A 432,776-nucleotide genomic window follows, 5' to 3' on the forward strand; every position below is an offset into this window, starting at 1 on the left:
TCGTTTATATCCTTGTTGATTACAAGAATTTTCGTAAAACGACAGCGGACGACACCTATATATAAATTAAAACTAATTTAATTCATAATTTATATAATTGCTATTATAAATATATCGTAATAGATCAAAAATAAAATAGAAATAAAAAGTTACATAGTTAAACATTAGCATAAATTTGTTATGCTTATTTTGATACAATTTGACTTACTTGATATAACATCGTAAAGCTTTAACTTTTCAAATGCTTTTTTCTTGTGGGCTCCATGGAAGCTATAATTCGAAGCTAATGCATTGCTCATTATTTCCTGCATTAGTTTTACTACAGTACTTTTTACGTCATTTTGTACAAAAATACCCAAGTCCTTAATCTACAAGAATATAAAAAAAAATTATGAGGTGCACAGTTAATATAATTTAATTTTGAAAATCATCATAGTCATATAGAAGAGATCAAGTCATCTAAAAATTATTAAAATAAAACTGTGATGCTATTGCTATGAGTACTTGAAACCTTATTAAAAAAACTAATCAAAGAAGACCGCAATAAGAAAACAATTTTATAACTGAAATATTTTTTGCAGTAGTCTAGTTTATCTGTGCAAAAATTATTTCATTTTCAACTTGTCATAAGATTCAGATTGTACTGAAAAACCAAATTGACTTTATAATCAATCTTTTGTAAAATGGTTCTTTCGGATTTGAGTTGAATTTTCAATTTGAAGCTTTATGTACAGAAGATATACTTACTAAATTGTTTTTATAAAGTATGTCAGTTGATAAACGTCGTTCTTCTTTTATTAAATCAGCTTCTGATAATAAAGGATAAGCCTTCAAAATTTGACTTGTAGTTTTTTCAATATCTTTGTCCGTCGTTTCTGTTGTCATCAATTTTATTATATTACGCATTTCATCGATTAATGTATTTACTTTCAAATCAATGTTAGCCATTACTCGTAAAACTGTTTTGTTGCAATGTTCATCTATAAAAACAATAAAAATATAGTTTAAAAAAGATGATATAATTACAAATATTTTTTTTAGTAGATTTGTTTGTTCCTTACGATCATGCGTCAAACTTGACTGTTGAGTTAGTGACAAATCGTTAGATTGCTCATTTATAGATGAAATTTGATTTTTTCTTATTTTTGTATGAGATTTTAATGTATTTCGATCAGATTTTTCGGTCTCACTATCATTACCGCTGGGGCCTACGTCGTCGCAGTTAATCGATGGAAAAGGGTCAATAACTGGAGATGACTTTTTAGTTGTTTTGTTTTTTTCAATATCAGAATCAGTATTAATATCTGACATTAATAAAGCCTGTGAACACTTTTCTTTTCCACGTTTAAAAGTTTCTAAAAAAAGAAAATAATAACGATAATTAAGGTTAATATTCATGAGTTTTTTACAAATGCATAGAATTTTGAAAAATATAAGAAATTATCGTACTCGTCGAAACCAATATTTTTTTGACGCTGTACAAACTCCAATTTTCGGCCGTATTTTCTTGATTCTCAACAGCCCTTAATGTTCTTGATTTACTTTTATACGGAGGCCAATAACAACGAGTTTTGCGAGGTGTCAACCATTTTTCAGGAGCAAGACTGACGCCATCCTCAAATTCAATAACCGCATATCTATCAGATGGCATCTTGATGAGAGCTTAAAATTTGATACATTCAGAATTAATTTTCAAAAATAAATATTTTGGTAAATGATGTGGTAAATAACTGTGTATACGGTAAATCACCTAATAGGGCAGTTAAAACTCCAATTTGCTATGCATTTCAATCTTTTACAGCTAACTCATATATTGTACATCCCATCCTCGTGCTTTTTTATAAGCAGTATGTAGTACTTGCATTTCGACAAGATCTTGTGATTCACGCCTACTGCTTCCTACTCATCACTTGCGTATTAACGAGTCGCCGGACACGCGTAACTAAGAAGCGTGACACTTTGTCTCATGAACGTCCGTATGTAAAAAGACGTCTTCCTACATATGGATGCTCGTGAAATAAAGTGCCATGCTTCTTAGTTACATCCGTCAATTCAATAACATGCAAGCAATTAATAGGAAGCAGTAGGTGTGAATCACTAGATCTGGCCGAAATGTGCAAGTAAATCTCAGCACTGGCTTATAAGTCTCGTTAAATCTTAATTATCAGAATGTAGAAATGGAAAAACGACAAATCCTGATTTGTGTGGGAGTTTTACACATTTGTTGACAATATCACTGAGTGGTCGTAAGGATAATCTCTCGCTGCGTGTATATTGAACTTTATATATATCCAGCAATGATGATGGGCATGGAATCTTGAAAAAATCTTCCTTGGAAGTGAGCTGTCGGCCTATTATCATCAATTCTTGGGTTTCACGACAAGAAGCTATATTTTGAATCTCAAATATGTCACCATTTTTCAGAATACAGCAATTATCAGCATTTCCAGTAGTTTTAATGGTAAAATTTGATGATTTTATAACTTTATACTGTGGATTAATGCAGTTCTCAGGCAGAGGACCTTTGACATGAAGAGAAGTTGCAACAAGTTTTAAATCATCGTTTGTGCTTTTATTGTAATTTAAACATGCAGTTTTTATTTCTCCATAGCGTCGAGCTATTTGCTGCAGTGGTTTCTCTGGTTTACGTATCATATTTTTCAGTATTTGCATGAAATTCTCAAATTTAAATGCACTAAACTTCTCTATAGATCCATGTAATTTTGCATCTTCTACGAGGTGGATAATACCATGAACGTTGTGCGTTACATGATGCACGCCGTATATTTTAGCGAATGACTTGATAAAATGTTTAGCAAGACTTTCTGCGTAGTTCAGTTTATTCGGATGCCGTTCCACGTCGCATAATATTCTGATTAAAACATGAAGCGTCATGAAGTGTTCGTACATCGCTTTTGGCAAGATCTTTCTTAAAACAATTGGCCCCGTATAAAGAAGAAATTGTCGAAATTCAGTAGCTTTCCACAGCTTCAAAAACTCTAAAGTTTGAGGTCTTCGACCAAATTCTTTTGAAATAAATGGTTTCATATCATTTTCAAGCCGTTTCGAGATTTTAAGAATTTGTAGACGGCCGAGTCTATACGTGTTCTCGCCGTGAATCCATAATGTTAACATTTTTTTAACAACACCTAACAGTATTAGGTGCATGTAATCTAAAGTTACATTAGATACCAATCCCAGTCCTGGTATAGAATCGAGAATCGTTCTCTTTTCGTGGTACTTCTTATCACGATAATCTAAAAAATCTCGATCCGTTCGTCTTTCGGCATTTAATTTGGGAAAACATCTGCGATTTTTTTTTGTTTTCCCTTTTGTTATACATTTTGTGCAACTATTAAATCCGGAAAACCCTTTTACGCATAAAATAAACGATTTTGCAGGAGCATCGCAAACGATAAATTGAATCGAAAATTTGTACAGTTTTTCTCCAATAATAATGCCATTTTTGCATAACTCAATAGCTTCTTGAACAAATTGGTCTAAATAAATGTTAGCATCTTGAGGTTTTTGGTGTCCGTAATATACTCCAATCATGAAAACTTCTTTATAGGGTATAATATTTCCCAAAATAGGCCAAAGCGCTGCCGTAGAAGAATTAAATAAGGGGACTCCATCAATATTTATAGCAATAGCTATTTCGTCAATAGTCAAATTTTCAATTCTATTACAAGAGTCCCGAATACTTGAAGCAAGCCCGAAATGGTGGTACTCTCCAGGAAAAACTTCTCGAATATTGGTTTGTTTTGCAGTCTGCAATAAAGTACGAGGGTCACATGGTAATACTGTGGATAAGCTTGGGACTGATTTTAATATAGTAAGCAATTTTTTCAAGCTGTTATGCGAAATTTTTTCAGTAACAGCCCATTCTCCCAGTTTTGCCTTAATATAATCCATATTTTGAGAACTGTCCACCAATGCTTCATCTATCACAGGGACTTCAACAATGGAAGTTACGTTTCGATCAATATCAATATTGTCGTCGCTGCTTGGATAAGTGTCTATTGAAAAAAAATTATTTCTAGCTTGCATAGAAGTATAGTCTTCATCCGACAAAGTTTTAGTATCAGGCGAATTATTTGCATTTATTTCAATGCTTTCTGGTAATGAGTTGAAAGTTAAATTTTGCGTAAGAAACAAATCACTTGGTGTATTTGCAAGTTCAATCGATGAATTAGTTGATTCAATCGATGAATTAGTAGGTTCAATGGATGCATTATTAAGTTCAGTGGATTTATCAATCGGTTCAGATTTATGTTCCCACTGTCGAACAATTTCAACGACACGCCGACGTCTTTGTCGGTCACAAATTTCAAAATTACTTTTCCGTTTACGTGATTCCATCTATAAAAAATTTTTTTTTGTAAATGTAACAATTTAAGCCAAATTACACTGTCCGACAAAAAAAGCATTTTCCTTTTTTAGGGATTGTAACATATTTTTAAATAAATTTGTTGAACGTGCTGAATCCAAATCTAGTGTAACAACCGAAGGTTGGCAGCAGTCGGGAGAAAAATAGCTCAGCTCATCAAGATTTTGAGAAATTTTAGGTTAAAAGTATAAAAAAACTACTATTTTTACCATCTTCAAGTAGCTGTATCTCGGTAACTTGACGTAATAAAAGGGTGTTTGACCGCTCAAATTAAGGATTAAACCTTTACGCTTTTAAAGATTAAGCACAAAGATAATATGCATAATTTATGAAAAAAATGCAACTTAGAAAAAAAATTACGTTAAATTAATAAAAAATGCTATTTTTGTTACATTAATTTATCGAAGCCAATACCTACATACAGAGTGTTAAAAAAGTCCGGAAACGGTCAAATATCTCGAAAATGAAGCATTTTAGAGAAAAATGTTTCAAATAAAAGTTGTTTGGTTTAAAGAGAGCTATAAAATGGTGTCATTGGTTTGACCTTGAATAGTCACTGGTGTAAAGAAAACAAACATTTGTTAAAAAAAAAGAATTTGCAACAAATAATCACGAATTTTTTCTTTAAAAATCTTTTTTTAAATCTTTTCTTACACAACTATGTGTTTTTTTTACACCGGTTGATTTGTTTCATTATTCTGTGCATAAAAGTATTAGAGTAAGATTATTGAAAAATGAATATTTTCTGAAATATTTTGTATTTTATGTAAAAATATTGTAACTTTTAAGCCTCATAACTCAAAAATAATTAATCCAAATATACTTTATTATAGTGTTTTGGAAAGCTTTTAAGATGAGCTACAAGAATATGCAAAAATATAGTGTTCCACTTAAAAAATTCAAGGTGACCATGTAACCTTCCAGCGACTATTCAATGGCACCATTTTATAGCTCCCTTTAAACCAAACAACTTTTATTTGAAACATTTTTTTCTAAAATGCTTTATTTTCAAGATATTCAGCCGTTTCCGGATTTTTCTAACACCCTTTATATCAGTTGAGATAGACAAAAAACGTAACTATTAAATCGTTGGCAGCAATAGAAGATTTTTCACACAAAAATAATAATTGAAAATTAATTGTTGTTAATAAACTATATTTTATTGTTTTTTTAATAATTTAAAAAATTACATTAAAGTTACATTAAAATTACATGTAAATAAAATGCATTCACCTGAACATTTCCTTAAACAGTTGCCACCATATCTCATTTTATGAACTTTTAGTTGATTTTTATGAAATGTGAAATAGTTTATATCAAAACTACATTATTTAATTTTTTTAGCTTATAACAATTTCAATTTTTAGGATATATATTGCAATTTAGGCATGTACAATCTAAAGATAAGCAAAAGATGCCCTAGGAACAATAGGAAGTCCTCGGAACGTCCTTCGAACATCTCCAGGCATATGTGTGTTGTATTAAAAATTATGTATATACAAAAATTTTTAACTTGCTTCATAAAAAATATTAAAATCATTTATGAAATCTAGATAACAAAATTTTTCCAAATCAAGTTCTCTTTATCGTGCTAATTTTTTAATAAACTAGATGTATATATGTATACATCATTGTATGTATACATATATACATGTATACATCAGTTTATCAAAAAATTAGCACAATAATGAGAACTTGATTCAGAAAGATTTTGTTATATAGATTTTATAAATAATTTTAATATTTTTTATGAATATTTTTTAATTAAAAAATTAGCACGATAATGAGAACTTGATTCCTTCTCACATTTTCAAAAATGTTCAAATAAGTAGAAAGAATGCTCTTTACATTTTACAAGATTCAAGTTGTTAGAAATTTTCTAAAGCTCATGTTACATATTTTAATTAATTTTTAAATATATTTTCACTTTTTGTATTTACTTGATTTTATTTTTATAATTTTTTTTCTTATAAAGAAGATTTTGTTATATAGATTTTATAGATAATTTTAATATTTCTTATGAAGCAAATTAAACAATTTTTTTATATACATAATTTTTAATACAACACGCATATGCCTGGAGACGTTTGGAAGACATTCCGAGGACGTTCTATTGTTCCTAGAGCATCTTCTGCTTATCTATCTTTTAATTGCACATGTATAAATTGCAATATGTTCTAAAAATTGTAATTGTTATAAGCTGAAAAAAAATTAAATAATGTAGTTTTGATATAAACTATTTCACATTTCACACAAATCAATTAAAAATTCATACAATGAGATATGGTGGGAACTGTTTAAAAAAATGTTCAGTTGAAAGCATTTTATTTACATGTAATTTTAATGTAATTTTTTAAAATTATAAAAAAAAATGTTTATTAACAATAATTAATATATACATATATACTGTGGTATGTATATGCGTAACAAATTTTATGTAAATTTTATGTTAACAATGTTAATATCGAACAGCATGCATACGTTTTTCGACGTTCGGAAAACGTTTTAAGTCCTATCATCTCAAAAACTCTTCAAAATATTTTCTAACCATCTTTTCGATGTGCATAATGCTTAATATGCGACACGTTCCAAAAATTAAAATTGTTATAACTTAAAAAGATGAGATGGCAAGTTTAGAATTCAGAAGTTTATCATACATATATATCTTCAAGATATCTTTCGGATACACATGCTGTATGAGAAAAAGATTATTTCTATTAAAATTACAAGATTTTAACTTACTTTTACAAAAAGAAATAGATTTGTTAATATAAAGGGTGTCTTGTAATTGGTGAAAAACCTATTAATGGCAGATTCTCGAAATCATTTGAAGACGATTTTTCTTCAACGAAAATGTTGAGCGACGTCATCATTTTTTATGAGTTTCCAATCTTTGTCATCAAATGTTTGTAATTAAGCTTTAAATTATATAGTAAATTCTATCTGAAATTAATTGAAGAATGTAGTTTTGTGAATATTTTGACTCCAAAAAGTTAATTTTGCGAAAAACACCTTTCTTTATTCGCTTATAAATCTGAAATTAATATCTTGACATTTTTCTTTGCAGAGAAAAAATTGTCTCCAAATGATGTCAGGAATCTATCATTAATAGGTTTTTCACAAATTACATTGTACATTAATAGTATATGATACATCATTTGACATTCTATGTTAAATGAAATACAAAAATATACAAACATAATTTAAAAAATATCGATTTTTGAAATAATCTATAAACTTTGTCATATTCGAGTAAAATAAATCTTAAATATATTTTTAATAATTTTTCTTCTTGACATATATATACATAACTTTATAAAAAAATTAATATTTTGTTAATATTAATATTTAACATAGAATATTTCATTATTTCATATTTGACATAGAATATTTCATATATACATGGAGAAAATTTTATAGTAAAAATTACTATAATATATGTAGTTGCAAAGAACAACAAGATCATTTTTAAAGTAGTATGTAAAGCTGAAAAATTGTATAAATTAACGTAATTTTTACAGTTTTATAAAGCACTTTATTTTAAAAATAGTTCTCATAGTTCTCAATTACTGTACACTATAATAATTTTTATTATATAATAAAAAAATATTGCTAACGAAAGGTTAAGAAAAACTATTATTTAAAAGAATTATTTAAAAGAATGATATTAAACTGAGTAATCACTTTTCTTGGCAATAGAGCAATTTTTTTCTGTAAATAGTCTAAAAATAAAAAGTAGATTTTAATTTTTTCTTAATTATACATACCTCGATTCTTTGTATGACTAACAACGTCGCTAATATATCGATGAGCAGAGACACTTTTTATATTTCTCGTCTTTCTCACTAATCGTCGATATTACGATATTAAACTAAGAAAATTCCAATATTTTACGCTCTTAGGTTATGCTCACACGTGACACGAGGATATTTCCTATAAAAGAATAAAATAATTAAGCAAATAAAGCAACTAGATTTTCGTTGGCCGTACGAAAATTAATTAATTTAGTGATTGTGACTGGCCCGTAAAGACGCATTTTTTCCATAATACCAAATCTCAATTCAATATGTCTGCTATGTGATAAAGGACAAACACGTGGCACAGAATATTTTCATGGTTTTCAATTATTAAATAGAGTTACGCATCTAATACACAAAAATATCTTTACATGTATGATATAATTGACAATTATATGTATTATTTAGGGTTACGTTCCAAAACGTATTCTCCAAGAAAACTTTATGCAATGCAAGTAACGTATATTACTGCGTAAAATTTTCCTCGTTGAGTTGTGGAACGTAAACTTAGTGAGAAAAGACGTAGCGAAAATATATATATTTTTACAATGACTTACCTCAATTCAACCATTCAACGTGTAATAAGCAACGAAGTACTGTATCACTCGGTTTATTCGTAATGTAGTACAGCGGAACGCAACGATTACGGGATAGCGCACAGAAAAACGCGGGAAGACGGACAATCGGTTATACACGTCCGGTCTCGGAAACTTCTCGACGGAATCTCTCGAACAACGACCGCCGCCCGACGACCGCGCCGCTCCCAACCAATCAGGTTGCGCGAATAGTCGGTACTAGACATATAGCCAATAGCCGACAGGCAATCGCCGCGCACGCCGCTACTACGGAAACTTCAGGTCAAACGAGAAAGGCGGAAAACACAAACTATTGCGTATCTTACACTAACGTCGTTCGACTCACAAAATCTGTTGTACGTCCACCATCTACTCGTAAAAACAAGTAAACACCAGAACGGAAGATGAACAACACACTGCTAGAAGAAAGGTGGGGAATGAAAGGAGAGAGAAGTGGCTGGCCTGCTGGCTGTCCGTTAGCCGTCGGCGCACGGTGCCGGCGCCGCGCGCCGGCGCCAGCGCACACTATGGCCGGTATTCATAATCAGATCTTATTTCAAGACCGTCTTAAGTAATATCTTAAGATGCTAATATGGCTCTGTGATTGGTTAATGACATCTTAAGATTGTACTTAAGATGCTCTTAAATATAAGAACTGACTATGAATACCGGCCTATGGATGCGTTTGGGGAGACGCTATTAGTGCTAAACAGCGTCGCTCTATCTTTGTTCAACTTTTAGTGAGTGACGAAGATGGAATGATGCTATCAGCGTTAATAGCATTCTCCAAACGCAACCTACGGCAAATGCTCGTATCCATGTTATCTTGGCGCCAGCGTTCCCAGATTCGAAAAGGGCGTTTATCGCATGTGTAGCCAAATTATCATATTTGAATAAAAATTATCGTATTTAAAAGTATTTTTTGACTAAAAGAAATATTAATAAAACAATTATTTACTATTTTTTTCTTAGATATATAAATTTGTGTAATATTAGTCGTACCAATTTCATCCCATTCACTTCAAAATAATATAAATAATAATAAATAAAAATAGATGAGAGGTGAGAGAACAAGGATTTCAATTCGACAACTAAATCGAGTCAAAAAGATGACATCACTAAAAATGTTTCTTTTATAAAATATAAAATATTATATTTAATATTTATTATATGTTCTATTATTTTATATATATATATATATATATATATATATATATATATTATAGATAGACTAGAGTATTTGTATTAGATTAGTTCCCAGACAACATTATGTCGTCTTACAGACGTTTAAAAGACATCCTAATTACTATGACGTCTTTAAGATGTCTTATGTCCCGATTTAAGATATCTTTAGGACAAATGTCTCAAAGACATTTGAGACACCTCTTAATAAAGACGTCTTAATTATAATTAATTTTGGACGTTGTATGTATATATAATATAAATAATATATAAAATGTTTTAAGCTACTAGATACACCTACTCTTAATGGCACATTTTTTAGAATAATTTAAGAAGAAAAGTTTAACATAAAAATGTCGATAAGATTATATAATTAGTTTTTAAATAAGAAGAGTATATTTAATTAATAAAAGGTTATTCAGATTTTGCACACTCATCAACTATGGCAAAATAACAATAAATGATATGAAAAGTGTATTTCTATATATTGTATATCTACACAGCAAAATTAATCCCGGGATTATCTTGTTGTTGTCCAATATCTGTCTCGGCAGGATAAGACGTCTTATGGCAGTCCATAAGAGGTATCAGTAAGGCCTTGATCTACTCAAGATTAATATAGGATGGTTTGAAGATATTTTGTCATAAACAGTGCATAGGCGAGCAATGTATATCCTCTATAAGACATCCCATAGATGTATCCATCGACAAATTCGAAAGCAAAATCATACATATCTCATACACATTTTGTTTTTTTTTCCTTTCACATATTTTTTAGATGTCTTATGACTGTCTATAAGTGATATCAGTAAGACCTTGATCTACTCAAGCTTCATGTAGGATGATTTGAGGATATTTTGTCACAACAGTGCTTAGACGAGCAATGCGCACTCTCTATAGAACATCCCATAGATGTACCCACCGACAAATTCAGAAGCAAAATCATATCTCATAGACGTTTTGTTACTTTGTTTGGTGAAAATGCAGATTACGAGACTGAGCTGCAATATCGATGATCTTGACATATAATATATTGTCTTATAGTTTTAGAAGTGTAGCCACACACACACACACACACACACACGCGCGCGCGCACGCACGTACGCACGCACGCACGCACGCACGCACGCACGCACTAAAACTTTCAGAAAAGTTAGTTATTACCATGCTGATCAAAAGTCACGATGGACACAGAGTCCAGTTTTTGAGATTGTATGGTTAAAAGTCGGATTTAAGAAAAAAAAACATTTTTCCGACTTTTAACCATACGTATCTCAAAAACTGGCCATTTCTGGACTACGTGTCCATTATGACTTTTGATCAACATAAGAACTAACTTTTCTGAAAGTTTCAGACGATTTAACCAAAATTTAATTTATTTCCATAAGGATGTGTGCGGGCTCTTTTGTCGATGGATACATCTATGGGATGTCTTTTAGAGAATGCGCTTTGCTTGTTTATGTACTGTTATGGCAGGATATTTTTAAATCATCCTATATTAACCTTGAATAGATCAAGATCTTACTGATATCTCCTATAGACAGCCATAAAACGTCTAAAAAAGTATGTGAAAGAGAAAGAGTAACAAGACGTCTATGAGATATGACTTTGCTTTCGAATTTGTCAATGGATACATCTATGGGATGTCTTATAGAAGATGCGCTTTACTCGTCTATGCACTGTTATGGCAGGATATCCTTAAATCATCCTATATTAACCTTGAATAGATCAAGATCTTACTGATATCTCCTATAGACAGCCACAAGACGTCTAAAAAAATATGTGAAAGAGAAAGGGTAACGAGACGTCTATGAGATATGATTTTGCTTTCGAATTTGTCAATGGATACATCTATAGGATGTCTTATAGAAGATGCGCTTTGCTCGTCTATGCACTGTTATGGCAGGATATCCTTAAATCATCCTATATTAACCTTGAATAGATCAAGATCTTACTGATATCTCCTATAGACAGCCACAAGACGTCTAACAAAGTATGTGAAAAGGAAGGGGTAACGAGACGTCTATGAGATATAATTTTGCATCCGAATCTGTCGATGGGTACATCTATGGGATGTCTTTTAGAGAATGCGCTTTGCTCGTCTATGCACTGTTATGGCAGGATATCCTTAAATCATCCTATATTAACCTTGAATAGATCAAGATCTTACTGATATCTCCTATAGACAGCCGTAAGACGTCTAACAAAGTATGTGAAAAAGAAGGGGTAACGAGACGTCTATGAGATATAATTTTGCATCCGAATCTGTCGATGGGTACATCTATGGGATGTCTTTTAGAGAATGCGCTTTGCTCGTCTATGCACTGTTATGGCAGGATATCCTTAAATCATCCTATATTAACCTTGAATAGATCAAGATCTTACTGATATCTCCTATAGACAGCCACAAGACGTCTAAAAAAATATGTGAAAGAGAAAGGGTAACGAGACGTCTATGAGATATGATTTTGCTTTCGAATTTGTCAATGGATACATCTATGGGATGTCTTATAGAAGATGCGCTTTGCTCGTCTATGCACTGTTATGGCAGGATATCCTCAAACTATCCTATATTAATCTTGAGTAGATCAAGATCTTACTGATAGCTCTTATGGACAGCCATAAGACGTCTTATCCTGCCGAGACGGAAATGGGACAATATCAGGATGATCCCGGGATCAATTTTGCTGTGTGGGGATTAAAAAAGGCAGATAAAAAATAAACTATATAAAACCATTTACGGCACAAATATGGATTATCCGTTTCTATAATGTAATGTTGTTGCCGCGCATTTATATTCGCGCATAAACGCAGGAGAGAGAGAGAGAGTTCTGCTTTCGGGATGAGGGTTATATCGATTAATAACCGGGGCGCGCACCGAGTACAGATGGTCTTTAATTTACAATGGTTATCGAACTACCTTACGTACCCGAGTAAATTATCGCTATGTACTTTCTCGTCGTCTAGAAAACGGAACGGCCGTGAATACGAGCGCAGTAAGGATACGCGTTCGGGCCGCAAAAGGTTGTAAAAGATACCGCCCGCATTAACTTGCAGAACCATATTCTCGAGAATAATTAATATTAAAGCGAGTACTATCGCACCGACGGCTAAACCTCGAAACCATGTTTCTAACGGGTGCGTTACATTTCGGATTCTTTGTTCCTCTTTGAATCTTCGAGTTGCCACGAATACGTATATGTACATGAAACGTATTGCAGAATTTATGGTAGAATTTAAGCTTATCAATTGAAACATCTCTCAATACCGTCAGGAATAAATCTTTTTCTTAAAGCTTATCGTAAAAATAAAACCTCGATCTAATTATATAGTAATTAATTTGAAACTGATGAAATCTTATGTAATAACCGAATATGGTTTTATTTTATACGTATCTCGTTCTAATTTATAAATTATTATAATATTTCAACTTTATTGAACGCATTCATTCTTTAATGCTTTTGCAGTTAAATTGTTCTTATGCATTATAATAAAAACTAGAGGTGATTATTTATAAGACTTTTTAATTTTTATAATCTTAATGATACTATTTTGGTAATTAAATCAAAAATCCATCAAAGCAAAAATTTTTTTAAATTAAGAGTGACCATGCTTTACAATTTCTTTATAATTTCAAAATTAAACTCACAGAAAATCTTCAAGTTTTGTTCATAATCGAAGAACTGTGGATTATTTCAAAATTTATATAATAATAAATTTCTTTGCTTTGACGTGTCTATTGTGAACGAAAGTTTGTGTAGCCAGTCCGAGACACCCGGTAGAGATATCCTCGATGCGTATAACGCCAGTCATGAAATCCGGAAGCGTTCGAAAATTAATGCGGGGTCCGAAAGAGCGAGTTTGCGGAGCCGTGCGTGGCTGCCGTGCTCACAGGCTCTCGCCGCAGGTATTAGCATAGGAGATTAATTTATCGGTCTCCGGCGGGAATGTGGGTTTAAACAAACGTACGTACGTACGTACGTACATATGTACGTACGAGGGTTTCGAAATAGGCCCCATGGCCCGGTTTGTCTGGAGTCATATACACTGTAAACTAGGCGCGCTCCGGCTCTCCGTCGATTAAATTATATACGGCGAGCGTGCTTAGATCGACGAGCGTCCGTGCATACGTAGTCGCTGCTTGAATTGTTGGATACGATGAAAATACGTTCTGTAAAGTGACATATATCAACCCGTGAGTATTCGCGTTACAAACACACGTTGAGCCAAGGTTTACTTATTTTTGATGCCATCAGTAATCGTACAAAAGAGGATTTGTATATCTTCGCAATCTCTTATTTATTCTTAGTCACTCTTATTAGTTTAACGAGTAAAATTCTATTAATGGATGGAACAGAATGGATATTACCGTTTTCTATAGTAAAACGATACTGATAATAATTTACGCTACGGTTTGCATATATATTTAATGTTTAAGCAATTTAGTAGTTAAAACGGGAAGGGAATAAGTTGCTTTTGCACAGAGAAAAGTGCCGCCAAGTGAAAAATATACATTATTAATAGACTATAAGGGAGGTTAGGTAATTATACCAATTATCGATGTTATACGTCCGCATCGCGAATTGATCGTAACTTATAAATATGAAATCGCTTCGTTAAAAAAAAAGAAGAGAGAGAGAATAGGCGCTGTTCATTACTTGCATAAAACAATGTACTGCCTCTATAAATGATAAGTAGAAGATCCTTCTTGAAATACAATTTAAAATTCCTTGCAACGACATATCGAGGCAGCAACTTTGAAAGACGAATTAACATCAATCGAACATAATTTAGCCTTTTGATTAAATAATTGGAATGACTAATAGTAATTTTTTTCTGCGCGGCATAGAAAAAAATTACTGTTTTCTCTCTCTCTCCTTGCGACTTCCTTCGTAATAACATTAAAGCGTTTGCTTTGCAAAAGACTTATTAACATTATTTGAAGGTAATTTAATCACATTTTTATGCATAGGGAAATATGTTACATGATCTGGAATTATTTCTGATTATATCGAAATTTGGACTTATATAATTTGTATAGTTAGTGGTAAACTTGTTTTTATACAAAGAAAATTAACGAGCACAATAAAGAGACATCTTAGGATATGTTTAGGGATACATATAGACAGGGATAATTTGAAACTTCTGGAAAATAGAATTGGAAAATAAATTGAAGAGTCGAAGTTTCGTTTTCTTTATTTTTTCCAAAATTATTTGAAATTGATAAGTTACGCGTATTGCAATAAAATAAACAGAAAAACAATCTTTGTTATCTATCTTTCTTTTTTCTTTTATTTAATTATTTCTATATAATTTAAATCACAGACATTGCAATATATTTTGTACGCGCGTACGCAGTACGTTGTCTAAGACATTTTTTTCAAATATGAAATTTATCAATTAAGATGATTATAGCTCTCTGTGAAATGTTTACTTATATTAAATCGTGATCTAATATAATCTAATTGATCAATTGACCGTTGCGGTAAAATATTTCAGCGACATTCATCAATTCCATAAGACGCGTCAATTAGTCTGGCGATAATTAGGGACAGCCTTGTATATAATAATTTCCACGCAAACTACAGCAAAATGGTTTTTGCCACGCGTCGCTCCCTCAAACAATTTTGTACTGTTTATGCTCGTTCATGCTGAACGTCGCACACGCCGCTAACTTTATTGCATCGCGGGTGCATCTACCATGTCTACGCGTGCTTTCCGCTCGATGCGGTTTCTTCTTCCGATTGATTGATCGTCGAGGATGGTCAATCGGTTTTTCTTCGTCCTTCTCTTGATCCGTCCTGGATCATGGCAACCGATGATTGTTTCGCGGAAAAAGTTGCACCGCTTAGTTTCCATAATGATCGTCTCGGCTCGAACACGATCGGTCGATTAATATCGCGTTTCTTGCCATGTTGAAAGAGAGTACGTCGCAAGATGATTTTCCTTGCGGTCTCCTTGGTAACAGATGATTTTGTGTCGCGATGGAAACGAGGAGGGACGTTTCAATCGGAAATAATAAATAATTACGCTTGTTGATTTTATTTAGTAAGTTTCCATTACCGCATGGCACATTCGCAATCGCATTGTCATACTTTCACCTTTTTTATTGCTTTAAAAGGAGAACGTTCTAATGATAATATCTAAGAAGTTAAAAAAATTTAATGTACATTTAAAGTTGTTATTGTATACTTTTACTCAGAAAAGTATTCGTTTATATACTATATATATCGTAGTATTAATTTTGGCAATGATAGCCACTGTAAATCCGGGCTTTAGCTCTGAGATTGGCGCCGTATATGCACCGTATGCAACCGCACCCATGCACAACGAACCGTCGCAAGTCGCGTACGCGCATAATACGCAATATCGCATGATGCGTAATCGTGCATGAAACGCATAATACCGTGGCGCGGCACGTGACGGCGTTACGGTTAAGCGACATCGCAGTCATAATTAATCGGATACGCTAAAGTGATCGGCAACCGGTGTCTTACTACCCTCCGGCTTAGTTCGTCGCCCGAAAAGTCCCATCACTATCGATCGCATCTTGAGCGTCACTCAGATGCGATACGATATATACATTTTCAAATGTCAGTTTTGTGAGTTTTAATTATTAAGATATTTAATATGTAGTTTGAAAAAATTTTACAATGAAAGATAATAGCATTTAAAAAAGCTTTGAGAAAAGGAACCCTCTTTCAAGGCATAATGACTTTTGTTCGTCAAACGGCGTTCGTTATATTTTAAGTTCACCGGATACAGTAGTCGTCGAAATAAAGATATGTCTAAAGGTATACAGGATAGTTCATTAGCGATGCGTCGCGTAATAGCTATACAAGAGGAATACAATCCTCCGAGCGCGCGGCACATTTGCAGCGCTGCACTTACGAGTTATAACGGGCCATCGTATCACACCCGGAGTAAAAGTCAGCTGCAATTTCGACCCGCCAAGAGCGCCGTTGGTCCGTTTTGGTCAGCCAACGCGTAACGGCCAATAACAATCAATTTGCATGGATATAAGGCCCGGCAGGGACAGTCCTCTCGCGCGACACGCAAATAAAAACCGTCGTCGAGAGAGTCCCACGTCCTCCTGCCCACGTGAAGCTAACGAGCTTCTCGTATTAATTTTCGCGCGCAGTTGACCCACATGCACGACGACGACGACGACGATGACGACTATGACAACGATGAATGCGCGCCCCTCGGTTGACTTTCCGGGTTTTACGGATGACCGTGATGACGATCCCTTCAAGACGACGACGACGACGACCTTGAAATATTTGCCGGCTTAAAACGCCTTTAAAACCGGTATCTAAACATCGCCGTTGTAAACGTGTCGGCTTCTATTTGAATAGCTTCAAGTGTTAGCACTGTCAGAATGTGCTCTCGGAGTGCCGTCAGGACTACGAATGTCCTTATGAGAGAGAAATTTTCTTCGCTTGCGCTCGAGGGTTTTAAGCTAGGTTAGCGGTAATTTTATTGATTCGAAAGTTGTTTAAGCCACATAGGTTTTAAATTTTTAGAAGTAATTGTAAGCATTTAATTAAATAATATAAATTGTATCGATTATTCGAATAGAATTAATAGAATTAATAACTCTGTAAACTTAAGTGTTGCACCGTGTAATTTCAAAGGTATATTAAAAGATATATCAAAAGTATAGTTAGTAAACGATAATTGTAACTTTATATTGCTATAGATATAGATAGTTTAAAAGAGAAATAATATCTTTTCATTATTTGGCTTATACTATTTGCTCATAAAAATACAAGAAGTTTCAACAAAGTTTTATAAAACTTTAAATTTTGCTAAATTTTATACGCATCATTTATATTGTAAGAGATAACTTGTTATGATAATGTGCGTGAATGTAAAATATTTAAGTCCACTTTTCCTTGTTATCCATTAAAATATTTATCTTCTGAGTAGTTTTGTAGAAACATAATTTTTCTATGTTAATCCTTCTATTTAAAAGAGAGAAACTGCATTTTTCATGTTGCTTATTTATGCTTGGAGTACTTTACTTTGCATATATAACCAATGAAAAGAGGTCATCCTTTTAAAAAAGTGCGTTATTCCATTTGTCGTCATATGAGCTGATTTAGAAAAAATATTTTCCTAACCTATTTGTATAGTATTTCACTTATCCTTGAGATAATTACCGCGCAGTCGTTGTTTATCAACTTTGAGTTATTCAGCGTCTTTATAGCCATTAAAGAAGTTTCGATCTTCGTAAGTGATATTTTATTTCTCTGACTATTGATATACATATATCGTAAATTTTGTGGTCGGCTTGCACCGACTGCGGATGCTGTTGCATCCGCATAATAAATTGACCATTGAGGAGGGGTAAGAAAATTAATTGCACCTGTCATCATTGTAACGTGCGACGACGCGATATCCATATGCAATCAACTCTGAATAAATGAAATGCACACTAATTTTGACATTGATCTTAATTTTCGCATTGTCACGCTTTCGGAAATCTATCAGTCTTCCGCCAAGAAATTGCGGAATTCAGGCTCTACTACACCGCGCGATGATCAAAAGATGAATTTGATCAAATTTTAAGGTGGCAAAATCGAGATATGAGCGAGAAGCTGCGATTTATAATCTTTTTATTCAAATTGATTTTTATTCTTTTAAAATCTAGCTTTTTTTTTTACTGAAAAAGACATTTTTTACGAAGCATTTCTTTATATAAAATCATGAAAAAAATTTGTTTTGCTATTTTTATATCACATTTTAAATATCCATATTTTTTACGATATGCATATTTTTCAAAATGTTAATGCAAAGTTGCAAAGAAATGGACGATTTTTGTGGGACGAGGAAGTGTGTATGGACTTTGAACTAACTAGTCAGTGATCTTGTCGTATTAACGATAAGAGATCCGCGCGTGCAAAATACGCTCTGCATTTATTTTCACCCGTATCATTCAATGGGGTACAGTGCCCGTCGTTCGCTTCTTAAATCTTTAATCAATGAAATTACGTTCTTGTTGCATATACGATTTGTTGAAAAATACTGAATTTTGTTTAGCAGATATTTGTTTGATTTAACTTTTTTAACATTAAAATCGCAATTTTATAAATTATGTAAATATGATTTTTAACATAATTAATTAGTTGATATTAAAAGACAAAATGCGATTGAGGAGTTGAACTATTATTACTTAACAAAATATTATACTTGCAGTCTTATTGAAGCTTTATATGTCAAATTCTTTTAATTTTTAACATCAGATAAGTCTGCGAATATTGAGATAGCTAATGAAACTTTTATCCATTTTCTTGAATAGACTTGAATAGACTAGAAAAAATATCCCTCGTACTATACTTTATCACGCTAAAAAAATCGTGCTAATAAAAAAGAAGCAAATCGTTTGTTTCCACCGATTTATTCGGACGCACTTTTGTAGTCGATTTACATGGCCTCGTTCTGTATTCCTACCGCGTATCCATTACGCGTAAACGTAATAAATTCTTCCAAACTTAATTCTCGACCGCCTGAAATACTCATGATAAATTTATATCCAAGTGATATAAAGTTATTATAAAAATTGTTATCATTTCAGTGGTATTTAGGATAAAATAATTCAGTTATTATTATTCTCTTCGATAAAAGTAGAGGTTTCCTAATATAATATAATACTAAATCAATTTTATACCAAGTTTTATTATAGGCACTTACTTGATATAAAGCAATTTGTTATTTTTTTTAGCGTGCTTAGACTAGCATTTATATGGCGCAAGTCAAAGAGGTGTACATAAAAAATACTAGTACACTGAGAAGAAAAATTGGTTGTACGGACTAAATTTCTATAGTTGTTTGATTCAATGATTGATTCAATGATTATTAAGCTGTAGTAAAAAAGGTATAATTCATTCATGTGAACCATCAAATTTTTTAAATCAAGAATTAATTAAACCAATTAATATTTAGTTGACCGTATCGGACTAAATATTTTAGTTAGATGAAACACATTTTGCATTTTTCAACAAATTTGTTTGTCTCCAGGGTAGTAGACGAAGCCTTAGTTTAACGCCGTTTGAACATTCTTGCTTCGACCGTCAAGTCGCTCGTAAAACTATAGCGGATAAGCGTTGCAATATGTTCAGCGCAGGTTTGATCCAGAAATTTGCCTCTCATAATTTCGTCCGAACCTCAAGAGCAATTATTTGATCGGCGAACATGCGCTCTCTGGCTCGCGAAACTCGCTCGTGATAGGCTAATTAAGCGTGTCGAAGAGCGGTTAACGATCGTGCAAATTCATACGAGGTCGATTCGTATGCAAGGCGATATTTATCGTACGGCCGGATAGGAGGCGGCAACTGCGGCTGCCGGGTATTCCGAGTCGCACGTAAATCTCACGACTGCATGGTATCTTTCTTCGTCGAGGAGGACTTAACCCGACCGTGCCGATACCGAAGCCCGCCCTTCACCGAACAACTGCAAAATTCCTCTCGTGTACAACCTTCGTCACGCTTCAGGGACGAGCATATTCTCGTCGAAATCATTTTTGCCTGACGCTGTCCCATTTCGTAAAAATCTCGAGCTCGTGCATACACGAGTGCGGAGAGGAAAGTGTATGTGCAATTTACATTCTGACATATTTGGCACAAATATTTAAATTTTTGATGGTATAAAGAGCAGTATTTATATATAAAATTGTTTATTAATTTTTTCTTAATATTAAATTTATTATGAAATGCGTTTTAAATAAAATTACTGCAGGGTTTTTAGAGTCAATAACAATCTGAGAGACAAGCTATTTTTATATTAGTATCTCTGAAGTTTAATTCGCAAAAATGTTGTTATTCTCTGGATATAATATATTTATATATCTATATGTAATATTTTTTTATAATTAATTTTCGTCGAAAATAGATTACCAAAACTGATTTATAATTAGTTGTTTTTTAAATGTTTTGTGCCTGCTGGTAATTATATCTTGTTTTCTTCATTGAATTCATTATTTTTGTCGTCAACAAAACACGTACTTTATGCGACGATGTTGAGTAACATTAATGCAACATTGTCTTAATCCTTCTTGCTTTCTTCGGGTGGTCATAAATTAAAATGCGCAGGCTGTTTTAAAACTTGTACTTGAACGTCCAGCCAGTGGCGACTTTTGTTGTTTGTCCGGTACGAATTCATGTCCGGTATGCGTTGTCGAGGGAAAAATTGTGCAATCCACAGCTCAAAGATTTTATCTTATCTTTATGAATTTAAATTTTGTTGTACTTTATTTTGAAACGCAGCATGTTTTTTATGCAATAGGTATTCGAAAGTAGAAAGGGCAGAGGGAAAGGTGAGAAATTATCGCTTATTTTCTTACAAAATCTTTAAAAAGCAACATTTCTTGCGATATATTGTCTTCATTTCTCTTTATTCTCTCTCTTTCTCTTTCATTTATCTTGGAATAAGCATAAGTTAATGCGTGAGTTGATTAAAAATTCGCAATATACAGTGGCGATTCTCGTTATTTGTCTGGTGCTCGCTAGTGAACGTCCATCGTCTGGCGGAATGACAGATCAAGGCTACGCCACACCGTTATTACGGCGCCTAAATGCGAGGGATTATTGGTAATCATTATGATCGAGCGGCGTAACGTAATATAATGGGAGGGGATTATGCTGTATAGCGTTTTGTCGTCTATGATATTAAGTGCAATGTACATACCGTCGCGTGTCTCTTCTTCTAAATATTTTATTTACATTTTGTATTTATTATTTGAGAAATTATTTGATTTCAAAGAAAAATAACGAAATTTAAATATATTAGAATAATTAATTTTAACATTATATTTGCACACTTTTTTTAGTTACAAAAATAAATGGTTTATTAATTTGTTTCTCTGAATAATACTAAAAGTAAATTTAAATAATCTACTTTTTACAACTGAGATATAAATAATATATGTGCTGTGGAATTTTATACTATATATAAAGCAAATTTTAATTGTAAATTTTATTTGATTATCGTAAATCTATAAAGTTAAATCTAAAAGTATTTTTTATGAAATATTTTCTGTTAAAAAGAGAGATAGTGAGTTAAATTTAAAATTTACTGATAAAAAATTAGATTTAATTAAAGTTAAATTTGAATTAAAAATGCCACGTTTCGTATAATGAATGTAATAATCTTGTTATATTATTTCGCAGAATTATCAGTAATTTACACCATGTTTTTGCGAGAATTCAATTAATTAACATGTTGCACTAATTGCATGAGCGCTTTCGTCGAGTGCCTCGCGTTTTCGGGATACCTGAAATCGTGTGTTGCCCGTACACGCGCGAATTTCGGGGCAGCGCCGTTTAATCGTGCGGCGTTATCGAGTTATGCGGCGATTGCGATCTACATTCCGGGTTTATTTGGTGGTTTAAGAACGCACGTTGTAATTAACAACGTCCCCCGAGCTTGTCCCCGGGAAATTTTATGGACACGATCGGTGTAATTGATATAAACCCGACGCGAACCGCGCACGGTAAACTCACCGACGTACGCGGCGAATATCCGCGTTTATTCTGCCCGGCGTTGCATACATGCAGGGGAGGAGGACACGGTAGAGAAAGAAAGAAGAGGGAACGCGAGAGTCACGCTTTTTATCGCGCCGAACGTCGGGTCGATTAATTTTTGTAATCTTGCGCTTTGAAATCTGGGCGCAGCCTTGATTTATTTCGGTCGAGATCGTATGCCATGCCCGCGTATATCGTGTAAGCGTCCCCTCCGTCTCTTTTCTCCGTTTTCGTTTGCGTCTTCCTTTCTTCTCCTCTTCCCCTCCTCTCCATCATCTTCCCTCGCCCCATCCGCCGTCCTCCACCTTGCCGTGCCACACGGGCGCGTATAAATATAAATCGTACATAATTGATTCAAAGACCGATGTGGGCGAATCTCCGCCGATCAGTAGAAAGCCGTTATTCATACGGTGACGGCTCGCAGGCTGCGAGCGACGCGACGACTATAGTCGCGCGAGCAATGAAAGCATAAATACAGGGCTATTTGCGGAGCGGCGTGTGTGCGTATACGTGTGCGTCGATACGCGTCGCCCGGTAAGTGGCTTATAAATGTATATCGCTTATCAGTTTTAGAAATCGGCTGTGAATCTGTCAACGCCGTAATTTGTATACGTGCCCCTGGCTGCGCGCGGATGGCTCGAAGATCGAGGATCGTCGCGAGAGAAAGGCCTTCATCATCGATCAAATCGGTAACATAACGCGAATCATTTCGAGTAGCGCGAGAGCAGTAGCGCTCTCAATTTTATAATTTTACATCATTTCCGAGTCATATCTCTTACACGTATATTTTATCTATTCCGACAAAGTTTGCTCCGACAGAACAAGCTAGTTTCTTTTCTTTTAATTTCTTTTTCGTGTAATGACAACATTTCGTTGTTCATCACGTAATACGACTGCATTGCTTATAACCATTATTTGTAATTTTAGACATTTAAATTATTTATCTCTCTGAGAGAGAGAGAGAGAGAGAGAGAGAGAGAGAGAGAGAGAGAGAGAGAGAGAGAGAGAGAGAGAGAGAGAGAGAGATGGGAATCAGAGGATGGCTCGCGAGTATTAATAAAAACTGCGTCCTTCTTTTTCTTCGTCTCGCTTCTTCATCGTCCCTTTCACCCTTCTCTGGGTGGGTACCTGAAGGTATCGCGCGGTTCAATCGTGCCGTTTCCTTCGCTTTTATCCAGTGAGAAAGGCGAAGAGTCAACTCGGTAGGCCGAGACTATCGCTCACTTTGGCCACGCTGCGGTAGCTGGCAGTTCTGGCAGTAAGTAATTAAGTGCCAGGTATACTTACGCACAGTTCCGCTGCGTATCCGTATAAATGAATAATTCAAATTATGTATGTACGTATACATATATAGTTTACGTTATATATGTGTGAATAACACATAATTAAATAATAATATAAAAATATTATAATGTATAGGTACACACCAGGCGTTAATGGATGTTGATAAGAAAAGCGTGCAAATAGCCGTTATTCTTACGTTTGTAGCTATGTTTATAAACTGAAGACTATACATATATATATATATATATATATATGTATATATATACTGAACATTAAATTCTTTAAACGGGGTAGTCTAGACTAGAGACCCTATAATAAGAGTCTCCATAAGGCGATTTTGTCAAAAAACTGCGAGAGAGAAGGATATGCATTCATTATCGTTTTCTCTTTCTTTGTCTCTTTTCTATATTTCTTTCTGTTTCTTTTGCTTTTGACAAAACTGGCGGGCCGATTAAAACGGGCTGTTTTATGGCCAGACTCTAATTCGAGGGTCTCTAGTAATAGATCTTGTGAGCGAATTTATTATATGCTAGCCGAATGTACAGAGGTGTAGGAGCCCTAAGTTCTGGAATTATTTGCATTCACCTTTGTGGAAAGTGTTCATCCACGAGTTTAAATAAATTTGACTCTTTTCTGTTGTGGTTTGTACTGTATGTAATTTATAGAAACAAGTGACTCTCTCTTTCTCTCTCTCTCTCTCTCTCTCTCTCTCTCTCTCTCTCTCTCTCTGCGTGCGACGTGTTTTGTATTACGTTACAACGATAGTCGTTACTGGCGTAACGAATTGCAACACGTCAAGAAGGAGGAGCGAAAGTTGTGAACTTCTGAGAAGTAATAGTTTATAATACAAAATCTAAATACATAGATTGTGTTAAGAAAACACATGTAAAACAGACATTTAAGACAATTATACATCTATTTATAATTCATACATCAAAAGTCTAAAACATACAATCAGAAAAACTAATCGTTAATTTTTTTAATATCACGATATCGAAATTTAATATTTTACACGAGTAGTAGAGGACGATTGTATGTAATGACAGTACTTTCTTTTTTTCTCTAATAATACATATTCGAAGCAGTATTCCATTTTATTAATTTCAAGATTAAAATTTTTCAGGACCGGGTGGATTTCTTTATTGCTTTAACGGAGACGATATTTTGGGCGGTAAAATATTTCAGGCCTCGTATTCTTCGAGTTGTCCGATTCAAGATAACAAGGTTCTTTTAATCTCGGGTTTTTTACCGGGCCGTGCGCCAAATTCCTTGGTAGCCGGACTCCGCGAGTGCGAATCTCACCTCGATGCGATCCATCATTTTGCTTTAATGCGGTAAGCGAACGCCTTATTGTAATGCCGACGGGCAGATTCAGTGAGTCCAGTGCACGCGTGCGGCAAACCTTGCGAGCGGTTCACACGATTGCGGGTTGTGCGAAAATCGTGTTTATTCATTACGATACATGTCGCTGTTAAATGATAAATGTCATGCGGAACAGAATCTTTTCGAGAAATTCTTAAGAGAAAGATCAACAATCTTTTATACTTTAACAAAACTTGAAATTTAAAGACACTTTAGCATATTATTTTTGGCGTATCTCACTCATTGTTTTCTATCCCATGAAAAAAAAGAAAACAAAAGAATTAATAGTGAAATATATATTATTTTACAATTAAGTTGATAATCCACAAATATATATAATCTGTGTAAAATATATTCGTACGATCGTGTAAGATATAGCAAGAAGAATAATATTTCAAATAAGGAAGATTATAAGTCTCTTAAGCGCAATTCAACTGCTATTAATCTTTCACATACCAATTGTCAAGCTCGAATTTATCTTTCTAACAATACGCGATGCTTTTCATAATATTACGACTTACGAGTCATATCTCATCGCGGAAATTTTACCGCGAAGGCTGCTGGCGCGCAGGCAGGTAGACGCGCACCTGCCCCGACAGTTAGCACCGGCGGCCGTGCACACGCCGTCGCTCCATACAACCGACTCTCTAATTGCGTTCCCGAGTACTCCCGCGGCACGACTTCCCGAAGACGTAGCGTGTTGCTAACGCGTGTTTACCCGAGGCAGGCTGGAGGGATAGGAGGCCGCGCGTTATACCGCGCCGACAATAAGTGTAGCGCGTGCTCTGCTCCCGCGGCCGCTTCCGCGTCGCGCGCGCGCGGCCGACTCGTTTCGTTTTTCGATCGTCGCTAGGCAAATATTTGACTCGTCAAACTTTGCGACTCGCTGACGCGACGGAAAAATATATGGGAACGCACGCGCGCGTGTTACCGTTACCTCTCACGGTTTGGTTGAGAAAAAAACTTTGGTTAAGAAACTTAACGTTGGTTAAGGAAAAGAAAGACCGCGATGTGTGTTAGCTCTTTCGACAGTTTTATCCGAATTTTGTTCAGAATTACAACATGATTTTTCATTTTTTTTAGACAAAAGAAATTATTTCTCTTTAAAAATTTATAATATTATAGGTTAATTAAAGTTAGTTAATTGTAACTAGACAAATTAGAAAAAAAATACATTTTTAGAAAATGTAGAATAGTGTATGTTATTTAAGTATTTTTTCTAGCATTATCTACCGCTCGACCGCTAAGAAACTTTGTTAATTTAAGACTTATGCCTAGATATTGAAAGAAATGAAATTATTACGCAAATTTCTCTCTCTCTCTCTCTCTCTCTCTCTCTCTCTCTCTCTCTCTGTCTTTTTCTCTTGGAACTTCTTTATGAATAAATTACCGCGTTGTGTTTTTGTCGGCCGCACAATTCTGCTCGTGGGAGACATTGTTACCTGAGTGAGTAACGAGTGACATGTTTCATAACTGTACGTTATGCTAGTCGCCTAACTGCTTGTCCACCCGAGAGACCCTACCCCTACCTAATGTCTGTAGATCTAATGTACCGACAATGTGAATATATTCAGGAAAGATATCCACTTTGCCGCTTCGTCTTCTCTGCGGTCCGCCGAGGAATGAGCTTGGTACTCATGGGATAATAAGTCCGTGCGAGTTTCATCTTGGACCGCGATTTCCATGGCGGGCTATTACAAAACGTCGTCCTTCGTACGACAGCGCGATGTCACCAGAACTGTACGTTCGCTTAATGACTGTTACTTAATGATTGCCGAAACTTATACGGATTGTCGATTTAATATTCGAAAAAAAATAAAAAATAAAATAATTGAGTCTTATCTTCTCTCATACATTATCTATAGCATTACGACTTACGTGTCATACATTTTTAAAATGTTGAGAACACCATCATTAGGAATTTGACAATTTATCGATGATTATATATTAACGTGACAGAAAATTATGTAAAATGGTGAGTTTGCTTTCCTATTAGGTACAGCCAAGCTTGTAGTTTCTAAACTTATGCATCGTTTGTTCAAATACGTTCTTCAAAATCTGCAAAGTCCTTAAACAAAAAGACCAAATAGAACCAACCGGCACATACTATACCTGAATACTTCGCGTTAATGCGCGATCCGGCCTCCGGAGCCGACAGTCACGCTTTAACGTTCCAGAAACCAACTGCGGTAGGAAGTCAAGCCTAAAAACTGGTCGATAAAATTCCACGGTGGATCCGCGATTTATAATTAATTTAATTTTGCCGCAAGAGCGCCGGCATTTAACCTTTTTGCCGTGATTTCGTTAGGAACGGACGTATCGACTCCGGGCTCCCCAGACTTCGCGGGCCCGACCGCCGGCCAGCCGATTTGCTCGGCTTTCATGACCCTCTCTTTCCGCTCTCGGCAGGGCAGGAGAGGGCGGGGTTGATCCTTATAAAACGATCCGACGGCCACGCCCGCTCATCAAGACTTCTTCTCGTCTTCCGAGCCTTTTGTTTCCCCGTACGCCGTTAGTTACTCAAATTAGCCGCAGAAACGAGCTCGTTCTGGATCTGAGCAGCCTTTTCGTGGCGATCGCGTGTCTCGCATCTCGGCTTCCTCGACAACCTAATAACACTCGTAAAATACCGCGCTAGTGTGACGAACGAGTCGATATACTTGGCTCTGCGGAAATCTTACTTAGTTGCTCTACGAGTCTCGGAAACGTCTTGAATGTATTATGTTATAGAGAAGTGGTGCACGTTTGAGACATTTTGTCATAAATAATTTATAAAATAATACATAAATAATTTAGAGAATAACGTAATACTCTTTGACTTTCGATAACTCTATTCGATTCGACTATCAAACTCATTGGTAAAAATATTGTACTTAATATCCACTATTAAAAAATACCGATATTGATAAAATTGACAATGATATAACTTTATCCGCTTTAATTACTTGAGGTAACACAGTACACGAAGAAAGATCCTTATTTCTTCTTGTGCACTATAGGCAATACGCGAATCTGTCTGTATCTGTCGCTGTAAATCTCAGTGGCTACGTGCAACAAAGCAGCTCGCTCGTTAAATCGGTCGTTAAGACGTATTAAACGCCCTGTGATAAGATATAATATCTCGCGCAACGTTTAATTAATCGCGGCGCATTATCTCCCAATAAATATTATTTATAAGTAGTCGTCGAAAGAGAGCGTCGATCCGCGCGCGCATATGGTCATATTATAGAACTCGCCTTCTCCCGGGCGCGTCTCGTCCAGAGCCTGTCGATGTGCGCATTGTGACGAGCGGCTATCCTAACTGTATAGTTAGCCGTCGCCTCTATTCCCGTCGTGGCTGCGGCGGTTTAGCCACGGTCGTTAGCCAGTCGATACAGCGTAATTCACTGCCGGGGTAACGCCCAGCTCGCCGGACATTCGTCAAGAACGGACGTAGCGCGCAATCCGATAATACATCCCTTAATGATCGGTGAATGAATCGGTAATTATTCCCCCCTCTTTCTCCCCCCTGCCTCCCATCTGTCCCCATCTCGCGCGAGAGAGAGAGATGAGAGCCTTCTAGACGGACAGTCTGCATAATCATTCCGGGCTCCGGGGCCACGGCCGACACCTGGCGATATTTTTTACGATTATCGCTGCAGCTCATTGTCCACCGTGATTATCGGTCGGCTCGGTCCGGCTCGGCGCGTCCGCCCCGCTAGCGATTTCTATACTACTAATTAACGGCGCACCGGTGAAAAATTCAATTCTCCCGTGCCCGATCGCGAGAGAGATTGAGAGCCTGTCGATCGTTCGTGTTTACGCTCGATATGCTCCTTCCACGTAATATATCGTGGTTTTATCAAGTGGTTGAATAAGTAACGAAAATGATTCCCGAGGTATACAATTAATTTATTGCCGAGGTCACGAAAGAATCGTAATCATCAATTACAATATTTCCCGGAACGCTTCTCAAGCTTTTATTAAAGAAGTCGAAAGGTTTTAATGTCTTTTTTTTTAATGCTGATGAGATCACGGCGATTACATTGTTGAATTCTGTAGATTAGCGCACAAAAAACCAAATCTCTGTGCCAAGGGGGCAGACTGGTTTTTGTATTCGTGGTTGTTAGCCAGCAGGAAATCACTGGAATTATACACGCGGCGGTGTGCCCTTTTCTTTTCTCTCGGCGAGGAAGATCTGCCGCGGCGAGATCTGGTGCTTTCGTCTGGCGCGATCAACGAGGCGCTCCGAAGTCCGCCTTATTAAATTGGTCCATTAAATCGCGAATTTCCGACTCTTTCTCTGTCTCTCTCTCTCTTTCACACACACACACACACACACACACACACACACACACACACACACACACGCACGCACGCACGCACGCACGCACGCACCCACGCACGCACGCACGCACGCACGCACGCACGCACGCACGCACGCACGCACGCACGCACACACGCACACGCACACACACACACACACACACACAGAGCATGTAAATCTCGTATTTATTTTCAGAAAAATATATATTTTCTTCTATTTTGTTAGACTTTATCAACGCATAAATTAATGTTATTATAACATTCATGTAATATTATTGTTGAAAATTATATTAAACTATATATTTATATGTATTAATATTTATATGTGAAAAGAAATTCTATAAACAGGTAGTTTTATCGTTTAATTGAATTCATTCTCATGCATGAAGAGTTAGTTTTTATATAAATTCGAAGCTCGGTTCGCATTGTATCGAGCGAAAGTGTACCCAGGCGATGTTTCTCACACAATATATCTCACATTCTTGGTACGGCCGATGTTTATGAAGGCGCCTAGAGCGAGGATTGTTAGTGGCTGAAGGGAAATTGGTGAAATTATGTATATACGCGGGGTCGAAGCTAACTTCTCTATCTCCTCTCGCGCAACGAAAGAGAGAGACTTCCTTGTACCCGGCTCTCTCGGTGGATCCCACGAGAAATACGTGACAGTATGACAAGAGGCACGACACGGTGCTTATTAAACCTTCCCCCGATCTCACACGAAGTGGTTGACCAGCCCGCGGAATTTCCCTCCGTGACCTTCTTTGACCGGCAAACGTTGTCGGGGGGCCGGGTGCGTTGCGTGTCGGACAGAAATACGGACAGTGCCGCGTCAGACAAAGGTCGTAAAATGCATCGGCGATCGATCGAGGACATCGCTCCCACTCGTGCATCACGTATATATATGTGGGCTTCGATCGTAGACGAACGATTTCACCTGTCCGATTATGGATATGTCGTCGCATCGCGCTGCATGTCTCTTTTTTTTTGTTGCATTTAACGTGACGTTGCACTTTACATGTGCCAGTCCAGCTTTATATATGCGTCAGGATAATTGAAAATTCAATTGAACGTAAGCTCAACACCTGCGCTTGAGATGTCTGTGTGACGGTTCGCATAAAATATCAAATACACATAGTATAGGTAAAATTATTAAAATGTCGATACTTTTCAAAACTCGGGAAATCGACGCGCGCGAACGTAGAAACATATTTGAAAATATTTCGCTGCGGGAGAGAGAGTTAATTATTACGTGTATTTTTCTCTCGAGAGCGCACATCAGGGAGAATTCCTACCTTGTTAAACTTCAGTATCTCAGGTGGACACCTCCGCACGTAGCTTATAGAAGCCTACGGCTCCTCATATATCTCGCGATACTCGCTTCTGGTACTTGTACTCGGCAGCGGTACCATCAGCGGGAGCTCGGTTTGCAGGCAACGTGTCGTACGTTTCTCGAAGTCGTTTCGCGGAAACTCCGTCCTAAACTCCCCTCGTGCCGCTACGTTTCTCGCTCGCGTTGCTCACTTCGAGAGATTGTACGTCGGCATGGATAGTATTCTAATCCACAACCGCGTAGGAACTCTGTATCCTTGTCCCCGGTACTCAATAGCGCGATGTCCATCCGCATTATATCACGAGAGCCGGCTAACACAGTCGTCTCTCTTATGATCTCGGATTCGGGACGTTCTCTCGCCTTTCACGTGCAATTAGCGATAGCTTGAGATAACAAGACCAAATTGCGTCGTATCCAACCAACGGAGTGTGTCACTATATGGCTCGTGCAACGCATATGTAACCTAAGCCAAATAATTTAATTTATCTAACAATGGATTTAATAATTTAATTTATTTATCTCTAGTTACTATTTATCTATTATTATATAATCTAGGATTAATGCATTTTAGAGATCTTATATATCTCACTTTTATGGAGTTAGAAATGTGTTTGTGTGCATAATTTTAAACTTAAAGTTAAGATAATCGTTTTTGTGTGTTCTCGGCTTCTATCAAGGTTGTACTCCTCTTTGATAATAAGGTAGACATGAAGGAAACTTGACGCGCATTTTTTTCGTAGTTATCTACATATGAGTGTTAATTTTCTTTTGGTAACGCTCGCAATACCCGCATTGCAAACGGCCGGCCACGTGCGTCGCCACGTACGCTTATCGGACAGGTGTCGTATATTCTCCGCGGTGGCAGAATCCAGGGTTCTTTATTATCGTGGGACTCGCCGAGCGGAAAGGGCCTGTTCGCTACGGTATTACTCGCCGTAGATCCTCGTATACGTCCACTGCACCGCGGCTCCGTAGCTGCTTTATTTAGTATCTGCCGAGCGATCGCTCGCGTTAATCGTGCTCGCATTATGTTCCTCGTACACATCGAACACGCTGGAACACGTCTTTAAAGTGCGATACGTCGAATTTATGCAATTGTTCTGTCATTTTTACAGATAACGTGCTTAATGATAATTATGCGTTTAAGATTCGTCGAGTTCAGCTTTATCTTATTTATTTCGTCTAAATGTGATGTGAATAAATATGCGAGAAATATGAATGCAAATCCGAGTCGTGTAATTATAAGCTGTAAAAAAGTTGGCTGTACATAAATATCTTAATTTTTATAAATAATTTTTGGAATTTTTGAACTTCTAATTAAATAAGCAGCTTTGCTTATAAATGTTCTCTTTAACTCATTTTCTATTGAAATATACATTGAAGTGATTCTTTTATATCGAGATTACCCGCATTGCCCGTTAATTTCGATCCGATTTAGTAGACATTACTAAAGCATTTTGAATCAGAAATTAACAATGGGACAAGGACACAATTAGACTTTCATCCAACTATATAATTGTAAGAGTCGGACTATGATTACTACATCTTTGATGAATTTGAATTTTAAATCGAATGTCATATATATAGCATACGATATATATTAATACATATATCCTCGTAACTAATTTCTTTCGATTTGCCCGTCGTTTGTTAAACAGTGTACTCGTTGCGTTATTTATGAGAAAAATGATAAACGTACTTATATCAATTACAGCGCGCGCAGAAATCAACCTGGCGCGCTGCGTAAACACATTAATTTTAATAAGCGTGAAATTTAAGGGCTTAGAATGTCTAACGCCTGATGCGTATATTGATCATCACGTAGAATTGCGCGCATGGCATCGCATATACGCAACACACGTTATTTACGGGGGAAGACATTCGATGTAACACACACGTTGATTGGGTACCGCGCTACGATAAAAATTGACGGGAAGCATGACGTTGCGAAAAAATAATTTTCGCGACCACACGCGAGGCACCACGTCCGTCGGTCGGTCGAAATCGATCTCGCCGAGAGAGCTTCGGAATGATTATAATTTCTCTCGCATATTAAAGCCCGTACTTACGCGTACCGTTAGTTAGTAATGCCTCACGCGCGGCGCTAGGGTTTTGAGAATTTTTTCGACGAAACATTGACGCTTAGATTACTGCAATCAGCTGTAACCTATCAGTGGCTTGCGCGCAAGAGAGTGACGCGACTGCGGTATTAAGTCGCGGGAACAATGTCTTTCTTTCGTGCAAAAGTGCGGTGATATTTTGAGAAGTCGATGAGTAAGTCATTTAAGAAAGGCTTTTCATGTAATTCTAGTGTTAGTTTTGATAACAAGCACTATAATTATAAGAAAAATACTTGTAAAATTTATTATTTTTTGAAACAATTGAGACCATATAGGATTTTATAACCGGCCCAGTACTAAGCCATTACTGTTTTCCAGAGTTGGTAGACTGGCACAGTACTGGTAACCGTACCGAAACAATACTGGTGCAACCATGGATGATAACTCCGGTCCAATACTGGCAGACAGTACTGGCCCAGCCGTTGTCTACTTGTACTGCCCCAGTATAGGATTTACTATTGGCTCAGTACTGCGCCAGTACTGGTTGTCAGATTTCAGTCTGGTTGATAATTAATTAAGAAACGAGTTTTTGTTTATTTAATTATTATCAGTTTTCAAAAATAAGGTTTTATATTAACGTTAACATCAATCCAAAAGTGTGTCACATTTTATTGTAAAAGTGGACTCCACGATACAACTGATATAAGTTGTGCAGTTCCGTCATTTATACATCGTTCTTATAACATCGTTGGTCGTATTTTAAATAAGAGAAACGGATCCTATCAAATGCCATCTATTGGATGATTCGGACATTTGCATAGTCATTTGCTAGTGATGGTTCAGTACTGTCTGACAGAATATTGGCCGATGTACGGGTGCCAACCATTGGCCAACCGTAGGGCTTTGTCACAACGCCTGGCTATTCTATAAGTAGGCAGTCAGTTATTTACCACTGTTGGTCGAGTACTGGCTGACAGAACTCTGGCCGACAGTTGGCTGCCCTACGTTGGCCAAGCGTTGGCCTTCATCACAACGCCTGCCTATCTTGTATAGGTAGGCAGTCAGTTATTTGCCACTGTTGGTCGAGTACTGGCTGACAGAACTCTGACCGACAGTTGGCTGTTCTACGTTGGCCAAGCGTTGGCCTTTGTTGTAACGCCTGACTATTCAACAACCAGTAAATTGCCAATGATGGACCAGTATTGGCTGACAGATTCTTGGCCAATGGTTGAACGCCCTAGCTCCGGCCAAGCCTTGGCTACCTTGTCACTACGGGCAATTCCTACATGGTAATTAACTTGAAGTTTTATTAGACTTTAATAATCATTAAAGAGATCTGTAAAAATTATTGATTTTCATGCATGATTTATTTTTAGAAAGAATCGCACGCATTCTTCGACGTCATAATCGTGACGTCTATCCGTGACCGTTGAATTATCGGCAAATTGTTGTTTTCAACGCCACCGAGGTTGTGCGCGAGACGCGCTATTCAGATCCGAATAAATGCATAAGCAATCGTCGGTCGGGTAAGCATAGGCGCGGTCCAAGCGCAGTATCGAACCGGTTTGCGGCGGTTTGGTTAATTTCCCTGTGACACAGCTGCGCGAAAATCAATCTCCGTCCCGATCGACCGTTTCCAAATAGCGTTTCCTTTCCGCATACGATTACGTGACACCGTGCAGTATTCATGCATTCATTGCAACGGTCATGTCTTCGTTCGACTTGGCGTTTAAATCGCGTTCTCTTTCGCTATGCGCGATAACGTACGCGCGGAATTATTCAAAATTGCGAGCACGAAAGTTTTGCGATTTAATTCTGTGTTAAATGATTTAATTTTGCCCGCGCGTGTATAAATTTCTAAATTATATTTTATATAATTATATTTTGTTCAAAAAAATTATATTAGATTAGATAAAACAGTGTAGAAATACAAATAGAAAATTCTTTATATATTCTTTCATATTTGATTATTGAAACAAATACAAAATTATTTATGGCGCGCAAAATATCTGATTTGTACTACTCGTCGTTTGGCTCAATAATTATTTAGGTCCAAATATAAAATGATTAAGTACAAAATATCGGATAGCGAGTTGCAATTCAATGCAGCGATTTAAGAATTAATAGATATAGTCATGGAGAGGGAAAAGAATAATTGATAGACATGTGGATGCGCGCGTAGTATTCTTTTGGTAAAATCGATAAACGTGTTCGGTGACTCGTATAGGGTATATATGTTAGATAGAAGTGACGACTTGTGCCACTTTCACGCGACGATAGAAACTATCGAGTCGCTAAATTAGTTGACCCGTCTGAGTTTGTAGTATCGGTTTCAAGTAAATCTAGTACCTATTAAATCTAGGCTTGATTATTAATTCCAGTACGCAGCAATAATGTGTCTCGCACTATTTCGAAATTGTTCTTGTTATCGATAGCTCCGCTTTGTCGAAACTGAATGTATATATCTATCTGAAACCGTGTGTACGTATCAAAACGATTCTTTCATAAAATCATATTGATAAACGGAAATATAATGATCAAATATACAAAAGAATATTAAGAATATCTAGAACTAGTGAAATAATTAAAGTGTATAATAAGTTTCAAGGAATAGTGGCTAGCATGAAACTTTTCGTGTCCGTAATACTCGATCTTGAGACGGTATCATATAGATTCGAAATCGCAGCAATTGAATCTGATCGTTTAGAGATCTATTGGTATACATCAATCAGATGCAATTACTGCTCCACCGTTATGCAATCGTTGGATTTGCTCAACGCAGTTTGCGTTAGCTACAGTCACATATTTCATCACAGAGCGCACATTTTGTAGTGTAATTGAAGAAAGGCAAGGTTCACTGTAACAGCAATCTTACCCGCTATTTTAAGAAGTTGAGAGAATCAATTTTAAAATTGGGACAATCAATTCCAAGATTAATTGTTTAGAACGCTCCGTTTTAGATTAATGTTTTTAAATTAAAGTACCGTTGCGCTCGAATAGGTACCTTTAAGTTGACATCGGTGTGTCACGTAAGTCGGCACGTCACGTAAAATCGTGCGCGGGCCATAACATCGTAAACAGGCCCTTGTGCATAATTATTCGAAAACGAGAGTACCGCGAGCGATCCCGTCACCGGACGGAGTGGACCGCAATCGGTACACGCCGGGGCTACACCTTAAAGAAGTTGGAGAAACGACCCGGTCGTGGTTTATGTCGGCGAAACGCGCCCGATCCCCGTCGCCGATTTAAGTAAATTGCATGCAAATGTACGAACTGCCGCGGTCGCCGCGCGCCCGAGAATAAGGTCGGTCATTAGGTATAGCCTTTCTCATCGAGATAAATAACAATAATTGAGTTGCTAGTGGATTAACCCGAATAGACACGTATCAGTGCCGGAATGTATGAAGTATAATACGAGCCGCCGCCGCGCTTGCTACGCGGAAACGTCTGCCTCGCAGTACTTTGATCAACGTCGTACGTTGAAGGTCGCGTGCCTCCTTCGTATAAGAGAGGCCGACTGTAGAATCGTGATTGACAACGTTAGAATGTGGGGCGTAGTTATCTTACAGCGAGAGCAAACAAAGTGTTGGAGTTAGGTCCATATGAGCGTAAGCGTCTCCCGATGGCGTTGCCTTTTTCTCAGCATCCAAAGAAATCAGAAACGAGAAACGCGAAATTATAATTTTCAGAGGACGAATTGTTACTATTGGAATTTATTTTTTAAGATTTATTAGAGGGTTTTCTTATTTTGTTTTTTTTTGTTATAAAGAAAAGTAAGTGATTATCTCATCGAGTTATTTTGAGCGCATATGTTTTTTATATGATATGAAATCCTCTTCTAAAATTTCTTTTTGATCATAAAGGGGTCTATATTGCTTAGCGTTGGTTATTACAAATCTAATACTGTTATAAGTGTTTATTCGCCTAGAATAGAGGAAATCATAACTAATTATAATGTGTGGCAACGAATATGCCGATTGATTAAGATTCTTTAGCTATCTTATCGTTTAATTAAGTGAGGAATTTCTCTCAGCATTACCGAGAGAATATTCGATACCTAATGATTTTTATGTAGTAATAATTTTATTTGTTATTTTTTAATAGTATACATGAATATAGTGCGATATTGAACAAAAATTCCGAAAAAAAAATTTTTTTTTAGAGATCTTGATATAAGACATAAGACAGTTATAAATTTCAATTTTATCCAACATAATATGGGAATATTTTTAACTTATTAAATGCTAAGTTTACAGTTTTATTCAAGTCATAATGTGTCGAACCGCGATTATGCATTTTTAATAAACCCACCGGTAATAGGATCCTCGACGATCCTCGCGAGCATTCTCGTTGTACGTGGCGGATGAAGCGTGAGATTATCACGTAGCTTGCACCGTGAAATTAAAAACCGTATATTAATTTGTTAATCTATTTACGATTATATGTAGTGCATAATAAGCAAATTCAATATTAATATTAGCCGAGGCAATAGACGGAGATAATCACTAATATGAGCAATACGATATATGTGAGTTTTTTTGCACCAACGATTGACAACTAATACGGTACTTTCATCCGACTATCTTTCTTTCTCTTCAATCTTTCCATTTTCCTATCGTACTTTCTTTGCGATTGTTCTCTAATTATTTTCCAAAGCGCGTTGATTTTTTTCATAGAAGATACTCTTCCAGTGAAGACCCATAAAGTGTTTTCATCTTTTCTTTCAAAGAGTTCTCCAATAAATTTGGATTTGCTCGATTCTTTCCAATGAGAGATTTAATAAACAGGATTACTATATGAGGATCAAAAAGTAATATCTACTCTAATTATAAGTAGTGCAAACGATGAAATGTCTGATGAAATGTTCAATTAAACTTTAATTTAATTAGAATTATTGCAACCTTGTGAAGATGTGATATCTTGTATAGAGAAGCGCATGAGTCTCTAAAAGATATGAAAAAGCGATTAAATTCTAACGATTTATATTAAACATCTCTCATTCAAAGGAATTGTATACGAATCGTTATTTAGAGAATCTGATTATCGGATTCTTATTACCCAGAATCGAGTTAGGGTACACGGTATTAACGACACGGGCGGCGTTAATTTAACTTAATCCCTATACTTTATCGCGCGTTTCTCCGATGGTTTACGCGCCGCTGCGGAGTGTCTCGCTATTTCGTATACACGACGTTCCACATTCTCTGAGAATCGCGCAACCGGTAGAGAACGGACATACACGCGCTAAGGTATATACGAAGGCGACAGGCAGGCGTGTCCTTGAACATCCTCGGAGCCGCGAGTTGCGGCAGTCGCGGTTGTGCCAATTGCAGCCGGGATGCACCAGCACGGATGTGGTGCCGAGAAAGAAAAAATGCGAGATGGAGAGGGAAATTGTGATTATGTCCGCGCGCCAATCCTGTTCCGACGAACACTGTCTCGTCGTCGACGACTACGAGTTTCCACACCTCCTCGGCAATCGAGCAATCGTTATTTTTAATTAAGGGAGATACGCCGTGTATCGGCGTGTCGTCGTGATATAGCGCGCGGCGCGGAAATCTGTCTCCGAGGATACCTCGAGAATAGCTCGCCGAATACTCGAGGAGAGGACACCCGAGAGCGATGTGTGTCGGGCGCGCATTAATCGCGAACGGTATTAACAGCGTTGTCCCTGGCAATCGATGATTGCTCTTATATGATCGGCTGTGTCGATTTATTTCGACGCGACGATTTTCCTTCAAAGCTCATTCTCTGCGGATTTCATGCCCACTTTTGCGCTGCGTTAAATATTGCTTTGCGAGAGAAAAGACATTTCGCGCTATCGTCGTTTTTCCGTTGCATATCTCCAAACGATTTCATTCCATCGATTATCATTGTTTATCGGCATTGATTCGAGAGCGGTTTGCTCATTTATCGCACCTTCCCGATTTGAGTAAAAAAAAGCGTGATGTACGAAGCGGTGAACCATCAGCTAATTCCATATTGCTGCATTTTGGGGATTTACTTGTAACATTCGATTGAACATTATTGTATAATAATTAGGGTGTTAAAATAGGATTACGACAATTGTTACATTGAAATTGAAATAATATTTTGGTAAATGCTATTTCGTAGTAAAGCTAAATACGTTAACAGTTTGTATCAAATAATTTATTTATTGCTAATGATAAGTGAAAGGCATGAAGTTAAATGCAGTTGATGAAAGTATCAAAATTGAATATAATCCCTAGTGCTTTCAGGCAATCGAGAAAATTAGTATGCAGCGAGCCTCGAATCGATGTAGGATATTTCTAATTTAAAATCCGATTCAATTTCCAATTTCAATCACGCATACGTTGCTGGTATTATCATCTCCGTATTCCGATTCTTGATTACCGTTAGCTAATTATTGCGAAATTTTTAATGGCATTAGTTGATTTACAGCATAGATCTTTGCGACTGTAGCAAAATGGTGCTTGGTCACTTCTCGAGAAGTTCGAAGCGGGAGAAGGACGATGACGAAGTAATAAAGCAATCCAGGCAAGGCGATGCCGCTCCTCCTGCCTGATTAGACCTTGTATCATCTCATGAAAACCGGCGTCTACCTTTACGTCCACCTGCCGCCGTGTCTTTTGCCTATAATCCGACTATATTGTCAAATAATATCTATGTTCTATCATCTGCATTTCCTCATTTCTCTTTATGCAGTGTAAAAAAATAAACATAAGAAGTGTAATATAAGTCGTATTCGGTATTTTTAGAGCAATGCATTGCCGTATCTCCTGCCCATAGAGAGAGAATTGAGGAAGTTGAAGTCTAATTCTTGTATACTTTCGCTCGTTATTTGTCTGAATCTCGAATTCCCACTTTCAACTTATTCGTCTCGCAGCATTCTCAATTCGCGTCCTGTGAATGTTTTTGCAAACATTAGTCGATTTACAAACGATTTCTGTGGACTATAATTATCGGTTTATTAAAGTCCGCGGGTAACGTCGCGTTTTTACCGCACGGTAATTATCGCGACACGCGGTATTCCCCGTAGGTTGCCAGAGTAAGAGTTTTCATAATAACCATGAGATTCGAAATATATCGAGAGTAGCCGACATATAATAACATCAGGCATTCAATTTGTTTTCACATATTGTTTATGAAATAACACAACGGCGATCACAATTATCTTAATTTTTGAACAGTAGAGGCTGATGAAAGAATTGGGACAATTAAAATGTATGGTTTTGTATTTTTATTAATTCCTATAATCAAATTTATAGAAATTAGATTTACTGAAACTTAATATTTATAATTATAAATATCTTATAAATATCTTTACAAAAGATTTTGATAATATATATATTAGGAAAGGTTTATTATACATGCCTATATATATGTAATGATTTATTCGAAATAGTTTTTCACAGCATGATTATTAGCGCGAAAAGTAGATAAAGTCATTAAGGCAGGTGGTACATAAAGGCATAGTTGAATGAGCCGAAACAACATAATCGCCCGTATGCGTGAAGTGCACGCTTCCTGGATGCGTTTTAATAATTACGCAGCGTGGCGCGCACGGTAGGTGGATGAAAAATATAAAGTTAACTAGGCGAGCGTGCGGCGCGGCATCATTTAAGATCATCGTCGTGATTTACGGTGGGAAGAGGAGATCCTGCCTTAAACGAGAACGCGTTTTTTTTTTTTTTTTTTAAGATGCGCGAGACAATGGCTGTCTAGCGCTCGGTGGGCGTACGCGGGTAAGCCGCGACCTCGATCGCGCAGCCCCAGTTTTTTTGCCGGTCTACCGTTCCCATGCCGCAATGTCCAATGTTGTAAAAATACCGTTACTACATCCTATAAATTACTTAAGGTTCTCACAGCTCGCGCCCCGCCGCGGCCGCCCTCGCCTCCTCTGCCTTCGAGATAGCCGGCGAAATTATCGGACCTCCTCGCGCAGAAAATCGATATAATCTCGAATCCGCGTTCGCGATTTCTGCGCCTCTATATTACTTATATCAAGAATAATTGGGAAGTTCGGTGGAGAAGAAATGCAAATCCGAAATATTACAAACACGTTAAGATCAACTGAGCATTTTATCGTATATAGTCGAGAAATATTTATATATTATGGAAAATATTTTTGCACTTATTATGAATTTATAAATTGTAATGTTATCATTAAATTATATTACGATATCATAATCTCTAAAATGCTATAAATTTTTGGAAAAAAAAACCCGACTATTATATATGCATTTTTTAAGAAAAAATCTTTTATGAATATTTGAAAAAAGTAAAATATCCTTTTCATGTTTCTTCGAACAAACAGGAATTGACGGAAACACATTTGCGAATTTCTCAATTATCTTGATTGCAGTAACTGCGCGTTTATGCTTATCTCGCCGGCGTAAATTTTCCGGTTACCTTGCATGTACAAGTAAAGATACACCTTGTAACATTCGGTAAATACGTCGACATTTTTACATTCTGTAATAAAAACGTAAGAAAGTATCGCTCGTGTATATCGACATTCTTTAAAGCCGAACTGGCCGTAACATCGTGTACTTACGTGCCGATAAGTATCGCGAATGAAACGAGTGTCTCCGTACGAGAGCTTTTAAGGCGCGTGTGTCGCTTTAAGGCGCAGGAGTAATTTAAAAGTCTACCTCGCGAGAGAGACCGGCTACCGAGAAGCACGCAGCATCCACGATCGATTCGTTCGCGTGATACGCGTCTTATATGCAAATACACGCGCAGATTCGGCGCGTTTATCTTACGGTTTATGTTCGATAAAAAAAAAAATAATGAGCGCATACGACTTGTACGTCAAATCGCGATTAATAATTTGCAATTTGAAAACAGACAAATGGAGATTATTCGAGAGTTAATTCTGGTTATACTGCGAACGTGTACGTTGCGGTGCATACATGAAAACTTATATAAGATAAGTTGTTTTTGAAATGGAGACCCCCGGAATATACATTCGTATTCTCTTTATAGTAAATTATGGACGTATTTTATTTGAAAAGGATCTACTCCGAATTGATTTAAGAATACTCGTATATTTTAATATTATACGTAAAAAAAAATACATATTAATAAATAATTGCGACATCAAAAGCTGATAAAATCAGTTTCGCGTATTATTTAGCTTATCTTCTAGAATACATCTTGTAATAATTCCTGTTTCAATACGAGGCAGTGTAGCAACTAAATGTCATAATCTCGTAACACTGAAACACAATGGCACAGCCACCTGAGCCACCATCTAACATTGATGTGGTATTTAAAATCTCATTAAAGATTCCGTTTTTCCTGGATGACTGATTTGCACAATCATTTAGACTTATTGTTAGTGAACCCGCGGACACTCATATATATTTATATCATTCTACATCGAAATACACACATTTTTGCGAGTATAGTGCAATAAACATTTGAAGAAAAGTACAATTAAACTTAAGAATAATTGGAAGATCAGGACTAACTTTAGAAGCAGGATAGCGAAAGCTCATTTCTTATTATCTTTTAATTAAGAAGAACAATTTAGTAAATCTTAAGAATCACATCAGCACTCGTCGCTATAATATACAATGTACAATGAATCTTGTATTTTATTCTATACCAACAACTCTCGCGGCTCGTATCTAATTTAACGAGACGAGAACATTTCATCTTTTTCTGGCGGTAATTTCGAGAGCGAGTTGAATTAGAGACGATGTAAAAGATGTTGGATACGCGACGGTGATGCACGCGTCTCTTTAACCGGCTTATGGATCCGCGGAACATCGCGCGGGACGAAATTGCCGCGGCGGTCGTCGTTGCGGAGAAAGAAAAAAGAGCGATGAAGCGCATTGCAGGTGGGGAGAGAAGACGGGCTGGCGCATCAGCCAGAGCGAGTAATCTGATCGGCTGGAACATTTGTATGGAATGTCGAGCAAGTGAGCGTCGCGCACGGCGCGTTCCACGACTCGGCTCGTCGGTTAGGTGTACACCGAGCAACGATCCGCTTCATTAACGCTGCGACGATCCGAAGATAAAGCGGGGTACAGGTCGGGGTGGAGTCGGTCGAACATCGTCGACGAGAGACGCACTTCGTGTGCTTATACTGAATTCTGGGGAAAGAATGGGAGAATATTCATGAACAAGCGGGAGATACATTAGCTTGAGATAGCAATCTTTCGGCTCACCAATAATTAATTATTATTATTATCTTAAAAAATCACGAAAATACATGTCTAAATTGAACTTATAAGAAATAATTGTAGTATATTGCGAATATGCTGAAAAATTAAGAATAGTTTGTGACGTGTGCAATATCCAAATCTTATAGTAGCCAATTTTGTAATAAAAATTATGTATTGATAATAACTGTAGTAAACAAATTTGTGTTGATTGCACTCATAGCACTCTGATTTCTCTTTTCTATTTTTGTAATATTTTTATACAATAGATAAAAATTTGGAAAAAAAAGGACATAATTATTGTAGGATTTATAGAATAAGCTTGATGATAATTTATTGCTATATGAAATCTTCTTGTTATCAATGATAACATTTTCCTGCTGCTTTGGCATTCTCTTGAGATCTTTTATCTCCTAGCGGTTGACAGTTTCTCTGAAATAAATCAGTATACTCCTTCGACTATATAGTCAACTAGTCGATGATTATTGATGGGGGTATATTACGCTCTCGACGAGGCGGCGACAATTTTAAATGCGCGAAAGCTCATGTAACTCCTCCCATCAAGGACGTAAGGAAGGTAGAACAAGCGACAACCTGTGCTTTGCTTACAAGCAAGAGAGCCGAACTTGTCGTCGTAATTTAACCGTCTCGGCCGTCTTCAACGCTCTGAGTACCGCAGAAGGTATATGGCACGCCTACGTGTAACGCAGGTTTTATCGCGCTTCTCGCATTCGGCCATCGCCGAACGATCCGCTTTCGTTTCCGAAACGAGCCGAATATCTACGTTGGCGATTATTAATACTCCGTTCGCTCCGATTTTACATATCGTGGCAGGGTGTCACACGTTTTTATGGCTTGCGATCCACGTGGTCCTCGTGGCCCTCGAAAATATCGTGTTTGCAACGAGCATTTCTTGTTGAGAAACACGTATATAAATATTTTATGCCTGTAATAAGATGTGTGCGAATAAATATTCTATGTTAGTAACAGCTTTCGCTGATGTAGGGTAACGATATACATTTATTATACAGCTCATTGCATATTTCCGAAAGATTACATGTGAAGGATATTGAAATAACTATTATGTATATTTCGGAGTAGATTATGCAAACTGGATTTTTCAAAGCTGAAGAAAAATGGGAAGGTCACAAAGACAAATGCAACTTAAAAAGAGGAAATAAACAAACAAAATTGAGAAATGACGCAGGGAACTAGTAGGTAATCTACATACGTTGTCACACGATATGATATACAATCTTCATACATGATTCATAAAAAATCTGTCTCGAACTTCTTTTTAGTCGTATAATTAAATAATACATATCGCTCATTTGCTACAATAATGACATAACTCAAAAATTGTTTTTTTTGAACTGTTTGCCAAAAAAGGATGGAAATTCCAAATACACCCGAATGAAGAGCTAATATATAGCTAGATATTTTTGTTTCTGTACAATCAGTTATTGCACTAAAATCGCATTTAAAAGTATAATATCTATTAAAAATTTTAATGATTCAAAACATTCAAACTTATTTTTTGGTAAATTTTGTTTTCTGAGTTATGTCATTGTTGCAGCAAATGACCGATGCACTACTATATGTTTTTGTCATCCTTGCGGCTAAATAAAATATCGAAAAGAAAACGCGCGATACGTTAATTCTTCTAGATATTTAATTCACGTATTTTCTGCAGACCCAGCAGCGGGCGATTATCGAGAGGTATCTCCGCTGTAAGAAACGTCGCGTGGGTATTTCAAGCAAATTTCGCGGGGCGACGAGTGCGCAGGAGTGACGCGTATCCTTAAACGGTCCGCGGCCATATATCCTGCGTTTACGCGACATCGGAATCCCTCGCTTTTATCGAATTACCTACGACACATTGCGGCTAATGAGAGCAATCGCGCGCGAGTCGCGCCTTTGCCGTCGTCACCGCCGCCGCTATCTCATCGCGTATTTACGTACAGGTATATAAAGATATATACGTCCGTGTACATAACAACGCGCGCGTACATGTCGAGCTTGCATCGCGCCGCCCAGCACCTCGTCACAAATTGCTTGGCACGCTTTTTCCCCGCCTGCGAACGAACGTCCCCGAAGGATTGCAGCTTCAACCGCTTCAACAGCTCCTAAACACACCGCGCGAATAAGAAGGCGAAACCGCGATTACATACAGAAGCGGCCGCCTGATGGGATTTCGTATCGCGGGAGGAGAACGCGGTCTTTCGACAGTCCCGCATCCATCGGCGCGTCTGATTTATATTTCTCCGCTTCTCTCGTATTTATTTCGTGGTATTTATTTCAGGCGCAACCTGACGTCGTATATACAGATGCGATTATAAAACCGTGTGATATATAGGAAAAATTTATATTTCCGAGAAACGACGTTTTGAATTTTTAATTCATAGTGTTTAGCATATATAGATTTTTCAATATTCGATCGTACAGCTCCGACACATCTCAATAAATAACGCGGGCGCGCGCGTTTTTTTCAAGGATATCTTGTCCGCTGAAAAAACGTGCAGAGCTATCGGTTAATCGTTTGTGTCAAGACTGTCAAGACTTTTTATCTGTAGACTTTTTATCGATTCAAAACAAATTTTTCTTTAAAAGAGCATGGCGGGATTTTTCTTTAAAAGTGTATATAGTAAAGAGGACCGACACATGTATGAGTTCGCGATAACACCTTCGTTTTCTGTGTGGATTCTTTTGTACCTGCATGTCATTCAGCCCGTGTCGGCAGCTTCGGCTCTTTTTGCGACGATTGATTTATGACTGTAATGGGATCATTTATTTCCTTGCGTGGCACGGCCTTTGGTAGCCATCGTACGGTGTATCCCTTTAGCATACTTGAGCGTGTTTTATTCTAGTCGTGCGCGAAAGAACGAGATTTAAGTGGCATTCTAAATTGCAACGAAATCCTACTAATTCTTCACGACATTACGTAAATTTTTTGAACGTTCTTCGTTAACGAAAACTGAAGTTAATATACTAAAATTCGAGCTAATGGTCATCCAGTTTTAAATGTTTCAAACTATATCTTTATCACTGTGTTATCATGTTATTTATTTAATAATCTTTAATTTATTTTATATAATAATATAAATATTTATAATGAATGAATTGAATAGTAAGTTGTCCGCGATATTTTTCTTTGTGTGTAAAATTTTGTACGAGGAAATTGTCGATAAATCAAGGCTTAAAAAAATTCGTACTTTGGCAAAACTTTTAAAGTATAAACTTCTAATCGCTTACTGATTGTTGATACGCTTCTTTCTTGGTCTGTAGTTCTTCATGTGAGAGCAAAAAGATGTGAAAGGGGGTTAATCATCCTATATTCACGATTTCTCCCGCGTTTATCAAATAAATCAGCTGATATCGTCGTCGTTCACAAAATTATATATAATAATCTACATAGAGCATTGATTCGTTTAACTGCATGATTTGTCAGCAGTGTACAATTACATCGTTTGCAAATTAATAATATATGGTTTATGACATCCGGGGCGTATAATAAAGTGTCTCTTATTATAGCTTTCGAATTTTCTTACATCATGCACATCGTTTTCTCTATCCTATACTCTTCATTTATTGATTGAAAGAGACTCAAAGAAGATTGAAAACCAGTTTGATTTAAAAAAATTTAACGAATTTTGGAAAATTTAACTTCTCTGCATTCATGACTTAATAGTCTCAGATTATGCAGATGACGTACATACATTTATTTATTTGTTGATCACATAATAATGCATCGATATTGATCTATTATTGCTAATCTTACGTAAGCTCAGTTAAATTAAAATATATTACATACTTTTCTTGCATACATTTGCGACTAAATTGTATTTACTTTTGATCTATATAATATTGATGTTAACTTTTTGCGTGAATCTTATGTAAGACTCGACGCGAGTGCGAAATGGACTTGTAAGAAATTTATTAAATTGGAAAAGATATATGATAGACATTTGTTTATCTTCACCGTTCTTACTCGAACGAGTTTTGTCGCGCCCAATTGTGCACGGATTTTTAAGGCATACAAGATTGACGTTAATTGATCGCAGCACTTTACGTAAGGTACATACACGTTCGGCTTTAGCGCAAACATTTGTAAAAGGCTAAAAAACCGAAAAGCTTGCCGCATTAGAGAGTATATTACAGATCATTATTTGCATGTTTTCACAGCTTTATTTGGATAATCGCGCGCAATGCGCGCAATTACGCCTGCGAGCACAAAACTATTTTTTCAGCCACGCTTCAGAATCGACGTTAATTTATCGCGCGGCTTATGTAAGATGCACTCGCGTTGCACACAGCGAACGCGGCGCAGAATCGCAATTTGCGTATTAAGAAGGAAAGTATACGAGAGCGTGCCCGCCTTATTATTCCTTATCTCGAGCCGGACCCTGTCTCTTTTTTTCTCTTTTCTATAGTCACACACGTTACGCGCTCTGACACGCGTGTATTAAAGCGTGCGCGCAGCACCCGAGGCGGATACCCTGCTTCACGCCGACAATTACGCAATCCATCGCAATTAACAGCATTAGCCGGCTGCCTTAGATCTAATCGGAGCCGCGTCGCTCCCATTGCGGTAATTACCGTGGCCGGTGCTTAATATTTCACGTGGTAATGACGACCGATGGCAACCCCAAGCCAGTCGGTCGAACCCCATTCAACCCTCCATATAGTCACTATATTCCCCGTGTCTTTTTTTTTTTATTGTTTTGCACGTGCGTTACGCTCGTCATTACAGGTACTGCGCTGCTCTAAGGAAAAACCTTACGACGGTACGATGCTTCTACAGTCTGAATAATTTCGCGGACGATGGGAAATTTAAGCTTCGCGGAGGGGCTGTTGAGCGTCGCGTATACCGTACACGCGAACCTGCGATCTGATTCGAAAAGATGGTTCTTATCGATTTAGGAATTAATTTTTTCTTTATCAGTGAAATGCAAATAAAAAACTTGTTTATTTTTTATATTTTATTTTACATTTTGTGTTGTATCTTCTATAGAAAGATATATGCATACATTTATTTATTATGCTTATTACGTTTTTGATAATTTATTGAATATATATACACATTCTCCATTTTTTAATGGTTTATTTTCTAAAAACAGCACGCAACGTGCGCTCCGATAGATGAAGCGCGTGTTTTTGCTCGCTTCACGAACCACACCGTCGTGGTTCTACGCTTTTCTGACTTTTCATTTCCTTTCCGCGAGACGGAGAAAAGAATCCAATATACTATGTTAGGACTTGTCACGATGAGGATTCGAACGTCACGGATCATTTCGACAACAGGCGGCTCTCGAAACGATCCGTGACGTCTGATTTTTTTCCCCGGCGAGCCGTCACTTCTCTTCCCCTCCTCCGGGTCGGCCACGCGTGACGACACTCACCACCGCGACCGGGCGTCATTACCGGGCTTAGGCTCTCTCTTCTTGCGACATTTATTGCCGAGCTCGGATACGTATACCACGAGACCTATTCGAACCGTTCGCGTCGCGGCGCGATAGCGACTACGGGGCCGTAACTCCGGCCGCGGTTTCCGCGGTGGCACGTCGCGTCGTCGGTGCTCAACGAGCCTTCGCGAGGCTTTCTCGGAAGACTCGGATGGACCCTCTCAGGACGGTCATTGTCAACAGTCGCGGTACGGAGGCTCATTGCACTTAACGTCTACGGACAAACGTTTTTGCCACCTCCGTTGGCGGGTAGGCCACACCACACACGCACCACGGTCACGGTGGGGATTTATGTTAACGCGTTAATAATGATTGGTTTTTTGTGTTCGCGCGGCGCGTTTTCTCGCTCGCGGCTCGTCGCCGCTCGGCGCTCACCAGCGCGTCGCCGTTCGCGACGTTCGCGTTCGTTCGTTCGTTCGTTCGTTCGTTCGTTCGTTCGCTTGTCGCTCCGGCCGGCCGGAGCTGTAATTCCGTCCGCTTTATTGGCGCGATCTTCGGGGCCAAACGGCGCTTTATCGCCGATTAATGGTACGCAACGGGCATACCGTGTATGCACGGCGCGCATTATGGCGATAAACGGGACGCCTCGGCGCGGCCGTTAAGACGCCCGCTCTCTCGCGCGATGCCGTTAACGTCCGTTATTTATTCCGCCGCCCTGAGTATGTTATCTCACACCGTTGGACCGATTTATTTACTGACACGCGTTTGCTACGGTTCATCCAGTATGCATTTTGTGCACTTTCGCCGGGGCGATACGTTGCCAACGTTGTTTTTTGTGTGGAGGTACGTAAAGAGTCTCGTGGCTTCTTTATAACGTTTTACTGCCTGTCGGCGATAAAATATTTCTTTTTTATTTAGGCTTTATAACGCGCGCGTTCCTTTATAACCGCGGTACCATCAGATTTTTCGACGAGTTTATTCGTCTTTCTCGCAAGTATTTTGTATTACGCACGGCATCTCTATCACCGTATATACGCATTGTTTTTAAATTAAAATGAAGATAAGATGCGAGCGATGCAAGTGCGAGCGCATGTTGCCACCAAATCGATCATGACGATCATGTCAACGAAACTTGGCGAACTTGGGGAACTCGTGCAAACGACACGGATGCGTATCCGCAAACTGGTCTTAAGTTGAAGGTGCGCACGGTGTTAAGTACCGTTAACGAGTATCAGCGTGATCGGTGAAGTTGTTATGTCCTCGATATCCTGATGCGCGTTCCTTTTCCACGACTTGGGTCGCCCGTCTTTGTCTTACCGCTGCGTTTTCTATGCCTTCGGCTCTTCTCTCGCTCTCTCAATATCTGCCTACGCTCGCGCGTTTGAGCGTGTTGCGCTCTTTCCTCCTTAGGAAGGACGACCTTCCGTGCGTGTGGACGGACATTGAATCGCCACCTGAAGTCCAACTCCGTCTGTCGACGCATCGAGTGCGTTTATATCCGCATGGTATGTGCGTCGGCGCGCACGTCAGACGACCGGCTGTGCCGTCCCGTTCGCTCGTTTGGTCCCCGAGAACGAACAGATCTGCATTCCTCATCCTCGCGTATCGGAAATCCCACAGTGCCTGCGATGCTGAAGCGCGGGATCGTGCAGATTTAACGAGGTCTCTGTATGTTGAAAAATGTCGATGCTCGGTAGTAAGTTATAGTTGTAAAAAATTGCATCGCAGCCCAGAGCGATTTTAGAAAAGTATTAATTTAAACTATATATACATATTTTGAAGATGTAAGAGCACACGAAAAATTTCATGTTAATTATTATGTTTTATTTCTTTATTTTATATTATTCAAGTTTTTTTTGCAAAAGGTACATTTATTTACACACACACACACACACACACATTTATATATGAGTATTAAATAAATAATAAATGAAGATATTTAAAAGAATGTATAAACAACGAGTATATTCGAAATAGTTCGTCATTCAAGGTACATACCCGCCTTTACGTGAAAATGTCACGCTAATCCCTCTTTTCTTCATCTACGGCACTTTTTCCGTTCGTTCATTCATCAAGCGGAAAGACGGTCGAAACTCGGACTTTGATTCCGAATTCAACGGTTGCGGTTGAAAAAGTACTTCGACCTTAATGCGGAAGCGAGAGCGTCTAGAGAAATTACTCTCCCGGTGCGGGCTTGGACTGGTATTGAATTTTTTACATTGACGAAAAAGCGGGGGAAATATATCCTCGAACGATATGAACTTCTGTGTGTAATCTGTATAATTTACTTCTATATTATATCTTCTATATACGAACCTTTTTGAATCTTTTAATTATTGCTTAATGATTATTATCGAGTGTGTCGCAAGTGTTTAGCATATTATTGCATTTACAGGCGTATGTAAGTTGCAGGAAAAATAAGAGGCAAGGCGTAAATAATATTAACAGTTAACGCTATTATTTAAAATAAATGGACGTGTCATCTCTTATGTAATGCGATAACTATCATGTCTTTATACTCTTATTTCCCTCGACCATTTATGCATCGTTTCTCAGTTACGAGGTTAGAGATCGCTGTAACAACGAGAGTACCTATCAACCGAAGTATTTTAAGTCGCTCTCAAGGGCGATTAGTCGTGACACACGCGGTCCGCGAGAGACACTCAAGATAAGTCAAGCCGCGACAAGTTCCCTGCGACAAGCTCCGGTCGGTACCGGAAGCGGGAACAAGCGGTCGGAGTGGTCGGAGGGTGCGTTGTCGTCCACTGCAGCCATGCGGGACAGGCAACAACGGTGGTTGCGGCCATTGTGACGCTGCCGGGCCTAGAGCCCGACTTTTACGACGCGTAACAAATGCGACGCGCGCGCATACATTAGCCCGTATTAATACCCCCGCTTGGATTTATTAATGCCCATATTATATTCATGCGTCGCTACGAGCCGCTTAGCGGCATGGCGTGCTCTCCGCCCCGAATGATATATCCAGCGTCTCGGTCGCTCTATTGTTCGGAGAAACCGACCAACGGGAATTCGCTCCGCCGCTCTTTCGGCTCAATCTGTTAAAAGCCTCGGTAATAATCGGCACAGTAATATGGCATAAATATAGAAATGTAACTTTTAGCGTGTATACTTAACACGTAATTCACTTGGTTGCATTTTACGCGAAATCAGCCATTTACCGCCAGTACCGGTTACTCCATGGAGCATTACAGCATTAAAGTATACCTATACTATATGTGAACCTATAGGGCCGATAATGCCTCGCGAAAACGCAGCGACACCCGGTAATCTCCTCCCGGCGTTCTTCGATAAATCGATTTAGAATCGCCGGCAGTCGCGCGGTCGGGTATTATAGATACTATACAACGTCGACGTGTTTATACCACCGGCTCGTCGCGCTACGTGTGCGGTTGTAATTGCGGCGAGTAACGCTGCAAATGCATACATAATGCGCTACCGAGCTGTCGCGGAGCATCATTACCGCCGCGAATCGGATGATTTATGCCGCCGCGCCACGGGTACTCGCGCTTCGCATCATCTGCGCTCCCGGCTCGCTCGCTCGCTCACAGGTGACTTAATTGTTTCATCGGGACGTTCACACGGCGCGACGATAAGTTCTTTGGAAGCGATGGAGCGAGAGAAGCGAGGGTCGCGGATGCGCCGATGTCAGGGTTAACTAACTTTATGCGATGCGCTGTCTCTTCTTAAATTATACGCTTTTAACTCTTTCAGGAGAGTCTGTCTTTGTGAGGAAGATTAAGGAAATTAAACAATCTATAATATGTATATTTTTATTATTTATACACGCAAAGTATCAGTTATATGTTAGATTCTTTCGAATTATCGCACGAATGTCTATTATACGATGCAATTTTTTTTTTAAGGGAAGCATTGCAGTCAAGATCGAATCGCAATAGCGAGCAATAGCGATAAAATCGTGAAATAGAAGCATTGATAGCGGATGATATATATCGGGCCGCTGAAACATGCGTTGCATTACCATTACAATGGTTTACAATGCTATATCGGTGAAGATCTCAGACGGGGTACGCAGGTATATCGGTGCGTTAATCTTAGAAGCCGCTGTTGGCCTTGTCTCTTCTGAAAATGTTGCTACTTGTTGATAACGTACATTCACTGGCTACGCAATTGCTCGCTAGCGTCATATTTTAGAATTTGAAATTTTTACTACGACTATTACTTCCATCTTATTTAATAGGAACCTCCTATTTCGCGTGCATAAATAACATGTCCCAGAAAATCGTCATTAAGCGAAAGTCGTGAAAACCACTTCCAACTCATTATATGCATGGATGCATTGTCCCATCGCAATTTCCGCACCACGGCTGCTATATTTACTTTATCGGTTTTAACATACGTTAAGATCAAATCGGGTCTGACGTTCTCGATAGTCCGCTCGATACCTTCTGTTGGTCCTTACAACCACACGACGACTGCGGTCGCCTCCGCATGCGGCGGGGCGTTGCGGGTTGCAGAGCGTTGTGTCGTGACGACACCTAACACGGCCACCTATCCATGCATTATGCATCTAATGTTAGTTACATGAGGTATACGGAGGCGCTAGACTCATCTTCCCAGGGCCCCGAGAGTTTATAAGGTCGGACGGCCGACGTGTCTACCTGTCGTCAAAGCTTAGGTCGTCCTTTTGCCATCTCACCTGCGGGGCGGTTTTAATGCCGAGGCCGAAGGACTGCCGGCGACATAACGCGCGACACTTTGACGCGACCGTTTCCGTTTCGCCGTCGTGGGCAACCTTGAATTTCATTCTCGCTCGTTTAGAACCGACGTTTTAGTACCTTGAAAGTGGCGTTTCTTATTAGCAGTGAAAGCTCGAAGAGAGTATAAGCAGGATTTTTTGCTTCCTTTACTTTTTTCTTTACTTGTAATCTTTATAACTTGTTAGATAATTTTGTGTTTATGTTAAATCGTAAAACAGTCGTAATATATAGTAATCACGATCGTGTTTTTCGTTAACTTTTCCTTTGTATTCAGTTACATAATTTTATATGAAAGTATATGTAATATTGCCATGCAAAGGAGTAAATGTTTGAACTGTTCAACATAGCGATGCAAAATCTGTGGTTTTTATATACTACGAAATCAGAGCGTGGGTATAGTTTTTGTTTAGCGGCGGGTCTTTGAAGTCGATCTGTATTTTTCGCAATAGCGTGATTCTGTCTAGTTACGTATTGACGAGCTTTAATTGGTTTTCATTAGTGATAATTAACCGAGTTAACGCGGCAGCTAATGCAATCGTTACGGCAAGTACACGTGGGATTGGTACATCACGATACATACTTTTCATTTCTAATTTACATAGGGTAACACTTTATCGTGAACTGGTTTATCGTGGAAAAAAAGTCCAATTGGGATCTTTTGTAGAAACGATGTTATATATACGATTATTTTGTGGATAAATGTTTTACGTTTTTTAAGCGAGAGTATAAAACTATTTTAGCACTGCAAGATACCTCGCAATTATTGCCTAACTCGACATAATATCCTCGCTTTGCAATAATGAGTGAAAGAATTCTGAAGTCATCCGGGTGTGTCTTCGCGGCAATGCAGCGCGGCCTGAATGCGCGCTGAATGTGCGTTGCTATATAGGTTCGGTTTTTGTCGAACTCATACGAGTCGAAGTTGTTCAAGTATTACGTGGGATTCCACGCTATCGCACAGCACGAGCGAATAGACAGGTAATTCTCGCCAAGCGCTGAACGCTCGCTCTGATAGAGAGTTGCGTTACTCGCAACTCTTTTGCGATCCGCTGACAATAATTACGCGACGAAAAAATAAATTTGTTAGTGTCGCTTCTTATGGTGCTCAACCTATCTGCTTTTTGGTTTAATCTCTTCAATTTTCGCATACCTTTAAGGTTTTAGTACGATATAACGTCACATTTGTGCAGATATATGGAACAAAATATATCTGATCATTATTTAGCGTAAGCGTACTTTTCTGACTGCAGCGTTAATTAAAGGGTGTTTGTTTAATGTTCGCTCAAATTTATATTGCACTCGCAGCTCTTTGGCGGACATCTAATTCAAACCGGATTCTTATCGAAACCGTCATTATCACCAAAGTGATAATGCGTGGCAAAGTGGTGCCGGCACATGCTAAATTTAGTACGCATAGCGGTATCCGAGAATGGAAATCTCTTTAACTGGCGTTCTCGCTTTAATCACCGCTGAGGGAGTCCGCGAGATTAATTACCGGTATCTCTTATTCGAACGCAGGTTGATTAGATTCGACCCAAAAGACCACGTGGCGAAACGCGCCGCGCCGCGCCCCGCCGCGACTTCTCGCTCGAAGACCCGCAGAAAAGAGTGGGGATAAGTAATTTGCATATTAATCCGTATAATTAACTGGCGCTAACTAATCGCGCGCGTTTAATTAGTGTTCTACGCGCTAGCTTGTACGATAAAGTGCAATAATGATGTCTGACGCGCGCGCGGGAATACCTTCATCGCGCTTTCGAATTTTCTTCCCCCGAGTCGTTCTTTCGACGATATCGCCGTATCTGCATGGGGGAAACTTCAGAAGAAGAGAGTACAAGAATAAATATTGATTAGTCAACAAAAAGTTCAACTATATAAATCTCTTTTTAGATCGCTCATTAAATGAAATTAACTTTACGTTAATTAATGGGCTTTATGCAGATCGCCGATATAGCCCGATACTTCCGAGAATAGCTTACATAGCCGCGAATGTTATATCGATCGCTTTGTGGAGCTTTCTACACCGGCGTCGTTAGAATTGAAGGCGCATATCGCCTCTTTTGTTGTCTTGCATTTACTTTACTTTCACCGCTATTATGTACCGAATATGAGCCAAACTGCTGGCCGACTCGTGCAAAGTGACGGCGCGGCGTTCCCGCCGTTGCATAAAGGTGCCGTTGATGCTGTACCACGCGCGGATCTCCCGACGTCTGTACCCATCGGCGGGACAGCCGGCTACGCGAAGCCAGAAATATTGTTACTAGCTGGTTACGCAAATCGCGCGAGAGTTTCGCTGCGAGAGAAGAACATACAGCGAGTGGAAAATACATTTATACGACGGGAACGGCGAGGAGCGCACGAGAGAATGGACTAATAAAGATTGAACGGAGCAGGCGATGTTAATAAAGGCCCGTCGGTTCCCCGGATGTTACCGCATGGTATTTCAACGACGCGACGTATCGTATCATTATCGTTGAGGTACCACGGCGCTACCACCATCCGCGTCGTATCCAATCGTAGATCAGGCAGTATGCGAATAATATATACGGTGGGTTTACGAGATACTTTCGCGTGCTCTTTATTACACGATCGGTAACAGCATGTTAAAAATTCTTTTTATAAGCTGACGATTCATATCGAATGAAATATGAAATGCTTTTCAGAATAAATAGCTTGCAATTAACTGCCACGTTTAGTTAAGTTGTCAAGCACGAACTCAATTTCCCAGTTTGCTTGAAACTTTACGAATGTTTTGAGAGAAGCTGACTCCGGTGAAAGTATAAATTTAAATATTTTTTTTTTAGGAAAATAATTTTGGTAAATTATATTATCGCAAAACAAAACGATACAATAGAATATTTAAATATTTTTCTCAATGCGTTTGAAAAATTGTATTACTTCGGGAATGTAAATTTGATTGTTGCGGATGAAATCACTTTTAATACGCGCGTAAAACGAGTCTTCGGCGATTTCTTACAATTAGTTGGATCGTAAGATCGACGTTGTGTCGATAGATCGTAGATTGTGCAACGTAACTTAAATGGAGAAATGCGTGCACGTGTATCGCTGTATCGCGCGAAGGTGCAAGAAAATTTTAAAGGTCGCATCCACGCCTCCTCGACACCTCGCTCGTTCCTCGGCGCCGACTTCTGCGAGGATCATAACTAACCAACCTGTCGGTGCGCTGTCGTTGTATATGAAACTCGAAGTCGCGCTTCGCCGATAGACGCCGATCGGTGGGTGCATCGCGACGGTATGCACCGGGCGGCAGCCTCGTGAATATACTTATCGCGCGCGCTGCTCGAACAGAGGACACTGTCGGCCCGCGTCGAAAGCCCCCGGCGAACCAGCAAAAGTATATTTTCCGACCAGAATTTCTTACGTTACGGGGATTTTTGTGCGTCCCGCATGAAATGCATTTGAATTCATAGAGAAAGAGAGAGAGAATACGTTTTATGGCATAAAACACGGCTCTCGATATAACGTTTGAGAGCTTTGTTGTGTGAAATATTGCCAGCAGTATACAATCCTATAATTGATGCAGAAATTTTATACTGTGAAGAAAGCTTTTATTTGTCGAGGATTTTTAATAAGCAGATTTATTAAATCAGCAACGTACAAGCTTATTACTCGTAATATGTGTGTCGCTGCTCTTATTTCTCTGGATATTTATAATATAACAACAATTTAATTTTTGATTAACTAATCTCACAATTGTACCTTCAATCAGAAATTATCGGATTAGAATTCGATTAGGGAATAACCTGATGAGCTGTTTAAAATCTTAGCAGAGGTTTTAAGGGAGAACGTGATGTGAGAACAAATAAACTCGACGACTCGCGCTGCATATCGATGAAATCGAGAGCATTTTCTCGATATCAATATATCTCAGAGCTTAGAATAACGGAAATAATTACTCGAAATGGTCACAAGATAATTACTCCGTTACGTGTCGAAGTTACTCGAAATTTTGCTGATTTACTTACTTCATCTATATTCAAATTACGGTCTAAATTTCGACTCGCAATACCCTTGAAATAATCTAATCGGGCATCTCGAGAGTTTTTTGTTTCACGCGTTTCTGAATTTTCTCAACAAATTTCTCGCGTATCTCGCATACCGTTAATGGCGGTCTCGTCAGAAATTCCTTAACGTGCGCCTAAAGATATCCGGCACGTTTGACGCCCATCAAGTTGCCCGTACGTAGCCGTCATACGATTAAATCGCGCCGTAACTGCATTCTTTGTCGCGCGTTATTGTGCATTATGGTCGCGCCAGACGCGCGCATTAAACCGGGACGTGTATTTAAAAGCGCACGAAATGGCACGGCTATCATTGCGTGCGTAATTACATACGGAGACGTCAGCGTATACCGGCGGATTCCGGCGATTCCGGTATCTGGCTTCTTCGCATACCGCGCGAAATGTTAATCATAATGTGTCAAGGTGTGGCCGGTTTCGAACGAACGAAAATTAATATCTCTGTCTACGATGCAGTTATATATAATGGTGACCAAAAAGACAATCTTACGCAATGCACATATACGATGTGGAGATGCGTCGTGCAAATCGAGAGATCCGTTAGATCGACCGGAACAATGCCGGGATTGACTTCTAATATAAGCTTGCTTACCATAAGCACCGCTGGCTCTCGTGCGTAAGCGTACTCGAGTCTACAGCCTCTTTGAATCTCTAAATTTTCATATATTAAGTGTACGTGGAAATGTAGATATTAATCATAGAGGTATAATTTCTGAATGAATACGAAGTTTTTTATCCTGAATAAAAATTTAAAGAGAAAACCTCGCAATATTATTGAAGGCTATGCGTCGCGGAGAAATATACGCGATGAAAATACTAATTTATTCCCGCGGAGAATAAGTATTCCGCTACGTTGTTCTCGTATATACGATCGTAAAAATGGCAGGATCGTCTGCCCATGGGTTTTGTTCGCCGGTTCATTGATAATGTTAATACAACGCATTATCTATGATGAGAGAAATGCCGTCCGCGTAATCGAACGCAAGGATAATGACGTGGAAAATTCGAGATAAATGACTACGAGCTATACGGCCTCTTGTCTGCATTATAGGTCCCGCGCGTCGTAGAAGATTGAAGATTGGCGATCACGCGACGTGCGGCGTGGAAATTTACATGACACGGGAATTTGCGTGAGGCGTTAACATTGTCAAGTCATTTTTGCAATCTTATATAGATAATCGCAAAGACACGGCCAGCGCGAAGGTGTATAGAGAGGAAAATTCAAAATATATTCCGTATATGACAAAGTAAATCTTTAATTTCACCGGATTGCTATCTATTTGCCCAGTTCAAAAATATGACTGTTTCGTTTTGCGCGAAGACGCTCGAAGTATAGTTAACAATTATTTGTTCGAGGTTTTTTCGCGCAAAATCGGTTCAATTATGGAACGGATTACGAGTATGATGTTCAATATCAAAGGCTAATCGAGGCTGTGGGAACAGTACGGGCGGGGCGATTACGGACCCCTGCACGTCCGTACGATTTTTCTTCGCGTATCATTGCGCAAGAGCCATAAAGTCATACGGAAGACGGCGCTAGCTCGCACCGATTTCATCGGTCGTCGTATTTCAGTCAGTTTTAAAACAGTCGTAAAACAGCGTCGCACCGCCGCGGTGCGGCCGCGCCGCGCGCCGCCGCGCTCGAATATGCACCGCACGCCTATGCGGCACACGGTGCGATGCGTGCCCTTTCGCAATTAACATACCCGTTTGTCATCTTTCGGCCATCGCCGCGATCCCGGCGAGAGTGCACGTCATCAGTCTCCCCGATTGTATCAATTTGTCATGCGTCGGCAAGAATAATTAGAGTCCGCTCTCTTTGATACTTCCCACCGCTTGATCTAATGATCCGTATTAATGGCGCCCGCACGCGCACGACATTTTTCACGGCGTAAATTTGTCCGTCGAGATCGGCGAGATTGCGTAATGCCTCTTCTTGTGTAATGTGCGCCTTTTCAGACATATGTCTTTTTTTGACGACTATTACAAACGACGTAAAAGACGATAGAAATATACGAGAAACAACTGCCTACCTTTCAATTATAAAGTATTATGCAAATGAATCTGGTCTATCGATGCTTTTTTTGCCCATTAAATTTATATATTTTTGTTATCAATGATTTACAACTTCAAAACGCAGGCCCTCTTTTAATTGATTATTTTTTACATGGATTATATATATAAATTATAAAACATTCGGCGCATGCAATTAAAGATGCACTTGAATATTTAACAAGATTAGCAAAACAAATCCTTCAGTCAGATATACAACTGTAGAAATTCACATTAATGTAACGTACGTTACGTAACATTTCGTGCGCGAGATTTATACCGAGGCAGATAGCAGATACAGATCTTTATCTTCGATCTTCCAATCGTCGTCCATTCGAGGGAGATTTAACGTCGCTACGAGAGACAAGTCACTCGAGCAATAGTCTTGTTTCTCGCCGTTGCGTATACGCTGCATCTCGACGCGTACGCGATCCCGCTTTGACATACGCAGTCCCAGCGAGTAATTAAATTGATTGAACGCTCGCGGGCTCCTCTCTCTCTCTCTCTCTCTCTCTCTCTCTCTCTCTCTCTTTCTCATTTGCCGCTGAACCAACAAGTATAGGACCTCGTGCACCGAGTATATGCGGGCAGGCGACACAAAAGGCCGCCATCGCCGATGCTGATGAGCCCTCTTCGTTATCCGGTGACCCGTAAATCTCCGGAACCGCGTCTCTGACTGCGCGGTTTTCCGCCTTTTCAGACTTCACCGCTGTCCTATTCCTACGCTCTCGATCACTTTGTTCCATCTCCCTCCTCGTCTCCTTTTCCAGCCCGTCGACGCCGGTGCATGGACGCGCGGTCGGGCTAGCTCACAATAGAGAATATCGTTTTATTGCCCGATCCTGGAATTGCGCTCCTCTCTCACCACGCGCTCGTAAAATCAGGGAAGGACGATTGCGCTCGCTCGTAACGGAGAGAACTGATTACGAGCCGAGTTTAACGTATTGGAGGCGCAGACGCAAAGTCGGCAACTGCCGCCCGTATAAGCGACATCACCGAGCCGACTTCACCGAGAGTTAAGTTTCCTCTGACGGCAGAAATCTTGAAGCATTTGCGTAGAATCTATTACCAAATTGATTTCTAAATAAGTATCACTTTGGTGGAGTTTTATAAAGATGTTTGACACAATTCTCTCTATATATATAATGATATTTAATTTATGATATTCAAAATAAAGAGTTACTGATTTAATCAATATAGCATAATACTAATTTTAAAAACTAATTTTTATTATTACTCAATAACATGATGTGTAGATAATAGAGTTTCTTGCAATACAATTTATGTAAAACACTTTAAAGTATTTTAAATGTAAATACAATCGAGTACTCTCGCAACCCGTCGCGTCGCGTAAAAGAGTCACGGTCGGTCTCGCTCCGCGTGTCGTACTTGGCGCGAGACACTACCGTGTCTCTTGATAAATGTAATACAATATACGTAAATGTTTTTAAAATTCTTACAAGTTTTTTTTTTTATTAAAAAATTTAATTTTTATTAATAAAAAATGTAATGTTGAAATGCAACTTTTTCTGAAAATTTTGTAATGTGTAAAATTTTAATATGTAGAATTTAAAAAAGTATGTCATTTTCTGTGATCTTTGAAAAAGACGTCACAGTTGAGCCAATTTTAATTCATGACTACATCATATGGATTTTCACATAAATATTGAAAGTTCTAATTGTTGGTATCAGTTTTGCACGACTCTTTTATATAAGTTCTCAAGAATTTAGCCCGTCAAATCTCTGCAACTCTTTTTCGACCTTAATCAGATTCATGACAATCTCATGGGTACACGAAACACGGAAAATTCAATGCGGCATCTTAATAATGACCCTGCATTTTACGGCTAATAAACTATATCGAATCGTGACGCGAGAATGCACATTTTCGGACGCAACTTCGGTGTTAATGTAATGCCGAATTTCGGCAATAACGCCCGCGCTTTCTCTTTCGCGCATTTTTGGATGGTAAGCTTTGTCGGAAGGTTTAAGATGGTTCAAAGGTCGAGACGGTTAAATTATTGAAAAACGAAAAGAGAAACCATCTCTTTTTTTCTCCTCTTCTTTTTCGGGAAAGCGAGATCTTTAGGTCATTCTCAATATTTCCAAACGAGGTAATCACAATTATTTTTACGAAGGCAGCATATGGTGATTTTCAATAAGTTTATGTTGGAAACGCGGAAACTTTAAGTAAATTTTGCTTTTTCTTTTTTTTCTTTTTCTTTCTCTTTCTCTTCTGTCTCTTCGTGAACTTCCCCCGGAAGCACGAGAGGACGGGGCCATGCTAATTAACCCCTTCCGGACGAGTCACGAGTCGTAACGCACAGTACTCGTCGTGACGCTTGCAATTACAGCGAGGCTGCATACGATAGAATACGTATTATCAGTCTGATTTATTGAATGATGAAACGAAATTCTAATATATGGATATTAACGCACGAAGTATGTATATATTCGCATCGTCGCATATACGAGACTTACGCCGCCGCTCATAACGTCCATCAGAGATATATCATTTCACAGAGAGAATTCATGCCCATAGAATCCTGTTATTCATCGAAGCATCTAAAGAATGAATTATGCTTCTGAAAATGTGAAGGCTTCGAATAATCTCATTATCATTAAATAGCTATTTTTTTTTACGACAGCTCAAAGGCGTTAGTTTAAAAATTGCGGTGTCAGAATTCTTAACCTTCATTTTTATTATATATTTTATGAATTTCAAGTAAAAAACAAGCACGGATCACACACACACACACACACACACACACACACACACACACACACACACACATACATACATACATACATACACACACACACACATACACACACACACACACACACACACACACACACACACACACACACACACACACACACACACACCGGATAATCCTAGATTTGTGAAACAGTAATTATTCATCAAATAGTATATTACATTACAAGGGCCGAAAGTTGAATTTTCGGCCCTGCGCGTCATGATGCCCCGAGGCGAAGCCGAGGGCATCATGACGAGCAGGACCGAGATTTCAACTTTTGGCCCGCGTAGTGTATACGATTTTTCTTCATAGCCGGTCGAAAGTACGTTATTAATTTTACTTTTTTTAACTTTAAATGTTAATAAGCATGTTTTTGATGCCTGCCCCCGACATTTGCGGCACGAGCGAAGCGAGTGCTGCTGGTCGGGGGGGCAGGCATCAAATACATTCCAAGAGTCGTCTTGTCATATTTTGTAAAAATAAATTAATTCTATTAGCTTTCAAGTTAAGAAAATTACCTATGTTAACATTGTCTCTTGAATTTAATGTGCTTTTCAAAATTGACCAAACACTTCATAAAGTTGACGGCTTAAATTTTTTAGATAGGTCCTTAAAATATACAACCAAATTATTTCCTTAACAGTTTGACAGTGAAGTTTTGTGTTCTATCTGCCACTTTTTATACGTGTCGTAAACAAGATTGTATCGATCAACAGACTTCTTTGGCAACGTATCTGTATTTATTATCAATCGCGCTTCTGCATCGAAATTTCGTATAACTTCTTCCTCGTCTACGGATTCATCAGATGACATATTGACAGAACAATATTGATGACTATTTTTAAGGTTAAAGGGCGTTACGGTTTAAAGTTATAGAGAGCGCGCGTGTACTTTTCACAGGGAGTAAATGTTAAACTTTCGTCCTTGCTATTAGGGACGAAAGTACGTACTTTCGACCGAGGTATGAAGAAAAAGTTATTAATTAAAATATCTAAAAATCTTGTAATTCGATCTGTATATTTAGTAATATAATATACAAACGCAAATGAAGACACACAAATATAGACTCCTTTTTAACAGTGATCTCTGTAGGGTTTATAATTCCATTGCCACAGAATTAAAAATTATGGATCGCCGTGGAAATGGATCTACGATTTCTTAACAAGATGCCGATCTCGGCTTCGTTAGAATATACTTGAAGAAGAACGGGAACGGTGCTGAAAAAAGAAGCGGGCCTCATTTTTGCCAGCGCGACGTGGTGGAAACGCGGCGCGAGCACGCACGCGCGGCAGCGTCGTCGCTATATATTTGCCATGAGTCCCATCGGTCGGCGACGGTTAAGGCCAGGGTAATTGCATTGTCGCGCTTGTCCTTTCAAACGCCAATCACCGGCGACAAAACGTTCGTCGTGCCGTCGCGCCGCGGCGAATCGCGCTCGTAGCCGGACGGCGCCGATCGTCGCCGACCGTCGCTTTTAAGCTCTCGATCTCGCCGACGACGGCGCGCGATTCCTCGCGTTACCTTTTCGATTCATGTCCGTCTTCTTGAGAAAGCTCGATTTCCGTTGCCGAGTGCGTTGCCGCCACGTAGTGCAGTTATTATATTGATCAAAACGCGATGCCAACGTTGATAATTTAGGGATGTATATAAACTGTGAGAAAAATATAAGGATTTATAAAACTCAACTTATAAAACGTCCAAGGAATGATATTACCGTTCTTGGTAAATACTAATAGCAGGAAATCCAATAATTCATTTATTTCATGCAATTCTATTGTCGCAGAAGGCGATCTATTGCACGCGAAAAATCAAGGTGAATCTAAGGCAAATTGGAAACACATCATTTTTAAGAATTTATGCTGAAGATTCTAAGAAAAAAAAATGTATGTGAAACAGGTGACATTTTAATTTCTGCTGATTTTTCTATGGAAAACTTTTGCACTTTATAACCAATGGAAATATTAAAATATTTAAATGAGTAATAGTCGTGTCGAAAGAAGCGTCGATACATTTTTCAGCGCGTTTTTTCTTGCCTTTGTCTCGGATCGTTTATTCGATTCGAGTAATAGAGTTTCCCTCGATGCATAATCATCTTTGCAATCGATACTCGGCTACGACTGCAGGGAGAAAGAGACGGCGCATAACGGCCATAAGAAGTTCACGTGGGCGGCGAGTAAGTTGCATGCAGGTTATTTAAGTACTTAAATCGACGCTGTTATTGTCCAAGGTGCTAATAGATCTAATAGATAGACCGGCTTCCTCTTCCTAGCGTTAATAAATCATTCAGAGACTTCCACCTGGCTGCCTGCTGTCTTCTCCGAGATGAGGCACCGACGCATTCAAATTGCATCTCACGCAATTCGCGGAGATGGTTCAAGATCTCGATAGTGAATTATATTTTATACAGCTGATTGATAATCTTGAAATAATGTTTAATTGTGATATATATTTCTGAGCAATTATATTTGCATCATCAGCAATAAAACGTAGCTCACGTTTGTATTTTTTCTGTAATTATAACGTTATCGAAACTTGTTATATATTATGGAAGTAACAATTCATTTTTTAGTGGCTATAAAACTTGATCTTTACGTTTTTTTCAGAGCAAATCTATTGATCCCCGTCTCGCAGAAATGTTCGAACTGGTCCGCGGCGCTTTCACCCATCGGTTGATGTGGCTGGGCCAGTTCCGTGTGAAATAAATAATTCATTTTTCAAAGACGCGCCGGGGCATCGCTAGCGATGAATAGTTGTAGGTTCGTTTAACTTCCTCCTTTCGACGCGCGGAGAAAGTCATTGTTGTTTGTGGATTCAAGTCGAAGTCGAAGTAAACGTCTCGCGCGGTTCGCATCAGACAGTATATATACCGTGGTGGCGCCTTTGTCAGGCTAAGAGACATTGTTGCACCCAAAGCGATGGGTGTGCATCGCTTTATGCGGCCATATAATGCCGAAAACTCCATCGCGTGTGCTGCTTGGCGCACTAAAAGATGTAAGGTACCCGTCCGGGGCCCATAATTACGCCGAGCAAAAATTAAGTTCAAGATCAGTTGAGAATGGCCATAAAGTCTAAATGTGGTCGACGGACTCGCGAATTTTTGAGCAAATATATTGCGAATCTTTCTTTTCAACCTTTGCCATAAATATTCTTAATCATAGAGCTTAACCCTTTATTTAAGGTAGCATGGGTATATTATAATAATCAGTCTCTTGAACTTTTGTTCTCGGAAATAATTTTAGTTCAAGTTTTAGGTGGCATACTGCGTATTTCTAATCATTTATCGTCAAACTAATAATACAAACTATGTACAAACTGTGAAATATTTATATTTCCGTTACTCTTATAATTTATAAAAGCATCGGGTTTACGCGAATAAATACTCGTACACAAATATTAAAAAAAAAAAATACATAGATTTGCCATAAATCGCGGGCGCTGTATACATCGAGTTCACCTTTAGACCGGCTGGGGGTTAACATTTATTACGCGACGCATCGCAAACGTCGTAATTATCGCGCACGCTCGCGATCCCGGCGATATACCATCCCGGTTGTTTGCCATAATCGCGCGAGAGTGTGCGCCTATTAACGCTTCCAACAGCCGGCTATTTAAATTCTACGCGGACGGAGCGCGCAAATGCGCTTTATACCTCTCGGTGCAATCACGCGCGCGACTCCGAAGCCGTTAAAATAAACGTAACGAGCATTTCGACCTTTACTAGCCGACTAACGCGCGCATCTCGGTACTCGGGTATAAAAGCGGGGCCGCCCAATGATCCGGTACATCACAGCGCTTAAACGTCGCTGGAGCCTCGTCGAACTCATCCGCGTGCATGTCCTCGTAAACGGGGTGTCACAATTCGCCTGTGGCCGCGCAGCGCGCGGCGTCTCTCGCTCGCGCAAGAGTACACGCTCATTCCGCGCACTACGCCGCCGCCGCTCGCCTGAGATCACGTCCGTGCGATCTCGTCCGTCGCTCTCCGACCGCTCCCCGCCCTCCCTTGTAATTATTCGTCTCTCGCACGGCCGCAACAGGCGGAAAACGCGGCGCGATCGTAAAGATTTTATCCACGTACGCGATTCTCTCCGCCTCCTTCCACCGCACCGCGCCGATCGCTCCACACCCCGCGGAGCGGAGAAAATTATCCCGCCAGCTGGGAAATGCCGACGGGCGATTTTACGGCCGATCATTGAGCGCACACGCCCAGTTAATTTCGGAACTTATTTTAACGCGCCGCTTTTGATTTTCTGCAGATTGGGATGCATCGCAAGTAGACCACCCGCTTGGACGGGGAAATACAATTGTCGAGTGGTTTAATCAGAGAAAGTGATCAACGCTCGCGCACAATAAAAGACAGTTATTATCTTCAGAGAATTATAAAAATTGATATTTGATTATTTCATTTCTTTTAAACGTTGATATTTTAAACATTGTTTTTATTTAAAATTTTAAGGTGAAGTGTGAATCGTGTTGATATGTGCCATCTTGTTTTAAGCTTTCTGCTTTCGGCCGTCACGCATTTATCTGATAATCGAGTTTCTTCACTACCTTATCACTACTCCGTTAATTTGATCGCACCGGGGGGGGGAATCGATCGACATTTCCGGAGAAATCAAAAGGAGAAAGCCCCATCGTTGACTTGAGCGAAGAGTGCATCACACTGATGTGGGCGAGGGCGACGCGACGAGATCGAGCTGTTATCCGTTCGTATTTAACGCGTGATCGATCGATTGGCATCGCAATTTGCTCCGACGTTATTTCGAACACGGTTCGTTCAGCGCGATCAAAGGAAATTGGTGCCTAACGACGCTCACATGTACTTACATCGACTCTGACACCGTACATCGTGTTTTACTTGCACGATTCGCTCAACTACATTCTTGAGACATAGCGCGATAAAAATATATTCGTGCTAATTAAAAAATGTATTCAATCTTTATTAGCTTCAGCCTACGCCAAGTAAACTTGGTTTACGATAAATAGTTTAACGTCCATTTCTATCAATGTAGATTGACTTTAATCTCGATTTAACTTATCTTCTATCTTTTTTTAATTCTTAGAACTAGAAAAAGATGAAAAGCAAGTTAAATCGAGATTAATCTACATTGGTAGAAATTGACATAACTCACTCATATCATTTTATACCAATTCATGCACTCGTACTTAATCCTATTTACTCTTCCTATACTCTAGTTTTTTTTCTCTTTCTATAAATGTTTCAACATCTTTCCTTTAACTCTATATAATTTATATTTCTCTATTATTTCTTTCTAATTTTATAAACCAATGTCTCAAAGAAAACTCCTACGCGCGCGAGTTGTTCTACAATTCCGCGAACACGTGCCGTTGCTCTCGCCTCTTTTGCGCAACTGTATACTCTCCTGATGCCTAATTCTACGTACGTAACAGCATGTGCAGTTGCTCGCGCGCGTACGTGCGGCCTATAGGCGTCGTTTCCGACGTCTAGTTTCGCGAACGTGTGTGGCTCTTTCTCCCTCCGCGCCGCGCCGTTCTCGCTGTCCGGAAGACCCGGCGTGAAACTTTCACCGTTGCATTGGTAAGAAAAGCGAGGCGCGTCACGGGGAAAATTGCGGTCTCTCTCGTATTCGACAGGTTTATGCGCGCGTTCGCCTTTTATAATGCACGGCGATCTACGTTTCCGCGCCTTCTCCCGCGAAAGAACGGACTGTCCCTCTTTGTCTGTCCGCCCGGCCGCGTTTTTTCCCGTCGTTAAACAGAAGCGCATTTTCGCTCTGGTAACGATGAGGAGGACATAATCGTTCGGCGAGGCTCCAATTAGCGTCGCGGTTATCTTCGTGCGAGAGGAGCCGGGCTATCTCTCAATTTCCTGGTTCCATTCGTGACCCGGGTACCGAGTGCCGCGAATGATGCAGCGCCCGTTCGCGCCAGACGAAGACCGTCGCCATATCCTATACCGACTCTCCCATCGTGAAAATTAACGAGCCCATCAAATGCTCGTCGTTTGATTCTTGGCCGGAATATAAATCGCGGACGGTGGAAAAGAAACCGTTCCCGAAGTGAGAGCTCGGTGCATGTGTGTGCGCTTCGACATTAACTTCGCGGCATTAACTTCACGGTCACTCTTGTAACTTCACGCGTTCGTAAATTGTTTGAAAAGAAATTGCACGAATTATTCTTTAAATCGATTTCATGAATCATCTTTATTATCTGGATTTTGTTGGCATTTTCGAAACGTAACCAGCGTCCTCGATGTCGTTGTTTATTGAATTCGTATCGGGCAGAAAAAGTTGGCGCGTTACGAGAGGGGCGCAAGGAGAGCGCAACATGAATCCGCACAGGCCACAGTTATTTTAACGAATGTAATTATCCGATTTCGGGGCCGATCCTCCGGCCGACTTATAACTATACGAAACGATCGGCCGCGCCCGCACAGTCGGAGGCAGCGCGCTGGCGGTTTCTCGGCCCCCGCCTCTTCTCCCAGCGTGATCGTGTCGCGGGCCTACTATTAGTCCGATGAAATATGTCATCATTATGTGCGCCTTATTGCGTTAACCGTAGCCTCATGATTTATACGGTAGGTCCTGGGGGCTCACTTCCGTCCCTCTCTCGATTCTTTTTTCCTTTTTACCTGCAAATCGCCTCGCAGTCGTTCCGTTTTGATATAATACGCCATTGCGGATATTATAATATTTGCAACATCGTTTTGGAGAACTCATAATTGGGCTCTATTTAGTCCTCGCGATGCCGAACGCCTATGGGCGATCGGTATACGCAATCAGAAATTAATGGTATTATCTTGCGTCATATGATCTCATCTTCGATATTTCCAAGCATTATGTGCGTATATGTTAAAAGCTCATATTTATGATACAAAAAATATTTCTATTATTCATCTTTATTATTACGAGGTTCTTCGCGCGCGCGCGTAATATGCTTTATCAAGTTTTTATAATTTATATTTAGTTTAAAAAAAATTAATAGTTATTGTTAACTTTATAGCAAATTTTTAGAATAAACTGTACCTTTTGATGCTTTTTGCAAAGCAATAATAACTATATATAGAAAGATGTCAACTTTCGACTATAGTCTTATTTCATCGACACGTAAGACATTTCGAGGATGAAAATTGGGAAACAAGGATCCGCGCGACCAGTCACGCGACTTACTTACCAACATGGAGACCGAACTTATGCGCCGTGCGGAGAACGTGCAGGCAAATAGCGGTAGCGTTCGTTTAGCGACACATCGAAGATATTGGTATAATATGTAGATCTGAAACGTGTACGTGGGTCGCTATAGTAATGCCCTCGTAAATCACCGGAGGCTCCATTGTTTCTCTTTATTGAACGACTCGGCGCACGGTAGCCCGCCTTCGCATTCCACATTTCTGTTTTGATATTACCCGGATATAAATCTCTTTGTTGCCCCAACCGCCCCGCTGAGAAACTTCTTGTATCGATACTTATAAATCGCGGCCCGACACCGTGCGCCGCCGTTTGGAAGGCAGGTGCGAGGTGCGCCTAACGTTTAGGTGGCTCGCACATACATTTTCACGTTCGCATAATTTACACGGTGCTGTTTAATTCTTATACTTCGCCTCTTTTTCGCTCGCTTTCTTTTTCTCATTGTGCCCCTCTTTGTAACGAATCGTATTTTTACCGTGATTTTATTGTCTTCTTTGTACGAGCAAATATCCCAGAACCAACGTCATTCTTTATCAATTTATACGGCTAATTTTATAGTTACTTTTTTAGTTATACATTGAGACGAAAAGGAAATAATTAATTGAAAGCAAGATCAATCGATCAAGTTTGATATTATATTTTACGTAGAAAGTATGAAAGTAAAAATGTCTACAATTTGCTTTTATCATTTAACATTTATTGTCCATGTTTATTTATTAGAGAAGAAATTGTTTTTTCGGGGAAGTTGAATGACGATCCTACCGTACATTTGTTGTTCATGGTATAGGAATCTTTAGGAAAAAATATGGGAGGAGGTATAACATCGCCGCGTAAAATACCGTCTTATGTACAAGGGGCAATTAAACGAAGACTATTAGCGTCCAGTATCCGACTTTATGTACTCGAGCGCGAAGAAACGGTGTCCGCCTTAAGACACGCCGCTTATGAGTCATAACTGTTAATTTTGCAACACCCGAGACGTATTTTAATGTGATTTTAATGTAATTACGTGTTTACACTCGGCGAGGCGAATAGTAATTTGGTGCACAATCGGGCCTCGCGACCGACTTTCTAGCCGCGTTGCAATATAATTGCAGTATAGCGCGCGGTAAGCGCGGTTATGTACAATTAATGTTGCCACCAAAATGCACCGGTGCAAAAATCACGATTGTCACACCGGACATGTGTAACTCCATGATTTCCCAAGCCTTTCATACATAAATAGATGAAGTACGCCAAAATTATGTACTCTAATCATGTTACAACATTATATTAAAAAGTCGTACAAAACTAATGGAAAAAGAAACAGATTAAAGAGAAGTACATTACGCAATCGGACTGTTACGCGTGAAGTGTTAAATATTTACTAAATTAATATAATTTATCTCCGTGTATAGCGAAGCATGTAATTAACTTTTTGCGACGATGTGAGATTGATTCGGCTAACTTAATCGCATTCGCCTTTTCAATCAAGTGAGCAAGTTACAATCGCAAATACAGACGCGGCGCCGTAGACGCGATTGAACGCGATTAATGATACGAATTAACTTATAAATAATCCACCAATATCTGACGTTACGTAAAAGCCCCTTTAGTCGAGCTATACCGAACGTTAATGGAGAAGGGACGCAAATGGACTCGCTCACAGGTTTTGCATAAGTTTCGCACTCCCCTTGATGATTTCATACATTATTTCTGGAGTTCCCTCCTCTTCGTCCAGCTTGCGCGAAAAACCGTAATCGGGTAGATGGGAGAGGTGGAGAGATATCTTTCTCTTCTTACCGCGTTGCAAATCACTTTCATAGTTCCGGTTTTATGACCGAAAGTTATAATTTACGGTGCGCCCGATTGGCGTAATTCACACACTGCGCGCGAAAGGGATTACGCGGCGACGCGCGTTGGAAACACGCTTGCCAGAATGCTCGAGCTTTCGAAGCTCTAATCTATTAACGATCGGAAGACGGCGTGGGAACTAGCGGGAACGAGCGCGATGTGCGTGTGCCATATGCGTGTGCAATATGCGTGATTCTCGACGCTAATCGGGACATAAATCAGCTGATAATACAAATATAAAGGAAGATTGGCACGCGGTAAATTAAATAAAAAATTCCTTTTTTTCGTCTCTCCGATGACTCTTAAGTGGAGTCTAATTTGCATATAATTGTCGATTCCAGTGTTAATTGTATACTTGCGTTTGTATAGCACATGTTTTTTGTCCTATTAATGTGTTTTAATCGTTTTGCGTTTGAAAGAAATCTTATTATCTGCTTAACAATCTCCTATCCATCGCGCTATTAGAACAGTTGTCGCAATTTGCCTCGGATCTTTCCGCGAGTTAATTAGAATTTTTTTATCGTTACTAAGCGAAGAACTTTACGAAGAGCGTGACGTGAGTGGCGAATATTTCAGAGCTGGTTTTAGGTGTGGGCGACATGGATTCGTGTCACGAATATCATAAATACATGCAGAAAGGGCCATATCTTTTAATGTAAATAAAATCATCATTTATTTCAAGGGTTGGTCGTATAAATCAAATTCTTAAGCGCGATAAATTGAATCCTACGCAAGGTTCGCTGTACACGCGAGAGAAATCTTTTTAATATCTTATTAATCAGCGTAATAACAGATATAAAATAACAAGCTTTAAATAATGGCAACTTAAATTTTTATATACATGATAAAAAGTAAAAAGAATTTCACGTTCTATGAACCTTTCATTTAAATTCAAATGAGAATGTAGGTAAATCTTATTTAAGCTGAAATCTTTTTCCCATTCAGGTTTATATAAGGTACGAGTATAATTTAGAGTAATGTGTCTTTTCTAATAAGATTTTCAAGATTAGGTTTATATCATCAGCAAGATATACGGCTTAAGCGTGACGTTTCCGTCGTTACTCGTCTTAAATAAAGTACATCATAGAAACGTGTGCTACGTCCACGTGCTGAACGCGCAGACCTCCGAGAATGTATTTAGCTCGTATCCCTTTTTGGGTGCAGAACACTGCGGAACTGGCTTCGCGATGTTTCACGTTTCTATCAACGAGTTTATACGGCGGCGCCCACGCAAATCCAAATAACGACATTGTAATACGAGCGACGTGCCGCGTAAGTGGTATGTCGGATCTCGTATTAAACTATATATACAACGGGGGGTCGTCGTACCAGGGCCGGGATACGTGAACTGCTCTTACGCGTTCTCATTACCATCGCGGAAGCGCAAATCCGTCGCCGCGCCGTTCCCGCGAACTTTCGTTCTCAACGAGACTGGACCAGTGCGCGGTTTTTTTCCGCGCGGTGCTCGTTTCAATAAGTTCGGCGTGTCCAAAGGCGCCGCCGATTTCAATTTCCGAGACGCAATCACGCGGCATTACGGAAAATAGGAGAAATCTAGCGAAAGTAATGCCCGAAGTAGTGCGCTCCGCGCGCTCGTTGTAATAATGCAATATGTAATAATAAGGAGACGATAATGACGCATCATGCGTTTTGCGGGCGTGTTTGCGGTGCGATATAACGTATGCTATACGCAATCCATTTTTGCCCCTTTAGCTACGCCTCTAAATCACATAGACTCCTAACTTTATGACGAAGAAACGAGTTAATTTGTCTTGTGCAGGAACGGGTCTCTCGTAAATCTAGCATGGTTGTGTTTGCGGGATAATAATAATAATAATAATAAAATTAATAAGAAAGTAATCTGTATAATGTAATAATGATAATAATGCCTTCGTGAAATAAAACAAAAGAAAATGCGAGAGAGATTGTTCCTTGAAATGGAGGGATATCTTTTAAAGTAGAGAATAATAAAAAATGTTAAAAAAATCTTTATTATATAAAAACAACGGGTATTCCGATCTTAGCTGAGAAAATATTAAGGCTCTCCGTATAGATCGCGCTATGAAAAAGCAGCCAATTAACGTGCCAGCCGTTGCGCAAGCCAAACTCGAAGACGTAAAACTGCGCGAATAACGCGATCGCGGTGTTCCCACCGTCGATCACCTCGCGCTCGAATCTGTATCTCGTGATTGTTTCATTGTCGCATTGAACGCGGGTGGTCTCGCCTTTCGCGAGAGCGAGCGCTGCGGCCGAGGTGCACCATAATATGCATCGTCGCCTTCGCTCGTCGCGGGTGTCGTCGCTGTTTGTCGTACATACGGTTGAGATGGCAAGAAACGATGGCGCAATTATTCCTCGCCGTTGCTTTTAACTCACTCTGTCTGTCTCTCTCTCTCTTTCTCTCTTTCTTGAGTCTCTCTCCTTCCCTCCCTTTCTTGCTCTTTCCTCGGCTCGTGTATGTCACGAGCCGAGCGGTAATTGTTTCAACGTTTTAATAACCGCGCTCGCGTGTGCGCCGACTCCCCGAAAGACACCCGTCGCCTTCACGTAAATACGGCGAAACACCGTTCCGGATTGTATCAACCGCCATTACGCCAGATACTATCGCAACTCGTATGTACTCGGTATGTACACGGCAGACTAACATTCTGCAGTTTGAGTTAGTTTCATCGTTTTATTTCAACAAGTTTATCCCACAGCTATATTCTTTTATGTCGCAACCGCTGTTTGATTAACAGCAATAAACATTTATATCAATATATATATTTATTGAAGCAGCGTATTTGTAATAGATCATACATAATTTAACACTTTTAAAACTTGTGCCAAAGACATTAAGTCTGCAGTACAATATTTATTGAAATTTAATTAATTAAGCAGCGTTCCAGAACAAACATTGTCAAAGCAGTACAATGAGAATTTGCGTTGATACTATACGGAAATGTGGTTTTAATTATTCTGGCGCACACACTGTGTGGTAGGCCCGAGGGAAGGAGATAGAGAGAGTTATCTCTCTCTCTCTCTCTCTCTCTCTCTCTCTCTCTCTCTCTCTCTCTCTCTCTCTCTCTCTCTCTCTCAGAATCTCTGTTTTGTTCCGAATGACTATCCGCATAATTGATCCATTAGCGTTGTCCTGCCATTTCGTGCCGCGAGGCTTGAATCGTGTCGCAGAGCACTATTCTAAATTGTATATTGCCGCACTGATTTATCTTGCTGTACGTGGGAGAAGAAATATTATTCCAGGTATTCTAAAACATTATTCGCCATCTCCATTGTTCTTTTAATAGACATAGAAATTATGTATTTTATTAGAATAATTTTATTTAGAGGTATATTCCCTTTTTTACTTGTATCTTTACACTTTTATAATTTTTAATTTTGGCAACTGATTTACGTCAATTGATTATTCGTCATATTCATTGTTTTTTTAATATAGACACAAAAATTATGTATTTTATTAGATTTTACTCATAGGTATATATTTTTCCTTTATTTTTACACTTTTATAAAATACATCCAACTATATTTATTATTGTCTTAGTATTTTTTAATTTTATATAAAAAAATATATAACATCAGTCACTTTCTTTATATTAATAATGACTTACTTCTGCAGAAGCAAGAGGTATTTTATCGCGTACTTATCATGAGAAACGATTGTTAATTTGACAATTGATTTACATCCTGCAATATGTTTACCGTTAATAAGTACCGCGTCGTCGCACCTGGTGTGTACGGACTTCCATTCAAGGAAGTCGAAATTAAAGGCTGGACGGACACGAGAGTATTAACGGGTTTTGATCATCGCGATATTCGGTGGATGTAATTGCAATGTGAGTCGATTTGCGGCTAGTCGTTTGACGAGAGAAAGCGCGCGTAAATTTGCGGTTGCTATATACTTCATTCATATGAAGTACGTTGAAACGAAACCCGGTGCCCACATTCGCTTGTATGTCGTATCATACTTTATTTGAAGTTACGCATACGGTAATCTTCGGCAGATGATTACGTGATCCGTGATGATTATTACTCGTTGCATCTTGAAAGAAGATCAAAAGTGTTTAGATTCTTTCAGTTTTATTAAGATCCTCAGCTTGATCCTTGAGATAACGAATTAAATATGAAAATCCTTAATTTTTTCGGTTCGGTCTCTTATGTATTTTTTGTGTGCACTTAGAAGTTGCTCTATGCTAAAGGAGAAATGAGACAAATCATTAAAAAAAAAATCGCTCCAGGAACGTTCCAAACTTCAACTAGCTTTCGTGGAATATTAAATAAATTGCAACGTGCCTTTTTCATGATTTGTGCGCGTGTTTAAGTCTACCCACGACCTATGCCGCGACTATTTCGCCCTCGCCCCCTTTTGGTCCCTTTCTTTCCCTCTCGCTAATTTTCTGCAAAGAGCAATTTTGTTTCCAAGGCGGCCATTACGATTGCTATAATAGCGCTCATCAGACCCCGCCGCCTATCACCTTTACCTTCATCTTGTCTAATTACAGGTCGCGTTTATTGTTTCAGGAGGAGAGCGAGCTCTCGAGCAAGCGGTGGGCCAGCGCGCCCCGCCGCCCGGACAGCCCCTGCGTTCTGGGGGCACCGACGTCTAGGGAGGTAAGTCAAAGCTGATTTTATCCCGAATCCAGTTCCGACGTTCCTCTGAAACATCGAAATTAGACACATTCGCCGGCTGATGCAAGCATAATTCTTTTTATATTACATCACGATACTTATTTACGCGTGCTGATTTCCATTTTTATAATATTCTCATTTTTCTTCTAGTATTGTTATTCTTAAAATTAATGGCTAAAAATTATTGGCTTTATTTCTAAAGTCTTTGGCAATTAAATTTCGTATTTTAGTATAAGTGTATATTGCATTTACCAAAAGATTATCAGGTTAATACAGGTTCACAAAACTTACATAAAAGAATTAATTATGTACATACATAGATATGTAGATTTTTTAGTATGCGATGTTAAGTCCGATCGATCAAGATCCCCATAGATTCGAAACAGTCTGATGACGATTGATTGAGCATTTTTTCTCGATACATCACGCGCCGTATGGCAAATATATCCGAGAACAGAGGGACTCTCGCGCGTACAGTTACCCGCGAGGTACACGTCATTCTCGCGCGATCAGGTGTCGTTGCTCTTAACGGACGTTAAAATTTCCGCGCGATTATTCATGCCGATAAAATCTCGCCTCGGTCGGACGGTGCACGTATATAATAACGAGTGCTTCGTCGCTCCGAGCGCTTCGCGAAGCACCTCGTGGACCGTCGTAGGATGCCGGTCGTACGACTTATTCGCGAATACATGGCGCCACCCACAGGCTCTCTATGATGGGTGTGACTCGCGTTGGCATTCGCGATGTACATTACGCCGCACGAGGGAACAGGAACGTGTGTATTGCCGCCACCTCTCGCGAGTACGCTTGTAGATACTCATTTCCCTTTACGTTCTAACGACGCAATCGGCGGCTCACAAATGCGCGAATCCTGCGATTTGAATTGTCTCTGAAAGGCTACTGATCGAAAGCCTTATCTGAAATGTCTATTATCTGTAATTTATGAGAGGAATGAAAAACTGTACAAATATTTATATACTATAAATTGTATAATTTTTATGGCAATGACGCGTAATAAGATTGTTGCGTTAGAAAATTAGATGCCTATTATAAAATGAGACGATCACGCTTTTTGTTTTAATGCAATTTTGTACATTTAAAGTTCTAAAAATATTTCCTATTAACTAAAAGTTTTTTATTTCTTAGAACTCACGCGTATCTTAAATGTAATACTTACTTACTTAAATACTCGTAATCGCTATCAATAATTTGACTTGAAAACGAGTGTAAGTTTTCGATCGGCGGTGTTTTTTCACGGTATTTTACTCCGCATAGCGTGTGTGCTCGTATAAATTTGTATATAATTCCAATTACACGGATATTAGGCGACCGCCGCGATCTGGTTTCGATTCTATTCCCAACTACCGCAAGTGTTCGCGTATAGCTCGTCGTTAGGCCAACGTGTAGTACGTATATACGCGCCACCGTTCTATGAAGCAATACGCCAGCCGTGGTAATAAAACGCTTTCTCGCTCGTGTCCGTGACATGAAATATCGTGGATCCTTTCACGAAACGAAAATAGAGAATCGCTGGCACGCTCTGGGGAACGTATTCGAGATCCTCCAGTCGCGTTTCGCGCGATCCACAGCTGTCATAGTCGCTAAGAGATGGCGATACGCCATTGAAGGACATGGTCGACGAACGTCGTGATCGTCGCATCAAGTCCTTATTCAATGCATATAGATTTCAAATTGGAAGCTACGGGTGTCTCAGAATTGTGTATAGATGGTTACAGTAATTTTATACGGTTAATTTGAAGGTAACAAAAAAGTGGTGTGAAAGTTAGAGCTATATACAATTTGTTGTCATGAATTAAACAGATATAGAAATATTTTGAACTTATGTATAAATATGTGTATTAGAATATTAGATGAATGATCTCTTTGTTGATCTCATTAATACAAAAACTGAAGAGTTATTGTGAAAAACCAACGTAAAGAGTATACACGAGGGAAGGGGCGAAAATTTTAATCCCGCGCCTCTGGGGCCGCGCAAATGTCCGGAGCCGATCTCGCGACGCGTACCATCTGTTACGACAATATTTCCGGTGTCGATGCGCCTCGCGGCTGGCACGCGTCAAATCACGCGCGAGCAACGTGAAATCACAATTTGATGGCGCGTTTTTGCAAGTCCGGTCGCGATTGGTCACGGAATCCCGTACTTTAGAAAGCATTTACTCGACTTACAATTATTCGTTGACTATAATAACAACACGTCATCTCGTAGCACATAATTTTGCGCGACGTGCGATAAAAAAAAAACGTTGTTTTACGTTACCTTTATCATACTTATTATTCTGCTCGTCGGAGGATGGCGAATTGGCCGGATCCTCGTGTTAGTGTGTCTCCAGGGAGAATCGCGCGACCGGCTGCTGGCCGATGCATCTCTCGCAGGACGACGAAGAGGAGGGAGGGACGGACGGGACATTAGTGCCTGGGTGCATTCGCGCGCGGCACCGGTTGCATCGGGTACGGTTCAATTCCGTTACGCGGACGTAAGCCGCCGCGGGCTTCCCACGCCAATTAAACATGACTCATTAACGGGCAGGGGAACAGTCGGTAGCCCGGGATCGATGCCTGGCCGAGAGAGTCGGCGGGCGCAGAGCCGGGGAGAGAGAGCCCTTCCTATAACTCTCCGTCTCGCGGCGGTGCAATCGGAACTAATCTCGATACCGGTCCTTCTCTTCCACCGGCTGCTGTTCGCGATACGATATTACGACGGGGATAAACCGGTAACCGCGCAAGAGCGCGGCCACGTCGCGTCGCGTCGTGTCGCGCCGCTGCAAAATATTTATTGTCAGGGGCGCGAGCTCGCATGTGCGATCATTCCACGAATCCCTTCCGACTCGTACGGAACGCGATCGCCACTCTGACGTCTAAATTTTAACCCGCTCTTCGCTCTTTGTCGGAATGTAGCTTGTACCGCAACGAATAACGCAATAAGTCGCGCGCGTGTTTAACGTATTAACGTAACTATATACGCCGATCGCGATTTTTATATATCGCGTGGAAAACGAAACCATTTCAAGCGACTATATTCTGAGATTTTACTTTTTAATTATAATATTATATTATTTATATTAGCATTCTTATTCTTTCAATGACTGACGATGTTTGTCTGCGTTTCGAAACCAATGTGATTTTTATGGGAATGTCGAGTGCTTGGTATTAAATCTAAGAGAGAGAAAATCTAATATTTGCCGGTGACACTCGGCTATAAAATTAAACAGCATGAAATGGTATGAATCGTAAATAAATTATACTACCAAGAGTCCGATGGTTGGCGAATGTTTAAAAGCCGCGCTTACGCCGTGGCTGTTTAACCGTCAATGGTGAATGAAATGTCTATTTAATCGGTGAATAAAAAGCGCGTGGTTTTTCCGTGAAATCGATAGTCATCGCCGTAGTGCATTCTCGCTTGTGCGCGGCTTTGGCTATTCGCTGTCAACTGCAACAAAGTAACGGGACGCGCACTACTAACAATGCCTTTACTGCTATTCTCTCCTGTAGCTCTGTGCGCGCGGGTTAGCATTAAGACCTGCTTCATGCGAAACAGATTTTTATCATCAGATAGCGCAATGCGAAACAGGTACAGTAGATCTTAAATTATTTTCGATCGGGCGATATACGGCTGATTAATGCGGCCGCCAGTAATCGCGAATTGTTTGTCACAGACTTTGACACGCGCGGTTGTATCTCCGCGCCGCGCGAAGTAAACGTATTTATATTTATTCAGGCTAAACATCAGTAATAGATGCAATAAGCGTTTATTATGCTGCAGAATAGTTTATAGAATTATATGTCTATAGAGCTTTAAAGATCCTCGAGATCTCGCGATTAAATCGAGATCTCTCAGGCGCTTCCTATAATCACTTATATCTCAATTATAGGGACACTTTTAAATAACTGCTCTTAATTAATATAAATCTTTTATTTATAGAGCGTCAAGTATTTATTTAAAGTTTTTTATTTAAGGGGAACTGTCACTTTCTATTTCTACACATTAAAAATCAGTGGAAATTGAGAAATTTCCAATGATTTTTAATGTGTAGTAATAGCAACAGAGATAAAATCTGAAAAATCGAAAGAGGGCTTACATTGTGCCAAGTGACAGAACGGGAATAGTCTAAAATCCGCGATTATTTAAAGAGAGGATTAAATTAAGTAGGTAGGCACGATGTTTGTGGCGACTAAACACGCCGTATATCTCGGCGTTACTCTCGCCTCGTTTCTCCTCCATCCAGCACTTACCGGAGAAGAAAATTCCGCGCGCGACCCGTGAAACGGGCCTAACGGACCCGATATTCTTCCCACAGCAGTCGCAGCGGCGCGATGTTCCGCGAGAACTTGGAAGGAAGACGCGAGAAGACACGACGACCGGCCAACCGACCGCGACGAGGGTGGAGGAAGACCCCGGGAGGGAGGAGGAGTAAATTATTGCCCGTGCATTCGGCGATCGCTTCCGATAGTCGTGGATTCCTTCGCGAGCCTCGTGCTCGTCGCCTGCCTTTGGCAGCCGTGGAATCTTCTGTCGTTTCGCCGCGGCTCTCCTCGCTTCTTCTCATCCTCGTCGTCGTCGTCCTCGTCGACGGCGGCGCGGCGGCGATGCAGAAGCGACCGCGGGGGTGCCCGTTAAAGGTAAACCTGAAAGGCGAACCTTCGGCAAAGAGTTCCGGAGCTGACGGCGCAGCCGAGATCGGACCCGATCCGGAGGAGTCTTCTCGCGGGATAATAGCCGCGGATAGCCGCGAAAGTTACGAGTCGTCGGACGGCTAATGTTGGCGTCTATCACTCAGAGCGGCGCTAATGGCATCGGCGGGCACCCTAATGGTGAAGGCCTCGCGGTTCCGGCCAAGTCCGATATCTCCGACGCGTCTCTGTTTCTCCGTAACAGAAGTTATCCAGTATCACGTTTCACGGAGAGCTTTATTTACGGACGATCGGCGTCGTAATAACGATTCTTGATAATTTGAAATCAGCATTCGCTAAAAAATTAATTTTCCTCCGTAATATTGTACGATTTAATTATACAAGAGAAACTCGGTGATAAGGATTTATAAATAATCTGCGTTCTAAGTCTGAGTTAAAAGACATTTTAAAAATTCGGTCAGTTTTTTTTCTAGGTACGCTAGCAACGCTATATGATTTTATTTGCCGTGAATCAAGCTTATTCGAGGCTCATTACCTATGGTAATAGTTTTCGCATTTTATGGAAATTCGAATCCGCCACCTGTGCTCCTCGCGACGCCGGTACATGCACGGTTACTTCGCGCGCGTTACGAGGTAATCGAAGTTATACGGACTTTACGTTGCGTTTGACCCACTATCCAACGTTGTTGCATCGATGAATCTCGTGGCCCGTTGAAACGAAGAAACTGGGACGCTCGGAAGTAGGATTAGTCGTAATCATCGTCTCATCGTCGTCGTCGTTGTCGTTGTCGTTGTCGTCGACGGTTCGCGTGCGCCGGGTCCGAGATTTATGACACCTCGCGCCGGCTGGCGACCGGCTGCGATTTCTCATTGTTAGAAACCCGGAATCTCCTGCACCCACATTATCTGTCCGATTTCTAATTTCCAATTTCACATGGCCGGGCCGCGGCGATGTGGGTAACTAGGCAAATAGCGACCTACACGGGACGCATCGCCGCCGCTTATCGATTATCTATCGGCCATCACTTCGCCGTTTCAGTTTATCGTATATATATATATATATATACACCATCGCCGTGTACGTATTTCTCCGTGGAATTGAAATGAGTGATCCGCGACTCTCCGTTTAGTCGCGATGATTCCTCCGTGGGCGAGAAGAAACGGCGGGAAAAGAGCCGCGTTTGAGGCCAAACGTGGGCAGGTCCGAAGTCCGACTCTCTCGGTGGACATCGCGCCGAGACGACGACGCTTTCAGACGTCGCCAGGCGGGTCTTTCTCCTCTTGACAAAAGAGAATGTCGTCATCGGACGTTCCTACGGGCATGTCCCCTGGCATTGCGACGCGTTTCCAATTCATTAGAGATATTTCGAGCGACGTGCCGCAAAGAGAGGCGCGTAAAGGCGCGCCGGTGCATTTGAATATTGGTGCAACAGAAACTACCAGGTAGCTTTCCATCTAGGCTGCTTCGAACTAGAAAATTCTCGACTACGTGAAACGAATGCGAAGTGGGTGAGAGACGAAATTTTTAACGAGAGAAAAAACTGCATTACATTTGAGGAATGTCGCGAATGTAAAAGTTTGTCGAACAATATATATGTACAGTTGTCCGTATGAATAATTTTTCAAGAATTTTCTATGACGAACCGTGTATCTCTGTTCTCTTGCATTCAGTTAATAACAGTTGAAGTGATAAATGTTTAACGCAAACGAAAATAAAACTTATTCGATTATTCTATTTTCTATTCATTTTTAATAAGGAAACTCCAAATAGAAATTTATTACTTGCCATTTATTAAAGCTCCTATTGCAAATTTACAATTTTCCGATCGACCCGTCAATTCTGTGCCGGTGAGTCGAGATGCAATCGACACGAGGCAGGAATTCGTATGTCTCTCCTATATGAAGGAGAGACGTTTTGTCACGAGAGATAGGCTGGGGCACGAGCCTGGCGTTTCGTATAGTGGACACTCCCGGATCTCTTTCTCTCCGTCTCTCCGTCTATCCGTAGAAAGGTGTCGTCACCGCCGGTTCCACGCTCCTTCGGCTCCGCGTGCTCTTCTCCGAATTACGTAACTCCGAGTGCGGCGTACACGCGTGTGTGTGAGTAAGCGCGTGTGCGTGTGCGCGCCTTTTACGTGGCGCGCACAGGCAGGGTACCGCGCCTTCGTCACGAAGAACGAATAAACGGATGGACAGAGCGCGCGCGGCGCGGCGCGTTCTAAATCGACGGACTTGGTGCATTACGTCGGTGCATAACCGTCGGTGTAACCCGTGCATCTGCCGGGCTGGCCATTCAGGCCTTTGTCTCCCGCTAACGTGGGCGTTACGGAATATCTATTGTCGGTTTGCGCGCATCCACGCTCGAGGGGGGAAGGCGTGTGCATCGTGCGCGCATCATATGCACGCTCGTGCGGCGGACGATCTTGCGGCTTCGCCGTCGCCGCGCCGCGCCGCGCCGTCATAACGGGAACGACGGCGCGGTGCGTGCGAAAACGTTATGCAAAACTGCATTGCGCAATTTGCCCCGCGCGGCGATGCGCCTCACAAATCGACCCGTTCGATCCGATTGCCTATTCTGCGCGAGCAGGCAGACAGCTCTCGGCAACTCTTTAAACTCGTCGCCTTTCTGCTTCTTGACAGTTTCTGACGAACGCCAAGTCCCCGCGCCGGCGCGCGATCCATCGAATAGGATTGGCGATGCCAATCCTTCGCCCGTGACGTGTGGAAACAATGTCTTCATATTTTCTTTATCTTTTTGTGCGTGCGTGCACATGTGATGATTTCAGATTAATATTCTTACAAAATTAGCGTGGTTTTTTTTTTAAACATGATATTAAATTCTTATTATATATAAGAAATCTATGACTGCGCTTCTCTATCTCCCAATTTGCACAGAAATGTGAAATGAATGGAAGTCAAGAGCGAGGCCGAAAGAGAGAGAATCTAGAAGTAGAATTTACTATGCGAGATCGCAATCTCGTTCCTTTGGCGTTTCGAACAAATTTTATTACACGTAGTTTAACGTCGTCACTTTTTCGAGCGGATGGATTTGTACGTGATACTACACGCGGTATGTAGCTCTCGGAAGAGATGTATGAGGATCCAACGTGGCCGCGCGATGTTAGATCGTTCGCGGATCAAAGGGGAGTGCACTTAACCAGCTGCATTATTTGCAGCCTAAGGATGACTGCAATGATAAATGCGTGCGCGGAGAAAGAAGACCGGGTAGAAATCTTTTGACGCGCTGCGCTTACGATCGCATACATACGTGGTACGTGGCGCACTGGAATGTATCAGAATACATGAATACCTATTTAAGCGAAACGTTGATTGTAAAGAATACGCAGTGCAAACGGGATTTTAATGTACGGTAGCAGCCATACGTCTTTTCAATTTGCATGCATCGGAAATGTGTTTTGTGCCATTGCTAATTCGTCATCCATTACAGTTTTAACTGCGGTTTCAAAAGATATCTTGTCGTCTCGGTAAAGATCTTGAGTAATTTCACCTTAAATTCAGCATTTTTTCTAATGCCAAAAATGTTCATTTTCTCATCAAAATTTTAATGCAATACAAGGAATTTTTTTTTTTATTAGAATTTCATGTATTTCTTAAGGTGTAATTAAAAAATTTAATAACTAATCTAAAGATTAGTTATAAAATAATTTAATGAAAATAATCTAAAGATAATTTTTTGGTGGTCCCTTTTTAAGAATGTTAGTCGAGGTTTCGGGTCAGAAACGAAAGCACACGGATGGTAAAATCGAGATCGAGCACGATTCAGGAGCCAGACATGATCGCAGCGACACGATCGTGCTCTTCTGAGAAGCGCGATCGTGTCGCTTAACGAAATACGGCTTTCCTCGGTGGAGGCATGCCCGCGGCACGTTTTCGCCAATGGCATTTTAATCGAAGAGCTCGAAACTCGTGTCTCCACCTTCACCGTGTCGTTCTCCCCCTGTCCGCCTTCCTATAACTTCGCGCGCCTTCTTCGTGGTCATCCCGACGAGCGACGCGGCTCTCGCGGCTTTGCTCTACGAATTTACATGTCGCGCCGCAAATGCGCATCGCATGACGCGCGAGGTGTGGCTGCAGATGCGCGCGCGTGGAATTGCTCTCGCATTAATACACATCGGACCGCAGGCGTTCGCGTCTTCTTACATAGTACGAGCTCATCACTTTAACGGGTGTCGATACCTCTACTCAGCATACAGCGAACACTGGATTAACACTAACAATAATGCTCAATTAAATGTTACTTGTTTAGAAATTCTTTTTTCATCTTGGAAAAATTATTTTATTCGTACCCATATGTCGTTGGCCCGCGTTAGCTTTCTGGTGAGATATCTCGGCTTGAAAATATTTTCAATGTGAATTTGCCAGAATATGACTTCTCGCTGAAACACATATTTACCGTAAGCACACCCTAACTCACCGTTTGCGGTATTGTAACCTCGGGAGGTTTCACACGGGAGAGCGATGATTTCAGCTCTTCCTCGCTTCCTTCACGCCAATTGTCGTGTTCTTACCTTCTTTTTCCACTGCGCCGGACTTATCTTTTTGTTCTACTCCCGTATATGTACATCTTTTTCCACTGACGTGTTCTTACAGCTTTTTTCCACCGGTAAACCGGCGCGAATCGAGAAGAACTTCTGAAGTCGTTAGAGCATGGGTTTTCACGACTTGTAAAGTTCTGTAAAATTCAAGGTATTCCTTAATTACTGCCACATGTTCTGACTGTAAATTTTTTACACTAGACCTACCAAAGCAATTAAATTTAAAATGACTGATTTATCAATTTTTATCAAATTGCTAAAAATAGAATGAATTTTCTTAAATTTTCCATTGACTTTTGTTGCAATATGTAAATGATTGAATTTATCAATTTACTTCTCCCTTTAACTTTCCCTTTTTCAAAGATATGCTGCAAAACAACAACTGCAAATTAAAAAGCTTGAGGAATGGAGACACCCCAGAAGTATAGATAAAAAAAGCTTCAATTAATTTTAAATGGACTTTGCGCTGACATAATTTCAACATACTTGCAGTTTTTTTTTTGCCAAAACGTTTCTGACGTTGACAGATTAAGTACGTCTAAAATAAACGTGACATTACGTGAAATTTCCATTAAGAAGAAACAGTTCGATACTGAATTAGTCGAAAAGTTCCGCAAGAAGCGATGACAGTTCTGGGACGCGCCATACGTCAGCTCGCGTCTCAAAGTCTGTCGGATAACTCGAATTTCTCTATAAGCGTTCGTAATAGAACGTTACCGAGTATGGATCTTTTCTACGCGCGGAATGCGAGACGGAGAAGGATGCCACAGTGAATTGCTATTTCCACACATGCTCCCAAAATGCATATGCAGATGGGCGTGCGGAATCCGATTCGCATCTCTCGCTTTCTCTCTCTCTCTCTCTCTCTCTCTCTCTCTCTCTTTCTCTCTCTCGGGTGAGGATAACTCGATACGAAGCCCGCATCGGAACGAGGTGCGTGATATACAATTCGATTTCCCTGTCGCGAGGGGAATCGCTTTGTCGAGACCTCGCTCGATGGCTGTCGGTGCGCGCGCTCGGAGGCATATTATTCCTCTCGACGATTCACACGCGGTCCACCGATTCTCTCGTTCGACAGATAATCTCGCGTATACGCGCACGATCGTTCGCCGCGGTGTGTTGGCGATCCTAAGCTCACAATCAGCTCGCGCCTACTTTCTTCGACAATCGCCGCCGCGACCGTGTCGCCGCGGATCTCTATGCAGAAGACGCGCGGCGTCCTTCGAGACACCGCATCAGGTGGACGCGAAGTCGGCCTCTATACGCTCACCTCACCTCGGCCGCGGTCTCTTCGTCTCTTTTTTTTTCTCGGGCGTTTCAGTCGCCTTTTTTGTGTTTACCTTCGCGCCGTTTATGGATCGCGATAAATCGCCGCGACAAGCCGCGCCACGAAGAACGCTTAGATTTTTCCTACACGTAATTCTATGCGCGATGTATATACATACTCGCGAAGCGTGCAAAAAATTATTAAGTACATCAAGGCTGGGATTACCGAGAAGAAGTCTTCCGCGTGAGCGTCGCGCGCTACCGGCGACTAGCGGCGGAAGATTAGTGCAGGTATTTCACAGCGGCGCGACGCGTCTCGCGGTACGATAAAGTGCCGCTTTTAAGGAGCGACAGCGAAGTTGCTGATAATTCGATATAATTGATAGAACGCCTTGAAAGATAATGCGAAATACCAAAGCTATACGGTAATGTAATCTCGCGTACATGACGCCATAGCTTCTGATGACGAGTTTCTGTGAAAAGGAGTAGCGTGATTTAGATCTGGCGCGTGTAAGGTTGATATAGAGAACTCGATGTAGCGAATTCATCAGGCCGCGAGTCGAGTCGCGGCTCGTCAATCCTATTCGTAGAAATCCACCACCGCACCGCGCGCATCACCCCGGCTCGCCGTTGTCTTCAGAGGCACCGCCGTTGGAAGCGGCGGCGCGACGTTGAGAGCGTGTAACATTTCCGGAAGTCCCGACTCATTCCCGAGTCCCGAGTACCCCATCAGCACGCTCGTTACCTCTATAGGAGGAAGAGGAAGGTACCGCATAATACTCGGTACCTCCCTTTTTTACGCGGAGATCTGTCGAGTCAGTCGTTCGGAGCCTGCAGGCTTTAACAGTCGTAACATCTGCCGTCGTTGCCGCCGTGTTGAGTATCTGCGGCACCGGTAGAATACTCGACGAGAGCGTGTGTGTCATCTTCTCGCGTAGCCGCGAAGCTTTTATTGCGCTTCATTACAAAATCGCGCGGCAGGTTCCCCGGGAGGCCTTAAGTGAATTCCTCCGGCTAGTAAATCGCGTATCACAAATATGAACCCGCGCTCCTCGAGGTAAACGTTCCCCCCGGCGCGGCTGCCGCGCGTAATAAAATTACGTACGTACGGAGATTACCTCGACACCATCGAAAAGTCGTTTCTTCGCGAAATGTTCTCAAGATCGTTGCGATTTAACTCGCACAAGTAAGATTCGTTGCACTCCACGAGACGCTGGGAACGACGGCAATCGTATAATATTCCGACTCAATGATTTTTTTTTTTTTCACGGAAACGATGACGATCTTAGATACTTATCACAATTTATCGCAGCTAATTATACAATATGTATCTTATCATAATATTACTCATTAGATCGTGCGTTATAACATATACTACTAACTGCTAAAGGATATTTTTCACAAAAGAACAGCTAGATATTCGTGCCTTTCGGGAGCCGGCCGACCTTCGTTTCAGTGACGACGATGATTCGCCTCTCTGCGAAAGTACTTCTCCCTTCCACGCGCGTCGTCCTGCCATTTTTCCGTTTTCGAAAGTAGACCTCGTCCAACACGCCGCAGAATAGAACGCGTTAGCTTGCCGAGGCCGTGATTTATTATCCGTCGTCTGCCGCCGGGCTGCTCGGCCGGGCTGCTCGGCCGGGCTGCCCCCCCTCCGCCCCGTGTCGTAAACACACGTTGCAACCATCGTGCCGTTCAGTTAAACAGCTGGTAGACTATAGGAACACCTTATTCCGCGGCGCATTCTCTCGCTGTCTCGCCGGAACTTGCATTCGGATACACCGGCCCTCCTTTGTTTACGCTTGAAATGGACCTACGCGGAAATTCAATTAATCATACGTTGCAAAAAGCCGTTTTTTTCTTTCTGAGGTAACATCGGACGCAACTCTTGAAAATTTTCGTTTTGGTTTGTCCTTTGGTTCTTTTTTTATACAGTGTGATTAAAAAGACAACGTATTTTAAATTTATATTTATTTTCTCGCCTTATATTAAATCTGAATGAAATTGATAAATAATTCTACTTAAAATGTTTGTGCCTTTTTTGAAAGCCTGTTAAACGTGTTCTTTCTTTAATATTTTCACGCTGATTTTTTTTTACTCCCGTCAAAGAATCCTGAAAATTTATTAACTTGGAAGTTTCGGAAAGTCACCATCCACCCCTGACTTCGCCGGTCCCGATACGCTTTTCGACTCCTTGCCCGAACATCCTTCGATCGATCGATTAATCACCAGAAAAAAAGCATGCGGCTTGTAATTAAACACAATCGGCCGATTAAGGCTGCACGCAGGAGACGCGGATGGGTTTCTGTGTTTATTCGTGGAGGCCGCCGAGTCCCGGGAAGCCTGCAATTACTTCGGTCGTCACGGCGGGCCCCTATATACGGCCGATCCTCAAATTACGTGATTGACAGCCCGAACGTTCGTCAGATCTGGCCAGGATAAGGTCCCCTTCGAAAAGTCCTGGAGAGAAGCGCGATATAGCTCTGCTCGTTCTGACGTCGTCTTAACCTGGCGTTTCTGTCCGAAATCAATCGCGCGGACGGCCTGCTAAATATTTGTTCGCTCCTTCGACGTCCGAAATTAACAGCCGTTGGCTGTTTCTTCCCGTGTCAAATGTCAGTTCGATCAGACATCGATACAGAAATTGTATGCTCCCGGCGAATAACGCTTCGGCTATTAGTAATTAATGATAGTCGCGAATTTGAAAGTGTTTCTGACCTTCAGACCTGCAAAATTTTTTGATGCTATATATATATATATATATATATATATGTATGGGCAGATCCATTACTTTTCGACCAAAGGTTGCGGGGGTGGGTCACCGATTTTGATGCCGATTTTTTTCTCGAAAGTAAACTAGAAAAGGAGATGATTTTGAAAATTTGAGCCCGATTCAATCAAATCCGGCCGCTGGAGAATTTTTTGAATTTTGAAAAAAGTCGATTTTTCAGTCATTTTCAAAAATTTATATCTCAGCTTCTATATAACTTAGAGACTCGTTTGAGGCCGCATTCTTTTCTGTAAACCCTTTACTTTTGAGGAAAAAATTTGTCATTGGTTTACACTCAAGTCCGGCTTCACGGCGAGCTGCTAACTAAACCACTGTTTTAGAGAAATTTTGCCTATTTCTGAAATGCTGTCATATCTACAGTTTTCGAAGTAGAGGGTTGATCAACAGCTGATATTTTTTTTAGGTATACTCTGAAGAAATCTACCCACTTTTTGCTTGATTGCTTTTATTTCGTTAAGTTATGGCCATCTAAAGCCGATCGATTTTCGAAAAATCGCCATTTTCAGATAGCCAGAACTTTTTTCTTTCAACTCGAAATTCTTTGAAATTTTTAGGGAATATATTTTATTATATCCTTAAACAACTCTGAAAATTTCAATTTTTGGAATAGAAGTGGTTTCCGAGTTATGAAGTTTTTAAAATGTTAACTTTTTGATTTAATATGACATTTTTTGTGGTTTTATCATCAATTTTGTAAATTTAATGTAAATAATTGATATTTTTCGGAAAATATATATTTGAAAATAAAGAGCAAAACGGATTGTTTGAGAAAATTGAGGGAAAAAATTGAAAATCAAACGAACTTACCTGTAAGTGACGTTCGATTGTAATTATATGAGAGTCTCGTTCTCCGGGATTACACATAGGTAGTACCGCTACTTCCGCTAGGCTGAGTCACAAGGTTTAGAGAGTATAGAGTAAAGCTTTCTATGGTACGCGCCTGCGCACCTTGACGGCCGTTACATCTTCATAATTTTCAGAGCTATATAGACACTTGTCGACAAGAAAGGGGAAAAATTCGTGATTGGGAGGGTTTTTAAGGGTGGGTTGTAATCCCTTCGAACGAGACTCTCATATAATTACAATCGAACGTCACTTACAGGTAAGTTCGTTTGATTTTCAATTATATTTCAAGTCTCGTTCTCCGGGATTACACATAGGTAGATGTTTAGAGTTACAAATTTAACTTTGAAGAATTTTTTCACTTTCTTTTTTTTTTTTTTTTTTTTTTTTATTTAGTAAAAGGAGAATTAAAAAAAAAATAAACAATATGACAAAGAAAAATACACACATATATATACGTATATGTGTTTTAACGATCTCCTAAAACTGTTGAAGCAAACGCACCTCGATCAGAAGAAATCGGTCTTTTGTAGAATCTGGCGAAGACCTCTGATTGTCCTGACCAACTGGCTGTTTTACGTATTATATTTATATCTATTCCTTTTCGATCAGCTGCCGAAGTCGCAGCGTGTCGTGTACTGTGAGCTGTGAATCGTGTGTCAATTCCAGCTTGTCTAAGGCACTCTTTTATCCATCTACTGACGGATTGTGAGTTTGCCGCCTGATGAGGTTTATTTATAGTAATAAATAAATTTTTCTCACTTTTCCTCAAGTCTTTGGTTGCTGCCAAGTAACGAATAATGGCTCTTGCCACACATGCCTTTGATCTCTCTTTGAAGAAAGGCAAAAAGAACTTTGGTTGATCCACTCCTACTTTCGAAGTTTTAATTGCCTCAGTTATTGTTATCTGGACTCCTTCTTGTGAGATAGAAATATTGTTGATTTTTATTAACGCCAAAGTCTGAACTCTATGTGCGGTTGCCAATGCCATTAGAATTACTAGTTTGTAAGTCAATTGTTTTAAATCCAGGGTCTCGAGAGGTTCTAACTCTTCTGCCCATCTCAAAACTACTTCAATATTCCAAATCGAGTCATATTTCGCTTTTGTAGGTCGTAATTTGAATACACCTTTGAAGAAACGAGTCATTATTGGATTGTTCGAGGAATCATCGAGACTGATGAGTGATATTGCTGATCTCTCGGTGTTGAGAGTACCGTAAGAGGCTCCATTGTCAAAACGTTGAGATAAATACTGTAACACAGCTTCAATACCCGCCTGGAAAGGATCCAATCTGAATTTTTTGCAAAAATTCCACCAGTTTTTTAAACCAGAATTATATTGACGTAATGTTGAGTCTGTTAAGGATGAAATCAAAATGTTGATGGCATTTTCAGACAGGTTCTTCTTTCTGTATGCTATCCGCATAATTTTCCTGCAACCAGGGAAAGATGACTTGCCAGGGGGTGTTTCAAGGACCTGCAGGGAGATAATAAGAGATCAGGTGATGGTGAAAAAATTTCTGGTTTATCCATAAGCATAGACATAAATACAGGATACCAAGGCTGGGAAGGCCAATTTGGTACAACTAAAATACCACACGCCTTATCATTTCTTATTTTCTGTAATACTTTTAGTATTACGGAAAAGGGCGGAAAGGCATAAAATTCCAAATTTTTCCAATCCAGTGTAAACGCATCAATGGTCCATGCCTCTGGATCTCTTTTCCAAGAACAGAATTTATTTATCTTGGTGTTACTTCTTGAGGCAAATAAATCAATCTCTGGGTAACCCCATCTGTTCACGATTTTTTTGAATGCAAAATTTGCCAAATCCCATTCTGTATCAATGTTTGTTCTTCTCGATTCCCTATCAGCGTCTGTATTCTCTTGTGAAGGTATATAAGAGGCGACTATCCAGATTTCCCTTTCTTCACACCACTGCCAAATATTTCTAGCTAAACGATTTAATGTAGGATACTGAATGCCCCCCATTCGATTTATATAAGCTAAAGCAGTTGTATTGTCCACTCTGAGCAAGATCTCACATTTACGACAATTGGAAGCAAAACATTTTAAAGCATAGAAAGCTGCAATTAACTCCAGGTGGTTGATATGTAGCTTTCGTTCTGACGCTGTCCAAAAACCATTAGTATGAGAATAGTTACAACTAGCTCCCCAGCCTGTAAGAGAGGCGTCTGAAAAAATTTCCTTTTCGAATTTAAGATGCCTTATCGGTTGTTTTGCAATAGGGATATTCTTCTTCCACCATTTCAAGTCTAAATGTGAGCTATTTGATATCGACATGGTTTTTTCAAAATCTTGATCTTGCACAATTAAAGCCATAAATTTTTCTCTTTCTAATACCTTAGTATAGAGTAAACCATAAGGAACCGCTGGGCAAGCAGCTATCAATAGTCCTATTAAACTCGCAAAATCGCGTATTTTACAAGACTTCTTATGTAAGAAAATTTCTATTAGACTTACTAATTTTTTCCTTTTTTCTTGGGTTAGCTCTAAGGTCATTTGACTCGAATTAATAATAAATCCTAAAAATTTACATTGTGTCGTCGGAATATTCATACTCTTTTCTTTATTGATCAAAAAACCTAAAGATTCGAGCACTCTTTTAGTGATTGTTACGTTTTTCATGCAAGATTCGTAAGTTGATCCTATACAAAAAATATCGTCTAGATACCTTGTTGAAATTAAACCCTGTTCTCTTAATATATTATCCACGGGTTTCATTACTTTGGTAAAAACAAATGGACTGGTACATAAACCAAAAGGGAGGCATGTGAATTCGTAAAGCGTACCTTTGAAAATAAAGCGTAAAAATTTTCTGCTATTTTTATCCATATTTACTAAAAAATAAGCCTCTCTCAGATCTAATGTACACATAAACGAATTTTTTGAGATAAGCTTTGTTGCTGTTCTTAAGTCTTCAAGTTTAAAATGAGACGTTTTAATAAATTTGTTTAAATCTTTTAAGTTTAAAATAAAACGTTTTGAACCATTGGGTTTTGGAACTAAAAAATATGGCGAAATAAATTGACCTTGAATTGGTTTACATTCTTTTATAGCCCCACTAGCTTTTAATTTAAAAATTGCCTTCTCTAAGTCTTTTTCTTCCTCTTTAGAAAAATTATTACCAGTAAAAACTCTATTTTGATAAACAGGATGATTAAAGATTATTTTATATCCTTTAATACACTCAAGAACAAATTTGTCGCGTGTAATCGCCGCCCAGGCTTGGTAAAAATTTTTTAAACGTCCAGCAGTATATCTTACGTCTTCAACTATTGTTGTTTTTCTTGCTGGGTCGGTTGAGTCTTGGCTTGAGGAGTCTGTTTTGGTTTGTTGTACTGTTGGTTCTTCGAGAACTTCGAGGACGTCTGTGACGTCCTGTAGCCCTGGTTCGACGTTCCCGGTCTCGAGTAAGGGCTTCTCCAGTTTAAATTACGTCCTGTGTACTTGGAATTAGGTTTTTTGGAGACAGTTGAAGATACAGGGGCCTTCTGGACTTTAATTTCTTTTCCAAGTTTTTCCATAGATTTTGCAGACTTAATTACTTCTCCTAGTTTATCTCCGTAGAGAAATTCACCCGGGGTGGTTTTTTGAAGCAAATCCTTGACTTGTTTAGTCAACGCGGGAGCAATAAAAGCTTTCCTGGCTGATGAAATTTGGAAATGAAGTTGAGTTAACAACTTCCCAGTGTCAGCTAGTCGCTCCAATAACTTCATCCTATCAATAGGCTCCTCCTCATCCTTCAGAATCATCGTAATTGCTTCTCCTAAGGCTGCGAGTGCTGTCCCAGCAAAATTTTGTTCCTGAATAAACAGATTATCTCGTTTAGTGCCAGCTTCGTTCAACGTAGCTGCGACTACATCGTTTAAGGCAGGAGCTTCCAAGGAAAGATTTCCTTTTCTGGAATATTTGGCCAAAACCTCCGTTTTTGTTTCTTTGGTCAAACCTTCTTTCACCCATTTTGACCATCTGGACACCAAATCTGGATGAAGATCAATGTCTTTCTGTTTTCCACTTTCTGGGTCTTCCCCAAGAACTTTTTTAGTCTCTTCATCCAACTGTTTCGTCTCAACGACCGTGTTGTTAACCTCATCTGACGTCTTACCCGAAAGTGTCGAAATTACTTCCATAACCTCACTTTCAGTGTCTGGGGCCTGAGCCGTTGATTTGGACTGATCACACGGTACTTGTCCATTAGCATCGTCGTCCTTAGACGAAAACATGCTTTTTAAATCGTCATTGGATGCGTCATGTACAGAGAGGTTATCGACCTGTCTGTTATTTAGACGATTTTCATTATTCGACTTGAGGGCTGAATCGTCTGAAAACAGACATAGATTCAAGTAAAGCACTGGTTGTTATTGCCTCCTTCGTGCAAAAGTCACCAGCCATAAAGCGCAAACGTGTCTCATTCATTACGAGAACACGAAGCCAATACCTCAAGGAAAAATAATATCAAAGAAAAAGAAACAGATTTACCTGAATCGGACACGTCGACGGACTGTTTTCGTTTGATTTTCTTTTCTAACCTCCTCAATTTTTTGAGGATTTTCTCGTCTGACTCCTTGTCTCTACTTCTCTTCTTTCCTTTCCCCATCTTTTAGAGAAATTGGAAACACTTTTCCAAGAAAAATTGTTGACAAGGGCGAAAAACTCTCTTTCGATGTGTCTCTGTCGAGCACAAGAAACGTTATGAAGATGTAACGGCCGTCAAGGTGCGCAGGCGCGTACCATAGAAAGCTTTACTCTATACTCTCTAAACCTTGTGACTCAGCCTAGCGGAAGTAGCGGTACTACCTATGTGTAATCCCGGAGAACGAGACTTGAAATATAATTAATATTTTTTATTTTGATTTATTTGTTTAAAATTGTTCAAAGTTTATAGTACTAACGTTAATACTGTTATTTTTAATGTTATTTTGTTGTTATTTGAAAATTTGTATTCAACATATTATTAAAAAAAATAAACAAATATTTACTTTTAAAAAATTTTAAACAAACTCGCTGTGAAGCCGGACTTGAGTGTAAGCCAATGACCAATTTTTTCCCTTAAAAGTAGAGAGTTTACAGAAAAGAATGCGGCCTCAAACGAGTCTCTAAGTTATATAGAAGCTGAGATATAAATTTTTGAAAAATTTGACTGAAAAATCGACTTTTTTCAAAATTCTAAAAATTCTCCAGCGGCCGGATTTGATCGAATCGGGCACAAATTTTCAGGATTATCTCCTTTTCTAGTGTACTTTCGAGGAAAAAATCGGCATCAAAATCGGTGACCCACCCCCGCAACTTTTGGTCGAAAAAGTAATGGATCTGCTTATATATATAAAACTCGCCGTACAATTCTGCTCCATAATTTATATAAAATATTTTCTTATCGCATATAAAAATCATATAATTTAAAAAACAACGTATATATTAAAAAAAAATGTTTTTTCTTATTTAAAAAGAAATGTATTTTGAGCAGTTGAAATAGCTTCGCGAGAGGAGGATTCTTTCGATGAACAATAACCAGGATGAACCGCGGTGCGAAATTTACATGCGAATGCATAGTACCTAGAATTTATTGCCGATACGAATGATCGATCGAGCCGTGTAATCTTCCCGTTCTTTCTGCCTGGCTACCTCCCGCGCTCGTTTTAATCGTGCAGCCGATCGCACGCTATCATTGGGATCTGAGCGATCGTGGCAATGACCCGCTGACCGTAATGATCACGTAACGATCGACCACCGCGGAGCTGAGAGATGAGGTAACAAAGGGAATATATCTGGTATCCTGGCACTTCGTGCGACCATACGTACGTAACGTACCTACTGACTGATTCCACGGGAATCGTGGATACCGGCGAATAACGGGGCGACGGGTATTTCCGCAGATGCTATCTCTCATGTGAAATAGTTGTGCTTTGGCGTTGCGCGCGAGCGCGAGGAAATCCCGCATAAAATTCTCATCGTCGGATCCAACCGCCGACGCACGACGCACGTCATCCAAATAAATGTGATTTGATCGGTTTCGAATGGCCCTCCTCCATGTTTCTCCCTTTCTCTTATATTGCCTGGATTACAGTGAGAAATAATTTAAGCATTCAAATTTTTAAAAATTTGCATAAATTATATTCGCATGCTCTTACCATGAGAAAGTTAAAAACGTAGAATGATGTATACTATAATAAAAAGGAATAGAATAAATTAAAATAATAAATATCTTGTGGATAAAAAAGAAAATTTATTCTATAATAATATCGTTATAAAATACATTCCTCATTTTAAGAGTAGATATATATTTCTTAGTTTTTTTTATTAAGTTTAGAATTAAGGTTTTACTTTTACATATCTCGACGCTAATACATTGAAGAGCGTCTGAGCTAAAATATATATTCACCGCACGAGAATTCTACACAATGTATACCATTCGTCAATTTAAAACCAGATACATTGTGCATAACAATTAAACACCTGTTGATTACAATTAATAAGATAAGATCATGGATACGACCTCGCGCATGCGAAGAAAATTAGCACCATTGTACAGCAGTCGGGAATTTTCACAAGGCTTTCTGTGAAATTTAATAAAACTCGTTCGCAAGTAATGCCATAAATTACAGTACAATGGACGACCCTGTCGATTATTGCGAGTTTGAAATGCCTCGCTACGCCTGCTAACGATCCGTGATGATATTATTATTATTATTTCCATGCACATTGTGCGTTTTCTAGTGGTGTTCCACGCGGGGATTTACGATCGTCGTTTCCGGTATGGCAGCACTCCGAAAAGTATCATCCTTTTACCGGTGTATATATCGCGGTAGCCTGCGTGCGCGCGGCCGGTGAACGTCGTTGTTGCACGTTGATAATTCAGACGACCGGTTTAACGTTACTTCGTCATGCTTTTCCGTTATACCCTTCCTAATGGAGAGGATTTTTCCGCCTCGCAATCGCGACGACGACTCGCAGTTACTTGTTTTGACACTCCCGCGAGACCAGGATGTACACGTGAGTTATTACGAGGCCTAGTACGAGGCGAGTTATTAAAGCTCGTCAGTGAAATCAATTATTCCGTTAGATATGGATAATTATAGCGTTTCGTATCTGTATATGGCGTTGGAGATAGCACTACGCGTTAAGTGCGCCTCTCATAAGAATAAATATATCCGTCAAGTATAGGATATAATCGTAATACTCTACCAAACATAGATCTTCCTTTAAAACGCTTGCGTGGTTTATCGGTAAGCGTAAAGCGTTTCCTTCTGCTGCTAAAATAATGCATTAATAATACGCTCTGAAAAATTCTGGTATGCAACGAGAAACGCTGAAAACCACTCGTAAAAATTTCAGCTTTCCACTATTATGCTTCTTACGCGCTGAAACGTTTTTCAGGATGTATCATTAGCTTATTAAAGCGTATCGTCTAGATATTTGTAAATTACCAATGTATAAATTTTTCCACTTGTTTTTGCTTGTAACATATTTTTCTGTCATTAATTTGTGCTTCTTTTTTTAATCTTCGTGTGTATCAAGAAAAACGCTTCAATATTGATATTAAGAGGCTTTAAAGGAAAAGAGATTTTACTAATCGAATCTAACATTCCTTTCTGCCTGTAACATGCTTCAAGGCGTGTCTTACCATGAAACAAGATACTTTATACCCACGGTGAGTTCAAACGGTTAATATACTCGATTAATGTATTCCACAGATAAATTGTGCAGAGAGAGAGAGAGAGAGAGAGAGAGAGAGAGAGAGAGAGAGAGAGAGAGAGAGAGAGAAAATTCGGTCGTTATAAAACTGCGGAGGATATATGGCGCATCCTCAAAATACAATCGCGCCTAGCTTTCTCCACGATGCAAAAAAAAAATAGAAATAAATACGGTCAGAGTGGACCTCAACGATGATTGGGATTTCTCGGGCGGATTTTGTTCGGCATGCCACGGGATGGGAGGGCATCATTATTTCTGCCGGTCTGCGCGGCGTCAGCAACGCCGCGCAACAATTTCTAAATCTCTAAATTACCGGCGCGGACGTTTACTATCGGAAGAAAGGCACTTAATTTGTACGAGGAAGTGCTGTGTTACAAAAGAGGGAGAGAGAAAGAACCGTTCGTTCGTTAAAACGTTCCTCAAGTGGCGTTGCGTGCGTCATAAATAAGGGGGAACGGTGGATGAGCGATAACCAAGCGATACAGGGGCGCGCGGTTCCCCGTTCCTCGTAATGAAGGTTCCCCCCCCCCTCTCTCTCTCTCTCCTCGCCTCCCCCGCGTTGCTTGATTTAGTTGACGAATGTTTTTTTTCTTCGCGCGATCTCGTGATGTGGACCATAGCCGTTGGGCATAATTAAATAAAGATTTACGCGTTCAGTCGTGACTAACGAATCGTAACCGGGTCGGCGCACGTCGTGTAACGCGTATCAAGGACAATTTTCAGGCGCTTTATCTCGGCGGAGTGTTGACGTGCCGAGTGAATGTTATAATTACAAAAGAGCTCGTTTGCGACGATCGGACTCGGGGGCCCGGAATAGGACGCGAGCCAGCCCCATTATTGTAGGTGTCGATTCGCGTGAGACGCTATAATTTTATTATGTTGCTCCGTCTATACTTAAAATTTGAGAAAGCACTAGCATATTACTATGCCATAATAACGGCACGCTAACGGTGCGCAAAGTTCCGCGTAATCTTCTTATTGATATAAGGTATTATTAGGTATTATTGTCTTTTAAATTTACTTTGACCATTATATCATATCCTGCTCTGAAGTTTGCCTATAGAGTTAGAAAAGACGTTGAAATATTTTTAGAAAGACAAAACTTTTTTCGTCATTGATCGACTTGTTCTTGGAATTATTTTAATGATATAAATTTTAAGGTGTGCAGTAGAACGCTTAATTTCGTTTCGAGACCTCGCAAAGTGTCATGGACGTTACGTTACAAATGAACTCCGAGCATGGTCGGAAGATTGAACGACCGATAAAAGAGTCGCGTCTTGTAATAACGGCGTCGCGTAAAGGTAATCCGTTTATGAAAACCAAACGACTCGGCGTACATGCCACGCATATGCGCACGCGCGTTGCACCGACTAAAGACTCGCTTTGGGTCGCCCGCAGCAAGTACGCGGCAATACATTATTAGCTCCTTATGCACCCTACATGCGTAGCATGTTGCAACAGTGTCCCGGCTACCGTGTACATGCGCGAGGAATAATATTAGGAATGAGTTGATATATATATATATATATACGCGCGTGCATACGCGGCGGCGTCGTCGCATTATCCGCGACGGTGATTATTGCCCTCACGACAACTTCCGTGGCGAGCATAAACACCAACTTGCCGACGTCGGCCGTGGCTCATTTGAATAAACAGCCGCGATTATTATTACACGATCCGCAACCTTGTATTATGGGCTTTGCATCGCCAATCGTCGCGATCGGACTTGCTAGATCGCGGGGGAACGCGCGAGCGTGATCGCGAGCGTCTCTCTCGCTCATTTCTCCGCGTTCTGGCTCGTTATCGAATTAGCGGTGGCAACCTACGATTGTAATTACGATATAATTTCAATCGACTCTCGCGCGAAAGAGAAAGACACACCGAAGTAATTATTCGCGAATATAAATTTGGACGTTCAGTGACGTTTTTCTTTTTTCTCTACATTTTGATCGTTGGTATATCTCTGGTGGTCGAAAGCGCGAGGCGGCCGTTTCGAAGGCAAAACGGCATTCCAATGACGGCAGCTTTTACTCCGCGATTTGACCGACTGTGAGATCCGCGGAAGTAGTGCAAGTCATGCATCTAGGAAGCCACGCCGACGCTCGGCGGCTCCCTACCGATGTAGCCGAGTTGCACTGCGCGTAGTGTAATATCATTATATCGTTCGCCGGGCGTACCTCCTTATACCCGTCCAGGTTAATCAATTATTACAGGCTCTCCCGTGAGTTGCTTGCCGGTAGCGATCGACCGTGGCTACCTAGCTTCGGCTATTATTCAGTCTGATCTCGAGAGGAGTTAGCTGAGGGATCGATGAGGGTAAACCGGTGGATTCCCGTCTTCCCCATTTCGTCTGATGCGACTTAAACACGCAAAACGCAATCGATGCGTAGGTTGAATTATGTGAAAATGGACTAAATGGACTAATAAAAAAAGACTAAAAATTTAATAAATCACAGTAAAGAGCATAGAGAGCCGCAATTGGGTGTTAACATTGAAAACGTGTATTTGTTGACACCCGGTTGCGGCTTTGTGCTCCTTTACTTTCTTCAATTAATTTATTGATTATCTGAGCCTTTGATAACTATAACATTTTAAATTTGGTCACAAAAAATGTTTAAATAACAAGACACACATAAAAATATGATAGTTTTGGTTATTGCTACGCAATTTTACAATTTTATTGTTATACAATTAAACAAAGGAGAAGTAGATAATTGTTTTTCTTTTATAAAATAATATTTCTCAAATTCCTATATAGGAATGGTCTTACGAAATTCGCGTTCTATGCGTTTTTTGAAATTACTACGTTTGATTTGTTTGAAACATGAATCACAGACGGGGAACGGAAATATTTCGAAACACAATGCTCACTCGTCTGTCGAGCCTAAGAAGCCATTCCGTACAAGTAACGTGACGCGGAAATTTGCAGTCCATGGATACGCGCGGAGAGTTGACGGCCCGCGCGGCCGTATAAGAGTCGCGCGAGTCTTTAAGCGCGTCGCCACCGCACAACGTAAGGTAGCACAATATAACGAGCCGATAGTTCTTACGCTAGTCGCGCCGGTCGCGTCGTCCCTCGCATCGTCGTTTTCAGCTCTGTCCCACCTGCCACCACGGTCGCGTCCGCTCCTCCTTTACGAGGTGACTACCTCGCTCCTTCGAGCCGCTCAAATGTCATTTCCAGTGCGTCGGCACACGCTCATTGTTCGCTCGGTGTAGCGGGACGCGCTTCCTTATAGAGGACCCCGGGAACTCTCTCTCTCTCTCTCTCTCTCTCTCCCTCGTCGACACCGACGCCGACGGTGAAAAACGGCGCCGCGCGGCCGTTTTAATCGACTCTTCTTAGGAGACGGCTTAGCGTCTGTACACCCGCGGCGCTCGTATCTATATTCCGCTATTAGTGACCGATGCCGCGGTGCACGTCCTCGAAAAAAGTGGCGCTTTTCCACGTTCGTCGCGAGCCACCACCGGGCTGACTCCTCCGCCGTCTTCTTCTTCTCGCGTCTTTTGGTCTCGGGGGAGACTCGCACCCCCCCCCCTGATCATCGTTATCTCCTCGTCGGCATCGGTTTTCTTTATCCATCCTCCCCCACCTGTCCTCGTGCGGTAAGCGACATTTTTGCTTAATCAAACAGGTTCTGGACGGTGCAGCGCGCTTGTGAACCACCGCGCACCGCCACGCTCACGACTTCCTGCAAGCGCATGGCACCGGCATGGCACCCGCCGGCCGCGGCCGTACGGTACGTTCGAATGTCAACGTAGAGAAGAGCCTCACGAAGTCGTTCCTCCGTGTAGCCGTACCTGTTTTTCGACCTCCCGCTAGACGCTCGCTCTCTGTGCAAGGTGTTCACGCGATTTTTTTTCTCTTTTCATCTTGGAGCTTCAAGCTGGGATGGTGCGCGCGATATTGCAAGTCGTGGTTACTGCAAGTCATACGTTACTTTGTTTAATATCTGATTATTTTTAGAAGATTTAACCTTTGTAGTTTTCGTTTAAAAGATTTATCCTATATTATTTGTATTTTTGAAATTTTATGCGAACCTTATGTCGCGACTCTGGATTGTAATAATCACGTTTTAGATAAGAAAACGGTGTGAAGGTTCTCGAGTTGTTTTTTTTACGCGTCGTTACTTTAGAGAAAATCGCATATTTGCCGGAAGGTCCGCGTTCTTGCACGTCAGACGGACATTCCGATTCCGGCATTATATTAGATTCGAGATAGCCGATGCAATAACGGTACGGTACATGACGAGTGTATCATCCTAGTTGCTCGCGCAGCTGCCGGTATTGACGATCGAGCGGATAATCAATAATAACGAGTAGCGAGATGGAGGCAGCCGAGCCGGCTACAAATTGTAAATTCTCCATGAAATTAGGCGGCGTGTCGGCTCTGCTTTCTCCTCTCCGAGGAATCGGGCGCACGTCCAGATACATATATTGACGTACGAAATCGTCTTTAAGTATGCCAGTTGTGCTTAATTCGCCGAATACAGTCTCTCATCGAACCTTAGAGAGAAAAGTCTTTAATAATAATTTTGTAGAAATTTTTCTGAGACCGTGTCATTTAATATATCTTGCGATAAAGGTTGTTAATTATCATCAGATTTTGAAATAAAGACGATATTATAATAACATTATGTCCGGAGGATGTTCAATGTATATATTAATTTAGCAAGATTTTTATATATAGGGTTTGTAAACCTATTAGTTTATTTGGATTATTATTCAAATAATTGCAATTTAGCAATTACTTTTAGAATTGAGGCTCGATTTAGCTATTACAAATAAGTAATAAAGATCTTAAGTTAATTCTTGTGTGCAAAGTTTTAATTTTATTTTTAAATCTGTCGCACATAATCATGTATACTTATATAAGAGAGCGCATAAAGGTCATCGGAAATTTCTTACGTCCTAATATATAACTGAGATGATTAATTAACATATATCGCGTTAATAGAAAATGATTGGAAAATGTGTGTAATCATGCGTAAAACAAACGCCAATAGTATCAATCTAAATTAATTAAGTTAAATTATACATCGGCTAATATATTACGTGCATGTTCAACAGGTGTGCACGGGCTGAACCTTAATAAAATGAAACACCTGCGGAACCCCGTAAAACACGTATAATCAGCCGGCGTCAATTTTTACCCGCCTGATGATGCGCGCGAGTCTAATATCCTCCGTCGTGTGTAATCTATCGTGGAAGCGCAAAAGAGAAGAGAGTCGCTAGATATTCATGTATGATGATGACGATGGCCCGAGCGACAGCTGAACCATAAGACCACGCCAATAAATCAAGTCGGAATTGGAAATCCATCAGAGGCATTCTCGCCCGACGGCTTTGGGGGAGCAATTGGGGAAGTCGCCTCTGTTCTCTGTCGCATGTATCGTCGTAATAGCGTGACGTATTACGTCTCCCGGGGAACACGATGATGGGGAACAGTTACCGCGACACTCGCGAGATAGATTTTTTTTTGTTCGTCTCGAAGTAACGCGCGAAAAGAAAAGGATTGAACCTCTGCGTAAGGGAGTGAAAAATTGATTGGATATTATACCGTGCTGCCATCGTCCGCGAGGCTTGATCGATAATCCGCTCGTTGTTACTTATTTAATAAAAGGCTCTTAATACATTTGCGAGTTGAGAAACGAGGCTCGTTTCGTAATAAATAGTTGTAGATAGCAGATTTACGACGCTATCGCGAATACACCGGCGCTGTTGGGTGATTTCGTAAAAAAAGAGACGGAGAGTCGAAATGAAAGCAGCACGTTGCCGAGTCGAAATATAATCGAATCTAATCAAACGCATTCAGCTATTTTTTCTTTTTCTTTTTTTCGTTTTGAGTGATACATCAAACCGCGCCTGCGATGGAGGCCTTCCGAATTCCGAAACTTGTCGCGATCGCTAAAAATTAATTTTGCATAGATTGCGATTGAGGAAAGGGAACGGCCGCGAGTCACGCAGAAATGTAATTTCTTTCCGCGGTGGATGAAATAGCTGCAATTCACCATTTAATTACGCATAATTGCAGAATTCATGTCGTAATCAATATAAACAACGTTGATAATTTCCTATACAACAATGCTCTTACATCTGGCGAGCATAAGCGTAATTATAATTAATGCGTTTCATTACCGATGCGTCAACATAATCGAAGTTCATTAAAACAGGCGAATAATCACGAACGCACGAACAGAAACGAAATAAAACGCCTTGTAACTCGAATTACAAATCGCTTCGCGAGAGTTAATCGTCGATACTCGACGGGAACAATGATCTCGTTAAGCGCCGACAACAACGGCGGTTACGTCCGCCGGTTATTATTGATGTTACGATTAATAACAGGACGTATAAGTTCCTGATTAATTGCTCGAATAAAACGCACCGCGGTAGTCGCGGATATATGGGTATTAGGCGTTCCTGAGTTACGATATAATTATCGTCAGCCGGGAACCTAACCGCTTCGCTTTATTCGTCGGAGAATTGCAGTGCAAAACGCGTCGACACACCGTGTAATCGTTAATCGGGAAAACAAAACGTGATGGTCTAAATTCAAAACAAAACTAGAATGTCGAGGTACACAATTTTGTTTCGTGCGATGGCACTCACTTACTAAATTAATTATACCTATTTATTAAGCGTGAGAAAATTAAGGATTTTCTAAAAAATATATATACTCTATAAAATTATTACATTATTTGATTTAAGTAACTTAAACTAAGGGCTATCTAATGAATGCTTTCGCAATTTTCTTATCGCTACTGACAGTTAAAAAAATATATATATTAACACATCAGTTAAATAATGTTACACTATCTGCGGTCAACAATATCATCAAAAAAGCTAGACGTTCTAGAATTAAAGAAGATGGATGATTCCACGGAGAAGAATAAATTCTGATGGTGCCACGTCCAAGACGTGATGAAATCTTAATTACTTCCGATATATCGTCAAAGTAGCATTATGTAAACCGCTGGGAGGATTCGAGGATCACTCAGCATTACCTGAAGTAGTAGACGACGTCTGGACAAGCGGAATAATCGTCGAAAATCGAGCGGCGGGTATCGTTTATCGACGCGCCGACGCGGACCGCTGTTTCGCCGTATCGAAACGGACGCGCTAAGTTTCTGAAACGATAATGACGCGGAACCGGTTTTTTTTCCGGTTCACTTGCGAACCGGAGGCGAACGAGAAAAGAAGAGGGCACGGGGGCGAGAAGGCACAGGAGAAGGATAATGAAGGACGACACGCGGCGCTTCACTTCTCTTCGCGCTTCTCGACTGAACTGGTCGCGATTAAAGGGCGGCAATATTTTCGCGGCGACGCTCGTTAACATCAATAAACCATCGGTGTACCGTTAATGAACCAATAATTAGTCGGCGTGTTCTGCTGTCTGGGAGCAAATTAACTCGGCAGCTTGTGTGCCATCGCACCGCAGGGAGAAATCTCGCGAATTCCGCGCGGTAGCCGCGATCGTTTCGCGAGCGTATCGATGGTACTCTCTTGGTGCGCGAGGCGCATTATGCTTATGAAGTATCCCTGTGCGCGTGACTCATTTCCCTAAAAGCCACCACCTCGGGCGCAGGTATACGAGAGCCTCGCGCGCACACTATATCGCCGTACGATCGATCGCGGTGCGTTTTCCGCTCGTCTGCTTTAAGTAAATATCAATTCTTGCGATTCGTTTTTCTACTTACTATATATTTTTATTTTATATCATAATAATTGTTATACTTTTATAAATTATATTATAATAGATATATTATATTAGCTTCCAAAACGTTAGAGGAAATAATGCTTATTACATGGTTTTAATTTTATAATCATTACTCTTTATACAACATCAGAAAGTTTGTCATTAAACATTAAGAATTTAATTGATTAATATTGAAAGAGTTCACATTCCATCGTTTCGCTGCCGTGTTCTTTTTGAATGCGTGTTATACGTTTTCTCGAGACACGATTCTTTTTTTTGTGCCTTTCTCTCTCTCTCTCTCTCTCTCTCTCTCTCTCTCTCTCTCTCTCTTCTCATAGACGTATCTGGTATGCCAAGAGGGCTTTTGGCGTATGAAAGAGCTCGTGTGCACGCCCAAGCGCATCTCTCTCGAGAAAGAGAGTCCAAGAGCCATGCCTATTCATACGTCCGCGCGTCATAATGCGTTGCCCGCGCGTGTGGGTGAGAGAACTCGCGTAGAAATATTTCGTTCGGCCGCTTCCTGCTCGTAGTGCTCGTTTAATCAATGACATCTTTGAGCGTCAAGATGCGCGTCGAGCGTGTGGCGTAGCGTGCGCGCGAAGAAACGTCGGCGTGACGTGCCCCGGCGCGAAAAACCACGCCGATCTCGAGATTCAGAGCGAAGACCTTCGAAAAAATGTGGCACGCCTCGTTCTTTCGATTATTATTTATCGATTTCGAAACTCCGCAATGCTCTTGTGTTCCGTCCCTCGCGATCATTAGCCGCGATAAATTGCAGCGACTACGTTTCGGGGGATACGCAATTTTCGAATTATAAATCATTTGGAACAGGATCCCGGTTAATTCAACCCGTTGCTGCTGAAGTTTGTTACACCAAGTTCAACATAAATCACAATGAGTTTCAATTTATGACATCCAGAGGCTTGTAGACACACGCTGTATTAAAAGTATCTCGTTACGTAACAAAGTATTGACATACAATATCCGATCTCGATTCATAAATGATTAAGTATAATCCAATATTATCGCCCATCTTGCTAGTAAATTACGAAGTTAATTTGTTATTAATTAAATAGCATTAATAACTAATAATTTCGTATGTTATTACGTATATTAAACTGTTCGTTATTTAATCGCCATATATCGCGCGCCAATCCGTAAAATTTATGGCATTCTCTTTATGGATAATGACGTTTTCTTGTTCCATTCATTTATATCTCTAGCTATCTGCAATAGAAGCTGTGTGGAAATCTTTCGCGAAAGAATTATTTTCTCCGTACGATGGTACATGTCGATGAGTAAAATGGTACAATCCATGATACATGACACACACACATTGGGGCGATATTGTTAAATTTATCTTATCACTTTAGGGACCTCGATAGCGTCCGTTACAGTTTTTATATCTTCACCAAGCAGACGCAATTAATCAGGCATCTAGCTGTAATTTTTTTTCCACGCGTTACGACTTTCACCAATATACATGGCGCAATTGCATTGCGGTATGTACATCGCGCGTGCACGAACATCCGAAGGCATCTTTATTGCATGCTATATTCACACTACGCGTAATATCTCAGCGTGCGAACGACGCGTATAATCAATGACATTACGAGGAGCGCGATAAGCCCGCGAATTCCATGAGTGGCGACACGAAAGGAGAAAGGGCAGAAGCAGGAAGAGAAATAACGAAGAGCTGTCGAGGAGGAAGATTGTAATCAGTGGCGGATTGAAAGGGAAGGCGACAATCTCTCCAATCGCAGCTTGCAGTAAATTTATTAATATTTTAATAGATCGTGTGTTGTATGCTCCTAATATTCCAAAAATTTTGTACATTTTAGCTTGGTGCGTGCATGATACAAAAATTAAATTTGTTTTACCGCGAGATTAAAGTTGCCATGTATCTCAAAAAGCGTGTCTCTTTTCAGAGACATTTTTATAAGCAAGTGGTGCAAACAAAAAAAATTCAAAGTAAACATTTAATAAATAATCATAATATTTTTTCACCAATTGATCGCTCCTAATATGACGATATTAATCTAAAGTTTCGGAAGATTTAATTAATTATTGGGGATCCAACTTTTATGCTAAAAACTAGTTCCTTTATTTTGTCTATTAATACGGCATGAAACTTTTTCCCTGCAAAAGGTTCTTTGTTCTTTCTTTTCACTTTGTATAAGTTTCGTGTTATGATTACGGATTTTCTGGAGCTTTTGTTTTTACGGCCCCGTTCCCTGGTAAATCCGGTAGATCCGTCCCTGGCAGGCAGAGGCGCAAAGTCGAAGAGACAACAGGGAGTGTCCGCTGCTGCATGATAAATCCGCCGCGGCTTAATTCGCATCAGCTGTAACATCGTCCGGAATTCTTTCCCGCGACTGATGCGCTCGAGCGCTCTCGGGCTCCCCTTCGTCCGTCTTTCTTTCCTCCTCGTCCGGCCCCACGCCTCCTTCTCGCTGCGCTTCTTCTTACCGCTGCACTTCGCCTTTATGGGACTCGGCATCAACGGACCGCGATGATGTCACGGGGCGTGTCTCGCACCGTGAAACGTGCGCGGAATTCTTTTCGTCGGCCGAGTGCATTCGTAGATGCGAGAAACGCGCGAGCGGCAGATATGCGCCCTTGCGAAGAGCGCGCTCGTTACGTCTCGCTTTTCGAGTAATTAGCTGGATTAAATGGTGCGATAATTTGCGCTTTAAACCGTTTATTATCGTTCTTGAGATTTTCGTGAGATATAAGGAATCTTACCTCGGTATTTTTTTTTTTTTTTTTATTCAGAATGAAATGACTTTGAATTTACATTTTTATTACAACTAAAGTATGCCTTGACAAATATATCTTTAGCAATTTGATAAATACGTAGAGATATTATAAATTATTGTTGAGTTTGTCAAATTTATTGCTCGGAAAGTGAATATTTTCAAACGTAGATAGGTAAGCTTTCAGATCAGTTTCCTTCTTTATTTCTTCCTGCTAGGTGTAGTCTGTAAATGTATTACTTGCTCTATATTTCCTACTAAATTATATCTCTAAATATATTCATAAATATCAAAACCAGGCAGCGCGTGCAGACCGAGGAGAACTTATGTGTTCTTCACGAGATAACTTTGGCCACGGGAGATAATATAATACATAATCCACTGTGTGGGTCGATCCGATTATAGCATATGATGTGCGTGTATTCTACCTAAGATTGGTCCACGACCACCGACGAAGTTTCATGATCGTGCTAATTAAATCCAATTAAGTCTGATTGGTGGAAGATTCTTGATTTTCATAAATGTCGTTCCAAAGAGACAAAAAAAAAGATAGAGAGAGAGAGAGAAAGAGAGAGTAAGAGCAAATTAAAAATGGAGACGGAAAATAATGTACAGGTGGCCGAAAAGACACGGAAAGCGATCTGAGAAGAAAAATTGTGAATGATCCGATCGTGATGGAAATGTCAAGTCGCGGCGTCTCAAATTAACGCTTCCTCTGGCAGAGAGTCGGGTGATTTTCTCTTTTTCTACCTATTTAGTCCGTTTGTATTCGTCGCTAACGAGGTCTGCCATTGCCAAATAAAGATTCCCGGTCTCTTCGGGCTTGCTGTCATAAACCGTTTCCCCCTGCCGAATCGAATTAAGCTGTCGAAACGGCGACGCATCATCTTCCACCTGATTGACAGTTTCGTTAATCGCGGTATCCTTCTCGATGTGAACGCGATAATTCGTCGAAATTAAGGAGTTCGCATTGCGGGCCTCTTTAATTGGAACGGTCATTTGGCGAATCCGCACGCACGTCGCGTTACGCGGAATGTTTCTTTTTTTTCCTCTCTCTTTCTCTTTTCATTCGCGCAAAATGTTGTTATTCCGCACTACGCGGAAGCGATGAAACGTTGAAGAACTCGGACGCGAGCAAAAAATATATGGCGCATGAAAGGGGACGTGTATAAAGCGAAAAATATATGGGCACGTGAAAGGGGACGTTCCACCTTTCGCGGTGGAGAGGTTGCCCTCGGAGTCACGGATGCGCGACGGGTAAACAAGTATAATGTCGCGCGCTCCCAAAGGTAGATGCACCCGGTGCGCGACCGGTTAATTTGGCCAGCCTCGATTAGCCGCGGGCGCAGTACCGAGCGAGTGGATTTTATCCGCGTACAATCGCGAGACGATAACGAACTGGCCGAGAAGACTGTATTCGGCAACCGAGAGAGACATATGTGCTCGCCGTGATATATATGAACGCGAAAAACACACGTGCGCTGTTAAAAAAAAAAAAAAAAAAAAACAACCGAGAGGTACAGCCAGCGAATTCCAGATGACGGATTCTGAGCGGAGATGGCGAAGAAATGACTTTCTCATAAAAATAAAAGAAAAAAACGATGTCTTATTCGAGCGAAGATGGAACTGATGTTACAGTGGATTATCCTCCGAAGCATTATTGTTTACAAAACTTAACGAATCGCTTGGGAGTTGCATTTGCGGGTTTACGGGCGCAAAACTTCGCGGTTTGTTCACGCTTGGCTCGATGCGAGCGTAACGATATAATTGTCGCTCCCTCGGCGAGTTGCGAAATCTCGTGATGCATAGGAGCGCGCAAGAAACGGGGAACGAGCAAAAACGGTGTCGGGAGTCGGGAGCGTTGTGGAGCGGACACGCTCGATATACTGCCGCGGCGCGGCGCGGCGCGGACTAATCTACTAATTCAAAAATCGCCCTCATCTAAACACCCAATTTCCGGATCTCGCTCCGGATAATGTCTACATCGGCAACTTCACCTAATCTCACGCGCGCGAGGGGCGCGCCGCGCGCTATTCGCGATAAAAAGAAACCGTGTATAATATGTAATGGGCCTATCTCCGTAATAACTCCGCAGTTACCTCGGTCACGGTAGATCTTGCCGATAATTTCAAAGACACAGCCGCACATATGCCCGGCACCGCCTATGTGTACATATTCCTCGATCCCGCGAGGAGGAGCGAGATATATTCGAGGTGCCGCGCCGCGCCGTCGCGCTCGCGCGAACCCAACGCGCGCCACTTCGGGCAAAGAAAACGTTAACATTTAGAATAATCCTTTCGTAACGTCATACTTTGATGCATAAGCTTCGCCATTACGCGTTACAGAAACGACGTAATTAACGTCGCTGTCCGCCAAGAGTTTATTACTCGACGATCTAATGGGGCGCGAGAGTGTGCAGGCACCGGAAAGAGATTAACGTCGTCGTTGATCTGATTCGTTGAAAGACACGTCCGACAAGGTGTGACAAAATAGAGAATAATGCAGAAAAATTTGCCACGGGAACAAGAGTAATGAGAAGTGGAAATGTGGAAAAGCTAATGCGGTGGACGTTCGCTAATCGATTATAGTTGAAAATATATAACGTGATCTTAGAAATCCAAAGAGTAAAATAAGTCAAGAATTTTTTAAATATGTATTAATTTTGTCTAATTCGTTAAATGATGCTATTTGCCTTTCTCCAAGCTTATATTTAATCATGGATCTCTTTACGATTAAAATATTATCATTTTTATGTTATTATCTAACATTTTCTGCCTCTCTTTTTTTTTGCTGCACTGCTATTACTGCCTCGCCGGAAAATTCCACAAAAGCATCGATTTGAAACTATTTACGAAGACGTTGCGTTACGATGTGGCGTCGCCGACACGCCGCGGCATTGATTTCTGCCCAGTGCTCTGAATGTCAACGTGAAGAAATTCAAGCAAGCGCGGGTAAACGGTGCCCTATACCAGATGGTGTCGGACTCGTAGGGGCGGTGGTTATTCGCATAGCCGAGTGAGCGGCAAGAAGGGTCCTGTGGGAGTCTGCGCCTTGAAGTTCATGTTGCGCATTACCTGTTAAGGGGGTGCCTTGGCACCCCGGTCCTGTCAGATTGAGCTGATCTAATAATCTGAGTAGATTACGCTCGCTGCAGGACTAACCCTGCTACCTGGGGAACAGCTCAGGTACAATAGCGAGTCATAAGTGCGTTACGGGAAACCGTGTCTGCCAGTAGCCAGAGGTGGCGCCTATACCGGGAGTGCGTAATCTTCGGGTATGTATCTCTGTAATGGGCAAATCCACGGTGGCGTGTTCCGTTACTGCTGTGCAGGGAAGTATACTGATAACGTTAGTCGCACTCCGACTAACCGCCCCCCCCCCAGACTCACCGGTGCGGTCGTAACTATGACTCTCTTAACAGTAGCCAAATGCCTCGTCATCTAATTAGTGACGCGCATGAATGGATTAACGAGATTCCCACTGTCCCTATCTACTATCTAGCGAAACCACTGATCGCGGATTATTTTTATCCCGAAACATTTGTAGTAATTAAATTAATTCTGCCGGGACTCGCCTGGGTCGGAGATTGCTCAACGAATGATTGATGAACGTTACGCTCATTACGGGCCGCTACTGTGAGAACATACGTAATACATAGGTACGAATATGCCCCGTCTATATTACGCTTATGTACGTATTTAGACGTAAACGTACGTGCCCGCGCGTAAACGTATACGATATATAAAACATATATGTGTGTACGCGTCTCTTTCGCGGTGCGCAGACTGGGATCATTATAGGAACGGTTTACCCGGTCTTTCATTAGTCATCGACGATTTAATGCGTCGTTTGATTTCATCCATTGAGGGACTGCAGCCGATCGCGATATTTGTTTCGTTTTTTTTTCGCGCGCATCGGGCGTATCTCGCGCGTATCCCGGCCTCGACGGGATCCGGCTCTGCCCTTCCACGCGACGCGACGGCCAGGCGCGCATTCCCTCTCGTTAAAGTTTATTAGTTTATAATTATTTATTGCCCGACGGATGTCGCGGTTTACGACGGATTATTGCCGCGTGCGTATATTAGATTTAATTAGAATCGCCGCGTGTCGTAAAGGCGACCAGGCCGCCATCGCGCCGCTTCGTGCGTCTTCAAAACCTGCGTGACACGCATATAATAACCGTCCTCGTGGCTTTTACTGCCCGCCCGAAAAATACGCTTGTCCCGCTGTAGTTACAGACGTCGCTGCTCATCTCGCGGCTCATGAATAACAAGCGCACGTATCGCGGTTTCCAGAAACCAGAACTCCGCGATGGGACGGGGACCGTGTTTTGCGTGCCGAGTGCCTGCGCCTTCGGAATCGACGGAATCGCGATTTCGGTGTGTCGCAAGAAGCGACTATGGCGCGCGGCGCGGCGTGTTTCGTATTTACTGTCGGGCGTACTTTATTTCGTCATTTGCAACGCGATATATTTTGTTAAACGCTTGCCATCGCCATTTCGAAATATTAAACTATTTAATTGTGCAAATGAGGAGATCACGCGCTCAGTCAGAAACATTGGAATGTTTTCACACCAGTTTGATTTTTTAACAAATGACAAACTATATGCAATAGGAAAAACATATGTGTACGCTAAATTTTGAATTAAAATTATGTTAAATCAAAATGTTTTTAATTTTTTTTTAATTATAGTTGTACATTATTCTCATATAATATTTTATTATTCCATTTAGATGTCTATGAAAATACAGAAAATGAAAAATGATGAATTATGATAACGATAAAAGGCGGGACTGTTTTTTATATTCTAGTTTTACAATACGTTTTTGCGAGGACGAATTGTATATAAAATTCTCTAATATTTTCTCATTGGTCGCACAGTTTTACAGTGATTTGAATAGCTCTGCTAAATGCGCTGGGTAAACTCCGTTATAAATTATTGTGGGTAGCGCAACGGAGAGTCGTTTTGTGTGTGCGCGCGCGCGCGGATGTGTTACGTGTAATTTGTTAATCGCGCCGTGGTGTTACAGTTACACTCACCGCCAGTGTAACCACCGGCCGCGGTCGAAGTTGCGCTATTAGCGTCGTATCGTGTTTCACGACACGAACCATTTGTTTGATCCTATGACGGGTACGGCGCGGACAGAAGAGAGGCCGAGGTTTTCATTGTCGATGTGTGCACGAGCATTCCCACGTTTCATCGAGAGGTTGTTGTCGGGGAAACAATCGCGCGCGAAACCGGTCGCCGTGCGCTGTAAATCCGATCTTCTGCACGATTGTTTCGGAAATCCGATATCGAACGCGGAACGCAGCGATCGATCACGGCCGCTACAAAACGATCCTCTTTTGATGCAATTAGGCGTCGTGTCGTATCGCGTTGCGGTACGAATATTTAGTTAGCGTTATAGTGACAGACGTAGGGGAATGCATTGTGTGCAATAACTGCGTTATTTTTCGCGACAGAGAAGCGGAACAAATATTATGTTTCACGCTAACGGTTTTGTACAATCATTGCAATTCGCCATTATTTTATTTTTTTTCTTTTTTCTTGATACTTTGTCTTCATTATTTTTGTCTCTTTCTTCCTTCATTTATATTTTAATAAGACTTCGAGAGATTAATTTGTACGACTGTTCTTGATTTTTTATTAATTTATTTTATGTAAATGTAATAAATATGCATATTAATTCACACTGAATCTTTAATAAATACTAAATACAAATACATAATTCGTATTGGTAATTTTCTCTCACGACGCTGCATAGCACATCCGCTCTATAGATATTAATGGTCGAAAGTACCGTTTTTGTCAATCGTCTCGTTTTCGATACCAATGACGTTCGCATCCAATTTGATCGCAATCTATGAGAATTGGTTCCTTCGCGTGATTGACTATTAATTCCGTTGGTCATTAGACGATCGGAGGTGTGTCACAGGGAAATTAGATAGCGCGGGGTATACAAGCGACCGACAGGCTTAGGCCGAGTCGAATCTCTCGTGGGAACTGGTCGTGATTAGCCCACGTCACTACCGACGCTAATTATGCTAATTGCGCTTAAGCACTTTGGCCTGCTATCAGCATCGGCTATTGAAACCGCGGCTGAGTAAGTCACGTACAAAGGCTATGGCCCTTTGTCCGTTTGTTCGTTTCGCCTATATCGATATCGCGGCTTTCGAAAAATTATTATTTACGGGGCATCGGGGCATTAACTCGACAATCTCGGGTATGACAATCGCCGATGTTGCGTGGGTGACGAAATTATACTTGCCGCATCTAAGTCTCGTCAAATCGAATTCCCCACAGCCGCAGCGGTAACATCCGCAAAATTACCACGTTATGTAAACGGCGTATTATACTAATATTCATTTACGTCAGCGCAACAACGGCCTCGAAATACATGTGAATTAACTCGGAACGGTGTAAGGTGAAGTCTCGAGATTGCTTTTTTGCACCTTTTCTCCAATATCTGATGGAAGGAAGAGAGGGACACCTACGCGAACGAGTCGTGGTAGAGATCCTTTAAGATCTCCGTTGACCTTATGCAATCGCGATGAACACTACACACCTTTATATTAAATATTATAACAATTTCGCTAGGAATTGAGGAGAACTCCTACGATTTTACAATCGAAAATTATCCAGAAAATGCCTTATAGAATAATGCAAAGCATTATTCTATAGTTTTACGAATAAAATATTTATGTTATGTTATCATGATTTATAAAGTTTATTATATATTTCTTTATATTGAATTTAATTGAAACAAATAATTTAAATGATACACCACATTTTTATTTCAATTAAATATTTATTAACACTGAAACTATCGAATATTAACCTATACATATTTCTACCGAAGGGTTCAAGATGAAAAAAAGAGGAAAAGAGAAAACAAATTTATAAAATTGATTATTTGCATATTTCAATAAAAGTCGGAGAAAATTTCAAAAATTGTGATGTTTTAAAAATGAATAATAATTATTTAAAAAAATGTCAAACAGATCATTTTGATCTCCTGTTCTAGCGTTAATTTAATAGTGCTTCTTTTACATTTCAAGATCAACAAATTCCTCTTTGCGGCTTGCAAACATTCTTGTACAGCCTGAAAGGCACCTGATAGATCTCAAGTACTACGCCCAATGGGTAGGAACGCTTCTGTTAATGGTATATAGTTGCCATGCCACTGACGAGCACGTTTCCTTCTGTCGCAGGCGGCGGGACCGCCGGTGCAGCTGGAACCAGTGGACCTGTCCGTGAAAACTCCCGTGGTGTTGCAGGTGCCACGGTACAGTCCGGCGGCGATAATTAACGCCGTCGCAAGAAGAGTACCGTCGCCCTCGACGACGCCCACGCCGCCGCCGATGCCGCCGCTCTGCGTATCTACCGGTGAGTAGACTAAATTTATGTGCGGCCGCCTAACGTGCACGGTTGGAATTTAAATCGAATCTTGCGACAGTAAACACGATCGCGGCACCAGGCCCCGGGGGCACCAGCTTGAAAGAATGCATTTGCACTTGTTCGCGGACTTGCGTTTGCAGCACGGGCGCCTTCAAACAGCGCTCTTGTTCACGGACTTGCGTCCCGATTGCCATTTCCGCGATATGTGCGTGTATATAGGATGCGTCAGAGATCGTAGGCGATGAATTCCTGTTCCTCGATAAGCTTAGAGTCGGTTTCACGGTTTATTGCTGGTTCCATGAAAATTCCGTATGCTCGTAACTGGATAGAAAGATCTCAAGTTTTGATTATTCAAGTATATAGTTTCCTGTTCTCCCGATTTAAATTCACTCGTGACTTAACGTCCTCGATATCTTCTGATTAACGTTCGCTCGATTAATAACTAAGTGCGAAGGCGTACACTTGCTCGGCACTTCGAGAGAGACGCGTTTAAAATTCCACGGACCATCGCGCGAGACAGCGGAATTCTATATTATGAACTGCACGCAAACGAAACTACTCGTCCTGCAGCTTGTCGCGCTTCGCCCGACTATGTGTGTCTTACGCACACGCACGTTATTGTCTGGCTTAAGCCGTGTTTACACGATTCACTTTCAACGCTCACTCAGCACGGATACAAAACGAGTTTTTCTTTATCATTAGAAACTAGGCCATGCAGTTCCATCCACTGCAATTACATGGAGCCCATAAATTTCTCAGGATATATATTTTTCCGTTTAATTTTTATTATTTATTTTTAATGTAATGCAGTACAATTTAGTGCATATCAATAATTTTTCGAGAGATCCAAACTGACTAGATCTGGATGAGCGTTTCCTCGCTTTTCACCTCGAAGCCAGAAAGCATCGACATCGAAGCCAGAAACGAACCGTATAATTTCGCCTTTATACGTGGCCGCGTACAGGTGCGGCGCACCAGCACACAGGTGCATGTGCAGCACGCGCGATTCGCGGAGCGGCCTCGCCGCTCGCTTATGGATAAACCATAGAGAGATCCCCGGCGGATTGCGCTGCTTTATGGGTTAATTATGTGGAATTTTTTTCCGCATACCGCATAGCGCGGACGAGCCCACCGTCGATCGACCATTCTATGGAAAATCCACGCGCGCAATAGGCAGCCTCGTATACCACGTATCGGCATGCGTATATACGTTTAAGGAGCGACCTACAGGTAATTCCTCGTTCTTACCACTTGCGCGAGGTAGCAGTCGCGAATACCAGCGAATAAATTACGAATTTGTCCCGAGCGTTAGAACGTTCTGCACCAATCGCTTGCGGTGTAGGTGCTTGTTTTGTTTTCCTTCGACGTTGGATTATGCTTCATAGACTTGAAACACCATTGCGCGTCGTTAAATATTGATATATACATATAATGAGAGTTAAATGTATTTGTGTTACGAAATTTCTCTTGGATAAAAATTCGGATTTAAAATTTGGCGACTTCGGCGTTGTGAATATTTTTATATTTTATATATTATGATACATTTTTACGAGAGAGATTTATTGTCGGTTTTGTAAAATAGACTAGTACTCGTTATACATCGATTACTTTCTATTTCTTATTGTATAGGATACAGAAATTGCCATATGTATGGAAATATCGTACTTTCACTCATAAGCATTAAAGTTCAAACAAAAAAAATGACGTTATTCACAAAGTTAGAATATATTGACAATTTTATAAGAAGCTGAGATGCAAAATAAGAATTAAAGAGAATTTTGACGAGTGAAAGTCGAAAAGCAGATGAAATAAGTTTTTTATTTTCTAGCTAAATTGTTATATTAAGTACCAGAAAGTTTTTTTCGTCAAATTATCCTCAATTTTAATCTCAATAAAGTATCTGCAGAAAGAAAAAAAATGTGACACGCGTGTATGGGATATTTTACACGGGAAGTGAAAAGAACGGTCGACCGTGAACGTACCTTTTCGAGGAATTACCCTGATTTGCGCTCCAGCGTAATTACGCGATACGAAATAATAATCCAAGGTGCGTAGACAGATGTTCGATTCGCCTTGAGATCTCAAGGTCGATGCGTTCACCGTTCACCGGCGATTCCCCAATTAAAAAGCAACGTGGAGCGGTATGTAGTCTTGTTGGCGGCTGCCAACGGACGGAGCTGCAGTGCGAGTGAAGGCAAAAAGAAAAAAAGAGAGAAGTCCGCTGAAATAGTCTTAAAACGCTGTAATCGCCTCGATAAAGAGGCGAACCGCGAGCAAAAAAAAAACCAACTTCGGCGCTCAGCGGCTTTAGCTCGCGAGCAATGGCCAAGCGCGCTCGCGAGATCGTTCACGCAGGTATAACGTGCGCGCCACGCCTCTTTTTTATCGCGTACCTATAAAAGAAACAAAGAGGAAAGAAGCGATCGACGGACGCTGGCGAAAACGACGCGGCGAACGGGAAAGAAATGCGGCGCCTAGACGCGCGACCGGCTGGAGTGTTCGTAACTCCTCAACGTTCACTTCCATTTCTGGATTAATGATCACGCACACCTGCGCAAAGTAGAATCCGAATACGATTGGGGTCGCAACCCGTAGTCCTCGCCTGCGGGCCTCGCGTCGCCGTGGTCGGTGATCGCGTGGTTTAACCGGCGTGTGTAGCTCGGTAGGAGATATTTTTATCGCGCGTTTATACGCATCTATGGCCTCCTCGCGCGTAATCGCTTCGTCCCGTCCGCGTCGTGACCGATACCTCGCGCGAGCGGCGAAAATCTCTCTCCGCGCGCGCGCGCGAAATCGCCTTTCCGGATTCCGTGATTTACGCCGTTGGAAAGCCGGTCGGCCGCGCGTTAATCCTTTCGCACCTAATGGGTGTTACGCGGTCCGTAAGGAAAATAAACTGACAAACGTTTTGTAAAGCGTTCACGCGCGTATGTACGCTCGCGCGGATTACGTAAATTCGATTGCGGCTTATTAAAAAAAGTAACCGGCGTGAAAGCATTCGTATATATACGCGCGGGATATATCTCGGAGGCTCGGATACTCTCTCCGACCATTAATAACAGACGCGGGGAACGGGATTGTACAAGAGGAGTTCGGCACTCCTAAGCGAATACAACACGCGAATCTGTGAAATGATTCCTCGATCGAGACACACTTTCTTTTAGAATCGTGGCTTATCGATATACTTTATTATAAATTCCACGTGTCGCAAAAAATTTAATTATACATTTTTTTATCTGAAACAATCGGATATAAGTAAAAGAGATTTCGTAACGCCTCAGGTCGTTATTTGCGGGGAATCCGACGTCTCGTCGGGTTAAGGACCTTCATCGCTGGGCCGGAACCTATCTTTACGTCGCCATGCGTAAAAACGGAGGCCTCGCTCTCGTGGCGATGTATCCGCGGCACGTGACATTCCCCGCCGAGATAGAGGAGGCGATTCTTGATGTCGTTGGCGAGGCGCATGCGCCGATATATATGCGGCTGAGAGTGGTCGATGGTCGGGCAGGTCGGGATATGATACATCCATTCGGATATGGTCCCGGGCATCGACGTTCTATTGTTTTCCAGTAAACTCCGCGTCGGTGATCTCCCGCGGCGTTGCGTTGTAACGCAGAACGGATGTTGGAGATCGCCGGTAACCGTCCGGTCGGTTGCCCGGCCCTTTCCTCGACTTCCAAGCGGCTGGCTCGCGTCCGCGGTCATAACTCGCCGCCCGGTCGTGGCTATCGGAAAATTCCGATCGTGCGTGAACGCCATATACGCACCGCGAACACGAGTCCCGGCCGCATGTACTATCGCCGCCAAATCCGATCGGTGTTCGACAGCGTATTTCGCGAGTCCGAACAAAGTCGGACCAGCTGGCAGAATTGATCGACGTTATATTACGGATATTTTACCGTGCAAATAAAATTATTGGCCTCTGTCAGAATCAGAAATATTGGCGTATCTATCAATGCTAATTAACACGCTTGTGCTGTCTGTCATCTAATTATCACTTTTATCGAGTCTTTTATAATTTGTCAAAAATTACTGTGCTTAATTAATTTAAAGTTATGTAATTGGCAACGTTAATTTATTATTGTGTTATTTCGCCATACACATTGCGGATTCTTTGTTGTCTCAATTTTTACGAGCGCTAAGGTTTGATAAATTAAGGTGTTCATGCTTACAAGTTCGTTAAGCAAAGAGTGCCCGCGGTTATACAGTTACGCCAGCCGATGAGAGAGTCGAGTTTTACAACGTTTTAATTGTGTTAACACAAAACTGTCATGCGCCATCGACGTCGGAGGTCTCCATTTGTCCGGGTCGGTGAATAATTAGACAATCTGTGGGCGAACGAGCCTGGAATTAAGCGCCGTATACAATGTCGTGCGACGACGGTCCCCGCGCACGAATTAACAGGTGGGCTGTTAATTCCAGTCGTTAAAAAGCGCGTGGATCTCGCTTTTCGGAGAAAGTCGTCGCCGCGCCGCGCGGAGAGCTTTTCGTGCAATTCACATCCGGGTGGAGCAACGGCAATTGCAACGCGCGCGCACCAGCCATCACCGTTTCTTTCCCGGTTTTAAACGGAGGAGAGATGACGGATAGCGGGGCCCGTCCCGTTGGGAGTCGGTTTAAGCCGACGCTCCCAGAGTTTGATTGTCTTTGATTAATTACTCATGCTGTTTCTTGGCCAACGGAAGCCGACGGGTAGCAATCTAGATAATACGTAACTGTATTAACGGTCCGACGTAATCTTTTTGTTTGTTAAAGCGAGAAATGTTCGGCGGCGGTGGTAAGGGGAGGGGGGACGCGATCGAATGAAAGAGACCGTTCGATCGGTGTGTCATCCTGTTGCCCCAGAATGGTCCTGTTTTTACGCTCGATCTGCCGTGCAATCGAACATCATTAAGTATAATGTCATTCTTGTGATTTATTATGCATTCGTGTTTTACACGTAAGGCACTTAAGAATTATTCAAGTCCAGTTTTGTAATATTGATTTAAATTAACGAGACATTTCCATTGCATAATAATTTTTTTATAACTCTTGATTGATAAAATCGATAAAATCGATTTGTGATGAATACTTCAAGTAGAATTTTTTTATGACATGCAGATGACATGCGAAACGCGTAATTTTATTCGATACTCTATACGCGATGTGACTATCCGCTCCTGATTACGATCTGGTTGATATTTGCCGAGGGTGTACTTATTCTGCGATAAACACTGTAATTAACGACACTCTGAGGTTAAGCGTTATTTGATTACGCGGATTAACTGTTTATTGAATAACGGCGTCGTTAGACGCCCACGTGCGAACGACACCCGCTTATTCGGATAATAATGATACAGCCTTTCGCGACCGATTGGAAGATAAACGAGAAGACGTATTACGGGCAAACAAATCGCACGCATGCCACAGCCCGTGGAGCGACAAACAGGTCGCATACACACACACACACACACACACACCGACGTTATCGTAATAAATTATTCTTATCAGAAACCGGGTGCAAGTTAGAGGCGTGTTTCGCGCTGTCCGAGATAAATCCTAGTTGAATGATAAAACGATCGAGCCGCTATTACAGGGAATGGGAACAGCCGTATCATGTCGCTGGACATCATGGGTAATTCATGCTGACGTGCGAATGTTATGGTCCAGTGTGTCGCATATTATTTAAAACCGATCGAAACGTTTCACAGAAATTGTAAAGTAACAAGTTAATAACGATATCGATAACGCATTAATCACACAAATGAAAATGTAGCAATAAGCTTTAAAGAGAAAGGGAGATCACTTTTTTCTTTTTACACGCTTGAAAATTAGAATGATTTACGTAACGACGTACATATATCTCTTATATATTATTTCTTTTTATATCATAAATTATATGGAAATTAGCGGCAGCATTGCGGATGCAGAGATTATTATTTTAGCTTCGGTAATCACCTGCGATACGAGACAGGTGCGCGGCTTAGCAATCGACGACGATCGAGATAAATCCCCCCCGTTGAATGATAAAACGATGATCGAGAACGGTAGTCGGACTGGTAGTAAGACCAGTAGCGATAGGCGGTGGTCATATCGCGCTCGGAGCATTGGGCGATAGGATCTTAGATGTTCGCGCTCTTGTGTGCGCGCGTTCCATATATGAATACTTACACGCGCAGACACTACGAACCGGCGGTGCATACATTGCACGCGTAAACGTGTGCGTATACGCATGTTTCTGCGCGAAGAAATATACTTTTCGTTAACTCTGTCCATATAAAACGTGCGTAAAATGTATAAAATGTCCGTGAAATATGCTGTGCTATAGAGTCATTATTTTACTGGTAGTTAACATTTATTATTTTTATTAAACACACATTTTTATTAAGCTGTAAAATTAGATACGCAGAAAGAGAAATTGATTGAATCGTCTGTTTTCTTTATGATTAATATGAAATTTAAAAATAAGATTTAGGGTGAGATAAATCAATTTATATATATATTGGATTTTGTTAGTAACTTGGAGAGAAATCAAAATGGCGATTTTTTTTATATATACATTATTCATTTTTCAGCGAGGAGACGTATAAACTATTTTCGTAACATCTGATGTCGGTTTGTCACAAATCTAAAAATAACAATTACGTGCTCCGTTCATTTTCGTTTTATCGCCGACGGCAGAAGCGTAGCAGTAATTAAACCAATTACGCGCGTCGCCGACCTCTCATTAGTTGGTCTATTTCAATTAATATTCGTTACGGATCGAACAATGCCATATCACCCAGTTTGTCAGCTCCGCCTATAATGTGTAATCGATCGATCTTCCGGAGAAAGAGGGATGAGGTCAGCCTCGGTGAGGACGAGAAGGTTCGAATGAGGCGCGGTGAAATGGACTGATCGAACGACGGCAGAGCAGATTCGACTCGCGGTTTGACTCGGAGAACCGGCGCGCGGCGCGAGGGAAATCTTTAAACTCGTTTACGCTTTTATGTAACGCCGGGGCATTACGTTGCGCCATCTTTTCGTCACGGTGTAAACCGTTGCTTCTTCGTGTCCCAACTGCTCCTCCTCTTGATTCTTTACAAATTCTTATGCCCGACAAGTTGTGTAAGGCAGATATAGAGGCACATCTGATTGGAGGAAGAATATGTCTCAATGTTTGAACTCGTTGAAGACAATTTTGTATACGAAATGAATTATAACAGTTTGAGCTTATATATCAATCACGCGACATCGTAAATGATTTTTCCTTAGAAAAGTTCGTTATTTTTCTACTAATGAATTATGAATTAATAATCGTACAAAAGCCATAAACATTTTTCAACGCCATCAAATATAAATTTATTATCTCTAAAATCGTAGGCTGGAAGATGAGTAAAAGAAAACACACGTTTAACATTTTTTTGGCCGGATAAGAATCTCCGAGATTAGTTCCAGATTCCCAAGAAGCTTACTGTCCATCATACATCGTTTATTTGTCACCGTAATATTTACGTTCAACTTGTTCTTTAAATTAAGCGAACAAAAAGTTCAAAATTAAACACGATAAATGTTCGGCGAGAATTTTTCGAGTCATCGAATAGCAGATCCCTCGAATAGAGACGTCGTTAATAAAAAAATCACAAATTTACCGATCGGTTGACGTCGAAGACTTCGACTCAGAAAGTAAATATGCAAGCGACCGAGAATGTGCTCTTATCGTGAATACGTAATGACATCACTGTCTGAATATTCCGATACCACGAAAGGTATAGCTCAATATCGACTCTGCGCCTCAGGAACCGCCCGCTGTTTTCGTTGCGTTGTGATTATCTTGGAAGGCGCGGATGAGAGTTTTTATTTTTTTTTCTCCTTGAAGAAATATACAGCTCGTACGTTTTTAACTTTTAACGCGCGTAGACGAACTAATAACTCTATTATATTTCTGTGACGTGTACGCATCCTTTTTTTGCCGTAGCATTAATTCGCCGAGAACGACGCGCCGGATAAAACACTATTCACTGCGGCGGCATACTTTCGAAAAAAATTATGGATGATCGGACGGTCGAATTTCGGTTAAATTGGACCGTCGGATAGAGAGCTTAATGCCGCTGATGGGATAATGTGGCCCGCGAAGTGTCAGTATCCTTGACGTGCCCCCGGATCTAGAAAGTCTCATCATGGTTGATTAGCAAAATTGAAACGTGCTCATTGCCGTTACGCATCGTCCACATGTCCGATCTGAAAGCAAGAAATAAACGATAAATTGATATAAATCGGCAATGCGAAATTTCTCTCCAAAAATTTACCACGTTCGGCTCTTTTCTCTAAACGATTTAAACATGTATTGTTCAGTTATTCGCGCTTTCATAATTAAGACGTACTTAAATATTTGCCAAGGTAAAAACTGGGACTACTTGTTTAAAATTAGCAGTCTCTTATCTAGTCTAGACTAGTAACATTTCTTTGTTTTCTATCGATTTAGCGTTGCAAATGGAAGACATTAAAATGGCACTTGCATTTGCAACGCTAAATCGATAGAAAACAAAGAAATGTTACTAGTCTAGACTATAGATAAGAGACTGCTATTTTTAAACAAGTAGTCCCAGTTTTTACCTTGGCAAATATTTAAGTACGTCTTAATCATACTTCGAATTAGTCATACTACTTTTTTTTTGTTTCAGTATTATAACGTATCATGTGTCATGTGTCTAGAGAAGGGTTCCTTTTTTGCAGCTCGCGTAAATATTGTTTAACTATTTTAGCAACAAGATGTTTTGCATATTTTTCTTGTGCGACCACTGCATAAACGTCTAAGTTTCAAAATTGATCTATGATCGATCGAGGAGATCGCGTGTCGCGATCATCCTTCTTGACGCGGAACGATTCATCGTTTCTTTTTTTCTCGCTGCTGCGTACAATGACGCGGCACGGCGGCGGTGTTGCCTTGACATTATGTCTCCTAGCATCTCGATCGACACGACCGGCTTCTATCTTGCTCGGTTAGAGAAGCGATAGTCAGCTGACATTTCATGGATCGGAGCCAATCGCTTCGCATCGTTGAACCTTCCAGATTGAATCAGGTGTATGTTGTATTATCGCGCCGTATCATCTCCGCGGAGTATACTGACCGTGTCCTCCTTGCGATAGGAATCTCGCGATTTTCATAATTTCGCGAAATCAGCTGTGAGAGGACAAAGGATCGTCGAGCGTCAAGCGCTCTCGCGCAGATTAGCAACGCGATAAACAACTCGGAGTAACGTAACTAAATGCTGGTCAATATCTACGTCTCTCATCGACTCCGAGAAAAATCGTAACTAATCGAGGCCAGGCTGCAATAAATATTCACCGTATTCCGTAGCTGTGCATTTATATATAATTAACACGGCCATTAAGCACATAATTCCGCGCGGTCCGGACTTGAAAAATCATAATGGACTTCTTAGGCTTTCTGCGCGTAATAAATTTTTGTTTTTGTACGCGTCAGCGATCGCATAATTAACGTTGTAATTAGCCGTGGAACGTCACGCGTTGGGAAACATAACGAATCGAACTTATGTTAGTGATAAATTTCGATCGCGGCGATCGCTTGCGTCATCGCATTATTAAACGTCGTATAATCTCGCTCCGTGTCGACGTTTAGTTGTTCCGAAGTGTTCTTCCACGCGCGAAAAAAGAAGCGCGAACCGTGCGAACTTTTTTTGATAAATTTATGTGGCAAAGTTCCGCGATTGCGCAACCCGGCGGAATTAACCGTAATTGAATCCTTGATCTCCGCGTCGTTAAGGAATATTCATTGTGAATACGCACATAATAGATCGCTCTGATGCTCGCCCGAAGTAACCGAGCGCCGCGATACGTCGGTCAGCGTGTAATTACGTAATCGGGACTATATAATCAATTCATAATCCCGTTCCTTTGAAAAATCGCGAAACTTCCCAGTCGAAAGGCGCCTACTATAAATTATGAATTTCGCAATTCTACGACTTTATACGTCAACGGAGGAGTCAGCTCGCCCCATTAATCATAGCAGCACGGCAACGAGATATTATGGAATTAGTTAGGTAAAAGAAGGCCATATCGGGATTTGTCTGTACGATGTGTATTATTGTATATAATTCTTCTTTTCGGTACGTTAAAATTTAGTTTAATCCATTTTTAGCAAAAAGTTTCATAACATTTGTGGCTAAAATAAGAAACAATTTTAAATTCAATTTTATTATTTATTAAGATGGTAGCAGGTACATTATCTCGTGTACATCGTTGAAAATATAAAATATAGGAATATACAGTCGTTTAGACTGTATCTTATTCCAATATTAGAAAGTGCAATGCGCGAATGTAAAATTGCCGAACGATTGGCGCATCATCGCTCGAATTCTCCGGTGTATTAATTAAACGTACGCGAATCCACACGCCAGATCTGGTTTTGACCCGGTTCCCTTTCGATTTTTTTCCGGTGCCCGCCGCCCGGCGGATGATCGATACCCGGGCCGCCGTCACGCACGCACGTTAGCGGCAATTAAGCGCGTATACTAATTGGCCGCGTTAAGGTATGTACGCCTCGTCTAAGTGGGGTGCTCTCCTCCGACATGGCGGGGGCGTGAGAAGTGCCTTCGCCCTGTGACCCCTGCGGCCTCCTGGGTACCCTGGTACTACTATACTCCGTAGAGGTACTCACCGTGGCCGCATCATGCGCTCGCCACGATAGAACGAGTGCCTCGCGGTGCGACGGTGAGATGGGCGGCGAGGGGAACACCTCGGACTTGGCTCTATAGCCCGAGCGAGAGCGCGGCCTTCCCATCCGTCGAGATGTATACTGTATACGGGGCCCGTTCGAATTTTGACACGTTCGACGTTTTGCTCGATCTTCGACCCCTCGCTCTCAAATCCACCGTAGTCCGATAGCTTGGCTTGTGGGAACGCGCGGCCTTCCTTTCTTTATTCGGGCTCTCTCTCTCTCTCTCTCTCTCTCTCTCTCTCTCTTTCTCTCTCTGTCTCACCTATCGCACGCGTGTCGGGACTTCGATGACGAAGGTGTCTTGAAGTCACGAGATGCGAAGTTGATCGGGGTAATCCGAGCAAACACAGCAATAATTCTCGATGATAGAAACTCATGGTTACTTAAGGTAGTTATGTATGACTCTGAATAATTTTGCATTTCCGTTTCCGCGTTTATCGTTGATAAATATTTCTCACCTTCGCAATTACTTGGAGTCTAGTATTAGGGTCGAGTACCTTCAATATATATTTAGGCGTTCAATTTACGTAATTCTCACATGGCGTTGATACGATGTCGACCAATAATGAAAAAGATAATACGTAAAAGTGGACATCGCGATTTGGACCACATTTAAGAAATACCAAGTCGACTCTTTTCGCGCCTCGTGACATTTATCTTCGACCGCGAAATACCGGTGATATCAGCGAGAAGCGATTTCGGAGCAGCGGGATCTATACGACCGACTCGCCCCAGTAACTTGTGATCCATTCCGCGTGTTTCACAGTCAATTAACCTCCGAGTCCTTCCCTCGAACCACGAAACCCGCGGATACCGGACGTATGCCGACTCTCCGTCTCTTCTCCCGGTGCTTACCCTCCTCCCACACCCTCCCTTTTCTCCTCTTCGACGGTTGCTCCGTCGACCCTCTCACATCCCATCCGTCTCTCCCGGTCGACCGCGGACTTTCCGGACTTTCAGGCTCGACCTCGGGGCCCCGCGAGATGCGGTAGGAGAGTTAACCTTTCAGGAATGACTATTTCATGGCCACTTCCTGGGTTCAATGCTCCCGCGATTTCTATGCAGGTAGGGTAAGTCGTATATACACACGTAAGCATCACGTACACATGTACACTTGTGCGCTCGCGCCCGTACGTAGGTAGGGAGGACACGCGCGCGCGAGCGGCGCGAGAGAAGCGTAAACCCACACACATACGAAGGCTGAATCCTGACGAGCCAGAACCGTTCTCTCGTACCTGGGGCCTTATGTTCTGCGTGTACGCCGTATAGCGCGCCGCGGAACGGCCCCGCGCGGTGGCGACGATATAGTGGGGAGGGCACAGGACCCAAGGGATCTAACGCATTCGAGTAGAGAGCTTGTGTGTGCTTGCATAATATTAGACCTTATGCAACCTGCCCTTCCCACACTTATCACTGCCTTTCTCTTCCCTCCTTTCTTCTTCCTCTTCGTCTTCCACCCGTCTTCGATCTTCTTCCTTTTCTTCTTCTGCTTCTTTTTCTCCTTCCTCCTTCGTCTCTTTGTCGAGAGAGAGAGAAGTGGAAAGGGTTCTCCTTCGTTGTCGATCCCCACCCTCGTCCAGATGCCCGAACGGTGCCTCGCGGTGTCCCTTGGCAGCATGCAGGCCTCAGGGTAGGGTGACTCTAGTTTGTTTCGCAGGCCAGGATGCAGACGGAGACGAAAGGAAGAGGAGATTCTCCGTAGAAGAGTGAGAAGTGGACGAAGTGGGTGCCAGGACGTCGGAAAAAAAGAGAAAGAAATAGAGAGAGGAAGGAAAAGAGAGGATTCTCTCGTGGGACCGTCTCTCATGGGGTGGATAGGGTGGGTGGTTGGGCGAATGGGTGGGTGGGGGGGGGGGCTGGCGCTCGTGGTGAGCCCCTCTCGGGTAAGTCAGCGGGGGTCAGAACGGAGATGCTCCGCGATCGTGTCGGGCGGGGCTGCCCGCTCACGACTTGAACTATCACACGCCCCCACTAGCACCAGCATCCACCTTCCAGCCTTCTCGGCCTCGGACCGTTTTCTCGTCTGGACGATACGTCCCGGCTGTCTACCTCCTCCGTTGCCAGCGCTTAATCCGATAAATAATGCTGTCGGCTCAAGGTTGCGCGTCACCGCGGCATTACCGACGATTTCGCCGGGCGCGGCGCCCGGCGCGCGGCGCGGCGTCTCGCGGCTTTTCGTGTTTCGCGTTTCGCAGACTGGACCGACAGATTTCGATCAGGTTTTTGCTGGTGACGCACCATTATTAATAGGCAGGCACGATATTTCGACTGATGCGTAAAAATGCAAACTTTTTAGAAAAATGCTATGCAGATGGGTTTGTAGGAAAGGATGTGAATGTTATTATTAAATTTTTTTTTTTTTATTGATAAAAATATATATACTAGAATATGTTTTGTGCTATTTATGTTAACAAGAAATTAGTTCCGCAATCTCTGTCTAAAGAAGCGAGATTAGCACTAATTTTCTGTAATAAGAAAAAAGATAGATTATTTACAGCGAGAAGATAAACGTCAATTTTCTAATATATTCCGGCCGTGATTACCATGTTTTCTGACGTGAAGATTTCTCCATGTTGCAATCCAAGATATCCTGTATGCTGACTCATTCGATTAAATTCCTACACGATGCATATTAATTCGTTATTCAAGCAGCATCTTAATCGTTCCAATCTAACGCCCCGTTGTACCGGATTAACAGCCTCCGCGATCAGCTATTAAATTTGGAACTCGCGTAGAAACTCGCGTCGTAAAGATATATAAAGAGGCTCGCGCGGCGCGTAACGAAAAGTTACGTCTTTTCTCTACATTACATTCGACGGTTCAGAATGACGACCGTTAACCGATTTAACCGGTCGTCATTCTAGTCCAGGTCGCCGTCGTGCTTAAAAGATCCCCCTTGGATGCAAACGTCGAGAGGTCGGTCGAGAGGTGCGACTAAAGCGCGGGCGTTAAACTGGCGTGTAATGACGTTGCGTGTGGAAACACGTCGATTCCCGACGGGACGGGAAGTGAATCGAATAACGTGCCCGTACGTTATTTGATTCGACGAGCGATACGTTACACCGCGCGTCGTAACGTGCGCGTATGCGTGCCGTGCGTGCGTGCACGCGTGTGCATCGTCGTCGACCGAGAGGGCCGCGTGGCGCGCCAGCCGGCGGAAGAAAAATATACGTACGCTCTTACACGGTGTATATCATAAATTAGCTATCGTAATAAACGTATTATCGGACTGCATTACGGACGTGCGTTTTGAGAAACGTGGCGGACAAGACGGAGCGCCCCTGACCGTTTTGTGCGCTAGCGCACCTGCCTGCACGCATGCATTATGTACGTAAGGTGTACAAGACGCGGAAGATTATCCGATTCCGCAAGGAGCCGGTCCTTCACGACAGTAAAACAGGTAAACCGACGCAGCGACGAACGAAGAAACGATTCTTTTTTTTATATTTTTTTTATTTATGTGAGAGTTAACATTTAGCAAAAGTAAATCAATTTACTAATTTTGTATAAAGGCAAGTTTTTAAGTTAAGAAATTTTATTTAGTATATTATTTTTCAATGGATACATAATTATTATTTTGCATTTCTAACTTGATATCATCTATTTGCCTGATGATTGTTACATCTCGTCAACTATAATGAAGTTTAATTGCTACAGCGAAATTCAACAATGCTGATATAACTGTATTTGTTTAGTTAATGTGTAGTCAAGTGGTAAACGCAAAGGAGAAGAATATGCTAATATTTTTTTATTTGTTCTTCATGCAAGTGATATCCGTCCGTCACATCTGTCGATTTCATCGATTGTTTTGTCGATCTGAAAATCGCCCCGCCGCCCTCGCGCCGACGGCGAGTTTTCATGGCCCCGAAGGCAGCGGCGGCGCCTGACCTACTGGCGGTAGCCGGTCATCGCAACCGATTGCAACAGCTCGCAAGTAGATAAACTGCCGCGCGGAGGATCGCTCAAACTCCGAAGTCGACGGCCTATGTTCGACCGTGCTCGGTCCACGGCTTGGAACGTCGGGGCCATCTTCCGTTTCGACTTCTTCCACTTCGGTATCATTACAGATCCGATTCGAACTCGTGTAGGAATGCTTCCTTCCACCGCGTGGTAGCCAAGAGACCCCGTCTCTCTTCCTTCGACTCTTCGTCCCCTCGAGCGTAACGATGCACCTGAACAACGCACCTGTAACAGAGAGAATGCCTCGTCGATTCCGTTCGATCTCGAGCGATTTCTCGGGGTCGCGCACTTCATCTGCGATTCCATCAGCAGCGCCGCGAACAGTATTTGGAATACCTTGCTGTTGCGCGCGCGTGAGAATAACAGCGGCGACGATAGATACTTCCCGAATGTGCCGGGGTATATACTCCGCGGGAGGATTAAGGTGATTCGGAGTGTTTTATACGGCGTTTCTGAAAGCAACTTTAAATGATAATATCCTCAAAACGCTTTCTCAAAATGTCGATAGTTTTTATGCAACTCTCTGTCTTTTATTGACGTCATTAATGAGAGAGTATTAAACGTTTCTTCATTATTTCAAGGTTCGTAAATTGCTACTCGAAAATTAATTTATAACGAAATACGAGAAATGGAAAGTACCAATTTGCGGTGAAGATCCAATCAAGCGTCTGTAACTCTATTCGTGCGCACCACGATTTCAACAGAATAAATATTTGTAGAGATATGCGTAAACGCAGCTTAACTACTCGTCTTTCTCGGTAACGTAAGGCATTAAATCAGGATGAAATGGCGATGCGAAGGGAAAAGGTTAATTATATATTTCAACATCGTAGGTGAGCAAAAGGTAATTATAGGAGAATTCATTACACCGTTTCGGTGAATTTGCCAGAGGTATTCGTACAGCATCCTCATCTACCGTAAAATTTCAAGAAAAAACGAACTAAAAATCACGTTGTTTTATTAAATTATATATTTTGTCGAATATATATATATAATACAAATTTAATATTGAATATATATTTTATGAATGAGCTCTTCTTTAAAATACGTGAAATAATATGAAAAGTTTTAACGTAGAAAAATATTCAAAGATTCATTTACTTCTATAAAGTCTGTCTGCGTCAATATTCCACAACGTCAAATATTGAATCGAATTGAAATATCCGCGGATATATGATATCAAGCATTTTAACGAAGAGCATAATCAATTTTGCTTTTACCTTACCACAATCATTTTCTGGTTGGTAATTTTTCCACCGACAAATAGATGAATTATTTCTTCATCATAATGAGAAGCGGTGAAAAAAAGAAGGAAATAAGAGAAAAATTCCGGAGACAAAGAAAAAGGGAGAAATAGAAAGAGAGAGACGGAGAAAAGCAAAAGATCCGATTCGTGATGCGGCTGTTACTAATAGATTTATGTAATTCCGCACAACATATATTTATAGCTCGACCGATGTTATCAACATAAATCTCAATCAGCCGGGCCGACGATTCCGCGGGCTTTTGATCGACTCCGCCGTGCAGGATCGCCGCGTGCTCCCTTAACGACTTGTCAGAATCTATATTTATCGCGCTTAGAGCGTATATGATTGGCGCCGCCGTTGCCGCCGCCGTCGCCGCGCCGCCGCCGAGTTAACAAAACTGCCCGCGCGGCATCGGTCATTAGCGTAAATCAGCGACACAACGTTGCGAAACGCCCGCGCGATTTTTCGATTCGCGAGTCATTACGCTCGTGCTCTCGTTGCGCCCTTAACGAAGCCGCGCGACGGAGAATTAAGTTATTAACGTCGTGGCCGGAAAGGCATCCCGCTTTTGCTTCCCGATGAAACTCTTCGAGATGAATTACGAATGAGGAGGAAGCGAGACGTAATTTCGGATGGCGTTGAGAAAACGCGGTACGTACTATTTGTCATGAAGACGAATTATATAGACAACTTTTCTAATATCCTCGGAAGAATTTCGCGACGATAACTTTTTCACATTAACTATATAAATTCCGTAATAAGAAAACAAACTTATCACATGACGTACATTTATTTTGTAACAGAAATGTGACACAGTTGGATGAATATTGTAAGATACTCGGATCTTTTATTTATTCTTTATTGTACGTATCATTTTCGATTGAATTAGAGCATTTTGTGTGGCTCAATTTTCATGAATTTTTAATCGCTGATACACCGTTCGCGTACAATGCAGCTATAACTTATAGTCCGCGATCGCAACAGTCTGATACATTATTGGACGCACCGTCATGTATCAGGCTTATTTCGTGCCATCATCATTACCCTTACTTCTGTCGCTCTAACTCTCCTATATAAGTACTATGTTTTGCGCGATGCGGTCCGTGAGGAAGACGACGTTTCTCCCTGCGGAGACGGCTATTATGTCTTCGATCGATCGGTGATGTAATCGCTTCCAAATGCGTCGTTTACGTGCACTCGCGACCGTCGCGATCGATCGTTACAAATGTCTCTCCGGGTGCATGTAGAGGCGCGGTGTTCGCCGAAGGACGGCATTTCTCCGACGACGCGCACACGCGAAATGTCCCGGAAGTAATCCGGTATTCCCTTTGAGAATACCTTATATCGCGGTAATTGCACGCGAATGAAAAACACAGTGCGACGATTAATGTATCAGGAAACTGAAGTATCGTAAACATGACTCTACGCGACTTTAATAAGTTTCCTCGAGATTACTTCGCGGTCGGTTTTGGCGCAACTAGCTTCTCTTATTCGACGTCTTTCTAAACGGGCGTCTCGAACGAGATCCCTCCGGTCACGCGAGAGAGTATAGACGAGTTTTTCTTTTCTCAGGTCCGCACGTTAAAAGGGTTAACGAGTCGCGAGACGCAATATATACGAAAGTGAACGCGACACAGGGCAGAGCGGAATGTATACGAATATACATGCACACGCCGTGCATGATTTACGACTTCCTTCTGTATTAACCGTCTCGTTCCTCCGGTGGGACCTACGGGCGGCCGCGTCGAGGGGAACCGGACCGGACGGGAAGGTCTGACCCCGGGCGGGCGTATATACCTGGTTTGCATATTCGCCACTGCACAACCCGCGGTGGCGGTTATACATCATGCATCCGCAACGCGGTCCTGGCGAGTCGCGGCGACGCGCAAGTGCAACGGTGCACCCACACGGTGCATCCATCCGTGTCGTGCCGACACGCGTGGTGCTGCGCACACGGACATGGGCGCGATGTAAGAGTGTGTGTTTGTGTGGAGGGTGAAGGGATGCACCATACCTGCAGCCGATTCCTCGTAGAGAATCTCTCTTTCTCTTTCTCTCTCTTTCTCTCTCCCTATCGTTTTGTCTCGTCCCGCCGCGTTGTCTTTCATCCCCCCCTTCCCCCTCCCCGCAGTATCGACGATCCCCGCAGAAGGGATTCACGATCCGACGATAGTTCAGGCGAATTTGCATCTCTGGAATCCGCGACGTGGGTAGCGGCAACCCCCTGCGACCGCGTGTGGCAACCTTCTCCTCCACCTCCTTCGCTTCCCTCCTCAAGACCATTCCACTGGTGCTTTCGCCGTCACAGGTACGAATTCCACGTGGTCCTCCGTACTCTTACGAAGGCTACTGTCTACGTACCGAGAGAGAGATGTGCCTGTCGATTCCGGAGACGTATAATAATCGAGAAGGTATAATAACCCTCGCGCGAGTTCCGATTGTGAATGTAACCTTTGTTGACCAGCGTGATGGTTAGCAAGTAAACACACCGATGTTCTTTATCGAACGTATATAATAATCAGTGTTGAATGTTTACGCGAGAAGTAACGTACAAAATAATAGTCCTCGTGTAGAGCAGGTAAATCTTTTATCTATTATAATCGCGGTATGGGCGATAGACAGTCTGCGCGGAGATTATATTCGACTCGAAAAGATTAAATCTTACTAAAATCGCGATTATTATTTTCTGACTTATTTACTTTGTCATTATATTCAATTTCTACGTCGCACTGTGTCAACACGTGATGCATTTATTTTTAAATAATTTGCAGTGTGTTTAAATCCAAATAGTTATCGTCATTAATTTGTTCTAATATAAATATGAATAATAACGAATAATTTGCAGTGTGTTTAAATCCAAATAGTTATCGTCATTAATTTGTTCTAATATAAATATGAATAATAACGTGTTCGTTATTATTCATATTTATATTAGGACAAATTAATGACGATAACTATTTGGATTTAAAGAAACTGCAAATTATTTAAAAAACGAGTGTGGACAAACAGTTACATTTAATTTACGAAATCTGTTGGTGCTACGATTTTCACGATTGTCGCGGAAAAATCTGAAGGCGCGTCACGTCACTCGGTTTTATTTCCGAGAATATCCTTGATCAGATCGATCTCACAGCTGGTCGCGATCGCAGAACATATTTATCGTCAACATTAGCATTATTTAGACACAAGGAACCCGCCGGCGAAGTGTATCCTTCGATCTTACGCCGCGAAACGGGCAGCTTCCCTTCTTCGAGACGCGCATTGATCTCGCACACGTTGGACAAGGCATCGACGTTAATGCACGTCGAATATGGCGATATGAGATCGTCAATGCGATCCTTTATAAGGGATATTTGTAGCCGGCCTCGCAAATGAAGCAGATCCTTATACTGTGCGTTATCTCTTCAAAGATCTTGTCGCTGTCGGTGATGCAATTTTGTGTTCTTAAAAAAAAAAAACTGTGAAATGTCTTTCCGCCGTACGAGAAATTAAATTAACATCGGTATATGCGCCAGAGACATTTTCATTTAATTAATACAATAATAAACGTATACCATTATAAGTTATAATATTAAATTCTTTGGATATTGAAGCATTTCTGTGTTAAATACGCTTTCCTCGATACGCTGCGCACCAATTACTAATTTCTATGTAGCATTAAAATGTATAAAATTATATTGTTATTTAATTAAGTACTTCATCATTCAATTAGATAATGTAAATTATAATGTAATTTCAAGATGTGACTCCAATTTTTATAGCATTCATATAGGAGAGTGGTTTATCATAAACATAACTTATCGCCTAAGAGATGCCTAAAACGAAACGCTTGTATTCGGGTGAGAATCGCGCGGGCTCTCGGTTAACGTCTTGCACGTTATCGTCGCCGATCGCAGATATGGTGCCTTCTTCGCTGTTCCAGGAGGTCACAGAACTAATAGACCACCTTCTTCGTGCGCGATCGCCGTACACTACGGGCCTCTTAGCGCCTCTCTCGCGACCACCATCTACATACGACCACGATCCCGAGTTTCCCATAGATGCATTCTCCCGCACCTCCGCTGCGGGATCACGGGCCTCTCGTTATCCTCCCTTCTTCCGCCTTATCTTCACATGTGCGATTAACACACCATGTGGGTCCTTGGGATGGACAACCTCGATTCATACACATCGCAAAATCGTTTAATTTTTACTTTGATTTCTATCAATAAGTCTTGATATTCTTTGGTATTTTCAAGTGTGTCTACCGTTCGACAAAAATTTACCTTCATGACCGTTTACTCGATTTCCGTTGAACAATATTAATTTGATATTTTTTTTTAAATATATGTGTATAGCTGAAAGTGCGACAGTTCTGTCTAAAAATTATGTATCTCACCTAATTTCATTTTAACGGTATCGTAGAATGTGCCGGTATATAGGAATGTGCGGTTAGTGCCGCATCGGTCGATTAAGAGCACGCATTTCACCCGCATCACGGTATACGGCGCATATAGAAAGTACGCTGCGTCATCGTTCCCGGTGTTAAAAGGGTTAATCGGTTCCTGTTCCGACTATCGCGCGACCGCGCCACTACGCGAAAGGACAAAGCCTGAACGCATCGATAATATCCATGTACCTGCGCGGCTAATAGAAAATCGAGGTAGTGACGCGCGAATAACCTTTAGCGAGGGCGTAACGAATCGCTTTAGATGGTTATTATTACGAGGTCTTCGGAATTATCACCCGTGGTGTGTGGCAAAATTTACGGGGGTATGGACACTTCCCACGAAGCGTGACGTACGTGTTTTGTGTACAGACATAGTGTAAACATGCATGTTTGAAATAGGTAAGCCTATAGCTAATTTAATCAGGGGGTATTGATAGCGTAAAATTATCCGTACATATATACGTATGTTGTGCGAGTATCTATTTTGTTATTTTTGTCCTGGACGGGACATAATTTCTATAAGCGCAACGAACACCACAATTAGAGAATGCTGATAGAATATTAATCATAAGTATAAATATTAATAATAATTATGAGTATTAATATTGACAGTGAAATAATTTTCTATGAATTGATATGCGTTTCCTGCAATATCGGTTCGATTTTATACAGATTCATGGATCATCAACTAAAATTATACACGTATTATACACGTATTACCATCAATTGCTTTGACCTCGGGGGGGCTTTTAAGCTGCTCGAATTAACATTAATGCACGCTGCATAATCGTGTTTTATTACCTCGAGAATTTGTGTAATCTATAAGTTCGCTACCAAAGCAACACTTTCGCTGCCATAGTTTATTGAGCAATTGACGCTAATGAATCAATCAGAGTATCTCGGTCAGGTCGTAAAATGCCATTGTCATTAGGACAGTTACATAATACATTATTGTGGACATTAAGCGCACAATAAATTTGTCTTATTTATGATAAACGAATAAATATCTTCTGTTTTTTTCTGTCAGTGTTAAAAATTCTTTCGCTAATTTTTAAAAATCACGTTTGCCGATATCGCACGAGAGATGATTTCTCGAGACAAAATTGGAATATTCTAAACTGATGTATACAAATGATTGAAAGGCCATAAGTTTAAGCGTCGGGGAATACGCGGGCACGAGTGAATCACCTGTTTAGGTTATGGGAAAACGCATTTGCCCGCGCGCGCATTTTCCCGAAGTGTCCAGGTTTATCCGCAAGAACTCGGCAGATTTACTGGTCACTCCGCAGCGGCGGACTCTAATTTTACGCGTGCAAAAATAATGGCCGCCTGGCTATACGCGGCGCAAAAACGCTCAGGTGCGGTTACGGCACTCGATAAGCACGCGCTGCGTTTCCCTGGCGCGCGATCTGACCGCGGCCGCGCGGGAAAAAGCACGATAAGTGGAGGCGATAAATCGCCGAAGCGAACAGCCCAGCTCGTTGAGCCGGCGCGTACCGTTTATTACCATGGAAAGTAGCAAAAATGTTGCTATCGGTTTGGAAAACGTTAAACCCGAACGGTCGACGCAGGTGTGTGGATTAGAAAATACGTCGTGAGGTAGGCGATGTGAATAATCCAAATTCAACTGAGAAAGAGAAACTACATATTGTTAGCAATATTGGTACGCCCAACGCACCACAAACACTGAATGTTTTAAATGCTCATTGTTCACCATATTCCATTTGATGTGAGGTAAGTTTAATACCGCTTTTGATCGCTTTGCTATATACGCGGCGGGCCATGATGCTACACTAACCCGGTGGAACGTTGTAAAATTAATTTACGCTTGTCGTGCTCAGCCAGTAGTAAAACGCAGTATCGTTTCCTTCCTCTCCATTTCTCTCCGCTCGGTTGACCGTGCCGTGCATTAAGCGCCTGGAGAGAGTGAAACGATACGAGAGCGAGGTCTCAGACGAGCATCGTGAGTGCGTTGCAATGCAATTTCCACACATCTCTCTTTTAGTTTACTGTCTAATATGTTATTTGTTGTACTAACTATTTTCCAGACAGCGTATCCTAAAAATTTGAAAACGAACAAAATTAAATTTTCAATTTTCCTATTATTTTTCTTATTATGTTTTCTATCAGTTGAGTTTCGCATTTCACGCGGATTACTCATTAATAGACTTGTCAAATTAACGAGCAGAAGCAAAAATCGGTTACTGCGGTTTCGCTGCACGGAAAAAAAAGACTTGGTTGAGATAACCAAAAAAATGGTCGCCTCGACCAAGTGCCTTGATTATATATAAGACAGCTGATATCTTGGTTACATATACCAACGGCACTTGGTTAGACTGCCGTAGTTGGAGCAACCATGGTACTTGGTTAGACCATCCAAAAGAAATTGGTAACCTCCACGCGTTACTTGGTTGCTCTAACCTATTGTTTTGGTTGACTTTACCAAGTTAGTTGGTTGATGGAACCAACTGTCATGACTGATGCAACTAACGGCCGTAGTTAATTTAACTATCTTTATTGGTGTAATATTAATAGATCGAAGCACTAGAAAATTATACATTTTTATATTAGATATTTTTTGTAGCTCAGTTTATCGGATAAACTGAGCTACAAAAAATATTTCACATAAAAATGTATAATTTTCTAGTTAATTGCGGTTCTGTGTTGCCGATGACGATGACGACGACGACGAAGATTCGCGCGGTCGGTGCACTTGTGTCAAAAGTCTTCGATTGCGGCAAAGTAACCGGCGATCGCGGGAAGGTGACCACGACGATGATGATGACGGTGACGATGACGGCGCGCTGGGAAACGTCGCACGCTCATAATTCACCTCCGTGCAATCCGCGGCTATCAAGCCGCGAGTTCCCCTACTTCTCCCCTCGCGGCCTCGTCCATCCTTTCGCGGTCGGGACGGCGGCGTACGCGTACGTGGCGCGTATCCGTGTCCAATATTTATGAAGTCGACCGAAGCGGAGCGTAGCCAGACCTAAGCCAAGTCGAGCGAAGCCGCGCCACGCCGCGTCGCGACGTGACGCGCGCAGTGCCGCGCCGCCCCGGGTCGCCGATCAGTCGCCGATGTGACCGAGCGCGCGGAAAAAGTCGATGAGCCTCTCGGGGCTCGCAAGCGTCGCCTGACCGATACCCGCACACGACGCCGATGAGAAAAATCGAAGACTTTTGACACAACGCAACGACAGGTCGAACGACATCACGTCCGCACGTCAGCACGTTCAGGCTTCGACTGCAGTGCAGCCATGGCGGCCATGGCCACATGTCTTAATTCACCAAGAACTTGGTTAAACTAGCTACGGTTATTGGTTGTAAGAACTAATTTCTGGGTGATCAATCAGAATACATTTTCTTGGTTACCTCAACCAATTGCGTTGGTTATAAGCACCAATAGTTCTTACCAAATTTGAATTGTCAAACTAACTCAGTGTACATGGTTACGGCAACCAAGTCAATGGTTGTAGTTACCAATATATATGTAACCAAGAAAAACTTGGTAAATTCAACCAAGCCTTTTTTCCGTGTGTATTTGGAATTAATATGATTTTGCGCGAGATAATCTCATTCGCGCTGCTTTATACGCGGGATTAGTTTGCGTCTGATAAGAGAAGATAGATCCTAGGTGAGCATCTACGAGGTGCTTATACGCCTCGTGGGAGTCGAGTCATCGCGCGATCGCGTGTGGAAGAACGCGCCGGCAATGCGGCTGCTCGGTCGCCGCGCCAGTCGCGTGATAATTCGCGACGACCACCGACGAAGTTTTCACGATCGATCGTCGAAAAATTCGCGGCTTCTTCGGCAGTGACCCTCTTCGAAAGGCCATTGCACCTGGCGTTGCATACGACGGAAAATCAAAATAAAATCGAAATTAGGGAGTTTCTATATTTACGTATCGATTGGGAATATCGGCTGAATTGGGAATATTACAGTATCAATCCTCTCAATTTCGAATAATTTTTAATTTTGTCGGACAGAAAAAAAATCCTAATATTTATTGAAGCAATTTTTTGAAATTAAAGTACGAGTTTTGCATTTTTTACATGATTAAATATTATATATAGGCATTAAAACAATCATATTGTCAAGATTAAAAGAAACAATTCTGATAAGTGACATAATAATGAGGAATAATACAAAATTTTTTTTTATTTAATATTTTCTAAAATTATATATATTATTTCTTTAATATATATAATTATTTTTTTTCCGATATACATTCATAAAACAGACGCACTTCGTAAGCTATATGCAGAGTGAAGAATTCAATGTTATCTTCAGCGCGAAAAATTGTTCGCGACGGCGCAGTGGCTCTCGGCTCTCGTAGGTAACCGCGACTGGGGCCATTGGCCTTCTGCACCGTAAAAAACGCAGAACGATAGATAGCAAAACGAACGATAGATAGGGATAAGGACACCGAGAGAAGAGGGATAAATTACCGGTGATAGAATAGAACGTACTCGGCGCGAGGTAAGAAGTCGGCAGAGGGGACGTGGGGAAGGGTCGAACCCGTGAGAAGGTGGGAGAAACCGCGACTGTCGGGATGGGGCACGGGAGGGAGAGAAGTGGAAGGAGACTCCTTTCGACCTCTGCCAGAGACCCCACGGTGAACCCCGCCCGAGGCGAGGGGTCAGTCACCTATTCCTCTCTCTCCACGCGGCCTTTTACCGCGGCACAACAGGCTAATTACGCCTGATTACGTACCCGTTTTCAGACGTGTACGCGTATATGTTCCTGGCCGTGCCAGGATCTCTCTCTCTTTCTCTCTCTCTCTTTCTCTGTCTCTCCCTCTTTCTCTCTTTCTCATTCTCCCCTTTTCTCCCTCTCTTTTTCTCTTTTTATTTTCCGCGGTTTGTCGCGTCTTCGAAGAAACCTGGTGGGACACTTTGGCCTACCCCAGTCGTACCTTTAGCAGCCTGACGCATCTCGTAACAGGGGAATTGACACTTTTACGAAAGCATCGTGCTACGGCTTGGCCTGTCATTATACGCGAACATGGCGCGTGCGTCGTACCTCAGGCCAGAAACGACCTGTCCCCTCTGCAGCACGCCGCGCCGGCGACGAGATCGATAACGAGAGGGAGAGGTAAGAGAAGGCGGCGAGGAGGAGAAGACGGACGGAGTGCTAAATCGTTTCGTCGATGCACGCCCGGTTGAGGAAGGTTACGTTCTTCGCCGCGTCGTCAATGAAATTTTTTGCGTTAGCCGTTTACAGGACGAAATATTTCGGGTTCAAGGAAAATCGACTATCAATTTTTTTTATCTTTAAATCCTCCGCGATATATAGATCGTTTATCTTTAGACTATAGTTTTTTTTATTATAATGTATTATACTATAGAGAAAGAGATAAAAACAGCTCTGTTACAGATGCAATTAATTGATATATTGAAGCAGCTGCTTGTATATATAACATCACAAAGAATCCCCGAGTTTACTTTTGAATTACTTACAAATTCTCGAATGGTTTTAATTCAGTTTATGAGGTGATTGCTACTAACGGGCATAATTTTGTTAAGTATACCTTTTAAAGGTATACCTTTTAAAGTTGTTCTCTTTACCGCACAACAAACCATATACCTGTAATAAATGCGTTATACGGAAATTGCGGGAGATTCGAAACCGTTGTTAACGTTACGCGGAGTATCCTCTCAACGACGTAATAACTCGATATCGAACGCCGAGTGAGCCTGGCTTCGGGCGATAATAATTTTCACGCTATCTTTCTGGTCGCGGATCGCACCTTATAGCGCGTCCGTTCGCGTATTTCGTATAATATTTATGTCAAACGCGTCCACTCGATTACGACACTTGGATCAGAGGCAACAATAAGTCGAGAGACTCTTTTCAGATCACGGTGATGATTTTCTTGTTCCCCCCCGATACGATCCAAGACGATCTCCACTCTCCTTCTCTCTCTTCCCTCCTCTCTCTCTTTCTCTTTGCGAATTACCATCGTGAGAAACGGAGGAGCCCGACGCCTGGCCATCGTGAGCTGCCCACCGAGCGCGATTGCACCGCCGTAGATCACCTTTATTTGCATCTGCACGACGTACCGTTGCATCCGGAGCGGCTACCTGAGTCCGCCGCCTGATAATTATTGTCTACACGGAAGGCGCGGAGTGCCCTCCGACGCGGCCGAACGATGAAGACGTCGTTCCCAGCTTATAGCGCACGGTGGCTCGCGTCCCGTTTTCGCGCGTAACGACGTAAATTTCCGCGTTAATCCGCCCGATCAAAACGCTTGTCGTTTCAGCGAAGATCCACTTTAAGATTGCCGAATCCTCTCGCCACATAACGAAATAGTTTCGTCGCTGTGATCCGCGACGTTCCGAAACGCGTACTCATTCCTATTCTCTATATGAGAGATGTTGGAACGCGATTTCTGAATTCGTATGCTGATCATCTGTAAAATCGTTTATTTTCGACAAGATACAGAAAATTATTTCTACTTGTGTTATTTATTTTTCAACTGGAAGAGATCTTTCATCAAATACAATTATGTGATTGATATTTATCTGTTCTTTCTACCGCCGTAAGGAAGTTTGAAACTGGGTATACGAAGTTATATAACATTACACTATATAGTCAATGCTTTAAAGAAATGTGTTAGTCCGTCACGGGAATTGGAACGTCGTGACGCGTATATAAGGAACATCTTAATTAAATTATGATTGTAAACAGATTTATATCTGAGAAGATCTCCATTTTTAATCCGCTTATCCTGCCAAGTGATTCAACGGCGGTTCCGCGTTTTTATGCCGGTTGTAAAAAACTTATGCAATTATAATAAGTTCCGCTCGCGTTACATAATTAATATACAGTGACGCGAGCGTATATACCTCGTTGTGCCTCACAATCGAATCGTTACGCATTATTTCGCGCGCGCTTGCTGGGAAATTGCGAAATCCTTATAGGCTTCGTGCCTCGTTTTTTACGTGCATGGCCGATAACGCGCGCGCTGAGACCGCAAGGTAATAAATTTCCGTAAAGCGCAATAAAACGGGAGGATCAGGCGGTACGCGAGAGGGCAGTCCGTCGAAACGTCGAAACGAGGGAAGAATCGTATAGACGTTTCTCGCCGAGTGCCACATTCGTATTGTAAACGGAGATGCAAAACCGCATTTTGGCACGTAACGTAATCATTACGAAGCCGCGCCGTCGATTCACTTGAAGAGAAATGACGTTATTAATGGATATTCCTGGAACATAGATAGACCCTCATTCCCCAATGATTACCCGTCATTTATTCGTAATCGTCGTGGAAAGCTTTGTCAGTGCCCGATAACGTGCGCGTTTATTTCTAAAGGTATTGCCTTCAGCCATATTCTACATAGGATACCTACTTGTTGCGGTTAAGCATTGATGAACCGTCGTCATTTTTATTTCAATTTTTTAGTACAAACAATAATTATGCAGCACGCTTGAAATCGAAATTTCTCCCAGATTAATTTCTTTTCTTACGATAAAAGCCAATTTGTCGTCCTTGCACATATTTATATACCGTTATGTGCTTATCGATCGTAAGTTTGCAATTATATCTGGTGCTCCCTCGTGAATCTGCTTACAATTATGTGACGGTGCGTTTGTAATTATTAGTAGAATCGCGATAACAGAGCGCGAGGGAATTGTTCCACGACCCCCGAATGAGTCGGTCAATTTCGAATCTCGCTGAGTCAAGTCAAAAGCCGAGCGTGAATCGCGCGCTGCAAACTCCATTCTTCGTTGCGCGCCAGAGTTCCGTTTTCAGAAGCCGCGGCAACGGCCGGCAGGATGCGCGTCGTTGCGCCTTATAAAGAGGCGCGCTAAGCTTATCTGCGCTCGTCGGTCGGTCGCGTCGCGCTCTTTTACCCCGAACCCGGACAGGCCGGGTCCGGGGGGCTCTCTTGTGCCGGAGGAAAGCCTTGACGCGCCTGGCCGATTAGCATACGCCCGGGTACTCAGCGTGTCGTCCCCCTCGTTCCCTTGCACTTGCGCCGGGAACGCACCGGCGAGCACACGCTCTGGCTGTATAAGGCCGTATAATTCAATGCGCGCCGGCGTCTCCTTTCGCCGGGCGAAACGCAAAACGCGCGCGGCTGTCATCGCTAACCAGATCGTTATCCGGCGCTGCGCGCGGACGTTCCTCGCCGATCCCGCGCGCGCGCGCGGGACCGGGACGACTTCGGGCTCGGAATCCTGACCGGCTGAAAAACTGATATCGATCTCGCCTTTGTGTGTGCCACGACGTCACGCATTTGCATGCGTGATCGTGCGCCGCGAGAGTCGTCGTCTCGCGACGAATCTCTTCGAATCTGCCATGCTTATAAGATCCCGCGGTCGTTTCGGATAATGCAACGTGGACGCAGCATCATAATAACGAGAATCGCGGTTGAGCGGTTTAGATCCGCGGAAGATATATATATGCTGTTGTCGGTGATCTCATTAACGAGATTGTGAAAACTGATATTACTATTGCCGGTGTCATAATTAATGCCCCTACTGCATTTGTACGCGATGTGGCAGAATGTAACATAATGCAGTCGATTTATGTCTATGTCAGTACTTTTATACAGATAAATTTATAGTAAGCGGTATCTAATAATTGATTGTAGTTATGTGAATTGATTGATCGAATAGATTTTGATAAATGGTATGGCAAAGCTATTGGGGAAAAAACGTTGCCTCAAAGTATACACACTTTCAGGAATCTCGGAAAAATATTCGGGCTGTATTGAAGCTATATTAAAAATGCACAGGATAATTAAGGATTTAAAAAAAGGATTTAAAAAATCAGTATTTGACTTCTTTAATTATTAAGCGAAAAATCTTAATTATATATTTATAATTACTATTAACTAAATATTACTATAAAAACATCTTGGAAAATTATAAGAAATTTTTGAATGCATTTTGTTTTTATTATCGCTTTACCATTATTTTCTATTATCTCTTTCAAATGCTTATTGTTGTCAGATTTTTTCTTTCTCCCTTATATCAATTTATTCATAAACGCAACACAATCGACCAACGTTGCGTCATATTATCACGACGCGGCACCTAGGCAAGTATCGATGAAAAAAGTGCTAAGGAGCGAAACCATTCGTCTTCGTACGATAGCCATCGTTTCTGCGACCTGATTTCAGATAGATCGATTTATTATCATCGATCGAACGTAATAGCGCTCGATCGATGTAGAAACACACCACCGTCGTCCAAGCGTGGTAACAACGGCATATACACGCGAGTTTTCACGATGCGCGTCACGCGCGTCTGATCGACGCGGGGTTTTTCTACTGCGGCGGCGTTTCGCATCGGGGACCAAAAAGCTGTGACTAATTTTTTCGCAATGGGGTACACCCGTTACTTCTCGTAATTACAAATGCGAGAGTAGGCAAAAGGCAAAATTTTACTTGTAATCGAGTAATCGTTTTACATTATCGTTGTAATACAATGTGAATTTCATTGCCGGACCCCCGCAGGAATGCGATGCGAAATTACAAGCTGCAGTACCAATTTTTGACGGGAAAAACGTTGGAGAGTTGATGACCCCCAGTCGGCGCATGACGTACCACGTTTCACGGCGGATTTATCTAGGATCTGGACACGCGGTCGGATCTGCGGGCACCTCGGCTAGCGCATCGCGCAAGCAACAACCAGCGACGATAAATATTGCGGCGTGAATGCATGTTAATGAGCGCCGCGCCGGGCATAAGGCCACGTACCGTATGTACGTATGTACATACGTACGGGAGAGAGTGTACGCACGCATGTTCGCGCCACGACGATGTTGTTCTCTTCCGGCGTCTCTGATTAGATATACGAAGACGACGAGGATTCACCTTGCGTGCCGTTCCGATCTCTCCTTTCTGTTTGCCCGTCGCTTTTTCGGCACGCTCGTTAACGCATCCACGAGCTTTCTCAACCGCGAGAATTTTTTGTACGTTGTGTCAAGATCAATTGATGAACGTGACATGCGAGTTTTATACATTCGTCATAATTAGGACATCGCAATTATTGATAATTATTGAGAATCATTATTGAGTCATACGGGAAATTTATTTTACTTTAAATGAAGATTAATTTCATTAATCTACTTATAAATTGAAATTAATGTAACAACTATAAATATTTGCATTTTCAAATATTTTTACGTGTTCTAAAGAACTAGAAATATGACAAAGAAGGTCGATGATTATAATTATGTCATCGTGAAATATATATATTACCGGAATATTATATAATAAATATTCAAGATTGTGCTAACTATATCGAATTCAATTTTTGATCATGGTTTTATTCCATCGCATACCAGACGGTAAAATACGTAATCCACGACCGGGCTGTACCATTAAAGCAGCCTCGAGCCGCACTTTGCTTTTATCGTGATAATAAAGTCATTATTATCATTATTATTATTATCATATTTTGTCCGCCTCCCTTCACGGGCAAATACGACGACCGGATTTTGTGCGCGCTGTGAAAATCTGGCCGCGTGCGGGAAAGTGCGTTATTTTTGCGCAAAAAATGCGAGCGAGAAAACTAAGACGAAACCGAAAAGAGGAAGAGCAGGAGAAGCGAGCGAGTGAATCTCGCGCGCCGCAATCGCCGGGCATGTAATAGGACGGAAGCGTAATTACGGGGTTCACGGCGCGACCGACAGCGCGGCGGCGTGGCGTCTTGCGCGGTAGTCGCGTCATTACGTACTACCGTCGTGGAGAGCAATTGTTCCCGCTACCTTAGCGCGTGCTCACGCCGCTAAATAATAATATCAGCGACTATGTGCGCGGGCACATATGGAGGCGAGGGCGCGAAGGCATCCGCCTAGCGCGAGCGCGTCGCGTCGTTGCGCCCGAGAGCGAGATGCGAGACGAGACGAGAGACGAGACGATGCGACGCGATGCGACTGATGCCTGTAATCGCCATCCGGTGCCTTTGCAATTAACGCCGCGTGAGCGAACGCCCGGAGCGACGAGACGAGGTTGGGAAGCGTTGGAACACCAACCCCTTCCCTTTATTACGACTTGCCCTCTTCGTCGCAAATCAATTCTCGCATTGTCTTTTACGAGACGCGCGATACAAAAGCAGGATGTGAGAGATAAAAAATGTGATATTATTTGAATAGATGCGGAGCATGGAAAGTAAATGAAGCAGTTTGGTAGGCGGGGCGATCGATAGAGCGAGCGAAACTCAACTTCCAGTCTCCTGTCAGATCGCTTCTACAATATCGAATGCCGATAGATCATGCTAATATGAAACGCGAGAAATAATGAAACTGTACGCGAGCTAATCGACGAAATAACGATATAGGTATTCTTGTGCAACCGTGAAAAAGAAGCTCAATTATAGATACTTTCACACACACACACTTTTTCTGCTTTTCTCAACTGACAGAAAATAATTATTGCTATTAAATATTACATGCAATCGGTACGGATTTATAGTGAGATGATATTTTAGCTATTCCGTGCGTAGATTATGGCCAGCCGAACAAGAGAAGAATCGGTAAAAATCGCGCGATTCTTGCACGATCCCCAAATGTCACCGGAGATTTATCGCGCGGCCGCGCCTTTCTCGGCACTGCCAAGGGCATTATCCCATAAGGTTCTAAGCCGGTAATTGCATTCGCGCCCACCGTGAGCTCGACATGTGCATATCTGCGCACAATATCGTCGTTGGATATACTCAACGGCGGCGTCGGCGGCGGCAGTGGCGGCGGCGGCGGCGGCCGTTGAAGGTCGGCCGTGCGGGAAAAATCAAAGGATCGAATCTGGATCGGGATAGGAAAATAATCGTTAGCGTTCGCCCGAGTCGGCGCGAGGCGCCGACAAAAGGTAACCGACAAGGTAACCAGCGAGGCGCACCTGCGCACACATGTAACATTCACTCTCCGCGACTCCGCGTTTTGCATTTCGGGATAATGTCGAGGGGATACGCGATCTCGCGCAGTTGCGCAAGAATGTCTTTTTCCCCGCACGGCTCGTTCTCGTTCTAATTTGTACGCGAAAGCCGTTGCCAAATTTGCGACTTCCTCGTTAGTCGCGTATATACGTGCCCGCCTAATCGACTCGATCGACGTCTTCTCGGTAGATCGGTTCGAAAATAGCTGCAAATAGATGCGGACACGCTTGCATAATCGGCCGGCTGAAACACGATCGCTCACACGCAAGCAAATCAATCGATTTCAGCAGGAACTGCTATGCACACGGCACACTCCGTATACTTGTATCTGGATCTACTTCGATAAAAGAGTTATGTCTAGAATAATAAATTACTAATTAACGGGAATGTATGTTATATATAGGCCTGTATTTATAGTCGCTGCTCCGCTGAAAAACCCACAGCAGACCAGTCTTGAGACATGATACGATTTAATGAATAGATCTTGAGAGTTAATTTGATATTTGTTACATCATATTTGCAACCGAGTAACTTATTGTTAGATGAAGTTTATCTTGAAATATAGCCTGTTTTGTTTCCTATGATTCAATCGATTGACTTGAGAGAAGATTATATACGTACATTAGTCTTTGAATTTTATAACATTTTTTCCGGAGATGATTTGAGAAGAGAAAAAGGATTACTTCGTGAAAAATTTGATTCAGAGTTCAAAAACGGATTTTTAAAACATTAATAATTAGAATTCTGAAATACTATTTTTTATTATGATATATTTATATATTCTGAAAAAGAGAGAGAGAGAGAGAGAGAGAGATATGATAATTTTATTGTATTTTATATCTATTAATTTAATAAGGTAAGCGTATGTGCTCATATGTGAAATTACTTTGCTTTCCCAAATTCAATAAGCACATGTCAACAATGTGAACATATTGTACTATCGATATTATTATAATTTAATATCATAAACATATAAAATAATATGTTTATTTGAGACATAAAGTTTAATTTTGTCTTAAGTAATCAAAGAAGTATTTATATAATTTTATTATCATTTTTCTTCTAATTTTTTATCTCTTGAGAATAATAGAATTAATTTTAATGAATTAAGAAAAAGAGATAATTAAATCCCGATATTTTTACGGCATTTTAATTTGAATTTTTCAATCTTTACTAAAATTATAATGCTTAATTTAATGAATTATACAATTTCAATTCTTTGGAGGTAATTTAAAAGTAATGAATAATAATTTAATTTACACAAATGGTTTTCTTTAAAACGAAAATAAATTTTATTTCTTAGATAACAATTCTTTTTAAATAATGTAAAATTGATGTCAACCGTTCAATTGTCAAAGAAAAAAAATTATTTGGGATTCAAGCAATACGAAATCAGAAGACAAGTCGTGTAATACAATAATGGTTCGCTTGTCGAAATCAATTTAAAATACAAGGAATCGAATCTTCTGTATAGATATTTCGTATAGCACATTGTATATTATTTCATAGCGCTAAGTATTTTCGTTATAGAAGCGGAACGGGCTGGCGTGTTCGGCCTTGTATTTGGTAGCCTACATCGCGCGCTGACTTATTCTACACAAGGTCGCCGCGCGTCTTATCATTCGTGCTTCGACAGTCGAGTCGGTAAGTAACGCTCCCGCGTATCGCCGTATTATTCGTCGAAACGCGACCGCATCGAGTACGAAGAAACGATAAACGCAATCATTTTCTACGAACAATTAGCTTGACCATCAGCCCGTTCAGGTTAATTGACTCTCACGATTGACGACTATAAATCTATCGGCTTTATCGGTTTTATCGAAGCAAATATCTCGTGCAATTTATTCGCTTGAGAATTGTAGTGACAGGGGGTGGTGGGAATAGCAAAGTATTTTTATATGTGCGCGCGAGCAGTAATGATTTCTTTAAATAAGATTTAAATTCGAGCGAATCTTAGATGTACCTAAAGTACCTCGATTTTACGCAATATTATTTTTAATTGTACGACTTCGAGTGATTGTGTTTTAATTAGTCATTAACTCGACTTTGGTAGTCCTTTCGTGAGAATAAGTATTAGATAGGTATACCTAAATTTGATATATATATTAAATATACAGTAATAAGGGGCATGTGTACGAAAAATCAGGTGAGGTTACCGGACACTTTACAAGAAATAAATCATTCTAAATGTGCGTTTGCGGAGCGTGCTATTGTCATTCTATCCTTGTTTACATATCTAATGAACGAGAAAGATAGAATGATGCAAATCGCTACGGCCGAGGTTTTCAACGAATAATACATGTGTACTTAACGATCAGATGAATACATTATTCATGTCTTAAAATATTCCCTGAAGTTTCCGGATTTCGTATGTACCTTGAACATGACGGCTTGCCGAATGTTTTGCTCATATATATGAGGTTAAATAAGTAGTGGATCCACGCGCATATTGCTTTACTCCGTGGCTGCGTTCGGAAACGTCACCTGAGCTCACACGAGCGCACTCCCCTCCCTTCTCCTTCTATCTCAGCAAGTTAGAAGGAGAAGGGAGCACACACACCCGAACCCGAGTGACGCTTCCGAACGCATTATTAAAATCGAGTCCAACCGCACTACTATATATTGTGATATTTTTTTAACTTGACTAGCTGTGTCGGCGAAAGGACTACCTTCACATTCTAATATTGTACGGTGTTGAACGTCAACGTCATTTTTTGATTTTTCGGGCATGAACGGAACGTCGCGTGCGTGTAAAACGGATCGACTTCGTACTTTTTTATCGCGTTATTTTCGCGATCGTGTTTCGATGGGATTCTGTCATGATGTGAAACACTAAAAAGCGCGTCGCGTGCGATTGATATCGGGAGTGTCGTGCAAAATACAGGCAATTATTCTACTGCGACAATTGTAATTAATCGTGTTCTTGCGAATGTGTTGTGTTATACGAGAGTACAACGAACGAATCTGAAAGGAGAAAAGCTGAGTGGCATATCAGGCTACGACGGAGCAACCATAAAGTGAATATTTTTTATTACTATTTTTTTCATTCTATTACCTGCAGAAGTAGCTGTTCATAATTGTTTTATGTGTAAGCAATGATTACATTTGTTTCGAAAAAAAAAACCGAAATTACGTTGGAGCTACATTGAACTATAAAATAGAAATACGTAAATTAGCAATTTTTAGAATAATTAATATCTAAAGGAATTAATCATTACTTATAACTTGATTTTATATTATTTGAACCAAATGCATTTAACAACATGTGATAATTATATCATCGCATATATTGTGAACAATAATCATACAATACTTTAATGACGTCGAATTTCACGAGAGTAATCATTCGCTTTATTTAAAAAAGAAGTTAATTACCCTATTTTATCGAGAAGAAAGGATTATCAATTCTAAATTGATCAACTATCAGCGATATTTGGCATCGATAGGAAACAATAGACGGCGTTGTGCGGTACGTCACGTATACGTATATATCGCGAGGTGATCGACGACCGCATCTTGTTCATCGCGTCGATCTGATGCATCATTGCATCGCGCTGCACCTGACACTCGCCCGCGATTGTATCGCCGCATCGTCCTCTCGCTGGCGACGGGTAGCGGGACGAAATGTTGCGAAATCCTCAGCGAAGCGACTTTACAGGACGAATGGATACGTTGAACGGCGAAACGAGAGAGGTTGAGTTCTTAGCGCGACTCGTGCATTCGCGAAAGGGAGTTCGCTAACGTCAAAGTATTTACACAGTTAGACGCCGCGTTTGCCTGATCTAAACGCGGAGATTGCGTAATTATAAATTATATAATAAAATTTTCGCGAAAACTGTGTCGTATTTAAATACGCACTTTTATCTATTTAATTAGTACATTATTAGTAATCTCGTTATTTTTAATTACGGAGAAATTCCTCTCGACGGAGATATTCCTATATGTGAAAGAGTTAACAATGCCTGCTAATACTCTATTATGGCAAGTTACAACTGATAGCTTGCAATCGATGGAGAATGCCAGATAAAGCGGCATTGTTTCGATAAATTTGTCTAATGCGGGAATGGGAATGCCTGGACAGACCTCAACCTCAATAGAACGAGACCGTAGATTTGCAATGTGCGGCACGGCGATACGCACCAAATATATAAAGCGGGATTTAATTAAGCATGGCAACAGTATCCGCGGCAATTAAGCAATCCTGTCGTAATTGCTTAATCGAGCCTTAATTACACGTATACGGGTAACCGTTCATGCTTAGACAATTTGATACGTGATATCTGCCCGGAGATATTTCAATATTGCTCGCGACAGCAATAAAGATTACGTCGGTCGATATGAAAACATGCAGAACACAAGCGCATTAGCATTTCAAGTCGAGCGGACAACTACGCCTGTAACATTTTGCGGAATCGAGACGGAATGAAAACGTGCCGAGCGCAGCAACGTATAAATCATTCGGGGTATACGGCAAATGTTTCATGTATCGATAATTACGAATCTACACCGAGAGATCCGATACGCCCGCCAAGATTGAGCCCCGCTTTTTACTCGCGCGATATCGTTCGAAAAGTTTTAATCGGACACGCGATTATAAATTGCCCGACGTATAGGAAATAATACATTCATCGCACAAACGAGGAAACCTCGTGGCTGCGTTAAGAACAGGATTGATGAGGTGCGATTTGATTTTGTAATTTTCAACGGCGAGATAAGACTTATTATTCAGCGAGGCGCGAGAGTTGCGGCTCCGCGAGTCGTTCCCGATTCGTGCGCGTTACTTCCGAGGCACCTTTTGCTCGAATCCGCAATTTGTGTGAGCGTCCCTGCCCTACGGGAATCTTTCCCGATGAACTGAGAATCTTTTTCATATTAAGATGCACGCCCCTGCCTTCCGTGGAAACGCAGGTCCATTTCACACGTTTGACACGTTACCAAATATTACCTATACCTTATAATCGTAGTCCGCTAATTCTCGAATAAGACGTGTCATGTTTTGCATAAGCCGCGCGCCGCAGCTTCCCCGTCGTGATTTTTCGACGTGACGGAATTGTAATTTGTACGTTTGTACGATCACGTGCCGCAGAAAGTAGCTAATGTACACGTGACGGAGAAAATTATCCGGCGAAATCCAATAATCAATACCGCGATGGCCCGTTTAATCTTTTAAACATCGTAACGTAAACTACGATGTAAAACGATGATTACATCGTCGCCGTGCGTGTGTACATGTTACATGTATTTTTTCCTCCTTCGACGACGGATAGCGGCACTCGCGCTAACCGGCGAATAAGGTACGACGGCGAGATCGAAGCGAGACCCGGCTCTATTGTCGAGCGTTTTAAAGCGATCATCGAGGCGTTACGTAATGGCGATCGGCATTGTTGACGGCGAAGCGCAATAACTTACGACAGACTTTCGAGCGCACGAGACTTCGCGCGCTTTTCAGCGTCGCTCCAGTTTAATTACGATGCCTTTCTCAATGGAGTATACAACGTTGCGTTTTCCGGTTCGTCGGAACAATCATATCGAGGTCGTATCTCTCGATGAGGCTCGCGAAATATCAGGATTCTCGTTTGTCATGGAAAATTACGACGTTGACAAGCGCAAGATCTGTAGAATTGTTTTCACTGGCCTCGCTACTGTCCGTCGATCGCTGGCTGTTGGCAGAGATTAATAAGTTAATCGAGATCTGATATATGTTTTTCTTCAATCTTTAAACATAATAAAATACTAATAAAGATTATTTAGTATCCTACTGGATTTTAAAAATTTAATTATCTGTTCTTGCAAAATATTTAAAGGATACTATAATAAATAATAAAATCCAGGATCTTTTAGATTAATAATTTAAAACCTATAGCTAATTATCTGTTTCTGCAATTTATAAAGCATACTAAATAATAAAATGCAGATTCTTTTATATTAATAATTTTCATTTAAAGCCTAGTTAATTATTTGTTTCTGTATATATAGTTTATAAAACATATTTAATAATAAAATCCAGAATTTTTTCGATTAAAAATTATCTTATCACTTTTAAAGCCTATATAGCTAATTTTTGTTGACTAATATCTTTCTAAGCTTTAGATTTCAGACATTTTATTTTGAAATTGCAATTATCATATCGTGTACAAAATAATATGTATTATCAAGGCATTGATTTCCGCAACTCGTGGCTTTTGTTTCTTACGCCATCTTTACAGGCTCGAACAATTTCTCCCTCGCGAACGCACGTATTTCGTGAAACACGATCGCGCCTTTTCGTGAGTGGCGGCGTGCCCCTAAAAAAGCAAATATATATGTATACGCGAAGCTACTAACCGACTGGGGGAATAAAACGGGTTAATGAACCTCGAGCTTCGGTTTGGAGGTGCCGGTCAGCGCGCCATTTCTCCTCGCCATCCGTTTCTCGTGTCCGTGAATTTTGCAATTTTTTTCACCATCTCGTGGATCGGTAATTGTTTCTGTTCGGGCCGACCGCTGCACAATAGCGCTCGCTTGCACTTAATTAGGAACGAGGGGGTTGCGCGGGGGCGCGGTGAGAGGGGTCAATAAATCACGGAGCGTAACCTTTTCTGCATGCGCGAGTCGGCGCGCAATTAACTGTGCTAATTAAGGACTACCTGCCGATACTTTGTCGAGTTAATTCGAATGCCGACGCTGCCGCTTTCGAGTGTGCGCGGGAAATCGCGCGGCGGCGCGGCGGCAATCCCCATTGTTTCGATCAAACTTCTGCCCGAACCTGGAATTATTTAATTACATCCGACCAGAGTGTAACGCTGCAGATTCGCGTTACACTAGAGTTATAATAGACTCCAGAAAATAATTTTCTTTCAATTTATGTTCTCCGGATTCCGCGCTCGCCCGAATAGAAATCCGTTTTATACAATTACATAATCACTTTCACGTTGATTTTTATTTTTGTAGCTTGATATTTATTTTGTTTATTATTATTTTATATTATAATTGTTCAGATCTCAGATTTTTAAATGACTATGTTATTTCGAATATTTAACTCGAGTCTTGTGATGAACTTTGATTACAATAAATGATTTTGTGTATCAGTTTGCGTGATGTATTTTATTTTAAGGATTTTAAATTCGGATCTGTTATATAAGTTTGCTTTATTTATTTATTTTAGATTGATTTTATTTATTAGACTACAGTGCTCGAACAGCATAAAGCTTTTCGATGTGGGCGAACGTTCTAAATTGCATTACGTACGACACTTACGTAAGTCGGCGGATTGGATAGTGCACCGGGGGATCGACGTCGTAACGTTTCTCCGAACGATATTACACGCGGCTTGGTCCGATCACCCTTTATGTTTCTTAATTCCGATTAGCTTGCTCCACTACATAATCGTAAATCCGGCGACAGCCGCGAGAATCTGAGAGGAGCCGTTCGTCGTAAAGTCGGGCTTCCTACGCGCAAGGGAATTAACACGTGGAACATGCACGGTCACCTATGACAAATTTTATTCCCCGGCACGTTCTAATCGTTTGGAATTATGCGGTTTGTGTGGCGCGGTTTAGTGTACGACAAGACGGCATAATATGCCTTGATGCGCGTGATCGATGACGCGCGTTCCGCGGCGCGTAATTATCGTCCGCCTCAAAATGTGCGCTTTGTTGACGCGCATTAGATCGCACTTAAAGGAACATCAACGGAGAGAGAAAGTTCATCCGATTTAAGGACCGAGGCACCGAACGACCGGCCGTAACGCAAGTCGTTTGCTAATGTCGTTAGCCGCCGCTCTACGAGTAAATTATTGTCTATCGAAGTAATTAATAGACGCGTTTGCACATTTATCGCAATATGCGTTTAATTACTGTGTTATCTCCAATCTGTCTCAGCAGATTCAAAGGAATTTTATTCTCGCTATATAAGTGAAAACGCATATTTCATCTTTTCTCGACGGTTTACTTATTCTTAATTTACGTACGTCACGGAGATTTCTATAAATAGTCTAGTTGAGAATTAATAGAACGAAACAAGAAAATATATTTGTGCCGTTCTTAAAGATCTTCGTTCATACAATTCTCGCAAACATTACTGCATCGTTCAGTTACAGTTTAGTTAGACCGATCCATTCTTGAAGTGTTTGATTTATTTACGAATATGTCATTTTATTCAGTTATACATGTCAACGCTTTTACGAGTATCATTTATCGCAACATGTGTTTATTCTTAGTTAGTTTAGTTTACTTAGACCGATCCACTGACCTCGCTCTCGAAGTGTTTGATTTATTTACGAATATGTCATTTTACTCAGCTACATGTCAACGCTTTTACGAGTATCTTCCTCAATCATCTCCATTTAGTTAATTTCGAGAGATAAGATTCGAGAACAAACCTCTCGCGCGGTTTGCGAGATAAACTGGTCCGAGACACGCAGAATCCATTAGGAACTGTTGCGCGCCGCGGAATGCACTTTGTCTCGGTTAACGCTGTCAACCCCCGGTTGAAAGGATCCCGTCATCTGTCGCGCGTCGAGATCGTCGGCGGTATTCTGCCATTAGATAATATAACCGTTGTCCCAGAAGAGTCTAGTTAGCCGTATCGCGGTCGCATCGATCACGCCCCTCGTAAGTCCAGCTACGATCACAGCATAATTCAAAGCCCCCGCGAACGTTTAATCATCGGGAATCACGACCCGGCTGGATCTCACTCTCGCAATCTCTTTCTTCTTATTTTCCCTCCTCCGTCTTCTCTCTCTCTCTCTCTCTCTCTCTCTCTCTCTCTCTCTCTCTCTCTCTCTCTCTCTCTCTCTCTTTCCCTCTCTCTCCCGTCCCGTCCGTCGTGTCCGCATTGGTATACGCGCTCTCTAAAGCTTTAGGGAGCTTTCCAGCAAGTGACACAAGTCGACACAGGTATCGTTTTGTCTTTGTTACTCATTGCCATCAAAAAAGAAAGATAGAACGACGTTTGTGTCGACTCGTGTCACTTGTTGGAAAGCTCCCTTATAGTGAGCCGGTGCAGTCACATCGACTGCAGGACGGGAAGAGAGAGAGAGAGAAAGAGGACGAGGAGTCCTCTCCTCTAATGTATTCTAATGGTATGCCGCCCCGACAATAAGGCACAACTCATCCGGTATCCTCCTACACCTATGGCATCTTCTCTCCCATGGAGGGCCCCGTAGCCACAATGCTATCTCGTCGCATCCTATATTCCACTTCCATTTCTCTCCTACGGCTCTCTTCCACGACCGACGCCGCGAACGTGACGAGGTTCGTCGCGGTGCATTAACGCGCCGCGGCCGCTTTCGAGAGGCGCGTTAACACGGAGTTCGCGGGGCTTGATGGTACGAAGGTCGTCGACGAGGTCGTGCTCCGGAACGGAAATTCTTCGTGCCGCGAGTCAGGTCTAGACTAAAAATCGCACCTGCGAGCGCGGAACGATTATAGCAGTGAACTCACCATATATAGCTTTCGATGATAATAATATAATTAACAATTTTATTATAGAGTTTATGAAAATATGATGATTATATTAAATTCATTGTTAGAAAATATTACTAATAATTGTATAAATAACATGGAACTCTCTCGAACGAAATTAACAAGAAAATATTATGTTATCGTATATCTATTTCTCTGTCAGAATTAGTCTAATTGTATACTCTAAGCATCGAGCGAATTACGGAATATCAAGATAAGATAAGCGACAATATGAATGATCGACGAGATTCGATTGAATCGAGGTGCGAAGGCTCGAAACAAGCTCGCAGTTTTGCTTACGCGAGTATATAAGTATATCGTCAAATATCGAAAACTTGCGTCACCGTTGATTCTCGGCCACGGAATTACTTAACTCGTATAGAGATTTATGACTCGCGATCGACGCGTGCAGCTTCTCGAAAGGGGAAGGGAAGGAGAAGGAGAGAGGAAAGAGCGCAAAAAAGATCCGAAGCAGCCTATATGCTTCTGCGTTTCGTAAATGGCTCGACGCCCCAACCTTTGAAAGTGATTGGGATATGCACGTGCCGCTCTTCTTCCTAGTCCCTCCTACCTACCTACGTGAATTAAATGCAGCCGCGAGAGATAAAACGATATACGTGGCAGCCTTGCGAAACGCGACAAGCTGTCTCGCGGGGAGGAAAGTGGGGAAGTCCGCGCGGAGGACGGGCGGTGGGGTAGAGATGCATCGCGCGCGAGAGCGCATGCATCTCGGGGTTGGCGGTACGAAGGGAGAAGAACGAGGAGAAGGAGGAGGAGGGGGAGGAGAAAAACGTCTGAAGCGGGAAGACCGCACACGTAACACAGGGCGACGACGCGAGGGTCGGAGTTCAACGCGGACTGGAACCAGAAACGTAAAACCTGAGGGCGATCGTCGACGAGTTCCTCGCTGCAACGACGCTGCATTCCGAAGGATGCTAAATGTGCATTTCCCGAATAGCGAGTCCTATACCTTTCCGTTAATCAGGCAAACGAACGAAAACAAAATCTACGATAATGATTCATTTTCCGCTTGTAATTTAATATATCAATTATCTAATTGCGTCAAATTTGAGAGATTCGCCGTTGTTATTACGAAACACTTGACGCGCGATAATTAATTTCATTGTTCACGTAAATGTAACACGTTTGGTATAACTGCATAAATACTATCGTTAGGGGGTCTCATTGTTCCTCGTCGAAATAGTTCGTGGCGAGTCAGCGGCAATATTGTCCGACAAAGCGTCTGTTCTATGTCCACGAACGGACGTTTAATCATCGTGCTTCGTCATCGGCTTCGACAATACGGGCCGCGATCGTAAACGCCGTGAATAGTACCGCGTAACACGGATTCGAGACCGAACGCGACGCGCAGCGGGTGGGAATCGTTCTCCATTCGGTTGTGCGCCGTTTCCTCATCTCGGCCGCGGCGCGGCGGCGACGAGGTTCCCCTAGTCGTTACCCAAGTTTTTCCCTTCACGAAGACGAAGGAGATGTGCCTTCGCTTCGACCTTGCGAAGCTCACAACAGCGCGCCATTGACGCGTCATTATTTCGAACGGCCGCGTTCGAACGCGACCCGCGTGCTCTCGGCGAGAGGAGGGAAAAGGATAGTTTTTTTTCATCCGTGCGCCGCTTCGGGGCCACGATAAACCGTTTATTGTGCCGCTGATTGAACTCTGAACTTATGCTCGGTATATACGCACCATCGCGTCTTTGTGACCGGCGCGCGTCCGATAACCCTTACAAACGCCCGTAAAAATCATCCGTTCGCTCCGAGCTCTCTCCGCCATGCGAGAATTTCAATGGTACACGTTAGGGGTTTCTGTCTTTTTTTTTTTTTTTATTCGTCGCCTCTCTCTTTCTCTCTATGTCCCATTCGAGACGGTCGCATGCAGGACCGCAATGCGGGCGCAAAGATTGGATATATCTATATGAGGAGTGAGTTGCGCGAAGGGAGGGATACACCTCTTCCCTTGAACGTGTGGAAAGAAAAAGTTCACCTGCAGTCCGGTAGTACCCGCATTGCGGTAAATCGTCGCGATAGTCATCCGCTTTAACCAGCCTTAACGCCGTCGGCAGCGTTAACATTGTCGTTTTTTTTTTCGTTATTGAACGTACTAGCGATTCGTTGTATTTTTGCCTCCATCTCTCGAGAATCGCCCGTCCGATATCCAGTTCGATTATTCTGATTATAATATATATTGATTTTTAAATAATCATAGTGTGTGTTTCACATGCAATGAATAATTAGCATTTTTCTGTAAGAGAAGTTACGAAATTTTAATTCTATTCAGAGCACAATATACTTTAACGAGATAGATCGTTTCTATATTGTCGTCTTATACATCGAAATGTAATATTGTCGATAATTTGGATCCCATAAAATCCGCATAGCTTCTCGTCACCTCATTCGAATTTTAATGACGTAAAGACACGCTGCAGACGTAATTAACTGTGCATCGTTGTCGAGATTCTCCGCGATTGTTGATCGTCGTGCCGCCACTAAATTCCACGCGCCGCGCGCCGCGTCGAATAATTCGATGTCGAAAGAGCGAATACGGTGGATAAGCTCGGGTTTCTCGGGGTCTCTCTCCGAGAGACGTGAGTTAATCTGCGAGCTGCACCGTGTCTCGAAGAGATGCACGACAGTGTCTCGATCCTCCCGACGAACGAGGCGCGAGCCGCAGCCGTGAAGAAATCGAAATGAATTACGCATCTATCGCGCAAAAGCCGCTTTTCCCGCCGTCGCGGTCGTCCGCGGTCGACGGCGCGGCGCGGCAAGCGCGCGCGCGTGCATCTTCTCCTCCATGACCTATACTATGGTAATTCGGCCCGTACGACCTCCCGGCTGACCTTTAATAATAACGCCGCCGCGAGTGAAAAGGCGGCATGTCGTGGAGGTGGTTCCGCGACCGCGGGAGTGGCAACGCGGCCAGGTGAGTCTCTCTCTCTCTCTCTCTCAGGTGAGCCACACAGGTGAACCAGGAACTCTACCTGCCTGCCTCCTCCGCTCATGCCCGTACCGCGAGATGTGTGGCCTCCTCCCGCGCGCGTCTCGACGATCGGAGAAACCCGTCGAGACTCCTTACAACCGTAAGTTGCTAGAAGCTGCGTCGTATATCGCGGATAATTATTGATGGATAAAAACCCATCGGGTTAAATTTGACATTTTTGTGGGCTATCACGAGAAACAAACATAGATTGCACGTGTAATATTGAATATGAGAGAAGAAAAGAAGCGCGGTCATTAAAGTTATTTCATTTATGCATATTTTACATAGATTGTAAATGTGTATATCTCCAGTATTAAAATATATATCTAGAATATCTTTAAATGCGTTGATTAATTTACTGTGATAGAACAAGATTAGACAGAAACTACAAATTGAGGCAACGAAGCTGCATAAACGATTACAAGACCAGCTCATTGAATGTTTTCCTCCTTTACGTATATGTTTTCTCTATCGAATTTTTGCTATACGAGACGTCCTCGGGTCATATTGCCGGCTGGCACGCGTTCGATTCGCTTGGTTGCGAAACAACCGAGAAGACTTGTTCCAATCCACCTCGGTGACCCTTCGTCGACACGGTCGTTCGACGAATCGATTGCTGCGAGTATCCGGTATACACGGCCTATCCGGTATGGGAGAACTTGCACGGGGAATACCGATTTCTGTACCCCGAGGCATATTTTTTGGAACTCGAATGTAATCGTCTGTCGATCTCTATCAGAGAGATCTCTGTATCCCGCATATCATTCTTCGGATATTTTATTTTTTTATATAATGCAGAGTGCATTAACATAGCAATATACAAAACCTGATCTTATACTGTATAATAATGCTAGCATTATTTTTTCAGAAATATCAGCTCAGATATATTTTTAGAAAATTCCATAGAGAGTTTATTTTATTACATATTTTTAATATTAACTATATTTTATATATTATAAAAATATATTAGGGAGGGAATATATTTTATATGTAAAAAACATATATTATTATATATGTATTTATTACTTTGTATTTCCTATTGCAATTCTTATTCATATATCGATATTATTAATATTAACTCTAATATTTTTGAAAACGATTTTAGGAGGAAATCTGTTTCGTTCCTTAAGTATATCTGCATCGATTTTACCTCGTAAAGTCAGGTCCGTTCGTTAAAAGAGGTGACCAGATATATCACAGCCGGTGAAGCAATCACGTTGTTTAGGCTGCCGTTAGGGAAGTGACACCGACCGATATCTAAACGCGGTTACATGCCCGCTCACATATCGTAGTTGTACACCCGCCTACTCGTGCATATCCACGTGCAACTCACGAACGCATTAAATGCCGCGGATCGAGGAACGTTTATGTAAAGAAAGCGTTTAGGTAAAAGTGAATTTGCATAGATCGCTCTTGATGATTATGAATGAGTAAAGCGAAATGAGCATGCAGAAATAGAGAAAGCTCGGCTTCATTGTTTGACGCGAATGATCAGTTTCGGAAAGACATGATTAATTCATTTTTAACATATCTACACTTTAATTGGTGCATTAAAAGAACCTGAATTTTTCATTGATATGTATCGATGAAAGATTAACGATCTTTTTTTTTAACACGCACGATTCTTCCGCGATTAACTATTGAAAGTGTGTCATGCAAATTCGTCTTAGCGCACATTTCCGGATTTCCCTCCGACAGAAGCGGCGGGTGGAATCGACGAGCTGCTCCGATGTGCTCGCTGCCGAGAAGGCGGCCGCTCGCGGTAAGCACAGAGGAGAAAAGACCTCTCCGGGGTCCGCGTGCCGCGCGACACGGGGGTCTCTCTCTTTCTCTCTCTCTCCTCTCTCTTTCTATCTTTCTCTCTCGCGTTTATACGATCTGGCACACTTTGTGCCACACTCGGGGCACACGTATGCCGTAGCATCGCGCACGAGCTCGAAATTTACGGCACGCGAGCGCACCGCTGGCACGGATGCACGGCTGAGGCCGCGCCGGGCCGCGCCGGGCCGCTCCTCTCTTCTGCATCGTCGTCGCTCGCACATCTTCTAGATTGTGCAACCACCCGTCTCCTATACGTGCAGAAAGAGAGATCAAGAAAGGATGGCGACGTCGACCGGTGAACGTGGGGAGAAGCGACGAAGAGGAAATGATGTGTACCAGCTGCACCCAGCTCATTCCAACTGCCGAGCGCAATACGTGCTCGCCGCCCCGCGCCCCGCGTGTATTTCTTTGTTGCCTATTTTTAGATCCGCGTTGCGTCCCGTCGAATCTCGTCGATCCGAGATGGTTTTTTTTGGCGGGAAAGTCGAGCAGGGGGTTTGACGAATGTGACGAGTGAGCTTCTCGTATCGACAGAGTAAACGTTTCTGTTGCTCCTTCATCGTTCATTTTCTGACAGAATTTATATATATATAGGGGAGAGAAAATATAAAAGAAAGAAAATTGAAAATGAAACGAAAGGAAAGTTGATTGATAATATAGATTCTTTGTTACTTATTTATTTTTAACAGAAATTATTTTAACTTTAACAGTTATTTAAAACTCTTTCGAATGCTGGATATATTTTAAAGGATTTTTTAAATTTTAAATATTAGGATTAGGTATTTGTAATTATTGTAAGGAATGTATATTTGAGTAAAATATTTTCTTGCTCAAAAAAAGTAATTTCTGATGTCTTTTATATGTTAATTGGAAGCATTGTCTCGAAATTGTTTCGAAATCGAAACAATCGGCATCTTCAGTCGTTTAACTCTTTATTATAAAGTGAAATGTATATACCACATCATTTATGCTGTTTAATTCATCTCATAAAAATCCGAACAAGTTCTTTTGTTAAGGAATTTTATTTTCGCCCATATCAGCTCTCGATTCGATCGGCACGACGCGACGTTACAAGACGTTCCCCCTATGAGATGCATCGATTTTTACATTCCGTCGGCTGAGACTTTCACCGGAATACGTGCGCGCCGATGCCGGTGCCGGTGGTGCGCGGTGTAGAGAGCGTTAAAATGCGCGGCAAATCCTACTCCCCTACACTCGTCGTCCCCCAGCCCGTGCCCCGTGCCCACCGCACGCGAGCGAGTGGGTGACGTGGGTGTACCGCTAACGGCGGCCGCGGCGGCGACGGCGGCGGCGGCCCCCGAAGATCGCGTAGCTCGTGCGCGAGACGTTATTCCATAATTGGCCCTCATCTCCGAAGAACACAATCCGATCGTTACCTATTCGTTATCCGCGATCTCGCTTGTACTATCCGTAGTTGGCGGCGTGCCCTCTCGACGACGACGACGACGACGACGACGACGAGACACGCGCTCGGTGACATCCTCTCGCATAACGAAGTAAGGGGATGTAGAGAGAAAGAGAGAGAGAGAGAGAGAGAAGGGGGAATAGAAGAACGTGCGGATCGAAGACGGTGGGAGAGGCCGATTCTCGCGGTGCCTTGTATGCAGAATTTAGTATTCCTCCTGCGTCGCAAATGTTAAGCTCATGCTACTAACCCATGCGCACGGACTCCTCTGCACGGGTTCCTACGCCTTCCGGAGGATAATCCTTGTTGCTCGATTTTTCTACCCTCTCGCGTGCCGACCAATATTATGGAAAGTACAGGATGGTATAACGATCGACAAGATGCGTATTTGTACCGAGTTGCGCGCCGTGAATTTCAAATAATCATGCCGGTGCTTGACGATGATATATATCGACATTCGATACGCTTGTCGAGGAGACCGTGTACGTCACATCTATCGGATTCAACGTCGCGGGTATAAAATATCGCTTTTCTGTTAGAGAATTAAAAAAAAAACGATATGAACACGCAATGTTGTTTATCGCGCGATAATCGCGTTGTACGTTTTGTACACGCTCGTATTTAATAATAATATTGTAATAATGCAACTGTTCGAAGGTACAATGTGATTAGAATTTCAATTCAAATTCATTAAATGAAATGAATGCAGACGATACATCGTTAAAAAATTTTGGAATTAATCAAATTTAATCATTGATAGTCCACTTGTGTATAGAAATAAAATGAAACCATCGCAATTTTGTGATTCGAAGAGCACGGAAATCACCGACTTATATATATAAATTCACCCTTCTCATATATCAGTGTTTTTTAAGCCAGTTATCTTTTTCTTATGAAAAATTGAGATAAAGAGAAAAAATTGTTTGGTCTATCGTGGCCGCGCAAGTTTATTTGTGTGTGGCAATAATAAATATTATTATTGCCAGGTATAATTGTTCGACGTGTAATTACCACGTGGCATCGTTAGCAGACTCCAGACTCGCCGCGATACGATTTGCGCGATTTATTGTTTGATCTCGGTATCTCGGTCGTCTATCGGAATCGTTGGACTTGCGCTTCCTGCGTAAGCCCCAGTGGAGCAGCAGCGAGAGCAGCCAGGGCCCTTAGGATACACGAATACTAGCGGCAGCCGAAGCGCGCGGTCCGCGGGCATTTATCATCGAGACAGGACAGTGGGGAATCGCTGCAATTGCGAACGTAAAAATCGCTACGCCTAGGGGGTTGCGCGTAGCACACGCGCTATTTGTCACCCCGCGCTCTCTTATCTGCGGCTCGTATCTCTCTCTTATCGTCTCGTGGCCGCGCGACACAGTCGACGGCCACTTTTGCCTCGGATGCCGGTCCGCGATCTTATCGCGCCTCCACTCTCCGGTCACCTCCTTCCGTTTTATATAACCGCGAACTTATCCTTCCCGGAATAAATTCAATGCTTCAATAGTTATCGCGCGCCGACAAAGTAATGCCGCGCCGCGCCTCGCATTTAGCGTCGACACGCCTCCCACCGCGACGCGACGCCACGCCGTGGGTTTTTCTCCCTCGCGGGACACGAGAACGAGATTTAGGAACGCTGTTGCTAGCTTCTTTGCCGCGATTCTAACATGTTCTATGTCTTCTTGCGCGCCGCTGTGTTTCCGAAGAACGCATCGAGAGACAAGTGAAACACCGCGCGCCGAAAAGTGCATGGACTGCGAGATGTGCGATATCGAGCTAACGAGAAAAATTAGCGATATAATAGTGTAATATTTCCAATTAGTCACAAGAGGAAGAACTCTTAAACTGCAGACTCCACTCCGCTCTTTAAGAAAAGTAAATACTTGAGTATTGCAGCAACAATTTCTTCGTTATCTGATAAAAACTGGTCAATTTCCTTTATATTAATATCATATGCATGATTGCAACTTATGTTAAAAAAAAAAACAATGAAATTCGAATATTGCTTAATGCTGAAAAAAGCATAAGATCGAACCCCTTTGCATAAAACATTCCCTAATTTTGACCCTCCGTAGTCACACCGGGTCAATTTGACCCGAGCCTCAACTTTGCTCGTAAATATCTTGCGCGTAACTTGAAAATTGGCGGGCATGACGCCCTCTAGCTGTAGTTCAAAAAACAAAAAAAAATTTTTTAAAACAAATTTTTCGCGAATTTTTTTTATATGTTAAAAATTTCTGAGGCTCTTCTTTTTTTATAGCAATCAATTTAGCAATATCGCAAGTGCATTCGAGAATTTTTTCAACACAATCGGTGGATAAATGAAATGGTCAAATGGCGCACGGTCAAAGTTCGTCTCGGGTCAAAATGACCCAGAGTGACTTCCTTGTTTGAAAAAATAGGTGTGACTACGGAGGGTTAAATGCAAAAAAAATACGGAATTTAAGACGTTCTTTATAACGAAAATTGTAATAAGTAAAAAACAGTAGTATATAATTTTTTGGAGAATCATTTTATTAAGAATTGGATATGGAATAACATCATTTTATACTTGAAAACAATATTTATAAAGCAGATGTCTGAAGAAAGGACACACGTAATAAAAATTGACGTCGTGAAGAAGACAATTTAGGTCCAACATCTTTTACAGTGATTCAAGAATGATGTAGATTTCCTTCGGGAGGGTTTCTACCTTCTGCGTTCCATTTCTATAGCAACCTTTACAAATGTCGATTAAGCTTCGTCAGTTTGAGATAGAAGGCTGGCATTTCCTGTATGGCGATGCTGTTTAAGCTTAACCCAGATGCAGTTTAGATGCTCAGCTCGCGAGCGCGCGCGCGCGCTTTCATATTCCGCTCGCGATGGGTTTAGAGAGGGAATAATATAGGAAAGGGCGGGAAAATGAGTGAGGTGCGGGCGGTATTTTGCGGGCGCGCGTTTGCTTCGCGAGTTTCTCTCCTCCGCCTCCGTCCATCTCTCTCTTTGTTTCGCACACACGTGCGCACGCATAACAGCGTTTACCTTTTTTTTTTACCTCGACTCACCCGCGAGCGATGCACCGCGTGACACGCAAGACGGATGGTCTCGCGTGTGTTGTATATTTGCGTTCGACCGGCCGAGGATGCATGTTCTACGCGCGCGGATTTCCCCGCTTCCAATCCTCCGGAAAACGATCTCTGACCTTCGTCGCTGTTTTTCACACGGAAAATCGAGCCAGACGGAAATTAATTGATATCGCGAATGCCCACCGGCAGACACGAGAGAGATTGATTTGAGACGCGCTTGAATAGTCGCCGGAGAGAATAAGAGGTAACTTGCGTGCTCATTGTTAACCGCCTCTTATTTTAAACATAGCTGTGTCATGGACTTGCGGAAGAATATATGTCAAGGTATTGCTGATGAATCATCTCGCGTCTCATTTTCAATTACGGTATCTCGCTAAATTAACGGTAAGATGATATTTACTCAACGGAGAATTAGATTTTTTTTTTTCTAAACATTAGATAATTCGAGATATAAGAAAATAGTTTGAATTAAACTGAGAGTCGTTTTTTCGGAAAGCACGAAGGTACATAATGACAATTGGAACGTCAATTGGAATGTCAATCGGTATATATTGTATTAAAAATAGATTAGCAGTTATCGCGAATACGAAACAGACAGATTACATCCAAAGGCCGGTATATATAGTCAGATCTTATTTCAAGACCGTCTTAAGTAATATCTTAAGATGCTAATACGACTCTGTGATTGGTTAATGACATCTTGAGATTGTACTTAAGACGGTCTTAAATATAAGAACCGACTATGAATACCGGCCTAAGTTTCTGAAACTCTTCGGAGTCTTTCGAAAATTCGCGAGAAACTCGCGCAGCCGTGGGCGCTTGCCGTAAATGGCAATAAACGCGTGTATATAAAATTTCGTACTGCTATACCCCGCGGGGCGCCAATTATACACGTGACTGCCGTTTCGCAACGGCGGCAATGAAGCTCTAATGACGATCGTTGTCAACCGTCGCGTCGTTCTTGTCCAAGACCGTAAAATCCGCGAAATCTTTCGGATTCCGAGGCGCATCGGGCGTGTATACGCTGCCGGCCCCGGTTATTTTCGAGGCGCGCACGTATAAGGCGCGCGCGCGCGCGCGCGCATCGTAACATAGTTCCGTAATCGGCGCCAGAAATTACGCGACGAGGAGGTACTACTACGCTCGGATGCAAAAGGCGGGTCGCGCTTGAATACATTACGCGAAGCTGGAATAAAAACCGGTCTGACTGGCAAAAAAACGCACTTGTGAAGTTGCGATACTGCGATCGCAAATGCAAAGCGGCACGCCGCGCCGGCTGACGTGCGATGAGGAACGATACTGACGGATATGTAACTACTTAACGTGTGTGGCACTTGTACTGATTTCGCAACGATACATTAGCATGTGCCAAAGTTTCTTGATTCTTATCTCAATCATTCTTATATTCAATCAATTCTTATTCAAATCTCACTCTTCGCCTAGATCATTGATTTTATTCCGGACATCCAGCGTGAAAAGAATCTAAACTCTGCACATTGTAAGCTGTAAAGTAGAAATGAAAGGATTTAAAGCAGCGCGCATTCTTTTTATTATCTTCCATGGTAAAAATAATAGGACTTGAAGATATTTGAAAATTGATACCTTTTCATACAATTTTTATTAAAATTAATTTTTTTATATGTAATTATATAAGTACACAAATTTTAATACTTTATCGAATATTTTAATTAGGTACGTGCCAATTTAAATTAACTTTTACATACTTTATTTGTGTGGTGCGTGCTGTCCATTTAAACTCGAATGAATTTAATTAAAAATCCTTTCGCGTATACCTACTTTCTCGGTCTTCCGCGAAGCTTCATCCCGGGTGTTCGAAGAGTTATACTGTTGTAGCCATCGATTTTTATTGATTCTTCATCGTTGCGAGATCGTATCATCGCGCCGGGACCTTTCTCTTTAAAATTTTTCAACGCGAGATCGATCGCGAAGAGGCCCAGCAGCCGTCTTCTCGTTTCGCGCGTTTCGCATTTTATTCGAGATGATCAACGATTTCTGGAAAAACATCTAGAACCACGGGAACTACGGAAGACGATAACGGTAGATATGGCTTACGGTGAAAGGTCGTCGTATAGGGACGCCGCGGCTTTACGTCAATTACATTGATATAGTGTTCTCTGCGCTCGCCGTTCTTATCGATACACCTTCGCTACTGCCTTCCCCACTTCTTCGTCAGTATACGAGATTTTCCTATACCGACGTTTACTGCATTCGCGACGTTAACTGTTCTGTTACATTTGCGAAAGATCAGGCGCTGACTAAAAACATTAAATAATTACTTTTCAGTGTTTCTATTGCAATAACGCAAGAATTTCTTTAGTCAATTATGAAAAAGAAAATAATTGTTCAATATATCTTCTCGCTTGTCGTGTAGGTTCAAGAAACACTTTGCGAATGTGACAAGTTGATAAGTGGTATTTCGAGTCGTATGTATGTTCTTGCGGTATCTGGCTCCCATAATTTATAAATCAATCGAATCGATGGTGTGTCCGATACGATGCGTATCGCCCAAGGGTTAACCCCTTATTCAAAATACTGACGTTCATCCGTTGATGATTAATTCGTTTCATTACCGAACTTGTAACCTGTCTGCATTATCTAATCTTGTTATCGATGGAAGCATTCTACGGTAAAATACTTTCCGACATTGCTGATAAAAGAAATTCTTCGAAGCTCACTTCGATATTCCTATTGCGTCGTGATCCCGAAAATCAGGCCGCAAGTATAGATAAACAATTAATTGTTTATATAAAATTAGTTTAATCTTAAGAAATACTCGGAAATACTTTGTTAAATTTTAATATTAATTATAAGAGACGTGAGCAATTGTAACTATAATCATATAAATTCATATCTTTTTAAGATTTCCTTGGTTTTTCGATTCGTTGAAATCTCAAATTAGTTTGCCGCAAATTGTTTTCGTACGTCACTTCTGTCATATGTCCAGAGGAAAAAAATTTCAATCTTGCGCGCGTGCGGGATGAGGCGTGTACGCACGCACGCACGCACGCACGCACGGCACGTATGGCACAGCGCGTATATAATCGGGCTCGCGAGCATTAGCCACGGTGTGCGCAAGAAGCGAGGTTGACGCTGCATGGCGCCTCCATGCATCATATTCTTGCGTCGATAACTCGCCGCGGTGTTTGCTCTGGGTGCCATGCAAGAAGAGAGCATCTCACGCTACCGACCGACAGGCCGCGACGCAAGAAAACTTGATTAATAACGGAATAATAATATGTTTCTCCACCCCGCGACACAATGTCGTAAATATGCAACGGCCCCGGCTGCCGCTGCTGGCCGTTCTTGCGCCGGGAGGTCTTCTCCTTCTTCCTCTCCGCCATTCGGCTCGATATATTACGTGTACACGTGTAATATTAGTCGATCGGCTTCTTATTAACGCGCAAGAAGGTATCGCACTCGCGTGTAACACGGCTACCGCAGACTCGTTAAATTTATGTAGCATTTGCGCATTAGTACTCGATATTTGAGGACTTAATATCGGAACTGATAATATATGATAAATGCACTCGATTTGTCTAAAGCAATAAAATAAAATTTAACATTTAATGTGTCTAGGGTGTAAAGGGTTTAAGCACCATTTTTTTCGATGAACGTAAAAAAATATATAGATATGTGTATATTTTTACACATACATTTATTGAAAAAATTTGATACGTTCTATCGATATAGATACGTACATAAAAATTTTATTCCGATACGGATTGTTGAAATTGTAATTCAATTTTGATCGACCAACATAACGATATTGTATCGATTGAATGATGAATCTGTCCGCTCGCCGAGAGAAAAAATTCCTGTTGTGACGGAGCTACCGTTTCATCGAATCCCTACATTTCTCGCGGGTAATTACGGCGAATACAATGGCCAATAGATTCTCGATCGATTCTCCGAAGCGCGATCCTTACTGACTCCCGTGGCATCCCGCAACGCTCTCTAAATACGTCGAAACGCGCGTGCCGATGCGCGAATCCGTAAAGGTCGTCGCCCAGGTGTGATTTATCGCCGCCTTTTCGTCCCTTCACGCCCGCGAATTCCCCGCAAACGTATACCGATTAAGCATGCTCGTTAAAGGTGGCGGATTCGCGTCACGCATTCGACCGGCGATTACGCCGTGACGCAATTTCACGCGCGGCTCATTAGCGACGTAATTAATTCGAGACGCGAAACGCCCGGAGCTCCGTGGCGTCCACGGTATCCTCCGCGGTTAGTATTCCACGTTTGGGTAGCGAAGCGTAAAACGATGCGACGGCAACAGTAACGTGATGTGATATTATGCAAGCACTGTCGGTCCATAATTCAACGTGTTACAGAACACTTGCGCATTGTGTTCCATATACACGTATGTCGAAAGAAAAAATTATTTATCTACGATTTATATATCATCTTATCGTATCGAATTATCCTAAGAATATACAAGCTAGCTTTTTTATTTAAATTGATAAAAAAAAATAGCAGGACAGATATATCTTCCCGTTACTTTCTGCGTTTGACACTGTCTTATTTTTTCTTACGCGCTAACCAACGAATGGATGAGCGGCTATTTTGAGCGGGATTTTTTTCAGGGGGGGGGGTGCAACTCTTGCGCCGTCGAGGAATTATGATGCATCGCATGAGCCGAGGCCGCTCCCCGCGCGACTTCTTGCTCGCGTCGTGGTCTCCTCCGGGTTCGGGCTCTCCCATAAGTCATCCTAGGTGTTCCTTCGGTAATGACCTGCTCGTCCCCCTACCCGTCTCCCATCATTCTCTTCCCGGCTAGTCGCGGCTTCTCGTTTTACTCATCACGAGAGGCGGCTCTCGGCATCAACCCGGTAGCCGGGCCGTACCGTCGCGAATCGGCATCTCGTCGGCGCGCGGTGGGCCTCCCGCATCCGTTCGTTCTTGGTCGCCGCGTCCTTCCCTCCGCTTCGACGGTGGCGTAATTATCGCCGCGAGGTAGTGGCTCTATCACTCGCAGTCGTCGTTTTGGTGTAAGAAGAGCTCCTCTTGGGCGGTGCTTTTACGTACACGCGATGACAGAACGACCGCTGTCACACGAAGCCGGATGTTACCTGCGAGCAAGACGTCATTTCGTTGGAAATCGGTGTTGGAAAGAGTTTATATGTAAGATTTATTGAGTAACACCGTTGTTGAGTTATATCATTTCACTTCGGCAACGTAAAAGAAGTGTATTTGCGGGCTTGGCTTTAACGTGCGGTAATTACGTACTGCGAAGAGACGATAAAAACGATGTTTAATTAGAAGATGATAAGATTGCTATGTATGTTCTGAGAGACAATATGTTTAGCGCAAATGCGTTGTAGTTATCGGCTCATTCGCCGTTGATCGGTGACTGAAGAAATTAACGTTACAATTCGCACGAAGGTCGTACGATAATGCGACGTGTACATCTCTGGACAGGCTGGAATGCCGGCGGTTTAACGGGACGCTGCGACAGTCGCGCAAGATGCGACTTTTATTGGCAGGCTTAAGGAAGATCGGGAAACTCTGTGGAATGTTAGCGACTTGTTCCTATATACGATTACGGAGACAAGTCTTTATCCCGATGGGAACGGTGATCACATTTAGAAAGAATTCACGTGGACTTTTTACCATCGAAACAAATTTATTTTAAAACTCACAAAAAATAGTTTTAAACAAATAATTAGGCGCGATTCCTTTTAATTGACTTGAAGAATCATTACGCGTAAAGTACAGTGCTGCTCTTAAGATATGAGGCTGTCACTGGATTCTGAGATCATCGTCGGATATCGCGAGGAAGATACACCCTGATCATAGTAAATACACTCCGCTCCTTTAGGAAAGCGGTGACATGATAGCGCGTGAACACGCGATTGATATATATGTACGTACAATTTCCTACCCGCAGTTATGAGCATCAAGTGGCGCGGTAATGCGCTTTCTCATTAAGATATTAAGAAATATTGAAACTCGTAACATTAGTGACAACGCGGCTGCTCACGCGATGCTTGGCCACCAAGAATGGTTTTTTTTTCCGCGACAAATTACCCGTCTAATTTGGCGCTGCGTAAATCACTGCTCGAGATGAAATCTCATTCGAGTAAGTCACGGGACTTAATTTAAAAATACACAGCGATTAAAAATTTCCTCTTCACGAGAGAAAACGTTATTTCTCGTCGCTTTACCTTTCGTCCCAAGCAAATCGGCGTGGCTCCTTCACGGTCTCCCCTTCGCTTTTTCTATGAAAACGCCGAAGAATCGCGCCGGGAGAGGCCGAGGTAATAACGGAGTCAGCGGAGGAGGCGAGGAGAGGCCCCTCCACACCACCCCCACCCAGGCAGAGGAGAGAGGCTATTTTACCGCTAGTCCAAGGCAAGATAGGATGACCTACTTCAGCAGGCTCCTCCTAAGTAGAGGGGCATCCACTGCGGTGTTGATTTCTAATCGGAAAAGTTGTGGCGGCCGACCGGCCAATCCGCGTCTGTCCCGGCCCGGCCGTGCTCGTTTTGCATCGGTCGCGTTGTAAAAAACCAGGGAATACCCGGCCAATCGGCGGAGACGATCCGCGGCTGCAACCCGCGGCATTTGCATACGACGAAACGAACGACCGCCCGTGAGATTACCGTTGACGTTATTGTCGATGCCCATTGTTTTTCGGCGCGAGCGACGGACAGATATTGATCCCTTCCGAGTGATAGTCAGAAATAAATACGCGCAATTTGCCTGTACGCCGTCACGGGACGTAATCGTGAATTCGTGATTATAGATGCACGGCGTTTTATTCTGATCCACGCGATAAAGTCTTCTTAGATTGACGCTAGAGATTGGTAGGGATAAAGCTTACGTCTGTGAGAGAGAATATCCCGATCAACAATGATCGAGATGACGGCATAGCGCGGTTTATTGTATTGATCCTAAGCATGATGGCATCTTTAAGAATGCAACTCGAGTTGCCTCTCTTTTTCTAAAAATTGCTCTTTACAGGTATCTTTACAGACGTGTACCTCTCTTTATAATATTAGGTTATACTTGTGAAACAAACCAATACGTCCGAATCAAAAAGGTTTGCTTTTCAATTAGAAGTAATTGCATCCATATAAAAATATATCAATACAAACAGAATTCATTATTAATTTTACGTAAAGTTTCTTGATAATGAAAATTGTGAAGAATGCACTGCCGTTAAGGACCCAGGTAGAACAGCAAGTTACAATAAAGTCAAAATGATGGCAAAATGATGATTTTTTGTCATTTTATCATTATTTTGACATCTTTTGACTTTATTGTGAATTTCTGTTCTATAACTTGGAAAAAGATTGCTATTCTGACATTGCGTTACTTATTAGCGTTGTTATTATAATTTTCATTTTCCGAAGTTTAGCGGTGAGCTTCTCGCTGACGCATCGTCAGGCAGCAATATGGTTAATCTCGTTTTCGTGCTGGTGCATCGCCTTCGATCCCCGACGCGGGGAGCGTGTACGATGTCCGCCAAAGTAACAATTAAGAGATCGCGGCCCGCCGCGGAGCGATCCCTTGGACAGGTTCGTGGGAAACGGTGCACCCGATGCCCAAGAGCGTAGAACGGCTCCTCCGGCTTCGGCATCGCACGGCTAAACGTTGTACATCGTTAAAGACGCGTCATTAAGGTTAAACGCTCGTGGAGGCAGACTCCGGCGTCTACGTTCTCGCGTCCAGAGCGGAGCGGAGGGATTCCCGGAGTACCTAGGAGCGAATAACGAATTCACGTTGGACGGGAGCTACGAGGGAGAGATTCGCATCTCTCGTCGCGAGATATACCGGTTGGCGGATCCGGCGGACCGGTACCGTTCCCGACTTTGACCTCTGCTTTTCTGCGCGAGTCATCATTTCCTCGTTATTGGGTCTGTCCTTTTTTTTTTTTGAAAAGCGGCACGTTCGTCGCTGAAGCGTAGCTTATGCGATGTTCGCTAATGCCTAACAAATTGCCGCATTAATGGCTAAGCAAGGACTTGGCATATTTTAGCGAGCAATCGGGTGAGCTCACTCCTTCCATGTTGTTCCTTTATTAAATCGAAATGTTCTAATTTTGCCGTGTTACGCAATCTCCGCATACAATTCGCGCAAAATCTATTTTAGGTTTTATCCAGCTGTCTTCATAATTTCCTCTTGGTTAAAGCCAAGCTCGTTACTCTCGAAATGATACGTTAATCTTCCCCCCGCGCGACTGTACATACTTGAATAGCATACGGAAAGGAACGTCTCTTCACCGTCACATAAATCTCAGTTTTTTAGAGCCCGCGGGCCGTGGGTTGTCGCAACCTTTGCAATATTTACATCGTTATCTGCTTATAACATTAAATCCCGATCGAGACGCAATATTCAGCAACAACCCGTGTGACAGATTCACGAAGTGGAAATAAAAAGCGCGCGTGTGGAAACAGCTTGCAGTTTGTTCATAAAGTCACTCGCAAATCATCCTTCTAACGAGTCAGCTGACATAAAGTGAGAGATTGTATTCTCGGAATATTCTAAGAATATTTCTGGGGGGAATATTTTCGTTCTCCATACAATATTCCGAAGACCTATTCTCTGACAGATATTGTCATTTTGGAGGATTGAAACCGTATCACGCGCGCGAATATTAATTTAATCTTACAAATTAATATAATACCCTTGAATTAAATTTGTAATTTAAGAATCAATGAAAATTCGCGTTCTTTTATACTGAAATATATTCACGCGAGTTTGAATCTTTCGTTATCCATTTCGAGATAGTGATGAAGAAGAATAAGTTTTTCATTTAAGCAACCTATATGCGATTTATATTCAGAGCTGATTAATTAGCTCGATGACAAGCCCGACATGCTGATATATTTGTCAAGTTTGATCAACGTCTAATTATACGCGAAGCGGATCGAGCCAAATTAACGATCTTCTGATCGCGTAGTCTTAGCGATAATAATTTTGCCGGCAAATCTCTTGCGCAAATCGGAGTATCATACTCGCCGAACTATCCGTTCTCAGCGATATTCCCCCGCCCCCACCGCCTCCCTTTTCTCTCCCGTTCTGGAATATCTCGATCAAGGCGTTTCGGAAGGATAAATAGATAGGGTACCTTCATGACGGGAAATGTCGAGGCCCCTCTCGGGGCTGGGAATGAGTTTGCCGGTTTCCTCCCACAAGCTACGGTCAGCGGTCCCGCTCCTTTCCTTTCCGTCCCTTCGATCGGCCCGCTGTCAGGGTGCTCGCGACCATTGTATTACCTACGGCGGATCCTGTTGTTGCCGCAAATCCGTTGCCTTCTAGCGTCACGAACTCGGCCGCGGCAGTATAAGAGATGCCCACCGCCGCCGACACGAGCGAGAAGCTACCCGCCACCCGCCCAGCATTTCAATTCGCACGGCCAATGCACGTCGGCGGGTTATATTTCTGGAAACGCTCGCGAAGGTGTTGCGCTCAGAGGCGCACAACGATTTTTCGAGGCACGTTTTTTACTGACAATTTTATAAACGAAGTGTTGTTTAGGAAACACCAGAACCAAACACCAGATTTGATTATCTGAAATTTATTATATAACATTTTCTAGGCGTTCTTTTAATTCGTAATATCTATAATTCTATGTTATAGATATATTTGTGAACTTTTGTTATAAACATTTGTGGACATTACACAAAGATCGAAGAAGCTTCGTGCATCCAACCGTGGAATAAATCAATGGAATAATATTTTTCTGTGTTTTGTATAAAATTATAAATATAATATGATATTTGTAATAGAATTATAATGTTATATAAGGTATGGAGAAATATTTTTCTATTGATTTATTCCATTCGGTTGAACGCTCGAAGCATCTTCGAACTCTGTATATAAGTCCACAAACGTTTGCACGTGCTTCGATTATACTTGTATAGGAATCTCAGACATAAAGGTTGCCCAACAACGGTAACCTTATCGAAAATTTCACGGACTATTTCAAATTGCTTGTTGTATATGACCCGCGATTGTTATTATCTCTCGGAGATGGGATCGCGTCACGCATTCGCGAACTCTCCTTTGAAGACACTTACCGAAATTATCCCAAGTCATCGGCCGGGGCGTCTCGCCGCGAAACTCGCCTCGTCACTTTCGCTGCACGTTAACGTGCGGCAGCGCGCGATAAGATCTCGCGTCCCGAATCCATCCGTCCGTTATGCCGTTAGCTCTAATTTTTTTCGGGATCGCCCGGAGAGCGTCCGCGGCAATTATCTTTTCGGGCTAATCCTAATCCCCGCGCATCGGTAGATCCCGTCGAGCGCGTTACCCCACGTAACACGCTATAGGTTACCAAATAGCCGAGAAACGCGTGGAGAGAGAAAGAGAGAGAGAGAGAGAGAGAGAGAGAGAGAGAGAGAGAGAGAGAGAGAGAGAGAGAGAGAGAGAAAGAGACTAATGAGCAGTCACTGTCACTAACCGAGCTACACGATAGCGTTCTGACATTTGTTGCGAGCGAGGCGTCTTAATGAGACTGGCGCGCGGACTGGAAACGTTTGATGAGACCCACCGACGGTTGCGGGATGGACGGCGCAATGATAAGCGGCCCAGATAAAGTCGCCGTGCCGTACGGAGAGACCGGTCGGAGGCGAGGCGCGAGTCTCTGCACGACGGGCGTGCAAAAGCACGGGTATCATCGTGAATAGGGAGCAATCAGATATCATTAGCGTTTTTATATAAGGCCGCGGTGTGCCTCGCGGTGGTTCCGCAAGGCCGCCAGCTACGGTTCCCACGCTCGCAGGTGAACCGATTTCTACGACGGGATCGCCGCCGCCTAATCGCTGGATACATTTAATTCCCCCTCGTTAGGGCATTAACGAGCGAGAGGTGAAAGATGATTTTCGCCAATGAATTATTGCTTCCCATCGCCGCCTTCGTTTTTCATCGCGCGTTGCGTTCGAGACACGATTGGCGTTGTGTCGGCACCGGTTTCTTATTTCCTTCGTATTATTTTATCGATCGTAAGGAGTAGCGACTAAAAGTGCGACGGGCAGAAAAGGATCATTTTGCCTCTTAATTCAGATAAGCCAATTTTTCGAAACTTTGGTTTCAATGATCACAATACATTTTGTAAGATGAGGTAGAGAGCCGTATCAGAAAGTGTGATTTTTCACGTAGGGAAAAAATACTTTTAAGTTCATTTATGAGTGACAAAAAAAAAAGAAAAGTTTTAATATTTATTTATTATTGTTGCAGAATTTCTTATATGTACGATTGCATTATCTTTATTCTGTACTTCGTAGCTTTCGCTGTGACATGATCTTACTTTAGCTTGCAATAAGAACAATCATGTCTCATCATCTCTCTTGTAAAATTACGATGATTTTTTACGGCCTCTTCTACCGGTATACTATCAATTTGCAGTCTTATCGTGTATTTTATATTTTATGCGTAGGCATAAATAGTCCGGGTGTCACTTAGTTATTCTCAAAGTCCTCTGACCGTTTCAGCGGCACGTCCTTTTTATACGCAAATTACATTTTTTTTTTAATCTAACGACGTGGCGAAAATCGACGTGGCGCGCGACATTACGGCGGGAGAGGCATGAATTATTGACAAAAACGCATAATCGTATATTTACGGCTGCTGAGAGGCGTAAAAGCAATTCGCGCGCGCGCGCCTATTATCTCGTCTTAACAGGCATTTTCTGAAATATTGCTGAATGACGGCGCGTCGGTAATCGACGATAGCGACCGCGGTTATGGAGATTGGCGTCTGACGCGATTATATCTTGCTTGAAATTATCCTGTCGCCTCAAACACACTCGACGCGCTGCCACGCGTATATATCCGCAGCGTCGCCGATCGTCGTTTAGCGTTTCGCGAGGGATCGTTCGACACAAAACAGAATCCGCAGCAACGGACACTTTATGTCACACGTGACGTGCAACCGCTTGGGTGACAGACTCGGCCGTGTTTCATTAGCGTTAAATTTAAACGTAGGTCGGCTCTGCGTGAAAATTGCAAGTAAAAATCATTTGGAAAAAATCACCTTTCCAAAATTTTTACCTACAAAATAGAAATAGACATCAAAAGAATGAAAAATGTGAAATATTTTACATTAATTTAATGGAACGTGTCTCTCTGTGTTTGTGCGGTTGCTGATATTATTTATTAGTTGAATGCTTAATAACTAAAGATTGCAATTTAGAAAATGGCCGATAATTTTATTAGCTGGAATTAGCCCGGATCGTACACACAAGTCTCAGCTTTCGAAATCGTTCGCGATCATAAAAGTGAAACGGCTGTATGACATTTCATCTCGTTAGGAGTCATTGGATCTAATTGTCGATTAACGCGCGTATTCGGGTTAGTTTATCCTACAGATATCCGAGAGAGGATGATATGAATATATCCGGTACAGCGGGAAAAGAATCCGCGTTAAGATTTTATGACATATCGTCGATTTTACTGCCGCGCCGTTTTAAAGTCGTCGATGAGCGTCAGCCGGCTTTCAAACTATCTGCGGATACTAATAAACCTGGGAGATATTACACTATTATCGTCTCTTGCTCGTATTCTTATTGCGATTCGTATGTATTATCGTGTTACGACGAGCCGGCGCGAATACCGGTTCGCGACTATAGTTAACCGATACGCGCGCTCGCCGTTATTTGCCCATTAGGTCCGATCTTATCGATCGGAATCGTCTGGAACTAGATCCCCACGACTCCGGAATCATTTACCTGCAGCAATGAAAACCTAATTACGCGATTACCGCCGCGATCTCTCCGTCTCTTTTTATCTTTATCTCTATGTGTCTATATACTTTTGACATTGTTACAACGTCTTTTACAGTAAACATTACACTTTTGGACTTTATATTAAATGTAATTGTTGATTGAAATGATTGAATCGATAGATACCTTTAAAAAGTGTCTCATATCTTTCATCAATAATTGAAAAGGAATTTATATTAAGTTTAATTGTTACGATTGAATCGATAGAAACTTCACAAAGCGTCCCATATCTCTTAGTAATTGAAATCTATCTCAGTTATTATTTGAAATACTCTTTTCTCTCTTTTTCTTAGATTAGATAATTTATTTTCTCTTTATTTTGCTCGCATTCGCTGCCATATGATATATTTTTCAATGACATTTAAACATGGTTTTACTTTGCTTCTATCTTGCCTAATTTTAATGTTTTGTTTTTTCTTACATTATTTTCTTCCGCAAGAGATCTCCAACAAGAGACACAAGAATACAATAAATTTCCTTGTCTCTGTCTCTCTTTTCTTCTCGCAGCCGAACGCGATTGTATTTCGCACCTCGGTCAATGTTTCTGATCGGAGCCTCTCGGCACGTATACGGTAATCGTACGGCACAGCTATAACGAGTTTCAAATGAGATTCCGATGTTTTGTCCCGGTCGTAGGGTATCGCGTTTAACGGCGATAAGGGGGAAATTCCCGCGGCGGAGCCGGTCACGACGCTATTCGAGAGGCAGAGAAAACAGACGCTGCGACGAGAAAAATTACGCGCGCGCGTACGAAAGATTGGAAGAATCTATAGGGGAGAAGGAGAGAGAGAAAGAGAGAAGGGGAGAGACGGAGAGACGGAGAAGAGAGATGAGCATATATGCACGCGGTGCGCGTTACCGCGGAGCCGTTTTCTCTAATTCTCCGTGATTGATGGCGATTGGCGGATTTTTGTCCCGCCCGGCTAGGCGGCAGGTGATTACCGCAGGTAGACAGGCCTGCGGCTTGCAGGTATATCTTACCTGGGCACATATCTGCGGAATACGTCGCGCGCGAGCGACGATGCGAGCGAACCCGGACGCGATCGTTATAACGAGAAGGAGAGAAGACGGGGCAGGGAGATATTCGATAATAGCCACCGATTGTGTCAAATATCCTCCCCGCGCGCCGTGGCTCGTGGCTCGGGAACCGCGCGCGATTGAGTCGTTGATGTGGAAACGTGCAACGGGCAAACGAAGAAAAAGGAGTAAACGAGAGAAGGCGAGGGGAGATAGCGGTGGGTATATAGACGGTATACGCGAGCGAGCGTGTAATCGGCGTTTAATTTCACGCACGAGCCGTGACATGTCATTACGACGCGATGGCGTATACGTGACTCTGGATGCATCAACTTCTTCGGGGGTTGGTATGTTGTCCGTTTCTATGCCGATGGATTTTATCGCGGCGCCTTGTATATATTCACAATTACGGAGGATATATAGTCTTCAAGCTGCTGCGTGCAATGTATGATCATCTTCCTTAAAACTATTACCCAATATGTCATCGTCGCGTTTTCCACTTTCCAGAACAGTTTTGTTCAAAAATCGAGTTTTTGAACTTCCGCATTACTATTCGTACAACAAACGAGAATTAGCGATCTTAATTTTGTAGAAAATTACAGAGAATATAAAGAGAATATAGAATTATAGAGGAAATTTTTCGACCATTGACGCTTTTACCATCAGTATAGGTTTAGTATACGGATGAGTTCTTCTATTGATTCGATTTGTTGCTACTTAGCGATAATTAAACTACGCTTCTAATCCTGTTCGAGGTCACGATTGAGTCTTGAAATTTGACCTGAAATGGCATCCAATACGCCATCATCGATTGTCTACGGTGATTTGCTTGCGCGCGTCTCGTTTGCGCTCGCAAAAATCTAACGAGATCACCGATGGGCTCTTCAATGGTTCGCTTCGTCGGGCCCGTGTGGTCGTAATTCCATCCGCTTCATCCAACCTATCCGTATCCGCGTCGGAAAATAAAAGCGGTAACCGCCGCGCCGCGCGACGGCGAACGCGCGGCTCTCGTTCGCGTAGTTGGCCCCTGCGCTCCTTATTTCGCCCGCTCGTGCACGATAAGTCGCTCTTAATTGCGCTGATATACGATTCACCCGTAGACTTCGGGGCGCTATTTCATTCGGCGCCGTTAACGTTACGCAGCGGTGCGATGCGAGACGAGACGAAACGTACGGTGGGACGGTACAATGCGATACGATGCGATGCGATGCGATGCGATGCGATGCGATGCGATTCGATTCGATGCGATGCGATGTGATGCGACGCGATGCGATGCGATGCGATGCGATGCGATGCGATTCGATGCGATTCGATTCGATGCGATGCGATGTGATGCGACGCGATGCGATGCGATGCGATTCGATTCGATGCGATGCGATGCGATGCGCGATGCCATGCCGGGCCGTAAATTACCTCTAATCATTCTCTCTCGCGCGCGCGCGTGCAGGGCCTTTAGTTCGTCTCCGATGCGCGGAGAGAACATTGGGGGAATGAAAGTTGAAATTTCACGCTATCGCCAATATTGGAATCGCGCGTCTATAGGAATTTAATCGGTCATTCGACAACTTTAACGACTGACCGATCGATCGATTGATCGTTAAATTCGAACGGACGAGACGAGTTGTCTTCGTCTCGCAATTTTCCCGCGGACGTACTCGCTGTGAGTCGACGACTGCAAATTGTATCAAATTGCACACAAGTTTCGCAACATTCGACGATACAGCGCCAGCGGAGCAACAACCTCCGAAAAATAATTTATTAATTTTTTTACGAGCTATATATCGGTTGCAAATATCATGAAACGCCATCAAAGGACGTGAGCAAATTTAGAAACTGATGCTGGGGTCACTTAACATCTGTCAATCTATCACAGATTATTCATCGCTGTATTCGGGCGGTCTACATCTACATGATCCGGGTATGAAATATTCACTGCAGCTATTTGTAATTCATTGAATGACCGTCGTACGTTTTAGTCGTGCATAATTATTCAGCGTATCGATGTTTGTTCATTATCTCTGGTGCAGAGAAGAAATAACGACTATCGTTATTGATCGCGTTACCGTATTGATGACTTAATCGCGGGCGGCGCATGATATTTATCTTTAGATGATAGGACTCTACTTAGTAATTAAAATAATTATAGTCGCGTATTATCAGGTATTTAATTGCATCCCCAAATAAATACAGATAATCGATACCTCACAATTGTATCGGCTTATTCCTGTGAATGTAACAAGGAACGAAGTAAAATAAACAGAATAAATAAAGTCAATAATTTTTAATTATATCGCACGTGATAGTGAGAATTATACAAATATAGATATATTTATATAATTATTTGATTTTAAGAAAGGGTAAATATAAAAGATAGTGAAACTGTGCATATATATTTATACAATTTAAATAATTTAGTACTAATTAAATATTAATAGATAAATTAATCCAAATATATTTATTAATACCTGTGCAGTTAGTATGTCTATAGGTAGCTGAATGTAAAGTCCTGGACGTGAGAGAGTTTGAGAAATGAATCTCATGTTCAATATTAATGAATAAACATATAAAAATATACGAGAGAGTACGCACACCGTTGGCTCGGTAAATTTACAACTGTCTGCGCTTCGGCGATATTTTATTGTCTATAAAAAATTGTCAAGAATTGATAGAAAATTCACATCGTAACGACCACGAGAATAGCGTGTTACTCGTATCGTACAAATTACATTTTTTCAAAAATGAAGTTGCTGCTTTGTATAATTTCGGTTCTGCCAAAGAAAAATTAAATACTCTGATATTACACAATAGTCCGTTGGTTGAAACTCGCTTTAATTAAGGAAGTCTTTTTCGAAGGCGGGTCGCGTATTAAATCAGCCGCGCTTGCGAAGAGACTCGGGGAACGACGCTTATGAACTTCTAAAACGCCGCGGTCGTTTAAAAAAATGTAAAAAAAGCGCGATGAGACGAGAGAGAGGCGCAGGGGAGGAACCGACACATTATCAAGATGACGCTGCGAAATATAGTTGCGCGATGCTGACGGTGCTAGCGGGACCTCAACGACAGCTGCGGTAGTCATAATCCGTCTATTTCTCGAGCTAGCTTTTGTGAAGCCGCATATCGAGCAGTGATTTTGATTTCCTGATGCGCTCTCGGTATGTCCATCGGTGTCGAGAACGAAAGCTCAACGGAAAGATGCCTTGACTGATTGAAGTCTGCAACCGGAATATTTCTATAATAAACACTAAATATAAATTTAATTATAAAATAATTTAATTTTCTATTAAGATAAATTTTCTAGAGTCTCTTCTTCCAGAAAAGTTACATAGAATATCTGAAAAATCGAAGCAAAATCAGATCGTTGATCATCTTCGGAAGTTTAGCCTGTGATACAATAACTCTGAACCATTCTGCATGTTTTAGAAGATCGTAAACGATAATAAAAGAAATATTAAAGCTGTTGTCGAACCGCCGCGTTAAGTTGAAAATATTTGAGCGCATAATAAATGCCTGCGGAAAAATCGCGCTTTTCTTGCACGTAGTACAGTATGGCGCGCCATTAATTGGCATTCTTGGGAAAATGCGCCATCGATGCGAAGAACGCACGCTTCTCTCTCGTTCATTACGCATTCAATGCGAAGTCTTTTAAGCTTTAAAGAGTGCCCGACGGTGCGAGAGGCGGGACGCGTCTTGTGCGCCCGTAAATGACTTTTATATCCGATTTAATTGCGGGTGGGACGCGCTACTTTTTCCATCGGTCTTTCCTACGCAGGCCACCATCTTCCCCGTGAGTGCTTTCTCTCTTTCTCTCGCGTGCCTGTGGCCCCGTTGATTTTCTGCTGTCCATTCGCGTGCATGTAACGATGTACGCCATGAAGAACAAGCCAGTCTTCGCAAACTTTGTTAGCGCGACGCGCGACCTGGCGCAAAAAACTAGCCGCGCCGCACGTTTTCTCCGCATGAAATATTCGCGACGTACGCGGTGGACGCGATCCATCGTTTAATATTCTGCTCCGCGAGTATTCTGTATAGAAGTGAAACTGAACTATACCTGTGGGTGAAACTAGAGAAACTTAAGTTTGAGAGGAGAATAAATAATGAAGAGCAAAAGAAAAGATAAGGAGACCGCGAGGAATAAGAATAGTTTTTTCTATAGATATATATTGAGCGATTTTTTTTTAATTATAGGAGAAAGCTCGACTCTCGAGAAATGACAAATATATTTTTTTAACGTCTTTTTTTTGCGCGTGATATGTTTCTAGCAATCCAAAATATTATTTCTCGGCTAGAAAAAACATCATACGCCGCTATATCCTGTTTGGATTTATTCGCGAAGGAGCTAGAAATTTGCACGGAGTAATGAGACACCTGACGCTTCTCGTTTCCCGTCAGACATCTCGGGGAGAAAGCCGCTAATCGTTAATATATCTTGCAGCAAAAATAATTGATGAATTTGTTGGCGCAAATCGGCGACTCACATATGGCGATAAGTTTTCTCCGCATTCGCGCGTCGTTAATATTACCGGATGATGCGTGCCATAAATTGTCCCGACTTTTGTGAGTAATTTTTTCATTTTCGGCTCTTTAGCATTTAAAAGAAATGTAATTCTACGACTTATTCTTGCTGTATGGAATGAAATACTATTTTGGCGTTATACGTGACGTGTGATGTGAGGAAGAGAAGCTATTAGCGAGGTAGAGAAAGGCTATTAGAAACGATTATTAAATGTTCAGGCGCTTAATACCGTAAGAGCTCATTTTTCACACATTTCTAGACGTCGTACATTTTTTAATCAACGTCGTCTCACGTAAATTGCCGTAGCGCCGCTCTCGGGTGATGAAGAATCTTATATACCGATCCCACGCGGAGAGGAGAGACGCTGACGGCTACCTGTCGTCCGCAATGTACCTTGCGGAGCGAAACCGGACGGTCAATACGGGGCGTACAAGCGAAGACCCGAGGGCGAAGTCGCCGCGCGTCGTGCAGCAGCCGTGTACCGGGGCCGGTCGGTCCGATCGCTGATATCTCAAATAGACACGTTAACGTAGGCTCTCTGCTATGAGCCTAAGGGCGTCCATGAGGATCGGCCGACGTTCTCCGGTACTTTGCAGTACCCTGTAAGCCACGTCCGGGGCCCTGTTTCGTCTCTCCTTCTCTTTCTCTCTTTCCCTGCGCTGCCTCCGTTGCACTTGGACCGTCGTCGTGGCGCGCCTCGCCGGTGGTTGTGTGCTTGCAGCGCGGCCGTTGCTGCAAGCCGACCTACCGTTATCCGGTTAACGAGCTACCACCGCTATATACACCGGCCGCGCTCGACCGGGCATTGCGCATGCACGAAATGTATACGTGGGAACCGGAATTGGTGAGCGGTATAGAGTAAGTGAGCCTAGGGACCCTGAGGAGAGCCGCGCATCCTCCCGCCGCCGCTGAGAAAGGACGAAGGTCTTTCTCGCCGATCGCGACGGCGGCTCCACTACCTACTCCTGCAGATTGCGAAAGGTAGCTGATTCACCGCGCGGGTCATTAGACCGCCCTGCGGACCACCCTGTCGTGACTGATCATCGATCAGTCCTTTACCTTACTTTAATGCTCACTCTGTGGATGTTAATAAATCCACAAGAGCGATGATTTTTTTTTATTATTGTGCAAAAATTTTACGATTGGAATTCGCGATGACCTACTGTGTTTTATTGGTGATAAGGTGCCAATTTGAATTTTCTAATTTATATTTCTTTTTCATAATACTTAACATATTAAATACGATTCTCAATTTTTAATGTAATATTTCAGGCATATTTTATGTTAGACGATAAAACTTAGAACCAATTACATTTAGCATTCAGTTTTTAATATAAAGTTCTTTTTAAATAAAAGGCGTGTAATTTCGAATGCTGGGAGAAAGAATGGAAATCGATATTTTCTTATATAATTATTTATCTTGCGTTGATGATCGAAGACACGTCGCGTCGTCTGGGAATGTAACAAGCGCCCAAATTTCTGCACGACTCGTTACGCGGTTATTATCATATTGAGATTTGTTATCTCACGCGAGAACACAAGAACTCCTAAGATCATAAAGTTTATAAGCTTATCAACGATGGCAACATTGTTTGTGCGATTATAACGTGGACTTCGTGGCAAATGAGATATAAACGTGGGAACTGGACTTGGTAATGGACGGTGCCTCGAAGAGAGGTACATCACCGAGACCGCCGCGCCGGTTGAGAAAGAACGTCTCTGTTTCTCTCTCTCTCTCTCTCTCTCCCCCTCTCGTGTTGTGGATTAAGTTTCAATGAGGTTACTATTAATGCGCGGACTTACATTCTGTCGCGAATCGCCTCGATCGGAATTAAAGCGATTTTGTACAATTCATTGTCCCTTACTTCTCACGCACGTTATTCATTATTATTATTATTTTCTGTTTCAGGTAAGTCTCCAGATGATGAAACGTTATTACCTCTACCGTTTCAACGCGCGCGGTAAGTCACACGATCTCGCGTATTTTACTTTGCTTTCGATGAAACAAGCGAGGTTCTTTCGCCACGAAGAAAGCCATCACGCTCACCTTCGTATCGGAAAAATCTGTCGACCATCAGGGTCGAACCTGTGTAGGGAAACGAGCTACGTGTTCCTGGAAGATTTAACATCGCGTACTGTCAGATCGCGATAACGCATCTCGCGACCTTGCATGCGCGTCAGCAACGTGTACGTTCCAATCCGTAGATTATTGATAGAAAAATAACTAAGAGAAACCTCGTTGTCTTAAGCTCAATCTTGCCGTATATAAATCGTTGGACTCCGAATGCAAATTCATAGATTCGGGAGCATTCAAAAATTCGGACTGTTAAGTGAAATATAAAATTGAAAGTAGGATTTTTTTCTTACGAGAACAAAGCTCATCAGAAATACGAAATAGAAAACTGAAAATTTTTGGTCATGCCAATCTGAATTTCGCTTTTGTGTTAATAGTAAAAAAAAGAAAACGATTTTCTCAAACGCTTATTTCTCAAGTGAAGATTTTTCTGTGATTTCTTCTGTCAAGATAATCTCGTTTCCTTCTGTTTATTTCTCCTGCACCCCGACTTTACACGCGGGATATACGCCAATCTGTGCATCTCGCTTCGTTCCCGCGGATTGGCGAGCAGCGACGGTGTGGCATTATATGTTTCGCGATTCCTGTCCGTTCTGCTCTTGGCGTCGTGTACGACGCGGCCGCCGCCGGGCCGGTGTGCGTCAGCGTCTAACTCGCTGTGCATCTGATAGTGACCGCGACTCACGCCCGTAGATTGCATGCAGATTCAGAATGCCGATTTAGTTTTCTCATAGACGGATTGAATCGTCACAGAATCATTATAGATCGACGCGCAAATATACTTACATCTTAAATAATTATTCACATTTGGTATTTGAGACAGAAACATTATTTGAAACATAATTTATATCATGTAAACAAAATTTATATCATTAACATATATTCGATAATCTGAAAATAATTTTCAACGCATTGGGCCAACAATGAACGATTCTGTTATAAAGGGAATTGATTATATTTTCTTTTACTTATATAATTATATTCCGCGACACATATATATATTGATTATTGCTATTGCGACGATCAGCCCGCACGTAACAAGCATGAAAATATTCACGATTGAGGAAGCAGACACTGTCATAGTTTGCGAAGAATTTCACGTGAGAATGTCAAGACTTTTCGCTGAAAATGTGGCCGCGTAGAAGACGCAATTTCCGCATTATCACTCATTACGTTCCGACCTTCTCCGTATGCCGAACGCCGATTGCCCGGTCGAATCGCCGGGGCCGATCGGGGAAAATCATTGTTGAACAACCGGGCGGAAACGTTGCAATTACCGAGGGGCAACATCGGGATGATTACACCTTGTGTTCAGCGATGTATCAACGAATTACACGCTGCGCGTGTTTGTTTGTCGAATTATTTGGCGAACATTAATCCAATAATCAGGTGTCTTTTCTTATTTAATTTCTCAATTCTCCGTATCCGCTTTGCCCTTTCGCGAAACTCCGAAGCGGAAACGTGAAAATTCATTCTTTTAATTCGTCTGCAGCGTTGCAACAAGCTTGAAACGTTAATTTTGAAAATTAAACGCAAGAAAAGTAATATCTCATTGTTATTATGCAATAATATGTTTTACATAATTATTTCGGAATTATAAATCACGAAGTGCATTAACGATATTCAATTTTATTTCCAAAGTTACCGTGCATTGCTTGTAGTTCTCCGGATCGATGAATATCCTTTGCGTAAACGTCATCGGGACGATTCCCCGGGTTTTACGTCAGCGATTAACGATAATGCAACACTCGAGTCAGTCGTCGTCACGAAGGAGCGACGCCGCACGTCACACGATCCCGTTAACGTCATAATAATTCACGTCGACAAAGAGTCGTTCGACGTTTTTACGCGACGTGGAAGAAATCCGAGAGATTCCTCGGTTGTCTCCGCGAGACGCGTCTTGTAAGCGATCATCGACTCGCGGTACGCGAGTCTAGCTAGTATCTCTCGTCGATCGGGTACGGCGTGATAGATCGCTTCGTGAATCGCCGGGGCTCGTCCGCTCTCTACCGGTGCAACCTGCTTACGTGAGACGACATGTCCGATATTATTTTCCTATTTATAATGCCGGTCGCGCGCTGTGTCGCGATTAGTATCTTCGTTCCCCGATGTTTCTGCCCCGCGGAGAGCGAGATGATAAGCATCGAATATCTGCGACTAAAGATGTTTCACTTAACGATATTTAATTCCCGCATCCAAGTTCTTTTCGGTCAAATGCTGGGGAAGGTACATCTTATTAAAATGGAAATAATAGATATAATTTTGTTTTGTATTTTTTATATTACATGAAAAGTCCGCTTTTTTTTTAATTGATTAAAAAAAACAACCTTCGTTAACTCGAGTAATTAATAAGGTCGAAAGTTACTTAGCGGTATATTTTGGTCTTCCGATTACTTTTTATCTCTCGGATAAAATGTTTTCGCGAAGGTATATACAAGTTTAACTTGTGGTAAAAGCGTTATCGCTTAATTCCTTTTTAGCGTTTACTTTCGTTGGCTGAAAATCGCGCAGAAAATTTGCAACAACGTATGACGAAGTTTACAACCTTTGACCTCCCTTCCTCGTGCGTAAGCGTTAATACATTGTGCATTTCGCGTGGTCGTGTTGCGCGGTAATTGCGGATGTGTCCTGCGAGCCAGTGCCTCGGGGATGACACCCATACTTATGTCTTTCCCTTTATATATTTCAAGTTTATTTCAAGGAAGCCGTTCTATTTGAGGACTTCTTTCGCGTCCAATCGACGATTGGCTTCTCTGCTAAAATCGCGTGAAGAACTCTGTTCTTTCGCTCGTCATTATCATGATGGGGATAAAATTATCAATTAACTCTTGCAAGATTACTGAATTTCTATATTTTATTTGATTACATGCTTTGAAAATGCAGTGAAATCCAGAAGTAGAAGAAGCTCTCTAATAAAATGAAAAGAAATTTTTCCAAAAATATAAAACTAAAAAAAGATATTCCATCTTTTAAGATGGCGATTAAATAGACGATTTTATTCTTCTCTTTTTTTCAATTGGCGCAGCTTTTTAAAAAGAATAATTAAAAGTGTATTATCTAAATAATTTAAATGACACTTTCTTCCATTTATATTTCGATCGCTTTATATGGAATTCTTGTTAGGATGGATTCTATACGATCGTTAACGTATAATCTCCGCTCCGCTACATCCTGACGGCAATGTTTCTTGCCGGAAATCTACGATCAACAAATGAATAACAAGCACAGGAGGAACATGAAAAATCGGCGCGGCGCGGCGAGAAAACGAGGCAGATTCTCGCGCACATATAGGTATCGATGAAAGAGAGCGATCCCAGGAGCCGGCGATATAATCCCTCGCTGGTATCACCGGCCGGGACCATGCTTCGCGCCGGCGAAATAACGGTCAAGATCAACTTACTCTCCTTCTCCGGGCTGGGATTCGAGGGTTCCGATTCCGCGATACTGACAAACCTATTCCGATTGCCTTATAGCGAGTAAAACAAATGGCAATATATTGGCGGCGGTTAGGCGGAGGGATCTCTTCGTCAGGTTCCCATAGAAAACCGAGGGAGGGGGAGCGAGGGAACGGGACGGAGTTGTAGGATGCAGAGGAGGAAGAAGGAGCAGCGAGAGCAGAAGCGGAATCTCCGGACCAGGTTTGCAACACGCTCTCCCACGCGGTGGTGGCTTGTACGATCGCGGGGCCCGCTACGGCTTCAACGGCGAATCGACATCTCCGGAGATGCCGATATGCCCGTGGTCGAGCACGGTGCTACAATTATCAGTTATCGGCATTCGAGCGATCTAACACGTCGGCGAACTGATGGCGATGCCGATGCGAAGCGCGCTCAACGAGTCGCCCACGCTTTGTCAGTTGAACCTTCCGCGGCCCAATCCGACCCTCAAACCGAAAGATTTACCTCTCGACGCGTTATAATTGATTTTTTCGCATTGTGAACGGAAATTGTTACGTCGCAAGTTTGAGTTCTATTAATTAAATCATTTATTTTGAAAGTGACTGTTAAAAATCTAACTATATTTTTAAAACGGCCAGGTCAGTCGGTCTTCTATTGCTGAAGACATTCATGAAAGGGAACAGGATGATTAGTATTAAATGATTCTCTATACATGAGGGATAAAGAATAAAAATTTTAATTAATTCAATATAATAATAAAAGCATAGTCATTTATTTGCATGTCTGTTATTATTATTTTTTGTATACTTAAGATGTTATATTGGAAAAGTTTCGTCTTCTATACAATTTAAGTCTATTTTCTTAGCCAAAGCTTCTTTAAACTTTTACAAAGACGTCGCGTAAAATCGCAAAAGAGTGAGCCGCCGAATTAACTAGTCACTCTATTCAATGGAACTCTCCAAATGCTACAATTTGAATCCTCAAAAAATAAACCAGTGCCACTGCGTCTATTAAGTCGGTAACAAAGGAAATCGTTCAGAAATTACTTTTTGTCTTGTTATATAACAAAAGAAGAGAAGTATAAAATAGCATGATAATTATTTGCGCCGAAATACAAAGTGCGAATAAGTTATCAAGCTGTTATTCTAAAAATATTCAATGCATCAGCTGGGCAATTTCACGTTTATAATTAAAACGTATATTTAAATTCTGAAATTTGCACATATACATATCGCTTGCAACCTATATCATCGTACCATCTCCGTTTCTTATATAAGTAGATTTTAGGAAACTGGCATTATATAAAAGAGCGAAAATTTGTATCGTTACGTTTAAAAATATTATTACATATTTTTTTTACATTTTTCCGTATATAATATATTTTCAAATTCGTTTTCTGCCTTTTTTCTCGCTGCGAGCTTATAAATAAAAGAATACGGTAATATACATATTGTTCGCTGGTTGAAACGCGCGGAATACATTATCGAATCCGAGAAATCTCGTCAAATCTAAAAACCTGTAGTCAGCCGTTCGCCGAAATCAAAAAGCGCGGTTCCAGCTCGATACGAACGTCGGTTCGTGTCTGCGCGTATCGGCGCGGCATGGACGGCTAACGGGGATTTATGGTGCCCAGATGGTGCGGCTACTGAAGTAGCTGCGCTCGTAGGGAAGCCTCCGGGCGATCGGTCGCGAGCTCTGTGAGCGAAGGGTTGAGGAAGGCGCGCAGCGGCGCGGGCGCGCGGAGATGCAGAGAAAGAGAGGAGAGAGAGAGAGAGAGAGAGACGAAGCGAGTGTATGCACGAAGATGTTATCTATTCGCTGGGGCGGAACATCGAGGGTGGTGGCTCGCAGCGCGGTAGTTTATACTTACTCGCACTTACTTTACTAGCTGCTATAGTCCGTACGAGATACCGCGATAACATCTGACGTATGGGGGTCGGCCGCGTTATAAAGACGTGACGATGCGCGATAACGAGGCATAAGGAACGACGGATTATTAATTTCGCGTCGCCGGCTGTTCTATACGCGTTCTTCGCGTTCGCGCTTGCGACGCGACGCGTCTGCTGTCCGCTATTTTCCGTCGAGCGGTATACTTGTTGTCGACGACGACGACACGTTGCGTTTATGTGTCGTGACTTGTAAAAGCCGTCAGCCGTCGCCAACAGGAAAATCGCTCCTGTAAAAGAATTTCAGTATTGGAAATTGTGTGCGTGTACGATAACGAATAAGATTTAGTCTCTTATTTAAGTGATATAAAAAATTTTAAGTGATACATGATGTAAGAAATAATATAATAGGTTTTTCCAACATGGACATCATTAATTTAAAAATGCATTTATTATTAACGATTTATTAAGAACTTCGGTGGTTTTTTTCGGAATCAGTTAAATATGTTTCATGTTCCACATGAAGCTGCGCGAATTGTTACGGCAAAATTTTCATCACCTCGCGTCACTTAACGCGACATTGACGTTTACTAAACGTTCCATAGCAAAAAGTCTCTATTATCCGTCTCTAAGGTAAATTATGAAACTGAGTATATAAGAGCCGCGCGCCGACGTCGTTAAAAGTGGAGCACGCGAATGAGAACAAGGTGTTGTCCGTGTGTCCGCGACATAGCGAATAAATCTCGCCCGGTTTCTGTCACCGTTGTGGTTGTGGCGCACAATAGCGAGGGAATAAAGTCGCACAAGCGCGGCTTTCCCCATGCAATCCCGGCTCATCGAGTGCCGTCGCCCGCTAGTTACCCAACCATATTGCCACCATCGGTCCGCTCGCCATAAACATCGATTTCGATCGGTTGTCGTAACGCGCGGCACGTCCGACTCCGTGACAGATCGCAAAGTGCATCTAAACTACTTGCTGCAAATCGGTGCATATCCCCGTGTGTCATATGCCATTGCACGGACGACGCGGACAGATTCTCGACCGTGCCGTTGACACATGCCGTTTGAGAAAACAGGGTATTTGTGTCGTTTCGAGGTGTTTTGCATATGCAAATGCAATTTAGAGCACCGGACGCAGTAGATATTATTATCAAAAGAAGTGTTTAGGACTGAATCAATGTTCCAGCCATCGCGCATTTCTAAAACTGTATACATCTAGAATTGTGTGAGTGAAAAGAATCAAGCAGAATTTATTACTAATAGTAACGGGTATAAATAGCAGTGGTAAAATAAATAGTAGATTATAAAAAGAGAGAGAGAAGGAGGAGTAAGAGTCACTTCCCGCTTTTATCGCTAAATGCTCTTCCTTCAAGCGCAAGCCTATGATATGGGCACGTTCGACAGCGATCGAATAAAAATACGCTGTAAACATTCGCGATCCCGCAGCGCGCTATGATAATATGAGACGGTAAAAATCGCACACGCGCCGTCCTTTCGATTTCCGCAAGCTCGCGGTGCCACGCGATTTCTGAGCACCGCACTAGAACGCCAGTTTAGTCTTTCGGAGACAACAGAATACGCGATGGTTGACAGCGCAAAAATAATGAATTATGCGCCGTTGGTCCCGCGATACGTTCGCCGGTGCCACACGTTGCACGCGCGCTGCACCTCGAGATTAATCCGTCGTGGCTTCCATTCTCTTTCCGTCGATTCTCAACCCATGCACGGCGCGGACGCTTGATAGATCTACGTTGTGCCGGGTGACGTTTGAGTTATGCACTGATTCGGATGAAATAAGAACCGTCACGCCAGTCATTGGATAATGGCGCGGAATTTGGAAGTATAAAGAAACGACGGAGTTTTGTTTGTATATGACCGTTATTAACAAACTTAAATTAGAAGTTATTAATGCAGTTATTTTAATTGTTATGATAATAATACAGGTTGTTATTATTATTATAGTTGTTTCAAGTTACAGTTACTTTAATAAATCTAAAACTTACTTAATACTATAGATGCGTGATTTTGGCGCAAATTGACGCTTAAAAATGTTGGAAATGTCGTAAACGTCGTGCCATATATAATGCTGCGTCAAAGGACGGACGTCGCATCGGACAAGAATTCTCGTCGAGATTGAAACACAAATCATACGTCATGCCCAGTCCGATTTCCGCGAACGTTCCCGACTTTCTCGGCACGCGGTGGGCTTGTGTGCTATAGATAGGGGGAAGGAACGACGGAGGGAAAAAGCACGGAAAATGTAGGCGAGTCAATCACGAGATTGCATACCGGTGCGCGTCGCGCAGGCGGCGTCTACTTTTTCATCTTCTCGAGATCAGAGAGCGCTCCGGAGCACTCCGGCACTCCTGTTTACGAGAGAACGCGCGCGCGCGCGGTGTGTCGCGTTTGCGCGTGTATTAGAAATAAAAAATTAGAGCAAATTGTGCGCGCGGCATACGTCGTACAATAACACGCCTCGTGACGATGAAACCCGCGGCGCGCTAAATGTTAATACGACCGCAGACTATCGAGCACGCCGAGCCCTTACCAAGCATTCATAAATAAATGTCAATGAATCGCCCGATGCTTCGCCGTTATATCAAGTATTAATGGTGTTTCTTTTACAAATATGACGTCTGCTCCTCCTTCTAGGGGTAATGAAAGATTAACGTTGAAAATGACAGGTCTTTTCGCGAACTAGATTTCGATCGTGTGAATAGATATCTTATATTTCGATCGATTTTTTGAATGGACAGCACTTGAGTTTTAAATCTTATTTAATTCTGTAATCTTCAGTCTTTAAACTTTCTGTGTTTGATATGAATACAAAAGTGTCGTTGGAATATCTTGATAATAATCTCAGACTAAACTTTCGCTGAAAGGAAACTACATCCAAGTTAATCAAGAGAGACTATATTAATACAACACGTACGGTGAAAACATTCTGCTGCTATTGTAGCGGGATTACTTGCAAAAATCATTTGGGAAATCATGGTTAGATTGTTGCAAGTCAGTAGCGTAAAAACTTTTTATTGTAGACACGGGAATTGTTAAAGATGATATCATAACGAGTGTAAGTTAAACAATTATAACAATCTAATTTAAGACATACATTCGGGAAGGAGTTGCATATATTTATGCAGAATATAGAGAGTGAAATACTTTATTACTCAATATAAAACTGGATCGAATAATTATTTTTGTGTTAAATATAAAAATAATTTTTTAACTTTTTGTTCAGCTTTATATAATATAACAATATATATATATCGCACGAAATTACTTAAAAATATTATTTAACATATTAACTGTCAATATTCCATACTTTGCTACGTTTTCTGTCTTTCTGTGTCAACCGTCGAGCTTCCAGTGGGCTCGATCCGCCGCCTGTTCGATGACGTCATCGGAGATTCTTGAGCCTTGTATGTATATTGCGTTTTGCCTTTATTAAAATGGAGGCGATAACATCGGTGCATCGGCGTTTAATTCTCTTTTCTCCGCAGGGCTGCACCGCGCGCGTGTTCGAGAATTATTTGAAAGGTACCGTTCGGGTAGGCCTGGTATGCGCGGCGTACGCGCGCTCTTTCTTTCCCGCACGCGTGCATTCCGGTCGTGCCGCGATCGATTTATTAATTTATTTATTCTCAGCACGAACACACTCCGTCGCTGCGCTGGTGAGGCGAGCAACTTTTTTTCTAGGCTTCCCGCGGATAGGCCGCGCGGATACGTATAGGTACGACCGGGTAGAACAATTGCGAAAGAAAGGCGAATTCCTGAAAGGCGCCTTACGGAGCTGCATAATGTTGCGTGTCAATAAACAAGCACGAACGCGTCAGGAAAATATCCGAATAACACGAGACAGCACAATGTATCATTTTTTATTTCTGCGTTTTGTCCTTACACGAGTGATACGATTTAACCAGAAAGACACGCAGGAGACGTGGTTTCCAAATTATATATGTTCGTATTATTTCTCAGTTGGAATAGAATGAAACGTGTATTCCGACAGAACGTGTTAATTCGTCGGAAACCTTGACTTGACCTTTTTATTTATTTTATTCTGTAGAATGTTACTTAATATATTTAACCACGTGAGCACAAAACGTCAAGTTGTAAATAAGATCCTGCAACAGGCAGGACCCGCAACGCATACACGACGTACAAAACCCAGGGGACGTCAGGAAAGTCCGGCGAGAGGCGCGAGAAGAGAGCCTCTTTCGAAGTCGTCCCGCCGTCAAACGCGAAACGGGGAAGATTAGTTTTCTTTCTGGTACCCGATGGCCCGTGGTGGTACTTAATCCACGCACGTGTGTAACCCGTAAACGAGCGTGACGCATTCACCTTGACCCCCGACGTAAGATATTATACCTATCTACCTATATGGTCTCGGTCGCGAGGGGGGGGAATTCACGCGAAACGAAGCTTTGATTTATACGAAAGTCCTGGTGGTGCGGCTGGCGAGAGGATGCTGAGATTGCGAAGGTCCCGGCGAAGGTATCGGCCGCGCGTCGCATCTGGCGAAGTTGGTCCCCCGTAAAAAAACGCGACGTCGACGGTGGTGGCGGCGTCGGTGTATATACGAGCGAGCAAGACTGACGCAACGCGTGTGCGTGCGTGTACACGCGTGCGCACGTAATCAGGCACCCGACGCGGAGTCTACCTGTTACCTCGTCCTGAACGCCGCGGGCTCGTTGTTGGCGCGTCCGACGCGCGCGATGACGCGCCTATGTTTGTTCTATCCGAAGGCGCGCCCCGCGCGCACCTCGTTTCACTTCCGAGGAGGGAACGCGTCTGAAATCGTTCCATCCCGAAAGGTTTTTTTTTCACCCTCCAAGCTCGATTTTTTTTCCTCTTTTTTTTTGTTTTTTTTTCTCTCTCTCTCTCTCTCTTTTCCTTTCCTTTCTCCTTTTTCCTTTCGTCGTGCAGGACGTCTCGCGGCTGTGCGGCATTCGCGCTGACATGCAAATACGCCGCGGCGCGCAGCACCTGGAGTGGATAATGACGCGTGCATATAGACGCTGTCAGTCCGGCTGCCCATCGTTTTCCGTTCGTTTAGTCACGGCTCGTCGGCGCGAAACTATTTTCAACTGTCGTCGCGCCGCGCCGCGCCGCCGAGGTAGACGAGTCAGGTTGGTCGGTGTTAAAGGCCGGCACGATGAAAAGAAAAGAAAAAAAAAAGAAAAAATTCGCGGTAATTTTGTCCTGACGCGCGTGAATCTCTCGGATGGACGCGCGTGTACCTCGCGCGAGAAAAGTACCCGGAATCTGCGATGAATTCGCTCGTACCTGCTTGATTATGCATGCGAGAGTGGGTCCTTAACTCCTCCGAGATGGGACAAGAGGGCGAATTGAAATGAAGGGCGAAATCGAGGAAAAAAGGCAGGGCGTGTCAGTATAGCGATTGCGTTAATAGTTATTTGTGCAACAAGTGCAACAAGAGACTCCTAGAGATATCATTGCCACCTTTGACTAGAGAGGATATACGGCCTTAGAGGCGTTCAGCATAATCCCACGGATGGTAGCTTCGCACCACCGGCCGCTCGACCGAGTGCGTGAACCAAATGTCCGAACCTGCGGTTCCTCTCGTACTGAGCAGGATTACTATCGCAATGACTGGTCATCAGTAGGGTAAAAGGTAAAACTAGCCTTTGGCTCGTGCGTCAACTCCGCACCCGGGAATTTTCATCTTTACGCACGACTTGCACACCCTATTTTATGTTGCAGGTGCGTGGAAAGTGGTCTATCGCGCACGCGTAGCGTACGCAATGGGCCACTTTCCATGCACGTGTTACATAAAGATTAATATATAATTGCTCGGGCGCAATTCGATCCTCATGCGTTTTCCGAGCGTTGTCATTTAGCGTCGTACATCAGCGCGCGCAATGTTTCTTCTATCCTCTTCTCAAGATTCATGTTTTATGAATCGTGTGTCGATGGGGCATCTCGTTCGTCGAAGCTATTCAATGTTACAGATACGGACAAGTTGTCAGGGCGACAATGTCGATCTGTCGACGTAGTGAATTCATCGAGGTGTCATTGAATGTCCTGTTAGTGGACGCGTTAGGAACGCGAAACATTTGTAGAATTAAATGTTATGACCAATCTTATTCGCAAAAAGTTAACTTTCTTTCTTAATTTACATTATGCACTTTATAACTAAATGGATTTTTACTAAACAAATGCTATGTGTACAAGGATCCGCAGGAACTTGACAAGTAGTGCATGCAGTAAAAACCCAATTTAGTAAGATATATATATATATACCTATATGAACATTTAATAGGATATATCTATATAAGGATCTAAAAGTTTCTTTGATCGTATAAATGTTTAGCGATCGGAAACAAACTGCCGGTCTAATCACCGATTGACTACTTGGTATCCTTCGAAGTGCCCGGCGTGTGAGAGCGTGTGAGAATTATACTAACTATAGGAAGCTCCATGATTTGACGATAGAAAAATCGAACAACAGTTGTTTCGTAGAGAAAGCTTCAACGGTTGTTTTCGTCTTTGAAGGAACGGTTTGATTGTAACTTTCAATCTATTTGCTGAACAATTCTTTGATAAATTAATTCGCTTTTTTGAATTTTAAACTGTAATGTCACTTGTTGCTGTATTATAATTAATATAACTAAAATAGCTTGCTATGCTAACTGAAATTATTTTTGAATATTGAGTTGAAAAAGTTTTAGATTCTGCAGATCCATGTTTTTAGCACGAGCATGCATGTCCTTCATACGATGTCGGTGAAATATCCTTCTCGCAAGATCGTATCGTAAATCGCTTAGGACCGTGAGGCGATCAAGCAGAAAATTTACGCGGCTATAAAACGTCAGTACGAGGGCAAACATCTGGACTCTACCTTGGCTGTCCAAAATTTGATGCCGAAATTTCTCACGATTCTGCTTCGAGTACGCGTTATAAAAAATGCACAAATGTGCTTCGATCATTACACGTCCATTTTGAAAACGCTCGTGTGTATTTTTTAAATGGAGAAACTCACATATTTTTCTCTACACGCTCATAAGCTCGTTATCTTCAAATTTTATTTGATAATAGCTTCAGGCATTTATTTAATGACGTGAGTTTATTTCACGAAATTATTTCCCAAAAGATTTACAATCTTATATATATAAATTTTAGTACATTAAATTGATTTAGATTACGGCAGAAAAATTACATGTAATGTACGTTTGTACAATGCCTTATTGTTTTGCAGCATCCGGCGGACACACAATCGTTATCGGTCGTTCGTAACAAACGCCGAGTTTTATTTATCGGTGTTTTATAGACGGTATAACGACGCGACTGGTGGCAGGACGAGCCACGATTCTTGCCTTCGTCCCTTTAGACGAGATACGAGCCTTAATGTGTCCCGAGTGTCCAACGAGGCCCTTAAACGCGTTCGCGTTTTCTCGGTGTCTTGCCTCTGACCGATCGCGACCATGACTTGCTACGAGAATATAAATGATACTTGGCTACGCGGTGGGTCGAACGATCTCACTCTCAAAGAAAGATCTCTCCTCACGCTTCGTGTTATGCAACTTTTATTGAATTATGTGAATAGTATATTCTTTGATATTAAAATTATTCGTAAATAGTTGAAATTGTTAAACAATTTCAAATTCGAACATCTTCTTTTTATCTTCAATTTTCAATCCTTAACTGGGATGTAGAGTCTCTGGGGCTTCTGCCGTTTATTTTATAATTTTGGCCAATTACGTTTTTATTTCTAGAAAAGCAAATAAACTTGATTTTGTGCAAAATTAATAAAAATATAAGAAAATATAGCAGCAAATATACGTAAAGTAAAGAAAAATCATTTTTATTTCATGTCTGAAAGCAGAAGTTCTTTCACCTTTATTAATATATAACGTCTTAAGGATTAAATATTTAAGTTTATCGAAAACATACGTAATGATTTCAATTATCATTTCGTAATGTAGTAATATCTATTATACAGACACGATACAATTTGGGGATGCATATGAAGATATTATGCACGGTGGAGCGCGTTCGATAATCGAACTGCAGCAAGATCGTCTTTGTCCCATCCGTATCGCTTTATCCTATCGGGTAAGATTTACGGACGATCGCGGTATCGCGGCTAATATGCCGGAAGAGATGTGGGGACCGTGTGCGCGATTTCGAGATTGCTTATCAACACGCATCGCGCGTAACCGGTAGCAGGTAGAATCGCCGATCCAGCCGTACCAATGCACACTCTCTTTATTGTTCGGCGATTGTCACGCAGGTAGATCTGTATCTTCGCGCCAACGTGCGGCTGCGCGCGATTGTGATCTCCAGCAGCCTACAGCGCGTCTAACGAAGCTCGAGACTCCCGATATGCGTTGTCCAGTTAACTTCCAGGCGGTTACATGCTGCACATAGCCGAATAAACGTTCCCGGTTATGATGTTCTTATACAAGATCGTAAAACCTTGTAAAAGATATTGACTTGTTGCGCGAATTGCGCATAAGAAGTTGAACAGTCGGTCCGTAAAATAGATTTTATCTATTTTACGGTAAAATATCGAGATCGTACTTGAGCTTTTTGTGTCATTTTGCCTGCGAGATCTTCTAATTAATTGTTTATTTCAGTGCCGTTAAATGTAATAATAATATGTATGTGACATTTGATACATCGCGATCGGACTGGAAAGTATACGAATGTAAGCAATCATGCTTTCGCGCTTCGCTGTAATTGCGTATTGTGCGGCGATTGACAGGAACGTATACGCGACGTTTTAATATCGCGGCCCACGTCATAGCACAGTAAATGCGGGCCTGATCTACCATAGCATTTCCTTATCGGCAAATCGGCGGCTAATCATCATCAATCACCCTATCGGCAGTGTGTGCGTGGTCCATATTGACGGGCACGCATGTATAGCGTCGAGTTAAATGGGTATGCCAACACCGTTTACGATCTTGCCGTTTACGCGAAATCGTTATTGTGCTCATTTCAATAGAATTAATTGGCCATTATCATGCGAATATTTATTTCGAATAGAATTAATTATCGCTCGAAGTCCACGCTCACTCGTATTTATCGAGTGTCGGAAAACTAATTACTTCACCGTCGTATGAAATAACTAAGGATATGTTGTATGATAAAAATACGCACCAGTCTGCTAAAATTATTATTTGATGTTGATTTCGTTCATAAGTCGATTAAATTACTTTCGAAGGGTTTGACTTTAGTACTTCCATAATACAATCAGAGTGCATCAAGTACTCTATTCCATTAGATATTACGATTCGTAATACGGCTTTGTCTTTACGACGATCTCGACGATGACGTGAGTTTTTTCCGACACAATGCACTAACGATTTCTCGAGGCGTAGATTCGCTCCTCGGCCGTATGAATATTCCTTTCGGCGACAAGTTTCTTTCGAGCGGGCGCGTCCAGCTGCACCGTTCGTCTTCGTCATCGGACCTCGAAGACCTGCTGCCGTAGTAGTGTATCCTGATGACCGTTGCTGCGTGCCCCGTCATTAGCCGTACGTGCTACCGGCATACCGGTTTTTCCGCGCGACCTTCCATGCCTTCGCCCCTGCCTCCTCCATCACCTGGATCCCCTTAGCGTATCCCTTGTCGAGCTGTCACCGGTAAGAAAGAATTTTGTCCTTCTCTATGCATAGGAGACATACCGTCGTCGACTTGTCCAGCTTCGCCAGACAGATGGACGTTGCTTGTAAATTAGAAACACGGACTTCACGACGACGCGACTGCATAAACGTAGGCTGGAGAATTAGAAGGACGACGCGTGACAATCTCGATTGACATTAGGTATTCAGATTCAGAACGATGAAACACAGCTGATAATGAGTGGAAAGCCGTGAAATCTTTAGGTTTATTATACATTTTACTTCTTAATATCTGAATTATTTACGATGGACAAAAATGCGAACACGCGTATGTTAGATTTTATAGCATTCGCCGTCTGTCGGGGAAATCGAGGATTCTTGGACATTTCGTATCGCAAACTAGTGCAACTTGGGATATTATTTACGGTTGGAGAGTTTCCTTATCCCGGTAAATTTTGATTAATACGCAATCGTATGAGTTATCGCGTCGACAGATAGAGCGATATCAGCTGGCATCGCCATTGAGAATCGATGGAGCTGCGCAGGTGCGATAAGGATCCTCTCGCACGGCAGCTCCCATCGGTGGCCTCTAATTGCTGCGAGACCCGTGAATTAGCATCGGCAATAAACTCAGCCAGTCATGCTGCGTCGACAGTCGGACGTAAAGGTGACTGTAAAGGTTCATTAGTCACTGAGCACTGTGTAACTCAGGTATATATTGCTGCTCCCCGGGTACTACCAGCTAGCCCATTCGTTCCCGTGTCACGTGAAGGATATACACGCCTCCCCGTTCGGGAGGCGCACTACCGATTCGTTCGTTCTCTTCGCGAGCATCGCGATTCTCCGGGGGATAATCAAGAGCAGACTCTCCTTTATGCCCCTTGCCGCTTGCTTCACGCCTTAACTTTTTTCTTGAAGAAATTTAATTCAGCGCGCAGCAATCACCCCCCCCCCTCCTTATTTCAATTCGTTGGATATGAACGAATTTTAAGGATTGATTCTATTTTGCTTATGGCATTGCATTTATTCGACGTAATTACGAGAATTCTTGTTATTTCGATTATTTTTAGATTTTTTAATTTATTTTTAATTGTATATTGCTATCTCGGCAACGCAATTTTTTCACGTATAATTTCAGTTATTTTCTTTCTTATCCAATATGGCATTGCTATCAGGTATAATTCACGGTTGTAATACCGCACATTTATTTTAATACATACAGATTTAACTCGATATCTTGATATAGATCTTGCTTTCTGCAATTTTCAACGCGTGTAGCATATATAGGGAGTATGCTCGAGCGTAGCGACGCATAGAAGTGGTTCCGCGCAATCGTCGGATTGTCTACTTTGTCAGACCGCTGCCATCGCCGTGTCGTCTCGTTCGTTACGGTTACTACCGGGGAGATCTATATCGCGCTCGTCACGGCCTGGACATTATTGCGTCCGGCGTTACTCTTCAGATGCACGCATCTTCAGCGCCTTACAGCTCGACGTACACGCCTTCGCGCAAAAAGATGCTCCGCTTAATTGTCGCCGACGCGATTCGTTAGCGAGCGAATCCCTCGTTAGTTAAGCTGCTAATTCGATTCCGTTTATTTTTCATAACAAGATTAAGCCGCGGTAATCTGTATCATCCTCTTTATTCTTCGAAGCCGTCATTAAAATGAGACACACACACACACACACACAATCATGTATGTTTTATACAATAAAGAAAATGTACAAAAATGAAAAAAATAGTTTACACACGTGCACGTAAAAATGTGTGTCGTAAAACAACCGAAATTTAAATAAATCCGAATGTCCGGGTGTTTTATAAACTGATCGATGATTCTAAGAATGACATAGCGAAGCGAGCCGCGCCGATCGGGCAACGATGGGAAATATTCGAATGGCACTCGGCGGTTTCGCCACGTTGGAAAACTCGATCGAGATTTCTCCCGTTTGACCGCACGCACGTACGCACGCATGTACGCGCGCACGCATGATTTCGCGAGAGTCGCGCGGTAACGTGCGCAATCGCAATTTGTCACGTTATAAGATATATAAAGGGCCTTATTACGGTCATCCTTCATGTGTCACCGCGGTCGTGCTAATAAGACGTTATTAGTAGCGAAAGAGACCTTTTTTTCGTCGCCGTGGTCGATCGTGGGACGGTTATTATCGATGGCGCACAATTCTTCCTCGACATTCCACGACCTGATGCCGAAGACGTCGTTGATGGATGCCGAAGCTCGCGTGAGCCCAAAGCGAGGCGAGCCTCATCGCTTTCCGTGTAATTACGAAAGATTCATTTTACGAAAATCGTCGGGTTTGTCTACAAAACGCCGATTGCGCGCGATAAGTGCAATAACTCTGTCCAATAAAAATCCATTTAGAAAACGGAACGATATACTCGAGCCGTCTATCCGCGTCGTGTGTAACGTATACATACAGTCCGCAAGTGTGCAATGCTTTCTTGAAGTATGGATGTTCGCCCGATATATCGACACTGACATCTTAAGAAAATATCTTGTTTGGCACAGTTAATTTCCAAAGCTGAAACTTAATAAGACAAGAATTTGATATGCGGTTTATTTCTCATGTTAGCATATATTATTATGTGAAATACTTTTGGCTTGGAGAGCTATTAAAATAAAATTTAAAGATAACATTGATTACACTGACTGATATCATATATGAAAGGTAATATTATTTTTTATGGCTACATTGCAAAAGGGTTGGTAATAACAAGACAATAATTCGTTTGAACAGGCTTTAACGCAACGCGCTTCGGCTATAGTCTCAGCCGCGGCGATAAATCCAGGCGCGATAAAAGATTAGCGCCCACAATGAAGAGCGCGATAATAAATCCCGGCTTTAATTATCGGCGCGGCGAACTTTTCCGCGTGTTTCAGCGCGACGCCGGTGATAAATATCTGTCCGGTGCACTCTGTCGCAATCGCATCTCGCATCCGCGGCTCGTTAAGATCGTTCGCTCGCGCGCGCAAGCGCGGATATAAGATTATCGAAAAAGAGACGTCGCAGCGCGCCTTGTATCTTGATAATCTAATAGTCGATTTACCCTAATGGACTTACCACCGCATATTAAGTACCAAGGCCATAAGTCTTTGCGCGCGCTGCACACTTGGCCGAGCCTCGCGCGTTTCAGCCGAGATCCTGTGTGAAATCTCGTCAAGGAAACTCCTTGCCGCCTGCCGATCGCTTTAAATTTTCACATGCTTTACCTAGTACTTTATATCCTTATAAGTATACACGAGACAACGTTGGCAAGAGGTAAACATATTATACAAATGGCTTTCACTATATACGTATTTCATTCCTCACGTACTGATTACGACGTTTTTCAAGTACCTGATAGATGGTAGATTTTATCACATAATAAAGTTACACGCGTATAAATTACGATAGATTTTAAATATTTTTAGCCAGATATGTATTTAACTACTTATACAAATTTTTAAATTTTATTTTTGTTATTTTATTAAAAGACGACTGTTTATGACAGAATTTTGTGTCGTGCAACACAAGGTGAAAATATAATTATCAAGCTTGTGATATATAATTAAGCTAACTTTTTACATATTAAAAGTTCCTAAAAATTCTGCCTTCGCCTCCGAGTCTTAATTAAGACAGTTTGTGACCAAAAAGACGATTACGACAGAATACGACAGAATACGCATACTTCGTTGTAATAACCGTCATTATCGGTCATCACGCCGTAGCCAAATGTATTGGGCACGAAAATTGATATTGCGAGGTGCGCGCGCAATTTGCGCTCGGGTGCGATGGAAGCAGAATGTGCAGAGACAGTATACGAGGAAGAAAAAGGATAAAAACGTCCGCGAGGGGAACAGGTGAAAAGCTTACGCGCGGCCCATAAATTACATTGTATTTGTTATTCTCGTTGTTTTTGAAATTAGCATTTATAGCATGAATATACATGTGTATACATTTACATGTGAGTTGATTTCTTCGAAATTTTTCAAGGTTTATAAAGCTTAAGAAACATTCGAAATTGTACGGATTGTTACATCTTACAGATGTTTCGAATCGTGTGCGTAGTTTGAAAACTTTTGTAATATATATCTATTTATTCACGATATGTACATATTGAAGTAAATTGATGCGGAGAAAATCTTACAAGTTTCTTTAAGTTTTTATTTAATAATGTTAATATATGTTTGTGGAAGGCAACGGGAAACCACCACACTATTTATATTCCCACGAGAGTTATGAATGATGTAAAAAGTTCATAACCACGACCACTCTGTCAAGAGTGTACGACTAAAGAAGAGATATGTTTGCAAAATGCCATGCAAAGCAAACTTTTGCGAGCCTTCTTCATTTTACTTTATCGGTCTATTTTTATTTATTTTAAAAGCCCGCTAAATTTAATTATAAACGCGATTATAAACGCAATTTTTTGGTTCGTGGTCCACTGTAATGCGCGTAGTTGCTTTCCATTAAATCGACACGTACAGAATGTGTAGCTCGTTCCGACCAACCCGCGCCGTGGTAAATGGACGCAATTACCGATTTCTCGCTACCGTTAATACATCATAAAATATGTAATATCGAGGCGAGTCGCGATCGAGTCTTCGGAATATTACATTGCCCCATCGCCGGGAATTCTGGATGGATGCCGTGTTTGTGCATAATATAACGCGCATCTCGCGACTTGCGTAATAGCGCAAACTTGCGTATTCGTACAAGTTTTGGAATACTAACGTATTATTGCATTATAAAACATCACCTGAATATATATCTTATATAATGCTGTAATGTGTGTGTGTGTGTGTGTGTGTGTGTGGTGTGTGTATCAATAAAAGATTGCACTGAGATACTTGTTGCGCAAGGTTCTTTCGCAAGGATCACAATATATCTCGCTAGTTACTGGTTAATAACGATTCTCATAAATCGGCGGTTGTGTGCACGCGAGCTATCGAATTCCAATAAACTACGATTGATAAACGACGACGCTACCGGAGCCGCGTGGGTCTATACTAATTACTAATCCCGGCACGACAAAATGATTCAAATTACTCGCGGCCGGAGTGGCCGCCATTAGCGACTAATTATCCTTCGATCACGGTGGTGCCTCGCGGCAGGATATACGGGAAAATTTACGTTGCGAGTTACCCATGTTCTCCCGATAATTGCAGGGCGGCCGCGTCCTGCAGCTGCTCTCATTGTATACCGGTGTACGAGCTGCACCGCCGCTCGTGCAAACGCGAAAGAAAAATATATAAAGGTAAATTTACCAATGTCGAGACACTTAAGACCTATATGTCTGGACACCTTTATCATTTTACTTTTTAAATAAGTATAACGCGAATTAAAATCAATGATACAAATATGATACAAGAAAAATATTTTTATCTTTGATTCTTTGATTTTAATTCGCGTTATAACTTATTTAAGGACTAAAATGATAAAAATGTTCAAACATATAGGTACGTGTCCAGGTACATTTATCTTACTGTATCCTCGTGAGTCTGCAATACGTCATCGTTGATATCGCAACGAAACTCTTTAGCTTGTAGATCAATATAACGACGCGCCGATTTACTCTTATTTATCACGTTGAGCTATTATTTAGAAATTACCTCTACCTAGGAATTATTTGAATCTATTCAGTTTATTCAGCGATTGTGTGTGCTGGGGACTTAGAAATATAGATTACATCACACGTGGATGTCGATTTACAAAAGGAGGTGCGAGCACACCGCCGAAGAATCGTATAGATGCGATGGGTGGTCTACATTCGGTCCGTAATGTCCTGACGCAATATCGAACTGCCGTGAGCTAAACGCGCGCAAGAAAGCTATATACGATTATATTTTAGCCATTTCAATTGAGAAGCGCGCATTATGCAAGGCATCAAGAAGAAGGATGGCCTTCGCCATAACGCGAGTAAGATTGGCTTGAGCAAGATTCATAGAAGATTAATCCTCTACCGCCGTGCTTCTTTTTATCCCGGCGCGCATCCAGAGAGGCCACAGAGAGAGGTAGCGAAAGAAAACAATACACAGAACCGGTTCGCTTTCTTCGGCATGACTAAAGTATGGGTATATACTCGTACGCTACTAAACATCATATGCATCACATGCTACTTGGTTACCCATTTTCTCATTCATGCGAGACGCTTCATCACCCGTTCGTCATTTCTGTGCTGCTAATATATTCTCCGAGTTTATAAGCCTCGCAGTTTTCCCACGACGGAAATTCGATAAAGAATTTAACTGGCAGAGGACACAATGAAAGTAGTTAACAAATTATGCATCGCGAGTGTGAACAACCCGTTATTTTATTAATAATTATAAGAATTTACATAAGAATTTAATTTGAGACATAATTGCCAATACTTTGAACGTCAGAAATTAAAACTTGCGATGAACGAGTTACAGTTATTTTTGACAAGTTGGAGGGAGGGAAAGAATTGGATATCACTTTTGTAAAGCGCTGACGAAAAGAAGAGACAGGATTGAGGAAGAAATGTCATCGCGCGAACAAGTGGATGACCAGCGTATAAGGCGGTGGCGTATACGCTGATGTAAATGTAAATGAACGCGATCGCCGCTCTGTAAGACCACGGCTGTCATCGAGAGAGCGCTCATTTACCGTCTCTGCATGCGCCCTGTGCACCCTTCTCTCAGTCTTCCTTACCCAAATCTTTCAAGAGAAAGCCCTAACTATGTCACTCATCGCGACCGATCTCTTTCTACTTCGAAGCAAAGTGATTATTTTTCATTGACCTTAACGTCAATCAAAAACGACATTTTTATGCGGACAACATTTTCTGAGATTGTGCAAGTTTTGAACAAGTCCGATTCTTTATTCGAAGCAAACACGATCATCCGGATCCCATTTCGCGAATAGCTCTCTATTTTCATAGTAATATCTGTTTATCTTCTTTGTTAGCCTTTCAATTCCCAAAATTTGCTATCGGATCGGTGATCATAAAAAATATATTTTTGAAAGTAATATTTTTTTACGTAAAATTTTCATAAGTGGCCCATTTGTTTTTTCTTGCTGTAAGTATATTTGATTTTATGTTCCGTAATTAAATTCAGCTTCGCATCTGGAAGAAATTCCTTCGAATTGTTAATGTCATCCGAACATATGTATGTCGTAACTATTCGAGGTTCAAAAGACTCTTGTTGATGGGTCAATTAATTAGGCGTTTATGGGAGCAGTGGCTATTTGAATAAAGTTGAACGATTAAGCTTTGATATACATCGGAGGAGAAAGTCTATACCTGTCTAGAGGATTATTACGATCAAGACGTTGCGCATTCTCGATTAAATAAGGTGGAGCAATCCGCAGGAATTGTTAACAATGAGACGCGAGGGGATCTAAGCTGTCGAGCTCGTAATTAATCCGACGTTCAGCGTACGAGTTTGCGCGTCGTAATTGCGGCGTGGAACACACGAGCTATCGCGCCCGCAAAGTTGCAATTTACTTATCATAATTGGAGAGTATTTGCGAGCGTATAATAAAATGTGCAACCGCGTAGCGTGAGCGATCGTTGTAGCGTAAGTGCGAGGCGCAAGTGTCTAACGCACGGCTTCGTGAACGTTATATAAACTGTATTGCGTTGCAATCAGACTATCGGTACATTTTGACGAGTCGCCTTCTTGGACGTGAAAATATTTGCGAGACAATACCTTAAATATGCTTTTTGTAACAAATTTTATCCCTTATAATCCATGGAAGAAACAAAAGTTCTTCATAAATTATATGAAGATCCTGTCCATGCTTTAAGTTATAATTATAATAATATAATAATATAATATAATAACAATAATTTAAATTATAATATAATATATAATAATAAAATGCATTTTATTAGAAGATGTTATGACCTTTTTTTTAGTCTCGTATGCACTTAAATAAAATCGATTGATTCCAGAATATCTGCGCAGTTTTGACACAATGGAACACGGCAGGTTCCAAATTAGTGTACGGGGAATGTGACCGATCGATGCGCGAATAATCCGTGCGCGTATAGCGTCCAAATCGCGCGCGTGCACGCGCGCGGCCGAAGGTATCGAAAGATTTCAGCCGAGAAGTTATGAGAGAAAACGCGACGTGAAACGAAACCGCCGATACACACGCGTATACCATGTCTCCGTTGTACACAACGCCGGTAAGAGGTTCTGAAAACGTCCGATCACGATGCACGATAGCCCGATGCGTGCGGAACATTAAAAGCCGGTTTTACGGTTATTGCCCGACGCCGCGGACATTCTTTTTTTTCCTCTTTCTCTCTCTCTCTCTCTCTTTCTCCCTCTCCCCCCTCTTTCCCGTCTCTTCGCGCAGCGGAGACGCGACCGCGGGGGTCAGAGTGTCACACGGTAGCGGGGGCTGTACCCCCGCGAAACTATTAATTTATTGATTAAAGCTTCACTTAACGCACCGCGACCTCCCTAAGACCGTATCTTTATAGTTATCTCACCTAGGCACGCATAGGTGCGAGATGTATAATATATAATACGCGCGTCAGGAAACCGCGATCATAACAGTCTCGCAACTTTTCAGAATTAAAATTTTGAAACGTCTCGTCGAGCTTTTACCTCGATTTCACAGCGCCTCGTCCAGGAGAAGGATCATAATTATCTCCAGTTATTATCGCGCGCGCGCGCGTGTGTGTTTGTTATTATCCGCTTGGTTTTGGCTTATGTCCGATTCGTCGTGCAAGTATGCGCACTTCGGGATAGTGAGAGATGCACTCTTTATCGCATCTGTCTTTGTCCGTCGTCATCGTTGTCCGCGACTTATTCACCAGCCCAATTGTCCGCGATACTTTCTCGCGCATTTTCCTGCACCGCGGGAAACTGCATATTTTTCACCGTTCGCTCGCGCGTACCGTTAACGAGGCAGGGGAGTACTCGGGGATTTAATTTTACGATCGTTCTTGAAAGCGCGTTCTTGGTCATTGATTTTATCCGCAATTCGATGCGAAACTCGATACTCTCGGACGCGCCTTCTTAGATTACTCCTAGATTACGTCTTTAAGCGGAGACACGATAATACGGGATAACTCAGGACACCTGCGCCTTTCTCGCAAAGATTCAAAGATTCCAGAAAAGAGGACATATATAACTCTTAACGTGATTGTGGAAAAGAGAACAAGCTTATTCAATCATCTCCTCTTTATGATTGTTATATTACAAATCACAATATACTTCTGCATCACATATTTTTACACTGGCGACCGAGATTGCCAATTAGAGCACGTGTCGGTAGTAATTTTAGCGCGATTCAGCGTTATGTAGCGGCAGTAAACGTGTGTGCCCGCGCCGAGAGGGAAGGAACGTGTCGAGGTAGAGAAGGCGCGTTTATAAAACGACGTTTTTCCGCGGCACTCACGGCTCCATATGGCGGGATCTAGTTTTTGCCCGATATACTCGCGAGGTGAGCTCGAATATGGCAGAGACCCACATTTTTGCCCGCTGTTCTGGGCAATTTCATTTGTGTACACGCCGGCGAACATTGTAAAAGGGATCGTGCGCACCGGCACGGCGTGGCGTGGCGTGGCGCGCGATGCCGATCCAAATTGGTACAAGGCTGCGTGAGCATTTTACTCACTCTCGGCCATGGTAAAAGTATATCGAAGTCAAGTATCGTTCCGTGCTGTACGTACATATGTAGCTCCGGTTATTATTATTCGATTATTTTTCAAATCGGAGCGAGAACTTCTCGCCATCGGCCATCGTTTTTTCACTGGGATGATTTTAAGCCAAACCAATAGTTCTGGTATCGCGTGTTGAGTGACAAGGAATTGTATACGAGAGATTTATTATTATTTGCGAATCAAATTAAAGACTAATTTTAAGATGAATATGTGTGTGAATGAGAGTTTCTAATTTCAATTTTAATTTTTCATTCAGATTACTAATTGTAGGAATAGATACTTCGTCGTGAATCACAAACCGGAATTTCGAGCGCATACGCGAATCGATCTATTGTCCATTTCTATATAGCAACGCAGGTTAATTTTAATCCTGGTTTAACTTACCTGTTATCTCTTTCTTAGTTCTAAAAGTTAGAAAAAGATAGAAAGTAAGTTAAACCAAGATTAAAGGTAATCTACATTGATGGAAATGGACACATGTCTGTTTTCCGTGTTTTTCTGTAAAGCGCATCCGTATTACGCTCGATATCGCGCAACGTATAATCACGCGTGTTACCGGACGCGTTGCCATTAGCATAATTATGTCGCGGTATAGTGCAGCATGATTATGCGTGTCATTGTAACGAGCTGGAAACTGGAGTGGCTTTTTCAAAGAGCGCCGTATAGCCGCGAAATGTTGCGAGACACCGTCATTATACAAGTGTCTTTTTTGCGCGTCGCGCGCGATTATGCCATTACGCATGGTTTTGGTAACGATGTCATCTCGAGTATGACACGCGGGCCGTGTTGAAACATTTTAGCCTTAATAGATTTAAATACGTTGATATTCATTGCGTTATTGCTGCGGATTGCGTTTCCGATGTCATTTCTACATCGTCCATTACTTATTTTCGAAGAGGTCGAATACTGACGCAACGCGGCTAAATTAGATTTCAATTAGATTTCGTAAATTTTTTCGACATTCTTAAAAAAAAATTGCCTATAAAATTGACACAGTCAAATTAATATAATGAATAAATGAGTAGAATACGTTAAATATTATTGTAACAAAATAAATATTTATATAATAGCGTTACTCACATGTAAAATATAAAAACAATTCTAAATGAAAATTTTTCTTAGAAATACGCGTGTAAATTGAAGATTTTTCAATCCTCGTAAAAAGTGTTGAAAAGCACACGACGAAAAATTAAGACGAGCTGCAATAAATCTCCGAATCCTTTTTAACGCCCTTATAAAGAGCTTTCTCAACATGACGGCCCGTATCTCGATGATACACGGAGCCGCAATCCCGGCGCGGGATACAAGACGACGGGTTAACGTTAATCTAATTAATCTTTACGAGTGTAATTAGCGCGCGACCATCCTCTGCTTGTGAGATCGACGTGAAACTTGCGTCGGCCAAGTAAATGACGGTCCCTTTATCTTCACGAGTAGCAAGTACACGAGTATCCCATCGCGCGAGGCAATTTGGCGGCAGTCACTGATCGCTCTGCCTTATTCATCTTCCCGGATTTTCTGCCGTTGAACGCATTAGCGGTCGCAATTTTGGGTGCTCCATGACCGAGAGTAAGTACTTAAATATAAGTCTTCTCTTCTCTGATACGTAAGTTTTATCCCCCCTTTTTGTGTTTTTAATTTGAAAAAGTTATCTTGCTCGAAAAAAGACAGGGATTAAATACTGTTTAATGACCATTTCAAATTACAAATTAATAATTGCTCTCATTAACTGATAAATATTTCTTACTGAAATCGAAACGATAAATCGTGCGATGCGTTTTAACTATTTATCTTTTTTATCCTTATTATATGCAATATATATAATAACTACCGCGTTTATAGAAAAAAAAGTTAAATAGCTAGCATTTTAAAGAAAGATGAAAAACTTAGTATCGTATATCAATATTAAATCATGCAAATAAAGAGATAAAATCAAATTTCTCGCGTCAGTGCGATTAGTATATAATCCGTAATCTCAGAAAAGATTTCTAGATACAATACTATTAGGATCGAAATAGGGCCAATCATATTTAGTATTGAAAGAAGAATATTTTAATTTTAAATAAAGGAATTCTTAAATCCAGAATAATTCTGAGAAAATTAGAGGGATAGCATCAAGATTATTTTATTCTAGATTTAAGAATTCTTCTATTTAAGATTAAAATATTATTCTTTCAATACTAAATATGATTGGCCTTATTTCGATCCTAATAGTATTTGTATCTAGAAATCTTTTCTGAGAGGGCGCGAATGCCATGCGACAGAAATAATGCTTTAAATTACTACAAGTCACTAAGTTTAGTCAAGTGAACTTATCGGGAATTGATGAGTTCTGTCGCAAACGCGGGAAGATAATTTCCAGGAGCGTGCAAAAACGACTTGATGTCACCGCGGGATTTCTGGTTTTATTGGGTCTTCGATCGTTCGATGTGAGAAAAGACGGCGATAAACTCTCGCCGCGCGCGCACTTTCGTCGCCGTTCGGCGTTAATGCGAGTATCCTTGATTTTTTAATGCATTCCGATTATTCTTCCTTCTTTTTTTTCCAAGGTGTCTCCTTCGTTTCGCGCATCAGCGAACGGAATTGTGTAAAGAAAAAGAGTGACACCGGAATTTGCGTCCATTGAATTACCTTTATTGCCATTCAGCACACGCGAGTGTTCGGAATGATAATTTGAACGAAAGCAGATTTCAAGAAACGTTCGTTTCTCCATCGGGAAAAAAGGGAGAGACGATTTCGAGAAATGTATACATATGTATGAATTTAACACCTGCGTATAATATCGTGAAACGATATAATTAATATTAATGTAATTTGAATCATTTAATGGTAATTTTATTTTCGCGAACGTTGCTATAAAAAAGCATCAAGTTGTATAATACTTGTATAGGGGAAATAATCCTCTTACTCATAGTTTACAATTTATGTCTGTAAGAGCTATACATCAATGTTAATTAACACTATGAAATATTGATGAGTATTGTTTATACGTTATCTGTTTCTGCTGTCGACCGCAGTATATTGACATTTTTGAGAAGGCGCTCATCCGAAGTTCCAACATTAGTAACGCTCGGACGGAAACTACATCGTCCGAGAATACCTCATGGTTATTGCGACGCCATTGTTTGCACGAAAATAAACGAGCAGCAAATCTCAGGAGCGGGAAGGAACACGCGGTGTGTGTATCGGCATTCGCGCCTCGGCATCGGCGAGCGGTAGCGCGGCGGCGCGGGCGCAGCGGCGCGACGACGATCGGTTTTCTCACGGTGTCCGGCGCGCCACCGACGAGGACGAGGACGTGGAGAGGACGTCCATATGGTTGGTAGAGGGTGATTTCACCGAGATGGATTGGATGCCTCTCGCGCGACTCGCGAGATCGCCTTCGCCACGGCACGAGGGTTGACTGATTTGTGTGCGCATGGTTCCCCGTCGCCTTGACTTTACTTAAACGGGAATAAACGACACCGCTCCGCGGTTATCCGCTCGTACGACCGTCTCTCCCTCGCCTTCCATACTTATCTTTCTATTCCTTCTTCTCTCGTGGATACTGAGAAACGGAAGGCCGAGGGAGATAGAGAGAAGAACCGAGATAGCGCGGCGGTGCGGTGCAGGTGTAGAAAGGCGTCGTCGCGGCTCGCCGATTGCGGAATAATCGGACGGTGTGGGAGCCGATACGTGCGACGATACGATAGAGCCACGGCAATGGGAAACCCCGTAGTTAGTAGAGAGAGAGAGAGAGAGAGAGACAAAAAGAGAAAGAGATAGATATCGAATTTTTCGACGGGGCGTAAATCCAGTTTTAAGGTCGCGCGCATGACTGTGATGTTCGCAATCGTGAAAGGGTTGAAAGGGTTCGAGAGAGAACGGTTTCGACGAACCGGGTGAGATATAACTCATATAACCGGGAACGCGCACGAACGCGAAATAGAAAGAAGAAGAGCACGTTACATAAAAGCTTGACGCTATATGTACGTTCTGCGTTACGATACGTTTCAGAATGTGGTTTTGAAATGCACCGACGAGGGTAATTCCGCGCCGCAGTAATGAAAATCGCGGGGAAAAGGGTGATGTAATGAAACGAGGTGCAAAATGAAAGAATTGTAGTTCCGTCGTTAGCGCTACTTGCATGCGGTATTTCTCATTTAACGTTGCGCCTTGGGTGAGAAACCAGCTTGGAACTTTGGGTGAAAACCATTTGTGATAATATTAATATTGAAAGCAAGAAAGCGATTGCGTAAATAATAATGTTAATAATGTACGAAATTCGAGATGGAAATGACTAATTTCAGATTAGATCGTCGCACGACGTATGTACAGTAACGGTGAACGGTTGAGTAGTAGCGAGACCAACTTGCGCGTTCTTTAATTATTGTACGAAGGTGTTTGTTCGGTTAGCTTTGTCCGCTGACTTCATCGTTGCGGCGGCGTTATACCTTTATCCGTTTCCCCGCGAATGCCACGCTTCGGAATTAATGACTCAACCCACGCGAGTCAAGGAACAATTATTATAAACGTAAAAGGAAACCGTCCTGCGCAGGTGTAACGATGTCGTGTGACTCATCCCAAAAGGACGTTTCTATTTGATTGAGTTTCATTGTTCCAACGATTATGCCGCATATACAGAGACCTCGCAGTTAATCCTATTTGTGTGTGTAAACTATACTATTGATTATTCTACGGAGAAATATTTTCGCCTAATATTAATCAGAATTCACACTTAAATAATTTTAACTTGTATGAAAGCTTTTATCGCATTTTCACATTAAGCTTCTTTAAAGAAAAAGAATCTTCTCGTGCATCAGCTGAAGGTAATAGAAAACTATCCCTTTCGATCGAGTTTTAATCCTACCGACACAAACTTAACGATCGCTCGCAGCCAATTAATACTACTTGAATAAAGATGGGTGATTCAATGGTGGTGTCCGGTTTCATTCGGATCTTCCTTGACCGTAAACGGCAATTCCACTGTCGGCCCTTTGCTCTTCCGTCCTCCGTGGGACACGCGAGCCACGGGTGGATCGTAAAAATCGCGGAACGTGGGCGCCCCGGCCTCGAGACCGGGGCTGATCATTCCTCGGCTGATTTTTTCCGGATAGCTAAATGGAAGAACGGTGTTGACCGACCGACCGCGCGGCGCGGTGTATAGCCTCGCGTGTGTACGCGGCGGTGCAACGTCGGATGCAACATCGCTGCAACGACAAAGGAACGACGGCTTCCGCCGTGGTTCTTATCGCTCTTACGTATTCCAAGCCGATCCGTTAGATCTCTTTCACGGATGTACTGCTCCTTTGGCCTTTGGCTTCTACGTCCGTCTCCTCCTCCTCCTGCTCCTCCTCTTCCTCCTCCTCCTCCTGCTCCTCCTCTTTACCTGTTCTGCCTTCGTTCTTCTTCTACTCGATCGGGACTGAATACCTTCTTAGGTTTGTCCCACCCACGAGACACCCACCTCGGAATATAACTTTTAAGCCCCCCGGCCGATGACCAGTTATTGTTCGTTGTTCGTTAGAAAGCGAGAGATGTGTGTAAGGTGAATTAAAATTTTCTCTGTGAACTCGGGGATATTTTTGGCATAGCAGCGCGGTAAGTTCCTGGGAAAGTAGTTTCAATTACGTCACAAAATCGATAGAACGCGATGTTTACATTTAATTCATCGGAACATCACAATGAAGCTATATTATTCTGAAAGAAACCTGTAAACATTATTCCTTCTTGTGTATTTTTCACGAATATTTGCTTTATATTTTTGTCACCAAAAATGAATTTGGTGTAGAAATCAATCTTTGGAAACACAGTAAAATTTCGATAATTCAAATGCGAGTTGCACAATGTCAAATTAATCAAATTAATTTTTTGTCCGTACCAAACTTTTCCTCAATGACGATTACACACTCGATTAGAGACTCGAATGTTGCTATATTTTTCTTTATTGAAATGCTATATCGTAGTACATTACAATGGCTGGAAATCCGTAATTTACATTCAGGTACAAGAAATTGCTTCGCGAGTCATCGAATTGGCTATCTATATGCTAAACGGCAGCACGCGCATGCACCAAATAGGAAAACATACCGCGAGAATCGCGCGATAACGCACTCTACGTGCCTCTATCCATCAGTTCGATTATCTCGGAAAGCGAGACGGCCGTGTTGGAAGTACGCGCGGAAAACTCGTTCCTAATTGCGTCCGTCCGATCGTGGCTAATAGCTCCGCGGTGCGGTTCTCGCGCGAAGGAAGGTAATGCGCGAAGGGGTCCTCGACAATAGGCAATAAGTAACGCACGTGGCGGTTCGATCGCATCTCGCCGCGCCTTCCACGGCCACGCGCTAACGAGACCATTTCCAACGTCGCGATGTTTTCTGACCGCAACCGCCGTTGTCGTGCCGTCCTCCCCCGTGTTGCATCCCCCTGGCCCCCGTGAAATTCACGTTACGTCCCGACGCACGTCGCCGTACGTCATCATCGTTGCGTACGCTTCGGTGAGGAGCAAGCAGGATGTCTTTAAACACACCTGCGTTTCTCAGCGATTTCATCTTTTGTTAACGCGAGCTCGCGGCAGAGCGCACGCGATCGGTATCGCGCCTGAGAAAACGAGATGATGGTTTGACGGTGGTGTTGGTGGTGTAAAGGAAAGACAAAAAAGGGAAAAGGAGATGATCGTTTGTTGACAAGGGAGACGACAGTGATTAATGGTTCTTTCTTCTTGTTATGCCTTTAATACACGATGGCGCAAACAGTTGAACTCTTAGCCAGTCTTAGGGCCATTCTACAATACGTCATAAGTCATAAACGATGGCAACTGCTAGTTGAAAAGTGTTATTTCCGATTGCGCTTGTCAGTGGCGGTTGTCAAAAGAGAGTTAGTGAACTTTTAAATTTTTTGGCGACAGCGACTGGCAATCGGCAATCAGAAATAACACTTTTCAACTAGCAGTTGCCATCGTTTGCGACGTATTGTAGAATGGCCCTTATACTTACTCTGGAAGACCGTATGTCTTTGCGTTTTTTAAATAAAATCATAAAACGCATCTTTGTTTGATACATTCTTTCTATAACGAATTTTATTATAGAATAAAAATAGAATTAGGTTTTTTTTAAAGCTCTAGGTTTCATTAAAGAAAAGTATAAACGCAGCATAAACGAGAACAAATTTTCTAGATTTGATAGGGAGAATGAAAAACTGTTTCTGCGTGACGTGGTGGAGATTAATTTGATGTAATTGATCCTCCAAGTTTCGCAGGAAGAATATGAAATATGGTCGCATTGTAAAATATTTTATACACAGAGAATCGTCTTAAAACGCAATTACGAGTGAGGAAACCGGACGCCTACGGAGGTATACGAAGCGATACTACAAAGAGATCGGAGGATTTCTTCTTCGGGGGAGGAGGTTTCGTATAGGAGAGGGGCTTGAAAATCGTAATTTAATATAGCCATTAATTGCTGCGGCTACGTTACGCTTCGCCGCGCGCAGATGCGGTATCATTTTCCCGGTCGATTCGTCGCCGTCGCCGTCGTCGTCGCCGTCGTTGTCCGGATCCGCTGCAATGCCTGCAATAGCGATATAATGCGCCTTTCTACCACCGCGCAGCACCGATACGGATCTTAAGGAGACCGTAATTATGAAAACAGCTGCCTGACGTACACGTCACAATCCGATTGCAAACGCTGACTCTACTCCCCGATCTCGTGATTTTCCGTCTCCATCTTTTTTGCGTGCTCTCTCTCTCTTTCCCCATCTATCTATCTATCTATTTATCTCTATTTCTCTGTCTTTTCTTTCTCTTCGTCCCAGCTTGCCTCCTCCCTTTTCCCGCTGCACATACCTTGAACCGACGTATACATTTATCCCGTTGTTCTCTCTCTCTCTTTCTCTTCCTCGCTCCTCCCTGGCTTATGATTAACGGCGCTGATGCACCTGCATCGCGCTGCGCCTACTGGATTCAATTCTCGCGGCGAATTATTTTCGCAAAGTTCTTCTGCGGCGGCTCGTTTAAGAAAGGAACAATTAAATCGGCCGGCGAAATTATTATAAGAGATGATCTCGCAAAAAATATGCAGTTCCCAAATTTGTTTATGTTTCCATCCGCGCTTTATTGTTATTTTTATTTATTTTTATGTGCCGGAACATTCTCTCTGTCTATTAAAATCAATTCTTTCAAATGGGCCATACGTTTCTGCAGAATAAAATTGATGCACGTATATATCACGTATAGAATTGATAATAATTCACTGCAATCTTATTGTTATTTATTTCCTGCTTCAGCCGTTCGCTTTTCCCGTTGAAGATTTATTATTTCACCTGTCATTAATCAGAAGTGCATTAATATATGAATTTTAAAACATCTCGAGACGTGCTTGATTATTATTCGCGCGACGGAGGATTAGGATGGCCGTTCATTTCGTGTATAATTAAATCTTCCCGCGCGCGCATTATACACACGCATGTGGTACCAAGGGTTCGCTTCTGGAATTTAAATCGAAATAACGGAATCTTAGGATTCTTCGTTAACAAGATTTTGCCATTGCGCTTAGCCCCGGCTAAATCGCGGACTCACGGAGACGTATGCGTAAGCATGCATGTAATGAAGATGTTTTCCCGGCGACCGGATAAGATTGTGTGGTATATTAATATTAATGGCGTCGGAGTTAACGAACTGTGTAATCGACATTCCGAGCAATATCCACGCTCATAGAATGTTAATATTCCGCGACCTGGGTGACCAATGTTACCGTAGATGATCAGCGTTTATACACGCCTGCATTCATACACCTCGTACTTCGGATGCGTCTACGACAATTTGTTTGCACGTCGCAAATTTAAACTACAACACAACAGTAACGCAAACATATTATTATTCTCAATAATATAATATAATCAATAACATAATCTCGGTAATATAATATAATCATATATTTTCTTAAAATATACCATTTTTATTTTAAGATATTCTTTTTTCGTAACATAAAAAGCTCGTTTAAACTTTCGATTGAATTAACAATTATATTAATATTACGTAACTGTACATTTTCTTCGTCATCGATTTATTTTAATTGTAGTTTGTAGTTTGTGATATCCTTTCTTAAACTGAATGATATAGATATGCGCCGAGGTTTGATTCACGACTTAGCTAATTTATTCACATATACTCTATATCAATTCGCAAGTAAAGTGAAGATATCTTACTCACAGGTACATGTTCTCAATATATTTTTCCACGTCCGATACAATTTTGCAGTTAAACTCGAGAAATTCGATATGTGTCCGTAAGATCGGATTCTAACGTGAGTAAAGTCCTCGGGGTAAACTTATCGGTTTCAATGATATGTAATCCTTGTACGGTATCGTTTTCCAATTACAGAGAGAAATATTTTTTTCCTTCCGTCTTCCATTTTTCTTCGGGCGTCACTACGTCTTTATACTAGGACGAACGATTTAAACGAAAGAGACAGACAATCACGCGATTAGAAATTGATTTGATTTCTTACGATATCTTATCACGTTTCTAAAAGTCAGTTTCTCAATTGATTAAAGCGCCAAACGGGCAGGAACCGTCGTCCAGCTGTAATTATTGCTTCCTCGTTTTCCTTTTCGTAACGAGACTCGCGGCTGTCCCAGGTAGAATTTGAACGAGCAGGACGAACCCGCGGTAAGAGAGAGAAATCCCCGTGAAATCCCACACGGCGTTTCGCATGCGGCCTATCTCCATCAACGGCGTCTTGCATTTCGTGCTTGGAAGTGCTGGCACGCGCGACGTATAGTGCCCAGGGTGTATAAATACGATCTCGCATGCGACCTCCTTCATTATGCCTGGTCTCGCGCTGCAAATCGTTCCGGTTTACATTTCAAAACTCGCGTGGATACATCCAATCGAGTGTTTATTAACAAGCGTTAAGCCCTCCCACGACGCGGCTGTTATTGTGGTCCATTAAACCGCGTTTTCGCTTATTATTCCTATTGCGCCCTACTCATTGTCAGTACGCGTCGTTCCATGGTGCCAGCTCAAGAATATCGACCGTAAGAAACAGTTACTTACCATAACGTATCTTAATAAATTATAACTATTAATATCTTTGCCGAAATTTAGCCAGCTGCGATTTTATTTAATGGTTCATTTTTTTCTTAATACGCACACCTGATCGAAAAGAAAATCTCTCGATGACGATAAGCGATACTTTTAGCAAGAATCGATGCGAGTTTGTCGTCGCCTATATTTGTGCTGCCGTTTATACTTCACGTTGGTTTATGCAGAAATAAATACGACATCGCAAAAATTAATTGTCGATCAGGGGCTCGCAAGTGTTCCGTAGACTGATTAAGTAATCTGCAATTGCAACAAATAACACGCGATGCGCTTGGATGGCCGCGCTAACCGCAACAAGGAGGCTTAAGGAGCGAGTCGCGTGATCCTGACATGAGCCGCGGCACGCGGAGAAGAAGCTGCATGCAGCGTTCGGATGTGCCCGGGTGTAAATGGCCTTTACGCCAATCGTCCCGTTGCAAATTATTCTAGATCGCGTATTAAGATTACGCGATGCACGGTATAATTTCGATGAGCTTATAAATCAAGCAATTCCGACTCGTCCTGGAATTATAGGCCGCCGAATCATCGACTTCGTTCGCCGCAATCATCTCGGAAATGTATGATCCCCCGGTTCGGTAATAGCCGCATTTTTCTTCGCCGCGTGGATAAATGCACGTGACGCGGGCGTGCATTATTTTACGGGCGTGAGCACTCGGGAAAACGAGGGAGAGAGAAAGAGAGAGAGAGAGAGAGAGAGGGGGGGGAGAGAATTACTTGAGGCACAAACAGACTGATGATGATTGGACAATTTCATACGCGGTGGCTGGCGTGGTACCGTCCTTCGTCGGTAATCACTCTATTTATCATTTGCTGCGTTTCTCGCCTTATTTAATGGCAGCGGTAGCCCACCTGGCACGGAATGTGGATCCTGGCAAAATATTGCCGCGCCGCTGCCTCGATAGATCAGCAGCCGCTCTCTCCCTGCACCCCCTCTCTCTCTCTCTCTCGAATAATCCGCGCAGATATTCGCGCTTCTATCAATCGCGCCACGGAGTTTATGCGCGATACAACTGCAGGAATACCCGCGGGTGGAATGCGAGTTACGAAGGCGCCGCGCCGGTGCATTTACGATCGGTCTTCGTAAAGTGAAAGCGTTAAACGGCAATCTCCGTCCGGCGAATTCGGCAACTGATCCGACATGATCGAACAAGGACGACGAAGGAAATAAATAATTTGTTTACTCGCTTTTACGTCTCTTAATTCGGTTAATTGTTAGTTCGCAATTTTCATCGAAATTTCTCCTTTACCGATCTCCTTCGAAGCGTTCGAAAAAATCATAAGTGTGGCGCGAAGGTGCGCTCCTCCCGTCGAACCCGGCAGTTCCTCGCGCGGGCGGAGATCCCAAGCGAGATTCGCATTCGTTGTTTCGCGCGCAGATGGAATTTTTCCATCTGCTTCTCGCGAGGCCACTATAGCTTCGTGGAAACGTTGGCGAGGGGCGAGCCCGAGAGGCACATCCTCCGAGCGGTAAGCAGCTACGCCCCCCAATAATCATAAAGTACACGAGTACGCATCTACACGGGAGTTACGTAAAAATCGCGCTGGAGGTACGCTTCGCCATTCATAACCAGTTGCGCGGCATTCATTATCGGACGGTTACACTGGAATTAAAATTTCTTGCGATTCCTGCCTGTGCCCCCTTCCCCCTCCCCCTTCGTAAGTGCAACGCGAGTTTCTTGCTACGCGCACGGTACACATCGTGGGCCTCCGGGTAGCCCCTTCGATTTCAAAGCGCTGCTGGCCGCATCACACCAGCTCAACCCTTTGACCTCGACCGCGGCGGCCGGCTTCCCTCCCGCCCTTATAGGGTTCTCTCTACCGACAGATATACTCGCGTGCGGGATTCACGAGCCGAGGCCCAGCCACGCGGCTGACGCAAGCGATTTCTGCAATCTCGAATTTCCTGCCGCGCCGGGGAATATATCGACTGTTCGTTAATTAAATTATCGGCAAGCGGAAGTTTTCTTCGGTAAATACGTATAACGTACAGGCCAGGCGGCAAGGCGTTATCGCGCTGCTCGCGATGTTGAGGATGGACTTCGAGGAATTATCAGCGTAAATTATTCGTTCGCGTTTATTCAACGTCTTTTACGTTTTCGCTGTTGTTTCTGAGACTTTGGACAAGCAAAATGAATGACTAATTGAGCTTTTTATCCTGCATCCAAATCTTTCTTCTTCGATATTTTTGAAAACTCGCGCGCGAGACACGTTTTTCGTGTGATCCAACGCGGGAAAATCTTACGGCTTGTATAATCACGGGAAACCTCGAATACGACGGTTGATGTACGTTACAATGATTCGCAATTTGTTCAGCGAGCGGCTTGCCTCGTGTTCGCTATCAAACCGTTTGCGGATCTCGACGTCGTACATCGGCGACGCACGCGGCTTTTCACGGCGCCGCGCCGGCAAAGAAGAAGCGCGCGCGCGCACGACGCCGATCAGCATCGAGATGGCAAACGATAATTTCTCAGTGTCGTCGCATCTTATTTACGACGTGCCGGTAATGGAAGAAACGTGCGACGACTGGCGAATATCGACGCGATCGAATCAAACGAGGGGAGGGGGGAGAGAAAGAAAGTACACGGGGGGACACGCGGGACTGCTGACAGAAAGAAGAGAACCGTTTTCACGCACCTCCTCGACCGATCACGCGAATCGGACGCGGCGAACTTTTCGCTCGGTCGGAGCGTTTTTTCGAAACGTTTCTCTCATTCCGCGGTTAACCCGATGACCGTTGGCTGCTGCTTCCTTTCGTGACATTTATACGCTTGACGAGACTTTCGCCGAGCTAAATTGCAATCAATTGATGTCGGTGGCCCAGATTAACGTTAAAGACTATAGGTTGCACCGACATGGGTTAACTAATTCTTTTGCTTTTATTATTACAGTAACATACAGAGCGTCATCTTTATGAAAAGATTAATTAACAGATTAATGGATGCAACTTAATTTAAAACATTTCTTAATTTAAACATTCAAATTTATTTTATGTAAATAAAAAATTATTATCAAAATTACATTTTTATTAAATAATTTTTCGTAGTTTTTATCTTTTGATATTTGTAAGCAAAATGAGAACAGGTAGTCCTACGACACGTTACGTACATTTTCTCTAACATTTTTGCTCCCGTGGCGACTTATATCGTAATGCATCTAGCTATACAAAACTCATCGGTGCCGATGCGTTTTCGCTCGTGGGATCGCTTTAAATCTCGCGTCTCGCCGCCGCGCGGATGCGCGAAAGAAGAGCGCGGCGGCATTTCTGCGCCTTTATCAAGGAAGGCGAGCACAAATTTACAAGCTCGACGCGCTGTTCAACGAGAGATAGTCAAGGGGCATCGGCGGCGGCGGTGGCGGCGGCGGATCGGGGGCGGGTCGAGAAGCGCAAGACGGTAGCTTAAGTCCAAGCAGGTCTTACAACGCGGAATAAGAACGTGGTGGCGGATCCGCTATCAGATCGGTTCTTCTCTCTCTCTCTCTCTCTCTCTCTCTCTCTCTCTCTCTCTCTCTCTCTCTCTCTCTCTCTCTCTCTCTCTCTCTCTCTCTCTCTCTTTCTCTCTCTCTCCCTCTCTCTCTCTCTCTCTCTCTCCCCCCCCATCGCGTCGTGGCCGATCTCGCGGACACGGACAACCCTCCGTTCGCTCTCCGGCTTCTCGGCTTGCGCTCGCCTCGCAAACCAGCAGCGGCAGTGCAGTAAGCGGCAGCCAAGGCGCTTGTTATCAGTGACGCTACATCTTATTTTACGCGCGCTTCACCGCGCTCGACATTTCTATGCGGCAGCTATGACGTCGGCTCGGAAGAAGAGAACGAAGGGCACCCCGTGACTGCTGCTGTTAGACGCAAATTGACCGCGGCCGCCGCAACCCCATATGGATGCGGCAGTTGATGCATACGGGGGCCCGGGGCCCGGGGCGCTTCGCCGCCTGTGGGAATCTCGCAGGCGGCGCGAGCTTTTAACGATCGATCGTAGGAGAGGATCTGGCCGCGGTTGCCGCGCTTCGCACGGCCGCATCTCGCGCATTTCCGACGCGTTGCCGCGCATATACATCGCACGTGAAAATCCCTGGGCGAAGGACACGCGCGATTGTAGGGAATCGATGTTAATAGCGATGTTAACGATTGTGTCGTTGCACCTATTAAAACTCCCACTGTTACTTCTATTTTACGATGCTGATTAACGCTCGAGTTCATATTACGTGGGATTTAACTATTTTTACTTGATTTTTGTAGTTCTTTCTTAGAAACATAATAAGCGGTAAAAAAGAGGTGAAACATAATTTTGTTTAATATGCATTGTATATTATTATTGTATTATTATAAAATATGTAAATTATTAATTGCACCATTTTTAAGATGAGTATAAGTGGTCCAGTTTTTGAGATATTAGGGAGTTTTTGCAATGCCATCTTTCAGATACCGTAACCGTATCTGAAAGACGGTATTGCACAAACTCTCTATTAAACGAAACAAAAACAACTTGAAACAATATTATTTTCAATATGCACTGTATATTACTGTATTGTTATAAATTATGTAGATTATTGTACTATTTTCAAGATGAGTAAGTGGTCCAATTTTGGAGATATTAAACAGAATGAAAACAGCTTAATTGATAATTATTGCGAAAGGTGCAAGTTATAATGAGAAAGATATTATAAAATTCACGCATATGCGCTAATAATGATGCAACAATTAACAAATAATGAATATAATTCTAAAAACGCTAGGTGTATTTTATTGAATTATATTGTTAATTTTATTATGTAAAAATTGTTAACGTTGCATAATAATGAATATTTCCGCGCTCTTTCCGCATTGTCTTCGTTTCTCGGAAAAGCGAAAAGCGATAAAATCCATCAAGAGTCCGACAGCTCTTTTATTAGCGATTTGTTAGCGGCCACCTGCGAATTAATAACGGATGAAGATGTGCTGAGTGTCTAAGCGTGTACCCGGTGTACCCGTTGACAGCCATTACTCGCATCATTTACCACAGATTACGCGCCGCTCGTTGGACCACCTAGAATATGGATCGCCGACATTATCGATTATCTCTATGCGATCGATTAACCGGATCACCACTCTACCGTCGACTTGCCATTTCGTTTTATCGCTAAACGGGATCTCGCGCGTCGTGCAGATCGCGCGTCTCGTTGGCTTTTACCGTGCTATCTTTCGAAACGCCTGACTTTTGAAAAATGAAAGATAACGTCTATGAGATAACGCGCTTTGCATGGAAGCGCGAGGTATAATTTCTATTGAAGCTAAAACAAACATTGTGTCTTTGCAAATATATATTGATTGTGATAAAATGTTTATTATACATTGAATATGTATAATTAATAATCAATCTAATTTTAATTAGTAAGTTTGTAAGGAAAAAATCTTGTATGTTTGATTTGTTATAAGTCGAAGAAGAAGCTAAAATAATACATTAAATTTTTATTTTTTATTTTAGATATTTTCAAATATTATATTCAATATTATTAGTCCAATTTTTTGACATAATGAGATACATGCTAATTAATTCTGTAAAAATGTATAACTTATTTTGAAAATAATGTCAGCAATATAAATACTTCCGTGTTTATATATATCAATAATCTTTTTTAATAACGTCTGTATCATATATCGCCTTTTCCAAAGACAGTTCTGTATGCAGTTTGAGTTCTCAATTAATTTTTTAAACATTGTTAGCATTTCCATTTAACCTGTGGATAGAGGACAGGAATCTAAAGAGAAACAGTTTGTATCTGAAACTATTCCGTGTTCTTATGCAAATGACTACACGGAAAAAGACTTGTCAGGTAGAAGCGAGCGAGGCTCTCATATAGGATACTCAGCGCGTTTGAAGCTTACAACGCGAGCAATGCGGCGGTAACGTTTGATCGATTAGGATCAGTTATTCATTTATGTAGTTTTACTCTCAATTAGCGCCTTCGCAACAAATCCGAGATTCGAATCGGAACCCAACGCTCTCATTCTCGGAAAATACATTCCGCACCGTTCGCTCGTTACGATCCGCCACCGACGTTAATTCATTTCTCGGATATGTATATATAATTGGACCAACGGGCCGCTTTTTGCCGCGCCGATGTGATATGCCGCGAAAAGGAATTGAATTTGCATTATTACGAAGATTCTGCACGTATCACGTATAACGTAACATAACGACAACCATTTCTCATATTGGCTCACGTGATTTTTTTCGCGGAGTTTTTTGCAAGTTTAATGTTTTTGCGAAGGAAATATAAAATTTGAAAAAATATATTCCTCCTTTCGGTTGCGTCACTCTTTCGGAGCACAACTTTAATTAGATCCTCGATGGATGGATGGTTATTACAGAACGTATACTATTTTCAGCTCTCTCACATCATCGTTTGCGTCATAGCTTTCGCACGATCTCTTATCGCGAATTTTACCCCGTTTCTGACGTGCGCGCTATTTGCGACGCTCGTTAATGAGATAGCAATTTTACGATATTACGTTGTGTGTTTACCGACTATCTCGATCGCCGATGAATATTATTAAATGCGCTTAAATTATTAAGGCAGGCTCGCTCCTTAAAGTGACGCTTGGACTTCATTATGACGCGGAGAGAGTGTATAATTTTTGAACAACAAAATAATTGCGTCATACTTTCACGTACTACCCGACATTTAATGCATTGAATCGCGGAGTTTATACGTTTCGCAAACGTGACTCGCGCTCCGTATATAACGTGAACGTTTCCTGTAAAAAAAAATCCCTTAACGACTCCTTTTCGTTAAATTATCTGTTTTTATCTTTCGCGGCGAATTCTCGGATTCTCTCTTCCGGCTCCGATTATTATCGCGATCGTTCGCCTCATACGAACGGAACGTTGCGAGCGGAATTTCTGCTTTAATTGATAATTGCGTGATTACCAAAAATACGCAATTTATGAATATGCATGGCACTAAGAACTCGCCGAATATCGCGTCGTCAACATATTCACATCGAATATTAGCCGGTAGCACGTCTACCTGATCTTCGCGGATCTCGATCAGTTTTCAGGGTCCGGTTTTCTGGACACTTTGAACGCATTTTGATCATGACACGATGGCGAATTTATCGCAAACGGCTGTTCGTGAAATTTGTACGTTCCCATTCCGAGAGCGGTTATGGTAAAATAATTTGTTTGCGGCAAAGTAATATACACGTTGAATTTTGCGGCCGAACTCCGCGTAAAGCGTATCCATGCTGACCGCAAATTACGACGATTTCGGGCGTTTACGCCCATTTATAGCACCCGAAGAGGTCGCTCACGAAATGTCTGAGAATGAGGAACGCTTATTCTTTTTTATATTTTATGCGACACTCGCACAACCGACAAAAATTATTCTCACAATTCTAATAAAATCAAAGCTGGATTTTAACTTAACATTAATTGTAGCTGAAGGTGTTGAACTTTTATTTTTCGATTTTATTAAGATTTCAACACTATTGGATAAACTTAAAAGAGTATAGTTTGTAATATCTCTTTATTAAAAAATTTACATTTGTTTCTTGTTTATTAAAGATATTTAACAATGAAATAAAAGACGAGACGCGAATAATTGAAAAATATACAATTGGCATTTCTTCGATGAATAATTTAAGAAGTGGATCTTAAGATTTATCGGCCCCCGCAATAATACGTTCCAGTACACGCGGAACGATGATTCATCGTCGCGACATCGACGATTTATTCGCGGCACGTTATGCGATCGCCGTCGCCGCGACTTCGCAACAACGTTGGATATCCGAAGGTTTCGTCGCGACACGATTGATAGTTAACATTTCAGACGGATTAGGATTAGAAGGGATGAGGCGTCCGTGTTTGGTGTTCGGTTCGCTGCTCATTATTTAACGCCAACGGCGGCGAGGCGCAATTAATAACGGCGATGCGCGCCGCAGCGTCGTCGCCTCGTCTCGCCTCGCCTCGCCTCGCCTCGCCTCGCCACGCCTGATTTACGGAATATCCCTTGCGCATTCCTAGCGACGCCTGGCCTAATAATCGCCGCGTGATTAACGGCCGTACGGTCGTTTCTGATAGCGCCCGTGACCGGGACGCGCCGAGATTCGAGGGGACCGCGCGGATGATCGCGCTCGCGGCATGTGCGCCGGACAAATTTACAGCGCCACGAGTTATCGGATGCGAGCATTCCTGCGGGCGTTGCGCGGTAGAAAGGCGAAATCCCGCGAGGAATTCGTCCTCTCCTCTTTCTCTCGTTCTCATCGAAAAAAATGCCGTTTTCGAATTTCGATGTTATCCGTTTCCCGAGAAAGCGTGCCCGGCAGCAGAGCTGAAATTATTCTCGATAATAATGATCACTTCGCGCAGTCGTAACGAGCAACGGTGCACGCTGAAATATTATTACACGCATTTTCTGAAAGCCTCTCTCTCTCTCTTTTTCTCTCTCTCTCTTTCTCGAAGCGAAAAATAAAATGCGACGACAAGTGGAATGGATCGTTACGCTTGTTATGATCGTTATGATCATTGGTAGCCCTCGGGATATTTTTTTTTTACGTCAATTCGATGAATTGCGGGACATTCTGTTCAATTAGCTCGATTCAAGCGACTAATGAATGTGGAATATGAAAAATGTAATAAATGCATATTATTATATTATGACACATTGAAAGAGTCAGAGCGGTAACGAAGGTGAGCCGAACAACAGGATCCTCCGGTTTCTCGGGAGGCGTGCGTTCCTCGCGAGAAAGTAGCGCGTCGCGTCGAGTTCGCGCCGATAAGCGGGCGTTGTTTATCGCGCTCCGGTATCCTCGCCGCGTCCCCGCACTTCCGCTTCGGTGAGAGAAGTATAACGCTCGCGGCTCGCGTGCCGCCCCGTTATTAGAGCGCATGCATCATCGTAACATTAATTGAATCAGCGCCGGAAATCGCGCCGCGCGGTCGATACGAGAGATAAACGTCTGTGTTTAGCTCTTCTCGGACAAACCGTGCGCGCGCGATAATCTTTATCGCACATGGCTCGCGCTAATGCCATGCATAATTCGGCGCATAGCGTGCGTGAATTGAAACATTCGCGCGGCGATAATCAACAGCGACGCCTTAATGAGGCGCGTATTTCGCTATATAAATTGCGCCCGGCGCAGCAGCGTCGTGAATCATCAGAATGCATTTCGAGAAACACCTCGCGCGTTTGACGTGATTTGGGAGAAAATTGATGCACACCTCGCGTGTTTCGCCGCGCGTATTAAAATTCATATCGCCGCGATTCACGCGCGTATCGCGTTATACATCGTGAGAGTGTGAAACCGCCGTAATATGTGCTGATTTTTATCGCTGCGTTACGTGAATATATTACGATTCACCGATGGATGCGATTTAGATTGAAGAATCGTAAGCGGATCGCCGACAAAAAAGTAGATTGTTTTAATTACATTTTATTTTTAATTTACTCTTAATCAAAGCCACTATCATCGATTCTTGCGTGAACGCGACAATTTTTGTTTGTTATTTATGAAATGCGACCGATTTGGAACCTTCTGAGAAATGACAATGAAATAAGAAATCTTTCTTCGAAGCAAATAACTTGGAAGAGATGCAAATGTATGGCACAATTATGCATTGAAGGTATATTAGGTCGCATAGTGTACCGAACAATTGCAACGGGATTATGCTATCGTGCAAAATCTGCCAATATTATCGTCTCGCGTTACCTCGCATTTTGCCGGCAAACGATTAACCCCCACGCTATAACGGAGATCTATCAAGCACAAAATTGATTTGCAACGCGCCGGCCGTAAAAACTCAATGATGAAGATGATGTATGATCGCTTTGAACAAGTTATCGTATCATCGTGGTCCATTTACTATCTTTATATCCGAATAATATTTCGACTTAGCGTATGGTTGACTGACTGATTGTCAAAGTCAAAGAGAGATCCAAATTTTTCGATAAGTGCTTCTACGTTAAATTTATGCCGTGTGTGTCTGCTGGTTCTGTGCTCTTGCAAAACCGACTATTGCGATAAAAATAATTTAGTATACGCATTTAGGGGAAGGATCTTTTAACGTCTAATATTTTAATTAATTATTAATATTTTAATTTATTATTTTATTATCATTATTTTAATTGATTGTTAATCCTGCCTGGCTGAGAATTCAAATGGATGGCCATATATGTATGAGATATCGTTATTTAAATCTAAAAGCGACTTTTGATATGAAATTTGTGACAAAATAAAAGTAACTGTATTCTCAAACTCGAGAAAACTGCAGGCTATGGGACGGAATTACGTGTCTCCGGAAATTCCGCAAACGCTTGCGGCTCGCGTCAGAAAACGATTTTACGCCCACGCGAGGATGCAGATCCATTAACCTGAGAGGGAGAACGATCGGGTCTCTATACTATTAAGTACCGTTATATCCGCGGTGTCTTCGAACCCGCGAAAAATCTAGTTGAATTAACCACGCGGAGAGCCGCGGTGACTTTTAAAAGCTATGATTACTACGAGCCGGTTCAAACACGAATGGATTTTTCAATCCGCCTTTCTTGATCCGGGCATAAATATGTACAGCTCAGACGCACGCGACGAAACGCGATATAGAGCTTTTACGTAAAGTGTATTCACAATATGAGCTTAGAATATTATAATTATTGTCGAGAGGTTCGATCGCGCGAGTGTTTATTAAAAAGCAAAGGCCGGATATTATCAATTTTGTTAAGATCGCTTCGTACGGTTGGTAATTAGTTAAATATTTTTGTTATATTTATATTTTTATACGCCATATAGCTCTATGAAAGCCAATGTATTTTTTGGCGACGGTTCGAAGATCGAAGTGCCGCGTGCTTAGATCTGTCACGAGATTATCCGATTTAATTTACCGACGTGATGTCGTTTGCTAATTGCGCGCGCGGTGCTGCTCGTAACCATTGCCGGCGATTTTACATACGAGCCTTGAAAGCAACTGTAAAAGCGACGATATTCATCCAATCTGACCCCAACCTCGTCCAGCTTGCGTAGATGCGTGCATGCCGACTGGGTTAACTCTCTGACCCTTGCAAACCATCTGCGTCCGGCGACGTTACTCGAAACATTTGCTAACCAGCCTCGTGTACCTCCGATTTTCTCTTTCACCTTATCTCTTCCTGTCTCTTGACTGTTTCGGTCAGCAATTTTCTAGTTAATCATAATGAATCATTTTGGTAATGCCACTCAACTGCTTGCTATGAATCTTCCATATATAAATCTAGTTTTTGATAGGTTAAATTTATGGTAATTAAATATTACCATAAATAATATTATTTTATACTCTCTAAATTTCTTGGAGTGGGAATACTGCCACTGAAGTGAGATTTCACTCTTTTGGAGTAAGATTTCACTCTTTTTGGAGTGAGATCTCACTGGAGTGGCAGTATTCTCACTCCAAGAAATTTAGAGAGTATATTAGAAATGTTATACTTTAAATTTTGATTGCTCTTTAATTGTCATGTTTGCTTAGTACAATATTATCCTTGTATGTCTAATAAAAAGTTAATGTACATCTATTAAAATCCATCTAATTAATTGATGTTGATATTGTTGATAATAATAGCATCTAAACAATTAAAATCAATTTGTTACGCGCGCATCGATTTTTATTTTATAACCTACGCGAATTCTGTAGTGGCATTCCGCTGCTCGTGGTTTTTTCCCCGAGGGGTCCATCCGTTTCCTAAGTAATTAAGAAATAATCGGTCTTCTCCCGAAGATATCCGGGCGAGCGTGTACACTCAACTAAGACGCGCGTGCATTTCGTAATTATATTCTGCGACTTTTCAACGCCGCGGCAAATTGCGATTGGCCGTTCATCAACGTTCCCCTGGACGGGGCCTGGCAGCACGACGGAGCTAACTACGGATACTTTTCCACCTTTATCCTCGATAAGCGTGCTCCGTGCTCGCGCCTTGGCCGCGGAGCGATTATGGTTTTCAACGTTCAGCGCCGCGGCCCGTAACGTTTCTCACGTTTGCGTAAGACGATGAATCTTTCAACGCTCGTCGAACAAGACGTGAAAAAGGCATCCCGCCGTGCCAACGGCGAAGCCGCGTGTGTAATGAAACAAGAGGAGATATGGATTAATTCAAGGATATAAAATTATGCATCGAAGACATGGCTTTCGATTTATAATATAGCGGCGGCAAACAATAGTAGCGGGATAAAATGTAAAAGAAGACACGTAAGGTTAAAATTCTCTTTTTAAATAAAATGCATTAAAAGATTGCGTTTTATTTTACGAGAGACTTTCAGATGTGTCTACTGTCTCATTAATCACACAATGATTACTCCTGCAGTTGTTAAAGTCGCGATTGGTGAGAGACTTTAGAAAGAACGTTTGTTCTGAAAGAGATGCACGATGCACTTAAAGTTTTTATTTCATTCTGATATACTTGGAGCGTAATTACGACTTCATTAACGTTAATAGTCTTTAAATAGGTTTACGCGACCTTTTTCTAGCGGCCGCCTCAATTAATATAAGGAATGCAAGCGGAGAACTGACAGGCGGTAGGAAATTATCATGGATACAATTGTGAAGAAACGTTCCGTTGCGCGTTAAAGAATGCGAAAGGATGGTAGATGGAAAGGAGATAAAACGGCTGGTAGCCGCAACACAGGCTACACGGTATCGACACCCCGATACTTTATGGGACATAACTTGTTTATCAAACATCACATCGAAAAATGGACAATAAGTACTCGAGCTAAAAATAGTCTGTATTCTTTCGGCATCTTAAGAATAATCGTCTGATCTCGAGCCTTTGTTTACATTGCAAAATATTTATATCGAATCGATATAGAGATTCCACTCCGTATAGAACACTATTTTAGCGAAATTCAGACATCTGTCGAGAAAATCTAGTTACGATTCAACGTGACACTAGATTAAGAAGCGAACTATAAGAGTTGAAGAAACAACGAAGTCGTCCTTATGTTCGAGAGAAGGTGGCGCGATTAATTAGAAGCGACGTGCGACGTCTCGTTTTCATTTCGAGTTTCACGTTCAATTCACGAGCGCAGCTGGTGATTTTCCTCGAAAAGATCCGGCGTTTGTACAACCACGATATCGATGTCGATATCGATATCGTCGACGCGCGGCCACCGGGAGTCCCGCTGCTCCCTCGTCGTTGCACTTATTCGCTCTCTCGGCTTGCGTAATCCACCTCGAGGGACTCACGGTGTACCCAACGTACCGGCTATCTTACGGCATTAGTGCTTCACTTATCTTACGTTACGTATCACGGCGAGAGGAGGCTGGGGCACGAGGTCGCGCGCTAAACAACTCGCACGTGTACTCGCGACGATTAATATGCAGTACGGTATACGTGATATCTTCCACACGTTCGTCCTAACACGTGTCCCGTCCCGTTGAAAAGAAAAAGCCAGCCGCTTTTTACGCTCGGACGAAATTTATCAGCGTCGCGAGCACGTCCGCAATCGATCATCGCGCTTACATGTTCGGCGCGACGGTGGATATCATCGTGATGCAAATAATACACTTTCTCTGTAGATATAGATGTAATCCCGACGATTACGAAAGTTATAGCTAAACGCGAGGGAATTGAATTAATCACGTACTTTATTTTATGTATCGTCTTGCGAGGTGAAACACTCTTAAAATTTTATCATTACAGGAAAAAGATTAACACGGTCAAAATAGGAAAATTTCGGACGTATTTATTCTCGTTAAATTATTAAAGGTATTTTGAAATATGCATGAATATGTTCAGATTTCATTATTACTTATTGTTAGAGTAATTTTACAGATATGCATGTAGATGCTTGTAATTTGAAAAGCGATTTCATAATTTTTAAGTTAAACCGCGAGTCGATTTTCTTCTATTTTTTGAATAAGCGAAAATAAATTATTTCTCTTTTCTATATTTAGACTTGAAAATATATATTTCGCGTCAAGATACACCAACTGCGGGTGTCATATAGCATTCCTCTCCACGTATCCTTTCGAACATTGGCAAAATACACGACACACCATCCGATATCGTTATCCCCGATCGTCGTGCTGCTCATAGCTTTTTTTCTCGTATTTTTCGAGGCACGCACGCCTCTTGACTTACGAGCCGACCCGGTTTCTCGGACTTTTCCAAAGTTATGCCCCCGCCTTCAGAAGGACACTCCCATGCGATATTCGGCAGGGTTTCCTTGAATTGTAACGTCACTTTGGGCGATCATAAATCATAACACGCGCAGTTCGTATAAATACCGTGTATTAATTCAGCATTAAAGCTTAAATTATTGGACCGCATGGCAGCGGCACGACGCCTACGGTGGTGATGGGCTGATTTAAAAGAAGTCCGAAGGAACTTCGCGGCGATAGAAAGCGACGACGTAAACCATCTCTGAAGTTTGGGAGATTTGCCTTAAGGGGATGGGAAGTATCGTGAAGATGTTGAGCTCTCATTATTCTTTACAAGTAAAATTTATGTTTATCCGTTAGCGATTTTTGTTAGACGCACACACACACGCACACACACACACACACACACACACACACACACACACACACACACACACACACACACAGAATATATTTATCCATTATCCGCTATAAGGCAACCGTTTGACTTCCTTGTTCCGATTTGGCGGATTGAGAATGATTCGTTAATTGAGCGAATCGCGGTTCTCTATCACGGAGGAACGTCAGAAGGGAAATAAATCCGTGGAAATGGACTTTTCGACGAAGAAACGGCCTTAATTGACGCGGCTTTCTACGGAATCCGCGGGATAGACGCTGTCTGCGGGACGCGCTAATTGATCGAAACAATTGCCGAGACGTAATTGATGTCTTATCAGTGACACATTGTCGTTACCGCAGCGGAGAATTATCTCGACCAGCGCGTCGGGAAATAAACGCTTGATAAAATATTTTTGCGAAACGTGGCATATTTGAACCTAATGGACTGACAGAAGTCATCTCGTCGCATTGTTTTTGCGGCTCTTATTTCGCTCGTAGCTTTATTGGAAATACTTCACCAAATGTATCTCTCTCAAGTTGTATTTTTCAAATTATTTTGTTAAAAATGATTCCTTCTCTCTTTCGTAAGAATAACAAGCTAGACAGCTTTAAATAATATTCGCATAATATGCATTTCAATTGTAATCCACTGCAAATGTCAAATTCTTGAAATTGATATCACATCCAAAGCTGAGATTACGATATCTATGTATATTGCCGACATTTCTCGTTTACATTAAAAAAGTCAAGCTAAATCATCCGTAAATTTTATCTTGGCGCCGAGGATTATTTGCATTCCATGCAAATGGACATATAACGGTGTGACTTCATTAGTATATACATTTCAGTATGGTAAAAAAATATTTCCATCTCACTTGCGTCAGCCAATGATAAATATTATACCGAAATGTGCGTGAAATGTTACGTTTGTTATCTATTACTGCGGATATTGCTCGTTCGGAGTGCCGCAAACGCCCAAAACCGAGAAAAGAATGTGTACGCAATGGTCTGTTTTACAGTGGACTTTTTTTTTACCGACACACTTTTTAAAAACCTATAATCTGATTTTGCCATTAACCGTAATGCCAGTAGTGTCAGTATTGATTATCCTTGGACCCGAGAAATACCTCGAGTCCAAAGATAATCGATATTGACAATACTGGTATTACAGTTAACATCCAGGCAGGTAAAAACGGTCTTACGATACTCACCAGCTGGCATGCGCGAATGAAATTTCGCGTTCATTTGCATACGCGTGTAATCGCGATTGAATGTCGCGTCTGGCTTGCGATTCTCTCTTTAATTGGGTGTGTGACGTGTGCCCCGCAGTTACGGGAACGACGAGGGGCCAACGTATATCTTTGTCTGGGCGTGGACCGCGATGAGAGTCTCTCGCGTGTATTTCATTGTCCACTCGGTGTGGGTGTCAACGCCCCCGTCAAACGTTTCGCCCTCGCATGCGCCCCGCGAGAAGAACGGACAGGAGTTTACTTTCCAGTTCGAACGTTATAATTAGATGCGATTCGAGGCTCGTATAAATATATATAATCTCGCGTTGCGCCTTATTTACGACTGCGGCGGTGAAGAGACCTGCTTTGGGAATGAAGCGAGAGCGTGACTGAAATTCTTCGCTCGCACGGTAATTTCGCAAAATTTTGCTTTTGTGGATGTTTTTGGTCAATATTTCGGATGTACGAGATAATTGAAGAGTTCACCGTAATCACATCAGGCTTCAAATGTTATTTTAAGTATTAGTTTAAAACGATTTAATTTTTTAATTATATATTATGTATTTTATATATATTTTTTATATTCTTTTTTAGACGCACTACCGTCCAAAAGTTTAGAAGCACTGCTCTTTTAAGAAAAACAAAACAGCGGTGCTAAGTTTTTGTTTGAAAATATATATGAAATAATAAAATAAATGTAAAAATAACAATTATTATATTTTACTCAAACCATGAAAACTTGTTCTTTCTTCATATATCATAACAGAACAGAACAATAGCATAGCATGTTCACTTGATAAAATTCTTTAAATGAAATATTTCCTTGGAAAATGATTAGAAACAAATAATATACTATTGAATAGTTAAAATAGACAGTAAAGTTTCTCATATGACATTTTCTTTGAAAATATTAGCACTACTGTTTGTTTTTCTTAAAAAAAGAAGTAGTGCTTTCTTTATAAAATTCTTTACGTTATGTGGTACACAATTCTTTTACACCCAAGTTTAATATAGCCGCAAACAAGCCTCTGCGCATTCACATTTCTATTCGAGTTTGTCCTCGCGGCTAACAGATGATCGATCGTGAATTTTACAGCCTCGCATATTTACATATGCAAATACGTCTATATCTGTTGTTCTCCACCCGCTCTCTCTTTATATATATACATATATCTCTTTCCGCGTACAAATCCCACGCCGTATCTGCAAAGGCCACTCTCGCGCTGATGAATAATACTTAATGGCTAATAACTTAACGTCCGATCGATCAACGCCTTCCCCTGCGGCGTGACACATGCACCTGCGGCAAACGTTTGCAAGTCAGCCGAGTCGGCCGCGGCCGGCGCGATCGCGATCGATTCCTTTTGGAATTCCGCGGTAAAGGATGAATCTCTCTTTCTCTCTCTCCTTCTGCGGTGGCATACTTCTTTATGATCGCCGCGACATCACGATCGATCGACGTAAAAAAGAATGACGAGGTATACCGCGATCGTTTGTTATTATTATAGGGCATTGTATTGCCTGCAACTTCACCACCGGCAGTTTTGTCCGCAGTTTCGTCAGCGAAATGTTAGTGTTCGTCGTTCGTCACGGAACGTTTCGCATTATCCTGTAAATCTCGTGAAAGCGATATTGAGCAGTATTATATATCTGAAAATGTTAATATAAAGTTTAACAAGAGTTTATATTTATTGGTTTAAGAAATATTCAAGAAAATCATACTGAATATTTTTTTGCAAATAATATAACTTATCATGTAATCATCTAGAGAACTAAATTATATTTTATTTTTTTTATACAAAAGCCGTTAAATAAATAAATATTTCTTTCCTTTTGGAATAAACGGATATACCGCTAACGCTAAAAGGATACACGATGTATTAATACTAATAGTAGGAACAAATGACACAATGACAAAATAATTAGATATTTTTTTCCCATAATAATCAGAAGGATGATTGTAATAACGTCAGATGTTTTGACATTAGGATACGATAATGAGTGTCGACAAGTTTTAATTATCGTGTTAACGTCCGTGTATATAATGTATCAAATAATTCTCGGAGCCGGGAGAAACGGAGACTCACGTGGAAATAATTTGGATGATGCCTGCGTGTAATATATCCGTAAGACGCCACGTTAAACTTCACGATTTTTCCGTGAGGTATGCGCGTCGCTGTATCGCACGATAATTAAGTTAATTACCTTCGTAGTGACTTAGCGCGTCGTACGAGCTAGTCGGTCGAACGAAGCATATAAACTGCGCGCATCGACGCGATTCATGTATACTTATCGCGACTTTCTTGGAGAGTACAGGCTGCGAAACGACAGCCGATGATGGATGCCGTCATGTTCCCTAATCGAAGCTCTTAGCCGTTAAAACGTGCTGAAGTTAATGAAGAACCGTTCGGGGACCGTTCAGCCAACTTGGACAACGCGCTATCGCCGTCCACCTCTCTTTCATCGTTTTCCTTTCCGCGTATAGACGAGAGGATATAAAGCGTACTTTATGGGCCGTGCCCCCTCGGGTGAACATCGGGTATTAATTATTAATTCGCGATCGCGTTAAATAAACATTAACTTCTAATTCTACAGCTCTCGGCCAACGGCGCAGTAAAAGTGCGATTAAACTCTCTGCGTTACGTTACATCGTAACTGGCGCTGCTTTCGTCATTTTCCTTTTTTACAGTTCCCTCCGTAACCAATCATCCGGCAGATCTCTCGCAAAATCGGTCACGATTTTAGCGTTAAGCGACGTAATCCCGTCGGGCGTTCGCGGGGCTCGGCCAAGATTCGCCGGGGAGAAAACATTCTCACGGGAACCCGCCGTTTTCGCGAATATCTCCGAGTTTCGTATCCTGACAGGCCTCATAAAACACGGCATGATAAATATAGTAGCGGGTTATCAAGCCGCGTGCGCGCCGGGGGAATTTGCTAAACACATCACCCGAGAGTTTTTCTCCCGCGGCGAACTAAACGATGATAAGCTGCGCGAGTTAGAGGTGTTCTTAAATCATCCTAAACGCGCGTTATGATGGAACCTCGTGCGGCGATTTCAAGCGCGTTTCGAGTTACCCCTCTCGTTACCCGAAACCAAACGAAAATCACCGTTATTGACGCCGTCGTCGCTTTTACGACACGTAAATCGCTTCCAGGAGTGCGACAGCCATTCTTGCCTGCAGTTCTTGCCTATAATGTGTGAAGCGCGGGCTAAATAACACGCAAAATCAATATAAATCACTAGCACCTGAGACGAGTGCGTGACATTTACGTTGTCGTGTCCGACTTTAATTTACCGCTCGTCGGCCAACGTGTCGCGTTTCGTTGTGATATATCGCAAGACATTTCTTTGTGGTCAGCTATACGAACGTTGAATTCAATTGCGCCCCATGCGCACGTAACAAAAGCTGCGCGAAAATCGTGCGGGCGCGCGACCAAGTTTCTCGTCGGGGCCTTCCCCTTCGACCGCGGACGATGATGAAGTTATCCGAGAACTCCATAATTTATTTTTTTTTCAACGGGGAGCTGCGTCTCCTGTCGTAAATATCTCCTGGGTAAAAAAAAAAAGATGTCGCGATAAAGTTTCTCTCTGCCGATACACTCGTATTGCCCCACGTTCGTCTGCCGGTCGGAATATTTCGTCGAGTCGGCGATTTATGCGGTGGGGCGCGCGAATCAATTATCATAATTAATAGCCGGATTATAAAGCTGGCGCGCAGTCGCGGGGCTCTTACAAGAACCGGGGCCGTTCACCGTCCTCCGGCTGGCGAATAACAAATCTCTATTGATCGTTCCGGACGCCGGACTATTGGCTCCGGCTTAATTAATCGATCCGGTATTAATCGGTACGAGTATACGTTGCCGTAGCCGCCGCCGTAGCCGCCGCGCCGTAAAGTGCAATTATGCCGGCGCTCTGCCCTGGCACTGATAATGAAGAATTCCATGGGCGATTTTCGAGGGAATAATCTCTCTCCTGCCGATGGATTGGATTAAATCGTCGCAGATTGTAGAGTAAAGTCTTCTTAATGAGGCTTAAGTGGTCGTACCGTCACGTTCAAGCCAATCTTTCCGATGAAAAAGAAGATTGAATTATGAATTTACATTTTTATTCTCTGAGAACGTTTAATGAAATCGTTTCCTTTGAGAATATCGCTTCTTTTAATCGCGCGCCGAAAGTTTTTCGGCAGCGTGATATTAAACAAATTAATATTTATAAAGTCAATATACATAAGGTAAAAGTCCCCTTTATGGAACACTTTTGTAGAGGTTATAGATTATTGATTGAATAACATTATTATAAGAGTTCATATATAAATATTTTGAGTTTTGATCGATAGGCTGGTGTTCAAAGATGAAATTAAACTTTGGAAAATTAAAATTCATTAAAAATTCGAATTATTATAAATAAAATACTAAAGCAAGAACCTGTACGTCTGTTGGAACACTATTTTTATAGCTTGTCCCCCCGTTCCATAATCGATGTCCCCTTTTTGGAACGCTCAAATATTTCTCGTTATAAATGATTAACTCGCACAAAAACATCACAAAATAACTTTTTAGCATGCGAAATGATTTTTAATAGTTTAATAATAATAATAATAGTAATAATAACCTTTAAAAGTTAAATAAATAGATATAATAAATTAGCGTTTTTAGCTTTTATTTTAAAATTCTAAAATATTACAGTTTACAACTCGCAATAAAATATTTCTCACAACATATACTTAACAAATGAGCATATTTATCATAAATAATGTAAGTAATAATACTTTTAATAATACTTGTGATCAAACATTCTTTGTTAGATTTCATTTTTAATCTTTTTTTGAATCGCTTTCATTTCTTCTTGTAACTTTCGCTTCTCTTCTGCTAATTTTTTCTTTTGCTCTTGTAGTAACTTTCTTTTTTCACTCTTTTCCTGCTTAATTTTTTTCTGCTGTTCCTTCTCCATCTGAACTTTCCACCATTCTTCAGAGGTTCCAACTGAAGGTAATTTATGTTTTCCAGTAGCTTCTAATTTAATTCTCTTTTTCTTGGGCAAGTATTCAGTAGGCAATGTAAAAGCTTTAGCAAAGCTTTTGTTCTGATCAGCGTTATTATCTGAAAAATATGTAAATATAAATATAAATTTATTACACTTTACTTAAAATCAAATCGAAATAACCAACCTGAATTTGAAAGAGATTCATTGTTTTCTTTACTGATTTCACAATGTCCTGATTCTTTGCTTAAGATTTTAGAATGACATTGAACATTTTCTTGTAAGGCTTCTTTGGACCTGTCACCTGTAGGCCTGGTGATTACTTCCTCGTCAACCAGCTTTTCACAATGTTCTGATCCTTCGCTTAATATGCTAGAAAGACATTCAACATCTTTTGGCAAGGATTCTTTGGAATTGCTACTCGCAGACCTGGTGGCTACTTCCTCAACAACCATCTTTTCACAATGATCTGATCCTTCGCTTAACATTTTAGGAAGACATTCAACCTTTTTTTGCAAGGCTTCTTTGGGCATGTCACCCGTAAGCCTGGTAGTTACTTCCTCATTGACCATCTTTTCACAGTGATTTGATCCTTCGCTGATCACTTCATAAACATTTTGTATGATTTCTGGCAAATTTTCTGAAATATAATAAATTTATGAATAGAAAATAAGTCAGATAAAGACATAAATAGGTTGAAATTTAATTGTACAAACCTTGTTCAGATTTTTCATTGCTTAAGTTTTCATGTGTCAAATTTTTTAAGTTTGCGAGTGAGAATACATCTGATACGCTATTATCATCTGATACGCTATTACGCTGTGATCTTGCCTATGATTACTAAAATTTGTAGGTTAGTTTTGCATTTTGACTCCAAAGTAAAGATTGATATATACGTATGCATACTTACTTGTGTTCGTGATAAAAATGCCACTTAATTATCGTATTAAAAGCCTTTATATAACGATTGAACTAACACAAACTTTTTTAAAACAGATTGTAATGCGACAAATGATTGTTTGCAACATGCGTTTCATAAAACGGTACATGCCTTAGAGGCTAGGTACGTGGACTTGGAACACCTCTCCGAATCGTTCCATAAATACGGACTACAACTAATTTCATGTATCCGTTATGGAACAGTAGTTTATTTTATAAAAAACTGTTTCATGTAAAAAAACACATGAAATAATTCGATTCTATGAACCAAGAGCTACAAGTTAAGCTATTTCCGGATATTCAAAACCATTTAAATGTATAAAAATAGTTGAAACTCTTAATGAGTAAGAAATCAGCTCCTACGATTAGAATGATCACCGATTCGCACGGTTTTCGAGACAGACACAATCAAGTATTTTTTGTTAATACTAATTATTACAAAACAATATTATTGCACATTTTTTTAAAGCAATAATACTTGTAAATATTGATAAAATTTTTATATTCATCAAAGCTCATCATAATTATTTTTTATTTTAATTTATTTAATACTGTTCCATGTGAGGGACACGATTACCCAGGTGTTCCATAAAGGGGTTACAAGACAATTTCCATAAAAAGAGAGGGGATAGGGTTGGCACGAACGAAAATCCCTAGGTAACTCAAATTAATCTTTCGTGAATTTGTAACCCTGAATAAGTAGTAATATGTTGGTTAGGCCGACACCATAAGCGCGTGTTTTGACATATGCGTGCTCGCCGTATATGAAAAAATAATAAATATTTTATAAACATCTTTTTTAGATAGGCTACATGTGTGTCGTTGAAATAAATGTAATAAAAAATCGTACAATAACAAGGTGAGAAAATTTGTATTATAAAAATAAATAAAAAGATGTATAGATGTGTGGATAAATTATACAGTAAGATAATAAGAAATTAATACTGGTGCTGTACAAAATTAACAAATTACTGTTGCTCTGTAATTTTATTATTCTTGTAACAACATTAATGAGCAATAATAATTAATCACTGGCCAATGTATTACAATCAGTATTTATTTTCTATAAGAATATTACGTACATAAACAATATGAAATTCACAGTGACATATCTAGGTAAATGCAATTCACTGTTAATTGCAGCTTCGACGTTCTTCAAATTGGAACAAATTTGTCAATATTGTCAAATGTATAGCTTAAAACCTGTGCGAAATGATGCTAGCATGAAAAGGAGGATGGAAAGGAGCAAAATGAAGAACAGACAAATGTCAGATAAGTAGCTAAACCCATATCGATGTATATTATTTACATATGTTTCGAAGATGCATAAATACAATATGAGCTCAAAATTAACATGTTTTGCTCTCTGGGTGTATGTGCGCACTATAATTTTTTATGTTGGATCAAATCTTTCCTTCGATTAATTTTTTTTGTTCCAGCTCTGGCATATAATGCTTTCCAAAACTTGTAGGATTAATTCACAACAGAAACAATCCAGCCAGCAAGGCAGAATCTTCCAGGAGATACATAGACGCGTATCGAGCCACGTCGATCCCGTCTAAAGCAGTCACTTTCGCAGGACTTAGATTGGAATGAGGTTGAACAGCGAACAAGCCATCAGGTTGCATCCAACTGAGAAATATGTGGAACCAGAGATGACCAGAAATCTGTGTGCATGATTTATTTCGGTCTATCACCTTATTTAAACATTTTCGTCCCGATACTCGTTGAAATGTGATGTTATGCTGTTTAAAAGCTGCCAATTAATTTTAACGCGAGTCCGTATAAATACGAATCTTCTATATTGCTTTCAACACAATTAACTTCAGCTAGCACAGAGACATTTTTGAGTGACAAATACGAAATACATAAGAGACCGAACCGATACACCCTGCGGAATTATTTCTGCTTTAGAAATGGAACAAATCATTTTTAGCATAGCCAAAATACTTAGTCGTCCGGGGGTAGGTTTTTTTGAGTATAAAGGTGTCTTCTGCAGGGTGTATCGGTTCGGTCTCTTATGTATTTCGTATTTGTCACTCAGAAATGTCTGTGTGCCAAAGGAGAAATGGGACAAATCATTTTTAAAAAATCGCTCCAGGAACGTTCCAAACTTCAACTAGCTTTAACTTCTAATATTTATAAATATGTATATGCGTGCACAAGCCTTTGATACTATGGGTGCGTTCGGGAAGACGCTATTAGTGCTATTTGCTTATTTTATCCTTGTTTTACATCTGATGAGCGATAAAGATAGAATGATGCAATAGCGCTAATAGCGCGCTTCCCAAACGCAACCTATATGGAATATTAAAGTAACAATAGAATGTATTACTATATATTTATTTTTGTTTTTTCCAACAAGTTTACTCAGTCTATTCAACATTAATAATAAATCAACATTTTCTATATCTTTTTCTAATTCTTGCCAAATGTTTTTTAGTGTGTTTTTTTTTCTTTTACGTTTCTACGCTCCACTCTCGCCCAGAATTTCGGTTGCTTTAAATAACTGTGTATAGTTTTTTGATGCTCCGTAAGGTACGCTGTAAATAATATTTAATATTGAGAAGTATTATGATTATATTCTGCAACAAAATATTTGCAATAAGGCGTTTACAACGTACATAAAAATTCCACAATTGTCGAATGTTTTTGTAATTGTGCTTTTAGTTCTCGGTTGTGTCTTTCTGAAATGTTATTTGTTTTATGTGTTTCATTAAATATACAGAACGAATTGGGCTTAAAGTCATTGATCCACGTTTCCTTGTAATAAGAGAAAAATGGTTGCAACATCTTGCAATCCTCAAAAATAACATTTTCTATTAGGTGGAAGCCTTCTACTATTAATTCTTTGGGTAAATATGCCAAACATATTAATAATTTTGTTGCCGGCCAACCTAATTCTTTTTCTCTGCCTTTCAAAATTCCGCGTTTATCAGCATTTTGCACCAATGCCTACAATGCGAAACAAATATGAAAAACATTGAATGCGCATTGTATACACATTAATGTATATGTATATTGTTATTATATTTTTTATTACCTGACTGTAATGGAAAAAGCAGCCAATTATTTTTACGTAGGGAAAAACAATTTTTAATGCCTTGTGTTCGGCTTTCTCAAAATCACATATTGCTGTATCTGGTTCAATTTTTATAATATTTACAATAGTTCTTAAAATGTCTACATAATTTTCAGTTTTTCGTCCTTCCATTATTGCATACACAATTGGAAATGTCTGAAATTTGAAAATAATTATTTTATTTATAGATTTAGATAATATATGTAGAATGCCTTTTGCAATTTAATACATTAATTAAATCATGAACTAGTAAATTATTTGTTTTGCTTACTCTATCATTGTGTCTCATTACAATAGTCCATAATTGACAGTTGGTATTTTTCAATTGTGGTACTGTCGCAAATGTACCATCAACAAAGATAGTAACTTTTTTCTTATTAACATTCATAAGTTTTTCCGTTAATACTTGATCAATAAAAACAATAGCTTTCGTATTGTTATTTTTTATGACGAATTCTACAACTAAGGAGGCGTCTGCCGCATCTAGCTTAAGTAATTGCCTCCAGTTATCTTTTTGCAAACAACAATGCAAATTATTTAAATCTTGTGGAATCTGTCCAATATGTCTTTCTTTATGTCGTTGAATAGATCTTTCTATGTTTCCAATAGTCGTTCCGTGCAGCAAATGATCGTATCTATGTACATTAGTTACTTGTGTTTATAACAGCATTTACTATCTACTAAGTCTACTTCAACGCTTCTTACTCACTTTGTAAGTATTCTTTTTTTAATCATTCTTGTTGTTTCATACGATGGGGAAGCTTCGATTTCTTTTTTCAGTTCGCCCAATTCAGGTACAGACTTTTCATGCCGTTCATGTCTCCCACTTGTAATAAATTCATTATTTTTTATTGTTAATCGCGCTGTACATTTTACGTTTTTGTTTTTTCCGGAAACTGCATTCGTAATATCTGCGAGAAAATTCATAATTAAATGCAACAAATACAAAGATGCGTTCTGAAACTCAACCGGACAATTCTGTCCATTGTATGTACGTACTTCGTATCTCCGTTGGAGCTGTTATAATGGTAATTATATCCTTCGTGTAACAGTTTTGGCATTTGAAGCCTTGCTGTATTATATTTTCGCCTTTCTGCCATATTAAACAATACAGCAACAACAAACACAATCTAATTGACACTTGTGCCTAGGAAAGATTGCACACAACAATGGAGAAAAACAAAAGCATTCTTAAAACAGCAGGCATATTTTTTCCCGCCTGCATATAAATTACTACGAGAATTTGTAACGACTATTGGGAACATATATTGTATTTGTTGCATTTAATTATGAATATTTTTCTCGCAGATATTACAAATGCAGTTTCCGGAAAAACAAAGACGTAAAATTAACAATAAAAAATAATGAATTTCTTACAAGTGAGAGACATGAACGGCATGAAATGTCTGTACCTGAATTGGGCGAACTGAAAAAAGAAATCGAAGCTTCCCCATCGTATGAAACAACAAGAATAATTAAAAAAAAGAATACTTAAAAAATGAGTAAGAAGCAATGAAGTAGACTTAATAGATAGTAAATGCTGTTATATACACAAGTAACTAATGTACATATTAGATCATTTAGTGCACGGAACGACTATTGAGAACATAGAAAGATCTATTCAACGACATAAAGAAAGACATATTGGACAGATTCCACAAGATTTAAATAATTTGCATTGTTGTTTGCAAAAAGATAACTGGAGGCAATTACTTAAGCTAGATGCGGCAGACGCCTCCTTAGTTGTAGAATTCGTCATAAAAAATAACAATACGAAAGCTATTGTTTTTATTGATCAAGTATTAACGGAAAAACTTATGAATGTTAATAAGAAAAAAGTTACTATCTTTGTTGATGGTACATTTGCGACAGTACCACAATTGAAAAATACCAACTGTCAATTATGGACTATTGTAATGAGACACAATGATAGAGTAAGCAAAACAAATAATTTACTAGTTCATGATTTAATTAATGTATTAAATTGCAAAAGGCATTCTACATATATTATCTAAATCTATAAATAAAATAATTATTTTCAAATTTCAGACATTTCCAATTGTGTATGCAATAATGGAAGGACGAAAAACTGAAAATTATGTAGACATTTTAAGAACTATTGTAAATATTATAAAAATTGAACCAGATACAGCAATATGTGATTTTGAGAAAGCCGAACACAAGGCATTAAAAATTGTTTTTCCCTACGTAAAAATAATTGGCTGCTTTTTCCATTACAGTCAGGTAATAAAAAATATAATAACAATATACATATACATTAATGTGTATACAATGCGCATTCAATGTTTTTCATATTTGTTTCGCATTGTAGGCATTGGTGCAAAATGCTGATAAACGCGGAATTTTGAAAGGCAGAGAAAAAGAATTAGGTTGGCCGGCAACAAAATTATTAATATGTTTGGCATATTTACCCAAAGAATTAATAGTAGAAGGCTTCCACCTAATAGAAAATGTTATTTTTGAGGATTGCAAGATGTTGCAACCATTTTTCTCTTATTACAAGGAAACGTGGATCAATGACTTTAAGCCCAATTCGTTCTGTATATTTAATGAAACACATAAAACAAATAACATTTCAGAAAGACACAACCGAGAACTAAAAGCACAATTACAAAAACATTCGACAATTGTGGAATTTTTATGTACGTTGTAAACGCCTTATTGCAAATATTTTGTTGCAGAATATAATCATAATACTTCTCAATATTAAATATTATTTACAGCGTACCTTACGGAGCATCAAAAAACTATACACAGTTATTTAAAGCAACCGAAATTCTGGGCGAGAGTGGAGCGTAGAAACGTAAAAGAAAAAGAAAACACACTAAAAAACATTTAGCAAGAATTAGAAAGAGATATAGAAAATGTTGATTTATTATTAATGTTGAATAGACTGAGTAAACTTGTCGGAAAAAAGAAATAAATATATAGTAATACATTCTATTGTTACTTTAATATTCCATATAGGTTGCGTTTGGGAAGCGCGCTATTAGCGCTATTGCATCATTCTATCTTTATCGCTCATCAGATGTAAAACAAGGATAAAATAAGCAAATAGCACTAATAGCGTCTTCCCGAACGCACCCATAGTATCAAAGGCTTGTGCACGCATATACATATTTATAAATATTAGAAGTTAAAGCTAGTTGAAGTTTGGAACGTTCCTGGAGCGATTTTTTAAAAATGATTTGTCCCATTTCTCCTTTGGCACACAGACATTTCTGAGTGACAAATACGAAATACATAAGAGACCGAACCGATACACCCTGCAGAAGACACCTCTATACTCAAAAAAAACCTACCCCCGGACGACTAAGTATTTGGCTATGCTAAAAATGATTTGTTCCATTTCTGAAGCAGAAATAATTCCGCAGGTGTGTATCGGTTTGGTCTCTTATGTATTTCGTATTTGTCACTCAAAAATGTCTCTGTGCCCTCAAAAAAATGAGACAAATTATTTAAAAAAAATCGCTTCAAGAACGTTCCAAACTTCAACTAGCTGAAGTTAATTGTGTTGAAAGCAATATAGAAGATTCGTATTTATACGGACTTGCGTTAAAATTAATTGGCAGCTTTTAACAGCATAACATCACATTTAACGAGTATCGGGACGAAAATGTTTAATAAGGTGTGTGATAGACCGAAATAAATCATGCACACAGATTTCTGGTCATCTCTGGTTCCACATATTTCTCAGTTGGATGCAACCTGATGGCTTGTTCGCTGTTCAACCTCATTCCAATCTAAGTCCTGCGAAAGTGACTGCTTTAGACGGGATCGACGTGGCTCGATACGCGTCTATGTATCTCCTGGAAGATTCTGCCTTGCTGGCTGGATTGTTTCTGTTGTGAATTAATCCTACAAGTTTTGGAAAGCATTATATGCCAGAGCTGGAACAAAAAAAATTAATCGAAGGAAAGATTTGATCCAACATAAAAAATTATAGTGCGCACATACACCCAGAGAGCAAAACATGTTAATTTTGAGCTCATATTGTATTTATGCATCTTCGAAACATATGTAAATAATATACATCGATATGGGTTTAGCTACTTATCTGACATTTGTCTGTTCTTCATTTTGCTCCTTTCCATCCTCCTTTTCATGCTAGCATCATTTCGCACAGGTTTTAAGCTATACATTTGACAATATTGACAAATTTGTTCCAATTTGAAGAACGTCGAAGCTGCAATTAACAGTGAATTGCATTTACCTAGATATGTCACTGTGAATTTCATATTGTTTATGTACGTAATATTCTTATAGAAAATAAATACTGATTGTAATACATTGGCCAGTGATTAATTATTATTGCTCATTAATGTTGTTACAAGAATAATAAAATTACAGAGCAACAGTAATTTGTTAATTTTGTACAGCACCAGTATTAATTTCTTATTATCTTACTGTATAATTTATCCACACATCTATACATCTTTTTATTTATTTTTATAATACAAATTTTCTCACCTTGTTATTGTACGATTTTTTATTACATTTATTTCAACGACACACATGTAGCCTATCTAAAAAGATGTTTATAAAATATTTATTATTTTTTCATATACGGCGAGCACGCATATGTCAAAACACGCGCTTATGGTGTCGGCCTAACCAACATATTACTACTTATTCAGGGTTACAAATTCACGAAAGATTAATTTGAGTTACCTAGGGATTTTCGTTCGTGCCAACCCTATCCCCTCTCTTTTTATGGAAATTGTCTTGTAACCCATAAAGGGGACTTTTACCTTATATGAGATTTTTTTCTACAAAATGTATTAAAATAAATGAGAAATGAAAGGAAAACGGGGGAAGAGGGGATGAAATAGCGGTTGCTTGGTTTCTTTTTAAATAGAACTTGTTTATGCAATATGCGAACATCGATAACGTGACGTCATATAGCCATCGTAATTTAGCCGAGCATTAGTACAGTGGCATTTGCAAGTCAGGTGGTAGCGTATATTAACTTCGATTACCTTGTGCTCTTTTCTTTCGTGAATCGGGTGAATAATTGCCCGTACTTTACCGCACTGTCCGACGCATAATTGCATAACGCGCCGTTGCAAAGCCACACACGTACGTTCGAAGGGAGGAAAGAAAAAGGGTACACGTTTGTGCGCGCGTACACGTACCAACGATAAATTTACATAGCGATGTAATCGCCAAAGAACAAGTGACCGAACAAGAAGATTCTCTATCTTGCGATGGTAGGCAGTAAGGAAACACCTCGCCGGTTGAAACGATACGCTCGAGCCTAACGAGCCGAGGGGAGCGTGATGCAGATATGATTGCAATCATCGATATAGATATAACCACCGGGCAATAATCGCGGATGAATCCGACAATGCATTTTACAGAGTTTAACAGTCAATTAAGGCCCGCAATACGAACGAGCCAAATGCGATTACGATCGCGAAAGTGATTATGATTCGCGTCGTTAGTTCCCCTTAATGAAAGCGGGCATTAATTGTCGAAATCATTAGTTCGTGGAACCCCGCTGGATGAAGCATTGTATATAAACTCCTTTATCTGGTTTTTATTTACCGATAATAATTGCGGAGCAATTATGAATTATGTAGATGTATTCGAGATTTGTATATGTTTAACTGAATTATGAAGAGAATATAGATTGAGATATGTGTGTTTTATGTTGCAGGTAAGTGTATTCGCACAGGCGGAATACATCGCTCACGCGAGGATGCGATACGTATCGGTGAGTCACCCTATATGATTTAATAAAACATCGATGATCATAGAAGTTCGGTGTCAATATATATTGCGTTCGGCTCCGATGTGTTTATCTCAAGCAATTATCGTATTTAAATTAATTCTATGAACATAACCTGTCGGAGTTGTAAATAACGTTAATTATAAATTATGCGCGTGCTTAAAATAAGCATGACAGGTAACGCAGGAATAATAGACATAAAATCACACGTAAATAACATATAATAATGAAAAATTGTTCTAAGCAATTTATAGTTCCGATTAAGCTCTACAAGAAAGCTCTAATAGCATCATAACATAGAAGAGAGTTTAAATTATACTTTTTACATTTATCCCCATTTCCGATGAAATTCATTGCATCTCGAACGAGAACCATCTCCCATGAACTAGCCGCCCTTATTTAGCGAGCTTTCGTGTGGAGGCGTTATTAGCTGGCACGAGAGTTCCTGTTTTCGCATTGCTGAACCCACTGACACGATTGATCGCAATTACCAGACGTTCGCCATTATATCTGTAGAAGTTTGGTGTTCAAATGTGCGTGACAACTACGGGAAGATATACTGAACTATACTTTGTGGACATTTTAACGTGATTATTTTATGGGAAAAAACGGTTCGTAATTGAAACTTACCTGTAAATTATTTTGCACAAAGCACTTAAATTATATACACAAATATCCAAAACTATTTAATAAGATAAATGATCTCGGCGCTGTCCGGAAGTTTACTTAGTCTGCATCGTGTTTCTTTTTCGTACAACTTGTATAATTTTGCTAGACTTATATAATATGGTCTATGGAGCAATTGGATTGTTTTTATTAATTCTAAAACAGCATCAGCTCGATACGTTTTATCTCTAAAAATATACTTTCACGTTTTAATAAAGTCTCGGCCGCGAAGATAAATGTGTTTACGACGTAGGGTACGGTGAAACTGGCACGTTCAAAGCGAGCACGTGGATCTCGCGAGGGGGAACACCGTGTTTCGAACGCAGAGTCGTGGATTCGACGACTCATTAGTGCTAACGCTCGACGAATGACCGTTCCACCTGTCCACTTCGCATGCAATTAGCCTTCCATTTAGGTAGACACGGTCCTCGAAACAACGACCACGGCTATTTCAGTATACGGCGGCGTATGTCGAGACAGATGGAAAGGCCTCTCGATCAGGCGGCGGCACTCAATTTGGAGCACTCCATGCGCTCCAACGGCGAACCTTTCCGCGGTTCTCTATAAATGATCGTTGCGGCATTTGAATGCTGCCCGCGATCGTTATGCATAGAAAGCGCACGCGATTACGGCCCGTTTACTTAATTGCCGAACGAGCGGATGACGTTGAACCGCGCGATCGGAGAATGACGTAACTCAAGAGGGGACCCACGACTAATATATAGCAATTCCGTTAACTTCACGTTGTGTGTGACTAGACACGCTCAATATTTACTTTTATCGCTGATATAAGAATTACAGTCAATCCTTATTTCGCCGAAGTTCCTTGTTTTCTCGCACGAATCCTCGGCTTTAAATGTCTTATTCGAATTTATATCTTAGAATCTTTAATTTTTATGTCAAGTTGTAGCGACGAAGGAATCGATGCTAATCTCTGCCGGAGGATATAGATAACGTTTAACGTTCGGATACGCGCGATGTACAAGCACGAACTCGCTGGTCGCTGGTGAAATCGCCTTCCAACATTATTTACGGTCTCAATGATGTAGCAATTAAAATTACACGATTCAAAGTATCTCTGACGATCGCGGAGTCTACCGTCGTTATCGAGCAGGTGTGACTAAGATCGGCGCGCGGCGCGGCGGCGAGTATTAGCGCGGGCTCTCCCGAGTCTTATGAAGCCGTTGTAAGCTCGCCGCGGGGGTCCCATCGGCGAGGCGTGTTACTTGCCAGCGTGAATTACGCGCGGTTTTGCATTTACACTGAAAACCGAAGGAGATCGGGGCCGGGAAACTGATATTTATCGCGCGCGCGCGCGCGCGGGCGCCGCACGCGCAACCGCAAACGGAGATTCGTCGGCGATGCATGCCGCAACGTCGTGCATCCCGAACGACGTCTCAATCGAACACACCCCGACGTATACACCGCGCCCGGCATTTGCACGCCTGATGAAGTTTTTTTTTTTTCGTTGCCTCCGCGCGCACGCCTTATACGACGGGATTGTATAATAAATACGACCACGATGGCGCCATCGCCCCGGCTTATGAAATACGCCCGAGCGCGGCCGCGCGGACTCCGTGTCTGTGCGCGGGTCTTGAGAAAATCCCAGCACCCGGCGAGATCGATCGCTTTTTTCTTTCGTGGCACACGGTGCAAATAAAATTTAAATGGCGAAGGTAGCGAGAGGAGTAATTACATAGAGTTAATGTAAATGACAGATTTACAAGCATCCGCGATATCGTGTTGGCGTACACACCGGGAAATATTGCGTGTCTGCTCTCGGCTAAATTGATGGCAAATACGCCCGTGTAATCCATTTAAGCGAATAACAAACATGCGCTTAATTCTCAGTAATTCTATCGCTAATTATCGTTCTTGTGTGTTTCCCATTAAATCGGAACGTGTAATAAGATGTTAAGTGAATATCTTAAAGTGAAAGTGGATTAGAAGTTATTTTCTTTCGCAATCTTTTAGCGTATTATTTTTAATGTTTTTATTAAAGACTTTGTCATATCAGCAATTTTCTCGATAAGTTCTGGTAAAATGAACTTTACATCCCGAGGCACATCCTTCGTCTCTATATCCGCTTGCTCTTTCTAATAATTATAACTACCCCGCGCGCGCGCGCGCCATATATGTGCTACATATTTCATGCCAGTCTGTCCGTGCCTTGAAATAGCGCATTTCCTGGTCTGCATATCGACGCTCGTCCATCAGGCCCGAGCGCGATTTGATCAACAAATTGGTACAAATCTCCGTCAGGGCCGCGCTACGGCTGACCCCGACTCGATCATCGATCGATGCCAGTTTGAGATGCCGGGCCGCGTATAGGCCCGGTATCGCGGCGTAATTAATGCTCGCGCATCAATTCACGCTAAGAGGGTCCATGAATCCGATGCGATCCTGGAGGCTCATCAGGGTGCGATCGCTATAGGTTCAAGACTCCGGTGCGCTGCACGGTGCGGAAAAAGCTGTCTAAATCACGTAGGGGGGGAGAGGGAGTCTTTTCCGACCGCGCGCGGGCCCGTGGCCCGTTTGCTCGGCCGACTCAACGTTTGTCCGAGGTGGTTCTCGCACGTGCGTTTACGCGCGCGAACCACGGCGCGGCGGCGAGATTGGGATCTCGAGTCCGTAAGCGGGGAGAAATTAATAGCTCGGTATTAATTCTCACTGATTCTACCACGAAATGACTGGTTGCTTGATTCCATCAATCTGCGCGAGTAATAACAGGCGTGCCTCCACCTCGCCTCTCTCTGATGGTGCGTCCGTGATGGTAACGCGCGTGCGGGACGGAGTACCGGTACGTCCGTCTTACGAGCTACGAGTAATACCTAACTCGGTATCCTTGGTAAATATGGGCTGGAAGTACGCGAGTGGAAGATGGTTCTGTTGCGAAGTCTATAGGAATACTGTAAGTCTGGCGAAAAGACTGCCGCAAATTTTCAATAAATTCTATTCTCTATATGTGGCGCGAAGACACGCGTAAACGTCTAAAAATGACACATTTGACTGAAGCTCGTTTTACATGTTTTGTTGCGTGTTAAAAATTAACGCGTTTAATTGTTTTAAATTAAAAATTAATACGCTGAACCGTTGTAAAATGACGTGATTTAAAACGGCAAGAAATCTGTAAGAAGAGCTTCAGTTAAAATAACACACTTGCAGTGATCGTAGGTAATTTTGCCTAATATGCTTAATACAAAAGGACCGAGACGCGAATCCTAGCTTCTCTAAAATGAGAAAGTCGACATCCAACGTTTCAAGTTTATATAATCAACGACGCATGATCGCGTTGACATCACACGATCGTCGAAGCGACAGCCCTCAACATCTGCGGGTCGACCGACCTGTCGAAGATTTGACTTATCCGCGCTTCCTCTCGTTCGCGAAACGCGGAGAGAATGTCGGGAGTAATGTTCGAGCAAGCGAGCCGGGAAGATCTATGCCTAGGATGCCTCGGTAGGGTTTCAAGCGAAATCTCCGGCTCGCGATTGTCGTTTAAGCCGCCTCTGCGGCGTCTGTCGGCGGCAACCGGTACGAGATGCGCTCTCGTACAGGTAGGCGCGCCGCTAAGCGCACAAAGCAACGTCGTTGCGAGCGGCCGTGTTACTCCCGGAGCATGCTGCTTTTATAATGGAATAGTTCGTGGCGAGAGCGATTTATCGCGACTATTTCCATGTCGCCCGCTCGCCCGGATACCGCCTCGGTCCCCCGCTCGGTTCACCCACCGCGCGCGGTCAGCGTTGCCGGTATATTCTTCTCGGCGAGGTCGCCGCCGTTTTCCCTCCACCGCGCTGGCAAAGAGCAGCGTGCAACCCTAGACTATACGTTTTAAAGTTCACCGCTAACAGACTTGCGGGTTGAACGGTTATTGAACGAGCTGTTTATTTTGAGAATGAATGTTATTACGACGAATTTAGAAAACTTTAATCTACGATATCGATCTGCAAAATTATTAAAAATTCTCTTTTTTTTAATTATTGCGTTGAATGTTTTCTTTTTGTCTCAGCACTTGTTTAGTTATTCGAATTTAAGAGATACTCTCTTCGATAATATTTCGATCTTGAGATGAGCTCGTCGTGCTGTTTAATTTGCGATTTCAATATTCGACGGGCGATCATTCACGAATCCTTGTCGATTCCTCGTAGCAAAGGTCGAGCTGCATCCTCTCCCTGTCGAGGAGATCGAGAGCGCGGCGTGTATATCGGTGAAGGTGTACTTGAGGAGAGTGGGTCGAGGCATGGATGAGGAGTCGTTGAAGGAAAGGTGAGCCTAAGCGAGCTCACCGAGGTCGCGGCCGTGCATATTCCGATCCTAACGACGACGCCTCCTCCGCTCCGCTCGTCCGCGCGGCAGATCTCTCGGGGAGGCTCGCTGTTGCTCGTAAATTGCGCGCGGCTACCGACCCGCTTTCTCGTTTACTCCCGATGCGGCCCCGCGCGCGATGTGTATGTAGATTGCCGGCCGATTTTTCCGGCCGGGGTCGCGCGATCTCGCGCCGTTAAATCGATATAAAGCGACTCGGCCGCGCGTGTGTCGTAAGAGATCGCGGAAAACGTGTCTCGAGATCCAGACGGACGAGCAGCTCGTCGAGACTCCGCGGCGCCGTGGTATTCCGATAATTATATATTGGTTCGTTCCACATTTGCGGACTTAACTCGCGATCGTTAGCGGCGAAAATTCTAATGCTCCTAATGTGAGGGATTTATCGAATGCCGCATCGCTAATGAACACACACACCCACATTCGTTCCTCTTACATAATTTTTTAAAGAGGAAATAAAAAAGATAACTTATATATATTTTAGAAGCATATAGCATATCTAATTTTCTATTTCAATATGCTACTAATTACTTTTAGAATCATATATTCAACTTATCACATTACATTTATTACAATAATCGCGTGAGAACAATTAACCCTCGCAGGTCACACTTATTTTTTACATACGCGTAAGCCACACTGAGGTCGGAGGACTTCAGTCATTTTTTGCTCATAAGTTTTAAAAAAATCATCATATTTTAAATGCCTCTTTTTTCAGGTCTCTGAGAATTACGACGGTAATCTCAGAATTTATAAATAAAAATTATTACCAAAAAATATTCATTAAAAAATATAAATAATAGTTCCAACCAAAATATCGTTGGGATCCCTGAGACCCCAGTGTGGCTTTCGAGGGTTAATAACGATTAGTAATAACTTTTTTGTAGATGCAAAAAAACGGACAGTAGAATATTATTAAATTTTAAAATCTTATTTATGCAATAAATTTTATTATATACATGGACGAATAATTTATTTCCACAATTTGCACAAGCATAATCAAGTGACCGCATACAGTATCAGCCATGTGTGAAGGTATTAATAATACCCGGCTTATTTTCCGCAGCGGATATAACAAATGTAACCTCGATAACGCGATGGCACGAGCATCGGTATATTAACGCGCGCGCGGTATTAAACGGCCCTTAATTAGTCGAAATTGACCGCCGCGATTACCGGCACGTATTTTAATGATAAAATCGTCTTGTTTGCGGTCTTTATCGGGTAGCCGAGACGGTCCGCGGATAAACGAATGTTTCTCCGATAAATTGGCATTTACATGCGTCGTTGATAAGGTAACTCGACCGGTCGGCGGCGACCACTTTGATAATACTCCTTACGCGATCGCTTACGCGACGTCGAGACTGCTCGCGCAAATTCTTGTTAAAAACGATTTTACATATTATTACCGGGATGATAGTGTTATTTTCACAATCAGTATCGGACAATAACTCGTGAAAAAGCCCGCTAGGATTATTAATATATCTAAATATATCCATATACAGATTTATTAAATTACTTATTTATTAACAGATAACGATGAGTTATTTGAAGGTAAAAATATCATGAAATCTTGTTATTTAAAAAATTATACACTTTATACCATATTATTATATATTTAAAAAAATTGAAGAACACACACACAATTTGCTCTAAATAAGTACGATTATTATAGATATGAAAAACCAAGACCTGTTTGCCGTTTCCTTCTCACTCATTTCTCACACAATTTCTATCATGTATTTAGTAGAATCGAAAAATCTCTGGCGAGCCTAACTGCTGTGCCGTAACCGTAGTACGTACACACACTACGCGCGTGTGTTTCTTTGCGGTGAGCACACGCGGGGGATGTCTGTTTGATTTTAATTAACATTAATTTGCATAATAGCAGAGGTTAGAGCCCGGCAGCAAGACGCAGCGAACGGGCCTTCTCCTCGACGCGGCGCGGCGCGGCGCAGCGTTGCGTCACCGGCTTCTCCTCTCTCGCGAGTCCTTTTGCCGCTAATACGATACGACCAGACTGCTGCTCACAGATCCGTGATCCCAATCGCGAAACACGCACTGCCTTGCCTTGCATCGAGACCTACTGACTCGTATTGCTTTGCGTGCGGGATATTAATCAGCTCCAGACGTGCGATCACCTGCCGAATATTGGTCGAATATAATTATTCTAATTTAATAGATATAATGACGATATAATTCGAAAGAAAAATATTATGAGATCTTGTTATTTATCCAACATTTTACAATATTTTTATACAATGTTATTGTATAAAATTTATATTTATACTCATTAGCACATTGTTATGTTATTAATCTGAAGAATATAGAACGGTAATTACATTTCAATTACATTCCTGGTGAGGAAATGTGTGTCTCGAATGCTGTCGAATTGACGTTCAAGAAACATATCTTCAATGTCATTGAATTATTCGCGACGTGGAAGAAGCTGGTTCTGAAGTATTTTTGACTAAACCTCAAGGCTTTATGTATTTGAATATCGATGCGCTATAGAATCCCGTCGACCCGTCGTTTATTTTCTAATTTGCAAACTGACTTGCACACACGACGGCCGCACGTGCGTGTGCTCCGTCGTGCACCTCGCGCGTCTGCATCCACCGCTGCTCCTGCTCGATAATCACGGGCGACTCGATTTTGCAAGCGCGAAGACTACTTTTACCATCGATCGTCTCGTTACACACGTACACGCCGGCAAGTACTTTACTTTCAAATCGAACGGCTCTCACGTGAGAATTCGCATAATACATCGCGCCGGACACCTCGCGCGATCGTCGTTCGCGTTGGATTCGGTCGATCGACGCCCGTTCGACCTGACAGACACTCTTCTCTCTGAATATGCATGAGAGGCGGACGCACGCGGGTCGTGCGCGAGCAGCGCGAGTTTGCGTGTCGTTGTTTCGCAATTTCTAATTGGTCCGCCGGGAGATACGCATTAACCGCTTGTCTTAAAAGTCGGCACGGAATAACGTCTCCGCGAGGTGAAGCTTATCGCCTCTGCGAACGCACGTGCACACGTTTCGCATATTCCGCAACGGCTTGAAAACGCTCGACGTTGAAAGATAAATTTTACGTATTCTGGAATAAGATGGAGACGCATGTGACAGGCGATTGTAATTCCAATTTTTATGTTTATACATTCGCGAAAGACGTATATAGAAAATAATTTATGCGAATTAATTTAACTATTTATATGCAAATCACACAATTCCTCGTTCCGAAAACTCAATGTATTTCACTCATCGCGCTGTTAAATATCGAGGGTGAAATTTAAACCGATACCTTGAGTTAAATAACAATTTGTTATTTTTAATATGTATCAAAATTTATTATTTTAACTTTATTGGTTTAGTTAAATTAACATTGTTCTAAATTAATGACATATTGAGCAGAAGAGCAGTGGCGACCTTAAGAATTGGTTAAATATGACTCAAATTGAGTATCATTTGACACTATGAATTTAACAGTGTGTAAATCGCGTAAGTGTTACGTATAATGTACTTGAATACGGTCCATGCCGATTAAACTCAAAGCAATAATCGAGCAGTTAAGTTCTTGCCACGTGAAAATCTTCACACAGTCGATAGCATCCGCTCCAGTTTTCGTATACAACTTTTCTAATTGGCGTGTCACGTCGCGGTCGCGTCGGTCGTATCGGGCGCATCGCGTGTGTCCGACTGTAATCGTCCGTATATTCGCTGGACAGCGCTCGTTCACGCGCGTAGGCTCGCGCGGCTGATTAAAACGCAATTAGTAGCCGGGGCTCTGTATAAAGTCGGGCTCCGAGCGCGCAGCGCTTCGTGTTACGCGATGGAGATTTTTTCGTGGCCGTTGCAGTTCGCGCGGCTAATTGCGCCTCTCGCGATTCTCGCTATATGGCGTGACGGGACCTATTATCCGTTTCCCTTATCTGCGATCGTCTAACTCTCTTTATGTATTAGGCCCCCCCCTTATCCGCGCGACTTTATCGCTCGCATCATCATCGTGTAGTAATGAGGATAAGTAATCGCTCTCCGACGTAGTCGGCAGGGTGTATAACGTTGTAACGTATTAATAACAGTAATTGCCTGCCCTTAATAACCGTAATTGCGTCTCTTATGCTGATGACACCCAGCAGTTGTGTGATCTTATCTTAATCCGGGGCGATACGGAAAACTTAGTCTTTAAGCATAATGTCGTGATACGCTCTCGCCGCTCGTCCTCGTTTATTAAAAGGCTAGACGCGCGTTATACGGAAAGATTGCTTAATTGAAAACAGATTATATCGTAAGAGATTGCATTGCACCTTTAAGCGCGCCTTATTTTATTACAAATAGGAATTGAATTGTGATTTCGTTTGTCAAAGATAAATTGATATTCAATTAGAATATAGTCCTCCAAATTTAATTGTATAGTCGAGCATTAAAGCACGCTTTGTTCTTTCTCGACGTTCACCGTAATAAAAGTCAATCGGCAGCGAAAGGTGCTCGTTCTCGACGATCTCGCGCTTTTATCGCGCCTTTGCGCGAATGACCACAATGTGCAATTCAGGAAGGTACCGTTTCGTATTTCTATATATCATTCTACGACAGCGGGCGATGCACGTTCGCCTGTTTTGAAACGGCTCTCAGGGCCGCGCGACGACGGCGGCGATGGCGTTACGATGGGTTTTCTGCATATCAACGAGCTATTGGCAAATCGCAACCGAAGGAACGAGAGAGAGAGAGAGAGAGAGAGAGAGAGAGAGAGAGAAATGGAGTGGGAGAGGGAAGCGGACCGATTCGATCCGATCCAGAGCGTTTGCCGATCGCTGCTGTTGTTTCAGATAAAAATGTAGCCGGCGGCGGAGCCTCTCGCGTTCTCTTTCTTGCGAGATTACCTTTCACGAGGTGTCTGGTCGGAACTCGCAAATATTGAAAAGAGACGTATCGAAGGGAACTCCAGCACGGGCTCGTCATTATATTCCTGCGTTTTACGTAACGCATTAGATATCACGTAAAAATATACTACAAGACGATATTGCGTAAGGTAGAGCGAGATATTGTAATCTGGTGCGTTTAAAAGGATTTTCTACGGTTATCGAGTACTCTCTTGAAGCGAATCTTTCATCAGGACCATCATCGAGATGTATGTTTTGTCGATTGTTATAATTTAGATTTTCTTAGCATTTCGTAAAATTGATATCGATCTGTTTCAAGATTATCGCACGTGAGAGTGTCCCGATTAAGAATCACTACTGAGAATGCTCCACTTTCCATCTCTTTTTAGCGATCTTCAGGTATAGACGGGGTTTGAATATAATCATCACGCATATGAGTGTAGAGATGGAATAATACCCAATTCTTTTTCGTATACGCCGTTGTAAATCCCGGTATGGATAATGATTTTTTTTTGCACTTACGTCGGACAGGCTTAATGTAGGATGAAAAATAGAAACATGAAAGAAAGATCACGGAAAAATGAAAGGACTGAAGATTAAGTTATCAGCGTATTCACGAACGATGCTTTCGCTTTGCGTAACGATGTAAGCGTCTCGATTTAGCCGCGCCGCGCTAGAAACTTTTTCTTGCGATTCTATACGCGGACTTCTTCCGCAATCATACTTTTCTTCGATACAATCGCATTTGTCACGATTGTAAACTGTCTTCCTCGGTTGATGGATTGAAAGCGCGCTTGACTAGAAAATGGAAGGCTACTTTGCCGGTGTAAGTATCGGCATATTATATAATTGTGAAAGGATTACAACCTATTAAATTTTTTATTTTTATAACAGTTTACGTAGATTCTCTTCATGTGCAACGTGTATTAACGATGTCTCGTGTTGTTAATGAGCGTTAAAATAGATTCCGATGTTAATTTTGTGTAGTAAAAATTAAGCCTGCTATATTTCTTCTCTCTACTATTATTTTAATTCGTTACAAATTCTGTTATCGGGCCGTTTCTGTACGAAATCGTTTTCGTTCGTCACGATCGCGCAAATTGTCTTCTCCGGTAGAGATCTATTAACGGATGCGGGACTGACGAATCCTAATTTGAAGTCGTCGAGATGTAATAAGACGACGCGAATGCGAGCGTTTTTTCGATGGCTAATCCGACTTTTCTTTTCATATTTTTTGAACATATCCATTGTTATGACTGGAATATGGAGGCATGCAAGAATTTTGTTCAAACCAGTACATCCAAGACCAGAGTGCATCGCACCTACAAACAAATTTTTTTATTATTAGCGATAACATAAAATATTATTAAATAAAACAGAAAAATTTGTTATAATTAATTGCAAGCAAAGACTCATATCTTACCAAGGACAGCTTGAAGATTCACATTTGTGTAACAGTGGCCATCTAAGTCAACTTTCTTGCCAGTGTTAACCTTATTTTGAATTCCACATTTATATGAGAAAAGTATTGAGAAAAGTCCTTTGCGCACTTCATTATTTATATCATCTAAACTCAAAACTTCTTTGCAAGCACAGCAGTGTAGTGTTTGCCCCATACTTTTGAGGTTAACAATATGATTCCCCTCATCATCGCTTTCTTGCCTGGTACTTTTATTGGTTTTGCTTTTTCTGGCTGCTATATTATACGCTATTTTCCACAGCTTTTTTCACTCGTTCAGCCTTTTTCTTTGAAACGAACCTTTCACGTTTTGAACGCGGTTTTCCAGACATTTGTTCTAAACGTTAATTTACGCAGCGTTGCCAAATCTGAAATTTTTTACACGCGTGCGCGGAGAGAGTACATGGACAGGCCACGTCTATGTGTGCGTGTACAGTTGCTCTAGAAAATCCAATCTTTAAAGTGGAGAAGGGGAATACGCGGAGAACCGTAAGCGCGCGTCTATACTTTTTGCTGATATTTCAGCACGACAACCCCCTTAAGTTGCGAGCGTGGATTAATTCGCCACTTTGCGGCGCGCGGGCATAAAAGTGACGATCGCGATAACGGCGGTAATAAACGGCGCGCGATATTATATCCGCGGAAGCATCGCGCGCGTTCGACGCCTGAAACGTGAAATTTAACGAACGCGGTTCGCGCCATTTACGCCTGAAGAAACGCGCGCGACGTGATTTATTGCATTTTGTGGCGGGCCTTCCTATATATCGCGTGGGCCCCGCGTGCGCGCTCTCCATAGATACGAGAGTTTTGCTTACAATGAAATATCTGCCGGTAATGACGCGCCGCGCGATTTTTTTCCTCCGCGATTATTCCCTCCGCGCGACGCGCGGAGGCGATTTAATAAATTCTCATATACGTGCGGTATAAGTGCAGGAGCTTTGAAATTACCATTAATTATGATAATTTTATAGCCGCTTACGTGAGGTACATTTTTCTTTCGCTTGTCAGACAGAAGTCAGGGGAAAGTCTTTCTCATTTACAACGGGAACGAAATTTCTCATTCTGGACGTAAGATGATTACCTATTATAAACCCACGTTCTAAATTGCTCTATTAGTATAGTAATTTTACATATTTTTTTAGTCACACATATACATATAAAAATCCTTGATGAATCTTTGAAGTATCTTCTTTATAAACTTTAGAATCCACTTTCTTTCTTATAGCAATAGGAAAATATCAGCTTATTAAAAAGATCGTTGCAATTTATGATCAAAATAATATAATAAGTATCGTTATTCGAGATGATAGTATTACTTATTGTAAAACGTATTAAATATTGTAACACGGCAGACTTTTGGATTTTTCACAGTAATGTCTTATCGTTGAATAATTAATAAATGAGCACTGTTTTAACGGAATTTTTCGGACTGCAAGATCTCGGCGCCGTCTAATCTAATTAATTAATTTAATGAGATCGCAGTCGTAGCAGACAGGAGGATTCAGTTGTTACGAAACATGTAGACGTTTATGCATGTTTCGTGAAGCTGTGCAATGATGATCGAACGGCTCTATATCTAGAGAGACAAGATAAATTATAAGATTTAGAGAATAAAAACTATTATGCATTTTTTCTCTCTCTCCCTCTCTTTCTCTTCTGAAACATTCAGAATTAAATTCATTAGCAAGGTATGGTTTCTCATCGTAATCGAGATTTAACCCGATCTTAAGTTTTTCCGCAAAATTCGCCATACGGAAAGTTTGTGACTTTTCTTTCTCGCATTTTCTGTTAGTTCCTAACGCGCGATTTCTCAGGCTTTCGGCCGGGGCGATGTAAATCAATGAAGCGAATTACGCAACGCGTGCGTGTACGTACGTTAGTGTGCACCGGTCTCTTTCTCTCTTTCTCTCGTTCGCCGGATGGAATAAAAGAAACTGGGCTGATTTGTAGATCGTTCGCGTGCGGTGCGTTGTAAAGCGCGCGCAGATTGAAATCAGAGATGCGACCGAGATTACGTGGCGTAAGCACGGCGCGTAACGTGGAGGATGCAATGAAAGGGATACTGTTGTGGAGCAATGCCGTGAGCCTGGAAAGAATCGCCGGGTCTTTTTTTTACCCCTCCGCCGTCGGGCTGGTCGCGGATTTATGTGCGCACTCCTTGTGCCGGCCCCCCCCCCCTCGATTTAAAGCCGATTTCATTCGCCACCGCGTTCTCGAGACAGATCGGTTAATTTACGGTATTATTTTGCGGTATCTCGCGCGCGCGGACGTCTTATGAGATAATTAATGATTGGTGACTGTAATTCATGGGAACGAGGAAATGAACGGAGAAACGCGCGCGGCGTCAAATGATGTAGTAACTGCGAAAGGTTTTATCAAAGCGATCAAATCTTTCTGTTACATTCTATGAATGGCTTTCTGTACAACTGGAAGAAAAAAAATTTTTCTCCAAAATGACAGAATTATAAAAAATATCTAGCCTTTTTGTATATTGTATTATATTCGTCGAATGTGTTTTTCTAAACGATGTATTATTTCACAATAATCTATATCGTACTTATTTTCAATCTATACAAAAAGCAATTTATTAATACTTTTATTTATTTAACAAGGGAACGTTTAGAACTGTTTCTCACAAAATAACAAACACGTACATATTTTTTTCTATCAGATTTGAAGCATGTTTAGAGGTTGAAACAACCACTCGATATAGAAATTCGATATATTTGATTACGAGTGAATATCTCTGAAACAGTGAAATAGGTAAATGAAAAAATATTTTAGACAAAAAGGTTACGGTATTAATTAAGTGATTAGGGTTTCCAACGTGATATCTGTGATCTCTCGTGTACTTAAATTTTTTTAATATCATATTTTTTAACGTACCGCTACCCTTCAATGTTATTTTTGCAAAAATATAACATTCAAAAAAATCTCGGTTTCAGAGATTTCTCGTACTCAAATATATGGAATTTCTTTCGAGTGATTGTTTCAACCTTTAAATATTCGAAATTGATAAAAACATACGTGTCAGTTATTTTTTATAATTTTATATAATTTTATATATTATTTTATAAATACAGATTGTTTTAGCTATATACAAACTAAAATCTGAAGAGTACAAAAATATTATTACGATTCAAATTTGTTCTTTTAATGTAAGCAAGACCTACAATGACATTAACATCGACTTCTAATTGTAATTAAATGATAGGTACCGTTCACAAAACCTTTAACATATCCTTTTGTCAGTTTTCGCTTATTAGACATGAAATGCAAATCAGTTGCTATGCGTCACATGGCGACAAACTCGTTTAGTTTATCACGCGGCACTACGTATCCAGCAACTTTGTACGACCATTAAAACTTCCGTCCGTTAACAGGTTTGTGAGCGCAATCTGGCATTCTCGTACCCGCAGAAAAAAGCAGTTAGGAGTAAAAAGTTTTGCCGAAGGCTTCACAAACACATGAATTTTACATAATTATTAAAATCTCTCGAGGATGCGGGAAAAAGTATAGCTTGAGCGAGGACTTTGACAATTTATTAACGGAACCTTATGTAACTCGCTTCGTGAATTACGCGACGTGCGCGGCGCCAAGCACGCACCTTATGAAACACGCGAGCGGGCACAATTGTAATTTAGGGGTTCGCAGAAAGCGATACCCTTCGCGCGACGTCATTGACTGGAACATTTTCTTAAAGGCGATACGGCCGTAATTTGCATTAATGAAAGCCGGAGCAACCGCGAAAGCGGTTGGTTGCTCGGCCAGCGCTGTCGATTTCGCAATTGGCTCGACCCGTGACAAATTAACACAACGTTAACGTCGTTCATCCGGTCGTTTCTTCCCATCCCGCGCAGGGTATATAGTAAAACGAAGCGAGAGAGAGGAAAGAGAGGGAATTCCCCCCTCCCTCTAGTCACGATCAGCAGACGATCAGGAACACTTGCAAATATCTCGCGGGCGGCGGGTAACACAAAGTTGCGCGATGCCGTGTTTACGGCCCCGGCCGAATAATAATTGTTAGTCGCCGAATCGCTCGAATCTCTCTCCGTGGCGCTCGCGCGCGAATTATTGACGGCATTAATCAGATACTCAACGCGGGACACTCCGCCGCGGTTTCCGCGGGCGGAGGCGCGTCTCACGAGCGTGTTTCACCGCGCGCAATTATTATGAATAACGTGCCATAAAGTCGCCGCCAGGGCCCGGGTACTTATACAATTATCATAAAGTGCCTAGGTGTTAAAAGGCACTGAAAACCGACGAGCATACGGTATCTCGCTGATTTTTATTAGCTTCGGGTGTGTCGTAAAGTTGCTCAAATTAAGGGGACTTGCATTTTTATATTTCTCTTTTGCATTTTTATATTTAACGAAGTCCAAGAAAATTATTTATTCCGGCGGAGCTCCTAAAATTTTGTAATAATAGACACTCGGTTTCAAAAGAAATCGCATAAACCCATGCACTTGGGCAAGAGTCCTAATTTGATTCTAGAAAACGTCCGAGCAAAGTAATTGTGATTTGTTAACGCGATGTTCCCGCGCCGTTTTTTTTTTTTTATCAGGAGTCGCAGGTGGACTGACTTCATACAATATCGCGTGTTCGGGGCAACAATTTATACAAGGCTTGAACGCCTTTTTGCGCCAAACGGAGGAGAATGCCGTTCTCGGAAAGCGCCGTCTTCCTCGGATCCGAGTCGCGCGTTTCGGCAAAGTGCAACAGATGAGTGTCGCGTGCGGCTCTAATTTATCGTGATTGCTATTGATTCGGATAAGTTTCTGCGGACGCGATATTCCCGGAAACCATGCATCTGGCGCTCGCTCTCTCTCGCAATCAGCCGCGGGCTTGACGTCGCGGTGGTGCGCCGTTGAACTTGTGCGCGTTCCACCTGCCACACGTGCAATCGAAACGGCACACATATATACGTCAGGGAATAAAAGCAGCGACGTCTACCGACCGCGTCCGTGTCCCTCGGGCGTCCGCCGTCAATCCCCGGCTCGTTATCGGCGTTCGCTCGGCCGTGAATTATGCCCGATCGCGAGCACGCGACCTCGCCTACGAGATGAGGCTGGCCTCGGGACATCGCTTCCTCGATTATCTCGCGATTAAATCCATTAACTTCTCGACGACGCGTCGTGAGCGCGCGGATCTTCATGCGGTTCCTCGTTAAAGTGTCGTGACGTCCGCGATGGAGGGATCGAGCGAGCATCCGTGAACCGTTGACGCGGTAAGCTCTAAACGCGAGCAAATTGTGCCAATTAAGACTTCCAGTTAATTAGGGGTCTTCCGTCAAAAGCTGGCTGTTGTGCGGCTTATTGAGGCGAATCGTCGTGAAAACGTTTTTCCACTTTTCGTCAACGAGAAGAAATCTCAAATCTACGATTAAAAGAGCTGATTCAAATTGAATACTGTTGCGCGCATTTTTTCATTTTATTTTTCTGAGATCGAGTAGCTTTAGATTGGATAATGATAACATTTGACAAAGTTGTATTTGCTACGATGACATATGATAATACAAAGAGGCTGATGACTAATTAAAACAATTATTCAGAGTACGCCGACGGGGACGGAAAGTTCCCGCTACGGGGGGACAAAAGGAAGACCGCGAGAAGTTTGTCTGCCGTCGTGAATATATCTTTCCCGTTCGCGCGTCCGCAAATCACCTCCGCGTTTAGAACGGCGTCAGGTGTTCTCGAAAGAGGATCATCCGCATCGGCGATCCGCTTAAACGTATACGGCATTATATCGTACGGCCGCCGCCGGCGAGGATTTACTGGCGGCGCACCGCGGTGAGGAAGCGCCCCGGGCGCCGCATGCGGCCGTCAGTAACGGCGCTTTGTGATATTTATGAATAGTTGTTTAACTTGCACTCCAGCAACGTTTGCGCCGCGTCGCGAACGTTGTATATACGTATTATACGTGGGCACGCACAGCGTGGTCCATTCCCGCTCGTCGTACTTGAATAAAGCGAGAGGCGCGCGGGACCTGATCGCCGTCCGTGTACGTACCAGCGAGCGAAAGATGCTCGGCGTAAGATGCACCTGTACGCGTAAATCCAACGTCGTACTCCCACGCCAGCGTTGAGAATGATGTCGTACTAAACTGTATACAGCTGTCACACGCGGAAGGAAAGGCAGGGACGAGGAGAGAATGCCGAAGCACGTTTACGATTTCATCCCGCTTCTCGTTCTCTTCATTAGTTCGGAAGTGACTCGCATAACCCGGAAGTGCCTGAAACTAATTTGAAGTAAAATGGGAAATTAATTCGCAACTTTTGAAATTAAATTCTTGGAAACTGCGCGCAGAATAGTCACTTTAAACAGTTTGAAATTAATTTAAATTATGGGAATTAATTCGCGATTTGAGATTAATTTCGGGGAACTGTATATGCAGAATAGTCACTTTCAGTAAATTGAACTAAATTCGCTTGGAATGAGTTAATGAGTGTATCTTTTAGATAGTGACGCCTTCGGCTACAATCGTCACACGCTGCTCCAAACGGAACTTCGGAGACCTGACTTCGAGGTAAACTCACCGAGTTCCGCGTGCGGTGCGCATTTCACCGAGAAATTAGAAGCACAAATCTGACGCCTACTCGCGCGTAACCTCGTGTTTTTATCGGGCGGATCGCCGCACTCGTGCCGCGCTCGCATGGACCTCTCGGCCGCTTGCGGCTCGCTGTAACATGCCTTTTCTCGTATCGTTCGCACACTAATCTTCGGGATAATGTATTCCGCGGCTCGAAGATACCGGCGGCCTTACCATACGGCTGCCCGCTCGCGCCGCAACGATGCAGCGATGCGCAGGTTGCGGATGAAGGTCGGGTCGGATTATCGGTTAGCGTGATTTGTTGATGCATCACGTGTAATGAGATCTCTTATTCGTAAACGGGATTTACAAGACCGATGAATACGTATACGCTTTCGTAAATCAAACGGGACCGTCAATTCTTTTAATGCCAATGTCGAGGAGAGAGAAATAATACTGAAAATATACTTTCTCTCTCTCTCTCTCTCTCTCTCTCTCTCTCTCTCTCTCTCTCTCTCTCTCTCTCTCTCTCTCTCTCTCTCTCTCTCTCTCTCTCTCTCTCTCTCTCTCTCTCTCTCTCTCCGGCTTATATCAGATTTTAAAAAGCTTCTTTATAGTTTAGCTTGTATCATTATTTCTCATCGTTTTATTCGCTCGCTCGATGTTTCTCTGATTGCGGCGATGTGTCAGCCAAACTTTTACTTAACTAAACATTACTTCCACGAGAGCGTCCAGAGAAAGGCGTATCGCGATGGTTCTTAAGAAAGTCCTGTCGACGGAGCGCGTCTGAACGTGGTCGACAGTATTGCCGGTAGTACCACGTCAAGCCACGTCGAACGTTAATTAATTATCCCTCACCCAAATCGCACGCCTAGTTAGCTCGCGACGTGACAGAATATCTCGCGGGTACTGCACACTGCACCGTTGCGCAATCTCGCTTCTCCTCCGAAGCCATAAATGGCAACAGGCGGGCGGAAAAGCACCGCGAGATGTGTTTGTTGACATTGCGTTTAATATCGCCGTCGCCGTCGCTGCGATTATGGAGACCAGAAAGATCGAGACTTCGGATCGGTCACGATAGGCCCATTAAGATAGGCCGCGTGAGTCGCAGAAGTTTTCGACCCCCTTTATTCTAAATTTGTACATATTACACGAGCGAAAAGAAGGAAGGCTTGAACGAAAAATTGCGCCAAATGTCAATTCTATAGAAATTAATAATTAATATATCTTCTTATATTTTATTCTTTTTCTTTTTTTGAATTTGAAATTGATTGCGTTAACCGATAACGTTAACCGAACGCTAACTGCGACATCGATCGATATTTCAAAACGTCTAATGAAACATGGAAACAGAACAGAGTACGATTGCGCTATGTGGGACTTATATTCTATTTTTGGACATTATGACCGCGGCAAAATCCATTGCGGGACTTATTTCCCAGTCGAATTGCTATTTACGTACATCGATAACGCTCGTTTTCTGCTACACGACTGCAGGGAATTGCATTTATTTCGTTGCATCAACCACAGTCCAATTTCTCGCGCGTATAAAAGATCGACTTGATAATTTCGCTGAGTGAAGGAGAATGTTACGCGATTTGTATCTTTCTCAGAATATATATTATTTTAGCTATGTATGTGCGTATGTGTGCGTTTCAAACACAATAATTTTTAATAATTGTTACATAAATATTTCATTCTGTATCCTCTTCATTTTCTCGCTTCGTTGTCTTAACAATTGAAAGAGATCAAGGAGAGTACATTTATTAGTTAATTTATGTATTTACAAGTATCCGCGCTATATGACGATTTTTTTTCTGAAGATTGCTTTTTTTGCAGTTACTAATCTTTAATTCGGCATTATTAATTACACAGCACCGCGTTTGTATCTTTTCAAGTTTCGTTTCTATCGACATTATTTCTAAGCACTCGTCTAGTTTGAAGTTAAGACGTCGTTTCTTGATTGATGGGGTTCTATACGTGTATCTTCGGACACTCGCCGTTCGTGGCACGCGGAAAGATAATTGATTAATAGAAGAAAGCGGTATTAACGTCGCGAGTCAGGGGGTTAATATCATTACAGCGTACTCTTTGTGAAAAGTCGTTACCTCTGACAGAAGGGTATACTCGCAAGTAGACCGGGGAAATACATCGTTCCTCTAACGATGCGCGCGTCTTCGGCCTAACGAGCGTTTACCTTGTCCCGGGCTCAGCCTCCTTCCGTGCTCCGAACTTTCACATCGCCCCGGCCGTACCGTATTACAGGTGCAAGGGGTCGGGTGCCATTAGAGTTTTACGCGCTTAATGTGCAAAATCGCCATATCGGGGGCCCCGGCGCCGGCGGGCGCGCGGCGGCGCAAAATACGAGTACGCCGCGCGCGTTGCGAAGTCAGGTCGCGCGCGCACGTAACCCTCGTGATGAATTATACGCCTCGATAAGGTCGTGCGCGTTAATTTATTATCCGTGTAATCGTGGCCCGCGCCGTCCTTTTTCCCGGGTCGCGCGGCAGTCTCTCGCGCCGTGCATGCATCTCGCCTAGGAGAGAGAGAGAGAGAGAGAAAAAAAAGGAAGAAAGTCCGTCTCGCGAGATGGTTGCGGGCGCGAGCGTGGGGTGATGGGAAGAGCTGACCGCGCGCGCGGAAAAATCGCAAATTTATTGACCGCACGCCCGTCGCGTCGTACCGCGGAGAAATCCGTAGGTATACGTGCCGCGCGCGTGCTCTTCTCTGCGCGCCTTCCTCACCGCTTCTTTTTTTTCTTCTTCCTCTTCTTCCCGGTCGAGCACGCAGGCAGGTGAAACACGCCTGCGCTAGTTCCCGCGAAGATTAAACACCTGCGACAACGTGTCACGGGTCTCGGGACTTTGCAGTTTTTCGCAGGCGACAGATTATAAACGGCCGTTTCTCATTTTCATTGTGCAATTGAAAGCCCAGATGAGTTGAATGAAACGTTTGCGAAAGACGCGCCACATCTAAAATCAGAGTGAATATCGCATGAAAATTAAATTGAAAGAAGACTTCATCTTACTGACAATGAGTGTGCGGGTAAATCTATCTGGATGAGATTGCTAGCGCACGTCGATTACTCAATGACATTTTGACTTTATTGAGCGACGTAATGATGTAATTGTGAGATCAAGCCAGATCCCCGCAAAGTCCTAACTATTTTTTTCTCGTAGAAAAAAAAGGAACGTGCGCGATAGTCGAAAGGTTAATCAGCGCTGAAATCAGTTCGTTATACCGCGGATGATATTTATGCGATAACCAATGATATATGTATATATGTATATACTTTGTATGTAGATTCCCGTGACGTAACAATTGAATTTTCAGCGTATGTTATTCCGATACGTCGTTGTCCGTGCAACCTTTTCGCATGAATGGTACACCATCTGGGTATATCGACGGTGAAGCGCAAGCGCGATTATAAACATTATTTGACGTGCAATGAGAGATGCGGATTTCTTTAGCTAAAGATTAACTATCTCGGAGAAATACTTAATGCTTGTGCAATCGTTATATCTTGTGGCTGAAGTGTACAAAGTGTGCTTTCGAATAATCATCATTTTCCTGATTTACGGATATCTCGGGCTGTTCGATAGCAACCTTTTTAAGATTTTAATTTTAAGGCTTGTTTATGAAAATATTTAATACGCCGAAAATTTTAAAAATTACGAAAAAACTATGTGATAAAAAATTATAATTCTATTAAGAAAAATTAATTCCAACATACCTAATAATTTAAAACACGTGAAGTAATAAAAATTCATCTTTCTTATTATTACATTAATTGATTGCATTTGAGTCAACCGCGCGAAGAATTCTCTCAGACCAACATTCTCCCATTCTTTCCTTTCTAATCAGCTGTCACCTGTCTCACCTGACTTCCTAGTTTGGGTGATGGCAGGCAAGGGGTTATCGCGATGCAGTGAACTACGACCGAGACAGACCGAGCCAACGAAGCCGTGAATAAACCGCGCCTAATAGTCATCGATACGCGTAATCGAGCCTCGGGATTGACCTACGGGGTTCCCGCAATCGCCAGTGCCGCGTACAAGGATGGTCAACGTGGCGCGGAAGGAGGAGCGAACCGAGGGGATTTCGCTGTCGTCCGGCGTGTCTCACCTGAAGACGACGATTACGACGGTGAAGGTGCAGGCGTGCGCAGCAGAGGGACGATGCAGCATGCGCGCTGCTGTAACCTATCGCCAGGATGTGCACACGACTCGCTGGTCACAGGCCGACCCGCGCTGCCTCGGCTCGTCTATCACCTGCCGATAGATTTATCAAGTATCGGCACCTCCACGTCCATAATTTATACGCCTTCCCCACGACTCAAGTCGAACGTTACGACAGATCCACGACGTACGTCCGTATAATCGCTGACGTCGGCGGTATTCGCAACAGAGCACTGCGCTTCGTCCCAATGCGGATTTAAAGGCTTTCGAACCGCGCTTTTAGTCCTGGAAACTCGACAGATCTCTCTCAGAGTTTCTCCGTTTTATCCGGATTGCCCGTGAGAAAACGAGACTCAACCATTTTATTGCTTTAGACTGCAACAAAACTGCGGTAAATAAATTTTATTCCTTTTGTTCCTCAATTCGCTAATTATAACGGAAGAGAAAGTGGAAATAACCCATTGTCTTGGGATTTGTTTCATTTTATATGTCAGAAAGTATTTATTTCTACATCTATAACTGTAGTAGGAAGCACGTTTTTGAAATAGTTTGATGCTGAATTTAATCAATGCGAGGTCATGTTACTGCAGGGTGACCTGGGGCCTGGGGTTCATGCCAGATAGTCAAACTAGCTGTTCAAGCTGAATTATTGGTGCGAACTTCGATCGAGTTGAGCACGGCTAACCTGTACGAAAATATTTGCCGTGTTAAAGATTTAAGTATGCTTGTCTGTCTGCCAAACGTTCTGCGATCTCTGTGCGTGATTGTTTCGAAAGCTTCGATTGCGAGTGCATGCACGACACAATGATCACACATAAGCAAAATTGCTGTATTAGCTAATTATAAACGCTTAAGGAAATATATCGCTTCATTCGTCTGCAATTGTAATATTTTAGGAGGGAGAAAATGATTAATATAAATTATTGTAAATATAATACTTATTTCATTAAACGTACATGACCTGGCAACCGCGCCCGCTGAGTTTCACTCCCGGTATACTCACCGAGCCTGATCACAAGGGAGAATCGGCGCATCGAGTGAGACGTTATCATAACTCTCGAGCTGCGCCATCACTTGCATAATTCATTTTTAGCCCGGAAGGTATCAGAGCGGCAGGCTCGTCCTCGCAAAGCACGTGTGCACTGATTGCGCGAGCGGGCCGGTTCCCGAAATTCGCAGGCCTTAATTACAGAGGATCCGCTGTTACAGATTACAGTGGATTATTAAAATTACAGAGAATCACGTTTTTCATTTTTTCGCACTCTCTCTTTACGTCACGCGACCGCGTTTCTTTTATCCCATTATCGACATTATAATTATATATCCCCGTTTTCCGTGACTTGAGATAAAATAAAACGAATATATAGAGGAAGAGGAATATCGGAAAAACGCTGCCGTAAGTTAATAACACTGATATATAAACATCAAACTGGAAATATTATATATATATAAATAATTATTTTTTATTCAAAATTACTGCGATATACAATAATTCGATATTTAAAAAAAAATATCCAAATAAGTGTATCTAATAATATAGTCAATTCTCAAATTGTGAAGCGCTGATTAACAACCGTTCTACTCGCAATGATAATGGCCTGCGGATTTATAATGAGCATAAGTTATAGCGTCCAAAGTTCACAAAGTTCGACGTTCGGGATTTCGACCTTTCGTGACCATATCCGTTTTGATACCATTATTCGTGACTGGTTCTGGGTCCGAGTCAAGACCCGCGACCACGTGGCCGCGGTAACATTTTACGTGTGCGGCGGTGCATTCCGATGTGGCGGTTTTCTCCGGGGGCTCGATTAATCACGGGCGTCGCGTCGGCCCGAGCCGTATTTGTTAATGCTCATAATGTACCTTGATCGCCATTCACCTAATCTTTCCGTCTCGCTAGTTCATGCATCAACCGCGGCGATCCCTCTCCGCGTTATACAGCACACCGCGTATATGCCAGATAATAAGATGTTCATCCATCTTAGCGGATTCCCCAATTAACTGGTGTTTGTCTTGTCCCGTTTCTTCGATCTTACGAGTCTTATGAATCGAGCCGGCTCATCCATCTGCCGCATCGTTGCTCCGCGCGACTGATGGGAGCATCTCCCGGCTCGCTTCCTATACGGTCCATGCGCGACCGCGGCGTGGGTGCGGGACGGTGCCCGCGAGGGACTTCAAAACGGTTAACTCCCGCGCTTTCACCTAGACCATGTACTTCTTGGTCGTTTCATTCAGTTGCCCTTTGCCGTTCTGACGCGCGAGTAACAGCATTGTCTCCCATGAGCTATCTTTGTGTGGCCCTAATTGCACGAATCCTTCTGTACCGCCATCACGCGTTTAATACTAAGCGCGTGTCCTGTCCGATTTTATGAGCTTGTGATTCATCGTACATAAAGATACGTGTAAAAAATATAATATATATGAGTTATATAAATATGAAATTATGCACTTTTTAAAGTAAGATTTTTATTTTTAGAGGCGCGCACGAAAATATATATGACAAAGTGTTTAATATTTATCGTTCTTCATAAAGAAAGTAAAGTTAAATAAAGTTGAATTGATCGCGCGATGATAATATATCGCGTTTGCTGTGATTTTTATTAATGTTACGCGATACTTTTATATCTCACGAGAGTCGCGCGCGGATAAAAAAGTATTACATTAACGATTGCAAAAACTCATTTGCATGCATATGCGTTACTTTTGATGGCGCGCGATATTTACGACACGTATGAAAAAAAAAAAAAAGGAACGGGACGCATTCGAGGGACATGATAACGAAGTTGCAATTTATCGCGGAGCAGTAGCGGGCACTGTCGTAAAAGTTCCGAGATTAATGCAACGCGCATATAAATCGATTATCTTCCGCGCATATCTTAATCTGAATACCATCGCACTTTCATATTTTATACGAGCGGTCGATTCTCACTGTGCTCTTTCGATACCTTCTGGGTTATTAATGAATTATGTACTTTTCATGACATGACACATACGTCGTTTGTCCCGCATTAATCGAAATCGGCAATACATTGGTGAGGTCCGAATAATTCTTCACGAAGAATTTTTTTTTTTATTTGAATGTTGAGATTCTAAACATTATTGTGAATGAATAACCAATCACATTGTCGCTTGCCTCGCGTAATATACGTACATGTTAGTGAGATTTATATGTATAAGAACCGTGAAATTCCACGAAATTGGCAACTACATTTCCACATTTACTTTCGCCATACTGGCGCAATTATATACGCCTTTGTCAATTAGCGTGCACGCGGCCGCGCTTAATTATGATAAAGACACACGTCAACGTGTTGCTCAAAGAGATAATTCTTCATTCTGCGTTTGCGTCACGCGAGTCGCGCGACACGGTCTGAAGCCGTAAATACGACGAAAGATTAATTTTAATTATTTCATAGAATGGTACTATCTCTCTGTTGTGCAAGCTGAGCGTATTTTGTCGCGCGTGAAATTGGATTCCGTTTTGTAGAAACATTACATCACACACATTGCGCAGGCATAATGTGATCTTCGCCTTCTCTCTGTACAATTTTTGAATTTAACTAGAATTTTTATCTCTCAAATATTTTAGAAGAGTTTACCGTCTCATTAAGATAATCCTCTGAATCTTTTTGTTTCTTTATTCTTACTTATTTTAATGGGCCATGCGGAACAAAAAATTGTTATGTATGTCATTAAAACACACAGTATATAAATACGTTATATAAAATGTTATATGTTTGATATATATAATATATAAAAATACCAGAAGCTGAATGCTTTTTCCTTAATGTGTTTTTTATAAGACACTAGCATGCCCCGCCGGGCTTCGCCCCGGCCGTTTTTTTTTTTTTTTTTTTTTAGTTATTCTGCTATTCGGGGCGGAGACGAATCCAACAAATCATAGATCATTAAAATCTGTCCAGCCGTTCTTGAGTTATAAGTGCTGTAACTAACCCGACTTTGTTTTATGTATATAGATTGCAGCTATGGTAGAATATAATTCACTTTGTTATGCAGATTGTATTATAAGTTGTGCAGTGATTATGCTGAATAAGAACATTTTGTGGCTCTTAAGAGAAGCGCTACACGAAGTTACTCGTCTGAACGGACCTGTACAGACAAGACACTTTGTACGGACACAGAGAAACGTTGTAGACTCATATACAGACGAGCAGACTGCACCATTACAAAGTGACCCGTCTTTACGGTCTGTACGCGCTTATCTCTGTGTCCCTACAAAGTGTCTTGTCTGCGCCCTAAAAGTTATTGTAAATTAACTTGTACCGCTCTTTTAATTTTGTTCATATTGCAGAAAAAGAAAGAAAGAAAAAAATCTGTTTATAATGAATAAATATAGTTTACATAGTGTAAGAGTAAGTTATATGTTCTATTAGTGTAAATATTAAAATTTATACAATAAGTCAGTTGACTACGTCAGTGCTAAAGAGCAGAACATGCGCGTGTCACGTGTCACAACGTCGTCTGTAGCAGTCTGCAGCTAAGTGAGGTGTAGCCGTGTAGCGTTGTAGCGAATGACGCGATGAAGAGATGGAGCCAAAGAAAGATATAACGTGAGAATGCTGAGAGGGAAAATGAAAGGAAAATTCGCGAAAATAAAGGTTGTCAATGCGCGAGAGAATAATTATGCCGCTACCATACAGTGCGGAGAAAAGACATGTGCAAGTGAGGTTAGAAACTTCGCGCGATTTTGACGCTCGGAAGATCATTCGTCCTAACCTCTCGTACGTCATATTAAAACTACAATATCTTTTATAACTAATCGTCAACACCAAGTTTTCTTCTTATCATTAGAAAGATTATTATTTTAACTACAATTCCTTAGTTTTTTGTTTACCTGGCTCGCAAACTTGCCTTAACTCACTCGGCCGGTGCTTGTTTCGGCGCAAGTCATTGACGACCACGAGCACAAGTTTGTTCTGCCGGCCAAACGGATTAAGATTACATCGCTTTCGCATTTACATTCGCATGCTTTCGCATGCTTGTTTTCTAAGTAAAGATATCTTATCTATTAAACGTTTTTATTTATATATATATATATATATATATATATAATAATATACGGACGCATTTATTACAAGCATATTTGTAATAATACATATTTATATATATGACTAAGGTTACACGTCACCATTAATCGGGTTTAGTAACAACTGCAGTTATAACTATCGGCGTAAAATACCGTGTAAACGTTAGTTAAATCCGATTTTATAACACCAGTTGTTATTAGTCTACACCCGTCGACGAAGAGATGCAGACTTATAAAGCGGGTTGTAAGGAAACGTGTAAACGCTGGATGAGTTAAACCCGATTAATGGTGGACGTGTAAACTTAGTCTATATGTCACAGCCATCGGTCTCTCATAATTACTTTGATATCTAATATATCTCTTATGATTTTTCTGTTTTTATCATAACTATACAATCTAAATGAAAGCATCAACTTTGACTAACCTACCATGCATCTCGCAGGTTTCTTTTTTTTTCTATAAGATAAAATGAACAGACATCGGCGTGAAAGTTCAGCGATCGTCCGTGGAATCCCTCTCGAGCTGCAAACGCGCCTCTATGGACGGACTTACGGCACTTTGCGTGAATAACGTTTAGGCGTTATCGCGCGCGTTATCTTCACACCTGATGGATAACCGGTGCTTTACACAACGAGCCGCCATCGATAAATTTTCTAAACGTCGTAGTGGCCCCCGTGACACGCGAGGGGAGACGAGAGAGATAATACTCGACGATTAATCGACCCGAGTGCATGCAGCCGCCCGCGCTAATCTGCGCGCCCGCCGCGCGTACGCGGGCCCGGAAACTTAATTGAAAACACATAAAGCCTAACGAGTTCCGCGACGCGGGTGGCATGTCCACCCACCTTCCATCCTGTGCACGCGCGCACGCGAGCACTCGCGCATATTTCCGCGCGGCTAATGCGCCCACCCGCTGGATTATACGCGATAATAGATGTTTGCCGCGCACGGAGCGCGGAGTAAACGGAAATCGTCGATCGTTTACTCCGTAAATGTGACACAGACGCGTTTGTAATCATCTTGCTCGTACTTCGACGACGAAAAACGAACTAGCGTCTTACGAATCGCTATATAGGAATCGAATACGTTCAATCTCGTATACCTATATAAACGTTTTTTTTTTCATTCTTAAAGCTTTTTTATCGCTGCTGCTAGTTTTAACATTTCCGTTCCTATTATATTCTTATATATATATATATATCCATTACGTTAGAGTATTTATCTAAATGCGCGCACACAAGTTATCGTCGCGGATTAGGTATGACGCGATTCAAAAGTCACGGGATAAAGCTTGCATCGCATCGTTGCGAACGCAGGATCCTACAACGAGTGACTACCTCTGGCTCCGGCGGGTCACGAGGCAAGCGCTTTATCTTCAACGCCCGCGCGCCGCGGCTAACGCGAGATCGATTCTCTCAGCCGATTCAGGCACCCCGCCTCCTCTTTTTCTTGGCGGATTAGCGGGGGCCTCTTTTATTCGCCACCGGACACGCGAGGCGCTATAAACCTCCACGAACTCCCACTTATCTCTCTCAATCAAACCCCCCTCCCCTGGCTTCGCGATCTTTAAGCAGCGCGAGGCATTAATGTCGGACGATTATCCCTCAATTTGGCAGATTTTAAAAAATCCACGGTGCACACTCTGCTCATAAATCGACGGATTAACCCCGGCGTTTAACATTATCAATTACCCCCTGACGTTCTCTCTCTCCCTCGCGCGCGCGCGGCGGCCGCGAAAGCCTCGAATACCTGTGCGCGAAGACAGAAGTGAAAGAAGGATGAAGAAGATCGAGGGTAAAGGACCGCGCGAGTGGGAGCGAACAGAGAGGGAAGACGAAGCGGACAGAAAAGGCGAAACATATGTTAAGACCGCGCGTATTATTACTGGTAATGCTTAGGATTAACCCTGCCGCGTGGGCGAAGCGATGATATATAGCGAACGCGAGAGGGATGATCTCACCATTGGCATTGGTATGATATAATCGAGCAGCAGCGGAAGAAGATGTTTACAAAACGCGCTCCGAGATTTATTTAATAAATAACAATTTTGGGGACAGTAGCGAAAATCCTGCGGCAGGAGAATTCTCGAAGGATATAAAATATCGTAATTTGATATAATTTACATAATTTAGAAATTAAGGAAGGACGATTTCTAAATGTACACGCAAATGTATGTGGCTATAATATCTATTTAACTGTAATATTATTAATATTAAATTGATTTAAACTACACCGTCGTTATATAGAATTCGTGTCAGCTGCATAGCTCGGATGTATAGTCATATATTTAATGAAAATTAATCAGATATTTTAAATTGATAAATTAAATTATTTCCTTCCTTGCATATATGTTATAATGTGGGAAGAGATAACATATTATTAATCTGGAGTTACTCGAACAAGACTGTCTAATACGCGAATTCTATCTTAATCGTCAACTTCTTACCGGAAGCGAACCCCTTTTTAGAAGCATAATTAAGCGACCGCGTCACGCGTCAATCGCACGCATTATTATATTGCAACGTCACAAATTATATATTATGATTAGACGGGAAAAAGGAAACGAGATGGAAAAAGAATTAGCGGTGAAACGCGAGACATTGACAGGCGAAGCTCTGTCAGATTTGTTATCCTATCCTAGTAGTGACGACTGCGTGCTCCATTAGATAGCGAAGATAGGGTCTCAGCTAGAACCATGAGAAGAGTTAATGGCCATAACGAGACGTCCGGAACGAGACCTCGGAGGAGAGAAAAAGTGTCCGAAGCAGCGGCTAATTAAGCGAAGCCGCCCCGACCGGCGCACGGAAATTGCGGCTAATAATACCGCCGTTATTGCGCTATTATATGTCGTGGCCTGACCGACTGAATTCATAATGATGATTCCTCGATATGATTCCTCGAAGACGCTTGGCCTCCTCCAGACCGCTCACGAGATTTCTGCTTCAACAAAAATGGATAATTGATGAAATCGGCCATACGCATATCGGGAACGAATTTTATTAGTTATCATTATTGATAAATATCATTTTCTCTATTAATTATTAAACAATACAATTATTTCAATTTTGCGTACATTGAACGAATGAAAAGAACTTTTTGATTATAAGAATAATATGAATAAGAACTTGGATTTGTGCAACCAAAATTACGTGATGTTATATGTAATCGCATGTTTACACGAACAAATCATCATTCCGTAATAAAATAAGTTTACAAATTACAATTTTACGTCAATTACGAAGAACGACTTTTATGATCGAACGAAAGGCGCGAGTGGTCAAAATATTATCGGCAGGACGATCGATAGCAGTCTCGTAAAGCCGACCGCATCTTTTCGTTCGATCCCGCGAATGTATTGCCTTGCTAATGCAAGTACTAATTAGTAACAGTAATGTCACGGACATTTAATATGCTTGTCATGCAAATCGCAAAACGTGCTGGCAAGATGCCCGATTCAGTGCTGACCGGTCGCGTCGTCGCCGGGTCAAAGGTCGTCAAAACTCTCTAAACAGCGAAGTAAATTGCAATGCTACGCCATGTAACACGGCAATAAACTGCTAATGTTTGAAAGGTGTAGAAATTTACGTGCGCGGAAACGATTCGCGAGATGTATATACTCACGAAATTTCGCGGAAAACCCGCGCAACCGTAGCGATTATAAAGTTGAGTTCAAGCTTCGAGTCAGATCCGCGGTCCCGATTTCTCGTATACGCGGTTCTATAAAAAGAGATTATAAAGCGATTTGTAGCACATCGCGGTCGCGGTGGGATTGGGGCTCTCGGGAGGGGAGGACTTGGAGCGCAAAGGAACGCTCGCGCTTTCTTCACTCCGTTGATTTATTCGCGAGAGGTTGCATGAGCTGCACCGTGCTCGCCTGACATCGACCTTCGATCCTCGATCGCTGATGGATCGAGGGCACGGTACCGTGACGTGCCACGGCACGTTCGCGCAAACACGGCAAACATGCAGATATCGCGTATGAAGAAAAGAAATTGCATACGTCGATCGTTGCTCCCATTTATTCCGCTTGTATTCAGCATCCTCTCGGAACGTCGTGATTTTACTTTTGAATAGCAGTTGTAGCTATTACCCGGAACACGGCACGCTCTCTGCAAAGTGCGAGAGATTCCGCGTAACTATGTAAAATATACCGTAATCGGTTAGGCGGCAGGTGATACCGGGTGTTCTCAGAAATAGGTTTCCAATCTGCGAGGACGGCTTCTCCCCCCCTTCCTTCAAATCGGAATATCCCTTCGTGTAATCCGGTCCCCTTAGAAAATGAATATTAACATCGCTATCGCGTATGCAGTGAATTATGTTATAGAATCCCGTTTGAATTGATCACACACATGAATTTCCGCAGCTGTGAGTTCTCAAATCGATAATATTATTTATAAATATTAAGATGCGATCTCCGTTCAGCGATTTAAACTTAAGTGATTTATGCCGAAGCAAAGTACAATTATTTAAGTTCTATTTACGTTCCACGTATTTCACGTTTTATCCGTCTTGCGCTCTGATCATCGTGTTTTATTACGGATAGGCATCATAGGCAGCAATTGCTGGTGCCTCACCTTTTGCGTGTACATTTTTCTCATTCATGCTCCGTGTAATTATCCAATTTATCATAAAGCAATCTTGTGTGTGCGCGCGCGCAATAAAGTTATTATTGTTATTATTACATTTTTTTTAACAGCAAAGAAGCAAGCAGAGGGATAAATGGAGGAAATGTGTTTCTTTTGCAGCGTCCCCATCTCTGCCACCGTTGGGCGAAACAGCATGGGACAGAGATCACGGTCGTGATCGAAGCCGGGAGAGGAACCGGGAGCGCGAGCGCGAGAGGGTGCGGGAGAGGAGCGGCGAGAACGAGAGGGAACGAGAGCCCGCGATCAGGGAGAGAGAAAGGGAACGCGATCGCGACAGGGACAGGCAGCGGGACCGGGAGAGGGACCGGGAGAGGGACGTGTCGGTCTGCATGATGGAGCCGCCCGACTCCGTCTTCATCTCCCCTTCCGCGGCCCTTCTCGCGTTGCAGAGGATAAAGGACGCTTCTCTGTAAGTATTATTATTCACCTGTTGCGTCCCCTGCTCCCCTCCCCCCCTCCTCACTTAAGACAGGCATGTCTGCGTTGCGTAAAGACGACGAGGGAACGCCGAGGAGAATAGGCGTTAAAGGCTCATGGATGTAGCGTGATTAAGACGAGCGCGTGATAAAAGTGAATGATTAATTGATAATTGATATTACCGCCGGCATAACACGATCTGCATGCTAAACAAGTCTGCATCGTGGATGCGGTCGATGTGGATAATGCGAGAATAATTTAATGTCCCGCTAGTGTCTCTAGTAATTCTGATCGAAGGGATTTTCTCCTGCGAATCGTCAATCATCTAACGTGAAAACCCGAACGAGAATTCGCACGTGGTAGAATGTAGAATCTGTAGGTAGAAGAAATCAAAATTGTATGATTGCTTTTCGAAATGAAGACGTGAAGACGGAATAAGTGCGCGATAACGCAAGAAACGTTGCGCGCGTATACGCGTGCGTATACAAACTTATTAACAATATTACTGCGGAATACAAAGACCGACTTTATTATCGCTTTACAGTCGGTTGAGAGGTTGAGAGCGGCAGGATATCGCGAGTGCACTCATTCACGGTGCCGATGCTTACAGCCGTATATATTTCATCGAATGCATAAGCATGTCCCAGGGTTAATAGGACGAGATCGTGCACCCGCTGTAAATCTCGTTTAATTTGCTCTCGCCGCGCACCCGCGCGCGCGACTGTCGTTTCCATTGTGCGCCCGGGCCCTCTCCCGCGATCCATCTGAACGTTATATAGAAACCGTGCCCCGACATATACACACTAGGAAACATAGTCATCTCGTGACACCCGGCGCACGCTAACAAACCTCATTTTACACGTCCCGTCACGATTTCTTTCGAGCACGCGCCTAAGTAATTTCGACTCGCTCCTTTCGCCCAATTAGCGTGACGCCGATCCATTATAAGCTCTTTGTAAATCAGTGTTTCTATACGGCCGTGCCGCGCACGAGCTCCATTGGCCCCTATCCTTGGATCTTTCAATCGGCGGTTTCAAATCCGTTGGAAAAATCGATCGTTATCTAAAAAACGCGCACGAGAATCATTTTAATTCTACATTTATAAATTTTCAAGCATTTAACAACTATATCTGGTAGGCAATAATTGTACGGCTCTTTCTTAACTGTATGGAATTTTATATGGTCATTTCTGTCTTAATCCACGCATGACGAAGAAATAATTATAAATTATCTCCGCCGATGTAAATTGCAGCTTGTCTTTTATGTGTACATCTTTTTATTCCTTTGTGTATACCTTGAGCATATCTCAAGTATAGACATGAGTATACGAGGACTCGTATGTCAGTATTCTGTGTAGAGAATGCGCGATGAATTCGCCGCATAGAAAAAATATACATGTATTAAATCGTTCGATAAGCAGTGTCGTATTTATTTTATTTATATCAAATTAGGCAGACGGTAGTGCGGAACAAAGTGTCAATTACATTTTACATTAGATTAAATTAATAAATGAAATAAATTTTATTCTTCAAAATCTATTTCAAAATGCGACATTACTTATCGAATGATCTGATACATTTAAAAACAAATCTCTCTTGTCTATCAGATCATCGGATTTACGATGCCCAGTTGATTAGTGGTTTTCTTCTATTATGTCGTGTTGACTTTTTAAGCTTTAAATACACAATTCATTGGGCTATCCTATATAAATGACACAGTATAAAAGATAACTTGATTTATTCTTTAGCTCAAAACCGAGAGATTTATCACTAGAGAATTGAAAATTTAAGATTAAGATAGGAAGAAACTGTAAATAATAATGGAAAGTATATTTTGGATTAAGATTAAAATGTCAAATTTTTTGTTTTACTTCAAAAATATCTCTATTAAATCACGTTACTTAAGGGATGATCTAGTAATATATGTATATACATGTGAGTGATATCACATTTGATAAAACGAGTTTCATTAACTTCTGCTTGCAGCGAAAACTGTCTACAGATTACAACTCTGTGCCACATACCCGTTTTTACTTCGTTTCGTTATAGGTTTTCGTTTAAAACGCACATTGCGATGCGCGTTTTTGCCACACATTTCTGGCTCGCGACGCGCGGTCTTCTTGCCGCTAACGCGAGGGTTAACGGACTGGGACGTGTACAGCAAGATCGTTATAGAAAAGTATGTTAGGAGGCAATATATACAGTTGTTAGTTCATATTGACGTACAGCGAATAATTAATTTTCCATGGCGTTTATGTGTCGACAGAGAGAGAAACACGAATAAACAAAGACACACTGGCTGGTGCTTTCCGAGGGATTGAGGTAGACGCGAGCCGGATTATCGCGACTGGAAACGGATTTATGTCAGTTCGCGCCAACACGCCGTTCTAGTTTATAGCGCGAATGGTATACGGAGGAGAGCCCTCACATAGCTTCGATGAAATACAGCGCGGTTAAGAACGCGTCAGTGGTACCGACGTCATTTTATCGAGCCAGCGAAACTCGAATTCTCCGGGTTGCAGCCCGGATCGCACGTCGCAGATCGGTATCGCTCTGTAATTTATCGTCTCGATGAATTTTATATAAAATATCGCCGTCAAATAAAATAACTTCACGTCAACGAGTCATCGTATCGATAACAAAATTATAATGATTAAATAAAAGAAGCGAATATAAAGGCATATAGAAAATTTTGATGCAAATAACGTTCTAAAATAATATAATCTCCAAGAGTCGAATTTATTGTGATCGTGGAAAAACTTCGAAATTTCGGACACTTGTGTAATTCTTTCAGATTATCTCTCGTCAGCGCGTGTTTACCTCCTTTCTTACTTCATAAATAATTTGAGGGTGATATTTTGCGCTGCGCCAAATTGACCGGTACTAATACGGCACGTCGTAAAAAAAGGCAAGCCTATCTATATTGTTGCCACGTACGAGTTTCGTGGAAAAACAAGTCTTACCAGAATTCACTGCGTCAAGTTGAGATTGATCGAGCCGGTCCGATACGCCTTTCTTGTTTTCATCGATCGGTCCAGTGCCGTTCGGCCGATTGCGCGCTTTCGACGAATCGACTTCACTTTTTCGAATATTTATCGAGAAAGGTACTCCGCATTACAAATGACCCGTCGGAAATTGGTACACTCATCTGAATGTATAAAAGCAGCTATCTGGGAAAGTAATTTACACCGACTTGGATTAAGCAAAGAGAAACGCAAAATTATATGTTGATTTAGACCTCCACTGTTGGAGTAAATAATTTTATGTCTTGTGAAATTATCATTTTTAAACAAGTCAATTTTAAGTGTTCTTCTTTTTTGAGTGTTTCTCAATAAATATTTATTTTTAATCATTTGGCGTGGATACCTAAATCTTTGATATTTCTTTTAAAATTGTTCTTTTATGAATTCATTTTGACGGAGATATCAGACAAATAAACCTACAAAAAAAGTATCAGATTTTAATATAAAAATTGAATATTAAATTAGAATAAAACTTGCAACTGGGAAAATATTAAAAATTAACTACCATAGCCGCCAGGTATACATGATTGGAAAAAGTAAGAGTGAGAGATCATCTGTCGCGCAATCGAGTCTACTCGCGGCGCAAAACGACCGATGATGAAGACGTCTCGTCCATATAGGAATTGATATTGGTAGCGACTGGTGGCTGGAACGGCGAATTTTTTGTCGCTCGTTTCCTCATCGTAATCAACGTCTGGGATGTATGGTGTATAGTTACGAGCGTGCGCGTCGGGCGGCAATCAGGCGCAAAAAGGCACGCGATCCCATCAGGATTGATCCTTTCATAATTCGTAGTGCGTTGCGTTACCGTTGCCGTTTTATGTGAATCGCGTTTGATTTCTTCTTGACGGGATATTACTTCTCCTCGCGGGTCGTTTCATTTCGAACGACATTGCCTGCCTTTGATATACAGTCAAAAACTAGTCACTGAGTGAGTTCTTCGCTCGTGTGAAGAGAAAGGCTAATACAAGATTTACATAAATGTCGTTAAACATTGATAAATTCCCCGGAAGTATATTAATAATTGTAATTAAAATGTCGCCATGAAGAAATCGCTTATCTTCTCTTTTCTTCTCTTTAGATCTCATTTTATTTTCTAAATTTGTGAATACTGAATTATGCTTTACTTACATCGATTTTACAAGATCCATCTCTCAATTAAAATAAATAAATAAATAAATAAAATATATATACATGTATATATATATATTATATATCGTGTCGAATGTAGTTTTAGGGCAACTTTTTAACGGCATGAGATATTTTTATTTGAATTTATTCACGTCATGTTTAATCTTTTGTGGGTTTAACTCTCTGATTACAGCGTATTTCACAAACGTCCAGCGCTAGCGGCGGGTATCGGTTTGGGCGGTAGAGGAAACGCCGGCGTTGGCGGAAACGGCGGCAGTTTAGGCGTCGACGGCGAATGCGGCGACGCGCTGAAGAGACGCAAAGTTCACAGATGCGACGTCGCCGGTTGCGACAAAGTTTACACGAAGAGCTCGCACCTAAAGGCGCACAAGAGAACTCATACCGGTAAGTTGGTGTTAATTGCCCGGGTATACAGCGCTTTCTCGATCTGGAACCGACTGTGTTACAATGATGACTCGTGTCTGCAGTTTTGCTATAAATAAATTATATCTATATTTTTTATATCGTATATTATCGCGTCAATTTTAATATTCTTCGATAAAGTAATACGGCATCTTTCTCATATTATTTTGCCTCTATTTTTGTTTTTATCGTCCCCAGTGTTATAATTACTGAAATATATTTCGGAAGATAACAGGAACTCTCTATTGATCAGGGATTCACAGACGATGCCACTGGAGTTGCAAGTAAAATAAGCTAGTTAAATTACGTAGCATCGTTGTGTCATAAATCTCTCCGTTCCAGTACACAGTTAAAAAAACTATAGACAACTATTGGAACTACAGTTGGGAAAGCTAATCAAGATGAAATCAATCAATCGATTCGAAGAAACAAACGCGTTACGTTCTCGATGATCGCTATGTGCGATCATGACTCACGTGTGTGCGTCAGCGATCGTTGGAACGATCGCGTGCCTCGTCACTTTAACATCGGTTCCCTCTCTCCCTTCACATACGCGGCTTACGCTGGTTTGCGCTATTGTTTCTAAGTTATTGACATATACAAATAACGCGATAAGTCTACGCAGAATAGTCGAACTCTACGAGCGTAGTATATTTGAAAAGAAAAAGCGGACAAGAAAGAGTTTAATTACGGGGACAGGGCCTCGTCATTACCGCGTGCAATTACGTATATAAGCTATAGGATCTCGGCGAAGCAGCATGATGCTTTCGAAGTGAGCGGACGTGGAAATCTCTTCTTCTGCTCGCGCACTAGAAGAAACTTCGCTTATGTGTAGATTGGGAATCATTATCCCTCCACCTTCCCACGTTAAATCGGCGCGAAGTTCGCAGCTTCACCATCAAATCGTCGTTCTGCGCCGATAATAATGATGTTCGCAAGTTGAGCGTACGGTAGTTGACGACTTGTCGTCCAGCTGTGTCAAGTACTCGATGGGCGAATCATTAGAGTCATCGGGACATTTCTTTAGTATCTACGAGAACCGAGAGTGCGGTAAACGCCCGGTAGCCGCTCGCTGCGCGAGATTTACGAGCTCCGAGAAATTGCTGACCGATTACGATAAAAGGGCAATTCTGAAAATCAATTCTTCGCGCGAATTCAACTCGACTGTACAGGAAATTCCCGATTCTTTTGTCGAATCGATTAATGGACGGTCGTCGGTTCGATCGCGCGTTATAGTTCGTCGTGTTTCGCGAATTTATACATCAGCAACACTTAACGATCTCTTGCATATTGCACACAGTACAACAGGATAAGATGCACACATCGGCACGGCCGCGGCGTGGCGCCGTGCTATCCTCCGCCAGGACTTTTCGCGCGCGTGATCCGTGGCCCGGCGGGGTCAGGGGTCGCCGGCATTCGCACGCTATAGGATTCACGACCGTGGAGCCTCGCGGAAATTCGATACCGTTCCGCGACGTCGCCCGCGTCGCCGAGGAGGTGCCTCTGTCCAGAGCGCGGAGGATGAAGTGGGAGAGGGGGAGGGGGGAGAAGAAAAAGGTTCGCCCTTTTACCCGCTCTCGTGTACGCGGCACCCTCGCGTATACATACAACCCCGGCCATTTATTACCGCGTCACGAGAGAGAACTTTGGAGGAGGTCGCGCCGTTCCGCGCCTTCTGTTCCGTTCCGTTCCTGATCGCGCGCGTGCATATACACGACATGGCGCGGCGCGGCGCGGCGGTGGTGGTTGGCTTCAGGAATTTCCGGTGGATAGGTACCTTCGTGAAGGCATCGCCGCCGTCTGGCGAGGGGCACAGGCGGCGAGGAGAGAGGGCGTGGTCGTGAGAACCAGGATCTTTTGTCTGGTCCATGGTTCAAGCGAGACGCGGCGCGATCGCGGTGCTCAACCCGGAGACGCTCGCTCATGGAAAGCCCCGGGGCTCTCGTTTCCTATTATCGGGTCGGTCTCCAACTTTGTACACATCTTTGAGAAATTCGGAAACAAATGAAAATGAAATATTCATCATTTTAAGTCGAAAATATCGTTTGATTTTATTTTAATGAAATTATATAAGATATATTTTACTTTCACACAATTGATCTTTTGACTAAAAATGTTTGTAGAAATCGTAGTTTTAAAATTCCATTATTTCTAAATTAATTTTTATATTATCCATCCCGTTTCATTTTAGTATAAAGTAAAGATTGATCACGTTTAGCGCTAACTCGCTAAGCGTGCCAGAGGATACGAATTAAGGAGCTGCTGGAGCCATCATTTTTTCACCCTACCGCACGAAAATTTCGCGTGCCATCTTCCCGCTTCAGTTTCTCGCCGTTGCTCCGATTCCGCGGAGATGAGAAACTCGATCGCTTCGCAAAGACATCGGAACATGCTTCGCGCATTAGGACGCCATTATGGTGGACGGTTTTACGAAATCCCCGGTGCGCGGTATAATCGGCTGGTAAACGAAAGGCCATTACTTGACATACAACCCGGACCCCGTTGTGTATGTCGTATATTCACCTAAAGCTTCGACTATAATAATTGTTTCAACGACTGGCGTGCAACGCCCGTTTGTAGTGGCGAATCGCGCCGTCTATCCGTCATTCTAACACCGCGGCATATCGTACGGCACCGTCCTCGAGATATCCTTACTTACCGAGGTGGATATAACGCCGGGGATACCGCCTGGATGTGGGAAATGCCAATTCATTGATTACCGTAATTTCTACCATTCCGCGGCATAACTCGTTCGCAAATCGCGCGATCATGATCGTCGTTGCGAAGCCGGCGGGAGTGACCGTAAAATTGTCCCGGCTCGAGGAATATAATGGGCCTGGTTCTCAAAGGCTCGTGATTTCAGAAGACTTTGCGCACCAAATAATTCATGGGTCTTATACGTTATACTTTTTATCGCTACTTTTGTCCAATATGTGAAATGTTCATTTGACATGATAGTTTAATATAGTCGCACGTGCTATGACATATTATTAATTCAGTTAAATTACGAGTTTTAATTATAATGTAGAACCTTTATAAAGGCGGATCGAAGGGCAAAGAGTGTTATCAGCAATATTAATTGCTTCAGCGAGAGTCGTAACTGAACGTTGTTCATATTACGCGCCTCATTGACGACGTAACGGAATAATAAAGAGAGCCTAATATTACTTTTAATATCGACGAATAGCAGCGTATACCATTACGCACGCTGTTGCGTGTAACGAGAGTTGCATTGCGGGTAGAGAATCATAGTTCATTATGAGCGCACGGTAAATCGCCCTTGCACGATTATATGGTGAGAGATGTTTCCTACGCCCATTAGCGTATACATAAAATTCCTTATCTACTTGTGAGAAATCGCGTAGCAACATGTGTATCTACGGGGTAATCTCTAATTATCGCATTTCCCTCGGCTGAGGATGACTCCGCCGTGAGTTAAGAAATGCCTCTGCCGCCGCTTCTTTTAAATGCATCGTTATTTTTTTACGCCGCGGAGTTTTCCGCGAGCCACGATTTTGATTGACTCGAAGGAATTTTTAACGAGGCGTAATTAAATGGGAGCGACATAAATTTAAGTTTATTTACAATTTACTTTATATATATAAGCTCTGTTACCGCCAAGCGTGGGAAATGCTCGAGCAACACGCTCAAATTCTGCATTCAGGCGGATATACTGATAGCGCATTCTGTCTAGTTATTTCTAAACCTCAATAAAAAAAAAAAAAAATTATAATAGAAGCATTTTTATTCGGTTTCTTACGATTATTATGTAGGATATATTATTTATCAATTACATATCGACTGACTATCACAGTTAGTCCTACCTAACCAAAATTTAATCAAAATGCCGTTTCGGGGCATATATTATTATTATTATTTATTCCATTGATTCCATTGTATTTTGCACTATCGAGTTTATTGCTATGTCATAATCGAATTAAGCTTTTTCATAACAACGAAAAGGATTTAATTGATCGAAGAGGATAAATGATCGAAGCTGAGAATCACTGTGCGTAACTGTCGGAATATAGGCTCGGTGTCAGCCGACTGGCGTGACCCTTGATAGACAGGAGGAGGTTTGGTGAGACCTCGTGTATTAATTAAGGCGAATTAGCCTTGACATAAGCCGGACAACCGTCGGCCGATCAGTTCCGTCTTATATCGAAAGATACGCCGATGATCGCAGGCAGTCCGCTCTGTGGATTTCTCTACAAAGTGGTAGTGCCTCGAGTACCCTGTTATTAACAATGCACGTATGCGCACTAATGCCGAAGGCTGCGATTACCTTCGCTAGGTTAACGATTTCCTGACGAGCATGCTCCTCCGCGCATTGTTCTCGTTGGTCGTTGCAAATCGTCTCGTTGCTCTTTTTTTTGCAAATAATTTCCCATAAGCTTAGCCGCGGTATGTTTAACCGGGCTCACTATCATGCCCGATACTTCGGCTTGATTCGGTGGTGTACGAATTTAGAAGGGATGATTTCACGAATTACGTTGATTATGAAATATGAAATATCGTATCAATTAACGTGGTTGATTTTAGACTATCCATTAATCAAAAAGTTCGAGATGTATACAAAGTAAATTTACAATGTAAATACTTTAGAATTTAATATACTAATTAGAAAGAAAAAGAGAAAATAAAATTTTATTTAAGATAAATCTAAAAAATCTACTAAATAAACAAACTTATATGCAATATGTAATTGTATCTTCTTTCTTTTGTATTTTCGATTATTCATTATCTACTTTGAAAAAAAAATCAATTTTTATGGCATTAAACTTTAAAGAAAAGGATTCGCGTTATTACATGTCGATGAGACAAATTCAATTGTGTGCCTAAAAACGGGACGAATTATTCGAGGCGTGTGTAATTTCAAGATGCGTAGGAGACACTCGGCGTCTCATTACAACCTCGAACTGACATCACGTGAACGTTGCATCCACGAACGGACACGCTTCACCTTTTTTCTCCTAGCGTCCTAGTCGAGAGAGCTGTTAGTTCGCTCCTCATTACCAGCACGCATCGTGTCGCTCAACCATGCGTCCTAGCACCAACTTTCTCACACGCTGCGATGTGATAATTATTATATGCCTCGTGCTGTGAATGTCTCGAAGTCGTACAGCTTCGTTAACCGATGGTTAACGGCGAATCTGCAAAACGCATTGTATGTACAAGCTGCTTCTATAATTTATGTGTTCAACGATGTCGTAACACGGCAAATATTATACGCGATACGACATAAATAGCTCAGTTTTCTACACGAACAAGATTTAATGCGATTTATATAAAACATTGGGCTATGTTCGCATTATTGTGTATGCCGATGTTAATAACATCTTGTTTGTACATCACGTTACAGTATGATACCGATGTGTTAGAAGTTATGCTCTGCGTGACTCTGACAGACGTGTCTCAAGATGAATGAACTCGTTTCTCTATCTACGAAGTATAACAAAGGACGCGGCATGCTATTATGCAAAAGTTAAACAATGTCTTTGCTCGTTTTCCTGTAGGCGTGACAAATGAATTGTAATGCATTTGCATTAAAAAAATATATATCGCGACGAGATTGATATCGCGATCATATTTCATTAGATACGCTACAAGATGTAAGAATATAATGCAAATAAAATTGAGGATATAATATATATCTGAAAGAAACGAGATGAGAAATAAAATATAAGGCAATCTTAGTGCAATCTTAATACAAGTTTGTGTGATTTTTGAATATACGAGAGACTAAGTATTTGTTCTTCATTTCTTAAATTATTCCTTTTTTCGTTTTTTATTTTATTCGATCTATCCTCCCCTGATCTTCGCCGTGCACGAATGTAGGGGAGATCCTATATATACAAACGATTGTATGTAACAAACGCGATTATTAAACATTTATCATTCCTGTACGAATTTGTCTGCAGCTTATATATATAACGTTTTAAGACGAGTTTTAAGACGTCTTAACCGGACGAATTAGCATTTAATAATCGCGTTTGTTACATTCATCCCGTGTTACTTTTGTCCCTGGTCTCTGGTCTCCCTTACACGCGCCGCCGCGCCCGTGAGAGTGATGCCGCGAACCGTCGCCGGCCAATCTCGCGATTGAGTAACCGCACTGAGAAGAAAGGGAGAACGAACGCGCGGGGGTAGGTAACGCGACGTTAATCTACGGCGCAATAAACGCGCGGGGCCGCGCGGAAAAATGCGATCGAAATGCATTAATAACGGGAGAACTAATGCGACCCTCGTCCATTGCCCATCGGCCGATATTACGTGCGCGCGGCTCGTAAATGGACTAATTACTCACGATTACGTAACGACCGTGAGTGCGCGGGCACCTTCCTTCACAACGTCATTAGTTGTTTTCCCGCGACGCGTTGCGCAATAATATTCGCCCGATGGGCGTCGAGACGTTTAAGACGGCCGATTTAGATCTACCGCTCAGAAATATATATATATAGAGAGAAATCACCTTCGATCATCCCGCACGGCCCACTAAAGTTCGATCCTTTCCAATCGCGGATCGAGAGATCGGGGAAAACAGCCTGCCGTTCCGCCTAGGTCGCGCGCGTCTCTAATTACCCTGACTTTCAGGCCTGCCTCGTTAATTACCATTTAGTAATTAGACTCGCGGTTCCGTCGAAAAGGTGACGTTAATATTCCGCGGAATGACTGGTTTTCTTTCTGCATCTTAGCCGCGGTACCACGGTTGTCACGGACAATGGGCGAACGCCAGCTGTAAAACGATGACAATTCATTTTCCGCGAGATACGCGAGAGCGCGCGGTTATTCTATTATTTTACAGGGTGGTCAGCACAATGGGATAAATCGCGGCGAAAGATAGAACGCGTTTTTTCGTAGAAAAGAAATGGCTCTTCACCTCGGCGTATCGGGCCGTTCCATCTAATACGCGCGCGAAGTCGCCGCCTCGTCGAGGATATACCGAAAGCGCGATTCCTCGTTAAAATGATCTCACGGGTGTTCTTCCTCTCCCTCCCCCCTTTCGTGCACCACGGTAATTAAAACGTCCGATTTATAAAGATTAATCGTCCGTAATGCGTAATAATAAATGTGCGTTAACTCGGGCCTCGTCTTGCGGCCCGGTCGGAGCGGAGGGCCGCTCCGCGACTCGGCGCGGCGATGGCTCACGCCCCACGACGCGATAATTGTTCCGGCCGTGCCTTAACACCGGCCATTTGCAAGGGCAAATACCAAATTAAGGGATAAGCATCGATCTCGCTTCCCTCCTCGCCCGGCCAATCCACGCGGTAATAACACTCCTCGTCTTGACCCGCTTGTGACTTACGACCTGCAGCTAGCCGAGGCTCGAATCCGCGCGGCGATTCGCGGACGGACGCGCAGATATATCGATCAAACCGCGACGGTTTCCGCACGAGATCGGACCTTAGAGAGACGGGCACGTCGTCGCCTCCGTCGCTCGGCCGAGCTATTACCCCGAGTCGAACCGGGCCGTAGATTTAATGGGATCGCGAACCGGCGGCCACCTGATCGTAACGTTCGATTCCGCCAGTCCGTCTTCGTCTCGCGCTGCACGAAGCAAGGATGAACTTGATGGCGATTACGTCATCGACTTACGACCGAGCCGTATCTATGATACATCTGGAGCAATTCCTCACTCCGGCTTTCGACCTCGTCTCTTCCTGTTCCGTGGGATCGCGCTACGTATAAAATGGTTTTTTTATTTTTTTTTTTCACAGCATGATATGGCGTAGACGCGATCGAAGTGATTTTAATGGTTAACAAATAATTTTAAAAAATTGACTGTCAAAACTAAGAAAAATTACTTTGTTAAGAGAATGTACATTAAGGTAGTTCGATGATGAACAACTTTTGCCAAAAGTGATAGGTTTTATTTTTTATATCGAAAAAAGGAACTCCCCTGAATCGATTAAGCCCAGAAAAAAGATAATTCACCGTCCCGTTCTCAAGATATTTAATTTTAAAATTAGGTGATTTTAATGATTTTCACATTGGTCTAATAGGAAAAGAGGTTATTTTCCTATGAATAACACGAGTTTGCGAAAAATCTTTTGCCAAAAATGTCTGAACAATATATATCGATGGAAAGAGGACACTGTGCGAAGAAGCTTATATAGTTGAAGGTGAACACGATCCACCGTACAGTTTTTTTTAAATTAATAATTAAAGTTGAAAACTAGTCAAGCGACGCGTTAACACACGCTTTATTTAATCTATTTCAGGCAAAATATTATTCTACAACGTAAAAATTATTTACTAAATAATCTCTTTACGTCGTTACGAAGCTTTGCGATGCGTTATTCTATTTTTTTATAATCATAAAAATAAAAAAATTATAAACATTGTTTTGACTTCGGCCTTTCATCATCGAACTACCTTAAATCGATTCTTGCCTGACAATCGGGTTTTGTCGAAATTTAAGTTACTGCTCGATAAATACTTATTTAATATGTTTTATTTTCTATATATATATATATATATAGAAAATAAAATATATATATATATATATATATATATTATATATATAAATAAATAAATATATATATCATTCAAATATTTTTTTCATAGTTATTTATGTTAAATTTTAAACGTTTTTATATTCCACTATACGATCTAATTTATTAATAATAAATAAGTGACTGCTAGCAATAAATATATATTTTAAGATAAATGTTAAATTTATTACGTTATTATCTACAGTAAAAACTCTAACATTAATATCTAATACATCGGATTTTTTATCGTTGAAACATCACAATAAACAAAGTTTGCATAAATAAATTTTCACATTTTTTGCGCAAAGAATATTAACATTTTTTGAATATACTTGTATTTTATTCATAGTTAAATGGGGCGAAATCTTTATGTTGTGTTGGAAAATAATACAAATACAATAAATATATTTTGCCAAACTTATTTTATGAATTTTGTATTTCAAAAAGTACATACGATCAAACCCCGACGATGCTGACCATTACAAATACCACAAATATACTTTCATGGCTCCGGCACTTCGTACGACTCGAGCAATTTGTTGCTTTGGGCGTCGACTTCTTTTTGACAAGGCCATGCACGAGGTCTTTATATAGAGTCCCTCATACTTGACCTTGATATTGAACTGTGCTTTCTTTTTCTGGCTCCACCTGTCTTCTTTCTCACATGTATAATTAAAGATTGGACCTATCGCGCCGACCGACGAAGGCACGTTTGAACGATTGATGCACGTTTAAACAGTTTAAAAAATAACGACACAATGCATTCTATCGTCTTTTTTTATCTTTCAAAGAAATGAGTCGGTCATGTCATGTGGAAAGTTTAGATTAGGATTCAAACTCAAGAAGGGTAAAAAAGGGAAGAGTATATTGGTGAGGGAAAAGGGACTTAGAAAGTTGACCGATAATGAGATCGGAACTTCAACGGTTTTTTTTTACTCTGATTGTTTGACGAAACGTAGATCGGTTTGAAAAAATGAAGAATCTAATATGTATACTGTAAGAATTCTGTAGCTGCCTATAGAGTTAGGTTAGTGCAATATTATCCTAATATGTAACGAGGTATATTAAAGATCGATCATTTATATTTTCTTTACTATTTGTATTTACATATTACACCTCATCGATGGAGAAGTTAAAGCGTAAAACTTTGATGTGCAGCATATATATGCGTTAGTATGACAATTAAATCACTGCAGAGAAGCAGAAATCCCTTCAAAGTTCCATGTATTATCTTTTGGACACGACATCTTTGCGCACGCCCATGAGCCCTTAAGGCAAATACAAATATTGCACGCAATTGCATAATCTTCACACAATGCAATTGTAGAAAATGTTTTTTATGATTACATGCACTGTATGTACGCATCATTCAGAAACATTGCAATCGCGATATTGGCTTTCGTAATATGTAAACAGATAAAGACATACATGTTTCTTGAATTAAAACGGCTGACGCGATGATGGCGATTGTCAATATCAGAAGAGTGAGTTTGTACGACATTTTAACAATTATTTCTGCACTTCGTTATGCGATGCAAAATTAATCAAGTTTTTTGACCAGTGCTGGCAAACGGACGGCAGCTTTTATATCAAACTTGTATTACGTAATATGATATGTGCATTATGATCATTACGCGATGATTAACGATATGATAATGCTAGATATCATTTTATATCAAGCTATTAAAAAATACTGAAATCAATATATCGATCGGATCAAAGTTTTTGGTATAAACAACTCTGCTTATCTCGATCCTAAATTAGTTTAAATAAAAATACGTAACATCTCAGGGTCAGAAACAAATATTTTTAGAAATGTATATAATATATGTAAATACCATATACGCACATATATGTAAAATTTACAGGATTTCTATGATAGAAAATAAAAAGATATTTATATATATATGTCTCTTTTATTATTATTATTATATTAAAAAATTATGTTGCATTGAGAGAAACTTATCGTTAGAAGGATTGAAACGTTAGCATATCCTTTAGCGTGACAATTACTTTTAGCGAAAATATCTTCATTTACATAGACATGGTGGTGGTTTAATGCTTATCCCACCACACACCATGTCTGTGCATGCCCATCCAGGATAAGCTGTATCGCATAAACATCTGTTACATCCGTCAAAATAAGTAAAACCGTCTTTACATCTTGGCAGGGCAGCTGTAAAAAACAGATATTTTAACAATATACATGTATATTGTGTGTATATATATATATATATATATATTCGCGCATAGTAATCGGCACATTGGCGAATTCTTACGGCTTTATTAGTTGCTTAGTTGATTAATTGACTATCGCTCGAGATTTCTCGCCAAATCCATACTTATTTGTATGCGATTAAATGCACTGTATGTATGCATCGTTCAGAAATATACAATCTCGCGATATTGGCATTCGTATTATAATATTTAAACAGATAAAGACTTACATGTTTCTTGAATTAAAACGGCTGACGCGATAATGGCGATTGTCAATATCAGAAGAGTGAGTTTGTACGACATTTTAACAATTATTTCCGCACTTCGTTATATGCAATGCAAAGTTTAATAGAAGGTTTTTTGACCGATGTTGGCAAACGGACGGCAGCTTTTATATCAAACTTGTATTACGCAATAATGATATGTGCATTACGATGATTACGATATGATAATGCTAGATATCATTTTATATCAAGCTATTAAAAATGCCGAAATCAATATATCGATCGGATCAAGGTTTTTTTTGTAAACAACTTTACTTACCCCGATCCAAAATTAGTTTAAATAAAAATAGATACGTGATATCTCAAGGCGAGAAACAAATATTTTCAAGAATATATAATACATATAAATGTCATATATACACGCACATGTATGTAAAATTTTGCAGGACTTCTATGGTAAGAAATAAAAACAAATTTATATGTTTCTTTTTTTATTATTTTTGTTTGAAAATTTATGGATTAAGTTTATCTGTGGAAGGATTGAAACGGAAGCACATATCCGTGTTAGCATATCCTTTAGTCCAACAACTACTTGAAGCGAAAATATCTTCATTCACAAAGACACGGAGGTGGTTTAAGGGATATGCCACCACACCATCTTTCCGTGCACCCCCATGTAGCTGTAACTACATCGCAAAAACATGTATTACATCCGTCAAAATAAGTAAAACCAGGTTCACATCTTAACTGGGCAGCTGTAAAAAAACAGATATTTTGACAATACACATATATGTATGTATATTCGCGCGTAGTAATCGGCATATCGGCGAATTTCTGACGACTTTATTAGTTAATTAGTTGACTATCGCTTGAGATTTCTCGCGAAATCCATACTTATTTGTATATGATTATATACATCACAATCGCGCTATTGGCATTCGTAATATGTAAACAGATAAAGACTTACATGTTTCTTGAATTAAAACGACTGACACGATGATAGCGATCGTAAGTAAAAGAATAAATTTGCACGACATTTTAATAATTATATTCATGCACTTTGTTATACGCAATGCAAAGTTTAATAGAAGTTTTTTTGACCGATGCTGGCAAACGGACGGCAGCTTTTATATCAAACAGGCATTGCATAATATGATATGTGCATTATCATCATTACGATGATTAATGATAAGATAATGCTAGATATCATTTTATATCAAGCTATTAAAAATGCCGAAATCAATATATCGATCGGGTCAAGGTTTTTTGTATAATAAACAACTTTACTTATCGATCAAAAGTTAGTTTAAATAAAAGTACGTGATATTTCAGGGCGAGAAATAAAAATATTTTCAAGAATATATAATACATAGAAATGTCATATATACACGCACATGTTAGGTAAAATTTTACAGGATTTCTAAGGAAATACAAACAAATTTATATATATATTTCTTTTTTCATTATTTTTGTTTGAAAATTTACGTTGCATTGAAGTTTATCTGTTGAAGGATTGAATAAACGGAAGCATATATCCGTTAGCACATATCCTTTAATCTGACAACTATTTTTGTCAACGGAAGCGAAAATATCTTTATTTACAAAGACACGGACGTGGTTTAAGGGTTATGCCACCACACCATCTTGTTGTGCAGATCCATGTAGCTTCAGTTACATGGCAAGAACACACATTACATCCGTCAAAATAACCAAAACCATGTTCACATTTTAACTGGGCAACTGTAAAAAACAGATATTTTGATTATATATATATATATATATATATATATATATATATATATGCTTTGTTGGATCAAAGACCTATTAGAAACAGAATTTGTAAAAAGGAAATAAAGACTTACTTGATGCTCCTTGAATTAAAACGATCGACGTCATCATGACGATCATCAACATTAAGACGGTGTATTTACGTGACATTTCACTGATTGTCTAATACTCTATGCACTTCGTTACGTAACGAAAAATTCGAATCGGGTGTAATTCTTCTACTGAGGCAAGTCAAATATGACGAGAGATTTTATACTATGTGTTACACACGATGTATGATCTGTGATAAATTGTGATACAAGCGTATTTATTGATAAGAAGATTAAGATTGATATTTAATCAAATTAAAAATTGTATTTTCCATGAATTAAAATGGATCGTAAAATGTTATACACATTTCTATATACTTAAAGTTAGTGTAACAATTAAAAGAATAGAATGTTTTAAGATAAGAAAGCAATAAAGTAATAAGTACTATATTACGTATATTTTTTTCATGTGTGATAGCTGAACCGTGTACCTTCGGTAGTACATGACATTTCGATGATTATTTAACATATTTTATAGTTTGATATAAAACTCGACGCTGTTTTTACACGTTGGAAATGTATAACTTCTAACTTTAATGTCAGATTTTCTTCGCGCGATATGATTAGGATATAAGTCTCGCAAATGTTGTTTGTCTTGTTAACAGTATGCAGCACATAGAAAACTCATATACATGGATGTAAAATTTATGGTATATATGTATTTCTGAAATAGGAAACATAAATATGAAATTTACGTCGTCGTAAAGCGTTTAAAGATATGGATTTTCGTTATGCCTCGAGTTTATATGCGGGCAACAAATGTCTTTCTTAATATGCAGGCATGATGATTGGGAAATTTTTTTAACGACCTCGGCTTCGAGAAACGTAATTTCTTTTTTCTTCAAGCAACAAGGATATTAACACGTTCTTTAATATTTATCCATATATATCCTATCATCAAGATATTCTCATAGTCTTGTTTATCTGTTGCAGGCGAGAAGCCGTACCAGTGCACGTGGGAAGGCTGCACGTGGAAATTCGCACGATCGGACGAGCTGACGCGGCACTATCGCAAACACACGGGCCAAAAGCCGTTCAAGTGCCATCTCTGTCAGCGATCGTTTTCGCGGAGCGACCACCTGTCGCTCCACATGAAGAGGCACTGATGCTGAGGACCGTCTAGAGAACCGCGCGACGCGAAGGAGAGAAAGCTGCCCGTCGCCGATCGCGACGGGAGGAAATGGAGGAAAGCTTTGGAGAACGGTCCTCGGTAATCGGCTGGGTGATCGCCGAGCCGATCCTAGACGAGAAACGACGATGATATTTCTTACATTTGGGACCTGAAGAGCCGCGCCGCGCGCCGGCCCGTTCTGAACCTTACCAGTCGGGAACCGGTCGGGCGGGCGAGGCAGCAACCTAGGAAAAAGAGAAAATTAATCGGCGAAGCAAAACAAATTGCGTTCATTAGATTTAGCGCTTAAATCGCGAGCTATGTAAGTAATCGCAACACCGATCGGCTTCGATCGGCTGATTTTTTCGGTGCTGTCTCTCGCAAGCCGCCTTTCGACGGGATCTCCCCGAAAAAGAGTGATCGTATAGCTGCGGTAATTGGGCTGCCGGTGTCGGAATTACGAGCGTTGAATAATCGCAAGAGGAGATGATCATGATGTTTTTTATCAATTGCGTCGGGCTTTAAGCGAAGGCGTGTGTTTGCCGCTTCACGATGACATTTGGGAGGAAGGAATGATCCCCGCTCGCGCGATCGAGATCGCCTACAGATTCGGCACGACGAGACGTATCGTTATAATATATCCGTTCTCTTCTGTGTTTCTAGCCAATTTTTACTCGTTCGATTTTCCAGTTTTTTTTTTTTTTTTTTTTTATAAATATATACATTTAATTAAGGCCAGCTCAACTAGTCTAGAGCACCATATATCGTATGTATCGCGAAGAAGAGAGCCAGTAATAATTAATTAATTAATTAATTGATTAAGGTAAGTAAAATGGTTAGCATGTAAGTTAAAGAATATATCGAACTCCGGTGACGGAGCTTGGGACTTAGCATGCTCAGTTAAATAAACTACAATCGTGATCGTTAGACACTACGTAAAGCATTGATAGAGCAATTTTTCGATTATGCACAAAGAATTTCGCGTTTAGAGACGGACAATCATTAACGTTCTATTAACGTAGTAATGAAGCGGGATATACAAACGTCGGCAGTACCAGAAGCCAGTATTACGCAACAAGCAATATCACCGATGGCTTTATTATATGCTTTCCACACACACAAAATCTCTCTCTTTTTAGTCAACAAAAAGGAGGAGCCTTCTTTTCGATCGTAATTCGCAAGTCGTCAAATTTGGAATTCGCGCGCGTAAAGGTGCCAAAGTAGAAGGTGCAATCACGAAATAATCGTTAATACCGCGTGCTTTGCGAACAAAAAGAAGCATAATCGAGTAAATTATTCTTTTCTATCGCGCCTTGAGATTTTCGATCCCAAACGCATTTGGCGTGAATGCATGTATACGTTTCACGCAAACGATAGTGACGATGCGTTATTTCGCATCTTACACGTAGGCATCCTGAAAACAGCTCAACAGCTCAATAATATCCGCGGGGCGCCGGAATATACTATGCTCAAACACCCTGTGTTGATGACTGTCGAAAGAACGATTCACTTTTCGTATATATATTTATATCGTTCTTTATCGACTTTCTGATTAGAAATAATGATTACATCAGCATGCCTTGAATTGGCGATTTCGGGATCACTAGTTCAAAAGTGCAATTTAGGCCGTATATTTTAAAATTTATTTATTATTGGATTAATTAGTAAATAGACATTAGATTATATAATCTTTGTAGTTTCGATTTAATGGAGCATAAAAATGCTGATAGAATTAATTGTACAATGTGATGATGGACAGCGTGTATTTATTTAGTCGAAAGGAAAAATTGGCTGTTGGAAATTATTATAGATACCGGAGTCGCTTATTCAGCGTGTCAAACGATCGGACTCGTAAACGGGCACGAAAATTTCAATGCGCTCGCTTGATATCGTAAATACATCGTGTACATAATCTCTCTAGAAATCGTTGCGGAACATACGCTGCGTAGGTGGCAGATGTAGCATTAGCCTGTTTCTTTAAACCGGCGTTTTACGCCGCCGCATGAGCGCGGCTGAAGTTGGTTGGGACACCTATCATGAAGCCAGTTTTGAGACAACGGAAACAAGATGCCAGTATATGCTAGAGCCAGTTTATATCATTAAAGTGAAAACCTCCGCGTGTAAGATTAATGCGAGGGTCGATAAATTAACATTTGTTACGTGTTGTACTCTGATAGGGGATAGTGCCTTCTAATGTTAAGGAAGGGGGACGCTGCGTTAGGCCTTAAGTATTACTGTTAGTGCCTTAAGTCACGCGAATCTTCGTGCTTGTACACCTTTCATAATCCGATCCTATATACGAATCCTCGCCCGGAGGACCAGTTCGGCGCGCTTTACGGTATCTTTTCCGCAGAAGTTACAAATCGGACGTCACGTCTCGGCTCACACGAAGCTCTATTTAACGTGTACGCGAGCTACTGGAGATTGAATACGGGAATAAAAACTCTATGTCGGGCGATTGAGGAATGAGATATCATACTCGTATCGGTATAGGATTTTTAATTGTCTATAGAATATCGAGAAACATGAGGGATTCGGTATATTGGCACGTATCGACATATCTTATATTCCTGGCGGAAAGAGCGTCGACCTTTCTCTTTTCTTTTTTTTTTTTAATTTTGATCGAAATGTTACGATTGGTCCTGCTTGTTCGAATAATTTAACATGTTACTTTTTCTCGTAAAACTTTTACATTTAGGATGTAATTACTCAGCTTTCAATGTGCCTCCTCACGTTTCTGTGTAGATCACATTGCATGCAAAATTGTGAAATTCTCATTATCTCACACAATCCTCAACATGATCAATAAATTTGATTATCAGATCGGATAGATAATAGTTCAACGTTCTATTGCTTTTTTGCATAATTTACTATGCTGCGGTAGGGTCTTTATAGGCAGAACTGACAATAGTCACGTTTTCAATATATACAAACTATTTTCATACATTATATTATCATAAAATTCGCTAATGAGGGAAGTATCCAAGATACAAGGAACTATCTTGAAAACCGCCGTTTAAGAAAAGCGCTGAACGCCATATGAACGGTGAAAATGTGTATTGACTTTATAACGTCTTTATTATTCATTTTCGCTCATCCGTATATTTGTGCTGGCGTATGTCATCGCACTTTGCCCTTCGTCACCTTTCATCCAAATTTCAAATTGCTGTGTGTCTGAATATTCATATTAACGGAATATCTAAATCCCTTTTGCGATATTCAGGAAAATTAATTAAAAATATTGGACGTCTTAATCCAAACTATCTAGGACTTGAATAATTGAGGCTCCAATCTTCGTAATCTTTCGTTGAGATTGTCGTTCAATGTTGAAGTTATCCAATTCGATTATTAGTTTTTTGTGATCGATATTGTTGGTTATATGATATTATATTCAATTTAATTCCCTTAGAGATAAGCCAATTTATGCAATTTTAATCGCTTTTTTATTCTGATTATTAAGTTTCTTCTTTTGGAGATTCTTTACATGCATAATAATAAATGTCTTTCAAAATTTAGAGAACGTAGTCAATAATAATTAGTTAGAGATATAGTTACAGATAATAAAAAATGCCTATATGTTCAACATGAAAAAAAAAAGTTTATTCGATAGGTACGTATAACGTTTTCGTAGAATATTTGCTCACGTGCTTTCGTTCGGCCAGAAAAGCGTTTTTATGTTTGCATGCGGCACGTGGCATCGTTCGTTATTGCTATAGGTTTAAGAAATGCTCGAAACGCACGAAACAGGTAGCTATTGCGCGCGTTAAATGCCGTCCTTTTTACGGAAAGACAGAAACGAGTCATTGAACATTCCTGCTGCAATTAGCGCGAGGGGTTCACTGAAGTTTATCGCGCGCGGAATTTTCTAGTGTCGTTAGGGATTTTGATGATATTCCGGAAAAAAGAAAGGAAGGACTACGGATTTACATTCCCCGGAGCACACACGTTCCTATGTCGAAAAGTGCGTGCAAGAAATTTCTTCAAGAAAATTCAATGCTTTACGCGTATTCGAGTGTCCCTCCTTTTCTATTTCTCTCTCTATCTCTATCTCTGTCTCTCTCTCTCTTTCTCTCTCTATACATATATGTATATCAGCGCTTATTTTTCATGTTAATGCACGACTATTCAATTCTCCGTAGAAGGCGAACCGTGAATGGATAAAGAAGTAGGTAAACGAGCTTCATATCTGAATTTTTTTTGAGGGGGCCCCGCCCAGGAAAATTAACATTTCAAGTGCCTTAACAGACGTCAACTGACAGCTAACTAATCGGGATTACGCAGTCGTGGGTTCTAAGTCGCCGCGAGTCATCGCCAAGTCTCGGACGCGGGTCATTTATATTTGGCACACTTCGGCGAGTCTCTGGTTCGAAAAATGAATAAAACAAATATGCAGCCGATTTGCATACACGACACGCGCAGAGTAGAATCCCGTCGATTACGATCTTAATGGTAACTCCGGAAGAGGCGCTGCTATACTACGCTTCGATGATATTCCTCACGTTTCTGTAGTTGAGTGATATCTCCGAGCTCGGCCGCTCAACCGATAAATCTCAACCGAAATTCAGATTTATTTCGAGGAAGCCGATAGTACGAAGGACTGAGGAATGAAATCGGTATTTCATGAAGAAGCTTCGTATTATCTCTACGAGATATCGCATTCCAAGCAGCTTCTCGGAAAGATATGACCGGTCCATGAGAAAGATAAGTATTGCTTTAAGAGTCTAGACGGCATGTTATTTTAGAAGGGGATTACTATTTGTCAGTTTTGAGGTTTCACGTTTTCCAGTATTATTTTCCCGACATCACGCGTCGTTTGTATTCAACGAGGAACGACTGTGTCGAGTGCTAAACGCGCTAAAAGCATAATGCTTCAGATCACTTTACGAATATTTATTTATATTTTTCCAGTATCATTTTTATCTCTCGAACTTGCGCGCATGGATAAGTCATTGAGAAAATCACGATTTTCTTTTATATATTTTTTTTGAACGGATATTAACTGCATGTATTTTTTTCCAATTATCATATGATGCGCATAGTTTGGTGCTTTCATATCCACATACACACACATACACGCACGAGCATAATAGAATGCGATATATGCATGAAATAAATAGTACAAGACAGATGTTTGATAAATTAAAATAATTCGCGATTCGAAAATATGAGTCGGAGGTAATCGTAAAATGATTAATCGCAACTATTCCTGGCACTTATGTCCGGCATTAATTTACATCAACGAGATCGCATAATTCCCTTAACTAGCGAGCACACTTCATCATATATTAGGCTATCAGTTTATCTATCCATTTTCCAAGCGGCAACTCTTGCTTTCGCCTTTCTCTCGGCGACTTTCTTTCTCTCGTCCAGATACCAGAATGCCGCGGTACGTGTCTCGATGGGCGCGCGACCAAGAAATATTCTTTATTTTTATAATTACCGAAAGTACTAAGAGCGAAATACGAACGTCATATGACGATAATCTCTACGACAGGTTACAACGCGAAACACGTCGCTGTGTTTGTAGGTTTCGACACGGACTTTCACGCGGAATTTGACGAACGGAACTACTAGGTTTTAAGGTAGCACTTAAAGGAAAAATAATTACTGTGTACATAGTATGAAAAGTTCTTTGCTTGATCGCCAGATCGATGGTTCGGCGGATTAGAAATAGCGTGATTCTATCTAAATAATATAATCAATGGGGGCCAGTAATTCTCTCTCGGATCTCGCACGGATTTATTATTGCGATGCGCGCAGCGTAGCCCGAATTGCAAATTTCAGCACGGCTTCGTGTAATAATAAATATATAATATATGCCGATAAACATATATGTATACTGCAATAATTCCTATGATAATCTGCTATAGAATTTTTTTCTTAATGTAAGAGTAATAAGCCATGGCAATATGTAAAATTTCCAATTTTTTTTTCAAATTTATAGATATTTGTTCTTCGGCAGATAAGATTGCGTTCAGTAAATATATATATATATTTTTTATTTTTTTTCTTATATGGCAAAAAATGCGAGTCGCTAAAATTTGGAAGAAGGGCGAAATACTTGCGCGCCACTAACTATTACCTTTTAAGCATAATTGTATATGTTGCATAGAAACGTAGAGATATCAATAATAATATATTATGAATCACTGTATAAATGAAGGCATATTATATATGCAAAAACTTGGTATTTTTTATTATACTACGCGGCGCTTGAAGATGGTCTCTATTGTAATTGCGCACAGAAGAGTTCGTTAGTTAAATGAAAAAAGAAGAAATTTATATATACAATATATAAATATATATATAGAGAGAGATAAATATATAGATATATTGTAAATGTGGTTGTAATCATATTACTGTTATCGATATCGATATATGTCCTTGATTTGGATAATTTATTTATTGCAGCGAAAGGAAATGGAGAATGTATAATTATTGTACTCCGCGGAAAGATGAATAGTGAAATATATATTACGCACGAAAAATTATATATATATATATATATATATATATATATATATATATATATACATATATATTATATATTTATATACGACATTATCGTAAATGCCGGTGACGTTTTTGTACGAGAAAGTCCTAAAAGTATATATTCGGCCGAGTACAGCCGCGTGAGCGCGCATATTGATTATAATTAACTTGCGATTCCTATTATGGGAGTGAATCTTATATCGTAAGATCCGGGTGGTACGGTCGTGGCTGACGTGATTTATTGAAATAAATATATCGCCGTTCGATCGAGTTGCAGCGACGTGCGATGTACATACACACACGGCACACACACCGTGGTTGGTCCTGTGTGTGGTACAGCCACGCATCTGTCTCGGTATAATCACACTATCGAAACGCGTTGGTTACATATTTTAGATAATACTTATTATCATTATCATTATTACGATTCTTATTATAATTACTACTCTATTGCTATTATTATTATTGTATTTGGCAGGGTTACGACATTAAAACCGAAAAAAAAAAAAACAGATGTCATACACGTTTATTTATGTTTCCTCTAATCAGATCCCATCCAAACACTATACTTATATTAATATTATTGAATTTCTATATTTACTAATATTATAATTGTATATTATATTTAGTATATTTTTCTGAGAAAGTTTAATTTAATTTATATTAGTTGATTCCTTTTTTCGATCTAATATTTTTGGAACCAACATGCCATCACGCGGAAATTGTTTCGCGAGATATCGTAAATCAGTATAACCGCATCACATTTACTTCTTTTTTTAAAGCAAATGAATTCTAACGGGCGAAAAACGACAGGTAAATTCACGGACGACTAAGCGCTGGAGATGCTTTGTGACAAGCTGGCAGCCACAATACGATCATCAGGCTATTTTCTTGGAAGTGTGTTGGGCCTCAAGGCGTAATATCTCTGCGGTAACCGCGTATTTGTCCCGCACGGCAACGAGGCCTTTCTGCACGCTGGCATTCTGCTAAGTTGTAGGTAGTTTCCGTACTAGGTAAGTACAAATCCTACTGTATATATATATATATATATATATATATATATATATGTATATATTTCCGTATATGTATATACATCGCTGCGGGAGAATTTGTAGTTCGAACGGCGGCTATAACTGACGCCATAACTTAAACGGAATACCGCCGCCGTGCTGATCCCGGTCTACGGTGGAATTCTCTTGAGTCGATGCACACAATCATGGATATCAGCCATGAATCCTAATATGTAACGAGGTATATTAAAGAATGATCATTTATATTTTCTTTATTATTTGTATTTACATATTACACTACATCGATGGAGAAGTTAAAGCGTAAAATTTTGATGTACATATATGCGTTAGTGTGACAAATTACGTCGCTGCAGAGAAGCAGAAATCCCTTCAAAAAGTTCCATGTATTATCTTAGGGACACGCCATCCTTGTGCACGCCCATGAGCCCTTGATGCAAATACAAATATTGCATTTGTCGAATTTTCGGTCACTGTCTTCACACAATGCAACTGTAGAAAATGTTTTTTATGATTACATGCACTGTATGTACGCATCATTCAGAAACATTGCAATCGCGATATTGGCACTCGTAATATGTAAACAGATAAAGACTTACATGTTTCTTGAAATAAAACGGCTGACGCGATGATGGCGATTGTCAATATCAGAAGAGTGAGTTTGTACGACATTTTAACAATTATTCCTGCACTTCGTTAGGCGATGCAAAATTAATCAAGTTTTTTGACCAGTGCTGGCAAACGTACGGCAGCTTTTATATCAAACTTGTATTACGTAATATGATATGTGCATTATGATCATTACGCGATGATTAACGATATGATAATGCTAGATATCATTTTATATCAAGCTATTAAAAAATACTGAAATCAATATATCGATCGGATCAAAGTTTTTGGTATAAACAACTCTGCTTATCGATCCTAAATTAGTTTAAATAAAAATACGTAATATTTCAGGGTCAAAAACAAATATTTTTAGAAATGTATAATATATGTAAATACCATACACGCACATATATGTAAATTTTACAGGATTTCTATGATAGGAAATAAAAAGATATTTATATATATCTTTTTTATTATTATTATTATATTAAAAAATTATGTTGGATTGAGAGAAACTTATCGTTAGAAGGATTGAAACGTTAGCATATCCTTTAGCGTGACAATTGCTTGTAGCGAAAATATCTTCATTTAAATAGACATGGTGGTGGTTTAATGCTTATCCCACCACACGTCATGTCTGTGCATGCCCATCCAGGATAAGCAGGTGTATCGCATAAACATGTGTTACATCCGTCAAAATAAGTAAAACCGTCTTTACATCTTGGCAGGGCAGCTGTAAAAAACAGATATTTTAACAATATACCTTTGTATACAATATACAAAGGTATATTGTTAAAATATCTGTTTTTATCATATATATATATATATATATATATATATATATATATATAAAATAAATAAATAAATATATATATTTATTTATTTATTCGCGCATTGTAATCGGCACATTGGCGAATTCTTACGGCTTTATTAGTTGCTTAGTTGATTAGTTGACTATCGCACGAGATTTCTCGCCAAATCCATACTTATTTGCATGGTTAAATGCACCGTATGATGCATCATTCAGAAACATACAATCTCGCGATATTGCCCATGACGACATGACAAGTCTCCTCGCATAGACTCCCCCCCCCCGGGAAAAAATTGCGTGTGGTTTAGACGCGCCGCGCCGATAATATTGCCGGATGATTTAATTCAATCCACTGTCCACGCAGATGTTTCTTACAATCTTATGTTCGATGTTTGAAGTTTCAGTCAGATACGTCAACGGGATATCAACGCGAAGCGAGTTATGTAAAGTGAGATAAACGATACTGCGACGAGCCTCTTGAGCAAATCACAACATTATCGCAGAAAAGCGATACTTGTTATTCTTATTTTCTTACAATAACGTTTAAATGCGTAATTTTGCGTAATTTTGCGTAATTTTATATACGTTTAGAACGTAAATTTCGAAACGGGATTGCTAGAGATATTATATTGTACAAATAGGAAATAAAGTTAGAAACGATGGCTTCTTCAGCGTTCAAATGTTCCTTGAAATAGAAAGCGATCTCATTAGAAATCAATCTGAAATCAATTTATAAATATTTATCTAGATACAACGTTTTTTAAGCAATTTAGAAATGTTTTTTGCGATATCGTTTTCTTCAGCTTATATAATTATGTAAATTTCAATATGTAGTTATTACGATTTACTATGTGTGTGTGTGTGTGTGTGTGTGTGTGTGTGTGTGTGTTTTCAATATGTAATTATTAAATATAAATTTTTCTGCGCGGTTCAGCCGACGTGTAAAATAAAATATCCTGCAGAAGAGGAGAAACACGCGATCAACGTCTAACGCGTTGTTTTGTGAATCCCATCTGTTGTTGGACAAACATTACCACTCTCATTCCAAGTTCTCGGACAATGTTAACAAAACAGAAAACAACAGGCACACTTATGGTAGTGACCGCAAGAAACTCGTATACTCGTGGCCATACCGTTGGTATCGCGTCCATGCGTCTTCCGCGTCACTACGCGATTGATGATGGCCATTACTATTAGAAAACGGTGTATCCGACATAAAGTAGACATTAAATACTTTGCACGTGTACCTTACGCAGGTCTCACAATCCGAAGGATACTTCAGTCTTAAATTGCACGCAATTGCATTTAAACGCAACGCGTAAACAAGGTTTTACGCGTTTTTGAAACATTAAGTTTAAAATTGTATAAGCAATATGCGCGCGATTGCTACCTTTTAGTCAGTAAAATATAAATGTAGATTATATATATATATACACACATATATCAGATCAAATGTTTTTGTTGTTCAGTTTTCTGGTAAAATACAGGCAAATTGATTTTGAATAATAATATACAATATCTTTATGATTTATATAAATAAATCGACTGATCAAGTGGTGTATCTGGAGAGAACTTAGAATGTTCCTTTATTATATTTTTTACGAATTCGAGCAAGTTTTTAGCAAACGTGTGAGAGACGTTCACTATTTCCTTAACATTATCACATTTCGATATTTTCTGTTAAACATTTTTTTTGGCAAGTGTAAAATTTAAAATAAAATAAAATTTATATTAAAGTTACGTGAGATGCTTTATGAACCATCTGTCTCATTTTCTATAGTTATTGTCATGGATATATTACACCAATGTGTGGCACACTAAATCGCGACAGGTTTAAATGAGGCACGGATGTACCCCGCGCGATCGATACGCGTCGATCTTCGGGGCGCTAATGAGACATCTCCCTGACAGTAATCGCGCCGTGATTTCTTGATGATTATAAATTGACACGTCGCGTCGCATCCTCGCGTAAGAGCGTCAAACAGGAGAAAAGCGTCGTATACGCGGGGCCTCGAGACTCGAGACTAGTTTGCCTGCAAATAAGGGTACGCTGCGTAAAGCCGTGCAATTACCACCACGATAAAATATACGTTTGCGCGTATAACCCAGTGCGCAACATCCACTTGAACGTAACGAATGGCTAATGTTGTCCGCGAACGTTATTAATTGCGAATAGTACTTCGCGCGGGTATATATTTGTCATCATTAGTGGGTGCGAGGTGTATATATATATATATATATTTGTATGTGCGGCATATAATCCGAATCGTATATGAAACCACTGCATTAAAGGTGTCAAGTCTACTTATCGTTCCTTAATGTAACCCAGCCATATCATGCAAGATAAATTTTGATTCGTCGGGATGAACGTAGTGCGTACGGTAGTGTCGCTGTATCTGATTTAATAATTAGTTATATTAATTTCCTTACATCTCTCTTATAGTTATGGTTAACAACATTGCGAAAGCATCAATGTTTTGTTGTTCAAAAGAAGAAAAACAGTGTGTGTATAATTCAACCTCTTCAATTTGATATAATGTAATTTTTTAAAAGATGAATATATCAGATATCTCTTTGTGTTTTCTGATAAAATATAAGTAAATTACGATTGTTTCATAACATATCTTCTTAGTTATATAAATAGGTCAACTAATCAACAAAAGAAGTGTGTTGCACATAAATACAATTTTATTTAATTTCTTTATAAATAAATTCTTTTATATTTATGCTTTGTTCTTTAATTCCAGTTACCAGTCAAATTTGAATAAAGTGGATAAAATAATAAGATAATTATAACGTTTATAATAAGCTGGCCGTACACTTGAGAACATAATTTGTAATTAGCGAGAGGAAGTGTGCACGTAAAATCAGAGGGAGCGATTTTAGGGAAAGATAATAAACCACATAAAGTATCTTACACTTTATAAAATGTCAGGGTCATATTTGAGTAGGTATGTCGCGGTTATAATACCGAGGATTAATGTGAGGATTTCGTGCTTTCCGCGGAGAAAAGAACAATGGGTCGCGCGGCGATGCGCAAACGAGAACGAGAATCAAATCATCTTTTTGCGAGCGTCTCTCGCGCGTTGCATTATAAATCATAGCTCGCGAGCGCATACGCGGCGTGCCCGCGCGATCGCACGCGTTGAAAAGGGAACGGGATAGCGGCGCGGTTATACCCACGGTAAAAATAACGATATAATTTTAACCGAGCATTAGAAAGTTAATTACGAAAACGTTCGCGAGGCTCGTAAAAGGGTCCTGCGCTTATTACGTTTAGCGGGTTAATTTTACGCGCCTTAACGCCTTAGCATAGAAAAAAAAGGAGACGCGTAACACACACACACACGCGCGCGAAAGAGCGACGCGGCGATTGCGATTGCAGCACAAACGGGTTTTCAAACACTGCTCGCGCAGTGGAAAGTCCGATTTTTACAGACGTGAGAACGTAATGAGGCACTAATTTAATTATCGGCGATTGATGACACTAAAGTATCTTTTATTGGTCTCGTAACGTTTAAATATCTCGCGCTAACCGTTACGAGTGGCAATTAAAGCAATTACACCAATTATAGTAATTACGACGAATATCACGTATAGTTTCCGGATGGTTGGAGTGCCTTTTAAAAATCAAACTCGCAATTTTTTAAATACTTATTTCCCATAGGTTCGCGAACTGCCGTTTCGCGATCCTTAACGAATCATAAAGCGATTTGTTTCAAAATATAATTATTTACTCAATATATAATGTCAAGAATTGACCATTTATGTTATCTATATTACATAATTCCGATTATTCAAACGATCGTTCATAACAGTGTTATCTTTAATCGAAGACATTTCGTCGAAAGTATAACAATCAATATTCTGCTACATCTTTCAGCGTCTTTATAATTTAACTATATATTCCTGCCGCTATATATATATATATATACCCTGCCATTATCATTTAGTTCAAGCTGCTAGACTCCAGTGAGACAACGGGTCTATTTGCAGAAGGCAGACCATGCATAATAGTATTTGCGTGACGCAGCATTGCGGAAATTGTACGTGCCGTTGCTGCAGCAGCTGTCGTATCTCGCGATCTTTACGATACGATTCGATGCAGATTAACAATCTTATAAAATGTTGCAAAGTGGAATTACAAGTGCACATGAATGCGCGCGTAATGAATCGCTGAGCTGCTTGATTAAAGACAGGCGGCGATTTAACCGTAGATAACGTATTGGCTGTAAAGCCTCGCACATTCGTACCCGTACTAATCATGTGGTATATTAGAGGGATATAATTATATATATTCCCGGAGAGAAATGTGTGATTTGCAACATGTATAGATACTCGTTTTTGATCTTTTAGTAATTTCACGCGGACATCGATATAACTTAAGATCGTTCATGCATTTGGGATTAATTGCTTTCTCTAATAGTACGCGTATACAATATTCAATATGACAATGATTCTTACACACACTAGGGCTGGATTCGTGGAGCGCGCTATTAGCGCTATTTGCTTATTCTATCCTTGTTTTACACCTGATGAGCGATAAAGACAGAATGATGCAATAGCGCTAATAGCGCGCTCCTCGAATGCAGCCTAGGAGATCCTGATGACGTCGATAATGGGGAGGTTGCGACAAAATTATTTGGTTTGACTTTGCTTCTTATCACGCTTAGCTTTCACTTCAGAAGAGACGAGACGAGGACGTGATGAAACTTCTAATCTCATTTTTACTTCTTTTAACAGTTTTTGTGTTTTTTGTTCTTCCTTAGATTTTTTAAGAGCAAAATTTTCAGCAAAACTGATTTTTTTATTCGGAAGGAGAGAGTTTTAACCCCAAACTCCCCTAAAATCCGCTAGTGCTTACACATTATTATCGTTACGTTAATACAACTATTAATAGGTATAATTTGATAAGCTCGTTCTATGGCCAAAGAAAACTTATAGATATTTATTTGAGAAAAATTAAGGATTTCATTTTTGATTTCAGATTTCAAATCCTCATCCTTATATACGCTCTTTAGCTTTTTAATTAATAATTAGAAATAAATAAGAAGTTTTTTAATTCATAATCCGTTGCACACGATGTGATACTGATTAATGATACAATCAGCGTTAATGGTTTTCGTCTCAACAACATCGTGGAAAAACATCGTGGAAAGAGTCACTCGACTTCGCCGTTTAATATCTCAGCGCAGCATCGTACGGTTCAATGACGGAAAACGTTGCTTCGACATGCCTCGTGACAAGCAAATAAGTAATTTATTGCGCACAGCTACCGCGACTGTACCTGCGAGTGGATGGTGAATTCCTACCGGCTACCGACCGGCGACCCCTATCTACGGTCTCGAAACGGCTTTTCAGGTTTAGGAGCTAACTCGTGTCACGTTTCCCACGGCGGCTGGTGATGCAGTGCCAGTTGCAATATATATACATATACGCATACGCAAGAAACTCCGCCGTAAAATGCGCCTCACGCATTTCGCGGCTCTCGAACGCTCTGGGGAGTCGGGAATACATCGATATTTTTTACGTCGCGCAGAGTCATTATTGCTCGTCCACGATATTAAGTTTGCATAACGCCCCGGCCATTAACGGCTACCGTTCGCAATTAGTGCCGACATGTGTCAGACATAACGGACACTTTCATATTTAAAAGTTTGCGAAATATCACACATCTAGAATAATAGAGCTAAAATAGTTGGAGCCAATATTACGTCAATATGAAAAAAAAAAAAACAATAAAAAAAGTATATGTACACATTATACATACATTGTATAAAAAACTTTTGCATAAAATAAAATTAAAGCTAATTGACCGGCCAATAATTTATTTGACACACAATTTCGTATTAAAGCGTAAAATAAAAGTTAGAGAGAGAGAGAGAGAGAAACATTGTATCATTATACTTTATAACATGTAGACTAGTTTTTCATTGTTTGATTTTTAATACCTTAATATTATAAAGTTGATATATTTAATATCTAAATAATTAATCAATTATAAAATCGTTACTTGCGATTGCGCATTTCTTAGCAGAAAGTCATCAATGCGCGTGACTGCGATGGGAGGCAAAGTCGAGTTTTTGCGAAGCGAGCCACACGTGTCTTTGGGATCAATCGGAACTATTATTAAGCCATCGTATCGTATCCCATGTGGAAATTTAAGCAGGGAATCTGATCATATACGGTAATAAGGTATGTTCAGTAAGGTACGCGGTAAGGTTCGCGGTGAATCGAAAACGGCGATAAATGATAATTAAATCGGCGATGATATCATCGGCGTTGCGGTAGCCAAGGTCGTTCGACAAATTCAGTTGCACAATTATCTGGGAAATCAGTTCACCGGCGCGACTACGGTATATAGAAAGGCGTCTGTATATGCCACCGTGCCCGCGATTATTATACCTTTACCTTATCCAGTTACTTCGAAGGCCTCAAGGTTACGAGAACGTTGCACCTATTCGACGATTTCCCAGGCGAGTGCGCTCGCGCTCTAAGCGCGGCAGAAAATTCAAGATACAGGTACACGCGCGCGAGATGATAAATATATTGCGAGGCGAAGAAAGCATCGGGCGTGCAACGATCGTCCCGGGAACCATATTTAGAGAGGAGCTATAGAGGGAAATCGTAAAAGCGAGCTACTAATTTCTAAGATCACCCAGGAAGCGATCGCGCGCGAAACACTCGGGGTGTTTTGCGGAGATATAAATCCAGCGAGTCTCTTCGTTCGATTGCGTAAACGCGTTGCGCATATATGTTCACGTCACGTGTGCGCTCATAAAAGAGACACTCCTGGAATCGCGTTTCTCGCGATCGCTGGCGCGCTATATTGGAGCGAAATCCGCGCGAATTCGCACGCGCGATTATTGCCTCCGCGTGTCCATCGTCTCTCACGACGTCACGTCGGGGCGCACATATTATATTTTATCGGTCGATTACGGCGGGACCACGCCGATCGAGCGCATACGCATACGCATACGCATACGCGTTGCAGGAGGAAACGGGATACGCGCGCGGGCTCTCCTCATCAAGCTCAATAATCAGGCCGCGACGCGAACGTCGCCGATTTACGACGGGTATATCCCACGCTCGGGCGACTCCGCGCTCCAACCAACCGGGCCCTGCCCGGCAATTACGCGATATTAATTGTCATTCGCGCGGGTATTAATGAATTAGAGGCGCTTAACGCTGGTCTCACGTTCGTCGCGCATGAATCTTCGAGGAGCTTAGACGTCGGGCGTCAGTATCTATCCGCGAGCGAGCCATATATCCCGCGGATTTTATCACCCTGTCCCGAAGACGATCGATGAAAAATGCTCGCCTTTTCCAGGCTTATTCGCTTTAATAAACATCGCCCGCGGTGGGCACGCTCGCCGCCGCCGTGCCGAGAAATTGTTAATGTCACCGCGCCATCGTGCACGACATCAATAATATAATTACCACGTTATTGTGATATACGAATTTAGAAACGCCTCCACGAGCTTGATTCGAAGCGATCGGATACTGCGACGTGGTTTTTTGCAAACGCGTGAACTTTTACAAAGGATATCTACCAAATTGTTAGAAATGTTTTTAAAGAGACAAGAATCTTAATAATATAATCGTATTTTTTCACAATTTATGTAATATGTAATTTCTCGGAAGTCGAGATGGGACACGTACTTTTTGACAATATATGTAATTGTCGGTTGTAATATCACTGGGTATGTTTATTAGTACAAAAAATAATTTTATTTTTCCCGACGTCTGTGAACGGAGGACATTTCGCAATCAGAGACAGTCGGGAGTTCGGTCGCGCACTCGCGTTTCTTCTTGCAGAGCGGAGCTCGTATCCGCGCGGTGCAATATCATTTTATTGTGGCAGTAAACGCTAATCGCGGTACTTATTTACCTATTTGATGATTCTATCCGGCAAAAGTATAATACATTCGCCACCATTATGGGGGACACCGCACTAAACTTATCCGCCGTTAAATGTGGGCGCGCTCTCGCGGCTTTATCTTACCGATCGCCCCCTTAGCGATAATTAGCTCCTTAATGCGCCTCTCACAAAACCAACATGCCCTATCAAATTCCGTACATAACTGCATAATAAACTTATATGTTTCATTGCCGGAAACGTGCTGTGCTCCGAACAGAAAATTTGGACCGCCCAAATTGTCTGGTTAAATTCAAGATATTTATAACTTTCTTATATATATATATATATAAAACAATAAACAACGATTCTTCTAAAAATTATTTTTTATTTGAAACTAAAACGACGCGTCATCTCTTAACTCTTCAGAACATCGAAAATGTTTTCTTTGGATACAGAGAATTGGATGCCTTATTTAATTAGAAAAATAAAATTGCATTGTTCTTGCACAACGGAAGGTCGATCAAATCTTCTTTCTGGACGCGAATATTTTTGTCTTGAATCAGAGAAATCAGGCTTGCGTTGCTCGATCTTTCGAATGTTTAAAGTTATCTCGATTTGATTAGCGCCTAATTGAAACGAACGTTTCTTTGCCGCGGTGCAGTTGTTCAATTCGTGCAATGGACGCATTCATGCACGCGCACAATCAAATCGCTTAATCTAGCCTACCCAACCCGTTTTTAACAAGATATTTCCGTATTGTCGCGCGCGCGCGCGCGCGCGCGAAAGCGCGCCTCGGTATGCTCCCGTCCAGCGCTAAATGGACCATCAGGGTCGCCATAAATCTCGGGGCTATCAGATCACCGGCTGCAGCACACACAGACTTGACTGTCCCAGATATAACGACGGACCACCGCCCAGCGTAATGGAAGAGCTCTCTGTCGACGCGCGAGAGATACGTTCCAGATGGGATCTGCACGCGCGAACCTGTCCGCGAGGACACGCGGACTTCACCTGACTTCGTCATTAACCCATTCGCTTTGTTCCTAGTGAAATGATACTAAACATCATACATGTAAAAATTACGTTTCGCGTGTGCTTAGGTTCTGAAATATTGCTATATAAATTGCCAATAGCTATTTCAATTTCAATATTGAAATATTTTCAAACAAATAAGCAATTTGACAATATTTAATTAACCTGTGGTAATCTTTTTCTTCGCTAGTATTAATTAACAAAAAAGGTGGTTTAATTCGACTCAACACTATGGCCATTTATTAATATAATATTCAAATACGCGCTGTGCATTTAAATATTAAATAAATAGCCAGTTGGGTCAATATAAACTATCTCTTTTGTTAACATTTAATTAATTTTATACATTATCTTAATTTTATTAATTCTACAAGTAATGAAATATCTAAAAGATATATTCTACAAGTAATGTGTGTCTATATAGAGAAGCATAATATTAATTATTTTTCGAAGCGTATCTTGTTTGCAAAAGACAGATTTTAATTCGCAATTCTTTTTAAACTAATATATTTTTAAGATGAAATTAAATGTATTTTTAAAAATAGGATATATAATATTAATTTGATTGTTTATGGCATTCTAATTACAGAAATAAAACTAAGCAATTTTTTTTTCTACATGGGACAATTTAGAGATGTGAAAATTAGAACAACCCTTATAGAAAAGTATTACTGGTTGGTCAGTAATTTATTACTGAGTCTAGTAATTTTTTACTAGCGATTAGTATTTTATTCTTGTATTTCAGTAGTTTAACTACTGGCAAATAAGTAATATATGAGTAATATCTAGTAGTATTAGTAGTTCTTCCGGGATCCAAAATACTGATACAATAAGTACTTCAGTATTTGCTTATATAGTAAAAAAGTACCGAAGTATTGGAGAATCTATTAGTTGAGCTTAGACGTGAAATACTGATAGAATGAGTAAGTAGTTTTCCTAGTAATTCATTACTTGGTCTAGTATTTAAGTACTGGTATAGATGAGATTCAACTACTGGGGCGGCAAACGGCGCCTAAATGCATATGTTTTATATCTGGAGTAAAGGAATCTTATTAGGTTCCTAATATATAAAATAAGTAATTAAATGTAATTAATCAAGCTGATCCATTGATCAACTATATGTTTTGCAACTATGGTCAAAGGCTAAAGGATAGACAAGGTTTTACAAATTTTTTACGTAAACATAAAATTTATTTCTTTTATTTGCTTTAGTCTCTCACTAAGGAATTTACTAGAGGATATACACACACACAGTTTCCTATTGTATGACATTATAATACATTTACATTCTATCATTTTGGGATAAATAGCCACACATTCCGGAGTCATTTCCATAATGTTGTAAAAAAATATCAGAAGAGACATTAACTAAGGAATTTTGACAAATAGTCTCTTTTGTTAAATAAAGACGTGTACCTAATAAAATGCATTTCATATTGTTGGATCCAAGAGTCCTAATCTCAGGAGACATTGATGTTGTCTCTCTCCCAATCGCAATTAATATATTAGCTAAATAAAACGTTTTAATAAATAATTAATGAAAATGATATAGTGAGACATTTTAAAATTGAAGAATTTTATTATGTTGTAAAAATACAAAAGTTATGTGTTATAATAATAATCAGTTTTTAAACTGAATTTGTTTCTTAAGATGATTTTTGAAAAATTATATATTTACGCTGGTTATGACATATATGTAGACTATATATAACACTTACATCAAATTAAGAAGTAGTCGCTACTACGTAAAGCAGTTAGCTCACGATCCAGAGGTCCCGAGTTTGAATATCCCACCAAGGTAAGTGTTTTTTCAAGTACGAGAAAATATTTATAATCATAGACTGCATCTTAAGAAACAAATTTAGTTATAAAATAGTAATAAAATTTCGAAAAAAATAATTTTTTTTATGCCTGGTGAATATCGGAAATTGGAAATTTTTGAGTGAGTAATTCAATACTAAGCACCAGTAGTTCTGTGTAATAAATTACTACCAGTAATGCCCAGTACTTCCAAAGTACTCGCCAAAATATTATTGCCAGTATTTACATTAATTTATTACTGTGTACTTTTAGTACTTTTTTTCTGTAAGGGAACAATGCGATGACATATCTACTTGTTAATAGTGCTTAACTTCTCGATACGCATTTATTATCGCTATGTAACGGTGGTGTCGAACCGATAAGTCACGCATTTTCGTCGCAAAATCTGTCGAGAAGCGTGGCGCGTCTCGCTGGAGCAGGTAAAGAGCCGAGGAACATTGTTAATTACACAGTCGTGCTGATATCGATGCCAGCTACCGGAGGCGAAGTAACTGGGCCGCACGGCCGCCAAAGATGGCATCGTGCACACTAACGAGTAACAAGTGGCGTGACGTTTCAGTTAGGCTTTATTTCGCCCGGGGACTGGCAAGGAGGCAGATATCAGTATGCCACGACGAACTACCTATCGCCTCGCCTGGCCGAAGGCTAATTAACGCGGAGATTCATTATCGACACCTGGCCGCTCGTCCGACTACTGTCTCAATTTAAACAAGATCCCTTGGTGCTTTCGTAATTTGTTGCTGCAATTGCAGCGTAAACTAATAATTATAATTAGTATGGAAAATGTTATTCTGTGACTTTTCAGAAGAGTCACGTTCTATTTCTAACATAAGTGGCAAACGTAGAAAATAATATATTTTTATATATTAGAATCTATGACAAACAAATTATTGGTCTAACGTTAGTTCGAAACATTAGTTCGAAACATAGATCCGAGTTTTAAACAATTCTAAATTAAAAGAATTTTTAATTATTGAATTAAATATCAGGTTGAATTAACTATCATATAATATGTAAAAATATGCAATAGGTAATTTTTTAAATATAATTTATTAGAGTTTGAAAATCTAAAGTTGGAACCGTATTGCAAATATATATAACATTAAAAATTAAAGGATTTTCAATCAAAGAACATTTGATTTTGGCGTTGCAAACAATCCATAGGATTCCTTGGGAAATACTCTACACGTGCGAGATGTTTTTGCTTTCAAGTTGTACTTCTCGGGCTTCCCGACTCGAATGTACGAATTAGAATCATCGCGTGCGTCGAATCAATACACGAATATATACGTATCTCCCTTTCACGGTAACTTTCAAGTGCTAATATCACTGGCATCATTACTCCAATGTACACAATGACGCTTTCGCTATGCAAAGTAGAAATTTGTACGAGGCGCAAGTAGCAATTGACTACCTGCGATCGGCTGCGCGCGTGCTTTGCATACAGCACATACATGAGTGCCCCGCGCGCGTCGAGTTAGTTACGCTTAAGGAGGCTCTTACCTCGATCATAATATGACAGATCTTTATGAAATTAATATATGTTGTAAAGTGAACCACAACGGACCGATGCCCAAAACTTGAGCATAGAATGACGATAAAAACTGTAAAAATATCAGTATTGAAATTCGCATTTTTAACACAGGGCATATGGTAAACACTAAAATTTTTACCGGAAGTGATGTATTTTCTTGGCAAGTTTGCGAGCCAGGTAAACAAAAAACTAAGGAATTGTAGTTAAAATAATAATCTTTCTAATGATAAGAAGAAAACTTGGTGTTGACGATGAGTTATAAAAGATATTGTAAGTTTTAATATGACGTACGACAGGTTAGGCGAATGATCTTCCGAGTGTCAAAATCGCGCGAAGTTTTTAACCTCACTTGCACATGTCTTTTCTCTGCGCTGTATGGTAGCGGCATAATTATTCTCTCGCGCATCGACAACCTTTATTTTCGCGAATTTTCCTTTCATTTTCCCTCTCAGCATTCTCACGTTATATCTTTCTTTTGGCTCCATCTCTTCATCGCATCATTCGCTACAACGCTACACGGCTACACCTCACTTAGCTGCAGACTGCTACAGACGACGTTGTGACACGTGACACGCGCATGTTCTGCTCTTTAGCACTGACGTAGTCAACTGACTTATTGTATAAATTTTAATATTTACACTAATAGAACATATAACTTACTCTTACACTATGTAAAAATCATTATTTATTTTTTTATTTAATTTTCCGATAATTTTATAACCAATTATTAATGATAATTTTTCGGTTGCTACATTGATTAGAGCAGCCGGGTAAGAGCCTCCTTAAATGCAAATTGATGTTTTAATCGATCGTTTGGTGCCTTGCGACTATACGTACAATAGGCTTATCCACTTTTATTCATCGGCGCCGAATATCTTAAGAAATGACGTTTCTTTTTGCAAATCTTCCCACGAGTCATATCTCATGAATTTGCTCTTTTTATAATCTTTGCTCTCAAGCAGCAAAAAGTATTTTTGATAATTAAAAATGTAAGTAGATGTGAAGCTATATTATGTAAGATATTGTACTAATTGTAAGTTAGCAGAAAGATTAAATTAAGTTTATCTAAAAATGAATAATCTATATCTATAATATATGATTAGATTATGTTATATAATGTTAAAAAATTATTTTTTTATGATTGGAAATAACTATTTTTGCAATAAATTTAAAAAAATACAAAACGTAAGTTTTATTTAAAAACTCCTCAATTGTGCATTAAAAGTTCTACATACGTAATAATTTTAATATAATTCTCGAGATAATCTTGACGATATCGATGTAGAATGCGTTCGTCATCGTTTTTTGTCCAAATCGAACATAGTTATTCTTCGTATAACAATGATGTCATTATGCCACCTATAAAATTGTGGGAATTATTCTCAGCGTAGATCTTGAATTGAAGTACAACAGTACAGGCAGATGGACGTCCATCTGACATCGGAATTAAACCTATGTAGCCCGGAGCTGATCATCGAACTCGTCACAGTACATTTGACTCGATCGTGACTGCCATTCAAGCGGTAGTATAGCTTTTAACTCTCGTAGTTTTGTTAGCTTAAGACCCGACTGGACAGCATCAATCCATTTTTAAAGTAGAAAAGAATTTAAACATGATTTGATTTACAACTTAAAATAAAACTTGAAATATCAGAAAGTATAATTATATCACACATACATGAATTATATATTTAATACTTTACAATATTAATTGCATAATTTGTTAAAGAAATCTAATTATTTTTTATATTTTTTTGTACTCTTTTTGCTATTATTTTTGCTATTATTCAATAATTATTTTGCGGTGATATTCCCTGCTCTCATTTTCTTGTTATATTCTTTCATTGCTTTATACATATTCTTTATAATTAACAATTATTTATTTTATATAAAACATAACAAAATTATTTGAAAAAGATATTGTTGTAATAATTTATCATACATACATAAATGAATAAATTCTAGATATTTTGACATTTACTTTGATCAGAATATTTTATAACTACTTCTTATTAAAATTATATTCATTTTAGCTTATTATTTTAGCTACTTAATTATAAATTAACGGCAGACCGTTAGCGTGGCAAAATTTTCAAATTTTTTCAATTTATAAAACTGATAAATTAGCAATTTTTAATAATACTTTATATATCTAGCATTGCAAACGATATAAAATAAATTGCTCCTCAAAGCATAAGGCCCATCGTGCCAAGATGCATCAATTGTTGCCTACTCAGAGGCTCCGTCCTTAACATATCTTACAAAACCGACGTTTTTGTTTGTTTTATACGAAGATATCTTGCGAGATAAATGGTGTAATGCAATAAATTTAAGTAATTAAACGGATCGTTGATAAATATTTTTGTTTAATGAACGAATGCAGTCTGTCGTTCTGTATCTTCTGGGACAACGGTGACCCAGAATTCAAGTGCCTCCGTGGCGCAATCGGCTAGCGCGTTCGGCTGTTAACCGAAAGGTTGGTGGTTCGAGCCCACCCGGGGGCGTTTTTTTGCATTAAGTTTCGTCGTGAGATGCATGTGATTAAAAAAGGTCAATGAACTTATTCGTAGCGTTAGTTGTCACGTCACGTAAGAGTTATACACCTACGGTTGCAATAGTTAACAATTAGCTTGAAGAGCCAACGATAATTCCTTAGATAACACAATGGCCAAAATTGAGACATAAGACGTTTTAAAGACGTCTCAATGACGTCTTTGTCCCAATGACGACTTGTCTCAATGACAAGTTTGGACTTAAGACGTCTTCTGTCCCGATTTTGAACATTGTGTGTATTTAGGTCAGTCGTAAAACATTCTGATAAAAATAATCGTCAAGATTAATGTCAAAATTCGTTTATTTACGCTGCACAATAAACTGCAAGGCAACGAGATTTATTTCAGTTTTCAGATAATTCCGTTACGCTGTGTGTTCCATATAATTTATTTAATTATATATATATATATATATATATATATATATATATATTTTTTTTTTCCACATAGAATTTATATATAAAAAATATTTATTATGTTTCAATATTGTATCTTTGTTTTCTCAAATGCGTCGAATTCATTATATTTATTTCTCTGTCAAGATTATATATATATATAATACGTATAATACGAATATAATACGCATATATATAATATTCCTTTTTGTACGCATGTGAATTTTCCCGCCAGTAAGTATCCGGAGTCGCCATTACGACTCGCCGTATATCGATAATCGCTACATCGCAGCGCATGCGCATATCGTAATCGTCGTACTTCGTGGCTTCGTACCCCGTATGTTACATTCACCATTCCCTGGTGCTCGTTTCCCTCGTTTCGTACGGTCGGGTGATTTTTCGTCTCTTTCGCGAGCGAATATCTCACGGAACCTACACGTCTTGCACGCCGGCCACGGCTGGAAAATAAAATGACGGAAAACAAAACGGAATTCGTAAGTATACCCACGTATCACGGTCTCCTGACCCGCCTGAGTCGATCCTAACCTCTATTCTCTGTTTGCAACGACTGCGCGGAGTAAAGTCCACTATTTTATTCACATCAATCGTTTCAAATCTTATCTAATTAATTTCTTCTAATCCGGGAGATATAATGGACGTAAGATTCTCTCGACTCTGAACTTGTGAGATTTAAAAGAATAAATGGTGTATTTATACTACACGTGATTGTGTGCTTACATGGCTGCGATTATCGTTATATATAAACATATTTTATTTAATATTATAAGTATATAATATTATAATATTATAAGTGTATCTTTTTTTTATATCAAGATGCTGTTAATATACTAATATTTATAGCTTAAAACAATCAATAGACTGTAAAAAGTCAATAGAATCTATTTCTTCTCTGTGTAAACATTTTATTGTCTTAAGTATCTATTAAAAAGTGCTTGGATAGAAGTACTTAATATGAATTAAGTAATATTCGAATTGCTGAAGTTGTATCCGTTGAAATTCTTTTCGCAGGACTGGGGGAATGAAAAATTACAACGTGCTCAGAAGACCGTCGACGAATCGCCATATGACTTGGAAGCATGGAGCATACTTATAAGAGAAGCACAGAACAGGCCTATCATAGAAGTGAGACCAGTATTTGAGAAACTCGTTTCAGTATTCCCGTCGGCTGGACGTTATTGGAAAATCTACATAGAACAAGAGGTAACTGGTTATATCAATGTTTTTGTAAATCATGTAACTATAGAAATTGTTTCAATAAATCATTTAACTTCGTAATATAACAAAAGATCTTTTATGCTGTTCTATTTCAGAAACGCACTTGTAATAAAATTTTAATCTGTACATTCCTGTTTGTTCCTCTAGATAAAAATGCGGAACTTTGAGAAGGTGGAAAAGGTATGTTAATGTTAATTCTATGAATTTGTATGTTTAGTGTAAAGTTTACACACATATATTTATGTATTATTAATTAAATTAGCTCTATTCCCAAAAATATTTAAAATGACACATAGAAAACTCCGTTTATGCAGGTAAATAAATTAAACATTGATATGAAACACAAACTGCTTAATAAATTAAAGTATCTTCAAAACGAAATTAGTTTCTTTTGTTATAATTAAAGTTGCTGAAATTTGTGTCCATTAATAAAAAAAAAAAAAATGATTTTATATAATTTTTTCTCTTGTTATATTAATTGACTTAACTCATTAATTAACTTAATCACAATATACGCGCGTCTTTTCGTTGTAAAGTTATCTCTTATCATGAACGCTATTTTTACAGAATGGATGTTTCTATTTTGTTTTGCTGTATAACGGGCTAGAATTTTAGGATATTACTAACATGCAACGTCCGAATATTATCATATAATGTGATTCTAAGCACTTTGCATATTATGTGAGGTGAATAAAAAGACTATTTCACCACAAACCAATTATTTCATTGATTAATAATCGATCTTTTTATATATTTGGGAGGTTGTTTTCTTTGGCCATTATATCATTTGTTGTATAAAGTTTATTTGAAAGTATAATAGTAACTGCTATTGCAATATCCAGAGAAGACAACTTTCTGAATGTAATAGCCTTATATTCCTTCCTGCAATATATTTTATTTGTGCTTAAGACGTGTTAAATCGATACTAAGTCGATTGTATATGAATATTATTGCAAACTGAATGGCATAATAAATAAGATTCTAGAGCTATATTTATATAATATCAGATCCTCAATCTCTCTCAAATCACGGTACATTGAGAAATATATTTTATAACATTGTTTTATTCAACCATGAATATGGAAAGTTCCACTCTATACCTTCCCTTTTAGCAATATCTGAGAAAATCTGATGAGAAAGCTCAAATATTGCGATAACCTTTAGAAGTAGCATAAGGTGATATATTTAATCAAGTAATTTAATTATTTTTCTTTATTTGTTATGCTCTAGTATATTTTTAATATTAGTGCATTCTCTATAATCACTTTATGCTGCTTCACGTTGTCTTAATTTTTTTATAATGTCTTGGGATCACTCATTTCTGGATCCCACATAGGTTCGTTCTTATATAATTAGCCCCACTTGCAGAAAATAAATAAATTTTTCATTTTGTGGGGCTTTTTTATGTTATATAAAACAACAAATATATATTTTATATACGAAACATTAATATTTCTCTCATTATTGCTAATATAAATTAAATATTTATATAATAAACTATTCTCGATTGATGCATTGGTGCATTATTATTTATCCCAAACTATTGTTATTAGTGACTGTATCATTAAAAATTTTCTCAATAAATTCTGCCTGTTATTTTCTGCGATATATAAATGTACAATTTATCCCGTGGCTTACATTAGAATTGTTTAACTATGTGTATAAATAAAACTTGCCTTTATGGGTAAGTAACTTGGTGGATATATATACGTATATATCTTCCTTTGGGACAGAGCTTGTATATGAAGTCTTATATTTACGGCGTCTAGTTGCTACGATACATTTCTAAAATGTCTCTTTTGTCTGACAGCTTTTCCAAAGGTGCCTCATGAAAATATTAAATATTGAATTGTGGAAACTATATCTTTCTTATGTCAAAGAAACGAAAGCGAGTCTAGCTACGTATAAGTAAGTACATGGAAATGTTTTGTCTTAAAATACATAATCCCGGTGCAAGTGTAAGCATCGTTTATTTTTTTGTACCAATTGATATTACGTTAATTATTTTTTGTACCAATCAATATTACGTTAATTATGCAGTTTGAGGAAAATGTTTATCTGTTTTTTTACTTGTTTTTAAGATAAGAGAAAATAATTGTGATATTTTTTAGGGAGAAAATGGCACAAGCGTACGATTTCGCATTGGATAAAATTGGCATGGACATACATTCCTACAGCATTTGGAATGATTATGTCATGTTTTTGAAGAGCGTTGAAGCGGTCGGTTCATATGCGGAAAATCAGAAAATCAGTGCTGTACGAAAGGTAATACGCTAAAATACTTTCGACTATTTTATTATTAAAAAAAAAACAAGTAAATTCAATATTTTATGAATGATTTAAAAATAATTTTCAACGAATATTATATTATAGGTTTATCAACGAGGCGTTATTAATCCCATGATAAACATGGAGCAATTATGGAAGGATTACATGTCGTTCGAGCAGAATATTAATCCAATAATCGCGGAAAAAATGGCTATCGAAAGATCTAGGGACTATATGAATGCAAGACGTGTCGCTAAAGAATTGGAAGCGGTCACGAGAGGTTTGAATCGGAGCGCACCCAGCGTCCCTCCAACTGGTCATCCCGAAGAAGTTAAACAGGTACTCTATGATCTCTCTTGTCTAGCATATTATTCTTTTATTATTAAAACCAATTTTCAGTATCAATTGCAAATTGCAACATATTCAATATGCATATACATATATATTAATTTAATGCATTCTTATCGAGGTCGAACTATGGAAGAAATATATCGCGTGGGAACGTAGTAATCCTCTAAGAACAGAAGATACATCGCTGGTCGCTCGGAGAGTCATGTTCGCAATCGAACAGTGTCTCTTATGTCTGGGTCATCATCCTGCGGTATGGCACCAAGCGGCGCACTTCTTAGAGTTGAGTTCGAAGATATTGACAGAGAAAGGTGACGTGAATGCGGCTAAGAATCTCAGCGACGAGGCTGCTACCATGTTCGAGAGAGCGACAAACACACTGTTGTCCAAGAATATGTTGCTATATTTTGCGCACGCAGACTTCGAAGAGGGTAGAGTGAAATACGAGAAAGTGCATCAAATATATCAAAAATTTCTCGATATACCTGACATAGATCCTACTTTGGTTGGTATTTATGTATGTACTTGCGTATTGAGTAATTATGTTGATGACATACTAAATTTTTTTCATCATGCAGGCATATGTGCAATATATGAAGTTTGCGAGAAGAGCCGAAGGTATAAAATCCGCGAGGACAGTATTCAAACGAGCACGGGAAGATATAAGATGTAAACATCACGTTTACGTTGCCGCTGCGTTAATGGAATATTATTGCACTAAAGATAAAAACATAGCATTCCGTATATTTGAATTAGGATTAAAGAAATTCGGAGATAATCCGGATTATATTCTATGTTACATAGATTACTTGTCACATTTAAACGGTAAGAAAATTATAGAGTTTCTTTTATAAGTGCTGTTCTAAATTGCTTATTATACGTGTATTATTGCATATTATTACAGAGGATAATAACACAAGAGTCCTATTTGAGAGAGTATTATCTTCTGGCTCTAGCTTAGAGCCAGAAAAATCAGTGTACGTATATATATCATACTCAAAATTTTACTACGTTATCGTAAACTAAAATTTTTGATTGTTTTGCAAACAATGATTAATTATTTCTTACAGAGATATATGGAATCGTTTCTTGGAGTTTGAATCTAATATTGGCGATCTAGCTAGTATCGTCAAAGTCGAGAAGAGACGAAGTGCAGTATTGGAAAAGGTTATTTTTGTCTCAGATATAATTTATTACAATACGAGAAATAATGTGCAACTATCATTTAAATTATTGTTTGTCTATTATGTTAGATTAAGGAATTCGAAGGGAAAGAGACTGCCCAATTAGTAGACAGATATAAATTTTTGGACTTATATCCATGTACTGCCATGGAATTGAAATCGATTGGATATATGGATGTTTCTAGCGTTGCTAGAAACTCCATTGGTGTTACACCCCGCGTACCTGATCCAGAAGAAGCGATCGCCGCTTTGCCCAGACCCGATTTGTCGCAAATGATACCATATAAACCAAAAGTCAGTCCTCTACCTGGTGAACATCCGGTACCAGGTGAGTCGTCGAATATATCTCAACTTATATTATATTAAATGTAGCTAGTAAACTATATATGTGATCATGTCTATTGTTATTATGTCACAGGTGGTTCGTTTCCGTTACCACCAGCCGCGGCTCAATTGTGCACCATGTTGCCGCCACCTGGTTGCTTCAGAGGCCCGTTTGTTGCTGTTGATTTATTGATGGATGTCTTCAGTAGAATTCAATTACCCGATCATGGTACTTATTATCGTATTTATAAATTCTTATCTTTGAACTTTGGTTAACGTGTTGTAAATAAAAATGAAAATTTACAGCTCCATTGCCAGTGGCGGATAACGGATGCGACACCAAGTTGTTCGATCTCGCGAAATCTGTGCATTGGATCGTCGACGAAAGTAACGACGGCGTGAGCATCGGATCGAAACGCAGGCGAACGCGTTTGGGCGGCGACGATAGCGAGGAGGAAGATTTACCGCCTCCACCTATAAACGATATTTATCGCCAAAGACAACAGAAACGAGTTAAATGAATCAGAGAAACGAATGACACATAAACGGTAGAAATATGTATGAATGGCCATGTATGATATGTATGGCGATTCATAATATCACAAATGTATTTTTATGATTTCATTTCTTACCACCCATTTGTTGGTGGAAGAAACAGACCTATCATTATCGTGAAACATATATCTATTTGTAAAGTTATAAATTCCTTATGTGACATCGTGCACGATATTTTGAGTACTATGTACTCAGAAGCTCTATCTATGCGTCCTTTGGTTCTATCCTCCTTCATATGAATACAATTGTTTATGGTTGGATATATTATTTTTTAAATAGATCGATGTGTGTGTATCGATTTATACACAATATAAAAAGAAGGAAAATGGATACTGCCCGCAACTCATAGATAGGCAAATTTCTGTGATTTGTGTGAGATCAATCAACACTATTTCAATTCTATCAGATCGAAATCGACATTGTTGAAAAAACTATAATGAGATTACACTAAAATTATCATTGTACAAGACGATGGACGCAGTTTCCGTATCAATTTCGTTGCAAGTATTATCAAGAGATTGCATTTAATATTTTTACTTCGTGGAGAAACTTCTATGCCAATATTCATTTAGGATGTATGTAATTTGTCGTACAGGACCAATAAACGATTAATGTGATACTACATTATCTCGTCGCAATATGATTGTTGTGTATTTATACTCACATCCCATTTAAATTCTGCGTGCGATTAGAATTCTAGAATAACTTTGAAATTGTGGGGTATATTGCCATAGAATCTGCGAAATCTATAAATATAGAAATATACATTTATACTGTCTTGTTCGCCATTTAGAAATGGAAAATTAGAAAAAAAATTTTGAAATGTAAACAGAAAATCACTAAATATATCATAATTGGTTCGGTTAGCAGATTGGGGATATTAACGCCTCAATGAAGTAAATAGTTCGTCATCAGCGCTTCTCGCGGGGATAAGGTAGACTTTGTTAGCAGGTACAACTTTACGATAAGGGTGCAATTAAACTTTGATCACTATTCCTAGTTCGAGTGGCTGGTAATGGCCCCCTTGGGTTAACGGTAAATTGGGCTGCGGGCTTCGAAAATAGTTAGCGTCCGCAGTTAGACCTGCACCGAAAACTTGATAAACGACCGAAATCTGTACGAAACCGAATCAGTTTGTCAACCGTTTCTACAAATTTTAGATACCATTTTTTAGAGAAAAAAAATGTATTTGCCAAAGGATAAAAAGATGACACTAATGTTTAACAGGAAGTTAATAACGTACGAAGTATATATATTCGTACGTATATTTTCATTCGTTTTTTATTTATTTTGTTTTTAAGATGGCATTCCACGATATTTTAATGATTTAGAAACATTCAATGCACACATCTGCGTAACCAAAATGCAAGCGTGAATAAATAGATGTTTTTAAATATATTTATATTTAATTCATAATCATGTAATAATTAATCATTTATAATACTGTATATAATTTTTTAAATAAAAATTTATATCAAAAGGGCGCGATAGCTGTTATATATATTTTTTTTTCGGACAAATATCAATAGAAACTAATTAGCTAAATAGGGACTAATTAGCTAATACTTTGATTTCGTCATCAACCGCTTAATTGATTATTTTAAGTATTATTAAAGAATTATTTTTTGTTTTATTTTAATCGTAAAAATTGTTGTAAGATGAAAATAATTAGGGTCTACCTTTCCTACATCGTTTTAACGCTTATTGAGGACAGACTGGGCAAACTTTTGAACGACACGGTAAACTCGTGGTTAACTATGGGGTATATTGGCCGCTTTATCGTCTTAATTACTACTGAATGAAGTGCATGCGACGAGCGCGGAGCGGCGAGAGGGTATCCAAACTCTCTATTACGCGCACATAAATCCTCGAGCGTTTGACGCGTAACTACGGCATACTTGCACGTCCATCTATCTTGGGTTGGGATACCTCGCACTTGTACTCTTCTGGAACCGCTTGCGCCATCGAGATTCCCCCTGATGAGCGTAGAGTGTCCCCTCCTGGGAAATCGATGTTGCAGTCTCGGTATATGACTATAATTACGCCGGCTCGTTTATCATATTTCGATAAGCGCGATGTGATAACGTGTAAAAGAGAAATTTCGTCCTTCCTTTTTAATACATCGACATAAAAACGCAAGCATTGTCAATTTTGAAGTCAAGCTGTTCTGATATTGATTGACTTTAACGTATAAAGGGCAAAATTAATTTGGATTCTGGATTTATCAAAAGATATGTTATTAACATGAAGATAATTATTCTATGTATCGTTAATAAATTGCTAAATTGTAACACATCCACAACCTACTACGTCGACAGCTATTTTGAGTATTTTTACACACGCTTGAATGTTTCACATAAATTTCTTACATAGTAATGCTGTATTTTCAAGCGAATAGCAAACACGGAAATTCTGGCAAGCATCTGGAAACAGTGGAAACCGCAAGAGGTTCAGGTGTTTCAATGCGGATTCAATAACGCGCTGGCACAGTAGTTAAATATATATATCCTTTCCGTGTATGCATCAGAAAGCTTTTAGTGTAGCTACAGGGAGAGATTATTTCCTGCGCGATAAATGAATTATTAAAGATTAACATACTAAACATGTTAGATTGAATCATTGAAGAATTCTAGAGTGATTATTGTAATACAAAGATTTGTGGTAGCTTCAATAATTGCTTCGATGTTATTCCAATAATGTTATTCTAAAATGATAATTACTTATTTAATTTAATTCTGATAATAATTATTTTATTATTACTTCACAGTAATTACCAATGTAATTAATCCAATAATAATTACATTACAATATTATAATGCGCAAAAATACTATTATGGTTAAGAATTTTCTAAATTTTTATTTTTAATTAATCCCTTAATGCGTAGTTTTTTGGCAAAATGGAAAAAAAAATTTTTATCCATTAAAATTAATTTAATATAATTACGCATAATAAACTTCACTTTTAGAACAAAAAAGTACAAATCTTAGGTAAAAAACAATATTTTAAAAATTAATTTTATAATAATGCACTCATCAAATATTGTACGTCTTTTTACTAAACATTTCTGACGAGCCGTCCGTCTGGCACCTATACTCATCAGATATATGCACAAATAACTTTAGTGTATTTTTTATGCTCTAGTTAACACGGATGCGTGCATCATGGTAACATAAAATAAAGTGCTGCCCGAGTTAACTCGAGCTTGCACAATTCTGCCGGTACCACTTGTTCGAGTTAACTCGGACTTGCGCGTTAAAAGGGGTTAAGGGATATAAATAAAAAGTGAGTTTTAGCTATCCTGTTTCATCTTCACAACGCGTATACATATGTGGAGCTTGTTCTTACTGTTGTCTATCTCATTTACTAATTAAATTAAATTATATATATCTTTAATTTTTTCTCTCTCAGAGTTTTTTTTAAATGTTTATTGCATTATCGCTCATAAAAATGTATATACATGGATGTATATGATGTGTAAATGTATGTAAATGTCCGCAGTGTGTAATAGAGCTCGGGTCCGTGGGTTCGCTAAGCCCAAATAATGACTGTGCGGATCAGTCATCCCTGTGGGAGTCGATTCGGAAAAAAATAAAGGATTCAATTATCTCTCCTTAATACCAACTGGCTTAATATCAGATGCGTGATTCATTTCAATCTAAATAATTATTTTTACAGGATCTCAAAGCCTATAATAGGAAACAAAATTATTTAGCGTTATATACAGTAATTTGATCTAGCGTTTGCAAGTTTCTTCAACTTTACTCATTGGCCATACTTATCAGAAAAGTTTCAAAAAGCAATAAATATATCAGAAAATATCGAGAAGAATATTCCCAATAATTATTCCAAGATTAAATCCAAAAGATATTTTTAATCATGTCTAGAGATTTTGTCCGGGAAATCAGAAAAATGTATCATATACGATATCACAGAAATATAATAAGACATTTCCTCCCATTTATGTTCACGGCTGTGTTTGCATGTCAGTTTTCATTAATATTGAAGAATTTTATAAATTACATTACATTACCTTTTAATAATATCATCATCGCGATGTTTCTCACAATGAAATCGAAGAAGAATGCTTCTTTAGATTTAAAGAAGTGTAATTGTCGCGATGTAAACAGCGTCTAAAAACTTATCAATAAAAATTAGAAAATTTGGTTGTCAGTAGGTTGCTTTCTCTCACAACTTTCTCTCAATAATTACGAAGTCGTATATGCTGGAATCGAAATTTAATCGGAAGCTATCAGCGATTATATCTGTATGCAAAGTAATTCCTGATGGTTAATAATATTTATTTTATTACAATATGATCGCATATTGAATTGATGTCTTACGATATGTAGCATGCAAATCGACGGTCTGTGTTTATTGCGGAAACTCGTTATATAATTTGCACAATGTGCGAATATTCGACATGATAATTTACGATTGCTTTACGATTACTTTTTGCGGTATATCTCAACTATGGTTTCCGCGAGCTGGAAACAGCTTCGGGATTACGTGTAATTTAATAATGCAAGCTGAAGCGCAGCGGTAGAGATGGATAAAAGCGCCGAATGGATATTTCGTATTCATATTTCATCCTGAAAGACGAATCAACGTGGACAGGAAGGTTTTAATCATTAAACTTACAGAGATGGAAGGGATTAAAGGTGATTATGAACAAAGGACGATTGTGAAATCACTATATTTAATTATTTGGCGAAAAGTTTTTGCCATTTTTGATTCACGTCGGCTACAAAGCCGATCCCCGTCCCCGGGAAAGTTCGGAAATAAAACCAGTATGGCACCGCTGATTTTTCTCCATTTTCGCGACAGGGACACGAGAGAATTAGGATCTATCTCGCCATTACGTACGACCGGCTCGATTTACTCGATTCCAACTATCGGAACGTATATCGTCCCTCCGCGACGTTAACGAAGATTTTACAAACTGACGCCGCCATTAATTCTGCAAGCGCGAAAATTTAGGGAGACACGTCGGGCCCCGCTACTCGCCCGGGACGCGACTCGGGGCGGTCTTTGAAACTTTGGTTCTATCTCGGAGGAAGACAAATGACAAGAGCCGAAAGCAGCACCAGCTCCTAGCTGCTGCTCGCGGACCTTTCATAGGACGCTAACGCATAACTCTCGTACTTGGTGGTGTGTGCGCGGGATTACTCCGAGATAGAGCTCGTAAGAGTAATTTCTTTCTCGCATCGGTAACGACAAGACTAACAACGACCGCGATCATTTTCCCTTCGAACTTCTGTTTGAGGTAGACACTCTGCACGTCGATCTTGATTTTAGAATTGCGCGGAAATTTGTCCCATGGATGAATGAGAAATGCATTTCGTCAGGATAATTTGATTGACGAATGAAATTTCTTAATAAAAATTGTATATTTTTCATTCCAATACAATACAATTGTAATTCAGTTTGTACTTTATAACATATTCTCTGCAAATTTATAATCCTGCACGTGCAATCTTAAATTATCAACGAAAATTCGTGTTTTCCTATACTCACCGCGATTACTATATACAAGAACGTTAGCTGATTTTAATTTGAATCCGGTAATAACTGCTGCAACAATGTGTAACTTTGTGAATTCCGGAGCATTTCTTCGCGCGTCTAATACATCCGAGTGCTGGCACACACATCGCGCACAAACTGCGCCGGGCGGTGAAATTCTAAGTGCTGCCTAAAATGAATTTTACCTCGGTAAATGGACCGCTTTGGGGGTTTTAATTGAACACGCCGCCGGTTTATCGTCATCCCCCAGGTCGTATCGACGGCAATTTATTGTATTACTCGTATTACCCGCGCATCGCGCGCAAGCGGGACAGATCTATGAGTACGATAGCGCGCGCCGGCTGTATTGCGCGGAGTGATTCAATAGCACTCGTCATCCGGAGGCGGCATCGTTATCCTCACAATGGCTATCTGAACCCATCTCGCGCGGCCCCGACCCACGATAATGGCATTTTGTAAAATGAACGGATTGTGGCTGTCGCCGTTGGAGGCCGAGCGCATCCCTCTCCGGTTCATCGAACCCCCCTGTGCCCCATGCGATCGCGCCGTCGCCGTGTGCGAGGTCTAGTTAGAAAAATGCTCGGGCTGAGGGAAGAATACCGAGATATACATCCGATAGCTCATCGGGCACTCGGCAAAGCGAGAAAACTCTCGGGGCTCTCTCTTTCTCCACCCTTATTCGTACCTTCGCAGTTCCACTTTATTCCCTCTCGGTATGCATTATCGACGTGATAAACTTCCAGCGGATATTTATGCGAGATTGCCACGTTATTATCCTACGTGAGGGATGCTCATTCGCGCGGAAAAATTGCACCCCGGGACGAATGTATTAACATGCGAAAGGCACGAAGGAAATGACCGGCGCGACGACGGCGGCAGCGGCGGCGGCGACAGTAGCTCGGCGACTTTATGGAATAATAATGGCGCATTGAAGAGATGATAATATTAGTCGCGGTCGAAGATTTACGGGCGAGCGTAATTGGACGATGTAATGTAATGTAGCTCTGTGCAACGAAGGGATTAATGAAGAAAAACCGTGACTTTTCTCTCTCATTCTCCGCCATCTCTTTTTCCCCGTCGATTCATAATATTAACGCTATATCTCTTTGTTATGCTCGCTGCGTCAGATGAATCGGATAACGGATAATGCTGCACTTGTCTTAATAAACTTTCACTTATTCGCTTTACCACTTAATCCTTTGCGATTTAGCGTTTCAGTTTTATAAGACGCGATCCCCTTCACCAACTTAATTCATATTTCTGCGGTGGAATTTTAATTACTACCGCTAGCGTGAACTTTTTTTTTCACCGTCTCATTCGTTTTGTAAAAGTGAATGTATAATTTAATTTGGTTGCAGTTCATTAGGGACGCACAAACGAGAGATATGGTGAAACTCGTATCCCACACTAACGTACACGGTACATATATGTTTTTGTCAACTCCATTTGCGTGAAGAGAGAGAGAGAGAGAGAGGGAAAAAGAGCGAAACGGAACGTCAAGCGATATGCATCGCTGGACACTAACTAGACATTCAGCTCTCAGCGAGGAAGATGTGGAAAAATCCTTTAAAAATACATATTTTTTGCAAGTAGCAAGCTTGATGCGTTTCCAATATACATACGATTCAAATCTTTATCAGGACGAGCGAGAAAATCCTGATAAATGCTCGCGCCTGTACTTATTCGTTTCCTGCATCGACATGATAAATGATAACGCGAAAGCCGCAAGCAGCTAAGCGTACATATACCTGGCAAATCGCGTGTGTTTATCACACGCACGCACACACACACATATACACACGCACACGCGCGCGTGGCGCGTACGATGATTCGTACAATGCGTCGCGAAACAATAGTGTTAATTACACGGACCTCGTCTAATTCAAATTAGGCCGATATCCGTGCCGTTAATATTAATTATTCCATCCTAATTGCGCATATTCCGTTAAATTACCGGCGCAGCCCTGCGAGCGATGACGCGCGTCTCCGCCAGCGGATTCATTTGTATAGTAGCGCGTTGCGCGATATTTATGCACCGAAGTCGCGCAGCGGGTTAATACACAACTTCACATATCCCCGCGCGCGCGTCGACGATGTCGTTGAAATTACGATCGAGGACGCGTGCGTTGCGCAGAGATGCGCGCGTTCTAGGCTTAATTTGTTCAAGGTACCGAAGCGCAGCAGCTCGTTACGAGTAGAGACAGATACGAAATGGGAGCGCAATGTGATGTGGCTGCTGGACCAGAGTATAATGCCCGGAGCAAGTTATACTATACGGAATGATAATGCCATGCATGTTCAAGCCGAGTTTCATTACGCGGTTATGTATTGATATACGTCTGTGCAGTCAATGCTCAAGAAATTAGACGAAATTTAGCACCGCAAAAATTTCCGACATTTTTTCACAAAAAAATTTAAAGTAAATTGCTATTTTTTAATTTTTTGTTAGCAATATATTAAAGTCGAACGCGAATTTTCTATTTTATATAGGAAAAAGTATCGTCGATTTTTTGTCGCACCTTCTCGTAGTTGAAGTATCTAGTTGAAGCAAGGTTCTTCGAGCAAAAATGAAAAATTTGGGTAAATTATAAAAAATATTTATATATAAAACAATAGAATTACAATAGAAACCAATTAAAAATTAATAATAAACAAATAAAAGATAAAAAGAAGCACAGAATATATATATAGTTTATTAACTTTAGCATAACAGCCAGAAAGTGGACTTGGTTTACAATCATTTCCTTATTCACTCACACACACACACACACCTCCTCATACTCCTAAATACCTACATTTAACACCACTTTCAAATTTACACGATGATAAAGATAATCTTGGTTCTATTTTGCATCGATTGCAATTAAATCTCTGCTATGGAAATATCGATTTTACATTGGCCAAACAATCTATATGCAAAATGGTCAAGTTTTAATACCCCGTATAACGTGACTGAGAAAATTCGAGCTGTCAATTGTTTCTCGACTGAAGTATCTCCGTTTTTTTTTTCAACAAATTTTCAATCCCTATTCCGGAGTCAAACGTCTTTCGCTTCAGCGATACAAACAGTGCAACGAAAAATAAGGTCAAGAGCTCCATATCTCCGCTGTTTAGGCGTACGATCACGACTGGGAACGTCAAATTGCTATTGAAGACCGAATCAGCAGCACTGCGATTCCAACCGATCCATCCACTTGACCGGCGTTCGACGTCGACGATCATTGATATCTCGAGTAGCGACGTGCGCTCTGGCATACGTGCACATTTATGTATATAGATAATCCATATGTAATGCACATATACGTATATTATACGTGCGGCGCGTATATCTGAAATGCGCGTTTGACATTATTTCATTGCAGGCTCATATCGACATTTTTCCCTCGCGTTTTTTCCTTGCGATTCGAGTTTTGCAAAGATGTCGATCGCGCCGCATAAAAGAGTCCTTGAGTGAATTTCAATTCGCGCTGCGGCTGTCTTGCGCGAACGTTTTCCTCGCGATATGTCAGCCACGTGTGTGCGCGCGTGTGTGTGTGCGCGTGTGTCCGCGGAAATTCTGAATTGTCGGCGATATACGGTGAGCTTGAAATTCGATACGCTACATATAAATTGCAGCTGGACCGTCTCATCGTGGCTTGAGTCTCGTTGATCGATCTCTCGGGTTCGCGTTTTATTTCATTTGAATGAAATAAAAAATTCTCTGGCGTCTTTGTTAACTTCTCATTATTCTACGTAGCTCGTAGGTATCTGGAGAGATATTGGAATGTCTCTTGTCACATTAGCCCGAGCGTGGATAATGAAAATGGCATTGTGCGCACGCGATTGACTTGTTCCGTGCTTCAATTCGAATTTATCGATTTCTTCGTGGCGTCTGTGCGTTACTCGATTGAACGTTTCTCGATTGAAAAGACGTCACGACAAGTTAGTGTGCATATGACAGCAGCATCGACGTAATCTTCGCGATAGAGCCGCGCGCGACCTGACGAATTCCGAAATACGAATTCCCGCATCCGTTCCTGTCCCGGGAGAGAGTTATTTACAGGCTGTTTGAGATATACACGTCAGATTGTATAACAATGTAGCGAATTGCGTGTTGATAGAACAAATAGCAAAAAAAAAAATAAAAAATAAAAAATAAAGGGATACGTTTCTGCTGCGGGTGCATTAAAATTTAATGGGCGGCTTGATGCATTCGGTTTCTATACATTTTAATCTCAAATAAGGCAACATGTCGAATATATATTTTCAGAATCAGAGCGTGACAAAATAATCTTGAATAAATGCGTATATTGAAACGTATATAAAAATTATTTTTAAAACATAATATATTTTATAATTTAAACTAATAAAAAAATGAAGGAAATTTAGAAAAATAAGAATACCTACTTTTCTAGATGCTCGTGTTGTCTAAAGTGAGATTTATCGTTTCGAAGCACTGGATTAATAGTGCAACTCTGTATATATATCGAACTAAGCTCGGCTGTTGTTACCCACACGGACGGAATCGCGAGAAATTAAGAGAGTCTCGAAATACACAGTAGTTACAGTTGCGGTCAGTGGAATTGATATCAGAGCGGAAGTGCGCTATGATAAATAGCTTCGCTGGTCCGATAGCGCGGCGAAGGAAACGAAGTCGCGGAAAGGGGGAAGCGCGAGCGAGACGGCGCTATTAATCAGCGACGGATGTTTTGTTGTATCTTCCGTAGAAGAAGATACCTCGTTGTGTATAACGCCACCCTCTTCTCGCGAAAGTTCGCAAAAGCGCCTGCAGAATTGGATGAATCTTTAATTAGTCCTGACAAGCACGCTCTCTTCGTTCCTTCCTGTTACGTGACAGACCGCGTGAATCACGCGAAAACACAACGCTTGCGCTCTTCCGGGCCGCGTTTTCTCCTTCCGCGAACGAGTGCGAACGAGTGCGCCCCGAAACGGGGGCAAATAAAATTTACAAGGTACACAGGGAGCTCGCTTTAACCCCTCCTCGTTATCGCGCGCATTGGTTAGTCAAACATTGATCGAGAAGGGGGGTGCGTTTTAATTTCGCAATATGGAAACGCTATAGTTATACGTTCAATGAGAAATTTGCTTCGAGCTCTACTACGTCCCCATCGAGCAACAATACTCGGGTGTATTAACTTAAGAACAGCACGCTCGAGGGTGTAATGGAGTCCTGCAAACATATATGTATCTGAATATAGAAGGGCACATATGTGTGTCCGAAAATTTACATTCTCAGGCAAAGATTATTTTCAATGTTTACTCCTCATGTTTCTGGTATTTTTCATGTATCTTTCCCTGTTTTCAATATGGACAGTTAAGTATGTACACAAGCTGAGCTGTTTAAATGAGAGGTCGTCTATGCATTTCAAAATACACTTTGGACTACGAAAAATGGAGATATATATATATATATATATATATATATATATATATATATGAATGTGTGTGTATATACATGAGTTCTATCTATATTTAGAAGTAGGAATGGGATATATTTCTCGAATATGTACAGTTTACAATTCTGTTAGGAGAGATGCTTCACTTTTGATATGTTGGACCACGTTCAGCTCACGTGTGTGTGCGTTATTCTTAAATCACATGATATCCATAAATTACATCGTATGCATATTTTAATATGCGCAAAAGAATGTAAACGAGCGCAGTCTGTGAGCGAGCGAATGAACGTAATTACAGAAGGATTATTGCAAACTGGGATGATAAAAAAATATCATCCCAGGGCTTCATTTTCTCTCATCTATGGACACTTTGAGCAATTTACAATCGATTTCTTTTTAGCGGAAACTTATTCATTATGCATTATCATTTTAACTAACTTTAGCGGTATGTGTGTAATTATATATAACAGAGTTTCGTTCATTTATATTCAAATGGCCCGAGTTTTTTAGAATTTTAATCCGAGGTTTAATCAGATTTAATGCCCATTAGTCGGAACATTCAATAATGAATAGTTTAAAACTTGTAAGTTGTAAGTCTTCGCGTTGCGAGAGAAAGAGATCTTCTCTAAGAAGAAGATTCTTCAAATTTAGAATCATATGGTTTAAAATAAACAATACTTTTGATTTCGAGAGAGAGCCTCGGGACATTTGAAATATTGAATTTGCACGAAAAATGTTTTCCCCGCGCATCGTGCATATAAATACGTACACACGCGCGCGCGCGCGCATAGTCTCGGGAAGATCCTTTGTACATCATGTGAAATGCGAGCGAGACGTAATGCGTAATCACAAGTTAGAAGAGATCGTAACGATCATCTGCGGATCAAAGAGACGCGCTTTCACGTCGTAGCTCGCGAGTTCGCCAAACGAAGCCCGCGTTGCCGCGAAGCTGTAAAGGTTCACGGAGCGAATACGTATGACACGCGAGGCTCCGTCGCGTCGGTGCGGGCGATGCGTCGGCGGTTCTCCATTACGGCCGCACGGCAGACGCGCACTTTGCCACGGGCTCTCCGGCACCGCGCGGGGAGAAGGATGCATTTTCTGGCGCGTTTAAACCTCAAAGGACCTCCGGCCCGTGGATTCCGGCCAAAATGTTTTAATTACTCACGGTACAAAAGCGTAGGAAACGTAAAAAGTGCCGGGCACTGGTTGAAAAATGAAAAGCGACGTGGCTAGATACGCGTCCACGGCGCCGTCGCCGCCTTCGCGCGCGCGTAAAACATAGAATTAAATTAGAAGAAAAACAGAGAAGGGGAGGGACACAACGCCGGGACAACGATGTTGCTGCGACGGGCCTTTATCTCGTTTGAACGCGTAAAAAATCTATTATTTTAATTTTCCGCTTATACTCCGATTTGCGAGCGCGACAAAAAGAATTGAAGAATTCGCGATAGTCGGATAAATCCAAAAGTTAAATAAATGGCCTTTCTCCTCTTTCTATACAGAGAAAAAAATTAAAAATAGTCGTTACCGATAATATAATAATCTGTGAAAGTGTTTAAAAACGTTTCAATTTTTTGAAACAGTCCATTTTCTTCTTTGAAAAATGTAACAGTGTATCGCATTGTTATATCATTTTCATTTAAAGTAAAACCATAAAATCATAGAAGAACAATTCGAGAAGACAAAAGTTCAAATAAGCAAAGGATCAAAGAGCATGTGAAGACTTGTAGCACATTAGCTTTAACAGGATTCTGCAAATTCGAAGTTGCTTTAATCAGAGATTGCGGTGAAATCTATATATATATTCGTAATCTCTTCTCTCGTGAATATATATATATATATATATATATATATCTTTTATATATCAAATACAATACATAATGTGAGTCCTTTGTATCTTCATTCACGATTACGTGGCTCCTTTATGATTTTGTAAAGGACGTGATTATTAACATAATTCACATGCAGTCTCGGATCTGTATTATATACATATAACACGATTTAGGATTTCCCAATTAATGTTTCTGATTAATATCTGTTTTATCATGGCTATTTAACCACTGACGTTTGACTGGCCATCCTAATTAATTACAACAAATTGATGCAAGTGTTCATAAAAGCGTTTGCCGGGATGGAAAGGGGATGGTGCGTTTTCACTTCGGGGCATTCGAGGGGGCATTCAAACCACATAGAGAAGATAGATGGAGTTTCCGCTTGTGGGAGATGTATTAAATAAACTAAGCGGACTATGTGCGCGGTCTTGAATGAATACCTTCCGGCAAATAGAACGTTAATTAGCGGTAACGAGCAATATAAGTTGTCGAATTATGCAATCGCGGGATTAACATAATTCGTGTTCGCTCAAAATAGTCATAATACCGCGCATATTGTGGCGATACAAACTTCTATGGCCAATTTCGAAATAGGTATATTAACAGGATAAAGTGCACAATGAGAGATGTTTATGAAAACATATGTGTATTGCTCGATGCCGATGGTATAGTTCAGTCATATTTACTGCTGATCCCGTGTTATTAGCAAATTTATGTAATTGCGATAAACTACGAACAATATTGATAGTAACACGATATAATGATTCATCAGATTTATAACAATTCATTATTTTATATCGAGCGCACTCAGATCAAGTATTAAAAAAAAAAAAAAAACGCAAAGAAAGTCGAGGGCATGTGATCAGTAGTTGATATAAAATCTCTTTTTCTCTTAACACCTATGTGGTTATACAATTTAAAATTATAAATGTTTAAAATTATAAATACATATTATGTACTCCCTTTCTTTCTCGGTGCTTACAATCTGTTACTGATTTAAGAAAATAATATCGAGAAAAGACTTTGCTTGGAGACTTTTGCTCATCGATAAAAATCTCTAGGAAAGAAAATTAAAACAGACACGAGAAGAAGAGAAGCATCGTTTCCACCATCTACCCCGAGTTTGAGAAATGTCGAAAGAGCTGCTCTTTAGATGGAGTTTCCTCTGCTCTTTGTCTTAAAAAAAAAAAGTATACAACCGCAACGTAAAACGCGGGAATTTTACGAGAAAGTCGACGACGGAATAGCTAATTTTCCGCAAAACAGTCGTCGTAGATTTAGAAGTGATTTACACCTGTGTGCGCATATATAGGTATATACTTTCTCGTGCCTTCATGCATCACTCGATGCACCGCTACCGACTTATTCCATTACAGCGCCTCTTCGCGCGCAAAGAATTCTCCGAGGACGTCTAATTCCGCGTCCCTTATTTCCCGGACCAACAAACATAAAACTGAAACATGCGAAAGAAATCCTGCGACTAGTAAACGAGAAACTCGGGTGAGGTTCCTGACTAAATTGGTTGAGCACGACGGACGCGTGACGTTATACACAATAACCGACGAGGACTTCAACTTGAAGATCGTTCGTCAGCACGCGAGTATACAGGTCGCTTCCGCGCGACGTCGAGTTTTACAATTTATAAAATAATGCTGCAGAACTTTGATATGTTCTATTTTGAGGGATCTCGGATGTAGGAATAATTGATTTCTTTTATTAAACCGTACGTGGAAATGTCACGATGCTAAAGTATTGATTCGAGACAACCTACATTTAATTAATTATTTTTATTTCTATCAAAAATTTTATATTACACCAGAGATTATTTTAATTCATCTAGAATTGGTATTTTATATTATGTAAATTTCGCATAATCTTCTTGTAATTAAATGTTCGCACGTTTCTATTATCGATGATGTTATCGGGATTGTTTAACTTATAGCGTTTAATTAACTCTCGGGAAGTTATTTGTCAAATCGATTCTGCTCACACTCTTTTCCGTGTCATGGTTCTCACTCAACGTCCGTCATCCCTACGTCTCGGGACTGGATATACGGTATGGCGGAAAGATAAAATAGAAACGTGCCGCTTTTCGCGATCGCTATTTCCTCAAACGAGCGCGCGGCGCTGTTTCAGACTGAGAAATAGAAACGTCAGAAATTTTCGAAATATAACATCGAGACGAGCATCGAGAAATTTATTAGCTTTTATATTTTCCGCGTATATAGAGAATTTAGTTTACTATAAAGTGAATTAAATTGATCCTTTTTCAAATCAATAGAAAACTTTCCTTATCTCGATGTTTCGATTTACACTACGTTACTGATACTTTGCTCTCCGATTTCCAATTTTATTTCATATATGTTATTATATAAACTGTACTCTCGGCCGAGTCCTGTATATATTTCATGCGAAAACTATATTTTATTATATATATTATAAAAATATCTTGGCAATAAAAAATATTTCCAACTTCATGCGAAACTCAATTTATTAGTAATAAATTCTAAAACAAGTATTATTTATTATGTTTTTTTTCCCATAGTATCTAATATGTGTCAATATGAGATGCTTACACTTATATTTGTAGTTATATTTTTTTCATGCAATTCCGTAAGAAATGTAGGAACTTATTGAGAAGGGGAGCTCAGTTTACGAAACAAAACAAAAATTGCTGGAGAAACGTGTTTCTGAATATTATTTACTTCTCTTAATTAATATATGGAAGGCGCACCCGACCGAGGAGGGATGCTGAATCCCCTGAGGTCATCCGCCGTATTTATACGGAGTGAATCTTTTTTCCGGCTATACGGAGTGGCGCAATACCGCCCGATGTATACCCTGTAGCTAGGTTCGTAATTAAGCCAATCGCTAGATGTATTATGCAAGCATAAATCGACGGCGGAAAGTTATAATTGAGTATGAATAATTAAAATACACGTCCAGATCCGAGGAAACTCCGTATACTTTTCACAACAACATAAAAAGTCTCGTTGGATATTTATGACGGTTAATTATTCAATACACGCGCGCAAAACAGCCTTGAAACAATGGCATTTCCATCATAATACGTGTAAATGCCAATAATTATATTCTTTAAACAATATTTCGATATCGCATTGCGATCAACATTTACGTTACGCGAATACGTGAGTATAACGCTTGTAACGCGTCTCTTCAGTAATTAACATGTTGTAATCTGCAATTCAACTTTGCAAACGTTAAATTTATACATATATGGAGGAGTAAAAGTCATAGTGGTGTAAGTCAAATTTTGTATGACATTATCTCGTGTGCATAGATGCAATTTATATTGTATAGATTACATCTATGAACACGAGTCAATATTTGAAAAAAATTAATTGATTTACATCACTATGGTTTTTACCTCTCCATATATTATAGGTAAAATGCTCGTGAAGTGAAACAACAAAAATAAAACGACAGTACGTGCTCTTTGTGTTAATTTACATTTTGTCGACAAGAAACGGATATGTGGCGATTTAATCTCGCAGGTAACCGAGACAACAACTGGAAGCAAAGTAACGCGTTTACTAAAACGATATGTTTTTCATACTAATATTTACATTTCGTCGCTCCGACAAGAAGTATGTCGCAATATAAAATGAAGTGTCACGAATATGAATGTTTCTTTAATGTTTCATGTACGCGGGGAAATTTAAAGAAAGCAGTCTGCTTATATTGTGTGTTATTCTGCGCACTCAGTGCACATTAAAGCCGTCGTACACAAATCAACGCAAAGTGTATGTTTAATATAAACGGGTTAAGTCACGAAATCCTCAATATTCTTTATTGTACTATTTAGTAAAATATGTATTGGGTGTTTTATCAGTCGAAATATTTGCATTTTACTTTAAATATTAGAGATTAAATCAGTGTACACACAATGGCTTTAATGTGCACTGAGTGCGCACTAGTTCTGCCAATGAAAAACGTTATTATTATAGTGAGTAAGATTTTTGGGAAAATTAGATGAACAGCGCATCTTGTAGAAAAAAGTTGGAATCTTGGTACGAATTTCGAAGAATTTACCAGCAAAAGTATTCATTAATTGATTGCGTTTATCAAAGTAAAAAGACATGCTTGGCTCTTTCGAAAATGCCGAAGATTTAAAAGGAGAAAATGGCAAAAAGAACAATTCCTGCTAGACGCGTCGTTTATCAGACGACATGTAATTATATATTAACACGTTGTCTGCCCAGCATATTTTGAATGGTTTGCCGTCATAATAGAATTTTCATTATCATAAATATATAATAATGATGGAATATATTGTGTATAGGATAATTAAATAGATCTTATTTTCGTGGATGATATGAATTGTGTACTTTTTGCTTTACGTTGTTATGTAGCTAGTCAAAATTTGATATTAAATTTATATTATATTCTTTACAAGCGTGTTTTAAAAGATTTCGATAACATCGGTCACCAGTGACCACTAGGATATCACTGAAAAGTCAGCCGCTGGTCACGGATGACCATATGGCAGTCAACGTGTTAATTGTTAATTGATATTCTGGATAATAATATGAATTCGATAATATAAATTATATCGATGGTGCTTTCAGCAGCACGGTATCGATTTTCAATATTCCACAAATGAATTCGGATAAGAATAAAACGTATCCTGAAATCGTGTGCGAATGTGCGGGCAAAACTTAGAACTAGAATAAACGCTCACGATTCCGCGTCAGTTTTACGTGGTGGAAACATTACAATGATATCCACCATTCGTTTTTGGCGGCGGAGAAAGAACGTATCGGAGCGTCCGCGATCGGCAGACGCGTTTCAATTTCATACGTGAACGCGCCCGTCATTTCCTCGTATGTAGAAAGTGTCAGAGAGTAATGAAAAATTTACTATGTATCGAGAAAACCGAAATATGACGGGTTCTGGGTAAATATAAATTACGCTAAGTATATATCGAAATATGACAGAATATATTACACAGCACATCGAAATATGTTATAGTATTCTACACTGAGAAAACAAAAATTTTAATCCAAAGAAATATTTATTAGGTGGCTCCTAATAATAGCATATTTACTTACTTTTTACACATATTTATTTAATATTCTATATAAATATATATATATAAAAATATGTGTAAAAAGTAAGTAAATATGCTATTAGGAGTCACCTAATAAATATTTTTTTGGATTAAAATTAATGTTTTTTTTTCTCAGTGTATATATATACAATAAACTAAGTTAAATACATAAAGACTCCATATATCTTATTTCAAATCGTCTGCAATAGGAAACATGAATATAACATATTAATAAAAAGAATTTTGTTAAAAGCGTTTGTTAATAATTGTTAAAACGTATACTTAGAATAAAAATTATACATGCTAAAAAATGTTGTAATTTCTATTTTATAATTCTCATAATCGTATATATATAATCACACAATCTATCTTATAATCATATAATTTACTATGATAGTTTACTATGATAGTTTACTATGATAGTTTACTATGATAGTTTACCAAGATAGTTTACTATAATAATTTACTATAATTTACTTCTTTTCTGGAAGTTACGTTCTTTAAATAAATGGCTTTCGATGCATGGCAAATAGTTTCTGTTTTTTATTATAATCGTCTTTTTTTATTAAGACATTTGCTATATACGCGCGGAATATAGATATGCATTATTACGTTTGTACAGACGCGTACGTCACAGTCGATGCAAACTTATACATCTCTCAAGTGGCTTGACGAGGACGCCAGACTCGCGAATCGACTAGAAAAACACGAGTTGATGAGCATAGAACGGACTTTTAAACCGGTGAGAATGGGAAGTTGGATGTGATCCAATGCGAAGGTAATCGGCAGTCTCGGATTTCGTGTAAACAGTAAAAAACTCCTCGAGTTGGAACCCGACCAATAGCTTCGGTATTGTGCCGTAACTTCCTCTTACGGCCAAATAACAAGTAGCCTGTAAAATTGAAGCATTCAATTTTACAAGCCGCGGCATCGAAGCCGCCGAGTCCAATAGCGAACCGTTTGCGGAAAAACCGGTGCATACCGGTTGCCTTTCGAGCCTGCTTAGAAATTTAGTAACTTCCGCGCGTAAAAGAAGCAGACGTGTATATCTAGAAGTGAAGGAACAATTTACGTTTGTACTCGTTGTTCGTATATCGCAGCGACCAAAAGATATCTCTTATTTATTTAATTATATAGATACTTTTATTACATTATATACTTATTTTAAAGTAATAGATTGAAAAAGTTATGATAAATAAGATAGTTTTCTCGAATTTCTTCAAAAAAATAAGCTCCAAATTTATCTACTTTAAATAATATAAAATACGTTTGTTATACATTTCACTTCTTTGAAATTAAACTTTAAAATTAAAATTTTAAACTCGGTTTATATAAGAGATTTCTTTTTCTTTATTTATAAGAACTTGCACAATCATGTTTAAAGGTGTCTCCTTACGGATAATTTTCAATTTTCCAACTAGAATCGATAACATAATGCAAAGGAACAATCCTCTCGACGAGGAGGCGAAGAACCGAGATTAATTTTCAATATTCTCATCCAGAACGTGAAGTACGACGAGAAAATAAATCTCCGGGAAGCCGCCGTCGCGGGCGTTACGAAAGGAAGAGTGATTTGATCTGATTCCATGGCCAGGGGGTAAGATGAGGGGACTGGGAGATGGTTTTACTTAAGAAGCTTCCGGCCCACCTTCACTTCACTTAGCCGCTGGATGCGGTTGGAGTTTCAAGTAAACATCCGGCTGGGCCACTTCCTCCGGGAGCGAAACTACAGCATATCTGATTTTCTAACTGATCGTGCTCCAATAACTCTCATCTCTCCCCTGCAAGTTGCGGGTCTTTGTGTTCCTGCACGAATCATAATCTAAGTTTGAATGATAGCGATAAACTGCGGCGAATGTGTGTGTTACAAATTGGATTGCTCGTCAAAGTTCCATTTCTTGAAATAAAATCTTGAACATTTAGACAGTTCAAGTAAACATATCAATCTAAATAATCGGTGTTAGTAAAGAAAAATGTCTATAAAAAAATTAAGAATTGATGTAGATATAAAATTACTCCTTGTGTTGATCGTTCATCAACACAGGGAAGATTAATTAATACTCTGATACATATAGTTTTATCTTTAAAATATAGCCACTTAAATGTTGAAAAATATTTATTTTGATTTACCAGATTATTATTTTTAATCTAAAAATTAATGACTTTCATTTTCAATAGAAAAGCTTGGAAGAAAGAGAGAGAAAGAGATCACAAAAACATTTCAAAGATATCCAGATATGTATACTCTTTAAACGTTTAATACTTCTCTTGTTTGACGCGTCTCAAGATATAATTGCACACAATTATTACAGAGGCAAATGTTATATTAATATTTTAACGTAACCATTGAATCGATTTGAAATTCAGTGGACCATCCCACGAGATTCGAGAGGCGCGGCGCGTATAAACGCGTATGTTTCGTGCACAATACCCTCTTCCTCTCTCGTGCCCTCTTTCTCTCTCACGGCAATTTTAATGCGCGCATTCATCACGCGGACCAACAACATGGCACCGCGGAGGCACAGCGTGAGTGCGAGAGTATATAGGAGCAACGGAATAAATTCGGCAAACTCTGATGCGGCATAAACGGCGTTTCGCCCCCGATGACCGGACGCCCACTATTTAAACGGGAGCATTATTCACCCGCAGCGTGACCCTTTCTCCTCCCCCCCCTCGCCCTGAGGTAGCCTCAGTGTGCCATTTTTGCGGCATCCAACAAATTTACGCAAATTTACATCGGTAGATGTCCGGTGCTCTCTAACATGCGCTCTCTCTCTCTCTCTCTCTCTCTCTCTCTCTCTCTCTCTCTCTCTCTCTCTCTCTCTCTCTCTCTTTCGGATGGCGACGTCTATTACGCTTTCCGGATCGGACTGCCACCGTTGTGATAGGCATGAGACACCGCCGCGCCGTCCAAGAGGATTCAAATCTGTTATTTGAAAAAATGCGCGCGACGGTACGCGCTCGGAATACTGATTTTTCGGCGGGAGCATGCTTTTCCGCGCGACAGTGCCAAGTTTTACTCGCCGCGATACTCGTGGACGGATTCCAAGTGCGTCGCATTTTCCGCGGGAAAGTAAGAAAAAAAAAAAGAATTTATGGGATATATCCGATGTGGATCAAGTTGAAAGAAAAAAGAATGACGTAACCGCGTCAGTAGTAGCCCGCTTCGCGAAATTATGAGAGGGTTTAAAATATGTTTCCATGCGGCGGGGAATACGCTTGACTTAATACACGCGTATCTACCTATGTACCTATATATCGCAAAAAAGTGTCGGAATTAAGTGAAGATAACTGCATCGCGACGCGTTCTGCTTACGTCATTCGGTCGTACGATTTTTCATACGGTTGCGATTTTTATGACATTCCCAAACGCTATAATCTTTTAACCATTTGTATTAGAATCAACGCGTATAGGCTGGTGTAATTTCCGCCGCGCGAACAGATCGGCTTGCCTTTCGATTATTGATATCTGAAGGATGAGATTTAAACGCCGTGAAACACATTTGGGTCTTGACGTATGCATATAGGGAACGAAACCATTAAATCTTCCATCCGGTGCTGAAACGCAGCGGAAATCGGACTCGAATTTAGCATTGTATGGAAGGCGGTTGATAATAATTTAAAGAAAAACGTATGGCCAACATTATTTCTATACATTTTGCATGACCGTCGATAGAATGATTAAACTAGAATAATTTTATTAATCATTTGTTACTTCGTTATATTGAATATGATGTATCTGTATGTATAAAATAAATTATCTCATAATAGTATAATAGTATTTCATATAATATCTATCGGATATATATATATATATATATATATATATAACATGGAATTAATATTAAATACATATAAAATTATGCAAAAATAAAAACGGCCAGTAAATAGTGATTTAGTAGTTGCAAAATCCAATTACCGTTAAATTTCTAATCTGCTAGGATTGAAATTCTATTTTCTATTCTGATGCCGCTATTCATTATAAGAAATCAATAAATGATGTAATTGGTTTCAGCATCTCCAAAATGGATGCTCGGCATCTCTCCTCTAGCGCCCAATGATAATTAATATCTAAAATTTCTGCTGAAAACAGGAATAAAAATAATAACGTATTTTAACGAAAATAGTAACGTATTTTAAACCTGCACTGTTTAATAGTAACGTCATTTATCACGCGACACAAGAAAGGCTCGGCATCATATTCATGCATTCGCGCAAGTTTCACATTTACCTAATTATTTCTAATTAATCATTCTATGTGTGCCCCTCTTTGTGTAACAAAATTTCATTAACGAATATCGACGGAACGAGATTTATACCGTGTGCTGCAACGTACGATTGGATTCATGGATGCGTCTATCGTGCATCAACGAACGGTGAATTCCATGTAATGAAATGTCAGTGAAACTCGATTTCAAACGCTCGATGCAGTTGTAACGGTACGGTTCCGCGGAACGAGAGACGCTGATGCGCTGCGCTTCTAATGAACCACGTTTCATACGGTAATCGCGTGTGTAGCGCGCGATTCGATCGAACGACCTGTGCGCGCGATACGATAAACGCCATTTGGCGTTTCGTTTCACGCTACCGACACAATTTTTCGTTACAACGCGATACGCCGCATCGGCGCGCATCGCCGCGCCGTTGCAACGCATTAACAGGCCGTTGCGCGTTTCCGGCGCGCGTTCGCCGGGGCAACGCGTTAACCATTAGCGCGGCCGTCCCGAAACGTTAATCGATTTCCGACAGGTATAGCGTGCCCGGCAACGCGGTCTGACGAAGCTGGCGCACGTAATACATTGATTAGGTTAATCGACGCTTCAGTTGGTCCGGTTGGTCGGAACCGCGATATTCGGATTTTGATACTCGGTCGTCAACTAGGTACGGAATAGCTTATCACGGTATCTTCAACCGTACGATTTCCGTTCTTCTTCTTTTTAGTCTTTCACCAGTAGTTGTAAAAATTGATTTATCGCTATTATTAGGAATGTGTACATACAATCTCTTATTCTTTCTTTAGAATAAAATAGAAAGTAATAAAATTCTCAAATGTGCGCGAATATGTATTTTTCGAGATATTTTAAGTTAAGTGTGATTTTCTTTAGAAATTTAATAAGTAAAAATTAAGAATGTGCTATTTGAGGCTATGTGATGTAAGTCAAGTTGCTTCTCCCTGATGAAGTGAACTGAAATGTTCACGAAACGTCTGAATCAAATAAAAACTTCACGCGGCTGGCTCCAACCCGGTAGCCAAACTCAATTCAGAAATTAATGATCTTAATTTAACAAACATATAAGAATGTCTCTCTTTTCGCCTGTAATTTAGAGACCCTGACCCTAAAAGTGATGACATTATTTCATAGTTTTCGAGATATGTAAATTCACTCGTTATTTGGTCAAACCCTGCGCATATCGATCTTCGTCGTTACTGTGTACAATTGGTCGGTACATACATATATATATGTATGTATATCCATATACGCATATATAACAATCTCATTGCGTGTGCGATTTCATCGGATGAACCAATGAACGATGACTAGGCGGCAGAGTGTATAACACTATTATGGGAAATCGAAACGTGTTTATGGAATGTGGTTGTCCGTAAATACTAAATAATATGCGTCCACGTAACCTTGCGGAAGGTGCTTTTCAGAGATTAATAATAGCTTTCGCCGGTGCGATATACCGCGATACGCATGATTGCAACCAAAATATTGATCTCGTCGAAAACATTTATCCGCAAGCAACATGCATCTACGTCCCACGAATGTAATTACGGTATTTCAGTCAACATTCCATATAACATATTATGAAAAAAAAACATTGCTTGTCTCCAAGATGCTCAAGATTTCATGAAGACTGACATGAATTTGATTCCTCAAAAAATTTGAAGGCGCATTCTTCTTGAGCACAATTAATGCATCAATAATTGAAAAACGATAACTTTTTAAATAATCTCTGTGACTTCTGCGATCTTAAAATAAATATTTAACTAAACATTTTTAAATAAATATTTCTCATCTGTATTCATTTAAAATTGTAAATAACAAAGTTTGTGGCCTATCCATTCTATATACCCATCCAGTCAAGTCGATTTCAAGACATTGTCGACAAGCAAACGCAATCTGTGTTGGAAATGCCAGTAAAGTCTACAGTTACCGCCTCAAATAATACATCCCGTAATAGCTCCACCCGCACAGCTCCTACTAATGGAAGGATAAAACCGCGTGTTTCTCCCTTGAATTACAGCGGGCGAGGAGAAGGGAGAGGAAGGAGAATCATCTCTTCGTTTCCCGAGGAGTGCGTTATTTCCCGATAGAGAGCCCGGCATTACCGTTACAATGAGATTCCGTCGGAAGTATGGCGCGGCGGAAGTACGTCGGGGGGAGAGAGAGAGAGAGAGAGAGAGAGAGAGAAAAAGAGAGAGAGAGAGAGAGAGAGAGAGAGAGAGAGAGAGAGAGAAAAAGAGAGAGAGAGAGAGAGAGAGAGAGAGAGAGAGAGAGAGAGAGAGAAAGAGAGAGAGAGAGAGAGTTCCGCGACACGCAAACGGCCGCGGAAACAAAGCGCGCTGCGCGATCTTGGTTATTCCATATCTAAACCTAAATGCCGGCCGCACGGAGTCGACGTCTCAATGCCGGACGGCATTATGGTCGCTTCTGCCTGCCTGCCTGCTTGCCTGCCTGCCTATGCAGCGCTATCGCCGGGCCAGAAACCAGCAATAATTCATTGTCCATTGCGCCGCACGGTGGTGGCGAGTCGGGTGTACTGATGATTTCCTTCCGGCGTTATGGGCCTTGCTTCTGCCCCGGCACCGCTCTGTCGACTCCCGTCGACGTAGGACGTAGGAACGGACGGTTCTTGATGGATATTGTAGGGTGCCTGCCATTGCGATGATGCATCATCGTGGATGATTTAGCGCGGGCTAACGCGTCCGCCCCCGCACGTGCTATTTGGCACCCCCGCACGTGCTAATCACCGCGCAATTCCACCGAGATGTCAAGGAATCCGTAATTTCTGAAAGGTTAATGCTTCCCTTCGGAAACGGGAACACTCGTCGCTATATAAGAGGAAGATTCGAAAGAGTCGATTCGAACGCGAGCACAATTGGGAAAATCTCAAAACCCTATCCGGAATAGTAAAACAAAGATTCCTGCGTTTGTTAAAGTTTGTTAAAATTTTTGAATGTTTTTATTTTTCTCTATTTACAAATAGAGAAACTTCTTCCTCTAATTTTTCGTACACAATTATTCTTGTAAAAATGTGCACATATATATTATGTATCAAATACTTTAACGTCACTTATATATATCATTAATGTAACTTATTAAAGATTAATAAGCGACATATGGCTGGATCCGAAATGGTCGAAAAGATTATCGTATGGGTCAGGCATGTGCCGACACTACGTCAATGTCTAGACGTTTGTCTAGGTAACTGTAGACGTCAATGGCGAATGCAGTCGCGATAAATTTTCGCTGATCGACTGGCTTCCTCCTCGACGGATAATCCATCAAAACTCGCCGGACGATTCGCGTCGAGCTATTCGGTCGGCAGTTGCCGGCACGAGAAGTTTTCCCCGTGCTTTCGTCACTTTCGTCATTCTCGTCTCCGTCTTTCTCCGGCGACGCGGCATCGTCGATTTCTCGAGTGTCGGGTGATGGAACGCCGTTTTAAAACCTCGAATCACTCGAACGAGCAAGCTAAAAGGATTTTGATAGAGGCATCGAGCATTGACAAAAAAAAAAGGTAAAAAAAGGACGAGGAGAAGATGGGACGCGCGAGAAGAAAATAGAGCCCGGAGAGACGCGAAACACGAGGAGCGCGATTTCTATCGGCGTTCAACCCGCGATTCTCTAAAGATGCGAATGATGATTATATGTAAGCTCACGTGAAATCCCTCTCAAAAAGTTTCGGTGTTGTTTGATAAAAATATACGAAGAGTTTACATAAATTGAGTAACATAAATCGAAATGAGCTCTCGGAGTTATTATGTCATATAACCGAACATAAAAAGAGACGGTTTGCGATAGCAAATTTATAACCGTTATTTATGGAAATAATAGAATAGAAGGATAAAAGAAGATGAGAAAAAGAAAACGATAAGCAAGAGTAAACCTTTTCCTATTTCCATGTAAATGTATTCGAGGTACTCCGCTAGGTTTATCAATTCTTTCCCGTTCTCGAAACCAACGATTCTTGCTCGTCCGTGGTAAAATACACGATGATATACGTTTGTACGTTGAATGGACGCATGATTAATAAATGTGATTTAATGCGAGCACAAGAGTCGAGCAAAATGAAGAAGATCAAATGCAAATAGAACGTCCGAGGGACAGCGAGAGGCATTCGACCGAAATGTAAAATACAATAAATCGAAAGAATCTCAATAAAGCGAAACGCACAGAAATAATGTCCGCAACACGAGGGATATTTGTTTTACCATAAATCTTGGAAAATAAAGAATCCAGACATTTGTTTCCACATAAGGCCAGTTTCACACAAATTTCGGTTAACTTTTAACCGTTAACTCACTCTTCATCTCTTTCTAATGTTCATTTCCACCGATGTGGATCAACTTGAATCTTGGTTTAGCTTACTTTTTATCTTTTTCTAGTTCTGAGAATTAGAAAAAGATAAAAAATAAGGTAAACCGAGATTAAAGTTAATCTGCATCGGTAGAAATGGACATAAGGGGGACGTTAGAAAGAGACAAAAAGTAAGTTAATCTAAGGTTAAAAGTTAAAAGTTAACCGGCGTTTGTGGAATTGAGCCTTAATGCGGTATCGCGTTTAAATATAACTGAAAGTAACACGTCGCGTTACGTATGCAGAAACAGATGTCAATCCTGATTTTGATATATCATCGTTGCGACATCAATTATTAAGTTGCCACGAAGAAAGGCGGTCAGGGAGCGAAAAAGGGGGGGCATGCGGATGAACGGTTCAATGATGCGGCTCGAGCGAGCGGCTACGGGGTGAAATTTGTTTGCCATTTACTCGTGCGAGAGCGACGCACAGATGTTACATATCGTTAACCTGATGCCGGCAGCCTACCCGGCCAACTTTCGACGGTGCAATCGGTGCGGCGCGGCTCGACAGGGATATAGGCGCAATAATCTCTGCCAGGCGGTATAACGATGGTGATGGCGCGCCTGTTGAGCATTTATCATACCTGTCGATTTCTACGGCGCATCTATCTAGACACCTTCGCTTCCCGCTCTAAATTATCACGTCTGCTACCGCGTTTCGCGGTATATACACAGATGTACGTACGCGCGTATACAGTTAGTATACACGTGCGGCAACGGCGGCGGCGGCGATGGCGACGACGGGAGGGTGCGGGACGACGACGATTCAGCCGGGTTGCATCCGCGAGTGCAACCACCGGTGAAAATATACTACACTGCTCTCTGCCGTATGCCCGATGTATCGGTACGGGGGAGAAACACGGCCGGCGTGCGGCGGCTTTTGTTTCCATTTGCCCCGGAATATTTTACCGCCCCGCGTGCGCCGGTGTATCATCCCCCATGAGAACGTGCGTACGTCTTTAGGGTCGGTTTCACCCTTATGCCCGTGGGGGGCGCCGGACCGCACATTTATATCCGCTGCTGCCGAGATGATAAAGGAAGATGTACATCGAGCGTTAGGGAACACCGAGAGAAACAGCGCGGGAGAAGTATTAGAGAAAAATCTCTGACTACTGTTACACGATATTATGTCGTGAACGCACGAATTCTCGTTTCTTGATTTTTAAGTGTAAAAAATACGACTCCGAGATATTTATTTATATTATTAAAGTCTTATATAATTATATTAATATTTCAATTTAAATTAATAAAATTCAAATTTTTTGACATCTCTAGAAATAATGCGGTATTATCATTATTTTTTAATAAAATTCTCTTTAATAAAATTAAGCAGTTTGTTATTTTACTTTTAAAAATTTGTCTAATTCTCGTGTTCGGGTATTAAATTTTGAACAAATAGAATATTGTTCCGTTTCGAGACTTGGCAAACTGCGTAGGCAACGTTTCCGTGACTATCGCCCATTCCTTTCATCTCGGTGAATTTCCGAGTTAAATCATAATCCACAACAGCACGATACTTGTAAAAAGGACGATGTTAATTCTGTCTAATAGCAATTTATCAAGATAGCACCTACTTAAACATTCTACTAAAGCTACAATACTATATGCGTTATTATAAAATATGTCATGTGGTATATAAAAAAAAATAACATGCACACAATTGACGAACGTATCATATTGATATTAAAATTATTCATAAAGATATTAAAGGTAAAAAAATATCAAATAACGTAAATCCAATAATACTATTTTTAAAATAAAGGTTTCGTCCACATAAAAGAAAAATTCCGTATTTTTATTTCTAATAAAATGCTTCAAGGTTATCGAAAATAGATATTTTAATATTTTTTATACGCAATTGTATTATTGGAGTTCTCTAGAAAAATATCTTACAATTATTAGATATTTTTATTCGTTTCAGGATGTATCTTTTAAAACCGTTTCATTAAATTAGGAAAAGAATCGAAGAAAAAGCAAACGAGAAGTGCGGCCCGTTTTGTCGCGCTTTTCTCAATTACCTAGTTTTATTCTAGAACCATAAAAAATAATTGAAATTTAATTCTAGGTAGAAGAGTACATTTTACGCCAGTATTCTTATAATCTGTACGCTCCGTTTAATATTTGACCGTATAATGTTTCACTTTATTAATTTAAATTACTTGGACTACTTTTTGAGCAATTTTTAGCATTTCAAAAACACAAAATTATTAAATAAACAAGGTTTTATTACTTATTTACAGTTTAATAGTTAAGAACCACTTACTGCTATAGTTTAGGAATCAATTTATTATATGTATAATTATTTCACACTATCTTTTCTAATGTGCTCCAGTATTTTGAAAATTGAAAAAGTTATGAAACTGAACGTATTGTACTTATCATTCTCGGTTATCTTTTTATAAGTTTCCAGCCTCGTTATGAAAGGTCAATTTAGCTAATAAACACGTCGAGCGGTGGAAAATAAATGCTTGCTGCGCGGAGAGAGTTACAACCGCGTAAATTCATTAGATATCGTTTCTCGGCGTCGCAGTGTGACATATAATATGTATGTTTTATTACTCAATTAAACTCTTTACGCGGCCGCGTATCTCGGTGCTTGCGTGGCTCGACGACGAGCGTCACGCATGAGTCGCGTGTTGTACGACAGCCCCCCCCCCCCGATAAAGTAGGAACACGGAAACTGCTCCCCGGGCTATTTGTCAAAGCTTTTTTTTCTAAACCGCGAATATGATCGAGCTGCCGCCACCGCACGGCTAGCCCGGACGATCGCATTTTTCAACACACGCCGCGGTGTAAAGATAGAGCCTATCACACGATAGTCGCTGCATGATTATTACTCGTGCGCCTAATTAGCGTTTCACAGCGCGATCGGCGAGCGAAGCCGCTATTTCACCTTGTAATAACGTCTTGGGAATACCAGCGAACGAACTGGTGACACCGATTACCTCCTACGGTTTCACCTGCGACTTTTTATACGACTCCCGTACGCTCTCGTATGGAAAAAAAAGCCCTTCGCGTGCGTTTCTCGTGGTCTTAATCTACGATCGTAAACCATTATCGTCAACGTACACGAGGAATAGGCTCAACAGCAGCTCGGGAAAAAAACGCGCGCAACGTGGATTAATTACTACTTCCCGATTAGTACGCGTCGCGTCTCTGACGACGATATCTCGACGTGAGCGATACGCGATACAAATTGCTACAAACACCCGTTTATGCCACAACGCTTGGAACGCAGCTCTGCGAGCTTTCCAAGTTTGTACGAGAACTTTGGAAAAAGTTTGTTCTGATTTTAAACAGGAAGAAAACATTAAAACTAGAATTAATAATTAAGCGTTTGTGAAGCGCACTGTTATGTTAACTAACTAATCAACCGCATCTCATCTCGGTTTTTATGGAATTATGAATATATACAAGCTTGCTTATTTATCACACGAACGTTATTCCAACAAAAAAGAGGGAAAATTTTGCTAATTTATGTTTTTCAGCGCTACACCTCTAAGTAGTTCGTATCGATTGCCTTAGTAAGGACTTGTTTATCGGTATCGCATAAATCGTCGTACCGCGGATGGTGAATGGTATACACTGTTCGGAAACGCGGAATGGCGCAGCCGGAAACGGCGCAGTTCGTTATAAGACACGTCGGAAGTTCGTCATGCCGCAGGAAGTGCGTTCGTGTGTGTATTCCTACCAAGTTGGATTGCTTCTGAGTTGATCTGAAACGTTATTTCCAAGACGGGGAAGGCACCGAATAAACAGGCTCCTCATTGCGAAGATATTCAGTCGGCTTTTGCAAGTGCGCGCGTTAAATTCGATGCAGGTGCATCAAATTTCATTAGCTTTACTCTGTTATTATTATCGCTCTATTATTAAAGCTACCCTACTATCTCGTGAATTTCAATTGTGTAGATTTATTGTGAATCTCTTCAAATTCCGCCGATTCCAAATGATTATTCTCTCGAAAACGACTTTCGTGCATTTTATAACATGTCTCGGTCCTGCGTGTTCCATTTATGAAATTGCGTATCGTATACCATTTCGGAATATACCACACGGTCTTTAGCGATTTAACGAGCAATATGTTGCTTGTGACGGGCAATTGTAATCAGTCATGGCTGGCTAATTAAGCAATCACTGTATTTGCAATAAAATAATTGCGACAAAAAGCCAGCTCATCGTCAATGATTAGAGCTAATACACACACGTATTTCTCTCGTGAAATATCGTAGAATAATATTGCAACGATATAGTGGTCGATGTTGGAAAATGTCCGTGTTGTATGACAAAAGGCAACCTTAATAACCTCGTATCGCAAATTGCATCGTTTTTTTGACGCACCGGTTATCGTTTTCGAAACGGTCGATCGTTAATCTGTTTTCTGCAAAGCTTTTATACCTTAATAGGATGTTCCAAAACCAGTTAATATCTTAACGATATAGGTACTAAAGAGCGAATTAAAAAAAGACGATAATTGCTTTAATCTGAAATATTACTATACGACAATCTTGTTCCAATAAAAGTTTGATTTAGGACTTAATTGCCTATGTAATTAAGTACTTAATGCACCACTACGAAAGTTCTCAAGTGGAATACGCAAATTCCGTTGCTGATAATATATTTGAAATAATAAAAAACTGAAAGAAAATTATGACTTCGTATGAAATATTCATCGACAAAATTGGTTCCAAATAGTCTAAAAAAGCGATTATTAAAATATCACTGAAAATCAATAATTTCGTGATTAATTAATTTTCGTCAGAAAATATCTCGATGAGCTTCATCATGACATGTCCAAAATTGAAAGAATTATGACTTCACATGCTCATTAAGGCAACACTCTGGTTTGAAATAATTTAAAGAAGCGACTATTAAACTCTCACTGATAATAAATTATTTCGTGATCGATTAATTTTCGTCAGATAATATCTTGATAAGCTTCATCAAGCTTCATCAGACACGTCCGCAAAAAGCGACGAGTTGCGATCGTTATGCATATGAGTGCGACAATAGCGGTACGTTCGATAATATAATGCGCATTTTTCATTCTACAATTCCGAGAGCTCGTTTCTATACCCGCGCCGCGAAATATCTCGTGTGTGGCGAACAATCAAAATATGTAAAACGCTCGAGTGGCGCGGACTACAATGCGGCGAGTTTCCCCAGCACTGGGGCGCAATTATGTGGAATCGACCGCGTTGATCTTTTCGTCTGACTATTCGGCGATTTACCGGCAAGGCAAAACAGCCAACGCCGGGACGAGCGGCCGTCCGACCGGCCCAAAACGAATTTAAGGTGGTCCTTTCGCGGATCCAGTTAGTCAAGTAACAGTCCGTCATGAGGCAATTGAAAACAAACAGTGACAAACATTACACACAACATCCCAATAATTATAATAATATAACATGATTTTACACGCACGCGTTAATCGTATTTAATTATTTACTAATTAAAAAAATATCACAATAGTAGTGCGGTTGGACTCGATTTAGGTTAGGTCAGGCATGACAGTACGAGCAGTAAAGCAATATGCGCGTGAATCCACTACTTATTTAACCTCATGTATCAGAGCAAAACATTCGGCAAGCCCTTATTTTCAAGGTATGTACGAAATCCGGAAACTTCAGGAAATATTTTAAGACATGAATAATGTATTCATCTGATCGCTAAGTACATGTATTATTCGTTGAAAACCTCGGCCGTGGCGATTTGCGTCGTTCTATCTTTCTCGTTCATTAGATGTAAACAAGGATAGAATGACAATGGCACGCTCCGCGAACGCACATTTAGAATGACTTATTTCTTGTAAAGTGTCGGTAACCTCACTTGATTTTTCGTACACATGTCCCTTATTACAGTATATTTAACATATATCAAATTTAGGTACTTATCTAATACTTGTTCTCACGAAAGGACCACCTTAACAGCCTAATTTGCATAGCGGCTTAGCGGAATGAGTCGATTGGTAGTGCGCGATAGATTGTTATTAGCGCAGATTGGCGATGATATACGACTTCATTGACATTCCACGTCGGAATCCTGTATACGCGCATTCCTCCACAATGAAATAAATCGGCGCCGATTGATATGTTTTGATATCGGGCTCGACGCGCAACCGCGGAATCATTCATTTTTAGGAGCGGTATTGCAAGCGGACTTGCAATATCGGTTATTAATATTGAAATATATCTGAAAGCGCTTTCGAATTATATGCGTCACGCCGCGGCCGCGCACGCTATAGTAATCGCCGGAAGCACGACGTCACATAATATTCTGTAAATGCACGGGAACATGATACGCAAATGGACGGATATTATTGCGGGTCCATTGGCAAAGGTATTGAAATCTGCAAATCTATTATGTTACAATTTTCATTAACTCTAAAATGACGTCAAAACAATTCAAAATCAAGTCTGTAATTTTGCGTTAATATAATCATTAAAGTAATATCTATACTTTATACGTGTAAAAGTCAAGTCAGTGACCAGTCAATATGTCATTTTTACGACATGGTGGCTGTCATATCGTCATGCTTTACGTGATGTTCAGCATATTTTATACATGTATATATGTCCCAAAATCCGACTTAAATCTTCTTTATCAAATACCAGGGATTACGTCGTACACTACGACAGTCATACAAATCGTTGCTACATGCGAAGTAATCGCCGGAAACATGCCGTTATTATAAAATCCCCCGGATCTACGACGGAAACAATATTGAAATTTAGCGTATATTGGAACGCGATATCGCGACGCCACTCGAAGAAAGCGCGAAGTGGTGTAAGATCTTAAGAGTGGCAGACACATTGTAAAATTCACGCCACCAGCGACACGCGCGTGCATTCGCGCATGTATTTGCATGCGCGCGCGCGGCTATAGGAGGGAAAAGGCGACGGGTCGAAAGCACGAGTGGGACGGGGAAAGAGGTTGAAAAGGAAAAGGCGGAAGACAGGAAGGCAGAGGGTTGAGGGAGGAAAAAACGCGCGAGACTCTGCACCGGCAATAACAGGGTACACGTCATATTAAATCCGGTTGCAGCGCTTTCTTATTGCGTCGGTTGATATGCGGTTTTATGCATCGGGGAGTGCCTGACACCAGAGTGTATTACTTGGAACAGGGCGGGCATCAGGAGAAAGAGAGCGCGCGGAATAATCTCGACACCTATACACCAGGTCTGTGGAGAGACTCACGCGTCCCCGACTCGCACCACTATCACTACCCGCCCACGATCACCGTAGCCGACTTAAACGTATACCCTCGGTCCCTCGGCCGCGAGCCCAACGGCGTAGTCTTCGCGCGGCAATTTTCTTGAGGCGGTTACGCCGGATTAACTACGGTGAAACGCGTAATGAGAGCATCAAGTCTGAAAGGGTTGCTCGATGCATGCACGGTGATCGATGGTGCCGATAAAACAACGTCCCCCCCCCATACAGAGCGATCCATTCGAAGTGCACGGGATTGTTTCCCTGTGAAATCAATTTTCCGGGCGATCCCAAACAATCTAGCTAAATGTAATTTCTCGCAGTTAGCGCGATAACATCTTAATACTTTCTGGCAATCTTGATACGAATATAGGTAAAAATCGATCGAAAAGCGATGAAATAAAACTTGGCAAGAGAAGAGAAACACTGAGTATACTTAAAAATGTCGTTTAGTCATGCATGTTATTAAATAATGATGCAGCAATTATTATTAGGAGTAAGATTTTTCACATACTTTAACATTTAATGTTCATGTTTTCAAGAAACTTCTCAGAAAGCAATTTGTGTTGATCTTTTGCTGAAGAAAAAGAACTCTTTTATTCAATTTGCTTCAAATATAGTCAGCAAATATATAAATCACATAATAAATAAATTAAAAAATTTAATAAAATAAATAATTCTAAAACAGAACAATCCTTCAAGGGAATACTGGAGTCGCGGACGAACTCGATCAGCGTCCATAAAGAAGTGCTCATCAATTCTTACACATACATACAGAGCGCAGGCAAACTCGACCAGCGTCGATAAAGAAGTGCTCACCGATTCTTAGACATACATACAGAGCGCCTGCTCTAGGGCTACCCGTTATACTGATCGCCGTATGTTTTTGGCTGAATTCGGGGAGACGCGTAACATGTGCATATATGAACGTTTCTAACATACTTTTCTTTTATACTAAAGCTCGCAGCTTATTTCTGCAAGCACAGGATTCTTCTTCATTGTATTTCCGTGACGGCTGCAAGGTTTTTGTATACGTATGTACACAGTCTAAAACTTTTATCTGCAGCAAATGTTGTCATGAGTAATTTTCTAATTTTTTTCGTTTTTCATACGCAATTGGTGCCTGCCGTCTTCGTTATCGTCCATACTTTAATTCTGGACAAAACATTTTTAACGGTAAAATCAATCAAAAAATTTGTGTGTCTGAAAATATCGCGGTAAAACAGACCTGTCTCCAGCATCCCCTTAACTTTCTTGAACAAGATAAAACTTTTTTATCTCGACTATGATAAAATATATCTCTTTAAAACATAACCCAGAGTTCGTATTAAATTTGTAGATAATCTATGTTATTATTATAGGTATACGCATTATACCATGCTTCGATACTTCTTAGCAAAGCCGTAAACTTTTGCCTGAGCCGTTTTTTGCGGTTTTCGCGAAGGGAATACGGCAGAGAAGAAGAGAACCAAGTATGTATATGATATCGGTTGGCAATCGGAGCTATCAAGAACTCGATTTGCTCGTGGCGTTCGCTCAAGCAGGCCAATATTGAAGGATTTACCGTGCGGCAGACGCGTAAATTCTCGCCGTACACCCCCGCAGGTGTATAAATACGACCAAAGTCGATTAATCCGAGAAGATTATAGTGTTTGACGTCAAATAACGGGAAGATAGATCGACCGGCTGCTCGTTACCCCTAAAGTCCCGGGCGATTCATTAGTCCCAGCGTAACGTATATATCTATATCATCGCGAGGATGCATACTAGCCAATAGTGATCCTTCTATGATAATAACTACTATGTATGCAACCGTCGAGAGGTAGACGATGATATTGTCCCCGATTGCATAATCTCAACTCGAGTCATCCGATTAAAGACGAGTTTAACACTCGACGACGCGATAGTAAATTTTACCTGCAGGGGGTTTGCAAAAAGGTAATAATTAGAGTTCGTAAATTATGACTGCGTATGTATCTTTAACTCAGGAATAACATAATTACCTATATCTTATTCGATAGTTATATACGAAGGAGAAAAGAATGTTATAATATATAAGCAAAACATCTAAAGTTTTAAGCATAAAAATTTACCAAGCTTAAATAAATATTTTAATTTCTTTAAATTAATTCGTATGATTTTTCTAAAGCAAAGTCTACAATAAGAATTTAAAACGTAATATTTAAGCTTTAAACCTTAAGCTATAAGAAATTGACCAATCACACAGTATTCTTCTCACATTCGAGACTGACTTGTATCCCCCTTTTTTTAATTTTACGTCGAATTCTCATTGTAGACTCCGCTTTACGTACGTTAAACATATTTTCTTACTGATTTCTTTCAATTAATAGTACATTTTTTGGCTAATCCGAATACTCAGCAGGAGATTCATATTTCTCGTTTACGCGTAGTACAAAATACACCACGTCGAAAGAAAAGAATAACGATCTCGCTATTGAGATTCCAATGCGTGAGCTTGCTCACGTGTCAACGAATGACGAGGGTCGTACGCGAGCACCATGTATGTCATATCGCTGGTTATTATCCCTGGTCGCATAATAATACGAAATCGTGATACCACTTTATACAGAGTAGCTAGAATGTCGTTACCTTTTAACGACAGATTATTATCTGCGCAATGACGCTATATGCTTGTACGAGCGATACGGGCGCGAGGGTATTATTTCATGCGCGATAAATCAGTCACTATTTATTTCCATGGCAAATTGGCGAGCGTAAATGTACGAATTAAAATCGTTTACCCGGAAATGACGGAAGGGTGTATCGCCCGATTTTGCCCGAAAAAGAATTTTGCCGATACAAAAGTGAGGCTGCGGTCGATGCGACACGTTTTCACGCGAATAGAACAGAATGATGCAAAAATTATCGAAAAATGAATATGCGCTGGATTTCGGCATGCGAAATCAAAATTAATGCTCGCCCTCGGCCAGGGACAATCGTTAATCACAATGGTGTATTTCGATGTATAGTAGGCGTCATTAATGCCTCCCACCTGAAGCATAGTACATGTAACGTGCACTGTAGAAATCCCAAGAACACAGCTAGGAAGGCATTAATGACGCCTTCTGTATACGTTCGTGAAACTCGACTTGTTCTGCAAGATCACGGCGCTTCGTATAGTTTTATATAAAAATGAAACTAATTTTTACGAACGATTTTCATGACTACCAGGGAACAAATAGAAATGTAATCTGGCATGTGGTCACTCAAAATAATCCATTTCGATGCTATGCCATTTCTGCATAATAAAAATATCAAAAACATTGTTTCCTCTGCACGTAGGTATTATTTTAATTTCGATTACGCGCGCCGCTTGGAAATATTTTTCAAAAAAATCGGTGTACTCAATAAATCTCATGCTATAAAATATGGCATAATAATATTATTCTATTATCTGCTTTTGTTAAAAAAAGCTTTTGTAACAGTTTGCACAATTAAATTTATCACGCATTTTATTTTACCGTATCAATGACTGTTTTAACTATTTGACTAACATTGTTTTAAAAATTCATTCTAAAGTAATAATTATTTAAAACCACCTACATAGTGTTCAATAAATATGGGTTTCTTATACATTACTTACGCATCTTGCCGCATTGATGTCCTCAACTATCTGAAACAATAAACAAAATCATTATTATTAGATATTTTTGCAAAATTATTTTTCTTTTATCTTTTAAATTTCTACACGGACTAAACAATAAACTACATTAATTAAAAATTCACACAGAGGTGTATTTTAATTAACAAACTGTGTAATTTTCTAACGTGACGGAAATAGCCACATTCGATGAATTCTAAAGATTATGGTTACTATTACGGAGTGTATAAATGCAACGGGTGGAATTACAAGATTTTCCAATTAAGAACTTTCGTGTCCTGTGTCTCTCGCGTGCTTATTACCTAGGCTCTTAAGCTGTTTCGAAAGTGCCCGCGTTGCTATGCCTCGCACGAATCTCCCTCGAGATACGCACAAACCATCCGTTCCATTAAATACATCCTTACATCAATACATTTATGTTCCAAATTACGTATTTGCAATTAGTTATCCATGCCAAAAAACGAAGTAATATTTTAAGTAAGTATATTTACATTAAATTATACAGAGAGATAGGACACAATAAACACGAAACTATACTATTGTATACAAATTTATCAACCAGTATATATAATACTTTGCAATATTAGTCAAATATGCAACAATGTGATTCAGATAATAAATTCAGTTAAACTGATTTCGCATTTTCCTATTTGTTCCTGTACTGCCAATATTTACTTTTCTTCAATATATTTATAGTCATTCCTAAATGCAATTTTTTACGAAACAATTTATCACCAAAGAAAAAGCCGAACAATTATAATTTACACTCGCCTATATAAAAAAAAGCGGTAGTACTAAAACTCGGATTCTCCTCGCTAGATACGCGGGAGGATGCCGCGAATGAAAAGAGGTTTTTATCGCTCACTGAACTACCGCGACGTTATTACGATCTCGTTTTTCCAGTTTCTTGAAGCACTCTCTCTCCTCGACCTATCTTTCCGCCGCGCCCCGTTGTCGTAAAGCGACTCGCACTAACGCGAGATCAAAAGCAAATAGCTTTTCCATCTCCCGAGTGTAACATCGACGGGGGCTATCGCTTCTCGGTGAGTTCATCGCATTCGAATTTCCATGCCGACAATCGGCCGTCGGTTCGATGCTCCGCTTGGCCGCTTGATAAAGTCGAGTTTCTCGGCGACGTTGCGAAGTAGCCCCATGCATCAAACCCAAGCTCCCTCCTCGAGCGCGCACGTCCGCGGGAAGGTGAGGGATGGGTAGGTGAGAAAGAAATCGAGTCAGGAGGCCGCCGATGGGAAAAGAGGTCGCCGTGAACAGAAGTATTTTGATACGAAGACGTATTGCCGCTACCGAAAAGTTAGATCGATTTATCGTGAGTAATAAGATTTAGCTTGACACGAAGAAGGAAGAGAGTGCCAGCATCGAAGTTGAGAAGACATTTTTTACTAACTGTGCATACGGCGAAATATATATATAAGTATTTAAACGACAGCTGGAAATTATAATTTATCGAAAAAGGCGCGATGCAAATACTTATCGTTGAAGGCTATATAATAAACTTGTGTGTTACACGAAGGTAGACGGCACATCGATTTATCTCTAATCACGTGGATCAATCCTCTTGAAAGATACGTGAATTAATTACGCGATATTGTGATTTACTTGACTTCTCACATGCGTTCTCTTTTAAGCAGCATTGTTTTAAAACTCCCCAAAGCTTTAATAATTTGCATTATGAATTGTGTAGTGAATTGCGTACGCACGTCATTCCTCGGAAGACTATACGCAGTCTTCTATATATTATCCGTGTTATGTGCACATGGAACTTCGGGTCGACACGGCTGGCGCAATGAAGTTACAAGCACGAAGTTTGCCTTGCGACGTCGTCTTGCGCATATCCGACAGGAACAGGGAAACAAGGATTCGCGTGTAGCGTGCATGTGTGTGTGTGTATGTATGCACACAATACTAGCAAGAGATCAAGAAACCACGTAATAGCGTAATACTTCATCAAGACATTCATAGCAAGGATGACAATATAGTTTTGTGGTATGCACCTTTGTGCTTTGATGTGAAAATAAATATGGCGAATAAGTAATAAATCACTTAAATATAGTTTTTAACTCAATTCCTATGCATTATTTTTAAATAAATTAAATATGGATATGTTTTTTCAAAGAACTTCAGTATATAAAATTAATGGAGCTTCAGCATCATAATGAGACAAATTATATTAATATTTCACATACAGAAAATAAAAGGTTTAAAAACTAATGTCCTACTTAAAAGTAATCAGCGAAAAACATCAACGTTGAAGCTGAAGCTTTCGTACGTATTACGTGATCCCTTTTTAAAAAGATTTTTTTTTATCACGACGCAAAATTAGTTAAAAGAATCTTATACCAACAAACAAGATATTTGGTTTACTTTCTGCTATTTGCAGTGGATTGATACCTTCCCTAAAATGATCGATACCTCACGCCGGGCCATTGGTTCAGACAGCAGTGACTTACCGAAGATTGATACATGTGCTTCAAGTGCGAGAACATCAGTGTTGCCGCAAGGGACCACCAACGTTGCTTAACACATTCGAATCATTATATTTCCATTTGGAGAAATACTTCTATCGACAAGAATCATTTATTTCACAGTCGATAATGTGAAATATTTTCAGATTAAGATATATACTGATAAATTTTGCGATATTTTATGGAGGAGGATTATAATTTTTTTTTATACCATAATATTAGAGATCAAATTTATCGTATGTAATACTCATTGTCAGTACAATATTATTACGTATTTATGTCATATATTGAAAAATAATATATTTATAATTTATATTGTTATGTGTGTAAAGTAAATTGTGTATAAATTTATCAAAATATATATTATAACATATACACGAATAATCTTTCTGAGCTCATGCAGGGTCAATATTAAATTTTACGAAATTCATTTTCTACTTTCGTTTTGCAGCGTTTCATTGTCAAAGCACGTATTCTATAAGATTAATCGTCGGAATCCGCAGCTTAGATTTGAGAATCACTGCGTGTCGGAAGGAACGCGACTCGGAAGGAACAAAGTCAGTGCTGGCACGGGGTTCTGCTCCAGTCGGCGGCGCGCTCGGTTGCCTGACAGTTGTAATTAATACAAGCTTTGACCATCAACCCTACGTTGCGGCTCACCACCCCTAAGACCTGCCGTTTCTCCGGAACTTCTCGCCGCGCTATAAATTCGTATTCACCTGGCATGCCTAGGCTACGAATTAGGGCGCCAAGGTCGTTCTCTCGCGTAACAAACCCCCGGACGAATTTCGCTTACGGTTCAATTAGCTAATTGAGTGTCGGAATTCGACGACAGTGTCACGAGAAAATTATCTTAGCATACGAATAATTTATTGAAAGAATTGGATTAAGTATCTCGAATTAAGAAATACTTTGTTTTATAAGATACTTTTAATTATTTAATGTAACTAATATCTAAAATGCATTTCAGAAATATTTTCAGTTTTATCGCGCTAACTTCACCGCTCTGATATTTGACTATTCATATATTTTAATAAAATGAATTCTCCAATTACTTTGAACATATCTTTACGTGACGTGAGATATCTCTACAAACGTAAAAAATATATATGGATCCTAAATGTCGCTCTATACGTTATCCATCACATCGATCGATCTGATTACACTCGTGAAAATTAAAAGGACGAAGATTCCGCGCATCCAATAGACGAAAGCTTTTTGCAGATAGGTACGACATTCGTGGCGCGGTTTTCGAGGTCGTAGATCAGGCGGATCCATTCAGTGGCTATCTGCTCTAGATAGCCGGTCTATTCGTCTTGTTTTTGTACGCGCAATGACGACGGTCAGTCGAGCGTCACTATTACAATCGCGAGCGGACCGCGGGCCGCAGCATTGTTGTCGAAGTAGCCTGTGTCACCTGCAGGTCATTGAAATTAATTGAGCCATAAGCACGGCATTCACGGAACGTTCTACCGGATGTTGCGAATTTGAAATCGCGGCCTGCTCCCCGGACGAGAAAAGCATTGTCGGCCTACGAACGCAACGTTGTTTCTAATTTCGGCCCCGGGCGTGAGATTTATCGTTTAAACACGCCCGCGGTAGTTTGTCTTTTGAACGATTCGCAAATGCCCCGCGTTGTATTCCATATATTGCCATCCAAGATCGTAAATTGCAGATAAAGATGCGTAATTTATAACAATTATACAGCTACGAGGCTTACGAACTTGGGACACACGCGGAGTGACCTGCCACTAGCATCGTTCCTGTGTCAATGACAGGTCTCGTGACGAATTCATGATTCTTCCCCTCAAAAAAGTATAATGGAACGTCAAACATTACGACAATTTAATATAAAAGAATTGAGATTATAACTTGAAGAATTGAAACATGACATCTTAATAAATAATAATAATTGACTTAACTTCAACTTTTTGCCAAGAAGAAGATTTGCATGGTTTACAATTTTACCTTATCACACTCCATACCTCCCACACTCTCATTCATTCCTCTAAGACTAAACTTATTCCTATCCCTGTCTTACTCTCTTTTTCTTTATTATATCTTTCTCCGTCAAAGCTTCCTCAATATCCTACTTTTTGTAATATCTATCTCATCACTCCATGTCGCCTTCTCCTTTAACCAATTTTTATTCCTATCCTCCATATTTCTACATTTTACTCTTGAGAAATTTATGATTTAATTGTCAACAATATTTATAATGTTATAAGTTTATAAGTTAAGTCATGTGAACTGTAATTTTATAAAGCAATAATTACAAAAAATTTATTCTAAATTCGTCAAAAAATTTGTAGTTGTCAGCAAGTGAGCGACTTTTAATGCGTTCCATATATGACGTACTGTTATTTTTCATTTTTCTGGCTTCTCTCATCAAAGTCTCATAAAGAAAGCCCAGACGTAACCACATTGCGTTAATAAAATTCGTATTTTCTCCAAGAACTGGCAACAGAAACGTGGAAACATGATTGTCTGGACTTTCTTCATATTTCGCGCATTAGCGTAGTCATAAATCAAACCGCGCGGAATTCGTATACTAGTTTCAACACTGCGGCGGAAGAACATTCGTCTCTCCGTAAGATATTTACACCGGTTTTTCTTCGTCTCGCGGGGCCATGCCGTACGAAGCCAATGACAAATCTGCGAACGGAAAAATATGAAGCGGCGCGGCGCGGCGCTTCCCTTCGCGGCTGTTTCGCTATATTTCCATTCCGACTATATTCTCTCAAGGAAGGAACGTAGGAATAACATTTATAGTGATCCTTCGACTAGGAAAAAAACAGAGCGTTTTACGAGCGACAAAGTGCTCTAAATCTTTCGGACTTTATATAACGCTTTGCAAATTCGGAATAACTATATATATATGCCGGGAATAAAGCAAACGTCCTGTCCTCAAGTCAATCATGTAATCTAGTCAAGCTGGACATCAATGGACGAGAAAATTCTTCTATAAAATTTGAATATGGTCCGCTATATTCACTCTTCATCTCTCTAGTAGTAAAAAAGTTATTATACGCGCGCATGTAAAGTTTCGACGAAAAAATTCGTTGGTATCTACTCAATAACTAATTTCCACAGTTCTCATAACACACTTCATCCCTTATTTTCTTCCTTCCAAAAAATTGATGTACTCGGATAAGAAAAAGATTATAATGGATTTTTCAAAATCATGGAAAAAATTTCTTAACGAGTTTATGCATTAGGAATTAAGAAATTTATTTTATAAATTTTTATGTAATCAATTAATTTTATTTTTCCAGTCTTACCAGAAAAATTTTAACGTATTTTTGTAAAAAACAAAGTTCTTAATTTTTTCTTTATTTTCATTTTTTAATACGTTTATATTTACCTATCAAATAAATAAGGAAATATCGTCATTGTTAATTTGAAATGTTATAGTGAGAAAAAAGAGAAAAAGAAATAAAAAAAGAAAGAGGAAAGAATAAGATAAAAATACATTAGTTCTTATTATTGCTCAAGTTACATTAAGCAGAGTCAGCATTTCTTTCTCATAGAAAAATAATTTTGTTCGTATATAGAGGGTTAATAAATTTACTTCACCAACTCATCGGCAAATCCGCCAGTGTAATTGACGATAACGATGTAGCTTGTTTGCAACCGAGTTGGCAGCGCTCTTTTCACGCGGCCGCTTGCCAACCGTAAACGCGGGGGCAAATATTTCTCTCTCCACTCGCGCATTTCTGGGCCCCCGACCTTTTTCTTTAACGAGTTTTTATGAAATTGAGGCTGGCTGAAATCTAACGAACTTCCGCCCGGCGAAAAGCGGGCAGCGGGAAAAGCGATCTGGGGGCAAGTTTTATTAAAAAATAACGGACGCCGCTTTATTTTTCTCGTCTCGCTCGATTTCCTTTCTATGATCCTTCTTAACTCCTCCGCCTTTACGATGATGTTCCCGTTATATCGAGAGTAATAAAAACTTCCGCGTTGGTCGATGATAAATGAGATGTATCGGGACCGACGAACGAGATGCTGTTACCGCTCATTCGCGAAAGCGGACAGACGTCGCCACAAATATAAATGTCTATATGCGTTGTTAATTATAATTGAAAATTTGTTTCTTTCAAGCATCATTATGCTGATACTTGTTCATCTGATTTCCCAAAGCTGAATATTAATTTGCTCATCTTACAATTAGACATTTTATGGCAAATAATGACAAAAGTTACTAACATGCGATGAGAGCAAATATATACGTTCCCTTGTTATAAAAAATTTATTATCGCCTTGCTTCGGGGCAAATCCTTTTAACCAAGCTACGTCAAAAATTAATCATAATAAACATGCCTGCGTAGAGCGTAGAAAAGAGGGTGTAGATTTGTAACATCACAAGAATTCACAAGGTTCAAATGTGTTAACTACCAGACGATATACACGAGCTGTTATTCATGAGCTGTTATATACGCGAGCTAATATACGCGAGCTATTCCTCTCTTTTCGTTCGCTTGTTTCTCCCGCAGTGCTTCGATCTAACGCATGGCGCTCTATAACGCGCGACTTTCGAAATTAACTAAAAATATGAATAAGACAAATATATATAAGTTAACTTATATCCTACACAGAAAAAAGTGTCAAATCAACACTGATATAATTGATCAATAGTATATACGCAAGAAAATATAATCTTTTTATAAGAATTTCAACTTTTTATATTTCACAAGATTTCAACTTCTTTTTCTTGATTGAACTATATAAATCTTCGTTTAACTATATGTATAAATGACTTCATTCAATCAAGTTTTTTTTGTTTAACGCAATATAATCTCATTTCAAAATTATATATAGTCTTGCGTATGTATGTACAAGTATATCATGTGTTGATTTAACACTTCTTTTTTTTCTATGTACAATAGTAAATATGAATAAAATAGGGTGAATCAGTTAAGTTAGTTAAACTAAGATTGCAATTAATTGAGTTTGGTGAAAACGGCCGCAACAATGTTCGCAGTGGCCGCAGTACTGTCGCAACGATCGTGGATTATTGCTCCAGAATGCGGCGCCTTGTTAATCGGTTGCATCGATGGCGGTGATATCGGAATCGAGCGGGCTTTAATTCATTGTAAATTCGATGGTGAGAGCAGTCTTGAAGTTGGTCGTGGGGTCGACGAGCCCATGTTTATCCCGGGGTACATGGTTAATCACGGGTTAACCGTGCGACCGCAACCCCTACGTCTAATGGCACCCGAGCGGCGAGCGGCGAGCGGCGCATTGTTACTACGTTGCACATCGGAGTGTTTGATTAATCATTTTGGTTCAGCCCATGTAATCTAGCTGTTAAGGCTGTGCCTGCGGCTACTCGGCTAAACCTGTACAATCGTACAAAGCGTGCCATGGCCTAAACGGTACGAAAGGGAACCATAATATGAAGTAGGCGAATAATATATAAGGACTTATAACGGAGAGATAAATGCAATTTTTTAATTTTCTTCAAACAATATTTTTTTACGCGTTTTGATATGCCACACGCTTCCAGAATAAAGACAATAGAAATTGTATAAAAGAACTAAATCGTAATTAGCAATTTGCATGCATTATGTATCAACATCTTTCCTGCAGATTATATTATATGTATTTGTTTATGTTATATTCTTATTTTATTGTGCCTCGACTCGCTATCCAGAGAAGATATTGCAAAACAGTTGGAAGACGACACAAAGAATTCCGGAATTTAATAAGATCGGCGACGTCGCCTTCACGCGCAGCCACTTCGGCCATAGCCGGAGTCGAGAGTTTACGAAAATTCCGACAGCCTCCTCGCTTTTCCAGCTTTTTTCTCCCACTGGGATCGTAAATCCGTCCAACCAATTTGTCACGCGCTACGAGAAAGAACCCGCGACTGCCGTATCGTGATTGTTATTCTACTGTCTCCCTCTCTGGATAATTTGTCGTAATTTGATATTATTTAATGATCTTATTTAATCTAACGTAGAATAAAAAATTATATTCATGTTACCGTATTTACAAATTTACACCATACTCTTCTTATTTTATATGATCGTAAAAATTGTGATTTTCTATTTTAATTTTTAAATTATACAACGTACGTTTAACATTCATATAAAAACATGAATGTAAAATATTAATGCAAAAATTTATCTGAACCGTAAAATTCAACGGGCTATAATAACGAAAGCTATTCATATTTTTCAAATTTATATAAAATAAATGACCAATTAATGACTCTCGATATTAAAATTAACGAATAACAAAAAGGGTTGAATTTCTATTTCTATCACCGAGATATATCGCTGAAGATGATTCAAAGTACATAGAGTGCTCGAAACGAGCGGTTTGTGTTGAATTGTTAATTGAATGTTACACGACACAAGCTATCGCATTAATAACCGCATTTGACTCTCATAGCCTACTTTTACTTTTTACTCGTAACTATATAAAGTAATCTTTTGGAGATATAATTTTCTGATAACGATGAACAGAAGAAAACGTTCGGCTGATACGATTCTTTCCCCCGTCACTGTCATTTATTATCCCCGAATTTCGAGCTGCCCTTGTCCCGAGAGACGAAACTTTCGGTACCTGCCCCTTTAACTGGTCGCATCGTTAGTAAGTGCTGCCGAGCTGACAGTCTACCGGTCTTCTGTCGTCAAGTTGCTATCGTGGCTATTTTTAAACGTCTCCTTCGAAAGACTGACGTTGCACTATATCATGATATCTTAAATATTAAGTCATGAACGATCAATCGAGAAGATGTCTATATAATGTCAAACATTATTCGTGAAGCGAATTCAAAAATATGTCCACGTAATGATTTTCTAATGGTATTTATGTAAATGTTACTATGTATCGCGAGATATAGTTTGTGGAACGTAAAAATTATCTTCATGGTAAAATACCGCCAAGATATTTTTGTAAAATTTATGGCTTTATGATCAGCAGAAGGAAAATTGCCAATTAAAATCGTAGTCATTTTATAGTAAAATATTCCAATATAACCGTATAATTTTATTAAATCAAATTGTCCAATTAGAACGCTTCGTATTCGTAAAATGCAGAATAGCGTGCATGCTTGGTTTCGTTACGCGCGAGGCTGAAAATTTTGTTGCGCGGCCGTATCTCGCATTCTTCAAAGTAATAATGCAATTATATTAAAATATATGTCACATTGTAACGTATATATTTTTCCTGTCGCTCAAATTTTAGAAGGTTTCCGAAATTTTGTCTAACTTTTAAAAATTTCCGACTAAATAATACTTCCCTAATTCTTGTGGAGCTGCTCGAGGCAAATCTTCGCGGCTAGTGTCTTAAGTTTAAAGCAGAAATTGGAACAGAAGTCTGTCACTGGGTACAAACATTTGCAGTTTACTAGTGATAGTATCTAGACGCGTATCTAGTCCTTGACGTTTAATTTGCCGTACACGAGCAAACAATTCGACCGGCAACGTAAAGGGTCTTTTTTCCTATCTCCTCCAATATAGAGCAATGGAGCGTGGCGCCGGGAAGTCTTCCACTATAAAACTTTTAAAGAAGGACGTTCGCGCATGGAAGCGATCCCCTCGACGATACGTAAACATCTCCCATGTGCCAAAACTTACGTCATCCATGGACCAAATAAGACATCTATTGTGTTGGGGGGAATGATAATTTTTCCCGCTAATTAACTAATACACATAGGTAATAAATATATCGCAGAGGGGAAACGTGCAATACTTATACTACATTGCTAAGTATACAAGAATTATATAATATGCAATTTCCACTTATTATTATTCATATTCTTCTTTATAAATCTCTCACAGAAGCAAATATTTTAATTTAAGCATGGCATGAGCAAAAATGCTATATGCTTATTTTCTTATTTTTAGCATTTCAATATCTATTTATATTCGATTTAGGCTGCGTTTCGATATTGACTATCAATACTGAAAATAATGTATGTGACGTAAACTATAGATTTTCAGTACTAAGTAAATATCGAAATGCCGCTATATAATAAGGATGATCTCTGTTCTACTCATATAATATGGTATAAACTATTGAAATGTTTAATATAATCTGTTTAACTAATATATTCTTACGTTTATATATTGACATTTATATAAGACAGAGACGATATAAATATTCTAATATTATACATATATGAGATTCAATATTATTAAATAAATAAATTTGTCATATTATATTAGATAATGTTATCTTACTTTTCATAAAATTTACAGTTATCTTCTTATGCTTTTATATTTAACAAAAAAAATATAAGCATTCATAAAAGTTATCAATGTGTAATTATATTAAAATTCGCCCATTAAAATATAAAAACACATCAGATATGCGTAATTGTATTCAGTTCGCAAAAGTAATCACAAGAACAATAGAAAATGGCTTAAAAGCGTGCTTGAAAAAAAGCTCCGCTTGTTTCCTATTTTTCCACCATAAAACTTTGTGGCATAAAAGTGACATTCTCGCGAAATTACACGCTACTAGTAGGTATTGCAAACGTAAAGCTCGTACGAAATTGACTCATGCAATATAAATGGTGTATCATCTGTTACAATAGCCAGCCTGTCCTCTTGATTTGACATGAGCAGAGTCAGTCAATTACATTTTGATAAACTTGAAATTGATCTTTTCTTGATACAACAAAACTAAACAGTCAAAAAGATCATATTTTTTCATATATATATATTTTCATTTAATTTTAAAATTAAGGAGATCCTGTGTAAAGAAAACCGTCTGTAATACCGATATTTGAAAAATACGCGCATATCTTTTTATTGGCTCTATATAGATTTAAAAAAATCCTTTTTCAAAGTTAAAGTATATGCACTAATGCTTTCCATGCTAGTCGATTTTATACTGAGAACAAAAATAATTTCAGGATTGCATCTCTTGAAAAAAAAATAAAGTTAATTCACTCGGACAACAATAAATATAAAATCATGAAATTCTTTCATTTTTAATTATACTTCATGCACATACAGTGCTGTTTTTTATATAGCTCGTCTTCGTGTACACAAAAAGTAACGACAAAAAGTTTTAACGACTTCTATTCTCTGCTAACAGAATTTATTATTTTCAATTTTAATTTTAAAGGGATCTAAGAATATGAAAGTGATATATAATACACATACAACTTTATAATAAAAGATCTGAATAATTATAACGTTATATATGCAGTTAACAAGTATATCCAACTACAGTCCAAACACAGAAAATAGTTGTTACTTATATTTAGAGCACACATACGTATTTATTCTATTATATATTTATTACTTCCTCTCTCTATATCTTTCTGTAAATTTAAATAAAACCATTTGAGATAAATTTATTATTCATGTTCCAGACGAACATATATTATTATATTCGTATATATACAATAAATCTTATGCTACAAAATAAAAAGATGTGTCAAGCAAACAATTCATAATTAAAAATATCCGTTTATCAAGATCTAGTTTTAAAGTTTACTCCATAAACGTTCTCAGCTTGAAGAGAAATAGCTGACGGTTAATTTTCGTGGATTTCTTGTGCTCGGTCGTGGTCTTCAAGAAAATTAAAATTTCTTATAAAAATCCGTTATGTCGCGCGAGGTTATTGTTTCGTCGAGATAAGGCCGTAAGTTCAAAGCGATTTAATGATTTATGCTGTAAGTCGCATTCCTCCATTACCCGACCCGTCGTGTCGCCGATTGGCCGACGGTATACAGACGCATAATTGCGCGACGTGAAATTTTATCGAAATAACGAAATTGTGCGAAACAGTCATTACGCCGGTGCACACGCCAGTTAAACGCTTTTTTAATGCCTATATAATCTCCACGGTTGAAACGTAACGCACGGCTGCCGCGGGCAACCGTAGACACATACTTAGTAATGCTTGTGTAACCTGCCGCATTAGTTCTTGCGCGTCGTGAGCGGAATTAATTAAAGGGTTTTTGCAGGAGCGCCGCTTCAACGAGTGAGTGCGACCAACATCGTACCGCTGCCCTAATTGATGTTGTTTTGCATCGGCGCTGCATTGCGAAGACGGTCACACAACTTCGTCACGCAAGTAACCGTGGATCAAACAAATGTACCTTGAACTCGATACACCCGATGAAATTTTCGTAGTGAATTACAGTCGGAAAAAAGTCTCATAAAAAATTCGTTATTAGAAATTCGTTATTTATTCGATTAATTTTCGCTATGCTTTACGACACATTGTTAATAATTTGCAACGTTTTTTCGCGGAAATCAATTGTCAATTAGCTAAAAAAGAACGCAATCTTAATATAATAACTTTAAAACTAATTTCTGGCCTTCTCGGGAAAGGTTTTGGTAAGATGCCAGCTTATCCAAGCAGCCAACTAGTTCACTGAGCCACTGCACTCTTTAGCCCACTCAACAACAAACTTGTTCAAGCAATTATATCAATAATATGGCACGGGCTTTTCTCTTATCATTGTTTTGAACGAGTTTATTAGGTCGTTACAGGTCGTAAAAATCGCGAGATATGAACGCGCTATGGCTGCACGAATGAATAGCCATGCATTGACGCTGGCAACCAGCTAACGGCGCGATTAATGTGCGCAAAGTACGAAATGTTTGTACGCGAGTCTTTATATTCACTAAAGTAACGTTTATCATTTTCTCTCATACTCGTCCCGTGCTTGTCCCGCGGTTACCGAGCGGCAAGGCTGCAGGGTTGAGAATTTCCTCGAGGCGCTATACCGGCAAGCGGCGCGGAAGCCTCGAGAGCGTTTAGTGGAAGATAAAATGTATACACATCGGAGAAACGACTTGCATGCGCGCTTTCACGCGGTGTGTACGCGGCGGGCGCGACGTTGGTGAAGTCTGGCAGATACCATATTTCTGGATTTATGCTGACGTCCTAAGAAATGAATCGCGTAATAAAGGAGGACGTGGCATATCCTTTGGTGGAGTGGAAAACAAGGGCGCCGAGACGGTACTTGCCGATAGCGGCCTCGCGATTTACAGTCCCTTCTTGACGTTTTTACGCGATTTCCTTAAGCTATTTTAATTTCGCGGTTAGTGGAGAACTTTAAACTTTTCTGTTGTAGAAAAGTTATCGAGGCTAAAAATATACGTAGCATTGACTTCTCCTATTTTTCTGTATCAACTACTATAAATTACTAAATGGTGAGAAAATATCCAATTTGTATTCCATAATCAAGAATCGTCTAACGGTACGACAGTTTGACAGTACGAGGGATAAATTTAAAATTCATGAGACATTTATTGTTTAATAGCATTTACCAAATTGGCTGATACTTAAATGCATTTAAAATACGACCGTGGAAATATATATATATATATATATATATATATATATATACGGAGAATATTAGTTCTCCGATCTGTTCTTCGAGCACATTCTTTCTATTTATTATTGCCGTGTAAGATATGGCAAGTATTTCTTCTTTCAGGCGTGAAAGCTTAATGACGTTGTCGGTTCGATCCTTTGTCTGTATCACTGAAACTCGCGGCTCGAGCGCGCCATGCAACAAACGTCTCAAGAATTCTCTTTCGACGCTTATCGTGGCACACGGCGCACGGCTTGCAATTCGTCCGTATGTTCGGGCATTCTCGAATGCTGAGCCGACTACCGGCTATGCCCGCGTTTGTTCCATATTCCGCAGTTGCTTATATACATTATAGAACCGAGAACACGAGAATTCTCTTTCGGAACATCAGCAATCCGGGTCACTGGGCGGAGAACGTCGCATTTAAATCGCGTGCTTCTAGTTTCGCGTTTACTTACACTTAGCAAGAGCTTTGAGCTGTTTTACGGACAAAATAAGTAGATCAATTATTACAGAAATTAATTAGAAATAAATTTTTAATTATGTGGCAGAGCCTGTAGAAACACACACACATTGAATGATGAAGTAAATAAATTAAATATAATTTTTGTTTGCTTGTTTGTTGATAACTACATCGGATAAAAATAGAAAAATCAATGTCTATTGTTGAAAAAGATTAAATTCTTCAGTTATTAGATATGTAAGCAAAATTTCATTAAATAAATATAAAGTATTTATGAAATTAAATAGATATTTTAACTTGTTTTTTAAGATTTTAAAAAGTTTTTGTTATTTAAAGTTTTTTTTTAAACATTTGCTTAACCTACCTTAAAATAATACTTAACAAATAGACAATTCTTTGTTCTTTTTATATCAATTTAATTTGAAATTGAATGGCGCTTTGTGTACACACTTTAGCACACTAAGAATATACTTCTCGAACTTATAAAGTGTATTGAGAACAAATTTGTAACAATGTTATACAAGAGATCTAACAACGGTTCGAACGAAAATAGGAAGTCTCCTACTTGTAAGGAAATAGAAGCGAAATCAATAAACTACGGTGATGCTGCAGATACTCGTATCTGCGAGAGGCAAATAAATGCGTGCATGTGTGCGCGCGTTATCGCGTACGTACATCTGCATATGTGTAAATGTCGGGAAAGTTTGAGGAAGTCCGGAGAGAGCAACTCGTGACTACTTTTTGCATAGGAAATGCCCAAAGAGAAGAAACACTACGTGCGTAGAACAAAGTTAAAACTAAAAGACTTACGAAAGATCCGCGCGCGTGTCGAAAAATATATAAAAATTCTTCGATTTTCCTCGTTGATTCAACACATTGGAATTTATCTTTAAATCATTAATAATTAATTGGAAGACCGTTACATGCAATTCTTCACATTGTTTAATTACCAGTTCAATCATAAATTTAAAGCCTGTTAAAGCAAACTCAATTACGTATTACGCTATCGGTTTATTTCATCCTATAATAAAGAGAGAGAGAAAAAAACCTGTCAACAACAATTCTAATACTCATCCGCGAATTGCATTCCCGCGACAATATGAGACAAATGCGAAATAACACGTTAGAGAAACGTTCGGCAAGAAATATAGATGGTGGAACTTGCCGCATAATGCAAACGTGTAGGGTGCCGGAAGTTCTTAATCCGGCATCGCGAGCTTCCCTCCTGTGAAACCCTGTCTCCCACGCGCTGGATGTTACTTTGCTCCTCCTTCCGCCGGTATCTCCTCCTCTGGAGATTCCTGAAAGGACGACGTCCGGAGCTTGCAGGATTATTAATGGTACCCTGCGACGTTCCGTTAATTGACTCGGATTTTATTACACGCGCGCCGCTTCGACTTCGACTTCGCGAGTGGAAGGTACCGCCGCGAGCAAAAGCCGAGAGAGAAGCAAGCCGAGGATAGATAGCCTCCGTCCTATACCGAGAGTTTCCTCCGCGGCTTTAAGAAGCATTTTTGGAAGCCAGTCACCCGTGCCAGTAGCCATTAAGCGCGGATAATGGAGAGAAAAAAATCATAACGCGAAACCATTTATCTGACAACGGAAACTATGAATAGGACATTTGCTGCGGTTAGCTGCGACATAATTAATCGTTGGCCGGAAAGTGGGTCGTCATCGTCGACAGTTTGATGTACATGATGGCAGGAAGAATGAAAATTCAAAGTGAAGCAAATACCTTATTGGAGAACTAATATTATGCCCGCGATGGTTTTTTAAAGAAGAACTTTACTTGTCACAAGTTTCCAATATTCGATTGTAAATTTTAAGTTTCAAATTAATTGAAACAGCAGTTAGATAATTATTTCAATTATTAACATTGTTAAAATTAAATTTATCAAAGACAGTAGGATCTATAATTTAGATTCTTTGATTTTGCAATCAATTAAAATCGTTGATTAAAATTCAATATTTCCTATTCCAAGAATATTACAAGTAAATATTATAAAATAGTTCGTGCTATTATAATTCCATTACGAAAATGTATTTTATATATATACATATTTGTTTACTGCGCGCACGTGACAAAAGTTTGATTGTACTCTGTTCAAATGTCTAAAGAACAATTGTATAAATGTATAATTGTAAATGTATAATTGTATAAATGTATACGTATTATACGTATTACATTTACAATATATTAAATCTAATATGCTTTCTCTGACGAATTAACTTGATAAAGGTATACCTGTTGCATATAGTCAATTTAATCAAATGTCAAATGTACGTTATCTTCAATAATGCTAATGCTATTTAATTTTCGGTTAATTAATGAAATAATCATTAATATACATAATTTTCCAACAATCTCTATTATTTGCAAATTAAGAGCGATATTTGGAAATGTTAATTGTTCTAATCTCATATACGTTCCTTTATAAACGTTCACTCTCTTTAGTGCTTTAATCAATTTAAATTTAAATTTGCGATAATAAATGTACAGAACGCATAAATGAAACACAAATGGACAGGTATTTTCTATTAAAACCATCAAAATGATTTTTTATGTGTGAAACTAATGAGTTTTGGTTAACTATATATGTAGGTATGTATATGTATTTGAATTCTCGCTGTTTATGTAAATCGCAGTACAATAAACATTTATAATCTCTTTTGATGAAAAAAGAGCTTTTCATATCGCGAATGACTAGATAATGTCGAGTAAAACAATTTTTGCTCGGCAATAAAATTTCAGCGCACGTTGTTTTGCAGTTAATGCACATTAACCGCAGTCTGTGGTATGTTATAGCGCGCATTTTTTTTCTGCATACTAAAGTAAGTAATTTGCTTAAAATAATATAAAATAAACATCAAAAACATATTGCTACAGTTATTATGCAAGGCGTCACGCATTATGTTTTATCTCGATGTGTTTATGATGCTAGAGCATACACATTCACATGCGTACGTGCTTCTGTAATTACACATTTTATATTAAAATGTTACAGACTACTATTTATAATTTGTTAGAATTAACTTGCTAATTATTCAGAAAAATTAATTTTTTTCTAATTTGAGGAATTATCAAAATTATCTAAATAATAGATACAAATATGTATGTACATATGTGAATTATTGCTGAGCACATCCAAAATGTTGCGACGATCGAAAATGTCACTTATTTTGTCTTGAACATCATAATTACAAAAGATCAAAAATAGTTTATTAAGTGATTATAACTTGGTATTATTAATAATATTTTAAGAACAGACTATTTAAATTATTAATGTGATTATATATTACTATTAATTAAAATGTGCATTTTCGCTCAATGTATGCAGTAACAGTAAATTTCTACAATTATATACCAAATATATTTCAAGAAATGTGTTTATGTAATCGTTATTTTTACTTAGAATGCTTATTGAGTAAAGCTGCTTATTGCAACGTCTAAGAAGACTAGAATAATATCTTCCGGGTATAATAATTCGAAAATTTATTCAGATTACGTTATATAATAAAGATTGAACTTATATTTATTAAGTTTTTACATTTTATAGATAGTATTAAGTAATCTCTTTAATAATATCGTTCTCAGTAGAGCCGTCTAATTATACCTAACATTGTGTTAATTCAAATTTATGGCACAACCTGCGAGTTAATTAGGAAACGCGAGTGGTACCGGGAACAAGCAGTAACCTGCATCATCTATTTCGTGCGTAGAATATCTCACCCCCTCATCAGAGCGTACTTAATCCTCGTACTCCGGGCTACGCCATAAACGAGCCTACAAAGGGAGGTTGTGCGGAAAAGAATTATCATCAAGACGATGCTCTTACCGCGATATTAAAAAAGCTCGACTAATATTCGTCAGTGGAATTACAACGGCGGTTCGAACAACACGGACCTCGAAAAAAGAGCTCAGATACTTTTCGTCGGATACTTTTCAGACGGACAATAAAGTGAAAACTACGATGTGTGGGAGTGGAAAAAACAACAACGGACTACCACTACCAGCGGGCGCAACGACACCGGCGTGGTATCGTATTGAGAACTTTTCGCAAAGGCACGTCTCATTTTCAAATTACTCTGAGCGTTCGCGCTCGCGATGGAAGGAGGAAGAAGGAAGGGGCGAGGCAGCGGAGGGCACATTTTAATCAAGCGCTTATTGAGTTGAAAACTCGAATATTATTGCGAAAGCCGCAGACCAAAGTTTTATGCCGCGGCACCGCCTACGGACGTTATCTTTACAAGTGATTCGCGCCTAGATCGCGCTTAAGCGAGATTGGAATTCGCCACGATATGAGAATTGCACCAAATTAATGTAAAATCAGTGTCACTGTGTTTGGGATCTCAACCAGGCAAGCTCGACTTGTTCGATCAATTATTGTTTATTACATTTAGTCACAATTTTTGTTTTGTTACTTTTATTCATAATATATATAATGCACGTTGTAATTTCGGTTTCAAATAAACTCAAATTCTCTTTTAATTTAATTTTAATCATATATATATTTTTATTTTTAATATCTTTTATGGAGAACTGATAGCCAAGTTAAAAAAAATTAAAAATGTTAGAATTATAATGAAGAATGTATATTTCAAGAATAAAAATAAATTAAATTGTATACGAACAAAGCACACACTGCAGAGGTAAATTTACAATTTATAAGAACTTTTATAGTTGAAAAAATTTCCCGTTATAATATAATGAAGAAATTTAGCAAGAGACGTAGCTAGGTTTTGATATGTCGAGCGTTTGATGTGATGTAGGGTATAGTGTCCTTTATAACGTGACTACTTAGGCTTTATAGAGGGCTTAAAAGGGCTTTCTGTTTGGCACGTTAAGCCTTTCGTGTTGAATAACAGCTTCGAGCTGAATGGAATATTTTTTGCACCCTAACTATAAATTAAGTGTATTCTCCGCGACATAATAAACATATGTCATAATGAATAAACAAAAAAATATTTTAAATACTCGACAACAGTATAAGTAATATTAACCTCAATAATATTATAGCAATAGTATAATGTGAATTTATTTGGGTATTATCAAAAGATCGCGAAATATAGGGTTAATCAATCGGAACTTGCTCCCCTCGTCAAGATTCACGGAGCCTCCGAGATTAGATGAATGCGGCTGTCGTTCGAATTGTATTAAGCACCGGGGGCTGACTGCAGCCAGCGGAACAATTTTCATTCCGTCCATCCAACTGCCGCATTCTCTTTTTTTTTAAAACGAAACTCGAAAATGGGGGAAATGGGCAAATCCTGCACTGGGCGTGCACGGAGATATCTCGTCCGTTCATTCGTCCTAGGTCCGACGCGGCGCGACGCGACGCGCGATGTTGATTTTTTACTCGTGTGACTTTTATCTGTTTGAAAAATCGTCGCCTCTTTTGTACAGGTGCGCTTCCCGGCGCGCTACACGTAACGCTGATCCATCCCTGTCCCTCGCCTTTCTCTCCTATAGTCGACCGTACTACCCTCTCGCGCTCTCTCCCGCACCGTCTCCTCGACGGTCGTTCCCGTTTTCTTGCACGCTGGCGAATGCAAACTGCCCGGCGATCGATACAAGTTTCATAAATTAGCCGACCGCTACGTCGATGTACACGTACGTATATACGTCGTCCGGTACACGGCGCCGGTATACGAGCGCAATTACGCTCGCTGCAAGCGTACCGCGCGTCGTTTTTCACAAATGCTTACAACAAAATCTAATGACGCAGTACGACATCCGCGAAAAATACGAACGCGACAAAAATCATTTTTATTGGCTTGTATATGTCTCGTTGCGACATGTTCTTCATATCCGTTATATCTTTTTGATAATGAACTTTTCGTGCGTTTATTTGCGTTACGAGTAGAGTTGTTTGGATTTAAACTATATATATTTTGCACACGTACATATACAAGCGTCGTGTATCAATCAATGAATGATTTCCCCAAAGATTCGAAACGTAAGCGAATTTCGTAATTGGAAAGTGCAAATGATGGAAACGTCGAGGGAACGTAATCTGCTCTACTTTATCATAAAAGCCGCACAAAGCGAGCGCGGCTTCCATCTGTCTCTCACGATCTTTTTATCTGTTCTCGAGAACGATATTCACCGGGAATTTTCCACAACGCGTTCGTATACTGCATTGTATCTTCCTGATATCGCGATCGTAAAGGACTGCGATGGTTTTATCTGTGAGAAAACAAGGTATATTGAACGATAAATGTTCCTCTCCCCCGAGGGTTGATATAGAATATAGCATGCGTAATAAATCTGATCGCAATTTGAATCCTATTATGTTTTATTTACGAAAATATATTCCCATAGCTGTACTCGATCCAAAAAATTTAGACGTATATAGGTGGAAGCTGCAGCTCGTGTGTTTAATATAACTTTTTTATAGACTTCGCTTCAATTTCTGTGCATATAGATTTCTCCATGTGCATATAATATTTTAAAATGTGCGAGAATTTTTTACTGCAGGGCACCATTTTTTTCAATAACTGTAATATTAAATTAAAAACTGGTAATGGCTCTAAATATTTAATATCTTCAGAATTAATCTTTAAATGAAAATTCTGTGAAGTTAGCCTTAAATTAAATAAAAAATAAGTTTTATTATATTCTTGAGTGAAGGTTAATTAATAGATATTGTAAGAATTTTAATAGCGCCTTTAAAAAATGCTCGAGATAAATGGTAAACGATATTTTTACTATTTGTGATTCAGGAAAGATACATATGACTTTTTATACCTCGACCTTGCTTATCTGTTTCCAGTAATCAACATCATTTAAAACAATACAGCAAAGTGTTTCTCATATCTCAAGGCTCACTCATGAAGATTAATTCCCTGACCTTTACCCCCTTTCTCCGTCTTTCTTCTCGTCTAACCACCGTATTCTTTGCCAATATTTCATAGCTCCCCCATAAGGGTCTGCCAACTCTCATTGATTGAGCGGATACCAGAGCTTCGGCGCGGTAACGAAATAAGCTCTGCGTCAAATCGACACGAGTGAAAACGTTTGCGTAAATGTACGTGCACGCGGGTATGTCAGTATACGGCTCGCGCACACTGACACGTATACGACTTGTAACGCATATATCTGGGATGGCGCGGCGTCGTCAGCGGAATTTTAAATTCCCTTAAAACTCGGCGGTGTGTATCGGCGATACTGAAATTTCGTCAAGTCTCGGATAGATGTATACGTATACGCATCTGCTCGTGTGTGCGAGCGATTGCGTATACGTGGACACGCACACACCTGCGAAGACGAGTACGGATGTACGAGCACGACACCACGACATGTTCCTCTCAGACAGAAACGATTGGCAATCGATTCTACGGAATTTTGTGCACGTCTCGCGACATACACCGCGACTAGGATGGATAAACGTGGATAACATCGGGGTATCCGAATTTCAGTTAAGTTCCGCTCCGGCTTCGCTCCAGCACGGATGGACGTTAGAATGGGAATAAAATTTGTCAGTAATACGAACAATGTCGCAGCGACTTCTCTCAAGGGCTTATTAAAACTTCGTTTTTTTTTCTTTCGCTTATTTCGAATGAGCACTGGAAATAATCCGCATTGACAAAAGCTTTTATGCTAACAAGTACTGTCGTTACGTAAAAAAAAAGTCTCGAGATTTCATGTATCTATACGGTTTTAACTCTTCTCTTACAAAAAAAAAAAGATGAGACTTCAAACTTCAAACTTTTGTGTATATTGTTTAGTATTTTTTATCAAATTGTTTATACTCGGTAATTTGCTTAGAAAATATTACGGTAAAGGTACCGCAATACCCGGACACTTAAGCATAGGAAATGTACCAATACCTGGACACGTATCTGTCTGGATACCTTTAAAAAAAATATAAATTTATGAAAATAAACGTTTGGATATTATAACTGAAGTTTCAAACTACAAGAAAAAATACTTTTATCTTTGATTTTAATTCGCGTTATACTTATAAATAATAAAGGTGTCCGGATATAGGTACATGTCCGGGTATTGGTACTTAAACGAAATGTGACAAAAGTTAATTTAATCTTTTCCTACTTCTCTTTTCTTTAAACTGTTTAAACCAAATAATTACAATGTTTCCCATCCTTAAAACAATGCTTATGAATCACTAATTGTAAGCTGTGCAATTGATTTATTGTAAAATTGAGTAAAAGATTGTAATAAAAATTAATGTCGCAAAAAAAATTATTATCCAAAAACAGCTAAAGAAGTAATCGATACATTGGATTTTCTATAATTGAAAATAAAATAGGAAATATTTATGTCTAAAAAATTTTTTGCTGTAATAAAAAATTGATAAAACAATCATATACATGCAATTTAAAGTACATTCAGATTCTATACGATTTATATGGTAAAAATGGACTAATTTAACCGGCTTGTGTTCTGTTCAATTATACATATGTGACTGCATATTTTATGGCTTTACTCCAAATAACGCGATACAGACAACACTTGTTAATAATTATTATAATTATATTATTACTATTGTTTTGATAATATATTAAATGCATTTCCTTCCTAGAATTAAAAGGGTTAAACATTTATATTTGGTATTTATTTGCATGATTCATTGTTTCGGTTATCTATTGTATAATTTGTGTTTGTTGTATCTATGATTGTCGAATGTAGAAGCAATAAACGGCTGAATATTTGGAAATAGTCGTTATTATTGATGGAGGAAAGAACGTCGTCTACCTTCGTTTCTCATTTCCGGTTCGAGGGGCAGGGCACAAATCACGCCGTAATTGTTAAATGTAGCGTGACCTATCGGCGAACAAGAAAAGGACGACATGTATGTAAAATTGATAAAAGTTTCTGGCACGTACTTCTACGTACTTCTATGTAATCAATTCGTGATGATAGGTACATTTGCATTGTGGTTAGGAACAGCAGAACAACATAATATGCCCTATACTTTTGCTATGCATTTCGTCCGTTGCAATTTAAGATACTTTAGAAGAAAGAGAAAAGAAAAAAATTTTAACAGCTGTATCAGTTATTTATCGAGCTAGTTCATAAGTTTGTGCTAGCGCGTTTTAGAAATTAATTAATTAATTAGTGTTAAAATAAAATATATAACTATTATACATATTCAGCGGCATTGACAAGTTTCTATTTCGACTTTATAAACCTATATGTTCATGTTTTCGTTAGCATCTCTAACTTACTAATCATGCACACGAGAGTTCCTTATTAGAAAGTTCCTCGTGCACAACACCGTCATGCGAATTAATTCATCGGAATCTCGCGACAACGTAATGCTCGAAAATCCTACAGGCGTCGCGCGACACTCGGTACGATGTCGCGCACGTACAGAGAGAGAGAGAGAGAGAGAGAGAGAGAGAGAGGGAGAGGGAGAGGGAGAGGGAGAGGGAGAGGGAGAGGGAGAGAGAGAGGGAGAGAGAGAGAGAGAGAGAGAGGGAGAGGGAGAGGGAGAGGGAGAGAGAGAGGGGGAGGGGGAGGGGAAGGGAGAGGGAGAGGGAGAAGAGGAGAAAGAGAGAGAGAGAGAGAGAGAGAGAGAGAGAGAGAGAGAGAGAGAGAGAGAGAGAAAGAGAGAGAGAGAGAGAGATGTGTAAGTACAGGAACACGGATACATACCCGATATTTGTACTCTTATCTTACCCGGAGTAAATTCAATGTTTGTACGCCGTGTTAACGCCCGTACATGCAGGGCGGTATCACAGCAGATTTGAAGATGCAAATGCAACCCCGGTGGGCGCGTGCCCGCGAGACTGATGTCGGCGACGACGAATTTGTGTATCTGATGCCGTTTCATAGGTACTTCGTGTAGGTAGGAGCGACGACCACATATTGCAATTTCAGTTTCCTCTACACAATTGTACTGGTTCGTGATAATAAAATTTTATCTAAATGCTCTACTTTAATCGATTTCCTTCTGATGAAACATCGAGGAATCGATCACTATTCGCATAATTAACAACTGCAATTAACAACTTTGAAATTATTCACGAAGTTCGATAGTTAATAAAATTTTCTTAAAATATATTAATTTAGATTAATTTAGATTAATTTAATATGCGGAAATTAAACAAACAATGAATTACATAAATTTATTAGATCCGAAAATTGTTTTCAAAATTATTAAATTAAATTAAAATACGTGCTTTTTTATATTTTGTGTATTATAATTTACACAGTGAATTACGTTCGACTCTCGATTTGATCAATTTGGTTTTATTCAATTTACGTAATCCTCATATATAAATTAATTTCGACGACCTCTCTATAAAATCCAATTAATCCGTTGTTTAGTAAATACGGACTGTGCATTCATTTCTTTTTATTTACAATAAATTTGATCAAGCTGTTAATTGCGTTCGAGAGACGTGGACTGTTGTATTAAGAGTGAAACGATACTTCCCCTTTAAAAGCGCGCGATGCACAATGCTTGACGCAATGCTAAAGCATACACGAAATAGAGGACAGGGGAATATACTCGACAAAAGTTCCGGGTTAAGTATGTCATTCGCACTGTCCGTATATATAGCAGCTATATTTTTTATTATGCGCTTTATGCATCGCTCAAACGCTAATTATGTCACTTGTATAATACGTGAAATATTTCAAAGAAAATACAGCGTCGAAAAATCGCACGCTAATTTGTGATACATATGTCATTCAATTAAGCAAATTTTAATGTAAAGAAAATAAAGTATTTGCCTTGCGCTGTGCATTTACAAATTACTACATTTTAACACACGATACATTGACAACTTTAATCTTCCATTAGCATAAAAATGTAAAATTACAACGATTGAAATGACTTTCGTCTTTAGATTGAACTTTTTTTCACGTAGCAACATGCGGCATATCGCGTCGCGACAGCAGACAAAATGACCATTTTGTGTTAAATAGGTCGGAGGGAAAAACAGACTTTTAAAAAGCGCAATTATATTTTTCGTATCGGTCGCATCCTCGGTGCTTAGTCCATTTTTGACGGGTTTTTTTTTACAAAGAAATATACGAGAACAAAAACATGATATAAAAGTTCATTCGGTTATGAGCATGGAAACGTTGTATGAAAAGTAAGAAGATAACAGAGTAAAACACTCAGCGTGGCATTCAGTGGTGTATATCCGGTTATAGCGCGGAAGTCGAAAAGCGTAAGCTGCTCAGAGAAATAAGGAGAATGCAGGATTTATTGTTGGCGCGCCCAGTTTTTCCCGAGTTTTAAACCGAATACTAGACTGGCGTATTATATACCTTGAAGTTTTCTATAAGCTTAAGGAACTTTTGTATTGAAGTATCGCGATCGTCTGTCAATCTGCAAAGTCATTCATGGACGTTCGTTCAAATGCCGATGTTAGTTATTTGCAAAGTTCTTTCAATGATACGTTAAAATTTATTTAAACATGATATTATTCCAGAATTAATTAAAAAGCATTTATGAATTGTATCTTGTTTCCTTCTTGGCTTTGATGTTATGATTTAACAGCGTAATCCTATTTCGTTATTTAATTCGGTTAATAATTCAGTTTTCGAGTGCAGTGAATACATCGCGTTTCGCGGCAAAGTTTGTGACTGATATTGGAATCCCAGATAATCATAAATATATAAACAATATTTGTATAATTAAGTACGCTTCAACAATTCGTAAATAAACTACATATCTTATTTACGGAACATTCTGGTTTGATTTTCTCCAACGAAATAATGCAATATCATTGCCTGTCCTATTTGTTAACATACGGAATATATGTTTTACTGAAACACATATTCCGTAATAAAATGTGACAAAACTGCGCTTCTCGAAATAAGTTTGTGAAATAGATATTTGCAGCTATAAGATGATTAGTCACAGAAAATGCAAAAAAAGTAAAAATATAATAAACGATATAGTAGATGGGGTATATTCCAGCGTGACACTATCAAGGCGATGCGTTTGAGGAAACGACGATGAATGTAGCAGCTTGACCACACACGAAGGCAGTTAAGTTTCGTGAAATAATGTTATATCGCCGGCGGTAGACTGTTATTTCTAATCCGTGAGTAAAGATCGTACGTTTTCATTTGATCCCGTCCACGTCCATTATCGCAATGTTATTCCATACGCGCTATTAAACTGTAAACCGTAAGTTTCACGTTCTGTCACAACGACGTTTACGTCGCTCCCGCGACGATGAGGCCACTCGTGAAATTATCTTTCGTAAGCGAAACAGAATATCTACATGTCAGAAACATATTTTCGAAAAAAAAAAAAGAAGATAATGCGATCAATAGTACGAACGCGAGTATACGTATACCTAGTTCGAAACAGATAAGGGATAATACCGACTGCGGCTATCAACGTGTCGCTGAAATATACGTGGAAAAATGAGATGGATTTATTAAAATGAGAGCCCGTTACCTAAAATCCACTGCTTCCGAGCTCTCAGAAAAATTGACATTGGAATTCGTCGCGCCGCATGTGCCGCGCGCACGCGTTCTCTCTTTCTAGCAACGATGCGAGGTAAGTGTGTCCCGGTACTGGTTGCGACGTAAAATGCAAAAATATGTTATCCGTTCTCATACTATCAGCGCTTCCCACGTCGACTCTCAGGATCGAGTGCACGTCCACGGAAATATGTTTCCCCGTGAAAAATATCGGGGCCGTCTTAACGGCTACGATTTCGGGGCGGGTAACATATTTTGGCCGATCGAATTATTTGTAACTGTACCCACAAGACGTGTGCGCATATATCTTCCACATGATCTCGTAACACTTTCTTATTCGTTGCTTCCGGCATAAGTTACTTGAATTATGAGAAGATATACATCGAAATGTAATCATAAGAATTACACTTTATCGAATAGAATTGATGAAAAGAACAACAATCATTGGATTTGACAGAAAAATTATATTGTAATTACATTATCAATTTAAAATACATTGTGTGAAATATTAACACAATTTTAATTCAGCCTATTCTGAAATTAGTCAAAATGTTAAAAAACATAATTATCAAATTACCTGCATCTATTTATGCTATCTGTTTAAAAAAACTCGATGTTTTTCTAATATAAATTAAAGAAAAACACCTTTATTTTTCCCCAATATATTTTTTTGATACTGATATATCGGAAAATCGATATTTTCCATTTTAATCGTGACAAGTTTAATTTTGGTATTATTTATTTATTTAAAATATTGTATATTTAAAAAACAGAATTGAAAAAAATGTGGTTTTATATCCAATTAAAAATATTTTCAATAGAATATTGAAAATAAAATAAAATTTTGAATTATTCAAACAATGCATGTCAAACTAAAATTTAGTGCACGAAGATAAATGTATTGTACTTATGTCACAGACTTTTAGAAGAAAACACTAAATTGCTTGAACACATGGACGCAACCATGATATTAGTTTGTCAAAAATTCGAAACTATTGGCTATGCAGTATGGTAATAACTAATATTATAAGCGTCGAGATTACGTCCAGCATCGGATATTCGTATATGAAATATTTGCATAACGGACATCGGGTAGATTGAGACGAGTGCATTTAGATCTACGAAAAATTTTCATCCATTCCCCTCGAGGAAAAGTATTCTGCGTATATGTGCAAGAAAAGTTTGTAAATCCGTCACGGAGATTCACGACATCAGTAATTTTCGTCACTCACAAGATTCTTGTGTCTGAAAAAGAATCTTTCTACACAATTCTATTCACGTATTTATTTCCGTAAATTTCTCCACAATTGTTCTCCTCTCTTTAATTCAGAAGTACTCGTATATTTGTTAAATAACTATATATATATTTATATGTATATATGTGTGTAAATGGCTTAGAGTAAGGTTCCCAGTCAAAATGTCTTTACTAAATGATCTCATACAAAAAAGTCTGGAGAAAAATATCTCAGTCTAAAATGTCTCAGTCCAAAAATATCTCTGACAATAATTAATTTCGAAAGTATATCATACAATTTATATTACACAATATCATTGTAATGAATTACATCTTACAAATTTTTATTACAAAATATCATTATAAAAAATTAATATTACATTTAATTAGTATTAGGACAGTTGTAAACCCATGTGACAACTCGTCTCGCGTGGAAAGAGTATGCGTGGAAGCAGTAGGTTCCGCGGGGCTCCACTATTTTTAAACTAGATACATAGTGTGCCTTCAAAGTACATACGTGGACTTTCCTCGCGTGGAGACAAAATTAATATTACATTTAATTATTATCACATTTCATGAACCGCCATACATTGATAATAAATTATTATAATCAACTGAATATACAAATAATGGCAATAATATAATAAATCACCATTACTTGAGATATTTTTGTTCGATACATTATTGTCTGACAATGAGATATTTTTGGACTGAGACATTTTGGACTGAGATATTATAGACGAGATATTTTTGCTGAGATGTTTTCGGCTGAGATAAAATGAGGGGTCACCTTAGAGTAATAATAAAATAAAATAAAATAATAAATTATTTTAAGAGATAAAAGAAATAAATAAACAATGTTTCATATTTTTTACCGCTTCAAAGCAAGTTTGGAAATTATTACCGCTAAGTGCAATATTTTGGATAAACAGTGATTAAATTCAAATAAATATGGATCACGATGACGTTTGGCTTTGCTTTACGTGGCATAACGTATTAACGCTCCGGAGTCCCCCATATAGATTTGAGGTTTACCGTATTACGTAAACTAACATTTCCCTGTGTACGTAACAATTTCCATGATTTCCTTGCAGATTAAGCGTGTGATCAAATCCTCTCACCGCATCAAATATACATTCCCATCGGCGTTCGATTGAAACTTCGATTGAGACCGGCAATGAGCGTGCTTTGATAATTATAACATATAATTTGCCGTACCGCGGCGTCGAGTAGCGCTCGAAAATAGTACATGATACGTAATCGTCACAGTTTCCAATGGGGCATTAAGCATATCGGTCAATTTTCGAACAATTTTAATTAAACCACGTAGCACAATGTACGGACGGTTTCCTATTTAGGTTAATGGAGATCGGTTCGGCGTATGTAATAAACCTTGCGTCGCCGTACTGGGAATATTTGGAACAAGGGTCGGAAGAGCAAACGAAGCCGCGTAAAGGGGTTGGGAGCGAGTCAAGCACTCATTTTGCGGAATATAAAAGTTTTACGAGGCGCGCGGGAACTGATGACGCCGGTACGTAATGCTGCTTGATCCATATCAATGCCTTTCGGGAGTTCCGCGGATACTCCGCGTTAGAAAATTTATCATTGCCTATAAATCAGTCGCGGCGTGGGAATTTTCAGGATACCGGAGAACGTGTCCCAATTAAGAAAGGTGCGTGTAGAATCGAATGTCGACAATTCGAAAAGTTACAAAGTCGACAAAATCGATTTCGATCAATTTTTGCCATCAATATATGTTTATTGAGAGATATCTGATATTTTTTAAATAAACATAAATTGTTTAAACAAAGGGAAAAACGCCGAAATCGGTCAGGATTGGATCTTGTCTCAGAAAAGATTTCTAGATACAATACTATTAGGATCGAAATAGGGCCAATCATATTTAGTATTGAAAGAAAAATATTTTAATCTTAAATAGAAAAAATCTTAAATTAGACTTCTAGAAAAAAAAATATTTTAATCTTAAATAGAGGAATTCTTAAATCTAGAATAAAATAATCTTAGTGCTATCCCTCTAATTTTCTCTGAATTATTCTAGATTTAAGAATTCCTCTATTTAAGATTAAAATATATTCTTCTTTCAATACTAAATATGATTGGCCCTATTTTGATCCTAATAGTATTGTATCTAAAAATCTTTTCTGAGTGTGTGCTTGTCCGAATAATGTATTAATTCTTGAGTAACTTTTTACATACAATTCTTTGCCCTGGCAGACCACGCGCCGTTACTTTCGGACATAACGCAGCCTCAAACCAAAGCCAGAACGACACAATCACACAATATCCCGTAATTTTCGCATATTCGTTTATTCCGAATTTTTCTCTTGTGTGTGTGTATTTTAATATAATTAAATTGATATCAATTTAATTGTGTAATTGTATCGTTCTGGCTTTGGTTGAAGGTGCGTTATGTCCGAAAGTAACGGCGCGTGGTCTGCCAGGGCAAAGAATTGTACATAAAAAGTCACTCAAGAATTAATATATTATTCGGACAAGCAAAATCCAGTCCTGACCGATTTCGGCGTTTTTCCCTTTGTTTGATTGTATATCTTACACGATCGTATAATCTCATACTTATTATAAATTGTTTATTTGTCGTTTATTATTGCATCAATAAGAGAATGCACTTTTATCAAGTTTGCTTTAAATGTTCTATATATCTCTCTCTTTCTTTCTCTAGTTAAAAATATAAATATATATTGCACATTATACATAAAATTGCAAATATTTCTTGTAATAAATAGGATAAAATACCATCTACAATAGATGGTTTAAAAAATTTACATTTTGATTAACTTTAGAGTGACAGATTTAATTATTTTTTTGGAGTGTGTAATTTTATGTAAATACAAAGTAAATAATATTCTCTAGAAAAATAATATAATTAATTTAAATTATGTTATAAATGACAAAGCACATAAAAGTATAAAAATCTAAATTTTCATATTTTTATTCTTTGCTGTTTTATAATTTTAATCATACGCTTTCTAGCTTTTAATGTAAATTTTAAAGAGACAAAATAATTATTAACTCAAAGAATCTTTAAAAATATGCTATAAAATATTTTATATAAAAAGAAAATATACATAGTACAACATTCAAAATTAATAACTTAAGGACGTTTTCTCGTCCTTATACTAGAGAAAATCGATTTTCTTAGGATTTTCTTGAAACTGTGAATATACGTTAATTTAAATGTGGTTTATGCGTGGTATAAGTTTCAGTACCTCTTCCGGTATAAAAAATAAAAATACTGAGCCTCAAAGTTTCAAAAAACAATTTAAAATTTTTTTTTAATTTTGGCATTTTTTCCTTATAGAACTCGACGAGAGGTGCAACTTTGGTTCTCTTGGCCAACCTCGTATTTTTTACCGTTTGGCCTAAAAAACCTTTTCATTAGTAAAAGTTGAAACTTTGAGGCTCAGTATCTTGATTTTTTATACCGGAAAAGGTACTGAAATTTATACCACGCATAAAGCACACCTAAATTAACGTATATTCACAGTTTTAAGAAAATCCTATAAGAAAATCGATTTTCTCTAGTATAAGGACGAGAGAACGTCCTTAAAGAATATCATTGCTAATAAGTATATCTAATAAAAAAAAAATAAGTAATTAAGATGATCAAATGCGTAAAAAAAATTCTTATAAATATAAAATAAACCAAAAGAAGATCCATTATTGTATAACTTTAAAGATTACTATCATAATAATCCAGATTTGATAAAATTATACCTTTAAAAATATTTGCAAACAATATGACATTAGTACATTAAAAATATATTTCTAGATTAAATAACGATTAATATCGCGTTTAATTTAAATCATTAATCATTATTTTCTAACTTTTGTTAAACCGCAACTTGCTTACTGAATATTTCCTAAAAAAACGATTTGCGTCAAAAGATCTGACATTTCAACAATTTGATTTCATCATTAATAAAATTTCAACGTTTTTTTTTATTTCACTTAATTAATGCAATTTAGATGTTATAATTCGCCGCACGTCGTCAATAAGTGTATTCTCGGAAATTATTTCTTGGGAAAATTTTTTCCTATCGCGCGCGTTTCAAAAATTCTTCTGCTTCGCGTCCTACTGACGACCGCGACGGCGACGGCGATGGCAATGGCGATGACTACGGTGGTGACGTCGTCGACGTCGACGACCTCGGACACCTTTTCTACCGCAGGAACTCGTTAAAAATACGTTTGCAAATGGGATTCCGCCTGGCGACGAGCCCTTTTTTTGTTGCACACTCCACCTTCCTATAGCCACCCTCTTTAAAGTTTCATGCCTCGTGGAAATGGATCGCAGCTGCGCAACTACAGTTAAGCACCGCAGATCGCACTAAAGCAAAGCTAGAAGCCGCAATCTTCACTCAAAAGGATCTTCCGGTTTGCTGTGGATCCTCCAGTTATAAAAGTTTCGACGAATATTGTTCTCACACATCATATTAATACCGCTCTCGTTAGCATCTAAATAGTACCGAGTCGCGATTTCAAATATTATGCCGTCTAAAGCAACGTTGAAATTTCTTGTAAGAATGATAAAACAGAGAAATATACATATGTCACGTATATAATTTTATATAAAGAATATAATTTCCATATAATCATAATTTACACGGTACACAAGAAACGAAGAAAAAAGCAATTCATTTGTTTCATATATTTCTTTATTAAGCAAATTGAAGTCTAACTGTTTTTATTAACAACAAGGAAATAAATGTTTGCAATGCAAATTATAGTAAATAAATCATTACGTTCAAATCAAGAAGTATAAATAAATTTTATAAATGTAATAAAAAGTGTTTGTATATAAAAAATGATAATTACTTTATAAATTACGTATCATAGATTAATTGGCCAAAAATATAAATTGCTTTTGTTAACATCAGTTTTTAATTTTTTAATATATGTATGCGTAAACTCTATTTAAAACTTCCATTCATAAAAAAGAAAATAATCCTTGTCATAAAAAAAAATTGATCTCAAATAAATTTATATGAATGAATAACATTTTTTCCCCTTTATTTTTTCATCAAGCGTTGAATCATAGTGCAAACGTGTAACGAGAAAAACTAATCGAAAGTTCCGTTTTCGGAATCGCATTTTAATACGCGCGTATGGCAGAGCGATCGCGAGATTGCCTATCGATCGTTGAAGCACCGATTTTGATATACGGACAATTGGTTGTGCTTGGAATTGTTTTAAAAGCCGCTTGAATTCGAACACATCTATTATTTCGACGTCGGCCTTTCACCGTGCGTAAACACGGTAAGTGTTCATTGTCGTCGCTCCGCTTTTTCCTCCGCGCTTGTTTGCCGTCACGGCGAAAACTGCTTTACCATTATTTATCGGAATCCATTATTCCCACGAGTGGTAATTAAAAAGTTCGTATTTGGAGTTCGAGCAGTCGATCGCTTCGTCGCCGTCACCGCCGCCGCCGCCGCCCGCGCCGCCGCCGACAACGATGACCCGAGTTCGTCGAAGTTGTAAAATTCGAATGGAACAGGCACCCCCAATTAAAAAATTATGACCACGTTGTAAGGCCCTATACTCTGTTGATTAACGTTCTCGCCACGAGCAAAAAATAAATTTTTATTATCACTTCTCTTGCAAGTAACGATATCCGGTTTATTAGGCTTTTCGTTGCGTTGATTACTGTCTCGTTTCGCTTAAAAAATGCACTTGCAAGAATAAAATTAATGTTTCGTCCGTTGATTAATATCTTGATTTGCAATCCTATTCTACGTGGTGCTATTTTGTACTAGAATTGCTCGGGATACGCTTGGACTGGACGCGGATGAAAAATAGATCGATCGATCATATCGCTGGACGGACACGTTTCAATTGCTCGTGACAAATGTTTATAAAACTATCTGGCTAAAGATAGGAAACGTGATATATCTGCAAATAAATATTTGCTCATCGGTCGATTCAAACGAAATTTGAATAGTTAGACCCTGTTATATAACCGGCTTAATCATCTGGTGCTTGTGATCATGAATTAAAGTGATATGAATAATGATACTACCCGACTTATATATATCCCAAAGAAATGAGCTTCGCTTAAGTCTGATCTCATAATCATAATAAATGATTTTTAATTATTTCTTTTAATAATTCTGTATTATTATACGAGAGAACTATAAATAAGATTAATGATACATTTTAAAAATTATGAGATCTCAATTTATTTTGGAAACAATAATCAAAAACATGCGTAACTATCAAGTCAGTAATTAGTCGCGTCAACCGTCGATCTATATTAAAGTATTAATAATTAATATTTTAATTTTTAGTTATACATTTTTTAACACTATTGTTATTATCGGATAACGTATTGCTTAAGCAAAAAAAGATAAATCTTCTGCTTTATGCTCGTATATAACGCTTTGTTTCAGTGTATGCGGCTTCGCGTTGCCATTCCCACAATTAATTATGTTATCTGCTCAGACGGGCTACATAAATTCCTGGTTAACGTCCACTTCAACGTTGGTACGCGTCAGAACTTGACGTGCGCTACGGTATAGCCACGTGGCGCCACGAATTCAATTTGCAGTTGTATTCTGTGCTCAGTGTTTGAAATCCTGCTTCTGCGCCGCGGAATCGTGCGAATACATTTACATTACTTACTACGAAATCCTGATATTTAGCTACCGCCTATTCGGTATATGTTCTCGACTCTCCCTCACGATGGTACCGTTTACACGGCGTGCAGGTTGTACGTTTCGCTTAAATGGTAGAAAGCGCGTTATCCGGCACAGTGCTTAAATATAGATATAACGTACAATGGGATAGGAACATATTTGCGCTGTCGCGCAAGTTTCCGGTACGGTGCATTTATGCATGTAAAAAAAAAAATGGAAGCTTTTCGCGGATTGCTCCGAGACATTTTATCTCGTACAATCGCAACAGATTGACGTTTTCTACTTTTAATTTCTTATTTTCAATGTATATCAATTTGATCGGTTGACGTATCAAGTAAACGATCTTTATCCTCATATTATTATAGTATTAAGAATATCTTGTTTCTAATTTTTACACGATTTAAAAAAAAATAGATTAAATATTCTTTTTCTCAATTATATGCTTGCATAATTAAAAAATCATTTTTTTCCAACAAAAAAGAATCTCTCTACTATATATAAATGTCGAAACAGATATCCCGAGTACTTTTTAATAATGCAGTAGTTTGGTTGCTAATTGTATCGAGATCGTGCTCGAAGTGGTGTAGCAAGCAGTTACTTAAAATGTAGAAAAGATACAAGATTTCATGGGGACGGTCCCATCCACGTCTGAGGAAAGTAATAGTCATTATGCAAAGCTGTAGTCTGTGCGAGATAACTGGCAAGGGTTACCTGGAGAGGAATTCTCCAGACTGTAGTACGCTGCTGCGCAGCGATTTTCCTCGGTATGCTCTACATTTCACAATTTGAAAAAAAAACGAGGCAGTAGAAATGGGGCACGATAAGCCTCTGCATAAAATTAAGCAACATGGTTAGGCGCTATCAAAAGAGATAGTTACTTCATTTCTCCCAAGTACTACAATGAAACAAGCGTTATCGGATGCAAAATTTATAATACTTCTGGCACTATATATGTACGAGATATATTTGCGACACTACATTTATAATTTGAAAAAACGAATGAAATGGAAATCTTTTCCTAATCATAGAACAAAATTTAAGAACATGTAAAAGCAATTAGTACGCTATGTATAATTAGATTCATACGTGCAGAATAAATTATAAATCACTTAAAAAATGTATCTTCTATTTTTACTTTTTTACAAGAAAGATAGAATACTTAAAATTGTATTTTATTCGAAAGCATTAATCTCAAATTTCTGCGATTAAACATTTTTTGATCAGTATTTATAAAATCCACCTCGCTTATATATTTTTTAATATGTACATTTTAGTATATTAAATTTTTTACATAACATTTATATAAAACAATGTCAAGTTCTCATTGAAAAATGTAAAATTATTAAGCGTCCTGTTTTAATATTTTTAATTGACATGTAGAGTATGCAACAAATCATAAAATAAAATACAATTTTAAAGTAAATTCTATCAATTCAAACGAATTATATATTGAACGATATTTTATCTCAACGTTCTTTCTGCGTGACATACTTTTTTTTTTACATACACCAACCTTCGTTAGATAATCGGTGTCTCTGCCAGACATTCATCAATCATTACCGTATCAGTTGGATCAGCCGATCGTTTCGTGAGAGACAAATGGATGATCGAACTAAAAAGTATGTTCGGAAATATGCTATTCAGTTTATATAATAATCCTTTTGACTTCACATAATAAGTACTCACGAAAAAATAATGCCATAATACATAATGTCATAATACATAAAATAATACAAACGCATCTGATTGAAGAATATAATATTGTTTTACATGCGTTATAAAAAAATATATAAATGACAAGTTTTTCATAAGTAAGTGACAAATATTTAATTATAAAAAATTGAGATTAATGCTGAGAATAAAATTCAATTTGATCTTTACGTATATTTAAATCTTCATTATAAAATAATTATCGCATTATATACTCTGTTAAAAATAATACATATGTGTGCAATTGTAATGATCTCTTTTATCATTTGTTTTATGTAAAAAATGTAAAATATAGTTAAGATTTAGAAGTCAATTTTTGATTCAGCATTAAAATGGCTGACAGTATACGATTATATTGATTATATTTCCGAATCTATAGTATTCTTTGAAGACTTTGAAAAAAAAACATAATAATAAATATTTGGCCCTAGATAATATTTCTTTTTCACTATAATTTGAATTATCTTGCAAGTGGCTAATTAAGTCTATCATGATTATAAGAATCGAAGCATTTAGGTTTCCGTCGTTCTACGAAGTGTATCTTAGACTGCGTCTTGCAGTTCTTAAATGAGGCTGGTGACTGTAACGTACAATTACGACTATACCTTTAACTAGAGACTAACATGTATCGGGCGAAGGTAACGGCAATGCGGTGCGTGAAATAGAAAGGACGTCGACGTCGCGTCGGTGGCAGGAGCGCAGTAATAGGTGCTGGTTCCGCAGTGAAGCAGAAGGGGTAAGTACTTAAAAGCCTACCTAGCACTCCGCTAATGTTCTCGTTACGTTTTAGCCCCCGTGCTTCCGCTTCGGATTTAATGCATCCACCAATGCTATCGTCACGGACCGGAATCGAGGCGGATGCTGCACAGTGCGGCCAGCTAACCGGATAGTTGTTGCATCAGCTGGGCGCACCGGGGAACAGCGCGTGGAAACGCGTGAAATTTCGTCAGGTACAATTAATGTAATTTTTCGCACGACTCAACGCGTTAGCCGCTGACGACGAGTAAACGTCCGACATAAATAATAATTGGTTGAATTTCTTTCAAGCAGAGAAGCTTGAGAGAAGTTTTCACTATAATCATCATAATTCGTTATTTCGTTATAGAATGAATGTAAACTTTTCTGTTATTTGAGTGTAAAATAAAAGCTAAAAGAAATTTATATTTCGACACTAATGTATAGATACTAATCGCCCTCGTAAAAAAAATAACGTTTTTATTATACTATCACGCTCATAGCGTGACTATATCCACTTGTTAGAAACCGGAAAAAAATCTCTGACAAATCGGACTCCTCGATACAAAGAATTCCTAGCTATCCAGGTTGGATACGTCACTTTTCAGGTAGACATCGCACATGCGAGCCAATGCAATGGTGTGCAATCGATGGCGCGGAGGCGGTCAGCAGGATTTATGTATGAAACGCCGGTGGGGTTTGGAGAGATAAATTAGTCGTCTCGGCAATAAAAAGCCGACTTGCGGATAGCCTGGATTACACGGATGCACTGTGCGCCGAATCGATGGTACTTCTTGCCGCCTCCTGCCTGATCATCCACCTTCAGCGACATTATCCATTTTCGTACCCACATACGTACCCATGCCCGGAATCTATTACATGCCTTTATTCAAAGGCATATATGTATATATGTATGTTCACATAAAAAACTCTAATTTTCAGATGCGTGCAATTTACGAGTCATAAACATTACTAATGCAATGTAAAAATCGCTATTTTCTATACTTGTGTATAAATAGATACAAAGAATAATAAGTTACATTTTTCTACTATTATTAATAACCAATGATAACCAAAGTAACGGTCAAATCAAATCGCTACCGTAATTAAAAAAAAAATAAAATAATCAAGGAAGCGATAATGTATATCTTTTTCGTATCTAACATGTTTTGAAAAATGATATCAATGTTTAAAAAAACGATGAAATCAAATATAAATAATCGTTTTCACAAATATAAATAATAATGTTTCAATCTAAAGTATAATATGTATTTGCGTGAAAAGTTTTTCTTTCTGACAATGAGTAAATAATTAAGATACTTCGAGTTTAGCTTCGTTATAAAGATATTTTCTTTAGCTTCAATTGCGTTGACGCAGAATCACGAAAAGATATTTTAAACAAGTTTTTTCCGAGTGCCTACGACATTATATCTAACATCGGCGTAAAAGCACATTAAATTTTAAACGCGTCCACGTCTCATAATCTCGTCTATGTTGCACGCTCGGACGTTTTCGCGTGTTTTAATATAAACAGGGCACCAGTACCAGAGCTTAAGTTCCATCTCGCATGCGCTACGTCGCCTCAAGCATGTAAAATGTAAATGAATGGAGGCGGAAGAGGGGGGGATGTTTCGAACGCTAACCGCATGAGAAATCGCTGTGGCGGTCCTCGTCGACGTGTGAAACGTGGAAACAATGCGGGCGAGCACCGCGATGTCCAGGGACGCGTAGAAAAAGTAACGGTCTGCTATGTCAAAAGTTTCATTTCGCGAAATGAAAATAATATTAAATCAGGCCGCGTATGTGCGCACGCGTTGTCTACCGCGCTTCCAAATTACTGTCCCGACTGCCCAAACATTATTTCACACTTTTATTTTATTCGTTTCCATATTGTACCTTCTTGGTTGTAAGCAAAATCTTCAAAATTCAGAAAATAATAATTTCCGATTAGTCGTATTTTTTTATAAAAATTTCTAAAAATAATAATTTAATCAAGTTTTCAGACTCAAATAACCTCTATTCCGTCACGATTAGTTCGAAATTTAGATAAAACTCTTTTTACGTTGTTTACATGTACCGTATGCGCAATCGATACTAATTCTACCTAAAAAATAATGGAATTTTTATACGGTAAATTTTTATAAACGCAAGAGCAAAACAGCGAATTTCATTTAAATTAACAACGAAAAATCTCCATCGCGATCTCGGAGTTTCTTGTGGCAAGATGAATTCTTTCAAGGTACACGGTGGACAGAACAACCACCGAAAGACATCTTGCGTTTTACGTTCGTAAGCCGCTCCCGTTAATAACACCACGCTCGTCTGCATTTTTTTCCGGAATTTTCCGCCACCGTGTCTCTATATTGCCGTTCCGTCACCATTTTCCCTTTTTGCTGGTCTGCGCAATTTATCTACGTTCTAGCTATTTAATTAACCACGATGTGAATGTTTTCTATACAGAGTATCCTATATAAAACTCCTACTGTGGAAATCGTTCATGTTAGAATTTGACGATTCTTTTTAAGGTCGATATTATTTTGGCAAGAATTCAATAGTGTAATAGTTCAGATACGTTTAATTGAATTTTTAAGTTTAGCGAACCAAGTTTTAAAGCAGTAAATTTTTAACCGTAAATAATCGCAAAGCAAATTATGTTATTAAAAATTAATTTTATTACTTAAATACAGGGTGTTTGAAACATTAACACTTATATAAAAGTAACTTTTTTACAGAAACAGAACTGATAACACAAGATATTGTATAACAAATGTATTTTGTCTTCGAAAAGTCTCCATTTGTTCACCATCATATGGTCAACATATTTTTTGAATCTTCTCCAGGTGGTCTCCCGAGGTACATTTCTGGATATTGTTGTAATTATATTCGCAATTTTCGGTCGGAGATCTTGCACATTACAATGATGGTCTGTTCTGTTTTTCTAAAAAAGTTATTTCTATGTCTATCAGTTCTGTTTCTCGAAAAAAGTTACTTCCATTTAAGCATTAACATTTTTTTAAGCACTCTGAACTAAATTGTCTTTAATTGTATTAAAATTAAGAGACTGTTAATATTTTTATAGTTTTTAAGGAATCTGTCATTAATTTGTCAATTTATGTGGAATAGATACAAACGAGGATATAGCGAGAGAAAGAGGAGAGATATACATATATGTGTAAATGTTGCAGGTGCTTGTCATTTCACGTTTCAAGAGTAACAAACGGTTCGATGCGAGCAAATTAAAACGTTTAATTCGTCATCCAAAAGTTGACTCGTTACCAACGCACTGATTGCATCACGAATGAAAATTGAAACACGCCCGGCGCGTAACGGGTCAATAATACTTGATTTTTTAATTTGTTATAGACGCGCGGCATCGATAAATCTCTCACAATCAACGCGGTGCATTCCGAGCCGGAGTAAGTGATGTATGAACAAATTTCAATCAGTAACCCCGGCAAATTATCGATCCACGAGCACCTAGCTAGTATTATCGCCAATATCCTATACATAGTTGTCGATTTGCTGATTATTTCTAAACGGTCCGCTGCGTGGGTCGGATAATAAAACCAAACCGAGAAGAATTTATTCAATGGTATACTCTTCGGAAAGTAATAATGCACCTGCGGTTGTACCATCGATAGGACATCGCATTCGATTTAAAGCCGTTATTAGTATCTACTTTTTTCAACATTGAATAAAATCGAAGGAAGCGTCCCACAATATCGAAGCCGCGACTAATAATCACGTCAGCATGTCGTTCAGCCGTTCTGCCAGAAAAAAACATTTTCATTTACCCGAGAACAGTCATTTATTAAATACGCCAGTTGCAAAATGGATAAAACATATTTTCTCATTTACGCTATTAGATAAAGTAAATCACGCAATAAAGTAAAATCGATTATGCGTTATTCACGCAAATAAAATTATCGCAATTTCGTATGTTAATGCGCGCGGCTTAATGAAAAAAATTGAGTTTATATAATTTAATAATATTAAAACACCGGATGAGAAATACGTATTAGCAATCTATAAGTTTACGCAAACATGCAGAATATCTCTTCGGATATCATCACGTTTATCCTCGCGTTTTACTCCGCGTACATTAGCAGCACATTATTCAATCTATGCAGAAAGACTCGGACACCTCCATGTACGGAATTTAGGTGGAATCTCGGTTTTATCGCGGTTGGTTGAATTACGATTTCGTATAATTAGGCCGCGGGAGAGAAAAAAGTTCCTACCTTTTGCCTGGAATCTCGTTTTATTCGATTTTTGCAGTATATATTCGATTTTCCTCAGCGAATTCTTGCGCTTATTAACACCTCATTCCGAGAGTTGAGAAAGAATCACCGCGGGTATAATTTCGTGATCGCGTTTTACGCGCTATCCCGTCAATAGCGTGATTTCGTCTCGTTTCTGGAGGGATCGCACTTTATCGATTCGCAATTATATTTTAACGAATGTGCGGGATAACGAGGTGCAACGCGCGTAGTTAATATACCCTCATATCCGCTTGCTAATTATAATCGACTATTATAACAACTTTCTCCCGGCGCCCGCGGATCAAATTGACTTTGTTATTGTATATACACGCTATTAAATGTATAAAAACTAACGCTACATTGTCAGCGTGATAAAATTGCCGCTACATGAATTTTATTGAGTCGGTGGGCGTTATTTTTGTGCATTACTTACATATCATACTGTTATTACTGTTGCATATCATAACTTATTAGCACGTATGGATAACTTGCAAACTTTGCAAAAAATCCGTATCTTTTGCATTGATTTTTTTATATAAATAAAATTCTTTATCATTTCTAATTGTTGATTACCTAGAAGCATACTAGTGTTCTGGAGAAGTTTGAATACTATTTGTGAGATACAATGCTGAAATCAGATCGTATAGTAATGCTATATTTACCGTATCGTACGTCTATGAAATATTGTATAGAGAGAGGCAAGTGCTTGTCAAAACCAACTATTGAAAATCGAAGCCAGACGTATTGTTAACGGGACTCTCAATCGCGTCTTCGTATATCCAATTATCGGGTTATTGTAAGAATGCATTGTATGAATTATATATTGTATCTCTCCCGATTCAAGCATCGTTTTGATACCTTTAGAAGAGAGTCTTTAGACATCCATATTTCTATAACTATTTCCATCTATTGATAAATAGAATTGGTATTTATCAACTTACAACGTGCTATCAAAACGATGATTAATTTTGTCTAATTGCATTTTATTAAAAGTATATAATAAAAATAAGATGAAAGATTCTTTTTTTAGTTAAGTTATTACAAAACAATTATTTCAGAACATATATTTAGTTATCTATTGTTATGACAAAAACAACAGAGAAACAACTGTTGCGAAATGGATGCGCAGAAGAAATATGGGCCGCAGTGAAAAAGCGGTGTGAATCTGTTGAGGTCAAAATTGCAAGATAGATTGTCGATATTGACATGCATGGTTTATGAGTCATTTCTCTTATCCGTTTCACTGGTGAAATTGCTGTTCAAATATCACTTTTGAAAGAAGCGTTGACGCGCTCGACAAAAAACTAAAGTACAAATTTTTGGGGAAAAAAACCAGTAATCATATAAAATGTTTAAAATGATGTTCGTATATGACATACTCTCTAAATCTGAATAAGTGAATAGTCACTGATATCACTGATTCAGCCGTACTATTCACTGATTCAGATTTAGAGAGTATCAAATCTTTGGGAACAATTACTTTGGTCGACATAGAATTCGAGAAACAACCGGGTAACCAGAGCAGAAACATAGGAAAAGCATGCTTTAAAGCAGATAATCTGATTATTAGCTCTTCGCTAATCTTTTCTGCGAAATTAGACCAACTCTCCCTAGTTGCGCGAAACGAAGTTTCTCCGGTCGTTCTCTGTGTACGGCAAAGTAGATTCCCTGCCGTCCCGTGGAATTGAATCCCTGCGCAACTTCGGTTTTCAACGAGAGAAATAGCTACTATAACCTTTTGCCATTCACTGTATTGTAATTCCGCCGATAGAGGATTCGGATTTAGTAACGTTCCATTGTGCGCATTATTTCGTATTCGATGGCGCATTCTGAATTCCGTTGCGTACACAAACGGATTAACGCGAAATATAAGCAAAAAGAAACAATTATTTATTTCCTCTATAGATATTTTTGATAAAAATTATCATAGAGTTTTTGTTCGTAAATGAGATTTTGTATACTAACCATTTATTCGCAAGTTTTATACCGTACATAAAGAACAATCAATACGTCCTGGATAGTATATTTACATCAAAACTGGAACTTCAGAAAAAGTAATAAATTATACTTATTCCTTCATTTTTTATGCAACAATTCTTTCATTATTTATGCACATTTGGTGAATTTGTTTGGAAATGAAGCAAAAACCACTTGCCTTTCAAGAAACTCTTCAATTCGAAGAGAAGAGATAGAGTCAAAGGGCTAAATTCACCAGAAATTCACCAGATTTGGTTCTCTGCACATTTCCTTTTGAAAGGCAAACATGCTTTTCACGAGATAAAACTTAAAATGCAACGAAATAGCTGTATAAATTAAACGTGCGTAGATTATTGGAGTTATTGCAAGCCGAAAAATTTTCGACTCAGATTAACTTCAACAATTTAAAAATGTACCAATTTTTCTAAAATTCCGGTTTTAAGTATTATTCATCATACCTCATATATTTAAAGCAAAATTAATCCATTATACAATTCAGCTGTAGTTAGCCATTTCCATTAAAACTCGAGAGAATTAATAAACGCTTTGTAAGAAAGATGTGATATGAAATTTGAAAGAATACATCTGTAATGGACGTCACAGTAAAGCACGTTTTTAACAGTAAGATTTATATCGAGTTGCCCCACGCGTTACTGAGAAATAAAGACTCGCCGGAATAATAAAATATACCCGTTCATAGACGGTGTAAGAATTTAGGTGCGGATTTGCAGCGACAAATTTGAAAATCTTGATAGCACAAAGCATATTTCAGGAATGAGCTCGCGAAGCCGGCCGTAATAGCTTCATTCATCGGACATTCGAAAGAGGATTTTATGGACTCTTTGTACAAAATACAGCAAGCAAATGCGATTATGCCACAACGATATACGAGCGAATCGATCGCCGCGCTTCTATACTTGGATATAGGTATATACCCTTTCAAACTGAGAGCAGTTAATTTTCTGCAGATCTAACTCTCCGCGCTTCTACATCTCTCTTTCGACAATTTTGTGATTATCATGCGTACCGTTATTGAGCGTGTAACTTTCTTATTCTTAAATCCTAGTTAAATCAAATTGCACGTACAGTAATTACGGATACGGAAGGTACGTAAATATATTTGATAATCTTATGACATCTTGTTATTTTTTAACTTTTTTATCTAAAAATGCTTTGCACTAAAGTTTTTAAGAACTATTACGAGAAAACGTAATTAAAAATATTTAAGTATTTAACATTAAAGTTATTTATTAAAGTTATAACATTAAAGTATTTAATGTTATAGTCATATATTTATTATTAGAAAAATGGATATAAAATATGTACATACACGTTTAACAATGAATCCTAACAAAGAATCAATAAATTAAATTAAATCTATCATAAATACTTTATAAATACTTTATATTTTTCACTTATACCGTAAAATTAACTTAAAAGTTTTTATACATTCCAATTTTCAATATGCATATAAATTGGGAGGAAACAAGTTTTATTTATTTGTTTTCAAATAAATTGATGTCTGCAAAAAAACAATAATTTACTATTTATTTATTTTTTCAAGCGCTGTACATATTTTAAGAATGATTTGAAAATAAACTTTTACGATTCGTAATGAAATAGAATAGAACGGATCTTGATGTCACGTCACGCATTACTACAGTTTCGTTAATGTCGGTTCTACAATAATAAATCGGAGTCGGAACGTAGCCGAAGGCCGAAGGCCCAATGAAGAGAGAGAATTCGTTTTCGAGGAAGAGCTCTCTCATTGGATCGTCGGGTGCGTTCCGAAATCCGACTCCGATATACGATTTATGCTTAAATGAAATCGAGTGATATTTGAAATAGATCAATATGTTACGAGCTGCTCATTATTCGCGATTACGACTTCACGTAAACGTTCAAACAAATTTTGCGTGTATATATAAGGGTAATGCTGACACTTGCAATTCTCTTCGCGGCAAACGGCTCTCGCGCTTTAACGCGTAAACGTGCACACCGGTTCAATGAATCGGTAATATTTTCGCAGGGCCATTATGCGCAATTATTCCACAATTGCGCCCAATTTCTACTATTGCGCGAAGGCCGGAATGGATATTATGTAACGGTAGAGTAACGGCGCATCGGCCATTAATATTTCGCGCTTGTCATCGAAATTCAATTTCCGCACGGTGGTCGACGCCCGCCAGAAACTCTAATTTAGTGTCCGTGGTCGCGTCAATCAACTATAGGATCGGCCAACTAGCTGGAAATAATTAACGCCTCGCGCACATTGTAGCTCGTAAACATTTCCATCAATATATACTATTGATTAAACGATTACGAATTACGATTCCTTTCCCGATCATGGTTCTTCGGGGATTTTCGCGCAATCTTATTCAATCGAAACTTTCTGGTCAAAATCAAATCTGTGAGTGTAAATAATTCCCATATATTGCATGGTATTTAGTACAATGACATCTTTCTCATTTTAAACAACTGTCGAGACGCAATCACATATAAATATATAATGGAAAATATGTTACGAGAAAGACTGCAAATACTATATTTAGAATAATTTAGTATAAACAATATCTTACTATAACAAATTTCTCCATTTTGTAAAAAGGAATTAAAAATAGATTAGGTGGAATTTGGTGGAAATTGCTAACCAATGGATTTTTCTAATTAAAAAAACATTTCTGATACATTTTATATGCACGACAGTCATGAATCTGTCTTGCCTTCTTTCATAAAATAAATAACACATTTAAATTGTAATGCAATTAACACATGGTTATCCGATGATAATTACGTACGTGACGTTTTTAATCATTCAGTATAATGCGAGACCGGGGAAATCGATCGTCGCATAGCGAACAGCTTTAATTCGGTGGTTGCACAGTGCAATAATGTCTTTAATTCATGATGATAAAAAAGAGATACGGAAACATTCCGATAATTTTAAATGCTATAACGATTACTCTAACTTTTCGAGAGAGACGAGCGATCGCGGCGTGTGCTCTGTCGTAAGAAATACTTTAATACACAAGAACTTCTTTGCAATATGCGATACGATTCTGAATATAAAACCCGATATGAGAAACCATTCTTTTGTTCCTGCATCGAGTACCGTGTCTCCTGTACGTACATTTACGAACAAAAACCTCTCGATACCGATATTCGTCGAGGGAAAAGTACCATCGCATTAAAGCGCGATACTTCCCTCCTGTTTATTCAAATTTTATTTGTCGAAAATATTTGATAAAATATTTGCAGAAAAGAAAATAAATATCGTAACGCGAACTGCGTTACTCGTCGTAAATTATGTTGTTTTCTTTCCCACCCGTGGGTATTCAATTTCCCAACAAATGCCGCAACGTTCAATCCGTAAGAAACTGAGTTCGACGTAATATACGTACCAGCGAGATAGGTATGCGGAAAATTTTAATACTACATTTGGTCTTACCAACTCAGAAGCGGCAAAGATCCACGATTTATGCCTATACGCCGGAGAAATAGTATATATAGTGGCTATATTAAATTCCGTATATGCATGATTGCATTCGGCATTCGCAATCGCAAACTGTATTCGTTCCATCTCATTCGATAGAAATATTAATAATTTATATAAAATATATTCATCTATATATAAAATATAAAATATTCCTCAGATTTGTTCCTTTACAGACCTCAGGTCGTTTTATCTAATTGATATAGAGGCAAATTATCAAAAATTAAATTGATGGGCTAATTATAAGATTAAGATAAAATCGCGTTAAAAGAATTAATAAAATAAATTAATAAAATAAATATTTCTATTAGTAAATAAACTAAATTTGAACACGTTACATAACCAACGTGTTTTATTTATCACAATTATGTTACTGTCTTTTTTTCATCTATATTTATGATACATGCATATTTAAAGAGACTCTGAATATTTCTTTTTTTTACGCCACTTATTATATAATATTTAATACTGGAAACGGAGAAAAATATAGATCACGAATGCAATTAAACTTCCCAGAGATGTATATATAAAAATTTTCTTTTTTTTATATAAATATCAATTTGTATAAATTAATTAAACTAATTAGAATAAATTAATATCAATATCAATTTATTTTAATATATTCTGTACATAAATATCTACTTCCGTAATTATCGGCCATGAGATAGAAAAAACATGAGGAAATTGAAATAAAAATTTCGTCATGTAATAAGGCATCATAATGTGTGCCAATAAATAATATAAAACAGTATAACGAGTTCTGTGTTTGCATGAATATATATATATGTGTGTGCATAAGCGATAATTGCACGCACTTCGGAATTAAATACTGATCCTAATCTGTCCTCTATTTAGTAGCCCATTTATTTAAAATCAACACGGACTTATATGAAATATCGTAGTTGTAAATCATATTTTTATATTGTTGCTAAATTAATGTATGTATGTATGCATATACGTGTATGTCTAATACAATTTTAACAGATTCGTGTTTTTCCTAAATTTAAAATAAAATATAATTTATGACCCACCGGTGCGAAGCACAACAGCGGAGTCGTATAATATATTTATACAACTCAACATAGTTGTAAGCTATGTTGAATGGTAAAATAAAAATATATCTAAATTATTACCATACCCAAAATAATTATTATTATAAATAAAATACTATTTTTTCTCGCACGTTAAATTAATTTCCCTTTTTTAGCAAATATCTATTAAAATAATTATATAATTTCCAAAAAAAATTTGTCATCTTAATTATAGAATTGTCTCAAATTCTATAAATAAAAACTTAATTGTTTTATTTAATAATAATTAAAATTTTTAATATACCAACGTTAGTTAGTAATATTGTATTAGTAATATTGTATTAGTAATAATATGTTTCATCGTTACATATTTGCAGAATTAATTATGGATATACATATATGTGTATATTACACATCAAAAATATTTTTAAATACCTCTTATAAAATACATAATATCAGATGTTTTATGCGCGCATGATAATACGAAACAAACTATACCATACATTATTGCAGGGATAATTAATTCTACAAGAAATCGTAAAAATAAATAAAATAAAATATTACTTACCCTATGGTTATTCTGCCCGATACTCCCCGAGCCTCCTCCTCCTCTCTTGTTCCAGTGTTGCTGCTTCTTCACATACACAGCACTAGTAAAAAAAAAAATATACCATACTTTACTTCGCACTGTTAAACGAGATACAATTAATAAAGTTAATGGCTCGAATAATTGACTAATTAAAACGTGATGGATTGTTCCAAAATTTGCGATCAAAATACACAATTTTTGCAATACATATCTTGGGTGCATAAATCTCGCATACAAACATAGTAATAATAAATGGTGGTATGTCACAACTGACAATTGAGTTTATTTGATTAAATGATTCGTGTATTGTTTTTACGTTATAAACGATTCTAAAAAATATAATAGACGAATAAATATGAACAGGTGGAAAATCTAAAGCGCGACGTGACATATATTTAATTTCATGTGATTAAATTAAAAAGAAACGGCAAGCGCCTGAAAAATATAACGAAACAATTATTCTCATCTGTCTCAATTTTTATTTGCTTCGAGTGAATTAGTGAATAGACCGCACGAAACATCTATCTCGGTAACTATTTGTCGTTTCGATACATGCCTGCGAATAGTTAATAGTTAATTAATCACGATTAAGTGATCCGATAATCAATAATTGTTCGTAGGTATAATAGGTATTGATCGCGAGAGACAATAGCCCGAGGAGCGATTTTCGCCGCTGCTACCTACTCGAATTTCACGGTGCGAATGATAGCGCGGTGACCTCGTGTAAGCTCAACGCGCACCCGTATACTTATACGACAATAACCATTCTCCGTGAGCCACACCAAACGCCAAGGCCGCGCATCACACACAAACACCAAGGCCGAAACAACGCGTCGAAATATTCTTTGATAATTCCGAAATATTCAAAGCGTTATAAACTCACGTTAAATATTCTATTCCTTTCTTATTATGTATTTTTGAGATGAATAAACTACTGTCGCACACACATGTCCTGTTTCGTTTTGTGAATTAATTATTTATTACTTTGGTATGATTAATTTCATTGGAGTGTCTCAAAAACTTAATAATAATATATTATTACTTAAATTATAATTCAACAAATATGTACTGCAGTCTGATTGATACGCGTATATCTTATATTATATACATACCTCTAATAACAAGCTTTAATCATTGTATCTATATTATTTATTTATTTTTAAAATAAAAACATGAATAATAGATTTACCTATTATATTATTTGCAAAAGATTATTAAATTTAATACTTGTTTGAAGAATAAAATCTGTTTTTGTTTTGATTAAAAGTCTTTATGTAAATTAATAAATATTTCTCATAATTACCTTTTTTTAAATTATTACGTCTCGCAAAAAATAAGATTATGTAATAAATTAATAATGATGATTTTTAATAAACATAAAAGTGAGATTAACTCGGAAATAGTCACTTAGATTTTTTTGCATAAATAATTATTTTTGTATATCTCTTTGTATTATAGTTTTACAGATTTACTCAAAAATTACTCTAGATATGACTATTCTCGGATTAAAATTTAAATTATTGTATGAAAAATGTAAGAAAAAATATAATAAAATAATGTAATAATAATTATATTATGTTCTAGATTTATTAAAATCGCACAGTTTTGTTTCTCTTGAAATATAAATTGGAAAAAGTAATATAATGATAAATAAATATCCATAAATACTTTTTCTATTAAAACAATAATATAAATTTTATTTCTCAAATAATTATATATCAGAATCATCCTTCTTGCAGTAATGTAATAATTAATCAATCATTTAAATTTTCATGAAAAAAGAAGATTGTACGACTTGTATGCAATAATTACAATCTGCCATTATTATTGGTACTGACAAGCTTTAGCAGACACAATAAATGTGAGAAAGAAAAAGAAAAACGAGATTACGATGTCTACGGAATTACGCAAACTATTTCAACAAGTGTCAGTTTTAATAAAAATACGTTTATAAAAGGCTGCAACTTCAATATTTGATTTTACTTAAAGAGTGCGATAGAAGCAGACATTACAAAAGTTTCACGTGGAGTTTGATCTTTGTCCATTCTATTCTTACCATTGCTTAAACATTATCGGAATTACGAGGCAAGTGTAACGACTTTAAAGTTTATGCTCTCTTGCAATAATATGTTCTTTCTGTACTTCTATATTTAATATTTGTCTTGGTTGTGTGGTACACTTTGGTAGCGGTATTACATTATCGCAGAATTTTTATCCTCTCGCGAAGAAAGAGAATTATCGCACAATTTTATCTCGAAAAACTCGTTTGCATACTTTTGCCGATGGCGAAATCCCTTTAGCAGCCCTCAGAACCCTCAAACAGTACACCCTCGTCTAGGACAGGCAAGTATAAACAGGCAATCAGGTTCGGTCCCAAATTCGAAATAGCAAGATAAATAAGTTGATAGGATGATGCTAATTGCGATACCAAGAGCACCTACTGCGTTAAAGAGATAACAAGGAGCCCATTAGCGTAACGAAGCCGAGTAGCCAAATCCATTTTTGCCCGAAGTTTCGTCGCGCGCAATAATGAATGCTAATACTGTTACGCGATGCACATGTTCCTGTCAATTATGAGACTTTAAATTGTTTTGAGGTGTACTAAGGACTCAAGGTACAGCGGCACTCGTGCTGATGTAACGTGATTCGTATTAGTGTTGTGTAAAAATTGTGAAAAATTCTTGGGTAATTACGAGATTAAAATGCCAATTGAGAAATTATAAATTATTTTCCTTCTTCAACTAAGAAAAAAATGAGAATTAGAAATATTACTCGTGAAACAGTGAATTATATCAATAATACAATAGGAATAAAACAATTAAAAATTATTAAAATTATATCCATTGCATATATATATATATATATATATATATATATATTGAATTTATTTAGGTATACCACACTAGTCACTTTTTTATGGCTTAATATTAGATGTGACTAACTTAATAATGTGTTCTAAAGATAGAGAGAGAGAATGAAGAGACTATTAGATCTTTATATATTTTTGCTCGTACATAAAACGTGTCTATAATCAAAGTATTCATACAAATATAATTTTAAGTTCTTAAACGTGACGAAATAAAAACGATAAATATTAATTTAAAAATAAAATAATCTATAAATAAATAAATTTTCATACAAAAATTATGTAGATGGCATATTTTGATACGTAAACTGATAGCGGCGTGAAAGAACTTCATGATCAAAGTAATATTAGGTAACAGATAAGTATTACTGCAGCATGAATCTACATTGATTGGACTGCATTCGTTTGATTACGGTAATAACTTGCCCAGAATACGACGTTTGAATGGCGTAAATTGAAGGGTTTTTCGCAAACAAGTCGTGATTTGAAGGTCTTTATTACATTTTGTAGTAAGCCGCACAGTGCGTATTTCATGTTATATATATATAAAACGTTTCTCTCTCCAGACATTTGTAAGTATAAATTCTCTCGGTAATAAATAGATAAAAATTAAAGAATTTGGCCACAGTTAAATTCTATAAATGTGTAAATCGTATACTCTTAAGCATGTGTCGCCAAAAATTGGAGGTACATGTTGAAATTTTGTCCCTACGTAATTACGAGGAACATAAGTATAATTCATTATTTATTTAAGTTTAAATCAATCTTCTTTTAATAGAAAAAGATTAATTTAATCAAAAAGTAGAAAAATTTATAAGTAAGAAAGGAATAAAAGTCCTATTCTTGTTAATACAGGTTAATTGATTCTAATCTTGTTAAATATCTCTTGTCAAAGTTGAAGTATAAAACTTTTAATATATTCTATTTTTAGACAAATAAAAAACTATTATAATTATCAATAACTAATTAACCGATAAGATGTGACTTTCTAACATACGTCGAGTAGTACTAAACTGAAACATAATAATACCAACGTGTAACTCGGCTGGCCGCTAGTTAGGGGATCAACATTTGCCAGCACTAGCTACTGTCGTTGCAGCTCGTTACGCTAGAGTGTGTTGCCGGTATTTGGAATGTTATTATCGCATCCTCCAAGAGAAAACGTACAATTGCTAACAATAACGTCTTTTATATAAAAAAAAAAAAACTGATTGTACGAATATAAAAACTGAAAAATCTTTGATAAAGAAATAAATTCCTGATGTAGAAATATGTAAATTTTTTGTATAGAGAGAGAGAAAGAGAGAAGGGGGGGGGTCATTTTTGTATATATGTCAATATATAAATGGTTTGATAAAGACATGAAATAGCAAGATAACCGTCAATGAGTAAGCTAAAATCAAACAGCGACGGAACTTCCTGACATACTGCATCAACGAATGCCACGGTATTTAGGAATAAAGCATATTCATACAAATGTGTAATTCAAATGGCCGCCAGTTAAAGGATTATTATTCATTAGCGTCAGTTGAAAGTTGAAACTTGTTATAATATCCCTACGGTATGCACATAACATTACTCTTATACTATCGAAAGTTTCGTCAATTGCAAGCAATAATAATTTATCGTAAAAAATATACAAAGTACAAAAAAGAGAATTTGTATTTTATAAGAGTTATATTTAGGAGAACGAATCACATGATTCCTCTTCGTGTCGAAAAGAAAATTGAAATCTGAAATATTTAATTATCTTACAGATGTCACGTTATTTTTTGCAGACTTAAAAAGATTAATTTTATAAATGTGTCGTGGAACGTACCTAAATAAATGGTCGACACAAATGGATGACTTAGAGAAATGATTGTAACTTAGCGAACTTACGAGGGGCAACCGGTAGCCACCGACGACGAATTCGGCTGTCTCGGTCACTAATACGATTACATTGCACATACGCGTGCGCGTCCACAACTATCGTCAACTCGATTACTCCGTCCATATAGGCAGCATACCTCCACAATGGAGAAACGGTAGCGCGCTACCGAGACCGTTTGATCACGTACCGAAACTTCACCCCTAGAAGATTCTGAACGCGAGCAACTGCTTTAACGATGCCGGGGGCTCGTATAGCGATTCCACGTCACGGCGTAAATGACAAAAGCGATTTTGCAAAAGCTACGGCAATACAGATTTAGAGTGACTGAGCATCTATTTCGGCTTTCGAGAATACATCTTCCTTTTTATTGTATTAGATATTGGAACTGATTCGGAAAAATAATTTCCTACCTATTCAAAAAACAAAGATCTGATTCATAAACAATAAAAATTATTAATATCTACTTTTCTTACAGAAAGCAGAAATTTTGTGAACGTTGTGTTATATAGCCTCAAAGAGAGATTGAAGGCACATATTTTCCCTCATCCGAAAGATACAACACCAAAGAAAAAAAAAGAAAACAGAAATTTATAAATAGATTCCTATATATAATCTTGCTAGATTCATAACTGGTTAAAGTATACTTGACAGAAAATGAATATATTTTTTTAGTATCAACGTGTGCTTGATTTCTTTTCGTAACTATTGTGAAAATTTTTTTACATTTTATATTCTTTACTGATATTTTAGAATGAATTTAGGATATTCTATTGTTACTCAATCTCATCTCATGTTACTAAAATTTTTAAATTTCTATATCGAATAACGCTATTAACCAGTGTATGCAATTTCGTTGTAATCCAAACAAAGTATTTTTTTCCAAACATTTTATTTTTCTGTTTTTATTTATTGTTATATTTATATATTTTTAATAATAAAAAAATAAAAGAATTTTGCGTACAGAGTTTTTTTTTCACTGTTATCCTATAGCCATATTCCATTAGTTTCAGGAAATTTTTGCAATTTTGGTTCGCCGCCTTTCATTAAAACATTCTCGTCAAAACGCTTAGTCATATCGACGCGAAATTGCGGAAAGAGTATGAACGAAATCGCGCATTTGCCCAGGAGATTCTTCATTCCGTTTTGTTGCATGCGTATTTAGAGAGTTTTGGTTTATCGCGATTGAGGTTTATTTTAATTGAGTTGCTTGGAACTTGGAAGATATTTGCGCGACGCTTAAATACCCTCTTTTCTTATTCTACATTATGATTTTATCATGATTGCATATGCATCAAAGCACTTACAATACAGTTGAATGTGTGACTATAAATATAATCTTGTTCGCGAAAACAACGTATAATATGCAAAAATCCAATCAATCGCGCAATTTTCGTTTTAGATAATAATCAATCTTTATACATATATACGAATAATTAAAAAGTATTTCCTACATTTACGATTACACACGTATGTGTAAAAGATAACTGTTATCTTCGTTATTAATTGACCAGAATGTTAATTATTATAATACGCATGGTTGTACAAAAATGAGACATAGAGAAAGATTTATTCGGTGACGAATTAATTCAACCTATTTATGATATATACGAATCACACAATTTTTTGCAATCAAAGCTTTTCCTTTCCTCATTCCGAAAACAGCAACCCAATGGGTCCCGGCCATCATAAATCGGGATATGGACAGCCCCTAAGCCAGCGCAATTTCGGTGGATGTGCTCAAACGACGCACGTGCGTCCGCCCCGTGATCGTATTCACATGCAAATGACACGCGGCGATGCGGTGCAACGACGGTATAGTTCCGCGACGACCGACATCAAGAGATCGTGATCAACATTCCTCTTACCTGTTACGCGCGCAGGGGTAAACCTTCCCCCGGGGCTTCGCACTGTTGCTGTTGCAGTATCGGTTGCAGCATAGCCGCCCGCCGCCGCCGGTGCGCCGCGCCGGTGCCCGCCTCGTATCGGTCACGTGCGCCACCGTACCGTAACCGTGGAATCGCTTTCGCGGCGAACCTGCAACGATATCGCGTACATAAACGGGCAAACATCGATCCCGGCTTATTGTTGCGTCCCGCGCAGAATACTATCGCGTAACCGCCCCGCGAAAGCACGCGCGTCCGTTATCGCTCTTGTTCCTCCGTCGCGCCGATATACCTGCGTCTCCTTTCCACCCTCCCCCCTAGCCGTGCTCCTTGACGTATCTTTGACCTCCTTTCCCGCGATTTTACGCGACGCGATAACAGCGATCGTGTGGTACAGTATAGTGGCCAATTCGGCGGGCTCGATTCGCGTTCACGTATAACTTACGCGCGTCTGGCTCGATATAGCCGAGATCACGATCGACGACTATTCCATTTTCGCGATTACCCTTATCGCGGGGTGCCTCGAATTTCTTCGTTCCCTCTGGCCCGAGTTGGTCAGGGGAATAAAGATAGTCTCTTTACGCGGGCATTGCCGGGACACACTGCTCAAACGGCGCGGTCGTTTGCGCATAATGTTGGCATATACACAGGACTCTGCTTAGATTACGAGTTAACTTTCTACAAAGTGCTTTAAAGTAACGCGACTACCTCGCCGCTTTTTACTGCATTTACACAGTTTTACAAAATTTCAAGAAGTTAAAGATAAATTCAGCGATTAAGGTCCCGAGCGAGGCATCTCTCTACTCTTATAAATTATTTAATCCGGCGATGCTTCCTCTAATGACGACGCGCGCGGAAAAATACAAAGACAGAAAAAAAACAAGACCTTTATTTATTCTCGATTCAATTACGTCAGATTTTTAATCTATGCGGTAAGCAAACGCGGATAAATATTATTTACACCGATGGAGAGCTAATAAATTTAGGTAATTCTTTGTTCCGTGGCGCTATTGTCGCGAGTTAACAAAAGGCATTCTGAAGTAACTTCTTTTCTGTTCTCTCGTTCATAGAATATACAAAAAATAATAATAATAAGCCGTAAGATAACTTGCGCATAATAAAACGGAGCCGAAAGAGATTTATTTAAACTTTTGACGTTACGCGCCTCATAGAAATTCGATATCGATTTGAGTTAACTCTCGAGTGGGCGCATGGAATGTATTTTACATCCTACAACAGCTTGTAAAAAATGAATATACTGGACTAATTTCAATACAGAATCGATTATTATAAAAAAAACATTAAAATTAAAGTTTCAACCTATTGATATACTTTAAGATATGAGCAACGGTGAACAATATTAAGGCTGCTGTCTACTCGCCGCTTCTGTTCTTATTTGATGACGTCAGAGGCGAGAAATCGCACGCCAAAAATTCTTGCGGTATACTTTGAAACAATAAAAAGATATATCCATAAAACGCGATTGTAATTGATTGAGCACATTTGTAAAAATATACCGAATTGACGTGCGATTTCTCGCTTCTGACGTCATCGAATAAGAATATAGAAGCGGCGAGTAGGCAGGCTACGATTGAGCTCATCCATCTTAAACAGAAAATAAAAAAATATATATTAACTGGTTTAATATTTATAGCACAAAGATGTAATTTACATCCCACGCGCTCTTTTATACTGTTAAATATTAAATAATAAAATTTAAATCAGTACCTTGAGTTATAAATATATAGCATTTTCTTATTTTTAACTACCACGTGTGTGTGTGCGTGCGTCGAAATTTATTATTTCAACTTCACTGTTTTAGTTAAATTAATGACATATATTGAGTAAGAGCAATGGCGATTTATGAGAATGGTTGAAAATGATTGCAATTGAGTATAATTTGACATTACAAAAATTTAACAGTGTATATACATTATACGCTTTAAATTTTAACGCGTTCATTACTGGACAGTTAAAATCATGCCGTCGAATCGATCGCGTCGTCGCTCGGATCAATCACGCCGTTTCGTTCGACAACGGTTTTCCGGTTCGGAACAACGCTGATAACAATTGCGTCGGACTATTTCATACGTCATCGCGATTATCTTTAAGCCTTACGACCGCGGCGACAGATATAACGCGCGTCACACGGTCATATACTCGAACGCGAGACATATAACCTGCCGGAAGTTATACCTAACCCGTCCAAGGGGCTGCAGAAGATAAGCGGGTGGATAACGTCGCGTTCACGTGGGCCGACGATTAGAATCGGGCTTACCAAAGTAAGCGACGAGGCTGCCGGCCCGTCCGGTCCGGGCGATTGTCCGAGTATCAAGCTGACGCTTTAGCTCCCGCTCGCGATTACGCGCCCGATCCCCCGAGTCGACAGCGCAGCGGCGGCGAAAACGTATAATATATACCTTGAGCTTGAGATTCGCATATGAGATGCAGCCAGCGGAATTCACTGATTGTGGAGGAACGCGAGACGCGATTGGATTAAGAATCTCGCTTTGCGCGCGCGTTCGGAATCTTCTCACGTACACTTACGCGCATAACTCCGTAATTCGACGCGGTATCTTTCCTCTCGCGTCGCAAAGACGCGGACGTTTGCGGGCCACTGCGCGACACCCCATCTTCCTTTTTTAACCGACAGACAATCAGTTGGCGCTGAGTTCGCGGTGCTTCGCGATCGATTCGATCGACGTAATACCGCGATCGCGACGTATTTTTTTTTTAATGGCAACAAAGCCCGCGCGGAAATGATCAACGTCGAGAACGAATTGAACGACGGTCGCCGGGGGAGCGTTAATTAACGTTCGCGATCGCGATTAATACCTTTCGCCGTTGTACTCGTGATCGTCCCGCGATGGAAGTTGCGTCACGCGCCGACTCGAATATCGGATTTCCTAAGACGAGGCTCGTTTCGCATCGATCGAATCGCCTTTCCGTATTTCCATTTGCGAGCGAGACGTAATCAACGAGAATCACCCAAGTAATACGAAACACAGCTGAATTAAAGACGTTAAACGCACGCGCAATAAGGGCTATGGGCCATGGGCACACAAAATTGCATAGGCTGCAATGCTGCATAAGCATATAGCGTTATAAGACCGCTGGACCAATGAACATATGTATATCAATATGGCGACTTCATGCCGGATGCTCATTGGTTTAGCGGCCTTGTGCTATACGCTTTATGCTAAGCTATGCATTTTGTGTGCGATGGCCTTAATTTTGAATTCGATTGGCGTAGTCACCTTACTCACCTTGCGCTTGCTTCGTGGTGCTTCCCGTCCCCGTCGACTCGAAGTTTCTCGAAGTAGCCCGCCGCGCCCGCTTCGTATTTCACTCCGTGTTTTTCCGTTCGAAGCAGAGCCCGCGTTAAATCAATTAACGGATAATCGCCGGAGAGTGTTAATTAACCCGTATGACAGCGATATACCTTTCGTCGTAATCGCCGCCCGCCGCGCCGCGCCGGCTCGATCGGAATTGGTTAGGAACTGCGTCACGACGTCGCCGTCGGTTGGCGCATCGAATATTTCGAAGAGAGTAGGTTATTTCGATGGTTCGAGTCTCTTTCCGAGTCCGGGAGTTTCGGCGCGAGTGCCATAAAGCGACGATCAAACTGTAGAAGCAAGTATAAAGCACTCGATGCATGCAGCAATTATTTTCGCGGGAGTCGCCGCGATAATTCCACAAGTGTGCCGCGTGAAATTGCCGTCGGGTCGTACATATTCTCGTACGTAATGCCAACGTGCCGTAGTGAAACTATGGCTAACGAATGTAAGCGAAAGAATAAGAAAGTACGCGGAGATGTTCGAGAGTTTTAACAGCCGACGCGCGCGCGCGCGCGCGCCCTAAACTAAACGCGTAGACAGTCGTCCGTTATCTCTCTCTCCCTCTCTCTCTCTCTCTCTCGCCGTGTTGCGCGTGTTTTCGTGATGCGCAACGTAAGATTATGAACGAAAGTAGGTACGCACGGCGCGACGCGGCACGGCTCTGTATACGGTGTAACGGCAGACGCGACGGCAGGTTGGCGCGGAGCGGAGTGGGGGGTGGGATCGCCGCGCCGCTCGGGCGCGCTCGGCTCGCCGCCGATGTCTCGCGAAGCGCTCCGAAAGTAAAGCGCGCGGCAGACGGTCTTCGCGCGTCGAGCTCACCGGTCGCTCTCTCTCTCACGGTCACGCTTCTGTCACGTCACTGCTGCGAGCCCCGACGATTTCGCGACGAGGAAACGAGGACGGCGGAGCAATATTCGCGTCGACGTGTACTTACGATCGCGTGTCGCGCGTCGTTCCCGCGACGTGCTACCGGCTTTCGCGCGGTGACCCGCGATTTCGAATCGGCGTTTCACGCGGCGGTACATCCCGCGAGATTCTCTGAGTTTTTACCTATATTGTGTTCCTCCACCCAACCGCGGAAACGGTTGCGAGCGACAACGTGAAGTTCACGACTGGAGAATTTGGTTTTGCGCGACAAGTGCTTCTCTATTTCTTCTGTATATATGTGCGCCGGAGCTGCGAGCGGCCGCCGCATCAGGATGACGACGATCACCGCCTGGGCCTGTGTCATCGCCGTGCTGTGTTCATCGATTATTGAAGGTGCGCGTGACGAATATATAAGTTACATAACCCCGCACGGTGAAATCCCGTTATGACGAGCGCGTCGTAATTTTCGAAGGCGTCGGCCGTTACCGGCCGGGTATCTGATCGAAATACCTACCGCGATACACGATGCGAACTCGGATTCCGAGGACGGGCCGATTCGTTGCAATGAGATTTTACCGTGGTTTCATGCGTCCGTCGTCACGGACGTTGCGCGCTTTTCCGGCGCACGTTCGAGGGATTCGTTTCGAATCCGGCGCGCTAAAATAAAACGCGCAACCTCGACGATCGCGGTAATACAGGTGCGTATATCGCGTAAAATACAGTACCGGAGCGAGTACATCCGTCAATATTCAGGGAGAGGGAAGAGACCGAAAGTTCGCGACTTTTACCTCTCGGTGAAAACGCGTTTAGGCAAATGACGGGCGGCTCGGCGCTCGTAACTTTTCCTCTCTCGCGTTTTCGCGTCGCACGCGGGAAAGGGAAACTCGTGGGAAAACTCCTGTGTATATGTGTGTGTGGGTATGTGTGCGCGCGTGCTTTGAAGTCGGAAGAGGCGAGAAAAGGCTGCTCGGTGCGCGCGCGGCGCGGGCGGCGGCGATGGAGATGATTCTCCACGCTACGGGCGCTCGGCGCGGAACGGAACGCGTAACGACGTTCGCCGTCGCACAAAACGAACGTAAACGCCGGCGGGAAATGCCCGCTATCTCTCTCTCTCTCTTTCTCTCTCGACGTCGCCAGGGATTGTCCGGTGTCTGGCAGCGATGCCGGGATTAGATTTGGCGTTCTCCGGGGCTGCGGCGATCTCGCCTCGGGCGCGAGACGAATTCGAAGCTAATATGGCGCGATGGTGAACGCGACACCGGTCAAGTATTTCATGGATAATTAATGAATCGGTTCGCGAGTGCGATACGTCCCGGTGTATGCATATATATATATATATATATATATAGGGCGATATTGATATTAAATATATAGAAAATTCTCGGCCGGGGGTGACAATTTGTAGCGCGGTGTTGGAGATGACGAGCGAAATTCGCCGAAAATTACGCGACGTGATTATAACGAATATGAATTAAATTCGGCATAGGTGTGAATATAGCTATACATATACATATATATATATATATATGTATGTATGTACGAGATTCGGCACCGGTGATTTATTGCGAGATATAAATATAATGCGTGCGGAATTCGATTAAAATGTGCAGGTAGGGTAAATATAATACGTACAAATACCGGAAGGATTTTAATAGCGCAACAAATATATAGTACAATAAATTGGGAGGTATACAGCAGGTATAGCTTGCAAAATTTAAAAAGCGATCAACAGCGCGTGCGTGATCGTAATGTAAAATTAATGTGAAATTCGAAGGCTGATTAATATTTCGTTGTAAATATGGCGTATTTTTGAAAAATATTTGTGAGCGCGATAAGCGAGATATCGCTGCTATGCGTGGTATTTGTTCGCTTTCGAAACGAGAGAAACGCGTTCCTTGTGACACCATAGTAGGTAGATTAGAGCTAATCGATCATTGAACCAGATATAACGAAACATAGTAGGGATGGTGATTGTGTGGGTGTATATGCGGTGGCTTAAAAGTTATATATAGCGAAGACGTGTGCATTTTACATGCTGCATTCGCGTTCGGTGTAACGCGATGATAATACGCGTCATAAATAATTAGATACAGTTTTGTATAAAGCAAATTGAAAAGACGCAAATTTTGGGACGTAAGTAAATTAAGGTAAATTTGTCATCGTCTCTATGCCGATTCGATATGACGTATCGGCGTGACGTCTACTGCAATATTTCCAGCGCGCTGGGGTGTAACTCGATTTTAAAATCCAGCGGAATTATATCGAGAAGTTACTCTATTTTGTTTGTAAATATAATTTTTTTTGGTTGCCGTCCGTAGAATCAATTTTTTCATGGAAATTTTAATTGTTACGAAACTCACTCCGGAAAGGGCGGAGAAAGGGTCGTTGACTTTTTCATCGTCGTATCAAATAACTTTAACAACCGATAGGTTATCGCAAGATTATATTCCTGAGCATATATTATATTTCTAATCGTAAATAGGAAGTAGTCGGATAGGAAGATTATTATTCTTCGAACTTGGTTACAAGTCGGAGATAGATATTGCCGCGCGTAACCCTTTCACCTTCGAGAAATTTGAAATGCTGATTGCTCGCCCTATAATATAATAATATGTATTCTACGTCAAAGGCATATTGAATAATTAATGAACATTAAAATATAACTTGGATAATTGTATTATTATTATTAATGCCTTGTTTCTCATTATTGTTACATTTAGAAAAAAAATATATGCCATTTATATAATTCTTAGTTACAAAGACGAAAATTAAACGAATGTTTTTAAAACTATAAGCATTGAAAGAATTAGAAAAAAAACGATTTATCCGGAATACAGAATTTGATAAGATACGTTTTATTCGTTTTAATCCACAAGTCCAACAATCTATAGTTATCAAATCTGCGATATAAAAAAATTTGAAATGATGAAAATGGATTGGTTGATTGATTTGCTCGTTGTATCCGTAAGATTAATATTGGTACGGAAACATAAATGATTATTTTTATTTAATTATGACTCATGAATCTCCATAAAATACGCGTGCTTTTGATAATTCTTTATTTTATGGCCTACGATTTTCAAATTTATTTTATTTTGATTATTTAAAGTTATTACACATGAAACCGTAACACGCTAAGCAAATTTGATATACATCATTTATTTATATCAAATATTTATAATAATAGGCTGAATTTGGAGCAATTATGATATTATTTGATTTTTTTGCTTACCAATAATAAATTAAATTCTTTCCTGAAAGTTTTACTAACAATAAGCTAAATTTATTTAACTATATTAATTTGTCTCTTATTAATTGATGCGCAATTGATTTTCTCAATCAGGAAAATTGAGCATTAATGAATTTGAAATGAAAATGATAGAAAATTATATTATTTTCTAACAATATAAAAACTTCAGGAAAGAATAATAATAAAATTTAAAGATTTATTTAAATTTAAGAAATAAATTTTGTTAAGATTAGTTTGATTCGAGCAATAATTACGTTTTTGATACAAAAATTTGAAAATTTACAAATAATAGCTTTTCAAATTTGTGTGTTAAAAAGAGGTCAATTTTATACTCGTTATTAAAGAATTCTATCATTAATTTTTGTCAGACTCATGCTTTTCCTGTATATCGTGATGATGCGTACGTGATTTTTGCCGCCTTGCGTTATTTAAATATTTTAATATTAAATTACTTCCAATTAAGGTGGCTCTTACCTCGATCATAATATGACAGATCTTTATGAAATTAATATATGTTGTAAAGTGAACCACAACGGACCGATGCCCAAAACTTGAGCATAGGTTGACGATAAAAACTGTAAAAATATCAGTATTGAAATTCGCATTTTTAACACAGGGCATATGGTAAACACTAAAATTTTTACCGGAAGTGATGTATTTTCTTGGCAAGTTTGCGAGCCAGGTAAACAAAAAACTAAGGAATTGTAGTTAAAATAATAATCTTTCTAATGATAAGAAGAAAACTTGGTGTTGACGATGAGTTATAAAAGATATTGTAAGTTTT

General features: G+C 40.0%; 6 protein-coding genes, 4 long non-coding RNA genes and 1 other non-coding gene across 12 annotated transcripts; 4 read left to right on the forward strand and 7 right to left on the reverse strand.

Moving 5' to 3' along the window:
- Window positions 1–22,892: 22,892 nt before the first annotated feature.
- On the forward strand, window positions 22,893–308,820 carry LOC143902110 (uncharacterized; the record flags this gene model as incomplete). The annotated part of the gene is made up of 6 exons (XM_077414817.1): window positions 22,893–23,002; window positions 75,476–75,565; window positions 115,073–115,247; window positions 283,449–283,758; window positions 288,113–288,324; window positions 302,089–308,820. Coding segments are annotated over 6 exons (1,070 nt in total), but the record flags the coding sequence as incomplete, so codon positions are not given.
- LOC143902099 (uncharacterized) lies at window positions 91,031–94,349 on the reverse strand. Its single transcript, XM_077414808.1, has 2 exons — window positions 92,978–94,349; window positions 91,031–91,166 (listed from the first exon to the last, which is right to left on the reverse strand). The coding sequence occupies exon 1, from the start codon at window positions 93,934–93,936 to the stop codon at window positions 92,986–92,988; it is 951 nt and encodes a 316-aa protein (XP_077270934.1). The 5' UTR covers window positions 93,937–94,349; the 3' UTR covers window positions 91,031–91,166; window positions 92,978–92,985.
- On the reverse strand, window positions 130,024–270,513 carry LOC143902073 (uncharacterized). Of its 2 annotated transcripts, XR_013258260.1 has the most exons (4): window positions 269,713–270,513; window positions 269,486–269,628; window positions 268,959–269,187; window positions 130,024–130,143 (listed from the first exon to the last, which is right to left on the reverse strand). It is a non-coding gene; the product is annotated as an uncharacterized LOC143902073 (long non-coding RNA). The 2 variants fall into 2 exon arrangements; XR_013258259.1 differs by having other exon boundaries at window positions 269,486–270,513.
- On the reverse strand, window positions 241,104–242,671 carry LOC143902060 (uncharacterized). The gene is made up of 3 exons (XM_077414758.1): window positions 242,570–242,671; window positions 242,041–242,493; window positions 241,104–241,972 (listed from the first exon to the last, which is right to left on the reverse strand). Exons 2-3 carry the CDS (start codon window positions 242,423–242,425, stop codon window positions 241,674–241,676), a joined length of 684 nt encoding a protein of 227 aa, XP_077270884.1. The 5' UTR covers window positions 242,426–242,493; window positions 242,570–242,671; the 3' UTR covers window positions 241,104–241,673.
- Window positions 244,061–246,692, reverse strand: LOC143902094 (uncharacterized). The gene is made up of 4 exons (XM_077414805.1): window positions 246,677–246,692; window positions 246,146–246,384; window positions 245,836–246,030; window positions 244,061–245,747 (listed from the first exon to the last, which is right to left on the reverse strand). Exons 1-4 carry the CDS (start codon window positions 246,690–246,692, stop codon window positions 245,406–245,408), a joined length of 792 nt encoding a protein of 263 aa, XP_077270931.1. The 3' UTR covers window positions 244,061–245,405.
- Window positions 246,825–249,157, forward strand: LOC143902104 (uncharacterized). The gene is made up of 4 exons (XM_077414812.1): window positions 246,825–246,861; window positions 247,570–247,808; window positions 247,924–248,118; window positions 248,207–249,157. Exons 1-4 carry the CDS (start codon window positions 246,825–246,827, stop codon window positions 248,546–248,548), a joined length of 813 nt encoding a protein of 270 aa, XP_077270938.1. The 3' UTR covers window positions 248,549–249,157.
- LOC143902068 (uncharacterized) lies at window positions 257,108–264,176 on the reverse strand. Its single transcript, XR_013258254.1, has 3 exons — window positions 262,915–264,176; window positions 258,958–262,813; window positions 257,108–258,756 (listed from the first exon to the last, which is right to left on the reverse strand). It is a non-coding gene; the product is annotated as an uncharacterized LOC143902068 (long non-coding RNA).
- LOC143902087 (uncharacterized) lies at window positions 299,733–300,864 on the reverse strand. The gene is made up of 3 exons (XR_013258264.1): window positions 300,764–300,864; window positions 300,246–300,499; window positions 299,733–300,033 (listed from the first exon to the last, which is right to left on the reverse strand). It is a non-coding gene; the product is annotated as an uncharacterized LOC143902087 (long non-coding RNA).
- A 1,202-nt stretch (window positions 308,821–310,022) lies between the features above and the next one.
- Window positions 310,023–428,010, reverse strand: LOC143902065 (uncharacterized). The gene is made up of 6 exons (XR_013258253.1): window positions 427,801–428,010; window positions 424,517–424,685; window positions 417,892–417,973; window positions 369,536–369,565; window positions 310,386–311,128; window positions 310,023–310,278 (listed from the first exon to the last, which is right to left on the reverse strand). It is a non-coding gene; the product is annotated as an uncharacterized LOC143902065 (long non-coding RNA).
- On the forward strand, window positions 325,885–325,958 carry Trnan-guu (transfer RNA asparagine (anticodon GUU)). The gene has a single exon. It is a non-coding gene; the product is annotated as a tRNA-Asn (tRNA).
- On the forward strand, window positions 326,710–332,956 carry Su(f) (cleavage stimulation factor subunit su(f)). Its single transcript, XM_077414790.1, has 13 exons — window positions 326,710–326,895; window positions 327,431–327,622; window positions 327,785–327,817; window positions 329,448–329,545; window positions 329,749–329,902; window positions 330,011–330,244; window positions 330,375–330,758; window positions 330,832–331,078; window positions 331,158–331,230; window positions 331,324–331,420; window positions 331,507–331,765; window positions 331,856–331,990; window positions 332,068–332,956. Exons 1-13 carry the CDS (start codon window positions 326,872–326,874, stop codon window positions 332,280–332,282), a joined length of 2,145 nt encoding a protein of 714 aa, XP_077270916.1. The 5' UTR covers window positions 326,710–326,871; the 3' UTR covers window positions 332,283–332,956.
- Window positions 428,011–432,776: the final 4,766 nt, after the last annotated feature.

This window comes from Temnothorax americanus, unplaced genomic scaffold, assembly GCF_048541705.1.
Source record: "Temnothorax americanus isolate GAGA-0224 unplaced genomic scaffold, ASM4854170v1 Scaffold100, whole genome shotgun sequence".
Taxonomy (NCBI): Eukaryota; Metazoa; Arthropoda; class Insecta; order Hymenoptera; family Formicidae; genus Temnothorax; species Temnothorax americanus.

What these genes read in the sequence shown, in the direction of transcription:
- LOC143902099 (XM_077414808.1), bottom strand. Translation starts at nt 93,936, where the DNA reads ATGTTTTCGTCTAAGGACGACGATGCTAATGGACAAGTACCGTGTGAT.
- LOC143902060 (XM_077414758.1), bottom strand. Translation starts at nt 242,425, where the DNA reads ATGGTCAATGAGGAAGTAACTACCAGGCTTACGGGTGACATGCCCAAA. An exon ending in TGAATCTCTTTCAAATTCAG is followed by an intron (nt 241,973 to 242,040) that starts GTTGGTTATTTC and finishes CATATTTTTCAG; the next exon opens with ATAATAACGCTGATCAGAAC.
- LOC143902094 (XM_077414805.1), bottom strand. An exon ending in TAATGAGACACAATGATAGA is followed by an intron (nt 246,031 to 246,145) that starts GTAAGCAAAACA and finishes TTCAAATTTCAG; the next exon opens with ACATTTCCAATTGTGTATGC. An exon ending in GCTTTTTCCATTACAGTCAG is followed by an intron (nt 245,748 to 245,835) that starts GTAATAAAAAAT and finishes TTCGCATTGTAG; the next exon opens with GCATTGGTGCAAAATGCTGA.
- LOC143902104 (XM_077414812.1), top strand. Translation starts at nt 246,825, where the DNA reads ATGCGTTCTGAAACTCAACCGGACAATTCTGTCCATT. An exon ending in ACCGGACAATTCTGTCCATT is followed by an intron (nt 246,862 to 247,569) that starts GTATGTACGTAC and finishes GTTTGCAAAAAG; the next exon opens with ATAACTGGAGGCAATTACTT. An exon ending in TAATGAGACACAATGATAGA is followed by an intron (nt 247,809 to 247,923) that starts GTAAGCAAAACA and finishes TTCAAATTTCAG; the next exon opens with ACATTTCCAATTGTGTATGC.